Raw genomic sequence first — 576716 nt, 5'->3', positions numbered from 1 at the left:
GTTATTTCTCTCCCTCCCTCGAGAGACCATCCAAGTACTTCTTTGACAGAGTGAACACCCGTTACACTCAAAAGAGGAGCTGGACCAGCCTTCTGCAAAACTAAGTAGGTGACTTTCTTTTTTTTTTTTAATTTAATTTAATTTTTTAAAATTTTTTAAAATTTTTTTAATTTTAAAATCTTTAATTCTTACATGTGTTCCCAAACATGAACCCCCCTCCCACCTCCCTCCCCATAACATCTCTGTGGGTCATCCCCATGCACCAGCCCCAAGGATGCTATATCCTGCGTCAGACATAGACTGGCGATTCAATTCTTACATGGTAGTATACATGATAGAATGCCATTCTCCCAAATCATCCCACCCTCTCCCTCTCCCTCTGAGTCCAAAAGTCCGTTATACACAGCTGTGTCTTTTTTCCTGTCTTGCATACAGGGTCGTCATTGCCATCTTCCTAAATTCCATATATATGTGTTAGTATACTGTATTGGTGTTTTTCTTTCTGGCTTACTTCACTCTGTATAATCGGCTCCAGTTTCATCCATCTCATCAGAACTGATTCAAATGAATTCTTTTTAACTGCTGAGTAATACTCCATTGTGTATATGTACCGCTGCTTTCTTATCCATTCATCTGCTGATGGACATCTAGGTTGTTTCCATGTCCTGGCTATTATAAACAGTGCTGCGATGAACATTGGGATACATGTGTCTCTTTCAATTCTGGTTTCCTCGGTGTGTATGCCCAGCACTGGGATTGCTGGGTCATAAGGTAGTTCTATTTGCAATTTTTTAAGGAATCTCCACACTGTTCTCCATAGTGGCTGTACTAGTTTGCATTCCCACCAACAGTGTAGGAGGGTTCCCTTTTCTCCACACCCTCTCCAGCATTTATTGCTTGCAGATTTTTGGATCGCAGCCATTCTGACTGGTGTGAAGTGGTACCTCATTGTGGTTTTCATTTGCATTTCTCTGATAATGAGTGATGTTGAGCATCTTTTCATGTGTTTGTTAGCCATCCGTATGTCTTCTTTGGAGAAATGTCTATTTAGTTCTTTGGCCCATTTTTTGATTGGGTCGTTTATTTTTCTGGAATTGAGCTGCATAAGTTGCTCGTATATTTTTGAGATTAGTTGTTTGTCAGTTGCTTCATTTGCTATTATTTTCTCCCATTCAGAAGGCTGTCTTTTCACCTTGCTTATAGTTTCCTCTGTTTTGCAGAAGCTTTTAATTTTAATTAGATCCCATTTGTTTATTTTTGCTTTTATTTCCAGAATTCTGGGAGGTGGATCATAGAGGATCCTGCTGTGATTTATGTCTGAGAGTGTTTTGCCTATGTTCTCCTCTAGGAGTTTTATAGTTTCTGGTCTTACATTTAGATCTTTAATCCATTTTGAGTTTATTTTTGTGTGCGGTGTTAGAAAGTGATCTAGTTTCATTCTTTTACAAGTGGTTGACCAGTTTTCCCAGCACCACTTGTTAAAGAGATTGTCTTTTCTCCATTGTATATTCTTGCCTCCTTTGTCAAAGATAAGGTGTCCATATGTGTGTGGATTTATCTCTGGGCTTTCTATTTTGTTCCATTGATCTATATGTCTGTCTTTGTGCCAGAAACTAAAGACCTATATATAGAAAACTATAAAACACTGATGAAAGAAATCAAAGAGGACACTAATAGATGGAGAAATATACCATGTTCATGGATCAGAAGAATCAATATAGTGAAAATGAGCATACTACCCAAAGCAATTTACAAATTCAATGCAATCCCTATCAAGCTACCAGCCATATTTTTCACAGAACTAGAACAAATAATTTCAAGATTTGTATGGAAATACAAAAAACCTCGAATTGCCAAAGCAATCTTGAGAAATAAGAATGGAACTGGAGGAATCAACTTGCCTGACTTCAGGCTCTACTACAAAGCCACAGTCATCAAAAAAGTAGGTGACTTTCTATCTGACAGCTCCTTTCCACCTCTTTTGGCTGTGAGCCCTGTTCCCCGCCCCCAGCTGTCCCACTGCTAAACTCAGGTATCTGCCCTGGACTCAGGTTCCCAGGATTTTGTTATTATCTAATTGCCAACTAACTCCCTTTCTCTCTTTGTCCTATCCTTTCAAGTAGGCTACAATTGATAAGTGTTCCCAGGAATATTAAATTTTAATTGGTACTTAGGAATGCAAAAAAGTCTTTAGAGTATAAAGAAATAAAATCAAACTGGTGGAATCTGAAGTTCCATAATGGGCCTAACATTGCTGTTTACAGGCTCACACAAATAAATCAATCAGCCCATTAAAGTGACCATTTACTAGGCCTACGTTCAAGGCTGGCCTAGGAAGAGACAGTCATTTCCCTAGAAACACCTAAAACCAGAAGATTATATTAATAGTATAAACAGATATAAAACCTATCTATATTATATGTATATTATATATTTATACTATATATAATAAGTACTTTATATATGTAAATATAGAGTGTACTTAATGTATCTAGTATATTTATATATATAGTACATAAACACATATATAGCATAAATACCAGATATACAGTATAGATTGTTGTTGTTGTTCAGTTGCTAAGTCATGTCTAATTCTTTGCGACGCCATGGACTACAGCATGCCAGGCTTCCCTGTCCTTCACTATCTCCTGGAATTTGCTCAAACACAAGTCCATTGAGTTAGTGATGCCATTCAACCATCTCATCCTCTGCCATCCCTTCTCCTTTTCCCTTCAATCTTTCCCAGCATCAGTGTCTTTCCAATTAGTTGGCTCTTTACAACAGATGGCCTAAGTTTGGGAGCTTCAGCTTGAATATTGAATATTCAGGGTTGATTTTATTTAGGATTGACTGGTTTGATCTTCTTGCTGTCCAAGGAACTCTCAAGAGTCTAGCACCACAATTCAACAATATCGATTCCTAGGTGCTCAGCCTTCTTTATGGTCCAGCTCTCACATCCATACATGACTACTGGAAAAACTTGTGTTACCTCTCATATATGTATACCTAGTTATATGCTAGGTAAAATATCAATAAAACATATACATAAAGCATATATACATGTATATAGTATATATTATATGCACATATATGATAGACAATATGTGTATATATGATAGATAATTTCTTGCACACTTAAGCAAAGGAATTCATCTTATAGGCCACATGTATTTTTCCAAATGTTTCCATAATTATATCTTGGCTGGCTGCAGACTCATTCTGAATCATTAATTAAGGATGTTTCTGCACCAACAGCTCATTTCCAAGTGTTTTCCAGAATAGTGTAGTTAAACAGTGAAGTGAACTCCAGAGAGCAGGTTCTCAAATTCCCATGAATATATTTTATAAGGTTGAGATGCCAGAAACAGTAAGTCACAAACTCCATGCCTCCCACACTTTTCTTTATCCTGAAGAACGTAGGATACCCCACAAAGCACAGACACAGGCCAACTACCCAGGGATGATTTCAACAATGACAAAAAGTTTGAATCATTTAAATCCAGCAAAGTAGATGCCTTGGTATAGAAAGATGTGGGATGATATGGAAAGCTGGGAGGATTGGAAGCAAAGACAGAATATGAACAGGAAAGTGTTTTAAGCACTGAGAAAACCAGGGAGGGTGGGGGATGGAATTCAGATTCATCATGTATAATTATCACAAGAAGGTTACAGTATATTTTTTTAAGCCTTACAGTGGAGACTCTTAGGCTAAAACATCTGTGGAATCAAAAGGGGGAAAAAGGCTTTATGACTGCCAGCATCTTTATTCTGCCCCCCTCCCTCCTCAACACCAAGAATGAGCAATACATTAAAAAGGTGTTTGGACTGTCAGAAAATGTGATTGATTTTTCTACTCTGCCATAAAAGCCTGCTACATGCTGGAACAAAAAGCAAATGCTTTCCTCATATGCAGGTCTGGGTGGAACTTATATATTATTTTAACACCCATCAAGGGACAGCCTTATTTCTCCATGGAGACAGAGAAAGCAATCTATATCCACAAAAAGGGTTTTGGCCATTCTTTCCCTCCAGAACCCATTGGAATCTTACTCAAGACTAGAAAAACTCACAATGGAAAATTAATACAAATGGTCTACATATTTGCAGGACCAAAATGGGATGAAGAAACATGAAAGTCTGGATTATCTGGGAACCGAGCTCTGTCGGATAGAAACAAAGCTGGGTGGAGATAATTGGTTCAGAATAAATGAGGCTACATTTAGTGTTTTGCTTTTCCATCCATCAAACTGACAGTTACAGTCAGCAAAATAGAATTGATCATTGCTGAACTAGGAAAAGAAAGACAGAGCTTGGAGCTACATGCCAGAATTCAGGATCAGGTGTCTTTTAAATTAGTGTGGACTACAGATGGTAAAGTGATTACTATTAAGTAGTTATATAATTGCTTACCTAAGGTGAAAGGTCACACCTCAGTCTGTAACTTTGCCAGAAATACACTGCCAGAAAATGTTAACCTTAGAGAAGACAAAAGGGCCAGATGTAATTATAAATAGCCATATAATATAAATGTTAAATTCAGATTTTATATTATGCAATTCTATATTATTCTCCAAATCCAATTAACAACTAGTGGTTTTGAAGGACATAAGTTTACTATAAAGGATCAATAATTAAAACTAAGCAACATCTCCCAAGGGCTTAGGCAAACATTAGAGTCATTATTTCCAGTTCATATGGTACAGTTTACAGTTAATTCAATGGTAACTTTTTCATTGTTCTTCTGGGTCCCTGTAAGGTTAAGTTGAATGGGATAAAGAGTGAGAGAGGAGTTGTATTGGCTTGCTGTAATTTGGTTTATTACTTTACTTTTAGAATGGAAATTGGATGTAAGGAGGCTCTTACCTGGAGACTTTCTGGGGCAGGCAAAATTTATGGTAGTGGTGCCTCGTCAATGACTGTTCTGAATTTTTAGAGATTGAGGAACATCTGGAAGAAATGTAGGTTATAGGGGAGAAAACCCTCAAGGGATATGTATGCCCCATGATCTCAGTGATTATTAGGATTTAAGTTTATTTTTAAAAATGCAACAGCTGGAATCTGTTCTATTAGGGGCTGTTACTTCTCTTGCACATCACATACTGGATAGGTGGCACTTGATCGGGACTCCTGCTACCTCAGCTTGTTTGTTTGTTTTGGAGGAAGAAAAAAGAAAATTATTAACCATCAGGTCTGGAGTTGTTTAACAAATGAAGAAAGAAAAAGTACCCCAAAGGTCAATAAAAGGTTTGTCTGCTCTATTTTCCAGTCAATAGGAAAACGGTGTTTTTTTTTTTTTTTTTCAATATTATCTATGTGGGCAAAAAAAGGGAGAAGTTGAGAGTATTACTGCTCATATTCTGGGAATGATTTGCATTTTATTAATTCTAACTAGCCAACATAGTATTATATATATTCCCTATACCTACTAAGACAAGAAAACAAACTTTCCTCAATAAACTTAGGCCAAGGTAACCTCTCTTTTTTCTTAATTTTGTAAGAAGTTAAGTCTGCTGCTGCTGCTGCTAAGTCGCTTAGGTCATATCTGACTCTTCATGACCCCATGGACTGCAGCCTACCAGCTTCCTCCATCCATGGGATTTTCCAGGCAAGAGTACTGGAGTGGGTTGCCATTGCCTTCTCCTTTGTAATATCTATCGCACTACAATAGACATTTGGGACATATATAAGCCACCAGCTCTATCCCACTCACCTGTCAAAGATAACACAAGACACTTCTGTGAGACCACTATCTCCAAAGTTTTCAAAAAGGAAGGTGGAGCCCAAGTCCCTCTATTCTTGGAAACCTAAAAATCTCAAGGCAAATGTTAACTGTGTCCTCTGCCCAGCCTCATCCTCACTGGGATGAGGCTGAGCACAGGACTATTTATGCTACATCTAATTCTCCTCTTCCTCTCCAACTGCTTTTTCTCTTTCCTAATTCAATGGGTCTTTTACCCAGTCTGGAAATAGGATGAGAAGCCTATTTACTATGTCAGCATTGCCTCAAATTGTCCCTATCTCACTCCAGATGAGATCTTTCAGTTAAAAGCTACAAATTTGACATGTGCTATTTACAACACTCAAGTAATAGGTGGCTAATGTGTACCTGCCAAATAGGGTATCATTATCAGGAAAATCCCATGGACTGAGGCCCCTGGTGGGGCTACAGTCCCATGGGGTCGCAAAGAGTTGGACATGACTGAGTGACTTCACAAGCACCAGTAAAGCTAGGAAGATAAAAAAGAGCCCATTAATTAAACTTCCCATTTCATCACACTACAGATACTTGTATATTCACTGTCAGCTGTAGTGCCTTGAACATGATAAATGCCCAAGAAATGTCTGTGATTCGTGGGATTAATGAGTGTACTTCAGACACATTTCATATTAAAGCTTATGCCAGAGAGTTTCAATTATCAATCCTTCCCAGCAAAATAACAGCAGAGGAACATGAATAGTTTCCACAGCCAGGGAAATAGTCCTTTAAAGACTTGTGTTTTATTTTAACAATGCATACACGGCACAGTCTGACTTTTATGATAACTGGAAATATCAGTGGTAGTCATTCTACTAAGTTAATTAGTTTGAGATTTAACTGTATCATATTTCCAAATTGAATCTCAGCATTCCATCTCTGTGAAAAGTGAAAGTGAAAGTGATTCAGATGTGTCTGACTCTGTGACCCCATGGAATTCTTCAGGCCAGTATATTGGAGTGGGTAGCCTTTTCCTTCTCCAGGGGATCTTCCCAACCCAGGGACTGAACCCATTTCTCCCACATTGCGGGAGGATTCTTTACCAGCTGAGCCACAAGGGAAGCCAAGAATACTGGAGTGGGTAGCCTATCTCTTCTCCAGGGGATCTTCCTGACCTAGGAATCGAACCTGGGTCTCCTGCATTGCAGGCCGATTCTTTACCAACTGAGCTATCAGGGAAGCCCTTCCATCCCTATATGCAAAACAAAACAAAAAAGAAACAGGCCTCCCAGGGACTAAAAAGGAAATACTCTTCCTCTATCAGTACTACTCAAGACAAGCAGTCTTTGGCACCTTGAGTGTATCAATTTCTCATGCACTAACCCATCCTTCCTAGTCCCTGCAATCTAAGAGAGACAGTGAACCACATGTATATTATTTGATCAGTTCTTCATATGGGCAGAAAAATATTCAACAGCTCCCAAAAGCTAAGAATCAGCTTGTCCCTCATAAATATAAAAATGATATTTAAAAAAGTGCCTTTATCTGTCCAAAGGAAAATATCTATCAAAAAGCAATCTATTTAGATAGACTTGAGTCAGCTTTCTAAGTCTAAATGTAGTTCATCAATATAAAAATTCCTTTCTGTATCCATAGTAACTGACATTCATTACCAACCTAAAGCCAATAGATAAATGGATGAGAGAAACCAATGATTTCTTGTCAGCCACATGGTAGACATTTATAAACACATTTTTGTTAATGGATTGTTTTATTGTTAAGTATTCCCTCATGGAGTGACATATGTTAAAGAGGACAGGAATTTTTTCTTCTAAGTTAAAAGAAGATAAATGAACCAGGAAATTTTAGTGCTCCATAAAGAAATTTGTATGGAGAAAATTTTTTGAGAGTACAAACCCTTTGCTTTTATTTATAAACATTTTCAGATTTAATCACAGGCAGCATAGTCTGAGGCTCAACACAGTCTGGAGCATTCACATTTATTATGCTTTATTGTCTTAGTGATAGCTGTGTTTTAACAAGACCCTTCTTGTGAGCTACTGGCAAGGAGAGTGAAAAAAAAAATGAAATGTTCGTCACTCTTTGTCATTTTTTATCTTTAATTAGACCCCAAAATACGCATAATGAATAAAGCATTTTTAGGGTTAAAACACCACCAATACTCTCACTGAATGACTCATAATGATAAACAGGACACATTTCATTTCCTAGCCAGGAAAACTTCTCTCACATGTGTGTTGTTACTTTTCAAAAGTGTGAAGGAGCAGTTTTGTTTAAGAAAAGACATGCTCACTAAAAAGCTTTACTATACTTCTAGTAGCTCGTAATCCATAATCCACTATGGATTTTCTTAAATTAACAGATAAAAGGCAAAACTAGTATTGTGTATTGTATATGCATGTTTGCAGGAGGGAGGTGGGGACCGCATAACCTTCTGACATGGTCGCCATCCTGAGAAAGACTCCAAGCTGTTGCTACGTGATTTGTGGCACAGCTTCTTTGGGTGCAGCTCCTATCGTGTATAACCGACTGTCAGCTATCTGCACCATGATTAACAACTAGCACGTGAATACGGTAGCCAACAGAACAGGAACAGCCTCAACCTGAGCAAATATCAAAATAAACATTTACACTTATAAGAACACTGTTCAGTTTTCTTCTGAAGTATTGTATGAACTGTAAGATGCTACAACAGACTGGTAAAGGAGATTCTGACACACTCTCTTCCAATGGAGACTTTGAGAGATTTTAACAAGAGAACAAAAGAAAGGGCTAGATTAGGTGGAGAGCTGGGCAGTCATGCCTGGTGATTTTGAATGTGCTAGACGGTGTTTTAAGGTTACTTACAGCCAAAGGCTAATAAAAACACAAGTCAATCATTCCTTATTCTTAATGGACTATTAGCTATGAAACTTAACTCAAAAACTTTATTAAACTCTATGTGAATTTCAAGTAAAGATTTTAATGAGAAACTTTTGATTTCTGAAAAAAAAAAATTGTAATGTTCACTCAACTAGATCCAGACTGGAGAAAATATTGGCAAAGACATCATAAGGGCTTCTTTCTACTGAATATTCAAAGCAAGAAAAGCCATCAGAGACCTTACACAGAGAATGCTCAATTTTAATACAGCAAAAATTATTTCAAGGACACAGCAGCTTCCTGGGAAAGAGTTTATAGTAGTTAAAAAGCACTAACAAAATAAAATTAAAAATGGATCTCCTTCTTCATATTTTGTGTATCTGTTGGAGTGTGGGATGGTATTAGAGCCAAAAGACAATGCCCCAGGCTTTCCATTTAGAACCCATGTGCTTCACCCAATCAATCCTTTCTCATTTACAAAGACCCCAACAAAGTCCATCATATAGCAAGCTCTAAGGTTAATGTTACCATCCAAACTCACCTACCCTCATTATGATTAGGTATAAGCCCAGTCTTCTTTGATTAGACACAGAAGCCACCATGTAAAAAAAAAAGAGAGAGAGAGAGAGATTAGTGCCCACTGATCATATTTCTCTCCTATAATAACTGAGAACAGTCTTTGGCTATAAACTGGGATTAATGGAAACACATTGCTATAATCAAAAGACTGAAATAGAACACATAAAAGACTTACTTGGATATAAAAACTGAATCGAGTCATTTTATTAGCAGTTACCCAAACCAGACACTGGTACAAAATCAAAGTAACAGTTGTTAACACTAATCTACTAACTTATCTTTTCTTGAGCACTAAAATGTTCAGAGAAGTAGGAAGAGTTAAATAAAAGAGACCCTTGCTAAGACAGTCACACAAGAACAAATATAGTTGGATAATAATAGTTAATATTTATTTAAAGAGCTTACTGTGTTCCAGGCACTCTCCTAAACAATGATGGATTATTTCATTTAATCTTCACACTGATACTCTCATGTAGGAACTACTATTATCCAAATTTTACAGAGAGATAAGCTGAGATTCATAGAAAGCTTGCTTGATTTCCTATAGCAAAGAAATAGTATAGCTATACCTCCAAATCCAGTGCAAATAAGCATACTCAAAACTGCTTCTGTAGGATAGGTGGCTTGTCAATACTTCTTTGTCAGCAGTGTTACATGGACTTAAATAGCATTCTCAGGCCCAATTCAATACTGTGATCAGTTCTGAGGGCACGGAATATAAAATGCATAGTGAAATACAGTGTGTAAAATGAGACTGAGACAAAAATTAAGTATATAATTGACAACTTTTCTTTGATGTCCCTTATCCCTACGTGAAGGTCAAAAATATGAGTTTTGTATTTCTTTGCTATATATCTTTTGTAGACAGACTCTTTCAGCTATAATTCTTGCTATCATTATTCTGACTTCATCACTTAGCAGATTGTCTGGCATGTTGAATAAACTAGTTGGACTGAATCCAAGCCCAGTATTACAGATCCTTTGAGCTATATGAATGATATCCACCATGCATTACCAGATAGTCTTAGTGGAAATCCAGTCACCACCAAATAACTTTTGCAGGATATTGCTTCTTTTTCAGATTTGTTGTAACATGATATGGTTTGCATCTTAAAACAGCAGGAATAACCTCTTTTTCAACTATCTAGTCTCCCTCTTGAGTAAAATTGAGGAAAAACAAAGATTAGTTGCCTCTCTAACTTTTATTTTCACATTTCTTTGATATGAAGCTGAAATGGAATATCCTGGGAGGTGATCATCAAGTTTGCCATTAAACTAAAGAGAGTTCCATGATGTTATTAAACCTACAACAGGGCCCTACTGCAGTTAAACTTCTCCTAATGCGTATTAAGCAACAGTTTAACTTCCTGGTTCCTTGCATAATAACCCAGGTTTATTATTTTTGACCCTAGTCTAAAAGAAGGAAAAAGAAAAACCTTAGAACATAAATCTGGGAAGGTTCATGTTATTTGAAGATTGGAGGCCAGGATACAGGAGTGACTTGATTATAAAAAATAAATTTAAACAAACAAATTTATCCACAGGTGAACACCAAAAAATGGGGAAACTGCATAGTAACCACACATTTACTACAAACTGCTTGTGCATGTTGTGGTGAGCAGGAGGGCAGTGGGTGGTGGAAATAATATTAATAAAACTACATGCTTCTACTAATGTAAATAGTGTTTATGACCCTATTCATAAGCCTTTAAAGACAGTTGTTAGCACTGGGCACTGAATCAGTTTGTAGCCAGGGCCTGGCAATAGAATAATTCTAACAGTTAATAAAATACACAGTGAGAACAGGATATGAATTTATGCCTCCTGAGAATTACTGTATTCACTAATGACCATTTCAGCACAGTAGTTTTAGCTGTCTCTTGGGAAAGAAAGCACCATGAGACTAGTTCGAAACAGGAAGAAAGGCAATATGCCAACTTCGAGGTAACCAACAGACATGATGTCCTTTCTTGGGAAGGCAGGAGGACCTTGAAAAGACAGATTTCCTAAGTGCCAGTAGGTAACGTAGAGATGGAAGGAAAAAGAAAATGAAGAGAGGAAAAATACTCTTGTAATTTTAGGTTGCCACATAAAATACATAAACCAAACAGGTCCAAAAGAACAATATAGATGAGAAAAGTTGACTCATTCATAAGAAAAATCATAAACTTTCCTGTCTTCTTTAGAGCCCCTGGAGGTGAAAGGGAGGTCAAGAACAAGCTTCTACTTTTCCTCACAGTGTATTTAATTGTGGACAGATTCTGTCAGGTATTATCCCTAAGAATACATAAGATCCAGGACTATTTACTAAAAATGTAAAAATAGCACTGTTTCTGATATCTATTAGGGCCAAAAAATATAGAACTCCTCCTACCTCGTGTCTTGGAAAGTTAAAAGCTGATCACCTGACAAGCATGGCCTTACCCCTGAAGTGATGAGTGCACACTGAATTCCTCCTTCAACACTGTGCCAGGGGCCATGAGAACTTGAAAAGCAAGTACATGCATTTTATGTGTCCGCTCTCAGAGAACTGGAAATAACACTAATGCATGTAAAAGGATTTGGTAGCAAAGCAAGATACTGAAGTATTAAGTCCCAAAAGAAAAAATGCAGAGTAGTGTGAAATTTCAAAGCAATCCGATTAAGGCCTGGAAACAGGGAAAGTCTTATTGAAATAAAGAGAATAGAAATAGTAACTAAAACTTATGAAGTATTTATTAGATGCCAAGCCCTACTTTGAGCACATTTATTTTAATGCATTTAACCCTCACATTACTACCATGGGGATACAGTTATTCCTATTCTGCATATGAAGAAACCAAGGTTCATAGGAGTTAAATACTGAATTGCAGTTTTACTTTTAAGTACAAAAGTCATTTAAGTGACCTCTGTTTTGGAATCACTTCTGTTCTATTCATCTATTTGTCTCTGCTTGTATCAGTATCACATAGTTGTCTAAACATGTTCACATTTATATACCTAAAAGTTATCAAAGCCAGGGTTCAAAAAGAGATAGCTAAGCTCTAGACACCCCTCTCTGAATCATTTCATTATTTGGAATCTGAGGAAAGGGACAATTTGGGGGAAAAAAAGGAACAAAAAGAAGGCTTATGAACAGAGTGTTCCTGTCTATGGTTAATCTGACCTGCCTCCTTTCACTGTTACAGACATCACTTGTCATTCTTTTATATATATATTTTTAATCACTTGTAATTTTTGACTAGTCTTTCCACTCTGGCCATTGGAAGAATACAAAATTATCTATCAGCTTTACCAATAAGTTTGGTTTTCAGAAGTTTTCTCAATTGCTACTAAGCACAAAGTCAGGTTTAAGAAAACCCTTCCTGTGTCCTCCCTCCTTTCTTTATACTTAAATACTGATGAGAAAGACCACAATATTTTAAGATCCCTCTGAGTCCACAAAAGGAAAATTTATCCACTCACCCAAAAAGAGTTCTCAAAGCCTTCCTAAGAGGATCGAATATAGGATTGAAAGGTAATTGGTAAACAGGCTTACCGCACTGAGGTGCAAGGCTTATATTTTGAGTTTCTCATGTTCCCCTTTACGGTCAGGATCCCCATTGCTCACAGCATTGCTCCAAACTAGCACTGAAGCCAGGAGAAAAGCAAAGGTCTGAGCAGATGAAGGAAGATCCTAGGAAGCAGAACAGTCATGAGAAAGAAAAAGAAGGAAAGACCATTCCATGCCTGTCTCTCTTGCAGCCATCAGATCCTGCCACCTGCACTCCTAACCTGGAAAACATGCTAGATGAGGCAGAACACTATATACCAGTGGTGGGATGGGAAGGGGGGTGTTTAATAGGATACAGGTTCACACAGTGGAGGCCCAGAAAGAATTGGGAACTAGAGGCATCGTGAATCTCTAAACATGGCAAAACACCGGTAAAGCATTTATTTAAAAACAACAACAACAACATTCTACCACCTATAAGCCTGAATATTGATTCTTATAAACATTGAAGATGAAGGACTATACACAGAGACATGGGGCACAGCAGGAGGCAGTAGTTCTATATTGTAAATAACAGGTTAAGCAAAAGTTTATGACTCCCAGGTTTCTAGCTTATAATGTCCCAATCTGGGTTATATCTCTAGGGCAAGAGATTGGAGAATTCTTCTTTGGGACCACAAACCACTCCAAAGGAAAGATCCAACTAAGATTTTCTTGATACTAAGAGTCAACGAAAAGGTACTGAAAAAATGGCCAGGCCCTTATCTGATCATTCTTCAATGATGCGTATTTGGATAAGCCCACTTCACATCTCCAGAACGTTTTTAGAGTATTTTAGTAAAATATGAATGGGCAACCAAATACCATGCAACATAGGTAAAAGTTAAAATCTATAGTTTATAGATATAAAGGATAGGAGGAAAAGTTCCAACATACATCTGGAAGGAGCTCCAAAAATATTAAAACACAGAGAATGAAGGAGAGGTAGCAAGTCGACAGCGCCAAGAGAGTTTGTAACTACAAATTCCAGGCTCCATACCAGATCTACTGCACTAGAATCTCCATTGGTGGAACCAAAGTATCTACATGGCACTACAGTTTTACAGGTGATTCTAATGAACTGTAAGGATTAAAAATCACTGCTTAAATCTGTGTCATGTAATCCACCCAATTAATTCCCTCCTGGACCTTCAGGTAGTGTAAAAGCACTGAACTAGAAGTTAAGAATCTCAGAATGAAGTCCCACTCTCAGTCCTACATTAGCCAGAAGACTTTAAAAGTCCCTGTTGATCCTCTGGGAGCTTTAGCTTCCTCACCTGCAAAGTTCAAGAAACAGAACACCTCCTGTCTCACAAGCTGAGGAGGAACAAATGCTCATCCACCCACTTACCATGCCATCAGTTCAGTTCAGTTACTCAGTCGTGTCCAACACTTTGCAACCCCATGAACCACAGCACGTCAGGCATCCCTGTTTATCACCAACTCCTGGAGTTCACTCAAACTCATGTCCATTGAGTCGGTGATGCCATCTAACCATCTCATCCTCTGTCCATCTAACCATCTTCTCCTCCTGCCTTCAATCTTTCCCAACACCAGGGTCTTTTCAAATGAGTCAGCTCTTCACATCAGGTGGCTAAAAGATTGGACTTTCAGCTTCAACATCAGTCTTCCAATGAACATCCAGGTCTGATCTCCTTTAGGCTGGACTGGTTGGATCTCCTTGCAGTCCAAGGGACTCTCAAGGGTCTTCTCCAACACCACACTTCAAAAGCATCAATTCTTCTGTGCTCAGCTTTCTTTATAGCCTAACTCTCACATCCATACATGATCACTGGAAAAACCATAGCCTTGACTAGATGGACCTTTGTTGGCAAAGTAATGTCTCTGCTTTTTAATATGCTATCTAGGTTGGTCATAACTTTCCTTCCAAGGAGTAAGTTTCTTTTAATTTCATGGCTGCAATCAACATCTGCAGTGATTTTGGAGCCCCCAAAATAAAGTAAGCCACTGTTGCCACTGTTTCCCCATCTATTTGCCATGAAATGATGGGACCAGATGCCATGATCTTCGTTTTCTGAATGTTGAGCTTTAAGCCAACTTTTTCACTCTCCTCTTTCACTTTCATCAAGAGGCTCTTTAGCTCTTCTTCACCTTCTGCCATAAGGGTGGTGTCATCTGAGGTTATTGATATTTCTCCCAGCAATCTTGATTCCAGCTTGTGCTTCCTCCAGCCCAGCGTTTCTCATGTTGTACTCTGCATATAAGTTAAATAAGCAGGGTGACAATATACAGCCTTGATGTACTACTTTTCCTATTTAGAACCAGTCTGTTGTTCCATGTCCAGTTCTAACTGTTGCTTCCTGACCTGCATACAGATTTCTCAAGAGGCAGGTCAGGTGGTCTGCTATTCCCATCTCTTTCAGAATTTTCCACAGTTTGTTGTGATCCACACAGTCAAAGGCTTTGCATAGCCAATAAAGCAGAAATAGATGTTTTTCTGGAACTCTCTTGCTTTTCTGATGATCCAATGGATGTTGGCAATTTGATCTCTGGTTCCTCTGCCTTTTCTAACACCAGCTTGAACATCTGGAAGTTCACGGTTCACATATTGCTGAAGCCTGGCTTGGAGAATTTTGAGCATTACTTTACTAGTGTGTGAGATGAGTGCAATTGTGCAGTAGTTTGAGCATTCTTTGGTACTGCCTTTCTTTGGGACTGGAATGAAAACTGACGTTTTCCAGTCCCATGGCCACTGATGAGTTTTCCAAATTTGTTGGCATATTGAAGAGAGCACTTTCACAGTATCATCTTTCAGGATTTGAAATAGCTCAACTGGAATTCCATCACCTCCACTAGCTTTGTTCATAGTGATGCTTCCTAAGGCCCACTTGACTTCACATTCCAGGATGTCTGGCTCTAGATGAGTGATCACACCATCATGATTATCCAGGTCGTGAAAATCTTTTTTGTATAGTCCTTCCGTGTATTCTTGCCACCTCTTCTTAATATCTTCTGCTTCTGTTAGGTTCATACCATTTCTGTGCTTTATTGAGCCCATCTTCGCATGAAATGTTCCCTTGAGTTAAATGCTTAGCGCACAGCCTCCTTGGAAATTCACAATAGGTCTTTGTGATTTTGCCATTATCAGTCTTATTTTATAAATGAAGAAGTAGGAACCTAGCACTTTGAATTACTTTCATTTGATAGGTACTATTATAATAAAATTACCTGAATTTCTCTCTTTAGCAATTCACTCTTGTGTATAAGAGCCTCTATACCAATTGAGAAATTCAAATATCTTAATACTCTCCCCCATTCTAAAAATTAGGGTAATTCAGTTATAAAAATTAGCACAGTAATCTCAAATTTTCTAAGGAACACTAAGATTAGCTAAAGAAATTCATCTGCAAAAAAAGTAAATCCTTCCCCTCAAAAAACTGAAAACATGCCCCCATTGTCACTTTAACACCAATTAGTTGAGGGAGTCCTGATGAATGTGTGAGCGAGTGGGGATACCTGCCAAGTGTAAAATGCCCTTTGAGGACATTCTAAAGGGAAAAAACCCTGAACGTTTATGGAAATGTTTGCTCAGTTTAATAATAAATGTCTGTAACACTGGAGTGTTTGCCAGCATAAGTATCCTCACACAATGGCTGCGTGAGCAGTTTTCTAACTGACTTACAATCAAACTGGCACTAGGGAAAAGCAATAACCATAAACTGAATTCTCCATAATATGTTTTCAAGCAAAGGGCTACAAGACTATTTCCAGATTTGATTGCTATGATTCATAAATTCCAAAGGCCTCGTGCTTCCCTGTATCAAAACGTAGTTGTGTTTCACTAGTCCCTGTGGAATAGAGAATTAATTGCTTAAAAACCTCAGGAATAAAGCCATCAACTTGGCTTCAATGAGAAATAGACAAGTTGGCTCTAAGCAGAACGGTAAGAAAGCTGGATGCAAACCTGCTATCTATGTGCAGAAATAAACTTTTATAAATTGATTTTTGCAGTAAAACATTGCAAAATAGAACATGCATGCAATATAATTATTCACATTTTAATCTAATACAGGACTTTTAAAGCAAATTGCTTCCAAAAACTCATGGGTAAAACAATTCTTTTGGTCAGTGCTAGGGGTAAAATAAGCCATAAAGTGAAAGTCGCTCAGTCGTGTCTGACTCTTTGCGACCCCATGGACTATACAGTCCATGGAATTCTCCAGGCCAGAATACTGGAGTGGGTAGCCCTTCCCTTCTCCAGGGAATCTTCCCAACCCAGGGACTGAACCCAGGTCTCCCGCATTTCAGGTGGATTCTTTACCAGTTGACCCACAAGGGAAGCCTGAAATAAGCCATAAAAAGCACAAATTTCAATACTGGCAAACGCCACATCTTCTAAAGCTTGTTTTCCCCAAAAAGGGGTTTTAGATGAGATTTCTTTGAGTCTTCTGTGGTGTAAGGGAAAGATCAAGTTAATAGAGTTATCTGAGCCTCACCCTAGATAACAGTCAAAGAAAAACTCAAAGCCTTCAGAAGTGAGGAAAAACTTAAGGGATATTACACATGAGTAGGCCTAAGGCTCCTGCAGGTTTTCAAAGCCCACTAGGTCATCTGAAATGCTGCAGTGTGATGGGTTTTACTACACAGATAGCCTGCAATGACAGCTACAGAAGTCATCAGAAAACCTGACTCTAGAACATTTGAGTGCTAGGAAAATAAATGAGTGGAGGAATATTAGTCATTAATATTTTGCCCTTGACCCTGAAACCTGAAGTAACTCAACAGAAACAGTGAAAAGAAGCTACGGCTAAGAATCTAAAAGCCTTTACTAAGTGCCACGTTAGCCTTGGTCAAAGCCAAAGAAAGGATCAATAACAGAATAACCTCCTATACTCTGTGCCAAGTTCTTTATGTGCATTAGCTAGTTCAATTTAATCCTCTCAGCAACATTATCAATATCATTTCTAGACATCAAGTAACTAAACTGCCAAGGTCACAAAACTTGTTAAAGGAAGAGCTAGGATATGGATACAAGTAAGTCTGACTCTAAAATAAATCATTTAATGATCCCTGAAAGAGATTTTCAAAAGTTCGTTTATCAGAGACATTTTCCAAAGGCCAACTAGCAGTTTAAAAAATTCCAAATAAGATTCAAAAGCCTCCAAACCGTATGAAACAGAAATCCAGTCAACTATACAGGAGTAAAATTCAACTAGGGACAACATGGGCTCATACTGAATAACAAATCATGTTTAATTAGTACCTCCCACAGAGCCAGAAACTGCACCTTACAGTCTGTGCTATTGCTAGAGAATTCTAATTATTATTAACACTAACTTGAAATTCTTCTCCATTTAACTTCCATTCAAAAGTTCCATTCTACCCTCTCTTACATAGAAATAGACTAAATTCTTCTCTGTATTCTCGCAGCTTGGATGTCACCTCTATCTTCCCTTACAGAAGTAAAATAGCATCAGTTTCTTCAACCATTTCTCATATAAGACTTTCTGTGAAATTGACCCTCCTGTTTTTATTTAGACTGACTTCTCTTTAGGAAAACCTCTCTCCAAGTATAATACCAAATCTGAATATATACTTCTGGAATGGTCTAACCACTAGGGAGGATAATGGAATTATTAGGAACCAGTTTTAAAATGGATGTGTCACTCCAACCTGAAATCATCTTAGCTTTTTTTGGCTGTCATGTAACTCGACTGGCTTATTCATATGGAGCCCTCAGTCCTTTCTGCACGTGCCCTCATTCTAGGCAAGTGAATCCAAGGTCCTAAATAAAAGATTCTGTGTTTATCTCAATGGAGTTTTTGTCTTATAAAACTTGATTAAGTCCTAAACTCTCAAGATTGGTCTGTGTTACTTCCAAGCCAAAGACTGTTACTTCCAACCCTACAGAGTTGATCTTTCTCCCTCTGCCACATGGACCATAATTTCCAAATAGTGGCTGCTCCTGTCAACTCCCAGAGCGAGGGCAATTGTGTTGCATAACAAAGGCCTCTGTTGACCCATGGTAGACATGTAGTGGGAGCAACAAGCACTCCTTTGTTGTCTTAAGCCATGTGGGTTCTGGCATAGCTTCTTTCTACAATCTGGTCTGGCGAATAAATGACATCAAGTTTTGCAACTTAGCAGCTGATTCCCTAGGTACCAGATGCTAGTTTCAGCAGCTCCTCTCTCTTACATAATTTAAAAAACTGAAATACAAAGATTTCATCCTTTACTCATCGTTATTAGAAAACAGCTCCTTGGAACTGCTGCCCCATCTGTAAAATCTGCCACTACCACGTCTGTATGTACACACATATACACCTCACTCTCGGGTGCTTTTTTCCCTTCAAAAACAGAATCCTGCCAAGGGGCCTGGTTTTAAAGTCCAAAGATTACTTCACCTTGGACTGGTGACTCCTAAGATGGATGCATGCAATTCTTGTCCAAAGGACCACAATCACAGCATCATGCAGACATGCAAATATTCAGCTTAGTTGCACAAGTCATGCTCTCTTGTTCTCAAAATGCCATTGCCACACAAAAGAATCCTGTGTTGTTTTCTCTAGTAGGTGGTTAGGGCAGGATTACATTATTGAGAAAGGGAGGAAAATGTTCAAATAAAAATTACAGACGGAATTTCTAATATGTGACAGGAGGAATTTGACCTTTAACCAAAGGGTTAGTTTGGGAAGATACTGGAATAGTAATCAGGAATCACAAGATAGGCTAATTCAACTTTATTAATGGATTCCGTACCTAGGTAGTAACCGACGCAGCATGTCATATGATCAAATACCCACTGTTTTCTCATAAATTCATGTGTGTTTTTCTTGTTTTCCTAATTTGATTGTAAATGACTAATGAGCAAAAAAATCTTAGATTTTATTTAAACCAATTATATCTGTTAGTCATCCTGAGTCAACATAGGGATTCCTCAATCAGTATCTCTTTAGTACATTTTAAAAATAATTTTGATATTAATAATGAATTTCTAGCATAACTAAAAATACAACCAAACCTCAAAACAGCAGAAGTTGACATTTAGAGAGCATAACAAATTTTAACAAGAAATCTCTAAAGATGGTTTTAGCTGCTTATTTAGTTGCTATAAATCACCCTGTATATTTTCCTGTTAGCTATTATTTAGTTTAGAATCCCTTCATTAAGTGATCTATGATTGTCATACACAATCTCATACTTAGCTTTCCACTATTAGGAAAAAGCAAACGCATAATGTGGTTTAAAAACTGTGTGCTTAGAAAATTTTAAATAGTAAAAGTAGTGATATATTTGAACTTGCAGACTCTATTAAAAAAATATTAAAAGAGAAGCAACATAGGAGGCCCCAATAAACTATACTAACAAAACTGGAGAAAAGATAGTAACATAGGAATTATAGAAATTAACCTTAACCATGAACACTGTTGCATTTAGAGTCACCTGGTAAGCTTTTAAAAATACTGATTCCTGGATCCCACCCTAGAGTAAATTAGAACCTGGTGGGTAAGGTAGCATCCAGCATCAATAGTTTATAAAGCTCCCAGGGGATTCCAATGTGAGCCACAGTTGAGAACCACTGCTAGAGGGAAGCGAAGTGGAATTTCTAGGTGCCTTTAATGGCTTCAGCAAGCGATGCTATCAGTTCTTTAAATTTTGTCTAGTTTAACTGTAAAATAGCTTGCTTTCATGTTTTTTTCTTTTGACGGAGCTATTATTACACATCACCTCTTACTCAAAATTAAGGTCATTTGGGGGCTTATAAATGGAATGAACACTCTCTCTCCTTTCAGTCGAAATATAAATTCTACAACTGCCAAAGCTAAATGTCCCTCTTAATCAGCCTCTTAACTTAGTTCTGCAGGCTCCAGTCTCTCTCAGGTTTCCTGTCTCTGGCCTGTCTCGTGTTTCTTTCTCCACTGCCTTCATGTTCATCCCTTCTCGTCCCAGGAGCTAGCTTGATGCTCCTTTCAGCCCCCTCCACCATGCTGTCCAGGCTCACGAGGAAGATAAAGTCCATGCAATTAGGAGCAGCCAATGAACAGGATAAAGACAGACTGTGACCCAGAGAACAGGACGCATTGTCAGCCCATATCAGGGAGAACAGAGTGGGGGTCTCCAGATATAAGAGGAGTTTGCCTGCTGAGAAAAACACTTAATTTTAGATGTTTAAAAGTAAGAACAGTCTTTCTATAATAAATATCAGTTAGATTTTGGGACTAAAATTCCTTAAGCCATAACACGTGTATACCTGTGGTGGATTCATGTTGATGTATGGCAAAACTAATACAATATTGTAAAGTAATTAACCTCCAGTTAAAATAAATAAATTTATATTTTAAAAAAAGAAAATTCAAACATCAAAGAAAAAAATAAATAAAAACAAATAGAAATATGCTCTAAGATAAGATGCACAAATTAACTAAACTAGTATATTTCTTTGCTTTCAGCTGGACTGATGTCAATTCAGAATGTTAATTCTAGCTATATTAACTAGACCCTCTGACTGACAGTTACATACGTCTTATTTATTAAATAAGCAAATGACTTCTTTATAATAAACGCACTCTGGGTTTTTTTGTTTGTTTGTTTAGGTTTCGAGTTTTTAGAAAACTGATTTAAAAAGCAAGGGAAGAGGAACTCTATTCAATTAAGAGACTTAACAGATAACAGAAACCAAATGCGGTATGGAGGCTGCATTGTTTGACTCGTTTCAACTATTGATTCAACTGTTTTTTTTTTTTAATGTTTTTGAGGTAATCAGAGAACTGTGAATACTGACTGGGTGTTAAATGATAAAAGGAATATCATTAAGTTTGTTAGATTGATGGCACTGTAATTATAAGGGAAAAAATCCTTATCAATTAAATATACATAACTATTTACTTATGAACTTACGGTGATGTCTGGGAATATACTTTAGAATATTCTCCAAAATAAAAGGAGAGCAGGAGAGATGGGTAAAACAAAGTCAACAAAATACTAATAATTGTTAAAGTTGAGTAATGGATACATGGAGCCCATTGTACCATTTTCACTACTTTTATGTTTTAAATGTTTGAAATTTCCCTAATAAGAAAATTAGCTTCAAAATAAGCTTCCAGTCGTAATGTCCATGGAAAAATGATTTTAAAAAGTGACACTTTATGTGAAAAATGTTAGAAATTTCTCTCTAGATCATTTGATTCAGAGCATGTGTAAATCAGAAAATTAAGGAGACAGGTATCAGTGGTGTGGAATGGTGAAAAATTTCATCAAAGAGGTGAAACTGGAACCAGAACTTAAGAAATCATAAGTGAAAACAATTAAAAATAGGTAGAATTTTGATTAGGAGAGAGATTTTCTTCTCCTCCCTTTTTTTTAACTTAAAAGAGTTTATTCTCTATTTCTATTTCAGCAAAAAAGAAATCTCTTTACATAAATCCAAATTATTGTTTGAGAGACATTATCTTTAATGAAGATATGAATGATACCAACCCACAGATTAGGTATAGGAGACCCAAAATAGTTAATTTTATGGAAATTAATAATAAAGATATCAATAATAAAAACAATAATAAAGCCACTAGCAGCAACTGAGTGCTTACCACTTGCCAGGTACTATTCAAAGTGCTTTATATACAGTTCTCCTTTAAGCCTCACTGCAATCCTATGAAGTGTGAGCTATTGTTAGCACTCAACCCCATCTATCCCTTTCATACATGAAGAAGCTGAGTTCAAAAAGGTAAAAAATAATTGCCCAAAGTCACTTGCTAGCAAAATTCAGAGCTGGTCCTTGAATCCAGGTCTTCAGTTCAGTTCAGTTCAGTAGCTCAGTCGTATCCGACGCTTTGCGACCCCATGAATCGCAGCACGCCAGGCCTCCCTGTCCATCACCAACTCCCAGAGTTCACTCAGACTCACATCCATCAAGTCGGTGATGCCATCCAGCCATCTCATCCTCTCTTGTTCCCTTCTCCTCCTGCCCTCAATCCCTCCCACCATCAGAGTCTTTTCCAATGAGTCAACTCTTCCCATGAGGTGGCCAAAGTACTGGAGTTTCAGCTTTAGCATCATTCCTTCCAAAGAACACCCAGGGCTGATCTCCTTTAGAATGGACTGGTTGGATCTCCTTGCAGTCCAAGGGACTTCCAAGAGTCTTCTCCAACATCACAGTTCAAAAGCATCAATTCTTCAGCACTCAGCCTTTTTCACAGTCAAACTCTCACATCCATACATGACCACTGGAAAAACCATAGCCTTGACCAGACAGACCTCTGTTGGCAAAGTAATGTCTCTGCTTTTCAATATGCTATCTAGGTTGGTCATAACTTTTCTTCCAAGGAGTAAGCATCTTTTAATTTCATGGCTGCAGTCACCATCTGCAGCAATTTTGGAGCCCAAAGATATAAAGTCTGACACTGTTTCCACTGTTTTCCCATCTATTTCCCATTAAGTAATGGGACCAGATGCCATGATCTTCATTTTCTGAATGTTGAGCTTTAAGCCAAATTTTTCACTCTCCTTTTTCATTTTCATCAAGAGGCTTTTGAGTTCCTCTTCACTTTCTGCCATAAGGGTGGTGTCATCTGCATATCTGAGGTTATTGATATTTCTCCCGGCAATCTTGATTCCAGCTTGTGCTTCTTCCAGCCCAGCGTTTCTCAGTCCCAGTCTGTTGCAACCTAAAATCCAGGTCCTTAAAAATCTTTTTATTCTATTTCCTCATGACGTGGTAAAGTGCTCTACATAGAAGGGAAGCATAACGGATATTTGAGGCTGTGATTTCTGGTTTTAGTGATTCCCTATTGTTGCCTAGAGTGTGTGAAGGACAACCTAAAAAGGAACTATAGAAAATTCCTCAGGGAAAGGGTTATAAACCAGAGTACACGGTATAACAGAAGAACTGAACCTCAGCCAAGTGTCCATCTAAGAAGGGTGAAAAAGAAAAGGGAATCATATGTTTCTCACACATCCAGAGGTTACGGAATACCAAACACACCAAATAAATAAAAACTGAGAAGGATACATGCCAGGGCATATCTTGCTATTAGAATCTATTTCTACTCTAAAAGCAGGCCACTCATCCTAATGTTAAGTCTCCAGATTGTTTTGTTCTCTCTTCCATAAAACATTACTTTCAGAAAACAAGCCCCTATCTAGATTTACCTAATAGGATGGAATAGAACAGTTGTCTACTATTCCCCAAGTATTTATGGTTTAAGCCTAACACACCTTGCCACCACTCCAGAAGCAATAAAAAAAAATCTGCAACCTCCTAAAGGAAGGAAGGCTCCTAGGCAAGGAAGGTACATGAACTAAAGAGCCAAGGAACTCTTTCCTAGGCCCTGAATCATAGTGTTAGGGACTTGGTATACTCGAATAAAAAGTACCCTCTCAGAGCTGGAAGATCTGAACTCCTATGTCCCATTTCTGCTACTAACCTGCTACAGTATCTTTGGCAAATCACTTCACCTCTCTGGTCTCCAGATTCCTTATTTTTAAAGAGCTGGGGTATAATGAAGAATTTTATAACTCATTTATAGCTGCAGGATCCTTTCATCAGGTGATATCTTTCAGAAAAACTAACAATGTATAACAGATAAAGAGTAAAACTCCTCTTAAAAATTAAAATATATACTCAGAGACAATGTCGAGGGGGTCACTTCCCATGTCCCATTATAATAGAACCATGTTAAGGTGCTTCTCAGCTAAAACGTTCCATGATTATAAATAAAACCTCTGCAGCTTGAGAAGAAGTCAGGGTCCCCACGGGCAGCTGCACGAGAGGGTCCCCTGGCCCCTAGATGACTGCCCTCCTTTATCAGTGAGCCTCTTCCTAAAGCAAATAAGCAAAGAATGGAATCCCACAGAAACAAGAGTCTGACGTGAGGACTCAGGGAGCCTTAGTTCCATCCATGCAAACTAAAACACACTCCAAGGAAGAGATAAGGCTTATGAAAAGGAAACTAACACAATCACTTAAAAGAATCTCAACATTAAACTGCTCAGGACAAGCTGCCAGGCTACTGGAAGGCTGCAAAACATCCAAGGTCAGGCCTGAAAGAGTGCAGAGACCCAAGCCGTGATTTTCCTCTTTTGTTTCTCCTTGCCCTGGGGTCATGCTTTTTTGGGTCCAGATATATGGGGATGTGGCAAGGCACTGTACACAGCACACGTTTCTCCTGGCACGGAGTCAAGCAGGACTTCAGCCCTTTGAAAAAGGGGTTACGGAGGAGTGATTGCAATTTAGTAAATCTGGAACTTAACATATATCAGAACAAAGTAGCCAGCTCAGAGGACCATCACATGAAAAACACGATATCCTGCCCTTTTGAATTTTAGTTAAATGACAAATACTTTTTTCCTGAAATTCAAATTAAACTGAGCATTCTTCTTTTTCTTTTTCTCAGAAATCTGCCAACTGTATACCTTAAGGTGAAATACTGTAGCCATATTTCTAATATTCCAACCATTTAAAAAAATTCCTCTTTGGAAATGGCCTTTACTGGATGAAGAACATTCCTTCCAATAGCCTCTAAAAGTTAAAACTTCAGCCTCAGAGATGGGATTAAATTTCTGAAAACTGCCAAATATTATTCATAAATGAATGAGAGTGACCAAGCAAGGTAAATCCTTTTGGGGCCAAAATATAAGTTGCCTGTGACAGTCATTATTCTTCTAACTCCCTACTACACACACACACACACACACACACACACACACACACACATAAACATGCACCTTTGATTTACCCAGCTCCTATTCTATGTAGGCATTCTCTAACTCCAAAATGGGTCCTTTCAGATTTCAGGATCTACCCAAGAGGATGGACTTCCAAAAAGCTATTTTATCCAGGTACACAAGATGGAAGCATCTTTTCAAAAATGTATTTGGCATCAAGAATGTATACTTTCCCAAGGTGATTTGGGAATCATTATTTCAGGTTTCCTGACAAAGAAACTAAGCCGATTTATTATTTAGTAGTGGTAGGGTCTACTGGGGGCTTCCCTGGTAGCTTCCCTGGAGCTGGCAAAGAATTCCCCTGCAATGCAGGAGACCCCAGTTCGATTCCTGGGTTGGGAAGTTTCCCTGGAGAAGCGATAGGCTACCCACTCAAGTATTCTTGGGCTTCCCTTGTGGCTCAGACAGTAAAGAATTTGCCTGCAATGTGGGAGACCTGGGTTCAATCCCTAGGTAGGGAGAATCCCCTGGAGGAGGGCATGGCAACCTACTCCAGTATTCTTGCCTGGAGAAACCCCATGGACAGAGGAGCCTGGTGGGCTATGGTCCATGGGGTCACAAAGAGTCAGACACAACTGAGTGACTAAGCACAGCACAGCACAAGGTCTGCTGAAAACTGGATTCTAAGAGAGAGGCTGTAAAAGAAAGCCAAAATAAGGATTAGAATCATAATCAAGAACTGACCACATTTTAAAAAAAAATAAAATTCAAGCCAAACATTTGCAGAATATTTAAAGCACCTCCATGGAGAGAGCTCTGTGGAATATAATTTGAAAATACTTGAGCAGCTATTATATAGGGCTTTCCTAATACTGTATTTCTATAATTCTGCATCCACATGTGTGCTCAGCTATGTCTGGCTTTCTGTGACCCCATGGACTGTAGCCCACCAGGCTCCTCTGTCCATGGAATTTCCAGGCAAGAATACTGGAATCAGTTCCTCCTCCAGGGGGATCCTCCTGACCCAGGGATCGAACTCACATCTCTTGCACCTCTTGCACTGGGAGGAGGCGCCACCTGGGAAGCCCTATATAATTCTAGTAACACATTAATATGGTGTCTTCATAATGAATCCAGACTGTACGTTTTTGGCTGCCTGTTCAGTCCCAGAAATCACAGGCCAATGACCTTCAGTCAGATTGAAGCCAGTTCTAACCTTGAAGAGTTCTTCTCTGCAATGCAAACAACCCCGTGTTGTTATTTTCCCTTCCTGAACCAAAGAAAGTACACACAGATGTATCTTCAAGTGTCAGTTTCCTCATTGAGATCATGCCCCTACTATAATAGAATTGTTTTGCTGAGAACTATTCAGAGTAATTTCCTTCAGTCATGATATACTCTCTATTTCTGGTAAAAACAAGGAAATCTACCAGCCTCTTCCTGGCAACCCTTTGCTACTCACAAAAGAAGTGGCCTACAGAAACAGGATGGTCATGTACAAGGTGAGAGGGTGGGCGAAGGCCCCAAGAAATGGGGAAAAGCTGGTGTGATTTCACTTTATTCTCCTACAACCCCATAATCCATTTTTGTATATGGCAAAGTAGAAAGGTCCCCACCATGGAATATTACTCAGTCATAAAAAGAATGAAATCTTGCCAACAGAGAATGACAAAATACCCTATGATCTCACTTACATGTGGAATCTGAAAAACAGAACAAATGAACAAATGAAATAAAACAAAAACAGACTCACAGACACAGAGATCAAACAGGTAATTGTTGGAAAGAAGGGGGTTGGAGGAGGCAAAGAGGTGATGGGAATTAAGAGGCACAAACCTCAAGTTACAAAGTAAATAACCCACAGGGATCTAATAAACAGCATAAGGAGTATGGTCCATAATATTGTAATAATTTTATATGAGGAACAGCTGGTAACTAGACATATCATGGTGATCATCTCATAATGTGTACAAACGTCAGACTAACATAATGCTGTATATCAACCATAGTTTCAATTTTAAACAGGTTCTGAAAAATGAGATAGTAAGAATACATAAATAAAAGGGCATATTCAAAGATATTACAGCAAATCTAAAGCTAGAAGTAGGCCCCTTAATTCCTGACCCCCTGTGACTTCAACTTTGAGAGTGAACTGTGACAACACAAGACATTAATGTAAGCGGAAAAGGGAGGAGGGAAGAGAGGAATTGCTAGCCTTGTTTGGAGAAAATATAGAGAAGACACAGGTCAACACAGGACAGAAGCATTGGGAAAGGCTATGTTTGTGAAAGAGGATTCATTTGCTTCTGTTGCTAATACTCTGACTCACCTACACTGGTGGTGTCTGTCCTCTTTATCAGTATGTCTCAGACATTTGAGAGCAAGAATCATGTTGTCTGCAGAGGACTCCAGGCATAAAAATTGTTCTCCCAGCCGGTCCTCCAGGCCCTCTAATTCTGCTTTTTCATCCCTCTTCTTAATCCCTTTCCTGGCCCCTAGAAATAAATTCTGAGCCAAGTATCTTTACTTTTCCTAATGGCATAAGCTTTGTGACCAAGAGTAGTAGAACAGAGACCCGGGCACTCTATGAGATAAGGTGAGTGTTTAGCGGTTAAAATAAATGTCCATTGTGCCTTATTCTTCCTTCCAGATCTTATCAACTTGGAAAATAATGCCCTTCACGCAATGGCAAAGAAAAGTACAATGCAGTCTTTAATCTGTCCTTCAGTGTTTATATATGAGCCATTTGGCACCAAGTGAGCAAACAGGGGTTTTGTTAAGAGGGGGGAAAGTTGTCACTTTCACACAATGCATCTGAGCTGAGTGATGTGATGTCACTACTGTCTTAAGGTAGGAGTACCCACTAAGAAGTTCTAAACTTCTCTTGCTTTTATTGGCTTCAATAGCCCGTGGTTGAACTGCACGTAGCTGAGTGACTCAGTAGTTCACTGATGTATACAATCCTCATGGTCTACAATGCATTAGCTTCTAGGACTGGAAGTTTTCTCAGAGATCTAGAGGTGTGGGTGGGAGGTGGACTGCGGAAGTGGCAAGAGTGAGACGTTGTTCATTTATACAGCAGATCTAGAGCCTGTGACCTGAGTCTTTCTTGAGAACATAAATATGCAATTGACATTTGGTTATTCTCTGGCCTACTTAGTCTCTAACTGCTCCTTCCCTGGAGCCTTTGCTTGCTTGCCTAACAACAACAAAAGCTCCCAGGGAAATACTCCATCACAGTGCTAGACCCTAGCGATAATCACTACATACATTTTTCACTGTAACCAACTAATAAGCACCTTGTTGTTGTTGTTGTTTTTCAGTCACTAAGTCATGTCTGACACTCTGCAACCTCGCGCACTATAGTGCACGAGGCTCCTCTGTCCTCCACTGTCTCCCAAAGTTTGCCAAATTCATGTCCATTGAGTCGATACCATGTGCCAGACTTTGGATTCTTGGAATAATCCTACAAAATGGGCATTATAATCCTCACTCTACAAATAAGAACACCAAAGCTACCAAAGTAGATAGTGGCAGAGCTGGTTTGAGCTCCATCTAACTAAAAATCACAGATACTTATCATTAATTGACACTTCTTATGGCATTTCCATGATAAGAAAACTTGTAGTTTTGATTACCTATCTATCTCTCAAACTTTAGGGATTCCCTTCTATTAAAACGTTTCAAGTTACCTTTAGCATTATTTGTCTTAGTAATTCTTTTGGAAAAGCAAGAGAGAGAAATGTCTCTAGAAGTGCTGCAGTTGGTGGGGATCACAAAGAGCTGGACACAACTGAGCAACTGAACAACGAGAAGGAAAGTCCCAATGACTGACTATTTTTTATTTGTCCTGCCTGACATACTTCCTCCATTTTCTACCCAGTATGGTGCCCTGGATTTCAGCCTTTACAGACTACATCATTTCATTCCCTGCCTTCTGGCTTTCTACTGGGTAAATCCAACCGGGTTAATGGCATGGGAGGCACTGGATGCAGGCCAAAGGAGCAATGAGAGTGTTAATGAAAATGGGGTTTTTCTTGGTCTTATCATCTTAGCATCACTGGACACTGGAGAGGTCCTTCAGGTTAGCTGGGTTTGTTTACAACAGCCTATCCTCTGACTTTCTTCTAGAACCACAATTATTCCCTCAAGGGCAGAAGTGCTCCCTTCCCTGAGCAGTCAGTTTTAGGGGTACCAACTTCTCCCCACTGTTGTTAGCCTAAAGATGTTTCACTACTCCTTGTTATTTTCCCTTAAACTTGTGTAAATAGTTTCTAAATTAAACTTTCCTCAGTTGCTGCATTTGAGATTATAGTGTATTTCCTACAGAGATTCGAACTAATACAACCTGAGCTCTAAAATCTCCTTGATTTGGATCACTGAAAAAAAATAAGATGCCTTTTCTTGCATAAATTCATATATTCAATCCACAAGTATTTATTGAGCACCAATAGTATGCAGGGCTTCCCTGGTGGCTCAGCTGGTAAAGAATCCACCTGCAATACAGGAGATCTGGGTTTGATCCCCGGGTTGGGAAGATTCCCTGGAGAAGGAAACAACTACCCACTCCAGTATTCTGGCCTGGAGGATTCCATGGACTGTATAGTCACAGGGTTGCAAAGAGTCAGGTATGACTGAGCAACTTTCACTTTCAATAGCATGCCAGACACTGGGTTTACAGTGGTGACCAATGTGTCCACTGCTCTCCTACAGCATGAAATACAGCATGGCAGATAAATTAAAATGACAGTCACACAAACTGGGAGAAAACTACAATTGCACCATGTGCTTTTGAAGGAGAGATACATGGCTTGATGAGGACAAATGATAGGGGTCAATCCAGTTAGCAAAATCAATGCTTGCATGAAAAAGGAAAATCTGAACAGATATCCTTAAGACAAATAGGTGTTTATCGGACATAGAAGGAAACAAAGTTCATTCCAGGCATAAGCTGATGGCCAATAAAGGTGTGACTGGAACAGAGAAAGCAGGAGGGTGTCTAAGGAAATACCAAGCTAACAAGCCTTGCAGATCATATTGAAAATCTGTCTTATTCCTCCAGTTATAGTATAAAGATTGGATTAGAAGGCCAGAGTGAATTGAACAAAGACCATGTGGGAGTCTGTTATTCCAATCGACAAAGTAAGAAATGATCTAAATGGTGGTGGGGAAAAGGGGTGGAAATTGATAGATCTGCCCCTCTCTGGAAGATTTCAGTGCTTGGTTACTTACATTTATATTAATACAACTGTCTGAGGGTAATGACTTTTCAATGAATGAAAAAATGCTGCCTTCTCATTGTGGGATGGGAGTCAAGAAACATTGTTCTAGGCCTAAGCAAAAGGATGAAACTCAGTGATGCAGCCGATACACAGGCTTAGGATACAAAACTGTCCTCGTATTGACTCCCTGTCTTTCCCTCTAACAATCTTCACTGCTTAGAAATTCCATGAAAGGGAGAGACTAGAGACCTGAGAGATCCAGAGAGACCTAGGTTTCCATCTCGGCTCTTTCACTAACTGTGCAGACTGTAAAGTTATTTTTCTGATCTTTACACTCCCTTTCTGCAAAATGAGAACAATTTAAGCACTTCATAGGGCTGTTATAAGAATTAAATTGGGCAACGTACATGTGTAAGTATGCCATAGAAAATAGAAACAAGGAAAACACATATATATATTATATAAACTTATATACGCATTACATAATATTAGGTATGGCAGATTTCAAGGCTGATTGACTCAGCAGCTTAATTAATTTTTCTGACTTTCTCTTCTGTGCCCTTTGATGTGTTAACTCTATATTGAGCTGTCTCCCCTCATGATCATAAATTAGAAGTATCACATTTAAACAAAGAAATAATTAGAGGTAGAAAAGGATATCTTTTTCACTACTGCCTACTTAAATGAGAGAAACCTTTACCAAACAGCCACACACTTAATCTCATTAAATAAAACTAGAATAAAACACATGAGAGCAGGAATTTGTGTGTTTTGCTTACTGATGTACACCCAACATTCAAAATAGTAGTTAAGACTTAATAACTATTTGTTGTTTGAATGGACCACATGCCCAACTCTAATGGAACCATTAGTAAGGAAAGGGGTATTGGCACTTTTCTATAAAAGACAAGATAATGGCAATTTTAAACTTTATGGGCCATATACAATCCCTGCAGCATATGCTTCTTGTTTCAACCCTATATATTCTGAGTTCATGGGTCTTCCAACAACACGCCAGGGACTGGATGGCTTGCAGACTGTGTCTGCTGAACTCTAGCTAAGACTCGGAGAAAGCAATGGCACCCCACTCCAGTGTTCTTGCCTGGAGAATCCCAGAGACGGGGGAGCCTGGTGGGCTGCCATCTATGGGGTCGCACAGAGTTGGACACAACTGAAGCGACTTAGCAGCAGCGGCAGCAGCAGCTAAGACTAATCATGTGGGTAAAATGGATGCAGTCAAGCACCAGGGTCAGTAGAATACGTACAGCACTCAGCAGGGTCCTCAACATGTGAAAACACTCAATGGATGTTTCCTGCCATTGTTTTTTGATGATACTATCATTTTCCTTATTCTTGCTATTCTAGGAGAGCTGGACTCTTAGAGACCTCGGCTCTGTGATAAACCTGCCGCAAAGAGTTTAGTGCCTTTAACCCTGGACTAAAGCAGCATCTGGGGTAAGAATCATGTGAGTCACTGCACAGAAAGACACATTGTACAAGAATAAGATATAGAAAACAATAAGGGTCAAAAACCTAGATCCACAAAATCAGGAGAGGATGTGATAGATTTTTTATGGTGGAAAAAATGAGTTCAGTTCCCAATATTAGAATATTCAAAGTCAAAAATGTAAAATTTGGGGGCTTTCCTGATGGCTTAGTGGTAAATAATCCACCTGCCAACGCAGGAGACATGGATTCGATCCCCGCTCCTGGAAGATCTCACATGCCCCAGAGCAACTAAGCCCGTGTGCTGCAACTATTGAGCCTGTGCTCTAGAGCCTGGGAGCCACAGCTGCTGAGCCCCACATGCCCTGGAGCCCACGCTCCACAAGAGAAGCCACTACAATGGGGATCCCACAGACTGCGACTGGAGATCAGCCCCCACGTGCCACAACCAGAGAAAAGCAGCAACAAAGACCAGCACAGACAAAAAAAAAGAGATAGATAAAATTTTAAAAAATGCAAACTAAGCTCCTTTACCATCTGATAATCTTCAGTAGACAAATAGGCAGCAATCTTGCCAAGGTACAAATCCTACATGTTATTTTCTGTACCATAGAACTTTTTTCCCCGGAGGTCATTGCTACAACATTAAAAAAATATATCTGCTTTTAAGATTTATAGCTCATCTGTCATCTTCATTGTTTTATATTATCTGACCTTCAATAGCAACCTACTGACATGGGGAAGAATGTTATCATTATTATCCCTAATCAGTGTTGACATTAAAAATTTTTAACAACCAAAAGGGTTTGGGACTAACTACAGCTCCCTGAAATGGAGGGGATCCTTAATGTTCCTGGCTGAGTACCACACTAACTCTCTTGTTACTGAATCATGGGACTATCGGGTGGATCTGAAAGGAGGGGAAGAGATGGAATGGCTAGTCATCAAATAATAGAGAAGGATTTCAATATTTTAGTAAGCAGTATAGCTGTACCAGTGTATTCCAGGTAACTATCAGCCCTGTCTGCTTTTACCAAATAGGAAAGAAAAGAAAAAGACTTTTCTAGGAACCTCGAAACCAGTAAATGGCAGAGCTTGGATTCAAAGTGAATCCTTAAGGGCTTAAATCCTCTACTATTTCCTCTCTGCCACTCACTGTCTTTACTTCTGGGTTCTTGTTCACATCCTGCGGACTACCCAGTCATGAACTCAGACCAGGGAAACAATGCCAGACTTGGAGATAGAAGATTTATGTTTAAGTCCTATTTCTGCTGTTGATCAATTGTGAGACCTTGGGCAAGTCACTGATCCTACAAGACTGTTTCTTCACTGAGAAAATCGCAGTAATCACGTCTTCATAGCAAGGCAGCTGAAGAAAAGCTCTGTAAAATATTGACTGCTACTCAGATGTTAGCCACTCACGCAATGTACAGATAGGCAGTTCTCATTTTAAAAATGAGAATGTTGGAACTGGAATTCTTTTTCCAGATGAGAAAACTCAGACTTCTGAGAGATTAAATTACTTGCCCAAGGTCACATAGCAAGTGATAAAGCCAGGGCTAATTTCAAAGATCTTGAATTCCAATTCAGGGAATTTCAGCTGAGTGGTCTCCAAAGTCACATCATAGACTTCCTACAAAGATGGGAATGTGAATGATCTTAACTTACAGTCTCAGCAGTATTGAAAGGCCTTTGTCATCAACTCCTTCCAAGTCTGCAAAAAGGCCTGCTTCTGGCCCACTGATAAAACTTCTGTAGTTCAGGGCACACCTTGCCAACTTCTAGGTCACTCCAGGAGCTCTGGACCTGGAAGAGAGGAAAATCGTGTTATTGACACTGTTTCTGCTACAGATAAAACAAGCAGGAGACAGCACGGAGAGGGACCATGCCTATCTTACCAGGGTCTGACTCTCAACCTTCATCTACCATAAGCCAAAAGGGTCATGTTTGCAGACGTGACAACCTGAGAAGAAAGAGTTATTCTTAATTTAGGAAGATACGTCATAGGGCATAAGCTGCCTCAAAAATACAACCGTCATTAAAAGTCAAATGGATATTCCCCATTCCCAAACCTCTAGGTAAGCTGAGGAAAGCAATGTGGTTTTGTGATATAAAACTGATTTTTAAGTAGGTGATGCTTGAATTTGTAAACCAAGTCTTCCACTTACTAGCTCTGGGAATTATTTGCCTCACCCTCGTACCTCCCAGGTACGTAACATAGGGTATATTTCCTAGTTTGCCTACTAGTCAAGCCATATGACTAACCTTGACCAATGCATTTTGAGAAAAGGGGCTTTCTGTCACTCAGAGGCCAAGTGTTATTACTGGTATGACACTCTCTAGAGGTGTCTGTTCTACTGGTTTAGCAATATCTGTGATGGTTGCTGCTCTGCATCCTGGATCCCTAAGGATGACAAGCAGGGCCCTTCTGCTCACTCAGTATGAATAAGTGAAACAAGAAAAAACAAATATTTGTGTTTTAAGTCACTGAGATATAAAGGCTGTTTATTATCACAGCATAATCTAGCCGATTCAAGTTGGTATGTCATCTGTATGATTTTTTGTAAATTACTTAGCCTTTCTGAGCATGAATTTCTGGCATTTAAAATAAGGACACACATCTTTTCAGGGCTGGGAGGATTACCAAAGGTTCATGTGAAGTACCTCACTGCTCCCAGCACATATTCAGTCCTCAAGCAATGTTAGCTATTACTATTATCAAAATAGTCAGGGAGAAAAGTCAGATGGAATCAAGGTATCATTAAGCAAACACACAGTTCACAGACTCTACTAAGCCAGTCACCTAGATACCGAGATTTTGGCAGCCAGATCAGCCAGGTAGAGGAAGGCCCTCGAATGCCTCCAGTCACTCATTTATTCCTTCATTTTCTAAATATACAGTGAATACCTGCTATGTGATATTTCACTGTTCTGGAAATAGAAAAAAAGTTTCACCTCTCATGGGCTTTGTCTACACCACCTAATGCATTTGAATGACTGATTATCAATCAGGTTATCTCAGTGTATCCTCTGAAAAAATAAGAAATCTAGAATTTGATTCTTTTCATTTTGGGGCCTTTTTAAATTCCTTGGAGATATTTTCACATGCATTAACATATTTAATCCTCACTGCACTCTTACAAATAAGAAAGGAAGTTATTACTATATATAGCCACTAGTAGGGAAACTAAGGCTGGAAAAAGTTATTATTTTGTTTTTATTAGCATCCTGCTACTCAGTGACATTGTCAGATCTGGAGTCTGCCATCTCAGATTCCTCCTTCAGGGTCTTTTTTTTTTTTTTTAATCCTTAGTTGACAATAAATAAACTTGAATTACTGTTTTGTCCAGCGGTACTCTTAGATAACACCTATAATATATTAAAATGCTGTAGGTGAAGTACAAGAATGGAGTTGTTCTATAATAATAATAAACCACCACAAATAAGATACTAAGCAGAGCTCAGTTCAGTTCAGTTGCTTTGTTGGGTCCAACTCTTTGCGACCCCGTGAATTGCAGCACGCCAGGCCTCCCTGTCCATCACCAACTCCTGGAGTTTACCCAAACTCATGTCCATCGACTTGGTGATGACATCCAGTCATCTCATCCTCTGTCGTCCCCTTCTCCTCCTGCCCCCAGTCTCTCCCAGCATCAAGGTCTTTTCCAATGAGTCAACTCTTCACATCAGGTGGCCAAAGTATTGGAGTTTCAGCTTCAACATCAGTCCTTCCAATGAACATCCAGGACTGCTCTCCTTTAGAATGGACTGGTTGGATCTCCTTGCAGTCCAAGGGACTCTCAAAGAGTCTTCTCCAACACCACACTTCAAAAGCATCAATTCTTCGGTGCTCAGCTTTCTTCACAGTCCAACTCTCACATCCATACATGACCACTGGAAAAACCATAGCCTTGACTAGACAGACCTTTGTTGGCAAAGTAATGTCTCTGCTTTTTAATATGCTCTTTAGGTTGGTCATAACTTTCCAGAACTAGCCAATACCAAATTCTGCCTACTACTGGATTGAATTTCAGGAAGTACCTACTTCATAACTCCATGAGTGGACAGGAACATAAGCACACATCTAATGTAGGAATTATTGCCACACTTGTGCAATATGTAATGATTTTTTAAAATGCAAAAGTTTTCCCATGTCTTTTATTAGAATAAATGTCCTAGAAACCTAGGCCACACTTGGTCTCTCATCAATAGCTCAATATTTAATTTTAAGCCCATGCCTGAAAATCCAATATGTCAAGGATCAGTTCAAATGTCACCTTCTTTATGAATTCTTCCTGACTGCCCTATCAAAAGTAACCTCCTGTCATACTTTTTGTGTATCTTAATCTGGTACCTACTGAATCCTAAAGTCATATTCAGGATGACAGAGAAATAACCAGATTAAGCTGCTATTCCACGTAGAGAAAAGATGGAAAATAAAATAAGAAATATGGATGGAGAAGTCACTGAATGCCAGACGAAAAAGTGAGCTTTTCCTCTATAGGCAAGAGTAGCTGTTGGGAAATGCTTAGTCTTTTCAAAATATAAATAGCATCATATGATCACCCTATACCTTTTCCTAACTGATGCGAAAAATTCTGAGCTGCTTTTACTTCTGTGTATGTAAGACACACACACTGCTCTTACAGGAGCTGAACTATGAGTAGTCAGAAACAGCCCTGCTTTCAGCATCTCCTACGTAAAATCATCAGGACTCCTCTCCACCAGCACTAACTCCAACTTACCAACTGTGCTTGAAGGAAGCAGCTGTATCTCACTGGAAGCCTATCCTGACAGTAGCTGTTGCCCCAAACCAACTCGCTGCAACTATCTGGCTAAATTTTTGTGGAGCCAACTTTTTAAGCAACTGTTGCCATTTGTATTTTCTGTGTTTGTTCCAAGAGTCACTTCTGGATAAGCCCTACAAATGTCTCTCTAGCTCTCAGTCTTCCAAAGCCCCTCTATGGTACATCCACTATAGCATGTATGTTGTTCAGTCAGCTAAGTCCTGTGTGATTTTTTTGAGACCCCCATGGACTATAGACCCTCAGGCTCTTCTGTCCATGGGATTTTCCAAGCAAGAATATATGTGCTACTAATTATCCCTTCTTCATTGCTCTTGATTTTTCCCAACTATTCTGTTACCTACTGTGAGAAAATCAGCACTGTTAGCCAAACTTCATTTTGCGCATTTCCTATAACAGTGATTTTCAAATTTTTGGATTACTTACCCTTCCCAAGATTGAAAACTATATACCCATTCACACATTTTTAAGTAATTCTCCAAAGTTTTTCACCAAAAATTTAAATAGTTGCAAAGGGTGATATTTCCAATGTATTATAAATAGCATTTATTTTTTTTATTTTTTTATTTTTTGTTTTTGTTTTTTTATCTTCAAAAAATTAATTTTATTGAAGTATAGATTTACAATGTTGTGTTAATTTTTGCCTTACAGCAAAGTGACTTAGTTGTATATATATATTATACATTTTTTCATATTCTTTTCCACTATGGTTCATCATGGAACATTGAATATGATTCCCTGTGCTATACAGTAAGACCTTGTTGTTTAAAAACAACTATTGCATCCCTTTATAAATTTGTTCAGTGAAATCTAAATACTACAGTGACTTGATATCCATCCATTTGAAAATAGGTAAATGAACACTTCTTTAACATGTTTACTTTGTTGCTTTTATTTTTGGTCATCAGAATATGCCCCTGTAGAATTTATCTAAATGAACTATATATCATTACGTTTTACTGACTACCCTATCATCATTGTCTTTAACAAAAATATGTACGTTATCTGAAACATGTGTTTATGTTTTTAATTTCTTATATTCATAATTCTCTTACATTTATAATTTCTTCTAGATTGAGTAAGCCATTAAAATTATCAGCAGCACACAACTATTCCAAACAACATAAATATATTACAAAGTTTGAAAGTAATTATTCAATGCAAAAAGTAAAATTTTCCTGGACACATATCTTTCAATAATATATAAACATAATATATATTACATATTTTACAAAGTGCCTCATAAGAAATGAAGGGCTAAAGTTGCAACAGGAAGACCATCAGAGCTATGACAGTCTTTTACAAGATGAGGAAGATAGTAGCAACCTCTTTGCTTTATACAACAGCTCTGCAGCCAGGGATTTGAAAACCTCCTAAACTGGGCCTATGGTTTCTTTTCTAGATTTTTCTTTCACAATTTCCGTTACAAAAATGCTCTCCTCTGCCAACACATATTTTTCTAATTTCTGCTTTTTGTTTTATTTGAGGTACCCTCTCCCCAGGCAACATAGTATAGTATGATTTGGAAATGGTAGGAGGTGTGCTATTCTTTTGTCAAGCAATAGAAAGATGATTTTAAAAGAAAAGATTGAGAAAGAGAAGTGGCACCCACCCCAGGCTGATCATTTTGAAAAAAGTAAATATGGAGCTTTAGGATTTAGTGAGTATTTGTGGCTAGACCTATAGGTGGAGGGCTTCCTAGGTGGTGCTAGTGGAAAAGAACCTGTCTGCCAATGCAGGAGACATAAGAGACATGGGTTCCATCCCTGGGTTGGGAAGATCCCCTGGAGAAGCGAATGGCAACTCACTCCAGTGTTCTTGCCTGGAGAATACCCATAGACAGAGAAGCCTGGGGAAGTCCATAGTGTTGCATAGAGTTGGACACAACTGAAGTGACTTAGCACAAACACACACTGTAAGTGGAACACTGGAGCCTTGGTGGGATCTGTTTGCTCAAAGACAGACTATAAATGAGATGTTTGCGTGTCCAACACAGAGAGGGTATTTTATAACTACTTTTCTTGCCTCCTCCATTGACATCTGTGCTTTTGACTGGCAGGAAAGTCAATGACCCGCTGAGGTCATTTCACTGAAAAACTTACAGCCAACTGGAGTCTTTATCGAGCATCTTTTATGACAGCCCCTTTTGCCATCCTACAGGGAACTTTCTAAGAGATTCTTGTCTGCTGTTCTTCCACCAGAGGGTGTGGAAGAGAGGCAGTCAAAAAATTTTACATACAGATAATGGAGCCAAAAATTAACTGAGATATCCATTTCTTTAAACTCCAAATCCAGACATTCTCTTTCTGATTCCGTCAGTGTTCACACAGTATAGTCAACACCGTGAACCATGACCAGAGTGATCCTTTGATCAACCTCTCCCTCTTCAAACTCCCAATGAAAAGTCATTTACCTTTCCACCCTCCCCCTAGGCTTAGGGTACAGCCCTAAGCAACTAGTCCAGGTTCAATATTGAGTCAACACTTGGCTTTACTGTCTTCTAATTAGCCCCTCACTATGGCCAGAGAGAAACATTCTAATGTCACAGAAGTCAGTCTTTCTAAGATTTAAGACCTTTAATACGCAGTTCTTCAGAGAAAATCTCACCAGTGACCTCTTTTTTATTATTTCAATTCAAAATGTATTTTAAAACAACTGCTGAGGAACTGTAAAGATGGCGGAGGGATAGGACGGGAAGACCACTTTCTCCCTCACAAATTCCTCAAAAGAACATTTCAACGCTGAGCAAACTCCACAAAATAACTTCTGTAGGCTGGCAGAGGACATCAGGCAACCAGAAAAGCAGACCGTTGTCTTCAAAAACAGGTAGGAAAAAATATAAAAGACAAAAAAGGAGACAAAGGAGGTGGGGAGGGAGCTCCGTCCCGGGAAGGGAAGCCCGTCCCGGGAAGGGAATTTTAAGAAGAGAGGTTTCCAAACACCAGGAAACACTCTCCCTGCCGAGTCTGTGGCGAGCCTTGGAAACACAGAGGGCAACATAACAGGAAGGGAAAAATAAAGAAATAATTAAAATAATTAAAAGAAATAATTAAAACCAAGAGATTACAAGCCCAACAGTAACTCCCCCAGCGGAAAAGCAGCACAGACGCCTGCATCCGCCATTGGGAAGTGGGGGCAGGGCAGGGACGCGCGGGAGGCGCGGGCTGCAGAGCTTTGTAAGAATCGGGCAGGAACGCCCCACGCGCAACCAGAACGATCTAACTTGGGCTAGCAAACCAGACTGTGGGATAGCTACCACGCGAAAAGCTCGAACATAAGACACCGCCAGGACCGAGCACAGAACAAAGGACGGAACGGAAAAAGCCGGCTGCAGACCATCCCCCGCTGGGGACAGGCAGCCAGAGCCATAAGGACTGGAAAGGGGCAATTGCAGACCCAGAGAGACTTTACTTACCTAACTGCAAGCAGGCTCCTTTGCTAAGACTTCTGAGGGTGCTGGACAGTCACCATCTGCCTCACGGGGGGGGGGCAGCAGTCCACCCAGAAAGCTGAGCAGCAGCGGCAGAAAAGGTGACAAGTCACGGCGATCGCGCTCGCCAAACTCCTGAGCTACTCGGACCTGGGAAGGGCACAAAGTGCAGTCCCAGCCGAATCTGTGCCTCTGAGGGCTGCCTGAGCGCCGAACCTGAGCGGCTTGGACCGGGGAAGTGCACGCAGCCTAGGGCCGGCCCCAGACGGTTCCCGGCTGAGCATCCTAGAGCCGGAGCGGTTTGTGCGCCACGAGAAGGGACAAGTCAAGCGGGGTTGAGACACTGTGTGCACACGACAGTGCTATTTGTTTGCAGCATCCCCCCTCCCCACAGCGCGACTGAACTAGTGAGCCTAAAAAACCAGCAAACAGAAGAAGTTAAACAGAGGGAACCACCTTGGAAGTGATCCCACACGGCCCACAACATCAGAGAAGGGCCAGTATATTTTTACTATTTTTAAAATCATTCCTTTTTTTTTTCTTTTTTTTTCTAACTTTTTTTTAATTGTTAAGTCTTCTATTTCTCCTCTAATTTTTATTTCTATAACCTACTATTACTATTTTTAAAAAAAAGACTTTTTTTTTTTTAAGGCAAACACCATATATAGTCTTTGGATGGTTGATGGTGGTTTTTTTTTTTTTTTTAAATAATTCTTGTTTTTTTTCTTTTTCTTTTTTTTCTTTCCTTTTTTTTCTTTCTTCCTTTTCCCTTCTGCTTTTCTTTAATATTGTATTTTTGAAAATCCAACCTCTACTCTAGATTTTTAATCTTTGCTCTTAGGTTTTTGTTGTCAATTTTGTACATTTAAAAACCCAAACTTCACTACCCAATTTTACCCGAGAGCGAGATTACTGGCTTGACCACTCTCTCCTCCTTTGGACTCTCCTTTTTCTCCACCAGGTAGCCTCTGTCTCTTTTCTCCCCCATCTCTTCTCTATCCAACTCTGTGAATCTCTGTGTGTTCCAGACGGTGGAGAACACCTAAGGAACTGGTTACTGGCAGGATTTGTCTCTCTCCTTCTCATTCCTCTCTCTTATCCTCCTGGTCACCTCTGTCTACTTCCTCCCTCTCCTCTTCCCCATATAACTCCGTAAATACCTCTGAGTGGTCCAGACTATAGAGCGCACATAAGGAAGTGAATACTGGCTAGCTTGCTCTCTCCTCTTTTGATCTCACCGCATCTCATTCCAGTTACCTCTAACTACCCCCTCCCTCTTCTCTTCTCCTTGTAACTCAGTGAACCTCTCTGAGTGTCCCTCAATGTGGAGAAACTTTTCATCTTTAACCTAGAAGCTTTATCATCAGTGCTGTATTGATGGAGAAGTCTAGAGGCTACTGTAAAAATAAAACTGAAAACCAGAAGCAGGAGGCTTAAATCCAAAGCCTGAAAACATTAGAGAACTCTTGAATTCAGGGAACATTAAGCAATAGGAGCTCATCAAATGCCTTCATACCTACACCAAAACCAAGCTCCACCCAAGGGCCAACAAGTTCCAAAACAAGACATACCACGCAAATTCTCCAGCAACACAGGAACACTCCCCTGAGCTTCAATATACAGGCAGCTCAAAATTATTCCAAAACCTTTGATGTCTCAAAACCCATTACTGGTCACTCCATTGCACTCCAGAGAGAAGAAACCCAGCTCCACCCACCAAAACTCCAACACAAGCCTCCCTAACCAGGAAACCTTGACAAGCCACTGATAGAACCCCACCCACAGTGAGGAAGCTCCATAACAAAGAGAACCCCACAAATTACCAGAATATAAAAAGGCCACCCCAAACGCAGCAATATAACCAAGATGAAGAGACAGAGGAATACTCAGCAGGTAAAGGAACAGGAGAGTTGCCCACCAAACCAAACAAAAGAGGAAGAAGTAGGGAATCTACCTGAGAAGGAATTCCGAATATTGATAGTGAAAATGATCCAAAATCTTGAAATCAAAATGGAATCACAGATAAATAGCCTAGAGACAAGGATTGAGAAGATGCAAGAAAGGTTTAACAAGGACCTAGAAGACATAAAAAAGAGTCAAAATATAATGAGTAACACAATAAATGAGATCAGAAACACTCTGGAGGCAACAAATAGCAGAATAATGGAGGCAGAAGATAGGATTAGTGAAATAGAAGATAGAATGGTAGAAATAAATGAATCAGAGAGGAAACAAGAAAAACGAATTAAAAGAAACGAGGACAATCTCAGAGACCTCCAGGACAATATGAAACGCTCCAACATTCGAATTATAGGAGACCCAGAAGAAGAAGACAGAAAGAAAGACCATGAGAAAATCCTTGAGGAGATAATAGTTGAAAACTTCCCTAAAATGGGGAAGGAAATAATCACCCAAGTCCAAGAAACACAGAGAGTTCCAAATAGGATAAACCCAAGGCGAAACACCCCAAGACACATATTAATCAAATTAACAAAGATCAAACACAAAGAACAAATATTAAAAGCAGCAAGGGAAAAACAACAAATAACACACAAGGGGATTCCCATAAGGATAACAGCTGATCTGTCAATAGAAACTCTTCAGGCCAGGAGGGAATGGCAAGACATACTTAAAGTGATGAAAGACAATAACCTACAGCCCAGATTACTGTACCCAGCAAGGATCTCATTCAAATACGAAGGAGAAATCAAAAGCTTTATAGACAAGCAAAAGCTGAGAGAATTCAGCACCACCAAACCAGCTCTCCAACAAATTCTAAAGGATATTCTCTAGACAGGAAACACAAAAAGGGTGTATAAACCCGAACCCAAAACAATAAAGAAAATGGTAACGGGATCATACTTATCAATAATTACCTTAAACGTAAATGGGTTGAACGCCCCAACCAAAAGGCAAAGACTGGCCGAATGGATACAAAAACAAGACCCCTCTATATGCTGCTTACAAGAGACCCACCTCAAAACAAGGGACACATACAGACTGAAAGTGAAGGGCTGGAAAAAGATATACCACGCAAATAGAGACCAAAAGAAAGCAGGAGTGGCAATACTCATATCTGATAAAATAGACTTTAAAACAAAGGCTGTGAAAAGAGACAAAGAAGGCCACTACATAATGATCAAAGGATCAATCCAAGAAGAAGATATAACAATTATAAATGTATATGCACCCAATATAGGAGCACCGCAATATGTAAGACAAATGCTAACAAGTATGAAAGGGGAAATCAACAATAACACAATAATAGTGGGAGACTTTAATACCCCACTCACACCTATGGACAGATCAACTAAACATAAAATTAACAAAGAAACGCAAACTTTAAATGATACATTAGATCAGTTAGACCTAATGATGTCTATAGGACATTTCACCCCCAAAACAATGAATTTCACCTTTTTTTCAAGTGCTCATGGAACCTTCTCCAGGATAGATCACATCCTGGGCCATAAATCTAAACTTGATAAATTCAAAAAAATCGAAATCATTTCAAGCATCTTTTCTGACCATAATGCATTAAGATTAGATCTCAATTACAGGAGAAAAACTATTAAAAATTCCAACATATGGAGGATGAACAACACACTTCTGAATAACCAACAAATCACAGAAGAAATCAAAAAAGAAATCAAAATATGCATAGAAACTAATGAAAATGAAAACACAACAACCCAAAACCTGTGGGACACTATAAAAGCAGTGCTACGAGGAAAGTTCATAGCAATACAGGCATACCTCAAGAAACAAGAAAAAAGCCAAATAAATAACCTAACTCTACAACTAAAGCAACTAGAAAAGGAAGAATTGGAGAACCCCAGAGTGAGTAGAAGGAAAGAAATCTTAAAAATTAGGGCAGAAATAAATGCAAAAGAAACAAAAGAGACCATAGCAAAAATCAACAAAGCCAAAAGCTGGTTCTTTGAAAGGATAAATAAAATTGACAAACTATTAGCCAGACTCATCAAGAAGCAAAGAGAGAAAAATCAAATCAATAAAATTAGAAATGAAAATGGAGAGATCACAACAGACAACACAGAAATACAAAGGATCATAAGAGACTACTATCAGCAGTTGTATGCCAATAAAATGGACAACGTGGAAGAAATGGACAAATTCTTAGAAAAGCACAATTTTCCAAAACTGAATCAGGAAGACATAGAAAATCTTAACAGACCCATCACAAGCACGGAAATTGAAACTGTAATCAGAAATCTTCCAGCAAACAAAAGCCCAGGTCCAGACGGCTTCACAGCTGAATTCTACCAAAAATTTCGAGAAGAGCTAACACCTATCCTCCTCAAACTCTTCCAGAAAATTGCAGAGGAAGGTAAACTTCCAAACTCATTCTATGAGGCCACCATCACCCTAATACCAAAACCTGACAAAGATGTCACAAAAAAAAAAAAAACTACAGGCCAATATCACTGATGAACATAGATGCAAAAATCCTCAACAAAATTCTAGCAATCAGAATCCAACAACACATTAAAAAGATCATCCACCATGACCAAGTGGGCTTTATCCCAAGGATGCAAGGATTCTTCAATATCCGCAAATCAATCAATGTAATTCACCACATTAACAAATTGAAAAATAAAAACCATATGATTATCTCAATAGATGCAGAGAAAGCCTTTGACAAAATTCAACATCCATTTATGATAAAAACTCTCCAGAAAGCAGGAATAGAAGGAACATACCTCAACATAATAAAAGCTATATATAACAAACCCACAGCAAACATTATCCTCAATGGTGAAAAATTGAAAGCATTTCCCCTAAAGTCAGGAACAAGACAAGGATGCTCGCTTTCAGCGCTACTATTCAACATAGTTCTGGAAGTTTTGGCCACAGCAATCAGAGCAGAAAAAGAAATAAAAGGAATCCAAATTGGAAAAGAAGAAGTAAAACTCTCACTGTTTGCAGATGACATGATCCTCTACCTAGACAGCACATTAAAAAGCAGAGACATTACTTTGCCAACAAAGGTCCTTCTAGTCAAGGCTATGGTTTTTCCAGTAGTCATGTATGGATGTGAGAGTTAGACTATAAAGAAAGCTAAGTGCTGAAGAATTGATGCTTTTGAACTGTGGTGTTAGAAAAGACTCTTGAGAGTCCCTTGGACAGCAAGGAGATCCAACCAGTCAATTCTAAAGGAAATCAGTCCTGAGTATTCATAGGAAGAACTGATGTTGAAGCTGAAACTCCAATACTTCAGCCACCTGATGCAAAGAACTGACTCATTTGAAAAGATCCTGATGCTGGGGAGGATTGAAGGTGGGAGGGAAGGGGATGACAGAGGATGAGATGGTTGGATGGCATCACTGACTCAACAGACATGAGTTTGAGTAAACTCCAGGAATTGGTGATGGACAGGGAGGCCTGGCATGCTGCAGTCCGTAGGATCGCAAAGACTCAGAGATGACTGAGTGACTGAATTGGACTGATCTCACAAATTAATGAGAGATAGAAAAGTGAGAGGAGACATGAGCGCCACCACTGTGGCAGGTTGGTTGCACTAAATGCCGGATTTTTTCACATATTCAAGGCCCTATAATTCTGGTCCTATGACTTGCTTTCCCAACAGGATGTTTGTAGGATGACATGTGAAGACACTTCAAGACCACTTACATGCTTCTGCTTGTTGCTCTTGTCCTCTGCCGTGCCATGAGATGGACATGCCTAGGCTAGCATGCTGTAGGGGGAGCAAGAAATGAAACAAAGAAAAACTCCCAGCCGAGGTCAAGCCCAGTTAGCCAATAACTAGGCAACCCCTTCAAATACTCTTGCCTGGAAAATCCCATGGATGGAGGAGACTGGTAGGCTGCAGTCCGTGGGGTCCCTAGGAATCAGATAGGACTGAGCGACTTCACTTTCACTTTTCACTTTCATGCACTGGAGAAGGAAATGGCAACCCACTCCAGTGTTCTTGCCTGGAGAATCCCAGGGACGGGGGAGCCTGGTAGGCTGCCATCTATGGGGTCGCACAGAGTCGGACACGACTGAAGCAACTTACCAGCAGCAGCAGCAGCCAAACCCCAGACATGTGAGCAAGCCTAACCAAGAGGGCAAGACCACAAGACCACTTTTGTCAACAAAAGTCCATATAGTCAAAGCTATGGTTTTTCCAGTTGTTATTCTTCAGTTGCTCAATCTTCTCCAACTCTTTGCAACCCCATGGAATGCAGCACACCAGGCTTCCCTGTTCCTCAGTATCTCCCAGAGCTTGCTCAAATTCATGTCCATTGAGTCAGTGATGCCATCCAACCATCTTGTCCTCTGTTGACCCCTTCTGCTCCTGCCCTCTATGTTTCCCAGCATCAGGGTCTTTTCCAATGAGACAGCTCTTCACATCAGGCAGCCAAAGTATTAGAGCTTTAGCTTCAGCATCAGTCCATTCAATAAATATTCAGGGTTAATTTCTTTTAGGATTAACTGGTTTGATTCCCTTGTAGTGCAAGAGACTCCTAAGAGTCTTCTCCAATACCAGGGTTTGAAAGCATCAATTCTTCAGCGCTTAGCCTTCTTTTTGGTCCAGCTCTCACATCCATACATGACTACTGGAAAACCCATAGCTTTGACTATACATACCTGGTTCTTCCAGTAGTCAAGTGCAGAGGTGAGAGAAGAAGAGAAGAGAGAAGGAGAGAGACAGGAGACAGAGGAAGGGTGGGGAGAAAAAATAAATTACTGCTACCCCATCAGTCTGACCTCAGAGGGCATTAAGCATAGCCAAGATCAAGTTTAAGCATTCAAATAAAACTTTTGCTCAAGGTTCTCAGGTCACCAAAGGAAAACAGAGTAACACGAAGCAAGATAATCTATCTTCCAGAATATCTCCAGCTGTGTTTTCCAAAATATCTTCTGTGGGAGTGTCTCTTGATGTGGCCCCTTTGACTCCAGATAAAAGTGAAAAACCTTTTCTCACTGCTCAGTAAAGCCTGCAAGCCCATCTCAAAGTCCAGATTTACAAAGACAAAGACTTAAAAGAACCAAGTTGTCTCCCTGTCTAAGAGCTGCCTCCTCAAAATTAGGAGAATCAATGTCCAGTCAGAACAGTGATCTCTTCCGCAGATGGTGAATTCAAAGATCCATCTCCCTTTTAGAGGGGAACCCCAGTACCTAGTTATGGTAGCATGGCCTTAATGAAACAGTTGTGTCAGAACACAATACAATAGTTCATACACCTATACAAGGTGTGCGAACAGGCATGGGTCACTGGGGAGATGAATCCACAGATAAAAGAGAAAAAAAAAAATGCTCATGGAGCCTATGTTATACCTTTTACCTGCAATGCCAGGTCTGTTCTCTCCCTACCATTTCCAGTGTTCAAATTCAAACTGGTGCTCTAAGACCACCTCATAGTGTCTCTTCTCTGAAGTTTTCTCTGACTGCTATTCCAGTTCAAACTTCTGTAGAATAATCACATAGAAGAGGGGAAAACTATAATCCTGTCAATCAGAATCCTCGTTATGCCACTCATCTTTGGTAGAACCTTGGAAAAGTTGCTTATTCCATCTTAGCTTCAGTTTCCTCTTCTAAAAATAAAGATGGCAATAACACCTACCTTGAACAATGAATAAGTTGTATGTAGAAGTGCTTGGTACCATGTGGTATATAGTACATATTATTGGGTTGGCCAAAAAATTTGTCTGGATCTTCCCATAACATCTTATGGAAAAACTCAAATGAACTTTTTGGACAACTGAATATTATTATTATTACTGAAATAATTGTTTTGTAGTATGTGATAGTACTAGCATAATATCTGGCACATAATGGTGAAATGTTATTTTATTATTATTGAAGCATTTTATGTGTATATTTTTTACTTTTCCTCTGCTGCTGCTAAGTTGCTAAGTGTCCGACTCTGTGCGACCCCATAGACAGTAGCCCACCAGGCTCCCCCTTCCCTGGGATTCTCCAGGCAAGAATACTGGAGTGGGTTGCCATTTCCTCTTAATTCACACTGAGTATCTCTTTTTTAATTAGTCACTTACCCATTCTGTCTCCCCACTGGGAGTCTAAAGTCTTGAAGGCACATTGTTCCAAAACATCTTATCTGCGGAGGGCAGAGAAATTTGAGGTATTCATAGCTTCAGTGTTATTTGCTCTCTGGTCAGGGATTGCTAACCTCCTTCCTAATGAAAAAAATACCATCCTTGAATGCAAGTCCAGCTGTGCTGCTCTGCAGGGGGAACTGAACTCTTGGAGGGACACATGGTCTCTTTTTCCCTTAGCAACCAGGAAGAATCTAAATTAATGTATTGAATCTCCAGGATTCCCTAGGCAGGCCAGACACACAGACAGCCTGGAGAGGGACTGTCATTAAATGAGTTGTGATAAAGAAAATAAGATCTTCTTCCCACATTAATAAATACGGCAAATCCCAGACAGCCTGGGTGCTTAGGTCCTGGGCAGAAAATGTTTTAGGATTTTTTTCCCCAGTGAGTCATAATTGTCATGGTCCTAACACCTGTCACTTGAAAAAGAAAAAAATCAGTGTAATCACCAGAGCAGTTGCCTCAGGAATACATTCTTTTAATAATTTGTTTGGAGGAAGTTCAAGAATGCAAGTGATGGGTTAGTTTCAAATGTAGAGTGACCGGAGTTGCCCTAAGTGCTGAGCTCTCTGAATTTAAGGACAACGGGGGAGAAAAGAGAAGTTATAATATTATTAACAGCAGAAAATCAAGTTATTGAAGACTCATTCAGTAATGAATAAAATCAGTTCTGATACCAATCTTTCTGGTCCACATGAAAATATGAAAAAAAAAATTATTAGATTCCACAACCAACCTATTAGTGATGGGGTTGGCCTGATAAAAAGATAAGAACTGATGGCATAAAAAACAATGGTCTGGGATTATACCCACCTTTTAAAATACAGACAGATAAAAGATGACTAAGCAGGGAAAGTATCATTACATAGTAGGGTAGAGGTTACAATTGATAGCACACTGCTGGCAATGTTATTTTCTTGTTGTCCATGTTATTAAATTCCTTAAAGGTCATATAGACCATCTAGGTGAAAGTAAAACCACAAACCACTTATATATATAAATATATATAAAAACAATGTTCCAAGGCAATTCAGTGAGGAAAAGGAAATCTTTCCAACAAATCATACTGAAATAATTGATTATCAAAAGAAGAAAAAAATCTCAACTCTCACATTCTCCACTACACAAAAATTAACTTGAAATGGATTACAGAACTAAACTGAGTTTTCAGTTCAGTTCAGCCACTCAGTCGTGTCCAAATCTTTGCGACCCCATGAATCATGGCACACCAGGCCTCCCTGTCCATCACCACCTCCCGGAGTTCACTCACTCATGTCCATCAAGACAGTGATGCCATCCAGCCATCTCATCCTCTGTTGTCCCCTTCTCCTCCTACCCCCAATCTCTCCCAGCATCAGGGTCTTTTCCAATGAGTCAACTCTTCACATCAGGTGGCCAAAGTACTGGAGTTTCAGCTTTAGCATCATTCCTTCCAAAGAAATCTCAGGGCTGATCTCCTTCAGAATGGACTGGTTGGATCTCCTTGCAGTCCAAGGGACTCTCAAGTCTTCTCCAACACCACATTTCAAAAGCATCAATTCTTCAGCGCTTAGCTTTCTTCACAGTCCAACTCTCGCATCCATACATGACCACTGGAAAAACCATAGCCTTGACTGGACAGACCTTTGTTGGCAAAGTAATGTCTCTGCTTTTCAACATGCTATCTAGGTTGGTCATAACTTTCCTTCCAAGGAGTAAGCGTCTTTTAAGCATCTGACAGAATGTGGTCCACTGGAGAAGGGAATGGCAAACCACTTCATTATTCTTGCCTTGAGAACTCCATGAACAGTATGAAAAAGCAAAATGATAGGATACTGAAAGAGGAACTCCCCAGGTCAGTAGGTGCCCAATATGCTACTGGAGATCAGTGGAGAAATAACTCCAGAAAGAATGAAGGGATGGAGCCAAAGCAAAAGCAATACCCAGTTGTGGACGTGACTGGTGAAAGAAGTAAGGTCTGATGCTGTAAAGAGCGATATTGCATAGGAACCTGGAACGTCAGGTCCATGAATCAAGGCAAATTGGAAGTGGTCAAACAGGAGATGGCAAGAGTGAACGTCGACATTCTAGGAATCAGTGAACTAAAATGGACTGGAATGGGTGAATTTAACTCAGATGACCATTATATCTACTACTGTGGGCAGGAATCCCTCAGAAGAAAGGGAGTAGCCATCATGGTCAACAAAAGAGTTTGAAATGCATTACTTAGATGCAATCTCAAAAATGACAGAATGATCTCTGTTCATTTCCAAGGCAAACCATTCAATATCACAGTAATCCAAGTCTATGCCCCAATCAGTAACGCTGAAGAAGCTGAAGTTGAATGGTTCTATGAAGACCTACAAGACCTTTTAGAACTAACACCCCAAAACGATGTCCTTTTCATTATAGGGGACTGGAATGCAAAAGTAGGAAGTCAAGAAACACCTGGAGTAACAGGCAAATTTGGCCTTGGAATACAGAATGAAGCAGGGCAAAGACTAATAGAGTTTTGCCAAGAAAACGCACTGGTCATAGCAAACACCCTTTTCCGACAACACAAGAGAAGACTCTACACATGGACATCACCAGATGGTCAACACTGAAATCAGACTGATTGTATTCTTTGCAGCCAAAGATGGATAAGCTCTATACAGTCAGCAAAAACAAGATCAGGAGCTGACTGTGGCTCAGATCATGAACTCCTTATTGCCAAATTCAGACTTAAATTGAAGAAAGTAGGGAAAACCGCTAGACCATTCAGGTATGACCTAAATCAAATCCCTTATGATTATACAGTGGAAGTGAGAAATAGATTTAAGGGCCTAGATCTGATAGAGTGCCTGATAAATTACGGACGGAGGTTCATGACATTGTACAGGAGACAGGGAGTAAGACGATCCCCATGGAAAAGAAATGCAAAAAAGCAAAATGGCTGTCTGGGGAGGCCTTACAAATAGCTTTGAAAAGAAGAGAAGCAAAAAGCAAAAGAGAAAAGGAAAGATATAAGCATCTGAATGCAGAGTTCCAAAGAATAGCAAGAAGAGATAAGAAAGCCTTCCTCAGCGATCAATGCAAAGAAATAGAGGCAAACAACAGAATGGGAAAGACTGGAGATCTATTCAAGAAAGTTAGAGATACCAAGGGAACATTTCATGCAAAGATGGGCTCGATAAAGGACAAAAATGGTATGAACCTAATAGAAGCAGAAGATATTAAGAAGTGGCAAGAATACACAGAAGAACTGTACAAAAAAGATCTTCATGACCAAGATAATCATGATGGTGTGATCACTCACCTAGAGCCAGACATCCTGGAATGTGAAGTCAAGTGGGCCTTAGAAAGCATCACTACAAACAAAACTAATGGAGGTGATGGAATTCCAGTGGAGCTATTTCAAATCCTAAAAGATGATGCTGTGAAAGTGCTACACTCAATATGCCAGCAAATTTGGAAAACTCAGCAGTGGCCACAGAACTGGAAAAGGTCAATTTTCATTCCAATCCCAAAGAAAGGCAATGCAAAAGAATGCTCAAACTACCACACAATTGCACTCATCTCACACGCTAGTAAAGTAATGCTCAAAATTCTCCAAGCCAGGCTTCAGCAATACGTTAACTATGAACTTCCAGATGTTCAAGCTGGTTTTAGAAAAGGCAGAGGAACCAGAGATTAAATTACCAACATCCACTGGATCATGGAAAAAGCAGTGATTTTAGTAAGAGTTAAAACTATAAACTTTCCAGAAGAAATCATTAAAGAAAAATATTAATTACTTTGGTTAGGCAAAGTTTTCTTAAACTGGATTTTAAAAAAGCATGAAAGTATTTAAAAATTGAATCTCATCAAAATGTAAAACTTTTGTTCTTCCAAGGACACCATTAAGACAATGAAAAGACAATCAACAGACTAGTTCATGAAAATATTTGTAAAACATGTATCCACTGAAGGTCTTCCGATAAAAATGTATTTTTAAAACCCTTACAATTCATTAAAAAGAAAACAACAACAACAGAAAGAACAAAGGCTTTGAACAGTCACTTGGATGGAAAAGAGTCACCACATCATTACTCATCAGGGAAATGCAAAGTAAAATCATAATCAAATACCACAATTAATACTCTAAACACTAGAATTTCTAAAATCAAAAAGACTGATAATGGTCAAGGATTGACAACTGAAATGCTCATAAAATTTGGATTTCTTAAAGCATTAAGCATTGTTTACCATATGACCCAGAAATTAAAATTCTAAATACTTACTCAAGAAAAATGAAAATGCATGCTTACACAAAGGCTTGTGCTCATATATTCATAACAGCTTTCCTCATAATAGCCAAAAAACTGGGAGAAAAATAAATAATCATCAGATGGGGAATGAAATAAACATATTGTGATACAGTCCTGCAATAAATACTACTCCATAATAAAAAGAAACAGACTACAGATGAACACACAATATGGATGTGAATCTCTAAAGCATCATACTAGGTAACAGAAGTCAGACCAAAAAACAAATAAACTATATACTGTATGATCTCATTTATATGAAATTCTAGAAAAGGCAGAACTATAATGAAAGAAAGCAAGTCAGTGGTTTACAGGAGCCAAGAAATAGGGAGAGGGGATGGGCTGCAAATGGACACAAGGGAACTTCCTGAGGTGATAGAAATGTTCTATATCACAGTTACAATGACTGTTACACAGCTGTGCATATTTGTCAGGCTTCACCAGCTTGTACATTTTGTTCCATGAATTCTGTTCTAAAAATCAGTTCTAAGGAGAAACCTTTGATATGTGGAAAGAATTAGCCACAGTGGTATTTATTGCATTTTTAAAAATAACAGTAAAAACTTGGGAATGATGTCTAACTATTAGGAATTTAATTAAATAAATCATGGTATATTTCCAGATGGATTGTTTTGAAGCTATTAAAAATGATGTTGTTATTGAATATTTAATAGCACAAAGATATATGGTTACTTTAAGGTAGATAGCAAAGCAGTATACCCACAATCCATTTTATTATCCCTTTATGTGATTGTTCCATGGGCATGTGAATACGTATGAGCCTATACATTTATTTAGATCTTTCTATATTATTAGGATGCTTCCCTGGTGGCTCAGGGGTAAAGAATCCCTGGGTCGAGAAGATCCCCTGGCGAAGGAAATAGCAACCTGCTTCAGGATTCTTGCCTGGAGAATTCCATGGACAGAGGAGCTGGCAGGCTACATACAGTCCATGGGGTCGCAAGAGTCAGACATGACTTAGCAACTAAACAACAACAAAATATTAGTAGAAAGTTGTTTTTTTCATTTTGTTTGCTTAAGTATCTGATACTGAACATATATTTCCTTTGAGGAAAGAGAAAAAAAAGGCATTATTTTAAAAAACATGTATCTTGTCTTTAAAAGATTTATGGTCTAGTTAGAGAAAAAGATATGTAAATAGCATAATACATGGTAGAATGAAATGAGCACCCAGGGAAAGTGAGGGACAACTGATTGGGTCTATTGTATACTTTGAAACCAAAGCTGGAACCACGGTTTCCAGCCAGCTTCCAGACCATGACATTCTGTCTGAACCACTGAGCCCACTTTCTTCACTCATGAGGATTTACTCTCAAGGAATCCATGACTTTTGACTGCCACCCCAGCCCAGTGCACCAGACAAGAGTGAGTATCTGAACTTCCGTTGTGGACCAAGTTCAAGTTCCCTTCCAAACAAGCCAAGGATATACTTGGATACTTGTTGCAGTGTCCTTGAATTCAGGTCAAGGACAATTCCTAGAAGTCCTCTGGGAATTCCATGATAAAAGATGGCCTGCCTGGGGGAAAGAGCACTTCTAAAAGGCTTTATATGCTCCAATGCCTGGCACACAGGTGCTCAGTAATACTTGTTAATTGTTTAGTGGATATATTGAGAATAAAAGCATGGACTTAAGATTGTTTCAGCTGGTTTTTGCCCTGACTTAATCAAGGAGGACTTCCTGAAAGAGCTGGGATTCTCTGGTTTAAGCAATGTCTACACGCTGCCTCCACCCTGGTTGTACTCTTAGGTTTGGGATAATTTCAAGACAGAAATATCTCCTGCTGGCCACTATGATGCTTTCCGTCTCACCAGTTAAGATATTTGTAGACTAAACCTATTTCCAGCGTTTTCTGCCAAATTTCCCTGTAGTGTTGAGCAGGGCTGAGCAAGTCAAGAAGCAATGAGCAATTTGGTCCAAATTCTTCAACTCTTTTTCAATATTCTGGATTCACTAAAACCCCAACTACCTGGCAGTTTTATCTTTCATTTTTCAACCTCAGTTGGTTTTCAACAAAACTGAATCCCTGTTGCTGATCGACTTATGTTCTAGTCCATCCAAACTCGGCTTGCCAGAAACATCCAGTGATTCTACCTGGAAACCTCCAATGCCCTTTGCTGAAAGGACAGCAGAATGTCCCAATTTACATTCAGGCAAACTAAAAGTAAGAATATCAAGTGTTTATAGAGATTATGTAGTATAATAAAATCCAGATCATGAATCTTAGGAAAATGAATGCTGTGTTAAGAATCAGATACTAGATCCAAAATATGCTTTTATGGCCTGGTTGATTAAGGCAGGTCACTTAAACTTTCCAGGCCTCAGTTTACCCCTTTCTTGTCTAGGGGAGATGTGTTTTTTTTTAATCTGGTTTCTTTTTCTTTTATCTATCACTAAGTTGCCTTTAACTCTAGTATTCAGTGATTTTATAACGTTCCCTTACAGATGCTTGGGGGAGGCAGTCATTTGGCAAGACATTTTTGCATCCCTGCCTTGTCTCATTGCTTGTCAGAGTGTGCAAAAACAATAAATAACCATCGGCTACAAGAAAAGCATGTGTTGGATCGAGCTGGTATGTCAGTTCCCTGCCTTCTGGAGAGGAAAGAGGAGGCTTTGATGTCAGAATAGGTTCCACATTTTGACCTAGGGACCCCTCAGTTCCAAGTGGACCCAATTGCCAAATATTATTATACAACAATTATTTACAATGAAAGAAGCATTTTGTACCTCTTTAAAAACTGATAGAGTTATTTTATTTTAAAAAGAAAGAAAAGTATAATCCCAAAGATGAAATCCCTGATCTGCAAATGGAAAACAGAAAAACAAAAACAAGAGAGCCGGATACCTGCTCTTCGTACATGGTTCCCGTTTACTAGCAGCCAAGGAACAGGCTCGGTGATGCAGCCAGTCTGTCTGTTAATATAGATTATAATGGAGAGAACAGACATGAAACACTTGTGTAATCCTACATGGTACCCAAAGGACTGAGGCCTTTCTCTGCTCAACCCTGGTCTCCAGATCACTTTCCTCAGCCTTTGTGATGGCCTATGAGCTTGGTTACATACAAAGTGAAAGTGAAAGTGTTAGTCATTCAGTCCTATCTGACTCTTTGTGACGCCATGGACTGTAGCCCACCAGGCTCCTTTTGTCCATGGAATTCTCCAGGCAAGAATATTGGAGTGGATTGCCATTTTCTTCTCCAGGGGATCTTCATGACCCAGGGATTGAACCCGGGTCTCCTGAATTGAAGGCAGACTCTTTACCAGCTGAGCCACCAGGGAAGACACTTCCCTTCTCCTTCACCAAATGTACTATTAAAGGTACAAAGGCCTGCCTTCCTCCGCATTCACTCAGCTCCACTGAAACAGAGAGCATTTTCTGGAATGTGTCTTAAGGAATTGTAATCCTGACAAATGAAGTGATCCCTGTACTAATAAACCTGAGATTTGCAGAATAATCTCTCCTTATCTTGAGATTCACTCACAATATCAAAGGCTCTAAGAAGGTCCACACACAAGAAATGGTAGTTTTGTTACTGGCCAGGAAGAACAAGTAGTATTGGGCCAAAGCAGCACTTCATTTCTCCGTAAAGACTATCCGTATTTCTTGATCCCAAACTTCCCCCCTAACTTATCTCCCCTAACCATTCCCCTCCATTGGAAACAATGTCCCCTTCTCTGAAGTAAGGCTTCATTTGCACTTATCTCATAAACTTTTGAAAAAAAATTTTATTTATTATTCTCTTTGGCTGCACTGGGTCTTCATTGCTGCACGTGGGCTTTCTCTAGTTGCAGAGAACAAGGGCTACTCTCTAGTTGCGATGCATAGGTTTCTCGTTGCAGCGGCTTCTCTTGTTGCAGCACACAGGCTCTAGGGCACCCAGGCTTCAGAAGTTGTGACAGAGGCTTAGTGGCCCATCTCATGTGGAAATCTCCCAGCCCAGAGATCAAATCTGTATTCCCTGTAGTGGGAGGCAGATACTTAACACTGGACCACCAGGAAGGGAAAGTTGTTCAGTTGTGTCCGACTCTTTGTGACTCCATGGACTGTATAGTCCATGGAATTCTCCAGGCCAGAATACTGGAGTGGGATGCTGTTCCTTCTCCAGGGGACCCTCCCAACCCAGGGATCAAACCCAGCTCTCCTGCATTGCAGGTGGATTCTTTACCAGCTGAGCCACCAGGGAAGCCCAAGGATCCTGGCGTGGGTAACCTATCTCTTTTCCAGCAGGTCTTCCCAACAGAGGAATCAAACCAGGAACTCTTGCATTGCTAGTGGAATCTTTGCCAGCTGAGCTACCAGGGAAATCCCCTCATAAACTTTTAAAATTACTTTTTATTTGGGCTTCCCTCCCTGGTGGGCCAGTGGTTAAGAATCCACCTCCCAGTGGAGGGGAAACAGGTTCGATCTCTGATCTGGGAAGATTCCACATGTGATGGAGCAACTAAGCCCATGTTCCATGACTACTGAAACCCAGGGGCCCTAGAACCTGAGCTCTGCAACAAGAGAAGCCACTGCAATGAGAAGCCCATGCGTCACAACCAGAGAGTGGACCCTGCTTTCTACAAGTAGAAAAAGCCTGTGATCAGTTAAGTTCAGTCACTTCATTGTGTCCGACTAGTTGTAACCCCATGGACTGCAGCATGACAGGCTTCACTGTCCATCACCAATTCCTGAAGCTTATTCACACTCATGTCCATCAAGTGGGTGATGCCATCCAACCATTTCATCCTCTGTCGTCCCCTTCTCTTCCCACCTTCAATTTTCCCAGCATCAGGGTCTTTTCAAATGAGTCAGCTCTTGCCATCAGGTGGCCAAAGTATTGGAGTTTCAGCTTCAGCATCAGTCCTTCCAATGAATATTCAGGACTGATTTCCTTTACGATTGACTGGTTGATCTCCTTGCAGTCCAAGGGACTCTAAAGAATCTTCTCCAACATCACAGTTCAAAAGCATCAATTCTTCAGTGCTCAGCTTTCTTTACAGTCCATCTCTTACATCTATAGATGACTACTGGAAAAACCATAGTTTTGACTAGACAAACTTCTGTTGACAAGTAATGTCTCTTTCTTAACACACTGTCTAAGTTGCTCATAGCTTTTCTTCCAAGGAGCAAGCTTCTTTTAATTTCATGGCTGCAGTCACCATCTGCAGTGATTTTGGAGCCCCCCAAAATAAAGTCTCTCACTGTTGCCACTGTTTCTCCATATATTTGCCATGAAGTAATGGAACCGGATGTTTGATCTTAGTTTTCTGCATGTTGAGTTTTAAGCCAGCTTTTTCACTCTCCTCTTTCACTTTCATCAAGAGGTCCTTTTGTTCTTCTTCACTTTCTGCCATAACGGTTGTGTCATCTGCATATCTGAAGTTATTGATATTTCTCCTGGAAATCTTGATTCCAGCTTGTGCTTCATCCACTCCAACATTTCTCATGATGTACACTGCATATAAGTTAAATAAACAGGGTGACAATATATAGCCTTAATGTACTCCTTTCTGATTTGGAACCAGTCTTTTGTTCCATGTCCAGTTCTCACTGCTGCTTCTTCACCTGCATACAGATTTCTCAGGAGGCAAGTCAGGTCATCTGGTATTTCCATTTTTCAAAAATTTTCCACAGTTTGTTGTGATCCACACAATCAAAAGCTTTGGCATAGTCAATAAGGCAGAAGTAGATGTTTTTTTCTGGAACTCTCTTGCTTTTTTGATGATCCAGTGGATGTTGGCAATTTGATTTCTGGTTCCTCTGCCTTTTCTAAATCCAGTTTGAACATCTGGAAGTTCACGGTTCACATACTGTTGAAGCCTGGCTTGGAGAATCTTGAGCATTACTTTGCTAGCATGTGAGATGAGTGCAATTGTGTGGAAGTTTGAACATTCTTTGGCATTGCCTTTCTTTGGGATTGGAATGAAAACTGACCTTTTCCAGTCCTGTGGCCACTGCTGAGTTTTCCAGATTTGCTGGCATACTGAGTGCAGCACTTTCACAGCGTCATCTTTTAGGATTTGAAATAGCTAACTGGAATTCCACCATCTCCACTAGCTTTGTTCGTAGTGATGCTTCCTAAGGCCCACTTGACTTCTCATTCCATGATGTCTGGCTCTAGGTGAGTGATCACATCATCATGATTATCTGGGTCATGAAGATCTTTTTTGTACAGTTCTGTGTATTCTTGCCACCTCTTCTTAATATCTTCTGCTTCTGGTAGGTCCATTCCATTTCTGTTCTTTATCGAGCCCATCTTTGCATGAAAATTTCCCTTGGTACCTCTAATTTTCTTGAATAGATCTCTAGTCTTTCCCATTCTGTTGTTTTCCTCTATTTCTTTGCATTGATCACTGAGGAAGGCTTCCTTATCTCTCCTTGTCTTCAGACCTATTCTAATTGCCAATATATTGCAGAAGAGCAGATTCCTCATTCTTCAGTCTTTACCAGAGAAGAACTTGTGTGTGTTAACTGCTCAGTCATGTCTGAGTCTTTGCCACCCCATGGACTGTAGTCTGCCAGGTTCCTCTGTCCATGGGATTCTTCAGGCCAGAATACTGGTATGGGTTGCCATCCCCTTCTCCAAGAAGACCTTGTACATGAGAGCAATGTATACACATTTGATTAAATAGATCAAGCAGTCTAGTAGCTAGCATCTTCTAAATATCCATACCATCACTGGCAAATAACAATGGAATGTAGGTTAATTCTGAGAATCACTAAAGAAAAAAAAAAACAGTACTATACTCAAATCTAAAGTTGGAGGGACTTCCCTGGCAGTCTAGTGGTTAAGATCATTTGCTTCCACTGTAAAGGCATGGGTTCGATACCTGGCTGAGGAACTAAGAGTCCAATGATTGTGCCATGTGGCCAAAAGAAAACAAAAAATGCAAGAAAAATTTCAGGAATTCCCTGGTGGGTCTAATGGTTAGGACTTGGCACTTTCACTTCTGGGACCCAGATTCAATCCTTGGTCAGTGAACTAAAATCCCATAAGCCAGGCAGTGTGGCAAAAATAAAAATAAAAAAAGAAGAAGTTGGGAAAATGAAAATATTAACTAAAGGCAGAACTGCCAAATGTCTCTCTCTCTTCACTCACTAATTCAATTATGGAAAAGCTGGATATCATCACTCTTTCTTCTTTAGGTCTAGAAACATGCTTCATATTCATGCAATTTACTTACCATAATTAAACTCAATTTATTCAGGCTCAATATTCAGAGAACTACAGTATTAAAGTCTCCGTTACTAAACTTTGTTAGAATGCTGTTTGTTTTAGTTAATTTTATATTCTTGGTATTTAAAAAATGCTAAATAAAAGAACCACATAGATGATCAATTTGGAAACAATTTTAGTTTCATAAAATGTGCCTAATATTAAAACCAGATTGATAGAATTAAGTCAGTGTTTGGAGGATGGGAGAAATAAGTATTGATTGCTAGGGAACAAATATGAATAAGATAAAATCTCCATGGGCTTCTCTGGTGATTCAGTGGTAAAGAATCTGCCTACCAGTGTAGGAGACACGGGTTCAATCCCTGGTTTGGAAAGATCCCACGTGCCGCAGGACAACTAAACTTGTTTGCCACCAACCGAACCTGTGCTCTAGAGTCCAGGAACGGCAACTCCTGAGCCCATGTGCCACAGCCACTGAAGCCCAAACGCTCTAGGGTCTGTGCTCCACAACGAGAGAAGCCACACAATGAGAGCCTGCCCACCACAACCAGTGAAAGCCCGAGTGCAGCAACAAAGAAGCAGCACAGCCAAAACACACACAAATAAAGTTACAAAATGATAAATAAGTAAATAAAATCTCTGCCCTCCTGCGGCTCATTATATAGTTGTAGTTGTTGTTGTTTAGTCCCTAAGTTGTGTCCAGCTCTTTTGCGATCCCACAGACTATAGTCTGCCAGGCTCCTCTGTCCATGGGATTTCCCAGGCAAGAATACTAGAGTGGGTAGCCATTTTCTTCTCCAGAGGATCTTCCTGACCCACTGGACCCACCACGGAATTCCTGAAAATTTTCTTGCATTTTTTTTTTTCTTTTGGCCATGTGGCACAACAAGGATCTTAGTTCCTCAGCCAGGGATCAAACCCATGCCTTTCTGACTCCCATCTCCTGCATCAGCAGGCAAGTTCTTTACCACTGAGCCACCAGGTAAGCCCTACCATGAACAGGGCTTCTCAATCTCAGCACTATTGATATTTTGGACCAAAAACTTATCTGTTGTAAGAAGCTGTCCTTCAGATTGTAAAATGTCTAATGGAATCCCTTGTCCACATCCACTAATGCCAGTAGCACTTCCTTAATTTTGAGAAGCAAAAATGTTTAGTCCTTGTTACATATATTTTCTAGGAAATAAAATTGCCCTAGTGTAGAATTATTGTCATGCAGAAGGACATGTGCATCCTTAAAATTGCACAGATTTCAGCATCGTCTTTTGACCACCAGTTCACATTTAACAGTACTATTGGATGTAAGAAATGTAGATAACCTTGAGTTAATTGTAAACTGAGTCCCAAACACAATAAACAGTGAGTATTTGATATTAATTTCCCTATTCAAAGATGAATAGAATAAAAGGTAGAATATTTTTACTTTCTGGGGGCTTGAATCAGCCTCTAAGTATTCATTAATTGAGTTCTTTGCATACAGCACTTAGCTAAGCATGAAGAAGATAGAAGTTATATAGTTCTATATACAATGAAAATCTCCTTGAGCAGCAGAAGTAATGGAATTAAATTAAAAGTCATCTTAGAAATTATCTACCTAATCCTGTTTTTTTTTTTAATACGAGAAAAATAAGACCCAGAAAAGTGAGAAAGGCATTATGATCTAAGGACATCTACCTAGGTAATAAACTTGGGCTAAAACATAAGTGTCTTGACTACTACTCAGTAATGTGGGGCAATACCAATTATACAGTCCATGGAATACACCAGGCCAGAATACTAGAGTGGGCAGCCATTCCCTTCTCCAGGGGATCTTCCCAACCCAGGGATAGAACCTAGGTCTCCCGCATTACAGGCGGATTCTTTACCAGCTGAGCCACCAGGGAAGCGAGGGACACCTACCTAGTAAATGAACTTGGGCTAAAACATAAGTGTCTTCAGAAATGTGGGGTAATGCCAATTATTTTGCCTGCATGCTCAGCTGTGTTCAATTTTTTGCAACCCTATGAACTGTAGCTGGCCAGATTCCTCTGTCCATGGAATTCTCCATGCAAGCATACTAGAATGGATTGCAATTTCCTCCTTCATGGAATCTTTCTGACCCAAGGATCAAACCCACCTCTCCTGCGTTGGCAAGCAGGTTCTTCACCACTGTGCCACCTGGAAAGCCTGATTAGTTAACTGCTAAATAGAGAAAGATTCCAAGTGCTGGAGGCAATCAGAGTGAAAGGAAACTCAGTAATGGCTGAAATAGTTAGAGAAAGCAGCAAAGAAGAGTAGGGACTCAGGCCAGGCCTTGAAGATTACAGGTGGCTTCAGGGATGGGCCAGTGCTATTTTCCCCATGGCCTTGGTGCCAAGCTGGGAATGACATGAGAGGAGACAGAGAGGCAAGACAGCATCTGACATGAGCCAGGAACTGAGTTCATGCAGGGAAAACCAAAAATCAGATTTGGGATCATTTTCAAAATAATTCTGAGGAATCCCAGACTACCTTCCTTTCTGGGGCTGACCCCACTTTTTGTTCTTCGATCTCCAACTGTGAACACCCTAGTCGCCCATACAGGGCCCTTGGGACCAGCTTTACTAGAGGTAGAAGGCATCCCCAAGTTTTCAAGCACCCTTGAAACTTCCCAGCACCCAAAGTTATCATCTTTATGTGTCAAATTATGAACTAAAAAAAAATACACACCAAAGCACTAGGAACAGAAACAATCCTTGTGCTTCTAAAACTAAAACTTTCATCACCTCTTTCCCTTTAGTATTTTTTTTTTTAGTTTTTTATTTTTTAAATTTTAAAATCTTTAATTCTTACATGCATTCCCAAACATGAACCCCCCTCCCACCTCCCTCCCCATAACATCTTTCTGATCTTGAACATTGGAATGGACTTGATTCCTTTTGCCTTACGCAAGCTAAATTTCCCCTCTGAATCAAGGGATGAGTCTGGATTCAGTGAATGGATTATGTAAATCATAAGAAAAGTGGACCTGATTATATGGTTATATAAAGCTGAATTAATGCAATACCATAAACAAATAAACCTCAAGCATGAAAATTTCCTCAAAACCTGGAAAAGATTCACGACAAGACATTTTCAGGAAAGAACACCATCAGCTCACTAATATTGTCAGCTTCTCAGGAGGATTACTGGGAGAAAAGAAAAAAGGAGAGAAGCCATATCTCACCCTGTAAATTCATTAAGCATGGAGATGATCGTTCTAATGTGTGTGTTCATGGGGGAAATGCACATTTCTCATGCAGAAAATGAGAGAAAGAGACATTTCAAGATAAAGGAGTAGCACTGGGGCTATGGTTTTTCCAGTGATCATATATGGATGTGAGAGTTGGACTGTGAAGAAAGCTGAGCACTGAAGAACTGATGCTTTTGAACTGTGGTGTTGGAGAAGACTCTTGAGAGTCCCTTGGACTGCAAGGAGATCCAACCAGTCCATTCTGAAGGAGATCAGCCCTGCGTGTTCTTTGGAAGGAATGATGCTAAAGCTGAAACTCCAGTACTTTGGCCACCTCATGCGAAGAGTTGACTCATTGGAAAAGACTCTGATGGTGGGAGGGATTGGGGGCAGGAAGAAAAGGGGATGACAGAGGATGAGATGGCTGGATGGCATCAGTGACTCGATGGACGTGAGTTTGAGTGAACTCCGGGAGTTGGTGATGGACAGGGAGGCCTGGCATTCTGCAATTCATGGGGTCGCAAAGAGTCAGACACAACTGAGCAACTGAACTGAACTGAACTTATTGATTTCAGAAGGGAAAAATGAAGAAGGTAGCTGATGATGTTGTTGTTGTTCAGTTGCTCAGTTACATCCAACTCTTTGTGACCCCATGGACTGCAACACACCAGGCTTCCCTGTCCTTCATCTCCTGGAGCTTGGTCAAACTCATGTTCATTATGTTGGTGATGCCATCCAACCATCTCATCTTCTGTTGTCCCCTTCTCCTCCGGCCTTCAATGTTTCCCAGCTTCAGGGTCTTTTCCAAAGAGTTGGCTCTTCACATCAGGTGACCAAAGTACTGGAGCTTCAGCCTCAGCTTCAGTCCTTCCAATGAATATTCAGGGTTTATATCCTTTAGGATTGACTGGTTTGATCTCCTTGCAATCCAAGGGACTCTCAAGAGTCTTCTCCAACATCACAGTTCAAAAGCATCAATTCTTCAGTGCTCAGCCTTCGTTATGGTCCAGCTCTCACATCCATATATGATTACTGAAAAAACCATAGCTTTGACTAGACAGACATTTGTCAACAAAGTAATGTCTCTGCTTTTTAACACACTGTCTAGGTTTGTCACAGTTTTTCTTCCAAGGAGTAAGCGTCTTTTAATTTCATGGCTGCAATCACCATCTGCAGTGATTTTGGAGCCCCCCTCAAATAAAGTCTGACACTGTTTCCACTGTTTCCCCATCTATTTCCCATGAAGTGATGGGACCAGATGCCATGATCTTCGTTTTCTGAATGTTGAGCTTTAAGCCAACTTTTTCACTCTCTTCTTTCACCTTCATCAAGAGACTCTTTAGTTCCTCTTCACTTTCTGCCATAAAGGTAGTGTCATCTGCATATCTGAGGTTACTGATATTTCTCCTGGCAGTCTTGATTCCAGCTTGTGCTTCACTCAGCCCAGCATTTTACATGATGTGTTCTGCATATAAGTTAAACAAGCAGGGTGACAATATACAGCCTTGATGTACTCCCTTCCCAATTTTGAATCAATCCATTGTTCCATGTAGTTCTAACTGTTGCTTCTTGATCTCCATACAGGTTTCTCAGGAGGCAGGTAAGGTAGTCTGGTATTCCCATCTCTAAGAATTTTCCACTGTTTGTTGTGATCTACACAAAGGCTTTAATGTAATCAATGCAGCAGAAACCTGATACAGCTCAGGTTTAAAAAAAGAAAGAAACAATTGTTGAGAGGCAAGTACAGCACCGATGCAGCTCTTAACTACCACTGTCGCCAAGTGATAACCAAGGTGAATAAGGTAGTATAGTCTTTCTCCTACTTTCTCAGGCAAAAGAGGCCACTAAGGCATTGAGGTGATTTTGCCTGCTGTTCAAGCGTTCTAAACATATTGGCTGAGGAGAATCAACTATGTAATTACTTTTCTCTCTTAGAACCAAATTTCAGTTCTGTGGGAAAAGTTTGGAGGCGAAATCAGGACACAAATCCACAGAAGACATCATCGTTTATTTCAGATATTATTCTCAACTTCTGCCTGAGTCCAGTGAAGGGAGAACTACTAGGAAGTGTTTGTAAAGACGCTCCATGAGGTGTGGGGACCTACTCAGCAAGGCACTGATGTCCTGGATGACACAGTGCTGCACGGAGCTAGGAAACGCAGCCTCCTCTACACCTTTGCGTGATGCATCCCTCCAATAAAGTGAGAATTTTGGGAAGCATAAGGAGACTGCACTGCCAGTGGGTCGACAGCTTCCTCGGGAAGGGGAGCAGTAGTAGCAGCTGCTGGAACACTGCTGGGGCATGTCCCTCCAGGAGACCTTGTTCACACCTCAATAAATACTTGTGAGCAGCCTCTGTGCCAGTCTTTCTTCTACATTTGGGAGATACTGAAAGAAGCAAGAGCAGAAGAAAGCAATAAGAGAAATAGAACAGCCCATGAGAAATCATTGGTGCTCATCTGGAATATCCCACAGACTTCCAGAGATAACTGAGGTGAAGTGGAGCCGGAGGGCTACAGTTGAAGGCTGGAATTCTGCAGATGGGGATACAATCTAGTTAAATTTTGGTTCATATTCTTACTGTGACCCCACTGGTATGTGCACACTGGTGTATATGCACTGTGGATCCATGCATATTGGATAAGGGCTGGAAGGAAACAGACCAAAATGGTAACAGCTGTTGTTTATGGCACTAGTATTATGAATATTTTTATATGATTTCATATAATATTCTCTATTTTCCAAATGTTCTGTGGTGATATATATTATTTTTATAATTATAAGCAGAAAAAAGATTTTTGGTGAAAGAGTAGGTGGTACTACCCTATCATTAATTTAATTTGCTTTAGATAGCATGATTCTCTACAGGAAACTCTGACCATGCTGGGAATTTAGAAGAGGTGTATTTCATGACAAACCTACAGAAACAATAGGTTAAATCAAATGTGTTTCTAAACAATATTATAGATACAAGAATTGACAAATTTCTCTGCTACTGATTTGTAATTACATGTCTAATCCTATTGCATTTTTTATTCCTTCCAGCAAAGTAAACTTTACCTGAAATGAAAAACAAGAAGGTAATTACTTCTTTCTGGGAACAATCATAAAAATAAGCTCTGTAATTTCTCAGAAGATCAAGTCTACATCAACAAGTAGATAATTAATTGAATTCTTCAGATAATTCAAGGATTTTAACATCACATCTTTGCCCTAGTGTCTCTATAAAAAGATGAAATGGTTCACATGGGTGTCTTGTTCTGTATTCTGTTACCATAAACATGGCAGTTGTAGTTCATTTGTAAGGAGTTCTCCCTGAAAAATCTGGCCTTCAAAAGTTTAGTGTTATCTTCCAAGCAACCACGCACCTTCATGTTCTATGCTGTTCAGTCACCCAGTCATGTCCGACTCTTTGTGACCCATGGACTGCAGTGCGAGGCCTCCCTGTCCATCACCATGTTTGCCCAAGTTCATGTTCATCGCATCGGTGATGCCATCCAGTGATCTCATCCTCTGACACCCTCTTCTCCTTCTGTCCTCGATCTTTCCCATCATTAGGGACTTTTCCAATGAGTCATCTGTTTGCATCAGATGACCAAAAGACTAGAGCTTCAGCTTCAGCATCAGTCCTTCCAGTGAGTATTTAGGGTTTATCTCCATTAAGATTGACTGGCTTAATCTCCTTGCTGTCCAAGGGACTTTCAGAAATCTTCTCTAACACCATGGTTCGAAGGCATCAATTCTTTGGCATTCTGCCTTTTTTCGGTCCAGCACTCACAAACATATGTGACCAGTGGGAAGACCACCGTCTTGACTATATGGACCTTTGTCAGCAGAGTAATGTCTCTGCTTTTCAACACACTGTTTAGGTTTGTCATTGCTTTCCTGCCAAGAAGTAATCACCTTCTGATTTCATGACAGCAGTCACCATCTGCAGTGATTTTGGAGCCCAAGAAGAGGGAATCTGTCATTACTTCCACCTTTTTACCTTCTATTTGCCCTGGAGTAATGGGGCTGGATGCCATGATCTTAGTTTTTTTAATATTTAGTTTTAAGCCGGCTCTTTCAGTCTCCTCCTTCACCCTCATCAAGAGGCTCTTTTAGTTCCTCTTCATTTTCTGCCATTAGCGTGGTATCTGCATATCTGAGGCTGTTGATGTCTCTCGCATCTATCCTGATTCTGGCTTGTAATTCATCCAGCCTAGCATTTCTCATGATGTGCTCAGCATATAGGTTAAACAAACAGGGTGACAACAAACAGCCCTGTTGTACTCCTTTCTTGATCTGGAACCAATCAGTTGTTCCATACAGGGTTCTAACTGTTGCTTCTTGATCCACAAACAGGTTTCTCAGGAAACAGGTAAGACGGTCTGGTATTCCCATCTCTCTGAGAGCTTCCCACAGTTTGTCATGAAATATAACAAAAAATATGTTTTTTATTTTATATATAAATGTTGTATTCTCCTGGAGAACTTTAATTCAACCTAGTATCTGATACAATTGGTATACTTTATTATTCAAAGAAAATGAGAAACTTTATCCATTGGGCTTCCCTTGTGGCTCAGCTGGTAAAGAATCTGCCTGAAATGTGGGAGACCTGGGTTTGATTCCAGGGTTGGAAGATCCCCTGGAGAAGGGAAAAGGCCACCCACTCCAGTATTCTGACCTGGAGAATTCCATGGACTGTATAATCCATGGGGTCGTAAAGAGTCAGACACAACTGAGCAACCATCAATCACTTCACTTTCCCCCTTTAGACTTAATTGCAATTTTTTTAAAAAATGGAAATTAATTTCCCTAAAAGCAATGCAATGAGACTTTATGTCAACACAAGAAACATGTCTATGTCAGGCTTAGAGAAATGAATAAGAAATAGAGATACATAGCAAGCTTGGAAAAGCCAGGGTTGGGTGGGGCGTAGGAACGGGATTCCTAGAAGTGAAAGACTCTGAAAAGAGAGGTGATGGTGCTGACATACAGCATTGTCCCCAAACTCCCCAAACGGGTCATGAATCATTGCTTTATGATGATTTTCGTGGCAGCTATGCACCTGAATCACTACTCCCAGAAAATAAATTATAAATACTGTGTTGGTCGAATCAAGCTTTAAACAGAGTTCATCCAAGACCTTCAAGGAATTGCTAAGGAGGTTTACTGTCCACAAAACATTTATGACTCCAATACAAATACCAGAGCAAACTCATGAGCTTTGGAAGCCAGAATCATGAAGAAAGGATGCTCCAGGTGTTCTAGCCTTGGAAACATATATACATGGCTACCTATGTATACTTTGTCCTGGAAGCCCAGATCTTGAGATTCGTTTGTGCCCTCCAGACCCAAATAGTTAACAGTAACACCTTTGAAGGGAGAAAGTTTAAAGGTTCACTGGGAATCTTTGATGCATCACAGACCTTCCTCTAGCCCGTGTTTCCTTTCCTGCTAAGACCTGGGAAATCTAAAAGAAGAGTTGTGAAGGGCACCACAGATCACAGTCCATGTATAGAAAGTCTTGATGGTTGGTTCTTTCTACTACATTGAAAATGTGGGAACTCTCCAATCTGTTTTTTTAATCAGTCTCAGCCTGCCTGGGACGCCAGACTGAGCCAGTGGGAAGACATGAGGTGCTGGGGAGTTCTCCCCTCCCTAATGCAGATAAACCAACTTGGATTCTCAATATACTTCTAAATCTTGCCAAATAAGCTGTTCTGCCTGAGTAACAATCCAACAAACTTACTGTAAAAGTGCATAGACTTTTCCACATTGCAAACACCATGCAGCTAAAAACGCAAGCCCTTCATTGATTGTCAAATCACATGAGAGGATGGGGATGGCATTCATGTTGAATTACAATTCATCATCTCTATGGTACTTGCCAAGGCTTTCTCATTGTTTCCACTTCTTTTCTTTTTTCTCTTGGGGAGAGAGGGAACAGAAAAAATATACTTTGGCTTTTTCCCACTTAACATGAGGAACCCAGGTCTAAGTAAACAGTGTATCTTAACACTTCTCTTGCTTTCAAGAGAGAAAAACAAGTGGAAAATTATTAAATACATCTGGAAAGAAGAAGAATTCTTCCCTTGTAAGCTGAACTATGAGTGGAACAAGAATAGTCATATAACTGGAAAAATTATTTTGACCCCTATTATCAAGCTAAATTACCAGATCATCTAGAAAATATGTTCAGTGTCAAAATATGCAATGGCACTCACCAGTTGGAGTTATTGAGATTTGGGTCACGTTTCCTAGTCTAGATTGCTGGGAGTCAGCAATTCTCTTATGGGGGTTCTCTTTGGTAGGCAAGTCAGTCTTGAGGCTGAGGCAGGTGAACTTGATGCCATTAACTAGCTATATGTGTTCTTGTGTGAGTGGATTAACCTCTCTGAGCTTTGGCTTCTTCATCCATAAGTTGATGGTAATATAGTATCTTTCTCATTAGTTGTACTAATGTATGTAAAGCAGTCAACACAGTTGTTGTTGTTTAGTCGGTCATGTCTGACCGTTCACAGCCGCGTGGACTGTACCCTGCCAGTGCCTTTGTCAATGGAATTTTTCAGGCAAGAATCCTGGAGTGCGTTGCCATTTCCTTCTTCAGGGGAGATGCCCCACCCAGGGATCGAACCAGCATCTCCTGCATTGCAGGTGGATTCCCACCTGCGAAGCCCCAGTCAACACAGTGCACAGCACTTAGTAAGTACTCAAGCACACGTTAAACCCAGAGTCAACAAACTAGTGGTTCACAGGGCACTAGTTTCTGTAAAATTTTACTGGAACACATTCATATTCATCATTTACCTGTTGTCTATGATTGCTTTCTATTTACAATAGCTTTGAGCAGTTGTAACAGAGACCATGTAGCCTATAAGCTGAAAATATCTGCTCCTTGGCTCTTTCCAGAGTTTCCCAATCCCAATTTCTGAATACACAATAAAAAATAACTATTATGATACTTATTTCTTTACTTTCTTCTTCTTCTTCTCCTTTTTTTTTTTTTTTTTTTGGTATAGAGAGGAACTGATTTTCGAAGAAGTATAGCAACTTAGTGAAAATCACCCAGCAAGGTGGTGACAGGAATTCTCTTATCCCCATTTCCACCCCATATCCCTTCTTGCACTTAAAGAACTTTGAAAGAGGTCATTTCTTTCAGGAAGCCTGTTTAGTTTGGGGTCCCATAACATAGTTGCTATTTTTTTTTTTAACTGATTGGCTTTCAATTCAAATTGAGCTTACTAAAATCAAACATTGGGACTTTCCTAGCAGTCCAGTGGGTAGGACTCCGTGCTTCACTGCAGGGGATGCAAGTTTGATCCTTGGTCAGGGAACTAAGATCCCACATGCCTACAACATGCCAAAAGAAATGAAAATTATAAAAATAAAATCAATAAAAATTGGGACTTTGAGGATGATTAAAAGTTGTACATTGTTTAGATCATCTCAACAGCCCTACCCCAAAATACTCTTGATAAAAATTTGGCCCAGATAGCCCCCACACTGTGCCTATCTCTCTCTGAGATCAGCTTGCTTTGAAGTCAATGCACACAGAAAACATCCTCAGCAGGAGTGTCCCTGGGCTGGAGCCTTGGCCTCTGAAAGTAAGTTCAACAAAAGCCTCAGGGTCACCCAAGTTATCAGTCAGCTTGCAGGTTAAACACTGAGGACCACAGACAAACCGGCAGCTACAAATTCGTTCTCCAGAGAGACAGTTAAACTAAGAAAAGTATTTTACTTCTACAACACCCTGGCTCACTTACAGATAAGCTCTAAAGAGACTTTTACAAAGGGAATTTGATGTGTAGCTTTGTTCTCGTCACTTCTATCCCCAGAACACTCTTGCTATTAAAATAAAAAGTAAAATTTGAACTAAAACATTAAAAAGGGAAAGCGTATACAAGTAACTCAGAGAAACAGTGAATAAGCAGGATTTCTGACGACTTTATCACTGAGGTTGAAGAAAGGCAGCATCAGAACATGCATAAATGGTTTCTCCCAGAGCATTGTGTTGTCTGCCCTTCCTTTATGTAACCCTCACAAAGCTATTTTGTTACAAACAAGAAACTTTCACAAACAGAATTATTTTTTTCACCCAGATGTTATGTTGGTTTATTTGCAGAGATCCAATATCCTTTGCCAATCTAAAGATGCCTTCCAAACTATACTAAAAGTCACATAGTATGAAAGAACTTAATGAATTTAAAAATTATGCTTTAAGGTTTGGAGTTGACAAAAAATAGCAACTAAATTTGAACCGTTGGAGATTTTTGCTCTTAATTATTTTGACTATTTAACATCTTATTCAATTTAAGCTAAATTTATTTCCTCTTTCTTAAATGGCTCTGGGATTGAGAGCAAGTCTCAAACTTGAGGCAGAATTTTATGGCCAAGTTACAAAAGCCTGACAAAGTTTATAATGTGTATGCCAACATCATGTTAACACAACAACATAACCATTATTAGTATGGTGCAATCACACTATCTCTTATGTGGGAAATAAATTTTTTCCAGTAATATATATGAGTTTATGAATTTCCCGCATTGAAATAAAGCACATTTTCTGGTTATTTACTGTGAATAACCTGTATTTCTGTATCAAGGGGCTAGAGGGAATATAGAAACTCAAATCAGCACATGCCTGAGAGATGCAAACACAGGTGATGGCCAGCTTGTCTGGTTTCCTCATTGAAACCAACTGGAATCTTCCCACAACAAGCAACTTCCATATTGTAAGTATTAATTCATCAAAGGGATTAAAAAAGATGGAGAAAAAGGCTGAAGCCTGACCACATAAAATAGGAAAAATACCATAACACTCCAATTGTCCCACACAAGGAAGATATAAAATAAAACTGAAAATAGCTTCAGGAAGATACTATACAGATCCTGGTGTTCCTTCATGTTGGAGTTGAGCAGGAAAAAAAAAAATGGGGAGAATACAAGATCTGGTCCTTGGATTCACAGAGCCTCATCCCAGCCACTTCGATATTGGTTCAGAGTTTTCCCATTTTCTTATTCTTGGCAGGACCTCTCTGACCATTTCTTATCTTCTGGAAAGTAGATCAGTCCTATTATTTACCACCACAGAGAAGTTAACCCATGGCCCACTCTCCTTTCTGTTCTGTCTTTTAAATTCTAAGCTTGTCCACTTTCTCAGCTCATCTACCTACAAAGAGCTTTTCCTGGGAAGGTGTGTGCATTCACTTTTTCTTCCTGTCATCATTTTAATAGCTCACAGTTATATAGCACTTTCCATTTTCCACACTCTTTCAAACATCCTATAGCACCCCTATGCTGTAGTATTATTATTCTCAATTTATTCAAGAAATGAAGCAAGTTTTAACAGACTCACCTTTTATATACATGATCCATTCCCAGCCCCATCCCAACAAAATGATTTATTGTAACATCACATTTATAAGCATTACATAAATGACTTTCTCATATAAGCACATTTATTCCTTTTGACAGCAAAGCTCCATTTACCCAGTTGGTAAGAAATCCCACTCAAAAAACTTACATGTCATACAGGATAGTCAATACAACTTATTTCTTCTTGAAGGGCCAAATATAAATGTCAATATCTGCTATTTTATAATTATGTAATATAGTTTTCTCTCTTTGAGTCTAGCAATTTTCCTCCTTATTCCTTTCAAGCTATTTGCTGTCACTTCCTATTTTAGTGGGCCTGCCTCTTACAGTCCTATCTGTTTCAAATATCCTGGAGTCATCAAACTAAGAATTAGACAACTATGTTTATGAAAAAATTACATGTTAGGACTTCTCTGGTGGGCCAGTGGTTGGGAAACTGCCTGCCAATGCAGGGGACACAGGTTCAACCCCTAACCTGGGAAGATTCCAGGTGCTACAGAGCGTCTGTGCGCTGCAATTACAGATTCCACGTGGCACAGCAAAGACTCATGAGCTGCAGCTAAGACTCCAGGCAGCCAGATAAATAAGTCTTTAAAAAAAAAACAAAAACGACTGCATGTTAGATGAGATCCAATGGATGACATGGGAATTATTGTTAATAGGTTTGGTGCAGAGATCTCAATTATTTCACTTTTCAAAGAAAGCCCTTTTCAATTTTTCCATCCAGGACCATGTTAAAAAATGAAAACCTGCAGTTGCCCAAGTCTAACCTTCAGCTAATCTAGGTGTTTGTGAACTTTGATTCCCATTTTCCTTCACACCTACCCAGTTTCTTGCATCCTCCTAGGATTTACCTGCAGACAGTTCTCAAAACAGAGTAGGAATCTATGAATAATATTACTTTTTTGCCCAGTACTATTGGTATTACATTAAATCACAGAAATTTTAATATACTCAAGATACCCAGAATTACTTTGAGTAATAGTTCAATGAGAAAATAGGGGGAAAATCAAAGTTGATAACTGATGTAAAAACAAAGCATTACTTACTTTAAGGAGAGGAAAGTTCACTGGAATAGAAGTCAAGAAATCTGATTTTTGTGCTAACTAGCTATGTGATCTTAGCTAAATCACTTGATGTATCTAGTTCAAATAGTCTATTTTTGCTTTTAGGTAACTGACTTGATTGAACAATGTGAATTTTAAGGTTCCATTCAGCTTCCCAAATACCCTGGCATCCAGGGTTTGACAAGCAAAATCTGTGAAGTGTATGACATCTAGTGGCTTCTAAGTTAATGTACATCCTGACCACCTAACAATTTCAATGAAGCTACTGTGGATTGCTACAATTTTACACACACAAATATTTAGAATTTTAAAAGATAGAGCACTCTAAAGAAGCATCTAGTTCAGTGTCCTCATTTTACACTCATGACAACGGAACCAAGAGCGATCATATTCTTGCTTAATTAAGTACCCACAACTAGAGTTTACCCAAAGTCTGTTGATTCTAAATCCAGTGTGTTTGGCTTCTTTATGTTCCCCACAAATGCCAAAGATAGCAAGAAACAATCCTATAAAAGATCAAGAAGGATTTTATTCCTTTATACAAGATTGTCAGTGAAAAATTAATGTTGATCTAAGAAAGAAATGGAAAATTTTATTCAAGCCAAATTGAGGATTATAACTTGGAATAGCCCTTCAGAAAGCTCTGAAAACTATTTTGCATGTTAGAAGTCAAAGCACAGCTATATATGTTTTTGAGACAGCCTGTACCTTAAATGCGGCTTCCCAGGTGGCAGTAGTGGTAAGAAGCTCCCTGCAAATGCAGGAGACATAAGAGACATGGATTCGATCCCTAGGTCAGAAAGATCCCCTGGAAGGGGGTATGGCAACCCACTCCAGTATTCTTGCCTGGAGAATCCCAAGAGCAGAGAAGCCTAGCAGGCTACAGTCCATGGGTTACAAAGAGTCAGACATGACTGAAGCAACTTAGCACACACACACATATGTTAAATGAGTTATGCACGCCTGGTGGCTCAGACTGTAAAGAATCGGCCTACAATGCAGGAGACCCAGGTTAGATCCCTGGGTCGAGAAGATTCCCTGAAGAAGGGAATGGCTACCCACTTCTTGCCTGGAGAATTCCATGGAGAGAAGAGCCTGATGGGCTACAGTCCATGGGATCACAGAGTCGGACACAGCTGAGCAATTAAACACACACGCACGCACCGTAAATGACATAGATAGTTTGCACAGTCCAAATCTGTAAATACAAAATGGCAGAACATCATGACCCTTTACAAGATTGTAAGCTGATAGGTGGCGGCGGGGGACCTCCCCTGAGGAAGGGAACCAGAAATGGCTTTCTTGACAAAAGAGTATCCATTTTGGCCTAAGCCGTTATTGTGACCTAAGCCTGAACACAACGCTTGCCCTTGAATAGGTCAAAGTAATAAACAATTTTAAGGGAGGGAATGCAGAAACTAGGGAAGAGCAGTCAAGAAACAATAGTGTAACCTTGGGTCAGGGTTCTGGTTCCAAAGGGACATACATAACATATCTTTAAGGTCTACAGGAACTTAGGCCCCCACCCAGGCGGAGGATGGAATTATGACTTCAATCAACCTTTGCCCCAGTTCTATGCTGAATTTTCCTCTGCTCAAGCCTCTTCATGACTATGTATGTTTTTCTTATTGTTTAGTTGCTAAGTCCTGTACTACTCTTTACCACCCCTTGGACTATAACCCACCATGCTCCTCTGTCCATGGGATTTCTCAGACAAGAATACTGGAGTGGGTTGCCAATTCCTTCTCCAGGAGGTATTCCCAACCCAAAGACTGAACCTGAGTCTCCTGCTTCGCAAGCGGATTCTTCACCCCTGAGCCATGGAGGAAGCCCATTTGAATATGCATGTACCCTTAGCTTAAAAATCCAAAATTTGGGGATTTCCCTAGTAATTCAGTGGCTATGACTCCATGCTCTCAACGCAGGGGCCCAGGGTTCAATCCCTGGTTAGGGAACTAGATCCCACATGCTGCAACTAAGACCTAGGTCAGCCAAATAAATTTTAAAATAAGAAGGGTGTTTGGAGGAGAATGGAGACAAGTATATGTATGGCTGAGTCCCTTAACTGTTCACCTGTCTGGGGAGACACTGCTTTGGTAGACATCCTCAGAGTTCAAACTCCTTACTTCCTTCAAGCCAATCCTTCCTTCTCTTGATTTTTGGCTTGGTTGTGTCTACTGGCTCTATACCCACCAAGAATACAGTTAGGTAAAAGAAATCAAAAAGATGCTCTTTTTGCATCAAGAAAGTTGCTCTTTTTGGTTGAACCAGTATTTCTGCCAATAAGGAGGTTTCAGTTCAGTTCAGTTGCTCAGTCGTGTCCAACTCTTTGCAACCCCATGGACTGCAGCATGCCAGGCTTTCCTATCCATCACCAACTCCCAGAGCTTGCTCAAACTCATGTCCATTGAGTCTGTGATGCCATAGGGAGCTTTGGTTGATGCATAATGCAACTGATGCACAGTAGAGCAGTAAGAAGAGGCCAAATTACAGGGAAAAACATGCCATGTGTAAATGTTCCTTGCCTTAGAATGAGTTTTTATTTCACCAATCATTATGTGTCATAGTACCTATTAGTGATTATCACATTGTTTATAATGGTCATCTATTTGTTTAAATTTCTCCATCAGTCATGAGATTTATGAGATGAAGAACCCCAGGTTGCACTCATTTTTGTGGCCCTAGTTTTTGTTGATCAGTGGCTAAATCATGTCTAACTCTTTGCAACCCCATGGGCTGCAACATGTCAGTCTCATCTGTTCTTCACTATCCCCCAGAGTTTGCTCAAATTCATGTCCACTGAGTCAGTGATGCTATCTAACCATCTCATTCTCTTCCACCCTCTTTTCCTTTTGCCTTCAATCTTTCCAAGCATTGAGGTCTTTTCCAGTTAGTCGGCTTTTTGCATCAGGTGGCCAAAGTATTGGAGCTTCAGCTTCAGCATCAGTCTGTCCAGTGAATATTCAGGATTGATTTCCTTTAGGATTAACGTTTTGATCTTGCAGTCCAATGGACTCTCAAGAGCCTTCTTCAGCACCATGATTTGAAAGTATCTTCAGTGCTCAGCCTTCTTTATGGTCCAACTCTAACACACATACATGGCAACTGGACAAACCATAGCTTTAACTATATGGACCTTTGTCAGCAAAGCGATGTCTTTGCTTTTTAATATGCTCTCTAGTTTTATCATAGACAAATGAGTGAAATTGAATCGTAGTTTGGTGGTCCTAATATCTAGAGTTATATTGAGCCTATCACTGATGCTTAAATCTATATATTTACTACCTACCATCTAACTACCTATCAACCAAGGATTAACATACTGTCAATGCATCCTTTTTAAAATATAATGGGGAGCAATTTTATAAAATAAAAATTTAATCATGTACTATATGTGTAGCCAAAAGAAGACAACTTTATTGGACAGTTTTTCCCACTTTCTGTCAGAAAACCACTTATCTCCATTCTTCATTACACGGTGGGGGCAGGCAGTGGCAGTTTTCCTCAGCCCCAGAAGAGTTTCAACACCAGAGATTCATGATCCAAGCTTGCATCTAACCAATTGAAGATCTGAATAGAATCAAAAAGCCAAGTAAGAGGAAACTCCTTCTGCCTGATTGTTTGAGGGGGGGTCTCTTCCTGCCTTCAAAGCCGAACTAAAAACCAGCTCTTCTTGGATGTCAACTCTGCTGACTATCAGACTGGAACTTACACCACTGACCTTTCTGGGTCTCCAGCATGCTGACTGCAGATCTTGGGACTTCTTAGCCTCCATAAGTGCAAAAGCCAATTGGTAGCTCAATCATAAAGAATCCGTCTACAACACAGATGACCTGGGTTTGATCCCTAGGTCAGGAAGATCCCCTAGAAATGGCAACACACTCCAGTATTCTTGCCTGGGAAATCCCATGGACAGAGGAGCCTGGTGGGCTATAGTCCATAGAGTCTCAAAAGAGTCAGACATGACTTAGTGACTAAACGACAGCAACAACAATTCCTTGTAATAAATCCCTCTCATGCTGTCTCTCTCTATATGTGTGTGTGTGTGTGTGTGTGTGTGTGTGTGTGTATGCTATTGTTTCTGATCTCTGGAGAACTATAATACAGAGGGTATGCATATACATATATATGCATATATATATTCCTATGTGAAAAAGGAACTGAAAAAAATAGTTTTTTCATAATCATGTCATCATAATTCCATCACTTGGTAGGAAATCTTCAGTTTGGAAAAAAAATTATCTGACTATCCAATTCAATTAGAAGGCCACGTGGTCCCTTAGCAACAAACACTCAAGGTCCAAGGAGGACCTCCCAGTTGCTGCCCTGTTGGTTTGATGATGCCCAAAGGTTGCACAGATATAACTTCATCCTTTTAGACCCTTGTTCTCAACTGTGAGTGATACTGCCCCCACAGGACATTTGGGAAGGTCTGGAGACACTTTTGGTTATCACAACTAGGAGAAGAGTGCTACTGTCATATAGTAGGTTGAGGCCAGGGATTCAGCTTAGCAATCTGCAATGCATAGAACAGCCCCCTACAACAAAGAGTTTTTGGCCCCAAATGTCAATAATGTCAAGGTGGAAAAAATCCTGCTTTAGACAGCTTTCACTACCTGAGTAAGGTAACAAATCAAAGTCAAGCAGTCATTCATTTAGTGAAAATAAATTCAAGCTTCTTCATAGGTGATCAGGATCCTGGCAGGAACAGCTGACAACCATAAACTGGGTTATTTGAGGAAACTTTACAAAAAGGACTATTTCCAAAGGTATGGGCATAATGTAAAGAAATCATAGGAAACAATGCAAGATTTAAGACTAGCAATAATACCACTCTTACTCCTGAAGTGGGTATGGGAGGAAGCATTTCTCTAACCACTGAATTCAGAGAGTTGTTCAGGGGAAACATTCTGACCAGGGTATGACATTTGGTCAAGGGATACATCCTTTCCATGAAGACCCTATAAGGAAGAAACCAGGAGAATACATACTCTTTTCACTCCCCTCATCCCTTCTGATCTCCAGCTGGCACTTCTCATTGGCTGAATCCAAAGAACATTGAGAAGGGAAGACCACTTGATGAAGGTCAGTGTCTTAGTCCATTCGGGTTGCTATAACTGAATACCATAGGTTGGGTGGCTTATAAACAACAGAGGTTTTATTTACTTCTCACAGTTTTGGAAACCAGGAAGTATAAGATCAAGGCACCTGCAGACTGAGAGCTTCATGGATGGCTGTCTTCACACTGCATCTTTACATGGCAGAAAGGGTGAGGGAGCTCTCTGGGGTCTCCTTTATAGGGACACTAATCCCATTCATGAGGCATCCACCCTGAAGACCTAATCACTTTCTGAAGGTATCATCTCCTAATACTATCATATTAGGGGTAAGAATTTTAACATGCAAATTTTAGGGGGACACAAATATTCAGTCTCTAATAGTAAGCCTCCAAGTCAGACCCAGGGGAAGAGTAGGGAGTGTAATAAAAGTCAGAAACGCTATGACACAGTCCATCCATTCTGACTCTCAGTATACACTCTTATCTTTAATTCAAATGAAAATTTTGTGTCTCCAGCACATGTCAGTTGTTTCATTCTTGTTGATATCATTCATTAATGTTCCCACATGAAAACTAAAAGTTAGCTGACATCAGTATTCTTCGTAAATGGAGAAAGGTGGAAAGGAGTGCGAAGAGAAACAGTTAAACTATATTTAGCACAACTGCTACAATTTCTACTTCAGTAGCTGTTTACTAGTCTGAAGTTGGTAATCATAGCTGTCTTCTTCCCTCACTCAAGTTCCCTTTACCTTCTGATCGTATCTCAGCTGGATTATTTGTCTGGTAGGAAGATCCAAATATTTATTTCCATAGGAGATGAGCCTTTGCTGGTCTTATATTTGTTGGATTGCTACAGTTTCACTCTGAATAGGACTATCTGTCATAGGAGTGTCATGAGGTACTCCAGTGACTCTCTAGGTTCTAAAGATAATATTCATTACATCCACTATAGGGTAGAAACTCAATTCTTCACTAACAAACACGATGAGGCATCCTAGCTAGTACAGTAATGTGGGAAGAGAGGCTGGGGAAGTAAAACTAGACCCCATAAGGAGGATCAGATTTCTCTGTCTCCAGCTTCATATCACAACAACCCACTCTCTCGGGTACATTCCTAAAACAAATCTGATAGATCTAGGCAATGAAAAGTCATTGTAAGGTTCTCAGCAAAGAAGAGAGATGACAAAAGTGAAGATTAATTTGGGGGATTTTTTAGGATAGTCCCTAATGAATCTAGATGAAACCTGAGAGGGTAATTACCCAGAACATTTATTTCCCAAACATGACTAACTTTTATAGCCCTTCAGAGTTTGCAAAGTACATCTAATTTCATACATCTAGTTTCATTGTATTCTCCCAACAAGTTCCAGAATCATGTGTTATTCTTATCCTCATTTTACAGCCGAGAAACACAAAGACACCAGACAGGCTCTGGAAGGATCTTCCTGAGAGAGTTGCTGCTTCAGTTTTTCCATGCACTAAACATTAGGCTGGGGCATTCTGTCAAGTGTCGTCAAATGGAATAATATTTGCTCTCTACAGTCGTTTTCAGCCAATGTTCCAGATAGTAGACAGACAGCGAAGACACACACGGACTACAGAGCACTGCTATATGGTAGCACTATACCATATTCTGGTTAGTTTCCGAACTAGGTCTAGGTATCCAGAGCTTCACCTGCTAAGTCACTTCAGTCGTGTCCAACTCTGTGTGACCCCATAGACGGCAGCCCATCAGGCTCCCCCGTCCCTGGGATTCTCAAGGCAAGAACACTGGAGTGGGTTGCCATTTCCTTCTCCAATGCAGGAAAGTGAAAAGGGAAAGTGAAGTCGCTCAGTCGTGTCTGACTCTTAGCGACCCCATGGACTGCAGCCCACCAGGCTCCTCCATCCATGGGATTCTCCAGACAAGAGTACTGGAGTGGGGTGCCATTGCCCTCTCCATCAGCTGTCCCAAATTCCACTCCTCTCTTCAGAGTTTTGAAACTGGATTTAAAAGTGTGGAGGAGTAACTTTTTTGACTTTCGTGGTTTATCCAGAGATTTCACCAGCTATGTGATCTTAAGTAGAATTTTGACCATTAAAAACATTTTAAAAAATTAGTACATGTTATTGGCCAACAAGTCAAGGATATAGGTCTTTATTATAAAGAGACTATGTTCTTTCATAAAACTGCAGTAGAAAAACAATTCAATTATTTCAAACCCAAAGGTGAAGAAAGCAATTATATTTTTAAAACCCCTGTGTCTGAAGTCTCGGTCTCTGGGAAGCAGGTATTCTTAGGAGATCCAAGCAGAAGGAGAGGAGCTTGAAAAATATACTTCAAGTGTTAGTGTTAGAAATCAGCAGTTGTTACACTGAAAATAAAACAAGAGATGACAAGCTGATGAAGCTGCAGAAAATAAGAAGTTTTCTTAAGAAAAAATTATTAGGGTGGAGGCAAGAAAGCAAAAAGTATATCTTTAAGAAAAGGACAGATAGATAGTAAAGGGACTAATCTCAAAAGGTAGAAGAGAACTAAGGTGTTCTTTACAACGGCAGCAGAAAATGAGGAAGTGTGTTAGATGTTGTCAAAATAATTAGATCCACAGAAATAAAATATAACAGGATGGAAAGCAAAGTGACTAAACAAACTGAAATAACTCATAAGAAACTAGGATTTAAACATCACAGAGTGCCTTCTGCAACGTGTAGACAGACTTTCTATTTTGGAGACACCCACTAAAGACTGACACTGTCAAATCAAAACACTCATAGAACATGTAGGCAGTTTTGAAAAGTAAACTAGAAACACTGGTGTAAAACAAAGAGTTAGTTTTGAGTAAGCTTCAAGTTGACAAAAGTATTGTGCTTGTGCCTGAGGAAACACATGGTTACATATATATATATATATATATATATATATATATATATATTCACACACACATATGTACATGTGTATTATATATATAAAATAAATCTGCGTCAGCATTATCTTCTGCACTGTGGTCTCAGTTCAGTTCAGTCACTCAGTCGTGTCCGACTCTTTGCAATTTCATGGGCTATAGCATGCCAAGCTTCTCTGTCCATCATCAACTCCCAGAGCTTACTCAAATTCATGTTCATCCAGTTGGTGATGCCATTCATCTGTTTCACCCTCTGGCATCCCCCTTCTCCTCCCACTTGCAATCTTTCCCGGCATCAGGGTCTTTTCAAATGAGTCAGTTCTTCACATCAGGTGGCCAAAGTATTGGAGTTTCAGCCTCATCATCAGTCCTTCCAATAAATATTCAGGATTGACTTCCTTTAGAATGGATTGGTTAGATCTCCTTGCAGTCCAAGGGACTCTCAAGAGTCTTCTCCAACACCACAGTTCAAAAGCATCAATTCTTTAGTGCTCAGCTTCTTTATAATCCAACTCTCACATCCATAAATGACTACTGGAAAAACCATAGCTTTGACTAGACGGACTTTTGTTGACAAAGTAATGTCTCTGCTTCTTAATACATTGTTTAGGTTGGTCATAGCTTGTCTTCCAAGGAGCAAGCATCTTTTAATTTCATGGCTGCAGTCACCATCTACAGTGATTTTGGAGCCTCCCTGCAAAACAAAACAAAACAAAACAAAACAAAAAACAAAACAAAAAAACAAAACAAAACAAACAAAAAAAACCACTAAAAAACAAAGTCTGTCACTGTTTCCATTATTTCCCCATCTACTTGCCATGGAGTGATGAGACCAGATGCCATCTTTGTTTTCTGCATGTTGAGTTTTAAGCCAACTTTTTCACTATCTTCATTCACTTTCATCAAGAGGCTCTTTAGCTCTTCTTCACTTTTTGCCATCAGGGTGGTGTCATTTGCAGATCTGAGGTTATTGATATTTGTCCCAGCAATCTTGATTCCAGCTTGTGCTTCATTCAGCCTGGTATTTTGCATGTTGTACTCTGCATATAAGTTAAATAAGCAGTGTGACAATATACAGCCTTGATGTACTCCTTTCTGATTTGGAACCAGTCTGTTGTTCCATGTCCCGTGCTAACTGTTCCTTCTTGACTTGTATACAGATTTCTCAGGAGGCAGGTCAGGTAGTCTGGGATTCCCATCTCTTTGAGAATTTTCCAGTTTGTTGTGATCCACACAGTCAAAGGCTTCAGTGTACTCAATAATGCAGATATAGATGTTTTTCTGGAACTCTCTTGCTTTTTCAACAATCCAACAGATGTTGGCAATTTGATCTCTGGTTCCTCTGCCTTTTCTAAATCCAGCTTGAACATCTGGAAGTTCGTGGTTCACGTACTGTTGAAGCCTGGCTTAGAGAATTTTGATCATTACTTTGCTAGCATGTGAGATGAGTGCAATTGTGTGGTAGTTTGAGCATTCTTTGGCATTGCCTTTCTTTGGGATTGGAATGAAAACTGACATTTTCCAGTCCTGTGGTCACTGCTGAGTTTTCAAAGTTTGCTGGCATATTGAGTGCAGCACTTTCACAGCATCATCTTTTAGGATCTGAAATAGCTCAACTGGAATTCCATCACCTCCAATAGCTTTGTTTGTAGTGATGCTTCCTAGGGCCCACTTGACTTCACATTCCAGGATGTCTGGTTCTAGGTGAGTGATCATACCATCATGTTTATATGGGTCATAAAGATCTTTTTTTGTATAGTTTTTCTGTGTATTGTTGCCACTTCTTAATATCATCTGCTTCTGTTAGTTCCATACCATTTCTGTCCTTTATTGAGCCCATCTTTACATGAAACATTCCCTTGGTATCTCTAATTTCTTGAAGAGATCTCTAGTCTTTCCCATTCTATTGTTTTCCTCTATCTCTTTGCATTGATCACTGAGGAAGGCTTTCTTATCTCTCCTTGCTATTCTTTGGAACTCTGCGTTCAGATGGGCAGATCGTTCCTTTTCTCCTTTGCCTCCAGTGTCTCTTCTTTTCTCAGTTATTTGTAAGGCCTCCTCAGACAACCGTTTTGCCTTTTTGCATTTCTTTCTCTTGGCGGTGGTCTTGATTGCTACTTCCTGTACAATGTCACAAATCTCCGTCCATAGTTTTTCAGATACTCTTTCTATCAGATCTAATCCCTTGAATCTATTTGTCACTTCCACTGTATAATTGAAAGGGATTTGATTAAGGTCATACCTGAATGGTCTAGTGGTTTTCCCTACTTTCTTCCATTTCAGTCTGAATTTGGCAATAAGGAACTCATGATCTGAGCCACATTCAGTTCATTTTTGTATCCATGATTTTGCATGATGATTGGTATCATTTTCAACAATATTCATAATTTTAACCATATTTTTCAGATATAAAATGATCTCTAGGATGAACTGCAAAGAAATCATAACGATAAAATTCATATCAGTAGGGACCATTTATCTGATAACTCTAAGGACTTCACACTAAAAATAAATCAAGGTTTATTTGAAAAGCATTATGTCACTCCAAATGTGTTTGGTAAGTAATCTTTTCACAGTAACAACGCCTTATAAATGGTGTCACATTTTCCAAAGTGCATTCCATGTAACAATTAGTTTTGTTAGATGTTGTTAGAAGTTAAGCATCCCTGCATCCCCTCCCTACCAGAAACCTCCACCTAACAACAACAACAACAACAACTTACACACACACACACACACACACACACACACACACACACACACACACACCAAAACCAAAAAAAACCCCTCTTGGTCATTTTTAAGTGAAATAACACCCAAGTTTTTATACAGTAACTGAAAATACTGTCAAATGAATCATCAACAAGTTTTGCCTTAGAGATAACACTTGTTAGCACCTGTTATGCTCATCATCTCCTTCTCAAGATGCTCACAGTCTATAGGGAAAGCAGTTGATCCCTGCAGCAGGATGGCTGTACCACATGACAGCCCCTTAGCTATTACGGAGCAGACCAGGGGAGGCATCTGACCTGGTGCCAACCAAGGAACAACCAATCCATCCATAAGTTGGCCTGTGACAACTACTTTGATACTTCCTCATAATTTGAACCAAGACACATGGAATAAACTGGCTAGCCTGGTACTAGGGGGAGCAAAAGACAAGACTAACTGAATCTTGTTACTAGCGGAGTGCTCATCTCAAGTTCAGTTGCTCAGTCATGTCCAACTCCTTGAGACCTCGTGGGTGCCAGCCTCCTCTGTCCATGGGACTTCCCAGTAAGAATACTGGAGTGGGTAGCCATTCCTCCTCCAGGGGATCTTCCCAACCCAGAGATTGAACCCACATCTCCTGCATTGCAGGCAGATTCTTTACCATCTGAGCTACCAGGGAAGCCTCCTACTAGAGTTCAAAGACACAGCTCTCTGTTACAACAGAGTACCTCAGATTCTGATTACTCACCGAGCTGCAGTCTTTGCAGCCTCCCATGAGGCCCAACTGTCAATTTTCCTACAGTCCCTGTGGCCTGGCCTCACAGCTAATATTCCCATTTCTCTTTCTACTTCATGTAGCTTAAGGATAAATTCCCTATTAGTCAAAATCACCAAATGAGTATCTGCCAACAAAGACCACCCCTCCTCATTCCCACTGTAATCAGATTATTCTTACCTGGTTATGTTCCAGCTGAATGTTTTTTCTAAGATGTATCAACACCAAAGCAGAACTTTCTTCCATTGTTATACATCCTTTGTACTTCCTTTTTATTCCCTCTAATGCTCTTACATGAGTGAATAAGAAATTATCATAGATCATCTTGAATCTTCTCCAATTTATATTTCTAAAAAGTTAATTATGTGCAATATTCCATTATTTGTAACATTTTTTTTTATAGCATAGCTCTTAAATAATTTTGTTCCACTCCTCAAAGTGGAGCTGTTGGGAGTCACTTTCCTATAAGGTATGTAGGGTACTAAGCATAATACTGGTTGTCAGTCAACATTTTTGTGTGGATGGTAAATACAAAAAAGTTGCATAACAGCATGGACTGAGATCGGCTGGAAGCTCCCATCTTTGCTTAGTCCTCAATATGCATGTGATGAAAGTACCCCTTTCCTAACACCAGAGGGCACTGTGCCATCAGGATACTGCCAACAACTGTGTTTTGTTTTGTTTTGTTTTGTTTTGCAGCTGCTTCTACATTCCTGCACCAGAACCCTTCAGAAAAGCCTTCTGCTTTTTCTTTTTACCATTCTTAGGCCAAGACTGGTTCTGAGGTTAAATGAGAACAAGTTTCAGGGCAGTAAGAACACCCTGTAATTTTTAGCCAATCTTATTCTGCCTCTGGGGCTTCCCTGGTGGCTCAGAGGGTAAAGAATCTGCCTAAAAAGCAGGAGACCCAGGTTCAATCCCTGGGTGGGGAAGATCCTGTGGAGATGGAAATGGCAACCCACTCCAGTATTTTTGCCTGGAAAATTCACTGGACAGACGCGCCTGGTGGGCAGCAGTCCATGGGGTCACAGTTAGACACTACTGAGGGACTAACACTGTTCTGCCTCTACTAAATTCAGTATCTTGATCTTCTTGGTCTCATTATTCTCATTTACAATTTAGGTATAAGTCAGGAAAACACTAATGAGCACAATTAAACTGTTTTGCCTTAGATGCAAAGACTAGATCCTGCTGATTCTCATTGTGATTTAAATATGGGAAGTCAGATTGATTTACTTAAGGCTATAAAATTGTGTCTAACTTCTGGAACTTCTTAAAGAGAATGTCCACCAAGTACTACCAATAATCTACTCTAATTATAGACCTTCTTCCAATCTCATTAGTATAGAGGTTTGGGCTTCTTTCTTTCACAATCCAGATTAACAGGTAGTTTCTCAAGGAAGGATTGTCTCAACACTCATTAATTCCTTCAACATGTATTGAACATCAATTGTGTGCCAGGCTTTTATCTGCTAGATGCTGGCAAAAACACACAAGTTGTACTTTTGTGAAGTTTTCAAATTGAGAAAATAATTTTTTAATTGTAAAGCTGAAGTGGCTTTACAATTGCACTATAAAGAGCGCTACAGAAAGCTACCAGAATATGTAACAGGGAGACTTACTCAATCCCAGGAAGAGTGGTCAAGAAATTGTCCCCCAAAGAAAACGATTTAGGTTAAAAGTATGTGGGGCAGGCAGAGATGAGAATGAGTATAGCCCCAATAGGAAGACCCGAGAAATAATAATGTCACTAAGGTTGCAGTTCAGTGTACGGTGGGGAAGTGAAAAAGCTGGGCAGTCAGACGCCTTCAAAACCATGACTTTCTTTACACTGAAAACCACTTAAAGAAGAGTTTTAATCTAGAAGTTGCCATGATCATATTTGTATTTTTTTAAAAAGACTATTCTCCCTTGTCGGAGAAGGCAATGGCACCCCACTCCAGTACTCTTGCTTGGAAAATCCCATGGATGGAGGTAGGCTGCAGTCCATGCGGTCGCTAAGAGTCGGACACGACTGACCGACTTCACTTTCACTTTCCACTTTCATGCATTGGAGAAGGAAATGGCAACCCCCTCCAGTGTTCTTGCCTTGAGAATCCCAGGGACGGGGGAGCCAGGTGGGCTACCATCTATGGGGTTGCACAGAGTCGGACACGACTGACGCGACTTAGCAGCAGCAGCATTCTCCCTTGTGGAAGGATAATAAAAGGAAATTCACTGAGAAATAAACTGCTGGCATGCGAAAAAACTGAACCCAAGAAATCGGGTTAGGAGGCTATTGATTGAACGTCGTGAAAGGATGACCCTGAAGGAAGTAAGCTGTCGAGGACTGATATTTAGAAAGTATAATCCATGAAACTCAGTGGAGTACATAAACTGTAAACAAGCTCATTATTATTCTGATTTCAAAACAGCGACTGTTTTAAATTGACTGATAAAATAAATGAAAATAAAGCCATTCGATTCCAAACACTGAGACCTCTGTGTGGGAGAATCCGCGGAGTCGGCGTGGTTATTTCCTTAAGTAAAGTTTCTTTGCATTTGCCTAGGCTCTGTGGAAATGCTCCCTGATGCAATACAGATGAGGTGGCGTGTAATAATAATGAATGTCCGAGGAAAGGCGCTTGTCCCCGGATCAACAAGGCTTAGGTCTTGGAAACTCTGGATTGCAAGGAGGGCCTCGCTCGGTTCACTGCCATAGACTTGAAGCCGGGAAAAGTCAGCAGAACTCAGCAGTCACGCCAGGTCAGGTAGCGCCGAAGCAGCAGAGAAATCTGGCCTCTACCCTAGTGTCTGATCGCGGGCCAGGAACAGGCAACCCGAAATTTCCCGGAAGCTCAAACTTAGCGCGTCTTGCTCTCTACGGCGGCCGAAAGGGTCCTGGAGTAATAGGCGGAGTCAGCCCGGAAGAAGGCGCACGCGCATTGCGGACTTCTGGGCGCCGGAGATGACCCGCCAGGAGTGAGTGCAGGATCTGTAGTTTCCTACCCGCAGTTTCCTCTCCCGCCCAGCCGCGGCCTGATTTCCTAGAAGGGGGCCCTCCATTCCGCGTTGTCGATTAGCTGCCTGCTCTCCCATCAGGTTAGGAGGCGGAGTTTGGGCGCTTTCCGATTGCATCAGCTGTGGACCACGTGGCGCAAGCGCAGTGCTCCCAGGCGCCACTGACCATTTCTGCTTGGGGACAGCTGTCCTTTCCTCCTGGCTGTCGATCTGGGATTTAGTTTTTTCTTGGTGGTTTGTGGATGTCCGAGGAGCAGGCCAGTAGCCCTTCAGCGAAAATGGGAGACGAGGAGAATCCGGTGAGTGGGCTGAGTGGAGCGCGGAGGCAGTGCTGGCGCTCTTGTATCCGTGTTGCCCAACGTGGGGAGAGGGAGGGGTGGAGGAACCCTGGGGCGGGGGGCGCGATAGAACTCCCGGACAAGTCAGGGTCCCCTTTAGAGAGGAATCGCAGATTCATAAAGCAGGGCAGGGCCTTGCAGATCATCTCTGGGTCCATCCTATTTTTTTAGATGAGGACGCTGAGTGTCTTGCTCAGAGCCACACAACTAATTAGAAGCCGAGACAGAATTAGAATCTAGAGCTTTGGGCTTCTAGACTAGCGTCTTTGGCTCCCTGTAGTCGGGAAGAATGTTGCGGAGCCTCATTTAATTGTGAAACCACGTACGGGTAAAAGACCCAGTTTAAGAAAGGGAAAACCAAGTCACCGATATCTGCCCAAGTGTATAATAAACGGTGGAGACCACCCCACCTGGCAAACTCTAGAGAAGTTACACACCCCCCTGCCCGATGCTGGAGGCTTGCCTTATCACATTGACAAACGTTCATCATTTGAACTTTTCTCATCATCTGAACTTTTCGCTTTAGTGGCATACTCTGCTTGGGAACATCTTCCCAATCCTGTTCAGTGGGCCAACTTTTGGGTTGAAAGTTCAGATCGCTTTTACGTAAATATATAGTATGTACACTTGCCCATCTTTGATCTGTTTTCGTTGGAAATAAAGAACGGCTGCCCCGTCACGTTTCCAGTTGTTACAGGAAAGGTGAAGTGGACCTCAGGGTTCCAGAGAGACCCATTTTAGTATCGTGGCTCTCCTGTTCACTGTGCTGTGCTTAGTCGCTCGCTCAGTCGTGTCCGACTTTTTGCGACCCTATGGACTGTGGCCCATTAGGTTCCTCTGTCCATGGATTTCTCCAGGCAAGAATACTGGAATGGGTTGCCTTGCCCTCTAGGGGATCTTCCCAACCCAGAGATCGAACCCAGGGCTTCCGCATTGCCAACGGTTTCTTTACCCTCTCAGCCACAAGGGAAATCCTGTTTACTAGCTGTATGCAAATAGAAAGTTACTTACTGTTTTTGAGCCACTAGCCTCATTTGTCAAATGGAGAGGTGTTTTAGAATACAGAAAAAACTTGATGTTAGTTCTCTCCTTTATCATTACTGCTTTCATTTAGCAGTATCCATGTGACCAAAAACATTTAATCCGAAAAACAGAATTGTTTCCTTCTCTTTCCATTTTGAATTTTCAGATAGACCTGCAATTAATTTTGTATCCGTCTTTTTACCTGAATACTTGGCTAGTTATTAATAATATTAATGTTCACTATTATATTCTATTATTATATATTACTTATATGTAGTATATATTATATATAATATATATTACATAATATTCACTATCATATTATAATTAATATAATATTAATCATATAGTGAAGGCATGCAGGTAATCTTAGAATCCTGTCAGTACTTTACTTGACTAGAATGGTCTTAAGGTGTATTCATTGTTCAATTGTCGGCTGTAGATGAACCTTAAAAGTTCATTAAGTCCTGAATCCCAGAGTAGGGGAAGTGTTAGCTCAGAAGGAAATTTGGAGTAATATTTTTACAATTTGTTTTGTGTTTTAAGTGATGCAAGTCCTAAGTTTTATGAAATTGAAAAGAACAATCAAAATGTCCACAAGTGATAAATGGAAAAATAATGAAATGTTATTTGATAGTAAAAAGGAGCGCAGTACTGATACATGTAATGTGGATGATCTTGAAATCGTATACTGGCTTAAAGAAGCCAGGCACAAATAACTTTATTGTATGATTCCATTTGTATTCCATGGCTATAGAAACAGAAATATTAGTTGTTGCCAAGTGCTGGGGAGATCGGGGAGGAGGGAATAACTGCTAATGTGTACAGGATTGCCTTTGGGGATAATGAAATTGATTGTGGTGATAGTTGGGCAACTATAAATACACTGAAAAACCATTGAATTATGCATTTTTTTATGTGGGTGCATTTTATGGTATCGGAATATATCTTGAACTGTTTTTAAAAAGTTCAAAGGTCAAAAACATTTACAAAACTAAAGTATTGTGCCCCGCGCCCCCCCCCCCCGCCCCCACCCCCAGTTCTGCCCTAACATGCCTTCACTGCTGGAGATCACTTCCTCCCTTAGAGTTGACCACGGTCAGTTTCTGGGTGGGTGTCTTTCCTTCCTACCACTTACAGGTTTTCCAAACCTAGAAAAATTATCTAACTTTTTCTAATTTAACCATGTATAAAATGGGAATAATGATAGCCATCTCACAGTGTTTCTGTGAGAATCCAAGGTGATTGTGGAGGAACTCTGTAGATGGTAAAACTTTTATGTGGTGAAATTGGCCTGAGGATGTTTCTCTCTGAGGGAGGTAAGTCGTTTATTTCTACGATGATACTCTTTGTACTAGTGTAGTACTGTTAGCTGCTGCTGTTAAGTCGCTTCAGTCGTGTCCGACTCTATGCGACCCCATAGATAGCAGCCCACCAGGCTCCCGCGTCCCTGGGATTCTTTAGGCAAGAACACGGGAGTGGTTTGCCATTTCCTTCTCCAATGCATGAAAGTGAAAAATGAAAGTGAAGTCGCTCAGTTGTGTCCAACTGTTAGTTGCTAGTCATGTCCAACTCTTTACAGTAACATGGACTGTATAGCCCACCAGGCTCCTCTGTCCATGGGACTCTCCAGGCAATAACACTAGAGTGGATAGCCATTCTCTGTAGTATCCCTTAATGTGGTTCGGTATTTCTCAACCTCAGTGCTCTTGACACTACAGACTGGATAATTCTTTGTGGTGGGAAGCTGTCCTGTGCCTTGTTGGATGCTTAGCACTATCCCTGGCCTCTACCCAGTCTATGCCAATTGTACTCCCCAGTTGTGACAAGCAAAAAGGTTTCCAGACATCACCAAATGTTCACTGAACGGGGCACTGCTTCTGGGTGAGAACCATTGCTTAAGACTAGTTCTTGCCGTTGGTGTCTTCTTGCACAAGACTTACTACTTTAAAACTTTCTTGTGACTTCCTGGCATTGAACTGAATTCTAAGAAGTCCACAGAGGACACCACCCTTACGGCAGAAACTGAAGAGGAACTAAAAAGCCTCTTGATAAAAGTGAAAGAAGAAGGTGAAAAAGTTGGCTTAAAGCTCAACTTCAGGAAACTAAGATCATGGCAGCTGGTCCCATCACTTCATGGCAAATAGATGGGGAAACAGTGGAAACAGTGTCAGACTTTATTTTTGGGGCTTCCAAAATCACTGCAGATGGTGACTGCAGCCATGAAATTAAAAGACGTGTACTCCTTGAAAGAAAAGTCATGACCAACCTAGATAGCATATTTAAAAGCAGAGATATTAGTTTGCCAACAAAGGTCCATCTAGTCAAGGCTATGGTTTTTCCAGTGGTCATGTATGGATGTGAGAGTTGGACTGTGAAGAAAGCTAAGCACTGAAGAATTGATGCTTTTGAACTGTGGTGTTGGAGAAAACTCTTGAGGGTCCCTTGGACTGCAAGGAAGTCCAGCCAGTCCATCCTAAAGAAGATCAGTCCTGGGTGCTCATTGGAAGGACTGATGCTAAAGCTGAAACTCCAGTACTTTGGCCACCTCATGCGAAGAGTTGATTCATTGGAAAGGACCCTGTTGCTGGGAGGGATTGGGGGCAGGAGGAGAAGGGGACAACAGAGGATTAGATGGCTGGATGGCATCACCAACTCGATGGACATGAGTTTGAGTGATAGGAGTTGGTGATGGACAGGGAGGCCTGGTGTGCTGCGATTCATGGGGTTGCAGAGAGTCGGACACGACTGAGTGACTGAACTGAACTGAACTGAACTTCTCTTTGACAGTGGTGAAATTTCCTCCTCTTTCAAAATCAGATTTCTGCTTTTTAAAAAAACAGATGCTAAAATAACATCCTCAAAACTTTCCTAGGGGCAGCTTGGATGGCTGTCAAATTAGATTAAAATAAAGAGCCTTCATGTCTTTTTTGCTTCTTTAGGTAGGTGCTGGTGAAGAGAAACAAAAGGAAGGAAGCAAGAAGAAGAATAAAGAAGGATCGGGGGATGGGGGTCGAGCAGAGGTAAATGTTTTCAGGGCACTCTCATCAGAGATTGACGGGGCAGGGAGCTGTCTTAGACTCGTCCTGTGTGAGAGTCTTTTGGTTTTCATGGGATTTTAAGATAGCACAAGATGGAAAAGCAGGGAGAAGAGCCAGGAAAGTCTAAGAGGGAAAGAAAGACTGGCGGTTACTTGTTATTGAAAAAGAAAAACAGCTGAAGTATGATTGTAAGATAATCTGTGGGATTAGATATGAAAAACAGAACAAACATTGCTAAAAAGAGGACTGTGATAATTACTCAGTTGCCAGATTGGGTGCTAGCCCTCTGACCATTTTATTCAATGAGACATTGAGAGACTTTGGTGTTTGAGCTTATACTGAGTACAAGGGAAACCAAAGAAAGCCCCATTCCTTCATCCCATTCACACTGTGTCCACCTGGACCTGCCACTGGGGACTGGTTTTAAGCCAGGGCAAATCTCCTGGAGGCCTCACAAGTGTAGTGAAAACGCTTTCAGTTCACCAGGCAGACACTGGAAGGAACTGGCCTCCCAGGAGTCATCCCAGAATCCACCTAGCTCCTGGGTGCTGCAGGAGGCAGTGAGACTTGTCTTCTTGCTTTGTTTTTGAAGTTGAACTGCTATGAACCAGGCTTCACTTTTTGCTTTTGTCATTACAACTGTTTTATTAGAGACTCTTTAGAAAACGACCAAAAGACAGAAGAACAAAGGAATAGGCTCTTAAGAAGTATCCTATAGCACAGTAAACTGACTTAAGAGCTCTTTTTATAAATGTTGCATTGCTAAACTTAGAGCACTTCCACTTACTGAAAGGTAAGTTTGTAGTGATCAAGCACCACTAAGTGTTGCTTAGAGCCCTGCATAACCATTTCTGTTATGTTTTGTCCATTGTATCCCACTGTAAGTGTGGGGGGAATTGTTGACTGAATTTCAGAATTTGTAAGAAAATGCATATGTTCCCTAATTTCTTTGTTATACTATAAGAGTAGTACATGCTGTTCTGTTAAAGTTTGAGAATTAGCCTGGAAATAGGAAAGAAGGGATATAATTCGAGGACTTTAATGAATCAAGAATTGTGTGTATGATGTGATTGAATATGTATGTTAAGTGATCTGTCTGGAAAAAAAAGTGTACAGTGAGGTATCCAAGACCTTTCCTCCTCCTCCATACTCCCATCATTTATGTATTTGTCTGGTTCCGCTTCTGAGGGCAGCGGTAGGTCTTATTCTCCTCTTCAGGGCTAGGTACAGAGAGTATCTGCTCCAGGAGTGGTGAATAAGCTAAGTTTAACACCAAGTGCTTCTGATCAGGAAGTGCCAAACAGATGTGGAGATAAACAGCCAAAAGATGCAGAGGGTTATGTTGGTGGGTAGGAGCATACTGATGCTTCTGAGTAGGTGGGGCCCAGTCATGTGAGCAGGATTGTATTAATAGAATGATGGGCTCTGAGCTTTCAGTTAATTTATTGGTGCCTCCCTATCAAGGATTATGGACCTCTGTAATGATTTAATGAAAAGCCCCCTAAGAGCACCTGAATGACTAAAGAAAGGGAGAGAGTGTGGTAGGAGGGAGTTCTAAAGAGATCAAGACTCTTCCATTAAAAAAAAAAAAAAAATTAAAAGCCAAGAAAAAAATAAGATTGAAATGAGAAGGAAATTTTGTAAGAGGGAAAAAAATAAAGCACTACTTCACATAAGATAAATCTTTTTATTATTATTTCTTTTGCTTTTCTATATGAAAAGGAATGCAAGTATTTACTGACTGTCTATTTGTTGTCTTTCAGTTGAATCCTTGGCCCGAATATATTAACACACGTCTTGAGCTATACAACAAACTAAAAGCAGAACATGATTCCATTCTGGCAGAAAAGGCAGAAAAAGATAGTAAGCCCATTAAAGTCACCCTGCCTGATGGTAAACAGGTAGACGCAGAATCCTGGAAAACTACACCATATCAAATTGCTTGTGGAATTAGGTATGAGCTATATCTGTCTTGACCATTTGTTGTTTGTAACTAAACTTTTTTTTAATCTTGCCAAATTTCATCCTCATAACAGTATGTTCCTGTTCAGTGCTTGTATTGTTTAATTTATTTTATTTGGGTTTTTTAAAAAATAAAAACAGTTTAGAGCATTGTAGTCAAGATTCAAAGTGAATATCTTGAAGACTTTGGTCTTATTTTACGAAAGATTATGTATTTCTTCTTCATGCATGCATGCTAAGTCGCTTCAGTAGTGTCCGATTCTGTGCGACCATATGGACTGTAGCTCGCCAGGCTCCTCTGTCCATGGGATTCTCCAGGCAAGAATACTGGAGTGGATTGCATATCCTCATATATTTCTTCTACTTTGATCATAAAATGTCACATAAGCAAGTAGAGACTGCTTCATCTATTTTGACCAAAATTCTCAGTTTTACAATTAAAAATGAAAGTAGCTCATCTCAAATGGGAAAGTTAAAAAACTAACATGACACATGAAAAACTATATTATTTTTGTAAATCTAATGTTAAAACTTTTGTTGGGCTGTGTTAAAGTTATTTCAGGTAAGTGAGAATTAGATGCATACATACTTTGTAATAAAGTAAATGCTTTCTTAATCTGATATGATAGGGATGATTAGCTGGTAAGTTTATCAAAAAATGATGAAGTTGGAAAGGCATAAATTGATACATATATTTTCTACCAGGTATTGGCAAACTATGGTCATTAAAAAAATGACTAATACGACTATAATGCCAAGGTTGGGGGTGGGTGGAGTGCTAATTAACTTTTATATTATCTTAACACGCTTGAAAAGCCATCTGAGTGCAAAATCCTTCCAGATTTTTATGTAGTTGTTTCATCCACACCTGACTTGAAAATTTTTTAAGTGACTTGCCTGTATCAAGCCTTCCCAAACATTCAACTTGGTTTTCACAGAAACTGTCATTCCCTTGTTGTATTATTTACCTGTTTCTGTTTACTTATAATGATTACGTATTGAGCTGAAACCACTGAAATCATCATGTGAATTGTCAAAAATGATTATCATCACTATCATATTGTTGAACCTAAGAGATACAATAACAAGTGCACAGATTTGGGAGCCATCACACACAGCTGGTTCTTGACAAGCCTATGGGAGCAGGAGCGGTTAGGCCCATGAGCCATGTGCTCAGTATGCCCGGGCCTTCTTTCAAAGGGAATGTTGCTATTAATTCGACAAACCTAAAGTACTTCTACCTTACTCCAAAGGTGGTAAGAATATTAAGCAAGTTTCCATGTGAGGTCATATATAACTGGATATATGGACAGACTTTTTATTTAAAGTATCAGTTCAGCCTTTCATTTGAGAGAGAATTTTACAGGTTGGTTGGTTAAGAGATTTCTCCATTGTTGTGCAGTGAGATTGTAGCTGTGTCTGTTAAAATCCAGGCTCCTGTCAGTCCAGGAACTCATTCTCTACATATGACAACATTCTTCAGATTATGTTGTACTTTATCAAGTGGCCAATTGGAAAATAATTTTCTGCTTTTTTTAAATTGATGCTTCCATTGCGGCTAACTAGTCGGAAAATATTTTGGGGGAAACATCAAAATTCTAAGTTGAATCATGTAAGACACTGGTGAACTCTAGGCCTAGAATTAAATTAGTGATATGAAAGTGAGAGTGTTTTATGACATTTCTACAAAAGTCCAGAATAACTTCTTGTTCTGTGCTGACAGACTTGATACAGGGTTACCACAAAAATATATATATATGTGTGTGTGTGTATATATCCACAGGGTGTAATAAAAGACGAGATATGCCTGTATATAATGTTTGCTTATTTTGGTTCTCACATCAACTGTTGTGCTGCAGAAGATTCTTTTTTATAGAGTCTTGTGTTTTTACACCTGTGTGTATATATTTTAAGTCAAGGCCTGGCCGACAACACTGTCATTGCTAAGGTGAATAAAGCCGTCTGGGACCTAGACCGTCCTCTGGAGGAAGATTGCACCTTGGAGCTGCTCAAGTTTGAGGATGAGGAAGCTCAAGCAGTAAGTTTTTATTCAGATTCATAGTCTGTTCCAGCTTATTATTTAAGCCAGCAGGTGGCTAACGTTGGTTGATGTCTCATCGTCATATTTGAAGTCTTGATTTTGTCTTTCATGTAGGAAACAGAATGAAAGTGCTTGTTTTATAAAACTAAGAAGTGCAGAAGTGCACTTAATTCAAATTCATTCTTACTCAATATACTTCAGTGAAGGAAAAGTGCTCAGAATTTTATTAGAAATTGATTAAGCTAGTAAAAATTGTTTTCTACACTATTAGTCAACACTTAATCAAGATGTCTCTATTAATTAAATTTGAAAATGATTCATATTTCTGTTCCTTTTGGACAATTGATTTTCATATCTTTCTTACTTTAAAATGCTGAAAGCACTATAAAAATCAGTCTGCATTTGACAGCAGAGTTTTCCCCTTATTTCTCCAGGGTGGAATACTGTATAAGAAAAAATAAAATATTTTGTTTTCGTGACGGTGATTTTGCTTAAATGAATCAATGGTTTCTAAATGTACTCTGGAGTCCTTAAGTTTTTTATGAGAATTTAAATTACTTATTACTTTTTATTTTTATTTCAAGGTCCATATGTTTTTTCTTGGTTTTAAATTGTATTATAGGATCTAGTTGTGTGTTGTTTGGGGCCAATAAGAAAAAAGGGCTTCCATCGTAGCTCAGATGGTAAAAAATCCACCTGCAACGTGGGAGACCTGGGTTGGATCCCTGAGTCAGGAACATTCCCTAGAGAGGAGGGCATGGCAACCCACTCCAATATTCTTGCCTGGATAATCCCCATGGACAGAGGAGCCTGGTGAGCTATAGTCCATGGGTCCTGGGTGGATCAGAAAGTGGCTGCCACCAACAGTGATCGCACGGTAATCCTCTTTGCCAAGGTTTCCCTCCCTGCTGTGTGCTTCTTGCCAGGCGTGGGGGACCCCGGCCCCTGTTTCCAAAGACTGAGCAACTAAACACAATAAGAAAAAAATCAGGTATAACTCGTAAGTGATGTTCCACAGCCAAGTAAAGGCCAGAGCATAGCCTGTGGGATTGACTCAAAAGACCCTGGGCCATTGCAGTTAATAAGACAGTCATGTTGTGGGTACCTGTTGTTTTCAGGGAACAAAATCCATCCCATTTAATTAATGATGCTAATTTGTATTTCAATTCGTTCAAACAGATAATTTCTAAGATACAAATACAATTTAGTAATTAGAATCCTTCTAAATCTTTTTGGCTCTGAATAGAATCACATTGTAATCTGTAGATTTATAAATTTAGGTCTTCTTGTCTTAAATTTACTCTATACTAAACTTTATGTATCTTTCAAAACAAACAATTAATTTACAACTTGTACTCCCAGACTCAGACCACCTTATTTTTCTTTGAATTTTCAGGTGTATTGGCACTCAAGTGCTCACATAATGGGTGAAGCCATGGAAAGAGTCTATGGTGGATGTTTGTGTTATGGACCACCGATAGAAAATGGATTCTATTATGACATGTACCTTGAAGAAGGGTAAGTTGTATAACTGGATAAAGAAAAATAAAATCTGAATTACTGTGGGTTCATACTTTGTTTTTAAAGATTTGTCAATAAGGAAAAATGATATAAAGCTTATTGCTTCACAGTTATAGTTAAAGAAGAAACGATATAAAGTTTATTGCTTCGCTGCTGCTGCTGCTAAGTTGCTCCAGTCGTGTCCGACTCTGCGAAACCCCATAGACCGCAGCCCACCGGGCTTCTCCATCCCTGGGATTCTCCAGGGAAGAACACTGGAGTGGGTTGCCATTTCCTTCTCCAGTGCATAAAAGCGAAAAGTCAAAGTGAAGTCACTCAGTCGTGTCCAACTCCCAGTGACCCCATGGACTGCAGCCTACCAGGCTCCTCCTACCAAAGTCCATGGGACTTTCCAGGCGAGAGTACTGGAGTAGGCAGTTACAGTTAAAGGAGAAATGATATAAAGCTTATTGCTTCACAGTTACAGTTAAAGGATAAATGATATAAAGCTTATTGCTTCACAGTTAACAGTTAAAGGAGAAACGATATAAAGCTTATTGCTTCACAGTTACCCAGTATTCCTGCTAAGAAAACTTGAAGTGTTTTAGTAACTCTTGAAGTAGTAAAGACTTTCTTGAGAGCTCTGTTCTAGATCAATGAAGGTGATTTAGATCATAGACCTAAACTGTATGTCGGGGAAAGGAAATGAAGGTTGAACCTCTCCTTTCCTAGTGGGACATGTGGGAATGGTCTTCATGAAGAGCAAGCTCAAAGTCACTGAAAATATAAAAATAGTTTATAAAAAAATGTCTAGTTTAAAATTCTTAATATATGATGCAAGGGTCTAAAATTCTTAATATATGGTGCCGGGGTCTACTCTTCTATATTAAAACCTTTGAGATATTCTAAAGACATGTTCCCCCAAGCTGTGGTGTGAGTAGAATGGGATAGAAAGAGATTAATTCTATTTTATTCTTCAGGGGTGTGTCCAGCAATGATTTCTCTTCTTTGGAGACTTTATGTAAGAAAATCATTAAAGAAAAGCAAGCTTTTGAAAGATTAGAAGTTAAGAAGGAAACTTTACTGGAAATGTTTAAGGTAAATTGAACTGTAACATGGCCTCCACTTCTGTTTCACTCGTTAACGTTACTTAAAGTACATTGGGCTTAGCGTACTAAGTTGATGCCTATCCTGTTCTTTAGAAAAATTTAACAAATGTTTTTAAAACATGTATAACATTTATAGTCATACAATGCTTAGACATACTTCAAATTGTATTTTAGCTACAGTATTTAGAAGTAAAACTTAAAGAGTGGTTATTTTTTAAAATAATTTTTTCTATTTTCAGTACAACAAGTTCAAATGCAGGATTTTGAATGAAAAAGTGAATACTCCAACTACCACAGTCTATAGGTAAGACTATCAAGTTTCGTTAAATACTGCTATTGTATATATCATTTTAAGTCTTTGTTAAAATTCCTTTTTTTTTTTTTTCAATCTTCAGGTGTGGCCCCTTGATAGATCTCTGCCGGGGTCCTCATGTCAGACACACTGGCAAAATCAAGACTTTGAAAATACACAAAGTAAGCGATATAACTTTGGAGGCTCTATATAGACCTACTTGTCTACTAAAGATGTAATGTTTATTTAAACTTGCATTCATTTCTCGTTTCAGCCATGTTTCTCTTGCATATGTAAGGGTGGATTTTTTTCTTGTGCTCTCTGCTGACTGTGGGCACTGTGTGTCACTAGCTGTTTTTTTTTTTTTTTAATGGAAATTCTCTCAAGCAGCGACTGAGACTCACCACCCATCACCAGAGCACATGGTGGTGGATTTTTGGAGAACTTACAAAATCACACAGTCAGGCTTAGAGACCCACTCTCTATAGGGTGCATGCTTTTGCCTTTTGTTATATCTAAGGTGGTAATTATCCAAGTTGTTCTTTTTTTAACCAAACTAATCATGCCAATAAGATTTTTGTTGTTGTTGGTTGGTTGGTTGATTTTCCATTTTTGCTCAATCTTCTTGTGAAAGAAAGGTGCCTCTAAAGTCAGTTTTGTTTGTGGAGTTGTGATGTCAGTGGGTATTGAGAACTGGGCAATTTTGATAGGATTAAATAACTAGCTTTGTCCTGTGGAATGAGTACAACCACTCTAGACAGACCTCAGCAACTGGGAGATGCTTACATACTACATGTTGGCTTTTTATGCCATTTTTCTTGAAATAAGGGCTAAATATGAATTTGACTCATAATGTAACTGTGAGAAATAACATGTAACTCTTAAATGAGATATTAAGAATTTGAACATTATCTCATGGTAATTCCCTTTTTTCAGAATTCTTCCACCTACTGGGAAGGCAAGTCGGATATGGAGACTCTACAGAGAATTTATGGCATTTCGTTTCCAGATCCTAAGATGCTGAAAGAATGGGAGAAGTTCCAAGAGGAGGCTAAAAACCGAGATCATAGGAAAATTGGAAGGGTATGTTTAAAAGAATAATGTGTGTAGACCAGATTTTCATTTGAAATATAATTGTATCAGGTAACAAGAGTTTAATTCTGAAGAGGTGCGGTAGCTTTCAAGGACTTACTGTACTGTCCTGGAAAAGCTGTGAATTACTTACTCATTGTTCACATTGTCTTTCTAGAGTGTGTTCAGTACTGTGCAGAAATTCATTTTAACTACTTCTTTTATTGAGAACACATGTTGATGGCCTACACTTTTCTGTAAAAGAAGTATAGCAGCATTTTGTAGAGCTGGGAGATGCTTTTGAAATTCTCTGCTCTCACTGACTTACTTACTCGAAAGACATGGAAACTTAAGTCCCAGAAACGTTTATCTGCTTGTTGCCCAAGATGACACAGAGCATCAGTAGTGGATTCTGTGGTGTCCTTTTCTTTATTCCTCTGCTCCTAAATGTTTCTAAACTGGAAGTTAAGTTCAGTAAAAAATACTCATTCACTCATACTCACTCACACTGTTCACTGTGCCGGGCATGATCCATATGTATACGTATAAACTCCCTTTTGCTTTTGTATACCCAGGACCAAGAACTCTACTTCTTCCATGAACTCAGCCCTGGGAGTTGCTTCTTCCTGCCCAAGGGAGCCTACATTTATAACACACTTATTGAATTCATCAGGGTAAGCCATATTCATCCTTTTCTTCTATAGATTTAAGATATAAATTGATTTTATTAGATAAGGTCTGCCAGAGGGAAAGATAACCTTTTGTTTGAGAAGAAAGATTTTAAAGAATAAATGAAAACAGATGTATTAGGTCTCATAAAATGTATAAAAAATTCTTTCCTCCTAATACATGATCTAGTCCATATAGTTGGGTATATGTGCATGAGACAAGCTGGTGAGCTTGAAATGGGGCCTGTAACCCCTTATGTGGGAGATCTGTGGCTTTCTGACTGTTCATTTGTATTTTCTTTGAAAAACAAGTTAATCTTTACATTACTTCTTTCTTTGTAAACTGTGACAACCGTACATTTATAGAGAATAACACAACCAGTATCTCTGTATTCATCTCCTAATTAAAACATATCCAAATGGGGTATATTTGCTTCAGATTTTTTATTGAGGTAGAGTAATACATGGGCTTCCCTGGTGGCTCAGTGGTAAAGAATCCTCCTGTCAATGCAGAAGACATGGGTTTGACCTCTAGGTCAGAAAGATCCTCTGGAGAAGGAAAGGGCAACCTATGCCAGTATTCTTGCTTAGGAAATCCCATGGACAGAGCAGCCTGGCGGGCTGTAGTCCATAGAGTCACACACTACTTAGCAACTAACAGCTGAGTAATACATACATGGTAAGCGGGGAGAAACTCTCTTTTGAGACTCCTTTCTGATCTACTTCCTTCCTTTCCTCAAAGAAACTATATACTATTTTAAAGTTAGCATGGATGGATCCTTTTTGTGCCTGTTGTTTTTACATCTCCCGTATAAATATGTATCTAAATTATGTGTTTGTATGCTTCAAAGTTACACGCATGAAGTCTTGATGTGTATTAGTCTGCCCTGTGATTTTCATTTTGGATAAGTACACATCCAGTCCATTTTCACTTGTTCAGTATTAACCCATCGTATAACTTCCACAGTGTGCCCATGTCCTTGCTGGGCACACTGACGTCGTCTCCCTTTCCCCCGAGTGGCCCGTGGTGCTGGAGTACCCTCCTCTTGTCCATGTGCAGAGGCTTCCTCTTTGTGAATACCTCCCAGCGGAGCGTCGAGATTTTAAGATGTGCACCTTGAACTTCACTAGATAGTGCAAAATGGCTCGTGAAATCGTTCCTTGCACCTGATGTGTAAGCATGTATTCGCTACACGTGTGTTGTGTCTGTTTCCTAACAGAGTGAATACAGGAAACGAGGGTTCCAGGAGGTGGTCACCCCGAACATCTATAATAGCCGGCTCTGGGTGACCTCGGGCCACTGGCAGCACTACAGCGAGAACATGTTCTCCTTTGAAGTGGAGAAGGAGCTGTTTGCTCTGAAACCCATGAACTGCCCGGGACACTGGTATTCAGCAGTTTTTAGTTTCTCTCAGAGATTTTCTAGATTGTTTTTCCCCCTTTGAAAGTATGTTAAAAAAAAAAAAAAGATGTAATCAGAAGAGTATTTAAATACATCATAAATGCAATGGTGTAATGTCGTCTGTGCCCAGCTAGACCCTCAGATCTGTAGACACTGAAGAGTGGCACTGGGGCAGCATCTGAGAACAGACAGGATACAGAACAGGGGAGACTTTTATTTATTTATTTTTTTTAAGATACATGCATCATAACCTCCTGCTGATGAATCGACATCCTTGGAAAATCCTCCTTGCCTTTAGGCAGCTCACTTTGTATCCTTGGAAGCTGGGTGAGGAGCAGCGTAGGGCAAACCAGGTAGAGCTGTGGCTGGCTGCAGGTGGCCAAGACATAGCTCCTAGCACTGGTCCCAGCAACCAGGCCCGGAGGGCAGAGGGTGTGAAACGGACGAGTCTCCACGTTGGCCCTGGCTTGTAAGTCAGGGAACCAAGCTCAAGTTTATTCTTAGTCTTCCCAAGTTCTTCAGAGTTTCGGAAGCACTTTCAGACTAACCGGGAACTAAAGCACTTTGGGGAGCAGTAAGAAAGTACAGGAGGCGCTAGTGGTAAATCTCCCGTCTGCCGATGCAGGTAGACGTTAAGAGACACGGGTTCAATCCCCAGATTGGGAAGATCTCCTGGAGAAGAGAATAGCAACCCACTGCAGTATTCTTGCCTGTCCCACAGACAGAAGAGGCTGGTGGGCTACAGTCCATAGGGTAGCAAAGAGTTGGACATGATTGAAGTGACTTGCATAGGATAACAGCTTAAGTACAGACTTTCATTTCCACTGTTTCTATAGCTAAGATTTTCTTTACAATATGAGCCTTAAAGGCCATCCTCAAAGAGCACAAGGATAGGACTTCAGACTTAATGGAAATACATTGTTTATTCTGGCTTGGTTATGGATGGTTGTATTATAATTTATTTGCTGCTTTATTCATGCAAGTGCTTAGAAAAGCCCAGACTTTTGATGTGTGAACAGCTAGATCCAGTATTTGGCAGCCTTTCCTAGCAGTATCAGAGAAGCAGTTGTGTTCTTATGAAATTAAATGTCAGTGGATTTTACTTTGCTCTCTTCTTTAGCCTCATGTTTGATCATCGGCCAAGATCCTGGCGAGAGTTGCCTCTGAGAGTTGCTGATTTTGGGGTGCTTCATAGGAATGAGCTGTCAGGAGCACTCACGGGACTCACTCGGGTCCGAAGGTTCCAGCAAGATGATGCTCATATATTCTGTGCCATTGAGCAGGTATGAGACTCTGGGGTGAAACACTTTGAGACATGTCAAGAAAATTGAGGAAAATTAAATTACCACTGTCCCCCCACCTCCCCTTTTTTTTTTTTAAGATTGAGGATGAAATAAAAGGTTGTTTGGATTTTCTGCGTACAGTATATAGCATATTTGGATTTTCTTTTAAACTGAACCTGTCTACTCGCCCAGAAAAATTCCTTGGAGATGTTCAAGTATGGGATCAAGCTGAGAAAGTAAGTGGTGGTTTTCAGTGCGCTTCAGTATTAACTTGAGTGAAATTGGCTTGCGCCATAATGTGAGAAAGCCAAGCTTCTTTAAATGGATAAAAGCGAAAGAAAATTGGAAATGGTTTCTAGGCTTGTGTAAGCCAGTTTTTTCCTCTGTGATTTTGTATTTTAGACATGGTTGAGTGTGTTTTTTTTAGTCATCACGCTGTAACCTTTAAAGGGGTTTGTGTATGAGTATGTCTAGGTGGACAAAATTGTAAAGCAAAGAATAGTAACCCATAAAGTAGTTATATTTTTAGTCTCAAATTAGGATGGAAGAAGTTGCATTTGAACAAAAATTTAAATCATTTTGTTTTATCCTTAGCAACTTGAAAACAGTCTGAATGAGTTTGGTGAAAAGTGGGAATTAAATCCTGGAGATGGAGCTTTCTATGGTCCAAAGGTCAGTACCAAAGTCTAATTGAGAGAAATACGTCTTTTCTGTTCGGATGAAGAAGAGATTACTGTAAAGTTTTTAAAAATTCACCCCTAATAGAACCTAATCTTTGCATCTTAGATTGACATCCAGATTAAAGACGCTATTGGGCGGTACCACCAGTGTGCAACAATACAGTTGGATTTCCAGTTGCCCATTAGATTTAATCTTACTTTTGTAAGGTGAGTTTCTAAGTGTCTGCTCTGAATATTCTTCCATAAGGACATAAAGGAACATATATACAAAATGAAACAATTTTTTTTTTCTTTCTAGCCATGATGGTGATGATAAGAAAAAGCCAGTCATTATCCATAGAGCCATCTTGGGGTCAGTGGAAAGAATGATTGCTATCCTCACTGAAAACTATGGGGGAAAATGGTAATGTTTGTCATTATTTTCTTGTGTTTTTGTCCAGACTGTGTAAATTACCTGTGAGAAATGTCTGCTGTCCAGTTTAGTTCTGTGATGGAAAGGGAGAATGATTCTAGGTGTTGACTTCTAATTAATGATGTGTTTACTAAAAAGTAAGGAATCACAGTCTACACCCAAATTTTTTAGCTAGAAGAATGTTTGTAATTATTTTTAGCAGTTGATTGGTTTGAATGTTATAATTAGGAGTTATTAATCAGTAAGAAGCTTATTGTTTTGATTGCTTTCTAAGTAACTTTGGGAACTTATAAAACTTTGTTTTTTGAGTAAACAAAAGTAGACTTTCAGCAGTACCTTGTTCAGTGTTGCTGATCACAATAAATAAGCATTTTGGACCCTTTAGAAGCCAAGTTTTTGGGGTTTTTTTGTTTGGATTGAAAGTATAGAGTCCAAACCAATTAACATTTTTGTGTCTCATTTCCAGAAATGCTTGTTTCTGCTGGCAAGATAATAAGCACGTTAGTTGCATTTTATTTTCTTAGCACCTTTGTCTGGGCCCCATTTTGGGAAGGCAGTTGAAAACAGGAAATGGTTCTGAAACACTCATTTTGTACAGCCTGCATCATTACATTGCAGTTACTTCAGTTTCGTTTGTAATTTGATTAGTTCAGACATTTTAGGTCAGGGATGTCATATGTATAAATGAAATAAGCTAATTTCTTTTCAGTTATATTTCATAAAATCAAAACAAATATGGGCAGTATTCTCTGCACAATCTCGAGAATAGGGAGATCCTCAGCTGATGCTTTGCCAAACCTGTAGTGGGTGGGGAAGAGCCCACAATTGGGGTGGATTTTGGTGCTCACCAAATTCAGCCTAATTTGGTGCTTGAAGGTGAAAATGAAAGTCGCTCAGTTGTGTCTGACTCTTTGCGACCCCATGGACTATACAGTGCAGAAGGCAACGTCACCCCACTCCAGTACTCTTGCCTGGAAAATCCCATGGATGGAGGAGCCTGGTAGGCTGTAGTCCATGGAGTCGTGAAGAGTCAGACACGACTGAGCGACTTCATTTTCACTTTTCACTTTCATGCATTGGAGAAGGAAATGGCAATCCACTCCAGTATTCTTGCCTGGGGAATCCCAGGGACGGGGGAGCCTGGTGGGCTGCTGTCTATGGGGTCGCACAGAGTCGGACACGACTGAAGCAACTTAGCAGCAGCAGCAGCAGCAGCAGGACTATACAGTCCATGGAATTCTCCAGGCCAGAATACTGGAGTGTGTAGCCTTTCCCTTCTCCAGGATCTTCCCAACCCAGGGATTGAATCCTCCCGCATTGCAGGTGGATTCTTTCCCACCTGAGCCAAGAGGGAAGCAATTTGGGGCTTACTCCAGTCTAACTGTAGCAATTACTCCCTTAATTGTAGCAAGATAACTTGAAAATAGAGGTGGGACCAGGAGCAGCACTGGCTTGAGTCTGCAGCAGGTGGGGATTGGGTACCTGAAATCCCTGAAAGGAGAACTGCAGATGGGCTCACCTTTTTATAAGCAGTGAAAACACACTTTTACCAAGTACCATCACCAGTTGCTAACAGTTTCTATTTGTTGAGTCCTACAAAATGGATCTTGAATAAACTGAAGGCACAGTCTCTGTCCCTACATGAAAAATGAGTAATACAATAACACTTGAATAAAATAACCTTTGGGGTAAAATAACTTGAATCATTAAGTGCTTTGCTTTGTCAGTGTGTTAAGCCCTCCAGCAGCAAGTGCATGGTGTTTTCTGTTAGCTGCTATGTTGAATTATGGGGCGTGGTCCCAGCTCTCTATTTGCTTTGCTCTCTCTGCTTAGCAAGACAAGTCTTAGTTACAGATTTTCCCTTTTTTCTGCTTCTGAATTGCCCTTCAGTCCTTACTGGACATTGGAAAAAGAGCCAGGTTTTTGGAAGTGGTCCTTGCATGTTTCAGGAAAAGGTACTGAATAGTAGACTAAGAAATGTGCTATCCTTGTTGAAGAATGTTCCCAAATTCACATTACATATTTTCTTATTTCTTCTAAAGGCCCTTCTGGCTGTCCCCTCATCAGGTAATGGTAGTTCCAGTGGGACCAACATGTGATGAATATGCCCAAAAGGTGATCCTTAAGTATAACTTTCTTTAAATTTAATAGCTATTGTTCAGCTTTTCAGATCTCAAAAATTATATCTATGCTTTCTAAGTCAAGCTGCTGTGATATAGAGAAGTGTTTACATTTTCAGTCCTTGGTAAGCCTAAGTAGATCATATTACCTTTTAATGTTTTTTTATGTGGTTCTGTGGTGAGTAGACTTAATTTGGAAGTCTAAACTAAAACACATTTGATGTTTTAGTTTTTAATATTAGCAAATTGTGTGACACGTAAATTCAAATGCATAATGTAATGTAAACTGCTCTTGACTCAGAGTAATTTTGGTTTGTTTCTCACGCACATTTCTTTAATTTGAAACTTTTTTTTCAAGTTGATGGTATGACAGAGCAATCTTTGCCCTCCCTACCAAAAAGCCACCTTACTAACAGATGTACGAATATCCATTCATACCTCACACCTTAAAGAGTAGAACAGTCTATTCTGTTATACAGCAACAATTCCATGCTAAGGAATCTCAAATTATGAAATGTTGAGTTATTAATAGAAAGCATTGTTTCATAATTGCAAGCTGAAAGTAATAAATTGGCTAGACAAAAATCTATATATCAATGAATAACATTGTAGCATCAAAACCACCACATTGGACTTCCCTGGCAGTCCAATGGTTAAGCCTCCACACTTCCATTGAAGGGAGCACGGGTTCAATCCCTGGTTGGGACACTAAGATCACAGACCTCACTGTGCAACCAAAAAAAAAACCTAGCCTGTGTTCGGATCAGAATAAATTGCACTTGAGTCTCAACTGCCTTTTAATGAAGAAACATTTAAAAAACCCAACTGATAAGCAGACTATTCAAGATATACTGTATTCCTATCACATCACACAGTAGTTTTAATCAGTTATGCTTTCCATGGTTAACGGATTTTACTTTATTATATATGCATTATAAAAGCTCAAGGTAGAAAAAAGGTCAGTTTTAGTTAACTCACTTTTCAACTGTAACACTGACTTTCTCCACGTGGGGATGGAGTGGCATTTCAAATTATGTAGGGGGTAGATTTTTGATGATACTGAGTTGTGGGGGGAGGGCACTGCTATTAATCCTTAATGACTAGAGACTAGAGATGTTAAATAGCCTGCAGTTACCAGACTTCTTACCCAGTGGCAGAATAACTCAACTAACATGTGCCCAGGGCTCGTGTTAAGGAAAAAAGCACTGGTGCTTTATACTTTAAAATAGGTTACAGTTGAGAGTGTAGTCTTATCCTGGCACTGTAATAAACTAAGTAAGAACCTTTCTGAAATTTGCATATTTATAAAATCCCAGGAGATTCATTGGTTAATGATCACTAAAGCGTAACAACCTATTAGTGAAATAAAAATGACCCGTTCAGATCATTCTGTCTTATTGAGTGGTAATTGGTGGATAGAAAATTTAACCTGGTGTATTTAATTCACAGTTTATCTCTCAAACAATATATCGTTTTGTAGTTCCACATCACGATAATATATGCTTCAGTATATTTGTTAACATCCCTTTTTAATGTTTGTATAATTGTCCAAATTGTTTGCTAAATAAAATTATTTAAGATCAAAATATAATTCTCCTTGAGATCTGAAGAATTCTCTGTGTTTAGGTACAGCAACAATTCCATGATGCTAAATTCATGGTGGACATTGATCTGGATCCAGGCTGTACATTAAACAAGAAGATCAGGAATGCACAGTTAGCACAATATAACTTCATCCTAGGTAAGAAAGGAGACTTACCAAAGACAGCCTGCCAAACCTTAGGAAACCTTGAAACTTGGAGATGGAGGCTTAAGGGAGTTGTGATCATCAGTAGTCTTTCCAGTCCTGATCTCAAACTGTATGTTTGTTCTGTTGATACAACAAAGGAACATTTTGGTTTGGAAACTTGAAAGTTTGAAGTAATCTTGAAAGGTTTGTCTAAAAGTCTTCTCCCCTTCACCTCCTACTTTTCGTCTGGTGGATTTTTATTAAGTTGGCTGGATTAAGTGACTTGGTAATAAGCACAGCAGTTCTAGTTATTGCAGAATGGTGGGTTGGGTTTTGTTTTTTCATGAGTAGATTTGGTCACCTGTACATTTTAATGAATCAGAAGCTACAGGGTGGATTTCTGTTTGAATATTCAGTAGGAAAATTTTCACCTAACAAAAGTTTTGTGGGTTTTGGTTTAGTTGTTGGTGAAAAAGAGAAAACCGGCGGCACTGTCAATATCCGTACCAGAGACAATAAGGTGCACGGAGAGCGTACGATCTCTGAAACCATTGAGCGGCTCCAGCAGCTCAAGCGTTCCCGCAGCAAACAGGCAGAAGAAGAATTTTAAGGAGGGACTTCGCCCAGCTTGGCTCAGTAGAAAAGGGTGAACACGCTTGCCTACCATGATCTTTGTATGATGGAAAATATCAGCTTATACTAACCTTAGAATAATTTGGCAGAGCCTTTGGAGATTACTGCAGATCAATGTTTTTTAATTTAGACTTTAGACTATATGTATTTGAAGAAGGTAATTAAAAGTGATGCAGTAACATGATTTTATTCATTAAATTTCTGAACACTGGAATAAAAGCATGAGGAATGTGCTAATGTAATGTGGAAGAATGTTTTTGTAAACGTAATACAGCTAAAATAAGTTTTTTTCAGATTTGGTCAATGGAAAAGATTAGAATTGGATTATGATATAAAAATAAAAACTTCTATTCATGTAAGTTTCAACCACTCTGTCCTTCATGTCTGTACACACCTACCTGGAACAAATCACATGATCCAATATTTATCTTTCATGTTTTGTAACACAGATGATGTAAGTTGGGTGGAGAGCTCAAGTCCATAGTGTATGCTGTTCTCAAACTGCACTATAAACCAGGGGCCTGCCGCTCAGTCGTAGGATGACATCTTGTAGGAATGTCACTTGTAGCTGTCTGGGGGACACAAACCTTTCAAAACCAACCATGAAGCTATTTGAGTGAAAGTGAAGTCGCTCAGTTGTGTCCTACTCTTTGCGACCTAATGGACTATAGCCTATCATGCTCCTCTGTCTATGGAATTTTCCAGGCAAGAGTGCTGGAGTGGATTGCCATTTCCTTCTCCAGGGGATCTTCCCGACCCAGGAATTGAACCCAGGTCTCCCACATTGCAGGCAGACACTTTACCATCTGAGCCACCAGGGAAGCCCCCCCCCCCTTTTTTTTTTTTTTTTGCACAAATTTTTAAGAAGGGTGAGTCATGAATATAGATATCTATTTCAGTTTCCAGTTCAGTCACTCAGTAGTGACCGACTCTTTGTGACCCTGTGAACCACAGCATGCTAGGCCTCTCTGTATATCACCAACTCCCGGAATTTACCCAAACACATGTCCATGGAGTCAGTGATGCCATCCAGCCATCTTGTCCGCTGTCATCCCCTTCTCCTTCTGCCCTCAATCTTTCCCAGCATCAGGGTCTCTTCAAATGAGTCAATTCTTCGCATCAGGTGGCCAAAGTATTGGAGTTTCAGCTTCAACATCAGTCCTTCCAGTGAACACCCAGGACTGATCTCCTTTAGGATGGACTGGTTGGATCTCCTTGCAATACAAGAGACTCCCAAGAGTCTTCTCCAACACCACACTTCAAAAGCATCAATTATTCTGTGCTCAGCTTTCTTTATAGTCCCAACTCTCACTTCCATACATGACTACTGGAAAAACCATAGCCTTAACTAGATGGACCTTTGTTGTCAAAGTAATGTCTCTGCTTTTTAATATTCTGTCTAGAATATTAAAAACTTTCCTTCCAAGGAATAAGCGTCTTTTAATTTCATGGCTGCAGTCATAATCTGCAGTGATTTTGAAGCCCCCAAAAATAAAGTCAGCTGCTGTTTCCACTGTTTCCCCATCTATTTGCCATGAAGTGATGGGACTGGATGCCATGATCTTAATTTTCTGAATCTATAAAGATCTCTATATCTAGATATAAGAAGAATGTTTCATGGATACAGAGAACAAACTGCTGCTGCTACTGCTAAGACGCTTCAGTCGTGTCCGACTCTGTGCGACCCCATAGATGGTAGCCCACCAGGCTCCCCCGTCCCTGGGATTCCCCAGACAAGAACACTGGAGGGGGTTGCCATTTCCTTCTCCAATGCATGAAAGTGAAAAGTGAAAGTGAAGTCACTCAGTCGTGTCCAACTTCCCAACCCCATGGACTGCAGCCTACCAGGCTCCTCCATCCATTTTCCAGGCAAGAGTACTGGAGTGGGGTGCCATTGCTTTCTCCAGGAGAACAAAGTAGTGGTTACTAATGCAGAGAGATGAGAGGGGAGGGGCAGTATAGGGATAGACAGAGGGTTAGGAGACAAACCTTTAGGTATAAAATCAGCTACAAGGATATATTGTATAGTACTAGGGAATTTACCCAGGATTCTGTAATGAATATAAATGGAGGATAATCTTAAAAATTGTGAATCACTATATAACTAATTTGTATTGTACATCAGCTGTACTTCAGTAAAAAAAAAAAAAATGTGTGTTTATGGCAGACTCTTCTGAGCCCTAGAATTCTATATACAAATTCTGTATTCTCTCATAAAGAATAATTTATGAGTTTCTTTTTTGCCAATGAATGGTGTTTGGGAGAACACAGAATAAGGAATTTCTTATTTTTAATTAATAAATGGAGACATTAATTCCTCATTAGTGATTCTAAAAATGTAACATCTTGTCAGTTCTCCAGTAACTACAGTAGCTTGCTTGCTAGGATCACTTCAAAGTAGAGCCAATTTGCATCGACTAATCCTCATTTTAATAAAGGAGATAAGATCTTTAATTATAGGGGTTTTTCTTTTTGAAACTTCATAATTAAGCCTTTTTTATGACTGTCTTAAGACAGGCTTTGACAGATTTGTAATTGACATCTTATCTGATCTTGGGAAATTAATTTGGCATTTGAACCAAAACTTTGTATTCACAAGTCATAACACCAAAATGTCTGATTCATTTCACAGCTATACTTGACTTTTATTTCTTTAAAATCTTAGTATCTGAGTTTGGATTTTTTTCCTCAGTTTTTTAAAAAACTCATATTACAAAGAATTATTCTAAATGGTTTTCATAATGTAGTTCAAAGACCAGCTACGATTTATCTAGATTTTTTCCAGCCCCTCTTTTAAACTTGAAGCAACAAATGGCTTTGCTTGCAATACTTGGAAATACTACAAAATGTAAGATATAAAAGTGTAATAAAGACATAGGTAAGCAGGACTGAGAATCAAAAGATTACTCTTTGTAACTGACACCTTCTTAACTTAGTCCTCAGATTTCAGTGGAAGTATTAGGGGACCACTCCCTTATCTCAGGTGGCACTAGTAGTGAAGAACCTGCCAGCCAATGCAGGGTTAGGACATCCCCTGGAGGAGGGCATGGCAACCCGCTCCAGTATTCTTGCCTGGAGAATCCCATGGACAGCGGAGCCTGATGACAATCCATAGGGTCACAAGGAGTTGGACACGATTGAAGCAACTTGGCATGCATCCCAGCAAAGCTCTTATGCCTGTAGTTTATTTTCCTTCTCTTTCCCAGAGAGCAGACTTCTATTTATTGTACCCCTCTGATCTCTTCTGGCATATAATGAAGAATTGACAGAACCCAGTTTCTGGGATTTCCCTGGCAGTCCAATGGGTAAGACCCCTTGTTTCCACTGCATGGGGCACAGGGTCGATCCCTAGTCAGGGAACTAAGATCCACATGCCACACAGCATGGCCTAAAAAGAAGTGATAGAACCTAATTGTTTAGACTGTATCAAGAGTTACATGATCTTGGTAATAAGATACACAGGAATGTCGTAAGAACAATGACATCTGCAAAAACAGATTTTGTGGTATAAAAAAAAATTAGGTACAAAAATAAAGTAGGTGCCAAAATGTGTAATGTATGTACCAAAACCAAAATGAAGCCAAAATCTATAGAGACGAAGTCTGTACTGCGCAGGCGGGTTAGGATGGTGTAGACAAGTGAAAGGTTGAGGGACCGGGGATGGCCAACTGAGGTCACACCTGAGCCCCTGGTGACCTCCTGTGCCCACTGCACCCACTTGCTTCACTGATCTTTACTACATCCCCACACACCTGCTCTGTGACTGCCAGACGGTGCTTCTTCAGTTGTACTGGCCAGGAGATGTTGTGAAAATGTGCACTTAGATTGTGGGTCTGGGTCCTGGGATCCTGTGTCTAACCAGTTCGTAGTTGATGCTGAGAAGCACACTCTGAAAATCAAACTGTAGTAGAAGGCCTGAAAGGAAACCAGGCTCTTGTACTGTGGACCCTCAGCTGATTCCCACTGTGCCAGGCAACTGCGTAACCATGCCTGTGTAGGCTTCTGTTCTTGTGTCCAAATATGTTACATATGTCAATAATATAGTAAGTTATGCACGATGTGATGATTTGGTACACATAAATACTGCAAAATGGTTTACTGCAGTAAGGTTAATTTACATCTCCATACCCTCTACTACCATTTTTCAAGACAAGTTTCTTCTAGAAGCTTCCAGCATTCTGCTGCAACTTGGGCTCGTAGCAGTCCTCACCTGGATCAGCAGCTCCCATCTGCACTCCATATTTGATCTCTTCCCTGAATTCCATTTCTTCCTTTCACTTGGGTCACAGCTTCATGTTCGTGGGCAGGATTTTCCAGCTGCTTTCAAAGAAGGATGTGTGGAATTAGGTACAGACGCTTGGTTGAAAATAAATTTTTTTTCTGAGGCTTTGGAAGACATTGCTTTCATTTTCTTCTGCCTTCGAGTATTTCTCTGAAGAATCCATTCTTATTCTCTGTCCTTTGTGGGTTACCTGTCACTTTTTTTCTCTGAAAAGTTTAGATCTGTTTTTCTTTAGCCTTATTGTTCTGAAATTACATGATGACGATGTGGGTCTTTTACCTTCCATCCTGGTGAGCAGCCTTTTCATTCTGGAAATTGGTGCCCTGCAGTACTGAGAAAGGCTTTTTGTGTTGTCTTTGATGACTTTCTTCCTTATCTTGGTCCTAATGAGCCTTCTATTATATAGGTGTTCTACTTTAGGGGAGATTTCCTTAACTTTTCTTTCTATAATTTCATGTGTGTGTGTGTGTGTGTGTATGTGTGTGTGTGTGTACAGACTGGAGAACTTTATTGAATTACAGTCTGATGGGCAGTTTATTTTTCCTTCTGTTCTTAGTGCCTAATTTCTATCATTTAGAACTAATTTCTATCATTTAGTTGTTTTACATTCGAGTTCTCCTTAACTTTATCTTCCCATTCATTCTATTGATTAAAAAAGTTTCAACTGCCACTTTTTTTAAGTTTCCAGGATTATTCTCTGTTCTGAGCCTATTCCTTTTATAATAACATTCTGTAGGGGTTGTTAAGTTTCTTCAGAGAAGTTTCTTCCAATCTCCCTGCAACTTAAGCCTGCTGGTGTTGCATGCAGGAAGGGGCTTGGCAGAGGAAGTCTTATTCAGTATGCCAACTGTAACTTACTCTCCCAATAGCCAAGCCCACTTCATCTTTGTCCTCCTCAGACCCTGGTGTCTCAGAAGGCTGCAGTCTCTCTGATTGAAAATAAACCAAACATTCTGGGAGGGGCAGCATGGAGCAACCACTTGACTGCACAAGGTAGGGTTGCAGACAGTGGTTTAACTCCTCTCTATGCAGACTTCGAATAAAGCCCTTATATTTAGCCTCCTTTCTTCCATTGTACCCAATGCCTCTAATTCCTGAAACTTCCTGGGTTCTTCAAGGCAAATAGTCTAGCTCTTCCTAGTCTGTTACAAGCATTTTAATTTGACCTTCCTTTTCTCTGCTGCATCATAAGCCAATGCCCCATTTACCTTCTTTTAGTTGTATACAGCTTAGTGACTAAACAACAACCACCACAAAACGGTTCACCTCTCGGTGGGTGCCAAGCCAATAGACACAGTCAAGCCACCAATCAGGACAAGGAAAGATTAATTACTTGCAGCACGTAAGGAGAATCCCTAGGATCTCCTCCAAAGCAGTATCTCCCCAAAGAGCAAAACTGGGAATATTTTAGGCTAAGGTTATATGCATATTCATGAAGGAGTTTGAGCTGAGGTGAATTCAGCATAGAAATGGGGCAAAGCTTGACAGATTCCAAGCTTTTCTTGAAGTCAAGAAGGTCGATAAAGTCAACATCAACATCCCTTAGGCTCCAGCTGATCTGGTGGTTGAGCGCTAAAGGTGCGGGGAGGGGTTTAAATTCTGCAAAACAGTTCAATAAAGTGCTTCAGGCTAATCTTTACCACTGAAACAGAACTGGGATTTTTTACAACTGATTTGTTCATCTTTAGATAGTTTCCTTAAGGGATATCCCAGAGTGAAAAAGCTGGCTTAAAACTCAACAATCAAAAAAAGATTATGGCATCCGGTCCCATCACTTCATGGCAAGTTAATGGGGAAACAATGGAAACAGTGACAGACTTTATTTTCTTAGGCTCCAAAATCACTGCAGCTGGTGATTGCAGCCACAAAATTAAAAGACGCTTCCTCCTTGGAAGAAAAGCTATGACAAATCTAGACAGCATATTAAAAAGTAGAGACATTATTTTGCCAACAAATGTCCATATAGTCAAATCTATGGTTTTTCCAGTAGTCATGTGTGGATGTGAGAGTTGGACCGTAAAGGAAGTTGAACACCGAAGAATTGATGCTTTAGAACTGTGGTGTTGGAAAAGACTCTTGAGAGTCCCTTGGACTGCAAGGAGGTCAAACCAGTCAATCCTAAAGGAAATCAATCCTGGATATACATTAGAAGGACTGAAGCTGAAGCTCCAATACTTTGGCCACCTGATCCAAAGAGATGATTCATTATAAATGACCCTGATGCTGGGAAAGACTGAAGGCAGGAGAATGGGACGACAGAGGACAAAATGGTTGGATGGCATCACTGACTCAGTAGGCATGAGTTTGAGCAAGCAGCAGTCCATGGGGATGCAAAAAGTTGAACACAACTGAGCAACTGAACAACAGGTGGTGCTAGTGGAAAATAATCTGCCTGCCAATGCAGGAGATGCAAGAGACACAGGTTCGATCTCTGGCTTGGAAAGATCCGCTGGAGGGTAGTATGGCAACCCACTCCAGTATTCTGGCCTGGAAAATGCCATGGACAGAGGAGCCTAGTGGGCTGTAGACCATAGGGTTGCAAAGAGTTGGATATGACTGAAGCAACTTAGCACGTGTGCAGCCTTCTACAACAAATCTTTTATTTTGGAATTTTGAAGCTTTGGGGTGCTTATACCTACCAATTAAAATAGGTACATTAGTTTAAAATGAGGGCTGTAAAATTTTAACAGTTCAGATGTTTCTCCAATTCAAGGGATCCATGGAGTTAGCTCTACAAATATTTTTCCCTGATAATCTAAATTTAGAGAAGATGAAAACACCATGTTGCTTCCCGCAGATCCTGCAGGCACATATCCAGAAGGCTGATGGTTTTAACTGCCAGCTGAAAATTGTTCCGGAGTGTCACAACCCCAACGTGGCCATTTCAGGGCCTGATCTGTATTTTCCAATTAAGTACTTGCAAGCATACTTAAACCCAGCTGATGCTCCCATAGGTGGCTGTTTGCAAGGGAGCTGTTTGGTCTTTGAGGCGCAATTTCCCAGGATTACCTTCATAGCCTGACTTTCCTGGTAGCGCAGTTCGTAAAGAATCCCCATGCAATGCAGGAGACCCCGGTTCTATTCCTGGGTTGGGAAGATCCGCTGAAGAAGGGATAGGCTACCCACTCCATTATTTTTGGGCTTCCTTGGTGGTTCAGCTGGTAAAGAATCCACCTGCAATGCGGGAGACCTGGGTTCAATCTCTGGGTTGGGAAGATCTGGAGAAGGGAAAGGCTACCCACTCTGGTATTCTGTCCTGAAGAATTCCACGAACTTTGTAGTCTCTGGGGTTGCAAAAAGCTGGAAACCACTGAGCAACTTTCACTTTCAGAGCCTAATTCAGGTATGAGATATGATCTCAGCAACTTTCTGAGCCCAGTGTGGAGGATCACACGTGTGCTATCTCTGAGTCTAGCTCCCCACGGAGTTACCCTTGGGTCAGTTCAACTTCTTTTATGTGGCTTGGTTTCTCCCAATGACAGACAGTCTAAAACTGTCACGGGTGCTCAGAGGCTACCACTAGGTGATCAGTCTCCATCATGCCCCTGGAGCAATATTCACTTAATGGTGGTGAGACCTCTTCATGTTACCAGAATTGATCTTCAGACACTTCCGCAAGGTTCTCAGTTGCCTAAGGAAGCCTCGTGGCCAAAAGGAGCAAAATGTCCCTTTATTCATCAGAGCTGAACAATTCAGTCTCATTTCACTAGCAAATGTTTTGTTCAGACTATATATCAACTCAGTTTTTTTCCCCAATTTAAGCCAAATCTAACAAAATCCAGCCATCTATGATTCCCCTGGCTCTCTTGCCCAGACCCCCTGGGCCCTGCCTAGGAAAAGCACCTGTGCACCTTAAGACTCCATGTCTTAAGTGAAAACCAGCTTCAATAAAAATTTTAAGATTATCACCCAAACAATAAGATCTGAGTATCAAGAGAGCTCACTACAACACCCGAGGAATGCCAAGAAGCCTGTCGGGCTCAATGGGCCTGTTCCAGGAGAATCCAGGTGTCTCTGTCAAGTGTCTCTAATATCTTGCCTACTATACCAAGCATATGTCAATGAAAAATTAATCAGTTGATCTAAGAAAGAAATGAACATTTTTTATTCAAGGCAAATGTGAGGATTGCAACCCAGAAAGAGCATTTCAGAAAGCTCTAAGAACTCTTCCACCTGTTAGAAGTCAAGGCATAGTTATTCACATTTTTTGAGACAGAGGCTGTACCTTAAATAATATTATTGACAGTTTACATAATCCAGATCTAAGCACCATGCTACCTCTATCAAGAAAGAATGTTATCTTTAAGGAACTATCTTATTATTGTTGAAAGAATGTTGTTCTTTATGGGTGAGCAGGTATTTCTGCTGATGGGGAGGTTTGGTCAATGCATAATGCATATATACAATGCACAGTGGTGGGGAGAGGAGATCAAAGCATGGAGAAATTTTTTATAGTTAAATTTTTCTTGTCATAAAATAGTTTTATTTCATATTTGACTTGGAAGGGAGATGGGATGGGGGGAGTTTGGGGGAGTAAGAGGCAGGGTTACTGTGGAATTGAGGGTGGAATTATTGAGGGATGGTGCCATCCCAGGGAGGTATAGATAATTGCATTTAATTCACAAAGGCTTGTGGGAAGTGCCATTTACGTGTTGACTTTGAGAATATGAAGTCATGTGCTCCCTGTAGGCTCTTATTTAGTTGGTAAGTCTTGTCTGACTCTTTGCGATTTCCATGGTCTGTAGCCAGTCAGGATCCACTGTCCTTGGGGTTTCCCAGGCAAGAGTGATGGAGTGCGTTGCCATTTCCTTCTCCAGGGGATCTTCCCGACCCAGGGATTGAATCTGAGTCTCCTGCATTTCAGGAAGATTCTTTACAACTGAACCACCTGGGAAGCCCTCTATAGGCTCTTAAAGACACTCAATTAGGAAGCTGCTGCTGCTGCTAAGTCACTTCAGTCATGTCCGACTCTATTCAACCCCATAGATGGCAGCCCACCAGGCTCCCCCGCCCCTGGGATTCTCCAGGCAAGAACACCGGAGTGGGTCACCATTTCCTTCTCCAATGCATGAAAGTAGAAAGTGAAAGAGAAGTCGCTCAGTCGTGTCCGACTCTTAGCGACCCCATGGACTGCAGCCTACCAGCCTCCTCCATCCATGGGATTTTCCAGGCAAGAGTACTGGAGTGGGGTGCTACTGCCTTCAATTAGGAAGAGACCTAGGTAAATTAGTCACTTCAAGATATGACCTCTTGGAGTTTTCACTATCTCAGAGTTCATTATGCATTTCCAGTGAGGCCAGAACTTTTTTTTTAATCAAAGGGGACTCTCCTCTGGCCACTAGAGTAAGGAATTTTATGCTGGGGAAGCCTGATCTATGAATATGCGCAGCTACTTTACCTTTAGGCAGCAGAGGGCAATCTTGCCCTTCTTATGCAGACTGACATTCGTTTGCCGAAGTTGTGTAAAATCAGCTAAAAAAAATGCAGACTGACATACATTTGACAAGGTTGAGATAAAATCAGCTAAAATAACCTTAGCTAGTTGCCCCTTTTCTACAAAGACAGAAGTAAATTATTGCACGAAGTCCAGTCATGGCTTTGAAACCCTCTCCTGATAAACTGTGAGGCAGAGAATAGCTGCTTCCTGGACTAGTTGATTCACAGGAGGAAAGGGACAGGGCTCACGTGACCCAACTCTTACTTTATCAGATAACTATGCTCTTAGCTGGGGAGTGGGGAGTGAAATGAGCTGAAAAGAGGGATAAGGAGACTGAGTCTAAATAGGAGTAGGGAATTAATGGGCTTCCCTGGTGGCTCAGATGGTAAAGAATCCACCTGTAATGCAGGAGACCCAGGTTCAATCCCTGGGTCAGGAAGATCCCCTGGAGAAGGGAATGGCAACACACTCCAGTATTCTTACCTGGAAAATCCCATGGACAGAGGAGCCTAGCGGGCTACAGTACATGGGGTTGCAGAGAGACATGATTTAGCGACTAAACCGCCACCAGGGAATTAACATCACCTTCTAGCAATTGTTTAGATCCTTTTGTTGTTGTTCAGTTGGTGGTGTCTGACTCTACAGCCCCATGGACTGCAGCATGCCAGGCTTCCCTGTCTTTCACTACCTTCCAGAGTTTGCTCAAACTCATGTCCATGCCATCCAACCATCTCATCCTCTGTTACCCTCTTCGTCTCCTGCCCTCAATCTTTACCAGCATTGGATCCTTATTCCTACTCAAAGATACTTTGGCTGGTGAGAATGCCCATGTAGGTGAGTGGGAATGCTTTCATATATATTTTGGCTGCAAATGTCAACGTTTTAGCCCAGGTCTTTTCTCTGAAATATAAGTGGGACTCTGAATTTTTTTCTGTAGCCACTATTTTCAAAAAGCATCTACCATTTGGAACCTCAATTATCCACAATTGACTGCATAAACCGAGGCCAAGGTCTTGGTTTATTTGATCCAAAATGAATACATTCAATATATTCAATATACCAAAAAGTCTCAGCACCTGCTCACCCACTAACAGAAGAAATAGCACTTGTTGATAAAATCCCTGCCTCCTTATCTCCAGTGAAAATCTTTCTCCTTGTGCTCTAGTTCCAAGGAAGGTTGGTGGAGGGTTTTGCCTCAGGGAGAAAACATGCCTAATTGCCCAGAAGTAGGAACAGAACTGAGAAATATTGGGTTACCAAAGAGTATAGCAACCGTCTGTGCCCACTGTTATATCATCGTATAGGCAGAAATCTAGGGAACTGAGATTTAAGGCGTCATTTAATGCATTTGATTTGCTTGTGATGTGACCATCCACTTACACAGTCCATACTCACCACATCCTGAGCTGACAGAGTCAGAGGACTCACAGACTCCACAGCTCTCTAGATTTTTCTGATGCACATTAAGTTTGGGAAAGACTGGCTTCAAAAGCTTAGCTAGTGGGAAATTTGATGAAATATTTTTCCTTGAAGGAGAATGACTTTACATTTCAAAACATAAAAGCCAATTAGAGACTAAAAGCCCTGCTGGAGGAGAGACAAGCCCTATTACCAGTTCTGCTATCAAAGACAATGATTCAGAAGCTTAGCTAAGAAGCTGTGTGATGATTGTGACAATTAGTTTAGAAAAATGTGGACTAATGACTCCTAGGAAATGTTAGACATTTGAAATTCAAATGCATGGATAAAAATGAAAGAGGTTCACTTCAGAATTTGTGGACTACAATGTAACAGACATTACTCTAAATCAACAGACTAGAATGTATAATGCAACATAAATGGTACCCTGATATATTAATTCATAAACTTTAAATATTTAAACTGTATTTCCCATATAAAGCAGCAGTTCTCAAGCTTGGATTATGGGAGAAATCACTTAAGAAGATTGTTAAACCATACAGGTCTTCCTCAGGATGAGCTTCTCTCCCCATATACCCACTGAAAGTTGAAAATATCACAAAGTGGAAAATTCATTTCATACACCTAAACCTATAAAAAGTATAACTTCGCCTAGGCTTATAATTTAAGCAACCTTAAAAGTATTTAGAACACTTACATTAGCCTACAGGTGGGCAAAACCATCTAACACGCAGCCTATTTTATAAATACAGTGTTGAATATCTCATGTAACTTACTGAATACTGAAAGTGAAAAACAGAATGGTTGTCAGTGTATCCACTGTTTGCCCTTGAGATCACATGGCTGACTGGGAGCTGTGGCCGCCACTCACAAGAGAGTGCTGCTGAATTCTGCTGGCCCAGGAAAAGATCAAAATTCAAAATCCAAAGTACTGTTTCTACTGAATGTGTAATTATTTCACACCATTATAACCATCATCGGAGAAGGCAATGGCACCCCACTCCAGTACTCTTGCCTGGAAAATCCCATGGACGGAGGAGCCTGGTGGGCTACAGTCCATGGGGTCTCTGAGAGTTGGGCACAACTCAGTGACTTCACTTTCACTTTTCACTTTCATGCATTGGGGAAGGAAATGGCAACCCACTCCAGTGTTCTTGCCTGGAGAATCCCAGGGACGGTGGAGCCTGGTGGGCTACTGTCTATGGGGTCGCACAGAGTCAGACACGACTGAAGCAACTTAGCAGCAGCAGCAGCAGCATAACCATCATATATTCCAGGTGGTATTCTCCGGTTATATCAATCCGTTAAGTCAGGAATCAGTCTAAGATTTTAACAAGGACCCTAGATGATTTTGAAATGTGTTAGATGGGCTAGTTAACCCTTGTGAAACAAACACAAATGCACAGACCCCTCTGCCCAACTATTTTTCCTTCCCTCAAAAATCCTCTTTAAGATAGTTTATTCAACCAACCTTTCCATTTAACTGTACCAGGCCTCCCTGGTGGTTCAGTGGTAAAGAATCCACCTGCCAATGCAGGAGCCTTAGGAGACAAAGGTTTGATCCTTGGGTCAGGAAGATTCCTTGGAGGAAGAAATGGCAACCCACTCCAGTATCCTTGCCAGGATAATCCCATGGACAGAGGAGCCTGGCAGGTTACAGTCTGAGTCAGACACAACTGAAGTGACTGAGCACACACACGTGACTCATTTAATAGAGTCCTTTTCCAGAGACACGAATACAGTAACTTCTTTCACTTTCCAGAATTGATTTTTTTTTAAAATAACTACTTATCATAAGAAAAAATTGTGATGGCATATTAACAGAGGGTGGATCGCTGGCAACAAAGTGCAACAATTGAGCTGCACAGAGCAAGCCAGAGGAGCCTCTCTTTACCTGGGATGGGGAGGCAGCCTTGAGTTGACACCTGACCCCAACTAACCAGGCATCTCAGGTGTGGGGTCTTGGGAATAACCATCCTCTCCTCCTTTCCTCAAAGGCATGTCATAGGGCCTAAAATCCCTCCAAAAAGCATTTTTTCCCTCTGGTTTTAAATAGATCTTTTCTGGCTTCTCATGTGATCTTCAAGATATCCCATTTTGAGACTTTGCAAGTACCACTTCCTCTGCAGAAATGGGGAGCCAGGATGGGACCCAGCCTGTAAGAGGCAGGCACACACCAGGACTCCCCAGCCTTGAGCTTTTCTGTGGTGGGCTTAACAGTGTGTTGGATGCAGGTGGTGCCTATGACACAGAGCAGGGTTGATAAGTAAGGATAAAGAAAGATGAAGCCAGGACCCTTCTAGAGACCAGGTTCAAGAAGGGAGAGAATTCATTCTAGATATGCTCTGGGCTGAATTAGAAAGACCTCAGAAACCCACACACCAGCATTTAGGTAAAGCTTCTCTCCCTCTCTCCCTTCCTTTCTTCCTTCTTTCCTGAATAATTTAGTCCAAATATCACTAAAACTGTGCAAAATAGGCCTCTATTGTGGGAGGAAGGGCAGGACCAGAGCGTGGCATCAGAGCCTAAAAGGACAGAGGAGGCACCCATGTGTTTGAGGGAATGACAGCGACAGAGGCCTTGCAATCCTGCCAGGCCAAGCAGGGTGAAGAGGGCACCCATGTAGGGGTGGTGGTGGTGGTGGCCCCAAATAGGAAGCTAAGAGCACAGGTTAGGTGAGGGAGGGGACAGTGGGACGTAGGGGAGGTGGTGATGAGCCAACGAGTACATTTATGAAGGATAGTGGGAGTCAAGGAGTTACAAATATGGAAGGGAAACTCAAATCAGTGATGCTAGTTTGGAATTGAAGACATCATTGTGGGACCCATGATCTCCAGTATATATAGGTAGGTAAAAAAATAGAGATATGATCGTTTGTGTTTATATACACACACTCAGACACCACTTCAAACAAGTGATCAAAAAAAGTTTTTTGGGGCAGTGCATATTTTATGGAATCTTAACCTGGATCTTCCCAACCCAGGGATCAAGCCCAAGTCTCCCACACTGGCAGGCAAATTCTTTGCCACTGAGTCAACAGGAAAACCCTCTTAGCCCCTGACCAGGGTTCAAAGCCCCAGAAGCCTCAGCAGTGAAAACTTGGCATCCTAACATTGAACAATCAGGGAATTCCTGAGTGTTCAAAATGAACTTTAGTAAGGGCTTCCCTAGTGGCTCAGTGGTAAAGAATCTGCCTGCCAATGCAGGAGACATGGGTTCGATCCCTGGGCTGAGAAGACCCCACATGCCACGGAGCAACAAGCCTGCATGCCACAACTATTGACCCTGTGTTGTAGAGTCTGTGCTCTGCAACAAAAGGAGGCGCTGCCTTGAGAAGGCCACTCACTGCAACTAGAGCAGCTCCTGTTCTGTGCAGCTAGAGAAACGCCCACGCAGCACAGCCAATAAATAAGTAAATAAAATTACTTTTAAAAAGTTTAACATTTCTAGCAATGGGGCAATTTCAAATCAAGTGTCCCCAATAGGTTTCAATAAGAAGACCATGTCACTTCTGTGATATTCCTGCCAAAAATCATAACCTGAATCTAATTATGAAAAAAGTATCAGATAAATCCTGATTCAGAACATTCTGCAAAACAACTGGCCTGTAATTGTCAAACGTGTCAAGGCCATAATCGTCAAAGAAAGACTGAGGAAGTATTCAAGACAGAAGGGGAATACGATGACCAGATGCAGCGTGTAATTCTAGATTTGATCCTTTCTCTATAAGGACGTTACTGGAATGACTGGTGAAACCTGTTGGACACTGGATGGCTATTAGTCTTGAATTCCTGATTTTGAAGTTGTATTGTGGTTATGTAGGAGGAGATCCTTGTTTATGGGAAATATACTGAAATATTCAGGAGTGATGGGGTAGCTTTTGATGCTTTTGTAGTGTTGAGAGTCTCCTGGACTGCAAGGATATCAAACCAGTCAATCCTAAAGGAAATCAGTCCTGAATATTCAATGGAAGGACTGATGCTGAAGCTGAAGCTCCAATACTTTGGCCACCTGATACAAAGAACTGACTCATTGGAAAAGACACTGATGCTGGGAATGAAGGCAGGAGGAGAAGAGGATGACAGAGCATAAAAAGGTTGGGTGGCATCACTGACTTGATGGACTTGAGAAAGCTCTGGGAGTTGGTGATGGACAGGTAAACCTGGTGTGCTGCAGTCCATGGGGTCACAAACAGTTGGACATGACTGAGAGACTGAACTAAACTGACCTGATGGGGTGGCAGGTCAGCCACTTGCCACCTACTCTCACATGGGCTCAGGAAGAAAAGTTCTTTGCAGTATTACTGCAACTTTTCTGTAAGTTTGAAGCTATTTCCCCCAATAAACTATTAAAATATATATGTATTTCTTTAAAATTCCTTTTGGGATTTAAGAAGTTCCTCTCTTTTTCTCATTGAGGTACAATTTGCATGCTGAAAATCTAGCCTTGGGGTTGTATAATTCAATGAGTTTTGACATACAGTCATGTAACCACTACAAACATTCAGAAACCTTAACCATGGATGCCTCACTTTTAAAACTCTTATGAAATGAGTTTGCCTTCTAGAAATGCTCTCATTTATGTTACAGGTATAAATATTAAACATTTTATTACACTTCCCTTTCAAATATTCAAGCACATAATTACATATAATACTAAAATATGTTTGACTTCTTTAAAAAAGGTTAAAAATCATATGCTAAAACAAGCGAAAGGTCCTGGCATGGGCTCTGCCCTTCACTGAAAAGAATGTTCCCATTTCCCCATTAAGGCTGAATTAGTGCAGCGTGGGCGGAGGGCTGCGCCTGAGCCAGGAAGAAGCCCCACCCACATGCCCCAGCATCTGCCCAGCTGTCACGGGCATCTTCTTGGAGATGACATGCTCCCCACAGCTAAAAAATACACCGACATGCTCCTCTGTGGGCTGCAGGCACTTAACTTCCCTTGTCCTCCGGTCCGCTAATGGGCTGTGAAGTGCCGGCTGACACTTGCTCAGACACTGCAAAGAACAGCGCTGCCTGTGCTGGGGGCTCAGCTCTCAAGGTGGTTTGGACAAAAGGAGTCAGAAGTGGATGACTGAGCACAGGCTTTATGGGTTCCTTCCTTAATTTATTCTCTGGCTTTCCCCTCCTCTTAGCAAGACCAAAAAATTCAACTCGTCACAACTCAGAGGTACATAGGAAGGGAGATTGTTTTCTCTGTAATTGAAACTTTCTCCTGAGCCCTCTCCTATAGAATCGTAGGCAAAAATTAATTACATCTCCGGGTCTGTCTAAAGTGTATTCCCTTTAAGTGCAGTTCAGTTTCTGTTAGTTAGAAATGCTCAGTTCCTCCTATAGCTTCTCTGTCTCTTTTAAAAATTAAGATTGTGTCTGACTTTGAAGAATATAGTTTACGTGACATGTGGCTTTGCAAGGAAGTTGGGGTGCCCAGGGAGCTCTAGAGACCTTGTGCTGCCCAATAAATCTCCTGGTTTCTAAATACTGTTTCTTTTCTACCAGTAGCTAGGCACCTTGCTGACCCCAAATACCAGTCTGCGTTCCAAAGGCAGTGTGCCCGGAGGTGCTGTACTGGGTAGTCAGTCCTATTTCATCTCAGCTCAGGACAGGCCGAGGTACTCATTTTCCTCCAGCTTCTTTTTGTTCTGCAGGATCTTCTGCAAGGCTCCCTTGTCCCTATTAAGACTACTGCTTCTGGCAATTTCCTTAAGGCATACAGGCAGGTATGTCCACATCCTGGGTAGCCTGCCTCTAGTGGACAGAACAGTGATGTGGGGAGCTGGGGAAGTTGCTGAACCTCTCTCTCCCTAGGATTCTTCATCCATAAATTGAAGATAAAAGTAGCTAGCCTTAATTGAACACTTGCTATATTTAACACTTTCTTCTGTTCTTTGCAATATACCAAGTAGTTTCTAAGTCAGAGCTTCTCAAGTTCTCTGTGAAAAATGACTAATGTCTTCTTTAATTTCCAATTTGGCACAGAATGATGTTTTTACAAAATACAATAAATGTGGATTAATAGAAAATTACATAGGAATAAAACTGTAAAACTTGTACACAATGTCCATTGAAAGTTTGGTTAATACAATCACTATTCTACTAATACATTGTTATTACACAATTGCTAACTTCACAGAAAGTTGTGGATAAAATAGTGACTCCCCATATTAAGAGCCTTTATGCACACTTTGAATAAATGCTGTGTGTATCAATATTTAGTTTGTAATGTGTCAAGTGAGCTTTCTTTTTGGTGTATAAACTCATCAGTCTAAGTATCTCTATTTAAATATACTTTCATATTGATCTAGTTGCAGACTGGGAGCAAGCAATTTGTGGATGGCATTGGTCTGTAAAATACACTTTGTTGGTTTTTTTAAATTATTTTTTTTTAATTGAAGTGTAATTGATTTACAATGTTATATTAGTTTCAGGTGTACAGCACAGTGATTCAGTTATATATATATATATATATATGTTCATTTTCAGATTCTTTTCCCTTATGGGTTATTACTGAATATAGTTGAATATATTGAAATATTGAATATAGTTGAATATTGGATTTAGTTTCCTGTGCTATACATTAGGTCCTTGTTGGTTATCTATTTTGTATATGGTAGTGAGTATATGTTAATTCCAAACTTCTAATTTATCCCTTTTCCCTTTGGTAACCATAACTGTGTTTTCTATGTCTGTGGGTGTATTTCTGTTTTGTAAATAAGTTCATTTGTACATTCTTCTAGTTTAGATTACACATATAAGTGATATATGCTATTTGTCTGGTTTACTTCAATTAGTATGATCTCTAGGTCCACCCATATCGCTGCAAATGGCATTATTTCATTTTTACAGCTGAGTAATATTCCACTGTATATATTAATATATACCACACTTTCTTCTTCCAGAATGGATGTTTTGGTTGCTTCCATGTCTTGGCTATTGTAAATAGTGCTTCTGCAAGCATCAGGGTGCATGTATCTTTTCAGATTATAGTCTTGCCTGGGTAAATGCCCAGAACTAGGACTGCAGGGTCATACAGTACCTCTATTTTTAGTTGAATAAAACTGTTAACTGTTCTCCATAGTGGCTGCACCAGTTTAAATTCTGTTCTCCATAGTGGCTGCACCAGTTTAAATTCTGTTCTCCATAGTGGCTACACCAGTTTACTTTCCCACCAACAGTGTAGGAGTGCATGCATGCTCAGTTGCATCTGACTCTTTGCGACCCCATGGACTATAGCCTGGCAGGCTCCATTGTCCGTGGAATTCTCCAGGCAAGCATACTGGAGTGGGTTGCCATTTCCTACTGCAGGAGGTTGTCCCAACCCAAGGATTGAACCCAGGTCTCTTGAATCTCCTGAACTGGCAGGCGGATTCTTTACCACTGCACCACCTGGGAAGCCCACAGTGTAGGAAGGTTCCCATAAAATGCACTCTGAATAGCACTTTTTCACATATTTTTACATGGATTAGCTGATTTAACTATGAAAGTAAGTCTGTGAGGACAATGTTATTATTATACAGCTAGCGAAGGCACATAATAAGTGTCAGAGTTTGGGGACTCAGGTTTTGAGACACTAAGACCCTTGTTCATACCATGTTGTGAAGGGATGAAAGGATGTGTCAGGTAGATTTTTCTTCCCTAGGTTGTGGTGACCCCAGGTGAAGTGAACTAATGATGAGAAGGCTGTGGAAACTAGCACATGAGATGAAGCTGTTAAGGGCATGGGATGGAATTAGAGTGAGCTGGGATGGTCTATGCCAGGACTGATGAAAGGTATAGCCAAATCAGAGAACCTGTGGTGGGGTCTCAGCCTCTGTACCGGGGGTGTAGATAAGCCCAAGACTGGAGAGGCCCCTGTTCATATCCTTCAGTGGGAAGATAAGGAGTGAAGCCTACAAAGGATTGCTATTTTTTCTGTAAACCAAACAGCTGGTATGGATAGTTGATTGTATCAATAGACGGCAGAATAATCAGGCTAATTAATGGTTGAAAGAGATGCTTGACCCAGCTCGCCATCCTGCTGCATTTGTCATTTGGTAGGCTTGGCTTCTAATAAGTCTTTATTTCTAGAAACTTCCCCCTTTCAAAGTAAAGTGTGTTAAGGGAAAGAGAATAAAATGTTTCAAATACTTTATATTATTCTTGCAATTTAAATAAGATTTTAAAGGTTTGGGGAACATCTTCCCCATGATAAAGCAGACAAAGAGATAGAGGGTATATTTCCTGAACTGCCTTACCAAAAGGAGTCTGGGTTAGAGACAGGTGATGTTATTCAAGCTGTTCTTGCTAAATGCAGGGAAGTATAATAAAGAGAAACCAAGAGAGGGTATGGTGTGTATGTGTTTCCCCACGCTGGGTGGCAACTCTCTGACTTCCTTACCAAAAAACTCTGATCCAGCCTGACTCCACAGAGGTAGAGATAACTGCAGTTCTGCAGGAAGTAAAGGGGCTCTCTCCTTTACAGTAGACTCTCAACTTATTAGGTGTAGACGTGTTGGATGAGGTTTGGGAATTAGGATACAAGTATCCATCTGAATTACTGCATCTGATACTGTACCTACAATTTCTCCTTCTGTTCCCTAGGCAGGCCTTTGTCTAAGACCTAGTATCAGGCTCAGGCCTGGAGTTCCATTTGACAGCACCCTGTCCCCATGCCAAACTACAGAGAAAAAGGCTATACCAGTTTAGCCTAGATGATCACTTGCTTAAAACTCTTAAATGACCCTTGTGTGCTCATGCTCAGTTGCTAAGTCATGTCCGACCCTTTGCGACCCCATGGACTGTAGCCCACGAGCCTCCTCTGTCCGTGGCATTTCCCAGGCAAGAATACTAGAGTGAGCTGCCACTTCCTTCTTCAGGAAAAAAAAAGTGAAAGTGAAAGTCACTCAGTTGTGTCCAACTCTTCGCAACCCCATGGACTATACAGTCCATGGAATTCTCCAGGCCAGGATACTGGAATGAGTAGCCATTCCCTTCTCCAGGGCATCTTCCCAACCCAGGGATAGAACTCAGGTCTCCAGCATTACAGGTGGATTCTTTACCAGCTGAGCCACTAGGGAAGCCTTCTTCAGGGGATCTTCCCAACCCAAGGCTCAAACCTGGGCCTCCTGCATTGGCAGGCAGATTCTTACCACTGAGCCACCTTAAGCTAAAGTAAAAGGGTGACAAAGCCCATTTTATCTCATCCTTTATGGGATGAGATAGAATAATGGCCCCACACAGCTGTCCATGCCCTAGTCCCAGAGTGACCTGTGACTGTGTTAGGTTAGATGGCAAAGGGATATTAAGACTTCAGGGAAAATTAAGGTTGCTCATCAGCTGACCCAAAGCTAGGGAGAGCATAATTGGTTATCCAGGTGGGTGTAATATAATCACAGGGTCATTACAAGTTGAAGAAGAAGCCAAAAGAAGAGAGGGATGCAATGTGAGAACTGGGCCACTTGGTGCTGCCTTTGGAGTTGGGAAAAGGAACTGTGAGCCCACGCGTGCAGCCAGCCTCTAGACACCAGGAGAGACAAGGACATCAGTTATTTGCTAGAGCTCCCAGAAAAAACAGTTCAGCCAACACCTTGGTTTTAACCGAGTAAGACCTAAAGAACTGTAAGGTAATATGTTTTTATTGGCTTAAGCCACTGCATTTGTAGCAGTTTGTTAGAGGATTTAAGCTCAGCTTCCAAAGAGGAAAGTTAGCAGTAGCTTTCCTTCTTTTTCTTTCTCTTCTGTTGTCTTTCTACCATCAGTTTCACCTCTCTCAATGAACGGTTAAATGAGAGAAATATCCTAGAGCAGGTTGGCAGGTCTTTCTAGTACCAGGTGGGAGACTTATTATTTTATTATTATGAAAATTGTTATAAACATAAAAGAATTCATTCATTCCAGATTTCCTGTGAGACCCAGCAGATCCTGTAGATCTGTGTATGCATGTATGTGTATGTGTGTGTGCTTAGTTGTGTCCGACTCTTTGCAACCCCATGGACTGTAACCTCCCAGTACATGGGATTTCCCAGGTAAGAATACTGGAGTGGGTTTCCATTTCCTCCTCCAGAGGATCTCTCTTGACCCAGGGATCAGACCTTCATCTCCTACATCTCCTGCATTGGCAGGGCAGATACTCTACCACTAAAGAATCCCAGGTAAAGGGTGTGTATGTATGTTAGTCACTCAGTTGTATCTGACTCTTTGCAAGCCCATGGACTATAGCCCACCAGCCTCCTCTGTCCATAGGGATTCTCCAGACAAGAATACTGGAGTGGGTTGCCATGCCCACCTCCAGAGGATTTTCCCGACTCAGGGATTGAACTTGGGTCTCCCACATTGCAGGCAGATTCTTTACTGTTTGAGACACCAGGAGAACCCTAGGTAAAGGGTAGCTCTATCCCTTTAAATGTTTCAATACTTGCTCTATTGCTCTCTGGCACTATAAATCCTGGATGTGGGTCCTGGTTTGAAATGTCTCATATGGACAGACCATGGTGAGCACTGCTGTGGGGAGCAGCCCAGCTGAAAATGGTGAAACCAAAAGGAACAGGTTTGGGAAGAACCCTTTACTGGCAGAAAGGTTTTCAATGTTGTGGCAGACCAGGAAGTATCAGTGGCAGATGCTTTCAATCACCTACTACTGATGCCCCGGCAGGGATTGTCTTTCCCAAGACAATGGAGGTCAGTGTTCTACCATGAACACTGCCCCCAGTTGGCCTCTTAGGGCCTTGTTCTATTAAAGGGCTATGTGACCTCAACCTTTCTATAGTGGATTCTCCTTTTTTTCCAAAAGAAATCTAGAAACATATAAATCTCCCTCCCAGAGACCTGAGAGAAGAACTGTTTGTAGTACCCAGGAAGCAAATGCTGAAAGCTGGATTGTCTGAATTAAAGAGATGACAGTGATGGTTTTATGTAATTAACTGAGAGTCATGTTCTTACTCATGGTTGTCATGTGCTTCTCTGTTCATATGAGATCTGTTTCAATAACAACCTAGATGGAGTGATCAGCTGTTCATCTGCTTACTTACTCAACAAATATGAGCATCACTACATGCCTGGCAACCTTTTATGTGCTAGGGGCATGGGAGAGAACAAAGACTCTTGCACTCATAGCTTCTACATCCTAGTTGGGAGATGGATAATAAACAAAAATAGGACAAGTGCTGTGAGAAAAATAAGGCAGAGAAGGGGTGGAACACTCCTAGGGGTAAGAATAGTGAGGGAGAATATAAGACTTGAACAAAGAGGACACGTTCAGAGGACACAAGGGAGGAAATTATGTGGGGTGGGGGGAGCCCTCCAGGCAGGGGGGACAGCAATTTCAGCACCATCATTGATTATCAATCAGACAATTACTAATATTCCTCCCTGTCCTGCTCTCTGTCTATCAGGTCAACCACTGTTTGGTTAAATCTTCTGAGCTTGGGCCAGTCTCTGTTCCTTAGTTTCCAAAATTGTACATTAACCTGCTTCCCAATGTCTGAAATATTAGCTTGAACCATATGAAATGCCAGTGAAATGCCATATGAAATGGTTACCAATATGCAACCATTTTTGACCCACAGAAATGGAAGCTTCACATGGTTCCGCCTAATACATCTGGCAAGGTCCCAGCCTATAATGAAAAGTAAGTTTACAATGCAAGCACCTTAGGAGAAGCTGCGAGGAGGCATTTGATGTATGTTCACTCTCTTTTCTTACCCTTTTCTCTCCAAGAGAGAGTCTGGTGACTTAACTTCTTCCACACAAATGTGTAGGGAGCTGAGCCTTTCTATAAGCTTGCATAAATGGTGGCCACCCTAACTTTTTCAAGCAGAGATTTTCCTCCAGTCAAGTTTATGATGGAGGCCCACCTATTCCCTGGGTGGTTGGTCATAGGGAGCTCCTATTCATTCCTACCCAGGGGGACCATGGTCTTACACAGTAGGTCAACCATCATCTCAATACAATTGGCTATGAGAGTTGAACACAACTACAGACAGGCAACCTTACTTGTAGACACACAGCTGCTTTGTCTCATGTATCAGGTTTTCTCACTGTGGCCCCAATCAGCTGGGGCTGCAGCAAAAAGACTGTACAGGAGCTGTTGGAGATCTGCTAGTGGATGCTGTACTTCCTCAAGGCTTTAGGTCTGCTCTGAGGGCCCTTCAGGACCCTTATATTAATATATTCACAGTGTATAGAGGCTGACCTGTTCAGGGAGGGCTTCATGTTTAGGGTTTTTTGTTTACCTCACATGCTGCTGTGTGTGTGTGGGTTTATGTTGTTATTCAGTCACTCAGTCGTGTCCAACTCTTTGTGACCCCATGGACTGCAGAGCGCCAGGCTTCCTTGTCCTTCACCATCTCCTGAAGCTTTCTCAAACTCCTGTCCATTGAGTCAGTGATGCCATTCAACCATCTTGTCCTCCATCATCCCCTTGTCCTCCTGCCTTCAATCTTTCTCAGAATCAGGGTCTTTTCTAATGAATTGTCTCTTTGCATCAGGTGTCCAAAGTGTTGGAGCATCAGCATCAGTCCTAGTGAATATTCAGGATTGATTTCCTTTAGGATTGACTGGTGGGATCCCCTTGCAGTCCAACAGACTCTCAAGAGTCTTCTCCATCACCACAGTCCAAAAGCATCAATTCTTCAGCATTCAGCCTTCTTTATGGTCCAATTGTCAAATCCATACATGACTACTGGAAAAACTATAGCTTTGACTATACAGACCTTTGTCAGGAAAGTAATGCCTCTGCTTTTTAATATGCTGTCAATGTTTGTCATAACTTTTCTTCCAAGGAGCAAGCCTCTTTTAATTTCATGGCTGCAGTCACCATCTTCAGTGTGTGTGCATATATATATATATATATATATGCACACACACCTATTTATATAAACATTCAAAACTTACAGTTTTTATAACTTTGCTTTTACATTCCTTCATTTTTAAAAAAATACATCAGAAACATTAAAAATAGAAGTTGCTTAGCCTTTTTAAAGACCTTTGTGAAATCCTAGGTCAATTTCACCAACAGGGTCAAAGAACTGAGAAAATAAAGGACTTCTCTGTGACCGTGGGGCCATCTAGATCAGCATTACCTGCAAATTCGAGGGCCTTCTCCTTCCTGCTGAGTCAGAATCACTGGGACCTGGGCCAATGAGACTGCATTAGGAAAAATTCCCCCATGTAACATATACAAACTCTAGTTTGAGAGCAAAGGGTTGGAGGTGTTGAATGGGTCCTTAGACATTGGATTTCCCAAAGAAAGGAAGAGGGCTGAGGATAGAAGGAAGCCAAAGATGCCAATGAATCTTGGGGAGAAATGAGAAGTGAAAAAGGGATGTTATGTGGATGGCATGACTCTCAAGGTGGTGGTCTCTCCTGTGTGTGGCTGAATGACAATGGGTATATCATGGGCCCACTAGCTTTTCCAGGCCCTTTCTCAGACATCATTATGTTACTGGGGCTCCACAGTTTCTCTGGGAGGGTCTAAGGAAGATCCAGTAATATCAGGACCACCTTACCAAAGAGGAAAGGAATAATGAATGAGCTCTCTCCTGTCGTCATCCTGAACTCCCTTCTTGGCATCACATTTCTTATAACTTCTGAGTGGACAGAGCAGATAGCAAACTTTCAAATGGTTCTGCTCTTATTTTCATCCCCAGACCTGTATACACTGTGCTTGATGATGACTGGGAGTTGCTGGTTGTTTAGCTTCCTAGAGTGAAATGTGGGGGCTATCTGTGAAATCCCAACAATTATTAATAATTCAGGATGACCTCTAATCAGGATGAGAATTGGCTTCTTCGTCAAATGCAGAGGGAGGATAATTGGTGTATTTGAAATCAACGTTGCCCACATGGCCCCTCTGCCCACTTCTCTTGCTTCTGGACCTTCTGTGAGTCACATCCTTGACAGTGCGCAGAGCCAGTAAGCAGGACAGGAGGCCCTGAGGTGGGAGGGGAGCACATATCAGAGTCTAAACTCAAGATCCCCTGGTTCTAGTCTGCTGATCCCAGTCTGGCCGGTCACAGCCACAACCCAGCCTATCTTTCTGGGTGGCCTTCAGAAATGCATTTTGAGGGGATGAATCAATAATAATCCAAGTTCTGACTTTCAGTGTAGAAACTGAATTCTGATTTAGAGATATTGACTACACTAGCCTAACTCCAGGAAATTGATGTATAAACCAGAGTTTCAATTTACTATATTTCCAGGAGTTCTTTATCAGATGATGGTGATACTTGTATAGAATGGTGAATGAATTTTTTTTTTAAGTGATGGAAAACAGTATGTGCATTTTTATCTTTGCCTGCTTTAGGCACTAAGCAAAACAACCACTGCTTTCCCCATGTTTCTCCCTCAAGAGATGGATTTATCAATTTGGCTTCAGCTGGCTTTCACAGGTTGGCACAGCAAGGCTGAGTTTCCAATGCTTACTGTTTTGTCAGAGTTTCATGAACTCAAACCAAAAGTTAGATTCTAGTGAGCATTTTGCTAGTTAGAAGTGAATAAGCTAAAGTGCGAAAAAAATTTTCTTTCAAAGTTTTTTTCCTTGAAATATTGACAAATGATATTCCAGCTTTCCCACCTTTGCAAGGAAAGAATAGCAGAAGTCAAAGCAAATGAACATGGAGCAAACATATATTAACAGATGATCCTTCTGCTTCACTCAGACATGAGTGTGCATAATTTTTATAGCATGGGTTATAGAGTTTGCATTGAATTAACATTTCTAAGTCTGATAAATAAAAATAAGTAGGTTTTAGGATTGTTTGGCTAGATCACAGTTCAGATGTTAGAATTAAATATGAATAGTAAGTGATATTCTTTTCAGAGACAGTGGCTGCCAGTGTCTTATCTCCCTGGCCACTTCTGTTAGTGCATAGCCCAAGGTGATTTCTTTGGGTGGCTGATCCCATCCACCTGGTGATCTTACTAGTGATGGGAAGAAAGTTTGTTGAGCTTGCTGTTTTCCCTTTTCCCTGCATGTGTTAGTCACTCAGTCATGTCTGACTCTTTGTGACCCCAAGGACTGTAGCCCACCAGGCTCCTCTCTCCATGGGATTCTCCAGGCAAGAATACTGGAGTGGGCAGCCTTTCCCTTATCCAGGGGATCTTCCCAACCCAGAGATTGAACCCAGGTCTCCTGCATTGCAGGCAGATTCTTTACTGTCTGAGCAACCAGGGAAGCCCTCCTTTCCCCCTACTTCACCCCAAACAATAGCCTTCTGGAAAGCACTTGTGTTTTGTTCTTCTCTGCCCAACTTCCCTCCTGTCCTTACCATTGAAGGAGAATCCTGTCGTTGACAAGCTCTTTCTTGGGTGCTGTTATGCTGCCAAGTGAGGGGAGTGGTTAGGGAGACTCAGGCCTGGAAAAGTTGAATGAAAAGGGAAGGGTTGAGCCTTCCTAACTCTTCTTTTTTCTGTGGGAAGAATTTGCTTGAGAAAGTTAATTTCTCTGTGCAACAACTGGAGAGGAGAAGAAAGAACTGTTTTAAACATAGCTGCAGCACCCCAAGACACATACTAATCAAATTAACAAAGATCAAACACAAAGAACAAATATTAAAACCAGCAAGGGAAAACCAACAAATAACACACAAGGGGATTCTCATAAGGATAACAGCTGATCTTTCAATAGAAACTCTTCAGGCCAGAAGGGAATGGCAGGACATACTTAAAAGTGATGAAAGAGAAAAACCTACAACCCAGGTTACTGTACCCAGCAAGGATCTCATTCAAATATTAAGGAGAAATCAAAAGCTTTACAGACCGGCAAAAGCTGAGAGAATTCAGCACCACCAAACCAGCTCTTCAACAAATGTTAAAGGATCTTCTCTATTCAGGAACGGTGTATCAACTCGTACCCAAAATAACAAAGTAAATGGCAGTGGGATCATACTTATCAATATTTACCTTAAATATAAATGGGTTGAATGCCCCAACCAAAAGACAGACTGGATGAATGGATAAAAAAACAAGACCCCTATATTTGCTGTCTACAAGAGACCCACCTCAAAACAAGGGACACATACAGACTAAAAATGAAGGGCTAGAAAAAGATATTTCACACAAACGGAGACCAAAAGAAAGCAGGAGTAGCAATACTCATCAGATAAAACAGACTTTGAAATAAAGGCTGTGAAAAGAGACAAAGAAAGACAGTACATAATGATCAAAGAATCAATCCAAGAAGATATAACAATTATAAATATGTATGCACCCAACATAGGAGCACCGCAATATGGAAGGCAAATGCTAACAAGTATGAAAGGGGAAATTAACAATAACAATAATAGTGGGAGACTTTAATACACCCACTCACACCTATGGATAGATCAACTAAACAGAAAATTAACAAGGAAACACAAACTTTAAATGATACAATGGACCAGTTAGACCTAATTGATATCTATAGGACATTTTACCCCCAAATAATGAATTTCACCTTTTTCTCAAGTGCACATGGAACCTTCTCCAGGATAGATCACATCCTGGGCCATAAATCTAGCCTTGATAAATTAAAAAAAAGAAATCATTCCAAGCATCTTTTCTTTTTTTTTTTTTTTTTTAGTTTTTTATTTTTTAAATTTTAAAATCTTTAATTCTTACATGCATTCCCAAACATGAACCCCCCTCCCACCTCCCTCCCCATAACATCGTTCTGGGTCATCCCCATGCACCAGCCCCAAGCATGCTGCATCCTGCGTCAGACATAGACTGGCGATTCAATTCACATGATATTATACATGTTAGAATGTCATTCTCCCAAATCATCCCACCCTCTCCCTCTCCCTCTGAGTCCAAAAGTCCGTTATACACATCTGTGTCTCTTTCCCTGTCTTGCATACAGGGTCGTCATTGCCATCTTCCTAAATTCCATATATATGTGTTAGTATACTGTATTGGTGTTTTTCTTTCTGGCTTACTTCACTCTGTATAATCGGCTCTAGTTTCATCCATCTCATCAGAACTGATTCAAATGAATTCTTTTTAATGGCTGAGTAATACTCCATTGTGTATATATACCACAGCTTTCTTATCCATTCATCTGCTGATGGACATCTAGGTTGTTTCCATGTCCTGGCTATTATAAACAGTGCTGCGATGAACATTGGGGTACATGTGTCTCTTTCAATTCTGGTTTCCTCGGTGTGTATGCCCAGAAGTGGGATTGCTGGGTCATAAGGTAGTTCTATTTGCAATTTTTTAAGGAATCTCCACACTGTTCTCCATAGTGGCTGTACTAGTTTGCATTCCCACCAACAGTGTAGGAGGGTTCCCTTTTCTCCACACCCTCTCCAGCATTTATTGCTTGCAGATTTTTGGATCGCAGCCATTCTGACTGGTGTGAAGTGGTACCTCATTGTGGTTTTGATTTGCATTTCTCTAATAATGAGTGATGTTGAGCATCTTTTCATGTGTTTGTTAGCCATCCGTATGTCTTCTTTGGAGAAATGTCTATTTAGTTCTTTGGCCCATTTTTTGATTGGGTCGTTTATTTTTCTGGAGTTGAGCTGCATAAGTTGCTTGTATATTTTTGAGATTAGTTGTTTGTCAGTTGCTTCATTTGCTATTATTTTCTCCCATTCAGAAGGCTGTCTTTTCACCTTGCTTATATTTTCCTTTGTTGTGCAGAAGCTTTTAATTTTAATTAGATCCCATTTGTTTATTTTTGCTTTTATTTCCAGCATTCTGGGAGGTGGATCATAGAGGATCCTGCTGTGATTTATGTCTGAGAGTGTTTTGCCTATGTTCTCCTCTAGGAGTTTTATAGTTTCTGATCTTACATTTAGATCTTTAATCCATTTTGAGTTTATTTTTGTGTGCGGTGTTAGAAAGTGATCTAGTTTCATTCTTTTACAAGTGGTTGACCAGTTTTCCCAGCACCACTTGTTAAAGAGATTGTCTTTACTCCATTGTATATTCTTGCCTCCTTTGTCAAAGATAAGGTGTCCATATGTGTGTGGATTTATCTCTGGGCTTTCTATTTTGTTCCATTGATCTATATGTCTGTCTTTGTGCCAGTACCATACTGTCTTGATGACTGTGGCTTTGTAGTAGAGCCTGAAGTCAGGCAAGTTGATTCCTCCCGTTCCATTCTTCTTTCTCAAGATTGCTTTGGCTATTCGAGGTTTTTTGTATTTCCATACAAATCTTGAAATTATTTGTTCTAGTTCTGTGAAAAATGTGCCTGGTAGCTTAATAGGAATTGCATTGAATTTGTAAATTGCTTTGGGTAGTATACTCATTTTCACTATATTGATTCTTCCAATCCATGAACATGGTATATTTCTCCATCTATTAGTGTCCTCTTTGATTTCTTTCATCAGTGTTTTATAGTTTTCTATATATAGGTCTTTAGTTTCTTTAGGTAGATATATTCCTAAGTATTTTATTCTTTTCGTTGCAATGGTGAATGGAATTGTTTCCTTAATTTCTTTTTCTACTTTCTCATTATTCGTGTATAGGAATGCAAGGGATTTCTGTGTGTTGATTTTATATCCTGCAACTTTACTATATTCATTGATTAGCTCTAGTAATTTTCTGGTGGAGTCTTTAGGGTTTTCCATGTAGAGGATCATGTCATCTGCAAACAGTGAGAGTTTTACTTCTTCTTTTCCCATTTGGATTCCTTTTATTTCTTTTTCTGCTCTGATTGCTGTGGCCAAAACTTCCAGAACTATGTTGAATAGTAGCGGTGAAAGTGGACACCCTTGTCTTGTTCCTGACTTTAGGGGAAATGCTTTCAATTTTTCACCATTGAGGATAATGTTTGCTGTGGGTTTGTCATAAATAGCTTTTATTATGTTGAGATATGTTCCTTCTATTCCTGCTTTCTGGAGAGTTTTTATCATAAATGGATGTTGAATTTTGTCAAAGGCCTTCTCTGCATCTATTGAGATAATCATATGGTTTTTATTTTTCAATTTGTTAATGTGGTGAATTACATTGATTGATTTGCGGATATTGAAGAATCCTTGCATCCCTGGGATAAAGCCCACTTGGTCATGGTGTATGATCTTTTTAATGTGTTGTTGGATTCTGATTGCTAAAATTTTGTTGAGGATTTTTGCATCTATGTTCATCAGAGATATTGGCCTGTAGTTTTCTTTTTTTGTGACATCTTTGTCAGGTTTTGGTACTAGGGTGATGGTGGCCTCATAGAATGAGTTTGGAAGTTTACCTTCCTCTGCAATTTTCTGGAAGAGTTTGAGTAGGATAGGTGTTAGCTCTTCTCGAAATTTTTGGTAGAATTCAGCTGTGAAGCCATCTGGACCTGGGCTTTTGTTTGCTGGAAGATTTCTGATTACAGTATCAATTTCTGTGCTTGTGATGGGTCTGTTAAGATTTTCGATTTCTTCCTGGTTCAGTTTTGGAAAATTGTACTTTTCTAAGAATTTGTCCATTTCTTCCACGTTGTCCATTTTATTGGCATACAACTGCTGATAGTAGTCTCTTATGATCCTTTGTATTTCTGTGTTGTCTGTTGTGATCTCTCCATTTTCATTTCTAATTTTATTGATTTGATTTTTCTCTCTTTGCTTCTTGATGAGTCTGGCTAATGGTTTGTCAATTTTATTTATCCTTTCAAAGAACCAGCTTTTGGCTTTGTTGATTTTTGCTATGGTCTCTTTTGTTTCTTTTGCATTTATTTCTGCCCTAATTTTTAAGATTTCTTTCCTTCTACTCACTCTGGGGTTCTCCAACTCTTCCTTTTCTAGTTGCTTTGGTTGTAGAGTTAGGTTATTTATTTGACTTTTTTCTTGTTTCTTGAGGTATGCCTGTATTGCTATGAACTTTCCTCTTAGCACTGCTTTTATAGTGTCCCACAGGTTTTGGGTTGTTGTGTTTTCATTTTCATTAGTTTCTATGCATATTTTGATTTCTTTTTTGATTTCTTCTGTGATCTGTTGGTTATTCAGAAGTGTGTTGTTCAACCTCCATATGTTGGAATTTTTAATAGTTTTTCTCCTGTAATTGAGATCTAATCTTAATGCATTATGGTCAGAAAAGAGCAAGCATCTTTTCTGATTACAATGCAGTAAGATTAAATGTCAGCTACAGGAAAAAAACTATTAAAAATCCCAACATATGGAAGCTAAACAACATGCTTCTGAATAACCAACAAATCATAGAATAAATCAAAATATGCATAGAAACAAATGAAAATGAAAACATAACAACCCCAAACCTATGGGACTTAGTAAAATCAGTGCTAAGGATAAAGGTTCATAGCAATACAAGCTTACCTCAAGAAATAAGAAAAGAGTCAAATAAATAACCCAACTCTACACTTAAAGCAACTAGAAAAGGAAGAAATGAAGAGCCCCAGGGTTAGTAGAAGGAAAGAAATCTTAAAAATTAGGGCAGAAATAAATGCAAAAGAAACAAAAGAGACCATAGCAAAAATCAACAAAGCTAAAAGCTGGTTCTTTGAGAAGATAAATAAAATAGATAAACCATTAGCCAGACTCATCAAGAAACAAATGGAGAAGAATCAAATCAACAAAATTAGAAATGAAAATGGAGAAATCACAACAGACAACACAGAAATACAAAGGATCATAAGAGACTACTATCAGCAACTATATGCCAATAAAATGGACAACTTAGAAGAAATGGACAAATTCTTAGAAAAGTATAACTTTCCAAAACTGAACCAGGAAGAAATAGAAAATCTTAACAGATCCATCACAAGCACGGAAATAGAAACTGTAATCTTCTAGCAAACAAAAGCCCAGGACCAGATGGCTTCACAGCTGAATTCTACCAAAAATTTAGAGACAAGCTAACACCTGTCCTACTCAAACACTTCCAGAAAATTGCAGAGGAAGGTGAACTTCCCAACTCATTCTATGAGGCCACCATCACCCTAATACCAAAACCTGACAAAGATGCCACAAAAAAAGAAAACTACAGGCCAATATCACTGATGAAAATAGATGCAAAAATCCTTAACAAAATCCTAGCAAACAGAATTCAACAACATATTAAAAAGATCATACATCATGACCAAGTGGGCTTTATCCCAGGGATGCAAGACTTGTTTAATATCCACAAATCAATCAATGTAATACACCACATTAACAAATTGAAAGATAAAAGCCATATGATTTTCTCAATAGATGCAGATAAAGCCTTTGACAAAATTCAACATCCATTTATGATTAAAACCCTCCAGAAAGCAGGAATTGAAGGAACATACCTCAACATAATAAAAGCTACATATGACAAACCCAAGCACTCTTTATCCTCAATGGTGAAAAATTGAAAGCATTTCCCCTAAAGTCAGGAATAAGACAAGGGTGCCCACTTTCACCACTACTATTCAACATAGTTTTGGAAGTTTTGGCCACAGCAATCAGAGAAGAAAAAAAAATAAAAGGAATCCAAGTTGGAAAAGAAGAAGTGAAACTCTCACTGTTTGCAGACTACATGATCCTCTACACAGAAAACCCTAAAGACCCCACCAGAAAATTACTAGCACTAATCAATGGATATAGTAAAGTTTCAGGATATAAAATTAACACACAGAAATCCCTTGCATACCTATACACTAACAATGAGAAAACAAAAAGAGAAATTAAGGAAACAATTCCATTCACCATTGCAATGAAAAGAATAAAATACATAGGAATAAATCTACCTAAAGAAACAAAAGACCTATATATAGAAAACTATAAAACACTGATGAAAGAAATCAAAGATGACACAAATAGATGGAGAAATATACCATGTCCATGGAAGAATCAATAAAGTGAAAATGAGTATACGACCCAAAGCAATCTACAGATTCAATGAAATCCCTATCAAGCTACCAATGGTATTTTTCACAGAGCTAGAACAAATAATTTCACAATTTGTATGGAAATACAAAAAACCTCGAACAGCCAAAGCAATCTTGAGAAAGAAGAATGGAACTGGAGGAATCAACCTGCCTGACTTCAGGCTCTACTACAAAGCTACAGTTATCAAGACAGTACAGTACTGCCACAAAGACAGAAATATAGACCAATGGAACAAAATAGAAAGCCCAGAGATAAATCCACACACCTATGGATGCCTTATCTTTGACAAAGGAGGCAAGAATATACAATGGAGAAAGGACAATCTCTTTAATAAGTGGTGCTGGGAAAACTGGTCAACCATTTGTAAAAGAATGAAACTAGAACACTTTCTAGAAGTGTTCTAGAATGAAACTAGAACACCATACACAAAAATAAACTCAAAATGGATTAAAGATCTAAGTGTAAGACCAGAAACTATAAAACTCCTAGAGGAAAACATAGGCAAAACAATATGACATAAATCACAGCAGGATCCTCTATGACCCACCTCCCAGAGTAATGGAAATAAAAGCAAAAATAAACAAATGGGACCTATTTAAACTTAAAAGATTTTGCACAATGGAGGAAACTATAAGCAAGGTGAAAAGACAGCCTTTAGACTGGGAGAAAATAATAGCAAATGAAGCAACTGACAAAGGACTAATCTCAAAAATATATAAGCAGCTCCTGCAGCTCAATTCCAGAAAAATAAATGACCCAATCAAAATGGACCAAAGAACTAAACAGACATTTCTCCAAAGAAGACATACAGATGGCTAATGAACACATGAAAAGATGCTCAACATCACTCATTATCAGAGAAATGCAAATCAAAACCACAATGAGGTACCATTTCATGCCAGTCAGAATGGCTGCTATCCAAAAGTCTACAAACAGTAAAGGCTGGAGAGGCTGTGGAGAGAAGAGAACCCTCTTACACTGTTGGTGGGAATGTAAACTAGTATGGCCACTATGGAGAACAGTGTGGAGATTCCTTAAAAAACTGGAAATAGAACTGCCTTATGACCCAGCAATCCCACTGCTGGGCATACACACCGAGGAAACCAGAATTGAGAGAGACACGTGTACCCCAATGTTCATTGCAGCACTGTTTAAAATAACCAGGACATGGAAGCAACCTAGACGTCCATCAATAAATGAATGGATAAGAAAGCTATGGTACATATACACAATGGAATATTACTCAGCCATTAAAAAGAATACGTTTGAATCAGTTCTAATGAGGTGGATGAAATTGGAGCCTATTATACAGAGTGAAGTAAGTCAGAAAGAAAAACACCAGTACAATATACTAATGCATATATATGGAATTTAGAAAGATGGTAATGATGACGCTATATGTGAAACAGCAAAAGAGACACAGATGTATAGAACAGTTTTTTTGGACTCTTTGGGAGAAGGCAAGGGTGAGATGATTTAAGAGAACAGCATTGAAACCTGTATATTATCATATGTGAATCAGATCGCCAGTCCAGGTTTGATTCATGAGACAGGGTGCCCAGGGCTGGTGCACTGGGATGACCCTGAGGGGTGGGATGAGGAGGGAGGTGGGAAGGGGGCTCAGGATGGAGAACACATGTATACCCATGGCTGATTCATGTCAATGTATGGCAAAAGCCACTACAGTATTGTAAAGTAACTAGCCTCCAATTAAAATTAATTAAAAAATAAATAAACATAGCTGCAGGTCTTAAGTTGTACTCCTTCATGTTTTCTGGGAGAGGCTAGCAGCGTTTGAAATTATTTTTCACTTGCTTTTGTTGGGGGAGGGGGACTCTATTCCTTTGAATGAGACACTGAGCTGAGACTGGTTTTCTCAGATTATTTTTCTCCCTGTGGATGATCTTTCCAAGCTGTGATGGCTTATTATTCTGATTCTGTATGTACCAACTATTCTGCTTGGTAGTCTCTTTGGAATTCTTCCCTTTTGCAGTATTTCAGTTTTGAATTTCTCTTCTTAGACGTTTGGGTGAACTCTCTGCTGGATGGCAAACTCCTTGAAGGTAGGGGCTTGCTTTAATGCTTCCTTAAATAGACCAGAGCTTGAAGTACAATGCTGGTTGCCTAGTGGGAAATCAGTCAAGTTTTTAGTGAACAAGCAGAGGAATTCAGGAACCAGGGGGTAGTGCAAGGCTAGGTTTCCACTTTTTCACCTATAGTCTTACATGACTAGAGGACAGCTCTCATTCACCAAAGACCCTGGGCAATTTCATACCAAACTAGACATGGCCCAGAGGAACGTCTAACATATAACCTGCTAAGAGCCCCAGAATTGGAGAAGGAAATGGCAACCCACTCCACTGTTCCTGCCTGGAGAATCCCATGGACGGGGGAGCCTGTTGGGCTGCCGTCTATGGGATCACACAGTCGGATATGACTGAAATGACTTAGCAGCAGCAAGAGCCCCAGAATATCCTTGTTTACTCGGCCAGAGTGGAAATATTTTCCTCCTACCTGGGAACCTCAGAGGTCATGACAATAACTCAGTAAACACATCTTGAGGGAATTTGGCCTTTTGAACTGTGTTATAAAAATGTATAAAGATGAGCCTAGGGATACTGTGGTACAAATGAATAGTAAGATTTCAGTCTGGTGATTATCTTGTTAAAAAAAAAAATCCCAACAATGGACATAGCTGTATCACCTTCACTTCTGATATCCCTGCTCCAAATAAACTGGCAACTGAAATTGTTCCCAGCATTGCAGCTCTCTAAGTGAGAAGGAGGGAAGAAATTTTTGCCAGCTTGTCTATTCCTTCCTCACCTTCTGAGGTCCAGATGCATTCAGATGCATTCAGATGCCCATGTCCCCAACCACCAGACAAGTGAAGATGAGTTTTCTTAATGTTCTGCTCTTTAGTGAATCATAAAGACAATAAAGGGCAATTGGCTCTCAGCAGTACATAACTAATCCATTTCTCAATCCACAAGGGCCAAGTAGAACTAATTTAATCTCAGCTTCATTAGTTCATCCTTTGTCTGAAATCAAAATCAAATGCAAGATAATCAGTTACCCATGGTGGATTCATGTCAATGTATGGCAAAACCAATACAATATTGTAAAGTAATTAGCTTCCAATTAAAATAAATAAATTTAAAAAAATAAAATTTAAATTTAAAAAAGGGTGATTATATTAAAAAACAAAAACAAAAAACTGCCATTTTGTGGGTTTAAGTCCCCAATGGCTCCACCATCAGATTCCATCTGCAATTATTTCCACGGAGTTGGAGAAACGTGCTCCTGCTTTTTCACTGATCGGCACCACCATCGTCTCCCATTCTTTTTCCTCAAAAGGGGCTTGCTCTCCTATTGAGACTCGGTGTTTCTTTTAAATGAGTACCAGCTCTGTGAGTCATATGGGGGAGTGCAGCTCTTTCTCTTTCTGAAGGCAAACCACCAGGAGCAACCACACATGAGTAGGTCTAAGTTACGGTGACTAAGGTGGTAAAGATGACCCAGGCCCTATGGAACTGAGAGGTTTGGCCCTGGATGTATAGAGTAAGACAAAGCCAGGAGAAGTTTGGAGAACGGAGGCAGTTCAGAGGCCAGGAGAATGGCCTTTGTCCTGGAAGAGTCCCAGAATCAGTCTCCAGAGCTGCATAGTGAAGAGGCTGGGAGGGGAATGGACGTGTGATCTTGTGAGCACCTTGCATTTCCATGTTCATTCCTTTTGCTCTTCATTGAGGTTATCATCACTTTCACAGAAATTTTTGATATTTTTTTCTTATTATGTGTACTGGCTTATTTAAGTGATTTACTTTCCAATTATGATTTTCTCTTTCCTGTAGATTCTTACTGCTTTTCTATTTAGAGAAGACTTTTCAGTATTTCCTTTAGTGTTGCTGTATCCTTTTAGTGTTTGCTTGTCTGAAGAATTCTTTATGTCTCCTTCTATTCTAAATGGTAGAATGGGTAGAATATCCTAGGTTGCAGATTTTTCCCTTTGAGGACTTTAAATATATCTTTCCTGCAGCATTTCTGTAGAGAAGTCAGCTGATAGAATTATGGGGGTTACCTTGTAATTAACTCATTGTTTTGCTGCCTTTATAATCCTTTTTTATCTTTAATTTTCACCATTTTTATTATATTAAGTCTTGGTGTATATCTGTTTGGGTTTTTCTGGTTTGGGACCCTCTGTACTTCCTGTGTCTGGATATTTGTTTCCTTCTTTAGGTTTGGGAAGTTTTTAGCCATAATTTCTTTAAATACATTTTCAATCCCCCTTTCTCTTCTCCTTCTGGCATTCCTATTATGTGCAAATTGGCACACTTCATCTTTTACCACGGTTTTCTTACATTGCTTTCATTTTCTTTTTTTCATTTGGCTTTCTCTCTGCTGTTCTAATTGAGTGATTTCCATTATTCTATAGTCTAGATCACTTATTTATTCTTCTATATTATTGGTTCTGGTATTTATACCCTTTAGTTCAACTTTCATCCCTTCAAATGAATTCTCTAACCTTTCTTGGCTTCTCCTTATAGTTTCTAATAGCTTTTTATAGCAATCTGCCTTTCTGTTGAACCTTTTAAAATTCCTCCAGTATTTGCATTATCTCCTTTTAGAACTCAGTCTCTATTGAACTGAAGAGGTCTGTTTCATTGTTCTTTCGGGGGAATTGGCTCCACCTCTTAATTGGGTGTGATTCCTTGGCTTCTTCACTTATGTTTCTCTTGCTCTATGAGTTTAGGAGAAACGATTATCTACTTTGGTCTTGGTGGTCTATTTTTATGTGAGAGCATCCCCCTGTAACCTGTGTGGGTTTAATATGTTTTGGTAAGAGGGCTGTTTTTAGTATGGCTGCCTGCCACCTCTCCCTCAGTGTACGCTGACTGTTACTGCCTTGATAGGTGGTGTAACAGATGCTGTGGTGACGAGAGCCTGTGCTGGATGTTGAGCAGGGTCTCTTTTTTGCTCGGTGCTTTTCACTGCCCTGTCAGGGGCAAGGTCTGCTCCCTGTTGTTGGAGCAGAAGTCTCCAGATCAGTCTGAGCTGCATTTCTGGTTTTTGCTGCAAGGTAGGCAGGATTGGAAGGATTCCCAGGTGGTGCTAGTGGTGAAGAACCTGCCTGCCAATGCAGGAGACATAAGAGATGCAGGTTTGATCCCTGGTTTGGGAAGATCCCTTGGAGAAGGGCATGACAACCCACTTCAGTATTCTTGCCTAGAGAATCCCATGGATGAGGAGCCTGACTGGCCACAGTCCATAGGGTCGCCCAGAGTTGGACATGACTGAAGTGACTTACAAACACAGGCAGGTGGGATTAGAACACTCTTTCTGGACGAGGAGCCTCTGAGTATTGTTCCCTGGAGCTGCTCACCTGTGAGTGTGCTCTGCTGTGTCACCTTTCACCCATCCTGTGGATTCATAAAGTACACTGCTCTTGTCGCTGCCCTCAGCCCCACCTCAGCCATGGGCATGCCAGTGATCAGTCCTGGTGCCTCTCAGGCTTTGCATTCACAAGGCGGGCAGATCTTTCGAGCTCAAGTCACAGGGCTGCAGTAGTCTCATACCTGGGACCCACTGTGGGAGTTATGGAGACAGCTCAGATGCTGGCCTGGCCCAGCCCCCGCATGCATGCATCCACAAAACACATGGCTGCTAAGGCTAGACCCCTCCCAGCCTCGGGAGCACCTGCTGTCCCTTTGGATATTCTGCATGTGTTGAATTCACAAAGCTGGTGGAGGAGGTGTAACTCAGTGTCTGTGCCGCCTTGGATTGAGATTTCATTTCCGTTTCCAAAGTCGCATGGCCCCTGGGACTCAGCTGTGATTTCAGCCCCACGTCTGTGCGTGGGCAACCCACTGGTGTCTGGTCCCGGGTTGCCCAGGTGGTGTTGGTGGCTAGAACACCCAAGCCTGGCTGGGCCAGAGCCTCTTCTGGAAGCTGCACAGGCAGGGGCCAGAGAGTGGGGTGAGGGGCTGCCATGGTGGCACTTAACATGGGGAGCTTCTCTTCATGCCACTTAACAAGGGAGCTTCTCTTCCATGGTGGCCTGGGCTGCTTCTGAAAACACTCCTGGTTGCAGCATGCCACACCCCAACCCCTCCAGCCTGTCTCCACCCAGCCAACACCATGGACTACTTCTCTTAATGTCTTTCCTGCCTCTCTGTCTTCCCACCTGACCCAGCTGTCTGTGGGGATGTTTCCCAGTTGTTCTCCCAGCCAGAGAGGAAGCCATGCAGTGATGGTGCCAGAGGCTCCACTGTACCTGGCATCTGAGCAGGACCCCAGCTGGTGGCTGCCTGATGTCAAGTTCCAACTGGATTGTGCTCCCTGCCGTGGTATTACCTTGGCCCCAGGAACTGTATCCCATTACTGCTGGATCTGCAGGGACCATCAGTGAGCACCCCTAGTCCTGGCCACATCCCATGAAACAAGTTGGGGTGAGTTGGGCAGTACCACTGAAATGAAGGGGCCCGGCGGCTGTCCAGAGGGGAGTGGGTGGGCAGAGCTTGGTGAGAGAGTAAGCACAGAGGTAGGACCATTCTCTCCTTAACTTCTGTGTCTTGCTTTTACACTGCTTCTTCTGTCTTTTCATTATGATCTTGAAATCACATCATCATTCAGAATTTATGGGAAAGGAACCATTACAAAAATAATTTTGTTTATTTATTTTTGGTTGTGCCAGGTCTTTGTGGCTGCACAGGCTTGTCCCTAGTTGTGATGAGATGGAGCTACTCTTCGTCGGAGTGCTCGGGCTTATTGCGGTGGCTTCTCTTGTTGCGGAGCACAGGGTCTAGGGTGCACAGACTTCAGTAGTGTGGTGCGTGGGCTCAGCAGTTGCAGCTGGCAGGGCTCTAAAGCGTAGACTCTGCAGTTGTGGCACATGGACCCAGTTGCTCCGAGTCACGTGGCATCTTCCCAGATCAGGGATTGAACCTGTGTCTCCTGTCCTGGCAGGCGGGCAATACACCAGGGAAGCTCAGGAACTTTTTTTTTTTTTTGATAATGCTCCCCCTTCCCCATTCATGCTAATCTTAACTTTCTCACATAGAAGCAGGGGTATTCCATATCAAGGGTGGATAGTGGTGGGCTATCTCTTTGGGATCTTTGATACCCCTGTCAGCCTTCTCTCAGTGCAAGAGGAAGGGCTACTATTAGTGAATATTTAATGGCCATGGGTACTTCTATGTACTGAGTTTAACTGCATAAGTAGTTCGTTTCTCATCTTTCCCCTTCCCCTACATCCCTCTTGAGCATGAAACCTGGCACTGCAGAGAAGAATAGGAAAGCCCTTTTCCATCTTCCTCCAAAATACACTCCGCAAGCCAGCTTCACCATCAGTAAAGCTGTTGTCATGATCTGGCTGGGTATATCTGTGCTGTTTGGTTTGAAACCTCAGTTGGAGGAGGGTGATTATTCCAAACCCTCAATATGTCACTTTTCCATTTTACCCAGTTCTGGTTTATTTCCTCTGACTCAAGGATTGAACACTTGAGCCCTCAACAGCTGATTACAGACTCTTGTGGAGCCATGCTCCTTACCTTCTCTCTCCTCTGAAATTATTTTTATCAAGCTAATGACCTTTGAATCCTGATATGTATTTTTTCTTCTTTGGAAGTTTTCTGGCCCACCCTATCAGTTCTTGGTGAGGTCTGAGTGTTAGGGTGAGTTTGATTTTACTCCAGAAACCCTGCTACTCACTCCAAGGTGATAGCTATTCTCCTGCAGTTTTTCAGCTTCAGAACTACTGACATTTTGAGTCACATAATTCTCTGTGGTGGGAGGGGCTCTCCTATAGAAAGTTTAGTAGCATCCTTCACCTGTACTCACTAGATGCCAATAGCACCCTCCATCAAATTTGTGAAAGCCAAACGGGTCTCAGATATTGTCAGATGTCTTCTAGGGACAAAACCATCTCTAATTAAGGACTGCTCTCCTAGGGGTAAATGGATACAGTGAAGCAGCAGCAGAGAAGGGCCTCTGTCTTGGTGGCAGAGTTAGCACTGGCTTCATGGGGAAAAGCATTTGAGCTGAGCCTTGTAGGATAAGGGTTACCTAGTGGCCATAGCAGAGTTTTCAAGGTACAAACAGGTAGGTGTTCATGGTCCTCTGATTTCTTGACCCAAACCAGCTTCCTACCACCCCTATGCATGCCCACAGACATTGTAGGGGTCACCTGTGGATGCCTCGCTCTTCCCTGCTCAATGATCTTACTCATTCATGTGAGTGTATTCCATGTCCATATGTCCAGATTCTTTTGGGTTGGCCCAAAAGTTTGTTTGGGTTTTAGAACAACCCAAATAAACTTTTGGGCCAACTCGATACAACTGCTGGTTATATTTACCATACTGTGCACCACCTTTGAAAAAATATGTTGGATTTCTAAAGCAAATTCCTCTTCATCTTTATTATTACTTTCTCTTAAGCATTAAGAGAAAGCTTGTCTACAATTCATTGTTGTTTTTTTTTTCTAAATTTTATTTAATTTTGCCTGTACTGGGTCTTCATTGCTATGTAGACTTTCTCTAGTTGTGGCAAGTGGGGGCTACTCTCTAGTTACAATGCACAGGCTTCCCACTGTGGTGGGTTCTCTTGTTGCAGAGCATGGGCTCAAAAAGCTTGGGTTTCATTGTATAATTGTGCATGTGGGCTCAGTAGTTGTGGCACCCAGGCTTAGGTGCTCCAAGGCACATGGGGTCTTTCAGAGATTGAGCCTGTGTCCCCTGCATTGGCAGGCAGACTCTTAGCCCCTGGACCACCAGGGAAGTCTCCATTATGTCTGAACTTTGGATAGACTGAGGGACTAGGTTATGCAGTGAGCTGTAATTCCCAATGCGCTGGATCTGGGATTGTGGCAGATTTCAAGTATCACTTCAGATGGTCATACGGTGGGTTGTGTTGGTTACTGCACAATCATTCGTGAGAAGAGACCCAAGTTCTACTTCACCTGGGATATGACTCATCGCGTGACATGCGGATTTAGGGGTGGAGGAGGAGGGAGTCTGCAGGGAGTGATGGAGGGAGGACTTGACAGATCCTCCTCCAGGTTGCTAAATTCCAGAGTTGCTCTGGTGGCTAGTGGGAGTCTCATAGCAGGGGTAAATGAATCACATGGAAACATCAGTGAGTCTGGCCGTTTATTGATGCCACACAATGGCAGGCTATGGTTAACATTCTGGTTTTAAATACTGTGGTACCCACTGAGGTACCCCTTAAGGAGTCTGGGCCTGGGAAAGCAGTACAGAGATGCAGAGAGGACAATGGATGAGGCCTCAGACCACATGCAACCACTTTGGAGGGAGAGACAGGCAGAATTGTGCTTTTCCAACCATATTTTTTTAAATGACATAACTTAAAATAATACTAACAATATTTGAACACGCAATTAAAAAAAATAGCATCAAATATGTTGGTTAAGTTGTAGCACCAGACAGTTCATGTCATGAGGCCTCCCTCTTGAAAGTAAATCACTGTGCACTGATTTCATTGTCCTAGGGCTTCATACTAAAGTCAGAAGTGCTATGACTTGTAATCTCTGGTGAAGCAATGTGTAGCTTTCAGTGTTTCGGGGATTTTAACCAATTGATTGGGAAATTATGCCCTGAAACAATATAAATCCTTCAAATCATGTTCCAGAAACATGATGAAATTATCAGCAACACTCAATATCTGAAAGCTTCACATTGGGATGGCTCCACCACGTAGAGATGGATCAGGAGATTGGACAGAGATACACTCTTGTTTAAGAAGTCCCAACATTAAAATGAGTCACTCCTACAAAGGGGCAACTGATTGTATCACAGATTGATTTCATTTTTACAAAGGTATTCACTCTTTAGTCTCTTGAAATGTTGTTTCCTCTTGGTGGTTTGAATTATGTTTGGATGTTCAAAAACTAAATGAACCCAACTCTACCACTGGTAGAGGTGACATAAACCAGATTGGGCTTGAAAACCTTCATGTATTGAAGCACCAGGCCCTGCGGTGGCCTCTCTGGTTCATGGTAGATGCATATCCAGTGTCTCTTGCTACACTTCTCACTTGCTTGTTCAAGGTGGGAGGAAAGGAGGCCACGGAGGAAATAAAGCAACATCGCTACTTCATGTTGGCCCCCGTGAGCACCGAAAGAATGGTGAGATGTCATCTAGGTTCTTTAAAAGAATGGTGAGATGTCATCTAGGTTCTTGTCTTTCACGTGTTCCTGTTAATCTGAGGTCCCTCTCTTATTGCTAGCATGGGGACCTTTCAAAACCCTGACTGTCAAGGCAACAACCAAGTCAGATGACTCCAGTAGCAAGTACTATCTCATGACCCAGAATGACAGATGCTAAACAACTGTCTTACCTCACAGCCTCAATACAGGAAGTGAATGTTCATGATGCAGGATTGGGGCCAATATTCTGCCTTTGAGAAACTAGGGAAAGGCCTAGAATAGGGCACCTGGTCAGACACTCTCTACATTTCTACCATCTTTTCCTCATGGGTCATAAATAACATTTTGCATATTGGGAAATCTGGCCTAGTTTAGTTTGCTGAGGTCACGGGAATCTGGGTTTGTTCCTGAGTTTTGTAAAACTGGTTATATCCAGGGCTCTGATGACATGCATGATCCCAGGATAGCAGTTGTTGTTGTTCAGTTGCCAAGTCTGTTTGACTGTTTGTGACCCCATGGACTGCAGCACGTCAGGCTTTCCTGTCCATCACCATCTCCCAGAGTTTGCTTAAACTCATGTCCATTGATTTGGTGATGCCATCCAACCATCTCATTCTCTGTCACCTGTCATTCAGTCTTGTCCAACTCTGTCCAACTCTTGTCCGACTCCTTGCAACCCCAGGCAGGCTTCTCTGTCCATGGAATTCTCCAGGCAAGAATAATGGAGTGAGTTGCCATTCCCTTCTCCAGGGGATCTTCCCAACTCAGGGATCGAACCCATGTCTCCTGCATTGCAGATGACTCTTTACCATCTGAGCCACCAGAGAAGCCCTGGGATAGCAGAGTACCAGGTTAAGTTAAATCCATCCAACTTACTAAATTAATCCCCTTGAAAGCCTATACTACACTTCAAGGACAGTTTTTGCAAATTGCCTCATTAGAAAAAAAATCAGGTTCTCTTCTATTCCTGTCACTGATGATTTAAGCATCTTCTCTCTAAAACTGATTTCACCAGAGACTCATCGGCCAGCAATGTTTAGATTTAAGGACAGAATATAAGAACCTAATCATACAGAAATAAATTCCCTGGTTTTGGTAAACATTTTTGCTTTTCTACTGTATCTGGACCTATCTCAAATTTCATCCCAACCCCAGTGTTTTATTTTCCACAGGCATTTATCAGAATAATACACAGTAATGGCTTGAAAAAAAAAAAGCACATAATATAAAAATTTTCAGCTTCTGGTATCCAAGCAATAGAACTGGTGTTGGCCAGCAACACCATTACACATTTAACAGAAGATGCATATGGATTTGCCCACTTGTACATCTATCTACATGTTTATATTCATTCTGCCACCATCTGCATATTAGCACCATGTTTCAATAGCACCATTCTGCTGAACGAAGAGATAACTCAAGGGAAAGATGGGACACTGTGCTCCGTGGTGGATGTTAGTGGTACTTGTGTGTGAGTCTAAAGACATGCGGCCCTTGACGTGAAGATAGCTCTCCTGCCTTCCCCTCTGTCAAGAGCTGGTTCTGAAGGCTTCTTTCCCTGGGGGCTCTACTCCTCTCACCCTCCCCTGACTTTCCAGGTTCAGTTCATATAAACACCTCCCTTTACAAACCAGAAAATTCACCTTCAACTTGAGACCATAACCTACTTTGATTCCTGCTGGGTGATGGGAACATCAAAGATTCAGCCTTCTTAACTTTTTTGGACTCCCTGACTCACCTGTTCCTTTCAAGGAAAGAGATTCTCAAAAGTAACTACTGGGTGTGCTAGAGAGTAGGTCAGCTTTACCTCCTTTTTGAAAAGTTTTTTTCTTGAGACTATTAGTTTATACAAAGTTTTTCTATATTTGATTGATGCAATTTACCTAGGTCTTAGAAATATTTCCATCTAGAGCTCCATTTCCCAACTTGAGGGTAGGTGGGCGGGTTGTAGACACAGACCTGGCTGCAGCACTTGTGATGTGTAAAGCCTCAGTGGTGGAAAGATGTTCACCCTGAATTGAAGACCCAGGCAGGGGATGTGCCAGGGAAGGGAAAGTCACACAGAAAGACTCACATGCTCTTCTGCAAAGGAATGGGTATGTGCCAGGGAAGTGGGAAGAATAGAAGCCCACATTCTCTTCCTTATACAAGAAACTGATTTCTGATCATTTGTTTTTTAAGAGTTTTCATAAAAATTATCCTAAGTCAGAAATGTCTTCTGTATAACCTAAATCCCTTAAGTTTACTAAAGCTATAGTTCCTGCCCATTTCCTCTTCTTCTAGTGCCCCTAAGAAGGCAGGGGAGTCTAAACAGCTCAGATGTAGAGTCTACAGGGATTAGGGACAGACTGAGTCTGTAGCCAAGGCTTTTTCTTCCTGCCTCAGTTAAATATTAGGTAAAGAAAGTGGTCCCCTACCTGGATGAATTACAAGAATGTTCCTGAAAGCTCTCCTGACATTTGAAACAGCAGCTGCCCCAAGTAGGGAGATTTAGGAAAAAAAGAAAAAAGGGAGTGATTTCATCAAAGTAAATTAATAAGAATAATTGTTCCCTGGATAAGTGAGGCTCTATTTCCTGATACTCTCTTGAGGTAGTCTGGGAAAAATATGGTCTCTCTGTTTTTATCTTTAAGGGAGAAACAAAACACATCATTTTGTGGACTTGTCCAACTTGGTACCTTTCCCAGGAGATGATCCCATGAGAAGCCCAGTTCTCCTGGACACCTCACCTGCCTATCAGGGAGCAGTGAGCACAACAGTGCCATGACTCCTGCGAGGGATATTGTGTGGCTAAAGGGACACAGTGTGCTTTGTTTTGTTATGAGTCAAAGTTGAACCTGAAACACAGAATAACACGGCAAGAAAGTGGTCCCTGGGCTAGAACATGTCCTGGTCAGCAGGCTGCTGCAGTCTATGGTGGAGGGTGGCTTCCTTCTGCACTTAGGGTGCTTTGGGGTTCTTGAGTGGCTGTCGCTTTCTTGGCCTTTGGGTGTGGGCCACGTGTGTCTGGGAACACGAGAGGCAGCACTGAGCTCTCACGGTGGGCACGGAACATTTCTTCATGGTTTTAAGCGTCTGGCAGAAACTGGCTGATAAATTGTCCTTGGTGCAAAGGAGATCTGTGGGAGGAGACAAAAGATGAGAAAAAAACAAAAGATGATCTTTTTGTTAAGTGAAAGAGCACAACTTCTATTAATGGAAGATTTTATATGTCTCCTGAGAAAGGCTCCATAGCAATTCATAATAGCTGACATCTACTGACGGTCACGCCTGTGTAGTAATGTGTTGATTACAATGGTTCCTATTTTAACTAATAACAATGTGTTTGAGCCTAGTTATAATAATTTAAAATTCACAGTCCAAAACCACAATTATGTTTGTACTAGCCTAATATCTTGACCATCCTTTCCTCATACATGATTGGACTAGATTTCTCAGGGACCATCCTCGCATATTCTGTGGGTGGTAGACACTCAGATTGCAGTGGCCCTTGTCTGGAAAAAGTTCAATAAGGGCCCAATAACAGATTTTTCTTTTATAAAATGAAATTGTTTCCAACTTTGCTTCAGCGCCTCTCAGAGCTCTGCCTGACTTTCTTTCTCCATTACAGATTTGAATAGTCCTACAGTACAGCTTTTTACCCCAAACAGGCTGCTGTCCTTTGTAAATAGAATTGTTAGCAAAAGCAGAAATTGAGGTAATATTCCTCTTTACCCAAATCTGTGACAAGTGTTTTACCTCTCTCTGCATTTTTCACCTTCAGGTCACAAAAGCAAAAAATGCTTTTCACCTGCTCAGAACTCATTGTTCCCTGACTGTGCCTTTTTTCCTTCTTCTTCTCCATGAAGAGCTATCTTCTATTAACCGTCTAATTCCATTTGGTTTGTAAGTGTTCACTGCACTTGAGAGCAAGTAACATAGAATGCTCCTAGAACCCACGACCTTTTCATTGCTGCTGCTTTTCTTCTTCAGGCCTCATCTTAAAGCTATTATAAATCAGTGTCCCCTAATCCCACAGGAAACTTCTGAATGTAATCTGATATTTCAGAAAGAGTACGTATTTCTGCCAAGTGTTTCTACTGTGGAATAGGATTCTGAGCTCTTCATCTCCCACGTTCCTGCAGGAGTAGCAGGTGTTCTCCATGGGGCCTATCAGAATGCAATGCACATCACAGGCAATCCACTAAAAAGACTGCAATGATGGGAAAAAACCTTACCGCTTATATAGCTGAATGAATACAACACATTAAATTCATGCTCTCAAGATGAGTGCATGCGTGTGTGCTCGCTTCAGCCATGTCTGACTCTTTGCGACCCTATGGACTGTAGGCTCCTATGGCTCCTCTGTCCATGGGATTCTCCAGGCAAGAATACTGGAGTGGGTTGCTCTTTAGAATGAGGCAGGGCTTCCTTCCTAGGTCTCTGGCTTTGGAACAGGGCCCAGCATAGGGTTGCTCCGATTTCTAAGTCTCTCCTAAGGCCTGTTTGGATGGTGGATGGAGAAGGTGCATCTGGGGTAACTCTCTGTCCCACAGTCTCCTTGCTGTGAATCTGTCAGTGCTCTGGTGCTACTACAAGAGAAGACAGTTTGAAGTTTGAAAGCTTAGCTTCCAATGGCCCAAAGCTTCTTTTGGCCATGTTGGACCACATGGATCCCTTCTGTCCCAGTCTCCAAACCTGTATTATTATTGTAACATTTGCTCAAACATGGCACTATGTTCTATCTTAGACTGTTCTGTAAATGGTATGTGAGCCTTTTCTACTAAAGGCCCTCTGACCTCTCTCTAGGATGTCTACCATTCTATTAGGTTGGGGAAAAAATTTGTTTGGGTTTTTCTAAAACATCTGATGGAAAAACCCAAATGAACTTTTTTGCCAACCCAGCAGAAAGGCTTCTTAGAGTACCTCAAAGTCTTTAACTTGTTCCGGGTTGAATTGTGTCCTCCAAAGCTTCAGTGTTCCTTCAAAGTTGAAGTCTTAACCATTGGTACCTGTGGATGTGACCTTATTTGGAAATATTTCTTGGCAGATGTAATTATGATGTAAATAAAAATGCAGGCACCCTGGAGTAGAGTGGGCTCTCAATCAACATGACTGTGTCCTTATCGAGAGAGAAGAGATAGGCACACATGGTAAAGAGAAAGCCATGCAATGACACACACACACAGAGGAAGATGGTCATGTGATGATGGAGGCAGAGACTGGAGTTATGCAGCTACAAGTCAGAGAAAGCTGATGGCCACCAGAAGCTAAGACAAGAGAGCACGATTCTACCAGGAACCTTGATTATTTTTTTTTTAACCTCCTTGCCTCCAAAACTGTGAAAATAAATTTCTGTTGCTTTAAGCTTCTGATAGTTTGCAAGAGCCCTAGGAAAGTAATGCACCTCCTCCCCCATAACAATGACGAAGATAATTTATTAAGCACTTACCACATACTAGGCAACGTGCTTGATGTATACGATTTCATTTGATCCTCATAGAATTTACTTATAGGTATGTCTGTTTTTCTCCTTTGCCAACAAAGGTCCGTCTAGTAGAGGCTATGGTTTTTCCAGTGGTCATGTATGGGTGTGAGAGTTGGACTGTGAAGAAAGCTGAGTGCCAAAGAATTGCTGCTTTTGAACTGTGGAGTTGGAGAAGACTCTTGAGAGTCCCTTGGGCTTCAAGGAGATCCAACCAGTCCATTCTGAAGGAGATCAGTCCCTGAGTATTCATTGGAAGGACTGATGCTGAGGCGGAAACTCCCAATACTTTTGCCACCTCATGTGAAGAGTTGACTCACTGGAAAAGACCCTGACGCTGGGAGGGATTGGAGGCAGGAGGAGAAGGGGACGACAGAGGATGAGATGGCTGGATGGCATCACCAACTCGATGCACATGAGTTTGGGTGAATTCTGGGAGTTGGTGATGGACAGGGAGGCCTAGCGTGCTGTGATTCATGGGGTCGCAAAGAGTCAGACATGACTGAGCAACTGAACTGATGCAATTGAACTGATGTCTGTTTCTCTCCTTTTAAAACTGAGGTTCCAGAAAGGCTAACTGGCCCAACATCACACAGCTGGAAAGCAGATGATGATGCTGGAATCTGAATGTTGCCTTAGTGCCTCTAGAGCTTTGGATCTCTTGTGCTGGTGATGGGGGAGGAGGGGTCCACATGGACAGGTTCTTCCCTGACCAGAATATCTTCATTTGTTTAACCCATGGCTCCCACTTGTCAGGTCCACACCTCCAGCAATAAAAGGGACCCAACCAAGCCTGGTGTCCTTGCCTGATCTTGGGAACCACTGGATCACAAGCTGGGAACATGTAGGTCCTGAGTCTTCCTGTTTGAAAGTGGGGAACTGGAAAGAAGAGTGGAGGAGGGCAGTGACCTATATTGGGAGCCTGTGTTCCAAGCCTATGTTTAGCAGCTCATTTATACAATAACTGTGAGCCCAACAACATGGCAGGGCTTAATTGCACCAGTTCTCCTTATTATTGTGAAACAATGAAGGCTGGCTGTGTTCATCAGCCAACTGGATGCCAGCCAAAGCACACAATGCTTATAATTAGGGGCAACTTAGAGAGGACATCCCAATTTGTCTATGTCTGTTCAATAGAAATCACACTTGGAACTTAAAGGGACAGTTGCAAGCTTGTTCCCTTGCTGTCAGCTATGTCTAAGTGGAAGGAATAACATTTTGCCCACAAAAGGTAAAAAATAATTTCCATGTTGTTGGCAAACACAGATTCTGTAAGACTTTGGGTTCCTTGAGGCCAGGGTCTGTGGCATACTCATGTCTGTATCCTCAGTTTTTATGTTTTGCCTGAAACACATCTTGTGATCAGCAATATTTGCTGAACACATGAATGAATTGAAATTCTGTTCATCTGGAAGAATATCTTTCAGTAGGAAGTCTGCTGAGGAGTGGCCAAGAGGGAGCAGTAAGACCCTGAGCCCACCTCTTCCCACAGGCATACTAAAATTGCAACTATGTACAGAGTAACTACTGATGAGAAAGACTAGCAGAAAAGATCTTCTACAACTACAGATATAAAGAAGAAACCGTAAGGAGACAGGTAGGCAGGATGGAGATGTAGAACAGTTAAGACCCATAACTTTGGGTGGGTGGACCACAAATGAAAATAATAATCACAGAGGTTCTCCGTGAGCAGAGGGCCTGACCCCTATATCAGCCTTCCCAGACTAGTAGTCTTGCATGAATAATATGAGTCCCCAGAACATCTGCCTTAAGGCTGATAGGATTCAAATTTAGGAGAGCCAAAGGGCTGCTCGAAATAAAGACCCCATTCTTAAAGGGATTCCCTGCTAGCTCAGATGGTAAAGAATTTGCTTGTGATGCAAGGGACCCAGGTTCAATCCTTGGGTCATGGAGATCCCCCAGAGAAGGGAATTGTTACTACTCCAGAATTCTTGCCTGGAGAATCCCACGGACAGAGGAGCCTGTGAGCTATAGGGTGACAAAGAGTCAGACATGACTGAGCAACTAACACTTTTATTTAAAAGGCACACACAAAATTTTACATCCTCCAGGACCCAAGGCAGAAGCAGTAATCTGAAGGCAGTCTGTCTGTACCAGGATACCCCAGGTCAGGCAACTACCAGGTGGAGACACAGCCCCAGTCACCAGCAGTCCTGCTGCTTTAAGACCTCCTGAGCTGCTTTGACTTGGCCCTGCACAGTGGAGGGCCTAGGGCCCAGCCCTTCACACCAGTGTGCTAGGACTAGCTCCAGGAACCCCAGGGCCTAGTCCCCACCCACCAACAAGTTGACACATCAACTCCAGGACTCCCAGGGCCCTGAAGCCAGAAGTCCCAGGACCAGGTTTCACTCTGCAGCTTGCCATGTCAGTAAGCCCTGGCCTTTGTCCATTTGGCAGGCCAACATCCGCTCTGAAAAACCTTGGACGGCAAGGTGCCCCAGCATATGGTCCTACCTACCAGTGGGTCAACACCAGCTCTAGGACTTTCAGGGCCCTGTAACAAAAAACCCCTAAACCTGGTTCTACCTATCTGCAGGCTGACATCAGCTCTAAGTCACCCTGGGTCACACATCAGCAGGCCAACAGCAGCTTTGGGACACCATGGACCTCATAGCCAGTCATATCAGGAACCAGCTCTGCCTACAGGTAGGCTTGCAGTCAGCCATCTCATGTCCTGGCCCCACCAAGGCAGAGCCTGGCAGCAACCTTACAGGAAGCCAGCCACACCTACCAGACGCCCACAATGGTTAGCCCATCACAACAGAAAGACCCACACAGCCCATGTTGGGACACCTTTAGACCATAAAGCTTTTGTGATGAGAGCAGACTATGCTGCTGAAACACATAGGATTTCTCCTACAAAAGGCTGCTTCTCCAATGTCAGGAAACAAAACCCATCACATACACAGAAATAAAAATAGCAAATTAGACAAAACGAGGCAATAGAGGAATATATGCCAAATGAAGGAAGAAGATAAAATGCCAGAACTAACTGCACTGAAGATAGGAAATCTATCCAAAAAAGAGTTCAAGGTAATGATTATAAAGATGAACAAAGAACTTGAGAGAAGAATCGGTGAATACATTGAGAGGATTAACAAAGAATCAAACAGCTGAGAAATAGAAAAGCTGAAATAAAAAATATACTAAAAGGAATTAACAGTGGATGAGATGATAGGAACAGATCAGCCAGCTGGAAGACAGTAGTGGAAATACTGAAGTTGAACAGAAAAGCAAAATAATAATAATGATAATGAGGACAGTTTAGAGACCTCTGTGATACAATATTAAGTGCACTAACATTCATAATATAGGGACCCCAGAAGGAAAATTAGGGAAATGGGCAGAGAACATATTTGATGATGTAATAACTAAAAACTGCCCTAACCTGGAAAAGGGAAGAGACATCCAGGTCCAGGAAGCACATAGTCCAAAATAGGATCAACTCAAAGATGATCACATCGAGACACAGTGTAATTAAAATGGCAAAAATTAAAGGCAGAAAATTAAAACCAGCAAGGGAAAAGCAACAAGTACAAGAGCACTCCCATAAGGCTATCAGCTGACTATTCAGCAGAAACTCTGCAGGCCAGAAGGGCATGATATATTTAAAGTGATGAAAGAGGAAATTCTTGGTTGTAACCAAGAATATTCTACCTGATGGAGAGATCAAAAGTTTTACAAAAGCTAAAAAAATTTAGCACCACTAAACTTATCTGGTGACTCAGACAGTATAGAATCCTCCTGCAATGCAGGAGACCTGGGTTTGATCTCTGGGTTGAGAAGATCCCCTAGAGAAGGGCATGGCAAACCACTCCAATATTCTTGCCTGGAGAATCCCATAGACAGAGGAGCCTGATGGGCTACGGTCCATGGGGTTACCCAGAGTAGGACATGACTGAGTGACTAAGCACACAAAATAGCTTTATAGGAAATGGTAAAGGGACTTCTATAAGTGAAAAATAAAATGCCACAATTAGGAACATGAAAATTATAAAAGGAAAAATTAAATGGTATAAATACAAATATGCAATAAAGGCAAATATACAAAAAATCAATCATGTAGAAAAATTAAAAGGTAAAAACAGAAAGTTTATCTATATCCACAGTAAGTAGTTAAGGAATACACAAACAAAAACACATAGAATATGATGTCAAAAACAGTAAACATGGGAGAGAGGAGTAAAAATGCAGGGTTGTTAACACATTATTGACCAGGTGATTTTAGTAGACACTAATGCCTGTGGCCAGTGAATTGGTATGTAAGTGAACACTGAAATGTCTCCAGTCAGTACCATTCAGGTCAAAAACAGATATATTAATATATCTTTGGTTAATAATGTGTTAAATGCATCCTATACATAGTAAATCCTAAAAAGATGCCAACAAAAACTACTAGGGCTCATCACTGAATTCAATAAAGTTGCAGGATACAAAGTTAATATACAGAAATCAGATGCATTGCTATACACTAACAATGAACTATCAGAAAGAGAAATAGAAGAAACAATTCTATTTACAATGACATCAAAAAGAATAAAATATCAAGGAATAAATTAAAGGAGTTAAAAACTGTACTTGGAAAACTATCAGACACTGATGAAAGAAACTGAAGATGACATAAACAACTGGAAAGATATCCTGTGTTCATGAACTGGAAGAATTAATTCTGTTAAAATGCCTGTACTACCCAAGGAAATCTACAGATTCAATGCACTCCCGATCAAATTACCAAATGCATTTTTTACAGAACTAGAAGAGATTAACTCTCAAATTTGTATGGAAACACAAAAGATCCCCCAACAGCCAAAACAATCTTCAGAAAGAAGAACAAAGCTAGAGGTATTACATGTCCTGATTTCCAACTATATGACAAAGCTACAGTAATCAAAACAGTATGGTACTGACACACAAACAGATACTGCTCGATGGAACAGAATAGAGAGCCCAGAAATGGACCCACCCTCACATGGGCAAATAACCTATGACAAAACAGTGAAGACTATACAATGGGGAACTGACAGCCTCTTCAACAAATGGTGCTGGGAAAATGAACAGCTACATGCAAAAGAATCAAACTGGACTATTCTCTCACACCATGCACAAAAATAAATTCACAGTGGATTAAAGGCTTAAGTGTAGGAAAAAACCCACAAAATTTCTTGAAGGAAACAGCAGTACATGCTTTGATGTCAGTCTTGGTAATTTTTTTTTTTGGATCTATTTAGGCAAGGGAAACAAAAGCAAAAATAAATGGGGATATATCAAACTAAAAATCTTTTTCATAGTGAAAGAAAATATCAACAAAATATAAAGGCTGACTACTGAATACCCAAGATCCTGATGCTGGGAAAGACTAAAGGCAGGAGGAGAAGGGGTTGACAGAGGATGAGATGGTTGAATGGCATCACTGACTTGATGAACATGAGTTTGAGCAAGCTCTGGGAGTTGGTGACGGACAGGGAAGCCTGGCATACTGCAGTCTGTGGGATTGCAAGGAGTCAGACACGACTGAGCAACTGAACTGAACTGAATAGGAGAAGATATTTGCCAACAGTGTATTTGATAAGGGGTTACTATCCAAAATATACAAAGATCTCATACATCAACATCAAAAAGCATACAACCTGATTAAAAAATGGGCAGAGGATCTGAACAGAAATTTTTCCAAAGACATACAGCTGGCCAATAGGCATGTGAAAGGATGCTCAGCATTACTAATCATCAGGGAAATGCAACCCAACACCACAATGAGATATCACTTCACACCAGTCAGAATGTCTTGCATCGAGAAGATCACAAATCACAAATGTTGGCCAGGATGTGGAAAAAAGGGAGCCCTTGTGCCCTGTTGGTGAGAATGCAAGTTGGTGCAGCTACTATGGAAAACAATATGGACATTCCTCAAAAAATTAAAAACAGAACTACCATACAATCCAAAAATTCCACTCCTAGGTATTCATCCAAAGAAAATAAGAATACTAATTAGAAAACACATATGTACCCTTATGTTCATTGCAGCAACAATAGCCAACATATGGAAATGACATAAATGCCCATCAATAGAAAAATGGATAAGATGTATATATCATTCAGATATATACAAGGGAATAATACTCAGCCATGAAAAAGAAATGAGATCCTGCCATTTGCCACAATATGGATAGACCTAGAGGGTATTAACACTAAATGAAATCAGACAGAGATCTTACTTATATGTGGAATCTCCAAAATAAAAAACAGACTAATAGATACAGAGAACAAACAGGTGGTTGCCAGGAGAATGTAGGGTAAGGGGAGGAAAAGAAATAGGTAGAGGAGATTAAGAGTGGAGAGAAAGATTAAGAGAGGAGATTAAGAATGGAGGAGAAAAGAGCTTGCTCAAACTTCCAGTCACAAAATTAATGAGTCATGGGTATGGAATGTACAGTGTGGGGAATACAGTCAATAACTCTGTAATGTATTTGTATGGTTACATACCATAACTAGACTTATCATTATGATCAGTTTGAACTGTATAGACATATCAAATCACTATGTTGTATACCACGCATGCACGGTGTTGTTTGTTATGCTTCAAAACCTATCTAACTCATAGAGAAATAGGTCAGATTTGTGGTTACCAGGGGTGCTGTCTTTTCACCAGATCGAAGACAGAGGATGAGATGGTTGGATAGCATCACCATCTCAATACAGATGAGTTTGAGCAAACTCTGGGAGATAGTGAAGGACAAGGCAGCCTGCAGTACTGCAGTTCATGGGGTCACAAACTGACAGATACAACTTAGCAAGTCAACAACAACAACAGAAGTGGGTGGTGTGGTGGAGGGGGAATTGGGTGAAGGCAATTAAAAGGTAGAAACTTCTGGTTATAACATAAGTACTAAGGATGTAATATATAGCACGACAAATAGTGATGCTGTACATTATACATGAAAGTGGTTAAGAGGAATCGTAAGCATTCTCATCACAAAACAATTTTTTCTATTTCTTTCTTTAATTTTGTATATACGAGATGATGTCCATTCGTAAACTTTTCATGATTATCACTCCCTGTTGTAATTAAATAATTACATGTAATTAAATGTAATTAAATAATTATGCTCTACACCTTAAACTTATATAGTGCTATATGTCAATTATATCTCAAATAAAACTGGGACAAAAAATTTTAAAAGTCTACTGACTCAAATGTTTATTTGTATCAACTTTAAGTACTGTCGTTCTTTATTACTTTCATTATTTGTATTTACTTCTGTACCCCTCATTCCCCAAATTAAAAAACAACTCACGAATGGTGTGCATAAAGGGTTAGCTTTTGATTTTTAATCATTATGAACGTAATGTCTAGAATGTAGATTATATTCAGTAAATATTTCTGAATGAATTAAAAAATTTTTTCTAAACCCAGGTACTTGGATTCTATAGTCCCCACTATGAAAGTGGTAATTCTCATTTAGATTTTACGTCACTAGCAATTTAGACGGCACCTAAGGGAAGTAAAAGGCAAACCTTACATGAGTTCATACCTGATTTTACAAGATGGGCATGTGCTCAGTTGCTCAGTCATGTCTGACTCTAAGCAACCCCATGTGCTATAGCCCACCAGGTTCCTCTGTCCATGGGATTTCCCAGGCAAGAGTACTGGAGTGGGTTGCCATTTTTGTCTCCCAGGGAACTTCTCAACCCAGCAATTGAACCCGTGTTTCCTGTGTGTCCTGCATTGGCAGGTGGATTCTTTACTACTCGCCACCTGGGAAGTCCAAGATGGGCTTGGGGGCATGTTTACTGTGGTGGCTGGCTAGCTGAGAAGAATCTGGGCATTGGATGACTTGTTTCAAAGCATTTTAGAGGGCATGGGTGTCAGGGTAGCTTTTCTTAAATCCAAGAATCTCATGCAGCTGCTCTTTCCTGTTGTTTCTATATGAATAAGCATGGCTCTGCCTTCAAGAGAAGCTTGTAATTACCTTTTGTTGTCCTGATAATTGTTGGTGAGTAGAATTCATTGTTATTTACATCCATTGCCAGCCAACTGTTAGTCATCATCTCTTCAGTGTGAGATTTCAATGTAAAAATTACCAGATACACATTTAACCCAATTTTGATTGTATAATGTAAAATAACCAATAGGGACTTCCCTGGCTGTCCAGTGATTAAGACACCATGCTTCCACTGCAGGCGTTCAGTCCCTGGTCAGATTCTGCACGCTGCATGGTGCAGCCACAAACAACAACAAACCCTAGGCATGGTCAACCAAGACTATGTTGCTGCCTCAATAATATAAAAACCAACATAACTTCAAAGGATTCTATGCCCTCAGCATTTTAAAAATGTGGTACCACAGAATGTGATGAAATGAAAAGAGTTCCAAATTGACCCTTTGGTCTAGAACAGGATGCTTCTTATAAAAAGAGGCTCATCACTGCCAATTATTAGAGAAATGCAAAACAAAACTACGATGAGGTACCTATAGATTATCATACTAAGTGAAGTAAGTCAGAATGAGAACAACAAATACTGCACGCTATCACTTATACTGTATGTGGTTTCTAAAATATGACCCCAGTGAACCTGTCTATGAAACAGAAACAGATTCACAGGCATAGAGAACAGGCTTGTGGTTACCAAGCATGGTGGTGGGAGAGGGATAGATTGGGCTTCTGGGATTAGCAGATGCAAACTATTATATACACAGAATGGATAGACAACAAGGTCCTACTGTATAGCACAGGTATACTGTATAGCACAATTGCTATATTCAATATCCTGTGATAAACCATAATGGGAAAGAACATGAACAAAAATATATATAATGGAATCACTTCGTTGTATAGCAGAAATTAACACAATGTTGTAAATCAACCATACTTGAATAAAATTAAATACAACAGGGTGCTTCTCAAATTTTGAGGCACATCCAAATCACCTGGGATTCTTGTTTAAATGCAGATTCTGATTCAGTAGGTCTGGGGTGAGGCCAGAGATCCTGCATTTCTGACAAGCTCCCAGGTGATGCCAATGCAGCCAGTCCAGGGGCCACACTTTGAGTAGCCAAGAATCTGGAAGGCTAAAACTTAATAAAACCTCTGAAAACAAGCCCCAGGTAGCTCTGTTTGGAGTTTTGAGTAAGGCCAATGATAGCCACTGTCAAATGCACGTTGGTCAGGGAGAAGCTGCGTGTGATCCTCAGATCTGAAGCATTTTCTCAGTGTACTTTGTTCAGGATTTCCAACCCATACCTCTCTCCTGACTTCTGCACCTGTGTAAAAAACAATCACAGGCCACTCCTACCTAAAGGATTCATAGACTGCTCTGAAAACATATCCCACACAGAACACAATACCCTTCCTGGTTCCCAAATCCACCCTGGGCCTCCTGTTTCACGGAATGGTAGCCTCATCTACTCAGCTACCCAAGTAGGACATCTGGGCTTTGTTCTCCCTCCTCTTTTCCCACACAAAGTCCTGTCAGGTCTCTCTTTGAAGCAGCCCTTGAATCCACTTACTTCTGTCTGTCTGCACTTCTGCTGCCTTAGTTCACGCCACACACATCTCCTGATTAAGGTACAGTTGCGCCCCTGACCTGGCCCCCTTCTCCACCTCCCACAGTGCAGCATGGATGACTCTCTTACCTTGACGCCTGTTTGGAATACTTCAAGGACTCCCATCTGCCCTAGGCATAAAGCAGCTCACCAGCATGCTTCACGTGGCTCTTTATCCTCTAGCTCCAGCTTACCTCTATAGTCCTACTGCTTCCTAACTCCCCTTGAACTGTGCACTGTATTTAGACTTACATGCCATGACATCATCATCTTCGTGCTTACTGCATACCCTGAAAGCTGCTCTTGGAAACTGCAGCCCGACCTTTCTACTCATCCTTCGCTTCCCTCCACCCCCACCCCTAGTTTATGTTTGATGACCTTCCCAAGTACTCTCTTAACATCGTAACCTGATCAGTATCTCACTGGTTGGTGATCTCCCTCATTTGATATTATGTTTATGGCACACAGCAAGTGTCTAACAAATATCTATTAAATAAATACACAATCTGTAGATAAACAATCTTTAGGGAAACTCTTCTCAATATATTTACTCTGACCACAGTCTCTCTTGAATGCCAGCCCTCAGTGCTCGGAAGGAGGCAAGGAGCAGATCTATACACCACAGGTTTCACTACCTCTCATGCTTAAAAATATTTGAAGAAAGGCTACTACTGGTAGAGAGCTTTAAATACCTTCAAGTCTACTTTTCCTGGGAGCTGTTGGTCAATGATACGAGAGTGTGGGTGTGTGAACTCTCAGCCCATTGGCCTCGAGAGCAGACAGCTCTGAGACTTAACTTTGCACTGGAGCATCCCTGTGGGACCAGGTTGAAGTCAGGACTGTGTCTGAAATGGCCGGCTGGCTGTGCTTTCTCCCTTTTCTGTCCTTTCCCTCTCCCTCAGCATCTTCTGTGGGAGCTCTTCCTTAATGAATCCCTGGCACACAAGTGGGCACCTTGGAGTCTGTTTCTGCAGAAACTAAGACAGCAGAGCTGGATGGTGGAAAGGGCCATTTAGCACTTGACTGGCTTCCTGAGAAAGGCCAGATAGAACATTTCTCAGAAACCTTTGAAAAAACAGAAGCGATTCTCATTTGTGTGGGAAGTCAGTGTGAATGTGCTCTGAGATAGGAAAAAGGATGCGATAGTCCCTCGAGGAACTAGTGTCAAACTTCACCAAATCAGACAAATGGCTCCCAGGGGAGCCAGCTCTGTAAAAGGGACTAACATGACCCACAGACCGAGTCATGCAGGACAGTTTACTTATGAAAAGCTCTACGAAAAGCTCTATGCCTGCCCTGAGCAAAGCCATTCACCTACCAGCATTCTTCCGGCAGGCCTGCGGGTTGCACTTCTGGAATTCTGGGGGTCTGTGTTCGTGATCACACAGGCATTGGTCCTGGCCTTCGGTTTTATTGTTCTCTGAGGCCACACAATGGACAGTCCTCTTCTGAAAGCCACCTCCACAGGACACAGTGCACTGGAAGAGAGGGGCACATGGAGAGAGTCAGAATTCTCCCCCAAGATCACTGGGGGAACTCCAGCAGAGGTACTCTAACTCCACAGTAACCCCAGGTAGGTAAGTGCTAAACATAACCTGACCATTCAGTAAATACTCATTGATTGACTGACAGAAAAAAACTGCTACTTGCCAAATTCTGGAAAAATCTCCAGGCCCTAAATATTCCATCTGCCATTTGAATTACTATTGGTCAACAAGACTGTAGTTGTTCAGTTGCTAAGTCATGCCCAACTCTTTGCGACCCCATGGACTGCACCACACCAGGCCTCCCTGTCCCTCACCATCTCCCGAAGTTTGCCCAAGTTTCATGTCCATTGCACTGGTGATGCCATCCAGCCATCTCATCCTCTGATACCCTCTTCTCCTGTCCTCAATCTTTCCCAGCACCGAAGACTTGTGCAATGAGTCAACTGTTTGCATCTGGCTTAGAGTCAACAAGATTACTAGATTTTAAAATACTACCCACACTGGGGCACCACTGAAACTCAGAATATTGCTACCAAACCCTGTTTCTCACAAAACTCCAAATGGGATAAGAGGAGAAACATCAAATTTTTCTTAACACCCACAGCTTTATTTTAATCTGTTCTTCATAAAGCCTAGAGCAAGGTGATAAGCATGGAACTTCATGTTGTTTTACAAAGTCAGAGATTCCTCTGATTAACCTTAAAGATAATTTTATTCAGTGAATAAAATTGATATGAATCAAATTCTCTGTGGGGAAAAAGGTAAGAAAATAACTATGTAACTGATCCTGAGTAGACAAAGTGTGCAACACAGGACAGAGGGAAGAACAAGGGAAATTAATAAAGGGTGTTGGATGTCCTGGACCAGAATTCAGGAAACTTGGGTTTTCTCCCTCTTATACATCAGGATATTTGGGCTTTTTCACTCTTACACATTGTCCTGGATCTCACTCAACCGCTCTCTTTCTTCCACTATAAAATAAGATTGTTAGATAAAGAACATATGACTTCCTTTACTGCTTTCTACTTCTAAGGATCTGATGGAACTAGGCTGGGCTGGTGGTCCTGGGTGTTGAAGTCACATAGGCCCCCTGGGCAGGACAAATGTAGATCAGTGAAATACAACAGAAAGCCAGAAATAAACCCATGTACCTATGGTCAATTAATCTTCGGCAAAGGAGGCAATAATATATAATGGAGAAAAGACAGTCTCTCCAATAACTGGTGCTGGGAAAATTGGACAATTTAGCAGTTTTCCAATGTAAAAGAATGAAATTAGAATATTCTCTAATACCATATATAAAAAATAAACTCAAAATAGATTAAAGACCTCAGTATAAGATTGGATGCTATCAAACTCTTAGAGGAAAACAGAGGCAGAACACTCTTTGACACAAATCACAGCAATATCTTTTTTGATCTACCTCCTAATGAAAATTAAAACAAAAATAAATATAACCTAATTGAATTTAAAAACTTCTGCAGAGCAAAGGAAACTGTAAACAAAATGAAAAGACAACCTACAGAATTGTAGGAGAAAGTATCTGCAAATGAAAGGGCTGATGAGGGATTAATATTCAAAATCTACAAACAGCTCAGGCAGCTCAATATTAAAAAAAAAAAGACCACAACCCAATCAAAAAAAATGGGCAGAATAGCTAAATAGACATTTCTCTAAAGAAGACATACAGGTAATCAAAAAGCACATGAAAAGATAGTCAACACTGAGACTTCCTTGGTGGCCCAATCCTTAAAACTCCAGGCTTTCAATGTAAGGGGACACATGTTCAACCCCTATTTAGGGAACTAAGACCTCACATGCCACACAGACAAAAAAAAAAAAGGTACTCAACACTGCTAATTATCATTGTAAGGCTAAATCGTGTCCGACTCTTTTGCAACCCCATGGACTATAGCCCATCAGGCTCCTCTGTCCATGGGATTTCTCAGGTAAGAATACTGGAGTGGCTTGCCATTTCCTTCACCAGGGGATCTCCTTGATACAGGGATTGAACCTGCATCTCCTGTATTGGCAGGCAGATTCTTTACCACTGAGCCACCAGGGAAGCCCTCACTAATTTTTAGAGAAACGCAAATCCAAACTACAATAAGGTATCACCTCACATTGGTCAGAATGACCATAATAAAAAATTCTACAAATAATAAATGCTGGAGAGGGTGTGGGTAAAAGGGAACCTTCCTATACCATTGGTGGGAATGTAAATTGGTACAGCCACTATGGTGAACAGTATGCTGCTGCTGCTACTGCTGCTGCTAAGTCACTTCAGTCATATCCGACTCTGTGTGACCCCAAAGACGACAGCCCACCAGGCTCTGCTGTCCCTGGAATTCTCCAGGCAACAACACTGGAGTGGGTTGCCATTTCCTTCTCCAGTGCATGAAAGTGAAAGTGAAAAGTGAAAGTGAAGTAGCTCAGTCATTTCCGACTCTTCGTGACCCCATGGACTGTAGCCTACCAGGCTCCTCTGCCCATGGTGAACAGTAATAGAGGCTCCTTAAAAACTAAAGTTGCCATATGATCCAACAATACCACTCATGGGTATGTGTCTGGAGTAAAGAATAATTAAAAAAGACACATGCACCCCAATATTCACTGCAGTAGTCGTCACAACAGCCAAGACACTGAAGCAACCTAAATGTCCATCAACAGATAAAAGGATGAAGACGGTGTGGTACATATTCAGGAACATTGCATGCATGCTCAGCTGCTCAGTTGTGTCTGACTCTTTGTGACCCAAGGGACTCTAGCCTGCCAGGCTCCTCTGTCCATGGGATTTCCCAGGCAAGAATACTGGAGTGGGTACCATTTCCTTTTCCAGGGGGTCTTCCTGACCCAGGGATCAAACTTTGGTCTCCTTCACTGGCAAGTAGATTCTTTACCACTGGGCCACCTGGAAAGCCCCCAGTGGAATATGACTCAGCCATAAAAACGCTTATTGGTAATTTTTAATCTATGGGATTTTATGCCCCTGAATGGGCCCAAATTTATAGAATTTTTATGACATGTAAATTATGTCAAATTTTCTTTCCTGATAGTCACATTTGATTTGATTAGTGATGCTTATAATTGTTACACAGGACACCAGGATATTTATGAAGAGCTTAATTCTAAAACACATCTTTATTTGTTGAGTATAATATTTTCAGGTTGTGAAATCAAAGGTGGATGGGGAAAAACTGGTTTTATACATAAATGAACCTCTAATAAATAGGAAATAAATTTCCAAGGCAGATATTTTAAGATGCCTAAATGTAAATTAAATTTTCTTATTATGAAAAATAATACAAGTGTATGGCATTGTTTTCTGATGTTCACAAGATCCACGGGAGAGAGAAGGTGGGTACTGCCCCTGGCAGACAGCTTAGCAGCATGCACAACCAGAAGCTTGCCTGGACTCCAGAATCTCCTTTGGCAATTCATCACAACTCAACATTAGATATCAATGAACATAGGGCATTTATAGAAATTACTATGGGTCCTATCTGTCTAAGGGAATGGTTGATGTCACTGTTCATTGTCTACCAGGCATTTTTAAGGCATGAAAATAATAAAATATGTTCTTTTAATTTGTTGTAGGCTAACTGATTAATGTACAATATTCCTTTGGCAGTAATGAGGCATCTTATTATTCCTGGATTGAGTGAGGTGGTATCCAGAGACTGATGCAACCTTAAGTTGGATGCGCCAATAGGAGGTTTTTTGTTGTTGTTGTTGTTGTTTTTTTTTTAAGAGTACATGCCAGCATTCAAATTGAGCATGGTTATGCAGGTATAACTAGACAAGTACAACAATGAAAATTACTAAGAACTTATCAACCTAAGACTATCTGGGGACATGATATTTGGCAAAATATTGCATTAGCCTCTGTTATAATTTTAACCTTCAAAAGATACTTACATAAGAATATGTTACTTTAAAAAATATTAATATTTGAAGGGTTAGTGTATCAGATCCTCTGGCTCTCCTTGTTTCCTGCTGTTGGCCTTTGATGGGCCCCAACTGATGAGGCAACCCACTTCATGGAAGCACAACCCTTGGGCTTGCTGTGTGCCTCTTACCCTGACTCTGAATTTTGTTATTGCCAGTGAGATGTGAGACTCAGTGGGACCTGCCCACACCTGAATGACCCAGGACAATGGGAGATGCTATCCATCAAAGGGGAGAATTTTACATAATGCTGGGAGATAGGAGCCAGTAGATAATCTCTCTTCCTGTCTCCGGACAAACTAAATGACAGCAGTTCAAACAGCTTTATAAAGGCCTTCTTTCAAGAGCAAGCCATCTGTTGCTCTTAGACACCAAGCAGTCTAAGTTAGGAAAAAACAGTCACCCTGGGAATAGACCACCTTGCACCTGATTCCCCTTCTTCCCTGCCTCCTTCCTCTTTTCTATCATTTCTGCTTCCCTTAGTTCAGTTCAGTTCAGTTGCTCAGTCATGTCCGATTCTTTGCGACCCCATGAACCGCAGCATGCCAGGCCTCCCTGTCCATCAGCAACTCCCAGAGTCCACCCAAAGCCATGTCCATTGAGTCGGTGATGCCATCCAACTATCTCATCTTCTGTTGTCCCCTTCTCCTCCTGCCCTCAATCTTTCCCAGCATCAGGGGCTTTTTACTTTGTAAGAATTGTAAAACTTGCCTCCATTTACAATTTAACAATTTTATTTGTCTACCCATCAAATATGCTGGCCTTTCGGCAAACTGATAATCTGTGGGTTGACAAGTGAACAGAAATTCGCTAAATCATGATAAGCCTCAAGCTTCAGGGCACATGCAACTCCTATATGCTCTAGAAAAAGTTAGAGGATCCAAGATGATTAGGACCCCAAATCACTTTTCCTTAGTCTCTGTTCCTCTGAGCTAGTTTTTAGTGTTTTATCTTTTCTCTTTTAAAAGTATTTGATCTTGTTTTCTTCTGAACTCAAAATAGTTAACATTGAGCACCATGTCAGTCATAGGTCAACTTTCAGCATTGTTCTTGTTCTGTTGCTCAGTAGTGTCCGACTCTTTGTGATCCCATGGACTACAGCATGCCAGGCTTCCCTGTCCTTCACTATCTCCCAGAGTTTGCTCAAACTTATGTCCACTGAATCAATGATGCCATCTAACCATCTCATCTTCTGTTGCCACCTTCTCCTCCTGCCCTTAATCTTTCCAAGCATCAGGGTCTTTTCCAGTGAGTCAGCCCTTTTAGCATACTTAGACATATTAGAAAGCAGAAGGGTAAAATATAGAACTGAAAGAAGTTTTGGTATATATACACAATGGAACATTACTTAGCCATGAAAAAGTAATGCATTTGAGTCAGTTCTAATGAGGTGCATGAACCTAGAACCTATTATACAGAGTGAAATGAGTCAGAAAGAGAAAGATAAATACCACATGCTAACACGTATATATGGAATCTAGAAAAATGGTATTGAAGAATTTATTTACAGGGCAGCAATGGAGAAATAGACATAGAGATAGACTTATGGACATGGGGAGAGGGGAAGAGAGGGTGAGATGTATGGGAAGAGTAGCATGGAAATTACATTACCATATATAAAATAGATAGCCAACGGGAATTTGCTGTATGGCTCAGGAAACTCAAACAGGGGCTCTGTATCAACCTAGAGGGGTGGGATGGGGAGGGAGATGGGAGGGAGTTTCAAAAGGTGGGTGACATATGTATACGTGTGGCTGATTCATACTGAGGTTTGACAGAAAACAGCAAAATTCTGTAAAGCAATTATCCTTCAATAAAAAATAAATACATAAAACACATGTTAAATCAATGGACACATTAGACATTTACAGGAATAATATATGACTTTTAACATCAAAAGAAAACAAATGCTATTTTTTAAAAAGACTAAAACAAATGAAAGAGATTATAACTGATTCTTACCGGGTCCCAGTTTCCAGCAGCCCAGTGACAGCAAGGCTGCCTGCTGCAGGGTGCGGTGGCTGTGGGCCTTTTAGTCCAGTCACAGAGGCCTGGACAGGTCACTCCTCTCTTCTGAACTCCGCCTCCACAGGAGCTGGAACACTGGTCCACAAGAGGGACAAGATCAGGGAAAAATCACAAGGTATCATTTTCAGAGATAAAGGGTAGGGATGTGGCCTTTCCCACTGTGTCTGCAGTACGTGACACTGCACCTGGAAGGAGAGGCTGAGTAAATGTTTATTTTAAAAAATACTCGACAGTTCATCTCTAGTTCCATACTCTGTATTTCAACCCATTCTCCCACCCCAATAATTTAGTAAGAGGGTTTTTTTTTTCCTTTTCAGTTCAGAAATAATAAAAAAAAAGAATGTGTCAAATAAGTCTGCAACTTTTTTGCTATAATATATTGTTAAGTTATAAAGATACACAAAGTTATAAAGATATAGATGTATATCATATAAAACATAACTTATCTTTAGAGCAGAAATTCCCATGATTGCCAAATTAATTATTTCAAGTGGGGATAAAAAATCAGTTTGGTGAGCACTGGTTCAGTGTTAAATGAGATGAGGCCTAGCCTATCACAGTACCTCACAAAGTTGATAACAACAAATAGGCCCAGCTGTGCTGTGCTGTTCTGAGTCCCTCAGTCGTGTCCGACTCTTAGTGATCCCATGGACTGAGGCCCTCCAGGCTCCTTTGTCCATGGGGATTCTCCAGGCAAGAATACTGGAGTGGGTTGCCATGCCCTCCTCCAGGGAAACTTCCCGACCCTGGCCCAGCTGTATTAAGTCCAAATCTCGGTGGTTTTACCTGCTCACTGTAGCATGTTCTTAGTGTCTTCACAATCATGTGTATTTGGATGCTTTTCGCCAAAGTATGCAAAAATAAATTACAGACTGCCAAAAGAGCTATCATTCACTTTTAAATAAAGAACCCAAGACAGAGAAAGTCAATAGAATTATATTTCCTTTAAAGTTTACTATTAATTTGTTATGCATGCTGTTATTAAGAATATTAGTATCTCTGTTGGAACCTGGAACATCCACATCAAGTTCCTCACAATGGCCACTCAGTCAATTCAAAGACAGCAGTGAAACAAGCCCTAAGATCCAGCCCTCCCACCAGCAGGTGAGCCCCAGGCCCGACTCTGCCAGGGCCCACAGCCAGCTGCACTGGAACCTGGCCCCACCCACCAGTGGGCCAGCAACAGCTCCAAGATACCCAGGCCATGCCACTAGCCACCATGGGAGGCACAGCCTAGGAATTAACCAGATCAGGAAGAGCCCCACCTACCAGAGCTCCCACAGTAGTCAGTTCAACCACAATAGAAGGGTCCATGTGGCGCACATTGGGGGGGGGTACCCTTAGAGTAGACACCTCTAGTGACCAAAGGGGAGTGTGCTGCTACCCCATTCGACATCTCCTACACAAGGCCACTTCTGCAAGACTGGGAAATGTGACCAACCTACCCAATAGGAATAAACAACACAGAGAATTAGGCGAAATTAGAAGCCAGAGGAATATGTTCCAAATGAAGGAACAAGACAAAAATCTGAGAAAAAGAACAAAACAAAGTGGAGGTAAACCATCTGCTTGATTAAGGAGGAGTAGTTATAGTGTTAGTCGCTTAGTTGTGTCCATCTCTTTGCGACCCCACAGACTATAGCCCACCAGGCTCCTCTGTTCATGGAGTTCTCCAGGCAAGAATACTGGAGTGGGGTGCCATTCCCTTCTCTAGAGGATCTTCCCAGCCCAGGGATCAAACCCAGGTCTCATGCACTGCAGGCAGATTCTTTGCCATCTAAGCTATAGGGAAGGTAAAGATCATAAAAATGCTTAACAAATTCAGGAGAAGAATAAATGAATAATGTGTGAATTTCAATAAAGAATTAGAAAATATAAAGAAAAACCAGCCAGAGGTGAAAAATACAATAACTGAAATAAAAAGTACATTAGAAAGAATCAGTAGTAGATTAGATATTACAGAAGAACATATCAGTGAGTTAGAACAGTGGTGGAAGTCACTCAAGCTGAATAGAAAAACAGAAAGAATTTTTTAGAGGCCTCGGAAGAAACCAATCCTGCCAACACCTTGATCTCAGACGTCCAGCTTCCGTAACTCTGAGAAAAAATATTTTTGTTGTTTAGGCCAAAAAGCAATAACAGAAACAAAAACAGTGGTGAAGTAAGACTTAAAGAAAGGAGACGGATAAAGAAAATTCTGGGGTACACGTGAGACAGCAAAAGAGACACAGATGTATAGAACAGTGTTTTGGACTCTGTGGGAGAGGGAGAGGGTGGGATGATTTGGGAGAATGGCATTGAAACATGTATACTATCATGTAAGAAATGAATCGCCAGTCTAGGTTCGATGCAGGATACAGGATGCTTGGGGCTGGTGCACTGGGATGACCCAGAGAGATGGTATGGGGAGGGAGGTGGGAGGTGGGGTTCAGGATTGGGAACATGTCTACACCCGTGGTGGATTCATGTTGATGTATGGCAAAACCAATACAGCATTGTAAAGTAAAATAAAGTAAAATTAAAATAAATAAATAAAAAATAAAAAGAGAATTATGGGGATAAGAAGAGGGGGAAAAATCAGAAGATGCTGAATAGTTCAATATGTCAAATGGAAAGAATTCTGGTCAAGAAACCAAAATATAAAATGTAGGTGTTTTTATTCTGATTAGCTCTGACAGTCCTAATGGAGAGCACACTTCTACAATAGAATTTTGTTCATCTATTAAAATGGGACTCAGCCTTCCTTCCTCACTACATTAAATTTTAGAATTAAATTTATCCATATTTGAAATGGTGATGTTAATAGGTTTTCTAAGGGTCTGGTGCACTGGCTGCAATGCTCACAAAATAAATTTGAGGTGACAAGTTTGATTCCTGAAAGAATATAATTCTAAAACATGCGAGGTTTTTGCTCACTAGAATAATTTTCTAAGCTATATCGTTAAATTTTCCTGAAGTTTCTAGAAGGAAATTAAGATAATTCACCAAAAAATCTTTGAAAAATACTTTTGAGTACTTTGAATAGCACTTTGAAAAATCTTGGCATTTTGAAAAATCTTAATGATGGCATGGTAACAATAACAAAGCAGTCATGATTGCCAACATCATGCCTATCACATCAGGCACTGTGAAATGATACACAGGGAAATGGTACACAATTAACCTTTCTGTTCAATAAAAGAACTAATCTATTGCTTTCCCAGCATTCCAACTTTGAGAGTTAACACGGCTCTTTTCCCACTTACTCACTGCTTTTAACCCTCTATGAGGAGTGAAGGAGAGGAACCCCACATTTGGGATCCTGTTGTATACCTGTATGCGTGCATACAGACACAGGGCTACCTGGCCAAGTAATCTCCAGGAAGGGGCAAGTGGTCCTCAAAGTGTGGTCCCCAGAGCAACAACTTCAGTATCGTCTGGATACTTCTTAGAAATGCAAAACTTCAGGCCCTACCCCAGACTTCCGAATTGGACACCATGGGGATGGGGTTCAGACATCTATCTGTGTGCTGATGAACCCTCCAAGTGATCCTGCAGCACGCTAAAGGTTGCAAACCGGTGAGGGACATTCTCACGGTTGAAAGGCATTTTCCACGGCAAGCAGTTTAGGCGGGGTGACACTCGCTGGAGGGCCCCAGAACATTCCAATGAAGGCATCCATTAGATACTGTGCATATACAGAGCAGCATCACGAGGGCTTAGGAAAAGCGCTTAAAGGTGCCCAGTCCCTAAACAGTCCCCTGACATTTCTGGGGAAATGTTCAACCAACTTCAGTATTTTCTATCCTTACTGTTCCCTCTGAGGAAAGTCTTCCGGCTGTGTGGTTTTCTCAGAACACAGCCATTTATAAAGAAGGGCGTTGGGAGGTCTTCAGGAAACAGGCTCATGATTGATGCTCCTTGGAAGAGGAAGTATACAGAATACATCTTTTTCACAACCAGAGAGCAGTTACAATTGGTCATCTTGGATAACTCGCAATTGCAATTTCTCTGACAAGGCTATCTAAGCTCCTCTACAAATTCCAGGATCCTGGAAGCTGTCACCAGGAAAACCCAATGGACAGAGGAGCCTGGTGGGCCACAGTCCAAAGGGTCGCAAAGAGTTGGACACAACTGAGCCACTAAGCACATCACCAGGCTCAGCAAACATGGAAAACTGAGAGGTGTAACTCCAGAGCCTGGGAGTTGTAGGCACTTTATGTCCCAGAGAGAGACAGGGAAGGAGGTGAAAGAGAAAGCGGTGGTGGTTGTTGCCCCCAGGAAACACCAGGGTCCTCAGGAACCAGCATGGCCGCTTGACCCAATGGACAGTAAGAAGCTACAGGGGGTTCAGTCTTCCAGGGTTGGACACTAACTCTGTGTCCCACACTGTGGTTTTCTGTCTTACCTTTTCTAGCATGCAAAGTTATTGACTTACTCTCCTTAGTTCTCTCTTTGCTCCATGTCTATTCAGCTAAATTCTACAGTAAAAAGAGTATAGGAATCAGAATCAAACTGAAGCTTGAATTAATACTCCACCATTTATTTTCTAGTTGTGTAAGCTTTTTAACCTCTGAGTCTCAATTAAATTCTTTCTTTATCTATAAAATGGAAGGCCTACCATGGTAAGGCCTACCATCCAGGTTGTTACAAGAATTAAAACAAGTACTGTAGGTAAAATGCCCAGTGCATGGACACACTCAAAACACGCTGGTTTCTTTATTTCCCTCTTATTTCTACCATAGTATAGTTGGGAGTATTTTCTTTTTTATTGAAGCCAATGGGGAAATGAAATCATTATATTTCACCAAAGAACAGTAACCTGGTTTCACATACTGAAGTAGGACAAAGATGAAGCAGAGTCCCAGCCCTTGCAACACAGGATGGAGACACACACACACACCCCTCTTTTTATTTGTGTAAACAAGGATCTGGGCATTTGAGAGGTAGGACTCTGAAATCATACTGTGTGGAAAGATCTGACCATTATCCCCAGCTTAAGAGGGACATATGATGCTCTGTCCCAAATGCTGCTCATCAAGGTGGTTCATGTACGACTCCCCAGAGAGACCCCAATTCTCCAGTATACCCACTGAGACTAGGTCATAATAAAACATTAAACAGTCACAGTTTAAACCACACAACACAGCCTTCAAATTGTTGGGCCTGTCCAGCCTCCCCACCTGTAACTGAGTAGAACCCTAAGGGGCCTTCCCAGCACAGCCTCATCCCCACCTCCACCTCCCACACCATGTCTTCCACCCACCTCTTATCTATAGAAAAACTTTAGCCTCCTTGGCCTTCCCCAGTTTCCAAAGTGTAAATTTAACCATGAAGTGAGAAAATGCAGAAAGGAAAACAAGCAAGACCATCATCATCATCATAATAGTAATAATAATAATATTGGGCTGGCCATTAAACAAAGTCAAAGACCTTTAGTTCCTTCTCAAGTGCTATAGATAATAATCTGAGCCATGTCCTTTGAGCTGTTTTATAGATATTGAAACCCCTATCAGGTGGAAGAAGTTAACTATATGCTACCCACAAGTATGTAGACCCAAGACAGGTTGGACCCAGAAGGCTGATGATGTTGCCTCCTGATTACCTCACTATTAACCAATCCAAAGAATGCCACAAGCTGATCACATCCCCTACCACCATCCCCTCCACCCCATTCTGATTTTAAAAACCTTATCCCGGAAGCCTTCGAGCAATTCAAGCCTTTTAAACACTGACTACCTGGACTCCTTGCTTGGTACACTAGCTACAATAAATGCTACACTTTCCTTCACCACCACCTGGTGTCAATAGATTGGCTTTACTGTGCATGGGCAAGTGACCCACCTGGGGATGAGTAACACACCCAGTGTAAGGTGTGAATGGAAGGAGGCCAGCCACTGGCTTGATGAGGCCAGCCACTGGCTTGATGAGGCCAGCCACTGGTCTGAGGCACGTGTGGTCTTCCCTGGACTCACCAGGTAACACAGAAATTCATGTTTCCCCAGCTGTGTAGATGGTGCACTGGGCGCAGTACCTGGCTCCAGGGCTCCACCTGCCACTCCTCACAGGGCTCCAGGTTACAGCTTGTGGTCAGTGGAGGAGGAAGGCCAGCCAGGAAACGGCAGTGAAATGGCCTCAGGCTCCGGTGGTCCCGGCTGTCCACACACTGAATCTCCCGGATCTGGAAGCCCCCGCTGCAGTTTCTGGAGCACTGTATGGAGAGTGAGAGAAAAGGGGACACCTGAGTCCTTGGCATCAGGCTGTCCATGCCCAGATATCCAGGGGTTTCACAAAGGATCACAAAGTTCTCAGCTTCTAGTTCCCAGCTTCTGGAGAGGTTGGTGGCCTGTCTTTCCTCACACACCGTGGAGAGAAGAGTCACTCTAGCAGCTCCCCAAGATGGGGCTCCCCGCGTTAGAAATGCAGGTGTGGAAGTGTGAGCACCGGGCGGCAAATCCAGCTGTCACAGACTCACTGTGAGCCCTCGGATGAGCTGCAGAAACGCTCTGAGCTGCCGTGTCTGTAAACCAGGGCAATAACTGTTCTACGGGGCTGTCCCGAAGATTACACGGGGGTGGGCTTGGGTGACTCCAGCGCAGCTGTTCCTTAGGATGTCTGTGTTCATTGGAGGTAAATGCAACCACCCACGAGGGGAGCTCTCTGCCAAGATACACCCAATTACCCCTCAGAATCCTGCTGAAAACCTGCTTCCTCCCTGACTCTGGACACAGGATTGGTTACCCCTTTTTAAGGAAAGCAAAGTGAATAACTGCTCAGTGGTTTCATCCAGGGAGTGGGCGAACCCTATCCTTGGCCCCACTGCCAGGCTTCCCTGCACATCACCATCGCCCATCATCTTTCCTCCTAAGGCCATCATCGCATGCCTCCATCACCGAGGGTGTTCTCAATGCATGCCCAGTGCAAGCCCTTAAGAAGTCCTCCCCACTCCCCTGCCCATGCCCACACCTTGTGCAGCAGCCCCTGCACTCTGATGCCAGTAAAGGACACTGTTCACCAGCAGGCTGCTGATTTCCTGAAGCTCCCAACAAACACAGCTGTCCCCAAGTCACCTATGTTTATGTGGCATATTCGGGACGACTTCTTTGGTTTACTTTTTGACCTCTTGGACTTTGGAAGCTCCTCCATCCTTCATCTAGGTAGATCTTTTTCAATCGTAACTTGAGCTTCCAAGACTTGATCTTCAGTCTATATAGAATGCTATCATTATCAGTTTCCCTTCAGCTCATCTTGAACGTGCACCTTAGTCTCTCAAGGCCAGTCCTGGCTTGTCTTATCACTGCCCACTTCCAGGTGGGAACCCAAGGTAGGCGGCATGGAGGCTGAGCCCTGAGCTCCTCAGCCCCTCTCCCCTGGATTCTCTGTGGATTAACAATATGTCCTGTGGTCCTTATGTCCTGAATCTTCCTTCCTCCATCCTTTGCTTTACTCACTACTGCTCTTCCTTTAGACTTGGCTTAAATGTCACCTCCTCTGTGAAGGCATCCTTGAACACCTTCTCCAAAGGATATCCATTTCTTTTATTATTCATCTCAAATCCTTTTCTGTTTCCATTGCAAGAACTTGAAATGTGAAACAACTTCTATTCTTTCTGTTCATCTTTTCTGTTAAACTGTTTCACTGTCCTGAAGCTGGAAACCCATCTGTCTTGGTTACCACTGTGTCTTGAGCATACAGCATGTGGCCAGGCACGGCACAGATGCTCCTCACAGCTTGTGCAATGACTATATGAATTCTGAGAAAAGGGAAACTGGGGATTCCCAGTGGGCCAAAGAGCTCTGTGGTTACCATGGGGATAAAGAACATTGTTCTTCACCCTCTCAATCTTTCCATCAATGATCTCATTACATCTTGGCTGAGAAAATACACCACCACCAAAGCCCACTGCTGTAAGGTATGTTTTCATCTGGCCCCTTCTCTACTTGGTAAAATACCATGTTCCCTTTCTGGCTACGGTGGAATAGTCATAATTGTAGTATTGTGGATGGTAAAAGAAAATTTCTCCGAACCTTTCATTAGAGGTACCTCCCAAAATACTGATCCCCCTTTCTTTGCCATTTGGCAGATAGTGTAAGTCACCTGAATATAAAACTTGTGTTGTAGCATAGCAGATGTGGGCCCATGTGACAAGGGGGCAGATGGATGCTCTAATGCCTCCATAAATCAAGTGTATTTAGCTTCTCAGAAATAAGCAACACTTGCCAGACAGCCCCCCAAAAGCAAATTCAAAACCTCATTTGCCTGCCATGCTGTAAGCACACAGAAAACGAAATAACTGCCAGTTTAAAATCAGCCACAGAACAAACATGCAGAAAATTTTACACAAAGCAGCCCTTTGTTTGACAGATTTCCAGGAAATAACCCATGGTTAAGACAAGAGGGCTCTTTATTAGGGATAGGAATTTTACAAGACATAGTGTACAATGAGGGTTTATTTTCTTATTTTTCATTTGTTGCTACAATCTGTTATTCCTAGAGTTTTCAAATTAGCATTACCCTTTTGTCAAAGAGTGCATTCACATTCAGTGGGAAATGAAGTTGATTAATACATTGAAGTAAATATTGAGGGAAGGCACTCATTAAATCTGTGACTTTTCTATTTCATTTTCAGAAGGGCCTCTGATTCAGTTAGCAGGAGGGAAGTGGCAGGGCATTAAATCACTCCACTTTGAAAACTGCTCTGCCTTGGTGTGTCGAATGCCAATTACTATATTCATTTTCTTATTGCCCTAAAGGAAGGCTATTTATATTCCCGTTTTCCTAACCTGGAGCCTGTGGACCAGACTGAGGACAGGAGCCAGGCTAAGGAGAACAGAAGGACTAGCCCACGTGCAACCAGACAGGTCTAACCATTTTCTGGTTCCCATGCCAGTCTGTTTAACTGATGTGATCGGCAAACCAGACTGAGTTAGAATGAAGAATCCTCTTAGCTTACAGGAGCCACTGGCAGAGGGGAAAATGACACGCTCAAAACCAGTTCTTCCTTGTGTCGTTTCTGATCTATGGAGCCATCCTGACACATTTTCCATGTTGGACTCCTACCTAGTGTGCAAATGAGTATAGTGAAATTAACCAACCTGGAATTGGGAGTCAGAGACTGCATTCAAGTAGCACCCTGACACCAAGTGGCTTTGTGACTGTACCTCTACAAGCCTCCGTTTTCTCCATCAGCATTAAAAAGAAGATAAATTGGATGATTGAACTCTTCCATATTCTAGAGTGATATAAGTGTCTGGGATCACTGGACTTGTATTATGCTTTGGTTTCAGAATATTTTCTTGCTCTCCAGAAGTACTAAGCAAGGACATGAAATCTTTTCTGCTCCTTTCCTAAAACTAAACAGATTCATAAGACTCTTAAGATCATTCAAAAATAATTCATTCCCAAAATTCTATTTTGAACAGCACCAAAAGTCATTCATCTGTCTACTCCCCTGCCCCATCCCCAAGTCACTTCCTCTCTGCTATTAGGAACTTGTCTATGTGCCAGCTTCTGTATGCCAATCTAGCAGAAGGAAAAAGTCATGCAATGAACAGAAGTCATAAGGATGATATGTCATACGTTGTTCATGATCCAGTGAAGGAACAAAGGAGGAGGTGGTTGATTTTGCTTGAAGGAAAGGCTCAAAAAGAGGAGCCAGACCTTGAACTGTATCATGTAACATGGGTAAATGCTCACTCAGCTGGCAAACAGTGTGGGGGACATACGCAAGTGGAGTGGAGCACAAGGCTTGTTCGGGAACATGTCCATCAGAATGCTGGAGTGGAGGGTATGGATGGAGAAAGAGAGATGGGAAGGGGCCAGGATAAAGGATCTCATGGTTTGAACATCACTCCTCAGCTGAAGTGGAATTGGGTTCATGCTTTCTCTGAGTCTAAAGGCTTTCTTTAATTGTTTTTCTTTTCTCACTTAGAGATTCCCTTAATCTAAACACTTGGGGCTTCCAAGAGCAGGTAATAGGTTAGACATACAGTAAATAATACCAAAAGAAAACAAATGCAGTGATTTTTAGTGTATTATTTTCCTTCTAGCTGGTCAATTTTTGCTTTCTTGGCACAGAAGCTCCCCTATAACATGTAATTCTCTGTTAATGAAATTTTACACACTGGGCTTCAATATGTTTCTGGGAACATGTTATATATGAAAGTCTGTACTTAGCAAGACAGGAGCTCTTTTCCTATATGATTCATTTGTAAAAGTTCAGAACAAAAAAAAAATGTAGCACTGAATATTATGAAACTCAAGGTCATAAGAAAAGGTTGCCACTTTTATTTTCCAAATAATGTGACAGATAGTAAAGTCAGCTACTGTTAAAATAAAATTGCAACACTGCCTAGGTGGGGAGGCAGAGCATTCCAAGAAAATGTAAAAGTCTTTGATTCATTTCAGAAATATAAAAATCTGTTAGACTGAACTATGAGAAGTTATTATCATTCTGAGAGAGATAATAAAGAGGTTGTTATATCACCAGTTTACAAAACTGCCGGAGGTACAGTCAAAATGTTCAGTCAGGAAGTGTGTGATGAGGGTGTCAACTTTGGTGTCAAACCCAACGGAAGGCTTTTTAAGCTCATCTTTGTCACTTATTGCGTTTCTTTCAGCACAAGAATCAAAGAATCAGTTCTTTTTCCTTAGACAAATTTTAAAGTTCTGAAATTGGCAAGCGTCTTAAACTGACATTCATATTTATTATGCAGTGTTTCCTCTCTTTCTGAAAAGCTGTCATTACACTGATGAGTGTTCCCCCAGTTGCTGGTTTTTCAGAATTGAGAGTGTCAGTACCAACGGATCGTGTGCTAGTGATTTAAACCCTCTAAGCCTTCACTTCCTCAGTGGGAATTATAAAGAAGGTCCTTTACTGGATGAAAATAAAATTGTTCATTTAAATTCTTGTGCAGTGTCAGGCATGCAGTGGTATTTGGTGAGTGCCAGGACACCAGGGAGGTCAAGTCTGCCAAAGTTCATGGAGGACCCTGACTGCTTAGTACTGGGGAGAGGAGACTTGATGGATTGACAGGACTTACTCCACTGCCCCCTGTCCACAGTCCCCTGCCCCAAGTCCAGGAAGCCAGAAGTTAGTAAACACCTGAGAACTACTCCTAGCCTTTACCCAGAGCTCAAAGTTCACCCAAGGCTTTATCTGAACAGTGCTTTACCATTTACAAAGTGGTTTCATGAACATTCTTTGACTTGTACAACTTTATGAAGCTGGTAGAGGCCATATGATGTACTTCATTTCCCAGAGGTGAGAAAACTAAAGTTCCTAAGAGGCTGGGAGAAAGGATTAGCACCCTATGCTGGTGACAGTGTGTGTGCTAGTGTGCTAAGTCACTCCAGTCGTGTCTGACTCTTCATGACCCTATGAACTGTAGCCTGCTCTGCTCCTCCATCCATGAGATTCTCCAGGCAAGAATACTGGAGTGGGTTGCCATGCCCTCCTCCAGGGTAATCTTTCCAACCAAGGGATTGAACCCGGATCTCCTGCATTGCAGGCAGATTCTTTACCATCTGAACTGCCAGGGAAGCCCTTGGTGACAGAGTGGGGCTGCCAACCCAGACATGTCTGATCCCAGGCCCAGGGCTGCTTCTAGGATTCAGTTCTGTAGAACTCCGCTTTCTCCAATATGCCTCTGGGACAAACCTAAAGACCTTAACTTTGTTTCAGATAGATCAATGCATGAAGAAGCAAGCCATTCCAAAAACAACTTCTGGACTTTGTAAAGGTAGAGATCTTAATACACAGGCTCACTGTACTGTCACAAATAAAAGTATCCACAGCAGTTGTATCAGGACTCCATCAAGGAGACGAATGGTGCTGGAGACAGAAGCCTGTAAAACAGCTGCAATTCAGACTGTACACACAGCAGTGGGGAGTTTCTGGTGAGTAATCTGGGGGACCTCAGGTGAGATCCCTGTGGCTTTAGGTGAGGCTGTGGCATACCCTTCGTCCTGTGAGATTAAAGTGTCTCTGGATCTGGGCTTGTGGCTGGTGGGATAATGCAGAAAGACTCAAGATTAAATTAGAATTCACTCCTCTGAGAAAGTGTTTGTGAAAAGGAGAACCATCGAATTGGCAGAATCTAAACCCTCTGGATGGGCTTCCCTGGTGGTTCAGATGGTAAAGAATCCACCTGCTGACATGGGAGACATGTGTTCGAGCCCTGGGGCAGGAAGATCCCCTGGAGAAGGAAATGGCAACCCATTCCAGTATTCTTGCCTGGGAAATCCTGTGGACAGTGGAGCCTGGCGGGCTACAGTCCATGGGGTCACTAAAGAGCCTGACAAGACTCAGCAACTAAAACAACAAAAACAACAAACTCTGGATATTTAAAGGTAAAAGCAGGGGTATGTTTTCCTACTCTAGGCTTGGAGGTCTGCCTCTGAGTAAGTTTAAGAGTCCCAGCAGAACAGTGCAACTAAGATGCCCTTCAAATCTTTCCTAGTACATGATTTAGACTTCAGACATCCAAATGGGCTGGCTAATAATGTGGCAGTCAAAAATTTAGTCACCGAAATGTAGTGTCATTCAGGAACCAAAGTCTAGGATAAAATTTAAATCAGCATCTCTAGGATAAACGGAAGTCCCGCATTCAATATTCCTATTGATAGAAAAAAAACAGACGTCAGGGCAATTGACTTTCAGGAGTTAAATAGGGTCTTTGACCTAAGGTTTATCTATTATCCTGAGGGAGGACATAGGATAGTACTGACAGGGATGGAGTAACTCCAAGGATTTGAGTTTAGACATGGTGGTCGCCACGTTCTGGCAGAACTTGGTGATGTGTCCGAGATAGCTTCTATAACACACCAGGAGTGGCACAGGGGTTAATAAGTGTATCAGCAAGCCTCCTGGCCGTGACAGAGAAGAGACCCAGAGGCTGACAGGGCAGGGATGAGCTGCCAGAGCAGGGCTTCCTTCAGGAGGTCTGACCCCAAGCTACTGGCTCTCCCATTCCGGTTTTATATCAGCTAGAATTCCTGGAATTTTACACTGGACTGACCTTTTTAAAAGTGTGAGCTATTTCACACATCTGTCCTTTTTATGAGCCATGTAATTTCCAAGGAAAGGATTAGTCCCAGTGACGGGAAAGTGGAACTTTAGGACTTGGTCAACATTTGGCAAGGTCAGGGACAGGAATGTTTCTTGAAATTTTTCTGGATGGGAAGGGAATTTGTAGATAGGCATTTGGTCCCTTTTGAAATTTGTTATGAGTTGGAAGAGAGAAAAAAAAAACAACAACAACAGAAACAGCATTCATTCCTTAAAGAAAAACTGTATGAGAACAGAAGAAAGGCAGGTTGGCAGGAACCAAAGAAATGTGTGGTGATTTTCTCAGGGAGCAGCCATACTTTCTCTCTCTTGCCAAAGCTCAGAGCCTTTCTTTGGGAAAGGGGGCCTATTGCAGATTAATGACAGAGCCTGCTCCTGTCTGTCAGGTAAGCCTGCCAGGAGAACCAGAAATGGCCAGTGAGACACCTCATGGTCCTGCTTGTCTGGAGACCTGAGTTTTCCACCAGATGAGGATGCTAACAGATGCCAGCCTCCCCAAACTTCTGGGCAGCTCTTTCTCCTTCTGAGTTAAGGCCATCAAGGGAAACTGGCTCCTCAGAGAGAAGACAGGTGCCTACAAGGTGTCTTGGTGTGAGGGGGTATGGGGGGGTGTGCCTGGCAACAGAGGATGTATGCACAGCTCACACCTCTGCACCCCTCCTGCCAAGTGGCTCTGAATCCCACCCCGACCAGTGTCTCTATGACCTGGGTGCATCTGTATCCTCCAAGGGCTGGCTCAGCCCCATCACGGTGACAGGCAGTCTGGGCCTGATTGCTGCCCAGAAAAACCAAGGCCAACCAATCCTAAGACCTGACAAAGCCTTTCACCAGGGCCTATACAGTCAGCACAGAGAAATGAGTAACCACTCTAGGTTAGCAAGGACAGGAACATCGCACTTCAAAGAGATCAATATAGGAAAGATGCTTTTAAAGACCAAGCTTTGATGTTTCAGCTTTCTTTTCAATTGGAGTTTGTGAGCAGCTGCTGAACCATGATTTAATTATACATGTGCTCATGTATCATTATTAATTATAATGTTCAGTTTAAGCAATTTAGAAATAGTGTTGCAGGCTGGACAAGCAAATTAAATTACACAAATTTAACTTCTTTCTTTCTCAGTTTATCTGGTAAGGGAGGACAAGCGGATAAAAACACGTGGGCTAATGAAAACTCCGTGCTTGCTCTAAGGCTACTGTGTAGCTGAAAGTAGGCTTATGACACCTGTGGTTCACTCATCTGCCAGTTTATCACAGAAAAGGGAAGAAGGGAGGCGGGAAGGGAAGCAGGAAAGCTCCTATAGCAAATGGTGTAAGTCCCTCCGCCTCCGCCCCCCAAAACACGGCTGAGCTGATCAATTACCTTGCTCCAGTTTCCCACTTTCCAGCCAGCGCAGGGACGGAGGTGGCACCTCTTGGCCGGGTCTGGCCTCTGCAGGGCGGCACAGTCGGAATCCACCCGGGTGCTGCACTGCACGCTCCGCCAGTAGGTCCCCAGCCCGCACGTGGTGGAGCACTGCCCGGGGAGGAGGGAGAGATGACAGAGGCTCAGGGCTGCTTCCTCACGTACACCCCACCCCACCCCACCCTGGAGGCAGGGGGTGCTCCATCTTGGCTACTCACTAAACCTGCCTGCAGAGCTTTAGAAACTTACCAGTGCTGGGGCTCCAGCCCCAAACAATCTGAATGGCTGAGGGTAGGGCTCAGGCAGGAGTAGTTAAAAAAACAAACCCCAGGTGATTCTAATAAGCAGCCAGGGTTGAGAATCCCTGATTTCTATGTGAGAGGAAAACCCAGTGCAAATGGAAATTTGCTTCCCTTTAAAAAGTATCCTGGCCGGAAGGTCTATGGAATGACTACGAGCTACAGGCACACTGCTGCATTTCATCAACGCTGTTCATGGGAAGGGAAGAGTAGAAACTAGCCTAGGTCAACAGTTTTTTCAACTGGCTCATTTATGGAGGTAAATAGGCTTCCCTGGTGGCTCAGTGGTAAAGAATCAGCCTGGCAATGCAGGAGAGGTGGCTTCGATCCCTGGATCAGGAAAGTCCCTTGAAGAAGGAAATGGCAACTCACTCCAGTGTTCCTACTAGAAAATCCCGTGGATGGAGGCGTCTACAGGCGGACTACAGTCCATGAGGTCACAAAGAGTCAGACACAACTGAGCAACTGAGCACTGTATTATGTGTGTATATATACTAGTGAGCCACCAGGGAAGTACATTTATCTCCATAAATGAGCCAGTTGAAAAAACTGTTGACCTAGGCTATTTTCCACTCTTCTCTTTCCATGAACACCATTGATGAAATGCAGCAGCATGCCTGTAGCTTGTAGTCATTCCACAGACCTGTGTGTGTGTGTGTGTGTATATATACACATAATACATATATACACATAATTCATATATATACATAGTATATATATACACATATACATAATACATATATATATATAATATGAAAGTGATAGTCACTCAGTCATGTCTGACACTTTGTGACCCCATGGACTGAATTCTCCAGGCCAGAATACTGGAGTGGGTAGCCTTTCCCTTCTCCAGGGGATCTTCCCAACCCAGGGATTGAATCCAGTTCTTCCACATTGCAGGAGGATTCTTTAAGAGAGCTGAGCCACCAGGGAAACCCAAGAATACTGGAATGAGCAGCCTATCCCTTCTCCAGGGTATCTTCCCGAGCCAGGAATGAAACTGGGGTCTCCTACATGGCAGGCAGATTCTTAACCAGCTGAGCTACCAGGGAAGCCCATATGTATAATATATATTAGAGATAATAACAGCTGAAGTGCATAGACTCATTGCACTAGTGGCCCCACTGTTCACACCCATGCTATTTGCAATGGACTTCACAGCTCCTCTCATCAAATGATAGAATGTATTTCCCCAGTTGTTGAATCAGGACTGTTATTTCACTTTTCTTTTGCCAAGAAATTGCAGTAGATGATGCTGTGCAAGTTCTTAAGAAATCTTGCTTGTTCCAGTTCTCTGTCTTGGACCCTTGTCTCTGCCATGAAAATAAAACTGGCTAACCTACTGAAGGATGAGAGATCATGTGAAATTAAGCTGGGTGACCCAGCTGAGGCCATCCCAGACCAGCCAGGCTTCAGCCAACCCTTTACCAGATGCATGACAAGCCAAGCTGAGATCAGCTAAGCTCAGCCTGGGTCAGAAGACACGTTCAGCAACCCACAGACTCATGGACAAAAATGAACGTTTACTGAGGTTTTATGGTTGGTTGTTGTATAGCACTATTGTAATAGACATTGGATACAACTACACAACAGTTACTTTTCCTATATTTTCTCTAACCTTGGAGACTCAGGATACAATTAGAATTCTGCAGTTGACTAATTGTGTGATCTTTGGTGGTTTCCTAACTTCTCTAGCAAGTAAAACTGGTGATAACACTAGGACCTCATTTATTAAGTTGCTGTGAGAACAGTAGAGTTAATCCACACACAAAGTGAGGGCTTTACAAATGCTGCCTATAAACATAGCAGTGTAGCTGAAGCTCCAATACTTTGGTCACCTGATGTGCAGAGCCGACTCTTTAGAGAAGACTCTGATGCTAGGAAAGATTTAAGGCAGGAGGAGAATGGGACGACAGAGGATGAGATGGTTGGATGACATCACCAACTCAATGGACATGCATTTAAGCAAGCTCCGGGAGATAGTGAAGGACAGGGAAGCCTGGCATGCTGCAGTCCATGAGTAGCAAAGAGTCGGACACAGCTGAGCGACTGAATAACAACAACAACACACACAGCACATAACAACACACATAGCACACCTGCCAAGTCAGTGTTATGAGTCCCGCTTTCCAGATTTCTGGGGCCCAGAGAGCTTAGCAGTCATGCTTGAGGTCACACAGACACTACAATGTTAATTTTACACCATGGCAAGGAGAAAAATAGTGTTTGTTACAAACCCAGGACAGGAGCTAGTGAGACCAAATTTCCAGGTTAGTGATGACCCTGGTACATCTCAAGTGATGTCTGTAGCTCTTTGTGCCATATTTACGTGGTAAATAAACATGTATCTCTGGGGCTCTGAGTCTGGTCCTGTAGGGTTCAGATGTGAGCAGACATTTGTTTAATTCCTTTTTGACAATTTCTATTTAGGCAGCAAACGAGTCCAAAGACAAAGATGACAGGAGGACATTCACAGAATGCAGTAAGCAAAAGGGGATTCCACTGATTGTCTCTTATGTCGGTTTAAAATTGGGAGTGGGCTGCAGAGAACAGAAGATCCCAAGGAGGGAGAGGAATAGCTTCTCTTTGTCCTGGGAACCTTCTCCCTCATTACAGCCAGTGACCCTGTGATAACTGATTTACCAGGTTAAGGAGCAGGTATTGGGGTGTTCAGAACTGGAACTGCCGTGCAGGGCTATATCAGAATCAAGTGAAAACTGCTGTGAAAGGCTGTGGAAAATTATAGTCACTTCCATTTACATGACTGCACAGCATACAATTCACTGACTGGCCCAGGGCATCTGACTGAATGAAGAGGCCGTGAGATGAGAAGTGATATTCTGTTGCAATGAGATCCACACCCATGCATGCTGTGAAGCTCCTGAGTTTTCTGTCTTGTAATATATCTCAAAGCAAATACTTACTGAGCACTTCCTATATGCCTGACACTCTTCTACACAGTTATTCCTCTTATTTCATAATAATCGTATGAATCAGGCATTGTCATCCTCATTTTAAAAATGAGAAAACGGGTGTGGAGAGAACATACAGAGTAAGTGATGGAGCTAATACTCAAACCCAGAATGTCTGCTTTCAAGTTTTATGTCTATACACAATATGAACTTGGTTTTGGTGGCTTAGATGGTAAAGAATCTGCCTGCAGTGCAGGAGCCCTGGGCTTGATCCCTGGGTCAAGAAGATCCCCTGGAGAAGGGATTGGCTACCCATTCCAGTATTCTTGCCTGGAGAATCCCATGGACAGAGGAGCCTGGTGGGTTATAGTCCATGGGTTCACAAAGAATCAGACATACACATTTAATAGTTGAAATCACAAGTAGTTAGAGGAATATGCTGTGAACAGCCCTTCAGCACAGGACAGAAAGTGGGAGGACAAGGTGAGAGAGATTTCTGATCGAATGCTAAGGAACTTTAGAACTTACTTCCAATATTAAACAGCAAGAAAGTCTTTATGGAAGAAGCAGCTCAAAGCTTGATACTGAAGAACAGGTAGGATTTATTAATAAAAGAAGGAGAAGGAAATTTCAGGCAGAGAAAACCATGGAAACAAAGGCACTGAGCTGAGATGAGCAGAAGGTTTAGTGGAAACAGAGCAGTTGAGATTTGCTAGGCTTAGGTGGGTGAAGGCATAGGACATAGTATGTTGAAAGCTGAATCATTCAAGGATGTAAAGGCTGTTGGATATTAGAGTGGACTTTATATGATCTGATATGCAATGAAGAGACATTAGCAATTTATGATTAGGTGTTTGGAATGATTAGGAAATTCCTTTCGGAAGAGTAATATGGCAATACATTGCTTGTGATGATATGTGGAAAGCATTGGGGAGAGGAGAGATAGTAAGTACCCAGACCAGCAAGGGCAAGGGTCCTAACAAGAGTAGTGACCGAGCGTCCACCATTCTCGACCACTGTGGCTCTATCGGCATTTTGGATTTCCCACAACGTCACAGGACCCTTGTGATCTGTGGCTCCTAGACTCTGAATGCTGGCATCAGCCCCTCCGCCAGCACAGTAATAAACAAAGCATCCCTGCTTTTTTTTTTTTATATGCCACCCAGCAGCAGACTGGAAAACATGGGGCCTAAATGAGCAGGAAATACAGAGACGACACACACGATGTTTTTATTTCCTGTTCATTGAGGCCTCCCCAGTGGCTTAGTGGTAAAGAAACTGCCTGCAATGCAGGAGACGTGGGTTCAATCCCTGGGTTGGGAAGATCCCCTGGAGAAGGAAATGGCAACCCACTCCAGTATTCTTTTTTTTTAATTAATTAATTTTAATTGGAGACTAATTACTTTACAATATTGTGGTGGTTTTCACCATACATCGACATGAATCAGCCACGGGTATACAGATGTCCCCCGATCCTGAACCCCCTTCCCACCTCCCTCCCCACCCCATCCCTCTGGGTTGTCCCAGAGTACCAGGTTTGAGTGCCCTGCTTCATGCATCAGACTTGCACTGGTCATTTCTTTAACATATGGTAATATACATATTTCAATGCTATTCTCTCATATCATCCCACCCTCTCCTTCCACGGAGTCGAAGTCTGTTTTTTACATCTGTGTCTCTTTTGCTGTCTTGCATATAGGGTCATCATTACCATCTTTCTAAATTCCATATATATGTGTTAATATATACTGTACTGGTGTTTCTCTTTCTGCATAATAGGCTCCAGTTTCGTCCACCTTATTAGAACTGACTCAAACGCAGTCTTTTTTTCATATATATAGCTGAGTAATATTCCATTGTATATATGTACCACAACTTCCTTATCCATTCTCTGGCGACGGACAGCTAGGTTGCTTCCATGACCTAGCTACTGTAAACAGTGCTGCAATGAACATCCCACTCCAGTATTCTTGCCTGGAGACTCCCATGACAGAGGAGCCTGGTGGGCTACAGTCCATGGGGTGGCAAAAGAGTTGTACATGACTGAGCAACTAAACAAGTAAACAGGAAATAAAGAGAAGATGACAGACATGATGAGAGGACAGACACAGACCCAAAAAACTGTGACGGTTTTTCTAGTAGGACAGGGAAGCCTGATATCACTGGTTATCCTGGGCTTCCCAAGGTGTAGTGGCTGAGTGGCCAATGAGACCGTTCTAGGGAGGGACAATCCTGAAGAAACAACTTCAGAGATGGGTAGAATAAAAAATCAGGGGACAGTGGAAATTCACAACCCAAAGTTTTCATTCTGAATCCTGATCCTCTCAGACAGTTCTGTGTATTAAACGTTTTGTCTCAAAAGACGCTTAAAGGGTGCAGGCACCAAGCCCAGTCATGTAGGGGACTCCTGCCAAATGTCGACTTCTAGTCTCATATTACCCTTGTAGCTTTAAAAATCTCTGCTGCTGCTGCTGCTGCTAAGTCACTTCAGTCGTGTCTGACTCTGTAAGACCCCATAGAAGGCATCCCACAAGGCTCCCCTATCCCTGGGATTCTCCATGCAAGAATACTGGAGTGGGTTGCCATTTCCTTCTCCAATGCGTGAAAGTGAAAAGTGAAAGTGAAGTCACTCAGTCACGTCCAACTCCTAGCTACCCCATGGACTGCAGCCCACCAGGCTCCTCTGTCCATGGGATTTTCCAGGCAAGAGTACTGGAGTGGGGTGCCATTGGCTTCTTCGAAAAACCTCTGCAGTCTGGGCCACTCCCTTTTTCCAGCCAAACTGCCTAGATTAATAGTTCCCAACAGCTCCACCATGGTTGCCAAATACTGGGTGAGCTAGGATGTACTCAATAAGGCAGTTTATTTCTGTCAAAGTCAAAGGATGACGGGAGATAGAATTAATTCTTTGTATCGTGATTGCCTATAGTCAGAATGTTTCAATTAACCTTTGGGCTTAAACAGTCATTGGAGTTGATAGGTACTTCCATTTAGGTTTACTCTGTTTGAATATAATAACTTCTCACTAGATCAATTAACACTTGTCAGTTAATTAACATATATTAAATATCCTCAGGACAAAAGCATTAAAACACATTTACATAAGAGGATGGGAAAGGAAACTAATTTCTAGGTCATTCAAAGCTACTTTTTAATGAAACTTTTGTAATGTATTATTCTGTGGACTGAGAAGAGCTGTCCATCTTTATTAACACTCCTAATGTGAGGACTGTTTCATCTGAAAGGGTCTCTCCTTTAGGCTGTACTTTAGTGTCTCCTTCCATTTCAATATTATAAGTGTTCCCCCAAAAGTCACCAGTGACTTGCTCATTGTAAGATCCACTAGGTCCACTGTCAGTTCTCACGTTGCTTGATGTCTATGGCACTACACCTCTTGATCTGAGTCTTAATTACTAGACTGTTCCTTACCAGTCTTTCACATGTGACCTCTTTGTCAGCCAGCTTCTTAAAATGTTGGTTTTTTTCCCCCGAGTCCCATCCTTAGGCCACTCCTGTTTGCAGCCTACAGGTTGTACTTGGATGACCTCTCTCACTTCCAAGGTTTGACCTTCTCCCTATTGGTCATGGCTACCAAATGCCATCTCCAGTTTTCACCACTCTCGAGAACCTCAGATAAATATACACAAATATCTGCTGGTTATCCTTTGGATAGCCCAGAGGTCCTGCCAACTAAACTCAATCTATAACTGGACTCGTCATCCTTTCTTCGTCTCTGTTGAAACTCACTCTTTCTGTACATTGTATGATATCTCAGTTAATGGGAGCACCACCCATTGGCTACCCAAGATTTCAGTGGAATAGTCATGCAGACTCCTCCACACCTCTCTTCTCCTCACATTCCACATCCAATTATTCAAAGTCCTACTGATTTTAAGTTCCCCACGCCTCCTGAATTTATCTTTCCCCCTTCATCCCAAGAATTCTTGGCATAGTTCTCATTCCTCATCTAGACTACTGCAGTATCCTCCCAACATGTCATATCTTTCATCCTCACTGCTTCTGGAACGGGCTACCTAAAACACACAGTGGGCCATGTCTTTCAGTGGCAGAGACTGCTAGATCCTCACTGCAGTCCTTTTTCCTCATCCTCCTGGGCACTCAACTAGGTTATGTTTTCTATCCATTTTGCACTTTGCTTGGGTCAAATGACTGAGTTCTAGACAGTGGAACATGGGCAAAAGTGAAAAATGCCGCCTTCTAGGTTTGGCCCATAAAATCTCCTGCAGGAGAGCCTCTGTGCCCTTTTCCTTCCTGACTGTGACTAGGATGGTGACCCCAGGGCCAATTTGAAGATGGGAGGATGGGAGAGCCATTGTCAGACTGGAGTCTCAAAGAACTGTTACATGGGTCAGAGCCTCATTCTCTACTGCTACCATTGCAGACACGGAATTACCATGTATTATTATGTGCGTGAGAAATCAACTTCCGTTTTGGTGAACTGTAACTTGTTTGGCTCTATTTGTTAACAACAGCCTACCTCTCACGTGTGCATCTGTGTGTGACTTCTAAGTACACACACCGATTGTGCATATGCCATTATGTACAATATGTCATTCATACTTTATTCTGATATTGATACCATATGCATGCCTTTCATCTAGTCGTTCACCCCTTGTCTGTCCTACTTCATATTTTTCTCAAGACCCACGGTGTCTTTAACAGAAGGTGCTTTCAGACTTCATCTCCATTGACTAACAAAATCCTAAAAATTAACAGGTAGCCTCCGTTTCCATAACTTGTTCTCTTTGTTGTTGAATTTAGACCAGACTGTTTTGTTGGATAGAGGACAATGAGCCTATTTAAATTCTTTAGGGGTGACCCATGTTTTTGAAAGGAAAAATACCTTTTGAGGGTACTATGTGAAATGATATCATTCATAAAACCTACACAGTGCATTTTTATTTCAAATATCTAGGCTGGCTGAATCCACTTCAGTGACGATTTGCTCCTGCGAACTCAAAAATAACCACAGGCCCTCAATGTTATTTGAAAGCACCTTCTTATGAACCATGTGATTTTCTCATCTGTCTACCCAGGGTTACCACATAACTGGCATTATTTTTATGGATCATATGATCAAAGAACAAATATAACAGAAGGTAGAGAGAGTGGTGAGGTTTCTGATTGTAAAGCAATGGATCATAGGCTATGAAGTCTGTCTGCTTAGGTTCAGATCTCTGCCGGGTGTGTGTGTGTGGGTGTGTGTGGGTGTGTGTGTGTGATTCTGGCTAGTTTTCACCTTTCAGCTCTTCCTCATCTCAACAATGGGAGCCATATTACCAATCTCCTTGCGCAGTGCAGAGAATTAGCATAAAGTTATTCTATAAAGCATGGCACACACTTCATACATATTCACTGTCAACATCCCCCTCATCATTAAGAGCCCAGTTAGACTTTGCTAACATTGGAAAAGACCCTGATGCTGGGAAAGATTGGGGGAGGAGGAGAAGGGGATGACAGAGGATGAGATGGCTGGATGGCATCACCAACTCAATGGACATGAGTTTGAGTAAACTCCAGGAGTTGCTGATGGACAGGGAGGCCTGGCGTGCTGTGATTCATGGGGTCGCAAAGAGTCGGACACCACTGAGCGACTGAACTGAACTGAATGGAAAGAAATCTGACCAAAATGTCAGGGATCTGAGACTCATTCCTCTCCTTTTCTGAACAAATTGGATTACTCTAAGCCTGGAAATCTTTTTTGTCCTCCTGAAACTGGATTTTTTACTTGCAAAAGGAGATAATAAGATGATGCTCCATTGACAGAAAATGTAATGAACATGATATCACTTTAGAAATCAAAATAGATCAATGTGAGAGCATAGTTTGAATGCAAATTAAAAAATTTGAAAGGTTGCATATACCTACTCTTTGCCAGTATAGTCAATTTTGGGACCAGTGATGCTGACTAATTCATACAACAGAATTTAAACTTGTCAGCTGCTGCTAAAATTCACTAGAGAGCCTGCAGATTAGAGTGGAAAGATTTAGAAGGCTCATCTTCCAATTGACATGTCTATAGACAAGTCACTTAACTGTTAAAAATCTTAGTTTCTGTAATTGTAAATTGGTATAAATGGATTGCTTACCTGCTCCCCAGGACTATGAAAAGGAGAAAATAGGAGACTACATATCAAAGTGGTTTGGAAATTAACATGCTTTGTAAATTAAATGTATTGTTATTTTTACATTAGCTGCTAATACTTCTTTTTAGCTAGGGAGATGAGTCATGCATCGTCATAAAAATTGCTGAATGATTTGAACATGTGATTATTTTGCCACAAAGTTCTCTTTTGAGTTGTCAATTTATTTTTAGCAAGTTCAAATACTGTACATTCAAAATGCAAATGGGTGAACAATGATTGTGATGCTTCAAAGGATGTAATTAGTTCTAGAAATGGAGAAACAAATATCTAGCCAAATTCCTGAAGCCTGAAAACAAGAACCAGTGTTTTGCCATCATGTTTATTTTCTTCTTACTCTATCTATGAGTCAAAAATAGTTTTTTGCAAAAGAATTTTTTTTAATACAAGCAAACACTGAGTCCAAAAAAAGAAAGAAAGAAAGGAAGAAAGAAAGAAATCGTTAATAAAGTAAGCATAGAATTCTTTTAAAGAAGTTTGCTTTAGATTTCTATTCCAATTGTGACTACTTGATAGTTTTAAACCAGATTCTCAACATTGGCTTTCTGAATGAAATGGGAACTCAGGTCCTCCCATAAGTTTCTTTGAATCCTATGGATTCTCTGGTCCTTCATCATAGGATGTTTACAGTTTGTAGCTGGAAGTGACATTGGAGAAAAGAGGTGATTTGTACTAGCTTCACTGTTCTGTAGATCAAAAGCAGGTTCAGAGAGGCAGACTGAATTCTCTACTGTCACACAACTAGCTGGCTCAGGTCTCCTGATTCAGTTCTAGGTTCTCCTCACTCTATCTCACTACATTTGTTCTCTTTCCCTGGACTTTTTTTTTTTTTTGGAGTTAGATGAAGAGGGAGATGAGGGCATGGATCTGATTGCTTCATTTTTTTCAAGTCCATTTGGAAATCTGCACAGAAATGCAGCACCTCTAGCTAATTCCATATAGAATCAGGCCTGGGTAAGAAACAGAACTCTTACCTCACTCCAGTTTCCAACAATCCAGTAGGCAGGGCTGTGTCCCATCGAGAGCTGCTTATAATCCGAGGCATTCAGCAAAAATCCCTCAGCCATCAGACTTGTTGCATCTTCCTTGGTCAGGACTGGTCCAGAACTCTGTGTTATATTCATGTTGCTTGGAAGTTCTGAGGGGTGAGGGTTTACTGGCTTTTTAGAGTATGATGGCTGGTGGTCCAGAGGGAGTGGAGTATTAGCTGGCTTTTCAGTGACCGTCCCTTCAGCTCTGGATGCTCCAGTTGTTAGAGTAATGGGCATTTGGCTGGGTACCAGTCCTTCTGATACTGTGCTAAAGGGTGGCCATAGAGATGTCCCCCCAAGATAAGGTGTTGGTGGAGGTCCAAGTGGTATTTCAATACTTCTTTCCCCTGTAGCATCATTTCCAGGTACTCTGATCTTAGTCCATGTCACAGAGTTGTTCTCATTTTTTTTCTCAGATGGTTCACTGCCTTCCCCTGAGCCACTGTGAATCTCCATTTCTGGCTCTTTGGTCAAGGGACTGTAAAACGAAGTCACCTGCCAAGTTACAGCATTGCTGGAAGTTGACAAGTCAGAACCACTCGTTGTCGTGATGACAAGGTCTCCCTCTGAGGTAGGACCAGTGTTGGGATTGGAAACATTCTCTTCATTTGGCTGGATGCTCAAAGACCAGGAAGTGAGAATGGGCTGGGAAGTACTTCCAGTGGAAATGACATTATGGGTGTCCAGTTCAGTTTGGATTGAACTATTCTGCCCCTGCTTCCCATCAAGGTCTCCTCCTTTGGAGGCTATGGTAGGATCAGGGATGTTAACTGTCAGAGTGCTTGTGCTCAGAGGCCCTGGCACTGTGGGTGTAGTCAGTACCCCGGGACTGGGTGTAGTCAGCATCCTAGGACTGGGTGTAGTTGGAGGGACAGGCTTCAAGGGGTCAGGTGTCAGTAGATTTTTCCCACTGAAAATCGTGCCTCTGTTGGGCTTCAGGATTCTCCGGCTAGACGGGCACTGCTGGAGGCCACAGAGAGCTCTGCTGTTGGGTTTCCTTGTCATGTCACAGGGCTCATCGTGGTTCTTGGCACACGTGACACTGCGAATCCGTACTCCACCACCACAGGAGACAGAGCACTGGGAAAGAGAGATGGCTGTTAGTCCAGTGGGAAAGACATGTTGGTTCTCATGCTGATTTATAGCAAATCGGGACAGGCCCAGTAGAAACAGAACTGTGCGGCTAAAATCATTTCCTATCTTTGTATTTGGCTTCTGTGCAATTTCAGTTTCCCATAGAAATATGTATATCTTGGGGAGACCAGCTGGGGCTCAGGACTAACAATCTACCCTTCACAAACTGAAAAGGCAAAACATGACATGGGAAAACTCAAGTCTTTCTGGGCCAGAACTATTGGATAGTGGATCCGCAAAGAGCGCAATGATTTAAACAATCACCTGATTTTTCAAAAGAGATAGGAATATTATTTTCCCTAAGGTTTCAGTGCTATTAAAGTGTTTATGTATTTTCTAGAATCTATTAATTTAATGATAATGAGCCTGTCCCTTTATATTCATATAAGTGACACAGCCTCACTCAGGTATCCTAAGCTCCATTTTCTTGCTTGTTGTCAGATGGACTCAGATTAAAAGCTAGACAGTCTGTGTATGCATAACACGTATATGACGCCAGGACCTTTTATGAAATTTAAAGGTGGGAAGTTAATCAAAGGTGGGGAGATACCCTGTCCAAAGAGATAGGGGAGTCCTGGAGCATGGTGTCGATATATGGATGTTGTGGCAGGCGCCTCTCCATAGTGGTCCTTCTAGGGCATGCAAAGCACGTATGGCTAGACTGCCTTTGAGGGAATCCTAACAGGACAGTCACTTCTCAGGATTCGTGGTAAAGATCTCTTTGCAACCCTATGGACCACAGGTCACCAGGTTCTTCTGTCCATGGGGTTCCCCAGGCAGGAATACTGGAGTGGGTTGCCATGCCCTCCTCCAGGGGATCTTCCCGACCCAGGGGTCAAATCTGCATCTCTTGCGTCTCCTGCATTGGCTGGTGGGCTCTTCACCACTAGCACCACCTGGGAAGCCCAAACCATGCAGAGTACATAGTTGTGATCAACACATAACACTAGATTTCTTGATATTTTATTTTTAAATCACATTTTTACCCAACTGCTCCATTTTGAGCTTTCTTTTCCAATGATAGGTTAAAGTATCTACTGAATAGTTGGTTCTTGAACGTGGACTGTCCAGGAGTTTGTGTTGGCTGGTTCGCATTTGTCTGTCTTACCTCTCTGACCCTAACATAGGTTTCTAGAAGATGGGGACTACAAAATGTTTCCTGGATTTCAAAGGGCTTCACAGCCATTGTTTTGTGTGATACCCTGTGAATATCAGCCCTGTGAGATCTATACAGCTGTGAGATTTACAAGACTGGAATTATTATTCCATCTCTTACAAGAGAGGAAGCTGACACTCAGGAACCCGCTTGAAAGGTTTCAAGTCAGTGGAAGAGTAAAAATTGGATTAATTCCATGCCTCTCCCGATCCACAGCGGGGGAAAAAAAAACAAACCTAGCACAGCATGGTGGACAAGCAATTTGTCTTCTGAATTCACTTATTGACTTGATCAAACTTTTGATTTTTGAAAAGTTACCCAAAGGCAGAAACTGTCTTTTATTCATAAGTGAACTCCAGGATATTTCTTGGGATGAAATGATCACTTACTACATATTTATTAAGTGACTATTCTACCTGGAAAATAATCAGGAATGGGAATATTCTTCTCCCTGGGAGCTTATGCATTTTTCAGTTTGAGTTTCTTGCCTTCTCAGATCCTACTTTCAAGTTCCTCTGTATTGGAAAATAAATTTCTCCTTAATTTTGATCCAATCCAGCATAATCACTCACTGATATATGATAATTCTCTTGAAATCAGCATTTTTGAAAAGCAGGAGATGCATGTGAGTGCAGAAGATTGTGTTGCTCAGGGAATGTTTAACTGCAGAGTTGGGTCAACCAATAAAGCTGTAGTGCTTCCCAGGTGGCGCTAGTGGTAAAGGACCCACCTGCCAATCCAGGAGACATAAGAGATGCGGGTTCAATCCCTGGGTTGGGAAGATCCCCTGGAGGAGGGCATGGCAACCCACTCCAGGATCCTTGCTGGGGAAATCCTAGGGACAGAGAGTCTGGGGGGCTACAGTCCATGGAGTTGTACAGAATCAGACACAACTGAAGCTGTGAGATTAAGATGTCAACAAACACTTAAACAACCAGCTCGAAGACTGAACTTCCAAGTTTGTTTTGATATAATAGTATTAATCTTTGGGCTTCCCTGGTAGCTCAGATGGTAAAGAATCTGCCTACAATGCAGGAAACCTGGGTTTGATCCCTGAGTCAGGAAGATCCTCTGGAGAAGGGAATGGCAACCCACTCCAGTATTCTTGCCTGGGAAATTCCATGGACATTGGAGCCTGGTGGGCTACAGTTCATGGAGTCGCAAAAAGTCAGCCATGACTGAGCAACTAACACTTTCATGCTTGGGAGAACAGTGCTTCATAGACCAAGAAATGCACACTTATTTCCAACTAAATGGAGACTACCAATAAAGCTCTTAAAACCCTGCAGTGAGGAAATGGTCTCTTCTAGCATCTTCTATGACTCACTTCATTTTAAAGCCTGGAAAGGGCAGGCTGTGGGTGTTTATTTTTCTGGCTCGCTATAATGTTTCTGCTTTTCTTGTGTATGAAGAGACTTTATGCTGCATTTATTTGAGTCATCTTGAGTCTCTTCACCACTTGCTACATTCTGATCTGAACTCTCAGGGTTTTCAAATCTCCACTTTGTAAAAAACTGTATCAATCTAAGTAAATAATCCTCTGTGTATGCCTGAACATATTTCCATGCTGGCTGCCTCAGACAGGCTCCAATTTGAGAACTGATTCGTAAATTAGGACCCTGATAACCCTAACACCAAGCAGGTGTACCCTGCCTTGCATTTTCTTTCCAAGAAATGTCTGAGTAGACATATCTAAAAGTAGGAAACTCTGATTTTGTTTTTGTTTTGTAACTTTTTTTGGTTTATTTTGATTTGAAACATCTCTAATACCCACAGACTTTACAACTTTACAAGCATTTTTAAAAATCCAAAAGTTTATGCATGTATGCCTGCCACCCCATGATGAACTATGAAATTAAAAAGTTATAAAACCTGTAAGAAATAGCACCTGATATTCCATTATAAACTCCAGGCATGATGTAGGGACTAAGCTCAGCCTCCTTATCTAGAAACTGAAAGTAATGATAACCTTTCAAGACTGAGGATATATTATATAAGACAACGATCTTAACATAGTGTATAATATATAGGACACAAGTGGGAATTGGAAGGTATTATTATCACTGTTACAATAATGATGCTGGTAATAATGATAGTAATAACAACAAAGGGCATGGGGGTCCCCACTTTCTACTATCCTTCTGAAGCACAGCATGACACACAGGCCTATCTTGCAGGATGCTGTAAAGTGAGCAGCTGAATAAGTAAAGTGGTTGCAGGCACCAGTCTAGAAGATACCATGGAGACACATATTCCCATTGGTTTCTTGCTTTTGGATTTTATTTTATTTTTTTTTTGGATTTGGGTTTCCTAGGGCTAATAGATATGTTTTTATTTCTAATTTTACAAATTATAAGTATTAAATAATCTTATTCACTATGAATTTGTTCAGCTTAAAAGAATAAAGCAGGACTAAACAATTGCTATCTAGATGGTTATTTAATTAAAACACATTAGATCTTGGTCTTTCAAAACAGAAGATTATTCTAGAACAGAAACACTAAAGTCTCAGCCCAAGAGGTATCTGTGGCCCACTGGCATGTATTCATTGGTCTGGTCACCCTCACAAGAAACAAGCAAATAACAAAATACAATTATCGAATTAGCAGGCAACATTTAAAAGTGAGAAGATTCCATATTAAAACTCCAGGTTTTTTAGCTTCTCTTGAAAAAGCAGATAATCTGTAACTATGGGCCCCATTCCCAACTGGCAACTCAAAAACTTCATGAACAGATACCGGGTCTGGGGGAGTTTACACGTTTCTTTACCTGCCATTCAAACCCATCCACTCTCCTCACCCAGCAGACATGGCATCTTTCAAATAATTGATGCTCGCCATTCCTTCGCACTGGGGCATAGTGCGTCCAGTGAGACAGTCAGCGTGAACTGTCTACTGCGTATACTGAGCCTCAAAACTCAGGTGCCTTTGCTCACAGTCACAGCAGAACAAATGGCACTGTTTTGCATTCAGCCCACACACTTCCCAGTACATCTTCCAACTGTGTTTATCTCCTTAGGAGCTGTCAAGCCCTTCAGATGAGATAAATGCAGGACACAGCGCCACACTTGGAACTCATCTCAATTGCTACTTTCAGGATCCTCAAAACCAGTTTCTGTGATGATTACCTTACGCCCTTGCCTTATAATTTTGAACTCTGTACCAGGCAAACAGTTTGTTAATCTGTGAATGTCCTCCCTGCGAGTTATCTTGCCCTCACTTGCCATCACTCAGAGATTAAGGCCTCTGGGGGGAGCCCGCTGAGAAAGAAGTCTGCTGCTAAATTAGTCAACTCTACCCACCAGAGGGGCACTGTGGGGGAGGGGCCCCGCAATTGACTCAAGACCTGTCATGCTAAGAGAGAGTTTATTCAAAAACACAGCTGGGGTTTATTAGAGAGGCTGGGTTAAAGGGATGAGTAGGGAAACAGCCAATACATAGTCTCAGGAAGTGATAAATAAATGAATGGTTGTCAATCATGTCCAACTCTGTGACCCCATGCACTGCAGCATGTAAGGCTTCCCTGTCCTTCACTACCTCCTGGAGTTTGTTCAAACTCATGTCCACTGAGTTGGTGATGCCATCCAACCATCTTATCCTCTGTCATCCCCTTCTCCTCCTGCCCTCATTCTTTCCCAGCATCAAAATCTTTTCCAATGAGTCAGCTGTTCCCATCAGGTGGCCAAAGTATTGGAGCTTCAGCTTCACCATTAGTCCTTCCAATCTCATACTAAAATCATTTTGAAAGTAAGTGACCTATCACAGGTTGAACTGTGTCCCCTCCAAAAGACAGAGTCTTAACTCCTGGTCCCCCGCTACCCTTGTGTCTCAGAATGTGGTCTTATCTGGAGATGCTGTCTTTACAGAGGAAATCAAGGTAAATCGAGGTCACTAGGGTGGCCCTAATCCAGTATGACCATTGTCTTCCTGAAAAGGGTAAATCTGGATGCAGAGACGCACATATAGAGACAGCACCACGTGAAGATGAAACCGGAGGTGATGGTGAGGCATCCATAAACCAAGAGACACCAAAGAATGTGAGCAAAGCATCAGAGGTCAGGAGAGAAGCATGGAAAAACTTGTCTCACAGCCCTCCTGTGTGCATGCATGCAAAGTTGCTTCAGTCAGGTCTGACTCTGAGACCCCACGGACTGTAGCCCGCCAGGCTCCTCTGTCCATGGGATTTTCCAGGAAAGAACACTGGAGTGGGTTGCTGTGCCCTCCTGCAGGGGATCTTCCTGACCCAGGGATTGAACACAGTCCCCTGCATTGGCAGGTGGGTTCTTTACCACTAGAGCCGCTTGGGAATCCTCAGGAGGGATCAACTCTGCGGATATCTTACTCCTAGACCTCCAGTTATTGTGAATGAAACATGCTGCCCATCATGGCAGTAAAGAAAGGATGCTGTGGTTGTCAAACCCAGCCAGCCCTGAGGGGACTCAAGCAGGGGAAGAGCAGGGCCCTGACCCAGATAGCTAAGGTGTACATCAGAGGCATGATTTCAGAGAGCCCAGGCTCTTGCATCTTCTCATACATAGAAAAGTGCTAAATTCATTAACTTGAGATATCCGGTTTTCTTTAATTAATGATGATCTTTAGATATGAGGCCCTATAGCTCAGGGGTTAGAGCAACTGGTCTTGTAAACCAGGGGTCGTGAGTTCATATCTCGCTGGGGCCTGCTGAGTTCCAACTACCTGGTCTTTGTCGCAAAAACCTCAGTGTCAATCCCAAGCTTCCAATTCACCCCTGCCCCGCCTCTCCCCCTTAACGACCACAAGTTTGTTTTCTACATCTGTGACTCTTTTCCCTTTTGTGCAACAGTGTAAGTCAACTATGCACGCTAGGTCACTTCAGTCTAGCTCTTTGCGACCCTATGGACAGTGGTTCACCACGAGATTCTCCAGGCAAGAATACTGGAGTGAGTTGCCATGCCCTCCTCCAGGGGATCTTCCTCACCCAGGGACTGAGCCCGCATCTCTTATGTCTCCTGTGTTGGCAGGCGGGTGCTTCACCACAGGCACCACCGGAGAAACCCCTATACTCTGGCCCCTCCCTTACCTCTTTGGTACAGTCCCTCAGAGCTATCTGAGAGGTTGCATCTCAGGCTTAATGCCTCCCTTTTGTCCACCAAATAAAACATAACTCTTGACTTGGAGGCTGTGCATTTTTTCAGTCAACATTACAAAACTGGTGAGACAGTACATTTCTATAGTTTAAGGTGCTCAGTTTGTGGTCCTTTGTTAAGGCAGCCTGAGCAAGCAAATATACAGCACTGTGGAGAATCAGTATGACCCCCAACTGGTTTTCTTCAAGTAGCTGTTTCAGACAAGGGTGCTCACATGTGTTCTCTGGGAATCCTGGCAAAGCATGGGCTGCTGGCCTCTGGGAAGAACTGAGATGCTGGCACTTGCAGAGGTGACATGCCAAAAGAGCAGGTGGTCAAGGCTAAAGCATCAGGTGTCCAGTCTCGCATGACTGTCCGGGACCTTGAATGAAACTGGGGAATACTGAGAGGAATTGACTCAGCTGTGTCTTCTCACCTTCTGTGCTGTCTCCCTGCAGTTTTCAGGAACTCCTGTGGCTCTTCATGTGAGTTTTGCATGCCTGTTTTCATTTAGCAACAGATAAGCCATGGGCACTTGCTGCACTGCCTTCTGTTTGAAGAGCCAGGAGAGCTTGATCATGAAACATTTAGTCTATCTGGTCACACGTAGAAACCAAAACCCGTGTGAACAGCTTTGCACTTAATAGATTCTCAGGGGCTGGCCTAATTAATTGCATTCTTTTGTTTGTTTGTGTGCTTTGGTCAGGCACAAAGAAAGTAGATTAAAGATCTCTACAGACCCAGAGCATGTCTGCTTCTGAGGCTCTACCCTAAGGCCCATCCAATATATTAAAAACCATCTCTAGTCTCAAGTGACATATAATCTTTTTCTGTAAAAACAATTTGAAAAGCTGTTTATTCTTTTGCTTTTGAAAACATTTGGTGAGGACCACTCATTTAATTTATGAGTGGCTCTGATTTCTCTGTGATCATTACACATAGTCTGGAATTCCAGCAAAGTGAGAAAAGCCAGTCTACAAATTGTTTCCTAAACAGACTACATTTTTTTATGAACACTGAGAGCTGTCATGTTGTTACATTTTGCAGATGTTTGAGAGCTGTATGCCAGAGTTCAGAGTAAAAGCTCTGTTGCCAGCAGTCAAATCCTGGCTCCGTTGCTTAAAGGCTGTGTGACTTTGGACACACTTCTAAATATCTCTATGCCTCTCTTTCTTTACCAGTGAAATGGGGCTAATTAGGCCATTGTGTGCTCAGTCGTGTTTGACCCTTTGCGACCCTATGGGCTGTAGCTCATCAGGCTCCTCTGTCCATGGGATTTTCTAGGCAAGAATACTGGAGTGGGTGGCCATTTCGTCCTCTAGGAGATCTTCCTGACCCAGGGCTCAAACCTGCGTCTCCTGGGTCTCCTGTATTGGTAGGTGGATTCTTTACCACTGAGCCACCTGGTAAGCCTGGTAATACCTACAAAGGTATTTAATATACATACTAAATGCTTGATAATCATTTGTTTTTAATATGTAATTAAATATTGATTTCTGATTTTGCAGTGTCCTTTGCTTTATTGGAGCAACACAGTAGTTTTGTTTTTCAGATTTTAAACACTTTTGTGGGTCCATGAAAACCTTGCAGCACTAAGCCATGTGCCCCTGCATAAAAGGGCTCTGAGCTCAGAGAGGGAGTTAGATGAAGATGCAGGGCCCAACACACGTTCCCCCCTACAGTGTGGAAGGATTCCCTTTTCTCCAACCCTCTCCAGCATTTATTATTTGTAGACTTTTTGATGGTGGCTATTCTGGCCTGTGTGAGGTGATACGTTATTATAGTTTTGATCTGCATTTCTCTAATAATTAGTGATGTTGAACATTTTTTCATATCTATATGTCTTCTTTGGAGAAATGTCTATTTAGATATTCTGCCTACTTTTAAAAACTGGATTGTTTGATTGTTTTTGCTATAAGAACTACCATATGACCCAGCAACCCCATTCCTTGGCATATACCCAGAGAAAGCCGTAATTCAAAAAGATATATGCACCCCAGTGTTCACTGTGGCACTATTTACAATAGCCAGGACATGGAAGCCAGGACATATTCATTAACAGAGGAATGGGAAAAGAAGTTAGTGGACATATATGCAGCGGAATATCATAAAAAAGAATGAGGGAATGCCATTTGCAGCAACATGGATGGATGTAGAGATTGTCATACTGAGTGAAGTAAGTCAGAGGAAGACAAATATTACATATTGCTTATATATGCTATCTTAAAAACTGGGTACAAATAAACTTACAAAACAGAAATAGAGTCACAGATGTAGAAGGCAAACATGGTTGCCAGGGGCAAGGGTTGAGAGGGGTAAATTGGGACACTGGGCTTGATATATAAACACTGCTGTGTATGTGCGGGTGTGTGTGCTTAGTCATGTCTGACTCTGCAACCTATGGATTGTAGCCCACCAAGCTCCTCTGTCCATGGGCTTTTCCAGACAAGAATACCGGAGTGCATTGCTATAGCACTGAGAACTCTACTCAGTACTCTGTAATGGCCTATTTGAAAAAAGAATCTTAAAAAGAGTTGCGATATATATTTGTACAACTGATTCACTTTGCCATACAGGAGACACTAGCACAACACTGTAAATCAACTATACTCCAATAATTGTGTTTTTTTTTTTTTTAAAGAAAATGCAAGGGCCATAGATCCATTCTATCAGGGAGCTTGGGTGTCACTGACTGGACAAGGCTTGCAAAGTAAGAGTAACATGGAAAACAGACCCTTGTCTTCTTTCTTGCCTGATAATAAAGTTCTCATTTAGTGAATGCTCCAGTATTCTTGGTCTTCCCTGGTGGCTCAGCTGGTAAAGAATCCTCCTGCAATGCAGGAGACCTGGGTTCGATCCCTGGGTTGGGACGATCCCCGGGTTGGGACGATCCCTGGAGAAGGGAAAGGCTATCCACTCCAGTATTCTGGCCTGGAGAATTCAATGGACTATATAGTCCATGGGGTCGCAAAGAGTCGGACACGACTGAGCGACTTTCACTTTCACTTTACTATTTGCCAGGCACTATGTGAAGGGCTCACATGGATTACCATCAAACTTTCTGATAATCCTGTCTTTCTAAATGAGCAAAGGTTGAGAGAGGCTTAACACTAGCTCAGTTACAGCTTGGCACAGCTGGAAAACCTAGGAAAATTACTATCCCAGGAAATCTATTAGTCTAACTGCTGGGAGAAATATGGGAATTAATGAACTAAAATCAAACTCATAGAGTTCAAGAATTAAATGAGATATTTAAATAGAGTGGATAGAAGCCAACAAAAGATGGATAACATTCTTATTATTTCCATCTATTCACTTTACTAAAAAATGATTATAGGTATAGAGCTTATTATATGCCAGGTATTCTTATGAGAATTTTAGGAATATTAGCTCATTTCATCCTCATAACTTCCCTAGAGTCCTCATTTTTAGAGATGGAGGAAACAAATCACAGGAAAATAAAAGTAACCACAGGGGGATTAAATTCACACATCTGATAAGTGGCAAAGCCAGGATTTAGACCTGGTAGAGGGAGGTGCATGCTCTTCACCACTAGACTGGCCACCTCTCAAAAGGCATGCCACTGAAGTGGGGTGTCTAGTGGGAGCCACAGAAACTTTGATACTTATCTTCATTTACAATAGAGGCCCCCTTCTGGACCCTCCAAGCCCAGAAAGTAGGCTGGGCAAAACCAGATTAAGATTCTTGATTCCTGAGATTGGGGGTGGGATTCGGGTGTCTAGAATATGAACTTAGCGGGGAAGGGGCTGGTCACAGGGAGCAGGAAAGCTGTCTTTGGGGGCAGCCACTGATTCTCCCTGGGAAGGGAGAGACCTCCTCCTTCTGGCATCTCCTGGGTCAGGGAGGAGTGGTCCAGCCTGGCACAGATAAGCCCACCCTCCTCTCAGTGGTCTCTTGACAGGAAGGGCATCTCATGGATTTGCCTCTTCTTCTTCTTACCTTGGTCATCCCAGGGAGGACCATTCTACAGGCTTCTAAAAGCATCACAGTTGACCTCAGGACAAAATCCAGACCATAAATACCATGTGTAGCAGGAGTCACTATATCATCTTTTTTCTTTTCCTATTTTGTGGCCCTTTATTTGAAAAGTAAGTACATATTTTTCTTAATCAGTTGGGTGCAATTGTAGGAAAAATTGCTCCTTTCTTGATTTTATAATTTCTAAGTTTATTGGCTGACTTCTTTTTTAAGGACTTCCCTGGTGGCTCAGATGGTTAAGTGTCTGCCTACAGTGTGGAAGATCCAGGTTCAATCCCTGGGTCAGGAAGATCTCCTGGAGAAGGAAACAGCAACCCACTCCAGTATTCCTGCCTGGAGAATCCCATGGATGGAGGAACCTAATAGGCTACAGTCCATAGGGTCACAAAGAGTTGGACATGACTGAGCGACTTCACTTTCACTTTCTTTTTTAAACCCTGTATCATCTAAAACATTTCCCAGTATAGAATGTCAAAGACATTCATGCTTCAGCAAAGCTCATTAGAGGGCTAATGTATACAGACATTAGCAAGACAGCAGAGGGGGAAAAAAGGAGGATCCATTGAGTGAATATTCTGATGCTGATTTAACTAAAAGCACCTCTCCTGACAACATCTCTAAATGAAGGCAGCAGCTCAGCCTCTCAGTGGAACTGGACACTGGATTCCACATCTGCCATCACTATACTATGCAGTGGCCTCTATTCAGAACAACAGACTCCAGCATTTGTCACTTGGCGCCAACATTTCAGTCCCTTGTTGTCCAGTGAGGCACATCTTTTTGCTCCCCAGAAATAGAAACACAATGAAAAGGACTCCTCAGCCAAATATGTAATTGTGGTCCCTTGAAAAAGCATGAAGATTCTGGCAATTAGTAAATTCTACATGACAAGAATTATTAACTGCTTTGGATGCAGCCAACACACTTTTGGTAAACAGTTTTAATGGACCAGTCACAATACCCCATTCAGCCTTATTTTGACAACACTGTAATTTACAGCAATCGAGGTTGGCAGTGGACTAATAGGTCAGGCCAGACACAGGCTGTGATTATACCTTCCCAGGAACAGCAGGGAAATACCCTGGCCTGTTATTGATGTGTTCACATGAATCAGTGTAATACCAGCAACACGCCTATATTAGGTTGTAGATGTTTTCTTTGCATGTACACCTTTGTCTTTCTTTTTTTGGGAGTCCTAGCTCTCTCATTTGATTAGCAGTTATTACAATAAAGGAACTATATCTTTTTTATTTCCACCCAGCTGCTACTGAGAGTATTATATACAGAATTAGAAGCTAAATAAGGGCCTCCCAGGGGGTGCAAATTGTAAAGTGGTGCAGGAGACATAAAGATGCAGGTTCAATCCCTGGATCAGGAAGATCCCCTGGAGGAGGGCATGGCGACCCACTTCTGTAGTCTTGCTTGGAGAATCCTACCGATAGAGGAGCCTGGCAGGCTACAGTCCATAGTGTTGCAGAGTTGGACATGACTTAAGTGACTTTTCATGCACGCATGCAGAAGCTATATAAACCTAAATTGTGACTTTGAGCTAATGAAATAGTTTTGGAAATACAGTTATAAAAAATGGTTGTATTCAAATGAGAGTTTTCTGCTTTCAAATAGTTATCTTCAGAGATGGTACCTTTGCTTATACAAAATTTTGAATTCTTTTTTTAAAAAATAATCATATATTGTCAAATGAACAGTTTTGATATCTGCAGCTGGTCAGGAAAATTCTGTGTAGAAGCTAAGTGTCACATAGGATCATTCATTCTCAGTGGGGGCAATGAAGACTGGTTCTGGGGTGGAGTGAGTTAAAAAACCTCACCCTCTTTATGTATAAAGCACAGATATATACATAGTACATAAATAAATACATAGTATATCTATCCTATGATTATGTATTATATAATTCTTTCATATGAAATGTTCAGAAAGGCAGTTCTCTGGAAATATGAAGTGGATTAATGTTTGTCTAGGGCTGGGGAATGAAGGTAGGGACCTGGGATGATGATTAATGCATGTAGGGTTTATTTAGGAGGTGATGAAAACATTCTTAAATTACTGTGGTAATGACTGTTTAACTCTGTGAATATACTAGAGGTCATTTGTTTGTTCACTTTCAATGGGTGAATTTTATGGTATGTGAATTATATCTCAACACACACACACACACAAACCACTTCCCTCCTTGAAAATAAAGTCATGATGGAGAAAGACAATTAGGAAAGAGCCTCTAAAAAGACACTTAAGGAGTAATTTCCTTCTCCAGGGGATCTTTCTGACCCAGGGATTGAACCCAGGTCTTCTGCATTGCAGGCATATTCTTTACTGTCTGAGCCACCAGGGAAGCCCATTGGGAAAAAAAAAATAATCAGAAATACTGCCTTGGATCAAAAAAGTGAATTCCATCTTAAATCTCTGTATTCCCAGTTCAAATATCCATGATGAGAATTTATCCTCAATTAGCCTAAACAATTCTTGGGTTAATCCTACCTAAGTCAGGCAATATCCTCTGAGCCTCATCTCTACCAGTAGGTAGAATCTGGAATTAGTTTTGCTGCCCAGAACCAGGTCTCTAAGAGCAGTGAGGCTGAGAAAAGATTTTAGAAGAGGCACATCTTATGGGAATCAGGAATCATGGCTGCCCTAAAGAAGTCATATTAGAAACAGTCTGCTAAAAACTAAGTTGCTTGAGACTGCTAGAAGACCCTTGAGTCTAACTCAGTGTTGCAGGGTAAGTTCTCAAGGAGACAGACTCTGAGGTGTTTAGCTAGCATGGCTTTTATTAGGAAGTACTCTGGAAATCAACTCCTGTCAGAAAGAGGGGAAGGAAACAGGATACAGTCTAGAGGAGATGGTGCCATGATGCAGGCCTGACAATAGGTTTAGCCAGCCTCAAGAGAAGCTCTGGTCCTGGGATAGCCCTTCAGAGTTGTCCCAACAGCTGAATATAAGCCCTTTACTTCTGAAAATGTGTCTGGGTAGTACATCACAGCATCCTCCCAACTCAGGTCCCTGACTTCAGACTATACTACAAAGCTACAGTCATCAAAACAGTGTGGTACTGGCACAAAACCACAAATATAGATCAACAGAATCAAACAGAACATCCAGAGATAAACCCATGCACCTGTGGTCACTTAATCTATGACAAATGAGGCAAAAATATACACTGGAGAAAAGACAGTCTCTTCAATAAGTAGGGCTGGGAAAACTAGACAGCTACCTGTGAAATAATGAAATTAGAACACTCCCTAATACCATACACAAAAATAAACTCAAAATGGATTAAAGACCTAAATGTAAGGCCAGATACTATAATACTCTCAGAGAAAAATATAGGCGGAATACTTTCTGACATAAATCACAGCAAGATCTTTTTTGATCCACCTCCTAGAGCAATGAAAATAAAAATAAACAAATGGGATCTAATTAAACTTAAAAACCTTTGCATAGCAAAAGTAACCATAAATGAAATGAAAGGGCAATCTTCAGAATGGGAGAAAATATTTGCAAATGAAGCAACTGACAAGGGATTAATTTCCAAAATATATAAACAACTCATGTATCTCAATATATATATATATTAAAAACCCCAATCTAAAAACCTAAATAAATGTTTCTCCAAAGAAGACATACAGATGGCCAAAAAACATATGAAAAGATGCTCAACATCATTAATTATTAGAGAAATATGAATCAAAACCTCAATGAGGTATTACCTCACACAGGTTAGAATGGCCACCATCAAAAAATCTATAAAGAATAAATGCTGGAGAAGGTGTAGAGAAAAGGGAACCATTTTACAGTGTTAGTGGGAATGTAAATTGGTGGATAAACAACAATTTTAAACAAATAACAAAAAATAACAAAATAAACAGCTACTATGGAGAACAGTATAGAAATTCCTTAAAAAACTAAAAATAGAACTACCATACAACCCAGCAATTCCATTCTTAGGCATATATCCAGGGAAAACCAGAATTCAAAAGGGTGCATGTACCCCGATGTTCACTGCAGCACTATTTACACTAGCGAGGACATGGAAGCAACCTAGATGTCCATCAACAGAGGAACAGATAAAGAAGAGATGGCACATATATACAATGGAATATTACTCAGCCTTAAAAAGGAATGAAATGATGCCATCTGCAGAGCTGTGGACTGACCTGGAGATTGTCATGCAGAGTGAAGTGAGTCAGAAAGAGAGAAACAGATATCATGTGGTATTGCTTGTATGTGGATCTACAAAAATGATACAGATGAATTTATTTGCAAAGCAGAAACAGTCACAGATGTAGAAAACAAACTTATGATTACCAAGGGGGAAGTGGGGTGGGCTGACATATACACTTCTGTGCATAAAATATATAACTAATGAGGACCTACTGCATAACACAGGGAACTCTACTCAGTGCTCTGTGGGGACCTAAATGAGAAGGAAATCTAAAACAGAGTGAATATATGTAGGCATATACCTAATTCACTTTGCTGCCCAGCTGAATTCTTCTTTAGATAGTACTTTATAAGCTATGAAAAGCAATAGCATTACTTATAATCAAGAATCACTTTAAACACAAAGGTCTTATCCAAATGGATCAGATTACTCCTTTATCCACCAGACTTAATTCTAATCAACTTCCTGTGGCTTTCTCCTGAATCAAATATTTTCCATTTCTCTGATGGTGAGTCTAAGAGGAATTCTAAGATACTCTGGTCAATAGTAGCATTATTATGGAAATGATGTGGCTTCCCAAGGAAGCTCATAAGAAGTCAACAACCATCAATACATTCTGGCCTGTTGGTTTTACAAAGTCACTTATTTTCTAGTCATTCCTTAGGTCACTGACTGAAATACACATAGAGAAGCAGAGCAAGGCCCCTGGAGACTCCAGTACCCTTGCAGAAAGCAGAGGTCTACTTCTACTACAGACTCTGGTAGCAAAAGTCCTGACAGTTCTAGGTCCCCTGGTGACCCAAAGAAAATTAAAGCCTGGAAGGATTTCATGATCTCCTAGCCTATGGATTTCCAGTCATACTTGGAGAATCAGATCAGATTAACTGTGGGGAAATGCAACACTATTTGACTTTATGTGACTAATAGTACACATCTCAAAACTTCATCAGGTCTGAATAGATGGATGATTTGAGAGGCTTCTCCAAGTGGCAAGTACATTGCCTATCATTCCAGTTAGAGTGACTCTCCTTTAGTTTTAGTCTGAAACATAAGTTCCAGTAAATGTCTGGCAAGCCAGCTTGTGGGGTAGGTGGGAGAGCCTTGATTTGTTCCCAACGGTTAACAATGGACCGGCAAAAATCCTGAAGATTTTTCAATTAGCTGCCATGAGCCTGAGTATGTAAGATCCAGGTCATTCCAGGCAGGTAGATATCCGACCAGATGAGAGGAAGATCTTGTAAGAATGGAAAACAAGCAAGATAGGATACTGGGAGGTGGGAAATGCAGAAAACAGGCCACTGGGCACCTCACCCCTGATCACTTTGGATTGGTTAATGAGGAGGATGGGTGAGAGGGCTGATGAAACACGAATAACCCCGGTGTCCCTTTTAACCCCTGGGCTCACCTCACTCCAGTTGCCCACTGTCCAGTCTGATGGACATAGGATGTCTCTGTTGCAGGACACGAGGGTCTTGGGCTTCAGCAGATGCTGGCAGTCTTGAGGAGGGAGAGCCTGCTCATCCGAGCCCATGGTCTGGATGCACAGCACTGTTCGCTTCTTTTCTCCATGGGGCCCACATGTTGCAGAACATGCTTCCCACTCCCCTGCCCACCACCTGCAGACACATAGGGACATGTGAGAAAAGATCAGCCTGAATCGATACACATGCACTTCAATCACTGGCTAGAAATCCAGAGCAGAAACGCTGATTACAGAGTTGGGAGGTCTCTGAAGATGCTTCAGCCCAGTAGAGGGTGCTCTGCAGACAGGGCCACGGCTAGCTTGTTCAATCACAGCTATGGAACTCCGCAAAACACTTGGCATAAGTACATGATAAGTAAGCATGTCTTTAAATGAAAAAACAATCCTCCCACCGAATCTCCTCTCTTCTCAAACAAGAAAACTGAGGTCCTGTTTTCTATTGTGAAACCTCAAGCAAGTTTAAGCCTTACTCTCCACATCTGTTGAATGGATGCAACAATATTGACTTTAGTACTGAAGTACTAAATGTACTGAAATACCAATCTATGTAGAGTGTATAGTACATAGCCTGACATAATACAAGCTCAATCATTTGTAATTATAATTATTGTTTTAACTGCTGCTATTGACTAAAAGAACCCAATTAGAATCTAAGTCTCCTGGCTCCTAACTGAATATTTTTCTATTTCAATATGATGCACTTAATTAATTTTCAATTATGTAGAAGATGCTCAGTTAGGGGCATTGTCATCATTCTCTCCCTCCTCCATCTCCTTCAGTCTACCTTTGAATATTCTCACTGGTCGCTTTAAAAGAAAGAAGTAGGAAAATAAGAAATGTATTAAATAAGATCATCTCTTGGTTTTTTTCAGCTCTTCTTGATAAGTTGAATAGTTGAAACTGTTGCCTAAATTAATATTCTGGATTCTCTATGGAAAAATGAAGATGTGTGATTTTCCTCTACCTGCTATCATGGTTGATTGCCTCAAGGTTCTAGGATGCAGGGCCCCATGGTTACACTAAAGTCACTTTTGAAAGTGCCAAGGAACCCTCTTTGGAGCCGTCTCTTTTCCTCCTTCTTCATCATTGTCCAAATCTTCCTCAATATCAAATACAGAACAGGTATCTTGACCCAGAACACTTTGGGGCACCATTGCTTCGATGTGTAGTCTGCTTATTTATCCCTCCATGCAGGAATAAAATAGAATATTTGTTTTTCATGGGAAAACAGTACAGCATGTGAATTCCTTTATTCTTGACTTTAAGGAAATCTTCTGACCTTGAGATAGTATCAAATTTTAAAGTAGATTAAACTGTGTACTACTACTTATATCTACAAAATATTAGATTTATTTGAGTAGGACTTCTTTGATTCTCATACTTTAAATCTCTGGTTAAAAATACTAGAAGAAAGCTTTTCCTCAATTCTATTATATTCTTCAGTTAATAAGTAATTAAGATTACTTATTTAGTCCCTGGTATTTAATATCTGGCCATCCTATGTAGATAAAGAGCTAATATTGGGACCATATGATGTGACACCAAATAAATGTCCTCTGTGTTAATCTAATTACTCTGTCCTACCTCTGACATTTCTGTGGGAGGCCAGACACACTATCAAATAAATCAAATGCCATTCTGGAAGGGCCTTAATGTGAGCTGACTGAAAGTCCGATTTATCTAGCTACTTACTACAAGGCTTTCAGCTATGTTACTAAAAGGTGATAATAGACTTCCTTGTTTCTCTTTCTGAAGCTGCCTTCACAGACTCCTGGGGACATCTTGCATATGTTTGCTCCTAGTTTAAGGTGAAATCCACCCTTTTTATTTCCCTGCAAAGGTCTTCCAGGCCCAGGACTCAGGAGCTATTGCCAAACTGTTCTCTATTGTCCAGCTCATTCATTTTGGTGTCTGCCATAATCCCACCTCTTCGAGGAGATTTATAAAAGAATCTTGTTTTACATTTATATTTATAGGAGATTTATAACAGGAGACTGTTTACTTGCTCTGAATGATAGCTGAGAAGCACAGTATAACATTCCAAGAACTCAGCAGGACAAAAGGCTCAAACCACACATTTATTCACCACCCCCCACAAGGCAACCTTTCTCATTTAATCAGAATATAATCAACAATCTAATCCAACTTTTTCCATTTTTGCTATTAATTTTTCTCTTGCCAGAATGTCCATATCTGTCACACCTAAAGTACAAGTGGATAACTGATCATGCATTGTCTCATATGTTTTTTTTTTTAATTGTCTCTATAATTAGTCAATCTGAACATTTCAGGTACTAGGTAAAAGTCCTAAGGACCTGGCCTGTATCAGTGATTCTCACTGTATCATCACTTGCGGATCTTTAAGGGTCCTATCAGTTCAGGTCCCCTTGCTATACTGGATGGCCAGAATCTCTTGAGGTTAGGGCAAAGGCATCAGTGTTAAGAATTCTTTGATGACTTTCATATGGAGTCAGGATTAAAACCATTGGTGTTATGATGGGCTTCCCAGGTGGCATTAGTGGTAAAGAACCCGCCTGCCAGTGTGGCAGACATGGGTTTGATCCCTGGATTGGAAAGATCCTCTGGAGGAGGGCATGGCAGCCCACTCCAGTATTCTTGCCTAGAGAATCCCATGGACAGAGGAGCGTGGCAGTCTACAGTCCATAGGGTTGCACAGAGTTGGGCACGACTGAAGTGACTTAGCACACATGCATGGTGTTATGACATTAGATAAATGAATTTGATTGTTTATCTTGAAATTTTTTCTATAAAGAATGGACTCTGTAGATTTAGTATGCTATTAGTACAAAGATAGTAGTTATAAAAATTGATTTTATTTTAAAGGAAATTTCTATTCTAAGCAAGAGTTTTAAATCATGAGGCATTCTTTTTGCATGAAAACCTACATGCAGCTGCCAGGCTGGAAAGACCTGTTATAAGAGTTTATGGAGCATTTAAATATACAGAGCACTATCACAGCTGGAGCCTGGCAGAAGTTTGCTTTCCTGTAAACCAAAGTTCAGAGAGAAGTCATAGAGAAAAGAGACTCAAATGACCTCTTTCTGGAGTCAGATACACTTTTAATTCCAAAGAATTTCTTTCTTGACAGGCTACTTCATCCTGGAGTGTGCCATGCAAACTTTCATTCTGGAAGCCACTGACGATATAACACAGATTTCTTACATTAAGATTAACAGAAGCTTTTTGTTAAATCTTTTTTAAAAATCTGTCTTAAGTATCCATTTGGGAAAGAACACAGAAGGTCCAAATTGGGTATAGAAACAAATTATTACTGAAGGACAATAATCCAAAATAAAAAGATTAAATCTTACATATGAAATCATTTTAGGAGCAGAAATGACAGCCCTGAACAATGGTATGAACTTTTCAGATAGCATGAAAATTAGGTGACAGGGGAAGATGTTACAACTTGAAATTCATATCTATGGAAACTACTGAACTAGTCTTTCAAAGACAAATAATGTAAAGATAGCCATTGACATTTATTATTCTTTAAAAAAGCAAATTAACTTAATTTCCTTTCTTTAATACCCTTGTGAGTTTGCAGGCATGATTTAGCTTTGAAGTTGGTTTCTGCTTGTTAACAACTTTTTCATTGTGTTTTAATGTGTGAGAAATATTTTAAACTTGGATTTCTGATTTCAGCACCAAAATGAGCTCATCCTGAGATCCTGGGCAGCAGCACGGTGTACGAGCACCAGCACAGAACACTCAGTAGCTTCATCCAGGTTCAAATCTAGACTCTACCACTTCGGCTAAGTGATTTGGGAAGAATCTGAGAACTTTAGTGTCCTCATCTGTGCGATGGCATAAAAGTGTCAACCAGTCAGAGTTGCTAACATGAATAAATCACTTGGCAGCATGGAAACGGCTTGAAGTAGAGTGGGTTCTCAATTCAGAAATCATACTCCTTGGCATTTATCTAAAGGAGCTGAAAACTTTTTGTTCACACAAAACCCCACATAGGGATGTTTATGGTAGCTTTATTCATAATTCCCAAAATGTGGATGCAACCAAGATGTCCTTCAGAATGTGAACTGATAAACTATGGTCCATCCTGACAATAGAATAATATTCACACAGAAAAGAAATGAGCTATTACGCCATGAAAAGACATGGAGAAACCTTGCTGCTGCTAAGTCGCTTCAGTCGTGTCCAACTCTGTGTGACCCCATAAACGGCAGCCCACCAGGCTCCCCTGTCCTTGGGATTCTCCAGGCAAGAACACTGGAGTGGGTTGCCATTTCCTTCTCCAATGCAGGAAAGTGAAAAGTGAAAGTGAAGTCACTTAGTTGTGTCCGACCCTCAGCGACCCCATGGACTGCAGCCTCCCAGGCTCCTCCATCCATGGGATTTTCCAGGCAAGAGTACTGGAGTGGGGTGCCATTGCCTTCTCCAGGAGAAACCTTAAATGTGTATTATTAAGTGAAAGAAGGCAATCTGAAACGGTTATATAATGCATGATTCCCACTATCTGAAATTCTGGAAAAGACAAAACTATAAAGGTGGTAAAAAGACCAGTGGTTGCCAAAGGAAAGAAGTAGAGATGAACAGGCAGAGTATGGAGGATTTTTAGATAGTGAAAATACTCTGCATGGTAACATAACAATGGGTAATGTCATTATATATTTGCCAAAACCCATGGAATGTATGTACATCACCAAGAGTCAGAACCCTACGCTAAACTATGGACTTTGGGAAATTATGATACGTCAGTGTAGATTTACCAATAAATAAGTAAATAAAGTATAAGAGAAAAGTAGAACAGTAGGTTCTGAAAATTGTTAGTAACCTCTACCTCATTACCATCTGGGGATAATATCTACCCTCTACCTCCTGACTTTATCATGAATCTTTTGGGAAGCTGAAACACAATAAGTAAGAAAGACTTCTATAAATTATCCATTATGTTGGAATATTTCATGAAATTCTATTTAACTTATCATATGCTACTTTAGTGGAGTAGAAAACGGCAACCCATTCCAGTATTCCTTTTTTAAAAAGTTTATTTACTAAATTAATTTATTTTAATTGGAGGATAATTACTTTACAATATTGTGATGGTTTTTGCTTGCCTGGATAATTTCATGGACAGAGGAGCCTGGCAGGCTAAAGTCCATGGCGTTGCAAAGAGCTGGACATGACTGACCACACAACACAAGCTACTTTAGAACACATTTTCAGAAATTGTACCTGTTATGTGTTGTATCTACTTAACATCTTCAGGAGTCAAAATCTCTGACCTTAGAGAGTCTTACCTATTTCAAGAAAATGAACTGCATAATTGAAGCACAACAGGTGAATTTGCTAGTTGTTACTTTAGAGAAAAACTTAAGTTCTGAGGCATTAAATAAACCAATACAGATACAGCAAAAGGAATATGAATATATATATATATATATAATATGAGGACAAATAAATGTTAAAAAAGAACTTTCAATAAAGTTAGCTGCTGCCGCCGCTGTTAAGTCACTTCAGTCACGTCTGACTCTGCTCAACCCCACAGATGGCAGCCCACTGGGCTCCTCTGTCCCTGGGATTCTCTAGGCAAGAATACTGGAGTGGGTTGCCATTTCCCTTCTCCAACGCATGTATGCATGCTAAGTCGCTTCAGTCGTGTCTGACTCTATGCAACCCTATGGACAGCAGCCCACCAGGCTCCTCTGTCCATGGGATTCTCTAGGCAAGAACACTGGAGTGGCTTGCCATTTCCTTCTCCTATGAAGAGAGCTATCTGGGATCAAGTAACCCATCCCAATACAGGTATCATAAATTTTAAACATAAATGTATGTATGCATGTAGGTATGTGTGTGTGACCTTTGGTATAAAAACAAAACCAAAGGCAGACATTCTACTTTCAAGCTAAAAAAATGCTACTGGGTTCTTTAATATCCCTCTCCAAAGGCTGTGCTTTAGCTTGAGGTCTGAACTGGGTAAATTCAGGCTTGATCTGCTACATTTAGGGTCTTTAAGGACCACAAGCTGGAGCCTAGGTATTAATCATATATAGAAATTCAAGAAACTCAGACCTTGGGAAATGGATATCAGAGGGAAATCAAAACAAAAAAAACGCTACTTAATGATAAAAATTTTTAAAGAGTTGTCAAATTGCATACGCTTTGTTCTTCTTTAAGTATGATCTTCAAATAGTTTGGAGGGAATTGGAGGAAATTATGTTTCCAACACAACAGCAGAAACTGGGCATAGGATGCATTGTTTTCCTCCCTTGAAGTACAATGATGTGCAGTGGCAGAAGCAGCAGCTACAAAAATGATCATCAGCTCCCCAAGAAAACCTGAGCACTGGATGTCACATTTGTACTGAGTGGGACAGCACAGTGACTGCCCGGTAGCCTATTACCTATTTGTGGCCATCAACACTTCCATTCTAGATGGTGATACCAGAGGTTCATTACTGATTTTGTGAGAGGAGGCTGTGGAATCGGTCCATTTTAAAATTGTGTGGTGAATCTTTTTTGCATCAGTGTACTCAGCTTAGGAAGAATTCCAGAGAAAAGCCCCAAATATCATTTACCTTGGAGCTTTCCAGGTGGCGCTAATGGTAAAAGGAATCTGCCTGCCAGTGCAGGAGACTAGATGTAAGAGATTTGGGTTTGATTCCTGGGTCAGGAAGATCCCCTAGAGGAGGGCATGGCAACCAACTCCAGTATTTTTTGCCTGGAGAAGCCCATGGACAGAGGAGCCTGGCAGACTCCAGTCCACAAGGTTGCAAAGAGTCAAACATGACTGAAGCTACTTAGCATGCACATCATTTACCTTGTTCTAACAATGCTGCTCTTAGAAATGCAAGCTATGATTTATGTCGGAGAGTGTTTTGCCTATGTTCTCCTCTAGGAGATTTATAGTTTCCGGTCTTACATTTAGATCTTTAATCCATTTTGAGTTTATTTTTGTGTGCGGTGTTAGAAAGTGATCTAGTTTCATTCTTTTACAAGTTGTTGACCAGTTTTCCCAGCACCACTTGTTAAAGAGATTGTCTTTTCTCCATTGTATATTCTTGCCTCCTTTGTCAAAGATAAGGTGTCCATAGGTTTGTGGATTTATCTCTGGGCTTTCTATTTTGTTCCATTGATTTATATTTCTGTCTTTGTGCCAGTACCATACTGTCTTGATGACTGTGTCTTTGTAGTAGAGCCTGAAGTCAGGCAGGTTGATTCCTCCAGTTCCATTCTTCTTTCTCAAGATTGCTTTGGCTATTCGAGGTTTTTTGTATTTCCATACAAATCTTGAAATTATTTGTTCTAGTTCTGTGAAAAATATCGCTGGTACCTTGATAGGGATTGCATTGAATTTGTAAATTGCTTTGGGTAGTATACTCATTTTCACTATATTGATTTTCTGATCCATGAACATGGTATATTTCTCCATCTATTAGTGTCCTCTTTGATTTCTTTCATCAGTGTTTTATAGTTTTCTATATATAGGTCTTTAGTTTCTTTAGGTAGATATATTCCTAAGTATTTTATTCTTTTCGTTGCAATGGTGAATGGAATTGTTTCCTTAATTTCTTTTTCTACTTTCTCATTATTAGTGTATAGGAATGCAAGGGATTTCTGTGTGTTGATTTTATATCCTGAAACTTTACTATATTCATTGATTAGCTCTAGTAATTTTCAGGTGGAGTCTTTAGGGTTTTCTATGTGGAGGATCACGTCATCTGCAAACAGTGAGAGTTTTACTTCTTCTTTTCCTATTTGGATTCCTTTTATTTCTTTTTCTGCTCTGATAAACAAATGGGATCTAATTAAAATTAAAAGCTTCAGCACAACAAAGGAAAATGTAAGCAAGGTGAAAAGACAGCCTTTTGAATGGGAGAAAATAATAGCAAATGAAACAACTGACAAACAACTAATCTCAAAAACATACAAGCAACTTATGCAGCTCAATTCCAGAAAAATAAACGACCCAATTAAAAAATGGGCCAAAGAACTAAATAGACATTTCTCCAAAGAAGACATACGGATGGCTAACAAACACATGAAAAGATGCTCAACATCACTCATTATTAGAGAAATGCAAATCAAAACCACAGTGAGGTACCACTTCACACCAGTCAGAATGGCTGCAATCCAAAAATCTGCAAGCAATAAATGCTGGAGAGGGTGTGAAGAAAAGGGAACCCTCCTACACTGTTGGTGGGAATGCAAACTAGTACAACCACTATGGAGAACAGTGTGGAGATTCCTCAAAAAATTGCAAATAGAACAGCCTTCTGACCCAGCAATCCCACTTCTGGGCATACACACCGAGGAAACCAGAACTGAAAGAGACACATGTACCCCAATGTTCATTGCAGCACTGTTTATAATAGCTAGGATATGGAAACAACCTAGATGTCCATCAGCAGATGAATGGATAAGAAAGCTGTGGTACATATACACAATTATTACTCAGCTGTTAAAAAGAATACATTTGAATCAATTCTGATGAGATGGATGAAACTGGAGCCGATTATACAGAGTGAAGTAAGCCAGAAAGAAAAACACCAATACAGTATACTAACACATATATATGGAATTTAGAAAGATGGCAATGATGACCCTGTATGCAAGATAGCAAAACAGACACAGATGTGTATAGCAGACTTTTGGACTCAGAGGGAGAGGGAGAGGGTGGGATGATTTGGGAGAATGGTATTGAAACATGTATACTATCATGTAAGAATCGAATTGCCAGTCTATGTCCGATGCAGGACACAGCATGCTTGGGGCTGGTGCACGGGGATGACCCAGAGAGATATTACGGGGAGGCAGGTGGGAGGGGGGTTCATGTTTGGGAACGCATGTACACCCGTGGTGGATTCATGTCAATGTATGGCAAAACCAATACAGTATTGTAAAGTAAAATAAAGTAAAAAAAAAAAAAAGAAAGAAAGAAAGAAAAGAAATGCAAGCTAAAGCGATGTCAATTAACCACAGAGCTCCAAAGGGGACAGGGGCCATGGACAGTGATCAGGTTTCTGGGCAAGGAATCCAGATGCTTGACTGTGGTCCCAGCCCTGACAACAGCTCTGTCTTGCTGGTGTACATGTCTCATATAGCTCTCCTGGTTGTAAGCTTCCTTAGGAAGTGACATATTTGTGCTATTCCAAAAAATCCTGAGAAAGCTCTAGTTACTTCTTTTCCAAGCTTTGGTCTTCTATGACTTGGTGAAGAGATTGCCTCTCCTCTCCCTTGCTTTTACACTGTGTGTACACGTGTGCTCAGTTGTGTCCAACTCTTTGTGACCCATAGACTGCAGCAGGCTAGGCTCCTCTGTCCATGGAACTCTCCAGCCAAGAATACTGGGACGGATTGTCATGCCCTCCTCCAGGGGATCTTCCCGACCGGGGATTGAATCTGCATCTCCTGCATTGGCAGGCTGATTCTTTAGCACTGAGCCACCTGGGAAGCTCCCACTTTACATTATGCTGGCATTAATTAGTACACTGCTTGTGTTACTTTCCTAGGGCTGCTGTAAAACAAGTCACCACAAACTTGGTGGCAAAAAACAAAATAAATCTAGTTTCTTATGTCTCTGGAGGCCAGATAGACAAGTCAGCATTACTGGGATGAAGTGAAGGCTTTGACAGGGCTGCACTATTTGGAGGCTCTAGGGAAGATCCATTCCTTCCATCTTCAAGTCTGTGGTGGCTGCCAGCACTCCCTGGCTGATGGCCTGTCACTCAAGTGTCTTCAAATCTTTCTGTTCCACCTTCATATTGTTTCTCGTGTGTGTGTGTGTGTGTGTGTGTGTGTGTGTGTGTGTGTGGTGTGAAGTTTCCCTCTGCTTCTATAAGGATACTATGATGGAATTTAGGGTCCAAATCAATAATTCAGTGTAAGACCCTTCAACTTAATTACATCTTCAAAGGCCCTTTCTCCAAATAAGGTAACACTTGCAGGCTCCAGGGACCAGGAAGTGGATATCGTGGAGGCTAGTTTTTAGCTACTACATGACTACCTTCAGGGTCAACCTCCAGTCCCCAGAGCTCAGCCTGTATCACTTGGAATTCCTCTGTTGAGGCTCTTCCTGTGTCTACAAGGCTCCAGCCTCAGCTCATCTCCTGTCCATCAGCCTCTGGACTCTGACCCCAGTATCCGTCTCCTTCTAGCACTGGTTGTGTCTTATAGGATGACCTTCAGCTAGAAAATTCTGGTAGTTAGAGTGCAGAGATAGGTAAAGATTACCACCCTTATGGGAACTGAATTCTGAAAGTAGTGAGGCCAAGACTTTAGTTACAGGTGAATAAGAAAATGTCAGATATGGACTGATGACTCTTCTCAAACAGAGAGTGGCTACAAAGTCCACTGTCTTCTCTGACTATGCTGCTTTTCTGGACACAGCTAATATCCCCATCTCTCTCTTGGTCTCAGCAGGTGAGCACCTGCATCACATCTTTTGGTGCCCACCAACCTAGCACAAGGCTTGCCTGTCTTTGAGGGGTCTTCTGTATGTCAACCCACTGCAGCCTTACAGCTAGTTAGCCTTGAGTTTTAGGAGCTCTGCCTGGAGCCAGGTACCAGAGATGTAGCTTTTATTATATCACAAAATCACAGTGCTCAGTACATGTAACTGTAACATGGTTATCATTGCCATCGTACCTCTCGTGGGAAATAATGAATGTTTAACAAAGATTTGCCAGTAATATTAAGGAAGGCCCAGGTAGTCTAAATAAAATAATAAAAATGTCCCTGAATCCTAGGGCCAAAGTTAGACTCAGGAACTAAACAGCTGTGGTTTTAAGAAGATAGCCACTCACCAGAAAGGATGGCATTGAAAAGTGAGGCAAGCGTCCCAGGGTGTGTGTGGTGGTTGGCAGCTGGTGAGGGCAAAGGGAAGTGGCTGGTGAGAGTCATTGACTTTGATGGAGATAAATATGATGGAAGCACGTAAACTCCACAAAGGGATAGGCTATTGACTAGATAAGGCAAGTGATAAGAAAGATTCCTCTTTCAAGGCTCATTCTTCCCTGAGAAGGATCTATAGAAACTGCAATGATTACATACGAAACCTAGTGGGGCCTGATCCTCCCAAGTCCCTAGTTCTTCCCAGTGAAAGAGTTATGGGAGGGAATTCCCTGGTGGTCCAGTGGTTAAGACTTCACCTTCCAGTGTAGAGGGTGTGCGTTCAAACCCTGCTTGCAGAACTAAGATCCCACATGCCTTGTGGCCAAAAATCCAAAACCTAACAAAGGCAACATTGTAACAAACTCAATAAAGACATCAGGGCAGAGCCACAGCGAGGATAGAGGACAGTGGTACCTCTGTCCTCTCTCGATGGAGATGGGGTCCAGCTCTGAACCTCACAGACCACCTTCCATCCAGAAAGAAACCCCAGAACTGGACAGAGAATCAACCTGACTCTGAGATGAGAACACCCTGGCCTCTGGGACCTCCCTGCCTGAGACCAGAAGAAACTGATGCTGTCTGCCTTAGCTGAGCTGTCTAGATGCTTCTTTTTGACCTGGTTACTTGGCATTTATCCCATTCTTTCAGCTCTTCTTTAGAATTCTGCCTGTCACTCGGTAGATTTTTTATGCCAACCAGTCCCCTCCTGTTAAACTAAACTCTTCTTAATGTGTCTTCTTGGGACTGGAATGAATGCCTGACGGGATCTGCAAATGAAATACATCTCTGTTTATGGACACAAGGGAATGAAAACACTCCCCACAATTAATTCTTTCTTTCCTTCCCTCCCTTCTTTTTTCTTTTTCTTCCTCTCCCCTACCCCTCTTTCTCTCTTTAACAAATGTCCCTCATAATAACATCCCAGCTGCCTTCTATAAGCTTGATTCTATATGATTCAGAGCAGGTGAATACCTCTATTAACAGCAATTCTCAACCAAGGGTGATTTTTCCCCCAGAAGAGATTTGGCAAAGTTTGGAGACATTTATGGTTGTTACAACCTGGATGGGGAAGATGAAATGCTACAAACTTCTAAATGGACACAAGGCCAGGGATGCTGCTAAACATGTGACAGCCCCCAACAACAAAGAATTATCCAGCCCCAAATATCAACAGTGCTGAGATTGAACAAGCCTGATATATAAGCCTACTTTTCAAGGCAGTGGTCCAAAAGTGTCAGCATATTCTCCATAAGCTACTATTGCACTGGTTGGTAAAGTGCTCCTGGAAAAGCCAAACCAATTAGCTAAAGAATTTTAGGATGATCTACACACCATTCTGTTCAACAGTGCTTTGGGACTTAAGTCTTACCAAATAATTAAACATAGATCACACGAGCTTTGTAAGAAATACTGTGCTCTGGGGAGAAAACGTTCCCCACTCACACCTTGTCACAGGTTCTAATAGCATAGCCACAGAAACCTGTGACAGCTTGCGTATATTTATTCTAATAATGAAGCCACTCAGCCCTCCTGTATCACTGAGCCCTTGATTACTATGAAATCAGACACCATGGTAGGCAGACACACAGAGCTTGAGCTGTTACCAACAGTTACCTGGGTGGACAATCCTTTTCATGACACTTCTTCTGTCTCCCATTGGGTTGTGTTTCTGGGTCACAGAACGTAGCTTTCACTATCCCACGACCCTTCTTCACGCAATGGGCAGTCTGACGGCGGATACCTGGGGGTTTAACAGAAAGGTTCACATATATTAAACCCGAGCTCACATTCTTAGTGTTGGATGAGGCCCCTGATCATGCCTGTAACTGATGAGAAAGTTGTCCATAAAGTATTTGGTCTTTATTTTCTTAAAGATTTTTTTTTTGATGTGGACCATTTTTTAAAAGTCTTTATTGAATTTGTTACATTACTACTTCTGTTCTATGGTTTGGCCTTTTAGCCATGAAGCATGTGGAATCTTAGTTCTCCAACCAGGGATCAAATCCACATCTCCCACATTAGAAGGTGAAGTCTCAATCAGTGGACCACCAGGGAAGTCCAGAGTATTCGGTTTTTAAAATAGGAATGGGGACCTCTTTAAGTCTGCTCATGCTGCTGAATGCAATGGGTGAAAAATATCTTCCTAAGTAAGGACCACAGATGATATAGGCAAATTAATATGTAATCTAGTATACAGATTCCACTCTAGCTGTGGAGACAAGACTAACATACATATGCCAAATAAAATACAAAGTGAGATTTAAATACTGAAAGCAGATGCTATCACCAGCTGTTGCAACACAATCAGACTTATTTAGTTTAATAAAAGAAGAGAGGAATGGGAGCTTGGGGCTTGTAAACTCCGAAAAACAGGAATAAAATTTAAAATAATGTTGTGAAGTTGAGAGGTTATGTTTTTTAAAGTAGAGGGTTCTGACAGCAGGGATCGAAAATACTGTTGCCTTTGACACCAGGTTAGTAAGTAAGAAAGAGAAGCACATAGAAATAGCTGGGTCTGCAGGTGAACACAGCCTACATCGGGGCTGTTTTTGACTTTGGATATAGAATAATAGTTGGGTTTGATCCCTGGGTCAGGAAGACACCTGGAGAAGGGAATCGCTACCCACTGCAGTATTCTTGCCTGGAAAATTCCTTGGACAGAGGAGCCTGGCAGGCTCCCTGGGAGCGCAAAGAGTTGCATGCTAATGAGTGACTCCTTTCCCAATCTGGAAGCAGTCTGTTGTTCCAAATATGGACTGGTTCCAAATTTGGAAAGGAGTAGGTCAAGGCTGTATATTGTCACCTTGCTTATTTAACTTATATGCAGAGTACATCAAGCGAAATGCTGGGCTGGATGAAGCACAAGCTGGAATCAAGATTGCTGGGAGAAATATCAATAACCTCAGATATGCAGATGATACCACCCTTACGACAGAAAGTGAAGAGGAACTAAAAAGCCTCCTGATGAAAGCGAAAGAGGAGAGTGCAAAAGCTGGCTTAAAACTCAGCACTCAAAAAACAAAAGATCATGGCGTCCTGTTTCATCACTTCATGGTAAATAGATGGGGAAACAATGGCAACAGTGAGAGACTTTATATTTTGGGTTCCAAAAGTTCCAGGAGTTGGTGATGGACAGGGAAGCCTGGCATGCTGCAGTTCATGGGGTCACAAAGAGTTGGACGTGACTAAGAGACTCAACTGAACTGAGTGACTAACACTAACTAACCGAGTAATAATTAACCCATGTAGTGCTTGCCTTGCCCAGGGCACTATTCAGACTTGTATGTGTTTCTGTGTGTGTGTGACTACCTATGTCCCAGACAAATATATACACATATATAAGTGTAAGTGTGTGTATGTATAACATAACACCTATTATCTACTATGATGTATAATAATTAAAACCTCACAACCCAATGAGGTCAACACTATTACTATTGCTACCTGACAGATGAGATAACAGGGCACAGTGAAGTCATACAGGTTAAGAAGGGAAAAGAAAGGACCACTGGCTTTAATAGCTAGGACATCATTGGCAAGAGAATGTAGAGGAGTGGCCAGACGTCATGGGTTAAGAGGTGAGGGTAGGTAGGAAGAGTGTCATCATCTCTCCTGAGAGGGCCAATGATTCCATGCAAAATAGGAAAGGCTGGGTGGGAAGACTGAAGATGGAGGCCCCAGGCAAGAGAGCAATTGGCCAGCACAGAGACGGACACTCTGAGCTCTCAGGGCATCTGGGCCTCGAGTGGGCTCACTGGTGAAGCCTATAGTTTGAAGGGCCACATGTGCACCAATAAGCTAGTCACCTTGCTTTAGTGCCAATGACATGAAGGGATTCCCCATATCCACAATGCTGGCAGGACCCAAACTGGGGAGCTCCCCTACCATGCACTGCCTCACATACCCTTATATGGACTCATGCCAATATCTGGGGCTAGCCTGCATATTCATATGCCAGAGATTGTATCTCAGATGAGACAGTTGGATGGCATCACTGACTCAATGGACATGAGTTTGAGCAAAATTCAGGAGATGGTGAAGGGCAGGAAGCCTGGTGTGCTTCAATCCATGGGGTCCCAAAGAGTCAGACATGATTGAGCAACTGAACAACAACAAATTCAAAAATGTCAGAGGGAAATGCAAAACAGTAAGTGAAGACTTTAAAATGAATCAACAGTATTTTATTCACTCAGTTCAGTTCACTCACTCAGTCATGTCCAACTCTGTGCAACACCATGGTCTGCAGCATGCCAGGCTTCCCTGTCCATCACCAACTCCTGCAGCTTGCTCAAACTCATGTCTATCAAGTCGGTGATGCCATCCAATCATCTCAGCCTCTGTTGTCCCCTGCTCCTGCCTTCAATTTTCCCCAGCATCAGGGTCTTTTCCAATAAGTTAGCTCTTTGCATCAGGTGGCCAAAGGATTGGAGTTTCAGCTTCAGCATCAGTTCTTCCAATGAATATTCAGGACTGATTTCCTTTTGGATTGACTGGTTTATCTCCTTGCAGTCCAAGGGACTCTTAAGAATCTTCTCCAACACCAGTTAAAAAAGCATCAATTTTTCGGCACTCAACTTTTTTTATGGTCTAACTCTCACATCTATACATGACTACCGGAGAAACCACAGCTTTGACTAGATGGACCTTTGTCAGCAAAGTGATATCTCTGCTTTTCAATACACTGTTTAGGTTTGTCATAGCTTTTCTTCCAAGGAGCAAGCTTCTTTTAACTTCATGGCTACAGTCACCATCTGCAGTGATTTTGGAGCCCAAGAAAATAAAGGCTGTCACTGTTTCCACTGTTTCCCCATCTATTTGCCTTGAAGTGATGGGACTGGATCCTAGCTTTCTGAATGTTGAGGGTTTTTTAAATATATAAATTTATTTATTTTAATTGGAAGTTAATTACTTTACAATATTGTGTTGGTTTTGCCATACATCAACATGAATCCGCCACAGGTATACACATGTTCCCCATCCTGAACCCCCCTCCCTCCTCCTTCCCTGTACCATCCCTCATGAATGTTGAGTTTTAAGCTAGCTTTTTTACTCTTCTCTTTCACTTTTATCAAGAGGCTCTTTAGTTCCTCTTTTATTGTTTAGTTCCTGATTTTATTGTTAAATCAACACTGTTTAGTTCTGTTTAAGGAGAAGGAAATGGTATTCTTGCCTAGAGAATCCTGTGTACAGAGAAGCCTGGTGGGCTGCTGTCCATAGGGTCGCATAGAGTCAGACATGACTGAAGCAACTTAGCATGCATGCATGCATTGGAGAAGGAAATGGCAACCCGCTCCAGTATTCTTGCCTGGAGAATCCCAGGGACAGAGGAGCCTGGTGGGCTGCCATCTATGGAGTCGCACAGAGTCGGACAAGACTGAAGCGACTTAGCAGCAGCAGCAGTTCTATTTAAGGAGACAGGTAACCTTTCAACCACTCAGGCTTTCTCAGATGATAGACTATGTGCTCTTTGTTTTTTTGTCATATAAACAAAGTACTACCAACAGCTTGAAGCAACACTATAAAAGAAACTTTTATGGAATAATGACTGAATCATTGTCTGGAAAGACACACCTGTAGAGAAGTCTTATATAATATGAGTGGAGTGGAGATTGCAATGACTGAATCCAGAAAAACTGACATGGAATCTGCCATTATAGAAGAGAAAAAAAGGAAAAAGCTTAGATCTTAGAAGTTTCAGTAAAACATTGGATAGTTTGGCAAATTCTTGATGTCAAAACATAAAAGGCAACTGTTAGATGACTCTCATAGATTGGAAATATCCCCTGACAAAAGGCTTGTTTCTGTGCATTAAGAGCAAAGATAAGTCAGTGCTTCTCACTCCAGAAGTAGTAGGAGGGCACAGACATTACAAACAGTCTCCACCAGAAAGTTAATAACATTTCATGAGTCAATCTGCTAGACCAGCAGCCGGATGAGTGGATGAATGGGCCGAGTGCATGGGGGGAAATAAACAACGTGTCAGAGTCTCTCTGTTGAAATTAATGGTCATTGTTGTTGCTGTTCAGTTGCTCAGTCATGTCTGACTCTTTGTGACCCCATGGACTGCAGTATGCCGGGCTTCCCTGTCCTTCACCATCTCCTGCAGCTTGCTCAAACTCCTGTCTATTAAGTTGGTGATGCCATCCAACCATCTCATCCTCTGTAATCCCCTTCTCCTCCTGCCTTCAATCTTTCCCAGCATCAGGGTCTTTTCTAATAAGCTAGCTCTTTGCATCAGGTGGCCAAAGTATTGGAGCTTCAACTTCAGCATCAGTCCTTCCAAAGAATATTCAGGATTGACTGGTTTGAACTTACAGTCCAAGGGACTCTCAAGAGTCTTCTCCAATACCACAGACCACTAATCTCCTATTCTTCTAGCACTTGAGTTCTCACTTCATAGATACAAAGCTAAGCCCAAACCTTCCAGTGAGGGGCTTTGACTCAGTAGACTGATTTCTCCCAGGTTATAGGAACACAATACCTGGCCAGGTGCTTCTGACTCTACTCAGGTAGTTCTCTGTTCACTTCGTAAAATTTAATCTATAATTCCACCCCTTATCAAATTCTAGTTAAATAAATAAGACAAATAAAATCCAAGAGTCCTAGGTTCTAGTCTCTATTTTTCATTCTACTCATTGCTAGTTTAACTGCAACAAAATGAGAATAATGGCATTCAGACTGTTTAAGAGTGTGATGCTGAGCTAGTTTATTTCTGGGAGTGTCTTCTACTTTTATAATCTATAATCCATGAAGAGAAGATAAAGTTTAATCATGGAAAACAGTGGCTAATAAGTGAATTCTGGTTAATAAAATTTTACCATTAACTTGGAGAAGTTTGTTTCAACTGCCATCAGAATGTCTCCACATTGCTAGTTCTTATTGCCTTGGTGACAAGGTGTATTTTCCAAAGATGGCTGCAACAATAATCTCTCTTTTGGCATATTCTTTTCTAGTTGCCCTGACTTTGGACTGAATGCAGGAAAGAAGTTATGTGAGTTCAGAGGTGAGGTCATAAAAGACCATGTGGCTTCCCTCCAATTCTTTAGAATCTGTCACTCTCAAGACCCTCCACCTGCCATGGAGTAGGAAGTCCGCACCCTTGGAGAGACCAGGTATAGCTACTCCAGTTGACAGTCCCCAGTGAGTTATCCAGCCCAAGTGTCAATCATATGAGTTAAGAAGCCTCCAGATGATTCCAGCTCCTAGGCATTTGAATCATTCTTTGCCATCCAAGTCTTCCTAGCTGAGGTGTCAAACACTGTGGAGCTAAGGCATGCCATCCCCACTGTATCCTGTCTAAATTTCTGACCTACAGAATCCTACTTACGTGCATGCATGTTAAGTTGCTTCAATTGTGTCCGATTCTTTGTGACCACATGTACTGTAGTCCCCTAGGCTCCTCTGTCCATGGGATTCTCTAGGCAAGAATACTGGAGTGCACTGCCATGCCCTTCTCCAGGGGATCTTCCCAACTCAGGGACTGAACCTGAGTCTCTTAGATCTCCTGCATTGGTAGGTAGGTTCTTTACCAGTTCAATTTTATAGGTAAGAAGCCCAATCTTACCTATAGAGCATAGTAAAATGGTTGTTTTAGTACACTAAATTTAGGTTGCTATGTTATACAGCAATAGTAACTGGAATAGTACTCAATATATGCTAGCTACCTTCTTTTCTTGAGTCAAGACCCAGAGCTACCAATGAGCTTGGCTTGCTAGGAAACTCACCACTACTGATTTTATTGACTTTTCATTTCATCCTCTCCTGTGTTTTCTGTTTCATTCCTTTTTTTTTTTTTTTTTTTTTGGTTTTCACTCCAGATCCACTCTGCAGAAGCTGATACTATGGATTGCTGTGGCTTCCAATTAGATTTGGGGAATGGAGACACTGTTTTTTTGGATAACTGCTCCTTCTTTTACTTCTTTAGGCCTAGGATATTAGCTTTGTTCCCTCCATCCTCTACTATTAATGGATGGACAGAGGTAATGAATTACTTTTCTTGGCTTCCCTAAGCCCTATACACACCTTTGAAAGTAGTCAAGGTATTCTGTTTGGGTGTGCAGGGCACCCTGACTGATAACGTCTCCACTGTAATAAAAAACTCAAACCATTAATTATAAGTGGCATAGTCATTAATCAACTCTGTATACCAACTGCTGAAACAACAGAATCTTTCTCTGACATAGGATACCTCTTTGTGGAGGGGGTCAGAATCAGTCATCATTTTAAGAGTAGTGATCATGATGTAACACTGCAAATGCAGAAAGTGTAACAGATTAGGTTGAACCTATGTGACCCTGACCTTTTCCTGTAGTTCAAAAAAGAAAAATGATCTTGGCTTTTAAATCTGGCTTGCCTTTTGACCCTTTAACTTACACACTGAACACAGCCTGCAAAGAAATTCTAAGTAATTAAGGTGCCAATCAACATGTTGGCCCATGATGTATGATCTTTTTAATGTGTTGTTGGATTCTGATTGCTAGAATTTAGTTAAGGATTTTTGCATCTATGTTCATCAGTGATATTGGCTTGTAGTTTTCTTTCTTTGTGGCATCTTTGTCAACACATTAAAAAGATCATACATCATGACCAAATGGGCTTTATCTCAGGGATGCAAGGATTCAATACCCGCAAATCAATGTAATACACCACATTAACAAACTGAAAAATAAAAGCCGTATGATTATCTCAATAGATGCAGAGAAAGTCTTTGACAAAATTCAATATCCATTTATGTTAAAAACTCTCCAGAAAGCAGTAATAGAAGGAACATTCCTCAACATAATAAAAGCTATATATGACAAACCCACACCAAACACTATCCTCAATGGTGAAAAATTGAAAGCATTTCCCCTAAAGTCAGGAACAAAACAAGGGTGCCCACTCTCACCACTACTATTCAACATAGTTTTGGAAGTTTTGGCCACAGCAATCAGAGCAGAAAAAGAAATAAAAGGAATCCAAATTGGAAAAGAAGAAGTAAAACTCTCACTGTTTGCAGATGACATGATCCTCTACATAGAACACCCTAAGGACTCCACCCGAAAATTTCTAGAGCGAATCAATAAATATAGCAAAGTTGCAGGATATAAAATCAACACACAGAAACCTCTTTCATTCCTATACACTAATAATGAGAAAATAGAAAGAGAAATTAAGGAAACAATTCAATTCACCATTGCAACGAAAAGAAGAAAATACTTTAGGAATATATCTACCTAAAGAAACTAAAGACCTATATATAGAAAACTATAAAACACTGGTGAAAGAAATCAAAGAGGACACTAATAGATGGAGAAATATACCATGTTCATGGATTGGAAGAATCAATATAGTGAAAATGAGTATACTACTCAAAGCAATCTATAGATTCAATGCAATCCCTATTAAGCTACCAACAGTATTTTACACAGAGCTAGAACAAATAATTTCACAATTTGTATGGAAATACAAAAAATTGCAAATAGCCAAAGCAATCTTGAGAAAGAAGAATGGAACTGGAGGAATCAACCTGCCTCACTTCAGGCTCTACTACAAAGACACAGTCATCAAGACAGTATGGTACTGGCACAAAGACAGAAATATAGACCAATGGAGCAAAATAGAAAGCCCAGAGATAAATCCACACACATATGGACACCTTATCTTCGACAAAGGAGGCAAGAATATACAGTGGAGAAAAGACAATCTCTTTAACAAGTGGTGCTAGAAAAAACTGGTCAACCACTTGTAAAAGAATGAAACTAGATCACTTTCTAACACCATACACAAAAATAAACTCAAAATGGATTAAAGATCTAAATGTCTAATACCAGAAACTATAAAACTCCTAGAGGAGAACATAGGCAAAGCACTCACCAACATAACTCACAGCAGGATCCTCTATGACCCATCTCTCAGAATATTGGAAATAAAAGCAAAAATAAACAAATGGGACCTAATTAAAATTAAAAGCTTCTGCACAAAAAAGGAAAATATAAGCAAGGTGAAAAGACAGCCTTTAGACTGGGAGAAAATAATAGCAAATGAAGCAACTGACAAACAACTAATCTCAAAAATATACAAGCAACTTATGCAGCTCAATTCCAGAAAAATAAATGAGCCAATCAAAAAACGGGCCAAAGAATTAAAAAGACATTTCTTCAAAGTAGACATACAGATAGATGGCTAACAAACACATGAAAAGATGCTCAACATCACTCATTATCAGAGAAATGCAAATCAAAACCACAATGAGGTACCATTTCACACCAGTCAGAATGGCTGCAATCCAAAAGTCTACAAGCAATAAATGCTGGAAAGGGTGTAGAGAAAAGGGAACCCTCTTACACTGTTGGTGGAAATGCAAACTAGTACAGCCACTATGGAAAACAGTGTGGAGATTCCTTAAAAAACTAGAATAGAATTGCCTTATGACCCAGCAATCCCACTGCTGAGCATACAAACTGAGGAAACCAGAATTGAAAGAGACATGTGTACCCCAATGTTCTTTGCAGCACTATATATAATAGCCAGGACATGGAAGCAACCTAGATGTCCATCAGCAGATGAATGGATAAGAAAGCTGTGGTACATATACACAATGGAGTATTACTCAGCCATTAAAAAGAATACATTTGAATCAGTTCTAATGAGGTAGATGAAATTGGAGCCTATTATACGGAGTGAAGTAAGCCAGAAAGAAAAACACCAACACAGTATACTAATGCATATGTATGGAATTTAGAAAGATGGTAACAATAACCCTGTGAGACAGCAAAAGATGTCTAGAACAGTCTTTGGACTCTGTGGGAGAGGGAGAGGGTAGGCTGATTTGGGAGAATGGCAATGAAACATGTATAATATCATATATGAAATGAATCACCAGTCCAGGTTTGATGCAGGATATAGGATGCTTGGGGCTGGTGCACTGGGATGACCCAGAGGGATGGTACAGGGAGGGAAGTGGGAGGGGTTTCAGGATGGGGAACACGTGTATACCCATGGCGGATTCATGTTGATGTATGGCAAAACCAATACAATATTGTAAAGTAATCAAACTCCAATTAAAATAAATAAGTAAAAAAAGATGTTGACCCACAACTAAGTTAACTGATTATCTATAAGTATTTACTTGAAAGGGGCAGTAAGTGGAAATCAATCACATTCTAAATAGACAAGAATCAAACCCAAAGTTTTAAAGAGGAATATGAGTCACTGTCTCCACATATAGAAATGAGAATGTCACCATGAAGCTGTAAAGATATAGTAAACTTTTTTAGACACTGGTAGGGAGCAGAGAACGTCATGAGAAACACTGGACTGGAAGAAACACAAGCTGGAATCAGGATTGTAGAGAGAAATATCAATAACCTCAGATATGCAGATGACACCACCCTTATGGCAGAAAGTGAAGAGGAACTAAAAAACCTCTTGATGAAAGTGAAAAAGGAGAGTGAAAAAGTTGGCTTAAAGCTCAACATTCAGAAAACAAAGATCATGGCATCCGGTTCCATCACTTCATGGGAAATAGATGGGGAAACAGTGGAAACAGTGTCAGACTTTATTTTTCTGTGCTCCAAAATCACTGCAGATGGTGATTGCAGCCATGAAATTAAAAGACGCTTACTCCTTGGAAGAACAGTGATGACCAACCTAGATAGTATATTCAAAAGCAGAGACATTACTTTGCCGACTAAGGTCCGTCTAGTCAAGGCTATGGTTTTTCCTTTGGTCATGTATGGATGTGAGAGTTGGACTGTGAAGAAGGCTGAGCACTGAAGAATTGATGCTTTTGAACTGTGGTGTTGGAGAAGACTGTTGAGAGTCCATTGGACTGCAAGGAGATCCAACCAGTCCATTCTAAAGCAGATCAGCCTTGGGATTTCTTTGGAAGGAATGATGCTAAAGTTGAAACTCCACTACTTTGGCCACTTCATGTGAAGAGTTGACTCATTGGAAAAGACTCTGATGCTGGGAGGGATTGGGGGCAGAAGGAGAAGGGGATGACAGAGGAAGAGATGGCTGGATGGCATCACTGACTCGATAGACGTGAGTCTGAGTGAACTCCAGGAGTAGGTGATGGACAGGGAGGCCTGGTGTGCTGTGATTCATGGGGTCGCAAAGAGTCAGACATGACTGAGCGGCTGAACTGAACTGAACTGAGTGAGCGGTTGGGGCTTTCTTGAGGCTCAGAAGGTAAACAATTGACCTGCGATGTAAGAGACCTGGTTTGATCCCTGGGTCAGGAATATCCCCTGGAGAAGGGCATGAAACACAGTCCCATTTTCTTGCTGGAGAATTCCATGGACAGAGGAGCCTGGTGTGCTACAGTCCATGGGGTTGCAAAGAGTCGGACACAACTGAGTGAGTAACACACAGTGAGAGATTAATTAAGAACTTTTACTTTTAAAAAATTATCTTCATATACACTTGAACCTGATCATCTTGAGTGAAAATTTTCCCTTGATATAAAGAACAAGTTTCTTATGTCCAAAACCAAAACAAAATTAAACAGAACAATACAGTCCATCATATTCTCAATTCAATATTGAGATTGTAAAATAAAGGGAGACTGTTATATGGTTAACTTAGCACATAGAAGATTTTTCTGACTCAAAAATTTAATTTATGAGGGGATAAACTGAAGACTTAGCTTATTGTAATGATCTGTGGCAGAAAATGTAAGATTTCCTACTATTTTAACTTAAGATCAAAGATACTCAAGCACTGAATATTTAATCACAGAATCTGAAGGAGATTCAAAATACTGTATACCAAGTCTTTAAAATACTGACAAAGAACAAGATCCTTTTAAAAAAACCATTTGAGAGCAAGTTAAGCAGCTACAAGTTAAATTTTACACTAGCACACAATTGATAATTCTTCTAAAACTGGACATAGCCTTGAATTTAATATAAGATGAAAACAAACACTGCCACAATTCTCTTAAATAAACAGAAATAACATTTAACTTCATAGAAGATGGGAAGAATAGGAATTATATAACCATATGTCTTGTTGGCAAGTCCACCTAAATCTATCAACTTTCAATTTCAGTTCCCAATAAACATATATTTTGTATTTTCTGGCTCTTTGACTCCCTTTATCTCTGATTTCCTTGATCAGTGAATTCAGATCTATCCTTCATAATGAAAGTTCAGAACTTGAATCCCATCACTGCAAGAGCTCAAACACATTGATGTGTGTGTGTGTCTTCAACAACAACTACAATGTCAACATTAACATCACCCCCACTGGAATTAGAAATGGTTTTGAATCCTGCTTTTAACATGTATCAAATGATCTTGGGCAGTCTTTCTAACCTCTTCCAACCTCAGTTTCCTCATCCTCATGTTGATGAGAGTATGGTATAAGGTTGCTGTGAGGATATAAATGAGGCATACACTCTGATATATACATGATGTTTCTAAGATGATATCCCCTAAATCCTGGCACAGTGCTTAATGTATGTTAGGTCCCTGAGAAAAGGTTTTAACCTGAACGTGAAGTCTCTTTGTAACCCACTCACTAATCATGGGACATTATTTGCCTGTACAGCTCTGTTTTCTGAATGTTGTGAGGTCACAGTTGACTTCACACTCTGATACCAGGGAATAGAGCAAATCTAACTCATCCTGTCCTCATACTCCAATAATGTAAGCTTCTTTACTACAAACGGCAGGACCCTGATTTATACAATTGTTTCTCTAGCTCAAAAGGACATTGAAACTGACTTCAGTAAGTACAAATATTAATTGGATATCAACTAATGAGGTTTGATTTTATTATTATCCATTGCTGAAACTCACACTTGTCACAACACTGGTTAAGACTTAAGGCCAATAGTTTCCTCCTCCCTGAAATCCCAGTGAACTGATTACATATACTACTCTCATGGTCAGAAAGAAATTTTTAAAGAAATAAGTAAGTACATAAGATATGCTCAAATAGGAGCATTGCTGGTGCTTGAAGAATGCTTAAGGAATGAGGCAGGATCCATTTTCAAAACTTAGGATCAGGAAGTACTCTTTCCTGCTTGTAATTTCTCTTCTACACCTGCTATGTACACATCAGGCAAAGCACATGCTTAAAAAAGAGGCAGAGGCCAGAAATGTCTCACAAAATTCACAGGTTAACAAGAAAGCAGTCAGCCAGCAATTTCAGGGCACACTGAGCAAAGCCAGCCTTCAGAGAAACCAACTGAGAAATCCCCAGAAAGTGCATTATTAGGGAACCAAACTAAGGTCCTGGAAACAGGGGCTGCTGGCTACATGTGCTAAAAAAAAAAAAAAAGGGATGGGATGCAACAAAGATGACCAGTAGAATACAAGAACATTAGATTAGCCTCCTTGGAAAGGATTCTGGTTAAAAGTTCCATATGTAGGGAACTTGGAAGTTGCCACTCTGCTGTAATGACAAGTAAAAAACCTGGACAGACTGAAAAACCAACTATTCTTGAGCATGTGAGAGGAAAGGGTATAGGTCAAACTGCTATCTTCAAGACTTGAGACACAGACAGATGAATAGTCACAGATTCCCAACTTCCCAAAGCAGAGACTCATAAGTGGACCACCATGGGAACCTGAATTTCACCAACTAAACATTAAGAAAAGAGTAACTAAAGACCCTCTTGATGAAGGTGAAAGAGGACAGTGAAAAAGCTGGCTTAAAATTCAACATTCAAAAAACTAAGATCATGGCATCCAGTCCCATCACTTCATGGCAAATAGATGGGGAAACAATGGAAACAGTGATGGACTTTATTTTCTTGGGCTCTAAAATCACCACAAATGGTGGCTGCAGCCACGAAATTAAAAGATGCTTGCTCCTTGGAAGAAAAGCTCTGACAAACCTAGACAGCATATTAAAAAGCAGAGACACTACTTTGCCAACGAAAGCCATCTAGTCAAGGCCATGGTTTTTCCAGTAGTCATGTATGGATGTGAGAGTTGGACCATAAAGAAAGCTGAGTGCCGACGAATTGACGCTTTTCTAACTAACTGTGGCTTGGAGGAGACTCTTGAGAGTCCCTTGGACAGCAAGGAGATTAAACCGGTCAACACTAAAGGAAATCAATCCTGAATATTTGTTGGAAGGACTGATGCTGAAGCTGAAATTCCAATACTTTGGCCACCTGATGTGAAGAGCCAACTTACTGGAAAAGACTCTGATGCTGGGAAGGATTGAAGGCAGGAGGAGAGGGGAATGAGAGAGGACAAGATGGTTGGAGGGCATCACTGACTTAATGGACATGAGTTTGAGCAAGTTCTGGGAGATGGTGAAGGACAGGGAAGCCTGGTGTGCTGCAGTCCACAGGGCTGCAAAGAGTCGGACACGACTGAGGGACTGAACAACAACAGTGCCAGATACCAAACAACAGACCCAGGATACCCCACGATACCATGTCAGAAAAAAAATGCCAAAAAACTACTTCTAGGCATATCATTTTCAGATTATAGGAAAACAAAGACAAAGAAAAAATATTGTGAAACAAGCCAGAGGGAAAAAACACCTTACTCACAGAGGCACAAAGAAAAAACTGCATAAGACTTCTCAGAAATCTCATAAGCAAGAGGAGAGTGGAGTGAAATACTAAGAAGTGTTGAGAGAAAAAAAAATACAGCAACCTAGAATCGGGCACCCTGTGAAATTACCATTCAAAAGAGAAGCAGAAATACTTTTTCAGACAAACATAGGTGGAAGGAATTTGTTGCCAGTAGACCTGTGGGAAAGAAATGTTAAGAAAGAAGGAAAGCATTAAAAATCAGAAACTTGGATCTATATTAATAAAAAGGAAAAGCATTAAAGAAGCAATAAATGAAGGTTAAATAAAAACTTGCATTTTTAAAATCCTGAGCTGATCTAACAGAAAACAGTTTGTTAAAAATATTAATAATAATACCAACAATATATTGGTTATGATGCTTATGTGTATATGATACATATGGGCTTAGGTACATATACAAATGAAATGAATAACAGAAACGATACAACAGACAAGAGGCGGTAACTAGGATTATTTTGTTATTATAAGGTATTCTTACTGCCTATAAAGTGGTATAGTGCTATTAATATTTGAAAGTGGACTGGGATTACCAGTAAACATATATTGCTAATTCTAGGGCAAACACTAAAAAAAAAAAATTAGCTACTCTAGGCTAAGAGTTCTCACTAGGTCATTAGTAAAGGGCATCTAGAAAGTTATCAGATTTCTACTGTGTCCTGCTGCTGCTGCTGCTGCTAAGTTGCTTCAGTCGTGTCCGACTCTGTGCGACCTCATAGATGGCAGCCCACCAGGCTCCCCCGTCCCTGGGATTCTCTAGGCAAGAGTACTGGAGTGGGGTGCCATTGCCTTCTCCAATGCATGAAAGTGAAAAGTAAAAGTGAAATCATGCAGTCGTGTCCGACTCTCAGCGACCTCGTGGACTGCAGCCTACCAGGTTCCTCTGTCCATGGGATTTTCTAGGCAAGAGTACTGGAGTGGGGTGCCATTGCCTTCTCCACTACTGTGTACTACTAGTGGTTTATTTTATATATTTATGCATATGGTAAACTATATAATCCTTACTCCAGAGCATATATTTAAATCTGTCTCAATGAATCCTATTATTTTTATGAAGTCCTACATATTGAAACATGTATATATTGATATTTTGGGGGAGTTAATATCTGGACTTGGTTGATCCAACTTGACAATTACAGAGGACAAGGGGATTCCCTGTTGGCTCAGATGGTAAAAAATCTGCCTGCAATGCAGGAGACGTGTGTTCTATCCCTGGGTCGGGAAGTTAAAAGAAGGGAATGGCAACCCACTCCAGTATTCTTGCCTGGAGAACTCCATGGACAGAGGAGACTGGTGGGCTCAGTCCATGGGGTCACAAAGAGTTGGACAAAGTGAGTGACTAACACTTTCATTTTTTCAAAAATCCTACTTGACAACTAACAGAGGACAAAGTCAGATGGAATAGGACCAAGATAAGTGCGATTTAAAAAAGTAAATGAAGTATCTAACTCTGATTTTCTGTCTTCTAAGCATCACAATGGGCTTCCCAGGTGGCTCAGTGGTAAAGAATCTGCCTGCCAATGCAGGAGATGTGCATTTGATACTGGGTAGAGAAGATCGCCTGGAGGAGGGAATGGCAATCCAGTCCACTATTTTTGTCTGTAATGTCCTATGGACAAGGGAGCCCAGTCCTATAGTCCATGGAGTCCCAAAGAGCTGGACTAAACGACTTGAGCAAGCTCAATCACTATATGGTCACCTATCAGGATTAGAGAGAAATACTTGCCCTAATGTGTTATTTTACCCTTTATCAAGGATATGTGGACATATCCCAAATTAATGATTATTTTGAGCCTTCACAGCAATAAGGTCAAATAGACCCTGTAAGAACTAGTTTTAGTAACTGTAGGTATCTGTTCTACATGCATTTATTTCTAATGAACATGATCTAGTTTCTAAGGCAGTCTAGAACAGTTCTAGCAATCTCTAGGAGCTTCCCATGGTCTTTGGAATTGTCAGTATTCGCCTTTTCCTATCAGAACATGATGTTTCTTAAACAAAGGGACAATGATTATACTCCAGAGAGAATTCAGCCAAGCCAGATGATGTTCAGAGTGGGGCAGTGGGAAATGTTCTCCCTTTGGTGCAGGCCATTGTTGTACTTCTACACCTAAAAACACAGCATCGAGAAGACCACAGAGCACAGAACTGGCAAAGGTCACACTCTGAGATGATGACTCACTGTCTCACAGTAGTGCCATTGCTGTAAGTTTTTTACTAGACATAAGGCAATTTTGGTGAGAATGTATTACAACAAGAAGCTTCCTGCAGTACTGAGGTTAGAATAGGGCAAAACTATGGCTGTTTATCCAAGTCTAAGACCCAACCAGTAACGCTAAAGAAGCTGAAGTTGAACAGTTGGTTCTATGAAGACCTACAAGACCTTTTAGAACTTACACCCAAAAAAGATGTCCTTTTCATTATAGGGGACTGGAATGCAAAAGAAGGAAGTCAAGAAACATCTGGAGTAACAGGTAAGTTTGGCCTTGGAACACGGAATGAGCAGGGCAAAGGCTAATAGAATTCTGCCAAGAGAACACACTGGTCATAGCAAACACCTTCTTACAACACCACAAGAGAAGACTCTACACATGGATATCATCAGATGGTCAACACCAAAATCAGATTGATTATATTCTTTGCAGCCAAAGATGGAGAAGCTCTATTCAGTCAGCAAAAACAAGACTGGGAGCTGACTGTGGCTCAGATCATGAGCTCCTTAGTGCCAAATTCAGACTTAAATTGAAGAAAGTAGGGAAAACTTCCAGACCATTCAAGTACGACCTAAATCAAATTCCTTATGATTTTACAGTGGAAGTGAGAAATAGATTTAAGGCCTAGATCTGATAGATAGAGTGCCTGATGAACTATGGACGGAGGTTCGTGACACTGTACAGGAGACAGGGATCAAGACCATCCCCATGGAAAAGAAATGCAAAAAAGCAAAATGGCTGTCTGGGGAGGCCTTACAAATAGCTGTGAAAAGAAGGGAAGTGAAAAGCAAAGGAGAAAAGGAAAGATATAAGCATCTGAATGCAGAGTTCCAAAGAATAGCAAGGAAAGATAAGAAAGCCTTCCTCAGCCATCAGTGCAAAGAAATAGAGGAAAAGAACAGAATGGGAAAGACTAGAGATCTCTTCAAGAAAATCAGAGATACTAAGGGAATGTTTCATACAAAGATGGGCTCGATAAAGGACAGAAATGGTATGGAACTAACAGAAGCAGAAGATATTAAGAAGAGGTGGCAAAAATACACAGAAGAACTGTACAAAAAAGATCTTCATGACCAAGATAATCACAACGGTGTGATCACTCACCTAGAGCCGGACATCCTGGAATGTGAAGTCAAGTGGGCCTTAGAAAGCATCACTACAAAAAAAACTAATGGAGGTGATGGAATTCCAGTGGAGCTATTTCAAATCCTGAAAGATGATGCAGTGAAAGTGCTGCACTCAGAATGTCAGCAAATTTGGAAAACGCAGCAGTGGCCACAGGACTGGAAAGGTCAGTTTTCATTCCAATCCCAAAGAAAGGCAATGCCAAAGAATGCTCATGCTACCTCACAATTGCACTCATCTCACACTCTAGTAAAGTAATGCTTAAAATTCTCCAAGCCAGGCTTCAGTAATACATGAACCATGAACTTCCAGATGCTCAAGCTGGTTTTAGAAAAGGCAGAGGAACCAGAGATCAAATTGCCAACATCTGCTGGATCATTGAAAAAGCAAGAGAGTTCCAGAAAAACATCTATTCCTGCTTTATCGACTATGCCAAAGCCTTTGACTGTGTGGATCACAATATACAGTGGAAAATTCTGAAAGAGATGGCAATACCAGACCACCTGACCTGCCTCTCGAGAAACCTGTATACAGGTCAGGAAGCAACAGTTAGAACTGGACAGGGAACAGCAGCCTGGTTCCAAATAGGAAAAGGAGTATGTCAAGGCTGCATATTGTCACTCTGCTTATTTAACTTATATGCAGAGTACAGCATGAGAAACACTGGACTGAATGAAGCACAAGCTGAAATTAAGATTGTAGGGAGAAATATCAATAACCTCAGATATGCAGATGACACCACCCTTATGGCAGAAAGTGAAGAGGAACTAAAAAGCCTCTTGATGAAAGTGAAAGAGGAGAGTGAAAAAGTTGGCTTAAAGCTCAACATTCAGAAAACGAAGATCATGGCATCTGGTCCCATCACTTCATGGCAAATAGATGGGGAAACAGTGGAAACTGTCAGACTTTATTTTGGGGGCTCCAAAATTACTGCCTATGGTGACTGCAGCTATGAAATTAAAAGACATTTGATCCTTGGAAGGAAAGTGATGACCAACCTAGAGAGCATATTGAAAAGCAGAGACATTACTTTGCCAACAAAGGTCCGTCTAGTCAAGGCTATGGTTTTTCCAGTGGTCATGTATGGATGCGAGAATTGGACTGTGAAGAAAGCTGAGTGCTGAAGAATTGATGCTTTTGAAGTGTGGTGCTGGAGAAGACTCTTGAGAGTCCCTTGGACTGCAAGGAGATCCAACCAGTCCATTCTAAAGGAGATCAGCCCTGGGAGTTCTTTGGAAGGACTGATGCTAAAGCTGAAACTCCAGTACTTTGGCCACCTCATGCGAAGAGTTGACTCATTGGAAAAGACTCTGATGGTGGGAGGGATTGGGGGCAGGAGGAGAAGGGGACGACAGAGGATGAGATGGCTGGATGGCATCACTGACTCGATGGACATGAGTTTGAGTGAACTCTGGGAGTTGGTGATGGACAGGGAGGCTTGGCATGCTGTGATTCATTGGATTGCAAAGAGTCAGACACGACTGAGCGACTGATCTGATCTCTGATCTGATCTGATGGCTGTCCATGGGGTTGCACAGAGTCGGACATGACTGAAATGACTTAGCAGCAGCAGCATGGGTTTTACATTCTTACAAAAGTGAGCTTGAGGCTTTGCCAAAATATTTCTTTTTAGTAAGGAGTCCTGAAGTTTCCTAAAGCTCAACACAGTATCTGTGTTGAGCCATATCTGCAGCTGTTCCTCCATAGATAATCCATTGGTTATACTTTTATGGTTGATCTTTTGGCTGGTTACTGGGGTAAATTTTCTTTAAGAAGCGTCTTGTAATGAATGGTAGCACTTGTTCTTCCAACCTTTCCCAAGGTATAGCTCATCCTAAATTCTCCCTGAGTCACCCAAAAGTCACGCCCACAGATAGTTCAGTTCAGTTCAGTCACTCAGTCGTGTCTGACTCTTTGTGACCCCATTAATTGCAGCTTGCCAGGCCTCCCTGTCCATCACCAACTCCCGGAGTCCACCCAAACCCATGTCCATTGTATTGGTGATGCCATCCAGCTATCTCATCCTGTCGTCCCCTTCTCCTCCTGCCCTCAATCTTTCCCAGCATCAGGGTCTTTTCAAATGAGTCAGCTCTCTGCATCAAGTGGCCAAAGTATTGGAGTTTCAGCTTCAGCATCAGTCCCTCCAATGAACACCTAGGACCGGTCTCCTTTAGGATGGACTGGTTAGATCTCCTCATAGTCCAAGGGACTCTCAAGAGTCTTCTCCAGCACAACACTTCAAACGCATCAATTCTTCTGTGCTCAGCTTCCTTTATAGTCCAACTCTCACATCCATACATGACCACCGGAAAAACCATAGCCTTGACTAGACAGACCTTTGTTGGCAAAGTATTATCTCTGCTTTTGAATATGCTGTCTAGGTTGGTTACAACTTTCCTTCCAAGGATCAAGCGTCTTTTAATTTCATGGCTACAGTCACCATCTACAGTGATTTTGGAGCCCAAAAGAATAAAGTCAGCCACCGTTTCCACTGTTTCCCCATCTATATGCCATGAAGTGATGGGACCAGATGCCATGATCTTCGTTTTCTGAATGTTGAGCTTTAAGCCAACTTTTTCACTCTCCTCTTTCACTTTCATCAAGAGGCTTTTTAGTTCCTCTTCACTTTCTGCCATAAGGGTGGTGTCATCTGCATATCTGAGGTTATTTATATTTCTCCTGGCAATCTTGATTCCAGCTCGTGCTTCTTCCAGCCCAGCGTTTCTCATGATGTACTCTGCATATAAGTTAAATAAGCAGGGTGTCAATATACAGCCTTGATGTACTCCTTTTCCTATTTGAAACCAGTCTGTTGTTCCATGTCCGGTTCTAATTGTTGCTTCCTGACCTGCATATAGGTTTCTCAAGAGGCAGGTCAGGTGGTCTGGTATTGCCATCTCTTTCAGAATTTTCCACTGTATATTGTGATCCACACAGTCAAAGGCTTTGGCATAGTCAATAAAGCAGGAATAGATGTTTTTCTGGAACTCTCTTGCTTTTTTGATGACCCAGCAGAAGTTGGCAATTTGATCTCTGGTTCCTCTGCCTTTTCTAAAACCAGCTTGAGCATCTGGAAGTTCATGGTTCATGTACTGCTGAAGCCTGGCTTGGAGAATTTTAAGCATTACTTTACTAGAGTGTGAGATGAATGCAATTGTGTGGTAGCATGAGCATTCTTTGGCATTGCCTTTCTTTGGGATTGGAATGAAAATTGACCTTTTCCAGTCCTATGGCCACTGCTGAGTTTTCCAAATTTGCTGACATTCTGAGTGCAGCACTTTCACTGCATCATCTTTCAGGATTTGAAATAGCTCCACTGGAATTCCATTACCTCCGCTAGCTTTGTTTGTAGTGATCCTTCCTAAGGCCCACCTGACTTCACCTTCCAGGATGTCTGGCTCTAGGTGTGTGGGAGTGATTACACCTTCGTGATTATCATGGTCATGAAGACCTTTTTTGTACAGTTCTTCTGAGTATTCTTGCCACCTCTTCTTAATAACTTCTGCTTCTGTTAGTTCCATACCATTTCTGTCCTTTATTGAGCCCATCTTTGCATGAAATGTCCCACAGATAAACCAGAAGTAAAATCAAATATGGCAGAGAGGACAGAAGAATGACCACATACAGAAGGAGACACTTGTTTTTATACTCTGAGTTCTCTTTGAAAAGTGGGCTGTGGGCAGGATCCTCTATGATCCACCTCCCAGAATACTGGAAATAAAAGCAAAAATAAACAAATGGGACCTAATTAAAATTAAAAGCTTCTGCACAACAAAGGAAACTATACATAAGGTGAAAAGACCGCCTTCTGAATGGGAGAAAACAATAGCAAATGAAGCAACTGACAAACAACTAATCTCAAAAATATACAAGCAACTCCTGCAGCTCAATTCCAGAAAAATAAACGACCCAATCAAAAAATGGGCCAAAGAACTAAATGGACATTTCTCCAAAGAAGACATATGGATGGCTAACAAACACATGAAAAGATGCTCAACATCACTCATTATCAGAGAAATGCAAATCAAGACCACAATGAGGTACCATTTCACACCAGTCAGAATGGCTGTGATCCAAAAGTCTACAAGCAATAAATGCTGGAGATGATGTGGAGAAAAGGGAACCCTCTTACACTGTTGGTGGGAATGCAAACTAGTATAGCCACTATGGAAAACAGTGTGGAGATTCCTTAAAAAACTGGAAATAGAACTGCCTTCTGACCCAGCAATCCCACTGCTGGGCATACACACCGAGGAAACCAGAATTGAAAGAGACATGTGTACCCCAATGTTCATCGCAGCACTGTTTATAATAGCCAGAACATGGAAACAACCTAGATGTCCATCAGCAGATGAGTGGATAAGAAAGCTGTGGTACATATACACAATGGAGTATTACTCAGCCATTAAAAAGAATAAATGTGAATCAGTTCTAATGAGATGGATGAAACTGGAGCCAATTACACAGAGTGAAGTAAGCCAGAAAGAAAAACACCAATACAGTATACTAACACATATATACAGAATTTAGAAAGATGGTAATGATGACCCTGTATGCGAGACAGCAAAAGAGACACAGATGTATAGAACGGACTTTTGGACTGTGAAGGAGGGAGAGGGTGGGATGATTTGGGAGAATTGAAACATGTATACTACCATGTAAGAAACGAAGCACCAGTCTATGTTTGATACAAGATACAGGACGCTTGGGGCTGGTGCATGGGGATGATCCAGAGAGATGATATGGGGTGGGAGGTGAGAGGGGGATTCAGGATTTGGAGCTTATATACACCCGTGGTGGGTTCATGTCAATGTATGGCAAAACCAATACAGTATTGTAAAGTAAAATAAAGTAAAAATAAAATTTAAGAAATATATATATATGTATATATATATATATATAAAAGAAAAGTGCGCTGTGGGAAATAAGTGGGCTGGCTTTGATGATAGTCAACTAAATTTATAATATTCTCTTGCCAATTTTTCATACGGATTTCTGCTCTCAAACAAAGATAAAAATTTAAAATAGACTAAGGAAATAACATCTTAGTGGATTTTTTTTAATCCTAAATTTCATTTTAAGTAACTTAGTTACCTCAACTTTTAATAAAATAAAAGCAGAAAAAGCAGGCTGCCTTTTTGCCAGATTTAATCAGAATGCTCTATCTACAATAATCAACATAACTTGCTTCTTGTCCCTCACTGATTTCAACAAAAATTATTGCATTTTCTCCCAAACTATATTTTTTTGATTCCTCATTTTATTCTTGTTCCTGGAGGAATGTTGGTTTAAATTCATCTTTGAAAAAAGGAGAAGGGGTATGTATGGAAGCACAACATTCTCTTGAAGCCAACAGATATCGAGTTGCTAGAAGAAGCTGACTGTACACACAAGTTGCCTGATTGGGAAGCGGGAGCCTCTTGATTTAGAGATGTGTGACAGCCTTTGGTGGACAGGCACAGGCAACGTCCCTCCAGTCCTTTCTCTTTGGCAGGTCAAGACTGAGCCAGCAGAGGCAGAGCTCTATCTTTCCCTTGGAACGTATCATTTTGGTTCTCCTTCAAAAGCCTTCTTCCAGATAAGAAGCCAATGACTGATTACATCTTAGTGAATTTATACTTTAGTAGCTCTCTGCTCCAAATAGACAAGAGTAATTTGTAGGTGTTGGAGAAGACACTTGAGAGTTCCTGGGACTGCAAGGAGATAAATACCAGTCAATCCTAAGGAAATCAGCCCTGAATACTCATTGGAAGGACTGATGCTGAAGCTGAAACTGCAATACTTAGGCCACCTGAGGCAAACAGTCAACTCACTGGGAAACTCTGATGCTAGGGAAGATTGAAGGCAGGAGAACTAGGAGGCAACAGAGGATGAGATGGTTGGATGGTATCACTGAATCAATGGACATGAGTTTGAGCAAACTCCAGGAGATAGTGAAGGACAGGGAAAGCTAGCATGCTTCAGCCCATGGAGTCGTAAATAGCTGGACGTGACTTCCCTGAACAAAAACAAAAAATATGTAAAATTACTGGTAGTTCAGTAATATGCAAAATTATAAAAAGTATTCAATTAGAACTATTTAAAAGGGAAAACCAAAATGCCACAATGCTTAAATGTAAGTAAAAATCCTGACAAAAGGGTGAGCAGGACTTCAGTGAAGGGTCTGTCAGAAGCTATTGTCGGTGGTGGCCATGTACTTGGCTCCAGTGAAGTCTCAGAGCTTTAACTCCTCCACCTGAGGTGGGAAGGAGACTACCCTCACCACAAACTTCTTAGATCCTAACTCATGAACTTCAGGCCTAGGAAGGTGGCAAAGTAAGGACTCAGCTTGTCGCATAAACACTCCACCAAGCTGCCTGCTGTCTCTGTGATAATTCCTAACGTATTTTCAATGTCACAAGGAGAGGCAACTCTGAACCACCTTAACAAGTACTGTCCTAAAACGAAGTCCCACAGGGTGGTCAGGAAAACAGTGCCAAAACTAGGAAAAGTGGGCGCACATAGAGAGTAAAGGGGAGGAAAAAGACAGGAAAGAGAAAAATAAAAAGAATCCAAAAGGGAGAGTTTGTCCATTAAGAAGATTGAGCACCAAAGAGTTGAAGCTTTCAAATTGTGGTGCTGGGGAAGACTCTTTAGAGTACCTTGGACTGCAAGATCAAACTAGTCAATCCTAAAGGAAATCAATCCTATACTTTGGTCACCTGATGGGAACAGCCGACTCATTGGAAAAGACCCTGATGCTGGGAAAAATTGAGAGCAGGAGGAGAAGGAGGTGACAGAGGATGAAATGGTTGGATGGCATCATTGAATCAAAGAACATGAGTTTGAGCAAAATCTGGGAGACAGTGGAGGACAGAGGAGCCTGGTATCCTGCAGTCCATGGGGTTGCAAAGAATTTGACACAACTTAGTGACTTAACAACAAATAGGAAATCATGCTTAAATCAAGCCTATAAATTATTATTCCAAAGTCCATAAAGAAATATATAATTGAAAAACCAAGAGAGTTCCAGAAAAACATCTATTTCTGCTTTATTGACTATGCCAAAGCCTTTGACTGTGTGGATCACAATAAACTGTGGAAAATTCTGAAAGAGATGGCAATACCAGACCACCTGACCTGCTTCTTGAGAAACCTGTATACAGGTCAGGAAGCAACAGTTAGAACTGGACATGGAACAGACTGGTTCCAAATAGGAAAAGGGGTACATCAAGGCTGTATACTGTTACTCTGCTTATTTAACTTATATGCAGAGTACCTCATGAGAAATGCTGGGCTGGATGAAGCGCAAGCTGGAATCAAGACTGCCAGGAGAAATATCAATAACCTCAGATATACAGAGGACACCACCCTTATGGCAGAAAGTGAAGAAGAACTAAAGAGCCTCTTGATGAATGTGAAAGAAGAGTGAGAAAGTTGGCTTAAAGCTCAACATTTAGAAAACTAAAATCACAGCATCTGGTCCCATCACTTAATGGCAAATAGATGGGGAAACAGTGGAAACAGTGGCTGACTTTATATTTTTTAGCTCAAAAATCACTGCAGATGGTGACTGCAGCCATGAAATTAAAAGACACTTACTCCTTGGGAGGAAAGTTATGACCAACCTAGACAGCATATTAAAAAGCAGAGACATTACTTTGTCAACAAAGGTCTGTCTAGTCAAGGCTATGGTTTTTCCAGTGGTCATATATGGATATAAGAGTTGGACTATAAAGAAAGCTGAGTGCAGAAGAGTTGATGCTTTTGAAGTGTGGTGTTGGAGAAGACTCTTGAGAATCCCTTGGACTGCAAGGAGATCCAACCAGTCCATCCTAAAGCAGATCAGTCCTGGGTGTTCATTGGAAGGACTGATGTTGAAGCTGAAACTCCAATACTTTGGCCACCTGATGCGAAGAGCTGACTCATTTGAAAAGACCCTGATGCTGGGAAAGATTGAGCGCAGGAGGAGAAGGGGACGACAGAGGATGAAATGGTTGGATGACATCACTGACTCAATGGACATGAGTTTGGGTAGACTCCAGGAGTTGGTGATGGACAGGGAGGCCTGGCATGCTGCAGTTTATGGGGTCACAAAGAGTTGGACACAACTGAGTGACTGAACTGAACTGAAGGACAGTAAAATAATTACAACAGGAATTTACTCTGGATAAAATAGGTTTGATAGGACAGTGCTATGGAATGAACATTTGTTGAACATATGAAAATTCATATGTTGATGTCCTACCACCTCCCCCACCCAGTGTCATGGTATTTGCAGGTAGGGCATGTGGGAGGTAATTGGGTCATGAGGGTAAGGTCCTTATGACAGAACAGACACCCTTATGTAAAGGAGAAGGGGCACGAGAGGTCTTGCTCTCTCTGCCATGTAAGGATACAGTGAGAGGTAGCCAACAAGTCAGAAGATTCTCACTGTGAACTGAATCTGTGAGCACCTTGACCTTGGAATTTCTAGCCTCCAGAACTGGGAGAAATGAAGCTTCCCAGTCTGCTGTGTTTTGTAATAGCAGTCCAAACTGAAAAAGACGACAATCTGACATATATTTTAAAATAAGCATGCTACTTGCTGCCTTTGGATATTTTCACTTGGATATCTCACATGCATTTTAACTGAATTCACATAATTATAAACTCTTTAGAACTGTTTCTTGTCACATCTCTCTGCTTCAGTGAGTAAAACCACATTTAGCCAGTTATGCAAAGGAGAACACTGAGTGTTACCTTTCAACCATCCCTCAGGCTCAAAAAACTCCCTACCAACAGACAAACTGAATCAACCACTAAGTCCAGGCTACTCCACCTCCTAAATATCTCCACATTTGTATAATTTTTCTACCTGTAACACCTTACTTTTATTTATCTTAATTATTATTATTATTTTTACTTTAAAATATTGTATTGGTTTTGCCACATATCTACATGAATCCTCCATGAGTGTACACATGTTCCCAATCCCAAATCCCCCTCCCACCACCCCCTCACCACACACACACCATCGCTCCGGGTCATCCCAGTGAACCAGCCCCAAGCATCCTGCACCCTGCATCAAACCTAGACTGGTGATTCATTTTTTATATGATATTATACATGTTTCAATGCCATTCTCCCAAATCATCCCACCCTCTCCCTCTCCTTCACAGTCCAAAAGTCCGTTCTATACATCTGTGTCTCTTTTGCTGTCTCGCATACAGGGTCATCATTACCATCTTTCTAAATTCTGTATATATGTGTTAGTATACTGTATTGGTGTTTTTCTTTCTGGCTTACTTCACTCTGTGTAATTGGCTCCAGTTTCATCCATCTCATTAGAACTGATTCACATTTATTCTTTTTAATGGCTGAGTAATACTCCATTGTGTATATGTACCACAGCTTTCTTATCCACTCATCTGCTGATGGACATCTAGGTTGTTTCCATGTCCTGGCTATTATAAACAGTGCTGCGATGAACATTGGGGTACACATGTCTCTTTCAGTTCTGGTTTCCTCAGTGTATATTCCCAGCAGTGGGATTGCTGGGTCATAAGGCAGTTCTATTTCCAGTTTTTTAAGGAATCTCCACACTGTTCTCCATACTAGCTGTACTAGTTTGCATTCCCACCAACAGTGTAAGAAGGTTCCCTTTTCTCCTCACCCTCTCCAGCATTTAATACTTGTAGACTTTTGGATTGCAGCCATTCTGACTGGTGTGAAATGGTACCTCATTGTGGTTTTGATTTGCATTTCTCTGATAATGAGTGATGTTGAGCATCTTTTCATGTGTTTGTTAGCCATCTGTATGTCTTCTTGGAGAAATGTCTATTTAGTTCTTTGGCCCATTTTTTGATTGGGTCATTTATTTCTCTGGAATTGAGCTGCAGGAGTTGCTTGTATATTTTTGAGATTAGTTGTTTGTCAGTTGCTTCATTTGCTATTATTTTCTCCCATTCAGAAGGCAGTCTTTTCACCTTGCTTATAGTTTCCTTTGTTGTGCAGAAGCTTTTAATTTTAATTAGATCCCATTTGTTTATTTTTGCTTTTATTTCCAGAATTCTGGGAGGTGGGTTATAGAGGATCCTGCTGTGATTTATGTCAGAGAGTGTTTTGCCTATGTTCTCTTCTAGGAGTTTTATAGTTTCTGGTCTTACATTTAGATCTTTAATCCATTTTGAGTTTATTTTTGTGTGTGGTGTTAGAAAGTGATCTAGTTTCATTCTTTTACAAGTGGTTGACCAGTTTTCCCAGCACCACTTGTTAAAGAGATTGTCTTTTCTCCACTGTATATTCTTGCCTCCTTTGTCGAAGATAAGGTGTCCATATGTGTGTGGATTTATCTCTGGGCTATTTTGTTCCATTGATCTATATGTCTGTCTTTGTGCCAGTACCATACTGTCTTAATGACTGTGGCTTTGTAGTAGAGCCTGAAGTCAGGTAAGTTGATTCCTCCAGTTCCATTCTTCTTTCTCAAGATTGCTTTGGCTATTCGAGGTTTTTTGTATTTCCATACAAATCTTGAAATTATTTGTTCTAGCTCTGTGAAAAATACCACTGGTAGCTTGATAGGGATTGCATTGAATCTATAGATTGCTTTGAGTAGTATACTCATTTTCACTATATTGATTCTTCTGATCCATGAACATGATATATTTCTCCATCTATTAGTGTCCTCTTTGATTTCTTTCATCAGTGTTTTATAGTTTTCTATATATAGGTCTTTAGTTTCTTTAGGTAGATATATTCCTAAGTATTTTCTTCTTTTCGTTGCAATGGTGAATTGAATTGTTTCCTTAATTTCTTTTTCTATTTTCTCATTATTAGTGTATAGGAATGCAAGGGGTTTCTGTGTGTTGATTTTATATCCTGCAACTTTACTGTATTCATTGATTAGCTCTAGTAATTTTCAGGTGGAGTCTTTAGGGTTTTCTATGTAGAGGAGCATGTCATCTGCAAACAGTGAGAGTTTTACTTCTTTTCCAATTTGGATTCCTTTTATTTACTTACTTTTAAACTTTTTCTTTTTTATTGAGGTATAGCCGATTAACAAAAAATGTTGTGATGGTTTCAAGTAAACCACAAAGGGACCTAGCCATATATATACACTTATCTTTTCTCCCCCAAGCCTCCAATGCCATCCAGGCTGCCACATAACATTGAGCAGAGTTCCATGTGCTACACAGCAGGGCCTTGTTGGTTATCTATTTTAAATATAGCAGTGTGTACCACCTTACTTTTAGTTCAAGCCACTAATATTACTTCCCCAGATGACTGCCAAGATCTTCTTTCTCTTTGCCATTCCTCCAGAGTTTCTCCCACATGGAAACAAAACATTGACCCTAGTTAACTCTGAGAGTAAGGAAAGAGAGTGGAATTAGGGAGTGCTCTTTAAGTATATTTGTGCAATTTTTTATTTTTTAAAAATGAAGATTGAAATAAACATGACATAATAATAAGATCTGATAAACTTGAGTGGTTGATATACAGGAGTTTGTTATGACATTCTCCTTTTTTTTGCTGGGATGTTTGAAATATTTTCCAGTGAAAGAGTGTAAAACTAATATAACACAATAACAAAATGAATAAAGTAAAATAAAATAAAATGATTGCTACTATCCATTTGCAACCCTTTTACTATGGGAATCAATTTGATAATAAATTTCTTAATATTTGGTATATCTTACTTTTTCAACCTAGAAATTACATTTACAAATTAACATTTAATGAGATCATTCTTTACATGGGCCCAAAGATGCTCATTACAAGGTGATGATCAATAAGGAATTGGCTAAGGGGATTTTGCTTTGTCTTGCCAATGAAATATAATGTGTCCCTAAAAATGATTGCTCTGGAGACTGAATAATACATGGAAAGGTATCTATGTTAGGATGTTAAATGAAAACATGTGTGTCTGTGTACATAAATCCATCCACATGCACACAACTATAAACATCTACTGGAGAAGGAAATGGCAACCCACTCCAGTGCTCTTGCCTGGAAAATCCCATGGGTGGAGGAGCCTGGCAGGCTACAGTTCATGAGGCTGCAAAGAGTTGGACACTACTGAGCAACTTCACTTTATTTCACATAAACATCTATGATGAGAAACAAGAATATTGAAGGGCAATAAAGCAAAATACCAAAGTGCATATGTGTTAGGATGCTGATTTAAAAAAATTTTTTTCATTAACGTATTTAAGTTAGTTTTATAATATATAAAGTTTTAATCTGACATAAAAATACACCACCAAATGATTCAGTGTTTCAGGCATGCTTCCATCTTTATATTTAACAGTAAGTGTCCTGTGTAAATATTAGCATTTCATTCTCTGTCTGAGAGTATGAAGGTAGATATGCTGTCACTCTTCTCTGCCAGAACAAAGACAGCACAGTGCTATTTGAATAGATAGCAGAGGCTGAAATTCAAGTGAGCATGTGGACACTATGATGGCTCTGCTAAGGTTTAATAAGCAGAGTGACATTTGCCCAAGTTGGCCGAGGTGCAACTGAAGGATCAGGGTGTATCAAAATCAAAGGCCCAATTCACACTTGGTAAGGCTGTTGCATCTCCTTGCTAACTGCAGATGTACCTTTATGACTCTCACACCAATCAGCCATTTATATTGTATTTCCCCTGTTCTGAAATATCACACAAGTCATGCAAAGGGTCCAACCCATGCAGGAGGGGGTAGATGATGTTCTCTTCTTCTCTGAGGAGGCCCTGCTCATGCAGGACTGGCTGAGTTTCTCTCTGTAGTATCCTGGGACAAATGATTCAAACTTAAAGCTTAAAATCCTAGGATAGAGGAGCCTAGCAGGCTATGGTCCGTGGGGTTGCAAAAGAGTGGGACACAACTTAGCAACTAAACAACAACAATCCTTGCACAGAAAAGAGAAAAAAAGGGATGCAAAATTGAAAAAGTATTTGTTAACCACAATGAAGTCTCAATGACTTCATGTTCCTCACAGCTGGTCCTCAGGGAAATATTTTCTTATTTTCTGCTTAAGTAGCTTTTGCTTCTCAGCGTGTTCAGTCCTCCTAGGCAGCATACTTGGCAGGAACAGCAAGACAGGCTCTCACGGATGCCCCTGAGGCTTCTGTCAGTGCACATTTGACCTGGACAGATTTCCAGAGGTTTGGGGTTTTCAAAACATCACACATTTTTAAATGAACATATGACCTGTTATTTCTAAAGGTTGTGTGCTCACTCATGTCCAACTCTTTGTGACCCCATGGACTGTAGCCCACCAGGCTCCTCTGTCCATGGGATTCTCCAGGCAAGAATACTGAAGTAGGTTGCCATTTCCTTCTCCCTTCCAAAGGTTAGCCCTTGGTTTTCTATACTGAAGGAGGGAAAGAAAGAAATCAGTAATACAAAAATTGTCTCGCTGTTGCTGGATCTCTTTCCATGACTCCTCCCGGGGGGCAGGGGGTAGAAGGAGCAAGTGGACAAGTGGAGCAAAGTATATGAGAGGAAGCCAGGGAGAAGGAGGCTGTATTCTCCTGGCTCCTTCACTCCATCACTTTGATTCTCTTTCCTGGATTGCTGATTCTGGCGTTTCAGCATATAGTTGTCCTTGTTTTATAGGCAGTAGTAACAATGCATGCATGCGTGCTAAGTCGCTTCAGTTGTGTCTGACTCTTTGCAACCCAATAGACTATAGCCCGGCAGTCTGTCCATGGGATTCTCCAGGCAAAAATACTGGAGTGGGTTGCTTTGCCCTCCTCCAGGGGATTTTCCTGATCCAGGGATCGAAGCCGCTTCTCTTATGTTTCCTGCTTTGGCAGGCACTAGCCCTAGTGCTAGTTGCCCTCATTCTATAGGCAGTAGTAACAATAGAGGCAGAAAATTCCAGAACAGACTTGGACAGGATCCAAAAGAAGAAAAGAGAGTTAGAGTTTACTATTAAAGCCCCCAGATGAGTGAAGAGCCCCAAGTACCAGAACAACCCCAACTCCTGCCTTCAGAGACCTTGAGAGCCCATGTTCTACAAATGTCCACATGCTCCTGTCCAGCTTCTAGCATCTGTCTGCAGCAGGACTGTGCCTACAGGGCTGAGGCCAATCAAACCTAAGCAGAAGTGGTCTGCATCACTCCAGGCCATGGCCATTATGAAGGGCCAGTCTGCCTCTTCAATTTCTGCCCTCCCAGTGGTACAATTTCAGATGTCTCAGCTACAGGACAAAGCAGGGTCATCTGATCCATGTCAGATTTAGAATGGGATAAAAATAAACCTTCACTGTGTTCCTAAGATTTTGATTTGTTACCGCAGCAGAACTTGTCCTATCCTGACATACTTAACAGCAAGGAACCTCTCCAATGCTTGATTTTATGAGAGAAAACTATTATTCCTGTAGGTATGAAAAACTGCTCAATTGGAGACAGAAGAAGACCATTGGGCTAGGAATCAGGAGAGCTGGTTATGGTCTGGATGTGGCCATAATGGAAAGGATGCCTCTGGTAGGTGGTTTGACTTCTGTGGTCCTCAACTAGAGCAGTTATAAATCTTTATGTTTTCATTTTTAAAAAGACACACAGGTTGTTGCTAAGCACAAGATTTGAGCTCCATGACGCCCTTGAGGGTTGGGATGGGGTGGGAGGTGGGAGGGAGGTTCAAGAGGGAGGGGACATGGGTATACCCATGGCTGATTCATGTTGATGTATGGCAGAAACCAACAAAATATTGTAAAGCAATTATCCTCCAATTAAAAATAAATAAATAAGTAAATAAAAAGACATGTAGGGACTTCCCTGGCAGTCCAGTGGCTAAGACTCCAAGCTCCCAATGCAGGGAGGCTGGGTTCTACCCTTGGTCAGGGAACTAGATCCCACATGCTGCAACTAAGAGTTAGCATACCACAACGGAAAATCCCTCATGCTGAAATGAAGACCCGGCAAAGCCAAATAAATAAATACAGAAAATAAATAAAAGACTTGTAACTCTTTATGTAAACAAACGTTTCATGAGGATAGTATATAAAGCTGATTAAAAAACAAACAAACAAACAAACAAAAAACCCTGCCTCTTTGTTTATACCATGTCTGACACATTTACTACTCATAAAAGCCCCTGGGCCATCTTTGTAGAACCCTGCAGACCCAGGGGCATGAGTGCAAACTGCCTGCTTGAACTGTTTCTGTGGCTTATTCCGAAGCTGACGTGGTTTATAGAGAGAGCATCTGTTCTCACCTGTTCCACATGTTACACTGCACTCTGTCCAGCGACCATACTGCCAGAAGTACACCAGCTTCTCCACGTCATTGTCAAGGCCATCCTTCCGGATTGTGTACTCATACTTGATACCAGGGTTAGTCACCTGGAATAGAAGCTAAAGGGCAAGAGAGGGGTCATGCAAAACTCTGATGTGACCTTACACTGCAAATCACAGTCACATAAAAATCCTGCCCAATGTCCACCCCTTTAAAGTAGTCATAAAGGCATGCACTGGAAAAAACGCCATTAAATAAATACATCTACTTCCCACCTGTAAGTCTATATACATCTACATCTAATCTGCCCCAATCTATTATTTCTTGACTGAATTCCCATGGGAAATCTAATCATATGGGAATTATTCTGAGGGATTAACCAGAGCACCCTTTCCAACAATAGCTGGTAGGTCACTCTGTGCCCTTGCATACCTACTAATTTTGTGGTTATGGGTAATTTCCTTGATCTCTTGTGCCTTACTTTCCTTATCAACAAGGTAAGGATAATCACCCCATGACTAAGGATTGTTGATGAGGGCTAAATAAATAATAGTTATGTTATTAGATACGGTTGGATCTGTGCCTGGCATACGGTTAGCACTCAGTAAACACTAATTTGGTTGTTGTTGTTATTGCTTTATGATGCCCTCTTCCAGCTCTTAGGCTGATTTCTTTACAGCATATAATTCTGGGGCTAAAATGGTCATGGTTTTTAGCCAAAGCACAAAATTGTAATCAGAATCTGGGACCTTCTCCTCCTTTCCCTTTCCTTTAGGCAATCTACTTATCAGGTGTTTGAAATAGATTCATCTTACATTAGAGGTGGTGGATTGGTTGCTCCATGGAATTGTGGGTCCCCATATATTAAACTTTTCCCTGGTGGGCCTCTAAAATGTAAGGTCTCCTGACATTTATGGATCATGGCTGTCAAGCCTTGACTTCCAGCTTCTGTGAATGCTCTGATCTCTGGTTATGAAATGACTTTCCTCTAAATTCTGAATACAGTTAGATGTCACTATCTCTTGGGCCATTTGTAATCCCCAACCTGCCTTGCCTCTGCTGGTATAATTATCCCACTCCTTTTCTATAGTTCTTTGCCAGTATGGTAGACAAATCACTTCTGCCTTTGAAGAGCATATCCTATATATAAATATATTTCTCCTCCAAGGGTTTTAGAAAGTCAAATCTTTTGTCTGAGGACAACCACATGAGACCACGTGGAAGAACCATGTCAGTTCATCACCACTGCTGGAAAGCTGTTTGAAAACTCATAGCAGGCTGACATAGATTGGTGCTATCATTTTCATATCCAAGGAAAAAACTCATTCTGAAATAAATAGCCTATATTGACCATACTGGAAACTGAACTCCATGGATGATCTTAGGGCCCCTGACATTCCATCATGAGAGTTTCAGCAATTTTAGGCAATAAAAGATTTTCCCCCTTGTTCCTCGCTAAAAGGTTTAAGGATTCTTAATGAAGGTATACTAAGTCACTTCAGTCATGTCTGACTTTTCATGACCCTATGGACTATAGACTGCCATGCCCCTCTCTCTATGGTGGTTCTCCAGGCAAAATCCTGGAGCAGGTTACCATGCCCTCTTCCAGGGGATCTTCCCAATCCAGGGATCAAACCTGCATCTCTTATGTCTCCTGCATTGGCAGGCAGGTTCTTTACCACTAGAGCCATATCCTCTAGCAAATACTTAGGAAAAGAAAATTAGAAAGATCCTAACTAGTGTAAATGTCAGCAGTTTCCTTCATTTCTGCATTACCTGGATCCACACTGACTCATTGGTGGGACCCGTGGCCATCAGTTTCTCCAGGTCTCCTTTTCTGTCGTATTGAAAGATGGTCCCTGCCAGCTTGTAGTTCCCATTCCATTGGATAATAAATCCTCCATTGAGGTAATATTTTTCAGGGTCTTCACTCCTGATGGCCAGAAAGTTTCCAGCTCCTTCAACCTCCATTACTCGTATGTCCCTGGCTCCTTTTGGAATCAGTCCAATGTCAACATAACCTAAGGAGGAAAGAAAGGCATGCAAGCTTAGCCAAACACAATCTGTTTCCAACCATTATCTATGCTCTTTTCAGCATCTCCACCATTTAGTGTCCTTGTCTTCCTGCTGGGTGGGTACTGAGACTAGCAGATGCACTACTCATGGGGAACTTTAAGGAGCTTGGCCATGAGTAGAAATCTCAGGAGCTTTGTGACTTAGTACATAATCAGTTTTATGAGAGGAGAGGTGTAATAAATGAAGATCAGATTCTGAAGTTTTGTGGTTGATCCAGCATTTATTTTTCTGTGATTTCCTGTTGATAGTTCAAAATGTTACAGCCCCTAGCCAGCTTCCCATTTGCATTTTGCTCCCCATTTGTTGCTGCTATCAGATTTATCTTCCTGAACACTTGCAGTGGCTAAATCTTTTGCCTCATCCTCATTGCCTGAAAATTAAAAACAGGTGAGGAAATAATTTAATCATAGCTTAAATTCATTAAGAGAATTCTGTAGGGAATCTTGGATTGATTGCCACCTGGTACACTTGAATACAACTTATGATGAGAAACTCAGCTCTGAGCACAGTTTTTTATATTGCTGGACAATTATATTCATTAAAATTTTTTTTCATATTTTCTTATGTTTTGATGAAATATAAACATGTTTTATTCTCATGTGTTCTAATCCAACATTCTCAAAAAACAGAACATCCACTTAAAGACCATGATCAATTCTAGCTACAGTCTTATCCTCGCTTATTGGTTATTATGGTAGGAGACCTAAAGGCGAGAAATGGAATTAAAACATGAAGGGTTTCCTCTCTTTGCCAGACTCTAAGCTAAGCCCTTTATGCATTCATCTTATTTATGCTTCTTAAGAACATAAGAAGCATATGTTCACCACCTTATAGCTGTTATAGAAAGGAAAGACTCTGGGGAAGGCACTGGGAAAGGTGTACTGGGCGTGAGAGTCAGACATCAGTTCTAGTTTCTGCACCACAATAAGCTCCATGATGTCCATCAACTTATTCAACTGCTTTGAATATCATCTGTAAAAGGAAGGAGCTTGAATGAGATGATGTCTGACATCCTTCCTAGTGCTGATAATCAATTATTTTGCCCATTTCTAGGCTACATTTTCTGTGTTCCTTTACTTTTTCCATGCAAAACTTCATTTATTTATTTATTTTTGTCGTTGCTTTTTAATTTAAATTTTTATTTTTACTTTATTTTGCTTTACAATACTGTATTAGTTTTGCCATACATTGACATGAATCCGCCACGTGTGTACATGAGTTCCCAATCCTGAACCCCCCTCCCACCTCCCACCCCATATCATCTCTCTGGATCATCCCCGTGCACCAGCCCCAAGCATCCTGTATCAAAACTTCATTTTAAGATCTTGATCATCCTGGTCATTTCCCGCTGGATTTATCCTAGGTTTTATACTGACTAACAAGCAAGCCCTCATCTCTGTCACCTAAAAGTGCCCCGACTGCTTTCTTTCCCTCAGACATTAACACAGCACAGAATCCTGGGTGTTAAAACCCACAACAGGCCAGCAGGAATGATTTACTCAGAAGCCGTGCACAGGCCACAACTTCAGCTCTATTTTTCAAACTCACAGCTGCCATCCAAAGGAACCAAAGTGTAGGGCATGGAGTACTTGATTAAACTCCACTAGACCCTTACAAACTCACCCGAGACACTTGATTAAAACTACTAATTTACAACTAGCAGGGCAAAATATTTATCACATATAATTGAGGGTAATGCAATTGTTTTAAAAACTTTGGAACACTGCTTCCTATAGCCATAGCAGAGCTTCTTGTAGCAGAGCTCATGCAGAAAAGCCAACTGGCATTAAATAGGATGCTGCTGTTGTTTAGTCGCTCAGTCATGTCTGACTCTTTTGAGACCCTATACACTGGAGCCTGCCAGGCTCCTCTGTCCATGGGATTTCTCAGGCAAGAATACTGGAGTGGGTTGCCATTTCCTTCTCCAGGGGATCTTCCAGACCCAGGGATTGAACCCATGTCTCCTGCATTAGCAGGTGGATTCTTTACCACTGAGCCATCTGGAAAGTCCATTAAATAGTATGATAACCACCATATCCCTTGTCTTAAAACAAACAAAAAACCAAACAAAATAAAAAAGCTATGAGAAATAGATGAGAAAACAACCCCCAAGAGTTTGCTTTTTATTTCCACTTAAGAATATTAAATTTAGAAATATTTATTGTGTGTAGATTCTGCCATATTAAAAGGGGAAGTATATCAAATTTAAAATAAAAGATTTCATTGAATACAATATCTGCTTCTGAACAGTTTGTAGACAGAAGGTGTAAACAGGCAGATTTAGCCATGAGCAAACGTAATACATATTTATAATATATTTTTGTAAAAAAACACCAAAAATGAAACCCAAAAAATAGAATTCTGATATTTGGAGTTAAAAAGAACCACAACATATCCACAGACTCTTACACATGACAAAATAGCCCACAATAGAGAGGAGTATAAAATGAGAAGTAAAAGTTTCCATTTCCCTCCACCCAGAGTCTTAAATCTCAAAGATAATTACACTTAATAGTTTCTTGGATTCTCTTTTGAAACCTTTCTTTGTACTTATAAACACACATACATGCTTTTTTAAACAAGTGATATATCATACTATATGAACATTTTAACTATTGCTTTTTAAATTTAATGTACCTCTCATATCTTTCCACATTTTTGAGCATTGCAACAACTGCCAAAATGACATAAACCTATTTTTTAACCAACACACTGTTAATGGACATTTAGGTGGAAGGGAATGACCATCTATCTACAAAATGAAGAAATGTTTTCCAAGAGAGGAGGCAATCTATGCTATATCACACATATGTATGTGTGTATATATATATATATATACACACACATATCTATAACCAGGATTTGTTAAATACCTAAAACAGCATTTTTAATGAAAAAATATGATTGGTAGAACAGACATGAAAAAAGTCCCCTTGAATGTCTCATATTCATGGGTCTTCTTTACAGAAATGAGAATCATATAAAAAAAGCTGTAGAGGTGAAGGGTTATTGAGACATTTATTTGATGTCAAGGGAAAATTTACAGGGTTGGTAAGACTATCCCTCAAATAGTAAGAAAGATTAATATATTCATTCAGCAAATCACTTTTCTTTCATTTTCCCCAGTAAACATTATCCTTTTGCACCAGTACTGGGGAAAGCAGAAAGACGTAATCTTGACCTCAAAGAAGGAGTCTCTTCTTTGTCCACGGAGACCACCTGGAAAAACCATCTCTGAGTCTAAAAATCTTAAGCTAAAAGAATATTCATGACCTTTGAGGATGGGGTAGAAGACTGGCCTCACTTCTGAAGACATATCATAGGAGGAACAGTGGATTATTGTGCTAATATGCATCTTATCCAACTATTCTAAAAAAGGGATTTGCTCACTGGCTTATTTTGTTTCCAGTCTGTCACTTCAAATAAAAATGTGTTTATGAAGAGGTCATACTGTTAACCCATGCAATTTATCTACAGCTACCAGATTGCCTTTTCCTTTTTAAAAAAAAATTTGTTCTGTCAGTTTGTGGCAAGCAAGACGATCCTCACTGCAGGCCAAGATGTCATGGTTTCTGTGAGGAAAGATGTTTTTTGTTTTTTTTTTTTGCCTGGGAAAGACAGATCACTCTTCTGAAGCCTGGCTTGACGGCAGTGACACATTGGTGTCTGGTTCAGATTCAAACCTGCATTTGACCTTCTCACAAATCACAGTGAGGAAGAGCTACATAGAACTGTATTCATCAGCCAGGTCTTTGAGAATTAAAGTGTTCCAGATTTGGAACTTTAGCCTCAATTATTTCAAAATAGGGTAGGAAGGGGCCTGGAGTCATGGAACACACCATGAGCAACTATGATCCTCTTGTTATTGGGTTGGTTAAAAAGTTCATTCAGGTTTTTCCATAAGATCTTACAGAAAAATCTGAATTAATTTTTTGGCCAATCCAATAGAAACCGGTGGAAACAGCAGAGGGAACAGACAGAGGCTTCCTGACTCTGAACACTTCCAGGGTAAAGGCCCACAGTCCTGAGCCCAGGAAGTCTTTCAGCTCTTCTGATGGGAGAACTTCTGTGTAAAGTGTCCATTCTCCCTACTCCCTCCAACTCAAGGTTTCCCAGAAAGTGTGACTTAGGACAGTTTCCAAGTAAAGGTGGTATTTTGGTAAATATGGTTTCAAGAAAGCCATATCCTCTCTCACCATTATCTCCTAACTTCTGCCTCCAATTCTGTCTCTGGGATGTTTTCTTATGTGATTCTCATCCCCTTTACATGAACTTCTTTAGTCCAGGCCCTCATCTCCTGGACCTGGGTTGATATTCCAGCACTGGGCTCTCCTATTCCAGGCAATTTTGTATGTCATTGGCAAACTAGTCTTTCTATGACACTGACCTCCTCATGTCATTTCACCTTTCTAAAATCATATAATGGCCCCGTATGTGCTGTGCCAAGTCACTTCAGTCATATCCGACTCTTTGCAACCCTACGGACTGTAGCCTGCCAGGCTCCTCTGTCCATGGGATTCTCCAGGCAAGAATACTAGAGCTGGTTGCCATCCCATCTTCTAGGGGATCTTCCTGACCCAGGGATCAAATCAGTGTTCTTATGTCTCCTGCATTGGCAGGCAGGTTCTTTACCACTAGCATCATCCTGGAAGCCCCAGAATGGTCCCTATTCTCTCTTACATCAATAGGAAATAAATTGAATATTGTGGGACACCCTAGGAGCAACTTTGAGTCATGAAGCCATATCATTTCTTCTTAAAAGCATCTCAAGTCCCACTCCCCAGACTTGTATGGACCCTGCACTCAACACTGAGGCCACAGCCCTGACCTGTGCTGTGAGTGCTCTTAGTGGGCTCTCTTCATATTCATGATCACATTAGTTTGTCACAGAGCCTAGAGGCCCCAAGCCAAAGTCCAGAATGTGCTTCATTATGGAATTAAGATGGGCATTTAAGTTATCATTTTTGTCAATTCTGAATTCTATGTGAATTTAATCTTTTGACCGTGAAGATCAGTAGCAGAACCTAGGGAACTGCAGCCAGAAGTACTAAATACATAAACAGACAAAATCAATACAGGATGGGATCCAGGGGGTCAGTACACAATTTCAGGCAGCTGCTGCTTTTTCTCCATTCTGGAAATCTCTTCTAAAGATACGGATGCTAGTAGCAAGAATTTAAGAACATTCTGTGTGTTTCTTCTGTTCTCTAGACTCTAGACCTTTTTTTCAGCATGTTGAATTGTAAAAATAAAAAAAAAGAAAAAGAAAAACTGTATGTAAGGTATATTAGACAGTGGAAACTGAATTAAGTATTGTGCCAAAAGACTTAAAGTAACATGACTATGTGCATCAAATCTACTCAATAGATATGCAAATGTGTTACTTAAAATATAAAATTAAAGGTGAACTTTATACAGTAACTGTTCTAGTTCCATAAAAAGATTTGAAACAAAAGTTGAACACATTCTGCTTAGGACTAAATAAAGGAGGTAGGAATCAAGGCTGGTGGTTTGGGTCCTGAGTTAAGTGACACAATCAGTTGTAGGAGAGTTCCAGGGTGCTCAGAGAATGTGGTCCCTTATTGCCAACATCAAAACAAAGCAGGTCCATGAGAATAAGCCAAGGATTTGGGTTAGTGGTCAGAGGACCTGGCATTGGAGGGGTCAAGAGAAGCCAATAAAGGCCAAAGGAGTCCAGAGGGGTGGTTTTAGGAGGTCAATGGATTAAGTGCAAGAAGTTTAAAAAATACCAGAAAAGAGCTAGCTAATATTAAAGATCAAGGTAGGTGAGTATTACAGAATCAAGGAGATTAGGCAGCAGGAAATAAATCATGCTGAGGAACTGGGCAACAAGGGGTCAATGTTCTAGACCAAAGAGAATGAGCTGCAAAAGTTTGGGATGAAGGCCAAGGCTCTGGGTGGCACCTTGGTGGTCCCCTTGGAAGAAGAGGGCTTAATAGTCTCCCAACTTCCTTTTGAAACAGGCTCTTAATTTAAATTCTCCCTAAGAGCGAAATGTCACAGTGGATTCTTGGTGGTTCCATCACCCAGATAGTGTGAGGAAACAAGCAGTGGGAAGAGTCACCATCTTATTCATTATTCTGTCCCCCATGCCAAGCACTCAATAAGTGCTCAATTAAAATTTCTCAAGTAAAAGAGCAAGTGAGTGAATGAACAAATGAACCAGGGAGTTCCTGTACATAGTAGTGTACTCTGGGCCTAAGTTCTTCAAACTGAACATACTTTCCATCACAGTAACCATGTACTATACCTAGATGCCTTTTTTTACCCTCTTTCTCCATGAGAGGAAATAGAAGTTATTATGGAGGGTCTGGGGGCAGGAGGAGAAGGGGATGACAGAGGATGAGATGGCTGGATGGCATCACTGACTCAATGGACATGAGTCTGAGTGAACTCCGGGAGATGGTGATGGACAGGGAGGCCTGGCGTGCTGCAATTCATGGGGTCTCAAAGAGTCGGACATGACTGAGCGACTAAACTGAACTGAATGGAGGGTCTACAAGAGGATAGCCCTTTCGTTCCCCAAGCACGGTCCTACTTAAAAGAGTAGATGTCACCATCTAGTATGCAGTGTCAGATCTACTAAGCAGAGTTCCTCTTCCCAGAGAAAGATGGAAATTTAGCTGTTGAGACATTCCAGGGCAGCCATGAATAAAGACACCTTCTCCAAAAAACTCTGCCCAGCTTCAACACTTAGATATCAACAAATGATCAGCCTTGGTGCTGGGAATGGCAGAAGACAAAATACACCATGGAGGGTTGAAGGGGCCTCAGAAATGGCCCAGAGAGGTGGCTTCCCCAAGGTCAATGGCAATCTAGACCAGTAACCCCATCTTTTTGCCTCTGAGCATACTTCAACTCCACATTATCCTCTCTGTTTCTTAGAAGCACACACAAAAAATATAGAAAAAGGCTTGACTAGTATTTCATGCCTCCATCATCAAGAGCAGCAGCAGCCAGAGAGGAGGCGGTACTGGGTATGACTGCCATGGACATCTCTAACGCAGACTTTTTCAACTATAGCTCTTCTGGGAAAAAAGCTGACAGCCAGAGTAAAGCAGGACAAAAAAGAGAACTCAGGCAGAAGCCATGGGTCAGCGTGGTCATGCAAGCTTTGAAGGATTTTTGAATCCTTGTGAGTGACTGAGCACATATTCTCATTATTTCCTAGTCATGGAGATAATTTTGCCACAAGAGCTAGTCTGCACCTGTTGCCCAAGTTCATTGCTTTTCAGTGTTGCCTGACATTACTTTGCCAGCTAAGGTCCGTCTAGTCAAGGCTATGGTTTTTCCAGGAGTCATGTATGGATGTGAGAGTTCGACTGTGAAGAAGGCTGAGTGCCGAAGAATTGATGCTTTTGAACTGTGGTGTTGAAGAAGACTCTTGAGAGTCCCTTGGACTGCAAGGGGATCCAACCAGTCCATTCTGAAGATCAACCCTGGGATTTCTTTGGAAGGAATGGTGCTAAAGCTGAAGCTCCAGTACTTTGGCCACTTTGCAAGAGTTGACTCATTGGAAAAGACTCTGATGCTGGGAGGGATTGGGGGCAGGAGGAGAAGGGGACGACAGAGGATGAGATGGCTGGATGGCATCACGGGCTCAATGGACATGAGTCTGAGTGAACTCCGGGAGATGGTGATGGACAGGGAGGCCTGGCATGCTGAGATTCATGGGGTCGCAAAGAGTTGGACAGGACTGAGCGACTGAACTGAACTGAACTGAACTGAACTGGGTTTTCTTTCAAGGTCATGGTTAAGAACAGTGATAGGCTGTTCTTAAGGCTGAAGGTTCTGGGGATCTCCTGCACAAGTCCTGGAATAAAAAAGCAATCTTCAATCAATCATAGTCTCGTGTCACAGCTACAAACACACACTTGTTCTGGGAATAATTCTCCAGAAGGAACTGCCACAAGCCACAGACTCTTGAGGGCAAATGGGAACCTCATGACCAGCTTGCTGTCAACAGCAGCAGCTCTGGGTGGAGAGACAAAGAGAAAAGAATACTTTAGGACATGCACAAAAAGAGGAAGGATTCGGAGATTTCCATCTTTGGGCTGGCTCATCAATGAGCCAACTCACTGTAAAAGATCTGATGCTGGGAAAGCTTGAAGGCAGGAAGAAAAAGGGATGACAGAGGGTGAGATCATTGGATGGTATCATTGATTCAATGGATGCAAGTTTGAGCAAACTCCAGGAGATGGTGAAGGACAGGGAAGCTTGGTGTGATGCAGTCCATGGGGGTCGTGAACAGTCAGACACAACTGAGCAAATGAATAACAATCTTTGGGCTAGAATCAGAAAGTGACTAAAACCCAATATTTTAATACTGGATATGCAGTGTTGTGGAGAAGGCAATGGCACCCCACTCCAGTACTCTTGCCTAAAAAATCCCATGGATGGAGGAGCCTGGTGCGCTGCAGTCCATAGGGTGGCTAAGAGTTGGACACGACTTCACTTTCACCTTCACTTTTCACACACTGGAGGAAGAAATGGCAACCCACTCCAGTGTTCTTGCCTGGAGAATCCCAGGAACGAGGGAGCCTGGTGGGCTGCCGTGTCTGTGGGGTCGCACAGAGTCAGACACGACTGAAGTGACTTGGTGGCAGCAGCAGCATGCAGTATCGTAACAATATTTGTGCTACAAAGGAGTTATAACACTCCAGCAAAACCACAGGCTGGACATCTAGGAGAAAATACCTACTCAGATATTATGTCAACATAGTTCAGTTCTGTTCAGTCACTCAGACTCTGCAACCCCATGAATCTCACCATGCCAGGCCTCCCTGTCCATCACCAACTCCTACAGTTCACTCAGACTCATGTCCATCGAGTCAGTGATGCCATCCAGCCATCTCATCCTCTGTCGTCCCCTTCTCCTCCTGCCCCCAATCCCTCCCAGCATCAGAGTCTTTTTCAGTGAGTCAACTCTTCGCATGAGGTGACCAAAGTACTGGAGCTTCAGCTTCAGCATCATAACTAGAGAATAAAGATTTGCTTCCTTTATTGTCAAAGGAATATAGAATCCATCCTATGAAAGACTTTTTTCACTGAAATTTACATGAGTAAATTGAATACCTACTGTGTATATATATATATATATATATATATTCATATACATCCTTTGTATTTGCTGATTTGAGGCTGGATGGAGAAAAAGCATGAAAGACAATTCAGCCTTCAGATTGCATTGTGTTAGAAAAAAAGAATACAATATAAGGTGCAAAAAGGGCAACAACACAAGATAGCAGGTAAACAAGTACAGAAAATAATACATTTCGTGTCTTCCAGGAGAGGAGCTTTCTCTTTTGACTTTGGCCTTTGCATAAATCATCTTCTCCAATACAATCTGATTCTCTTTCATAAAATTTTCTATTACTGTTTGGCCTCACTCAATCTGGGAGTGGTGGTGGTGGCAGCCAGCTTCTTTACAATGTTTCTAGCTTTTTGGGGCATGTAGCAAAAGTGGGTTCTGGCCAGTGTCCAGTGGGTATATGGAACACAGACCCCTAACTGGGTGTTGAAGAGTTTAGAATGAGTGCTTACTGGGTTTCTCCATTGTGCTGTGAGTGGCCATGCCAAAGGACTTTGAGAAAGCCGTCAGGGCAAAAACAGCATAAAGCTGACACACTCTCTGGCTGTCAAGAGCCATCAGAAAGCGGAAAGGCAATGGGGATAAAAATGCTCAGTGGAGGGCATACAGCCAGATGGACTGCAGTTTCTGAGGTAGGCGTGGTAGAGGGAGGGAAACTCAAGATGTTTCTGGTCCGTTTTCCTCACCCCTAGGACACCAGGGCAGAGATGAGATCCCAGAATTAAAGCCTGATTTCCTAAGGGCTTAAAAGGTTAAGTGGTAGAGATTTGAGAATGAAAACTCTGCTTTTCAAAGGAGTTACCATAACATTATGGAGAAAGTGAAAGTTAAAGTCACTCAGTCATATCCGACTCTCTGCGACCCCATGGACTATACAGTCCATGGAATTCTCCAGGCCAGAATACTGGAGTGGGTAGCCTTTCCCTTCTCTGGGGCATCTTCCCAACCTGGTGACTGAACCCAGGTCTCCCACATTGCAGGTGGATTCTTTACCAGCTGAGTCACCAGGGAAACCCAAGAACACTGGAGTGGGTAGCTTATTCCCTTCTCCAGCAGATCTTCCTGACCCAGGAATCGAGCTGGGGTCTTCTGCATTGCAGGCGGATTCTTTACCAACTTAGCTATCAGGGAAGCTCTGTTATGGAGAAGGAAATGACAACCCACTCCAGTAATCTTGCCTGGAAAATCCCATGGACAGAAGAGCGTGGTGGGCTACAGTCCAGAGGGTCGTAAAGAGTGGGACACAACTGAGAGACTAAGCACGCACACCATAATGTTAAGAGCAGACCATGTCTGAGGCCAAAGATACAAAGCCCCACAGAAAAGAAATAAAACAGAGGTTAAATAAAGGAATGCAATTTTAAGTCTGACTTTTACTAATCCAAGTAAATAAGGTCACATCTAAATAATGAAAAGTATTTACATAACACCTTTGTAAAGACTGAATAAATATTAGCTATCACAGAGCACTTGACCATACACTTGAGACAAATGGGTTGTCATAGACATCCTTACTAAAATGCAAAAGATGTTTTGTGCATAATAAAGCTTTCAAATAGTAGATATGAAATATAATTCCACAAGGATAATTTGAAAGGGCAGGACAAGCATTTCACTTTATAATTTTACCTTACTGATTCAATAGCCAAAGATCAAAAAATCGGGATGGATGTTAAATTTGGGTTATTCACTATTATGTGTACTAGGGAACAACAGGTCACTTAATGAATAATCTCTTGGGCAAAGTTAGTCAGTTCATCCCAGGTGGTAAGCATGTCTAGAAGGGAGGTGCCCCAGGATCCGACTTCTGCCCTGGGCATCACCCCAGCCCTAGCACAGGGGTACTGTCCCATCTATACCTGAGTGGAGCACACTGGCCTCCCTACTCCCAGCACCTGCTTTCCTTGGAATCCAGAGAATCAACCACTGGACCCCTTACCTCCCCAGAGTAGCCTCAAGCAATGATTGATGGGAGCTGACTTGTACTGTCTCAACTCCTCTCCTGGGCGGGCAAAATTCTGAAGTACAACAACTGCTATGCTGGCTCCCATGTAATGTAACTGGCTTAATGATACTCCCTTTCCTGTCTGGTTATTTCTGGGGAGGAGCGAGGGTGATGAGCTCTCCAACCCCAAAGATCATTAGTAGCCTGAAGCTGTTAAAGGAAGAAATCTCAAAAAAGGTAATCATGGGGAAGGAAGGGTGGGGTGTGGGCAAGGAGGGCATGTTAGCTGGGAGAAGCCACCTGGAGAGACTGAAGGCACCACTGGGAGAGACCCTCTTATGGGGAGGGATTGGGAATAAGAGCAAATTGAAGTAACCCTGCCTTGCTTCTCCTCTGGTCCTAAAGCTACATCCTGATTCTTCTGGATGTAGCTACATCCTGATTCATCCTACTGCTGGCTTCTCTGCCCTCAGTTATGGAACCTGCCCCATGTCTGCATCCTTCTCCACCAGCTTTTCATCCCTTCTCTCCCTCAGGTCTTGGTCCACTGGCCTTCAGCCCTGGATCCTCTCCCAGGGATCACATGATTAAACCTGGTCCTATGGGCAGCCACTCAGCCATCTTAGATCCCTAGTGCAACGTAATGCTTCCTGTAGTCGCTTAGCAATCAATCCCTTTTCTACAACTGCCAAGGAGCCTTTGTAGCCAAGGCTATATCTATTTTGAATTCTGTGAAAGTTATAATCTGCTTAAAAAGTTACAATCTGCTAAAAAAAAAAAACAGCACTCCATCTTGACCTTCATCCTCAGTCCCCCGCCACTACAATTATTTGTTTTATTACCAGATCCTTCTTTCTGCTTAAACATCTTCTTCACAGTCTGGCAGGCTGAGCCATCCCCAAGGCACACACCACAGCGGTCCTCTGTGGCGTTGGAGTCGATCTCATAATCGCAGCCGACCATCTGCGGAGAACAGAGGTTAAGGGTGAGAGACACAGGCAGGAGATGCCACGCCTGCCCTGGACCACTGACTCCTCTTCCCACTTTTCTCTGGATGAGATCAGGGCTGAAGGCAGGCACATGTGTTTTACACTTGTTATGTTACATAAAAAATGTACACATCAGTCATTGTTCCTATATCAGGTATTGACTACAGAGTTGGTGGCCAAGATGCATACTTGGTATCCAAGAAACAACTGGAAAGTGCCCTAAAACACTAACTCCCATAGATTAGGACACAGAAATACTGAACACTGACTTGTACATGGCAGGTGGTGGTGGCGGTTTAGTCTCTAAGTCATGTCCGACTCTTGCAAGCCCAAGGATTGTAATCTACCAGGCTCCTCTGTCCATGGGATTCTCTAGGCAGGAATACTGGAGTGGGTTGCCATTTCCTTCTCTAGTACACAGCAGGAAGAGGAATAAAGAATAGAAATGGAGTCTATAAAAAAAACATTTCCTTTTCCTGGTGGTGGCCAGAGCAATACTCAAAGCATCCACTGATGATAAAGGAAACACTGCTCAGAGGGAAACGAGGTATACACTGAATGGGTTTGCAGTTTCCCCTGAGTGAGAAGCAGAATTGAAAACAGTTTCAAAAACAAAACAGTGAAAAACATCTTGGAATCATGAGTCATTGGAGCAGCAAATTTCTTTCAGATGTGCAAAGCTCATACCCTCTCCTCTCTAATGAGATTCCCAGGGATGAGGCAATGGTATAGTCATTGTCACCTACAGTCAGTCGTTCACTCCCTTTACTTCCCTGGTTTCATGCTGAGACCACCCCAGTCCCACACGGGATGACATCTCGGACGTGCAGACCCACATCAGACTCTTGGGAGCCTCCTATGATCCCAGCCCCTACCACACATCACACTTATCATATCCCAGCCATCCTGAGCTCCTTCCTTCCAACTACACAGGAGAAACTGGTTGTTTCTCTCCTGAGCCAGGACTAATCTTGCTCACGTGCCCTGGACCCGATCCTTTCTCAGTGTTCTGTCCGTTGGTCCTTCCCAATCATCATCCTTCCCTCTCCACTGGTTCCTTCTCCTCTGCCTACCAGTACAGCCAAGTCTTTCCCATCTAATTTCCATACTGGAAAAGGAGAGTATTAAACTTGGGGTGTTTGGTGCCATCAGATACCCAAGAATGGTAACATTTGGATGGAAAGTCATAAAACACAGGAGCTTCGGCTGAAGTCCTTTGTCTCTGGCTCTTTTCTATGGTTTTTATTCCTTAACCACATTTCAATGATAGAAAGAGGGAAAACACACCATATTCTCTTAGCGGGATTTTTCTTTTCTGTTTGTGAAGAAGAATTGTGCCCAGGTAGTTTTTTTTTTTTTTTCTCTCAAAGATAAGTTCCTTTCTTATTTTAAAGCCACCTTGAATTGCCTGAAAGGAATAACCATTTAGGTCTTTAAATATACTCTTCCTCCACTAGCTAAATACAGAATGAATGCCCGTAGATAGAAAATGGCACCATTCCTCATTTAACCATCTCTGACTTTCTTTATGTTTGAAGATTGTGCCACTTGACCCATTGGGAAACACAAAATGCTAAGAGATTTAAAAAACTCAATCACACTAATCACGATGGAAAGGAAAGAAACAGTCTGGACATGTGCCTTCAGTGGCCATAGGTAAAATGCCAGCCCTTCACAAGTGATGTATTTATGTCAAGCTTGATCATCTTCTAATAAGCTAAACTTTACACATCCTATTCCCAGTGACTTCATTTCTTCACTGATTTGGAACGAGCCAGGGAAACATACTTTGCAACATAGTAAAGTGTTTTTAAAAATATCTACCAAGAGGGGATGGATTAAAAAATATAAAAAGGGACTTCCCTGGTGGTCCAGTGATTAAGACTCTGAGTTTCCACTGTAGGGGCCATGGGTGAAATCCTTGGTTGGGGAACTAAGACCCTGCAAGCAGCACGGAGTGCCAAAAAAACAGTGGAAAAATATGAAGAAAAAGAAGTTCAGAAAAACAAACACCTTGAGTGTATCTTTCTCTTCCACCAATATCTGCCTGCATCCCTCGGGGGCAGGGGTGGGGAAGGAAACACACCCCCGTCAGATGCTGACCCAGGGCACAGTGTGTGGTGCTGGTGGAGACTTCACCCTCTGCTCCTCCAGCAGCTGCACACAGCACAGTCAACACTGGACTGAGTACAGAACCGAGGAAGCCCATCCTCCTGACTACACAGAACCTGTAAGGCTCTCAGGGAAAAACGAACAGACGTCCCTTTCTTCTGTGCACTGTGGTCTGGCAACAGGGCTACGATCGATGATAATACTGTCTGCCTTCAGCAGATCAGAGGGGGCTGTGCTGCTGCTACCAATGTAACGATGATTCCAGGAAGGCTCTCCTCCCTATGACTCTTAGGAGGCCAGGCAGCCACCCCACAGGATGCATTTCTTTACAAAAGGAAATCACTCTAATTTCCTATCGTTATTTCTTTTCTTTTTTTTTTTTTAAACAGCTTTTTTGGGGGTGTAGCTGATATATAAAATACTCTACATATTTAATTTTATAATTTGATGAGTTTAGACTCAAACAAACACCTGTGAAACCATTGCCACAGTCAAGGCAATAGACATATCCATCAGATTCAAAAGTTTCCTTGTGTCCCTTTTTTTGTGTGTGGTAAGAACACTTAACATGAGATCTACCCATTTCATAAGTTTTTAAGGGAACAATACAGTGTTGTTAACCACAGGCAATACGTTGTATAGCAAAGCTCGAGCCATATTCATCTTGTGTAAGTGAAACTTTATACTTGTTGAACAGCAACTCTCCACTGTCCTTTAGCAACCACTGTTCTCTTCTCTGCCTCAGTGAGTTTGACTATTTTAGATTCTCCTATATGCGGAATCTTGTAGCATCTGTCCTTCTGCGACTGACCTGTTTCACTTAGCATAATGTTCCTAGGCTCATTCATATTGCCAAAATGACAGAATTTACTTCTTTTTTAAAGTTGAGCAATATTCTGTGATATGCCTATACCACATTTTCTTTATCCATTCATTTGTTGATGAACATCTGGGTTGTTTCCATCCATATCTTGACTACTGTGAATAATGTCACTACGAACTTGGGAGTACAGATATCATTTTAAGATCCTGATTTTATTCCTTTCGATATATACCTAGAACTGGAATTGCTAGGTCTTATGGTAAAAATTAAATTTTAATCAAATATTAAATATTTAAATTTAATTAAAGTTAAACATGTATATAAGTATTTTAATTTAATCAAAATCAAATATTTAAATTTAATCAAAATTAAATATTATGATTTAATTAAAAGCAAATATTTTAATTTAATTAAAACTAAATTATTTTTAATTTTTTGATTTTTTTCCATGGTGGCTGCATCATTGTACAGTCCCACCAATGGTGCACAGGATTCCAATTTCTCCACATCCACACCAATACTCACTATCTTATGTGTGTTGGTAACAGCCATCCTAACAGCTGTGAGGTGATAGCTCATGAGTTTCACTTGTATTTCTCTGTGTTTAATGATGTTGAGCACCTTTTCACATATCTGTTGGTCATTTGCATATCTTCTATGGAGAAATGTCTATTCAAGTCTTTTTAAATCAGGTTATTTTTCTGCTATTGAATTGTAGAAGTTTCTCATATGTTTTAGATATTAACTTCTTATTATATATATAGTATGCAAATTTTTCTCCCACCCTGTAGGTTTCCTCTTTACTCTGATGGCTATTTCCTTTCCTGTGCAGAAGTGTATCACCAATTCTTGACCTTGTCTTCTGAACTGAAGAGTATCCTGTCTTGAGTATTACATAGAGAAATGAGGTCCCAGTCTTTCACTGGGGCTTTTACCCCTATGTAAGTGAATAAATAATTTTTACTACTTAAAATACTTACTTTAAGAAGTATTTCCTTACCTAATTCTCATTTTTTTCATCATAACTTAACACTGTTTTACTTAGGAAATTCTCATATAACAGGACTGAAATACCAACTGGTGCCTTGACCTAATCCACTGAGAAGGTCATTCTTTCTTTCTGCAGTCCCTTGGCAAAGGCAGAGACTGGAAGAATGCCTAGTTCCAAGATGAGATTCATTCCCAGCCAATGGAAATTTAGTGTGAAGATAAGGCCAGTTATGCTTGCCTGAGAACAGGTAAATGACATTGTCCTTAACAAATGGGGCAGCAGCAATAATGCTTTCTCACCATAACACTGAGGGCCAGGAGCCTGGATCTGGTCTTCTGGAGAGATATGTGGCCCAGAGAAATTGCCACCTGGGTATTCAGCCAATCACTGAGTTGGCCAAAACGGCCATGACAAAGAACAAAGAAGAGGCAGAAAGATTGTGAGAGCAATGAGAAGGGAATCTAACAGGACAGCTAGGAAGACTGTCGGGCAAGGCTGAGGACTCAGCTGGGGTTAAAGACATTGATTTATAAGGAAATCCACAAAGTTGAATCATAATTTTAAGAAGTGTACAGTAGACTTATTATAAGAGCAAAAATCATTATAGTGGGTTGATCAGAATCTGGGTCCTAGGGTGAGAGGCTGATGGATGGCTAAGAGAAGACCAGGAGATGGTTGATGTGATAGTTTAAGGCATCAAGGCTGTTTTGGAAGGAAATGAAGCCAAAGCTGCACTGACTGGGAGAAAGGGAAGAGCAAAGGAACTGAAAGTCAGAGAGCTGGTTACCAAAAGAAAGGGGTGAGTGAGCTGGAAGATTGGTGTCCTGTCTTAAGACAGCAGGTAAGACTGCAAAGCTGGGGTAGTAGGAAGAGGGTGGGGATATCTGTTCATATATTTTAAAGCTTATTGCATGTCATACTTGTGATTAAAAATAGAGGACATCCTGAAAAGTCATTGTTTAAATTTGTATCTGTGATAAATAAGCTTAGAAGTTCAGAGAATAGAAAGGCCAGAAATAAACTCATGCATTTATGGTCAGTTAACGTGACAAAGGAGGCAAGAATATGCAATGGGGAAAAGACTCTTCAATAAGTGGTGCTGAGAAAACTGGACAGCTACATGTGAAAGAGTGAAATCAGAACATTATTTAATATCATATACAAAAATAAACTCAATATGGATTAAAGACCTAAATGTAAGACCAGATACTCAAAAACTCCTAGAGGAAAACATAGGCAGAACACTCTTTGACATAAATCACAGCAATATTATTTTGGATCCATCTCCTACAGTAATGGAAACAAGAACAAAAATAAACAAATGGGACCATATTAAAATTAAAAGCTTTTGCTTTTGCTTAAAAGCAAAGGAAACCATAAAGAAAATGAAAAGACAACCTATGGAATGGGAGAAAATATTAGTAAATGAGGCACCTGACACGGGACTAATTTCCAAAATAAGCAAACAGCTTACACAGCTCAACAACAACAACAAAAATTTTTTAATTAAAAAATAGAAGACCTAAATAGACATTTCTCAAAGAAGATAAACAGATAGCCAATAAGTACATGAAAATACACTCAACGTCACTAATTAGCCAAATGCAAATCAAAACTAAATGAGGCATCACTGTACACTGGTCAGAAGGGCCATCACTGAAAAATCTTCAAATAATGAATGCTGGAGAGGGTGTGGAGAAAAGGTAACCATCCTACACCACTGATGGGAATGTAAATTGGTGCAGCCACTTTGGAAAACACCATATAGGTTCCTTAAAAAGCTAAAAATAGAGTTGCCAAATGATCCAATATCCTATTCTTGGGCATATATCCAGAGAAACTTTAACTCAAAAAGACACATGCACCCCAGTATTCACAGCAACACTATTTATAGTAGTGAAGGTGTGGAAGCAACCTAAATGTCCATCAATAAATGAATGGATAAAGACAATGTGGTATATATGCACAATAGAATATTACTCAGACCACGGGGCACTAGTAGTAAAGAACCGGCCTGCAATTCAGGAGAAAGAAGAGACACAGGTTCGATCCCTGGGTCAGGAAGATCCCCTGGAAAAGGGAATGGCAATCACTCCAATATTCTTGCCTAGAGAATCCCATGGACAGAGGATCCTGGCAGGCTACAGTTGATAGTGTTGCAAAGAGTTGGACATGTGAAGTGACATGCATGCAAAGAAGAATGAAATAATGTCATTTGCAACCACATGGATGGACCTAGAGATTGTCATCCTAAGTAAAGTAAGTCAGAGAAAGACAAATACCACATAATATCACTTATATGTGGAATCAACAAAAATGATACAAAGTAACTTATTTATGAAACAGAAATAGACTCACAGACACAGAAAACAAACTTAGCTACCAAAAGGGAAAGAGGGAAGAGGGATAAATTAGGGATTCGAGATTAACAGATACATAAGGGATGGAGCCAAAGCAAAAACAATACTCAGTGGTGGATGTGACTGGTGCAAGAAGCAAGGTCCGATGCTGTAAACAGCAATATTGCATAGGAACCTGGAATGTAAGGTCCATGAATGAAGGCAAATTGGAAGCGGTCAAACAGGAGATGGCAAGAGTGAACATCGACATTCTACGAATCAGCAAACAAAAATGGACTGGAATGGGTGAATTTAACTCAGATGACCACTATACCTACTATTGCAGGCACGAATCCCTTAGAAGAAATGGAGTAGCCATCATGGTCAACAAGAGTCTGAAATGCAGTACTTGGATGCAATCTCAAAAACGACAGAATGATCTCTGTTTGTTTCCAAGGCAAACCATTCAATATCACAGTAATCCAAGTCTATGCCCCAGCCAGTAACACTGAAGAAGCTGAAGTTAAATGGTTCTATGAAGACCTATAAGACCTTTTAGAACTAACACCCCAAAAAGATGTCCGTTTAACTATACGGGATTGGAATGCAAAAGTAGGAAGTCAAGAAACACCTGGAGTAACAGGCAAATTTGGCCTTGGAATGCAGAATTAAGCAGGGCAAAGACTAATAGAGTTTTGCCAAAAGAACGCACTGGTCATAGCAAACACCCTCTTCCAACAACACAAGAGAAGACTCTACACATGGACATCACCAGATGGTCAACACCGAAATCAGATTGATTATATTCTTTGCAGCCAAAGGTGGACAAGCTCTATACAGTCTGCAAAAACAAGACCAGGAGCTGACTGTGGCTCAGATCATGAACTCCTTATTACCAAATTCAGACTTACGTTGAAGAAAGTTGAGAAAACCACTAGACCATTCAGGTATGACCTAAATCAAATCCCTTATGATTATACAGTGGAAGTGAGAAATAGATTTAAGGGCCTAGATCTGATAGAGTGCCTGATGAACTATGGACCGAGATTCATGACACTGTACAGGAGACAGGGATGAAGACCACCCCATGGAAAAGAAATGCAAAAAAGCAAAATGGCTGTCTGGGGAGGCCTTACAAATAGCTGTGAAAAGAAGAGAAGTGAAAAGCAAAGGAGAAAAGGAAAGATATAAGCATCTGAATGCAGAGTTCCAAAGAATAGCAAGGAGAGATAAGAAAGCCTTCCTCAGTGATCAGTGCAAAGAAATAGAGGAAAAGAACAGAATGGGAAAGACTAGAGATCTCTTCACGAAAATTAGAGATATCAAGGGAACATTTCATTAAAAGATGGGCTCGATAAGGGACAGAAATGGTATGGACCTAACAAAGCAGAAGATATTAAGAAGAGGTGGCAAGAATACACAGAAGAACTGTACAAAAAAGATCTTCATGACCAAGATAATCATGATGGTGTGATCACTCACCTAAAGCCAGACATCCTGGAATGTGAAGTCAAGAGGGCCTTAGGAAGCATCACTATGAACAAAGCTAGTGGAGGTGATGGAATTCTAGTTGAGCTCTTTCAAGTCCTGAAAGATGATACTGTGAAAGTGCTGCACTCAATATGCCAGCAAATTTGGAAAATGCAGCAATGGCCACAGGACTGGAAAAGGTCAGTTTTCATTCCAATCCCAAAGAAAGGCAATACCAAAGAATGCTCAAACTACTGCACAATTGCACTCATCTCACACACTAGTAAAGTAATGCTCAAAATTCTCCAAGCCAGGCTTCAGCAATACTTGAACCGTGAACTTCCTGATGTTCAAGCTGGTTTTAGAAAAGGCAGAGGTACCATAGATCAAATTGCCAACATCTGCTGGATCATCGAAAAAGTAAGAGAGTCCCAGAAAAACATCTATTTCTGCTTTATTGACTATGTCAAAGGCTTTGACTGTGTGGATCACAATAAACAGTTTACAATTCTGAAAGAGATGGGAATACCAGACCACCTGACCTGCCTCTTGAGAAACCTATATTCAGGTCAGGAAGCAACAGTTAGAACTGGACATGGAACAACAGACTGGTTCCAAAGAGGAAAAGGAGTACATCAAGGCTGTATATTGTCACCCTGCTTATTTAACTTCTATGCAGAGAACATCATGAGAAACGCTGGGCTGGAAGAAGCACAAGCTGGAATCAAGATTGCTGGGAGAAATATCAATAACCTCAGATATGCAGATGACATCACCCTTATGGCAGAAAGTGAAGAGGAACTAAAAAGCCTCTTGATGAAAGTGAAAGAGGAGAGTGAAAAAGTTGGCTCAAAGCTCAACATTCAGAAAACGAAGATCATGGCATCTGGTCCCATCACTTCATGGGAAACAGATGGGGAAACAGTGGAAACAGTGTCAGACTTTATTTTTTGGGCTCCAAAATCACTGCAGATGGTGATTGCAGCCATGAAATTAAAAGACGCTTGGAAGGAATGCTATGACCAACCTAGATAGCATATTGAAAATCAGAGATATTACGTTTTAAACAAAAGTCCGTCTAGTCAAAGCTATGGTTTTTCCAGCAGTCATGTATGGATATGAGAGTTGGACCATAAAGAAAGCTGAGCACTGAAGAATGGATGCTTTTGAACCATGGTGTTGGAGAAGACTCTTGAGAGTCCCTTGGACTGCAAGGAGATCCAACCAGTCCATTCTGAAGGAGATCAGTCCTGGGTGTTCTTTGGAAGGAATGATGCTAAAGTTGAAACTCCAGTACTTTGGCCACCTCATGCGAAGAGTTGACTCATTGGAAAAGACTCTGATGCTGGGAGGGATTGGGGGCTGGAGAAGGGGATGACAGAGGATGAGACGGCTGGATGGCATCACTGACTCGATGAACGTGAGTTTGAGTGAACTCTGGGAGTTGGTGATGGACAGGGAGGCCTGGCATGCTGCATTTCATGGGGTTGCAAAGAGTCAGACACGACTGAGCAACTGAACTGTGCTGAACTACCCTATATGAAATAGATAAACAATAAGCTACTGTATAGAAGCTACCTATTGATCTCTACCTACTATTTAGCACAAGGAACAATATTCAATACCTTGTAATAACCTACAGTGGATAAGAATCTTAAAAAGCATATATATATATATATATATATATATATATATATATTCCCTGGTAACTGAGCTAAAGAATCAGCTCAGGTAAAGAATCCTCCTACCATACAGGAGACCCCAATTTGATTCCTGGGTCTGGAAGATCCCCTGGAGAAGGCATAGGCTACTGACTCCAGTATTCTTGGTCTTTTCTGGTGGCTCAGACAGTATCTACCTGCAATGCAGGAGACCTGGGTTCAATCCCTGGGTTGGGAAGATCCCCTGGAGGAGGGCATGGCAACCCACTCCAGTATTCTTGCCTGGAGAATCCCCATGGACAGAGGAACCTGACAGGTTACAGCCCATGGGGTGGCAAAGAGTTGGACATGACTGAACAACTATGCATAGCAAGCACAGCATACTGAATTACTTTGCTGAATACCTGAAACACTGTAAATCAACTATACTTCAATAAAAAGTAAATTACATACAAAGAAAGAAGAATACCACGTTACCTAGGGAGAGATATTAGCCCAGCCCTTTACTTCATATAAGATTCAACAGCAGAAGAGAGAAGAGCAATGTTTACAAAATTTAGGGGGAAAGACAGTGTGATGCTCCAAATTTTGTACCTAGTCAAGTGTCCTTCAAGAATAAAAGCAAATTTATACATATTTTTAAATGAGAAAGAACTCTGAGGATGCTATACCCATTAACGCTAAAAAATCTAGCAGAAGATGAGTGTAAATCCTCCCCCAAAAAGGACAGGAAAAAATAAGTTGACTGCAAATACCACTTTACTTAATATCTTAGCCTTGTGTAGATACAGAGGGTAAATGAAATAGTATACAAAAATTCAATAAATAGAAAAAAAACGAAGCTTAGAAATCCAGTACAGTTTAAAAAAAATTGGGAGAGGAACATACTTACTTCCCCTACAAAAATTCAGTTCTGATCAACATTCAATAATTTCCTTGATAACAAAATCTGCAAATCTAACATGCCAAAATGGTGGCAAGTATCATAATTTCAAAATAGCTAAGTATATGAGTATAAGCAACTATAGCAGGTATTCATATGACCATAAACAAACATTTTCATATACACAAAGATGAATCAGACACCATATACATTTTTTTCTGATGGTGTAACTTTTTCTTTCAATACATGTTCAAATTCCCTTTGAAAAAAACTGTAGTAAATGAATAAGAAGACTAACAAAAGCTGAAAATGACTACAATCTGGATCTTTAAAAGATAAATTGCATTTAGGCTATTAAGGTAAATTTGATTTGACATAATTTCTCAGCTTAAAAACTTAGCTCAGTGTGGTACACACAGAAAGTGAGTAATTAATGTTTCTGAAAGACCTTCACTGGTTTCCAGAAAGAAAAAAACAAGCTGAGAGAATCTGACTTATTCTACTAAGCTGATTTAATTGCCTTCAAGAGAGATACCCAACACCCCTTATATTTCCATACAAACTACTTGCTTTTTCCATCAAAAGCTAAATACAGTCTCTATACAGGCAAAGGTATTTAGGTCTAACAGATAATTTTAGCATCACATTCATTTCTTGATGACTAAAGTTCTCAGCCTTTAACAGCATATGGCAATCACCTGAGGAGTCTTAAAAATACCAATGCCTAGTCTCCACATCCAGGTGATTCTGAATTAATAGGGTGGAGATAGAACCAGACATCAGTATGGTTTTTAAAAGCTCTCCAGCTGATTTTAATAGTCAGCCAGGCCTGAGAACCACTGTATTAAATGGCCATGGGCTGTTGGGGCCTAAATTAGCCAAACTTTTTCCTACTCTGGGGAACAGACCTAACCTAAAATATATTAATTATTTTTGGCTCTTTGTAGCTACAATGGTAATTAGTGTGTCAGGAAGAGAATTTTGCCTGAGTTCCTTCTAATTTAGAGTCTGATTATGACCTGCTGTTAGCTCACTCAGTCCTGGGAAACATATACTGCCTCCCTGTGCTTTGGTCAGGACTGAAATAAGTCCATCAGCAATGGCAGGGTGATAAATTCACCTTCCCAGAGTGCTAAACACTGATGGCCAGGATCTTCTCATGATGATAACTCAGTCCAGTGGAAAAACTGTGACAATTACTTGCAAAAATGAGTAAAATATATTAAGAGGTTTTGGTGTGCCATGGGCTCTGTTAAGGGCTTTACATATAAAACTCTATTTAATCTAAAAAGATATGTTAATATCTCAATTCTGTGAAAGATAACTGAGTCTTAAAAAGATGTATAGAGTTACACAGCTTGGAAATAGTGGTACTGGGTTCATATTCTAGAGCCTAAGCACTAAGTCCTTGTGCTTTACTAATAGTTGATTATTTTTATATAGCTTTTCTTTCATTGATTAAAAACACCTTCTCTTTATTTATTTTTGGCCATGGCGCATGGCATGTGGGATCTTAGTTCCCTGACCAGGGATCAAACCCATGCCCCCAGCTGTGGAAGCGCTGAGTCTTAATCACGGGACCATCAGGGAAGTCCCCAAAACACCTCCTCTTTAAACTGAGGTTTATGACCAAGCACTGGATCTCAAACCTTGTTCCTTAGTTCCTTGCAAAATAGACTGTAAGCAGTGGGAGGAATTCCTCAGTGGTTGTACATATAAATGCATTAAAAAATCAGTTTGGTCACGTGGTCATGTCTGACTCCTTGTGACCCTGTGGACTGCAGCACGCCAGGCTGCCCTGTCCATCACCAACTCCCAGAGCTTGCTGTAACCCATATTCATTGAGTCGGTGATGTCAATTCTGATTAAAAATCAGACCCAAGTAATTTATATAAAGGCAAGAGTTTCCTAATGGAGTCAATGTCAAAAGTTAAACTGATATCAGAAGACCTGGTTTATAATTATCAGTCTATAATTATTCCATCTCTCTTCCTAAGGTGATCATATTAGTGATCAAGGTGAATTAAATATCAAAATGCTTTGTGAAAAACACTATATAATAATTTATTAGTTTTTCCTCAAATTTACTGTTGCCAAGTAACCAATGAGAATTCAAAGTCACTGAAATAATTCAAGTTGCCTTTTCCTAATAATTCCTCCAAAGAATTATTCCTCCAAAGAACAATTTGATTCTTCTTCAGTTTGACTCAGCTCCATGCCTGAAACATCACAGAGCACATCAATAGCTCAAGAAATGAAGACAACAGTAGGAGGACATTTGGTTTCTAACTGTGACCTTGATGAAAACTGAAAAGTCTTGTCTCACAGACTATAACAACACCAGTCCACATGCAAATACCACAAAAGCAAAAGATGGAAACATCTAACTTTCCAAATTAGTAAAAAATCATGATTTTATAGAGTTGTAGATTAAGGAAACATACCCAATACCTTACACATGCCATTAATACAGACATTTCTGCTGTTGCCACCTTCAAAGCAAGGGGTACCATCAATGACAGCATCCAGCATTTTTTCGGAAAAGTGGCCATCTATGGGTCGGCAGTAGAGCTCACAAGGACGTGCTGAAGTGAAAAAGAGACAAATCCTCACACGTTAGCTTCCCAGCTCAGCACCCTTCCCCCAGGGTTTGTACACAGGACCCCTCCCGCCCAGGTGTCATCAATCTGGAGATTCCCATCTTCTACCTTTCTATGACACATGCTGTAATGGGAACTTCTTTCTTTTAAAGAGGTTTACAACAAATTAAATTGGGAAGACTGCTTTAAAATGCTGGCTTTTGTTACAAATGAGGAGACCTTTCAACCCAGTGTTGAACTGTGCTTATAAAAATAAGGTATTGAGTATCTGGGGTTAACCTAGAAGATAAGTAATAGAAACCAGAGATGCCAGACTCCAGACAAGCATGACGCTTGCCTATTGTTTGTAGCAAAGTAAGCAGACCGCTGCGGGAGATGCTTCCATGGGGGCCAGCTCTTTACTAATACCACTGCTGCTGCTGCTGCTAAGTCGCTTCAGTCGTATCCGACTCTGTGCGACCCCATAGACGGCAGCCCACTAGGCTCCCCCGTCCCTGGGATTCTCCAGGCAAGAATACTGGAGTGGGTTGCCATTTCCTTCTCTAATACAGGAAAGTGAAAAGTGAAAGTGAAGATGCTCAGTCCTATCCGACTCTTAGCGACCCCATGGACTGCAGCCCACCAGGCTCCTCCATCCATGGGATTTTCCAGGCAACAGTACTGGAGTGGGGTGCCATTGCCTTCTCGGACTAATACCACTGCCACAATCATAAAACAACCCAACAAATATTCTCCCTTGGTCTCTTCAAGAAGTCCTTGGACACAGGTTTACAACCACACAGAAACAAAAGATCTGTGTTTTATCCAAAGCAGAAGCCAACCTGCTTATCACAGTGGTCCCTCCCACCATGCTAGGTCCTGCATTGAATCCATTTTAAGCTTCAATTTTCTATTCCCTTGTGAATGAAGATGGGTGATCTCTCACATATAAATGTTCTAAAGATTTATTTAACAAAATTCATATCTATTTGGAAGTACTTACAATAACCAGAAAAGGAGATAACTTTCAAAACATAAATTGCCTTAAAAATTGTAATAGGTAATACATGTACATGCATGCATGCTAAGTTGCTTCAGTCATGTTTAACTCTTTGCCATGCTATGGATTGTAGACTGCCAGGCTCCTTTGCCTATGGGATTGTCCAGGCAAGAATACTGGAGTTGGTGGCCGTGCCCTCCTCCAGGGGATGTTCCATGACCCAAGAATAGAATCCGTGTCTTTTAGGTCTCCTGCGTTGGCAGACAGGTTATTTACCACTAGGACACCTAGGAAGCCCTATATGTGTATATAATAATAATTTAAATAGTAATTTTCTTTGAATATAATGTCTTTTTTAAGTGAAAAATCTAAGACTATCTCCTTCAGAAATGTCCTTTTGGGATCTCTTCTGGGTCTGTCTACTAGGGAAATGCTGTTAATTTCTTGGTGTTGTGACCAGCTGAGGGCTTGATGAGACCAGCCTTAGGTCCATTTGCCATGAACAAATGGACTCTAGGCATGGGTACTCAGGGATGCCATGATCCACGTGGTCAAGAAGTAAAAATGCACAACTGACACAAATCTAACTATGAGCAAAACTCAAACATGGGCACTCGGGAGAAATTTGAGTCAGAGCTTCTAAAGCATCTGCTCAAAATTTGAAGATGAAAGGTAAAAGTGCATAAAGAATACCAACTGATTTTATATAAAGTGCAGTGGACAATTTGTCTGAGAATATAAATGAAGTTAACATGAGTTGGAGAGATCACTCCACAAAGCGCCAACGGCAAAGGACCAGTAGACTCCAGGAACAAGACATAACCCAGGATTATTGTAAATCTTCATTTCTGGCAGCATGATTAGTTCTGTCTGCCTGAATTGGAATAGAAGTGCTTAGAGTAGCGATCTGGGAACAATTCTGCTCTTTCAGAGATGAGAGCATCCAACCAGGTGTGCTGAGTCCATGTGAGCTGGGAAGCAACTAAGAAAATATCAGGCTGTCAAGCAGAAGGACAGAGGCAGGGGAAGCACTTTTAAATGAGGCTTTGATGTGAGCTTTAGAATTTAGATTTGAGATTTTGTATTGATATCGGGACACATTAAACCCAAAGAGGAAGCACCCCTGAATTATTGTGGAGCTTTTCTAAAGGAATTACCTGTTTCAGCCTGCTGGGGAAGGCTGGGACTAGAGGTGCCTAAACTGAAAAGTGAAAGTCACTCAGTCATGTCTGACGCTTTGTGACCCCATGGGCTATACAGTCCATGGAATTCTCCAGGACAGAATACTGGAGTGGGTAGCCATTCCCTTCTCCAGGGGATCTTCCCAATCCCAGGATCGAACCCAGGTCTTACGCATTGCAGGTGGATTCTTTACCAGTTGAGCCACAAGGGAAGCCCAGAGGTGCCTAAGGATGCAAATTTTAAGAAAACACTCATTCTTAGGGTTGTAAAAATGGGTCCTTGTGGCCAGTAAAACCCCCATCCAAAGGCATTTTGAATTCCAAACTGGTGAAGTTCCAATGTTTTCCTTAGTTATATTTCCTCTGGGCTTGTCCTGATTGACTCACTTCCTGAAGGATAAAACTATTCAGAGATTTGGTGGGTGTTACTTATTTAGTGAGCGAACAGGAATTTTTGCTTGTTAAAATAACAGCCAGTGTATTACCTGAACATTATTTACCAGATCTTGTGCTTTGCAGTCGTTACGTTATGTCATTCTAACAATCACAACCACCCCAGGATGTTCAGCTCACTTCAGTTCAGTTCAGTCACTCAGTCATGTCCGACTCTTTACGACTGCATGAATTGCAGCACGCCAGGCCTCCCTGTCCATCACCAACTCCCGGACTTCACTCAGACCCACGTCCATCGAGTCAGTGATGCCATTCAGCCATCTCATCCTCAGTCGTCCCCTTCTTCTCCTGCCGCCAATCCCTCCCAGCATCAGAGTCTTTTCCAATGAGTCAACTCTTCGCGTAAGGTGACCAAAGTACTGGAGTTTCAGCTTCAGCATCATTCCTTCCAAAAAAATCCCAGGGCTGATCTCCTTCAGAATGGACTGGTTGGATCTCTTTGCAGTCCAAGGGACTCTCAAGAGTCTTCTCCAACACCACACTTCAAAAGCATCAATTCTTCGGCATTCATCCTTCTTCACAGTCCAACTCTCACATCCATATATGATCACTGGAAAAACCATAGCCTTGACTAGACAGACCTTAGTCGGCAAAGTAATGTCTCTGCTTTTGAATATGCTATCTGGGTTGGTCATAACTTTTCTTCCAAGGAGTAAGCGTCTTTTAATTTCATGGCTGCAGTCACCATCTGCAGTGATTTTGGAGCCCAAAAAATAAAGTCTGACACTGTTTCCACTGTTTCCCCATCTATTTCCCATGAAGTGAGGGGACCAGATGCCATGATCTTCGTTTTCTGAATGTTGAGTTTTAAGCCAAGTTTTTCACTCTCCTCTTTTACTTTCATCAAGAGGCTTTTTAGTTCCTCTTCACTTTCTGCCATAAGGGTGGTGTCATATGCATATCTGAGGTTATTGATATTTCTCCCGGCAATTTTGATTCCAGCTTGTGTTTCTTCAAGTCCAGCGTTTCTCATGATGTTCTCTGCATATAAGTTAAATAAGCAGGGTGACAACATACAGCCTTGACGTACTGCTTTTCCTATTTAGAACCAGTCTGTTGTTCCATGTCCAGTTCTAACTGTTGCTTCCTGGCCTACATACAGATTTCTCAAGAGGCAGGTCAGGTGGTCTGGTATTCCCATCTCTTTCAGAATTTTCCACAGTTTATTGTGAGCCACACAGTCAAAGGCTTTGGCATAGTCAATAAAGCAGGAATAGATGTGTTTCTGGAACTCTCTTGCTTTTTCCATGATCCAGCAGATGTTGGCAATTTGATCTCTGGTTCCTCTGCCTTTTCTAAAACCAGCTTGAACATCAGGAAGTTCACGGTTCACGTATTACTGAAGCCTGGCTTGGAGAATTTTGAGCATTACTTTACTAGTGTGTGAGATGAGTGCAATTGTGCGGTAGTTTGAGCATTCTTTGGCATTGCCTTTGTTTGGGATTGGAATGAAAATTGACCTTTTCCAGTCCTGTGGCCACTGCTGAGTTTTCCAAATTTGTTGGCATATTGAGTGAAGCACTTTCACAGCATCATCTTTCAGGATTGGAAAGAGCTCAACTGGAATTCCATCACCTCCACTAGCTTTATTCGTAGTGATGCGTTCTAAGGCCCTCTTGACTTCACATTCCAGGATGTCTGGCTCTAGATTAGAGATCATACCATCATGATTATCTGGGTCATGAAGATCTTTTTTATACAGTTCTTCTGTGTATTCTTGCCATCCCTTCTTAATATCTTCTGCTTCTGTTAGGTCCCTATCATTTCTGTCCTTTATCGAGCCCATCTTTGCATGAAATGTTCCTTTGGTATCTCTAATTTTCTTGAAGAGATCTCTAGTCTTTCCCATTCTGTTCTTTTCCTCTATTTCTTTGCACTGATCGCTGAAGAAGGCTTTCTTATCTCGCCTTGCTATTCTTTGGAACTCTGCATTCAGATGCTTATATCTTTCCTTTTCTCCTTTGCTTTTCACTTCTCTTCTTTTCACAGCTATTTGTAAGGCCTCCCCAGACAGCCATTTTGCTTTTTTGCATTTCTTTTCCATGGGGATGGTCTTGATTCCTGTCTCCTGTACAATGTCACAAACCTCTGTCCATAGTTCATCAGGCACTCTATCTATCAGATCTAGGCCTTAAATCTATTTCTCACTTCCACTGTAAAATCATAAGGGATTTGATTTAAGTCATACCTGAATGGTCTGGAAGTTTTCCCTACTTTCTTCAATTTAAATCAGAATTTGGTAATAAGGAGTTCATGATCTGATCCACAGTCAGCTCCTGGTCTTGTTTTTGCTGACTGTATAGAGCTTCTCCATCTTTTGCTGCAGAGAATATAATCAATCTGATTTCGGTGTTGACCATCTGATGATGTCCATGTGTAGAGTCTTCTCTTGTGTTGTTGGAAGAGGGTGTTTGCTATGACCAGTGCATTTTCTTGGCAAAACTCTATTAGTCTTTGCCCTGCTTCATTCCGCATTCCAAGGCCAAATTTGCCTGTTACTCCAGGTGTTTCTTGACTTCCTACTTTTGCATTCCAGTCCCATATAATGAAAAGGACATCTTTTTGGGGTGTCTTTGTTAGTTCTAAAAGGTCTTGTAGGTCTTCATAGAACCATTTAACTTCAGCTTCTTTAGTGTTACTGGTTGGGGCATAGACTTGGATTACAGTGATATTGAATGGTTTGCCTTGGAAATGAACAGAGATCATTCTGTCGTTTTTGAGACTGCATCCAAGTACTGCACTTCAGACACTTTTGTTGACCATGATGGCTACTCCATTTCTTCTGAGGGATTCGTGCCTGCAGTAGTAGATGTAATGGTCATCTGAGTTAAATTCACCCATTCCAGTCCATTTTAGTTCACTGATTCCTAGAATGTCGATGTTCACTCTTGCCATCTCCTATGTTAGTTCTCTTATTATCTCCATTTAGAAGAGAAAATTTTAGGCCCAGAGAGATAAAGTGTTCCCAGATCTCACAGTATGAGTGACAGAGTAAAAGCTGATGGTTCAGCTTAGCACTCACTCTATTAGCCCCTAATGTACACACAGAGAATTATTTTTAACAAAAAAGAAATGCTTTAATAAGACCTTTCAAGTAACCACTCTTTTTTGCTCTTAGACAATGCATTTATTCACAGATCACATCTGAGAAACAAACTTGGCAGAATACTCACTGAACTCCATTTTAAAAATCTTTCATGGGTCTTAAATATGGCTTACTCCTTGGGAGAAAGGTTATGACCAACCTAAATAGCATATTCAAAAGCAGAGACATTACTTTGCCGACTAAGGTCCGTCTAGTCAAGGCTATGGTTCTTCCAGTGGTCATGTATGGATGTGAGAATTGGACTGTGAAGAAGGCTGAGTGCTGAAGAATTGATGCTTTTGAAGTGTGGTGTTGGAGAAGACTCTTGAGAGTCCTTTAGACTGCAAGGAGGTCCAACCAGTCCATTCTGAAGAAGATCAGCCCTGGGATTTCTTTGGAAGGAATGATGCTAATGCTGAAACTCCAGTACTTTAACAACCTCATGCGAAGAGTTGACTCATTGGAAAAGACTCTGATGCTGGGAGGGATTGGGGTCAGGAGGAGAAGGGGACGAAAGAGGATGAGATACCTGGATGGCATCACTGACTCGATGGACGTAGGTCTGAGTGAACTCCGGGAGTTGGTGATGGACAGGGAGGCCTGGCGTGCTGCAATTCATATGCATGGGGTCGCAAAGAGTCAGACACGACTGAGTGACTGAACTGAACTGAACTGATATATGGTGAGAATCACTAGCCTCTGGAGCCATGACTTCTACAGAGAGCAGAGAAATAAAAATTCATAAAGGTCTAATATTACCTTGAGAAAGTTACTTAATCTTTCTGTGACTCAGTTCCTCATCTGAAAATTGGGGATAATGATATCTGCTTTGCAGGGTAAATGTGAAGATTAAGGCAGAGATTGTATGTCAAGCATTCAGCGTGGTACCTGGTGTACAGTAAGTGTTTGACAAGTGACAGCTGCCATAGTTGTTGATTACACCTCCTTATCATGACGTGGTGAATTCTGAAGGTCCTTGCCCCATAAGCTATGCAGTTGTCTTTCCAATCCTCTTTCAGAACAGTCAAAAGACCTGTGTTTTGTAACACTGGCTCAAATTCTCGTTCCTACACAAACACAAATCTTTCTTGAAATATCCTCTTCTCCTTCAGATTATTCCATGATGCCATTTCTAATCAATTCTGCACTGATTTCATGTTTTGTTTTACTATTTTCTAAACAATTGCTGTCTTGTCAATTTCATATAAAGAATTCTACACCCTGCTAGGTCAATAGATGGCCCATGACTTTTCTTTTCTGTGACTGTGGACCTGGTTTGAAGCTGTTCCACTCCTACAATGCCCATTGAGGTCTCCACAGCTCTGTGCTTCTAAGACTACAGATTTTGCAATCCCCTCAACCAGACTGTGATGTCCTCAAGAGCACTGCAGGCATCTGTGCATTGATCAGCTACTACCACCAAGCACGCTGTGAGAAAGAGGAGCCAGGACACATGCTGGTGAGGATCGAAAGGAGAAAAAGGAGCAGAAATAAGCACAACCTGGGAGTCTCTCCTTCACACGATCTTTGGAGTTGGAGTCATAGGGGTTCAAATTCCAGCTCTGATGCTTCCATCTTTCCCAGGGCCTTCTTGGTCTTTGCATGGAAGGGACTGTCAGGGGATAACACCCTGAAACCTGGAATAAGGTATCTGGTATACAGCAGTTGTTTTAATGTGATTACCATTAACCTTTCCCAGTGAATACTAGTAGATTATCACACTCAGAAAAGGCTCTTAACCCATGAGTACTTAGTAACAGCTGTGGCAGTGATCAACACTGTTAGGGAGAAACTTCTGGACAGAGTGGCAAACAGATCAACTCCATCCTGAGAGATCATCCACTCAGTCATAAAAATGAGCCTTGAGGGGCTTCCCTGGTAGTCCAGTGGGTAAGAATTTGCCTGCCAATGCAAGGGACACGGCTTTGATCTCTGATCCGGGAAGATCCCAACACCCTGGTCAACCGGGCCCAGGCGCCACAACTAATGAGGGCTGCATGTCTTAGAGCCTGTGCTCAGGAACAGGAGAAGTCACTACAGTGAGAAGCCCACCAATATAACAAAGACTAGCACTCCCCTCTCTGCAACTAGAGAAAGCCCACGTAGCAACAAAGACCCAGCACAACCAAAAGTAAATTTTAAAAACTATATGACCCAGCAATCCCACTGCTGCACATACACACCAAGGAAACCAGAATTGAAAGAGACACATGTACCCCAACGTTCATCACAGCACTGTTTATAATAGCCAGGACATGGAAGCAACCTAGATGTCCATCAGCAGAAGAATGGATAAGAAAGCTGTGGTACATATACACAATGGAGTATTTCACAGCCATTAAAAAGAATACATGTGAATCAGTTCTAATGAGGTGGATGAAACTGGAGCCGATTGTACAGAGTGAAGTAAGCCAGAAAGAAAAACACCAATACAGTATACTAACACATATATATGGAATTTAGAAGAATGGAAATGATAACCCTGTATGCAAGACAGCAAAAGAGATACAGATGTAAAGAACAGACTTTTGGACTCTGTGGGAGAGGGAGAGGGTGGGATGATTTGGGAGAATGGCATTGAAACATGTATACTATCATGTAAGAAATGAATCGCTAGTCTAGGTTCAATACAGGATACAGGATGCTTGGGGCTGGTGCACTGGAGTGACCCAGGTGGGAGAAGGGCTCAGGGTTGGGAACTCATGTACACCTGTGGTGGATTCATGTCAATATATGGCAAAACCAATACAGTATTGTAAAGTTAAAAAAAAAAAAAAGAACCTTGAACTTAATGACAGAGGTCAAGGATGTTCATGGCAGCTGTTTATCCAGGAAGAAACAGACATATCAATTAAGCTGTATTTACGTAACAGAAGGCTAATGCAGTCACTAAGAGGAATAAGGTAATAGTGTTCCACTCCATGAGTGGAAAACTAGCAGAACTGGCAAAATATGAGTCCATTTGTGTTTAAATGGAAATCTGCTGTTAACAATGCTTGCCTCTGAGGAACAAGTGTGCTGGGCTAAGAAGAATTCATTTTTATTTCATTTTATTATATATGCTTGCATTTTTAAATAAGAAGCATATATTTCTTTATAAATAATATCTTGGCCCTCAATCAAGACAATGGGGAAGGTCTCAATCCATGAAGAAAGGCCCTCATTTCAAGATTTCCTTTCATCTTCCTTCTGTGATACTGGATTAGCACATCGTTTATGGTTAGACAGGCTAACTGAAGTACACTGCAAGGAAGAAACATAGATTTCTATGGAACATAAGTTCATTGGCCTATGGAATCTTAGGGCTTCCCTGGTGGCTTAGTGGTAAAGAATCTGCCTGCAATGCAGGTGCTGCAGGAGATAAGGGTTTGATCCATGGGTCAGAAAGATCCTCTGGAGGAGGAAATGGCAACCCACTCCAGTATTCTTGCTTGGGAAATCCCATGGACAGAGGAGCCTGGAGGGCTACAGTTCATGGGGACACAAAGAGTTGGACAACTGAGCATGCACTATGGAGTCTAAGAATACCTAGTAAATAATCTGTGCTAAAAGCGAGAGTAAAACACAGACCCGCTGCTGTGACTCCCAGAACCTGCGCACCTATGACCCATCGGCGTGCCCAAGGCCAGAAGGAACCTGTACTTGAAAGCAGCCATTGTGAATTAAAGGCTCAGGGTTCTGAGGCAGTTTTCAGGGCAGCCCTGGAGTCCTGTTTCCCTGCCCTTTCCTCTGGCCTCTGTCTGTCACGGTGTTCTGAGTAATGTCATCAGGTGGGCCTGTGACACAGGGCCCTGCACAAAAGGATAAGAGGAGCAACGGATAATCTTAGTTCTCAAAGGTCACCACAACCATCAGAGAGTCTGTACTAGAAACCTAACTCACTTCTTCCACAATATCCCGAGTAGAGTGTTTTACCACCTTAGGTACACTCATCTTTCCTCACACATCCTTTTCGTCCAGCTCATGTGGTGTTTCCCCTCCAGCTTTTCTGTGCATTTACAGTTCAGCTGAGTGAAAACTCCAAAACTAATAGACTGGTGAGCTCTGCCCTCACCCTGTCTGATAAATCCTCCCAAAGGAAGCTGAGGGAACTGAATGTACTCTCTGAATCGAAGGCTGCATTTTCAATTCTGCTGAAACAGGGCAGCCCAACGTTTTTGGATAATGACCTGCAGAAGTGATTATTAGAAATGAAACTAAAACTTGCTAAGAGGGATACAAATGACTTCTTAGGTCAAGGAAAAGTTTGCAGGCATCTCACGATCCGTCAGTAGGTTGCAACTTGAGCTTCACCATTAAAAAAAAATCCAGTTTCTAAAATCCATTTACGGGCAGGTCTCCTTGGGTGTGACTCCTGCGCAGTTACCCAGGGCCTCACACTTGGTTGAAAGCTCTGTTCTCGTGTCTTAAAACTCTTAATAATTGTACATCTGCACTTATGTCAACCCTGGTTTGATTCCTGGGTCAGGAAGGTCCACTAGAGAAAGGATAGGCTCCCCACTTGAGTGTTCTTGGGCTTCCTTGGTGGCTCAGCTGGTAAAGAATCTGCCTGCAATGTGGGAGAACTAGGTTTGATCCCTGGGTTGGGAAGATCCCCTGGAGAAGGGCAAAGATACCCACCCCAGTATTCTGGCCTGGAGAATCCCATGGGCGGCATAGTCCAAGGGGTCGCAAAGAGTCGGACACGACTGACTTTTGCTTTTCACCTGTGCCTTCTCAGTGAAGTCTGATGGGATGGTGGGGCACGTGCACGTGCAGAAGAGATCTGTGATGTGTGTGTGCAGCTTCTTGCTAGATTCTAAGAAATACTAAACCTTAAGCAAAAGGCAAAATTTAAAATGTTTTATTGTTTTAACAAGAAACATTTAACTTAAAAAAGAAGCCCAGTTTAAGACCAGCCTCAGATCAGTTTGAGGGGAAGAAAAAATGAAACAAAAAGTCCTGACCAAAAATCCAACCCAAAATCAGTCAAATAATTACCAAAACTCTGTAACTTTGGCTGATCTAAAATAGTATGCTTTCACTTTCTGATAAGGTAATGTTGTAATCTCCTAATATATAAAAATACATATTAAACATTAGGAGGTGTTAAAATTAATATATTCTACTATAACCATAGAAAGGCATGAAAATAGGAATAGAATTGTTAAAAACGAATTAAACCCACTTCACTGATGTTTTAGATGAGGCTAAATGTAGTAATGTTTGCTGTATATTTATGTTCTTTTACTTAAAATGGTTAGGAACTGTGACACTAAATTTGGACTGGCAACTTAAATTGTTTACCAAACATAATAATTTTGTCATAATGCTTAAATGTTTAAAAAAATTGATTTTCAAAGGCAAGAGACATAAGTTTAACAAACCTAGCATTTGTCATAATACAAGCAGTCACTGGTCACTGGGGCTCTTTTCCTCCCACCACAGCCCCTTGGCTATAATATCATCTGTCTTAAAAAAAAACACACAAACAAACATGAACATCACCGTAGGTAAAATTTAAAATTCAATGCATTGTTCTTAAGATAATGGACTTATCCCCGTCTCTGTTTTCATGGTTAATGTTTAGGCTGCAGAGTGTAGCCTGGGCTAACTCTTGACTCTATCGTATAGTAGGAATTTAAGAAGTTATTTATTCTCTAAATCTATTAGCATACCCATAAAAATTAGGTCAAAAACTTAAATTCCCACATAGGATTTTCTTACGGAGTTAAAATTAAGAAAATGCATATGAGTAAAGTAGGTGTACAGAACAAATAATGATATAAGTTGAATATAAGCTCTTCTCATTGAAAGAAAGTGTTAGTTGCTCAGTCATGTCTGACTCATTGCGACCCATGGACCTCAGTCTGTCAGGCTCCTCTTTCCATAGAATTCTCCAGGTAAGAATACTGGCGTGGGTAGCTATTCTCTTCTCCAGGGAATCTTCCCTGATGCAGGGACTGAACCTGGGTCTCCTGCCTTCCAGGCAGATTCTTTACCAACTGAGCCACCAGGGAAGATGTCTGTTCTCGTTATCAGGTAGTGATAAGTTTTTCTGTAAAGCAGCAAAAAAAATGTGCTGCCTTGTTTTAAAGGGCAGCAGTTTATTTTCCCCGCATAACAGAAATTTGGGGGCTATCTCCCTTCTATCTCCCTCTTGGCTGTCTGAGCGTCGTTGCAAAGGGACAAGCAGCAAGAGAAGAATGAAAGGCAGAAAGATGGGATTGGGGCTGAGGGCAGCTGCGTCAAAACCATTAAAACCCTTCTCAGAGGGCTGACCCACTGAGGCTGCCCTCTTTATCTCTTTGGCTGGAACTGGGGCTCCTGGGAATACAGATTAGCAAGTCTTCTACTTTTTTCTTTTCAACTGTAGAGGAAAGTAAAGGGGAGGGGGGCTGTGAATGGTTTTGAGGTGTCCACAAACATCACCCTTATTATTTCATCATTTTCCCTCCTTAAGCCACAGATTCCTAGTTTGTGAAACGAGAGCCATCTGGCTAGAAGATCTCCTGGGATGCGCACCACAGTGTCATTCTCATTTAAACACTGGGTCTCCATTGCTACGAATGAGCTTTCTCTCTTACGGCAGCTACTCTCTAGTTGCAGTTCACGAGCTTCTCATTGTGGTGGCTTCTCTTGTTGTGGCACATGGGGCTCAGTGGTTGTGGTGCATGACCAACTGTGGCAACTCTGAAGGTCCTTCCAGCTGTAGAGCTCCCCATGGGGGTGGAGAAGCCCTCAGCTGAGACTGCACTGTAGCCCGGGTTCTGTCCCTGCCTAACCCCTTTTCCTTCCCTCTTCTGCGCCTGTTGAACTTCCTGCATGCTAGTATCCATCTCAGAATCTGTTTCCTAGGGAACGTAACTGCAACAATTCCTTAAGTATGTTCCTGAAAGATCCTATTTCAGGAGATACAGACTGAGGTCTGACCTCATGTCAGATCCTCCACATTGGCTGGAAACCTCACTGGCACAAAGCATTACTAGGGCTGAGATATTTAGAAGCAACAACTAAAAAATTAGCCTTAATGAGGAGTTATTTGGAGGTGCTGAGAAAAACATCCAAAAAAGGAAGAGAGATGCCAAGAAAGTGACAGCGCCAAGATAAGGTCTTGGCCATCCCCTAATAGAAGATGAAGGATATAAACATATTTCTGATTAACATAGGCTAATCAAGTCCCTAAGAATCTACATAAATTAGTGTAAGTATCTAAGCTTCTTAATCAAACAGACTTTATTCTTCAGTTCCACCTCTATTATATAAGACTCTATAACCCTGACTAAGTTACTGTTCTCTCTGTGACGAAGTTTCTTCATCTCTGAAGGATGGGGATGGAGGTTAGTGAAAAAACATATAGCCACATCTCTTCATGCTGGTGCTCCCATGAAGGTGATCAGGGGAGTTTGGCTGCCTTTTCTTTTTTCTCTGGCTAGGAGAGCTGGTAAAGAAAATGCCTATACTAGAACATAAGTTGATCTAAATTAGACCTTTTCAAACCCTTTAGGCAGAAGAATTATTTTTCTTTTTTCAAATAAGATCTTGCAAATAAAGCAGATAAAAAAATCAGAATTTTATGAAGCATAAATTTTGTAAGTTCAAGTATATAATGCTTAAGAATAGTTCAGTGGGATCCAAAGAAACTATTAAGATGAACAGAAAAATCTGAAATCAAGTTTACAGATGGCAGTTACAGACTTATATGGTTGCAGCACCTAATTTTTTTCTATGGGTTTTTTTGTTTGTTTGCACATGCATGAAGTTGCTTCAGTCATGTCTGACTCTGCGAACCTATGGACCATAGCCCGCCAGGCTCCTCTGTCCATGGGTGGGGATTCTCTAGGCAAGAATACTGGAGTGGGTTGCCATGCCCTCCTCCAGGGGACCTTCTCAACCCAGGGAAAGAACTCAAGTCTCTTAAGTCTCCTGCATTGGCAGGTGGGTTCTTTACCATTAGTGTCAACTTTTATTTGTTTGCATAGCATTGAACAATCTTGACTCACACAAACGGCTGTAAATGATATGATAACAGTTTAAAACAACTTGATCTGTAATCTCAGGATATTTCTCAATTGAATTGTGTTGATGAGAGACTTTTATTCTAAGGTCTGTAGAAAACCAAATTAATATGTATAAGTTAATATACTGATGGTTTTCAATATGTTAAAACAACATATACTATTTTTTGAATGTAACCATTATTCCTTACTGCATTTTTTAAAACTAATTTTTCAATTAAATTGATTTTTTAGAAAAATGAAATTAGACTCAAACATTTTTGGAAGCCCTGGAATTGAATTTGAAAACTAAAAGGTTTGATGGAGTCTTTATGCTTATTCCAAATGTTTGAATCTATGATGGTTCTTCTGCCATTGGCTGCTTAGCAAATCTGCCAAAACTCTGCTGTACATTATCCTCTGGTAGCTTTTAAGGGAAGCCTGGGAAGGTATAAAGTACTCACTGCCTGGCACAGATCAAGTGCTCTGCACAGAGCTGTTGTCATGAACACATTGTTATCACCAAGGATACCCATCAACTAAGCAACTAATAGCAACTCTGTAGTACAGAGTTTGATGGGGGGACAGAAGTCAGTGTGTTGGTCAAGGTGGTAGCTACTCAGTTTAGAGCTCAAATAATATCACAGGAGCCTCCTCATTGGAAAAGACCCTGATGCTGGGAAAGATTAAGGGCAGGAGGAGAAGGGGATGACAGAAGATGAGGTGGTTGGATGGCATCACTGACTCAATGGACATGAGTCTGAGCAAACTCAGGGAGATAGTGACGGACAGGGAAGTCTAGGGTGCTGCAGTTCATGGAGTCACAAAGAACTGGACACAACTTAGTGTTGAACAGCAACAAATTGCGTGCCTCCTTTTTGCATAACATAGCAGTAGATACTAAAGAAATGAGAGTTATAAAAGATGGAGAATGGAGGCTTACAGCCCAGGCAGACGAATTCAGCAGATGGCACTCAGTATAATTCCCTCACATGGTATACACAGTCTCAAACCAGTTACAGATGCAAAACAATCACTCCAAAAGTGAATGAAATCTGTGTCTACTTTTATAACTTTCATTTCTTTAATATCTATTGCTATGTTATGCCAAAAGGAGGCACGCAATTTGTTGCTGTTCAACACTAAGTTGTGTCCAGTTCTTTGTGACTCCATGAACTGCAGCACCCTAGACTTCCCTGTCCGTCACTATCTCCCTGAGTTTGCTCAGACTCATGTCCATTGAGTCAGTGATGCCATCCAACCACCTCATCTTCTGTCATCCCCGTCTCCTCCTGCCCTTAATCTTTCCCAGCATCAGGGTCTTTTCCAGTGAGGAGGCTCTTCACATCAGGTGGCCAAAGTAGAGGAGATTCAGCATCAGTCCTTCCAATGAATAATCAGGACTGATTTCCTTCAGGATTGACTGGTTTGATCTCCTTGCTGCCCAAGAGACTCTCAAGAGTCTTCTCCAGCACCACAGTTCAAAAGTATCAATGCTTCAGCGCTCAGCCTTCTTTATGGTTTAACTCTCACATACATACATGACTACTAGAAAAACCATAGTTTTGACTATACAGACCTTTGTCAGCAAAGTGATGTCTGCACACAATCATTGCTTATAAATCAGTGAAAAGTTAAGCAGAACCAAATCTTTTTTTTTTAAATCCGGCTACTTGAGCCATCAGAGTCCAACAGACACAAATCCAACCCTGAATCTGGCAGGTGTGGGGACTACAAACTAAGCACCTGTCACAACACTGAGGCAGCTATGCCATTTTAGCTCTTCTCATTCAGGGTCTCTAGTTCTAACAAAGCAGAATTTCCAAAATACAGGTATAGGTAGCACCAACTGGCTATACGTTTCATCACTTTTTTTTTTTTTTTTGCACCCACATGAGTATATACAAGAGCTTTTCTGTATTCAGGTGCTTAGATCAGGAAGTAAAATTGTACCAAAAACCAAATGACTCACTCCTCTAGAGCATGAATGATACTAAACAATGGGAGACAAGGAGCAGATGTTGCCCATGACAACCAACAGCCATCAGGGTATTTTGGAGACACAAAATAGGAAAAGCACTTTTTTTTCAAAATCAATTCACTGTATCATTTTCCTAACAGTCCAAATATGTAATTTTCATTCATTGGCCGATACCTGAGAGTCCTCTTGTGTTCTATTATACTGGATTTCAGAAACTAACAATCTCACACACACACAAAAATGTGGCTACTTTTCACTATGTTGTTTCAAATTTCCTTAACTCAGGAACATCTTTTCTTTCATTCTCTATTGGAATAACAATGAAGAGCACAGATCCTCTTTGATGCTATAGTTAAAGGTCAATGATTTTTCCTCATTTTCAGAAGAAAATGTGTCACTGGTGCTGATTCAGGAGAAACACTGACAAGGCTGCTGCTCCACTATCCAACTCCACTATGCCCTCATCCTCTGATGTGGATCCTTTAGAGGCTTGACTTTACATTTTACCCTTATGTGGCACTAGTGGTAAAGAACCCATTTGCCAGTGCAGGAGACATAAGAGACACTGGCTCTTCCCCCTGGAGGAGGGCATGGCAACCCACTCCACTGTTCTTGTCTGGAAAATCCCATGGACAGAGAAACCTGGCAGGCTATAGTCCATAGAGTCACAAAGGGTCAGACATGACTGAAGTGACTTAGCATGCATGCATATTGTCCTACAGGTACAAAATGTTGATTTCTGGCTCAGAGCTGGCTCTCACTCATTTGTGATCAAGTTTCTCATTCATTTTCTTTTTTTTTTTTATGCTGGGTGCATTCTTTTTTTTTTTTTTTATTGGAGGCTAATTGCTTTACAATATTGTGGTGGTTTTTGCCATATATTCACATGAATCAGCCATAGGTGTACATGTATTCCCCATCCTGACCCTACCTCCTACCTCCCTCCCCATCCCATCCCTCAGGGTCATCCCAGCGCACCAGTCCTGAGCACCCTGCCTCATGCATCGAACCTGAACTGGTGATCTATTTCACATTTTCTACCATCTTGTCTTGCCTTGTGCTTTTCTCCTCTCACTGGGAACTGCTGACTCTACTTTGAATGCCTTCCCCTTCCTTATTGCAGAAGAAGGATGACACATGCTTAAGAATTGTCAACTGCTTCCTTGGAAGACTTTTTTAAAATTACTCCACACCCATAATGACCTTCTTTTCTGAGTTTCTGTCAAAATTAAATTCAGTTCCACACACTCATCAATAAGCGCTTCCATCAGTGATTAGTTCCTGTGTCCCAACAAGCCCCAAATATTGCTTAGCTGTACCTCAGCTGTTTTGAAGTGAGTCATCATGTTTGATAAAATTCTCTTCTAACTCCCACAGAGCTTGGCAGGGAGTTGGAATATTCACCTTCAACATTTACAGATTCACTTAACCAGGTCAGTGTCTCCACCTCTTAAAATATAAAACTCTTGATGACACAACTCTCCTTTTTTCTCTGTACTGCATCATAGTACCCTGACAGATAAACGCTTTCTGATAATGGCTGTGGCCGTCGATTTGGAATATTCCATTACAGCTCCTTACCTGGATTAAAAACCGGAAACCAGTGGTAGAATTCATTCCTGTAGGGAACAGTGTCAAACTCGCTGCACTGCATCTGCCGAAAGGTGGGTGTGTCCGGGCGACAGGGGTGGACGTTGCACAAGCGATAGCGTTTTCTCTCTCCAGTGCAGTACTTCCCTCCGAACTTTGGTCTACACGTGAAACACACAAATTGTTCTCTAATTTCCTTAAAGGCCAGTATTTTATGTTAAAAATGCTCTGTCCCTCCTTATCTCCATTTCTGTCTTTTCTCTTTTATCTACTGTACACATTCTTCTCTGGCTAACTGTTATGATTACCTTCGTTATTTTAGTTTCCTGTTGAAAAACCTATAATGGCATCCTGTGACCATAAGATACAGTCCAGCCTCTTAAGCATGATGACATTCAAGGCCATCATGATCCTGACTTACCTCACCTGAACACGTTTTCTTCCAAATGAGAACATTTGCACACTGCTCCCACGATACCAGCTGACTTGTTTGCTTTTTTCCCCCCTGTGCTTCTAGATTTCCACTCTTCTCTAAATGTCTACATGCTGCCCATCCTTTAAAGCCAAATAACTGTTATTTCCATCTCCATCATGAATTCTATCTGAATTCCTGCCAGAAGTAATCTCTTTCTCCTCTGGATAACATTTTGTTATCCAGCTGAAGGCACTTTCTACACTTATCACACCCAAAGATAATTATTTAACCAAGGCAGTTCACATTCATCGGTTCCCTGTAGGCAGGACTAAGCATTGTACTTCACAGTTGAGGCTAGGCTGGTGGTTTCCTATTTGTGATGATGAAGTGATACTCTACGACTTGGCAGCTCTCCAATTCATTTCCATCTAAGAGCTGTTTCTGAGCCAAGCCCTGCTGGGTTCTCACTAGACAGCTGACCAATATAAATCAAGGATATAGTGTCAGCATATGGTGGTCAGGCACTGACCTGAATCTGTGACTGTATTTGTATTGACCTTCTCAATGAACTTAGGCAAACCAGCTACTGAGATCAGATATGATCACTCTATGGAGTCATCCAAGGAGACTCTATGACAAACTGTAGCCTCTGAGATGGGAGTTAGGACCATTTTTTTCCCCTCAAGCCAAGTTAGGGGATCATCTTTCATTTCCTCAACAGGAATATCTCTTTTCTGACAACCACGGATTGCTGACTATCATCCCAAGAAGGCTAAGGACTGGCAGTGGCTGATACACAGCACTGACCACAGATCCTGGAGCAAATTGCCTGTATTTCCTGATTACAAGAATGGAAACAGTTTTTCTGATCACATTGAAACAAACTATAAAATAAAGATTTTCTGTAAAAAAATTCTATAAGAAATTCTTGATTTTAAATTTTTGAAGCCACAGGAACCTGGTGTTTTAACAAAAAATAAGATTTCAAAACAATTTTGCCCAAATCCCTCAGATGTACACTTAATTATAGGCATGGGAAATGATAAAGATGTCACAGTAACTACCATTTACTGACAAATTTATGTCGTAGTTAGTGTGTTGAGTTATTCATTGATATTAACTTATTAACCTTTAGGAGAAATTACATATATAATTATATATACAGTTTATATGTGTATATATACATGCATATATCTATATATATACACACACAGTAATATATTTATAATAAAAAGGAGGTAAGATTTAGAACTGAGATACTGATGGAATTGTTTTAATATATATCATTTGCCTTTTAAAATATGTGACTCTTACTGTTCAACACAGACTAATGTCAATTTAGATAAAAGAAGTTTAAAACATTTTCTACTTATAGGAGTCATATGTACATTGCTAAAAAATTATACTTAGGAACTAGTATACCAGTAAAAAAAATGAAATTAAGAATGTAATATATATATTTGGAAATCAAGAAAACAGAATATTTCACATAAAATATCATTATACAAACTTAAAATATAAAAAAATTAAGCAATTTGATTAAAAATTTGAAAGTAACTTGTGAAATAACTTCTATGAAATCCTTAACAGGCTAATACAGAACTCTGAGGTTTACATAATTCTTATTCAAAACATTAAAAATAATCATCCTCAAAAAATGTGCCAAGCTATATATAATTGGTTACCCAAGAGAAGAAAACTATTTTTATAAAATTATACATTCATTATAATGGAAAGAAAGCTGCGTCTTGTCAGTAAAACTGGGTGTGATAATCCTCACTGATGGAATAGGGTTATTTAAAAGGACTTAATTGTATTATCTTCTAGAGACTTTCACATGGATTGTACTTTTAAAAATTTTTTGCTTATTTCTCCAAATGATGGTATCAGTTTAGTTACCTAAGTTTGAATCCAGTACCAAGCCAAAATGAGACAAAGCAAGAAATAAAAAAACCTTTTTCTTCATGCTCTATGAGTCTTCCTTCTGGCTCTCTTTGTCTCTGGGAACCTACTTAGTTTCCTTGGAGAGCCCTGGGGTCACTGACATCACCCCATCCACAACTGGTCTCCCAGTGCTCAAGGAAGGAAGGAAAACATCTTTGACTTGACTCACTCAGGGTTGTTGCAGAGCCTCTCTGCACTCTGGGCTCCAGCCCCACAGGTCCTGGAACAGTGGGACCAGGGTGACCAGCGGCCCCAGCCTCCAGGAATGCTCTCTGGTTTTTTGCCCACTGTGATACACTTGCCAGCCATACACCACTGAAAACAGAAGAGACAGGAGATGCGTATGTCAGAAAGGTTCCGTAACAAGGTGACTCAGGAACCCTCGCAGCCTGAACCCAGTTCTTCCTGATCAAGCAGACTTCCTACAGTCACACATCAGATGCAGAACAAAGAGCATCTCATAAAAGAATTTCCCTTGAGAGTCTTGGGTTTTAGAATCAGAGAATTTCAGGAATTAAAGGGAATGTTATGTGCCTAGTTGCAGTGAAGGGAGTATGACTCGAAGTGTGACTGGCAGACTTGCATGCCAGAATGTTAGCTTCCTTTATTAAGAAAATCTTGCTATGGAAAGCATGTCAGCTGAGTATGCTTAGTAACATAGCTGTTCAGTAATATAATTGATTTACTTTCTGATGCAAGCTTCTTGTTGAGAACCATAACAAACATTTTGTAGACTGGCACCAGGACAGCACTCCTCTACAGCCTCTATGGGTATTTAATGTTTGCAACAGATAACTCATCCCCTCTGTAAAAAATCTGCTCGTTGCTGAAAAACCCAAGTTGTTACAGAAGTGGCAGTTCTTTCTAATATCAAGAAAAATTTCTGCTCTCCTATAACTCTTTGCATTGTTTCCAGTTCCAGTATTTCAAGTGGCTCCGGAAAAACTCCATTCTCTCCCTCTTCAAGGGACTCTCTCAACAACTATCAGTTTAGGAGGGTGAACACACGAAAAGGGAAACAAGAAATGCAAACTGGTTGTTAGAAATGGCCACATTTCACAGAGGATCTGGGTGTGTTTCATCTGCTTGCCTTCTCTTCCTCATTATTTCTAGTGACCGTGGATTTTGATCAAGCTCTATGATCTTAATGATGAGTCGTGACATACTCAAGCTACATGAAGATACCCACTAAACACATAAATCCTAGGCCCACACAAACCCAAACTGTGCTCTTGAACAGCATGTATTACCTTGTCTTCAGGTAGTCTGGACATCTAACATCTCTGAGTTCTTGGGTATGGGTAGGACTTTAAGAAATGCAGTCATGTCAGATGATGAACAGGCTTCCCAGGAGGCTCAGTGGGTAAAGAACTCACTTGCCACTGCAGGAGATACAGGTTCAATCCCTGCATTGGGAAGATCTCCCGGAGGAGGGCATAGCAACTCACTCCAATATGCTTGCCTGGAGAATCCCATAGACAGAGGAGCCTGGAGGGCTACAGTCCATGGGGTCACAAACAGTCAGACACAACTGAAGCAACTGAGCATGCACACATGCAGATGATGAGCAAGAAGATAACATATGGTCTGAAATCAACATCTTTGGAAAGAAGAAGCCACTGACTTGTCCTCAATGTTCAGTACGAAAGTGAAAGTGTTAGTCACTCAGTCATGTCTGAAATTTTGCAACCCCATGGTCTGTAGCCCATCAGGCTCCTCTGTTCACAGTATTTCCCAGGCAAGAATACTGGAGTGAGCTGCCATTCCCTTCTTCAGGGGATCTTCCAGACCCAGGGATCAAACCCAGGTCTCCCACATTGCAGGCAGATTCTTTACCATCTGAGCCACCAGGGAAGCCCCCAGTGTTCAATATGGAGTGGGAGAAAAGGTTAAAGTGAAGGTTGATGATAAGCTCAGCAGATGTTACTGATCACAAACTCCCCAAAAGTTCGTCAGGGAAAGGTGGGCCAGATGTTGTGTAATTGGAGTGTGGCTTGGGTCTCAGCCCGGTCTCCCTAATTACCTGTCCCAAGTGCAGGCTCAAGAGGAACAGTGGAATTGGAGTCCTTTCCTCTGGCAAGTCTGACTATATGATGATCCCCATTCACCCAGAAACAGCTCCTCTCCAGGGCCTCCTCCCCAGCTCTGCCCAAGAACATAAGCCCCCTATCCCCACCTTCCTTCCTCAGCCTGGCACCCCACTGACACCTCACCTTCTTCTCACCACACTGAGTCCCATCTGCAGCAGCGTCCAACTTGGAGCGACAAAAGCCCTTCACCGAGCACCACAGTGTCTGGCAAACATTCTGGAAAAACAAACACGAGACTGAGCTTTTTTGTATTTTTCAAAACATGCACAAAAGCATTTCTACAATGATGGTGTCATCTACATAGGTTCATCCACATACCCACAATAAATGCTACTGTTGTTACTGAGTAAGACTGATGGAAATGATCACTCAAGAAACCTCAGTTTAAACTAAATCTGAACATTGTTATTATACATTAACAGTTGGCTGTAAGCCATTCTAGGCTATATGGAAATGGGAGATAAATACATTTGCCAAGAGTTGAATTTCTATTTGTGTGGCACAATATCCACTGTTCAATGCCCTCAGGAAGGGTTCTAACTGTTGCTTCTTGATCTGTGTACGGGTTTCTCAGGAGACAGGTGAGAGGAGGTAGGAGTCTAGTATACCCATTCTTTTAAATGACGACCCTGTATGCAAGACAGGAAAAAAACACAGATGTGTATAACGGACTTTTGGACTCAGAGGGAGAGGGAGAGGGTGGGATGATTTGGGAGAATGGCATTCTAACATGTATACTATCATGTAAGAATTGAATCGCCAGTCTATGTCTGACGCAGGGTGCAGCATGCTTGGGGCTGGTGCATGGGGATGACCCAGAGAGATGTTGTGGGGAGGGAGGTGGGAGGGGGGTTCATGTTTGGGAATGCATGTAAGAATTAAAGATTTTAAAATTTAAAAAATAAAAAACTAAAAGGAAAAAAAAAAAAGAATTTTCCCCAGTTCATTGTGATCCACACAGTCAAAGGCTTTAGCATAGTTAATGAAGCAGAAATAGGTGCTTTTCTGGAATTCTTTGCTTTTTCTATGATCCAATGACTATTGGCAATTTGATCTCTGGATCAAATAGTTCAAAGGTAATAGTAAGGAGAGGTAATGAGAAATGGAATCAGGAGAGCAGTAATAAGAATGAAGAGACAGGACAGAGCCACAGATTCCATCGCAGGTTAAATACCAGGGCTTGACTTTTCACTTATATGTTGAAAATAGAGAAGAATGAATAAGGGATAAATCTTATTCCTACCTTGGCCTCTGGAGGTGCTCAGCAACCAGACAGGAAATTTAGGAAAGGGAGCAACTTCAGGGATTAAGTTGGTTGCTATGGTGTCTGCAGGTGTGAATCACTGTGATTCTTGAAAAGCACTATAGCATTTTCTTAACCACCAGCCAGTTGTCAAGGACACCAAAGGTGGGTCAAAGAATATGAATGACCTCAACTTCAATCCTTCTACCCCCTTGCCATGAATAGAAAGTTTCCATTTCTGGATCTTTGAAAGTGAAAGTTGCCCATTTGTGTCTGGCCCCTTGCGACCCCACAGATTACACAGTCCATGTAATTCTCCAGGCCAGAATACTGAAGTGGGTAGCCTTCTCCTTCTCCAGGGGATCTTCCTAACCCAGGGATCGAACCTAGGTCTCCTGCATTACAAGCAGATTCTTTACCAGCTAAGCCACAAGGATTTGCCAATATTTCCCTGGCCCTCATTTAGTATGTTGGATCTCAAGCCCTGCACATACCCACCAGAGGCACCTACATACCCGACACTTACTTCTACTTCCTGGCAGAAGGTAGCATTGGGGCCATACTGCAGCTGGCATTGGTGGTGAACATCATAGATCACTCCAGGGGCAATGATGTTGGACTTCAAGCCTTTCTTTTGGGGGATGTCATCCAGACAGAACCCCCAGCCTCGGCTGAAAACAAGTGAATAGAAATGAGAGCAGTAGCTTATAATTTCCTTCTAAATGAAAGGTTTAGTTTTTCATTCAAGAAAAACTTCTATTTCTCTAGTGTTCTATGTCCTTTAAGACAACTTTATTTCTACTAGGCCCAAGTTAAGAGTTGTCTAAAAGGAAATGCAAATCACAATCCCACACCGTATGCTCAGATGTGATCTAAGAAATATTTACAAGCAGTGGTAAAATGAAAAAAAAAATTACATTACCCACAGTGGGGTATGGTGACAACATCTGACTTGTCCTAGTCATTCTTGCCAGTCCCCCAGGGACTAAAACTCACTCTTGGATCATAAAGAGCCCCTTTCAGATGAAAACAAGCTGAAGGAGGGTTGGGGGAGAGAGTGTTCACCTGGCTGAAGCTGGAGACAGAACCCACCTGGATCTCAGGGTCAGAGAGCAGAAGCGAAGTTACCTGTTACTGTTACAACCCTGAGACTGTCACCTATGAGAGGAACTGAGGCTTTTCCAGGTCTTGGGTAGAACTCAAAGTGACTTCGGTGTACAGAGCCCTGAGTGAGGCTATGCTGAGATGCGCAGTCACTTACTCCAGGAAGCGAGTGATATAGTCCTTGCTGCACTTGGACCATGTCAGCGGGGAGGGATTGTACTGCAGCTGGCGGGACATGATGTACAGGTGCCTGCCCACGGGCTCACAGTCGTTTTCCTTTCCGTCATGCTGGATGCCGAAGCTGCAGGGAAGCACGGAGCGCAAGGATATTAACGAGGCAGGCATGAAACAAGAAGAAAACCACAGTTCCTCCAAGGTGAAAATAACCCACAGTGAGCCACCTTTGTATAGAAGGCATCTGATTACAAAGTGGGACTTTGAAGTTGGAGGGGGCTAGCTAATTTTCAACTAGAAAGCACAGGAAACATTTTAGGCATAGTTTTGTTTCAAATATACAACCCTGGGAGCCGTGTGGCTAATCCAAAAACTTCCGTTTGGCAGAAGGCTAAAAGCTTCCAGTTTGGCTTTGGCTCTCCATGAGACTACAGTCAGGAGGGCAAATCTTGCCTCCAGCTGTTTTCTTTCTCCTGCTGTAGCAACTGCAGCACAAAAGAACAAAAACTTCCTTTTGCTTTTTCATCATAATTTACTGAAGAGCATGAATGGCAAAGCCTATGGGAGACTTTTTCAGAAGCTGCAAGCTTGGAATGGATGGATTTCTTTCCAGTATCATACAAGTCCTTCAATATATAGACATTAGGGAGGGGGCATGAGCAGTGAAGAACCCATTTGCCAATGCAGAAAATGTTAACAGACATGGGTTTGATCTCTGGGTTGGGAAGATCCCCTGGAGAAGGGAATGACAACCCACTCCAGTGTTCTTGCCTAGAGAATTCCTTGGACAGAGGAGACTGGTAGGCTACAGTCCATGGGGTCGCAAAGAGTCGGGCACAACTGAGCGACTAACAATTTTACTTTATCATTGTCTAGCTGGCTTATTTTCCTTTTTTAGATGAGAGCTTGAGATTTGTCAAAAGTCACAAGCTAGTTCGAGACAACGCTAAGTGTTCTGCAGATCTCTGTGCTCCTAAATCAGTGCTCTTGTCAGTGTCTCATTGTGACAGCTCCCTGACCTCCCATTGCCAGGGCTAACCAGGTGAAGCAGCCTTGAAAGGCCCTATAATGCTTAACTGACCCCCACGGCAAGGGGCTGCCTGGGAAAGAAGCTGACTGAGAAGTGTCTGTTTATAAGCCGAGACCTCAGGATCACTGCCAAGATGCTTTCTGAGTCCCCACAAGACCTGTCTCTGTTGGAATCTGCAGTTTGGACAATTGCAACCTGGAGATCTTGGCTCGACTTTCCAAATTTGAACAGAGGAAACTATGACCTTTTACTCTGCTGGTGAAATGCAATTCCTCTGACAGGAAAGCTCATATCCAACTTTAATAAAATCTCCTGATAAACATTAGTAGCACTTGCAGAAAAAAGTCTTTGTGGGATTTAGAAATTTTCTTGTATTATTTTTAATGCATTAAAATGTTATCACTTACAGACTCTGATCACATTCTACATGAATACAAAATTCACAAAGGAGTCACAGAATTAATCTACCAAGCTCTTTATTCACTCAACCACAAAGAATTTAATTCAATGAAAGTTTTGTGTTTTTTTTTTTTTTTTCCTGAGCAGGCCTTCCCCAGGCCGTTGAAAATCCAGTCCTACCCTGTTCATTAAGTATTCTATATGTTCACCTGTTTAATAATTAGGAAAAACCTTAAACAATCATGGTTCTAAAAATCTCCATTAATAATGGCTTTTCCAAGATCAGCCTTTCCAATATGACAAGCCAGATGTCTGGATCTTACATACTTTATGCTAGTCACTCAGTCATGTCCAGCTCTTTGTGATTCCATGGAGGGATTTCCTAGGCAAGAATACTGGAGTGGGTTGCCATTTCCTTCTCCAGGGGATCTTCCTGACCCAGGGATCGAACCCAGGTCTTCTGCGTTGCAGGCAGATCCTTTACACTGAGCCACCAGGGAAGCCTGTCCTATATACTGGGTGACGTCAAACCTACCCTCTAAGTACATCAGCTCCCCAGAAGCTCATGTTGCTCCATCTAAAGTTTTCAGTTCACTAAGCACTCCCCTCTCCAGCTCTATTACTCCTCTGTGCTTCCATGCAACACAAGAAAAGCAAAGCTACTAAACAAAGGTTCCTCTGGACATGTCTACTCTCTCTATATGAGGGGAGCGCTCGAGTCATATGGCATCAGCGGGTCAGTGAAAAACGAGAGACAGGAAAAATACACGAGGTCAGAGGGATGAAAGGTGTTTCCAAGAAGCTACCTCCTAGCAAGTGGAATGAACCTCAAAAGCAGCTTGGAGTCAGAGCCTACTGCAGGCTGAAACAACTCACTGGCTGCTGAATTAGCCTGCTTTCCTACATCTTGGTTTTACAATTCCTGCTAGATGGGTTTATGAAAATTACAGACATGAAATAGCAAGCTAAGTCACTGCCTGAATCTTAGGGTATCACTTGGCCAGACATTTCTTGCTTTTTACTATTCATTTTATGGTGGAGTAGAACCAGCAGAGAACAAGAATCATGGAAGTATGAATGTGAGCTTTTCTAACTCAATCAGGAAATACCAATTTGGCGTATGCAACAAGGAAAGCTGTATAAGTGAAATAAATGGAATATCCCAATCCAGAAGAATGGGAAATACTGGATGGAGGTTGCGTTGCAAGTGTTCATCTCTATCATGATATTTTCATTACTTCAAGGGAAAGGATGCTAGGTCTCAGAGAGGTTTTTAAATTTCCTTCTGGAATTCCATCTTCCTTTTGGTAATTCACCTATTGAAGCATGAGAGCTTAGGTATGGACGATGGATATAATCTAGGCTTCTCATAAATGGAACTTAAAATGTTTTTTTTTCTCAAAATAAAATGCAATTATCAGAAAGCGGGACGTTCGGCTTGTGGGCGGGAACTTCTCGGTCGCGCACAGAAAAAGAACGATTTTAAAATGGGTGATGTTGAGAAGGGCAAGAAGATTTTTGTTCAGAAGTGTGCCCAGTGCCATACTGTGGAAAAGGGAGGGAAGCACAAGACTGGGCCAAACCTCCATGGTCTGTTTGGACGAAAGACAGGTCAGGCTGCTGGATTCTCTTACACAGACGCCAACAAAAAACAAAGGTATCACCTGGGGAGAGGAGATGCTCAAGAAGTACATCCCTGGAACCAAGATGATCTTTGCTGGCATTAAGAAGAAGGGAGAGAGGGAGGACTTGATAGCTTATCTCAAAAAAGCTACCAATGAGTAATAGTTGGCCACTGCCTTATTTATTATGAAACAGAAGTGTCTCATGACTTTTTATGTGTACCATATTTAAACTGATCTCATACACTAGAATTCAGATCATGAATGGCTGATGGAATAATTCTGTTGGACAGTCCTGATTTAAATAAGATTGGTCTGTGGCTAAACAAATATGGTCAGCTTTTTTAATTTTGATAGTAATTCTGGTTCAACAAGTACTATCACTTTTCCCATTCTAAAGAGATGATTGAACTTGAATAAGGAATATGAAACTTTTTAGGGAGATGGTGCATTCCTTCTCAAAACCTATAAGAGATTGGTTTTATATTTAGATTTCTATAACTGGTTATATTAATGTATTTAAATACTGAAAAGGTCCCTTCACTGTCTCATAGAACAGAGGAGGATTCACACGTGTTTCAAGTTGTGTTCATTAGCCTGTTAAGGCAAGGACTGAAAATACACTGACAAAGTCTACTTTATCTGTTTGGTTTTATAAACTATGCCAATTTAATTAAAATTCTCTATCTAAAATTTAGCCTTTTACTTAATGAAAGGCATTTTAGTGTGGTTTATGTATAGCATCAAATAAAGAGTATTTAGCACCTCACACACACACACACACACAAATGCAATTATTTAGGCCAAAGCACCAGTTAGTTAACTTCACTTTCTATTTTAAATCCTATGCAATCAGTGATGAAATAAACAAGTTTTCAAGAACAATGGAGTATCTTTTTTATTAAACTATAGTGACCATCTCAGGATAGTGGCTTATTATATTTTTCTTTTTCTGGCACCAGGCTGTTTCATTGATATGCCCAGTGTTTCTCAGTTTGGTCCACAGCTAGTTAGAACTTTATATCTAAAAAAAGAACTGAATATTTCAGAAGCACCTTGTGCTATAAACAAATTTCTCAGGGTACTCCTAATGTCTTCTCTTCTTCAGTTTTGTGTCTTACCGAAGTATTTTCTTCTATCACTCAAATTCAAACTTATATGTCTTTCTTCAACTTTGCCTTCCTTTCCCCTTCTCTTTTGTTTTCAGTCATGCCACTTTGCTGGCAGAATCTTAGTTCTCTGATTAGGGAACGAACCTGAGCCCCCAGCAGTGGAAGAGCAGAGTCCTAACCACTGCACTACCAGGGAATTCCCCAATTTTGTCTTTCCTATCAGTGACCCTAAACTTTTTTTCCATTTAAAAGATAGTACTTTATTTAGGTCAACTGTACATGGCCCAATGCCCTCTTTTAAAATTTAAAGTTTTAATTCATTATATTTACATATTAAATTTATATTATTATATCATTATAGATTCAGATGCACGTTGTAAATAAATAATACAAAGAGGTCCCATGTACCCTTTGCCCACTTTACCCTCATGGTAACATCTTGCAAAACTATAATACAATATCACAGCTAGGATGCTGATGTTGACATAGTCAAGACACGGAATATTTTCACCTGGTGGAATTCCTCATGTTGCACTTTGTAGCCAGACCTACTTTCCAGCCCTCCCCCATCCCCTTCTTAAGCTCTGGCAACCACCAATATGTTCTCTATTTAGATAATTTTATTATTTAAATAATGCTATGTAAATGGAATCTTACAGTATATAACCTTTGGGGACTAGTTTTTTTCACTAAGCATAATTGTTCAAAGATTCAAGGTCACTGCGTGTATCAATAATTGGTCCTTTTTCTTGCTGAGTAGTATTCCATGATATGGATCCATCACAGTCTATTTAACCATTCACCACACTGAGTTGCAACAACCCCTGGGTTGCTTCCAGTTTGGGGCTATTAAGATTAAGCTTCTATAAACTTTAATGTACAGGTTTTTAAAATATGAACATACATCTTCACTTCTTCTTGATAAATGCCCAGAGTACAACTGCTGGATCATAAGTAGTATCAGTTTACTTTTTAAAAACTACCAAAATGAATTGAGGATAAAGGATCCATTCTTTGGACATAAGTGAGCACTTGAGAATGTCTTATCAAGCAAGTCTTCTCCACTTTTCTTCCACTTGGGCATACCATTGCTGAGAATGCCTTGAGCAATCATTTCTCAGTTTGATCCAGTTATATTGCTTGACACTGCTTGACTAGAGATGCTGTTGACACCAGTAACTTTATTCGAGGCCACAAGGGACAGTCCTTCCATGTACCGGGACTGAGGGTACCTATACATTTGCACATAAGAATAATTTTCACTTTGCCAAGTTATTATAAACATGCCAATAACTATGGCCTGGTCTTTTCAGTATTTTGTCCTCAATCTTATTTAATTAGAAGTCACTTAACCTCTCTGTATCTGAATTTTTTATAATTAAGGATACTACACTGTAGCACATTTATCTCCCAGGGCTTTTTGGTAAGAATCAAAGAAATCACAGTACCTAACCATATCTACTCATTTCATATATAAGAAAATAAGCACAAAGAAGTAAAGGGAATTCTCTAGTCATAATATTGGCTGATGGAAAACCCAGAATAACCACTCACATGTCCCAATTCCCAAGCCAATACTCTGGTTTAGTACTTTAGGTAAAAGTATTTTGAAAAGTTCCGATATTGTATGAGAAAAATGGTGAGAAAGCCCAGACAGAGAGGCCAGGCCTTGAATAATCTAGTCAACAAGGCTCTTCCTAATGCCACCTCTTTTTCTGGCTGGACATTCAGAACATGCTCAGTGTTTCGCTTTCTTTCAGGCTGCTGCTGCTGCTGCTGCTAAGTCGCTTCAGTCGTGTCCAACTCTGTGCGACCCCATAGACAGCAGCTCACTAGGCTCCCCCGTCCTTGGGATTCTCCAGGCAAGAACACTGCAGTGGGTTGCCATTTCCTTCTCCAATGCATAAAAGTGAAAAGTGAAAGTGAAAAGTGAAAGCGAAGTCGCTCAGTTGTGTCCAACTGCTAGCAACCCCATGGACTGCAGCCCACCAGGCTCCTCCATCCATGGGATTTTCCAGGTGAGAGTACTGAAGTGAGTTCTTTCAGGCTAGTGGTCACATAACAGGGAGGGGTGCAGTTGAGCCATTTATATGACTCCCCACTCTGAGCTTCCACCTAGGATGATGTTCTCTCATTGCTGGTTAATAAATACATCAATATATTAAGTTACAAATAAGCTAAGATCTTTCCTCCTGAGAACCTCTGATACTCAGAGAATCCAGAATTCTCAACATTCCTTTACCAAAAATTTCTGAAACCTGCCTTCAATCAATTGATGTAATCAAATTTACACATTTTTGTGACAACTTGGACTTTCTGTTAACTGGTGTTTGACAGTCTTTCCAAGTTTAAAGCAGTTTTCCATTCTTTTTTTTTTTTCAGTGTCCTCCTTTAATACACATAAGTACAATGGTGCAAACAATAGTATCTACTTCATAAAGTTGTTGAGAGAAATCAATAACACAATGTGAAATGTCTGGCATAAAGGAAGGGCAAAGAATGTTTAGGTTTGTGACTTTTTAGTGATATTAATAACATCACTATTTTATAAGAACTAAATAGGAATTACTACTCCTGAGTTAATTAAGTTAAAGCTTATCTCCTTATTTCTGCTCACCTCGTTCTAACTCAGAGACTTGTGGTGGTCTCTATGATTCTGTGATGTTGATGGTACAAGTGGTCAGGCAGAGAAGACAGTGGAATATTGAACTTGTGTCTTTCCCCAATACCCACCCCCCACTTTACAGATGAGAAAGCAGAGATTTAGGAGGTGATTCTCAAGCCACAATGCAATCTGATTCTCCTGACACCCTCATACTGATGCATGATCAGGAGAAGGAGATCTCAGTTTCCTTGGCTCTTTACCTGTGTCCGAGTTCATGGGCAACTGTGAAAGCCAAGGGGAGTCCAGAGTCTTCATTGATGTTACAACTCCGGTGAGGCTGGCACATTCCTGACAGGTGGGACAGCCCCAGAGTCTCACAGCGGTGATTGACACCTGCACAGAGGTCTTTTCTGAAAGCAAAGAACAGGGATGTGGAGGCGCCTCAAGAAACATCTAGAAAAAAAACCCATCTGGCTGTGAATTCACTTTCAACATGGTCTGTAAAGTATGATTAAAATTGTTTTTAAAAGTCCATATAAATCTTAGGGAGCGATTTTGAATTCACTAGGATTATTCTGATTTTACCACTTCATTATTGAATCTCATTCACACTCAAAGAAATATATGAAAATACAGCAAATGTTTCAATTTGAGTTGCTTTTATTCTTAATCTCAGGAAGCCAAATTATATTATTTGACACACAAGAGAAGGATTTGATTGAAAATTAGAATTAATTGAACTTTTAAACAGGGAAAGGACAACCATCAGTGGTTGAGGTTTTACAAACATGAAATGCCTTTTGGCCTTTCTGAGGTATGTGTTCAAAAGGTATCCGATAACTTTTGTTCATTCATGAAAAAGGTCATTGGTCCCATCAATCTATCTAGAGATCAAATTCATGGTCTCTCCGGTCCCACCACCCTAACAATACTGCATATGGGAGGGGATGGACATACAAAGAAAGACTCTTAGGATCTCACAGGATACGAGGAAGTTAGGCCCTTTAAAAAACTGTCCATTGAGTGTCTATTAAGTATCCAGCAATAAAGAGGTTTAAAAGGAGTGACAAAAGGATTGTAAAATATGGGTCTTACAGGTAAGGAGCATAAGCTCCCACTAAGGGATCAGCTTCACCTCCACTAAGCACTGGAGACAGTAGAAGAAAAACCATGCCTTGACATGAATCCACCAGCCCCATTTCACAAGGTGCGTTCACACCAAATCCATCTTGCACTGAAAGCTCCTCTATAGGGAACTCTGTTGAAGTGGATCTCAGTCTAGTCCTCCAGAGACCAGTTCAGGCCTCTCCTTCCCTCCCTTCCTGAGCCTACCTGCTCCTTCAGAGCAGAGATTCTCTGCAGGGGTTGGTCTTGTTCCTCGCACCCTCCTCAGGAACTTCTGGCAAAGTCTGGAGACAGTTATGGCTGTCACAACTTAGAGGAGGGTGCCACTGGCATCTCATGGATGGAGGCCAGGGATTCTGTTAAATACATCCCAGTGCACAGGCCAGACCCTCACAGCAAAGAATTAACCAACCCAAAATGTCAACAGTGTTACTACTGAAAAATTTTGCTTCTGAACTTGAAATTCTCTCTATTGTCTAGGAGCTGGTTGAGGTTGATCAAAACTTGAAACCAGAACTCTGTTGTAAAGAAGAAAAATGATCATAATAAGAAGAAAAGGAGAACAGATCCTTTGAATTCTTACTGGGTGATAGTATGGCTACTGGGGTCAAACTAACTGGATTTAAGTCCCTGCTATATCTGTTAAAAGCAGTGAGATTTGGGGCAGGTGACATAATTTATAAGACTCAGTTTCTCAATCTGTAAAATAGGAATGATTGATAGTAATGAACTATCAGGGTTGTTGTGGGGATTAAATGGAATGATAATTGTTCCAAGAGATGTAGAACTGAACCTGGCCCATGTCAAATACTCCTCAAAAGCCAGCTATCATTAACTCACTCATTTATTCATGTGAAAATGAGAGGTAAAATTATTATGCTTTCAGAGAAAGAAAAGAGACACAGCTAAGACACAGCTGCCCGCTGGCCAATGCTGGTTCCATGATCCAGAGTTCTTTCCTAGAGCCAGGTCTTGCCTAGACTGAAGTCTTCTTGGGGCCACTTGCCCGGATCCTCATGTTCTCTGGCTGCCTGCTGGCTCCCCAAAGTCTCTGTGCTTAGATTCTACACCTATACCAACCTATTCCCTAGGGAAGTTCCAATCAACACAGGTGTCACAAGCCCTGATGAACCTAATGTAATAGGTTTATGCCACAGACTTATTTTGGAACATATTTGCAATTAGCCAAAAGAGTGATTCTGGGATTGAAGTTTCCGGTTAGGGTAAGACAGATACTTGGATAGGGTGGGAGCTAATTATCATCCCTTGCAGATATCCAATGTACTCGGATAATCCTGTTAAAGGGACAGAGGACAAGCCAAGATGTTCAGAGCAGTCCATCCTCCCCAAAGACAACAGATACCCAGGGCCTTCCTGGTCATAAGGTTGGAGGGCCAGGCTGAAGGGCCTCTTCCACTCTACATCCCTGGATTCAGGATGTCTCTGAGTCTGCATAGGAGTATTCAGTGAAAACTCACCCTTCCCTCCTCATTAACAGCTTCATTTGTCTAGATTAAAATAGTATCTGTTATACAGTAGGTGCTCAAAAAATATGTATTGGATCAATGAGCACACATAGCCTTCCAAGAGCCTGGGTTGATTAGGTAAATTCACTAGGTTTTCACAGCTATGAGTCCTAGAAGTCCTGATGGTTCTTATTAGCATACAGGGTCTCTGTAGTCAGAACAAACAGTGTCTTCACGAGGGTAAAGGGAGACAAATGCGCGAGCAAATCACTCTGCCTATTCAGGGAAGGCCCTTCTTCCCATATTCTGTCTTTAACATCAGTCAGAGATGGAAGACTGATTTCTGTAGAGAGAGTTTCAAGTTTCAAAATTGGAGGAAATTTTAAAAAAATAAAATTAAAGGATAAGAAATTCCACGGTGAAGAGTTATAGGAGGCTTTAATGAGGATCTGCAAACAAGCTTACTGATTGTTTACAGAGCTGCACCGAGAAGCCAGTTTTAAATATGAAATCATCTCTGGGATAGAACAAGCAGATGCCGCTGATTAACACAGAGAGCTGTTCACATTTAGCAAGTTTGCTAACTCCTCCCTTACGGGGATGGGAGTCAGGAGGTATCTAGTTCACAGAAGCTCCCTTTTAAATGACCAAGAACAAGAGAGAGTAGAAGAATCTCATGAGTGTGAATACCTGGCAACCCTTTCACTTGCCAATCCCCCCACCCGTCTTACTATCCCTGGCTCTGGGGTACCTGGTGAGAAGGACGGCCACATCATGATGGGCAGGGTTGAGGTCACTCTTGGGATTGATGCTCTTCTGCCACTTGCAGAAGCTGGACAGTGTCTTCTCTGCATGGTGAACTATTTTCAATCCTTGCTGGAGAAAGAAGAGGGACAGATTGGCACGGGTGAGATTTCTGCAGTCAGGGCCCATCACATTAGGCCCCAAAAGCAGCCAAGTGAAATGAGCTCTGGGTAGGTGCTCCCCAGACATTTGGCAAGAATATGGGGAGCCCAACATGCTCCTCTGGGCCAGTCTTCTGCTCTAAACACTATTGTTTCCATGACTTCCACTAAAAGAACATAAAGATGAGAACTGTAGGACAGGAATGATATCTGGGACAAGTAGACCTTGAAGGAAAACAAAATATATTAGCAAAGACCAACATCTGTTTGATGTTCTATTGCTAGTAGTTCTTTGTTTCCAAAGCCAATATGATGCCAAAGGGGCATTTTCATTTCTAATGCAAAATGAATAGATTTTCAACAAAAAGCTCCTTCATTTCATGGGGTATCCTGCAAGGATGAATGGAACATTTCCTCGTCCGTGGTCTCCATCTTGGTTTGACATCCATGGATGAAGATCAGAAGGTGACATAATCTCTCCAGGCTTTTAACCATTTAGGATCATTGACTGTCTGACAACAATTAGGATGCTAGAGTAGATGGCCCAGCCCACAACGTCAAAGGCTCCTGAGTCATATCTAGCTGGCCCACAGTTACTATTGAAGATGGGAGGAGAGGGCTGGTTCCAAATTAACTGGATGAACACTTGTCAAATGAAGAAGAAAAAAGATATTCAGCCCTAGAGGGACTCCAGTTTAATCTGAATTTTTAAAGGAGAAGTTCCTTTGCCCCAACTCATTTCTGTGGAGTCTCTATATAGCCATCTCTTGTACAGGGTGGAGTCTACAGGGAGAATGATGACCTACATTGGCCTACTCTAATCTGAGTCTATTACTCTGGGCTCAGCCCAAGAACTTCACGTTGTCTCTACATCAAACTATGAGCTTTTTTCTCTATATTCTGTATTTTGATGAAACCCACATTCAAATTCAACAGGGCCCGAGAGACTCTGGTTGCCTGTTAGAAGCACTCCAAGGTCCCCCCATCCATACTGACTGACTACCAGAAATCACCTTCCCCTCATGAGAACACAGAAAGGTGGCTCATTGCTCAGGCAAACTCACTGAACTCCTAGAGTAAAGAAGTTAAAGAGAAGAAACAGAGTGCATGATTTAATAATCCTCATCATTAGCATCTACTAAAGGAGCTACGGTGAAGGAGGAGAGGTTCTGGAGAGCTAGTTGGGCACAGGGGCATCAGTCTCCCAGTCAAACTGAAGGTAGAGCAAGAACCCTGCTGGAAGAAACCTACCATATCTACCATAAAGAACTGGCCTGGTGGCATGAACTACACATAGAAAGGAGGAAAAGAGGAAGTGAAGGTGGAGGGAAGAAGGAAGGGAAAGGAGGAAAGGGAGGAAGGAAACATTTATTGATCTTTATTTATATGCCAGATAGTTGTAGATAAATTCTCTTTTTAATTTAATTGCACCCTCTTAGTATTATTTATAGGCTTTCCTGGTAAGCTCAGCTGGTAAAGAATCCTCCTACAATGCAGGAGACCCCAGTTTGATTCCTGGGTCAGGAAGATCCACTGGAGAAGGGATAGGCTACACACTCCAGCATTCTTGGGCTTCCCTGGTGGCTGTTCACTAGTGGCAGCATTTTTTATAAAGAAAGTATTGCTATTTTCATTTTATAATAAGAGAAAATTAAACCTCAGAGAAGTAAAGAACTAGCAGAAGTTTGCTCAGGTCAGTTACTGAGTCAAAGACTATGAGGACGAAGGCTCCTAGATGGAGCTGTGGTTCTGTTAATAACTGGTGACCAGCCTCATAAGCATGGTGCCTTACTTCCTCTCCTTCAGAGAGGAAGGCAAGCTATAAAACAAACCATCAACTATCCCCAGATTGCTTTGAGGTTTGTTTTAAACTCTATATTTGCTTGTTTGTTTTGGGGAGAGGAAGGATGTGAAAGACATACTCATTAATTAAAAAATAATGCCATTTTGCATTATTCCAAAGAAAATGAAACTGGCATAAATCTAACAAAATATGTACAGGATCTGTATCCAGAATATTACAACCTTCTGAGGGATGGCATGAGTCTTGATCTAAACGTCACACCTTATACAAAAATTTTCTCAAGGTGGACCACAGACCGATTTATAAAATTTTTTTAAAAATTATAAAACTTAAAAAAAAATCAGGGGAAAATCTTGGGTTCCCAAGACCAGGAAAAAAGTTTAGAGACTGGATACTGATAAAATCATCCAGAAAAGGAAAAATTGAAAAACTGAATCTCATCAAAATGAAAAACTTTTGTTCTGGAAGAAAGCTTGTAAGATAATGAACAGAAGAGCTCCAGAGTGAAGAAAGTATTTGTAAGCCAGGTAGCTGTCAAGGTCTTGTCTCTAGAAAATCTAAAGATCTGTCAAATCTCAACAATGAAAGAACAACTAGAAAACAGGCAAAAGACATGAAGGGACATGTCACTGAAGGGGATATACAGATGGCAAAGACATGAAGGGACACGCCACTGAAGGGGATATACAGATGGCAAAGACATGAAGGGACATGTCACTGAAGGGGGTATACAGATGGCAAATAAGCACGATAAAAAGATGCTCAACCTTATTAATCATCAGAGAATTGCAAATGAAAACCATAATAAGATGCTGTTGTTTAGTCACTCAGTTGTGTCTGACTCTTTGCGATCCCATGAACAATAGCCCACCAGCCTCCTCTGTCCATGAGATTTTCCTGGCAAGAATACTGGGGTCGATTGCCATTTCCTCCTTTAGGGCATCTTCCCGACCTAGGGATCAAATCTGCGTCTCCTGCTCTGATAAGTGGCTTTTTTACCACTGGCCACCAGGGAAGCCCCTTTCACCCCACTAGGTTTCCTCCAACTTCTCTGATCTTCTGCATCAAGGAGCATCATAATTTTCTGAATTAATCAAAGCTTTCTGAAAACTTTTGCTTTCAGTTTGCCTTAGCAGCAAAATACCTCTATTGTAAAAGTATCATTTAAAAAAATGGCTCTTGTTAAACACACACACACAAAGAAAGCTTAAGTTTTGAGTATCTTTTAAAAATGACTGTGGGTGTAATCATAACATGGTAGGTTTTAGTGATCAACCCTCTTCTTTTACATAATGGAAACATGCCTTTGGAATTTTCACCATAGACAAAAGAAACAAAAGAAATTGTGGAGGATTTTGAAAATGAAAAAAAAAAAATCTTAGAACATATCCTTTTACCAGGTTCTGCAGGAAAACTAGTATTTGAAGAAATCCTTTTCTTTTTGCTTTGTATTTAAGGTAAAATTAGGTACCTAAAGGGGTCACTAAGCCCCGTGAACATGACAGAGGAGAAGCTGTAAGGCATAATGAGACATTACTATGTGCCTATCAGAGTGACTAACATTTTAAAAAGTGACAACACCCAAACAATGGTAAGGACGTGATAAAATTGGGTCGCTCACACTGCTGGTAAGAATGTAAATTGTACAGCCACTATGGAAAACAGTTTGAAGTTTCTTAAAAAAACTAAACCTGCAACAATTATATGACCCAGCAACTGCATTCCTGGACATTTGTCCCAGAGAAATGAAGACTTACGCTCACACAAAAGTTTGTAGCAGAATGTTTACAGCAGCTTCACGCCTGGTAGCAGAAAACTGGAAAGAACCCCAATGTCCCTCAATGATTGAATGGTTAAATAAACTGTCATGTACCATGGAATGCTACTTAGGACTAAAAAGGAACAAACTTTCCATACACACTACTTGGATGGATCTCAAGGGAATTATGACCAATGAAAAAAATTCAGTCTCAAGAGGTTACATGAAAAAAAAAATCTCAAGAGTTTACATAGTGTACGATTCCATTTATATAACATTCTTGAAACGATAGAGAGATGTAGAACAGATTAGTGCTTTCCAGGATTTAGGTCAGTAGGCAGAAGGGAGGTATCAAAGGGTAGCATCTGTGTAATGAACCGTTCTGTACTGTGGCAAAGGTTCCAGAAATCTACACATACTAAAACTGCATAGAACTAAATGTAAACAGACACAATCAATGTGCATGCTCAGTCACTTCAGTCATGTCTGACTGCGCAACCCCATGGACTGTAACCTGGGAGGCTCCTCGTCCATGGGATTCTCCAGGCGAGAATACTGGAGTAGACTGCCATTCCCTAGGGGATCTCCCCGACCCATGTATCGAACCCAGACCTCTTATGTCTGCTGCACTGGCAGGCGGGTTCTTTACCACTAGGGTCATCTAAGTGCTTGTAAAACTGGTGAAATCTGAATAAGAGAGGTAGTTTGTATGAATATTGATCTATTGGTTCTGATCTTGTACCAAATGTACAAGATATTATACAAGATGTTACCCTTGGGGGAAACTGGATAAAGGGAATAAAGGATTTCACTGCAATATTTCTTACAACTATATGTGAATCTACAATTATCTCAAGAAATTTTTAACATCTTAAAAGTAACAATTGGCTGGAACCAAGACTAGAGGGTTGCAATAGATCTTATAAAATGCTTTAAAATATCAGTCTACATGGGTAACTTACTAATTAATTATATGTGAGTTCTAACAGTTTTGAATCAAAGGGAACCTATAATCTTTCAGATGTGTTGTTACAGTGGTGGGAATAGCCCCCACACCACACACTCACACATCCACACACTCACTCTGAAGTTAAGTTCTTTATTTAGATAACCATGAACATAAAGGCTTGTTAGAGCTGAAGTGGCCACACAAGCAGAAGCAGATGGAGTGCCTCTTAGAATGTTCTCCTCGGGCTCACAGTCACTGGTGGGATACGGCCAGATAGGAAAAATTCAATTTTTTATTTCAATATTGTCCATTTGCATTTTGGTTGGGAGCTGGACACAACTTGGTGGCTAAACAACAAGTACATTGGTTCAGTTCAGTTCAGTCGCTCAGTCGTGTCTGACTCTTTCTGACCTCATGAGCTGCAGCATGCCAGGCCTCCCTGTCCATCACCAACCCCCGGAGTTCACCCAAACTCATATCCATTGAGTCGGTGATGCCATCCAACCATCTCACATCCTCTGTCGTCCCCTTCTCCTCTTGCCCTCAATCTTTCCCAGCATCAGGGTCACTTCAAATGAGTCAGCTCTTTGCACTGGACTCATCATTTTGCAAGAACTTACACACCAATCTACATGTGTGTCTGTTTAAGGAAAAGCGAATGTCTACAAATATCCACTCTCCCTGGATACTGAGCCAAATTCAAATGTGAGCGAGGACCTGGGGAAACAGTCATCTTCCAGACCCTGCTGCATGGACTCTGCCTCCAGTTTTCCCAGCGTTGCTTTGAGTCCATTTCCTTGAAGGGCCTTAGGAATTATAAATCCAGTCCTCTTGTTTAAACAATGAGGAGATCCAGGTCTTAGAGGGGAGGACTTCAGCCAAGTCAGAGCTGGTTTTGGCAGAGCAAGGCTGGAATGCCAGTTTCGCAGCTACTAGTCCAGAACTGGTGGTTTTCCAACTACTGAAGCTGTTTTTCAGTTTCTCAGTTGTGTCTTTACTCTTTGGGATCCCGTGGACTGCAGCACACCAGGCTTTCCTGTCCTTCACTAACTCCCAGAGTTTGTCCATAGAGTCAGTGATGCTATCCAACCATCTCATCTCTGTCATCCCCTTTTTTCCTCCTGCCCTCAAATCTTTGCCAGCATCACATTGTCTCTTCCAATGAGTTGGAAGACACTTCTCTAAATATTTTGCTTTGAGTAATTGGAAAGATTTAGCAATTCAAATACTGATGGTTACTGTTTATTTATCTCCCCCACCTCACACTCCCACCACCAGGGGAAGACAAACACAGACAGAAACCCTCTACTTCTGAGATCCCCTAGCTCTCCTTCCTCTTCTTACTCTCAGGCCTGTTCTTCTTCTTTTTGGCTCATTGCTATTAATAGTTCACTCTTGATCACAGTTTTATTTTGGGTATTCACCTATACACTATTAACTTTCAAGTCTATATCTCATTCCCAACCTCCGCTAGAGGGAGGTTGGGTCAAACTCATGGACCCAAATCTCTTGATGGACACACTCTTCTGGTTTGCACCACAGATAGCCCTAACTCCACATCCCTGACCCTCTGTCTCCCTGTGTTAACCTTCTATTCTTCCTGCATCTTCTTAGTTACAGGAACCATCATCAAGTCGGTGTACTCCTGTTGGTCTCCTCTCTCTCTTTCAACAGCCCAGTTTGTCATCATGTGCTGTTAACTCAACTTTCTCTCCATCTTTACTCCCAACTATCTGAGTTCAAACTCTCATCATTTTATTCTTGAATTAATTCTTGCAGCATCTTTTCACTGTTCTCCTTCTTTCTTCTTTTTAAATCTATCCTCCTTGCCATCACCAGGTCGATCCAGCCAAAACCAAAGTCTGCTCATATCACCATGCAAGACTTGAGACCTTTCAAAGTCTAGCCTCCAGGAAGCCCTCCCTTCATGCTTCAACCTCACAGTTTGTGTTCCAGCAACATTCAAACTGCCTGTTTTTACCATTTTCCTCACCCCCAGACATATGTTCTTTCTCTCCTTGCTTTCTTCAGGCTGCCTCCTCTGTCTAGAAAGCCTCATTTCTCTCCTTATTTATTCCCTTTAACTTACCCGATATCCATTAATTTTTAAAGACTCAACTGGGACATTTCCAAGAAGTCTTCCCTGCCTCCTCGTCTGGAAGAGTTTTCTACAAATATGTCGTGTGCACCTTGGTTCACAGCATTTGCTGCACTAGGTTGAAATGTTAAAATTGTGTGATGTTACTCTCAGAGATTTCCGAGAATCTGCCTTCCAGATTATAAACCTCAGTTTAGCTTGAGTAAAATTCTTTTTCTCTTAACTTAGTAGTTAATTGAATTTTTGTCAACAGGAGAAAGAAAAAAAAAAAAGGTTAAAGCCCCAAGTCTACCCTCAAATCATGCTTGCTTTCTCCTTATTGCCTTTGCCAGTTCTTCTTATAGCCAAGCAAGAGCAGTTAACTGAGCTGCTGGTCATTTGTAGCTCAGTACTTTGCCCTTGTATAGAACTTTCATTTACAGTATGCAGCATTTAACACAAGTTCCATGTTACCACTTTCCTAGTAGATGTCATGACTCTTGCGGGAAATTTTAATTGAGCACAACTTTTTTCAGCCTCTTCATCTCCAAGTCTCATAAGAGACTAAGTCCAAGAAATACTCAGTTTCTTGAATGCACGTGATCCCAGGAGCCATGGTTAGCTATGCCTCAACACCATGTAGCTCTCAGCATGCACAAGATACAGAAGAGCTTCAGAGGGATAACACTGATGCACGATGAATAAGGGGAGGCTTGTACTGAACATTTCCTATAAAACATCCTTGTCATTATCTGCACTTCTCAAAACAAACCCCCATCCACACAATTTTTTTTTCCTATTTCCTTTGTAAACAAAAATAGATTTCCCTTTTTGTTCCTTCATCATTTTTTCTCACCTCATTTTCTCAGCCACTTCAGTCCAATTCACTTCTCACTTCCCCTTTCCTATTCATTTGAGTATGTGACCTGATTGAACAGGGAGGCGACCTAGAGGAAGTCAGCAATGGCTTGCAGAAATAGTCCCAAATGGGAGAGAGAAAATGATTTTGCAAGAACGTGGCTTTTATTATAAGTTGTCCTCTTTGTAATCTCTCTCATTATAATGAAAAAAAAATCATGTATTGATTTCCTAGAGAATTTGTGATTCACTGCACAGTCTGATCATGCTCTGCTAGCTAGGCTTAGGTTCTTAAAAGAAAGAGAACAGGCAGAGAGAGAAAAGCAGTAAAAAGTTTAACCTGAAAACTTCCAGTGTACCTAAGGAATAACTCATCTGATGGTCAGAGGAAGAGATACTTGATATTTTTTAAAGTGGTGAGTGTACAAATTCATTGCCCATATTTTTTGACATTTATCTTGAAAAAGCAGCAGTTCTATAGATTATTACAGACCCACACATCACCCTGGGGACAGGGGAGGTCACCAGTCTGAGTTGCCAAAGTCAACAGGCTTTTAACTCCAGAGTCTCACAGAAGTGAACCCAACACTAAATCTGGAGAGACATTCTCTGTGCAAACAGACATCTCCTTCCTATTTGTCAGCCCTGCTGCTCCTTCAAGCCAGCCTGACACCCCAAGGCCCTACCCCTCAGTGGCACTGTGATCTGGGGCCATGTGGCTGGCTTCATCCCAACTCACTCCCACCCCAGCTTTGGCTCTATCCTGTTCTTAAAAGAAGTCTCCAGATGCTAAAGACCCTATTCATCTCCTTCAGGTGTTTTGTTTTCCATCAAAGACTTTGGTACAATCTCCTCATCTGTGAAATGAGTATAATAGTAACAGTTGCCAGGGTTGCTGTGAGACCTAAATAATGATGATGATGATGATAAGAATGAGAATGATACTGATAAGTAACACTGACGGAATGGCTTCAACAAGCCTGACTATGCTGACCATTATATGAATTAACATGCTTGATTCTCACAGCAACACCAGAAAGTAAACATTCTTATCCCCATTTTACCAAATGAAGAAATGGGGGCACAGGCAAGAAACCTACCAGAGCTTATATGGCTAGGAAGAGGCGGGACTAACTATAAATCTGTGCTTGCCACGATGTCAACTGCTCACAGAAGTAGGAGGGAAGAGAGCAGTCCCTGGCCAACTGTTGAGCAGGGAGGTCATTGAATGAATTGGTCTTAAGTGGAAAGGGCTAAAAGCCTAAGTTTGTGTCTCAGTCCCTGAGGGAGAACAGGAGTTCAAAAATAGGATAGGGTCATAAAGTGAAGATGAGAGTTTGATTCAAGGCTGGATGGAAGCAAGACAGGAAAGAGAGCAAGTTGGTTCATATGTGAAGCCACTCTGATTTCTTGGCCCATGATGTCTTAATAAGCATGGCAAACATTTCCAGCTCATGGTTTTGTGTATGTGTGTTTCCACTGGTCTGAAATATAACCCTCTATTCCTTGAGATGTCTCTAGGATGCTCCAAAATGAGTATCATGTCAAACTTATCCTCAAAATGTGATGGAATTCCACAGTGGTTTTCACATGGCAGTAACTGAGAAATAGCACCCTACTCCAGTAATCTTAGCTGGAAAGTCCCATGGTCGGAGGAGCCTAGTGGGCTACAATCCAAAAAGTCACAGACAGCCGGACACAACTGAGTACATGTTCAACTGACACAGAGGAAGTGTATTTTCTGTATGGAGGTTGACCACCAAGGCTCTTGAACCCAGCACAGAAAATGAAAGCCTAAATGGTGTGGGCTGCCAGGTAGGATTTTGAATAAGGAAGAAGACAGTCATAGGAACTCACTGATGGTAGAGACCTACCTCCGTGTCCCCCACCTCATGTCACTCTCCACAGAGCCCCAGAGCCATCTCTCTAATGCTTCTCTCTCCACTTCATCTCTCAGTTTGGAATCATCCAGAAGGTTTCAAAGGATTAGATCCACATCCCATTAGGGGTGATAGGCTTGTCATGATTTAGCCACTGTTGACCGTTAGCTTCACCCACTGACTGTTGCTCTCACTCATTTACGCTTTCCTTTATCTGTTCTAAACCAGTGGGGCTGAGTGGTGAGCAACACCAGACCCAGCCTCTGCACTGAAGTCCCACACACTAATGCAGGAGAGTGCATCAGGCCAAGAGATATAAAATTATAACTCAGAAATGTTCTACAAAGGAGAAATGCAGTGTTGTGGAATTATATGATAGAATGTTACTGAGCATGGATCTCAAGGAAGGCTTCCTCAGCCAAGTGACACTTGAACTGAGATCTGAAAGATAAAGGTGTTAACTAACTGAACTCTACAAGGAAGACAGGCTGAACAACAAGATTAGCAGTAGGAGAAAACATGATGAATAGAAAACTATCACTCTATCCTAACAGCAAGTGGGACACAGTAAGAGTTTAGAGAGGGAATCAGGAAAACACTGGATTGCTTTAAATCAGGCATGTGCTTTGGGAATGGATGTCAGGAGAGTAGAGATAATCAGATTACCATTTGGAGATCATCCTGGCTGCAATGAGAAAACAAGATCCAAAGGAATCCAAATAGAACAGAAAGTATATACAACTAGAGCCCACGGAAGAGACAACTGGTCCTGAATTTAAGTGATGTAAATGAAGTTGGTCAAAGAAAACTGACAGTACCTTTTGATGGGCTGGATTTGGGGCGGAGGCGGGAGGAGGAGGGATCATGGACAATTTCTAGGCCCTTGGCTCCTACTACTGGATGCATGCTGATGTCATGCACAGAGACAGGCAACACTGGAACAAGACCCGGTGGGAATGGAGGTGAGCAGGTTTTGATTGGCTATTTTCTCTCCTGCCTCCAGCACAATCACAGTTTCCTTTTTTCACAACAAGCAATCTCAGTTTGAAGTTTCCTACTTTGTGTCTTTGTGCAGGAGATGCTAAGCTCCTTAGAATCAGGAAATAGGACTTAGATTTGTGTTCGTCACTTCTGTGGCTAAGATGGCATTTGACAAAGAGTTGATGCACCACCATTCGCTTCTCATTTGCAGATGAAGAAAAAGGAGGGATGCAGCTGTGATGGGACTTTCTCAGTTACCCAGGGGATAATGACAGAGTTGGGATGATGACGGAGTTGGGACTCAAACTCAAGTCTCCCTGCTCAAGAGCAGTCACCTCTCAACACCTCACACTAAACTTCCTGCCTGTGGCTACTGCTGCTGCTGCTGCTAAGTTGCTTCAGTTATGTCCGTCTCTGTGCGACCCCATAGATGGCAGCCCACCAGGCTCCTCTGTCCCTGGGATTCTCCAGGCAAGAGTACTAGAGTGGGTTGCCATTGCCTTCTCCGCTTGTGGCTGCTACCTCGATGTTAATTAAGGAATCATTACTGCTCTTTCTCAGGGATGCTTATTAGTCCAAGATGTGAAGAACAGATCCAACTGTTCTCCGAGAATCAAGAAAATGGGAAATGTTAACCGCAACGCTCCGATGGGCTGGCATTTCTGTTGTCAAATTGTGAACCCTGTGCCACTTGGAGATTCTATAAAAGTTTGGATGAGGAAGACATTTGGCAATTGGGACAAAGGAAGCTGTGGCTATTTTATACCAATTCATGTGTGTCTCATTGCATTTGCCAAATGAGGATGGAAAGAAAAACAATGTAATCATGATAGGGCCAAAGAGGTAATCACCAATCAAGTTCTTTCAAAGGATTCCACTGGCAGTGAGACTTTGGTGGCCTTGTTTCCGAAAATGAAGAGTCGCATGGTTCAAAGGGCTCCAATTCATGGAAAACACATATTGAGCTCCAACTAAGGCTATTGTTGAAACTGTGAGGGTAAAGGTTTTTCCTTTCTACACTTAGGAGAAACTTCCTTCCCCTCACTGCCAAAACCATGGCTGAGCATGCATATATGCTAGACCATTTTACAAGAGTGAAGATTTGCCCTCCAAGATCAGTCAGTCAGTTCAGTTGTTTAGTCATGTTCAGTCGTGTCCAACTCTTTGCAACCCCATGGACTGCAGCAAGCCAGGCTTCCCTGTCCATCACCAAATCCTAGAGTTTGCTCAAACTCATGTTCATAGAGTTGGTGATATCATCCACCATCTCGTCTTCTGTCGATCCCTTCTCCTCCTGCCTTCAATCTTTCCCAGCATCAAGGTCTTTCCTCATGAGACAGTTCTTCGCATCAGGTGGTCAAAGTATTGGAGCTTCATCATCAGTCCTTCCAGTGAATATTCAAGGTTGATTTCCTTTAGGGTTGATTGGTTAGAACTCCTTGCAGTCCAAGGGACTCTCAAGAGTCTTCTCCAACACCACAGTTCAAAAGCATCAATTCTTCAGCACTCAGCTTTCTTTATGGTCCAACTCTCACATCCATACATGACTACTGGAAAAACCATAACTTTGACCAGATGGACCTTTGTCAACAAAGTAATGTCTCTGCTTTTTAATATGCTGTCTATATCTGTCATAACTTTTCTTCCAAGGAGCAAGCATCTTTTAATTTCATGGCGGCAGTCACCATTTACAGTGATTTTGGAGCCCAAGAAAATTAAGTCTGTCACTGTTTCCATTGTTTCCCCATGTATTTGCCATGAAGTGATAGGACCAGATGCCATGATCTTTATTTTTTTAATGTTGAGTTTTAAGCCAGGTTTTTCATTCTTCTCTTTCATTTTCATCAAGAGGCTCTTTAGTTCTTCTTCACTTTCTGACGTAAAGGTGGTGTCATCTGCATATCTGAGGTTATTGATATTTCTCCTGGTAATCTTGATTCTAGCTTGTGCTTCATACAGTCTGGCATTTCACATGATGTACTCTGCATATGTCATGAACCTCTGTCTATAGTTCTTCAGGTACTCTGTCAGATCTAATCCCTTGAATCTATTTGTTATTGTATAATTGTAAGGGATTTGATCTAGGTCATACCTGAACAGTCTAGTGATTTTCTCTACTTCTTCAATGTAAGTCTGAATTTGGCAATAAGGAGTTCATCATCTGAGCCACAGTCAGTTCCCAGTCTTGTTTATGCTGACTGTATAGAGCTTTTCCAACTTCAGCTGCAAAGAATATAATCAATCTGATTTCAGTATTGACCATCTGGTGATGTCCATGAGTAGAGTTATCTCTTGTATTGTTGGAAGAGGGTGTTTGCTATGACAAGTGTATTCTCTTGGGAAAACTCTGTTAGCCATTGCCCTGCTTTATTTTGTACTCCAAGGCAAAACTTTCCTGTTACTCCAGGTATCTCTTGACTTCCTACTTTTGAATTCTAGTCCCCTACGATGAAAAGCACACCTTTTTTGGTGTTAGTTTTAGAAGGTCTTGTAGGTCTTCATAGAAGTGTTCAACTTCAGCTTCTTTGGCATTAGTGGTTGGGGCATAGACTTGGATTTCTGTGATACTGAATGGTTTGCCTTGGAAATGAACAGAGATTATTCTGTCATTTTTGAGGCTGCACCTAAGAACTGCATTTCAGACTCTTTTGTTGACTATGAGGGCCACTTCTAAGGGATTCTTGCCCACAGTAGTAAATATAATGGTCATCTGAATTAAATTTGCCCATTCCAGGCCGTTTTAGTTCACTGATTTCTAAAATGTCGATGTTCACTTCTGCCTTCTCCTGTTTGACCACTTTCAAATTACCTTGATTCATGTACTTAACATTTCATGTTCCTATGCAATATCGCTCTTTACAGCATCGGCCCTTGCTTCTATCACCAGTCACATCCACAACTGGGCATTGTTTTTGCTTTGGCTCCATCCCTTCAGTCTTTCTGGAGTTATTTCTCCACTCTTCTCCAGTAGTATATTAGGTACCTACTGACCTGAGCAGTTCATCTTTCCGTGTCATATTTTTTTTGCCTTGTCATACTGTTTATGGGTTTTCAAGGCAAGAATACTGAAGTGGTTTGCCACTCTATTCTCCAGTGGACCACATTTTGTCAGAACTTTCCACCATGACCCATCTGTCTCAGGTGGCCCTACATAGAATGGCTCATCGTTTCATTGAGTTAGACAAGGCTGTGATCCAATTGATCAGTTTGGTTAGTTTTCTGTGATTGTGGTTTTTATTCTGTCTGCCCTCTGATGCAAAAGGATAAGAGGCTATGGAAGCTTCCAGATGGGAGGGACTGGCTGTGGGGGAATTTGGGTCTTGCTCTGAAAAGCAGGGCCATGCTCAGTAAATCTTTAACCCAATTTTCTATTAAGCAGTGGGGCTGCGTTCCCTCCCTGTAGTTTGGCCCAACTATGGTAGGGGTAATGGCAGTAATGGCAATTGTCAAGTATAATTTTCTTGTAAGTTAGTCAAGCATAATTTTCAAAAAGTTAAAAACATAATTCTCATACAAATGTATGGTGAGCAGATGTTCAAGATTTACTTAACACACTAATAAGGAGACAAGCAAGATGGCAAAACTGGATCGAAGGCAGATACTAAAAACTGATGCAATCATAGTAAAACAAAACAAAGAAAAACAAAGAAGGGGAATGCTGGACTAAGACTGCTAAATTAGATACATGATTATGTAATGGACCACAGAGCAATAAAACCATAATCTTTGTAGTTATCTTCTCAGCTGGACACAAATTCTTTCCAATTCTACTTGACAAAATCCATTTGTATTCTATCAGTTTCCTGAATGTTATCACCTTACTTTACCATCAGTTCAGTTCAGTTCAGTCGCTCAGACGCGTCCACTCTGTGACTCCATGAATTGCAGCACGCCAGGCCTCCCTGTCCATCACCAACTCTCAGAGTTCACTCAAACTCATGTCCATCGAGTTGGTGATGCCATCCAGCCATCTCATCCTCTGTCATCCCCTTCTCCTCCTGCCCCCAATCCCTTCCAGCATCAGAGTCTTTTCCAATGAGTCAACTCTTGTCATGAGGTGGCCAAAGTATTGGAGTTTCAGCTTTAGCATCAGTCCTTCCAATGAACACCCAGGGCCAATCTCCTTTAGAATGGACTGGTTGGATCTCCTTGCAGTCCAAGGGACTCTCAAGAGTCTTCTCCAACACCACACTTCAAAAGCATCAATTCTTCAACACTCAGCTTTCTTCACAGTCCAACTCTCACATCCATACATGACCACTTGAAAAACCATAGCCTTGACTAGATGGACCTCTGTTGGCAAAGTAATGTCTCTGCTTTTCAATATGCTGTCTAGGTTGGTTATCACTTTCCTTCCAAGGAGTAAGTGTCTTTTAATTTCATGGCTGCAGTCACCATCTGCAGTGATTTTGGAGCCCCCAAAAATAAAATCTGACACGGTTTCCACTGTTTCCCCATCTATTTGCCATGAAGTGATGGGACCGGATGCCATGATCTTTCTTTTCTGAATATTGAGCCAACTTTTTCGCTCTCCTCTTTGACTTTCATCAAGAGGATTTTTAGTTCCTCTTCACTTTCTGCCATAATGGTGGTGTCCTCTGCATATCTGAGGTTATTGATCTTTCTCCTGGCAATCTTGATTCCAGCTTGTGTTTCTTCCAGCCCAGCATTTCTCATGATGTACTCTGCATAGAAGTTAAATAAGTGGGGTGACAATATACAGCCTTGATGTACCCCCTTTTCCTATTTGGAACCAGTCTCTTGTTCCATGTCCAGTTCTAACTGTTGCTTCCTGACCTGCATATAGGTTTCTCAAGAGGTAGGTCAGGTGGTCTGGTATTCCCATCTCTTTCAGAATTTTCCACTGTTTATTGTGATCCACGCAGTAAAAGGCTTTGACATAGTCAATAAAGCAGAAATAGATGTTTCTCTGGAACTCTCTTCCTTTTTCGATGATACAGCAGATGTTTGCAATTTGATCTCTGGTTTCTCTGCCTTTTCTAAAACCAGCTTGAACATCTGGAAGTTCACGGTTTATGTATTGCTGAAGCCTGGCTTGGAGAATTTTGAGCATTACTTTCCTAGCATGCGAGATGAGTGCAATTGTGTGGTAGTTTGAGCATTCTTTGGCATTGCCTTTCTTTGGGATTGGAATGAAAACTGACCTTTTCCAGTCTCATTGCCACTGCTGAGTTTTCCAAATTTGCTGGCATATTGACTGCAACACTTTCACAGCATCATCTTTCAGGATTTGAAATAGCTCAACTAGAATTCCATCACCTCCACTAGCTTTGTTGTACTTATGCTTCCTAAGGCCCACTTGACTTCACATTCCAGGATGTCTGGCTCTAGGTGAGTGATCACACCATCACGATTATCTTGGTCATGAAGATCTTTTTTGTACAGTTCTTCTGTGTATTCTTGCCACCTCTTCTTAATATCTTCTGCTTCTGTTAAGTTCATACAATTTCTGTCCTTTATCAAGCCCATCTTTGCATAAAATGTTCCCTTGGTGTGTCTAATTTTCTTGAAGAGATCTCTAGTCTTTCCCATTCTGTTGTTTTCCTCTATTTCTTTGCACTGATCGCTGAGGAAGGCTTTCTTCTCTCTCCTTGCTATTCTTTGGAACTCTGCATTCAGATGCTTATATCTTTCCTTTTCTCCTTTGCTTTTCGCTTCTCTTCTTTTCACAGCTGTCTAGACCATAACCAAACAAATCCACATCCCCATAGAGTGAGAAGAGTCATGCTAGCCACTGAAAGGATTCATAGTCTTTGTTTTGCCTAGTTTCTAAGTTTGGGTTAAATCTTTTTAAAAAACATTTACAGAAAGGGAAATAATAGGTATTTCATGATACCCAAAGTATGTCTTTAGTGACTAAGGCAAGTGTAAGTGATAGTGGAGAGAGGAAGGAAAAAGGATAAGGTTTCAGAGATCACTGACATTAAGATCTTCTATTGTGGAGGCTTCCACACAGAAAACAGTAAAACTTGCCTTGAGCATTTTGACCTCAGGTCTCCTATTTGCAAAATTCAGACTTTAACTGAAGAAAGTAGTGAAAATCACTAGACCATTCAGGTTTGACCTAAATCAAATTCCTTATACACTGGAAGTGACAAACCAAGGGATTAGATCTGATAGAGTGGCTGAAGAACTATGGACGGAGGTTCATAACATTGTATAGGAGGTGGTGACCAAAATTATCCCCAAGGAAAAAAAGGCAAAAAAGCAAAATGGTTGTCTCTAAGGCCTTACAAATAGCTGAGAAAAGAAGAGACGTGAAAGGCAAAGGAGAAAAGGAAAGATATATGCATCTGAAAGCAGAATTCCAAAGAAGAGCAAGAAAGCCTTCACAGGTGAACAGTGCAAAGAAATAGAGGAAAGCAATAGAATGGGAAAGACCAGAGATCTCTTCAAAAAATTGAGACACCAAGGGAACAATTCATGCAAAGATGGGCTCGATAAAGGACAGAAATGTTATGGACACATCAGAAGCAGAAGATATTAAGAAGAGGTAGCAAGAATACACAGAAGAACTATACGAAAAAAGGTCTTAATGACCCAGACAACCACGATGGTGTGATCACTCACCTAGAGCCAGACATCCTGGAGTGTGAACTCAAGTGGGCCTTAGGAAGCATTAGTACAACAAAGCTAGTGGAGGTGATGGAATTCCAGCTGAGATATTTCAAATCCTAACAGATGATGCTGTTAAAGTGTTGCAGTCAATATGCCAGCAAATTTGGAAAACTTAGCACTGGCCATAAGACTGGAAAAGGTCAGTCTTCATTCCAATCCTAAAGAAGGGCAATGCCAAAGAGTGTTCAAACCACCACATAATTGCACTCACTTCAAATACAAGCAAGGTAATGATCAAAATCCTTCAGGTAGGCTTTAACAGTATGTGAATCAAGAACTTCCAGATGTTCAAGCTGGATTTAGAAAAGCAGAGGAACCAGCGATGAAATTGCCAATATTCATTGGATCACACAAAAAATGAAGGAATTCCAGAAAAACATCTACTTCTGCTTCATTGACTATGCTAAAGCCTTTGACTGTGTAGATCACAACAAACTGGAAAATTCTTAAGAGATGGGAATACCAAACCACCTTACTTGCCTCCTGAGAAACCTGTATGCAGGTCAAGAAGCAACAGTAAGAACCAGACATGGAACAATGGACTGGTTCCAAATTGGGAAAGGAATATGTCAAGGCTTTATATTGTCACCCTGCTTATTTAACTTATAAGCAGTACATCATATGAAATGCCAGGCTTGATGAAGCACAAGCTGGAATCAAGATTGCTGGGAGAAATATCAGTAATCTCAGATATGTAGATGTCACAACCCTAATGGTAGAAACTGAAGAGGAAATGAGGAGACTCTCGATGAAAGTGAAAGAGGAGAGTGAAAAAGCTGGCTTAAAACTCAACATTCAAAAGTAGAAAAAGAAATTAAGGAAACAATTCCATTCACCATTGCAACGAAAAGAACAAAATACTTAGGAATATATCTACCTAAAGAAACTAAAGACCTATATATAGAAAACTATAAAACCCTGATGAAATAAATCAAAGAGGACACTAATAGATGGAGAAATATACCATGTTCATGGATTGGAAGAATCAATATAGTGAAGATGAATATACTACCCAAAGCAATTTACAAATTCAATGCAATCCCTATCAAGCTACCAGCAGTATTTTTCACAGAACTAGAACAAATAATTTCAAGATTTGTATGGAAATACAAAAAACCTCGAATAGCCAAAGCAATGTTGAGAAAGAAGAATGGAACTGGAGGAATCAACTTGCCTGACTTCAGGCTCTACTACAAAGCCACAGTCATCAAGACAGTATGGTACTGGCACAAAGACAGACATATAGATCAATGGAACAAAATAGAAATCCCAGAGATAAATTCACACACATATGGACACCTTATCTTTGACAAAGGAAGCAAGAATATACAATGGAGTAAAGACAATCTCTTTAACAAGTGGTGCTGGGAAAACTGGTCAACCACTTGTAAAAGAAAGAAACTAGATCACTTTCTAACACCACACATAAAAATAAACTCAAAATGGATTAAAGATCTAAACGTAAGACCAGAAGCTATAAAACTCCTAGAAGAGAACATAGGCAAAACACTCTCCAACATAAATCACAGCAGGATCCTCTATGATCCACCTCCCAGAATTCTGGAAATAAAAGCAAAAATAAACAAATGGGATCTAATTAAAATTAAAAGCTTCAGCACAACAAAGGAAAGTATAAGCAAGGTGAAAAGACAGCCTTCTGAATGGGAGAAAATAATAGCAAATGAAGCAACTGACAAACAACTAATCTCAAAAATATACAAGCAACTTATGCAGCTCAATTCCAGAAAAATAAACGACCCAATCAAAAAATGGGCCAAAGAACTAAATAGACATTTCTCCAAAGAAGACATACGGATGGCTAACAAACACATGAAAAGATGCTCAACATCACTCATTATTAGAGAAATGCAAATCAAAACCACAATGAGGTACCACTTCACACCAGTCAGAATGTCTGTGATCCAAAAATCTGCAAGCAATAAATGCTGGAGAGGGTGTGGAGAAAAGGGAACCCTCCTACACTGTTGGTGGGAATGCAAACTAGTACAGCCACTATGGAGAACAGTGTGGAGATTCCTTAAAAAATTGCAAATAGAACTACCTTATGACCCAGCAATCCCACTGCTGGGCATACACACCGAGGAAACCAGAATTGAAAGAGACACATGTACCCCAATGTTCATTGCAGCACTGTTTATAATAGCCAAGACATGGAAACAACCTAGATGTCCATCAGCAGATGAATGGATAAGAAAGCTGTGGTACATATACACAATGGAGTATTACTCAGCCATTAAAAAGAATACATTTGAGTCAGTCTGATGAGATGGATGAAACTGGAGCCAATTATACAGAGTGAAGTAAGCCAGAAAGAAAAACACCAATACAGTATACTAACACATATATATGGAATTTAGGAAGATGGCAATGACGACCCTGTATGCAAGACAGGGAAAGAGACACAGATGTGTATAACGGACTTTTGGACTCAGAGGGAAAGGGAGAGGGTGGGATGATTTGGGAGAATGGCATTGAAACATGTATACTATCATGTAAGAATCGAATCGCCAGTCTATGTCCAATGCAGGATACAGCATGCTTGGGGCTGGTGCACGGGGATGACCCAGAGAGATGTTATGGGGAGGGAGGTGGGAGGGGGGGTTCATGTTTGGGAACACATGTACACCCGTGGTGGATTCATGTCAATGTATGGCAAAACCAATACAGTATTGTAAAGTAAAATAAAGTAAAAATTAAAATTAAAAAAAAATGAAGATCATAGCATCTGGTCCCATCACTTCATGGTAAATAGATGGAAAACAATGGAAACAGTGACAGATTTTATTTTCTTGGGTTTCAAAATCACTTTGATGATTGTGGCCATGAAATTAAAAGACGTTTGGTCCTTGGAAGCAAAGCTATCACAAATCTAGAAAATGTGTTAAAAAGCAGACACATTACTTTGCCAACAAAGGTCCATATAGTCAAAGCTACAGTTTTACCAGTAGTCATGTACAGATATGAGAGCTGGACCACATAGAAGGCTGAGCACCAAAAAATTGATGCTTTTGAATTGCGGTACTGGAGAAGACTCTTAAGATTCCCTTGGACAGCAAGATCAAAGTAGTCAATCCTAAAGGAAATCACCCCTGAATATTCAATGGAATTACAGGTGCTGTAGCTGAAGCTCCAATACTTTGGGCACCTGATGTGAAGAGCTGACTCATTGGAAAAGACCTTCATGTTGGGAAAGATTGAGGGCAGGAGGAGAAAGGGGCTACAGAGGATGAGATTATTGGATGGCATCATCAACTCAATGAACATGAGTTGAGCAAACTCTGGAAGATAGTGAAAGACAGGGAAGCCTGTCATGCTGCAGTCCATGGGGTCCCAAAGAACAGGACACAACTGAGCAACTGAACAACAATTCCTGTTAATGGAGATTTGAATAACACCCTTCTTTATCTCAGCTGCTGGTTAAGAGCTATAGATTTCAAAGTCATTTCACCAGGTTGGATGGTTCATTCATTCATTAAATTTCACTAAATTCATTTATTCATTCATTTATGCCCAGTCACTGTGTTCAGTGCTGGAGATAAAGCCAAGAACAAATAAACATATTTACTGCTCTCCTGGAATTCACATTCTGATGGTGATTGAGATAAGCAAGAAAAAAGTAAACAAATAAACAGAATATTAATGGATTAAGAAAGGAAGCAAACTCCATTCTGTGATGGAGAATGCCAAGTGGGGCCAGCTTTGGGAAGGCTGGTCATTGAGACCTCTCTGAAGAAGTGTCATTTAAACAGAGGCCTTGGAGTTCACAAGGTGCCAGCCCTGAGCAGAGCCAGGGGAGGGATGTTTCAGGCATTGGGAACCTCAAGTGCACAGGCCACGAGGCTCAAGAATGCCTTGGGTGCTCTAGAACCTATATGAAGTCCTGTGCAAAGTGGTGAAGAAAGGCAGAGAGTGACACACAGAAAAATGGGAAAGTGGAAGGAGGCCAGATCATGAAACTCTCCATAGGACAGAGTAAGAAATGCTGAAATTATTCTGTGAAAGTGAAAGTTGTTCAGTTATGTCCAACTCTTTATGACCCCATGGACTATATAGTCCATTGAATTCTCCAGGTCAGAATATTGGAGTGGGTAGCCTTTCCCTTCTCCAGGGGATCTTCCCAACCCAGGGATCAAACCCAGGTCTCCCTCATTGCAAGTGAATAAAATTTATCAGCTGAGCCACAAGGGAAGCCCAAGAATACTGGAATGGGTAGCCTATTGCTTCTCCAGGGGATCTTCCTGACCCAGGAATCAAACTGAGGGCTCCTACATTGCAAGCAGATTCTTTACCAACTGAACTATCAGGGAAGCCCAAAAATCCATTAAATGTTTTGTTCAGTGGAGCACCTCAATTTGTATTTAAAATTTCCATTCTAAACTGCTATGTCAAGATTGGATTACAGTGGTGGTGGGCAGGGAAGCATTACAACAGGAAGAACATGAAGGATTCCACTGTGGTAGAGAGGATAAAGGCAACCAATGATAAAGCCAAAACAAACACAATGACTGTGGAGATGACTAAGAGTGGGTGATTCAGAGATGCGTTTTGAAGGCAGGAGCACTGTGGGCTTTGCTGCAAGATGTGCAAGACAAGAAAGGAAGGTGGATCAAGGATGATTCCCAGACTTCTGAACAGTGCATAATAGTACCGCTTACTGAGATGGGGAAGAGGAGGGCTGAAGAAAGGCAGGAGGCAGAAGTGAAATGCTTTGGGCAGCGAGTAACCGAGAATTCCATTTCAAATTTTAAGTTTCCAAGTTCAAGTAGCTTAGAACACATCCAGGTTGAGATGTTGAATAAGCAACTGGATATGAATCTGGAGCTCAAGTAGCAGGTCTAGGCTGGAGGTATCAACTGAGTCTCAGCATGTCCATGCTCTGTAAGTCTCTGAGGCCAGATGGAATCCCTGAGTAAAAGTGCAGAGACCAGTGGGCCCAGAACAGAGACATGTGTTACTGTGCAAGAGGGAAATAATCAGTAAAAAGGTTCAGTATCTCCACATCTCTTTGAACTGTTTGAAATCACTCAGTCAGAACGTGATTTAATCCACTTTGGAATATTCTTAGGCACTGCTGTCAAGCTGATTTGTGAGTTACTAGATACAAAGACTGTCAGATGATTCCAAGTATGTATATCTTGGAAATCTCCCACTTGACATCCCTGAATTCCCAAGAAAATAACACAGATGGGCTTCCAGACATCTTTCTGGTACCCTCTTTCTTGTCCATCAACAGCTTTTCTGAAGATAGGGGGTAGGGAGTGTGAAGGGCGTCCCAGGTGGCACTAGTGGTAAAGAACCCACCTGCTACTGCAGGAGACGTAAGAGGTGCAGGTTAGATTATTGAGTTAGGAAGATTCCTGGAGTAGGAAAGGCAACCCACTCCAGCACTCTTGCCCAGAGAATCCCGTGAACAGAGGAGTCTGGTGGGCTATAGCTCATAGGGTCACAAAGAGCTGGCCATGGCTGAAGTGACTTAGCATGCCAAGGAGTGTGAGGATCTAGGTTGGAAGAGTGGTGGGGACACTATGCCTTACCTCTTCTTCTTCAAGGAGAATGAGCCGAACCACAACGATGTGAATTGCATTGCCAATGCTTGGGTTATGGAACAACCCGGTGACCTAGAGTCAGAAATGGAAAATCATTAGTCTCAGGTGAATAGAGAACAGATAAATACTGGAGGAGGAGAAAAACAGCACTGTAATGCCTTTGCAATAATTCCTTATCTTATAGGTCCGAAGTTTTTGGTGGAGATCAAAGATGAGTGAGACATGACCAACGGGGAAGGCAGAAAGCATTACAATGCAAAAGGGACGCTTGAAATTAGGGGTCACTAACTTTATTCCAATTCTAGCTCCAACTATCTTGAAGAAATAATGTTCCAGTTCTTTGCCTCAGTTTCATTTGTGGAAATTCTTATATAATTTCCTCTATACATCAGTGAGAAAAAAATCATGCTAAAATGATTCAGTCATTTGATAAATAACTACTAGAAAACGTACATGATAAATTACAGGTTTTCCTAGGATACATGTTTTTAAGAAAAACAGCAATTTACTTTGAATTTCCATCCTTAATTAACCAGGCATGTGTGTGTTTAGTTGCTCAGTCATGTCAACTCTATGCGACCCCATGGACTGTAGCACATCAGGCTCCTCTGTTCATGGGATTTTCACAGGTAAGAATACTGGAGTGGGTTGCTACTTCCTTCTCCAGGGGGTTTTCCCAACCCAGGGATTGAATCCGCGTCTCCAGGATCTCCTGCATTGCAGGTACATCCTTTACCCACTGAGCCATCTAGTTCAACTAGGTATGGAAAATATTTATAAATATAAATACAAATACTATATATAAAAAATATTATATATTATATATGTAGGACCAGGGAATTCTGTGGCAGTCCAGTGGTTAGAACTCTGCCCTTTCACTACCAAGGGCACAGGTTCAGTCCCTGGTTGGGGAACTAAGATCCTGCAAGCTGTGCAGCCAAACAAATTAAAAAATTAAAGAACATAAAAGAACCACAAAAAGGTCTCTTGGTTCTTATTTGGTGGGTGGAGCATTTCTAGAGATATCTATTCACCTGCTGCCCATGCCCCCATGAGGTCTGACATACCATGTTCATGATGGTGAGGATATAGGATTCCACGTTCTCCCTCCCGTGGTACTCAATCATCTTCGTGTCGGCCACCACCAGCGTCTCCACCCACCTCTCCTTGCTGATGGAACGCCGAGAGAGGCTTTTGCCTCGCAAGTGGCTCCTCTCCCACTTCTCTCGCAGTAGCTCTTGTTTCTGGGAGGTGCCAGGACTGTCTAAACATTAACCAGAAGATAATGGGTTCATTCTCTATCTCTCTCACATACTACTTACTTACATTCATAAAGATGCAAGGCTGTAAGTTTAAGTTATGTTTAATAATGGTCAAATACAACATTCTTATCTACATGATTGAAATGGAAGAATACCATTCTTCCACTGAAATGGAAAATAATTAATACGACAAAGATAAGTGAAATTGGAATATGACAGGGAGATTCAAAGTACAGCTCTGAAATAAGTGTTACCTATTTTATCAAATAGGTCCCTTATTATGAAAAAGACATTACAAGCAAGAATGAGAACTTTTTCTTTCCCTTCTCCTCCTCCTACTCCTCTAAATTATTCAGAGCTTACTGAATGCAAGGCAGGGTGCTTCTGGTGCTGCTAAGTCGCTTCAGTCTTGTCCAACTCTGTGAGACCCCATAGATGGCAGCCCACCAGGCTCCCCCGTCCCTGGGATTCTCCAGGCAAGAACACTGGAGTGGGTTGCCATTTCCTTCTCCAATGCATGAAGGCGAAAAGAGAAAGTGAAGTCACTCAGTCGTGTCTGACTCTTAGCGACCCCATGGACTGCAGCCTACCAGGCTCCTCCGTCCATGGGATTTTCCAGGCAAGAGTACTGGAGTGGGGTGCCATTGCCTTCTTTGGCAAGGCAGGGTACTAGGCTTTAAAATGCCAAGCCGTTTATCCTCTTGAACATCTGACATGCATACTGCTATCTCCATCTTGCAAATTTGGAAACTGATGCTCAAAGCAGCTGGTTAAATATCTTCCCCAAAGTTGCACAGCCCATAGTTATCAGTGGTAGCAGAACCAGAATTTTTTCTGCCCTAAAATCATGCATTTCCATATACACCACACTGTCTCCCACAGAGCAAACATGCATAAAACTGCAGAAATGTAAGCTGGAGAAGCTGCATGTGGTTCAGGACATTCTATTCCAAGAAGGTATAAAATGAGCTGGAGAAGATCTAGCAAAGGACAGTAAAACTCTCAAGGTGAGGCATAGGTTTTGGAAAAGATTTAACATATGAGGATCATAGTTTGGAAGGCAAAACCCAGGAGAGGTTATAGAATCAGGAAGAAAACTGAAAACATCTTCAAACTCCCAGAAGATTGAGAAGCACTGCCCTGAAACTTGAAGGAGGTCTGCTTAAAACCAAAACAAGAATGAAGTGCTACTTCACACACTGAGAAACTTAATGCCTGGTGGTGGTCAAGTCTGAAAGGTTTCAATGGGCTCAGAATGGCTTAGTGAGTGAGTGAGTGAGCGAGTGACCCCATGGACTATACAGTCCATGGAATTCCCCAGGCCAGAATACTGGAGTAGATAGCTGTTCCCTTCTCCAGCGGATCTTCCCAACCTAGGGATCAAAGCCAGGTCTCCTGCACTGCAGGAAGATTCTTTACCAGCTGAGCCAGCAGGGAAGCCAAAAGGAGTTAGGGAGTAGACAAAAGATGAATTTACCAAAAGAGTAAATAAGGCAAGAAGCCTGGGCTAATGGACAAGCAGAGTCCCAATCTTTGAAGATTTCTATCTGGAAGACAGTGACACACCTGCTCCCTGCTCTCCTCAGGACCCTGGAGCGCTGGCTGGGAGAACAGGCAAGCAGAACAGAAAACCTCTCAACCCCTTCCTCATCCCTGGTGATGGCCACCCAGCCTCGGCTTGAAGACTTCTGGTGCTAGGGGCACACATCAACTCCCAGTCCTCTCCTGCACTGAGCTAGAACTTCCCCCTTGTAATTTCCGTTTATTAGTCTGGTCCTATTCTTTGAAGGTATCTATAACACCACCCCGTCCCGAGGCCCTGCCTCTGACTCGGAATTGGGACAACCAAAACCACATCCTGCCCTCTGCCCACAGTGCTCTCTGGGTTGTAGAGTTCATTAAACTCATTTGCTCTGTAACCCATCCTGGTTCCTCAATTTTGCTTCCTATGTGAAGTTAGGACACATTGCACTGACTAATATTTACAAAAGAGATGAGACACAATCATCAGTTCAGTCGCTCAGTCATGTCCGACTCTTTGAGACCCCATGGACTGCAGCACACCAGTCTTCCCTGTCCATCACCAACTCCTGGAGCTTACTCCGATTCATGTCCATCGAGTCGGTGATGCCATCCAACCATCTCATCCTATGTTGTCCCCTTCTCCTCCTGCTTTCAATCTTTCCCAGAATCAGGGTCTTTACCAATGAGTCAGATCTTCACATTAGGTGGCCAAAGTATTAGAGTTCCAGCTTCAGCATCAGTCCTTCCAAAGAATATTCAGGGTTGATTTCCTTTAGGATGGACTGGTTGGATCTCTTTGCAGTCCAAGGGACTCTCAAGAATCTTTTCCAACACCACAGTTCATCATAGGTCTAAATAAATTCAAATTTTATTCTTGGGCTTAATAAACTTGGGCTTTCCAGGTGACGCTAGTGGTAAAGAACCTGCCTGTCAATGCATGAAGTGTTTGTTTTAAGGGGAGAAATCTAGCCAAGGGGGCAGTATAAGTAAGGATGAGGTCCATTCCTAACAGAGGACTGACTTTCTGTAATCAGAAGCGAAGGAAGAGCAAGGATCTGGGCAACATCCACTGTGATGTCCAGGATACCCTGTGCACCAGCAGAATAGAGGCCCTGGAGATAGCAAGGAAATGCAAATAACTGTTTTTTCCCTTTTCCCAAATGCTTTTGGCAGCTCTTCACAAAGCTCTCTCACATTTAGCACTCTCTCAGGTAGAAGACAAACCTAGACAGGTATTAAAAGCAAAGACATCCTTTGCCAACAAAGGTGCATATAGTTAAGGCTATGGCCTTTCCAGTAGCCACATAAAGATATGAGAGTTGGACCATAACGAAAGCTGAGCACTGAAGAACTGATGCTTTCGAACTGTGATGCTGGAGAAGACTTGAGAGTCTCTTGGACAGAAAGGAGATCAAACCAGTCTTTCTGAAAGGAAATCAACCTTGAATACTCATTGGAAGAACTGATGCTGAAGCTGAAGCTCCAATACTTTGACCACATGATGCCAAGAGCTGACTCATTGGGAAAGACCCTGAGGCTGGGAAAGATTGAGGACAGAAAGAGAAGTGGGTGGCAGAAGATGAGATGGTCAGGTCATCGATTCAAGCTGATGGTTAAATCAGCATCACCGATTCAATGAACATGAACCTGGGCAAACTCCAGGAGATGGTAAGGGACAGGGAAGCCTGGTGTGCTGTAGTCCATGGGGCCAGGAAGAGTCAGACACGACATGGCATCTGAACAACAACAACAGGTAGCAGGGCCATTCTCTGCCACTTCTGTCTGAGACTCGGGGTTACCTGCAGACAGAAACAGACCAAGCCTTGAGGAAGTTGCCTGGAGGAGGCTCGAGTATCATCAGGAAGCAGGGAAAGTGAACACAGAGCAGAAGACTCTGGAAATTATATTTTTCTGTGCTCTAGAGAGTGCCTATTTAGCATGCCAGTAGTTTCCAGAAGCTACCTCTTCTGCTTAGGGAATTGTTCCAGGATTTGTCTCCTACCATGACTCAACTCTTCCCTCATCTGGATTCTTTTCAGCTGCCTTGTTCTCAGAGTTCCCATGGGGAAGGAGCTTTAGAAGGATGTTTAGCTTAGAAAGGTTTACCGCTGATTGGCTATTGGCCTTTAACTGGAACTACTGCTAGGTATGAGAACCAGTTTCCCCCAAGAAGATCCTCTCAAGTTAGTCACACTCTATAGCTTCCAGATAAGACCTAGTACCCTTGTTCCTACCTTCTTGCCACCAGCATGAGTGAATTCTTGGGACACAATTTGGCAAGAACACAAACACCAACAGCCACCTCTGATGGAGAGCCTGGCCTGTGATGAATTTTTTTTAGATCTGATATTCACTGCAGTCATCCTTTAATACCTATAGGGAATTGGTTCCAGGACCCCCGCAGCTGCCAATATCCATGAATATTCAAGTAATTTATATATAAGGGGGCATCATGTTTGTATATAACCTAGGCACAACCTTCTGTATACTTTAAATTATCTCTAGATTACTTGTGATACTTCATATAAAGTAAATGCTATGTAGATAGCTATAACTACAATATATGTGCTACACAAACAGTTGCAGATGAGCAATAAATTCAAATTTTTCTTTTTGGAATTTTCTAGGCTTTTTTTCAGAGGGGGCAGTATTTTCTAGCCAAGGTTTGCTAATCTGTGGTTGGTTGAACCTGCAGCCATGGAAGGCCAACTGTATTTAATTCTCAACAAATATTTGAGGTCAGTCTTATTCTTATCATTTTTAAGTGAGAAAAAATGAGACTCAGAGAGGTTATATTTATTCAAATTTGTCCAAAGCCTCATAGCCATTAAGCAGCATATGAGCATTTTAGACAAGTCAGTCTGAATCACATTTAAATTGTGGTGTGGAGATGGGAGTGAAATTCCCAGGCAAGACTTGCCTGGAAAAATGAAGAAGAATGCCTTAAGTCTAATAGAATCTAGATAGCTTGTCCAGGCCCACTGTTACTAAGATTTTTTGATGCGGACCACTTTTAAAGTCCTTACTGAATTTGTCACAACATTGCTTTTGTTCTTTTTATGTTTTGGTCCCAAGAATGGGATTTTAGCTCCCTGACCAGAGATCGACTCCATACCCCCTGCATTGGAAGGCAAAGTCTGAACCACTGGACAGCCAGGGAAGTCCCTGAGACCACCACTGACGACCACCCCACTCCCTGGGCCTGGCTTGGGCCACTTCTGCACTGAGCCACTTGCAAGTCCCAGAACCTTGGACAAACGTTCTCTTCATCATCCCTGACTCCACCCTCATGTACAGGAAACTGAACTGAACCCCTACTTTAAATTTTTATTTTAGCTACGGAACACTTTCTTCAAACACAGATTATGCAAAGAGCATAAAAAAGACCGTGACTACAATCAGGTGGCAGATGACCCTGAGGGGGATTCCACATGGCACAGGTTTAGGCCACCAGATGACACCATCTCTCAGTAACCTTTCAGCTCTGGTGCTGAGTTGAACCAGCACACCTTCCCATTACCCATGCACTCTGTCAACTGCTGGCTGCCATCACACACCTGCAACCAGATCCCCTTTTTAGCAGGACACTGTGGCCTTTCCCAACAGACCTGAATGTCAATGCTGGGGCCATGTCCTTTAGCAATGATCGCTGAGCTGCCAGTGGTGTGTGTGTGTGTGTCCTTCAGGCTGGCTTTGGATAGCGTTCTTTGGATAGATTTGGATAGATGTCTCAGCTAGGAAATCCATTTCATTAAAAAAAAAAGTTTACCTCTTTTATTGAGAACTAAAAATATTTTTACACTTATGTAACAGACCCTCCATTTCTCAAAACTGGCCACTACTAAAGTGGAAACAGCTGTCCTTAAAAATAAACAAGTGCAGCCTCATGAATCTAAGTGTTAGTAACTAGTAGATGTCAAAGCAAGAACCCCCCAGGTTTAGGAGTGTGGACATAAATATAAGCACCTGAATAAATAAGATGAAACATACTCTCCAAGGGCTGACTGGTCTTGCCTGATGAAGTCCTAACTTCACTCAGAATGTGCCAAAAAAGAGGAAGGAAATCATGGACAACTTTGGAAATGAGAAACTCCCTGAAATCATAACATAGAAACCAAATCAAGTCTAAGTAAAAGGGAGGCTTTGAGATCTCTCTGGAGAGTCAATCAGAATGAGAATTTATAAACATTTTAATCCATTAGTATTCTATTGTAAATTACCACTTTCACTCATCACTAACATTTGGAATGATAAGGAATTCCCCTGATTCGAAATCTAATCCCACACACTTTCTTTCCCTTCCTTATCTCCTAATAAAAATGTACTGAGGCACTTCTCACCATGAAGACCGGATGCAGAAGAGGCAGCTGGGGGGCAGAAGGAAGACTAAGAAAAACTGAATAATCAACCAAGTGGGTAATGAGTCCCAGCACGTTTCAACATTGGTAGAATTCTGGTGACACATTTTCCTCAGCTTCATGACTAAGGGATAGGTGAATAAGTCAGGGACCTTCACACACACCCAAGTGAAAATGTTAGTTTCTCAGTGGTGTTTGACTCTTTACAATCCCACGGACTATAGCCTGCCAGGGTCCTCTGTCCATGGAATTCTCTAGACAAGAATACTGGAGTGGGTAGCCATGCCCTCCTCCAGGAGATCTTCACCAAGGAATCAAACCCAGGAATCAAACCCAGGTCTTCTACACTATAGGTGGATTCTTCACCATCTGAGCCACCAGGGACCCAAGGCACCATGAAAGGCTTCTGTTAGGCTCTATATCCTTAGTGGTGAGCTCTCCTTTTCTGTAGGTATCAATAAAGAGAATATTCCCACACATTTACATTTTTATGTAAGGGATGCTATTCTACCAGCCTATAAAAACTAACTATATTGGGAATCTCCAGATGGGAAATTTGGCACTGTTTCCCAGGGATTCTTGATCTTAGGACTGTTTACAGAGCTCCTCTTAATACTGAGACTTCCATGGCACATTACTTGCGAAATACAGCTTTAAGGAAGACAAATTCAGGAAGGAAGTTAGATTAAATGGCTCTTTAGATTACAAGAATCTGTTATTCTAAAATTATCTGCATGAAAATAAAGGGGGAGAAAAGTCTTGCCCAGAAGCTACAGAGTGAGAACAGAAATCCAGGTTGCTTTAAGTAGCTTATGCTTTCTTCTGAGGTTTTAATGAAGGTTTACATATTGATGGACCAGAAAGACCTATTACATAAGTAGAGCCACTGAGCCAGTGGAAGAGTCTGGAGATGAGCCTTGGAGAATGGAGCTCTCTTCCATCTGTGGGGATATTGGTGATGGACCAGTATGGGACCAAATTACCATTTACCTAGGGCTGGTGCTGAGCTTCAGTAGGACCTTCCAAGGAAAGGGCCAATCTGAAACTCCACATCTACCTCCATTTCTGGCTGTACTTTTTAAAGATTACTGAGCTCTCTAAACATATTACAAGCTCAATAAATATGGTACAAACTATTTAACAGGCTTTTGCCAATGCTCACACAGACATACAGCCGGGCACTGACACAGAAAGAAAAATGATTTGGTGCTCTCCAAACAGAAGCAGGCCACTCTAAGGTGGTGGGCAACCTAAGGTGACTACCCTCATAGTTTCCCTTCTCCGTTATTTGTATCAGGTCCTTAAAACTACCATGTCAAATACCCTATCATGTCTAAGGCAGTTTCTGCTTGCCATTATGCTGACTGTGTCAGACTACCAGTTGCCCCAATATTTGTTCTTCCTCCTTGAATTTTTGCTGGGAAGCTGGCCTCCTAGAAGAAAAACTAAATGCCCCAGCCCCCCTTGTGGTTAAATTCTGACCAATGGGACATGAGGCTGTGCTACATGAAACGTATAGAATTTAAAGGGAAGGCATGGATACTTCTCTTCTTCCTCCTTCCAGTGTCTGCACTGGGATGGTCTGAACAAGGAAGTAGAAGCCAGATATCCAAGAAGATGGAACAAGATGGAAGACTGAATCCCTGATGATTGTGGAACACTATATCAGCCTCAGACATTTTATCTCCAGATTTCACTCATGTGAATGATAAATAAAGGTCTATTTTTCAACTAGAATAAAAGAGGACTGCTTTGTTTGCTCCTTTATCTCCAGCATCTAAAAACATAGTTCTTTGTACTCAATAACATTTTAAGTAAATAAAACTTACACGGGGCTTTCTGCTACACATAAACATATCCTGCGATACGGTGATCACCCACCCCCCCATGTTTGTCAGCATCTCTCCTCATTTACAGCTCAGGAAGGGAGCTGCTTTCTTCTCCAAATTTGATCTAAACCCTCAGCTCAGCAAGTTGATTAAACATAAATAACTAGTGGGTTCTCTTTTAGTACCTCCACTCTGTCATTAGCAGGAATAAGCCTGACCCACACAATAACTTCTAGAAACACTATATTCATAAACGTTACATGTGTACTCTTGTTCTGGAGAAAACAATTCCATGAGTTCTATGTACGGTTTTCTTTTTTTTTTTTTATTTTAGTTTTTATTTTATTTTATTTTTTTTTAAATTTTAAAATCTTTAATTCTTACATGCATTCCCAAACATGAACCCCCCTCCCACCGCCCTCCCCGTAACATCTTTCTGGGTCATCCCCATGCACCAGCCCCAAGCATGCTGCATCCTGCGTCAGACATAGACTGGCGATTCAATTCACATGATAGTATACATGTTAGAATGTCATTCTCCCAAATCATCCCACCCTCTCCCTCTCCCTCTGAGTCCAAAAGTCCGTTATACACATCTGTGTCTCTTTCCCTGTCTTGCATACAGGGTCGTCATTTGCCATCTTCCTAAATTCCATATATATGTGTTAGTATACTGTATTGGTGTTTTTCTTTCTGGCTTACTTCACTCTGTATAATCGGCTCCAGTTTCATCCATCTCATCAGAACTGATTCAAATGAATTCTTTTTAACGGCTGAGTAATACTCCATTGTGTATATGTACCACAGCTTTCTTATCCATTCATCTGCTGATGGACATCTAGGTTGTTTCCATGTCCTGGCTATTATAAACAGTGCTGCGATGAACATTGGGGTACATGTGTCTCTTTCAATTCTGGTTTCCTCGGTGTGTATGCCCAGCAGTGGGATTGCTGGGTCATAAGGGAGTTCTATTTGCAATTTTTTAAGGAATCTCCACACTGTTCTCCATAGTGGCTGTACTAGTTTGCATTCCCACCAACAGTGTAGGAGGGTTCCCTTTTCTCCACACCCTCTCCAGCATTTATTGCTTGCAGATTTTTGGATCGCAGCCATTCTGACTGGTGTGAAGTGGTACCTCATTGTGGTTTTGATTTGCATTTCTCTAATAATGAGTGATGTTGAGCATCTTTTCATGTGTTTGTTAGCCATCCGTATGTCTTCTTTGGAGAAATGTCTATTTAGTTCTTTGGCCCATTTTTCTTAAGAGATCTGAAAGTACCAAGGTTGACTGTTTGGGAACTTCAATTCACATGCATTTTTAAAGGCAGCAAGAAAATTCTGGGCGATGCCTAGCAGATTGTTCATTTATTAACACTCTACCCAGCGGCATCAGAGGCTCAGTGTGTCTGTTAATAAAAACATAACAGTCAGCTACTTTTGCTGCAGCTACCTCTCAGATCGCATATAACTGCTTGATATTTCACCAACTTGACTCCAGGGCTTAAATAGGTCTAAGTTCTTCCTGCACCCCCAGAGTCCCTGAATAAAAAATGTTAACTTGGCAAGAAAGTAACTGTGAGGCTATAAGTCATGAGTAAAGAAATCTGTGAGTGCACTAATCAGAGAAAGAGATTAGAGACCCTGAGAAACCATCTGCCTCACTTTTGAGAGACAACAACAGAATAATTCCAGCCTGATGAGATCATTTTTATTATATTTATATCTGGTCATATTTACATAAGCATATGTACAATATACATATGTATGGATGTACTTGCAATTTTTCCCCCTTACTAATGCTTAATTTTACATTAATATTTTACTATAACAACTTAGATTTGTACAGGCTTCAAAATGTTGTTATTCTCCTGGCAGAGTACATGGCCTTCCTCCACCCAGCCCTGGGCCAAAATTGGGACATTTCTTTACAATTTTCCTCTGCAGGTATTTTTTTTTATAGCTTGGTTGGTTTGATTCCTAGCACACCCATTCACTGAGAATGACACGCTTTCAAAGTTGGGGCTTTATGCATGAGTCTCTCCATACTTTGCCACCTTCTTTGAACTCAGAAACACGTCCTCAGGACCTGATCTGTGGACACTCAAACTCCAGAGCTCAGAGCTCCAGGAAGCCACTGCATTCCGCATTTGGTGAACCTCTGGTATCTGTATTCTCATTTTCCCCTCTTTTCTTTTATTTCCTTTCCTTCTTTCCTTCCTTTTCCCCTCCCTCCATCTTTTTCTCTTTCTTTCCTTCTGAGAAATTTACTCACGTTCATATCCACTCCACTATCGGTATTTAAAGAAAAGGACTCTTTCTTTCAAAGCTCTTTATCCAGAGCTTTTAGGTTTTCCAGACTGGAAGGAGAGAGAGAGAGAGAGAGAGAGAGAGAGAGAGAGAGAGTGTGTGTGTGTGTGTGTGCGCGCGCGCGCTTACAGGACTTTGTATCAGTTGCAGTCATGGATCAATTTGCTCTTGTGACTAGTGACAAAAAGAGGAACTCTGCAGTTTGCTTTTTTCTATTTAATTTTTGTTCTGTGTGGATGAGCCTGCTATTTTGGAAAGCAATATCCTGAGAAGGAAGCCTTTCTATACAAGGAAGAACTGAACCAGTGTCTCAGTCATCTGTGTAACTCAAGACTCAGCCTAGAGCCTGGCATCCTTTAAGTGATGTCGCTCAGTCGTGTCCGACTCTTTGTGACCCCATGGACTGTAGCCTACCATGCTCCTCCATCCATGGGATTTTCCAGCCAAGAGTACTGGAGTGGGTTGCCATTTCCCTCTCCAGAGGATCTTCCCAACCCAGGAATTGAACCTGGGTCTCCCGCATTGTAGGTAGACACTTTACCATCTGAGCCACCAGGGAAGTCACAGAGGGCATCCTTTAATAGGCAATAAATATTTACTGAATGAGTATATGGATTCATTCACTTAATGATGATTTGTGGGAGTAGGGTTGTGCATAGCGAGGTAAAGAAAATAGGAAGTAATGGTATTCACATTCTAGTAAGTCTAATCTGAATTTTATTATTCATTCATCAAATGTGAGTCCCTTTTGGCCTGATTTTGGTACAGTGACAAAGATGAGTACTATTTTAGAGAAGCTGCAAGTACATACACCACCCAAAGGGTTCGTTTGGGCTCCATAAGATTCACGAATTTGTAAGTGCTGAACTGGTCTTAAATAGCTGTCTGAAGACAAAGGCTGCATCCAGGGTGACAGGATGCACCTTCACAGGTCTGAAGACAGGCTTCAGAGTCACCCTGGCCTGCCTACACAGGATGGGTTCTGTTAAGGGGCAGACACTGGAGGAGGACCATGGCATTACCAGGCAAGCCCTCCCTGCCCATGTCAGTACCAGGCAAGGACCATGTCAGTATCACGAGGCCCCCTTCATGTTGTCTCTCCTCCTCATTTGGGGGAGGAGTTGCCAGTTGAATACAGTTGATCCCTGAACAACACAGGTTTGAACTGCCCCAATCCACTTACACATGGATTTCTTTCAAACATAGTACCTATATTTTCATTTTGTCCTGTGCTTAGTCACTCAGTTGTGTCCAGCTCTTCACAACCTCATGGACTGTAGCCCACCAGGCTCCTCTGTCCATGGGGATTCTCCAGGCAAGAATACTGGAGCGCCTTGCCAACCCACTATTGGGTTGGATCTTCCCAATCCAGGAATCTAGCCCACATTTCCCTCATTGCAGGTAGATTCTTTACCATCTGAGTAAAGGGAAGCCAAGAATGGTTCTTTAAATTAACTAAGTGGGGGAGAGGGGGAGTTTGCTTTCAGTTAGAGACCACAATGTGTGGAATCAACAAAACTAGGTTTTAAGTCCTGATTCTATCCAAATGGTTTCAGCTTCCTACCCATGGGTGAGTCATTGAACAGCTCCTTTTTTTGGGAAGCAGAGATAGCAGTACGTGGATTTTCAGCTGCACAGGGGTCTGTACTTCCAACTCCTATGTTGTTCAAGGTCATGTGTATTTCAAATGCTGAAGGTGTCAATGGCCCAAAGAGGATGAATGATCTGGAATCCTGTGGCAGGAGTGTCCTAGACCAAGAGAAAGTCACTCACAGAAAGAACCAGAATCTATCCATGCAGCGCCGGGGCTACAGCCCAGGATACTCAAGGCCACCAGCTGACTGTCAGGGGCTGGTTCCAATAGAAGACCCATATCCCATAAATACTGAACTCAACCTCATTTTACTTTCCTTGGGACCCTTTCATTCATTCAGGAGACATGTCATTCAACATCAGATGAGCCATCACCTTAACAGTCATTTGCTCCTTCTTCTCAACTTCTCTGCTTCTCTCAGCACATTTCCCCACCTCCAGCTCCCAGCCCCAAAGCAGTACTAACAACGCACATACACACGTGTCCAAACTGCGCAAGTTCTGTTTCCCACAGGAAACACTATTCTGAAGTGAGGTGTCTTCCTCACTCTAAAGGACAAGGGAACCCACAAATTAAGAGCTTCGTTTTCAAATTCTCTCTAGTTTTGAACTTTCTCAGAAGCTCATTAGAGAAAGTGAGATTGTGGGTAATTTTTTGTTTTATTCACTCTATTGTATTTTCTATATTGCTTTTACAGTTAGAAAGATAAACTTCAAAAATATGAAGACTTTCCCTTTTATATTCTGCACCACAGTTTTATAATTTAATAGCAACATTTTTCTGACTTTCCTCTCTAATTCTCTTGTTAATGTCTGTCCTTTTAGCCAAGTAACCAAAGGTTATTCTCCCCAACCATCTAAAATGCTCCCCTAGCAACAGCAATGACATAATAATCACCTATTATTATTGTAATTATTGAGAAGTATAAATCTACCCAATTTGTCTATTCATTCATTTCCTGGTTCTCCAAAGGTAGAAAAATAGACCTGGGGAAAATGCAAAATTAAGGTGAATAAAAGGAAATATTCCCTCTAAGTAATAAGCCAGCCATTCTTCTATGAAAGTAAGTGAAAGTTATGACTAGTATGTCCATTAAGGAACTAGAGATACATGAAGTATAAAGGGAGACGCTGAGCACACACTCACTGGGGCGAGGTGGAAAGAACAGCATGGCCCAGAGGAGCACTGGACAGTACCCAGTCACCAGCCACACATGGCCATAGAGCACTTAAAACACAACAAATCAAACTTGAAATGTGCTGTAAATGTAAACTACACCCTGGAGTGTAGTTGGCAACCAAAAAAAAGAATGTAAATTATCACATTAACAATTTACTTTGATTACATATTGAAATAATAAAATTCTAGATATCTCAGGCTAAGTGATTAAAATGAATTTCACTTGTTTCTTTTCATTATTTCTCTCTCTCTCTTTTTTTTACCTTGGCTGCTAGGAAATTGAGAATTACATATATCATTTGCATCTGTGACTCAGTATATATTTTTTATTGCATAGCACTTGTTTAGAGTTCAAGGTACTTGTATATTAGTCCAAGGCCTTTCATTATTGCTGTTTTGTCTAAGGTCTGACTTACAGAATTGCTCTAGGAAGGAATAAATTAGAATGTGGGATGAACCTCAAGCATAATGCCTGGCATTTCCCAGAGTCACAATAAGTGTTGTTTTGTTTTCTTCATTCCTATTTGCAATGAAAGACATGATGTTCACTACAGGTCAAAACTCTAGTTCCTCTCATTTTCAGTTAAGTCTTATTTAATTCCACTAGCCGGGGAAAGCCATGACTCTAATCCCATCTCTGCCCTCACTTTGTAGAATATGTCAGTTACTCACCCACTAGAGCAAAGTGACAAGGAAGCAGAACTTAGAAGCAAATAATTTTTATTGTTTTTCCAAGCTCTTTTTGGCAGAAGAAAGAGAGAGATGGGTAAATTTCCAACACTGAGATTTATTTTATAAAGTAACTTCCTACATTGTCAGAGAGATAAACAAATAAACAAAACATAGTAAATACAAGGAGAAGGAAATGGCAACCTACTCCAGTATTCTTGCCTGGAGAATTCCATGAACAGAGGAGCCTGGCAGTTTGCAGTCCATGGGGTCGCAGGGAGTCGGACACAACTGAGTGACCAACACAACACAACGGTAAATACATAGAATGGAATAGTATTCAGCCTCTAAAAGGAAGGGTGTTCTGACATGTGCTACAACAGGAACCAAGCTATAGCACACTGCTGATGTTGTTCATTGCTAAGTCGTGTGTGACTCTTCAGGAACCCACGGACTGCAGCATGCCAGGCTTCCCTGTCCTTCACTATCTCCTAGAGTTTGCTCAGACTCACGTCTATTGAGTCAATGACACCATCCAACCATCTCAGCCTCTGTTGCCCCCTTTGCCCTTTGCCTTCAATCTTTCCGAGCATTGGGTCTTTCCCAATGAGTCATCTCTTTGTATCAGGTGGCTAAAGTATTGGAGCTTTAGCCTCAGCATTAGTCCTTCCAATGAATATTCAGGGTTGATTTCCTTTAGGATTGACTGGTTTGATCTCCATGCAGTCCAAGGGACTCTCAAGAGTCTTCTCCAGCACCACAGTTCAAAAGCATGAATTCTTTCACACTCAGCCTTCTTTTATGGTCCAACTCTCACATCCGTAAATGACCATTGGAAAAACTATAGCTTTGACTATATGGATCTTTGTTTCCAAAGTGATGTCTCTGCTTTTGAATATGCTCTCTAGGTTTGTCATAGTTTTTCTTTCAAAGAGCAAGTGTCATTTATTTTCAAGGCTGCAGTCACTGTCTGCAGTGATTTTCGAACCCCAGAAAATAAAATCTGTCACTTTCCCCCTCCATCTATTTGCCATGAAGTGATGGGACTGGATGCCATGATCTTAGTTTTTTGAATGTTGAGATTTAAGCTAGATTTTTCACTCCCATCAAGAGGCTTTTTAATTCCTCTTTGCTTTCTGCCATTAGAGTGGTATCATCTGCATTACAGATGGTGTTTACTTCTTTGAGTTTCCCTTGAAGTGGCATTAACAACACACTCACCCATCCCCACTTTGACCCAGCATAGCCCCTGAGAGCAACTTTGGATCAGTAAGAGGTTATCCAAATCTGGATGTCTAGAATTACTGAGAAGCTCTCCTCAGATTTTATATGCTTAAAAATGAAGAAAAAAATTATAAAAAATTAAGAAATCCAGAGAAGCAAAAGACAACCCATAGCCTTGACCTTCCAAATAACCACAATCAGAACTGACAACTGGGACTAGTGTCTGAGTTCCACTGCCAACTGGAGACCTAACTTGTGGGGATAACATTTGGAGATATAAACCACATAACCATCAGTACAGTACCTTCCCCATAGTCTCAAATGGCCTTAAGCCATTTGAAAGGAAGATGGAAAATCCCCCACAGCCACAAAACCAAAACATTCCTGTCATTTTCCTTTTTCAACTTTCCTGCTACTGTCAATTTAAAGGACAGTGACAACCACCAACCACGATCTTTAAAGGACATTGTAGTATGTGCACTAGATCAGATGGCTTTTCTGGGCACTCACAGATGGCTAGAATCAGATAGATTAAGTCTCCCATAAGCCATCCCATAGAAGTATTATTAACTTGATACAGAACCAGGGCATCATTCTCCCCTTAGAGAGTTTTTTGTTTTACAAGAGAAAGAGAACTGGCCAAATGATAAAGACATTGACATCAATAATTTATATAATACAACTTCCAGCATTAACTCTAGAATCAATCCAGCTTCAATGCAGGATATTCCTTCTTTTGCTACAGTATTCATGGCCTCAATGGTGATCAGGAGTCTATGAGGGTCTGCACATGCCTTCTCAATCATCAAAGAAGTCCTTACGCTCATCTTTCTCTTGTTGAATTCTCTCTTAGTCCTGTATCCCAAAGGTTTTCTCCTATTTTTTTTTCTTAATAATGTTATAGTTTTACATTTTATGATTAAGTCCATACATTCATACATCTTGAAATAATTTTTAAAAGAGAAGTAAAGATTAGGTCAATACTGACAGGGTCTCTGGCCTTGTGGAGTTTAGAATCTGAAGATGAAAAGTCACTATAAATGAGACAATCAAACAGATCAGAGGTTGCCATATGCACAAGCAAAGACATGACAAAAGACTGCTGGAATATATAGAAAATTCTGAAAGAGATGGGAATACCAGACCACCTGACCTGCCTCTTGAGAAATCTATATGCAGGTCAACAAGCAACAGTTAGAACTGGACATGGGACAACAGACTGGTTCCAAATAGGAAAAGGAGTACGTCAAGGCTGTATACTGTCACCCTGCTTATTTAACTTATATGCAGAGTACATCATGAGAAATGCTAGGCTGGGTGAAGCACAAGCTGGAATCAAGATTGCCAGGAGAAATATCAATAACCTCAGATACGCAGATGACACCACCCGTATGGCAGAAAGTGAAAGCAAAAGAGGAGAGTGAAAAAGTTGGCTTAAAACTCAACATTCAGAAAACTAAGATCATGGCATCTGGTCCCATCACTTCATGGCAAATAGATGGGGAAACAGTGGAAACAGTGACAGACTTTATTTTCTTGGGCTCCAAAATCACCGCATATGGTGAATGCAGCCATGAAATTAAAAGACGCTTGCTCCTTGGAAGAAAAGCTATGACCAACCTAGACATCATATTTAAAAAGCAGAGACACTACTTTACCAACAAAGGTCTGTCTGGTCAAGGCTATGATTTTTCCAGTAGTCATATATGGATGTGACAGTTGGGCTATAAAGAAAGCTGAGCACAGAAGAATTGATGCTTTTGAACTGTGGTGTTGGAGAAGACTCTTGAGAGTCCCTTGAACTGCAAGGAGATCAAACCAGTCAATTCTAAAGGGAATCAGTCCTGAATATTCTTTGGAAGGAGTGATGCTGAAGCTGAAACTCAAATACTTTGGCCACCTGATGCGAAGATTCAAGTCATTGGAAAAGACCCTGATGCTGGGAAAGATTGAAGACAGTAGTAGAAGGGGATGACAGAGGATGAGATGGTTGGATGGCATCACCAACACAATGGACCTGAGTCTGAGTAGGCTCTGGGAGTGGGTGATGGACAGGGAAGCCTGGTGTGCTGTAGTCCATGGGGTCGCACAGTCGGACACAATTGAGTGACTGAACTGAACTGAGAGGAAGAGTGTATTTTAGATAGGGATATCAGGAAAAGAACTTCCCAGGTGGCGCTAGTGGTAAAGAAGCTGCCTGCCAATGCTGGCAGAGAGGGAGGGTTTGATCCCTGGATCGGGAAGATCCCCTGGATGAGGGCATAGCAGCCTACTCCAGTATTGTTGCTTGGAGAATCCCATGGACAGAGGAGTCTGGCGGGCTGTGGTTCATAGGGTTGCAAAGAGTTAGACACAACTGAAGCAACTTAGCACTCATGCACCCATGATCAGGAAAAAACACTTCAAGGGTGTGGCATTTAAGACAAAGGAAAGGTCAGGTGTGAATTCTTATAACAGAAATGAGAAACTATCAGAAAGATCAACTGGGACACTGAATGTGGAGCAAGTGATAAGAATACCTTGGACAGAGGGCAGGGCTAGATGATACACACCCTTGAGAGATGACAACCAAGGAAGCACCTTAGAAATGATGTGCCCATTGCTGCCTCTTTTCTCCTACACTGAAGATTTCTAAAAACTTGCACCCTCATCATCTTCAAATGCCATGGTCTGCCTCCTAAGCCAGCTTTATCCCCAGCTTAGGATCCTGCCAGACAAAGCCCTTCACATTCAATTCAGAGTCTGATGAGTAACTGACTCGCCCTATTCAAATTATTCTCCAGACCCTGAATTTTCTTTCCCCTTTCAGCCCCACCCCAGCTTCTACTTCCAAAGAACATAGAACTTTCCAAGGCACTTGGTTACTGATTCCCCCCAGGGGTAAAGACCGTCGGTAACCTGGCGCCGTTGTTAGATAGCACACAATTTTTACAGCTGACCTACTGTCTGTGCTTCTTTTCAATGATTATTTTGAAACACATATGACATACTTTGCATGCACAAGTGGCTGAGAAAATTCTAAATTAAAGCCCTTGCAGAGCTTAGCTGGCACAAACTTAGGGATTGTGCTACACAGATAGATTCTGGTGCCCTTCCAAATACACAACACCTTCCAAACACCACTCCCCACCATCAGTCTCTGAAAGACTAGAATTATGTCCACAGATACGTAGGCAACATCCTCCCGCAGAAACAAAATGTAAAGCAAACGCCAGGAAGTAAACACCATCATTGCCTTCCTCATTGCTCTTCTAGTCTCCTCTTTGAAAATATCTGCAAAGATTAGAGTTGCAATACGCATTACTTTTTCAAATTCAGAGGTGCAAATACTACTTAAACAATAAGAATACAATAGACCTTGGAGAGATGGAATGACCTGGAGGACATGTACAGAGAACAGTATCGTAACCATAGTTTTGAGCATAGAATGAGGTTCATGTGCAGACCTTCAAAACCAAATTAGCACCACTTCTTAGTTAACTCCTGAGTGACTCCGGGTAATTTATTTGGATTCTCTCTGCCTCAGTTTCCTCATCTGTACATTGGGAAGACCTTGGAATTTAACTTCTGGAACTATTACAAACATTAATGACTTGATGCAAAAATACCTATAATAGTAGTTGGCACACTAAAAATTTAATGAATGTTACTGCTATTAATAATCGAACCAATAAACAAAAACTAGCTGGAAAACTAAAAAGACTCAGTTAGTACCAAATTCAGAAAAGGCAATGGCAACCCACTCCAGTACTCTTGCCTGGAAAATCCCATGGATGGAGGAGCCTGGTAGGCTGCAGTCCACGGGGTCGCAAAGAGTCAGACAAAACTGAGTGACTCCACTTTCACTTTTCACTTTCATGCATTGGAGAAGGAAATGGCAACCCACTCCAGTGTTCTTGCCTGGAGAATCCCGGGGCTGGGGGAGCCTGGTGGGCTGCCATCTATGGGGTCGCACAGAGTCAGACACGACTGAAGCAACTTAGCAGCAGCAGCAGCAGCAGTACCAAATAGGGCTTTGGATGATGAGAGATGCATTCAACATATCCTCCAAATCACATACTGCCCCCAGAGAGCTAAAGACTTTTAAAATGCCCTTCGGGGTGGGCTTCAAATATAAATGAGGGAACTAGAGGTGGAAAAGAACTGCCTAGAGGAGAGAAAGCAGGTTGGGAAAAGAAAGTCCTGAAATCCTTGTCTTTGAAGAAGGGCCTCTTGCAGGGGTTGGATGGGTTTATAGCACTAAGCTGTGAGAATTCAGGTGAGTGAGAGTAAAGCGGTTCCATAGATTTTAGGGGTATAGAAAAGAATCCATGAGGTTTGACAATGCAAAGCTAAGGCCAAGATCACTGAAGGTAAATGAGAAGTTGTGATGATTTATGTAATAAACTAGTTCAAAGATGAACTAGTTTGGCCTCTCAACTGAAACCTCACTCCTCTTGGACCTACTGAATCCCACTTAGACCAAGAGATGAATCCAGATGAGATAAGCTAACTCAGTGTCTTTTTGCTGGACCCTGCGACTTTGGCTCATTCAACACAACATCTGGTGCTTAAAATCACAAGGTTGCTTGTGGACCACTGGGTCATGGCCTGGACCCAATAGCAATTCATCGCAGAACAAGGAGACCTGGCTAGATTCATGGAATTTGGTCTCATTTCAAGATAAATTTGGGACTCAGCAGGGATTTCCATCTTGATTTTTTAACAAATACTAGTCAAATACCCAAATTCCACACGAGATTTGTAATTGTGGAAGGCCCACAAACTGGGGCCTTGAGACTCTGAATTGATGCTTCTGAAACTAAGGAGATGCTTTCCACCACTTCTTAGAGCTTGATTCATAGCACAATGCAACAAAGGGAACAATCAGTATTATGAAAAGGGCCAATCAGGGAGCTATACATATACTCTTCACTGCATATTGTTTTATCAAGATTTATTGTATATAAATGCGTCCAGTCAGCAGCAGTAGTGAGTCCTATTAGCTCACTGCTTAGGAAGTCAAGTTCTAGGGAAGCAAAAATAGAAGAAAAAAACGAAAACCACCAACAAACAAAATAATATCGTTATCCATCCTCACAAGAGTTTTTTGAAAGTATAGATTTAAAGCTAGAACAAGTTTTTCTTGTTCATTCCAAAGCACTTTCAATCCTCAAAACTACAGGTGATTTACAGACAGAAATATGGAAATGCATCTAGTATGGGAATTTTATATTTTATATATATATATATATATATATATATATATATATATATATATCCTGATTATTTCACAAGGGAGTAAATGTGCCATGCAGTTATAGACACTAAGGCAAGATAAATTAGAAGACAGCGAGGAAGAAAAGATAAGAGAGGAAGAAGGTAAAACGAGTGAAAAATGATGTGTGTGTGTGCTTGGTAGTGTCCGACTCTTTGTGACCCCATCAGCTAGCCAGGCTCCTCTGTCCATGGAATCTTCCAGGCAAGAAAACTGGAGCAGGTTGCCATTTCCTACTCCAAGGAATCTTCCCGACCCAGGGATCAAACCTGTCTCTTGTATCTCCTGCACTGGCAGGTGGGGTCTTTACCACGGTGCCACCTGGGAAGCCCCAGGGACCAGTAGGGTCTCTCAAGTCACATCATCTTGACACTATCTCTTTTTCCTCCCTTTTCCTTTTATAAGAAGCCAATGAGATGAATTTAAAACATGGTTCTTATCGTCTGTCTTTCCTGGCTTTGTTTGGTCTACAAACTTGGCTTCAGTTCTAGTCATTACTGAGAAAAGGGCAATATGATTAATTACTCGAAAAACCCACTGGTTAATAGAAGAAAAATCATTTCTGAGATCTGCAAAAAAAAATAACAATAATAATGTTAAAGTCTAGTGATTCTGTTCGTCATTCAGAGTGAGTGTCTTAAAGATCTTGTTTGACAACGATCTCCTTTCCAAAGTGAGAACATGGGTGACTTGGCTGGACACCTGTCCACCAGGTAGAGACCAAAAACCTGGGTATGGACTTTGACTGTGTATCTGAATGTCTGATTAAGTAATGGCCTACGGCTATTTATATGCTATGAGAGCTTTAAAAAAAAAATGGAGAGTAACTATCCATCCTCAAGGTCTGCTGACTTTCAGGGCTTCTTTTTTTTTTTTAACTCTAAACAGGAGGTGGTTGGTGGTTTGACTATATCTGTGTCTCTATCTGCATCTCACCAAATTGTAGAACTGAAGCTGTAAGCTCCTGGCACATATACACGTAAAGCCGATGTGTATGCCTCAGATGTGTATGCCTGCGTTGTATGTTCATCAACTTTGCTAGTCTACTAGGATGCTTCTGTATAACAGAGGGTTAGTTCTTAAATATTTTGTCCCAGTTTTCACTATGAAATAAAAATGAGTTACTTTAGTTGAAAGCTATAAATAAGATGAGTGGTTGAGACTACACTGAGAACAATAGTACCTAAGAAATAGGTTTACATGTATACAAGATGAGCTTCCCAGGTGGCGCCAGTGGTAAAGAACCTGCCTGCCAATACAGGAGATGCAAGAAACAGAAAGTTCGATCCCTAGGGGTTGGGAAGATCCCCTGGAGGAGGAAATGGCAACCCACTCCAGTCTTCTTGCCTGGAGAATCCCACTGACAGAGGAGCCTGGTGAGCTACAGTCCACAGCATTGCAAAGAGTTGGACATGACTGAAGCAACTTAACACGCACATACACAAGACAATGGGGTGTGTTTTGTTTTACAAATGAAAAAGGAAAGTATTTCTATCTTATAGTAAAATATCTGTCTGTGCTAGAATATGAAAAAAAGCTGGCAAAAGCCAAGACCTACATGGGAACAAGATACAGAGGGCTCAAAGGAAGGAAATTTTGCCTTTGTTGATAAAATCTGCACATTTAAGGCTGAAAAAAAGAAATCTGTTTAAAGTGTTGACAAAATTGGTTCAATTTTCACTTTAAAAATGGTCATAAATTCTTTATTGTCAGATATTAATGCAAAATTAGAATATGATAAATGACAAATTAGTCTTAGAACATTCTGTCTGCTCTTAACAAGAGGTAATCAAATTTATTCTTTAGCTTTGTGCAATCTGTTTAGATAATAGAGATTTTGCTTCTCCCCAGAATATATTCTGTGCTTTGTGCTGATTCTGTATGGCCCTGATTTTGAAAAAACAAAGAACAAGGTGCTGAAAGAATTAAAGTTCCTTACAATTATGTGATTTTTGACATATTTATTGTTAAATATTGGATTATCATTCTGCTAAGTAGAAGTGAAGGGAAGCAAAGCAGTTGTTGTTTCACATGTAGGCTGCTGTTTGAATAAAGTATCAGCTCTTTTATGATAGCTCTTTTTGATGCAATTTTTTTTTCAAGATAACACCATAAATTCAGGAAAAAAAGTATTACTGGCAAAGTATTTTTAAGAGCCAAATCGTTTTTGACACATACTATATGGAGAAAATGCCAACAACCCACTTCTTTATCTTGGTACCAATGCTATTACTTTCTGGCAAGATATGCTATTTGCCTAGATTATTAAAGATCTGTTTTGTTTTGTTTTGTTTTTTTAACAGATATAATTGAACAAACTGATTAGTAAACTTAGGCCATACATGGAGTATCATACCTGAGTTAAATCTCATCACCTGGTAGGACAAGCAACAAAAATTGAATGTTGCAAGTGGACCTAAGGTCAAGAAAGCCAAGCTGAGAAATTGGTATGTGCTTAGCCTTACAGGCAGTAAGGAGAATCACTTCCTGGCAGCCAAGGAACTTTAGCAGTTTGCAGCGTCTCAAGAAAAGGCAAATTCATATACAGTTGTAGGCACTGTGGATGAAATCCAGATGGAAATGAATACCTTAATTTTGTTTTTTCTTGCTTTGGAATAAATAAGCATATTGTGTTGTTGTTCAGTCGCTAAGTCATGTCTGACTCTTTGCGATCCCATGGAGTACAGCACACCAGGCCCCTCTGTCCCTCACCATCTCCCAGAGTTTGCTCAGACTCAGGTCCATTGAGTCAGTGATGCCATCCACCATCTCATCCTCTGTCACCCTCTTCTCCTGCTGCCCCCAATCTTTCCCAGCAACATGGTCTTTTCCAAGGAGTCAGCTCTTTGCATCAGGTGGCCAAAGTACTGGAGCTTCAGCATCAATCCTTTCAATGATATTCAGGGTTGATTTCCTTTAGGACTGATGGGTTTGATTTCCTTGCTGTCCAAGGGATCAGCATATAAGAATGATTAAAACAGACAGACATTCAGTGAGATGATCCTTGGAATAACAGGGTATTGAGATGCCATTCTAGATTCTTTACAAACTTTCCAGGATGAAGCTGATTCTCTGGCTTCTGTATTGCTTGGCTTCTTACAGTTCTTGATTTGTTGGCTACACACAAGTATGGTGGTATGTGTTACACATGCTGCTCCTTTAAAAGGATGCAGGCAAAAAACACAAAACCTAGTGAGACTAGCCTTTTTGCAATCAAAAATAATCTTAGAAGACTATTTATGACCACACAAAGGACTATTACGAAAAAGTATCCAAAACTTGGAAGAAAAGCGAAAAGATAACTGAGACAGTTGTCTAACAAGCCCACCCAAGGTTTGCTGGGCCCTAGGCTTGGAGATATAATTTTGTTTGGCTTACTATTTACCACTGATAAGAGCCTAGGCATTTTACAACTAGATGAAAACAGATGTTAATTTGTAGAAAACTTATAAACTACAATTGCTTTTTGTTCAACAGACAAGATAAGCCCAAAGGTTATGATTTTATTGCGCTATAGGAAATGAACCACTTGTATATCAAACTTAGCAACTTCATTGCTGTCTCTTCTTCATCGCAGTGTTCTTTTTCTGTTCTTCCTTCTCTGGCTGTATACTGACACATGCTAGTTTCTCATGTCCTCCTGAATCAGCTTTGTCATCCTTCCAGTTTCCTCATTAGTGCAGTAATTAAAACCTTGCACATGCTTACCATAATTTTTATTGGAATGTGTTTTATTCATTGAAAATAATATTTTGATAAGAACAAAGGATCACAGTTCAGCCACTAACAAAATACATTTAAAATAACTCAAGTAATTTACTTGCAATGATGAATTATCATGACAAGGATCGATCTCTTAAGCTCATAGCATCCCTCCAAAATTGCCCAAGCCTAAATTCTTCTCCATTTTTACTTTCCTCCTGATTCCACATTACAAAAGCCCCCAGAGAACTAGTCTAGTAGGACTAAACCCTACTCAGAGGACTGGGGAGAGTCACTGAGCTTGTCAAAACAGAATCTTTAATTTACTGGTTGTGGAGGGAAAAGTCTAAGAACATGCATACAATTTTCATCCCATCACAGAGTTAAAGGAATTCTGTGGATTTAGAGGCTGGAAAGTCAAGTTTAAGTAGAGATTGATAAGAAAAATATCACGTATTTTTTGGCTTTTTTTGTGCACACCACACAAGAGAGGGTGAAACTGACCAGGGAAGCCTGCAAAGGAAGACTGTCCTATGTCTTGGCATCAGGGGGATTTGCAGGGCTTATATTTCCTTGTTGAAGGCTTGCCAGATGAGCCATGAGGAGGAAGACAGAAGATACTTTATGCTAGCCACAGTGTTCAGCAAATAGTTAAACAGAGGCTCATGTAGGCAATATTTTTAAATAGACAAGGCAACATTTGCAACCCTTGTCTGCAATTTTTCTTTCTTTTTCTTTTTTTTTTTTTGAAAATTCAATTTTGTTTTTATTTCTATTGGAAAAAGTACCAGTGCACTCCATTAATGGTCTACACTTATGCCTTAAATGTCAACATTTTCCATCTATAGAAGAAGGTCTTCATCACAGCCATTAAAATGTATTTATTATTGAAGTATAACTGCTTTACAATGTTGTGTTAGTTTCTGCTGTACGGCAAAGTCAATCAGCCACATGTATATATATATCCCCTCTTCCACTTTCTTTTGGCACCATCTTGCCTGTTTTTTCAGGCAGAAAATAGTCATTTCAAGTAAACTGCCTTCCTGTGCATCCAAATTTCAGCTAGTCTTACAGAAGGAACTCAGAGCAGAATTTTCATCTTCTTATCAATGGAATAGTCAAGTGCACTGAAGAAAAGGAAGCAATGGACTAATAAACTAATAATAATGGCCCTGAGCCAGATTATATTAGAAGCACTTTGTATATGTTAAGTCATTTGATCTACACAGTAAGTATAACTATTACCCCATTTACAGATGACACGGGTTGCTTGCCAGATAATCACACAGACAGTAAGGGGCACAGCAAGGATTTAAACACATCCAGTAGTCATGTACACATGTGAGAGCTGAATAATAAAGAAGGCTGAAGGCTGAAGAATAGATGCTTTTGAACTGTGATGCTGGAGAAAACTCTCAAGAATCCCTTAGACAGCAAGGAGATCAAACCAGTCAGTCCTAAAGGAAATCAGTCCTGAATACTCATTGGAAGGACTGATGCTGAAGCTGAAGCTCCAATACTTTGGCCACCTGATGCAAAGAGCTGACTCACTGGAAAAGACCCTGATGCTGGGAAAGATTGGAGGCAGGAGGAGAAAGGGGCTACAGAAGATGAGATGGTTGGATGGCATCACTGACTCAATGGACATGAGTTTGAGCAAACTCTGGGAGATGGTGAAGGACAGCAAAGCCTGGCATGCTGCAGTCCATGGGCTAGCAAACAGTCAGACGTGACTGAACGATTGAACTAAAAAACTAAATGGAATAGAATCAAATAGAGAAAACCCTATGCATTCCAAAACCCACCACAAATAAGTAAGCTGTAAAAATATACAAAATATGAACCATTGAGAAGAAGATAGATGCCAAGGAAATACAAAGTGGTATTGGTGAAAGGAAGGCTCTATAAAGCAGCCAAGAGGAACTTATTCTTGTGACAGGTTTTTAAAGAGGTGATGAGAGAAAGAGATACTCTGGTATACTGCGGACTGAGTGAATAGTGATGCAACCCTTCTAGACCACAATCTGGCAACAGTTCTAAAAATTTTTAAACAGAATTACTCTTTGACCTAGTATTTCATTTCTAGAAATTTAGCTACAAAACAGTTGCATACATGATTAACTTGCTCTTCCGACCGGGGAGGCATAAGATGATCAGGTGACTCCACTGTCCAATAAGCATCTATTAAGTCCAGTGGCCTCATGGCACTGTCAGTTTCTTAAGAAGACTCTTAAGAAGGTTAATTATGCAAAGTGGCATTTGAAATCCTTTACCCATAGGACACTAGTCACTGGCTTCTGTCATCTTTACTTTCTAGAACTTAACTTATGAATAAAAGGCATCATGGAAAACAGAAATTTTAGAAGTTCCCTTAAAAGTAGAGGTTATTATGACATATGAATGTTATATTTTTTAAAAAAATCTTTTACCCCAAATCAAATAAAAACATTTTTAATCATTAGAAGATAGAAGTGAAATACTCAAAGAGGGGAAAGAAGAGTTAAAGCACTTATTTACATCCAATTCAAACATTTAAATATTACTTGTTGGTTGATTTGTATGGTGATCTTAGCCATCTGTATCCACAACTTCAACCTCTTTATTTCAAATGTTTGTCAAACATTCCACAAGAAAATACTCTGCTTGTAAAAACATGCGAACAAACATCCACAGTGGAAGCTATCCAGAGACTTCTAAAATTGTGAACAACTCTCATCCAATTGGACAATGGGATTAGAATGAATATTTTGCAGAGAATGAAAGAGATTTCTGGTATCAACATGGCAAGCTTCTTAAATAGGCTCTTCACAGCTCTCCTCCTCAAAAAAAAAAAAAAAAGTGATTGCCAACTCCAAAAAGTGGCTTCATTTTCCAGCTCCAATGTTTTATAGAACTCAGGAAAAGGCATTCCAAGTCCTTGCACCCTTTCTGTTATAAACAGGTCAAGGAGATTGTCTTTTGATGGTAATCATCAAGAATATACTCTCAAAAGGATTCTCAATGGTCAAAGGAAAACCAGAACCAAAGATTTGATCCATGTTTATATAATTATGGACTTGATATATGTCTCCAAGGATAAATCTCATCAGACAGACAGCAGCTGAGGTGAGTGGCCACAATGTCAGCTTCTACTTTGAAAAGAATATAAAGCTGCCTACTGAAAGCAGGATTGCACGTTCCAGTCTATATGTGCTTACTCCACGTGCAGTCTGTCCGCCTGGCTGAAGACTCTAGGGAGACAGCAGTGGAATGGAAAGAAAATGCAACTCCCATACGACCCATTTATGAAACCGCCAGTACCAGCTAAAGGTGAACACATGCATATTGCATGACCCAGCGATGCCATTCCTAGGTGTGAAGGGAGTGGGTGTGTATGTCTGTGTGTGTCCCCAGTGAACATACATATATTCCCCCCAAATGTGCACCTATGTTCACCAAAAGACATGTACTAGGAACTTCTCTAGCAGTCCAGCGGCTAAGACTCTGCACTCCCACTGCACGGGGCCCAGGGTCCGATCCCTGATCAGGGAACTAGTTCCTATACACATGCCACAGCTAAGACTTCTTATGCTGCAACTAAGAGTTCTTATACCACCACTGAAATATTCCGCATGCTACAACTAAGGGCTTTCCCAGTGGCTCCGTAGTAAAGAATTCGCCTGCCAACGCAGGAGCCGCAGGAGGTGTGGATTCAATCCCCAGAAAGATCCCCTAGAGGAGGAATGGCAACCCACTCCAGTATTCTCACCTGGAGAATTCTCTGGACAGAGGAACCTGGCAGGCCACAGTCCATGGGGTCAGACACAACTGAAGCGACTGAGCATCTGGCACTATGCTCCAAAGATCCCACGTGCCACAAGAAGATGGGAGACCCCACGTGCTGAAACTAAGACCCAGAGCAGCCAAATCAATAGCTTTTAAAAAGGCATGTATGAAAACATCTATAGCAACGTTAATCAAAAAGCCCAAACGGAAACTATTAAATGCCCATCAGTAGTATTCACATGATGGTATTCTCTACTTGGAACGATGATCTTAAACCACACACAACCTTGTGGATGAATCTCACCAAAGCAATGTTGAGGGGAAAAGTCAGGTAGTAGAATATGCATTGAATTATTCCATTTATATAAAGTACCAAAAAGGCAAAAGTAATGTATTCTGTTAGGTTTTTTAAGTTGAATGATTACAAAAGAATAAAAATTTGATGTCCAGTCAGTCCGTTGGAAGGTGCTCAGGTCAGGAGGCAAGATCAGTCAGGACAGGGATCCCTGCCTCTTCCCTTCTTTACAGCTCCAAGGTGGCTGGAGGACAAAGCTCCCTGGCCTCCCTGGGAGGGTTCACTTTCCCTAAATCTAGATTTCCACCCATGTGATGCAAACTGTTGGTATTTTAAAGGCTTCAAGCTTGATAGCAACAGGGAAGTGGCAAGATAGAAGACACTGCTGAGACCATGTCACTGTCAGAGTAAATATTCTAATTACGCATCCTGAGTTGGATTATCTCAGCTTGCCTGGGTCTATTCCACAGCATCCTCCCTTTGCACCTGCATCTTTCTTTACTTTTAAGCAAAGTCTTTGCTGAGAGCAAAAAGCAGAAACTCAGCCTCCCATCTTACTAAATGAGACTGCCCTTCTCTCAAAGGTCCTCTGAGCCTCCAAAGAGCTCATCTCAGATGCCACAGTCTCTGCTCATAGGGACCTGACGCTGAGATATCTTTATATAAACAAGCAGCAGGACGTGTGAGTGAAGACTTTTCATTCTGATGGCAATGTGACAAGATTTCTGCCTTATCCTGGCTTCAATAAAACTTTCCCTTGTAACTTGAGATAAAAGCACTTCTTTGGTTGCAATATTTCCCATGGTAAGAATATAAAACCACAGTGCAACTAAAATAGCAATCTCATTACCATCAAACTCGGAAGATACCTTATTATATGTGAACTTAATGAAATGCCACTATAACCAAGATAACAATATGATCGACCAGTAATTATGTGCTAGGAGAATAAAGCAAAGCAGTGACACAGATTTTCACAATGCGCAAATAATAAAACCATTATCACTCTTGACCCTGTATTGGGTTACTTGTGTGTAACAATAATGGCAGTGATAAAGAGTTACATTATTCTTATCACTGTTCCAAGTTTTAGATATATTTTATCTTAATGTTTTAAAAATATTAACAAGTTTTTAATAATATTATTTCTAATCACCTTTTTTATTTTAATTGGGCTTCCCTGGTGGCTCACAGTAAAGAATCTGTCTGCAATTCAGGAGACCCGGGTTTGATCCTTGGGTCAGGAAGATCCCCTGAAGAAGGACTGGAAACCCACTCCAGTATTCTTGCCTGGAGAATTCTATGGACAGAGGAGACTGGCCAGCTATTGTCCATGGGGTCACAAAGAGGCAGACATGACTTAGAGACTAACACTTTCACTTTATATTAATTAAGGTATTGACTTTCTCTATATATACATATAGATATATGTATCTATACACACACACACATATATAGATACATATATCTATATATACAGATATATATATTTTTAGGCTGTGCCATGAGGCATGAGAAATCAGTCTCCTCACTAGGGGTTGAACCCATGACCCCCGCATTGGGAGCTCAGAGACTTAACCACTGGACTGCCAGAGAAGTCCCTTAACAAGTTTTAATGCTTAGAAACACACTATGAAGTGGAAACTACTATTAACCCCATCTTCCAGATGAAGGATGAGGGAGGCCAAGAGAGAATAAGTAATCAGTGTCAAGTCTCAAAGTTGGTTGGGATGGGCAGGGATATGAGCTCAGGCAGCCTCACTGCCCCACCTAAGAATCCTGGATCGTCCTACTTGTTTCTTAGAACGAATATCAAAGTAAGTTTGATTCTTTTCAGTGGATTGTAGTCATGTAGATAAGAGGACTATCGTGAGTACAGACGGGACAACTACTGTATTAACAGGAGCTCATTGGGGCATTTCCCTGGTGGTCCGTTGGTTAAAACTTTCCCTTCCAATGTAGGAGATGTGGGTTTGATCCCCGAACGAGGACTAAGATGCCACATGTCTTGTGACCAAAAAAAACTAAAACACAAAACAGAAATGATACTGTAACAAATTCAACAAAGACTTTAAAAATGAGGCGCATCAACGAAAGCTATAATAAAAATTCATCAGGAGTAATTCTGGAAGCAGGTGAGCCAAGGCAGGCAACTGAGGGATCACAAAGGCAGGACAATGGTCCAGGCAGTGATCACCAAAGTCTGATGACACAGGAGAAGCCAACTGGCCTCCCTGAAGCGGGGCAGGTTGTGAGCAAGGGGGAAGCGCCCAGTGCGCAACCTCAGGAATCAGAGGGCAGTCAGGGAGAGTGGCAACCAGGAGGGGTGGGGTGACAGGCGCGCACAGAGCACAGGGTCTGCTGCAAATCCGGGCGCCTGAGCACCCTGCTCTTCCCCTATCCCCTCAATGTGAGCAAATGCTTCCCCCGCCCCTTGCCCTGTGATTTGTTACCCTAATCCTGGGTTTTGCCTGTAGGCTCCACTGATCCTCCTACTCACAGTCTATAAACTACTCCCTTATTCTTTCTTTTGTGTAAGAGGAAGAGAAATAAACCCATCACTTGTCTGCTTGCTAACATTTTAATCTGTGCTTTTAATCCTATTTTCTCACTAAGATCTTACCCATCTTCCTTCAGTCTCCTACACTTCAACTTCTTGCCCACCTGTTCCTACCTCTCTAGCTCCAAAATGCATACATGTCTCCTCCCTCACAGCCCTCTACCTTTGGCCTCCTGACATGTCTCTTTCCCTAACAGAACAGGAGACGGGAGCCCTAATCTCTAATAGATCTGGGGTCATGTACTGTTGTGTCTGATTCTTTGCGACCCCATGAACTGCAGCCTACCAGGCTCCACTGTCCATGGGATTTCCAGGCAAGAATACTGGAATGGGTTGCCATTTCCTTCTCCAGGGGGGTCTTCCTGACCCAGGAATCGAAATCATTCTTGTTGGCAGGCAGCTTCTTTACCGCTGAGACCCTGAGAAGCCCCAGGGTCGTGTGCTGGCCACATCAATTCCAGCCTGTGTGGGGTTGTCACGTGGCTCATCCTCTGGAAACCGGGGGATAAAAACAGCAGAAGACGGAGCACATGTGCACCCCCAAATCTGGGTGAGGCAGAGGGAGTCAGTGTCCACCGAGTGTCTCCTGGGCTCCTCTATGCCACTCAGCCTCCCGTGTAGTCAGGCGAGGGCCAATGGCCTGTACATGGATGTGACCTGTGTTTTCAACGGCTCTGGAGTTCAGGGCCAGCGAGTCAACTCCCTCCTGTCTTCTTCCACAGCACTTCGAGACCACGTTTCCACAAGGAAAGACGGAAGACTTGGGAAACTTCCGGACCCGTTCAGATGTGATGTAAGGGGGAGGCACCTTTCCTGGGTGCTACTGAGGCTCCCTTCATGGCTCAGGGTCAAAGAATCCCCTTGCCAATGCAGGAGACGCAAGACATGCAGGTTCAACCCCAGGGTTGGGAAGACCCTCTGGAGTAGGAAATGGCAACCCACCCCTGTATCCTTGCCTGGAAAATTCCATAAACAGAGGAGCCTGGCGGGCTACAGTCCATGGGGTTGCAGAGTCAGACATGTCTGAGTGCACGTGCACACGTGCACACACGCACGCGCGCGCGCACACACACACACACACACACACACAGATTTGGGAGGTGACTTGTGGCTGAGCCCAGCATCACTCTCCTGAATTCCCCAGGGCCATGGTACAAGGCAGAGCCATTCCTCTTACATTCTATGAACCCACGGAGTGACTGTGGGCAAGCAAGCTGTATCACTGCTCTAGGCATCTGTGTTCTCTTTTCTAAATGAGGATTTTTATGGAGATCTGGCTTTTGAACCTCTTTCAAAACATAAAGCCGTTTCTTTCAGTGAACTCTGATGCAGAGAACCAAAATGGAAAACAAAACATATTTGCAGATGGTCTAGCTGATTGAAAAGGCAGGGGAGGGGGCAGGGACTCACACAGCAACTGTCCCCTGGGTCCTGAGAACTGAAGCCCACACAATCCCCCTTATTTTTTATTCTAAACTATACTAGAAACAGACATACATTTATTTTCCTGTCTTAGACAGGTCTGCCTTCAGGAGGAGGAATACACTGTGTATTCTGGACATTCCTCTTTCTGAGGGGCAAGGCTATGAACCATGACTGACAGCTTACTTATCAAGATCCATTTCAGTATGCCAGCCTTGATGAGCCCACCAGTCTCAAGCTCTTAGGTCATAAACTCTTCCAAAGCCTGGCCAACTCCTCCCTTATAAGACCTGCCTTGAAATCACCCACCTCAGGTTCCCAAATCTTCCCAGTGTCCTGCCCTGACTTCCCCTGTGAGATACTGCCCAGGTCTGCGTTACCCCAGCAGCCAGAACACCTAATCGACCTCGCTTTGCCTGCTCAACAGGCTGGTGGTCTTTGGAAAGTGGACAATCAGTAAGCCTGAAACAGCTCCCCACGTGGTTCTGGAGAAACACTGGTTTTTAAAAACCACTGAGCTGGATGCTCTTTAGCATCCTACTAGCCTTACCATTCTGCTCTAAATTCCAATCCTGACTTCCTCGCAGTGAATTCTCCTGGGTCACCTGGCTCGCTAGACACAATTTCTCTTTATCTGATCGCATGAGACCAAAATTAAGGCAAGGCATTTAACACAAGAGTCAGTTCTTCCCTGCCTCATCACCTCATCCAGCCCTACAGGAGACTTTTCATTACTCAGAACTCTTCCCCTTTACAATACAAAATTCTGTTGCCATCTCAGCGCTCAGAACTCTCTGGAATATTTAAAGCTTTGTGTGTAAACTTGCCCAGGCAAGGGAGGGAGGGAAAAGGGGCTGAAATGAAGCATCTGAAAGTAGACTTAACCGATCAAAAGACAGAGTCAAGAGTCAGGCCCCATGTAGAGTTCCCCAAGGAAACAGCACAGGTACCATAGCTGCGAATGGCCTTGTCAGATGGTCAGTGAGGAAACCCTGACTTTGCGGAGGCTGGAGTTAGAGCTATAACTCAGCTTGACAATACCTTGGAAATTGTGTTGTTCAGTCGCTAAGTCATGCCCGACTCTTCGATTCCATGGACTGCAGTGCACCAGGATTCCCTGTCTTTCACCTTAGGAATATTCCATCTCAAAGTAGACTCCCAGGACAAGTAGCATCAGCATCCCCCAAGAACTTGTTGGCTATTCAATTTCTTGGGCTCCACTCCAGATCTATCAAGCCAGAGAAGCTCAGGGCAGAGGGGTACCCAGCAATCTGTGTTTCAACAAGAATCCCTCTCCAGGGAATTCTGATGCATGTTCAAGTTCAAGAACCACTGCTATCTTAGAAAACACATCCCCAACTATTTAATTTATAGATGAAGAAAAAAAAAATGGAGAACTCGAGAGGGTGAGTTACTTGCCCCAGGCCAAACAGCTCATTAGCACCAGGGCCAGGCCAAGACCCCAGGTGTTCTGTGTTCTGTTCTCCGTCACCTTCTGCTACAGAGCCTAAGCCAGGGCCACCAAATGGGCGCACTGTACAGCAGTCACTAGAAATGTCTGCGAACAAGAGGCTTGAGGCAGCAACCTGCTGGAAAGGTTCATGTCCAGGGGACTAACCTTAAAGCCCCCACCACTTGGTGAGCACATGGATTTCTTTCACATTGGAGGCTAATTTGCAGAGGCCTGAGGAGAAGGCAATGGCACCCCACTCCAGTACTCTTGCCTGGAAAATCCCATGGACAGAGGAGCCTGGTAGGCTACAGTCCATGGGGTCGCTGAGAGTCGGACACGACTGAGCGACTTCACTTTCACTTTTCACTTTCATGCATTGGAGAAGGAAATGGCAACCCACTCCAGTGTTCTTGCCTGGAGAATCCCAGGGACGGGGGAGCCTAGTGGGCTGCTGTCTACGGGGTCACACAGAATCGGACATGACTGAAGCGACTTAGCAGCAGCAGCAGCAGCAGCAGAGCGAAGGGTGAAGGGCTAAGATACGGGCTGCTTAAGAAATTCAGGGGCTGAACTCCAATTCTCTGGTCAGGTGACCACCTCAATATCATCAACTTGTCTTCGGCGCCTTCCTAAAAATCATCTTGTATCCATGTGTCTGATGCTGTGCACTTTATGAAGTGCCTTCACTATTTGAAGCCACGTGAAACTACCCTCTTGGCAGGCTAGATCCAGAATCCACCTGTCAAGGCAGCACTTCCTTGACTTGGCTTTTTGCCAGCTGCTGTCTTCTCTTCTGGCTCCAGAGGAAGTGCCAGGTCTAATCAAGGCATCTCATCTCCCCCTGGACAGAGGTTCCACAAAGAGTCCTTTCTCCTCTTCCTCCCCTTGAGGGGTGTTTCCACCTCATGGCTGGGGCACCACAAATCAGGGCTGCCCAGGGCCTGAAGGTCTGGTTCAAGGTCAGGTGCAGCCTGGAGATCTGCCCTGGGGTGAAAGTCTATGCATGTCATCTGAATAAACCCAGCACTTCTGAATAAACTCTCAGTGATCCAAGAGCAGGGTATTCAGGCTTGTGATGCTTTTCTTTCTCCTTAGAGGCATTTTGCAGCTTTGCGGCTGCCTCTCTAGAGAAACAGCAGTTTTCTGTGAGCAGCTCTACCTTGAAGAGAGAATTATTCAGACATTAGGTTTTTTAGAGACAGTGGCCTGAGGTCTCAGCTTCTTGGGGATTTCCACTTTCCAGACTTTCCAAGGTTTGCGATTATTACAGATACATGATGTTAGCTCGGGGCTTATTCAAGCAGGCTCCTGGCTCTCTCTTCAGGTTCATTCCCTTTATCATCTCTCTGGCCACACCAGGCTTCTTTCAATTCCTAAAATAAGCTGTCTGTGTTCAAGGCCTTTGTGTATTTCACTCCTGAGTTTTGAGTGACTGTCCCCTCTCCTGTTCTCAGCCTACGAGTCCTATGGACCAACTAGCATCCCTCTTGCCCTCTGCTGCTCTGTGTTGCTAATTTCACTTCTGGTTTTTATTGGTTTGCATTTTCAAGCTTGTAATATTTATCTCTTTATCAGTTTTCCTATGAGACCGTGGGCTCCCTGAGGGCACACTGCCTATTTAAAATCCACCCTCAGCATCCAGAACTCAGAACTCAATACATATCTGCAGATGAATCAAAAACACAGAGCCTGCGATTTCTCATATTTTCTAAAGAAAAAAACTAAATATAATAACTGTTGAATCAAAGTCCTGGTGTGTTCACGAAATGCTCAGGTGGCAGTTCAGTGAGTCTTGGACATCCTGTCTCCCCACTCCCCAGGCAGCATGAGGCCACCGTCCTCCCCCAGAAGGAGGCCCCCTTCCGTCTACCGCTGAGACTGCTGAGGCTGGAGGAAGTTATCCCACTTGCCATGTTTACTGAAATAATACATTTCAGCTGAAAATCCACAGGCTAAAAGGGAAGCGCAGGAGAGGAGAGGAACCTACCAAAGCACTGCCTCAGAAAGGACCCTATGAGGAAAGCCTGGGAGGAAGCCAGGTTCCTGCCCACTGGGTACCCTCTGATGTGGGTCAGATGCTCCCAGACGGTGAGGTGGACAGAAAGAGTTTTCAGTGCTCCCTCCCTCCCAATCCTGCCCCTTTCCATCCATCCACAGAGTTGTGACCTCTAGAATCATAAGCCATCTGCCTGGTGCCCCCACATCCTCTCAGTATGTGGTCTGATCACCAGCATCTGGTGGGGTCAGCCTGTCCCTGGACCCTCTCTGCTGAAGCCATTTTGTCTTTAAGCCTGGTGTGCTGTAGTCCATGGGTTCACAGAAAGTCAGACACAACTGAGCAATTCAACAACCACAACTCCATAGTGAGGGAAGGACAGTGTGCCTGCTGGCAGGGACTCAGGTCTTGGGCTGTTACAGGCTCTTCCAGAAAACGTACTTTTACCCCTGACTGGGAAAGGCCACCGAGCGCTATGAAGCGTTCAGACAGTGTGAAGCCGAGACTGAGTCAATTAGAAATGGGACAGAAAAAAAGAATTTCTATAATCAGACAACTAACCAGGAACATCAAGCATGGCTGGACAAGTCTTTTAACCTCTCAATTCATTAAGTATCTCATTACAAAGAAACACGTATCACTTGAATATGTGTGTGTGTGTGTGTGTGTGTGTGTGTGTACTTAAACACTTGGGCACGTATATGTGCATCCATACTTGTACACATGCAGGGCTCAGCGGTGAAGAATCCACCTGCGATGCAGAAGATGATGCGGGTTCTATCCCTGGGTCAAGAAGATCCCCTGGAGGTGGGCATGGCAACGCACTCCAGTATTCTTGCCTGGAGAATTCCCATGGACAGAGGAGTCTGAGGGGCTACAGTCCATGGGGTCTCAAAGACTTAGACATAACTGAAGACTGAGCATGCGTGCATGCATAGGGAAACTGATGCAAGTGAAATAGGAAATTTAATATTAGCTCCATGTGATAAGAGTACCAATATCTTACACTCTTTATACTTGCATGAAGTTTCCAAACATTATACTATGCAGATATAACTTACACAATCAGAGAAAGACTTTAATGGGATAGTAGTTTCCAGCTCATGGAGTGCACAGGTAGATATGTTATCCAGAGGGATCAAGCTCTACAGTACTGTGAAGAATCAGAAGCATCGCCCAGATGAACATTTGGGATTTTGGCAACTGGCAGGTCAGGCAAATCCTACTTGCTAGTGTGTGATAGGGTCTCCCAAAGCTTCTTTCCAAATGAAAGGAAGGGACAATACCATGGTGAGACCCAGAACACCCAGTTTCAGGTGGCGGAGCAAGAGGGTTGGGAATGTGTACGTGTGTATTATGAATCACTGGTACAGAGGATATGTAGCTTTTCAACAAGCACTTATTACATACCCAACTTTTCTAAATGTTGTTGTTCAGTCACAAGTTGTGTCTGACTCTTTGGATTCCATGGACTGTAGCACTCCAGGCTTCCCTGTCATTCACCAGCTCCTGGAGTTTGCTCAAACTCATGCCCATTGAGTCCAGTGATGCCATCCAACTGTCTCCTCCCTTCTCTTCCTGTCTTCAATCTTTCCCAGCATCAGGGTCTTTTCCAATAGTTAAAGGTGTGCCCATGGGCAAAAGTTCAATTCTGGAACTGCAAGCAAGGTCACATAATAGAAGTTTCCTTTCTCCCACCCTGATGCTCTCAACAATGTCCTTCACCAGCCACTCAGGGTTCTAGTATAGACTGAATCTAAATCTTTCTGTGTGAAATGGGATTATACACGTTTGCACATGCGTGCATCATGCTCAGGCATGTCTGACTCTGTGTGACCCCATGGACTATAGCCCACCAGGCTCCACTGTCCCTGGAATTCTTCAGGCAAGAATATTTGAATCAGTTCTGATGAGATGGATGAAAGTGGAGCCGATTATACAGAGTGAAGTAAGCCAGAAAGAAAAACACCAATACAGTATACTAACACATATATATGGAATTTAGGAAGATGGCAATGATGACCCTGTATGCAGGACAGGGAAAGAGACACAGATGTGTATAACGGACTTTTGGACTCAGAGGGAGAGGGAGAGGGTGGGATGATTTGGGAGAATGACAGTCTAACATGTATACTATCATGTAAGAATTGAATCGCCAGTCTATGTCTGACGCAGGATGCAGCATGCTTGGGGCTGGTGCATGGGGATGACCCAGAGAGATGTTATGGGGAGGGAGGTGGGAGGGGGGTGCATGTTTGGGAACGCATGTAAGAATTAAAGATTTTAAAATTTAAAAAAAAAAAAAGAATACTGGAGTGGTTTGCCATTTCCTACTCCAGGGAATCTTCCTGACCCAGGGATCAAACCCGGGTCTCCTGCATTGCAGGCAGTTTCTTTACCGTTGGAGCCACTAGGGATTATACACAGTTTATGCCAATAGTTGCAAAAACAGCTTACCTGTGATATTCTTTAAGTATCAAAATTGCACAAGGCCACAAGATGGCGTCATTATGCTATCAAAGTCTAACAGGGTAGGTGGGTGGGTGTCTGCTGAGAGTTAATCCTTTGGAAGGATAGAAAAATGAGCCTTGGGAAGGATCACAGAATCTTTTTCCTCCATCTCCCACCCCATGTCTCCTCCTGATATTGTACTTTTTCCTATACATGTTTAAAATATAGTTTGAATGCTTATTTTTATTTTTCACATAGAATTTTCATTCAATATCTTAATCTCTGTAAGAGTTGATAAAATCTATAATTTTATTATTTTTTAATAAGAGGAAAATATACTAAAAATCAATCAGCAGTCTTCCAAAGACTGGTTCGCACTACTGATCTACAGGAAGCAAGTGTCAAAAGACAGAAAAGTCCTTCTTCTATCTAACTATGGCGAGGATTATTTCATTGGGAAACTGCGCTTCATACAGTGCTTTCCACACTGGTATGATGCCATTACTTCATGGCAAATAGATGGGGAAACAGTGAGAGACTTTATTTTCTTGGGCTCTGAAATCACTGCAGATGGTGACTGCTGCCATGAAATTAAAAGATGCTTACTCCTGGAAGAAAAGCTATGACAACCCAAGACAGCATATTAAAAAGCAGAGACAATACTTTGTGGACAAAGGTCTGTCTAGTCAAAGTTACAGTTTTTCTAATAGTCATGTATGGATGTGGGAGCTGGATCATAAAGAAAGTTGAGCGTCAAAGAATTGATGCTTTTGAACTGTGGTATTGGAGAAGACTCTTGAGAGTCCCTTGGACTACAAGGAGATCAAACCAGTCAATCCTAAAGGATATTAGTCCTAAATATTCGTTGGAAGGACTGACTCTGAAGCTGAAGTTCCAATACTCTGGCCACCTGATGTGAACAGCTGGCTTACTGGAAAAGATCCTGATGCTGGGAAAGATTAAAGACAGAAGGAGAAGGGGATGACAGAGGATGAGACGACTGGATGACATCACCGACTTAATGGACATGAGTTTGAGCAAGCTCCGAGAGTTGGAGATGGACAGGGAAGCCTGGAGTGCTGCCGTCAAAGGGGTCACAGAGTCAGAAATGACTGAGCGACTGAACTGAACTGATGATGTCATTAACCCTACTGATACATTTTAACACATTCCTAATTGTAACCATGAAAGATAAGCAACTCTACATAATCCTTTAACATTGCTTGTTTGGGATAATCTAATTATTTTCCTGATGCCCATCAGCAAAGCTTAGGAATCAGACTGACCTAGATACAAATTCCAACTCCACACTTACTAACTGGAAGATCTCTGACCTGCCTTGGTTTTCTCGTCTATAAACAGGAATATTTAAAATGGCCTCAGAATATTATTGTGTTAATTAAATATATGATAAGTTCTCATGCACGACTATATAAAATAAACGGTCATTTTTTTAAATCATTGTTATTATGAACTAGTAAACTCCAGTTTCCCCTCTACTTATCTTTGTTTTCCTTTACAGTACAGCAATCATTAAAGAGAACAGGCAAATATACAGAAGCTCCTTGCTGCCTCTTCATCCAATCCCAAGCTTCATTCAGATGTGCTCAGATACGGCCTTTATTTATCTAAGGCCTTGAAAAGGTATGATTGATAATGAGGCAAGACAGCCACGGAAGGGCCGGTCATGGTGTGTGTACGTACTCAGTCCTTATGTGATGCCCTACTCTTTGAGACCCCATGGACTGTAGCCCACCAGACTCCTCTGTTCATGGGTTTTCCAGGCAAGAACACTGGAGTAGATTGCCATTCTCTTCTCCAGGGGATCTTCCCAACCCAGGGAACAAACCCACATTTCTTGCATTGGCAGGCGAGCTCTTTACCACTAAGCCAAATTCCCACAGGCCATGGCATCCAGCTCCAAAAGAGGAACCAGTGATGTCTACTAAGATGAGGGGTCAAGTCCTAGAGGTCTTAAGAGGTTATATAAGGCAGAAAGGAGTAAGCGCCTTCTTGAGGACCACACTGACAAATTCAAAATTAAGGCCAGTTAGAATGGCAGCATGAGTGATAGAAATAAGATGCTTTGTCCTAGCAGAGGCTGTTCAGCAGAAACATGCCAGAAATCTAAACATGGCTTGTGACCCAGATTGAGAAATGTTAAGAGTGGATCTTGTTAGAATGTGTGCATTCTCTGAACAACATCGGAGAATTTGTTTCAATAGAGAAGGTGAAAAGGCAGAGGAATCAGAGATAAAATTGCCAACATCTGTTGGATTATCAAAAAAGCAAGAGAGTTCCAGAAAAATATCTATTTCTGCTTTATTGACTATGCCAATGCCTTTGACAGTGTGGATCACAATAAACTGGAAAATTCTTCAATAGCTGGGAATACCAGACCACCCGACCTGCCTCTTGAGAAATCTGTATGCAGGTCAACAAGCAACAGTTAGAACTGGACATGGAACAACAGCCTGGTTCCAAATTGGGAAAGGAGTACATCAAGGCTGTATATTGTCACCCTGCTTATTTAAATTATATGCAGAGTACATCATGAGAAACGCTGGGCTGGAGGAAACATAAGCTGGAATCAAGATTGCCTGGAGAAATACCAATAACCTCAGATATGCAGATGACACCACCCTTATGTCAGAAAGTAAAGAGGAACTAAAAAGCCTCTTGATGAAAGTGAAAGAAGAGAGTGAAAAAGTTGGCTTAAAGTTCAACATTCAGAAAACGAAGATCATGGCATCTGGTCCCATCACTTCATGGCAGATACATGGGGAAACAGTAGAAACAGTGTCAGACTTTATTTTGAGGGGCTCCAAAATCACTGCAGATGGTGACTGCAGCCATGAAATTAAAAGATGTTTACTCCTGGGAAGAAAAGTTATGATCAACCTAGACAGCATATTAAAAAGCAGAGACATTACTTTGCCTACAAAGGTCTGTCTAGTCAAGGCTATTGTTTTTCCAGTAGTCATGTATGGAGGATGTGAGAGTTGGACTATAAAGAAAGCTGAGCACCGAAGAATCAATGCTTTTGAACTGTGGTGTTGGAGAAGACTCTCGAGAGTCCTTTGGACTGCAAGGAGATCCAACTAGTCCATCCTAAAGGAAATCAGTCCTGAATATTCATTGGAAGGAGTGATGTTGTAGTTGAAACTCCAATACTTTGGCCACCTGATTCGAAGAACTGACTCATTTGAGAAGACCCTGATGCTGGGAAAGATTGAAAGCAGGAGGAGAAGGGGATGACAGAGGATGAGATGGTTGGATGGCATCACCAATTCAATCGACATGAGTCTGAGTAAACTCTAGGAGTTGGTGATGGACAGGGAGGCCTGGCGTGCTGCAGTTGGACATGACTGAGTGACGGAACTGACTGAACTGAAGGGATGGTGCAAAGATATAACCTCATGGTCCAACTCTGACCTGCTGGTCTCAGCCAAAGCTGCAATTGAGAAATATCCTAGGGCTGCATCCAGGCTGAGCAGGAAAGGATGCTGCGACAGATTAGATGTCTGGCCAGACACCAGAGGAAGCAAGGCATATGCCATACACCCATCATCTCTCCTCTCATTCAAAATCCAATCACAAGCCATGAAGAAAGTACCAGAAAAAAAGAGACGAATACTTATCTGATACTAGGACGAGGAGGAACTCTGGAAGCAAAAAAGAAATGGGAGAAATTGCAAAGAAAAATATCTAAGCAAAATTCTAACATGTTTAGGTATCAAAAACATTAAAACATATAAAACAGAAAAAGTATTTTTTCACAAATATGACAAATGTATTATACAGTTATATAGGAAGCTTTCTTATGAATTATTAAGACAAATGCTAATGATCCAATGGAAAATGACAAAATGGTGAGATGATTCTTGAGGAAGAATTTTAAATGACTCAAAAACTTAGGTTACACACATGCACACTGACATTCAAAGAAACAATAACTAGAGCGCTCATGAGATAATATATCTTATACATAAAATTAGAGAAGGTTAAAGATACACTACTCAAAGCTGGTGAGAATCTAAGTAGATAATTGTATTTGTTTTAGGAATACAAATTGGCTTTTCGAGAATACTTAAAAATATTTCCAGTAATTCATTTATAGGAATCTAACCTAAGGTACTATTTTTAAATGATGGCAAAATTTATAACACAAGAATAATAATCATACAGAATTTTATAATAACAAAATTTGGGAAAAAAATCTAAAATGTCCAAATTAGAAAATGGTTAAATAAAATTTAACCTATCGAACAGAGGAGTTTTAATCAATCCTTAAAATTGCTTTGGAATAATTTTCCTATAAAACCTGCCTGAAAAGATTCCACACAACCTAATTGTGTGTTTCATTACTACAGCATATTACATTTTATCCAATATTAAATTAGATTATATCATCATGTCATATGCTATGACATATAGAAAATAAAATATTAACAAATAATGGTTTATTTTTGGTTGTGTGCCTATGACTAATTTTTATTTTCCTCATTTTATCATTCTATATTTTCCCAGTGAAAAATATTTTTTTATTTTTTCCTTTTATTAGAAAAAAATTTAATTACATTTGATTAAAACTGTCACATGAAAAATTTTCAAGCAAACTGATCACAGAAAAGAGTCCTGGAGCACAGTAGGTCAGAACAAGTTCTACAGTTACACAGGCTCTTGACACCTTTAACAACATGAGCTTGGGCAAGTCACTTAACCTTTCCAAGCCTCAGTTTTCTTATCTGTGAAATGGGAATAGTAACCACCTACTCATAAGACAGCTGTGAGTCTTAAGTAAGAGGTACTCCCAAGTGGTTAGTATTGCTTTTGGCCTATAGGAGGTACTTCAATACCAATTACTAGCTGGTCTGAAGGGAACTGATCATCAGTTTTATTTATTATTTTACTTTACAATACTGTATTGGTTTTGCCATACATCAAAATAAACTGGATTCAGCCAGTGAAAGCAGCTGTGCACCCTGGGTCCTTACATTCAAAATACAAAGCACAGGGCTGTGCTTTGTGGAAGCCCAGCTGGCTTTGTGGTTGACCACAAGAAGCTATGTGAGCTGGAGTTTCCTGAGAATCACCATCAATGCCATTTCCTAAACCATTCTTCCACACGTAGTCAAGGAGACATGTCAGCAAGACACTGCTTCTCCCAGCCCCCTTACCAGAGACCAGCACTTCTGAGCTCTTCATCCTCTCTGATGCATACAGACACTGAGCCATGTAAGGACCATGTGCATTTTGCAGACGAAGACAACGAGGCTCCAAGAGCTTCAGAAATTTGTCTGAAATCACAGAGTGGCTCAGAGATTTCACATGCACATCATTATGATGTTAAAGACTGGACTCTCTCACCACCATCAACACACAGACACACAGACACATAGACACACACAGACACACAGACACATAGACACACACAGACACACAGAAACACAGACACACGCAGACACAGACACAGACACACACACACATACACACGAGTCAGCTCTTAACATCACGATGCCAAGAATGGCTTGAGCAGTCAGGCAGGGATGCAGCCCCTGAGCAGTGGTCAGCCACTGCTGGACAGTGGACAGCAGAGAGGCCCCATTTCCTCCTTGCTTTCCTCCATTCTGTAACCAAGGGATGTGTTCCTGCCTCTTCTCCTGGTAACCGGAGAGCAACACCCTTCTGTCTCCCAAGTGAAGTAGCCATCACCCTGCCACTCTTGGGGCTCTGGCAAAAGAAGGCAAAGAGGGACCCCACCCCCCAGCAACCTGGGCTCTGCCTGAGCTGCTCAAAATGCTTCCAGGTCAGAGGTGAGGACACAGCCGTGCAAAGCTGGCCCTCAGGAATTACAGCAGAGGATGGAGGCCCAAAGTCCCTGAGTGAGCAGCAACATCAGCCAGAAACCTCAGCTGACCATGAGGGCTTTCTGCTTCTCTTGACTTTAACCAGCTTGAGAGTCTGCCGCCATATGTTTTTGAACAACAGCTACAAATTGTAAAAAATCATAACAAGGCCAGCAGCTAACATGTAGTACACATTCAGTTCACTGTGCTAAAACATAGCTTTTAAAATTCCTTTACAACCACCCAAGAGTGATTTTTATGAGCCCAAATTTCCTGATATTGAGTCATGATGACAGTATGCAAGTTTATGTCCAGGGTGGGTTAGGAGGTGGGACCCTACTCCAAAGAATGAAGAATCCCAGAGGCCTGACAGGAAGGGTGCTGATGCCAAAAGAGGGGAAGAGGGCTGGGAGGGCACTTCCTTGGAATAAAGAACAGCTGGGGTATCTGGTCAGGGCTGGAGACATGCCCAGAGCCTGCCTGGAGGAAGTAGGGTCTGGAGCCCTCGGCAATCAATTTCTAGACCAGTATCCGAATTCCTCCAGGCCTACCTCGCTGCAAGGCGCCTTGATGAGTTCTACTAAAATCTCATATCTCTGGTAAGTTCTTCTTGATTTTTAACTGATCTGAGACCTAAACAATACATTTGAAAGAACCACTAACATGCACTGAGCATTCACTTTAATATGTCGTACTTGCTTATCTCTTTTAATCCTTCCAGCCACCCTCCCTGTTGAAGAAACCCAGGCACACTGAGGTTAAGTAATTTGCCCCAGGTCCCTCCTTTTTTTAAGGAATAAATCAATGAACTCATGAATGATGGCCCTATCAGTCTCTATCAGTGGTTCTGAAAATGTTAGCTTGCATCAGAACTGCCCAGAGGGCCAGTTAAAATACGGATGTGGGGGCCTCACCCTCAGAGTTTCTGATTCAGTAAACCTGGGGTGATGTCTGAGGGTGTGACTTTCCAACAAGCTCCCAGGTGATGCTGATGCTCCTGGTCCAGGGACCACTCTTTATAGTCTTGACAAGGAGTCAGAAAAAATTTTTTTATGAAAGGGCCAGTAAATAAATGCTTTAGGCTTTGAAGATCAAGGAGCAAAATCAAGCTCATTATATGAGTACTCATATGACCATTTTAAATGTAACCATCGAAAAATGTAAAATCTTAGCTTTCAGATCACATTTGAGCTAGCGTGTGTGCATGTGTACTTCAGTTGTATCTGACTGTTTGTGACCCCAGGAACTGTAGCCTGCCAAGCTCCTCTGTCCATGGAATTCTCTGGGCAAGAATTCTGGAGTGGGTTGCCATTTCCTCCTGCAGGGGATTTTCCCCACCCAGGGATTGAACCTGCGTCTCTTTCATCTCCTGCATTGACAGGCAGGTTCTTCACCACTAGCGCCACCTGGGAAGCCCAATGTGACCTAAACTCTAGACTAATTCCTGGTCTTGGTCTCTCTATGCCCCACCGCACACCTGTTTCCTTCTTAAGATCCCTTCTGCCCAATGGCCTCATCAGGAAAGTGCACCTTACCTTCAAGCTGCTAAGAGGCCAGCTGGTTGTCCAGCATAGGTCACACAATGGCAGTGATGGTGGTACCAATGCCACTAAGTTCAGAAAGGAGCTGACCCCACGCCTCTGGCACTCAGGGGCACCCTGGTCACTATGGATTAGAAATGTTCCATGAGGATGTCTGGAAACTGATCATGATTTATTTTTTCCAAGGCTATATATAATATGAAAAGTTCTCTAGTGTTGTCTTGGGGGAAGTAGAAGATTTCTTATCATTTTTTTAAACAGGGATAATGATAATAAAGACACCTCAATTAATGTAATCTGCCTTGAAAGCACACCACTCTTTGCATATTTCAGATAACCTCAAAGTGGAAGGAAGATCTTGTACTAAGGTTTTGAGGTTTTACCATACTTATGAGGATCTATCCATGCTCTGAATTTTTGTGTTCATGGGCTTCTAATTTATTGAGCACCCACTTTTGTCCCTGGAGATTACAAGCAGGGGAAGAAAGCCTAAACCCCATGCAGAGAACCACCTTTCCATTCCACCCCACCCCCCTGGAAGTTCATGAAATTGGTGGTGCAGAGGACATTTCAATAATGACACTTGGCTACTGATGGGTTTTCCAGTGATAACCTTGAGGAGCCCTTCACTCCCACATGACATATAAACAATTTCTGAACTCAATCCAGTCAGAACATGACTCAGAGCAGGTCTCTAAGCTGAGCCCTCCTGGGGAATAACAAAGCAAGCAGCACAGCTTTCCCTGACATGCCTGGAGAGCTCTGCAAAATGGAGAAATCCAGCTTCAAACATCTCCAGTGAGGCCTCAGTGGGCTGTCAGCATCTTCCCCACAAGTTCAGTCTGCATGCTGGTTTGAACGCTTTCTCGCTGTGAAAACATCCTGTATCATGCCCCACAGCATGGGACTAAAATGCTGATGCCAGCACTATGCATGCCCCTCAATGTTCCAGGAAAGAGTGAGATTAAGGGATGACAGAGAGGGAAAAAAGAGAGTGTATTAAGTACTGTATTTCAGTACCCACACTCTCTTAGCTACTAGTCAGAATCCAGTGGCACGTGTTCTCCATGCTTTGCAGTCTTTTACAAATGGGCACCTGATGTGGGAAGCAGAGGGATGAGAAGACTCCTGTAGATGAGAGGAACTGGGCTGTCGAGGATGATAATCTCACTGGTGGTACTTGTGTGCTCAGCCATGTCCGATTTTTTGTGACCCCATGGATTGTAACCCTCCAGGCTTCTCTGTCCATGGGATTCTGTAGGCAAGAATACTGGAGTGGGTTGTCATTTCCTTCTCCAGGGACTCTCTGTCAAATGTTGGCCAATCACCTTCCTTCATTCAGGTCCATAAGCCCTCTTCCCAAAGCTTAGGGAAGCTTCCCAAAGCTTGTGTGTTGAAGTCAAGATTTTTGCAATTATAAATGTAATTTGGAAAGTAGAATGGTGGTTGCCAGGGATAGGGGGCAGGGGTAGAGGAAATAGGGAGCCATTGTTTACTGGGGGCGGAGTTTCAGTTTCACAAGAGGAAAGAGTTCTAGAAATTGATCACACAATCATATGAATACACATTAACAGTATTGAATTGCATGCTTAAAAACTGTATGATGTTAGGCTTAATGTTTTATGTTATGTTGCTACAATTTTATAATAAAGCAATTTGGATCATATGATCTGAGCATCCCTACTAGGGTCTAGGGTAGTACCCTGAAATAAATATGTGGATTCTTCTGCAATGAAATGTATGGCAGGTCTCACTGATTAGGATATATGAAAATCATACAGTCTCACATCAATGCAGGCCATTTTGCCAATTAATTGTCAAACTGCCAAATATTCACTAAAAGACTTTTGGGTTTCAGCAGTCTATGGAATTTGGAATGGTAGCTCAGGAACTGTGAGTCTATAGCTCCCACTGACCCACCCTACCCCACACCTCAGTACAAAATGTTCATTATTCACAGTTCACAGATGAGAAGATAGAAACAGGATACAGCAGGAGTAGGAAAACAGCCACTGGCCAAAGGCCGGCTGGCTTGTGGAAATGCAAACTTGCCTGGTTCCCCTGCCGAGGCTTCACCCTGACCCTAGACTAACGTGGACACAGACGTGGTCAACAAAGCACTGGGATCTGAAAGAAGTACAAGAAGTACATTGAAACTCAAAAGAGATGCCAAAGAATCTATCACAATACGCCGCTAGTGCAAGGTGTGTGAGATGGAGCCACCGGGGTTTGGACGCTGGCCACGACATGCACTCTCACCAGCCCAACTCACGTCCCTCTCAGAGGCAGAAACATGAGCAGGACAGACCTGTGCCCTGTCTCTGGGAACTGTCTTTTGATCTTTTGTTTCTCAGGCCTGAGGTAAGGAACACCTCTGATCAGTGAGCTCTTCTCCCCTTCTCCACAACACTAAGCATTTGCTTTCGACTGGGGCTATTCCCCAGAAACAGAAAGCATGCAATTTAGAAGTGCCTTTGATTCTCTCAACCTGGCGCATCCCCTACATACTCCTAGGAGAAATGAGGCCAAAGGAGATCTGCAGCCTGACAGAGCTAACGAGAAAAAGGCTTCTCGTTCTCATCTCTCACACCTGAGGTCAGCCCTGGGTTTAGGGATGCTCCATAACTGCAGATCCTGTATCAACCAGTCTCCATTGCAGCAGCCCTGCACTGACCACTGTCCGCCTTCTGCACATTCTCACGGGCTCACCAGGAATCACTGCAGATGTCACATCAGAGCGCTGAAGAGCCTGGCGAGGGATGGTCCTCAGTGTCTCAGTGCTCACTGACCCCACTGGCAGAAAGCACCAAAGGGCCAAAGTTTGGGGTTCCAGAGGAGATGGGGAGAAGGGCTCTTGTTCAGTCACTCAGTCGTGTCCGACTCTTTGCAACCCATGGACTGCAGCATGCCAGGCTTCCCTGTCCTTCACTATCTCCTAGAGTTTGCTCAAACTCCTGAACAGTATGAAATGGGGAGAAGGGCTGACTCCTGAATAAATGCTTCCTGAGGGTGGAGGGAAGAGGGGGTGGCCTCATAGGTCACAATCCCCCTGCCCCTTTCTGCACACCTTCAGCAGCTGGGACCCCGGGGAAGCATGGCGGCCCTGCTGAGTGTCTGCTGGCAGCATAGACCCCAGCATTGTTCCTCACACAACTTCTCAGCAAAGGAAGCCTTTCCACTCAGGAGCATGGACTCTCCCTTCTCTGTTAAATTAAACAAAGAGCTCCTCTGTTGACTGAGAGAAAACACTGGGCTTTCAGCATGGAATCTTTAACGAGAATGGAAAGAACGTCCATGAAACCCTGAGTCACCACAGCTGAGCAAGCTGTCCTGGCCTCCTGGAGCCAAAAGTGCATGATGGGTGCGTTTAAACACACCTGCACATGCACACACACACACACATAACTCTGAATGTAGATAAAACATGAGGTCCTCAACTAAGAATAACAGGCCCGCTGTATTTGACATCAGTTCAGTTCAGTTCAGTCACTCAGCTGTGGCCAACTCTTTGCGACCCCATGGACTGCAGCATGCCAGGCCCCCCTGTCCATTACCAACTCCAGGAGTTTACTCAAACTCATGTCCATTTAGTCAGTGATCCCATTCAACCATCTCATCCTCTGTCGTCCCCTTCTCCTCCTGCCTTTAATCCCTCCCAGCATCAGGGTCTTTTCAAATGAGTCAGTTATTTACATATTTGACATCACTTACATATAAATGGGAGCTTCCCACATGGCACTAGTGGTAAAGAACCTGCCTGCCAATGCAGGAGATGCAAGAGATTTGGGTTCTATCGCTGGGTGAGAAAGATTCCTGGAGGAGGAAATTCCTCCAGTATTCTTGCATGGAGAATCCCATGGACAGAGGAGCCTGGCAGGCTACAGTCCATGGGATCGTAAAAGAGTCAAACCTGACATAGCGACTAAACAACAACAAATATACATGGAGTCTTTTTAACTAAGTACCACATCATGCCCTCACTTCTCTCCTTTCCCAGTATTAGATCTTGGGTCCAGGTTCAGTGCTGGGCTGCCACTCCTTCCCTTTGATGCGTTGACTATGATGATGGACCAGAAACACCCACTAACTCATGACCCTGAAGTTCTGCAGCCCCAGCTTAAGGCCCCTGAAATGCTGGTCCTGTGGGCCCTTCCAGGTCAGGGGTAGGGTAAAGAGAGGAAGCAGAATCCTGTGCTCTTTCACACGTGCAGGGTGGGAAGGGGTGAGGGACTACAGGGGCAGAAGGCCCAGGAGGAGAGAGCACTTAGAGCCAGGCTCTAGGGACACCAGAGATGTGGGTCAAGACCTTTGCTATTTAAAAATGCTCAATAGTGCTAATTGTTAGAGAAAGGCAAATTCAAAGCTATAACAAGGTGCTGCTTACAATGAATGGCCATCATTAGAAAGTCTACAAAGAACAAATGCTGGCAAGGGTGTGGGGAACAAGGAACCCCCCTACACTGTTGCTGGGAATGTAAACTGGTGCAGCTACTATAGAGAACAATATGGAGGCTCCTCAAAAAACTAAAAACAGAGCTACCATATAATCCAGGAAACCCACTCCTGAGTATGTAACTGAACACAACTGTAATTCAAAAAGATACATGCATCCTTATATTCACAGCAGAACTATTAATACAATAACCAAAACATAGAAACAACGTAAATGCCCATCAATCAGTTCAGTTCAGTTCAGTCACTCAGTCGTGTCCGACTCTTTGCGACCCCATGAATCGCAGCACACCAGGCCTCCCTGTCCATCGCCAACTCCCGGAGTTCACTCAGACTCTCATCCATCAAGTCAGTGATGCCATCCAGCCATCTCATCCTCTGTCATCCCCTTCTCCTCCTGCCCTCAATCCTGCCCAGGATTAGGGTCCTTTCCAATGAGTTGACTCTTTGCATGAGGTGGCCAAAGTACTGGAGTTTCAGCTTTAGCATCATTCCTTCCAAAGTAATCCCAGGGTTGATCTCCTTCAGAATGGACTGGTTGGATCTCCTTGCAGTCCAAGGGACTCTCAAGAGTTTTCTCCAACACCACACTTCAAAAGCATCAATTCTTCGGCACTCAGCCTTCTTCACAGTCCAACTCTCACATCCATACATGACCACAGGAAAAACCATAGCCTTGACTAGACAGACCTTAGTCGACAAAGTAATGTCTCTGCTTTTGAATATGCTGTCCAGGTTGGTCGTAACTTTTCTTCCAAGGAATAAGCACCTTTTAATTTCATGGTTGCAGTCACCATCTGCAGTGATTTTGGAGCCCCCCAAAATAAAGTCTAACACTGTTTCCACTGTTTCCCCATCTATTTCCCATGAGGTGATGGGACCGGATGCCATGATCTTCATTTTCTGAATGTTGAGCTTTAAGCCAGCTTTTTCACTCTCCACTTTCACTTTCATCAAGAGGCTTTTTAGCTCCTCTTCACTTTCTGTCATCTGCATATCTGAGGTTATTGATATTTCTCCCAGCAATCTTGATTCCAGCTTGTGTTTCTTCATAAGCAGGGTGACAATATACAGCCTTGACGTACTCCTTTTCCTATTTGAAACCAGTCTGTTGTTCCATGTCCAGTTCTAACTGTTGCTTCCTGGCCTGCATACAGATATCTCAAGAGGCAGGTCAGGTGGTCTGGTATTCCCATCTCTTTCAGAATTCTCCACAGTTTATTGTGATCCACACAGTCAAAGGCTTTGGCATAGTCAATAAAGCAGAAATAGATGTTTTTCCGGAACTCTCTTGCTTTTTCCATGATCCAGCGGATGTTGGCAATTTGATCTCTGGTTCCTCTGCCTTTTCTAAAACCAGCTTGAACATCAGGAAGTTCATGGTTCACATATTGCTGCCCATCAACAGATGAATAGATTAAGAAAATGTGGTGCATACACAGAACTGAATATTATTCAGCCATAAAAAGAATGAAATCATGCCATCTGCAGCAACATGGATGAACCTGGAGATAAAGCTAAGTGAAGTAGGTCAGAAAGATGAAGAAAAATACTATATGATATCACTTTTATATAAAATCTAAAATATGATACAAATGAACCTATGAAAGAGAAACAGACTCACAGACATAGAGAACAGACTTGTGGTTACCAAGTGGGGGAGGTGGCGGAAGTTTGGGATTAGCAGGTACAAACTATTGTATACAGAATGGAGAAGCAAGAAGGCTCTACTATACTGAACAGGAAACTATATTCAATATCGTATGGTAAGCCATAATGGAGTAGAAAATAAAAAAGAATGTATGGATTTGGTAAAGAAAGATTGATAACATTTGATTCAAAATGTTAACAGTGCTGCTATATTTTTTCTTAAAAAGATAATAAGAGCATGAAAAACTTATTTCTGCTTCCTAACTCAAATAAAGCTCAACAAATTTTACGGCAGAAAAAATAAATCAATAAAGAAGAACAAAGAATGTATGTGTAACTAAATTACATTACTGTGCAGTAGAAATAAGGGGCTTCCCTGGTGGCTCAGTTAGTAAAGAATCCCCCCACAATGCAGAGGAACCGAGTTCTATCCCGGGGTCAAGAAGATCCCCTGGAGCAGGAAATGGTAACCCATTCCAGTATTTTCTTGCCTGGGAAATTCCATGGATAGAGGAGCCTGGAAGGCTACAGTCCGTGGGGTCGCAAAAGTCTGACACGACTTAGCGACTAAACCACCACAATAGAGATTAACACAACACCAGAAATCAACTATACTGCAATAAAGTATATATATACATATATGTATATGGCGGGGGGGGGGGGAGATCTTCACAGTTAAGCGTGAGACACCAGTGTGTGGAAACCTCATGTCATGTTAACCCATACTGGTTTGAATGAAGAATGTCAACTTTGTTTCTTCATACTACAAGACAGGAGCAGAAACATACTTATGACGTATGAGAGTTAAAGGAATCTGCTAAGATCTTCCAACCCCTTCATTTAACTGATGAGGAAACAGAGGCCTGGGCTCCTGTAACTAATCTAAGTTACAGAAGGACCAGGTATTATAAAACCTGATTCTCCCAACTCCAGTCCATTTCTAAGTTCCACTGTGGAAAGAGAAAAATATAAATCTCCCTTGCCTGTATATATGCTGTGCTAATTCACTTCAGTCATGTCTGACTCTTTGCGACGCTATGAACTGTAGCCCATCAGGCTCCTCTGTTCATGGGGACTCTCCAGGCAAGAATACTGGAGTGGATCACCATGCGCTCCTCCAGGGAGTCTTCTGGACCCAGGGATCAAACCCATGTCTCTTACATCTCCTGTACTGGCAGGTGGGTTCTTTACCAGTAGCTCCACCTGGGAAGCCCTGCCTGTAAATGATGCTTCCTAATGATTGCTTTCTACCTCTGGCTAACTGTGCAGTATCTCAAGCATATCACTAACATGTGTCAGATTCGGTTTAATCTTCTGCAAGCCAAGCAATTTTAAATTCAGGTCTAGCTATACTTTTTGTAGAGTGCAGCACAAAATGAAAACACCGGGCCCGGGCCAGGGGCAGGGAAACCACTCTTTCCTTCCCACAGCCCATCATCACAACTCACAGCAGAAGGGCGACCCCCCAGGAATTGCAAATACCATGCCGAGATGTATTCAGTACGTGAATGGGAGGTGGTGGAGCAGTCCCTCTCCAAGCCACCCACTGGATGGAGAGGAGCACTGTCACCTCACCTCAAGACACTGTGGGATGCACACACCATCCTGAACCTCCTGAGTGTGCGCCCAGGCTCCGGCTGGGGAGCAGAGGGCAGCCAGGGAACACATCCCTCTCCCACCCCAGTGCAGCCTAGTCACTGCCCTGGTAGGGTCGCACTAGAAGAGGTGTCAGAGTGCGAAGCAGGAGGCCAGGAGGACTTACTTCAATTTAATTACCTCTTCAAGGATTCTATCTCCAGCTACAGTCACATTCTGAGATGCTAATGGTTAGAAGTTCTAACCTTCGACATATGAGTTGTTGTTGTTCAGTCATTTAGTGGTGTCCAGCTCTTTCCAATCCCATGGACTGCAGCACGCCAGGCTTCCCTGTCCATCACCAACTCCTGAACCTTGCTCAGACTTATGTCCATTGAGTCAGTGATGCTATCCAACCATCTCATCCTCTATTGTCCTTTTCTTCTCCTGTCTTCAATCTTTCCCAGCATCAGGGTTTTTGCCAAAGGGCCAGTTCTTCACATCAGGTGACCAAAGTATTGGAGCTTCAGCATCAGTCCCGCCAATGAATATTCAAGATTGATTTCCTTTAAGATTGACTGGCTTGATCTCCAAGGGACTCTCAAGAGTCTTCTCCAACACCACAGCTCAAAAGCATCAATTCTTTGGTGTTCAGTCTTCTTTAAACATAAGAGTTGGGGGACACAATTCAATCAGTGATGGATACTGACCCTCAAAAGTTGGATATTCTGTAGAAGTGATCTCAGGGAAAACAGTTCACTAAGAATCTATACCCAGTCTATGGCTTCTCTCAGAGAGGCCTTCTCTAAACCCCTGATCAATCAAGTTCCTCTTCTAGATATTCTTACAGCCTCAATGCTCTACACATTACTTTTATAATTTTTAAGTTCTCCTCCCACTAGATTATATAAGTTTGTGAGGGCAGAGTCCAACTATGAATGTTAAGAACTTTGTCCCTTAGTATCTCGTCCACAGGAAGCAACAAATTAAAATTTTCTAACTGAAGGAAAGCCAATCAATGACATACAAACCAATGGAAATAAACACTGGAACCTTCTAATCTTTGGCTTACTGACCCAAGAAACACCCTGGGGACACACTTCTTGAGCCTTTGGAGGACAAAATTGGGAACATAAAGTGCATTTATCATTTTTTCAAATATTTAATTTCAAATCTAACAAGTAAACTTCCTTCTCCATAATGAATTTGTAGCTATTTAACAAGACTCTCAGCTGCTGCACAGAAATGGGACTGACTGAGTATATGTGTCTGGAGAGGGGGAATCTTTGTTTTCCCAAATGCTGGCATTAATCAAGCTGTGAGACAAACATACAGGTAATATTAATTGCCAAAAGAACACATCTGCCTTGCCTCAGTGACTCAGAGCACTCCTGGAATGCTGAGACCCCTAGCACAGGTAAGATGCATGTCCTGCTCACACCTGCAGGACCCCATTGGAAACACACATCATGCCTTCATTCAATGGACAAACATTTATCATACAAACAACTATGAATCAGACATTGGCCTTGGATACAAGTATCTCTGACTCTTGGGATGCAAAGATGAGTCTCATGGTGAAAACAGAATACAAGTTCACCAGAAAAATCATCAATGAAGCTATGACTCATTCACTTATTTACTTACTCATTCATTCAACATTTACCAGGTGCTTGCTATGACAGGCTCTGTCCAAGGCAGTGGGGATTCAGCAGAGTTCAAAAGCCAGGAATTATTTGCTCTCATGAAACTCACATTCTTGTTTTGGGAGAGATAGATAATAAGCAAATAGGTAAAATAACATCAGATGATGACAAGTGCTATGAAAATAAATAAAGCAGGAGAAACGGTTTACAAAGTGAAAGAGAGAAGGCTACCTTACTTAGCAGTCAAGGAAGGCTTCCTTGATTGGGTGATTTTTGAGCAGAGACCTGACTAGTGTGAAAGAATGAGCCATGAAAAGATCTTCAGTTCAGTTCAGTTCTGTCGCTCAGTCGTGTCCGACTCTGCGACCCCATAAATCGCAGCACACCAAGCCTCCCTGTCCATCACCATCTCCCGGAGTTCACCCAGACTCACATCCATTGAGTCGGTGATGTCATCCAGCCATCTCATCCTCTGTTGTCCCCTTCTCCTCCTGCCCCCAATCCCTCCCAGCATCAGTCAATGAGTCAACTCTTCGCATGACCTGGCCAAAGTATTGGAGTTTCTTCAGCTTTAGCATCATTCCTTCCAAAGAACACCCAGGACTGATCTCCTTTAGGATGGACTGGTTGGATCTCCTTGCAGTCCAAGGGACTTTCAAGAGTCTTTTCCAACACCACAGTTCAAAAGCATCAATTCTTCAGCACTCAGCTTTCTTCACAGTCCAACTCTCACATCCATACATGACCACTGGAAAAATCATAGCCTTGACTAGACAGACATTTGTTGGCAAAGTAATGTCTCCGCTTTTCAATATGCTATCTAGGTTGGTCATAACTTTCCTTCCAAGGAGTAAGCGTCTTCTAATTTCATGGCTGAAATCACCATCTGCAGTGATTTTGGAGCTCCCAAAAATAAAGTCTGACACTGTTTCCCCATCTATTTGCCATGAAGTGATGGGATCAGATGCCATGATCTTCGTTTTCTGAATGTTGAGCTTTAAGCCAACTTTTTCACTCTCTTCTTTCACTTTCATTAAGAGGCTTTTTAGTTCCTCTTCACTTTCTGACATAAGGGTGGTGTCATCTGCATATCTGAGGTTATTGATATTTCTCCCGACAAGCTTGATTCCAGCCCAGTGTTTCTCATGATGTACTCTGCGTATAAGTTAAATAAGCAGGGTGACAATATACAGCCTTGACATACTATTGACTGGTTTCCTATTTGGAACCAGTCTGTTGTTCCATGTCCAGTTCTAACTGTTGCTTCCTGACCTGCATATAAGTTTCTCAAGAGGCAGGTCAGGTGGTCTGGTATTCCCATCTCTTTCAGAATTTCCCACAGTTTATTGTGATGGGAGGCATATTGCAGGTAGAGGGAATATTGAGTGCAAAGGCCCTGGGGTGAGCCTATATCCAGGAACGCCTAGCAGGCAGGGAAGGAGGGGCAGAGCTGTAGGAAGGCACGTAGATGGCAAGCAGAGGCCACAGCAAAATGCAGAGTGAGCTCAGGAAAGGGACCCATCAGTCCTACATGGAGGGGAGAGGCCTCATAAGGAAGGAGCATTTGAAATGAGACTGAAACAACACCAGCAGTTTGCTTAGTGGACCAGCTGAGAATTCATCTTCCCACTCTCAGCAGGAAGCTGGAAGCCACGTGTGCTCTAGGTTCAAAGACCAGCACTCGGCTGCAGATGACTGACCTGGTCCTCTCTGACCCATTCATCTCCCAAGGCATCTACTCTTCTTCTTCACCTCCACTGAGAAGGCGCGCCTGAACACCCCTAGCTGATGGCCCCCTGAGGCCTCCATCCCCACATTCCTGCCAGGATCACCATTACGCTCACCATCACACCCCCAGATCTAGAACCGTACCTGGCACCAGGTAGGAGCTTGCGGAGTAAATAAACATCTCTTGCTTTCTCTTATCTATCTTTCCATCCTCTTTTTTTTTTCGAAACAAGAATTCAAAGTAGCTGCTTTCAGCTACAGCCTCAGGCCACATCTTTGTCTTGCATTTTCCTCTTCAACAGCAAGGTATTGGAGTATCCACTGAACTCCTTCAGGAAGGCATGGGTATTCTCATGGGTTAAACTGGCTCCACAGAGGTGAAAAGACAAGTATCCAGTCAGCTGCCAGATGCAGCACATATCGTCAGTAAATTCAATACTTTTGAAGCTCAACATTTCTGAGTTGCTACCCTGGCCAGGAAGTCTGCCAAATCTTGGGGACACACCTGTGAATGAGCAGACCTGATTTTTATCCTTGTTGAGCTTATTGCCTAGAGAAGGACACAGATAGACGTTCATTATATGATAAAGCCCATGGCAAGGCAAGTAGCTGGAGATAACAGTCACAGGAGAGACATCTAACACAGCAGAACCTATTCTTTTGGCAGTCTAGAAGGTTTTCTAAAGGAAGCCATGTATGAGTCCTAGAGATAAATACCTCTGAGCCAGTAAGGCACTGGGGAGAATGTGTTTCTGAAGAAGGGCTCTAAGTGCAAGGGCTGGAGGCAGTGAAAAGCAAAGCTTCTTGGAGATAAACAGTAGTTCAGGATGGCACAGACTATATTTGGAATGACAAGAGATGAAACTGGAGAAACAGGTAAAAGTCACAGAAAGAAAGAGATCCTAAAACTCACTTAACAGCTGGGCCTCTATCCTGAGGGCATGCTGGCAGGCTTTTAACACGGGAAAGAGATGAGCTGATTTGCTTTAGAAATATTTCTCTGGCTTCTAACAGGTGAGACCAAGGGTGGGGAGACTTCAGTGATCCAAGTGAAAGCTTACGATGCTGAAGGCAGACATATTTAGAAAACTATTAGGTAGCAGAAATGACAAGACTTGATAATGTATGTTGATTGAAGGCATGAATCAAAGAAGAAAACCCGGGAGTTTGTTTGCCACACAGAGCTTTGAGCTAGAGACTCAGTTGTTCATTTTTTAGGGACAGTATCATGGTCCTATAAGGGTCATTGATGGCTTCAGCTGTGAGCATACCGGACTGGGATGCAGCGATGAGACAGCCCTCCCCATCTCTGCAGGTAGGCAGAGGGAGCCAGAAGGGGGTCAGAACAGGATAAATATCCTCCCAGCCTCACTGAAGGTACATGGAAACACAAGGATGACCAAGGGCAAAGCTAGGAGCCACTTCTCATCAAGATACCTTGTGTGTGTGTGTTTCCCTACAGAGTTGTGGGAAGGGAAGAAGAGTTTAACAGCTAACTACTCATCTAACATTTCTGTGATCTGAATGAGAAGGAAGTCCAAAGGGGAGGGGATATGTATATATGCACTGCTGATTCATTTCACTGTACAGTAAAAACTAACATAACATTGTAAAGCAACTATGCTCCAATAAAAATTAATTTTTAAAAGGGAATAGGATTTCTAAGGAACAAAAAAAAAACTTTCTGCTGTATGAGAGAATCACCTTTTAGCTGAAAGTGATCCTTTGCTCTTATTGATCCAAATTCCCTTTCCAGCCTAGAACGGACTCCCCAGCGTCCTTTGCCTTCCAAATTCTACCCCAATTTCAGCACAGTCCCACTCACTCTGACAACATATGCCCAGCACAGAGCACCTGGAGGAGATTAAATGAACAGATGCCACGCTTCCTAGGGAAGCTGTTTCCTGTTTGCGGAATGGGAATGTATGGACCTGAAATGAGTAAAAAATTGTCAAGTGCTGAGAAAGTGCAAAGAAAGAAACTACCATGGTGAGGTCTGGCTAAAGAATAAGGGCTTTTGACTGGATAAATAAGTATCTCATCACTACAGAGAAACATTTCTAAGGCGCTAGTGCTCTGAATTCCTACAGTCTTGGTCTTGGATTTTACTAAGCAAACAAAACTAACCAGGTTACCATTTTATTTTCCCAAAGAAGTATTTCCCCAAGTTCTTTCCAATAATTTTTTCATTCCTCTCACTGGGAAAAGCTAGAAGCACTTTGCCAATCTTCCTACCAGTCCTGAAAGACAGGTCATCAAAAATAAACATCACTTCACTAAAAGAAAAATAAAAACTATTGAATAACAATTAAAAATTTAACTACCTCATAGCAAGGCAAAGCATGGATCACTGCAGAGTAGCTATAATCATATGGCAATCAGGAATTCAAGAAATTCAAAATGAGCCCCGGGCACGTTGTACCAAGAAAGTGCACTGTTAGCCAAGGAAAATTAACAGTGTATTTTAGACTCAACAGAAAGTATGGTGATTGCTTAGATCTTCAACTCACTGAATTTCCATAACAGAACAAAACTATAAACAATACCCCCCAAACACACAATATCAGATTAGTGATTTGATATGCTAACACTAATGAGCAATTGTTAATGCTATTATAATATTTAACATTAGTACAGACTACTTAGAAAGGAACATCTCCAAAAGACTTAGAGAAATCCACCCAGGACTTCAATATGGCAGACTAGATATTCCAAAAAAGAACTCTCCCAGTATTAAGTCTCTAACAAAGCTTACAGCATTTAAAAGCGGGACCAAAAAATCTTCAGAGGCCATAAATCAAAAAGAAGTCAGCAGAAATTCAGGAGAAAGGTCAAAGATGCAGTGTGATGATCTCTTTTGTGTCAACTCACCTTGGCTACAGTCTTATTTATTCAGACACTAATCTGGGTGTTACTGTGAAGGTATTTTCCTGCTGTTGTTTAGTTGCCAAGTCATGTCCAACTCTTTGTGACCCCACAGACTGTGGCCACCAGGCTGCTCTGTTCATGGGATTTCCCAGCAAGAATACTGGAGTGGGTTGCCATTTCCTTCTCCAGGGGATCTTTGTGACCCAGGGATCGAACTTGGGTCTCCTGCATTAGCAGGCAGATTCTTTACAGCTGAACCACCTGGGAAGACTGAAGGCATTTTGTAACTGTAATTGAAGTCCATAATCAGTTGAATTTAACATTATTCTTGATAATCTAGTAAGCTGGATTCAATCAGTCAAAATACCTTAAAGGCAGAGCTGAGACTTCCCAAATGAAGAAATTCTGCCCATGGACAGGTACTTCAGCCTATGGATGAGACAGGCAGCCTGCCCCTACTGCCCATTGATTCTGGATTTGCCTAGCCAGCCCCCCAGTATCATGCAGACAACTTCTTGCAAGAAACCTCTTAGCTTCCCTGGTTGACCCCTGATTGGTATATGGAGCTCACTGCTGCCCCTCTATTTCTGCTCTGGAAAGAAGAGGCAAGTTTAGGACCCACCTAGGTGAAAAGCCAGATCAGGATCCATTAAGTGAAAAAGTGAAGCCAGAAACAAAGACACAAGTAACCAAACCTAAAGTTGGCTCTCTGGGCTTCAACTCTGAGTAGAGGGTGGGAAACTACTCCTGGAGCACCTACAGCCACAAACCACAGGTTTGAGGCCCAACTTCACAGCAGAAAATGTGTACCTTCACCAGTAAGCAGAGAATGATACCACTCCACCTTCCCCAGACTGGCAAAATTTATAAATGAGAATATCAAGTATTAAAATATGTAACAGTGGGAACTGCTATGTTCACTGCTCCTGAACAACTCTGGAAAGCAATTTTACATCTGGTAAAGTCACAGATGTATATATCCTATGAGACATTGCTTTCATTCCATACAAGTTATATGCCCTGGAAAACCTTATGAGCCTGTGTTCTTAAAAAAACACATACAAGATGATCTGTGCAATATAATATATAATAGCCCCAAACTGGAAGCAGTTCAGATCCATTCACAGAAGACCAGTACAAGTGAAAGTCACATAATGGGAGTGTCCACAACAGAAAAAAAGGAATTACAGCTACTTGTCCTGGCACAAACACAATGTGGTGGAACAAAAAGTCCAAAGCATATATTCAGATTTCATTTCTTTTCATGATCTTACCACATATTAAAGATAAAATCTAGCCTAAATCCAGGCTGACACTCTTCAGACCAAGGTCTAATTCTACTCACAACTGTACCCACAGAATCTTGGAGAGCACCAGACATAAAGTGCTGGTACCCAACAGACACCCAACAGATACTTGTTGATTGAATGAATAGTTTCTGACCACAAAAACACATGTCAGGAACCAGACCCTGTGTTTCCAGCCTAGTGTCCTGATGTATGAAATCTCCATACCTGACTTTACTCCTTGGACCCCTTTCTGCCACAGTTGACCCTGCAGGTGTGGTCATATAACCTGACTCCACTTACCCAGCTTCCAAAAACCAGACTCCCCCCAGATACTTCGATCTAAGTTCCACTCAAGTCCCCATATGATATGTTCCCATCAAAAATCCAAAGAAAAGGGAGCTTGTCAAGGTCAATAAAATGAGGCTTTGAAATTTGCTCTACATTTAATTCCAGCAGTCTGTATTTTCCCATCATTTAACATGGAATCCAGAAAGTTGAACAAGAACTTTGACAGGGCTCAGGAAATATAACACTTAGAAGAGCAAACAAAACTGGTTAAGAAATTTTAGTTCAAACTGATCAAATTGATAACAAAATAACATCACATTAAAGGTCTGGGTTGATTTCATTGGGCCATATTAAAAGAGACTGTGAAATTCCCAAGTACCTTTCTATTTGGGAAATAAATGCAAATGAAGGGACATTTTAGGGGAAATGATTCACTTTCTCTCCTGAAGTCCTAGAGTACTTTTAAACTACATCTTTTTATTCAATGCCAGGGGTGTTCCTGCTTTGAACATTACAAAGATGGAATGTTTTCCACAAGGAAAGGTGATCTTTCTCGATACAATCACAGTAATTCGATCTGGCAGCACCAATCTCCCGAAGCCCAAGGTATACCTTAATGTGGGTTAATGACATGGTTAGTGTCAGTGAATTCCAGTGTAACACAGTACAAGAACACTGCAATTACCTGGCTCAGAGAGACCAGCACATTTCAATATGCCAAGATTTTAAAATTCCAAATGTCAAGTATACTTTAGGAATAATTGCCAGCATATTAACTTATTCTGCAGCCTCTAGCTGTCAGGTAAATACTGCATTTCGCTTACTGTCTTAGGAAAGGAGATAGTCACAAAGAACTGACACTTCCTCCACATCTATAAGCCTCACATTTTTATTTTTATCAGTGTTATGTGGACTGGATACACTCTAGATTCTAGATGCATCTATGTGGCTACAAGTCACTCTTCATTGCATTTTAATGATTTACTGAATTTCTACTTTGCATCTATACTATGTTACATACTGTTTGGGGAGGGAGTTCCTACTCTAATGAAGCTGTGCAAATAGTTGATGGAACAAGATTTATATTCAAGGAAGACCTCAGCCAATAGAACCTTAGCTGAATTCATCATCGGATAACATGTTGGTATTTTTTCAGTTTCTCTTCACATATCATTATCAGCATCATCAAATGTTTAGCTGTCTAGTAATATTCCACATTAATGTATTATAACATTGCTGATACTGAAAAAGCACTGTCTCTAAACTTCCTCTAAGGAATTAAAAAGAGACTTTAAAAAAATTTTCAGCATTACGAATACCATATAAATAGCATCAACCAATGTGGCAAGGTAGTAGGAGATTCCTTTCCCCTTTTCTGTTAAGAATACAGACTTGAGTACAGAGAAGTGAAATGTATAATGGTACATATTTTCTGGCCACAGAGTGGGGAAGAGAAAACAGATTTGAATAATAACAGGTCTCATAAAATAAAAAATAGAGCAAAACAAACTCCCGCATCCGGTGAGGAGATTAAGGACAATACCTTTTAATCCACAGGCTGGCTCCTTCATCTCTGGGACGCTTCGCCTCTGCCTCTTGTATACGACGTGTGGGTGGTACTCTCCCTCAGCCAGCGGATGCTTTTTGACAGGTTCAATGAAAAAGTCTCCATGTGGTAGATGGAAAAATCCAGTCTGCAAATGCATGCAAGACAAAGGTTTTATTTGAATCCATTCTTTATCTGGACAAAGAAAATTCATAAAGTGAAAATTATATAGATTAGGATGACCTCTGAAACTCAGAAGACTGTCATACTCTGCCATTTGGTCTCACAGAAGAGCGACATGTAAATAACTCAGTGAAATGTCTTCATAGTCATAGTTAGTAAATGTTTGGGGGTCATGAGCCCTTTGAGACACTAATGAAAAAAAGTGTACATACACAAACATATCCAAAAGTAGCAAACAATTTTTCAGGTTTGCAGATTGCTGGTTATCTATCAATCTCAAATTAGGAACAGGGCTTCCCGGTTGCCCTGTTTTACGGAATTTGTAGTTCATATCTCATGGACATTTGGGGGAAACATTTATCTGTATGTGGGTAGCCCAGCTACAGGCTCACATGTGGTTTCATCTTATTTGCTTATTTCGTTTTGACTGCACTAGGTCTTCATTGCCGGCCTCTGGTCATGATGAGCGGAGGCTACTTTCTAATTGCAGCATGTGAGCTTCTCACTGCTGCGGCTTCTCTTGTTGTAGAGCGTAGGCTCTAGGGTGTGAGGGCTTCCGTAGTTGTGGAGTATGGGCTCTAGGGCTCAGGCTCAAAAGCTGTGGTGCACAAGTTTAGCTGCCATGGGGTGTGAGGGCTTCCGTAGTTGTGGAGTATGGGCTCTAGGGCTCAGGCTCAATAGCTGTGGTGCACAAGTTTAGTTGCCCCATGGCGTGTGAATCTTCCTGGACCAGGGATCGAACCCATGTCCCCAGCACTGACAGGCAGATTCTCAACCACTGGACCACCAGGAAAGTCCCATGGTGGTTTGACTTGAAGTGTTTAATGCCATTCTGCTCTCAAGGAAACAAAGAAATATAATACTTATCTGAGACTTGAGTTTCCAGGAGTCTAAAACAGGCACTCTCATCTCACAGATATGGGAATTAGCAATAAGTTGGGAAATGATGGGCAATGAGTAACTCTTTCTGGAGGTCAGGTCTAGAAAAAGGGTAGTATAGCCAACAACTCTGTCTTCACTTTGTGAAAGTTTCTGACTGCCCATTTAAGATATTTAGAAGCTGCTTGCCAATGACCTCCTATCACAGACTTAACTCTCAGGATCTGAATCCTATGTTGATGAAAAAGATGGCTTGCCACAGACACCCTGTTTGCAGCATCACATTGGACTGACCAAGAGCTCAGACTTTGGAATTAGCCTGTGTTCACATTCCAGCTCCTCCACTTTTTAGCTCTGTGATGTGGGACAATGACTTGCTCAGTTTGAGCTTTCTCAACTGAAAAATGAGGATAACCAAGGGATGCCATGAAGATTAAATGAGTTAATATATGCAAAGTTCCTAGAAAAGGGTGTGGCCTACAATCTGTTTTTAGACTCTTTTCAGATGTCAAATTTCATATCTTTTCATTGTCTTAGGGTCTCCAGAGTCAACATAACAGTTCAATGAATATTGTTTACAAAAATAAACCTGGAAAGTTTGAGGTTAGGACAACTGTGAACAAGCCCCAAAGTTCAAGGTTGCTCATCACATCTCAGCAAGCCAGGGCTGCTCTGCTCCATAGGTGAGTCTGAAGATGAGCTGACTGCATCCCCTGCCCTCACCCCAGGTTAGGAAGCAAAAGGGGCTCCATGAAGGGAAATGCTCTCTGTTGAACAGGCTTTGACTCTGGGGTCTTTCCAGTATGGTGCCTCACTGTTGTTGCTGTCCAGTCACTAAATTGTGTCTGACTCTTTGTGACCCCATGGACTGCAGCACACCAGGCTTCCCTGTCCTTCACGATCTTGCGGAGTTTACTCAAACTCATGTCCACCGAGTCGGACATCCAACCATCTCATCCTCCATCACCCCCTTCTCCTCCTGCCTTCAATCTTTCCCAGCATCAAGGACTTTTCCAATGACTCAACACTTCATACCAGTAATATAACCAGATCTGAATGTACACCTCACACCTTCTTATTTTGATTACTGACTTTTATGTATCTTCGATAATAAGGAGAATAGAAAAAAAAATTTACTGAAAGGCATAAGAATAGCTGTGTGACCTTGAATAGGTCACTCAACCTGTAAAATGTAGATAATGCTTACCACCTCACAGGGCTGTCAGGAGGAGCAAATGAACTGAGGCTTATCAAAGTGCCATGCAAACAGCTTTACAAATGCACAATGATGATATTTTAACTACCAATGCCAATAGCTGACATCTGACTTCAAATTTGCTCACATTTGCTGACAGTTTTTTTTTTTTCCTCAGCATCTTTCTTTGAGAAAAAAACCTCTGGGACAGGAAGAGTTGACAAGGTCCAGACTGTAAAGTAGCTAGAAACAGACTCATGTAGGGCTGAGATTTGGTTTTATTTCTACTCTGAGACAAAGACCAGGGACATAGAGAGACAGTGGACCTCTTGCAAAATGGAGCTTACTTGTTCCATGGAAATGAAATAGAAGGCAAGGACTCCTCAGGCACGGCTGGTGTGAAGTCCCTTTGTGCAACTTCCATCAATCTAAAACTAGTCTTTGAAGAAAAAAAAAGTAGCATCAACAAGAGGATGTACTGGTATTTCTCCAGCCTCAAAGTTTGGACCTAGGTGGTGCAGAAGAAACAGATGGGATTGCAGGTAAGAACACAATAACTGTTTTATGGGCAACATGAATGAGGGTGCCCAAAAGTCAAATGAGCATTTTCTTAACTGCTTCCTTCCATTTGCATTTTTACACAAGACCAGTTTTGCCAGCGGGCACCTGGAAATCAGCTACCTCTCCATCCTAAATACTTCTCAGAAGCTGGAGAGAGCTCAAGGAAAGCTGGGTGACTCACCAGCTGGAGGGGAGGCAAGACATCTGCTCATAGGAAGGGTTGGGGTGCTGGCCTCAGGACCCCATGTGTATTGCAGAGAAGGGAATGGACAGCAGAGGAGATGAAGAGATGCTGCTGGTTCCAGGAGGGTGAGGTGGGAAGGTTTCCCAGCTGAGCTCTGCATCTCCTTCTCCCCCAACATATAAACACAGAGCTTTGTACACCTGGTACCCAAGGGGCCACAGTTCACTGGTCTCTTCTTGTCTAACCAGAGCTGGGTCATGCTGGAAAATCATACACCCTTTGCATTCCAATAGAAGTAAGGACTGGCTCCATGCTCTCCCTGAAGCTAACTGCCCAACAGGACCACCTTCTTCTGTTGTCAGCTCTGGATCTGAGTCAGAGAAGGTGTTCTATATTCCACTGTCCTTTATAAACTACTTACCTCTTGCATCCTTTTTCAAAAACTTTTTATTTTATATTGCAGTAGAGCCAGTTAACAATGTTGTGATAGTTTCAGGTGGTCAGCAAAGGGACCCAGGCATACATGTATCTGTTCTCCTCCAAGGTCTTCCCAGGTTGCTCAGATGGTAAAGAGTCTGCCCACCAATGCAGGAGACATGGGTTTGATCCCTGGGTCAGGAAGATTCCCTGGAGGAGGAAATGGCAACCCACTCCAGTATTTTTGCCTGGAGAATCCCATAGACAGAGGGATTGGGATCCTGATGGACAGATTCCAGGACAGATCTTTATGGGCTATGTTTATGTGGTCACAAAAGAGTTGGACACAACTTAGTGACTAAACAAACAAAAAATTCTCCCCCAAACTCCTCTCCCATCCAGGCTGCCAGATAACATTAAGCAGTTTCCTGTGCTAAATAGTTAGGTTCTTGTTGGTTATCCACATTAAATATAACAGCATGTATGTGTCAACTCTCATATCTTTGAAGGAGACCAAGAATGGACCTGAAGAAAAAGTATCCAATTCTCTGGGGAATTCTCAGATTCCTGAAAGAACCAGGGCAGGATGAGCCCCTGGCAGAAGCCCAAAGAACACGTTTGCCCTTTCACCTCCGTTCACTTCCGTCATCTCTTCCTCCTCTCAACATCCCAGCATGCTGCTCAGTGTCTTTTGGAAATAAACTCACCTCATTGTTCTAAGTTATAAATACCTGTGAATGCTTCCTGAGGCTCTCTTCTAAGAATTATTCTAAATAAACTTTATTTCGAAGCACTATAAACATGCAGAAAAATATACAAGTTATAACTGCAAAGTCCCATAAAACTTTCACAGAAGAAACACCTAAATTCAGGAAGAGAAGCTTTCCAGTAGCAATAAACTTCCTGCTTCCCTTCTCACTCAATATCATCCCCAAGGGTAACTTATTCTGATGTCTAACACTAATACGTTCGTTTTAAATCTTTCCTTAATTCTTTACAGGAAGGGTCACTTGGTACAAAAAGTAATAATGTTTACTCCATGAGTGCCAAGTCACTTGTCAGGTCCAACTCTTTGTGACCCCCTGGACTGTAGCCCATTAGCTCCTCTGTCCATGGGATTCTCCAGGCAAGAATACTGGAGTGGGTTGCCATGCTCTCCTCTAGGGGATCTTCCCCACCCAAGGATCGAACCCATGTCTTTTATGTCTCCTGCATTGGCGGGAGGGTTCTTTACCACTAACGCTACCTGGGAAGCCCCAATAATGTCTACTAGCTCATTTCAAACATTAGAGACTGGCCGGTGAAAGAAATTTGAGGCAAGGAGATATCTTGAGACCCATTAAATCAGACTCTTCCTACTGCTTCCTCCTTGGCCCCAGACGGTGGGGATGAGACAAAGGGCTGAGCTAACCTTGGTGAGAGTCATCTGGCACTGAAACTCTACTGCTCTCTGCTAAGGAGGAACAGGCGTAGGACCTTCAGAATCTTTAGAACCAATTTCTTTCTCCTAGTCTTCTGCTGAGAATAGTTGCCTACAACATCTCCTCCTTCTCCTCAACTCCCATCAAAGCATTAATCATCTGGATGTAGTTGATGTTATACTTCAGTTACTGCAATGATTTTGGATCCAGTGGGAAACTGGCAGTGTCTTAAAATAAATTTGTGAATAGACTGTTCTAGAACTGCAAAGCCATGAGGCCTTGAAGAGTCACCTGGTCTAGGCTGTCATGCCTTCAGCTTTTACTACAGATAAAAAAACAGCAGGCTGAAGAATAAAAACAATGGTATTGTAAAAGACATGGGGGAACTTATCAAACCAGTTCCAACACTCAGCACTCAGGGTCCTGTGTTGCACAAGTCAAGGGGGTGATATTCACATAGATAAAACTGTGAGTGGAGCCCCCTAGAGGTGTGCGATGGAGCATTGTCACTAAAACTCATTAGCCTGTCCTGGAAAGAAATTCCTGTTCATTTGAAAACATCAGAAGTTACCAGATCAGTTTGTTTCTTCCCATGGTGATGAAGACAATAAGATGAACATATTCTGAAATCAAGAATAGAAAAAAATTGATTTGGGATAAAGATGTATCCAAGACACTCAATTATGGAACATAGATCACTGGGAAAGATATCACCTGTGGCCCACTATATACACAGGAAAAAAGATAAAATCAGAGCCCCCAAATCACCCTTCCTGATGATCAGTCTGCATCTGTCACATGGCCAACCCAGGGCCAAGATGTCTAAGGAGGGCAGTGATCCCTGCCCTTGAGGTTTACAACCTAGCCAGGAAGACAAGACTGACACCCATAAAAGAGCAGAAAGGAGAGCAGCAAAGACCTAGAATTTTTATGTTAAAAAAAGGGTACAGTGCTCACATGTCCCAAGAGGTTGGCCCATGACCTCTGGGCCTAGAGGCCAGCCCTGAAGTCCTGTATCACAGTCCCTTCTCGACCAAACACAGCATCCTTGCAGAAGGTGGGGGATGCATCTCCCTAAGTGCTACAGATTCCAGTGCTGTGGCCCAGGGGAGACAAAGGCCACTGAGGGTAAATGCTTTTAGAGGGCACAGAGAGAAGACTGAACTTCTGCAGTCTCCAATAAACCTGGTCCAGCCCTAAAGCCCTGACAACCTGCCAGAATTATCAACTTTTAGCTTTTCTGTTGCTGGGTTGTAACAGGAAGAATAAGTTTCCGTCATTTAATACATAGCCAGGACCTTAAGTCAGAAGTCAGGGGATGACGGAAGCCACAAAACACAGAGCTGAGACCACTGGGAAGATTAGTCCAGGAATAACCTCCCCCACCTGCCGTGATGCCAAGAGCTCCCAGACAGGCCCGCATGGAGCCAAAAGGGAATGTAACTGGTAATGCCATTGATTCACAGATTCTACATATTAGTCTTGGCAGCCTTAGGTAAAGCTCAGGCCAGAAACACGTATCTGATTCATCTACCTGTTAGTCACCCATATGCCAGGCAGGTATTGTTAACAATCAGATCTGGCCCCTACCTCTGAAAACAATGCTGTCAAATAGAACCTCCTGCGATGACAGAGATGGTCTACATCTACATCTACATCTACACCATCCGATTCGATAGTCACTAGCCTCATGTGTCTGCTGAGCACCTGATCTGCAGCTAATGTAACAGCAGAACTGAATTCTTACGTTCATTAAACTCTAATTATTATCTTTACACAGCCCTAGGTGATTAATAGCTACCGTGTGTGTGTATGTGTGTGTGTGTGAGTTGCTCAGTCGTGGCCGACTCCATGACTGTATGGACTATAGCCTGCCAGACTCCTCTGTCCATGGGATTCTGAACAGCATATATCTAGAGCATGGCTGACTAATGAAGAAAGGGATCCATACACTTTTACATCACACAGTGACAGGTGCTAGAATCAAGGACAAATCTGAAGACTTGCTTTAAAAACAAGCTGCAAATATGTGACATTTCACTGATCACAGTTTGTTTTCTGTAATCAAGTCAATCGGGAGCCTGCTTAGAAACACCAGTGTGATGCATACAGACTTCAGAGAATTGAAAAAGGCAACCAGGTATAAAAAATGCAACACGTACCAAGATTAAAATGAATCATCAGGAACAATTTGGCAGGACAAGGGCTGTGAGAAGGAGCTGCCATCATCCTGAGGCCAGATCAGAAGGGATATGAAGGTACCAGGAAAAGCCGGGGACTGCGGTTGTGATCAGACAGCATCAAAATCCCAGCTCTACTTCTAGAAGGAGCTGTTCCCATGAGAGCCCTAGAACATCAACCTGCATGTCCTCATACCTCTCTGATGCTCATAAGAGGAACCTGTCCAAACCCTAATATACACAAGATCATATACCAATCACTGGCTGTCAGTTCAGAGGCTAAATAGTAGAAAAAATATCCCTCCATTGAAAAATTGATGAGATGGCTTCAAAAAATATATATGATCAAAAAGTTATGATGGGGTTTAATTGAAAGCACAAGCTATGGTCAAATTGGGCTTCCCACATGGCACTAGTGGTAAAGAACCTGCCTGCCAATGGAGGAGACATAAGAGCGCAGGAAGATCCCTGGAGGAGGACATGGCAACCCACTCCGGTACTCTTGCCTGGAGAATCCCATGGACAGAGAAGCCTGGGGTCACAGAGTCAGACACGACTGAAGTGACCTAGCATGCACAGCATGCATGGTCAAATTAATCAATACATACAGCCTCAGTTTTCTCATCTGTAAAATGGGGCAAAATCTATCTTAATTAGCACGGTTGTAACTATCACAGACATTTTCTATAAAATGCCTAGCAGAAGGCTTGACATACATATGGCTCAGTTCAGTTCAGTCGCTCAGTCGTGTCTGACTCTTTGTGACCCCATGAATCGCAGCACGCCAGGCCTCCCTGTCCATCACCATCTCCCGGAGTTCACTCAGACTCACACAAGTTCTGTCCAACTCTTTGCGACCCCATGCACTGAAGCACACCAGGCTCCCCTGTCCATCACCAACTCCTGGAGCTTGTTCAAACTCATGTCCATCGAGTCAGTGATGCCATCCAGCCATCTCATCCTCTGTCGTCCCCTTCTCCTCCTGCCCCCAATCCCTCTTAGCATCAAAGTCTTTTCCAATGAGTCAACTCTTCTCATGAGGTGGCCAAAGTACTGGAGTTTCAGCTTTAGCATCATTCCTTCCAAAGAAATCCCAGATCTCCTTCAGAATGCTGGTTGGATCTCCTTGCAGTCCAGTAGCTCATTTTATCATAGCATCGTCCACAGTGAAGGTGAACATAAAGGAGTGACTGAAAGCAATTATTCTCATGTTCAGCTTTTTATTTCATCTCTTAGGTGCAAGTTCGCTTGGCTTCAGTTTTCTCAGGTGAAAAATATAAGTAGTGGAAGTAACTTGCTAATTAGCTTATTAAAAGGTGTCATGTGTATTAAATGAGTTAGTATCAAGTGCTTGGAAGAGTGTCAGCACACAGCATGTACCTAATAAATGTGAGATATTCGCTATTATGATAGTCTAAGGAAAATTCATCCCAGATGCCTGATGTGATGGTTTACGTGTCACTGTAACACACTACAAGGTGCCCAGGTTACACGTTACTTCTTGGGTCTGTCCGTGAGGGTGTTTCCGGATGGCATTAGCATGTAAATCAGTGGACTCAGAAGACTGCTGTCCCTAATGTGAATGGGTATCATTCAGTTTCTTCAGGGTCAGATCGTCTCTGGCCTTCAGACTGGAGTTGACACCTCAGCTGTCCTGGTTGTCAGGCCTTCAGCCATGGACCAAATTACACCATGGCTGACCTGGTTCTCCAGCTTGCAGATGACAGACTGTGCAGTTTCTCAGCCTCCATAATCGTGTGAGCCAGTTCTTCGTAATAATTACATTAATTACGGGAGAATCAGTGGTGCATGGATGTAAATTGAGCTGCCTGGAAAAATTTGAGAGGAGACAGAATTGATAGATTTCTCTTTCTTGCTGTTTGATAGTCTTAGAGCTGGAAGCGATGGTGGGAGACTTCTCAAACTTCACACACCTCTCAGCCTGGGAGGCTGGTTTTCAGAACATGTCTTAGGAATAATCAAGCCCAATTCCCAAACTGGGATTTCTTCAAATGAACTAAGGCTGAAATCTTCAATAAACTTAGTGTGAGTGTCAGCATATTGTATATACCTAATAAAGTCTCTAGGTCAACAATGGGTGCCAGATCCGACCTTTCCCCTTCTCCTCCTGGAGACAGAATAATCTACAGCAGAATTTGTGTTCCGCTAGCAGAACAGTCTGGGGACAGGGCTGAGTTCAACACTCAACTCCAGCACAATTAAGCAAGGTAGCTTTATACAAGTAATTTAGTCTCTCTGAGCCTCACTCTCCTCATCTCTAAAATGGGGATGAGAAAATATTCTTTGCTAAGGAATTTGGATAGGAACAGAGTAAGGTAATTCTTATAAGGCTTTGCTGTCTTCGTGGATTCCTTCAAAGTGATGTGCTTGGACTCTTCCCTGTGATTCAATCAATCGTTTCCATATCTTGTTGTTCAGTTGGTAAGTCATATCCAGCTCTTTGCGATCCCATGGATGGCAGCATGCCAGGTTTCCCTGTCTTTCACTGTCTCCCAGAATTTGCTCAAATTTATGTACATTGAGTCTGCTATCTGGCAGGCACGGTTAACATGCTTGTTTCATGGCTGTCTCAGTTTTGAGTTTCAGAAGAAAACCTTCTGCTTACACAAGGGCAGAAAAGTTGCCTAGTAACTAGTTTTCTTCATTTCTTACTTGATAGTACTTGGAACTGAGTGCATTTGTTCAATTCTAGTTCCCAAGAGCTCTCTCCACAGATTCACTATTTTTCTTATGGAAGATAGATAGGTAGGACAGCCACTCAGACCAATAAAGTGGATTTTTAGAAATTTAAAATGTAACCACCAAAGAGAATAAGGCATCAGATGATCCACTTATTTCTAATTCTAGTGTGCAGAAGAACCACATGGAAAGCTTATTAAAAACACATAACACATTCTAGTTAGTAAGTTTAATGTCATATCTAGGAATCCACATTTTAGCAAGCACCTTGGGGCTGTTGACAGATAATCCGTGTATTATACTTTGGAAAACACTACACTTTCCCTTTAGGTGGTGCTTGATTGCTTTTTAACTTCTCCCAACAACAAATAGGCGTAATACTATGAACATGATGAAATACTCGTAATGACTCTAATCAAACACTTAGTTCATCTCAATCAAAAGAAGTTTCAGTAATAATGATTGTTGATTGTAGTTTATGAAGCATATTCCCTGAATCTGAAGTTGCAGGGAAGGCCCATAACATTTTGGCAGATCAGGACACTTTAAAGATGCAAAAAATAAAAAAGTCTAAGTCATTCTAGGAAATGGGTGAATAAATGTTTTGCATTTGAAATGTGAAATAAAGGTGAAATCATTTCACAGAGGAAAATATGCAGTCTGAATTAAGCTGGCCTGACACAAATCCTGATGAACCCCAGCAAACCTACTATTGTCAAAAATTAAAAAGGGAATTTTTATCACATCTCAAACCATGTGTTCCCAGATAAGCCATCACAATCAGAAAGATCATCTAAGAGCCTGTAGCAATCAAAAACTCATCAGAACTTCTCTGTCACGCTGTATTCAGGGACAGGCTGGGAGCCTCCTACTTGACAGTTTCACAAAATGGTCTTTCTAGCCCCATCAGACACCTAAGGTCTTTTCTGACTTCTTCTCTTTCTGCCAAAAATCTTCTATCAAAACAATTTTTGTTTCTCAAAATTTCTCTATGTCTTTGCTTTTTTTTTTTTTTTTTGGTCTCTCTAAGTAGTAATCCATGTTTGTCAACTCTAGAAAATAAATCCATCCAAAAGGAAGAGGGAAAAAGAAAAAAAAAAAAACAGCTAACACCTTGGGAGCCCAGGAAACATGTTATTAGGGAGAACAAGTGAAAGCATCGTCTCCCACAGGGAGCAGAAAACCATTAGGGTAGACTCAGCTGAGGCACAGCACTATTTTTTTCATGATGCCCCAGCAGGCCGTCATTCTCGTCAGAAACTACCCTAAGGAGGCAAAGCCCTCCCTAGGCTGTGGAGAACGTGGCCCTGGTGTTGCTTCTCTCAGTGTGACAATCTCTGATCGGCAATAATCCCCAATCAGGGAGAACTCCCATCCATGGAAAGAGCACAGCAGCCTGTCAAGACTGTTGCTATGGCCACCAAAGTGATTCTGAACTGAAACAGAGCCTTCCAGGGATGTTTACCAATGGCTCAGGGCCAAGAGGAATGCCTTCTCTGGTGGCTTGGTGATGGGAGCTGGCAAACCATGAGAGAATTTCATAGCATGTTACACTTCACTAAGTGCCACAGCAGAGGAAGGGAAAAAAATCAAGAGCAGGTCTCGTGTAAGATGCTAAAGACGTGAATGTGAGCATTAGGAAATATTTATATCCTCATTGTATTCTAAAATGGAATTAGTTAAAGCAAGATGTGCCTTTCCACAGGCTCTTCATGAAAGAATAAGTCCACACTCATTGTCTCCACTTTATATGCCACAAGAAAGTTATAACTATAGTGGGACACATTTATTTTAGTTATTTGTAATCTCCCACTACCCTGTAAGGAGAATGGGTCTGGGTACCTTTAGTACTTTTCAACCAAGGGCAAAAGAAAAAACTCTTTTTTTAAGAAAAAAAAAGAATAGACTTCTACTATGAAAGTAGAGTAGACTTTCACATCCTTGAAGACAACATTTAAGTGGTGGGAGGAAGGGAAATAGCAACTGAGGAAGTCTTAAACAACTGTGTTTAAGAGAGAAGGGACAAGTTGGGAGTTCCAGAAATAATCCAGATGTAGACAAAGTGGCACCTGGAGAAGCAGAGGCTGAAAAGGAAAAAACAAACAAAAAAATGCCCACAGGAGAAGATGTATCAGCCAGTGGTCAATGAAAAAGACATGCAAAAGGAAAATGGGAATTTTTGCTAGCATCATAAGAAATGTACAAGGTAAACTCCTGTGTCTCTTCTACCTGTGAAACCATCAATAAAACAAACACTGTTCTCTAATACTTTTTGTGACTAGAAATGCTGTATTCTCCATCACAGATGGTACAAGTAGAAAAGAGAGTCACTAAATGATACATACGAGGAACCTCTTTTCCTCTTTAGGTAGAGGGTAAAAACATCTACTTGAGGCAAGCAGGAAAAGAGTCTGTAAAACTGCTCTCAAGAATGGAGAAGCCACCAGCCTTTGATGGAGCCCAGTTGATGTCTCAGCTGAGACTGTGAGTCACTAAAAAGCAAGTCAAAGGAAATGACAAACAGGGCAAATGCAGAAGAGGTCATGATCAAAAAGAGGAGTGTTAATGTTTAAGCATTTAGAGTTTATAATGTAAGTGTGGTGCAGTGGAATGAATCCAGCCCCTCAAAGACATCCACAGCCTAACCCCTGGTACCTGTGAGCAGGTTACCTTACATGGTGTGTGGGACTTCGCAGATGTAATTAAGTTAAGGATCTTGAGAGAGGGAGACTGTTGACCCACGGTAATCAGGAGAGTCCTGTAAGAGGGAGGCAGGAGGATCAGAATGAGTAGAGGAGGAGGTAATGACAGAGGCAAGAAGTTGTAATGAGGTGAGGAAGGGGCTGCCAGCCAAGGAACAGAGGTGGCCTCTAGAAACTGAAGAAGGTAAGAAAACAGATTTCCCCTGAAGCATCCAGAAGGAATGTGACCCCAAGGACACTCATTAGTCATGACCTTCAGAACTGGTTGTTTTAAGCCACTGCGTTTGTAGTGATTTGTTAGAACAGCCTCAGGAAACTCATACATGGGAGACTAGTCAAGGGAATAGGTCACCAAAGTGAACCCCACTGAAGGAGTCTAGGAAAGGGAAGTCAAGAAGGTTAAGGGTCCATAAAGTTAAGATGTTCATCTTGACTTGCAGTGAAAAAAACCCTTCACATTGTGAGCCCAGTATACAACCAACAATTTCAGGAAGCAATGCTTCCCTATTTTCCTGTGTAGGTGGTGTTCTGATACATTCTGTTTTATTTTAATCAATTTAAATCCTGGTTCTAAAACACTAAGCTGATTTCACATTCATGTAATAGATTACAACTTGCAGATCCAAAAACTGATATGGTGGGGAGAACTTGGACTTTATTGTTAAATCTGGATCTGAGTTCTTATTCTGGTTCTATGCTTTCTTCCTGTGTGACCTTGGTCAAGGTGGCTGACCAATGAGTCTCAGGTCATTCTTATGAGAAATGGAGAATGCCCAATTGCTAAAGCTGTTAAGAATAAATGAATTGTTGTGAGGAAGCACCTATTACAGTGGCTGGCATGTAGCATTAATTCAAAAATAGCAGCTTCTTGTAAAATCAGACAAGCCTATCCTAAGATACTTGAAGGCTCAATTTTTCAGTAGATACTGGAATTGCCTCCTCACCTCCACTCATCCACACCATAAATGTCCTTCTAATGAGGAAAGATTATTCTCAAGGCATCCACTATTGCTAAACTGATTATTAAAAATCTCTTTCCTTTATGGTGTGTGTGCCATAACTTCCATTCATCATCTTAGTTCTGCCTTGTGGAGCTATACCAGAATATGTCTAATATTTTTTATACATAAAAGATGCTTGCTCCTTGGAAGAAAAACTATCACAAACCTAGATAGCATATCAAAAGGCAGAGACATCACTATCGGCAATAAAGGTCTGTATTGTCAAAGCTACGGTTTTTCCAGTAGTCATGTACAGATGTGACAGTTGAACCATAAGGAAGGCTGAGCATCAAAGAAGTGATGCTTGTGAACTGTGGTGCGAAACAAGGGACTCTTGAGAGTCCCTTGACTACAAGGAGATCAAACTAGTCAATCCTTAAGGAAGTCAACCCTGTATATTCACTGGAAGGACTGACTCTGAAGCTCCAATGGCCACCTGATGCTAAGAGCTGACTCATTCAAAAAGACCATGATGCTGGGAAAGATTGAAGGCTAGAGGAGAAGGGGGTGACAGAGGTTGAGATGGTTGGATGACATCACTGACTCAATGGACATGAGTTTGAGCAAACTCCAGGAGATAGTGAAGGACAGGGAAGCCTGGCGTGCTGCAGTCCATGAGGTCTCAAAGAGTTGAACACGACTTAGTAACTGAACAACAAAATATAGAATATTTACTTAAGTATACTGGATAATATTTATCATGCACCACTAAGACTTCTCTTTTCAGCCTAAATATTTGCACTTCCTTCAACCATTTTTCATTTCTTATTGTGCTAATCCTTCAGCAACCTGGTTAAGCTCCTTGAAGTAGTACTACAGTTTGTCAATATCTCTCTAAAAATCACACCAGAATTGGACACTGAGATCCCAGCACTTCAACGCCATCAACTTTGGAGAAATGAAATAGTGGGGAAAGTATATATATTTTCTCCCTTCACAATAATCAAATTCTTCAGGGGAGAAATTGATGAGGCAAAAATGTGGTCTAATAAGGACTCACTCTGGAGAAGGCGATGGCACCTCACTCCAGTACTCTTGCCTGGAAAATCCCATGGACGGAGGAGCCTGGTAGGCTGCAGTCCATGGGGTCACGAAGAGTCGGACACGACTGAGAGAATTCCCTTTCACTTTTCACTTTTGTGCATTGGAGAAGTGGCAACCCACTCCGGTGTTCTTGCCTGGAGAATCCCAGGGACGGGGGAGCCTGGTGGGCTGCCGTCTATGGGGTTGCACAGAGTTGGACACGACTGAAGTGACTTAGCAGCAGCAGCAGCAAGGACTTACTCCTTTTACTAGGGCTTAAAGAAATGATCTATTTTCTCCAGGGAGTTAAATGAAGGGCCAGGAAATAGGCTTCAGAATTGGGGGAACACAGTAACAACACCAAGGACAGAATGGCTCAGTACTCCCTGAAGTTCAAAGATTTTTTTTTTCTTAAACATGGCCCTGAGTTGGCTAGATATCTCCTTCATTAAAGTTCAATTTCCCTGACTTTCTGACCCCTATTTCAACATTGAGGTGCAGATGGCCAGCAAACAGTTTATGGCAGTGCTGTTTGGAATATGAACAGACCACACCAAAACTGCCCTCTATAAAAACAGTTCCAATTTCCCTGCAAAATGTGCAGGCTATGCCTCGATGTTATTTGCAGGGAAAAAGTTGGGCTAAGAGTACAGTGAGTTTGCTTTTTTTTTTCCCCCACTGCATTGCAGGCAGATTCTTTACCAACTGAGCTATCAGAGAAGCCCTTCAACATTTTACTTAGAAGAATTTCCAAAGTACAAAAAACTCAAAGAACAGTAAAATAAACATCCATACAGTTGCACTTGGATTTTAAAAAATACTAATATTCTGCCACTTTTGAAATATATCGGCTGTACTATTTGAAAAGTAACTTGCAGACAGGATGGCAATTCAGCCTTAAATACATGAGCAAGCCTGTCCTAGGAAGCAGGTATTCTTCCTACATAACCACAGCTCCATTACCTCACCTAAGAATTAGCAATCATTGTACATAATCCTAATTTCATTCCATGTTCAAATTTCCCATATTGTTCCCTCCAAAATCTTTTAGAGTTATTCATTGTTTCTTTATTTCTTTGTTTGTAATCTAGAACTAGTTGAGTTTAATACAATGCATTTTGGTTGTTTCATAACAAAAAAAATAGTAATGTACCTCAAGCACACAAGTTTAAAAAGTGGAATATTTTTAAAGCCTGTTATGAAAAGCAATAATATTTTGTTCCACCTCTCCCAATCCCCAAAGGTAATGATTCTTGACTTTTTAACCTTATTCTATAAATTATCTCTATGTTTTCTTAATAACATGCTGTTATTTTTAAAAAGCAGTTTTAGGCATTGTCTAAAGTATTGTGCCTGCAATAATAGATGAGGACTGGCTTCCTTACACAAAGCCCATGCCATTTTCTTGATATCATTACTTCTGTCAAACCAGTAGAGATGACTGTTATTTAGTCGCTAAGTGGTGTCTGACTCTTTTGACACCCATGGACTATATGGCCCATCAGGCTCCTCTGTCCATGGGATTTTCCAGGCAAGAATACTGGAATGGGTTGCCATTTCCTTCTCCAGGGGATCTTCCCGATCCAGGAATTAAACCCATGACTCCTGGGTTCTTTACCACTGAGCCACCAGGGAAGCCACACAGATAATTGTAGTTTCATTTCTAAAACAACGTAAAGGCAAACCTGAAACTCAGCCAGTAGACAATGATACAACTTACTAACCAGTATCTACTCTGTTAGGTTGGTCTCCAAGCCACACAAGGTACTAGTATTTCCTTTAGGTACAGCCATTTGTTTTCCTTGGAATTTCTACTTGTTTTACTTTCCTTATTGTGCTGCCTTCCTGTTATAATAATCCATTATTTTTAAATCCCCAATGTATAAGGCACTGCTCTATGGACTCCTGTTTTTTCTTGGACATATCCCCTGGAGCTCTCCATCTCTCTGCTCCTGATTCAGTTCAGTTCAGTCGCTGAGTCGTGTCCGACTCTTTGCCACCCGATGGACTGCAGCACGCCAGGCCTCCCTGTCTATCACCAACTCCCAGAGTTCAGTCAAACTCATGTCCATTGAGTCAGTGATGCCATCCAACCATCTCATCCTCTGTCGTCCCCTTCTCCTCCCACCTTCAATCTTTCGCAGAATCAGAGTCTTTTCAAATGAGTCAGTTCTTCAAATCAGGTGGCCAAAGTATTGGAGTTTCAGCTTCAGCATCAGTCCTTCCAGTGAATATTCAGGACAGACTTCCTTTAGGATGGACTGATTGGACCTCCTTGCTGTCCAGGGGACTCTCAAGAGTCTGCTTCTGCCTAGCGGTTCACAGTTCCACTCTGGGCTGTGTATGCTATGCAGGGACTTCCCTTGATCATACCTCCAAGTTAGAGCCACTGATTTTTTTGGTCCTCACATTTTTATGTTTCTTCTAGCACCCATTTTTAAAAGTCAGAAGTTTTTCTAAACATCAATCCTTTCTGTGTGTCCCCTTCTTCTCTCCCCAAAAGGTTTAGGGTCATCTCTTGATGTATGCTATTGGAAATTTTTCAAATTTATATGCCTTTGAGTGAATCTTCTCTCATTCCTTGTATAGAACACTTAGTGGTCCATCTCACTCTTGTCACTGCATTTTTCAGCTCTTCAGTTATGAAAAATACTCTTGGATATTGGAACTTCTGGATTGCTCCTCCATTTTCCTTATTTTTTCCCCCATCTTTTCTAACTCTTAGTCTTCTTTATCAATTTTGTGGGAGATGATCTTGACTTTATCTTCCAACACTTCCATTGATTTCTTATAAATTGCATCAGTCTTTTTTTCTCATTCTTGGCCTCTAGCTGTTCCTTTCTCACAGTATCATCTTCTTGTTTTATGGGCACAGTCAACTCGAGAATACTTCTAAGGACTCTCTTTATAGGTTTTATGGCTTGCCTGTTGGTTTGTTGCATTCCTTCATGTTTCCTGAATCTGATTTCTCCAAAGTTAATTTTTCCTGTTTACACTGCTCTATTGCTTTCTTATTGAAAGCTTTCCTAAAATGTCTTGACCTCCTTGCTTATCCGTCCACATTTATGAGGGAGTGCTGAAAAGCTGGTGAAGTGCTCTGTGTATGTATGGAGGACTTTTGACTGTTTAAGTGAGGGGTCTGATAGGTGCCTAATCCATGTGGCTGGAAGCTTTCCTAAATGCCAGAATGTAATGGTCATTTTGGGGAGAATCACTTAATTCATGCAGAGCAGAAAAGTCTAGCCTACAGCTTAGGGGACAGACATCTGCCTGCAGTAATTCTGCTTAGAAGCAGACAACCATTCCATTTTCAGCCCCATGCCTTCATCCTCCCTGCCCTCCAGATATCCAGCACTTCTAAGTCCCAAAATTCTTTGTGGTCAAATCAACTTCCTTCTTGTCTATATCCCACCTGTATGTACAGTCTGGGGTCAGGCTCACTTGGCATGATATATCGGTTATTACCTGTCCCACTTTCCATTCTCCGGAATTTTGCCTAAATATCATATCCTAAGATAGCTCCTCTCTTATTCTCCATTATTATTAGGAAGGAAAGGAAACCTATTGTTCCACCTGTCATCTTTGACAACTTTTTGATGGTTCCAGGAACACTCAAAATAAAAATAATTAGATTAATATGACATACTTCTAACAGATTTAAATAAACAATGAATTAAATCTTCACACCAACATCAGAGAGATTATAACACTGAAATTCACCCTTTTTAACTCAGAAAAATAAAGTCTACTTTTCTTTCAATTTGCCATTTGAAACTATTTATATCTCAAATAATTCATAACAGAGAAATGATAAGTGGCATAAAACATTTAAAAAATCCCTACCAAAAGAATAATTGTACACTAAATAGAATAATTTTACACTAAAATAACATGGCATTCTTATCAAACTCTATGCAGCACAAACAATTTACTTAATTCTGGAAAGCATGTGCTGAATTCTATAGAACTTTCTGAAGCACACAAGTGATAGCTAAAGCTTACTCATCATTTGTGACTTTGCAGTAACTTTAACCTTGATGAGGGTGATATACCTGGAGATGAACTAGCCTGAAACAAATGTCAATCTGTCTGACAATTTATGACCTACCAAATTACTAATGATAGTAATTGTAAGCAAAGTACAAAGGTATAATCAAGAATTTCTGATCATAGCAAAAACACGAAGATAAGGGTTATTTTCTCTTCTATACTTTTTCTATAACTCCCAAAGTGGCTACATTTGATATAATATATGTGTGTGTGTGTGTGTGTGTGTGTGTGTGTATATATATATAACACATATATACATTTGATATATATTTCTCTTATAAACAAAACAATTATTTTTAAACTTTACCAGGGGCTATCTCTACATGACACACTTATTTAATAAAATTAAAAGTACAAACTTCTTTCCCTGAAAGAAGAATTACAGGAAATGTAGGTGAATATTCTTCACTCCAGGAAGCGGCACTGAACTCCCCCTATCCTAACCCTACCTTTAGTGTAGCCTGTGTTTGGTGACTTGGTTCCCTAGAAAGGGGTACTGAAAGGGAAGAAAAAACAGGATCTTTACAATGGGGAATCAGTGCTCTGAAGGATAGCATCATCAGTGACTAGTTACATGACAGCATATGCCCTTGATACGAGGTCACAAGAAGGGCACTTTATCTCTGTTGTGGCCTTCCCCAAAACCCAGTCTGCTGCTGCTAAGTCGCTTCAGTCGTGTCCGACTCTGTGCGACCCCTAGATGGCAGCCCACCGGGCTCCTCCATCCCTGGGATTCTCCAGGCAAGAACGCTGGAGTGGGTTGCCATTGCTTTCTCCAAAACCCAGTCTAACCATGAGAAAAGTGTTAGGGAAACTGACAAAATATCCCTCAAATTGCCAAGGTCCTCAAGGCCAGACTAAGCCGAGGAGACTGTCAGAGTCCGCAGAAGACTTAGGAGATATGATGACTAAAATGTAATGTGGGGTCCTGGGTGGGGTCTTAGAACAGAAGACTGATGTTAGGGAACACCAGTGAGCTCCACAGAAAGTGTGTTGTTTAGTTAATAAAAATGTACCAATGTTGGTTCTTTAGTTGTGACAGATACGCCATAGTATCATTAGATGTTAATAAGAAAAACTGGGGCCAGGTATACAAGAACTATAGGTACTAACTTGGCAACTTTTCTGCAAATCTAAAACTGCTCTAAAATAAAGAATATCCTTTCAAAAATCACAAACAGAACTATGTTGAATAGTAGCGGTGAAAGTGGACACCCTTGTCTTGTTCCTGACTTTAGGGGAAATGCTTTTAATTTTTCACCATTGAGGATAATGTTTGCTGTGGGTTTGTCATAGATAGCTTTTATTATGTTGAGGTATGTTCCTTCTATTCCTGCTTTCTGGAGAGTTTTTATCATAAATGGATGTTGAATTTTGTCAAAGGCCTTCTCTGCATCTATTGAGATAATCATATGGTTTTTATTTTTCAATTTGTTAATGTGGTGAATTACATTGATTGATTTGCAGATATTGAAGAATCCTTGCATCCCTGGGATAAAGCCCACTTGGTCATGGTGTATGATCTTTTTAATGTGTTGTTGGATTCTGATTGCTAGAATTTTGTTGAGGATTTTTTCATCTATGTTCATCAGAGATATTGGCCTGTAGTTTTCTTTTTTTTGTGACATCTTTGTCAGGTTTTGGTATTAGGGTGATGGTGGCCTCATAGAATGAGTTTGGAAGTTTACCTTCCTCTGCAATTTTCTGGAAGAGTTTGAGGAGGATAGGTGTTAGCTCTTCTCGAAATTTTTGGTAGAATTCAGCTGTGAAGCCATCTGGACCTGGGCTTTTGTTTGCTGGAAGATTTCTGATTACAGTATCAATTTCCGTGCTTGTGATGGGTCTGTTAAGATTTTCTATTTCTTCCTGGTTCAGTTTTGGAAAATTGTACTTTTCTAAGAATTTGTCCATTTCTTCCACGTTGTCCATTTTATTGGCATACAACTGCTGATAGTAGTCTCTTATGATCCTTTGTATTTCTGTGTTGTCTGTTGTGATCTCTCCATTTTCATTTCTAATTTTATTGATTTGATTTTTCTCTCTTTGCTTCTTGATGAGTCTGTCAACATAGTTCTGGAAGTTTTGGCCACAGCAATCAGAGCAGAAAAAGAAATAAAAGGAATCCAAATTGGAAAAGAAGAAGTAAAACTCTCACTGTTTGCAGATGACATGATCCTCTACATGGAAAACCCTAAAGACTCCACCAGAAAATTACTAGAGCTAATCAATGAATATAGTAAAGTTGCAGGATATAAAATCAACACACAGAAATCCCTTGCATTCCTATACACGAATAATGAGAAAGTAGAAAAAGAAATTAAGGAAACAATTCCATTCACCATTGCAACGAAAAGAATAAAATACTTAGGAATATATCTACCTAAAGAAACTAAAGACCTATATATAGAAAACTATAAAACACTGATGAAAGAAATCAAAGAGGACACTAATAGATGGAGAAATATACCATGTTCATGGATTGGAAGAATCAATATAGTGAAAATGAGTATACTACCCAAAGCAATTTACAAATTCAATGCAATCCCTATCAAGCTACCAGCCACATTTTTCACAGAACTAGAACAAATAATTTCAAGATTTGTATGGAAATACAAAAAACCTCGAATAGCCAAAGCAATCTTGAGAAAGAAGAATGGAACGGGAGGAATCAACTTGCCTGACTTCAGGCTCTACTACAAAGCCACAGTCATCAAGACAGTATGGTACTGGCACAAAGACAGACATATAGATCAATGGAACAAAATAGAAAGCCCAGAGATAAATCCACACACATATGGACACCTTATCTTTGACAAAGGAGGCAAGAATATACAATGGAGTAAAGACAATCTCTTTAACAAGTGGTGCTGGGAAAACTGGTCAACCACTTGTAAAAGAATGAAACTAGATCACTTTCTAACACCGCACACAAAAATAAACTCAAAATGGATTAAAGATCTAAATGTAAGATCAGAAACTATAAAACTCCTAGAGGAGAACATAGGCAAAACACTCTCAGACATAAATCACAGCAGAATCCTCTATGATCCACCTCCCAGAATTCTGGAAATAAAAGCAAAAATAAACAAATGGGATCTAACTAAAATTAAAAGCTTCTGCACAACAAAGGAAAATAAAAGCAAGGTGAAAAGACAGCCTTCTGAATGGGAGAAAATCATAGCAAATGAAGCAACTGACAAACAACTAATCTCAAAAATATACAAGCAACTTATGCAGCTCAATTCCAGAAAAATAAACGACCCAATCAAAAAATGGGCCAAAGAACTAAATAGACATTTCTCCAAAGAAGACATACGGATGGCTAACAAACACATGAAAAGATGCTCAACATCACTCATTATTAGAGAAATGCAAATCAAAACCACAATGAGGTACCACTTCACACCAGTCAGAATGGCTGCGATCCAAAAATCTGCAAGCAATAAATGCTGGAGAGGGTGTGGAGAAAAGGGAACCCTCCTACACTGTTGGTGGGAATGCAAACTAGTACAGCCACTATGGAGAACAGTGTGGAGATTCCTTAAAAAATTGCAAATAGAACTACCTTATGACCCAGCAATCCCACTTCTGGGCATACACACCAAGGAAACCAGAATGGAAAGAGACACATGTACCCCAATGTTCATCGCAGCACTGTTTATAATAGCCAGGACATGGAAACAACCTAGATGTCCATCAGCAGATGAATGGATAAGAAAGCTGTGGTACATATACACAATGGAGTATTACTCAGCCGTTAAAAAGAATTCATTTCAATCAGTTCTGATGAGATGGATGAAACTGGAGCCGATTATACAGAGTGAAGTAAGCCAGAAAGAAAAACACCAATACAGTATACTAACACATATATATGGAATTTAGGAAAATGGCAATGGCGACCCTGTATGCAAGACAGGGAAAGAGACACAGATGTGTATAATGGACTTTTGGACTCAGAGGGAGAGGGAGAGGGTGGGATGATTTGGGAGAATGACATTCTAACATGTATACTATCATGTGAATTGAATCGCCAGTCTATGTCTGACGCAGGATGCAGCATGCTTGGGGCTGGTGCATGGGGATGACCCAGAAAGATGTTATGGGGAGGGAGGTGGGAGGGGGGATCATGTTTGGGAATGCATGTAAGAATTAAAGATTTTAAAATTTAAAAAATAAAAAACTAAAATTAAAAAATAAAATAAAATTAAAAAAATAAAAAATAAAAAAAAATTAAAAAATAAAAAATAAAAATCACAAACAACTGTGTTATAATTGATGGAAGGTGAATCCTAATCAAAATCTGGGGAGAGAAATTAAACTTTTTCCTCCGTAAAGTTGGGCAATTCGTCTGTCAAGATGGTCCCATCCTGTAACAGTCAGGCAGATACTCTCATTTCAGAGGAAGAAAGAAAGGACAGACTCTGCATTTTAGGAAATTATGATTGAGAGGCTCAGAGGTATACACTTTTGATCCCAAATTCCAATCCTCTGGAGAAGAAAATGGCATTCCATTCCAGTATGCATGCCTGGGAAATCCCATGGACAGAGGAGCCTGGGAGGCTACAGTCCATAGCATTGAAAGAGTCAGATATGACTTAGCAACTAAACCACCACCACTGTCACTTATATAAATATTTCCTAAATGACTGGTTCAGGACTTCTCTGGTAGACCAGTGGTTAAGATTCTGTGCTTCCAATGCAAAGGGTATGGGTGCAACTCTTGGCAAGGGAACTAAGATCCTACATGTTGCAACTCTTGGTAAGGGAACTAAGATCCTACATGTCACATGGTGTGGTCAAAAAAAAAAAAAGAAGAAGAAGAGCTTCATTTTCTCAATAACTCATTTAAATAAGGAAAACAGTTTGTGCACGAAGATATCCATTACTCCATTATTTATAATGATTAGTAATAGGATACAACTTAAATGATGAGTAACAGGACTGGGAAGTAAATTGTATAGCATGTATAGAATGGGACACTATGCAGCAAATAATGTGTTAGGTTTTTAATGATACCAAAAATATTCATTATATGAGATTAAATGAAAGAACATAAAATTGTACATTTAGCACACTTTCAATTATGTAGAAATATAGAGAAAATACAGGAAAGAAATACATCTTTTAATGTCAATCACAGTCATTCCTGACTAGTTGGATAATGGTTATTTTCTCTTTTATATTTTTGCTGAAAGCTCTGAATTTTCCACATTGGAGATATTATTTCATGTATGGTAAAATAAAGTGATCCTCAAAACATTTGCTAATGTTTTCCTTCACGCAATTCAATTACACATAATTTTTGTTTTCCTCATTGGGCCTTTCTGAATTTTTCTAATCTCTATATTCGCACATGATACTTCAAAAACCAGATAGAAAGTATAAAATGTTTTATTATACTCTGTAAATACAGTGGGTTGAGTGGTAACATACATTTTAGCTAAGGAAAAAATTTTACAGATCTTGAGTTCTTAAAAGCACCCTCACCCTCACCCTCACCCTAACTTATACACAGAGTATGATGCTTGAGGATATTTAATTAAGAAGCATGATTTTAATCGAAGTGCTTTTAAAATACATTCTGTTCCTGATATCAGTCGGTTTGTCCAATTACATTGCTAACTGCAGGTCCACAGGTGAAGTGGTGGAGAGCAGGGAAGAGCAGGTAGGGCCGGAGAAGGTGAATGTGCACCAAGAAGAAGCCAGAGAAGAGGGAAAGGATAAACACACAGCAAAGAAGAGAAGGGAGAAAGAGGGAAAGGAAAGAGTGGGAAGGGTAGGAAGAAGACGAGAAAGAAAGAGCAAAACGTGTACCACTCTCAAACGTAGGAAGTGGGAAAATACCTGAAATAAATTCACTAAAAGGCAGTAAGAATACAGGCTTAGAAATGTCCTTAAGTCAGTAGATAGAGCAACAAGGTTTCTCAGGTACCAATTATGTTTAAAAACATTTAATGGCTGTGAGAAAACATCCTGGGGAGGTGATCACGCGTGCCTGTACTAGGCAATATACAAGAGCGGGGCGTGACGTGAGACATACAGGCTGTCCCCATGTTGTCGTCCTCGTGGCTTGTCTTGCCCAGGAATGCGGCTCCAGGCCTCTCGCCCACCTCCACTTCCTCTCTGTTTCACTTGTTTACCTCACAACACAATAGGGAGAAGTGTAGTTAATTTTTGAAAAGCCACTCTCTAAAAGCTAGAGGGGAGCTTTTGAAGACAACTGTTAGCCACGAGGAAATAACATCAGTAAGCTGTTGGAGACTTTGGGTGATCAAAAAATCACCATTTTAAAAGTCCTTCTGATCCATGAAGAAAGGGAAATTCTTACTCACTTAAATATTTTCTGGGTGTTTCACTTGCCAAGGTACTAGTTTTCAAGCACATTTAATTGATGCAGGAGAATGGTACATTGCCTGCTTTATAATTTTCAGTACCTTGAAAAAGGAAAATGCAATTACCGGATAGCATACAATCATGCTTCCTTTACAGGGTTTATAGGTTAATGTTATTCTGACTAATTTAAAAGATTTTTTAAATGTCTGTGCTTTTCATTTTATAACATATTGTGGGTTTTAGTTATAATTCATTTGATTTAAATGTTCCTCATGAGAAAATAGAATGCCACTTATTACCATGTTCAGGAACATTTAGTGGTGCAATAAAAAACTATCCAAGTTATATATTATATAAAATGTGTACTGTTTGAAAGAAGACAACAAGAAAATAAAACAATATATGGGTGGTAGGCAAAATAATGCCCCCAAAAGATATCCACATCCTAACTCCCAAAAACTGTGAATATGTAGATTATACAGCAAAGATTAAGACTGCAGATGGAATTAATATTGCTAACCATCTGACCTTGCATTTGGAAAATTAGCCTGGATTATCCAGGTGGAACTGATGTAATCCAAAGGATTATTTTAAGCAGAAGAGAGAGGTTTAACTAGACAGATGGCAGCGTGGAAAAGCCCTGGCCCCATGTTGCTGACTTTGAAGACAGAGAAATGGAGCCATGGGCCACGAATGCAAGTGACCTATAGAAACTGCAAAAAGCCAGGAACTGATTTATCCTCAAGTCTCTGGAAGGAATGCAGTCCGGTTGATGCCTTGACACTGAGAACCATTTCAAACTACTGACCTCCAGAACTATAAGGTAAGAAATGTGTGTTGCTTTAGAACACACAGCCCATGAAAATTCATTAAAGAAGCAACAAGAAACTAATACAATACAGGTACATACCTATGTGCAAAGTCACTTCAGTCATGTCTGACTCTGCTACCCCATGGACTGTAACGCACAAAGCTCCTCTGTTCATGGGATTCTCTAGGCAAGAATACTGGAGTAGGTTGCCATTTCCTTCTCTATGGGATCTTCCTGACTCAGGGATCAAACCCATGTCTCTTATATCTCCTGCATTGGCAAGGGGGTTCTTTACCCCTAGTGCTACCTGGGAAGCCCCACAGTTACATACATCAAGTGCCAAAGGAGAGGCTGCCAGCTAGAATTAGCATGCCAGCTCCAAATAAAAAATTACCTAAACTCTGATGGAAGCAAGTACTTAACCCTGAGATTGATGGAAAGAGCTTACTTTGCCCCCTGGAAAGTTTAGTTGCTTGATCCAGACTGAAGTGTTTTTAAGAAGCTAGAATGAGGCCATTGTATTCACCTTAAATCAATGACAGTGACAGGAATATCTCAGTCCCCAGAATTTTTGCAAATCAGCACAAAGAAAATGTCAAGCTTGTTAAGATTGAAAACACAGTTTCTCTGCTGCTGCTGCTAAGTCGCTTCTGTCGTGTCCGACTCTGTGTGACCCCATAGACAGCAGCCTACCAGGCTCCCCCATCCCTGGGATTCTCCAGGCAAGAATACTGGAGTGGGTTGCCATTTCCTTCTCCAATGCATGAAAGTAAAAAGTGAAAGTGAAGTCGCTCAGTCCTATCTGATTCCTAGGGACCCCACGGACTGCAGCCTACCAGGCTCCTCCGTCCATGGGATTTTCCAGGCAAGAGTACTGGAGTGGGCTGCCATTGCCTTCTCCGACACAGTTTCTCTACTAGGAAAAAAAATTAGAGACAGCATTCAGATACTTTGCTGTCTTCCTGGAAATCTTAAGGTATGATCTAGGATTCTGAGATGGAATGCAAGAGGTGAAAAAGAATGACACAGGAAGCTGGTCTAGCAATTAGGAGATGTGGCGTTACCCTGGTATGCAACCTTAAGCAGTCATGGAATCTCTTGGATCTCAAGTTCTGCAAATGAAAAGTGAAAATGATAATACCTGCCCTGCCTTCTTCCCATGAATATTGTGAAAGGCAAACAAAACTATATATATGAAGCTGCAAGTAATGCACACACACACACACACACACACACACACACCTCTAACATTTAAAGCTTAATAATTTCAATCATTTGTTTTCCTGCAAATCATAATTATGCTTTAATAACATAGTTTTCTTTCAAATAAACTCATGCCTGGAGCTTGTGGCTGATTGCTGTTTTTTGTTTTTTTAATAATGTGACAGTCTATCTGACACAGTCTCATCTATGGAAAGCATGAGCTCATGGTTTTAAACATGGCTTCATTCCAAAGGCTCCAAACACAACAATCTGTTAAACCTCAAGGGCATTAAAGAGGAAATGGCCTTTCTGTACTGGGTCCTGGTTGTTTCCAATTATGAACTGAGCACTGGAAAATGTGAAATCTGTGGGGAGCAAGAGAGCCTGTTCAGATCAAGTTTTAACCTTCCTGGAGCCCACTGGGAAATTGTGGGGACATTGTTGGATCCTGTCTCATCATTTTTTAATTGGTAACTTGCACATTGTTTGGGAGAAAGAGGAGTTTTCAACTGCCTATGATTCAGCTTCTCCCAGGACATATTAGGAAATTTAAGTCTAAGTCAATCCAGCTATCATTGATTCTATGTCCACAGCTTATCTGGGGTTTTGCAGCAATGTAACAATTGTTTCATAAAGTGTTTCTCAAACCAGTCTGAAATGTACATTCAGAAAAATTCAGGGTTCAAGCAGATAGTCAGTTCTGGATTAGACTCAGGCAGGATGATTAAAATAAATTAATTTCAGCATCCCTGCCCTCAAATTGCATTCTTATCCTCTTTCCCCTGACAAATGTGCATTTCTGATGTCATCTAGAAAGCCCTTTCCTGACCATGCAAACAAAAGCAGAGCTCCCATCCCACACTCCCTGTCCAACCCATGTCCTTTATTTTCCTACAAAGCATTTATTACATACCCTTTATAGGCATATATTTCCCAGTTTCTTCTTGTCTAACATCACTCTCCACACTAGAATCCAGTCCCATGATGGAAGGAATTTATATCTATTGTGTTCACTGTATATCTCCATTGCTTGGAATACAACTCAACACATGGTAGGTGTTCCTCATATATATCTGCTGAATATATATATATCTGATGAATATTGACTAACTGATGCCTAAAATCCACAGTTTGATCTTTACTCCTTTGACTTAAGGTAAATAAGGAATCTTTTTCCTGAAAAATACATGACTTTGGAAGCAATATCTTAGTAAAGTTTTTCAATGTGTATGAATGAGTGGGTCTCAGTCCTTTACTGGGAATAGAGGTTAATAAACCAGAGAAAAACTAACAGCCTCAGTATCCAAGTAGAGGGGTATTCACCGAGACATTAATTGTACCATTCTAAAGATATTAGGGAAGGAAATGGCAACCCACTCCAGTATTCTTGCCTGGAGAATCCCAGGGACAGAGGAGCCAGGTGGGCTGCCATCTATGGGGTCGCACAGAGTCGGGCACGACTGAAGCAACGCAGCAGCAGCAAAGATATTATGTGGCTTCCCTGGTGGCTCAGTGGTAAAGAATCTGCCTGTCAATGTAGGAGATGTGGGTTCCATCTCTGGGTGAGGAAGATCCCCTGGGGAAGGAACTGGCAACCCCCGCCAGTATTCTTGCCTAGGAAATCCCATAGACAGAGGAGCCTGGTAGGCTACAGTCCATGGGATCGTAAAGACTCAGACAAGACTTCGCCGCTAAACAATGATATTATTCCTCTTTCTTACTTTTGTGTGTATTCTAAACCTAACATGAGTGATTTGATTATTAAAAATTTCAACTAAAAAGAGAAATATCTCAAATAGGTACAAAAGGGGCTCTCCGTTTCTGGCTCTGCATAAAAGGAGCTTGAAAGTCACCACTCCATCCTAACACATAAAATGCTGAACAGACTGAAAAATCAACAACTCTTCTTGGATCCATAGAAGAAGGAAGGACACAGAGCAAACCAGATTTTAAGACTGAAGGGACAGATGGTGAATACAGGAATAAGCAGCTTAACAGAGCAGAGGCTCACGGGTGGAAACCACTAGGGGACTCAGTGCTGAGGTAGAAAAAGCTAAACTGTGATTGATGAATTGCTGGAGGCTCAGGTGGACAGCTCTGAGAGTTAACTCTGCTGCTACTAAGTTGCCCCAGTCGTGTCCGACTCTGCGTGACCCCAGAGATGGCAGCCCACCAGGCCCCTCCGTCCCTGGGACTCTCCAGGCAAGAACACTGGAGTGGGTTGCCATTTCCTTCTCCAATTCATGAAAGTGAAATGTAAAAGTGAAGTCGCTCAGTCGTGTCCGACCCCTAGCGACCCCATGGACTGCAGCCTACCAGGCTCCTTCTAACAATTTATACTTTTCTGTAATTGGATCCCCCAATGGCACCCCACTCCAGTACTCTTCCCTGGAAAATCCCATGGATGGAGGAGCCTGGTGGGCTACAGTCCATGGGTCACTAGGAGTCAGACACGACTGAGTGACTTCACTTTCACGTTTCACTTTCATGCCTTGGAGAAGGAAATGGCAACCCACTCCAGTGTTCTTGCCTGGAGAATCCCAGGGACGGGGGAGCCTGGTGGGCTGCCGTCTATGGGGTCACACAGAGTCAGACACGACTGAAGCAACTTAGCAGTAGAGATCCCCTAGGGGGATCCAATTACAGAAAAGTGTGAAATTGTTAGTCACTCATTCATCTCGGACTCTTTGCAACGTTATGGACCGTAGCCCACCAGGCTCCTCTGTCCATGGGCTTTTCCAGGTAAGCATACTGAAGTGGGTTGCCATTTCTTTTTCCAGGGGATCTTCCCGACCAAGAGATCAAACCTGAGTCTCCTGCACTGCCAACAGTTTCTTTACTATCTGAGCCACCAGGACTCCTACAATACTGTGAGATTTACATCCAGGAGCTCAACCTAATTCCCACAGTAAGTATCAGAATCCTCACAAAAATCCTCTTGTGCTTCCATTATGTGGAAGGCAAAAAGGAATCATTTTGACACATGTCACTCTGCTATTCCAAATAAGACTTGCCCTCAGTAAGATCCAGTAAACCAGGGCCTAACCTGCCAGGTATTATCAGAGCCTAACTGACCTTGGGGAAGGGAAATATCCAACTCTAAACAGCTCTAGCCTTCCACATGACAAAAAGAAAATATTCAACTCCAGCCTACTCTAGTCATCTTGTCCCAAGTAAAGGGAAAAGGAAAAAACTGAAAAACATTTGCGAAGTTTACAACCCAAAAGCATTTGTTGTTGTTGCTGTTCAGTTGCTAAGTCATGTCTGACTCTTTGTGACCCCATGGACTGCAGCACGCCAGGCTTCTCTGTCCCTCACCATCTCCTGGAGTTTGCCCAAGTTCATGTCCATTGAATCGATAATGTCATTCAGCCATCTCAGAAGCAGAGGCTCACTTAAACACTGAGACATCTAACTGTCAGACTATACAATACTTGCTATTTTCATACCCCTTACCACCATATTACTAAAGGCCTGTTTACTGTAGTTCCTTAGCCTGATAAATAATGTCTACATATAAAAAAAATTACTCCAAAAGTATAACTATTAATATATGAGGAGATAGAGAGTAATCATTTCACTATGTATATCAAAACATCAGGCTTATACCTTAAACATAAACATTTTTTTATTTCTTTTTAAATTACAAGGCATACCAAGAGGCAAAAACATCATTTAAAGAGACAGAACAAGAATCAGAACTAGACATGGCAGAGATGTTGGAATTATCAGACCAAGAATCTTAAATACTCATAATTAATACACTAAAGAGCTCTAATAGATCATGAAAACAGCATGCAGGAAGAGATGGGCAGTGTAAGCAGATAGATGTAAATTCTAAGAACAAAAAATTGCTAGAGATAAAAAACAATCTGCTTATTAGCAGATTGGACATACGGCTGAAGAAAGAATTTTGAGCTTGAGGATACATCAATAGAAACCTCTAAAATTGAAAATCAAAGAGAGGAAAGACTGGGAAGAAAAAAAAAAAACCAGAATATCCAAGGACTGTTGGGACAATTACAAAAGGTGTAACATACATATAGTGGAAATGCCAGGAGAAAAAAGAGAAAGGAACAAAAAAATACTTGAAAAAATAATGACTCAGAATTTCTCCAAAGTAATGGGCTTCCCTGGTTACTCAGACAATAATGTCAGACACAAAATCACAGATTCAGGAAACTCAAGAGAACAGCATGCAGGATAAATACAAACAAAGACAAAAAATGATACCTTGGCATATCAAAAAACACTTGATAAAGACTATCAACAAAAAACCTACAGCTGACATCATACTAAATGGTGAGAAATTTAAAGCTTTTCCACTAAGATTAGGTATAAGGCAAACACATCCTCTCTTACCACCCCTCTTTGACATTCTACCGGTCTAGCTAATGCAAAAAGATCTCCCCAAAATAAAAAGTATACAGATTAATCAGGAAGAAATAAAACTGTCTTTGTTTGCAAATGACATACTCATTTATGTAAAGAATCAAAAAACATCCTAGAACTGATGCATGATTATAGCAAGTTTGTGGGAAGCAAGTTAATATACAAAAGTCAATCACTTTCTTGCTGCTGCTTAGTCGCTTCAGTCGTGTTCTTCTCTGTGTGACCCCATGGACTGCAGCCCACCAGGCTCCTCTGTCCATGGGATTCTCTAGGTAAGAGTACTGGGGAAGGTTGCCATGCCCTCCTCCAGGGGATCTTCCTGACCCCGGGATCAAATCCAGGTCTCTTGCACTACAGGCAGATTCTTTAACACTGAGCCATGAGAGAAGCCCAATCACTTTCTTATATACCAGCAATGAACAAGTGAAATTTAAAATTAAAAACATGATACAATTTACATTAGCACTCCCAAAATGAAATAGCTTAGGTAAAAATCTAATAATATATATATAATACCTATATGAAGAAAACCCTGATGAACAAAATCCAAGAAAAAAAAAAAATGGACAGAAGTCCCATGTTCATGGATTGGAAGACTCAACATGGTCAAGATATCTGTTCTTCCCAACTTGACCCACAGATTCAGTGCAACCTCAATCAAAATTCCAAGAAGTTATATAGAGAGACAAAAAACCCAGAATAGCCAACACAATATTGAAGGAGAAGAAAAGTTGGAGGAGTTGACACTACACAACTACAGTAGTCAAGATAATGTAGTACTACAAAAGAACAGACAGTTAATGGAACAAAACAGAGAATCCAGAAACAGACCCACATAAAGAGAGTCAACCCATCTTTAACAAAGAAGTAAATGTAATCTTTTCAATAAATGGTACTACTGGACACTGGCCTTATGTCCTTCACAAAAACTGACTCAAAATATATAACGGACATAAATTAAAATGCATAACTATAAAATTCTTAGAAAATAACAAAGGAGAAAACTTAGATTACCTTGATTATAATGAGGACTTTTTAGATACAGTGCAAAGGCATGATCCAAGAAATAACTGATAAGCTGGTCTTCATTAAAATTACAAATTTCTACTTTTCAAAAAAACCAATGTCAAGAAAATTAGAAAACAAGCTACAGACTGGGAGAAAATATTGTAAAAAATATATCTGCTAAAAGATTGTCAAACATATACAAAGAGCTCAAAGACTTAACAATTTAAAAAAAAAAACTGATTTAAAAATGGGTCAAAGACCTTAACAAAAATCACCAAAGAAGATGCATAATGTTAAATATGCATATGAAAAGATGTTTCCCATCATATGTCATTACAGAAATGCAAATTAAAACAATAAAATATCACTGCACACCTATTAGAATGGCCAAAATCTGGAACACTGACAACATCAAATGCTGATGAGCATATGAAGCAACAGAAATTAATTATTTCATTATTGGTGTTTTCCCTGATAGCTCAGTTGGTAAAGAATCCGCCATCAACGCGGGAGACCATGGTTCGATTCCTGGGTTGGGAAGATCCCCTGGAGAAGGGAAAAGCTACCTACTCCAGTATTCTGGCCTGGAGAATTCCATGGAGAGTCCATGGGGTTGCGAAGAGTTGGACACGACTGAACAACTTTCACTTTCACTTGATGGTGGAAATGCAGAATGGTCCAGTAACTTTGGAAGACAGTTTGGTGGTACCTTATAATACTTCTCTGGTGGCTCAGAGGTTAAAGCGTCTGCCTGCAATGCTGGAGATGTGGGTTTGATCCCTGGGTCCGGAAGATCCGCTGGAGAAGAAAATGGCAACCCACTCCAGTATTCTTGCCTGGAGAATCCCACGGACGGAGGAGCCTGGCACGCTACAGTCCATGGGGTCGCAAAGTATCGGACACAACTGAGCGATTTCACTTTCACTTTATAATACTTAGACGTAATAATTTTATAATATTTTTATCATATAATCCAGCAATCACAATCCTTGTTATTAGCCCAAAGGAATTGTAAACTATGTTCCACACAAAAACCTGCACTTGGGTGCTTATAGCAGCTGTATTCATAACTGCCCAAACTAGGAAGCAGCCAAGATGTATTTTAGTAGATAAATGGATAAGCAAACTATTGTCCATCCAGACAATGAAATATTATTCAAAATCAAAAAGAAATGAACTATCAAGCCATGAAAAGACATGGAATAAACTTAAGTGGATATTACTAAGAAAAAAAAATCAGAAAAGGCTATAGGCATGATTCCAACCCTATGACATTCTGAAAAAGGCAAAACTATAGAGACAGTAATATAATCAGTGGTTTCCAGAGACTGGGAGCAGGGGGAGAGTTGAATAGGTGGAGCACAGAGGATTTTTAGGACAGTGAAAATTCTCTGTAGGATAACATAAGGGTGTACCTGTACATGTCATTATACATTTGTCCAAATCCATGGAATGTACAAAACAAATAATGAACCCTAAGGTAAAAACAGTGAAGATTTCCCTAGCGGTCCACTAGTTGAGAATTCACCTTCCAGTACAGGGAACATGGATTCAATCCCTGGTGGGGAAACTAAGATCCCACTTGCCACATGGCATGACCAAGAAATAATTTAAAAAAAAAAAAAAAACAACTGTGGACTTTGGGCCAATATGATTGTCAATATAGGGCTTTTTTAATATAAATTTATTTTAATTGGAGGTTAATCACTTTGCAATATTGTATTGGTTTTGCCATACACCAACATGAATCCGCCACAGGTATACACGTGTTCCCCATCCTGAACCCCCCTCCCTCTTCCTTCCCCATACCATCCCTCTGGGTCATCCCAGTGCACCAGCCCCAAGCATCCAGTATCATGCATCGAACCTGGACTGGCGGTTCTTCAATTGTAACAAATATATCAGGCTGGTGGGGGATGTCAACAGTGGGATAGGTTAAGCATGTAGTAGGGGGCATGTGGGTATACAGGAAATCTCTGTAGCTTTCTCTTAAAATTCTACTGTAAACTTAAGACTACTCTTTAAAAAATTAAATTGCAAAAAAAGTTCCAAGTTTGTTTAATAGGTATATAATTTCAGTTGGGCAAGATAAAAAGAGTTTGGTAAATGGATGCACTCACAATATGAACGCACTTAATGCCACAGAACGGCCTATGTAAAAATGGTTAAGACTAAATTTTATATTGTGTGTTTTAGCACAGTATAAAAAACTGCAAAAAAAAAAAAAAGAGAGAGAAAAGAAAAATCCGTTGTCCTTAAAATGAGAACTGTCAAATAAAATTATGTTGTAGACAGTCTTGCTGTCTCTTTCAATAAGTAAATTCTGCATGGTTTTAATTTTAGACTCAGGAGCCATCTCCTTGCACATGAGCTACCATAACCCACCTAGACCAGAGATGGCAAAATTCTGGTCCACACACTGCCACCTGCCTCACCTACGTGGCCCTGTGTTGGGTTCACAGCAGACACTGCTATTCATTCTTGGCACACTGTCCATTCCATCTACTCACCTTACAGACCCTCTCCACAGTGGTTTGGGCATCTTCTCTCAATTCATCAAATTTGAAATGAGAAATGAAACTTATTTACCATTATAATCTGGACATAACTCTTCCTAATAAGGTATTCTATTCTCATTTGGAAAACATATGGAAAGTCAGGAAATTGAGCAAAAATAATGGCAGAATTTTAAATATATATTCTAGGAAAAGAGATGAAAAAGAGTTCCTGTGTGTGCCTTTATGCATACGTAATAAAGTATATGCATGTGAGTGAAACATGAGATCCTCTTTCTCCAGAGTTCTTGAAAAGGAGTCACTAGGCTGTATTTCACCCCTTTGCATAATGAAAATCCTGTCTTAAAGGCAGCTCTGCATGACTCTTAAGAACTGAGCTAGCACTGGCTACGTTTCCACTAGATTTGATTTCTTTTGAGCACCTACTCTTTGAAGTGTATTAAGCCCCACCACATGTGATGCATATATAAATAAGGCTTGCATATTGCCTTCTAGATACAGACATGAATAACTGTTAATACAAAGCAGGCAGTGAGAAGGAACAGATCCCATGCTGTAGAGGTACTAATGAGAAAGCAATTGATTCCATCTGGGAAGGTTTCACAAAGGAGGTGTCTGCAGTCTGGGCCTTGGAGAATGAGGAGTGCTTTACAGTCTGAGAATAGAATCTTTTAGGCAGCTGAAAAGACTTTGCACGAAGTTCTGATATGGAAGGTAGAGGCATAGCCAGGATTCCAACACACAGAAGTTGTTCTTGACTGAATCTTCTGTTCTAATTCTTCTTTGTCCTTTTGAGAACAGCCTTCGCTACTTATCTTTTTGTTCAATGACATTTCAGGTTCTAAGGCTCCTCCCTTTTTGAATTTATGCTCAACACAGTAACTCTTTGGCCAACTTTCCAATAATCGGTCTACTCAACAGTAAGAATAGTCCGTTCTTGAGATTTGGGTTGGAGCTTGGTAGAGCAGTATTCACAGCTTTAAGAATCATACTCCCTTTAATTTTCATTCTTCTCCTTTAGGGAGTTTAAAGTGAGAACTGGCTGCTGATGAGTGAACTATGGTCCTTATAAAATGAAAACCTGCTGCCAAACAATTTACATTCTGGCATGTACTCTAGATCAGGGGTCCTCATTCTCCAGACCTAATGATCCAAGGTGGACCTTGATGATCTGAGGTGGACCTGATGTAATGATAACAGAAAGAAAGTGCATAATAAATGTAATGTGCTTGAGTCATCCCGAAACCATTCCCATCGTACCCGCCCCACAAGACGGCAGAAGAATTATCTCCCAGAAAACTAGTCCCTGGTGCCAAAAAGATTGGGGACCGCTGCTCTAGATGTACATGTGTGTCATCTACAGAACCTCCTTTGTGGCTTGTCAGAACTCCACCACTGTGGCCATCAAGATGATAAACCACGGCCTATTTTTCTATGTGAATTAATAGTCATTAGCTTCAGAATTATCTGCCTCCTAGTAGTAGCATGGACCTAAGTATATGTGTAAAACTGATAAGAAAACAGACAAAAAAAATCTTTTTTTTGGTCTACCTTGCACCTTGTATTCTGTTTAACCCCAAGCAGATGTTGATGTTGAGTGATTTCTTTCCAGAAGCTAGCATAGCACCATATACACTGAGCTACTAAAAAAGAATAGCTTTTCTTAAGATGCTGGTGTAGATGCAGTTAGTTCAGTCACTCAGTCGTGTTCGACTCCTTGCGACCCCATGAATTGCAGCAGGCCAGGCCTCCCTGTCCATCACTCCCGAAGTTCACTCAGACTCACGTCCATCCAGTCAGTGATACCATCCAGCCATCTTATCCTCTGTCGTCCCCTTCTCCTCCTGCCCCCAATACCTTCCAGCATCAGAGTCTTTTCCAATGAGTCAACTCTTCGCATAAGGTGGCCAAAGTGGAGCTTCAGCTTTAGCATCATTCCTTCCAAAGACCACCCAAGACTGATCTCCTTTAGAATGGACTGGTTGGATCTCCTTGCAGTCCAAGGGACTCTCAAGAGTCTTCTCCAACACCACAGTTCAAAAGCATCAATTCTTCGGCACTCAGCTTTCTTCACAGTCCAACTCTTACATCCATACATGACCACTGGAAAAACCATAGCCTTGACTAGACGGATCTTTGTTGGCAAAGTAATATCTCTGCTTTTGAATATGCTATCAAGCTTGGTCATAACTTTTCTTCCAAGGAGTAAGCGTCTTTTAATTTCACAAATAACCTCCAATTCTTTCTGCTGATGGGGAAAAATAGGGTTGAGTTGGCCCTTTATTAAGAGAAACACTGTTAAAAAGCAGCTGACCATCAAGCATTGCCCTAGGAAAGCAGCTGGCTGGGCTTCCTCTGAATCCACTATGTCAGGCTTTTGTTTAATTTCATGCTAACATGATCTGAGATCATCACTTTGATCTACCCAATCAAGAAGCGTTTCTTAGTTGTTTCCTGTGTGCCAGCTTCTCCGTGAGAGCCCTGAGAATGTAATGTTGAACAAACGAGACATTCCTATCCTTGCGAAGCTTACAGTCTGGTGAAGAACACAGATAATTAAATAAGTAATTAACATGCATTGTAATAAAAGTCCCTACTAGGAATATGTGGGATTCTATAAGAGCACATGAGAACCTACAGTTTACAGGAGACTGACACAATAATTTGACACCAAATAACATGTTTGGGGGTTGCTTGTACGTGGGTGAACTATGCTGGTTTTTTTCTAACCATGATGCTACACAACGTTATGAAAAATTACCCAAAACTTGGAAATAATGCAAAAGGATGACAAGTCCTTATGATTTCACACTGGCTCACTGTCAAACAGGCCTACTCAGAGGCTGTCTAATTCTCTAAAGGAATGTACTCTTATTTGAGTTACTTTTTACCTCTGATAAGAGTCTAGATTCTGTGAAGTTAGAATTAACTTGTAGAAGATTGAAAAACCAAAGTGGAAAGGTGTTGGAAAGATGGCAGAGGAATAGGACGGGAAGACCACTTTCTCCCTCACAAATTCCTCAAAAGAACATTTCAACGCCGAGCAAACTCCACAAAACAACTTCTGTAGGCTGGCAGAGGACATCAGGCAACCAGAAAAGCAGACCATTGTCTTCAAAAACAGGTAGGAAAAAATATAAAAGACGAGAAAGGAGACAAAGGAGGTGGGGAGGGAGCTCCGTCCTGGGAAGGGAAGCCCGTCCCAGGAAGGGAATTTGAAGAAGAGAGGTTTCCAAACACCAGGAAACACTCTCCCTGCCGAGTCTGTGGTGAGCCTTGGAAACACAGAGGGCAACATAACAGGAAAGAAAAATAGATAAATAATTAAAACCAAGAGATTACAAGCCCAACAGTAACTCCCCCAGCGGAAAAGCAGCACAGACGCCTGCATCCGCCATTGGGAAGTGGGGGCAGGGCAGGGACGCGCAGGAGGCGCGGGCTGCAGAGCTTTGTAAGAATCGGGCAGGAAAACCCCACGCGCAACCAGAACGATCTAACTTGGGCTAGCAAACCAGACTGTGGGATAGCTACCACGCGAAAAGCTCGAACATAAGACACCGCCAGGACCGAGCACAGAACAAAGGACGGAACGGAAAAAGCCAGCTGCAGACCATCCCCCGCCGGGGACAGGCAGCCAGAGCCATAAGGACTGGAAAGGGGCAATTGCAGACCCAGAGAGACTTTACTTACCTAACTGCAAGCAGGCTCCTTTGCTAAGACTTCTGAGGGTGCTGGACAGTCACCATCTGCCTCACGGGGGGCGCCAGCAGTCCACCCAGAAAGCTGAGCAGCAGTGGCAGAAAAGGTGACAAGTCACGGCGATTGCGCTCGCCAAACTCCTGAGCTACTCGGACCTGGGAAGGGCACAGAGCGCAGTCCCAGCCGAATCTGTGCCTCTGAGGGCTGCCTGAGCGCCGAACCTGAGCGGCTTGGACCGGGGAAGTGCACGCAGTCTAGGGCCGGCCCCAGACGGTTCCCGGCTGAGCATCATAGAGCCGGAGCGGTTTGTGCGCCACGAGAAAGGACAGGTCAAGCGGGGCTGAGATACTGGGTGCACAAGACGGTGCTATTTGTTTGCATCATCCCCCCTCCCCACAGCGCGACTGAACTAGTGAGCCTAAAAAACCAGCAAACAGAAGTTAAACAGAGGGAACCACCTTGGAAGTGATCCCACATGGCCCATAACATCAGAGAAGGGCCAGATATATTTTTGACTATTTTTAAAATCATTCCTTTTTTTTTTTGCTTTTTTTGTTTTTTGTTTTTCTTTTTTCTTTTTTTTTTCAAACTTTTTTTTAATTGTTAAGTCTTCTATTTCTCCTCTAATTTTTATTTCTATAACCTATTATTACTATTAAAAAAAAAGACTTTTTTTTTTTTAGGGCAAACACCATATATAGTCTTGGGATGGTTGTTGGTGGGTTTTTTTTTGTTTGTTTGTTTTGTTTGTTTGTTTGTTTTTTAATAATTCTTTTTTTTTCTTTCTCCCCTTTTCCTTCTGCTTTTCTTTAATATTGTATCTTTGAAAATCCAACCTCTACTCTAGATTTTTAATCTTTGCTCTTAGGTTTTTGTTGTCAATTTTGTACATTTAAAATCCCAAACTTCACTACCCAAGTTTACCTGAGAGCGAGATTACTGGCTTGATCACTCTCTCCTCCTCTGGACTCTCCTTTTTCTCCACCAGGTGGCCTCTGTCTCTTTTCTCCCCCATCTCTTCTCTATCCAATTCTGTGAGTCTCTGTGTGTTCCAGACGGTGGAGAACACCTAAGGAACTGGTTACTGGCAGGATTTGTCTCTCTCCTTCTCATTCCTCTCTCTTATCCTCCTGGTCACCTCTGTCTACTTCCTCCCTCTCCTCTTCCCCGTATAAATCTGTAAATACCTCTGAGCAGTCCAGACTATAGAGAACACATAAGGAAGTGACTACTGGCTAGCTTGCTCTCTCCTCTTTTGATCTCACCGCATCTCATTCCAGTTACCTTTAACTACCCCCTCCATCTTCTCTTCTCCTTGTAACTCAGTGAACCTCTCTGAGTATCCCTCAATGTGGAAAAACTTTTCATCTTTAACCTAGACGTTTTATCATCGGTGCTGTATAGATGGAGAAGTCTAGAGGTTACTGTAAAAATAAAACTGAAAACCAGAAGCAGGAGGCTTAAATCCAAAGCCTGAAAACATTAGAGAACTCTTGAACTCAGGGAACACTAAGCAATAGAAGCTCATCAAATGCCTTCATACCTACACTGAAACCAAGCTCCACCCAAGGGCCAACAAGTTCCAAAACAAGACATACCACGCAAATTCTCCAGCAACACAGGAACACTCCCCTGAGCTTCAATATACAGGCAGCTCAAAATTATCCCAAAACCTTTGATGTCTCATAACCCATTACTGGTCACTCCACTGCACTCCAGAGAGAAGAAACCCAGCTCCATCCACCAAAACTCCAACACAAGCCTCCCTAACCAGGAAACCTTGACAAGCCACTGATAGAACCCCACCCAAAGTGACGAAGCTCCATAATAAACAGAACTCCACAAATTACCAGAATATAAAAAGGCCACCCCAAACGCAGCAGTATAACCAAGATGAAGAGACAGAGGAATACTCAGCAGGTAAAGGAACAGGAGAGTTGCCCACCAAACCAAACAAAAGAGGAAGAAGTAGGGAATCTACCGGAGAAGGAATTCCGAATATTGATAGTGAAAATGATCCAAAATCTTGAAATCAAAATGGAATCACAGATAAACAGCCTAGCGACAAGGATTGAGAAGATGCAAGAAAGGTTTAACAAGGACCTAGAAGAAATAAAAAAGAGTCAAAATATAATGAATAATGCAATAAATGAGATCAGAAACACTCTGGAGGCAACAAATAGTAGAATAACGGAGGCAGAAGATAGGATTAGTGAAATAGAAGATAGAATGGTAGAAATAAATGAATCAGAGAGGAAACAAGAAAAACGAATTAAAAGAAACGAGGACAATCTCAGAGACCTCCAGGACAATATGAAATGCTCCAACATTCGAATTATAGGAGTCCCAGAAGAAGAAGACAGAAAGAAAGATCATGAGAAAATCCTTGAGGAAATAATAGTTGAAAACTTCCCTAAAATGGGGAAGGAAATAATCACCCAAGTCCAAGAAACACAGAGAGTTCCAAATAGGATAAACCCAAGGCGAAACACCCCAAGACACATATTAATCAAATTAACAGAGATCAAACACAAAGAACAAATATTAAAAGCAGCAAGAGAAAAACAACAAATAACACACAAGGGGATTCCCATAAGGATAACAGCTGATCTTTCAATAGAAACTCTTCAGGCCAGGAGGGAATGGCCAGACATACTTAAAGTGATGAAAGACAATAACCTACAGCCCAGATTACTGTACCCAGCAAGGATCTCATTCAAATACGAAGGAGAAATCAAAAGCTTTACAGACAAGCAAAAGCTGAGAGAATTCAGCACCACCAAACCAGCTCTCCAACAAATTCTAAAGGATATTCTCTAGACAGGAAACACGAAAAGGGTGTATAAACCCGAACCCAAAACAATAAAGTAAATGGCAACGGGATCATACTTATCAATAATTACCTTAAACGTAAATGGGTTGAACGCCCCAACCAAAAGACAAAGACTGGCCGAATGGATACAAAAACAAGACCCCTCTATATGCTGCTTACAAGAGACCCACCTCAAAACAAGGGACACATCCAGACTGAAAGTGAAGGGCTGGAAAAAGATATACCACGCGAATAGAGACCAAAAGAAAGCAGGAGTGGCAATACTCATATCCGATAAAATAGACTTTAAAACAAAGGCTGTGAAAAGAGACAAAGAAGGCCACTACATAATGATCAAAGGAACAATCCAAGAAGAAGATATAACAATTATAAATATATATGCACCCAATATAGGAGCACCACAATATGTAAGACAAATGCTAACAAGTATGAAAGGGGAAATCAACAATAACACAATAATAGTGGGAGACTTTAATACCCCACTCACACCTATGGACAGATCAACTAAACAGAAAATTAACAAAGAAACGCAAATTTTAAATGATACATTAGATCAATTAGACCTAATTGATATCTATAGGACATTTCACCCCAAAACAACGAATTTCACCTTTTTTTCAAGTGCTCATGGAACCTTCTCCAGGATAGATCACATCCTGGGCCATAAATCCAAACTTGATAAATTCAAGAAAATCGAAATCATTCCAAGCATCTTTTCTGACCATAATGCATTAAGATTAGATCTCAATTACAGGAGAAAAACTATTAAAAATTCCAACATATGGAGGTTGAACAACACACTTCTGAATAACCAACAAATCACAGAAGAAATCAAAAAAGAAATCAAAATATGCATAGAAACTAATGAAAATGAAAACACAACAACCCAAAACCTGTGGGACACTATAAAAGCAGTGCTAAGAGGAAAGTTCATAGCAATACAGGCATACCTCAAGAAACAAGAAAAAGTCAAATAAATAACCTAACTCTACAACTAAAGCAACTAGAAAAGGAAGAATTGGAGAACCCCAGAGTGAGTAGAAGGAAAGAAATCTTAAAAATTAGGGCAGAAATAAATGCAAAAGAAACAAAAGAGACCATAGCAAAAATCAACAAAGCCAAAAGCTGGTTCTTTGAAAGGATAAATAAAATTGACAAACCATTAGCCAGACTCATCAAGAAGCAAAGAGAGAAAAATCAAATCAATAAAATTAGAAATGAAAATGGAGAGATCACAACAGACAACACAGAAATACAAAGGATCATAAGAGACTACTATCAGCAGTTGTATGCCAATAAAATGGACAACCTGGAAGAAATGGACAAATTCTTAGAAAAGTACAATTTTCCAAAACTGAACCAGGAAGAAATAGAAAATCTTAACAGACCCATCACAAGCACGGAAATTGAAACTGTAATCAGAAATCTTCCAGCAAACAAAAGCCCAGGTCCAGACGGCTTCACAACTGAATTCTACCAAAAATTTCGAGAAGAGCTAACACCTATCCTCCTCAAACTCTTCCAGAAAATTGCAGAGGAAGGTAAACTTCCAAACTCATTCTATGAGGCCACCATTACCCTAATTCCAAAACCTGACAAAGATGTCACAAAAAAAGAAAACTACAGGCCAATATCACTGATGAACATAGATGCAAAAATCCTCAACAAAATTCTAGCAATCAGAATCCAACAACACATTAAAAAGATCATACACCATGACCAAGTGGGCTTTATCCCAGGGATGCAAGGATTCTTCAATATCCGCAAATCAATCAATGTAATTCACCACATTAACAAATTGAAAAATAAAAACCATATGATTATCTCAATAGATGCAGAGAAGGCCTTTGACAAAATTCAACATCCATTTATGATAAAAACTCTCCAGAAAGCAGGAATAGAAGGAACATACCTCAACACAATAAAAGCTATCTATGACAAACCCACAGCAAACATTATCCTCAATGGTGAAAAATTGAAAGCATTTCCCCTAAAGTCAGGAACAAGACAAGGGTGTCCACTTTCACCGCTACTATTCAACATAGTTCTGGAAGTTTTGGCCACAGCAATCAGAGCAGAAAAAGAAATAAAAGGAATCCAAATTGGAAAAGAAGAAGTAAAACTCTCACTGTTTGCAGATGACATGATCCTCTACATGGAAAACCCTAAAGACTCCACCAGAAAATTACTAGAGCTCATCAATGAATATAGTAAAGTTGCAGGATATAAGCTCAACACACAGAAATCCCTTGCATTCCTATACACGAATAATGAGAAAGTAGAAAAAGAAATTAAGGAAACAATTCCATTCACCATTGCAACGAAAAGAATAAAATACTTAGGAATATATCTACCTAAAGAAACTAAAGACCTATATATAGAAAACTATAAAACACTGATGAAAGAAATCAAAGAGGACACTAATAGATGGAGAAATATACCATGTTCATGGATTGGAAGAATCAATATAGTGAAAATGAGTATACTACCCAAAGCAATTTACAAATTCAATGCAATCCCTATCAAGCTACCAGCCACATTTTTCACAGAACTAGAACAAATAATATCAAGATTTGTATGGAAATACAAAAAACCTCGAATAGCCAAAGCAATCTTGAGAAAGAAGAATGGAACTGGAGGAATCAACTTGCCTGACTTCAGGCTCTACTACAAAGCCACAGTCATCAAGACAGTATGGTACTGGCACAAAGACAGACATATAGATCAATGGAACAAAATAGAAAGCCCAGAGATAAATCCACACACATATGGACACCTTATCTTTGACAAAGGAGGCAAGAATATACAATGGAGTAAAGACAATCTCTTTAACAAGTGGTGCTGGGAAAACTGGTCAACCACTTGTAAAAGAATGAAACTAGATCACTTTCTAACACCACACACAAAAATAAACTCAAAATGAATTAAAGATCTAAATGTAAGATCAGAAACTATAAAACTCCTAGAGGAGAACATAGGCAAAACACCCTCAGACATAAATCACAGCAGGATCCTCTATGAACCACCTCCCAGAATTCTGGAAATAAAAGCAAAAATAAACAAATGGGACCTAATTAAAATTAAAAGCTTCTGCACAACAAAGGAAAATATAAGCAAGGTGAAAAGACAGCCTTCTGAATGGGAGAAAATCATAGCAAATGAAGCAACTGACAAACAACTAATCTCAAAAATATACAAGCAACTTCTGCAGCTCAATTCCAGAAAAATAAACGACCCAATCAAAAAATGGGCCAAAGAACTAAATAGACATTTCTCCAAAGAAGACATACGGATGGCTAACAAACACATGAAAAGATGCTCAACATCACTCATTATTAGAGAAATGCACATCAAAACCACAATGAGGTACCACTTCACACCAGTCAGAATGGCTGTGATCCAAAAATCTGCAAGCAATAAATGCTGGAGAGGGTGTGGAGAAAAGGGAACCCTCCTACACTGTTGGTGGGAATGCAAACTAGTACAGCCACTATGGAGAACAGTGTGGAGATTCCTTAAAAAATTGCAAATAGAACTACCTTATGACCCAGCAATCCCACTTCTGGGCATACACACCAAGGAAACCAGAATGGAAAGAGACACATGTACCCCAATGTTCATCGCAGCACTGTTTATAATAGCCAGGACATGGAAACAACCTAGATGTCCATCAGCAGATGAATGGATAAGAAAGCTGTGGTACATATACACAATGGAGTATTAATCAGCCGTTAAAAAGAATTCATTTGAATCAGTTCTGATGAGATGGATGAAACTGGAGCCAATTATACAGAGTGAAGTAAGCCAGAAAGAAAAACACCAATACAGTATACTAACACATATATATGGAATTTAGGAAGATGGCAATGACGACCCTGTATGCAAGACAGGGAAAGAGACACAGATGTGTATAACGGACTTTTGGACTCAGAGGGAGAGGGAGAGGGTGGGATGATTTGGGAGAATGGCATTCTAACATGTACACTATCATGTAAGAATTGAATCGCCAGTCTCTGTCTGACGCAGGATGCAGCATGCTTGGGGCTGGTGCATGGGGATGACCCAGAGAGATGTTATGGGGAGGGAGGTGGGAGGGGGCTTCATGTTTGGGAACGCATGTAAGAATTAAAGATTTTAAAATTTAAAAAATAAAAAACTAAAAAAAAAAAGAAAAAAGAAAAACCAAAGTGACTCTTTTCTAATAGAAATGTGAATAGTTATTTGTCAGTAGAGAAGAGAACCCTGAAGGTTAATTTTCACCTTGTATAATATTAAACTGTTTTGTATCTGACTTGACATTCTAATCCCAGGATTCTCTTTTACCATCAACTCTTACTTGTGCTTTTTTTTTTTAATTTATTTAGTTTAATTGGCAACTAATTACTTTACAATATTGTAGTGTTTTTTGCCATACATTGACATGAATTATGTGGTTTTGTTTTTAACCAGGTTTACTATGCTGCTTGTTCCTGCTTTAATGAACTGAGTTTTTTTAATTAATTAAACATGAAAATTATGTTTTCAACTTTTTGAAAATGACCCTATGACAGTGCATATCACCTAGGGACCATAGGAAAAACTGAACTACTGAAAAAAAATAAACTTTCATCAAAACATATAGAAAAATTAATTGTAATGCTAAAAAAATTTTTTAAGTTATTTGTATATTAGAAACAAACTAAAAATGAAACAGTTCTATTCACAGTATCATCAAAAAGAATTGAAAATTGCAAATCAATTTTTAAACAGAGGTTCAAGATTTATGCAAGATAGCAAAAGAGATACAGATGTATAGAACAGTCTTTTGGACTCTGTGGGAGAGGGCAAGGGTAGGATGATATGGGAGAATGGCATTGAAACATGTAAATTATCACATGTGAAACAAATCACCAGTCCAGGTTCGATGCATGATACAGGGTGCTTGGGGCTGTGCACTGGGATGACCCAGAGGGATGGGACGTGGAGGGAGGTGGGAGCGGGGTTCAGGATGGGGAACACGTGTACACCCATGGTAGATTCATGCCAATGTATGGCAAAACCAATACAATATTGTAAAGTAAAAAATAAATAAATAAATAAAACTGGAAAAAAAAAAGATTTATACCCTCGAGTCTATAAAACATCACTACATCACTGAGATAAATTAAGAATTTCTAAAGAGTTGGAAAACATACAATGTTTAAGGATTGAGGACACAGTTTTGGGAACTTCTCCCCAAAGTGACCTATATTTCAGCATAATCCCTATCAACATTTCAAGTGAATTTTTTTTGGAGAAGTTAAGGAGATTATCCTAAAATTTGTATTGGAATGAAAAATACCTAGAACAGCCAAAATAAGTTTTATAAAAAAGAACAAATTTGGAAAAAGGACTCCCTTATTTCAAAGTTTACTGTTAAACTGCAGTAGCAAAGACAGTGTGTGGTATTGGTGTTAAGGAAAGATATCCAGAGCACCGGAAGAGAATAAAGAATTAAGAAATCAACCCTTACTCTTAAGTCAATTAAGTTTTAATGAAATTGCCAAGGCAACTTAATGCAGAGAGAATAGGAAAACCAGAAAAGGAAATGGGGCTGATATCCATATGGGAAAGAATGAAGGTGGACACCTACCTTACACCATATATCAAACTAAACTCACAGTGGATCACAGACCTAAATGCAGGCGAGAAAACCCTAATGAGCACATCACCGTGACCTCGGAAAAGGCAAAAATCTTTCTTATATGTAATGCCAAAGGCACAAATCATGAGACAAAGTTGACAAATTGAACTTCACCAAAATTTTTATATTCAAAAAATATCTTTTAGAAAACAAAAAAGCTGACACACACAGAAAATACATGCACAATATCTGATAAAAGACTTATACATAATGTGTGCATGTATGTATATACACACATACATACACATATATTACACATAAGATTTTATATATTGTTCCTGTTGTTTAGTTGCTAAGTCATGTCTGATTCTTTTGTGACCCCATGGACCCACCATGGACCCACCCCTTTTGAGCCCACCAGTCTCCTCTGTCCATGGGATTTCTCAGGCAAGAATACTTACACACATGCACACATACTTATAAGTCAATAAGACAAGCCAATTACAAAATTAGTAAATCTGAATAGACACTTGAATAAAGATACGAGTACCTACTAAACTCATAAAAAGATGTTCAACATCATTAATTATTAGGGAAATACAAATGAAAACCATAATTATATACCACATACCCATCTGCACCCATCTTGAACATCTGTTTAAAAACTGATTTGTAATTTTTCAATTGTTTTCGATGATACTGTGAATAGAAATGTTAGTTTCATTTTTGGTTTGTTTCTAGTATAGAAATACTTTTTTAAAAATTTCAGCATTACAATTAATTTTTCTATAATAAAGACCGAGAGCCGGAGGAGAAGGGGGAGACAGAGGATGAGATGGTTGGATAGCTGCAGGGCAGCCTGGCATGCTGCAGTCCATGGGGTCACAAAGAGTTGGACACAACTTAGTGATTGAAAAAGACAAGAATTTAAAGATCTAGGAATGCTAAGTATTGGCTAGGATCTGGAAAAACCAAAACCCACAAATAATGCTGGTGAAAAGGTAAAATGGCACAATTAACTTGGTTAATTGGTTAAAGGTTTGGCAGACGGTTTTCTCAGAAGACTAAACATATATTTTTTCATATAACCAAGCAATTCCACTCCTAAGATCTACCCAAGAGAAAAGAAAACATATTGACACAAGGCCACGTATGCAAATATCTACAGCAGCATTATTCACAATAGCTCAAAACTGAAAACAATCCAACATCCATCAGTTGGTGAACAGAGAAGCAAATTATTACAGATCAATACGATGAAATATTGTTCAGCAATAAAAAGAATAAACCACTTACAAATGCAAAAACAAAGATGAACCTCAAAAATATTATGCTAAGTGAAAAGAGCCAAACACAGAAGACTATATCTTTATGATTCTACACAAAATATCTTTAAAATGCACATCTCTTAGAAGAGAGAATTTGTCTTGAGGTAGGACGGGAATAAGAACTGACATGCAAATAGGCAAGAGTGAACTTTTAGGTGTTACAGAAATATTCCAAAACGTATTCTGGTGATGAGTCAACAACTGCATAAATTTACCAAAAATCTCTGAACTGTACAGTTAGAGTAGGTAAATTATATAGCATATAAATGATACCTCAATAAACCTACTGAAAAACATTTCTAAAATTATAATTTCCTTTTTTGGGCTAGCAGTTCTCCAGTGAGGATAGACAGGGATGGGTGTGGGATAATGAGGAATACAGGAGGCAGCATGTTAGAATTATCTGAGAAGGTTTTTTGTAGCATACATATATTTGTTCTTCCTTGCATATAATACTAGAAATCAAAGAATATCATCATCTATTATGGAAAGGCTATATACAGTTTGCAAACACTCCTTCAAATGACTCTGATATACATGACCCAAAAAAGTACCCCTGAGAATCTCCTCTTGATCAGACTGGGACCCAGGAGTCTATGTTTTCAATAAGCAAAATGAGTGTAAGTTTAAGAGACTGCCCACGTTCTACAATGCTAGCAACTTTCAGCATTGTGGCAGGACACAGTGGGATGAATGATACTCTGGGAAGACCTATATTCTGATCCTCTTTTAATCACATCTACCCATCCACCCAGCATTTGCAGTCACCTCCACTGCCAGACATCAGAGACAGCCAGTACCTAAAGACTTTAATGAATTAAACCAACAATGAAGATTTCCAATTCCTCCATCTTTGGTGGGGATTCTTGTCCCCAGAAAGGAATCTCTCTGAGCTCAATAACAAGAAGGCCAACCATTTTGTTATGATTATGACCTAATCGTACTTATGACACATGTTAGCTATGAGATAATTTGCTCCATTTGGGCCTATTTGTGGTCCTCTAGGTTGAGAAGTGCTTTGCATGATTATGAGACAGTGAGACTATACTTCCCCCTTTAAAAATATCTTTTTCCTTTGAAGCATTTTGTCATTTCTTAGTCTAGAGAAGTTTCCCATTCTTGGAAGAAGTTAGGCAACATGAAAAATACACAGTATTTGCAGTCACAACCTACCACTTTATTTTCTTGATTGTCAGGTTTGCAAAAAAAAAAAAAAATCAGATTGCTAGAGATGAAGGCTAAAGGTTCCTATTATTTTTAGAAAAAGTACAGCTTTGTAAGAGAGAGAGAACATGGGAGCTTAAACACAATTAAAGTGCTATCCATCCAAGGTGCACGGCCAGCTCTGTGCATGTCGAAAGGTTCCAGTCTAGCAAACTGCCTGAGGTCTCTACCCTTGTTCAGCATTGTGGACAAAAGCTTCAGCGTTCCCACAAAGGCTGGTTCATGATGACTGCATGTTTCTTGAGAGAAGAAAGCAACTATAGGCACTTTAATTACTACATACATAAGGGTGATTTGGTGGTGACATGAGTCATCAAAAGCGAGAACTGAATGGCATCAAGTTGAAAGGGCCCCCATGTTGTGGTCCATCCTTGAAGTGTTAGTCATGCAGTTGTGTCCGACTCTTTCAGAACCCATGGACTGTAGCCCATCAGGCTCCTCTGTCCATGGGATTCTCCAGGCAAGAATACTGGAATGAGTTGCCATGCCCTTCTTCAGGGGATTGTCCTAACCCAGGGACCAAATCTAGGTCTCCTGCATTGCAGCAGATTCTTTACCATCTGAGCCACCAGGGAAGCCTGTGAGTCCATTATTATTAGGAAGGCCTGTTTCCTGGTTTCCACATCAGCTGCCCACACTGAACCCTCCCATGTCCTGGCAGGACCCTCAGACAGGACCACTTCTAGGAATCGTTACTATGTCACTTTGGGGTACAGAGAGTCTCCTGTAGAGAAAAGAGAGTGATAATTTTTTCAACATTTTACAAAGACCCTGGGAGCAGGACTGGGAACAGAGCTGTTTTCTTCTGACTCTTTGGCATAAATTAAACACTTACTGTGGACCTACCACGTGTAAGGGAGCACTCCAGTGCAAGACAAGTGAGACAAACATAACACAGCCCCTGTCACCATGGAGCTCCCAGCTTCACTCCATGGGAGGGAACAGGGAACTCTTAGTCACCTCCAATCAAGATGATCTCATAAGGATGCCAATTAATTCCAGAGCAGATGGGCGCCCCTGTCCTTGCCTGGATCACTAGCTAATGGTAGTGGAGCATGTCCAGGTCTTTGCCCTGCAATCTGTGCTGGGACATGAACACCTGCCCATGGATGGTTCCTTCTGAACAGTCATCAGTGGTTGCCATCAATAACAGAAATTGGATTAGTGTACCTCCCCTAACTGAAACAAGCAATTTTGAGAGAGGCCTGGATCATCTCTCTGCCTGTCCAATAAATGAGTACATATTCAAGATAATAAATGTAATTATATTTGAGGCTAACTCACTGGAATGGTATAAAAATGTCCCAAGAAGTGAGATGGGATCCAGGGAGTGAGTCCTGGGATCCAGGACTTTTTACTGCAGAGCATGCACCTGGACAAATGTCTCCTCCAGGAACAGAATACAAAGGAACTAAAAATAACTGTATGCATGAGCATGCTAAGTCGCTTCAGTTGTGTCCAACTCTTTGCAGTCCTATGGACGACAGCCCACCAGGATCCTCTGTCCATGGGATTCTCCATGCCCTCCCCCAGGGGATCTTCCCAACGCAGTGATCAAACCCATGTCTTTTACATCTCCTGCACTGGCAGCTGGGTTCTTTACTAGAGCCACTTGTGCAGTTGAGGCAAATTATGAACAGCAAGAAACAAAAGAACCAAAGCCTAACTGCCAGTTCTGAGGTGTCCAGAGCAGAAGCGGGGTACTATGCATGGTCCCTCACACAGCACAGGAAGTGGGCAGACCACCCACACCACCCTCCATCCAGAGCCCTGAACCTGCCCCTTCCCTCACGCCATTTAAAAGACCAGCTCACCACCCCTCAGGGAGTGAACAAGGGAACCTGTTTCTTTTCACTCCCTTGTGCTGCAGTATGGGTCCCAATAAAGACTTGCCTGACTTCTTATCAATTTCTATTGATTAAAGAATCCACAAACCCTGATTAGTAATAGAAGGAAGGAAGAAGGTGAAAAGAGAGGGAGGGAAAAGAGGGAGGGAGGGAGGGAGGGAGGAAGGAAAGGCAAGAATACTAGAATATACCAGGTGGAGGTACAAGAAAGAAGTAATGTTGTCCTTCTCTGGATAGTTCCATGGGCTTTCATTTGCCAGGGACTCCAGGGTTTCCCAGGTGGTACTAGTGGTAAAGAACACACCTGCCAATGCAGGATACGTAAGAGATGTGGGTTCGATTCCTGGGTCGGAAAGATCCCCTGGAGGAGAGCACGGCAACCCACTCCAGTATTCTTGCCTGGAGAATCCCATGGACAGAGGAGTCTGACAGGTTACAGTCTATAGGGTCGCACAGAGGCGGATACGACTGAAGCAACTGAGCATGCGCGCACCCCAGCGCAGTCAGTGGGGAAAGGAATGGGGCATGATTCGAAAAGCCAGAAGTAGGTGCCCCAGCCAGAGAGTTTGAATTTCAGTTGAGAGCGGATCCTTGGATCACAGCCTGAGAAAAAGAGAGGGGCTACTAGTGAGGAGGAAGTGACTCTCAGCATAAGCAAGTCCAGTCCTCCAAAAGCCCATGTAATGCTAGCAGAGCCCCTCCCCACACATTCTCCTTCATTCCCCCAGTAACCCTGAGAGAGAGGCAGGGCAGGCGTCACCACCCTCTCTGTGCAGACACAGCAATTACACTTCCTCCAGGTCCTCGGTCCCCAGAGCGTTCTGCAGGGGAGTTCTCCACTCACTCCAGGAGCCTGGAAACTCCAGTCTCTCAGAAGAACGAAAAATGAAATTCATGACACAGAAGGCTGACTCATGCAGACACACACACTCAGGATGCATGGATCCTATAAACCAAGGGTGGTTTTGCTCTGAGTAAATCTTAGGATCCACAGGGACACAAAAGCTCTCATAGGCTGTAGACACCATGCGAGCTTCCCACCAGACTGGATAGCCACACAAGTTCAGCCAGGGGATGGCTTGACAGCTGCCGGGTCTCGGACACAGGGGCTCAGATCCTCAGAGAACCAGCTGCTGCCCCACCTGGGTGTCGTGAACTGTGGACAAGGACACACCTGTCATCCAAATGCCAGTTGGCACTGCCCAGGCATTCGGTCCCCAGGCCGCAAGTGGGCCACCCCGAAGGGAGTGCAGAGTGGGGAAGCCTACACTCCCCAGGGCCGTGGAGAAATTGACAGGAGTTTTCCGTGGTCTCCCATGGGGCCCTCAGGCAAGAAAGCAGGAAGTAATCAGCAGTCCACAGAGGAGGGATGCTGCTGGTGGCCAAAGGATGCCCGGCAGCCACATTCCCAGCAGGTTTGAAAAGAAATAATGAACATATTGGCAGCAGCGACGTTTTGAAAGTAACACAGAGACAAGGCTCCTGATACCCTTTCACTGGTATTTTAGGGCTGTGGTTTGAAAGTGAAAGCATTGTTTGCTCAGTCGTATCCCACTCTTTGAGACCCCATGGACTGTAGCCTGCTAGGCTCCTCTGTCTACGGAATTCTCCAAGCAAGAATAGTGGAGACCATTCCCTTCTCCAGGGCATCATCCCAACCCAGAGATCAAACCTGGTCTCCTGCATTGCAAGCAGATTCCTTACTGTGTGAGCCACCAGGGAAGCTCCTTAAAGTTCCTGACAAACTGATCAATTCAGGGGAAAGGATGTTTCCCACAGATGTGCTCAAGTCAGCTCTGGATACCTTGTCCCACCCCTCATACTGAAAATAGAACCCTCCAGCAACCAACATGACATGCAGACATGCACACTCAGACATCATGATTTTAAGTAAATCACGACATCTTGTCATTTCACCCCAATACTACACTTAAATTTATGGACATCTTCAAACATAACCACTATGCTTTTATAACACCTAACAAGGTTGAGAAGTAATTTCTGAGTGTAATAAACAATCCAACTTTTTGCTGTTTTCTCAAAAAAATAAAAAAAAAAATCTCTTTACAGTTCATCTGTTCACATAAGGAACAGACAAGGTCCACCCTTGGCATTTGGTTGTTTTGCCTTTTACATCTGCTTGATCCTACAGCTTACTCCTTGGAAGGAAAGTTATGACCAACCTAGATAGCATATTCAAAAGCAGAGATATTACTTTGCCAACAAAGGTCCATCTAGTCAAGGCTATGGTTTTTCCAGTGGTCATGTATGGACGTGAGAGTTGGACTGTGAAGAAAGCTGAGCGCCGAAGAATTGATGCTTTTAAACTGTGGTGCTGGAGAAGACTCTTGAGAGTCCCTTGGACTGCAAGGAGATCCAACCACTCTATCCTCAAGGAGACCAGTCCTGGGTGTTCATTGGAAGGAATGATGCTGAAGCTGAAACTCCAATACTTTGGCCACCTCATGCAAAGAGTTGACTCATTGGAAAAGACCCTGATGCTGGGAGGGATTGGGGGCAGGGGGAGAAGGGGACGACAGAGGATGAGATGGCTGGATGGCATCACTGACTCAATGCACATGAGTCTGGGTGAACTCCGGGAGTTGGTGATGGACAGGGAGGCCTGAAGTGCTGCAATTCATGGGGTCGCAAAGAGTCAGACACAACTGAGCGACTGAACTGAACTGATCCTACAGCAGGCTGACCTGTCTTTCCTTCCTGCAGAAACCAGGTCAGTTGTCCTATAAAGCAACTCATAATCTGATTTTGTCTGTTCACTTCCTTGTACCCTGTTCCATAAAGTGCTAAAATGAGTTAGAAGCTTGATTAGACTCACGCACATGGTAGATGTATGTGTGTATACATATATGTGCATCACGAATGCATGCATAGATTTATACACATATACATATATATGAATCAAGTCAAGCTTATACGTTGATACATACATATATATATATATGCATACATACAGCTGCTGCTGCTGCTAAGTCACTTCAGTCGTGTCCAACTCTGTGCAACCTCATAGACGGCAGCCCACCAGGCTCCCCAGTCCCTTGAATTCTCCAGGCAAGAACACTGGAGTGGGTTGCGATTTCCTTCTCCAATGCGTGAAAGTGAAAAGTGAAAGTGAAGTTGCTCAGTCTTGTCTGACTCGTAGCAACCCAATGGATTGCAGCCTACAAGGTTCCTCTGTCCATGGGATTTTCTAGGCAAGAGTACTGGAGTGGCTTGCCATTGCCTTCTCCGGCATACAGACAGAGATATGGTTAAATAGTGGATACCAGCTTCTTTCACACATATATGTAAACATATGACTAAGGACCCTTCAAAGGTAATGCTGTGTTCTTCCTGCTGCATCCCGAATGAGGTATCCCTAACAGCTATCTGGTTCACCCACGCTTAGTGACACAAACATTGATCAGAGGGTTCCAGGTTGATCACCAGATTAACAGGTGATCGCTCCACTGTAAGATCAGGCTCCAGTGATGAAGGCAAACCAAGCCCAGACCTCAAAGCCTTGTAGGAGATGGAGGACATCACCTCCGGCCTAAACTCTGCCCCTGATTCCTCACCCACCTGGTCACAGCTTCTCCTGTGCAGGGCAACTTAGCTGATTGACCCTTAATCCCTGGCTGTCAGCAAGAATTAGCTTTCTGGTAGCTACTGGGTTGAAAGGAGTGATCAGGAGTTTTAAAATCTTAAACTACCCAAAGAAGAGGGACTGGGCAGCATAGAGCATTGAAAAGTTTGAGATCCTAAACTTAATCTTGATATTCACATGCTCTGTAATCCCAAACAAGTCACTTAAACTTCTCTGAATCAACAGAGAGGACTCAATGAGAGAAGCATCCAGAGGAACGTTCAAGCCAATCAAAACTTTCATTGAGAATCAAAGACAATCTTCTGAGAATTAGAACTTGGCACGCCTGTGTGAGACTGTACAGTGACAGCTGAGCCACGTTAACAGAAATTCTTTGGAGAAAATGTCCACAAACACTTGTTGCTTTGGTTCCTGAAATTTCTCACTCTTGGTTGTTCCATTCGTGATTCTCTGAGATATTCCAGACATATTTTCAAATCTTCCAATAAATTCCTTTTTCTGTCTGGCTTAGGATAACCATTTCGGTTTCTGTGGTTTGCTACAAAAAGAAGCTTTATTAATATATCAACCATCTTCCAAGGCCAAGTTCAGATTCTGACACTCCCTGGGGATACTTACGTGGCTACATCAGCCATGGTGATGGCTCTCTGTCCATGTATTATGGGGCTAATCACCTGTGCAACTCACTCAAAATATCTGAGGTATTCACAATGAAACTGACTACCCACTTGCTTCCATACTTAATTAGTCCACTAGATGGGGGACAAAGTGACCCTACACAGAGGAAATCCCCTTGACACCAGGAATGTGAATTTCACCTAGCCAGCTCCCATCTTCCACTCAGTCCCCCTTTTCAGAAGATGATGGACAAAAACTATTAATCGTCTGAGAGTACCGGTTTTCACTGACCTTGTAACAACACAACTCCACATTTCACAGGATTGACAATGCACTCCAATTACTGCCTTGGCAAAGTCTGCTCTACTTCTTTTTATCTCTAGGGAGACTTGTGCAGCTGTGGGCACACAGGAGATGCTGGGCAGATATGTGCTGACTCAGCCCCTTGCCGTGGCTATTCTCCCTGATCTTGTGCGGAGCCATCGCTGACTGGGGTGGGAGGAAAGGTGACAAAACCACAGAATTTCTCAGGAGTTTGAGTCCTTTTGATCAGTCCTGCAGCTGCTGCAAACTGAAGGACCAGAGACTTACCCCTGGGCTCACTGGCCTTGGTTACCAGGCTGCTTCCATAGCAATGAAGCAAAGTCAAGAACAATGCCCTTGAAAAGCTAATCATGGCTGCAGGGCAATCCTGATGTAAATTTTAAAAGATGCCCCTTCTTTTCCCTACTGCCGTCCAACCCATCGGGGACATGGTGAGCAGAGTACAAGCTAGATTCCAGCTATTTGTCCTATGACTGGCGTCTTTGTCCAGTGCACAGGCTAATCAACCAAATACAGCCCAACCCTGGCACCTTTGAACTGACATCAGAGTCAGCCTCTCCAGACAGCCTTCCAGGATTGAACCACTGCCTCTGTTCCCCCTCCCCTGAGCACTCTCTAAACACCAGACTCAACTGCAGACTTGGCCAGTCACCTTCCATTTCCTGGAGATGTAGGAATTCAGACATCACTCTGCATGTGTGCAACCGGTGAAAGCAAGGTGCACGTGCCCTTAGGTATCCTGGGCCTCACCTCTCAGTCCCTGTCTCTGGCTCCTCAATCTACCTAAAAGTGCAGTCACTGTGTGAACTTCAGCAATTCCTTCATCTCTCAGAACCTATCTGTAAAACAAAGGACATGTCTCTCTCTCCCCCGCCATCCCCAGCTCCCTCCCTCTCTCCTCCCCTAATTCTAGCCCTCTCTCTTTTTCTGGACTTCTGCAAGATTTAAATGATGTAGCCTACAGCACAACTTAGCAACTGAACAATAACAATCTATGAAGAGGCCCTTCCTTGATATCTGGTGTGTGCTCAACCTTTCTGCCATATCCACGTGCATCTATCAACCCCCTGGCCTCAGACACGAAGACCCTCCAGGTCAGAGGGTCCACTCACTGCATCCTGTGGTGTCTTGATTGGTTTCTCAGCCCTCTGCCTTGTCCCACTTCAGTAGCCGTCCCCTTTCCAGGGAATCTTCCCAACCTAGGGTTCGAACCCAGGCCTCCCACATTGCAGGCAGATTCTTTACCATCTGAGCCACTAGGGAAGCCCCATGCTTATCACAGCAGGTGAAATATAAGTGACGCTGTGTCACTGCACTCCTCAACCTGCCCCGCATGGCTCCTAGCTCCCTCAGAGGCAAGGCAAGGTCCCAACAATGGATCTGAGGCCCTAGGAACGTCTACCCCCACCCCCAGTAACCCACACCCCACTCACTCAACTCCAACTACACTGGCCTTTTTGCTGAATCTTCAACACCAGGCACATTTCTGCCCCAGGGCCTTTGTAAATACTGTTCTTTCAGTAAAGGAGCTCTTTCCCCACATATTTTCATAGCTCCCTCCCTCATCTCCAGGGATCTGGACTTAAAGTTATCTTCTCATTAAAGCCCTCTCTGGCCACCCTATCCACTTAACCATCCCCATAATTCTTTCCCTCCTTTCCTGCTGTATTTTGTTCTCCTTGGTACTGATCACCATCAAACAAAGTAGATATTTCTATCATGTTTATTTCCTGGATATCTTCTTCAATACGGAAGCTCTAGGAGAGTATGAATTCTTATGTGGGTTCACTATTGTCTCTAGAATACTGCCTGCCATTTAGTGGGTGCTCAATAAATCTTTGTAGAAATATACCCCTCTTTTACTTCTTTATGGCTACATATGTATCTCTAATGTGTCTAAAATTAAGAATAATCTTATTTCTATTTCCATTCCCACAAAATGAGAATCTGCTTAAATTTTTAAAGGAAAATGTCAAATGTTTTTGTTTGTTTTAATTAGGAATTAAAGTTGTAGAGAATAAACTCTGTTTTGTTCCATTTCTTAAAAATAATTTTCTGAATAGTGTGAAATACTGAGAAACGTGAGGACCATCCAGCAACAGAAGCTTCAAGGAGGTAGGTTTAACATCTGGACACTAATATACGTGGAAGGTTATCTAATCATATTTTTAAATTGAATTTTATATTTTTCAAAATGAGACTTTAAAACTTACCCAAATTTTACCCCAATTAACCCAATTTTCCTATTTGTTTAATACATTTCCACATGAAGTGCCATATGTTATCCTCATATTCAATTTGATATCCATAACTCAATTTGTATCATATTTTCAGTACAAGAATTCTAAACAATAGTCTGTTTGTCAAAGCAGCCCCCTTTTTAAATGAATCTCAAAGTCTGGTACTATCAACAAGATGGTTTCAGCAATAGTTATTAATGATCCTGCTGGCTCTAAAATAATATAGAAATAATAGATACAGTCTTGACATCTTAGATCAAAAAAGACACATGTAAAATTTGACCAAGATCAGTCATCAAATACTAATTATTATCAGTGTTAATACAGGACAAAATCAGCAATGCTGGCCTCTTAGCAGGGATGGAACCCAGAAGGAGACTTGAAGGAAGGATAGAATTTTAAAAACGCACTGGGAAAGGGGAATAAAAAACCAGAGAAACAACTGGACTCAAGGTCCAAAGAAAGAAATGTCAGAGAAGAATAAATATCTGGGTTCGATTGGAATGGAAGGGGCAGTCGGAAGGAGTGAAAGATAAGCATGGAAGAAAAGGAGGAGGCTAATATCTAATCAGCCTTGGCCATCTTAAATTCCATACTCATAATGAAGAGGAAAGGTTGACCAGATGATCCTTTGGCCAAGTGCAGAGGTTCTCCAGTTCAAAAGTGAAAGTGAAAGCAAAGTCAAGAAGTTTTGTCCGACTATTTGAGACCCCATGGACTGTATGCTCTCCCCATGGACTGTACATTCATGGGATTTTCCAGGCAAGAGTACTGGAGTGGGTTGCCATTTCCTTCTCCAGAGGATCTTCCTGACCCAGGGATCAAACCTAAGTTTCCCACATTGTAGGCAGACGCTTTACTGTCTGAGCCACGTGTGATGCATTTTCTCTACCTCTGAGCACACCTGTCCTTGAGGAATCATGGCGAACGCACAAAACATGAGGGAACAACAGAATACACACGTAAGCAAGTGTCAGAATGTGGCACAGACTTGGAAAGTTTCAAAAAAGGATAGACACACATTTTTAGAAGAGTCAAGGAGAAATTCCTGGGGAAGAGGAGACTCGGCCATCTCTTCAAGTGTTCTCATTATTTCAGAAGAGTGCCGTTGAGGGCGCTCAAGCAAGCAAGGTAACGCTGACCTGGTGGAGGGGTAGTGGACAAAGCCTTCAAAGAACCTCGTTCCTTTGGATCCAGCCTGGTGCCTAAGCTGATTCTCATCATGCTGTACTCTCTTCTCAGTTTATAGCCCAGCTACCCCATGAAGTAAATAAACCAAGAACGTGATATCCCCTTGCCTGGAGACAGTGCTGCAGGTAGGGAGGGGTGTGCCCACTGCCTAGCTGAGACCCTTCCTACGGTCCATTTCCCTTCGGTCCTGCCACTGTGGATGGCACATCAGTAGACGAAGAGGTAGCAGCTGCCCTCACAGCTGTGGAGGCTGTCTCAGCACTCTCTGGCTTGGCAGGTGTCTGAGACGTACACACACCTGAACATTTCCCTCAGAGTCTGCAAGAGGCTGGCTTTCCAGAAGCTGAGGGAAGAGCAAAACAGCAGTGCACTTTCCGACTCTATGAATCACGTCTCAAGCTGTCACCTGTCAGAAACTCAGCTCCCAAAATAACTCCTCTGACAGCTTGAAACAGTCTTCAGGGGACAGCCCAAGGATGTCCTTTTCCTCCCAGAGAAGACACCGACATTTACATCTTGTTTTTAGTAATTACAAAGTTCTAAGTATTTTTAAAAGGCACTTGAAAAGTTTGTTACTTTCAGGCAGTTGGTTTTAAGAAGGGACTTTTGCATACAGCAAAGTCTGGGTGATGCATATCTATTTATAATTGTTATATCTTCTTCTTGGATTGATCCTTTGATCATTATGTAGTGTCCTTCTTTGTCTCTTTTCAGAGCCTTTGTTTTAAAGTCTATTTTATCTGATATGAGTATTGCTACACCTGCTTTCTTTTGGTCTCTATTTGCATGGAATAACTTTTTCCAGCCCTTCACTTTCAGTCTGTATGTGTCCCTTGTTTTGAGATGGGTCTCTTGTAGACAACATATATAGGGGTCTTGTAGAGATGGTATGGGGAGGGAGGTGGGAGGGGGGTTCAGGATTGGGAACACGTGTACACCCGTGGCAGATTAATGTTGATGAATGGCAAAACCAATACAGTACTGTAAAGTAAAATAAAGTAAAATTTAAAAAAAAATAAAAATTTTATTGAAGTATTAAAAAAAGTCTGGGTTTTCTTGGGAAACTCTAAAGGCACAGCAGAAGAAAGCTGGGAAGAATGCTCTCAATATTTCCAGTCCTAAAGCAAGCACTGTAGGAACCATGGGCTGAAAGAGTCAAGTCAACCCAGTCTGCAAGCATCTGCCCTGGCCCTCAGTGTACATGATGGCACTGCCCTAGCAGTAGAGAAAAGAAAATCATGAGGCTGGCCAGCTCAGCAATTTTAAATGTCTCAATATGTTACAACACACCAACCCTAAAATAACATTCCATGGGAATAAGATAAAGACGGTGTCACCCCCACCTAATGCTCTTTGATGGAGGACAGTGAATACATGGGAGGGATCTGGGAAAGAAAGTGCAGAAACAAAATATAGATCTCCAGACCCCCTGCTGTGGTTAAGTCCTGTCAGACTCTTTGCAACCACAGGGACTGAAGCATGTCAGGCAACCCTGTCCTCCACCACCCTGGAGCTTGCTCAAATTCATGTCCACTGGGTTGGTGATGCTATCCAACCATCTCATATCTAACCAGACCCTCTAAATCATGTGAAATAATATGGGAGTGGTGCGGAATCTACCCATAGAACTGAGACTAGGAAACAGTCTGTCTTAATTCCAAAATTTGAGTAAGTGTCATCCAAAAGCACACTTGGGAACAAAATGGAAGAGGATTCTAGGGAGGAAGTTATGCAGAGAAGGAGTGTTAGGCAGACAAACTCCTAGAGCTCCTTGCAGGGGAGTTGAGATGCGGGGTTCAGTGGGGATGAACAATGCTCCTCTCAGAGGCTCTCCTTCTCACAGTCATTAAGAGCCCAGACACAGAAGGCTCTGGAAATCCACCATGTTCACCCCACCATCTAAAGTGAAACCAATACAATATTGTAAAGCAATTAGCCTCCAATTAAAATAAATTTAAAAAATAAATAAAAAGTGAAGGCTGAAGAGAAGGAAGGAACCAAGGACCTTAGGTGAACTGTTTCAGTAGCAATTAAATGCTGGAATAAGCTGAGGAGTAGCCCAGCAACAAACACCTGGAAATTCTACTTGGAGAGCCTCACTATAGAGAGACCGACTGGCACCTCCATTACAATGAACTGAATCTTTCTGGGCACCATGGAGAACTGCCAGGATATATAATTTATTCCCTACTGTTGGCAAGAGAGAAAACCCTTGTGCAAGTGCCCAAAGATAAATGCACAATTATGCTGCCTACATTATTATTTGTATTGTCTAAATGTCCCACAACAAGGACATCCATTCAGTTCAGTTCAGTCACACAGTTCAGTTCAGTTCAGTCGCTCAGTCGTGTCCAACTCTTTGGGACCCCATGAATCGCAGCACGCCAGGCCTCCCTGTCCATCACCATCTCCCGGAGTTCACTCAGACTCACACAAGTCCTGTCCAACTCTTTGCGACCCCATGCACTGAAGCACACCAGGCTCCCCTGTCCATCACCAACTCCTGGAGCTTGTTCAAACTCATGTCCATTGAGTCAGTGATGCCATCCAACCATCTCATCCTCTGTTGTCCCCTTCTCCTCCTGCCTTCAATCTTTCCCAGCATCAGGGTCTTTTCAAATGAGTCCATTTTTTTAATCAGGTGGCCAAAGTATTGGAGCTTCAGCTTCAACATCAGTCCTTCCAATGAATATTCAGGACTGATTTCCTTTAGGATGGACTAGTTGGATCTCCTTGCAGTCCAAGGGACTCTCAAGAGTCTTCTCCAACACCACAGTTCAAAAGCATCAATTCTTTCATGCTCAGATTACTGTATAGTCCCACTCTCGCATCCATACATGACTACTGGAAAAATCATAGCTTTGACTAGACAGGCCTTTGTTGACAAATCAATGTCTCTGCTTTTTAATATGCTTTCTAAGAAGACAGACTGCAGTACAGACCCACAGTGGGAACACTATAGAGGGGCTCCACAGAGTGCGCCATGAGGGCAAGGCTGCCATGTCCATCTTATTCAGTCCAGTACCCAGCAGAGGGCCTGGCATATGGTAAACTCTGGAGAGATAAGTCGGCAAATAGAATGAACATGCTACTATGCAAACTTTAGAATAGGCAAGACATATATTGACGTGGAAAGATGTCAAAGTATACAGCTGTATGAAAGTGAAAATGAAGTCGTTCAGTTGTGTCTGACTCTTTGGGACACTATGGACTATAGTCCACCAGGCTCCTCTGTCCATGACATTTTCCAGGCAAGTGGGTTGCCGTTTCCTTCTCCAGCTATATGAAAGGCATCCAGTTATAAAAGAGTATGACTCCATGTTTACTGTTAGTAATATGTACACATTTTTAATATGTTTTCAAATTACACACATTCATATGGATAGGCAGCATTTACACTGTGTTGTTCACTGATGCCCATACTCCTTTTATTCCGTGGAAAACTGAACATTTCCAGGCCCCTTTAGTTGGGTGGGGCCACATGTCTAGTTATGACCAAGAAGTTGTGAGCATAAGTGACATGTGTCACTTACAGGCCAGAACATTTACATACCAGCAGGGGCCTCAGAGTTCTCACCCCCTCCCAAGTTTATCTTAAAAGTAAGTGTTGAAATCAAGCCTCTAGCAACCCAGATCTTGGAATAACTATGATGAATAGGTTCCCCAGTCAATATGCATGCAATACTGGAATGAGAAACTTTTCTGTGTTCAACCGAGTTTAGGGTTGTCTGTTGCTTCAGTTGTGTCCAGCTCTATGCAACCCCATGGACTGCAGCATACCAGGCTTCCCAGTCCTTCACTATCTCCCAGAGTTTGCTCAGATTCAAGTCCATTGAGTCGGTCGGTGATGCTATCTAACCCTCTGCTGGCCTCTCTTCTTTTTGCTTTCAGTCTTTCCCAGCATGAGGGTCTTTCCCCCAGCATAACCATACCCATTTCTGACAACTATAAGACACACACATATGTCTATACATGTATGCATACATATATGTGTGTATTTACAAATACATATGTGCAAGTATCAACATGCATAAAAATTTCAGAAGAATAATTAGATGAAGTTTTATCTCTGAAGGCAAGCTTAGGGACTTCCACTATTCACTTTATGCAACTCTCTATTTTAAAAATTGTTTTACACTAAACACAGTCATATCTGTAATTAGTAAGTTTGATTGCTCCCTCCTCTTGATTTTGTCCATGCATAAATCCAAATCAGCCAATGGGCAATCTTAAGTGGTAGTTCTCTTTCAATGTCTGATACCTTCATCTCCTGGCATCAGCAGCTTTAGCATCCCTGGAAATCATTTAACTGAGAAAGCTAAAATAGGGGGAAGATTTCTCCTTGGACCAATCTAGCGAAAGTGAGATCTGAGAAGCCTGTCTTTCCCTCATTCAGCTTTCTCACCTATGACTTACTCATTTCTGCTCTTTCCTTATTTTTCTTCCCTATCATCCCTACTCCCCAGCTACCCAAACACTGTGCTTCTCCTCCAGCCCCATCTAAACCTCCACTGGCTCCTTCCTTTAAGCCACCAATTCTAAGCTTGGCTGTACATCAGAGTCACCTGGTGACTTCACACATCCAGTGTCAGCTGCCTCCCAACCAACTGAATCCACATATTTAGTTGTGGGACAGAGGTGCCAAGAATTTCCAAAGTTCCCCAGGTGATTCTAACCAAGGTTAAGAACTTCCTTGGGGAAAGGAGCTGAGGGAGAACCACTGCTCCAAACTGAAAACAGCTCGGACAGTTTCGTTGACCACCTCCAAGGAGAAAGCATACTTCCACAGGGAACAAATTTGAAGCTAAAAAACTGAAGTTCAAAGGGATGACACAGAAGGGAACCTGCCCAGTGTTTCCAGAAACCAGAGGCTGTCCCTCCTACCTCTCCTTGAAGAATAAGTAAAGGGAAAGATGGGATGAAAGGATGAAGAGGCATCCTGAACAGCCAAGCTTTGCCTGCTATCGAAACAAACAGGAATCTTTTTTATTGTAAATCAAGTTATGCCAATTTCAACTTTGTTAATATCAGGGCTGCTACTTGCCATTCCAATTCCATGACAAAGCAGCGGTGCAAACGGCAGTTTCAAAACCCCATTCAAAGCCCAAATCTCAGCCATATCTTCATTTTATTTGAAAAATTAAAACTTGGGTGGGGGAGAGAAATGGTGAAAGAAGTCAAAAGGTATAAACTTACAGTTATAAAATAAGTCATAGGGATGTAATGAACTGCATGATGACTATAGTTAATACCAGATTGAATATTTGACAGCTGCTAAGAGAGTAGACCTTAAAAGTTCTCATCAGAAGAAAAAAAACTTTTAACCATGTATGATGACAGATGCTAACTAGACCTATAATGGTGATTATTCCAAAGTATATACAAATATCAAATCATTATATTGTGCACCAGAAACTAATATAATGTTATATGTAAATTATACTTCAATAAAAATAAATATAAATCAAAACCCTGTGATTTCAAATGAGAGTTGTGTGGATTTAACTGCCTTCGGGAATGAATACTGGAGGATGGATGACCTTTGTGATGACTGATGCCTTGAGAGCCCTTCAAAGCAGCCTGACTTCTTTCCAGACATTATAGGATCAAATCACATCCAAAATGAAAAGCAAAGAATTCACAGAAGGCAGGATTAGAAGGAATCTGAGAAACCTTCTTCTATAAAAGAACCTCTACATCCAGGCATGATAAGGTGATATTCCGATAACAAGAGTGTCAGCAAGCAATCCTTTAGCTTATCTCATATCAACAAGTTTGTGGGGGAGAGATGGGAGGGAGGTTTACAAAGGCGGGGAAATATGAGTGCATAGAGCTGATTCACTTTGTTGTACAGCAGAAACACAACATTGTAAAACAATTATACTCCAACAAAAATTTTTCAAAAATTTAGATGCCTGGCCTCCCACAGTCCCAGTCACTAGACAAAAAGAATTTACCTTCACTTTTATACTCTTAAAAGTGGTCAAGGACCTGTGACCTTCCTGGCCAAAAGAGTTGAGGAAGTCTCTTACCCTGTAGAACTCAAGAAAATGCCATTTATTTTGTAGTCTATTTAAATACTATCACCTGAAACTCACACACCTGTTAGTTCTAGCCTTCTCACAACTAACACCTGTTGGGTTAGCTATCGCCTCAAACCTTTTAGGATGTACGCGTGTGTGCATGCTAAATCGCTTCAGTTGTGTCCAACTCTTTGCAAGCCTATGGGCTATAGCCTACCAGGCTCCACCATGCTCCTCTGTCCAAGAGATTCTCCAGGTAAGAATATTGGAGTGGATTGCCATGCCCTCCTCCAGGGGATCTTCCTGATCCAGGGATCGAATCCCACATCTCTTAACATCTCCTGTACTGGCAGGCAGGTTCTTTACCACTAGCGCCACCTGGGAAGCCCACCTTTTAGGATAGTTACTGTCAAAGAGACAAGCGATAACAAGTGTTGGCAAGGATATGGAGAAAAGGGAACCCTGTGCACTGTTGATGGGAATTAAATTTCTATAACCACTATGGAAAACAGGATGAAGGTTTCTCAAAACCTGAAAAACACAACATACGGTCCCTCAATCCCATTTCCGAGTCCATATCCAAAGGAAACAAATGCATTCTCTCAAAGATGTATTTGTAATCCTATACTGACTGCAGCACTATTCAGAATAAGCAAGACATGGGAATGACCTTAGTGTCCATCAATGGATGAATATAAAAGAAAAAGTGGTATGTATAATATACACAAACAGTGGGATATTATTCAGCCTTAAAAAAGAGGGAAACCCTGACACTTGCGACATCATGAATGAGCCTGGAAGGCATTCTACTGTGGAAAATAATCCAGACCAAAAGAGACAAGTACTAAATGTTATGTATCACTTACATGTAGAATCTAAAAAAATTAAAAGCTGAACTCATAGAAATACAGAAAAGTGGTTGCCAGGGGCTGAGAGGTGGGAGAAATAGGAAGAGGTTGGTAAAAAAGTACAACTTTCTATTATATACAATATGAATAAAGTCTGAGAATCTCATATATAACATAATGACTAGTTGATAAGACTGTGTTGTATAATTGAAGCTGACTTAGAGAGTAAAACTTAAATGTTCTCACTTTAAAAAAGATAAGTGTGTGCTGTAACAGATGTAAAAATTACCTCAATGGCAGAACCATTTCACAATGTATATATCAAATCATTATATTTTAAACATCTTACAGTTTTGTCAATTTTATTTCAGTGATCCTGGACAAAAAAAACACACTATTTCCTAGAGATACAAGAAATAAAGGTTGGTAAACACTGGGATTAAAAGAGTCATTAATAGCATAATAAACTGCTCACACTCTGATAAGCCTTCTCTCTAAAATAAGACCCCTTCCAACTCATGTCAAATGGAGTTTCCCAGGAGAAAAACTCTGGGACCCAGAGGAACACAGGAATATTGACCTGCAGGTGACCGCAGCTGAGCACAGAGGCCAAAGTGAGCTGGCTCATAATGCCAGAAAGAACAGATGATGGTAGGGGCAGGGTTCCCCACAACAGAAATTCAGCGCATTCTGAACCACTCTGAACTATGAATACATTTTTTGTAAAGTAGGAATTGTAGTACCTGGCTTACTGACTGACCATCATTCATCGGGCACCTTCATTCCCCAACTACTTTACGTACCTATGGAACTTGCCCACTTCTTTGGCCATGCCCGAATCTTGTCATCCACAAAATGAGGATAAGGCCCCACTGGCTAGGCTGTCAAACAGATTCAATAGAAAACTATATTGTATCACATATGATAATATACTGGGGCTTCCCTGGTGGCTCAGACGGTAAAGCGTCTGCCTGCAATGCGGGAGACCCGGGTTCGATTCCTGGGTCAGGAAGATCACCTGGAGAAAGAAATGGCAATCCACTCCAGCACTCTTGCCTGGAAAATCCCATGGACAGAGGAGCCTCATAGGCTACAGTCCATGGGGTCGCAAAGAGTCGGACACGACTGAGCGACGTTTCAATGCTATTCTGTCAAATCATCCCACCCTTGCCTTCTCCCACAGAGTCCAAGAGACTGTTCTATACATTTGCATCTCTTTTGCTATCTCACATATAGGGTCATCGTTACCATCTTTCTAAATTCCTTATACCTGCGTTAGTATACTGTATTGGTGTTTTTCGTTCTGACTTCACTCTGTATGATAGGCTCCAGTTTCATCCACCTCATTAGAACTGATTCAAATGTATTCTTTTTAATGGCTGAGTAATATTCCATTATTATCATATGTGAAACAGATCGCCAGTCCAGGTTCGATGCATGAGACAGGGTGCTCAGGGCTGGTGCACTGGGATGACCCAGAGGGATGGGATGGGGAGGAAGGTGGGAGGGCTGTTCAGGATGGGGAACACATGTACACCCATGGCTGATTCATGTCAATGTATGGCAAAACCCACTACAATACTGTAAAGTAACAGCCTCCAATTAAAATAAATTTTTTGAAAGAAAAAAAACTATATTGTAAACCACCTTACCCAATGCCTACATAAAGTATATGTTTAGTTCATGTATTTCCTCTCTCTTTCTTTCTTGGCTATCAGAAGGATTGAGTGACCATCTGAAAGCAAGGTTGCGAAGGATGGTAAAGGGCCTTCGTTGTTTGGTCAGTGCCTTGGTTTTGACAAAAGACCAGGAGAGCAACTCAGAGGGCCCCCCTTCTATATGCTGCATGCACCGTCTCCCCCTCAAGCAGGCAGAGGGGAACTGGGGTGACATCGCTAGATGGAGTGGTAGAGAGCAGAAGGCCAGAGTATGTCCCAGGACTAGAAGGGTGTGGGGCCAACATTCTTGAAGATGCTCTAAACACCAAGACTGTGGCCTCCTGTGAGGGCCCAGGTAACACAACCTGTATCAACCAAGCACAGGAACTGAAGGAGATGCCATTATGATACATAGACTTGATCACTTTAGAAAAATACAAGACCTGTTCTAGTTTACACTCATTCAGTAGTCTTACACACACACACAGGGACACACGCATCAATTTGGCAAGTGGCTCAGTCATTTGATGCAGCTCAAAATCATCATGGAGACATGAAATTCAGGGCACTGTGCTAGCCTTGCAGGACTGGATGCAGGTAGATAGGGAGGGGAAGCTGAACACAGAATCCCTGCTCGAAGGGCATAGTCCTAAGAGGACAAAGGACACAGGAAAAAAAAACCAAAAACATCAGGACAGGAAAATCTGACCTGAGGGGAACATTCAGAAACTGAGTCATTGCAGAGAAGTGGGTTTTCCAAAGTACTCAACACTGTCCATTTTGGCCATGGCCCATTAAACTCTTTTACCAAGTTATGTGTTTTGACCATGTTCAAGAGCCTTCAGCTAGTTGTTCCTACTACAATTCTCACAGTCTGGAGGTTTTTCCTAGAAATAAACAACCAGTGTGGTTTTACATTAACTGGCTTTGGGGATGACACTAAGGTCTCCCTTAACCAATTAAAGGGTACTTTTTAAGCACTAGCTCATGTTGGCTGGCACCAACTAGGGATTCTAGAGGATACAAATTAAGGAGCAGCAGCAATCTCTTCCTGCAAGAAGCTCACATTCACTGGTATCCTGTCTCTTGTACCTGCTTGTGAGTACCATTTGCTAAATAATTAGGCATTTTGTGAGCAAGCTGTTAAAACAGAAGTGTAATTTCTTGAATAATGGCCCTCCAAAAGATATCATGTCCTAATTCCTGGAGCTGGAGAATGTTAATTCATAAGGCGAAAAAAAAAAAAACACACAATAAAACAACTTTGAAGATGTGTTAAGAATCTTGAGATGGGAGTATTACCTGGGTGGACCCTTACTGCAGTCTTTTTTTTTTTCATTTTATTTTTTTTTTTAATTTTAAAATCTTCAATTTTTACATGCATTCCCAAACATGAACCCCCCGCCCACCACCCTCCCCATAACATCTCTATGGGTCATCCCCATGCCCCAGCCCCAAGCATGCTGTATCCTGCGTCAGACATAGACTGGCAATTCGATTCTTACATGAGAGTATACATGTTAGAACGCCATTCTCCCAAATCATCCCACCCTCTCCCTCTCCCTCTGAGTCCAAAAGTCCATTATACACATCTGTGTCTTTTTTGCTGTCTTGCATACAGGGTCATCATTGCCATCTTTCTAAATTCCATATATATGTGTTAGTATACTGTATTGGTGTTTTTCTTTCTGGCTTACTTCACTCTGTATAATCAGCTCCAGTTTCATTCATCTCATCAGAACTGATTCAAATGAATTCTTTTTAACGGCTGAGTAATACTCCATTGTGTATACGTAACACAGCTTTCTTATCCATTCATCTGCTGATGGATATCTAGGTTGTTTCCATGTCCTGGCTATTATAAACAGTGCTGGATGAATATTGGGGTACATGTGTCTCTTTCAATTCTGGTTTCCTTGGTGTGTATGCCCAGCGGTGGGATTGCTGGGTCATAACGTAGTTCTATTTGCAATTTTTTAAGGAATCTCCATACTGTTCTCCATAGTGGCTGTACTAGTTTGCATTCCCACCAACAGTGTAGGAGGGTTCCCTTTTCTCCACACCCTCTCCAGCATTTATTGCTTGCAGATTTTTGGATCACAGACATTCTGACTGGTGTGAAGTGGTACCTGATTGTGGTTTTGATTTGCATTTCTCTAATAATGAGTGATGTTGAGCATCTTTTCATGTGTTTGTTAGCCATTCGTATGTCTTCTTTGGAGAAATGTCTATTTAGTTCTTTGGCCCATTTTTGATTGGGTCGTTTATTTTTCTGGAATTGAGCTGCATAAGTTGCTTGTATATTTTTGAGATTAGTTGTTTGTCAGTTGCTTCATTTGCTATTATTTTCTCCCATTCAGAAGGCTGTCTTTTCACCTTGCTTATATTTTCCTTTGTTGTGCAGAAGCTTTTAATTTTATGATGAAAGAAATCAAAGAGGACACTAATAGATGGAGAAATATACCATGTTCATGGATTGGAAGAATCAATATAGTGAAAATGAATATACTACCCAAAGCAATTTACAAATTCAATGCAATTCCTATCAAGCTACCAGCCATATTTTTCACAGAACTAGAACAAATAATTTCAAGATTTGTATGGAAATACAAAAAACCTCGAATTGCTAAAGCAATCTTGAGAAAGAAGAATGGAACTGGAGGAATCAACCTGCCTGACTTCAGGCTCTACTACAAAGCCACAGTCATCAAAACAATATGGTACTGGCACAAAGACAGACATATAGATCAATGGAACAAAATAGAAAGCCCAGAGATAAATCCACACACATATGGACACCTTATCTTTGACAAAGGAAGCAAGAATATACAATGGAGTAAAGACAATCTCTTTAACAAGTGGTGCTGGGAAAACTGGTTAACCACTTGTAAAAGAATGAAACTAGATCACTTTCTAACATCGCACACAAAAATAAACTCAAAATGGATTAAAGATCTAAATGTAAGACCAGAAACTATAAAACTCCTAGAGGAGAACATAGGCAAAACACTCTCAGACATAAATCACAGCAGGATCCTCTATGATCCACCTCCCAGAATTCTGGAAATAAATGCAGTCTTATAGAAAGACTTATGAAGAGTGCAGAAGGAGATCTGATACAGAAGAGGAGGCGGCCATGTGGCCAGCAAGACAGAAGGTAGAGGGATGTGGTCACAAGCCAAGCACTACCAGCAGCCACCAGAAGGTAGAAGAGGCAAGGATTAGAAGACCACTTAGAGCCTCCAGAGGGAGTGTGGTCCTGCTGACATCCTGATTTCAGCACAGTGAAACTGATTCTCGAATACTGGCCTCCAGGAGTGAGAGAGAATAAATTTTTGTTGACTTATGCTCCTGAACTTGTGGTCATTTGTTTCAGCAGCCACAGGAAACTAACACTTAAAAGCCACTGTTTCTGTTTGTTGTTATTTGTTACTCATTCCTGTCTGACTCTTTCACAACCCCATGGACTATAGTCCACCAGGCTCCTCTGTCCATAGGATTTCCCAGGAGAGAATACTGGAATGGGTTGACATTTCCTTCTCCAGGGGATCTACCTGACCCAGGGATTGAACCTGTGTCTCCTGTATGGCAGGTAGATTCTTTACCACTGAGCTATCTGAGAAGCCTAAAATCAACCATGGTGGAGTATTTATACCACAGAAATAGGCAATGAAAAAATCAGAGCTTTTAAATTTCAGAGAGCTGGTATGTTCTCAAAGCATACCTGGACAGTTTAGCCTGAGACAAACAACTAGAGAACATGCTTCATGGCATGACATGGCATGATGTACTGTGTTATGATATCATATGATGTCATATGACTTCATACACCAGAAAAAGCACTTAACATGACCAGGCTCCTTATTCTGATTCTCCCTCAAACAGATTCTATCTGTCCTTACATAGCTCTCTTTACTTTTCTTTGTGGTTTCCTTCTTGAAAAAATAAAAGCCTCAAAATGAACTCATTCACTCTAGGAACATTTATTAAGCACCTACTGTGTACCAAAAACAGTGCTGAAGGTTGAGCAACGATGAGCAAGACATGATGTCTGGCACTGAGGAGGAGATGCCATTAGCTGCATCAAATAGCCATGCTCAAAAGCTGCCTGCTGCTAAGGTGTTCCCATCTCCATGATTTTCCCTCTTTCTGATCCCAGTGCCAAATCACTGAGATAGTTTGTCACTGGGAAAGTAGAGAATCTCTTTCCCAGACTAATCAAAGAGCTTTCTGAAAGGGGGTGAGTTGAAAAGTTTGTTTCTCTGTCGAACATATGCCCAAGCTACTATCTCCTAAAAAAAACTATGCTGGGCCAAATACAAAACTGAATTCTAACCACAGGCAGGTCACATTTGTCAAACAAGAGGATGCCACCCACAGTATCTCTGCAGGGGTGGTGCATATCACCAAAGACGCCTCTGCTCTGCGATGCTATGGTAACAGCAACTTAGCAACCATGCCTCAGATGGCTACCTGGGTCCCTGTTCCCTGCATCTTCCCCCATTACTCCTCATAAATGTCCTCACCAACTCCTCCGCTTAAAGTTTTATGAAGACCTCAAGCAGTCTCCTCTGGTGGCATCTGAAGTTAACATCCAGGAGGAGCTAATAGAAAACAGCATAACCTACTCTTTCTAAGGCACTGCTCCTCTGAATCCTTACCCTCTCCTCATCTCACCACCCCAATAAATGCCTTGAACATTCTTTCAAACTGTAGATGTTAGCAACTGCCAGCCAAGCAAAGTGAATATCCCGTGATTTGTTTTTTTATGGGAGAGGTACTATAATTGCTATCATTGGGAAATTTGCAGAGTAACAGATTTACTCCTCCAGGTGTGGGATCTCTTTGCAGCAAAAATCTTGTCTATTCATTCATTTAAGAAATGCTTATTGAGGAATTCTCAATGCCAGGGATTGAACAAGATTCTGGAGATTTAAGACATTTAAAAAGCAACCCCTGCCTTCAGAAGAAGATCTACTCAGAATCAGCAAGTGTCACTGGTGGGGCGGTCAGCTGGCATTAAAATGAAGAGCCACACTCCCTGAGGGGCTCCTGCTAATCCTCTTCTCTGAGTCAACATCAACAGTCTATACCGTGCTAATTAGCACAATGTATATAAAAAATTATTAGTGAGACTGGGGCCCTGTTCATTAGCATGATGAGTATTAGAAATGTAATCTCATTGAAGAAATAAACAGATGTTGAAAATGTATAAACTGCCAAGACAGTTGACCATCACTCTCTGTTCTTATATGAGCAAAGTATAAGAATCCAGCATAACCAGAAACATGGACAGGGCACATGGGGCTTAATCTTCAGTCAGCCCCACACCCACTGATGGGATTAGGAGGGTGACTGACTGCACACCATCCTGCCTCGGAATGTGGCCACGTCTGCCTAGAATGAGCAGCTTCAGAGAGGCAGAACCCCGAAGAGGAGACAGAGTTTACTGCACAGATCTGCGCACTGTCTTGTGCCTGCCTTGTTAATTAATGTTTGTCTAATAAATGTCTACATCTGTGACAGAAAAAAAGAAGTCATGATGCCTGTGCTATCAAAGAAAAAACAGAAGCCTTTCTCATCTGGAAAAAAAAATGACTTCGTAAAGAATGTAAATTACAGAACACTTAAAAATAAATTAAATATAATTATATTTAATTAGTCTACTGCAGTCTAAGGAGTAAATACAAATGTATAAAATAAGATTTTTTTGCAATTCAAAATAAGATGATGAAATATTAAAAGAATTCATGCTTTAAAGTCATACAAGTCCTGGTTCCTCCATCAATGAGCTATAGATCTGCTGTGAGCTTCAGCTTGCTCATTTGTAATACACAGGTCATCTATATCTTAAAGGACTTGTTATACTGGCACTTTCCTAGGGGTCCAGTGGCCAGGACTCTGAACTCTCAATGGAGGGGGGCCAGGGTCCACCCCTGGTCAGGGAACTAGATCCCACATTCTGCAGCTAAGAGTTTGAATGCCACAACTAAAGATACTGCATGCTGCAATGAAGACTGAACATCTTGCATGCTGCAACTAAGACTCAACGCAACCAAATAGATAATCAATCTTTTTAAAGCAGTGTTGTATTAAATGGGATAATGCATTATAATAGGGGCATTCCTGGTGGCTCAGACAGTAAAGAATCTGCCTGCAATGCAGGAGACCTGGGTTTGATGCCTGGGTTGGGAAGGTCACCTGGAGAAAGGAATGGCTACCCACTCCAGTACTCTTGCCTGGAGAATTCCAGGGACTGAGGATCCTGGTGGGCTACAGTCCATATGATTGCAAAGAATGGGACATGACTGAGCAACTAACACAATGTGTTATAATAATCACAGAGTCCTGACTAAGAGAGCTTAAAATAGATCCCGAACACAGGGAGAAGCACTGCGCATTTTCAAAAAGTATTAGTTCCCTCTCTCCCCTGCTCCCTCTATCAATATATAGAAGTCACTAAAGGATCTAGAAATGTATAGTAGATGCTCCATATCTTCAGGTTCCACATTGCTGAATTCATGGATGGGGGACCTGTGGATATGGAGGGCCTGCTGTACCACACTATCTTATATAAGGAATTTGAACAATAATGGATTTTGGGATCCCCCATGGATACCAAGGTACAACTATAGTCAGTACATACACAACTGTATTCAGTATATACACAGTCTTTTAAGGATGTAAAGACCATTCATGATGGCTGCCTAGCTAAGTCCTTTCTCAACACTGGTCTATGGAATAAAATGATGCTAGTCAGTTACAGCTGAAAGTGGCTGTAACTTTTTAATATCCCTACATGGAAATGTAAAAACATCAACAAACAACCTCATGCCAACTTTTTACGTTTTAAAAACTATTCACTAATATCCAAGTTAGAATGGCATGGAAACACGTATAATATCATATAGGAAACAAATCGTCAGTCCAGGTTCAATACAGGATCCTTGGGGCTGGTGCACCAGGATGACCCGGAGGGATGGTGTGGCGAGGGAGGTGGGAGGGAGGTTCGGGATGGGGAACACGTCTACGCCCGTGGCGGATTCATGTTGATGTGTGGCAGAACCAATACGGTATCGTAAAGTAATTAGCCTCCAATTAAAATAAATAAATTTAAATTTTAAAAAAAATGAATCTCAGTTCTAGTCAAATGATAGAACTAGTGCCAAACTCCCTTTTCCATGAATCCTTTTTTCAGTCTCTGTTAGAGCTTTTTTAATGAGGGAAAAACACATTATTGAGGCAGGTAGTATTTATCAAATATATAAGATACATTAGAAATACATAACATGGAGAATATTCATTTTTTACCATGTGCATGCTCAGTTGTGTCTGACTCTTTTCAACCACATGGACTGCTGCCCATCAGGCTCCTCTGTCCATGGAATTTTCCAGGTAAGAATACTGGATTGGGACTGGGTAGCCATTCCCTTCTCCAGGGGATCTTCCTGACCCAGGGATCAAACCCTCGTCTCTTGTGCCTTCTGCACTGCAGGCAGATTTTTCACCAGTGAGCCATCTGGGAAACCCAGTTCTATAATTACCAGCACATTACTTTCATTCTAGAGGCTGTGGGATTGTAGTTCTTGCTTCTTTTGTTTGCCCTCCGATGGATGACAGAGGATGAGATGGTTGGATGGCATCACCGACGTAATGGACATGAGTTTGAGCAAACTCTGGGAGTTGGTGATAGACAGGGAAGCCTGGCGTGCTGCAGTCCAGGTGTTAAAAAGAGTCAGATGTGACTTAGTGACTGAACAACAACAACAGCACATAACTAGCACATTTAGAGAATTTAAAATATAGATTCTATCTAGAAAGATGGTACTGATGAAATTATTTGCAGGGTAGACAGAAAATAGACTTATGGACACGGGGGAGAGGGGTAGGAAGGAGAGGGTGAGATGCCTAGAAGAGTAACATGGAAAGTTACATTACCATATGCAAAATAGATAGCCAATGGGAATTTGCTGTATGTCTCGGGAATTCAAACAGGGGCTCTGTAACAAGCTATAGGGGTGGGATGGGGTGGGAGATAGGAGGGAGGTTCAAAAGGGAGGGGACATATGTATGCCTCTGGCCAATTTATGTTGATGTTTGGCAGAAAACAACAAAATTCTCTAAAGCAATTATTCTTCAATTAAAAAATAAATAAATAAAATCTAGAGTCTATACTAAAAACCACTATTTCTTTAAAAATGGTCACAAGGTGTAAGTTCTTCTGGGTTTTTGCCTCAGTAACATGCTTCCCTTCCTACCCTGAGAGCTGACAGTGACTGAGCCATATTTAAGAGGGAATGCAGCCTACAGTCTGGCTCTTCTTCTAGTCCATACAAAAAAATTAAAAAAAATTAAGCCAACTGATGCTGAGGAGAATGATGACAAATCAACAACACAATACCAGATTTTCATATAATGTTTATTATGTGCCAATGTTTGTAAAAAGACATTTACATCTACTTTCTGATTTCACCCTCACAGGAACCTAATGATAAAGGTTCTACCATCATCTCCATTCTACAGATGAGGAAAACAAGGATTACAAAAGAGTTATGTCATTTGACAAAGGTCACACAGTAAGTGATGGAGCTAAAAGTTGAAGCTAAGTGTGTCTGATTCTAGACACACATTCTAAATGTGTCTGATTCCATGCTATTATCTTTCTTTGTTGTACTTTGGGATTTCAGTTCTCTTATAATAAGCAAACAGATGAAATATCCACCAGCAAGTCACTTTCTTCTTCTGAAATTTATTTTTCTTATCTACATAACGACTGTGGCAGTAAGAGGGAGACAAAAAGTAGCAAAGACAAAGACCCAAAGGCAGAAGTGAATGTGGAACTCTGGAGGAGATAAAACTCCAGTATTGTTGATACAGAATGAGAACAGAGAAAAATGACTGGAGACACAAAGGAGCCAGAGGGAAAGAGCTGTGTAAGCAGTGGGAAAGGGTTTAGACTGTATTCTGAGGTCACAGAAAGACATTAATGGGTTTTAAACAAGGAATGACATGAGCAGATGTACATTTTCAAAATATACAGAGGCAGTAAGTGAAAAATGAATTCCAGGGGTTAGCGTGCAGGCAGGAAGATCTTCAGTCTGCAGTCAGGGTGTGGTGGATGGCACTGAAAGACAGTAACAGGATGGGTGACAGTGAGAAAGAAAAGAGAAATGTACAAGGTAGAATCAACAGGATGTGATGATTCATCAGCTCTGGAAGATAACAGAGGAGGAGCCTCGAGGATGTGCAGGACTCTAGCTTGTGCCACTGGGTGATATTGATACCATTTACTGAGACAGCGAAACTGACAGAAAAAGGTTGGAAAGGACAATGAATTCAGCCTTGGACAAATTGAGTTTGTGTGACATCCACACGGAGATTATCAGTAAGGATGCACTTAGAGCTAAACACAAATATCTGGGGCAAAAAACAGGAATTTACAAGTTATTTCATATAGATAGAAATGGAAAAAGATGAGATAGAAAGCATGGCATAAAAATGAAATCAAAGAAATGGAACTAAGCTCTGAGAAAGAGTAAAGCCAGGAAGTTGGGGGGGGGGGGGGCGGGGGCAGACAGGGGTGGTGAGTGAGAGATGAAGTGACCTGAAACTAACAAATTAAGAAAGTATAAAGTTCCTAGAAAACCAAGGTAAGAGTATAAAATGCTATTGAGAGTTCAAGCAAGTTAAGCCCTGAAGTGTGTCCATTGAACCCAACAGTCTAAGAGGCACTGGTGACCTTGACAAAAGAGATTTTGATGAAAGGGGCGGGGTGGAAGGCAGGGGGTAGTTAGTTGATGAGAGGTTAGAGTCTGAAGGGGGCAGAAGACATCTTTGTTCACACGGGAAGTTTTACTACAAAAGAGAGAAGAAAGAGAGAAGATGGGGAGAAATTGTTTTTTCCTCTGGTGATTAGGACATGCTTAAATGTCCAGGGGCAATGGGATGAGGATGGAGCTAGAGCTAGAAACAACAAAGTAGGGTACAGGACAGAGAGGCGGCAACTGATTCTGCAAAGCACCCAAGGAAGCAAAGAGGGCAAGCATGAACTTTAAGCAGGAGAAAGGATTCAGGAACTAGAAAAATGTCAGTCTTTACGCACACTAGTGTGACTTTTTTTTTACAAAAGCTGTCGGGACCCACCAAAAAGCAGATCCTGGGAAAAGCTATTTCCATTTGCAAAGATGCTTCAAATACAGGGCACTCTCTGTCAGCAATGGCTCTCAAGAGTTGGCTTAGTTGTGGACCATGCAAGACACTTTTACAAAGCCTGACCTTGGGTTACATGCCATATCAATTAAATGAGAATCTCTAAGGTGGCACACAAGCATCAGTAATTAGGAAATACCAACCCAAGAGGTTCTAATGTGCAGTCAAGTTTAAGAACCAGTTATCTAGAGATTGTATGTGATTTAATATTTACCATTAAGAATGAATTATATATGGTCAGAACCAAAAAGCGGAGAAGGCAATGGCAACCTACTCCAGTACTCTTGCCTGGAAAATCCCATGGGCAGAGGAGCCTGGTAGGCTGCAGTCCATGGAGTCACTAAGAGTCGGGCATGACTGAGTGACTTCACATTCACTTTTCACTTTCATGCACTAGAGAAGGAAATGGCAACCCACTCTAGTGTTCTTGCCTGGAGAATCCCAGGGACAGGGGAGCCTGGTGGGCTGCCATCCATGGGGTCTCACAGCTTCAGACATGACTGAAGCGACTTAGTGGCAGCAGCAGCAGAACCAAAAAGAGCTTTAGGGAGCCTTCAGTTTTATCATTTTCAAGTCAAAATAGAGCAGCAAATTTATAAAGGAAATAGAATAGAAAACATTCAAGAGCACTGCCCACAGAAAGGGAAAGCACAATTCTGATTAACATTAAATTGTATGGTTTCATATGAATGAACTGGGTCAAGATGTAAAATGCATTTCTTACGGTGGGTCAGGGTCAAGCAAGTTTGAAAAACAGTGACTTAACTCATTTCATAAATGAGAAAATTGAGGTTCAGGTAGATTAAAAGGCAAATTCCAGACCAGAGTCGAGGCTTCCTGACAACTGCTTCCAGGGTACCTAATGGTGCCCTATGTCCTGTGCGTGTTGATTTCCTCTTCTCAGCAGTATTGTAACCTCCCTGAGAATAAGGGCTACATCTTAAATTCTTTAGGTTTACCTACATTTGCCAATTTCTTTGTTTCCCACATCCTTCTTTCCTTCGGGTTGGATGTGCTTCTTATTTGGATAATAATTTAGTTCAAGGATTCACAAACTTTATAAATTGTGAATATTCACAAACTTTTATAAGCTTGTTAAAACAAACTTATAAAACAAAACCCCTGGGGTTCTTGTGAAACTACTATGATTTGGTTGGTCTGGGGTGGACCCTACATTTCTCACTTGTTCCCCGATGACTGTGGTGCTGCTGGTCCTCCATCACACTTTGAGTAACAAAGTTTTGGCAGATTCAGAATTCAATGTTAACAGCCATTTTCCCCCAGGGGCCCTATTGTATTGTCCTCTGACCTCCACTGTTAATAATGAGAAATTCTATACCAGTCTAGTATTTGCTTTTGGTGACATTAAGTGTTTTTGATGAAATGCACCTAGATTTATGTTTATTTGTCCTACTCAAGGCTTGGGATGCTTCTTTCATCTGAGGATTGAGTCTCTTGTCAATTCTGGAAAATTATGAACTCATTGGTTCTTCCCATATGGATTTATGAATCTTATGTTACATTGCAACAGAAGGAACATCCAACATAAATAAGTAAAATGGTAACTTACAAGATAAAAGGTGCTATGGGAAAAAGACAAAGTTGCTATTTGTATGTGAGGGAGTGCAATTTCAAATATGAAGGTCAGGGTCAACCCCATGGGGAACATGACATTTTAATGAAGATAAACAAGAGGTCTAGGGGGAGAGCATTCCAGGCAGAGGGGAAAACCAATACAAATCCTCTAGTGGAGATGGTTTGAGGGTGGGAACCTTATAGGTACTAGCTTGTAGATCAATGTGTGGGAGGATTTTGGCTTCTATTTAGGATGGGATGAGGAGCTATTGCAGAATTTTAAGCAGGAAGTGACATAAGCTGACATTTTCTCAAAGAATCACTAAGACTTCCATGTAGGAGAGCTTCTTTTAGAAGCAAGGAGACAATTTACACGTTTTCCTCCAATAATCTTCAAAAGACATTATATAGGGGTATAAGCATGGGGTGTAACTATGATATTGGCATTGGAATTGGTGAGAAAAATACTGAAGCTGAAATCAGGATGTTCCAACTATCAGCAGTTTTCTTAAAAGGTAGGGCCAACAAATTCCCAATGGTTTGCATGGGAAGTGAGAGAAAGGTAAGAGGGATGACGCCAAGGTTTTTGGCTTGAGTAACCAAAGGATGAAGTAATCATGAACTGAGATGGGGAAAGCTGTAGGGAAAGCAAGTTTAGAGAGTGAGGAGTGGGGAGGTCCAGAGTTCAGTCTTGGATGTGTTTGAGATCTCTAGTAGACTTCCAGGTGGAGACATTGGATAATCAGTTCAACGAACATGAGTCTGAAGTCTGAGGGAGCAGAATATGGACTGCCAATATTAACTTGGGAGTCATTAACATATGTCAGCCTATATTTGTGTTTGGTTAGATCACCAATGAGTAGAGATAGAGAGAAATAAAAGTTGGCTACAGGTTAGTTTTAGAGCTTACTTAGTTTTAGAGGTCAAGAAGAGACTAGCAAAAGAAACCAAGCAGTGATCACTGATACAGAAAGAGTTTGGTGTCCTGGAAATCATACGAACACAGTGTAACAGAAAGGAGAAAGGGATTATTTATGTCAAGGGCTGCTGATAGGTTCACTAAGATCTGACTACAAAATTTATGACAGTAAAGGTCATGTGAGAAATGGGTCATTAACTGCCCCATTCTACAGAAGAAGAAACTGAGGTTCACAATTTGCAAGTGTTGGAGCCACTACCCAAACCAAAGCTTCTTGTCTCTAAATCCCTCACCCAATATAATCTTAGATGAGAATTCAAGTTCAAGTCTTGTCATTGATCTGACTCTATAGTCAAACTCATTTGAGAGATGGCTGAAGCCTTTGTAGTTTTTAAAATGTTGGGGGCCTGGAATTGAGGGAGTACATAAGAGGAAGACATTTCAGTCCTCAAGAAGTTTAAATTTAACTTGCAAATTCAGGTTAAAAGCACTGAAGACAGTGATGCACAGAATGATGCTAAGTCGTGGAGGGCTAAGAACGCAGCAGCAGGAATGGAAACGCAAGTGTGATCCTCACAATGCAGATCTCCCCCCATGAAACCCCCAACCCAAGCATGCCGCATTTCACTCTCTGGAGAATGCTATGGGTGAACAGAACATTCATCTGGTAGCAGAAAAAAATGCTTTAAAATAGGTATGGAAAAATTAAAATCCACTAATGAAGTCAAAGTCCCTTAAATAAGATTTGTATGATGAATTTCTCTTAGATTGCATACTCCTAAAATTTCCAGCTCCCTGTAACCAAATATTAAGCATGTTTTAATCAGACAATAGCTGCTACTTTTTATTTTCTCTCCAGATTTCAGAATGACAAAAACCAGATGTTTCCAACACAGTAAATCCACTAGCAAAATATTTTTGGCTTTTTACAAACCCCCCACCCCCACATACACTGTCTTTTATGTTTATGCTATTCGTCCTCTTAAATTGTAAGCTGTCTAAAATTTATTTGCCAGAAAAGTTGGATGGAGAGAATATAAAAATGTAAGTGAAATAATCTTTAAAAATTTGGACCTGATTCTTACGTAAATCCTATGGAGATCTGAGATCACTAAGAGGTCTGTGTGTGCTAAGTCGCTTCAGTCACGTCCAACCTGCCAGGCTCCTCTGGCCATGGGATTCTCCAGGCAAGAATACTGGAGTGGGTTGCCATGCCCTTCTCCAGGGGACCTTCCCAACCCAGGAACTGAACCCACATCTCTTACGTCTCCTGCATTGGGAGGCAGGTTCTTTACCACTAGTGCCACGGGGAAAGCCCTAAGAGGTCTGCGGGCACCAGCAAACAAGGACTATAGCCAGAACAGGGAGGTAACCTAGATGTCCATGGACAGAGGAATGGTTCATATATATGGTGAAGTACTGCTCAGCCACAGAAAGGAACAAAACTGTGTCATTTGCAGAGACATGGATGGACCTAGAGTCTGTCATACAGAGTGAGGTAAGTCAGAGAGAAACAAACATTGTATATTGATGCATATATGTGGAGTCTAGGAAAATGGTATAGGTGATGTTATTAGCAAAGCAGAGATAGAGTCACAGACGTGAAGAATGGGGGGAGGGGTGGGATGGATTGGGAGACTGCGGTTGACAAATAGGCACTGCTCGGTATAAAAGAGATGACTAGTGAGGGCCTGCTGTGTGGAGCAGAGAGCTCTGTTCCGTGCCCTGTGGTGACCTAACTGGGAAGGGAATCCAGAAAAGGGGATATATATATATATATATATATATATATATATATATATATATACACACGGCTGGTTCATGTTGCTGTGCAGCAGAAGTTGACATGGCGGTGTAAAGCAACCATGATCCCAATAAAAAATAAAAGTAACATGGCAGATGCTGCTTTACAGGGAACTTCCCCACACCTTAAAAGAAAGATGTTTAATAGAAGGACTAGATGATATGTGGACTTCTCACACTGAGAAGTCTAGCAATATTAAAGAGGCCCTCACTGTGGAAAATCTAATCGCCAGTTTCCATTTAGTGAAGAAAAACTTCTCAATATAACTGTTCAATTGCCATGTGGGCTACTGAAATGACTGTACGCTAACAAGAGCCACAGCTTTTGGCTTCATTTTTATCCAAGGCACCCTATTTTCTCCTCCCCTCTTCTTCTCCTCATAGTTTTAACAAATAACACAAAAAACATACTTTGCAAGTTTTCTTAGCTGTGGACATAAATAAAAGCGTGTACAGTTTAGAAGCCAAAATCTATGATGATGAATGTTAAGGAGTTAAACAGTTAGAGATTGGAATTAGGAATATGAAAATATCCTGGTTTTAATAAACTCATATATATTCAACAGTCTTTATTTCAAAAGCACAAACATAAAATTAGCTTTCTGACATGAATACATCCTAGCACTTAAACCCAGACAGGTCATTGAAAAATAAATAATCTTTTTAAATAGCTCTATTGAGGTATGAATTACAGACCATAAAATTTACCAGTTGTAAGTGTACAGCTTAGAAATTTTTATTAAATTATAGAGCTATGTAACCATCTTATAATCCATTTATAAAACACTGAAATATCTATTTATTGAGATTTTTCTCTAATTTCTCTTAGTTGAGCTCTATACCTTTTAGTGTTCAAATATATCGCACTGCTTTTCTTAAATGCATTACTAAGTATCTTATTATTGTGACTGAAACTGATTTCTTAATATCATTTTTGGGTTACTTATTGCTTGTACCCAGAAATGCAACAAATATTGCATAATAAGCTGTTTCTCTTGCAATGTTGTAAAATTCATTAATCCATAATTAAACAAAGTTTTATTTTAAGGAAAAAAAAAGGAATATAATTTCACAATCCAGGAACATTGTTCTGAAGTTGAGGTATTTGGTCACTAAGGAATCTGCCCTCCTTCTGCTCTACTTCCAGCCTCTGGACATGGAATCAAGCCAGGACTGTCCTCACTTGACTCCACAGCAGTCACTGGGGACAACGGGCTAGCTATCTCTAAGCCAGGGTCTGTCATTTTATGTCCACATACTCATCACCACTATCTTGCTACATAACTAAATTAAGTCCCAGTCACTTCCTCTGCCCCCTGGCCCACCTCTTCACCGGGTTCTCTTCAGTATCTCATCTGCCCTCTAGTTAGAGTCATTGGCCATAGGGAACCATACACAAAGATACTGGCCTTGGAATCAGTTCCTTGAACATGAATGTACAAGTCTTGGCCCTTCCACTTCTAGGACCATGACCTTCTTCTCTAAGCCCCAATCTCCTCATCTCCACAATCAATAAATTTGGTGCTAATAGCATGTACTCTGCCAATTGATAGGGTAAAACCAAACCCAATAACAGGATGCAAAAGCACTCTGAAAGCAGGACGGTCAAAACTAGAGCTTCCCAAACTTTGCACGTGTGCTAAGTTGCTTCAGTTGTGTCTAACTCTTTGCAACCCCATGGACTGTAGCCCACCAGGAAACTCTGTACATGGATTCTCCAGGTAAGAATGCTACAGTGGGTTTCCATGCCCTCCTCCAGGGGATCTTCCCTACCCAGTGATCAAACTTGCATCTTCTGTGGCTCCTGCATTACAGGTGAATTCTTTATTGCTGAGCCACCAGGGAAGCTCTTCCCAAACTATAAATTGCTTCAAAATTTCCTGGGAGTCTGTATGAAGGGCAAAGACAATATGCAAAATAAATAAGTAAAATATACAGGTTGTCAGAAGATAAGAAGAAGTACAAAGCTAAAATTCAAAGCATGGCAGGGGAATATAAGGGAAAGGTATTTTAACCAGGATGGTTAGAGTAAGTCTCATGAGAAGGTGATGTCTGAAAAGACTTAAAGAGGTGAAAGCCATGCAGCTTTCTGGGGGGAAATGTGATCAGGAAAAAGAAATGTGAAGGACAATGGTCATATGGGGAAGGTGCACAGGCTGTGTTCAAGGAACAAGAAGAAGACCAGAGTGGTTGACAGTGAAAGGATATAAGAAAAACAGTGAGGAAATGGGGCCAGACCCCATAAACCATAAACCAGACCCCATAAACCGTGCTAAGGACCTTGGCTTTTACTCTCTATGAAATGGGGGCCCCCAGAGGCGTGCCAAGAAGTGACTTAGGCTTTGAGTGGATGTCTGGCTATAGATCTAAGAACAGCATGTAGCAAGGGACAGGGTGGAAGCTGAGAGACCAGTTAGGAGGTGATAAAGGACCAAAGTGTCAGTTCCACTGGAGGAAGACAAAGTAGCTGGAAGCTAGACCTATGCTGAACAACCAACAGGAATTATGGATGAATTTGGCATATGAGAGGAAGACAGAGTGAAGCTGGAGATGACCCAAAGGATAGGGGAGCCATTAGCTCAGATGGGAAGATGTGAGGAGTGCAGGTTTAGGTAGGAGGAAGAGAAGTTCAGTTTTAGACGAGTTACTACCTTTAGCTCAAGCAAACATACAGGAAAATGCTCACATCTTCAAGGGACAGCCCAATGAATTTGTATACAAAGAACATACCAGGGTGCTCACTACCAAGATCAAAAAGTAGAATATTTTTGCCAACACAGAAGCTTTTATTATATACCCCTGCATATCACCACTCACCCCAAAGGTAACTGTTATTCTGACATCCATTACCATAGATTAGTTTTGTTTATTGAACTCCACATTTGTTGTTTGTTTAGTCACTAAGACGCATCTCTTTGTGCTCTCATGGACTGCAGCATGCTAGGTCCCTCTGTCCCCCACTCACTCCTGGAGTTTGCTCAAATTCATGTCCATTGAGTCAGTGATGCTATCTATCCATCTCATGCTCTGCTGCCACCTTTTCCTTTTGCCTTCAGTCTTTCCCAGAATCAGGGTCTTTCCCAATGAGTCAGCTCTTCACATCACATGGCCAAAGTATTGGAGCTTCAGCAATAATCCTTTCAATGAACATCAAAAACAGGGAGGAACATCAACAACCTCAGAGATGCAGATGATATCACCCTAATGGCAGAAAGTGAAGAAGAACTAAGGAGCTTCTAGATGAGGATGAAAGAGGAGAATGAAAAAGCTGACTTCAAATTCAACATTTAAAAAACTAAGATTGTGGCATCTGGTCTCATCATGCATGCATGCATGCTAAGTTGCTTCAGTTGTGTCCAACTCTATGGGACCTTATGGACTGTAACCCACCAGCCTCCTCTGTCCATGGGACTCTCCAGGCAAGAATAGTGGAATGGGTTGCCATGCCCTCCTCCAGGGGATCTTCCTGAACCAGGGATTGAACTCACATCTCTTATGTTTCCTCATTGGCAGGTGGGCTCTTTACCACTGGCACCACCTGGGAAGCCATCACTTCATGGTGGATAAAAGGGGAAAAAGTGGAAGCAGCAAAAGATTTTATTTTCTTGGGCTCCAAAATCACTGCAGATGGTAACTGCAGCCATGAAATTGAAAGATGCTTGCTTCTTGGAAGGTAAGCTATAACAAACCTAGATAGCATATTAAAAACCAGAGATGTCACTTTGCCCACAAAAGTCTGTGTAGTCAAAGCTATGGCTTTTTTCAGTACTCATGTATGGATGTGAGAATTGGATCATAAAGAAGGCTGAGTGATGCAGAAATGATGCTTTTGAATTTTGGTGCAATTCTCAAGAGAAGACTCTTAAGAGTCCCTCGGACTGCAAGGATATCAAACCAGTCAGTCCTAAAGGAAATCAACCCTGAACTCCATATTAAAAAAATCAAAGAATAAGAATTCTTGTGCTTGGCTTTTTTCATTCAACATTAATTTTGTTAGAAGCATTCACATTGTTAAGTATAGCAATAGTTTATCTGTTTTATTATTGTATATTATTCCATTGCTTGAATACACCACAGTTTATATATATCCATTCATTGTTGATGGATATTAGGTTTGTCTCTAGATTGATTCTATTACTAACAACTATCATGAACAGTCTTGCACCATGTATCTTCTGTTGCACAAATATATGCATTTCTTTTGGGTCCACATCCATATGTACGCACATGCTGCTTCCTCTAACTTAGAACCCAGCCACCATGCTATAAGCAAGCCTAAAAAGCTGCATAGAAAGACTCACGTGAAGAAGAATTGTTACCTAATCAATAACCCCAGCTGAACTCTCAAGGGACAGACAGCACCAACTTGCAGGCCATATGAGTGGTCTACAGATCATGCCAAAGAAATTCCTAATGCTATGTATTAATTTAAGCTCCCACCAACAATATTTAAGAGTTCATATTACTCTACATTCTCACCACCGACTGTACTGTCAAGTGTGTGTGTTTGTTTATTCACCTTAGCCCTCCTGATTGATATATAGTGGTATCTTGCAACTTTAACTTGTATTTCTCTGATAAGGAATCAGAGAAATTATTGAGCATGTTTTCACGCCTATTGGTAATGCTAATATCCCTTTTATGCAAAGTACTTGTTCAAGTCTTTTGCCAGTCTTTTAACTGGATCTTTTAATGGATTAAAGATGGCTAAAATTTGTTGTACCCACCCACCCCCACCACACAAACAGACACAATGAGAGATGGAAGATACTCCTCTATCCCCTTGAATCTTCACTGGGTCATCAACTACTCTGATCAGTAGAATATAGTGGAAGCCATGCAGGGGCAGTCCTGGACCTACCGTTGAAAAGGGCTGACGGCTACTGTGTCCTCTCACTTGGAACCTAGCCACCATGCTTAAGGAAGCTCAAGAAGCCATGAAGAAAGGCCCATATGGAGGACAATTAAAGTTGCTGGCAAACAGCCCCTGCTGAATTCCCATGTGGCATCCAGCACTACTTTACAAGCCTAGAAAAGATCTATTTTGCAACTTTTTGTAACTTTTTCTCCACCTTCTTTTCTCATTTAATGTTATATCATGCAAATCATCCCTTAGTACTATACAGAGATTTTTAAGCAAGCTTTTTAACATAATAAAACATGAGCTTTTTTCTTATGAAAAGAAAATTGGGATTTACTTGTCCTAGAGATAGATACTCCACTCAGAAGAATCTAAGAGACCCAAATACTTCTCGCATGAAGCATCAAGGGGCCATCCCACAATGGTGTCATCAGTGACATACTTCCTATTTTTGATCTGGATGAGCAGAGCAGAAGGGCAGAAAAGAAAAAAGGACAGAGTACAGAGAGAGAGAAGTACTCACATAGAGCTAAAAGCTGACCAGCGGGGAAGGGAAAAGAGAGTCACCATTTTCCAGCTGCCATTTTGTATTTGTGATTATCAAGCAGTAATTTCACTTCCTTTCTGTTAATGAATTATATATGCAGACTCTTCAAGATATAGTGTGCCACAGGAGGCTAACATTTACTTAGGCGTATGTGGCATTGACTGTGACCTTGGGAATATCCTTTTATTTCTCTGAGTCTCAACTGTACCATCTATAAATTTTGAGACTTTTCAAATGCTAATATTCTTTGTTTTCTTTCAAAAAATTGAAACAAAAAATTGAAATTGCCAGGACTATTGATAATATTTATAAAATTAAAAATTTAGGGCTTCCCCTGCAGGGGGAATTTCATTCTTTGACACCAAGAGCAGTAGATTTAAATTAAATGTAGAGCAGACTGCTAACAACAATCTAGCTATTATCACATTAAAAGAGACTGAAAGAGCCACATGGATTGTTCACTTCTGATAATGCTTTATGTGTGGACCATCTGGGAACTCTAAGAGAATAGCTTTACACATACAACCTTTAAAAATGTGTTCAGTAGATCATGTTTGGCATTTGCACACAATCTTGAGACAAATGGAAAACAAGTAATGGGTAGAGGAGATAATAAACTGCTCTGTAGTCAACAGAACTAAAACTAGTATCAGCTGAGAGAGGAAATTTCAGCTTGTGGGGTTGGGTTTTTTTAATTACTGAAGTATAATTTTTTATTGCTAAGTAAAAGAAAAAAGTATAAAGAAAGTTTGGAAAATAAAGCTCAGGAAAGTAATATCAGGTAATATAATACCTGATGACATTCCTGTAGCTTTCATAATATCTATAATCTTTATAATTTAAAATTTTGACTCATATCATGTTGTTTCTCACATTTGACATTATTATTAATTCTTTTCTTCATCATCAAATTATCACCCAAGATATTGAGAATGGCTCCTTAATTTTCTATTGCATGAAGAAAGTCTGATTGTTTGAACATTTCCCTATTGTTGGGCATTTGGTTTGTTTTCTATTTATGTCTTTTTCATATTATGATCAGTGCTTTTGCAAATATTCTGGTAGCTGAATTTTAGAGGATATACTGGAAATAAAATCCTAGAAATGGAATCATCAGGTCATAAGTCATACAAATTTTTATTTTGATCTGTATTAAAACACATCCCTCTGAACACTTGTACCATAATCCATTCCAAGCAGCAGGACATGAGCGTGCCCTCTCCCCTAACACTGCCAATACCCATTAACTTTAAAGCAACTGAAATCTGATAGGCAGCAAATACATTTTACTTAAAATTCTATATGAAAAAAAAAAGAAAAAGAAAAACTCCTTCCTGAGGCTTCAGTTCAGTTCAGTCGCTCAGTTGTGTCTGACTCTTTGCAACCCCATGAATCGCAGCACGCCAGGCCTCCCTGTTCATCACCAACTCCCAGAGTTCACCCAAACTCATGTCCATTGAGTCAGCGATGCCATCCAGCCATCTCATCCTCTGTCATCCCCTTCTCGTCCTGTCCCCAATCCCTCCCAGCATCAGGGTCTTTTCCAATGAGTCAACTCTTCACATAAGATGGCCAAAGTATTGGAGTTTCAACCTCAGCATTAGTCCTTTTAATGAATACCCAGGACTGGTCTCCTTTAGGATGGACTGGTTGGATCTCCTTACAGTCCAAGGGACACTCAAGAGTCTTCTCCAACACCACAGTTCAAAAGCATCAATTCTTCAGCACTCAGCTTTCATCACAGTCCAACTCTCACATCCATACATGACCACTGGAAAAATCATAGCCTTGACTAGACAGACCTTTGTTGGCAAAGTAATATCTCTGCTTTTTAATATGCTATCTAGGTTGGTCATAACTTTCCTTCCAAGGAGTAAGTGTCTTTTAATTTCCTGGCTGAAATCACCATCTGCAGTGATTTTGGAGCCCAAAGAAATAAAGTCTGACACTTTTCCCACTGTTTCCCCATCTATTTCCCATGAAGTGAGGCTTAGCTTACTCCAAGCCATATTTTTTTTAATTTATTTAATTGGAGGCTAATTACTTTACAATACTGTAGTGGGTTTTGCCATAAATTGACATGAATCAGCTATGGGTGTACATTTATCCCCCATCCTGAACCTCCCTCCCACCTCCCCCTCAACTCTAAGCTATATTTTAATCCAATTCATCAACACGCTTCCTTCCTTTCTCTGCTCTGAACTTCCTCAGCAGATCCTAATTACCCAAATTCATTTCTTCAAAAGGTTTATTGAAGAGTTTTCAATATAGTAATGGATCTCTGCCAACCAAGTCACTGATACTAAATTCCAGCTCTGCACTTAGAATTGTTGAATTTGTGATTTGCCAAAACTGTCTACTCTGTCTAGACTCAGATAGTAACATTTGTTATTCCAAATGTGTTTGATTAAGATTTAGGAGTCCTCAAGCCATGTTTCATTTTGTTTTTATAATTGCTTCCCTACGATATTACTTCTAAATAACTATTATATTTTTTTCTTCATCCCTAGTCCCCTCTCTGTTCTTGGAATCTACACTTCATGGAATATTCCATCTTCCACAGTTACAGACTTCCTACACTCTGGGGAAATGCCTAAACCTTGATTACCTTCATTTTAATGCCTGGAAAATAAAAAGTCACATGATGCTCTATGAAGTTTCTAACCCTTCTCTCTAAGGGGCAAACCTCATCCTAAAGATATACAACAGCTTTGTTCAACCCTCAGAACACAGAAGCACTGCTCTGGGATGTAGATTTGAGTTGAGTCCTGGCTTTGACTGTGTGATGTTTATTCACTATTTCTCTGGGCCTCAGTTTTTTTATTGGCAAATAAGGGAATTGGGTTAGACCCTGTAAGACCTCTTTCATCTCTATGGTCTTCTCCATAAGTCCCAACTTCCCAATGAAAAGGGAATTTCTAGACTTTAGTAACTATGCAATGTCACTGAACAACAATTAAACTCAATCAAGAAAAACAGAAAGCCCTCCTCCAGACTGCCTATCATATTTATCACCCAATATATTTTGACACTTAATTATATTTAGTTAGTATCTTTTTCTCCCCAGGTAGCCAGCTCAACTGCCTTCAGGGACCAAACTGGTAATATAAATGGGTAAAGCATGCTGGGTTTCCTTCTTTCAAAGTTGGCATGTGCTTTATACTTAGATACAGGAATGGCCTTCACTCTCACAAAGAATTAGGCTTTCTCCCATTTTCTTGATACATTTAACACCACTTATCTATCTTTTGTTTCTCTCTCTTTTTTATACAGTTATGCATGAGAAAAACAATACCACTCAAAAGTTAGAAAATAATTACTCAGCCATTAAAAAGAATAAAATAATGCCATTTGCAACAACATGAATGGACTTAGAGATTGTCTTGAATAAAGTCAGACAGAGAAGGAGAAATATTGTATGACATCCTTTATGTGTAGACTCTAAAAAGAAAGGAGACACATGGACTTATTTACAAAAGAGAAACAGGTTCACAGACTTGGAGAAAGAACTCATGGTTTCCAGGTGGGAGTACACTCTGTTTAATTTTAAATGGATAACCAACATGGTTCTACTGTATAGCACAGGGACCTCTGCTCAGTGTTATCCTGGATAGAAGGGAAGTTTTGGGGGAGAATAGATACAGTGTATATGTATGGCCATGTTTCTTTGCTGTCCACCTGAAACGATCACATCATTGTTAATCGGCTATGCTGCTGCTGCTGCTAAGTCACTTCAGTTGTGTCCGACTCTGTGAGACCCCATAGACGGCAGCCCACCCAGCTCCCCCGTCCCAGGGATTCTGCCAGCAAGAATACTGGAGTGGGTTGCCATTTCCTTCTCCAATGCATGAAAGTGAAAAGTGAAAGTGAAGTCACTCAGTCGTGTCCAACTCCTGGCGACCCAGTGGACTGCAGCCTACCAGGCTCCTCCAACCATGGGACCTTCCCGGCAAGAGTACTGGAGTGGGTTGCCATTGCCTTCTCCAATCGGCTATATTCCAATATAAAATAAAAAGTTTTAAAAATAAGAAAACAAAAATACAAAAACAATGATAAATGGTGAGAGCCCCACCTCAGCCTTAGTGTCAGATGAAATACAGGAAGTGGTGGGGGCTGCAGTGAATTAGACAATCATCACCTAACCATGGGGGCTTCCCTATGGCTTAGATGGTATAGAGTCTGCCTGCAATGCAGCAGACCTGAGTTCAAACCCTGGGTTGGGAAGATCCCCTGGAGAACGAAACGGCAACCCACTCCAGTATTCTTGTCTCAAAAATCCCATGGATGGAGGAGACTGGCAGGCTACAGTCCCATGGTCGCAAACAGTCAGACACAACTGAGTGTCTTCACTTTCACCTAACCACAGTGTGGAAGAACACTCAGCCCCTATGGAATGATTCTGACCTCAATGCCATGTGGGCCTACTGTTATAAGATCTTCTGGTTTTTCTAAAAACAGGAACTTCACGTTTTCCGATAGAAACACCTGATATTCTACCTGCTAGCTCTGGTTGATTTACAGTACTAGGCAAGCCAAATGAAATATGTTATATGTCTTTGTGCAGTAAGTCTAGGACATACCTTGTAGAAAAAAGTTAGAAGGAACCATCAGATGAGATAAAGATGTCATTTTACCATCAAAAAAAAAAAAAAAGAGAGAGTGAATTGAGGTAGAAAGGGATGAAGAAAACCAACCTCTAAAGCTTCAAATTATTAAAGATCCCAAAATAGACTGTGGTCAGGAGCAAACTCACCTACTGAAGAGACAACAATGACAAGAACTAAGATGTACTAGGAACTATATTCCAGATATTGTGCTAAGTTTTAAATGGTTATGTTCACTTATATTCCAAGTTCAAATAGCTTCAAGAGCCTGACCCAGGACTCAAACCCAAGCCTATGGTCTTAACTCCTATGCTCTACCCCATGAAGCCCACTGCCAGGGGAAAGGAACAAAGTGTGATTACATGCGGGTTTATAGCAGCCCCATTGGAGAGCTCTGGGTCTCAAGAGCCCTGGAAGGCAGCCTCCTTTCTCCAGTAAAGACCATCTGCCAGTTCATTTTAATAGAGGAAATGGCCCTGAAGTTTACATTTTTCAAGCTTCAGTTAGGCAATTTAGTCCACATAGAAATAAGAAACAATATGAACAAGAACACAAACACGCCTGAAAAAAATAGATTTCCTCATTCTAAGTCATCGAGTTTTTATTCAGAGCAGGGGTGAAGCAGAAGAGTGCCTTGCTGGTTGCCTGAGGAGCCAGTCAGCTAACTCTTGTTACAGCAATTAAGCAAGGAACTCATTATCCTGAGGGAGCCCCAATGCCATGGTGGTCCATGTAAGCAAACCAAAACTTAAGCCTGTAAAATGCCTCAAGGTTATGACACTGAAACTTCAGGATAACCAATGCCAGTTAGCCAGCTAGGCTTTAAGCTGTGCTGTGCTGTGCTAAATTGCTTCAGTCATGTCAGACTCTTTGCAGCCCTATGGTCTATGGCCTGCCATGCTCGTATGTCCACGGGAGATGCGGATTTGATCCCTGGGTTGGGAATGGCAATCCATTCCAGTATTTTTGCCTGGAGAATCCCATGGACAGGGTATCCCTGGCAGGTTACAGTCCATGGGTGGGTCACAAAAGAGTTGGACATGACTTAGTGACTAAACAACAACATTGCTGATGTAAAATATTATGTTAGTGTCAAGTGTACTACATAATGATTTGACTTTTGCATACACTATGAAATGATCGCCTTGATAAGTCTAATAACCATCTATCCCCTTACAAAGTTATTACAATATTATTGGCTATATTCCTTATGATGTATATTACATCTTGACTTATTTATTATATACAGAGCTCTGTACCTCTTAAACCACTTCAGCTATTTCCCTCAACCGCCCCCCCCCCTCCCCGACCCCTCTCTCTTCTGGCAATCACCCATTTGTTCTCTGATTCTATTAGTCTGTTTTGTTTTATTTTAAACTCTTCTACATTTTAATATGCCTCAGTTTATCTTTTAACATTCCAAAGAATGGCTGTCTAGGAATAGACCATCAGTTCAGGAACACAAATGTGGGAGAAAGATCCTGCGATGGTATTTGTAGCTGAGCCTGCCTGTCTGTTCACCAATCCCAATTTTTTTTTTCTGTCCGCACAAAACAGCCTCAATTCCCAGCATGCCTTGCTCTGTAAAGTTATGTAGTCATGGCTAGGATGACACTTCCCAATCTGGCCCCTAAAATCACCTAGGAGAGCCTCACTTCACACCTTGATAGCTTTTCAGCAGATGGAAAGTAAAGGACTCCAACATGACAAAGCCACCTGATGAATGAGGCTATACTTCTGAGTCATCACTGGAAGGGGCACCATTTCTTGGAGGAGAGCCATCTGGAAGAGATGCTGACCCAATTGGGCAATGATGTGAATGAAAAACAATATTTATTGTGACTGGCCATTAGGATTTGGGAGCTATGTGTTAGAAGCAGCTGGCAAGCATATTGTAACAGAGTTTGCAAGGAAAACTGGAGAGATTTCATCTATGCCTAATCAAAGGTCCATACAGTCAAAGTTATGGTTTTTCCAGTAGTCATGTATGGATATGACAATCGGACCATAAAGAAGGCTGAGCACTGAAGAATCGATCCTTTTGAACTGTGGTGTTGGAGAAGACTCTTGAGAGTCCCTTGGACTGCAAGAAGATCAAATCAGTCAATCCTAAAGGAAATCAACCCTGAATATTCATTGGAAGGACTCATGATGAAACTGAAGCACTAATACTTTGGCCACCAGATGCGAAGAACTGACTCATTGGAAAGGACCCTGATGCTGGGAAAGATTGAAGGCAAGAGGAGAAGGGGACGACTGAGGATGAGATGGTTGGATGGCATCACCGACTCGGTGGACATGAGTTGGAGCAAACCCTGCAAGATAGTGAAGGACAGGGAAGCCTGGTGTGCTGTAGTCATGGGGTTGCAAAGAGTCAGATGACTGAGCAATGGAACAACAATCAAGGATAAAGATTGCACAAGCTTTTCTGTCCTTCAAACAATTAAAGAGTTACACATGAGGAGGTCTTCAGAAGTAACCCAAAAAAACCTGCTTAAAATACCCTTATCTTTGTAAAGAGTCAAATCATCTACTGAAATTCTGTATAGCCCTCTTAGCCAAGAGTAAGAACACAGAGCACCCAAAAGAAATCAGTTAGTGGTCAGGAATCTAGAGATACCTCAGGATGCACTGTGGACCCACATTTTTCAGGGAGGAAAACTAGGGTTGGTATGTCATTTCACTAGCCAGTGGCAAACTCTGATGACTTTCAATGACAGAGCAATGAAGGTGGCAGAACCTTCTGCCAAGAAGGAAGTTTGTACATCTAGGATTTGGGCTTCAAATGCCACATAAAACCATAAGGTTCTTGACTAGTGATGCAAATGTAGTACTTGGAAACTTACATGAGGGCAGAAATGTTTTTTATTTTCGCAAAAAACAGATCATTTCCAGTGGATAGCTCTAAATACATGGGGTTTTACTCAGCAAATTATGATTGAAAAAGAAGTGATAATTTATCATATGAAAATTCTTTGGAAGTGAGATAGTTGGACCAAACTGCAAACAACTCTTCCCCATACAAGCCTCTGCTAGACTCATAGTTCTATAGAGAAATTACTGGAAGCACTTCTGTGATTCGGGTCCTCAATTATGTAAGCTGATGAGTATGCACCTTACTAGAATCAAGCTTGTTCTAGAGAATGAGGCTGAGCCGGATCATGTCTGCAAATTGGATTTAGAAAAATGCCACACTGGAACACATCCCTCCCTAGCCACAGATGAATAAGTTATACATATCATTTGACCCAGCTGTTTGACTGCAGTTAGGGGAGAGGGAGGTGCTACAAAAAGCTCCCTCCTGAAAAGATGGAAGATGAAAATATATGTATTTTCACCTGTGTACTGCTAGATGCTCTGCTGGTGATAAGAAAGACATTTCCAAGGGAAGTAAAAAAATAAATTGGTTTTCTACTTCTCTTCTAAAAGTTTTCATTCAATTTGTGCCTCTTGGTAAGGTCTGCAATAGTGTGCTGAGAAAAGAAGAGCTCTTCCTGATCCATGGAACTTAAACTTTTTTTAATAGAAGTCTACTTAGCGGAGGCAAAGGATTCACTGCTCATCTAACTTTCCCATGTTTTAAATTGTTAATGGAAAATAATGTGGATTTGGGGAAGATGGAAAAACGTCGGTATGAACAATAGCATATGGGGTCGTTCAATTTGCACTTCAACATATACACGCATACACATTTATGTACCTATATATATATATGTACACACATATATGTCTAACTGCTTGAAAACGTGTCAAAAACATTCCTGATGAAATGTGTACCACTACACATTATTTGATTAATTATATAACAGATAACAAACTAAACTTGAGGGCAATTTGTAATTAAAAATCAAGAATAATAGTAAGGGATTTCCCTGGTGGTCCAATGGCTAAGACTCCATGCTCCTAATCCAGGGGGTATGGGTTCAATCCCTGGTCAGGGAATTAGATCCCATATGCCAAAACTAAAGAGTTCACATGCCAAAACTAAAGATTCTGCATGCCACAACTAAGATCCGGTACAGCCAAATAAATATGTGCATAAATAAATAGATATATTTTTTAAAAAAAGAGTAGCAAATATGGGCTTTGCTGGTGGCTCAACAGTAAAGAATCCACATACAATGCAGGAACCACGGGAAACACAGTTTCGATCTCTGAGTCGGGAAGGACCCCTAGAGGAAGCCATGGCAACGCCCTCCCAGTATTCTTGCCTGGAGAATCCCATGGACAGAGGACCCTGGCAGGCTACAGTTCACAGGGTTGCAAAGAGTCAGACATGACTTAAGTGACTCAGCATGCACACGCATGCATGCAGTAGCAAATACAAAAAGCCAAGTACCGCCCTGATGGTAACTGGTTAGAAGCTTCTGTTCCAAAACTGCAGAACTGCAGCCGCCCACATTCGGAGGGCAGTAGGTCCCCTGCTACATTGCCAAGCATTACAGGGCCACCAGGTTTCTTCGTAAAATACTGAATTAGAGTCTAAAATAAGCTCCAACAATGCACTAATTTGAGTTTATGAATACTGAAGCTTAATGACCCTTGGTAACACACAGGAATAGTTGCTATTAAATAGCTCTCAGTCATCCACTTAGCAACTAAACCAGACTAAACCCGTCATCCACAAAAATTAAAACTGATGGAGTTGGAAGCATCACTCCCCTCATAAAGACCTGGCCCAAGAGAAGGCTGTTCAAGGCTAACAAGTAGGCTTGGAACAGTGCTTTTGAGACCAGCCTCAGCATGTGCCTTGTGCTCGGTCATGTCCAACTCTTCGTGACCCCCATGAACTACAGCCCACTAGGCTCCTGTGTTGATGAGATTTTCCAGGCAAGAATACTGGAGTGGGTTGCCATGTCCTTCTCCAGGGGATCTTCCCCACCCAGGGATCGAGCCCACATCTCCTGTGTTTCCTGCATTGCAGGCAAATTCCTTACCCTCTGGGCCACTGGGGAAGCCCCTGTCAAGACCAACCCTGATGAAGGGCCTCCACTTCTAAGCACCTTCAACCAGGATCAGATCACATAGGGGGGCATAAGCAGGGAAAGCTCAGTCTTATTCACATCGAAGAAACTGATGAAAAGTTAGAGCTAAAATTTTGTACTTGTAGCTCAGGAAAACTGTATTTCCGAGTCAATCAACAATAATAAAACATAAGACCCAAATGTTTGTTTACTTATTTCTTTAGTGGTAGTCATGAATAGTTTATAGCTCAAAGATAAGAGCTGAGTTCTGAAGTCACAATGGAAAATCAAATCCTGGCTTTTCTAATTTTTAGTGTGAAATTAGACAAATTAGCTAACTATTCTAGGCTTTAGTTTCCTCATCCATAAAGTAGAAATAATAATAGTCTCTACATACAGGGTTCTTACAAGAATTAAAGGATATAATTCAAGGGTTGGCAAACTCTGGTCCATGAGCCAAACCCAGGCCACTTGTTTTTGTAAATAAAGTTTTATTGGAACACAGTCACATTCATTCATTTAAGAATTGTCTATGGCTACTTCCACACTGCAACAGGAAAGCTGAGGAGCTGTGACAGAGACTGTGTGGCTCCCAAAGACTGAAAAACTTGCTATCTAACCTTTCACCCAAAAAATGTGCTCTCCTCTGACAGAATCCACCTACATCATTTTGCACTACAGCTGGCATGTAAACATTTAGCTATTGTTTCATATTTAGGCTTTTGCATTCTGTTACTTATAAAAATTAACTCATGAATTATCAGGAGATATGAAGCAGAGATATATGCATTAGCAGGCATATTTTTACCACTGTGCCACCTGTGAAACCTATATTATACACACACACACACACACACACACACACACACATACAGGCATTAAAGTGAAAGTGAAGTCACTCAGCCGTGTCCAACTCTTTGCGACCCCATGGACTGTAGTCTACCACTCTCCTCCGTCCATGGGATTTTCCAGGCAAGAGCACTAGAGTGGGTTCCCATTTCCTTCTCCAGAGGATCTTCCCAACCCAGGGATCGAACCCAGGTTTCCTGCATTGTAGGCAGATGCTTTACCGTTAGTTTTACATATGATGAGTATATGTATTTACATATACATATATGTATATACATATACATATATGTATATGTAAAACTAAATCACTTTGCTGTACATCATAAATTAACACAACATTGTAAATCAACTATACTTCAAATTAAAACATTTTTTAATCGAGAAAACCATTACTTTGACTGGAGCAATGGTGGAAGGCTGGAAAAATACCATTATCATACACACACAATTATGTAGGTGTTCCTTAGAACCAATACCAATTAATTGAAAACATGAAGTTCAAAGTCTAAATTCCAGAGGGCTTTTTCTCTAATTCTCATGTGCATTTTTATTCTCATCTATTACTCTAGAAAGGCACAAAGGCAATGACTAGCAACAGCATAAAGTAAGTATATCCCTAATAGCCCTCCTAGAACAAATGGAGACAAATCAATGGATTTCTTAGGTCACTCTGGCTGCATAAAGTCTCTTTCTTACCTCATATTTTCTACTCTATGCATTGCCAAAGGGACCACTTTGAAAAAACACAAGATGGGCTGATGTTCTACTCTCTTGACAACTTTCGAGTATGGACTCAGAAGGAAATCTTGACATCTCAGGCAGAATCTTTCTTCTGCACAGTCAGGAAGCTGAATTTCTGATATCAAGCAAACAAACACTAGATGCAGAAGAAGGCTGTGTACCAAGAAGGCCAAGGAAACAGCCCCAGGCTAAGAGGACCTGGAAAATGTAACTGAAAAACTATTTTTCAAAGCCAGTGGTGACCAACATTCAGCCCCTTCTTTGGGGAATGTACCTGCTGTACTTGGCAAGCTGTTGGGAACGGATGAGGCAGCCTGACGAAGTCAAGTCACTCACAAGAACATGGTGTTTTGTAACATTCAGAACATGGACTTCAGCTTGATAAGCCTCAACTGGCTCCCTGTATAGCTGGACTGCATCCAGCTCATTATATATAAGGTAAGATCAAGTTCCTCATGGCACAGTCTATGATATATTTACTTCCAGATCAAGTCAAGATTTAAGATGAGGATGAGGTCTTTGCTGGCTAAAATTGTCAAATGGACAAACTAAGGAACAACAACCGTGAAACTCTCTCCAGGAGATCAAGGACACTGAAACAAAACTTATCTGATAGTCCCAGGCCACTTCAGAAGTTCAGATCATCTCCTAGTTATTCAATCGAACATTAATCTAGTTGCTGCTGTAAAGGAATTTTGATGACATCATTAAGGTACCAAATCAGTTGACCTTGAAATATGGAGATTATCAGAGTGGCCATGATATAATCATATTAGCCCTTGGACATCAGAGTTTTTTTCTGACTTGTCACAGGGGAAGAAAGAAGAGATGGGAAGCATGAGAGAATCTGATGCGTCATTGCTAGCTTGAAGACAAGAGGGTAGCCATGTGGCCAGGAATGCAGGTGGATTCTAGGACCCAGTAGTCTCTGACTTACAGCCAGAAAGAACCACAGTCCTACAGCCACAATGGACTAAGCTTCCAGCCAAACTTTTCCCCAGAGTCTGTAGACAAAAACTCAGCCAACGAAACACCTTGATTTCAGACATGTGTTACTCTCAATAGAGAACCCTGCCATGTTCTGCCAGATTTCTCACCTACAGAACTCTGAGTTAACAAATAGGTGTTGTTTCAAAGCCACTTAGTTTGTGATCATTTGTTTTAGCAATAGAAAACTAATTCTCAGCAAATTTCCCCTTGAGACCCACTTCCCTTCACTTGTATGCATACTCTGTGATTAACATGTACATTTTAATTTGCATAGGTTCCTTAAGAAATAGATAGATCCTTATTTTGAATATGTAGTTGAATTTGTTGCTGTTGTTTACTTGCTAAGTTGTGTCCAACTCCTTGCAACCCCACGGATTGCAGCCCACCAGGCTCCTCTGTCCGTGAAATTTCCCAGGCTAGAATACTGGAATGGGTTGCCATTTCCTTCTCCAGGGGATCTTCCGGACACAGGGATCGAACCTGTGTCTCCTGCACTGGCAAGTAGATTCTTTACCACTGAGCCACCAGGGAAGCTCTGTAGTTGAATTTATATCAATAGTATTGTGTCATGTATCCCACACTATTTATTGATTTTTTTATATCTATGTTGTTAAGATCTATACATGTTGCTATGGTGATATTTAGCGAGTTTCTCATTACAAAGTATGTATTCTGTAGTATCAACTACATTTTTATTAATGCATTCTTCTAAGTTGACCTTCAATTCTCTGGTACCAAAACCAGCACTATAATAAGCATCCCTTGTATGTCTCCTCATGATCTTATCTTAGAATACCCCCAGAGTACATACCCAGGAATAGGATAAACATGTCACAGACTATATGATAGTTATCAAATCACTGTCTCAAATGTTATACCAGGATACTTGCTAGATAGTGCAAGGATTCCTATTTTCTATCTCTTTTAAGATTTGACATTACCAACTTTGTAATCTTTGTCAGCTTCCCAGGTATAAAGTGTTATAGTTCTTCTAATTTGCATTTCTCTGAATCAATAATTTTGAGTGTTACTTCATATATGTTATATGTATTAACAATAATATGTATTAACAACTTAGATTTCCGTTTTTGTGAATTTCCTGCTTGTATGCTTTTCCAATTATTTTTATGTTTCCCATCTTTTTCTAGATTTGATTAGCTGTATGTTCTAGAAATTGATTTCTAGAAAGTTCTTACATCTTTTGGAGGTCAGAATTTTCCCGTATCTCCCAATGTAACTTGGGAATCCTCAATTTTATATAACCACATTCATCAATGTTTTGCTTTATAGCTTGTGCTTTACTGGAATATTTATTAAGAAACATTTCACAGGATTAAACCACTGAAATAGTATTCAGTACTTCTCTGGACTTCATATTTTTAGCTTTTTCATTTCAGTCCTTAATCCACCTAGAGTCCAGATCTGCATGAGACTCTAGTTTTACTTTTCTCCATATTGTAAGCCAGTTTTCTTAGCACCATCTGCTCAACAATCCACCCTCGGTAGAGGCAAGATGAGAAATATGGATGTGGGTGGGACTGAAGAGCCAAAGTCATTCCACCGTGCTCTGGAGGAGGGCATGACGCAGTGACTCATGTTGGTGGTGGAAGAGGTAAAGGGAAGGGTCCATCCCAGGAGATACTGTCCTGAACATCCTCTCTGGCCCATGTGCTATCATTACTAACCTCTGATTTGTCTGTTTCTATTGAAAACAATAGTTCTTTTCCCCTTGAGGGGTGTAGTGGAGAGGGTCATTCTGACATATGGTTACACACGTGCTTATGTAACCACGTAAGCCTTGGTTACATCAGCAGCTGGCATTACCCACACTGCATTGAATGTGTTCCAATTCATCTTCAAATTTTTTTCATCACAAAACTGATGAAGTCTCAATAAAATTAAAAAATGGCATAGCCCCTTAGGCCAGTGATGGGTGAAGAATCCATTAAAAAGACCACACTACTGAGCTGCACCTCCCCAAGCTGGCCTTCCTTGAACGAAACAAGAGGGAAGACCCTTGGGCCTTCCCTCAAAGAAAGGCTGTAGGCTTCAGAGACCAGGCATCCTGAATTGCCTGGTTAAAAAGGCCTTCGTCTCTCACGGTATACTTTAATCTCACTGCTCTTTTTCAAACTTTTGGGGGAAAGCTTTCCATTTCTCTTCTCACTCAGCCAGGCCTATCCCTCCCCATCTTTTCAAAGAGCACACAACTGACTTTCTGCTCTATCTTTTCCAACCCTCAACTTCTATTTTGGCCTGGAAACTCAGAAGTGATTTCCCAGGAATTGCATGGAAAGAGGATCTGACCCCTGACCTTTGAGCTGCCCCTGCCTTCTTTAACCCCCATGGACTTTAATAATTAGGTCCTCCTGAGGCCTCTCTGTTCCCTGAACTCATTGCCTGGAAACAGTTCCCTTCCACAGCTGTGGGCAGATTCCACTAAGCCAACCAACCACGGTCAGCAAGCACAAAGCCGCCTGTGGAAGCCCTGCTAATATCAACCAGCTCTCCTCAGTTCTCATGGAATTCAGCCTCACTTTACTGAGGCATCCACTTGGTACCCATGATGGAAAGTCCAGGGCCTTCTCAGGAGAGTCAACAGTCTCAAGGCTCCTCTGTGGTACTCAGAGAGTCCTCTCCACTCCCTCTTGGTCAGCCTCTACTTCTGACCCCGTAAAACGTTAGCGTCCTAAACCCTGACATTACGAAGGAAGGCAGGCAAGACATCCCAGGCTAGAAAGAGACCAGGGTCACCGGATATAAATCACAGCCAGGAAGAGGATGTGGCAGCCATTTCTGGTCACCCTATGGGAATAGGGATTCCATGGATTAGAGGAGAGGAAAGCATGTGTCAACAGTGGGGCAAAGGGGAGGGACTATGAGGAAACAGACCTGAGTGAAACTGCCCAAACAGAGAGGTAGAGGGAGGAGTGGTAGGGAGAGATGAGAAGCAAACAGGGGTTAGGACAACTGGAATGCACATTTGATCTACAGAGCAACTGACCTAAGGCCAGTCTAATTACATGAGGATATTTATTTTCGAAAGGGAAGATAATCACAAAATGGTCAGCCCACCACGAAAGCAGCTGATCACTATAGAAGAAAGAAAGGCCTGGGGCAGAACATAGTAACAACTTAAAAGTCACTTATGAAAGAATTCTGCCTTCTCGTCAACTCCTTTTGCAAAAGAAAGGCCACACTGTAACTGTTGACAGTTGCTGGCTTCATGCCTCTGGTTCCTGATTTAATTCCATCTTCAAAATGATTTCCATCATAATATGTTACAGACTCCTGCTTTGTGAAGCATGCACATATGCACACATACATAACTCAAAACAGACCCAGAATACAAATGGAAAAAAATAATGGCAATAATAATAAGAGAAAACAATAGATAATATTTATGACATTCAAGACACTCTTTTAAGCACATGTTATATGTTAACTTACTGAATCCACACCCCATAAAATAGCTACTGTTTACATTCCCATATATCGAGGCAGATGGAGATTGACTATCTCATCTAAGATCATACAGTGAGAAGGGGACAGAACTGGGATTCCATCCATGCCCTCTGGCTCCACAATTCATCACTAAAACCACTCTGTTCCACAGCCTTTTCGATAATGGTGATTCATCTGTCCAGCAAAAATAAACAATGACCTTGAGTCAAGCTTCCTTGTGAAAGATTCCTCACTAGTTAGCCCATACAGTAGTCTAGCTGCTAAAGGCAAATATTTTGCTTGACATTTTGTATCTCAAGTAACTAATAGCAAGAGGCCCATCATTGGTTCCAACTGAAGCGCCCTCTTTCCATTTTGCATCTAGTTGGTCCTCAACCTGGATGACTTCTCACCCCCTAGACCACATAGGAGACAGCATTACCAAGACAAGAGCTTGCCTCCATCTGAATCTCCCGTACAGCTTAATTACTGACAGAATGAGAGGTGCAAATTAATGTGGCCCCCCCCATCCTCTCTTTATTCTGGTTGTTTTCCCAATGACTAGCCCACATGCCTTCACAAGAAACAAAATATGGCAAATGAACAGGCCCCAAGATGAAAACTCCAGGTGACGGAGACAGTGATGAAAACCCTGCCCCAAAGCCAAGGTGACTTTGGGAGCTCGAAGTGGGCAGGTCCTCTCAAATATCTCCAGACACCCAGGGAGAGTCCTGCCAGGAATGATAAGGTAGGGCATGTTCCCTGTCAGGAGAAAGGGGATCATAGGACCCTTGAGGGGAAGCGGTACCAAACATAGTTCCTCCCCTTCTGAAGAATGCAGCAATTTCCATGGGTTTCAGGTGCTCACCAAGACCACCACTGATGACCTCTTGCTAAAATCACCTGGAAAGTTTCATGTGTAAGAAGGAGAAAGAGTATCTGCCATTTACTTTCTAAAGGCAAATCTGGAAGTCTGTGCAAAGACCAATGGTTAGAGTAATTAAATAGGAAATGGGATCTTTCATTCACTTCTAAGTTGTACCACGTACTCTTGTGAGCTTCATCAAAATCTGGAAGCTTCGCATGCCTCCGTCTCCTCACTGGCACCATACAAAGAGAGGGTGTGTTTTGCAGAGAGAGTGATCTAATAAATAAATGATCATTTTGTGAGAAAAAAATAATCTACGGGTATGGGCACTGTATACCTATTTAAAGTTACAGCCTGAAAACCAAAAATAATCGATGTACTTGGAATTTTCACAAACACAAAATGGAATTTCCTTTTCTTGTTTCAATTGAGTTTCATTAAACTGACATGCAGGCAAATGTGTTATACATCAAAAACTTTACAACACGTAATGTGGACAATTTCTCCCACTTGGTCAGCATATGTGCAAGAAGAAAATTTCCACTCAGCACTAGAGAGGTGGTGGTGTCGTCCCTCGATATGTTTGGATTTGGGGACAATGATTCAATGTCTGCTTATTTGGAATAACCGTTTACGAAAGAGCTGAATTTCCCCTTCTTTAAATAGAACCCATACTTTGCCTCACTTAAATCAATATAAATATATGGCTCACTCCGTCTGACTCTCACCCATGCATCAGAGACAACCGTGGGAGGCAGAGACCAGACTGAAAACTGACCTGCACCAAAAAGTGAAGGAGAATAAGGCCACTTGCTTATTTGTCCACCCTTTGGAGCAACTTTTTTTCTTCCTTATTTTTTTGTCTTCAAGTCTATACAGTCCTCTTATTAACATAGATTTCAGGAACATACTTGTTTCTCTATTAAGAGCTATTCCAGGAGTACAACACCAGTGAATAAGTCACTGTGAATGAAAGATGTGAGTCATCGCCCCCTCATTTTATAAAGGCACACAGGACATCAGTGTGAAATGATGATGAATAACAAAGGTAGGAGTGTGATGGGGGAGGAGAGGAAATACAATTTCTGTTTAAAAAAAAAAAAAAAACTCTGCTTTGAAAAGTTCCAAGTCTGCCTCAGGGCACAGAGCAGTACTTGCTTTTTTAGTTCTTAAGTCATTAGACAAATTGGCTGGGATTTTTTTTTTTTTTTTGGACTTAAGCTCAAATGGGGCAGAATGAGAGGGGGATTCACTTCTCTCCTTAGTATTTTTATGAATGTGGCAAGTATTCTATTAAATAAGATGTGCTACTTTTATATTTAGAAAAAACAATGAGGGTTATTTTTAAAACAAGTTCTTCACATTCTTGAGAATGGAATGGTTTTCTTGCAAAGGCGCCTCCTTAACACTGAGCTGCCTGCCAGGTATGTGTCAGGGAGCGACTGAGCCCTCACTGGGAACCCATGCACCAGCTCTGAACCAGGGGCTCGCATTCCAGAGGGCTGGGACCTGCCCTTTCCACACAATTCCACTTTAGGAGTCAGGAGGGCAAGGCCCACCTGCCAAGGTCAGATCAATCCCTCCTAACCACACCCACACTCACACCCACCCACACACATTTCACCCAAGTTCCTTGGGCAGACAGGAATTTAAGACAAATGTCACCAGATCCTTGGAGGACGAGAACACAGCGTTCCAACTGTGAGACACACACGCTGGCCAAGAATGCAGCTTTCAAATGCCTGCCTAAAACACAGATTTAGGTCACAAGTACGAGGAGGAGGCCTTCCTGATATAGAGGAGGACCAGACTGATTCCAGCTCACCTAAAATTTTGGGAATAATCAAGACCAAGGTGGCACTTGGGGGCAAGAAAACAAGAAGCAGAAAAGTCATCAACCCTTGTGGCAACATGAGCCACAGTAATATCAGTGGAACAGAAATAACCACCACCATCTTTCTGGCACTCTGTAACCCAGGAATGGTATGAAACAGTTTTTGAATTCAGGACAAATGCTTTCTGACTCATTGGAAAAGATCTCATGCTCGGAAAGATTGAAGGCAGGAGGAGAAGGGGACGACAGAGGACAAGATGGTTGGTTGGCATCAGTAACTCAATGGCTGTGAGTCTGAGCAAATGCCAGGAGATGGTGAAGGATAGGAAAACCTGGCGTGCTGCAGTCCATGGGGTCTCAAAGGATTGGACACGACTTAGTGACCGAACAACAACAATTTTACAAACAAGGAAAATGAGACTCAGAGAAGTTACTTTCCCAAGACTGCACTGTTAAAAAGCAGCTGAGCCAGGTTTGAAACCCCAGGCTAATTCCAGAGTCCTTGTCATTTGCACTCAGGACCATAAGCTCCACAAAGTCAGGTCCCCAGTGGGGTCCATGATCAGCATCTATTGAAATATGAAAGAACAAATAGCCTGCCCCTTCCCCAAGTTAGCACCATTTACTGAGAGCCTACACTGCCAGGTAAAAAAATCTGTCAAGGATTAGCTCTAGTTCTTACACTAATTTTGCAAAATCAGTCTTATTATCCCCATTTTAGAACTGAGATAATGGAGAATTAGAGAAAATCTGTGCAACATTCTCAGGATTGGAAAATAGAGAACAGTATGAGACTTTCCCCCTGCCTGTAGAGAATTTACAATCAGATTGAAGAAAATACCATTTACCTATCTATCTATCATCTACCTACCATCCATCATCCATCTATTTACAGTCTAGCTAGGCCATTTATGTTAAGCCTCAAATGCAAGGCATGTGCTTCAGAAGCTCAGTACAGATACAAACATTCCTGACGCTGTTTGTATTTTCTTGAAAATTCACTTGTAGCAATGCATTCCTCCAATGGAAAAAGCCCAGCAAATGTGAGCGCCAAATCTGGAAACCACTGGGCCATGATTGCTGTGGCTTGGTGGGTGGAGGGAGAAGGCTGTTCACCAGCCACAAGACCACCCCCTCAGCATGGAGAAGCAGGTGGTACCAGTCTAAAATGGCTTGAAATCAGTCATATCTTCTTGTCTTTTCATACTGCTCATGTGGTTCTCAAGGCAGGAATCCTGAAGTGGCTTGCCATTCCTTTCTCCAGTGGGCAAGAATACACAGAACTATCCAAGAAAGATCATCATGACCCAGATAACCAGGATAGTGTGATCACTCACCTCGAGCCAGACATCCTGGAATGTGAAGTCAAGTGGGCCTTAGGAAGCATCACTACAAGCAAAGCTAGTGGAGGTGAAGGAATTCCCGTTGAACTATTGCAAATCCTATAAGATGATGCTGTGAAAGTGCTGCACTCGAGACGCCAGCAAATTTGGAAAACTCGGCAGTGGCCACAGGACTGGAAAAGGTCAGTTTTCATTCCAATCCCAAAGAAAGGCAATGCCAAAAAATTCTCAAACTACCACACAATTGCACTCATCTCAGTTCAGTGCAGTTCAGTTCAGTCACTCAGTCGTGTCCGACTCTTTGTGACCCCATGAATCGCAGCACGCCAGGCCTCCCTGTCCATCACCAACTCCCAGAATTCACTCAGACTCACGTCCATGGAGTCAGTGATACCATCTAGCCGTCTCATTCTCTATCGTCCCCTTCTCCTCCTGCCCCCAATCCCTCCCAGCATCAGAGTCTTTTCCAATGAGTCAACTCTTCCCATGAGGTGGCCAAAGTACTGTAGCTTCAGCTTTAGCATCATTCCTTCCAAAAAAATCCCAGGGCCGATCTCCTTCAGAATGGACTGGTTGGATCTCCTTGCAGTCCAAGGGACTCTCAAGAGTCTTCTCCAACACCACAGTTCAAACGCATCAATTCTTCAGCACTTAGCCTTCTTCACAGTCCAACTCTCACATCCATATATGACCACAGGAAAAACCATAGCCTTGTAGACGGACCTTAGTCAGCAAAGTAATGTCCCTGCTTTTGAATATGCTATCTAGGTTGGTCATAACTTTTCTTCCAAGGAGGAAGCGTCTTTTAATTTCATGGCTGCAGTCACCATCTGCAGTGATTTTGGAGCCCCCCAAAATAAAGTCTGACACTGTTTCCACTCTTTCCCCATCTATTTCCGATGAAGTGATGGGACCGGATGCCATGATCTTCATTTTCTGAATGTTGAGCTTTAAGCCAATTTTTTCACTCTCCTCTTTCACTTTCATCAAGAGGCTTTTTAGCTCCTCTTCACTTTCTGCCATAAGGGTGGTGTCATCTGCATATCTGAGGTTATTGATATTTCTCCCAGCAATCTTGATTCCAGCTTGCGTTTCTTCCAGTCCAGCATTTCTCATGATGTACTCTGCATAGAAGTTAAATAAGCAGGGTGACAATATACAGCCTTGATGTACTCCTTTTCCTATTTGGAACCAGTCCGTTGTTTCATGCCCAGTTCTAACTGTTGCTTCCTGACCTGCATACAGATTTCTCAAGAGGCAGGTTAGGTGGTCTGGTATTCCCATCTCTTTCAGAATTGTCCACAGTTTATAGTGATCCACACAATCAAAGGCTTTGGCATAGTCAATAAAGCAGAAATAGATGTTTTTCTGGAATTCTCTTGCTTTTTCCATGATCCAGCGGATGTTGGCAATTTGATCTCTGGTTCCTCTGCCTTTTCTAAAACCAGCTTGAACATCAGGGAGTTCACGGTTTACGTATTGCTGAAGCCTGGCTTGAGAATTTTGAGCATTACTTTACTAGCATGTGAGATGAGTGCAACTGTGTGGTAGTTTGAGCATTCTTTTGTACTGCCTTCCTTTGGAATTGGAATGAAAACTGACCTTTTCCAGTCCTGTGGTCACTGCTGAGTTTTCCAAATTTGCTGGCATATTGAGTGCAGCACTTTCACAGCATCATCTTTCAGGATTTGAAAGAGCTCAACTGGAATTCCATCACTCATCTCACATGCTAGTAAAGTAATGCTCAAAATTCTCCAAGCCAGGCTTCAACAGTACGTGAACCATGAACTTCCAGATGTTGAAGCTGGATTTAGAAAAGGCAGAGGAACCAGAGATCAAATTGCCACCATCCCTTGGATCGTCAAAAAAGCAAGAGAGTTCCAGACAAACATCTGCTTCTGCTTCACTGACTACGCCAAAGCCTTTGATGTAGCCTTTGTTGTGTGCATCACAACAAACTGTAGAAAATTCTTCAAGATGGGCCTTCGGAGAAATCTGTATGCAGGTCAAGAAGCAACAGTTTGAACTGGACATGGAACAACAGACTGGTTCCAAATCGGGAAAGGAGTATGTCAAGGTTGTATATTGTCACCCTGCTTATTTAACTTATATGCAGGGTACATCATGCCGGGCTGGATGAAGCACAAGTTGAAATCAAGATTGCTGGGAGGTAGTACCAATAACCTGAGATATGCAGATGACACCACCCTTATGGCAGAAAGTGAAGAATAACTTAAGAGTCTCTTAATGAAAGTGAAATAGGAGAGTAAAAAAGCTGGCTTAAAACTCAAATTTCAGAAAATGAAGATCATGGCACCCTGGTCCCATGTGGAAACAATGGAAACAGTGACAGACTTTATTTTAGGGGGCTCCAAAATCACTGCAGATGGTGACTGCAGCCATGAAATTAAAAGACACTTGCTCCTTGCAAGAAAAGCTATGACCAACCTAGATAGCATATTAAAAAGCAGAGATATTACTTTGCCAACAAAGGTCCATCTAGTCAATGCTATGGTTTTCCAGTGGTCACGTATGGATGTGAGAATTGGACTATAAAGAAAGCTGAGCGCCGAAGAATTGATGCTTTTGAAGTGTGGTGTGTAGAAGACTCTTGAGAGTCCTTGGACTGCAAGGAGATCAAACCAGTCAATCCTAAAGGAACTCAGTCCTGAATATTCATTGGAAGGACTGATGCTGAAGCTGAAACTCCAATACTTCAGCCACCTGATGCAAAGAACTAATTCATTGGAAAAGACCCTGATGCTGGGAAAGATTGAAGACAGGAGGAGAAGGGGATGACACAGGAAGAAATGGTTGGATGGTATCACCAACTTGATGGACATGAGCTTGAGCAAGCTCCAAGTGTTGGTGATGGACAGGGAAGCCTGGCGTGCTGCAGTCCTTGGCATTGCAAAGAGTTGGACACAACTGAGTGACTGAACTGAAAACATTCAGGTAGCTCCTCCAACCCCTAGAAAAATGTCCCCTCCTTAAACCCAGACATTCTCCAATAGGTGATTGACCTCCTGCATTGGTGTCAGCCTTCCTCAAATATCCTCTGTGAAAATGCAAATCCCCATCCGGGTGGCACATTAAATTTCTGGGAAAGGAAGATGAAAGTCAGGACAACCAGCAAAGCTGGAAACAAATCCATTCATTCAGTGAATCTCTTATATTCACTCGATATGAAACATGTAACAATGAATACATGTGAATAAGACAAGATAAGGATTCCTCTGGTTTGGGGGGAACTTCCATTCTAGTTGGGGCAGTGGGGGAGACAGACAATAGTTTTCAGGCAATGAAGAAACAAAAATTAAGTTCTCTGCTGGTAAAGATAGCAAGCAATGCGGCAATGGAGTGGTACAGAGGGCCAGTGCTCAGCTGACTCTCAAAGGAGGTGATAAGCAAGCAAGTGAAGAACTGAAGAGCCAGAAGGAACCGGATGCAGGTAAAGAATGTTCTGGCCAAAGACAGCAGCACACACAAAGAGCTTGAGGTATCCCCAAAACATCAAAGGCAGGCAGGAAGGCTGGAGACCCGAGGAGTGGTACGCAAAATGAGCAGACAAAACCCTGAAGAGAGGTCATGTCAGCTTCTGCAGCAGGTGGGGGATTTTAGCCTATAGTGGAAATCACCGGAGGGGCTGAAGTGCACTGGAGAAAACCCAGTTTATGTATTTAAAAGGTGGTTCCCGCTGTTCTGTGTAGAATAAATCATACACAGGTAATGAGCCCAGGCGGGGCTGGGGCAGGAGGGGATGGGCTAGAGTGAGAGCGGACATAGGGAGGAAGGAAGGACTTGAACTAAACTTTGGAGCCAGAATCAATGAGGCTAATGATGGCCTGGCCGCAGTGGCGGACGGTGAGAAGGGGGAGGGATCCCAGTCCCCATGCCTTAAGCCAAATATGTATTAATAGTATAATGTAATAATAATATTACAAGAAAGTCATCATAAGAGCCCTGATCACCACACACACAAATAAATTCCTTTGACAATGGACCACCTGGGTTCACCAGGAAATTCTTGAAAAAGCATATATTTCTTATAGAAATCTGACCCCATAGAGCAGGGAATGCCTTTGTTTCAGGGAATGCCTTTGTTTCTAGATGAATGGGATTCCTGGGCTCAGGTATGAGTTCCTCTACCTCTTCCACCATCTGCAGATGTTTTTCTGCTTGGTGCTCCTTGGAGGGTATTATTATCTTGTGAAAGTTGTAAAGAATGAGTGGAGTGTGATAGAATACAGCCAAGGAGACGGATCCCGGACAGTGACTCTCTGGATTCAATCACGGAGTTGTCAGCACACACTTCCTACAGCTAGAACACTGCTGAGAAGGAATTCCTGGAAGAAAACACACTTAAAGTTTTTAACCAGAGAGGCAGATTTTCTATTGAGCAAGGCCTGCCTTTCAGAAAACTTATGTTTAAAAAGTTTAAAAGTTGTATACAGTCGTATGATTAAAAAGTGTTAAGTCATTTCAGTCGTATCCGACTTTGTGACCCCATGGACTATAGCCCACCAGGTTCCTTTGTCCATAAGGTTCTCCAGGCAAGAATACTGGGATGTGTAACCATTCCCTTCTCCAGGGCATCTTCTCAACCCAGGGATCGAACCCAGGTCTCCTACATTGAAGGCAGATTCTTTATTGTCCAAGCCACCAGGGAAGCCCATGATTATAAAGAAAAAAAAAAAAAAAAACAGTATCATTTACTAAGAACATTGAAATGTCACAATTAAATTAAATCAGAATTTACAGTTCAGCTTAACATCTCTCTCATTTTCTTAAAGTAAGAATCATCATGATCACATTTTAACTAGTCTCCACAACATCACCATAGAAATGCTTACATAGAAATCCCCCCATTGACTCTGGTGGACTCATATAGCTGTCTAGACTGCCATGATGAGCAAAGACTACACCAATTTAGAAAATATGAAGCAGTGGGGTCATCTTTCAAGAGTCTAAAGAACGAAAGAGGTTCAATCACAAGAACAGTGTCAGTTACATGGTTTATTAGTCTTAGATCAGCCAGATTCAACTGAGTCGAATTTGAAAAAATAAAAAAACCTTAAATAGAAAATTATAGCATCAGAGGAGAAGGGAGGCAGACAAAAGAGAATTGTGGAGAACAAACGTATTAGAGGAGAAGAAACTGGGGAGAGGAGAGAGAAGATAGAAAGAGGCAGAAGCAGGAGAAAGATGGATGGTGAGGGAGAGGACCACTGCAGAGGAGATGAGGGGACAGAAGTGTGTAGCAGGAGAAAGGAAAGAAGAGGGGCTCATCACAGAATATAGCTCATTTCCTAAGAGAAGTTGTGGCCCTCAGCCAGACAACTGACTAAAACAGTTGGGAAGGATAGCATGGTTAAAGTAACTTCTTCTTGTTCTCACTAAGAAACAATGGACTCAGGTTGTACCTACTGGTGTTAACCTGAGATGCTACCCCAGTTCTGAGTCCAGCCTCCCTCAGCCACAGTTTCCTCACCTATAAAGTGAAGCAGTTCTTTTCCAACTTGACTCTTCTCTAATTAAAAACAAAAAAATCAGAACAGTGCTGAGATTAAGACCACAGTAATAGGAGGTCAGCTGTTTCAATCTCCTTGAAGTATGTCCTTTAAAAAGTCACTAAACTCATTTGGGCCTCAGTTTTCTTGCCTAGAAATGGCAGGTGGTAATAATATTTATCTTGTAGGTTTCTAGTAAAGATTAAGTTAGATTGAAGCCTGGTCAGAAGGGTGAGCTATTTGTTAGCAGAGATCTTTCATTTCAAATTTCAAGTACCTACTAACCCATATGTGGGTGGTGCAGGCTAACCATGATTTAGATTAGAATTTTGCTGCCTGCTCTCATTAGATGTTTGACAGTCAAACTAATGGGCATGTGCCCCTCCAAGCCATTCCTGGTGGCTCAGATGATAAAGAATCTGCCTGTAATGCAGGAGACCTGGTTCAGTCCCTGGGCCAGGAAGATCCCCTGGAGAAGGAAATGGCAACCCACTCCATTATTCTTGCCTGGAGAATCCCATAGACAGAAGAGCCTGGTGGGTTACAGTTTGTAGGGTTGCAAAGAGTTGGACATGACTAAGTGCCTTATATTTCTCAAGTCTACACATTACTGAATCACACTGAGACAAAGTGCAGTCCTTTCTTTAGAGAATCCCAGGACAGCCTCCGTGATGTGTTGCTCGCACTCCTGGCTCCAACCCTGGGAGGGATTAAGAGAACAGGGCTCTGCACTCCACACTGAGGGAAGCAGACTGGACAGGGGCATCCTTGCTTGGTTCCCACTGAGGTCAGGCTTCTCACTTCCTAGGTTTGTCTAGCTGGCACTTCAAAAATCCTGTCAATACTGTGCTCCCTTGTCCCTATCTCCACCGTCTTGATCACTGAACAAAAGTTGTATGGAGTTCTTCACTGAAACACAAGCAGTAAAAGCATAATAACTTAGCCCTGCTCCCCTGCTTTTGTCCATCCTTTTATGTTCACTTATAAATACACCACAGGATTTTACTTGGTACTTTCATGAAATGGGAAGAAGAAAATTCTGTGTTTCAATAGGGTCAAATAAAGTGACTAGCTGTGGGGGAGAAAGATGCTACAAAACAAAGATGGCTTTGGCATCAAAGAATTCAAAGCTATTTTTCTTTTTTTTTTTAGTTTTTTTTTTAGTTTTTTATTTTTTAAATTTTAAAATCTTTAATTCTTACATGCATTCCCAAACATGAACCCCCTCCCACCTCCCTCCCCATAACATCTTTCTGGGTCATCCCCATGCACCAGCCCCAAGCATGCTGCATCCCGCGTCAGACATAGACTGGCGATTCAATTCACATGATAGTATACATGTTAGAATGTCACCCCCCCAAATCATCCCACCCTCTCCCTCTCCCTCTGAGTCCAAAAGTCCGTTATACACATCTGTGAAATGTATTTTGATGAAAAGATTATTCTCTAAGCTACCCCCAAGTTCCCCATTCACTGACATTCCTGGATAGATCCTAAGTGTGTACTATTTGCAGAAAGAGGCTAAACTTTGATGAAGGAGTACATGCCCTGGGAAGGTGTTCACTTAATGCATTTTCTCTAAAGCTTTACAAAAGCAGTGTGACCCGGGTCCGGAACTCAAAAGATTAGCACAGCCTGTTTTATTCTTTTTCTTTCTTCACCTCCATCTTTGTAAGAGCTTAGTTTAAGAAATAACAATGCTCAGACTCTAGGACCCCCTGCAGTGTTCAGATTCCTCTCCTCTCACTAGCTGTGAACAGGCAGGTTTCCAACCCACTCCCCTGCCTCCATTTCTTCACCCTACCTGTGAACTGACCATGGTTCACGTGGCATTTTAAGAGCTCAGAATCAGAAACCTAACAACCTGAGTTCACTCAGCTGCTTACTAGATGCAAAAACTCAACTTCCTTAACTTTTCTTTGTCTCAATTTTTTCTTCTGTAGAGTGGAGAATACTATAGTACCACCTCATAGATTTGTGGGTGTGTGCCAACTCTTTGTATCCCCATGGACTGTAGCCTGCCAGGCTCCTCTGTCCATGGGATTCTCCAGGCAATTATAGTTGAAGTTAAATGAAATAAAGCCATAAAGCATCTGGAGTAGGGTTCATCTGGTAATGTTACAGGGAAGAGTCAATTTTGACTCCTTCATACTAGATCTGTTTCTTTAACTTTAAGCCTTCTTTGTTTGCTTTTTTTTTTATTGCCACTTTTGTTATTATAATCATACATAATGGCCTGCCTCAGAGAATCCTGCCCCTCTGCCTGTTAAGCTAAACTGCCTTTGTTCATTACCCGATCCACCTGTAGATTACAAGAAGAAAGAAATTAACACGTACCCCTGTCGGAGGCTTGCCATTCTAGGAGATAGCTGCAAGAATTAAATGGTCTTCTCACTTTGTTTTCCTCACCTCCCCCCAGTTCTAATCCATAAAAGAACCTGGCATCCAGACATCGACAGAATGGTTATTTTGAGAAATTAGTCTGCCATCTTCTCCGTCAGCCGACTTTCCAAAAAAAAGTTGTATTCCTTGCCTCAACGCCTTGTCTCCTGGATTCACTGGCTCCTTCTGCAGCGAGCAGATCGAGCTTGGACTATGTAACAGTAACTGTCCTAGCCATCACAGTATCAGCTCTCTGCTCAAGACCTTAGGAATGCAGCAGCCTTCCTCCAGCCTTAGTCTTCTGCCACACTGAGACTCTGTATCACCAAGGCCAACAACGGGGGTAGGAATGATCTTTAGCCCACAGATGCGGCCTCTGTCCCATTTCTGATCTAGCCTGTGTATCAGCCTCAGCTCCCCAGCTACCAAGCCTGTGGATTTACGCAAAGATTCAGGAGGCTAGAAACTCCCACATCTTCTAAGCTGAGGTGCCTGCATGCCCAGTCCTGGCATGTTTGCCCAATCTCTGCAACCAGCCTTCAGCACAATCTCTTGGCTCATACATCAGTCCTGGATTGTCAAGGGGAACTCTAGGCTACTCAGGCAGGTCCTGAAATCCACAGCCCTGGGATACCAGGGTTCAGAGGCTCAGGATACTGCTGGAGTTCCCTTTACTTCCTGAACCCTAACCTCACACTTCTCTGCACCTCATCCTCCTTGTGTTAGCAGAACAGATCTGACGCTGGTGTCCAGCATCTCCCCATCCACCCAAAGCAAGCCCTTCCTGAATATGCTCTGCCTGCCCGTGGACACGCTTGCACCTTAGCTCCGCCCCGTGAATAAGGAGCAGTACATCACCTTCGAGAAGCAGCATCTGGTCAACCTCGTGGGCTTCACGCCAGCTTCCGGACTAGCCTCCAGGAGTGCACGCAGAGGGAACGCGGAGTAGGGAGCCCAATACCCCCACATACCAGGCCAAGCAGTTCTTTGCCCTGGAGATCGAAATGAAGGTGCAGCAGTAGCGGAAGGACTCGGCTCAGGTTAGGTCAGCCCCCAGATGTCTGTCAGGGGCCCAGGATCTGCGGGAACTGGCGCTGCGGACAGAAGGGCGCAGCCTCCCACCCTGGGCAGCCGCTCTAGCTCACCCTGAAGAGGTCGGCCCTGGAGGAGCCAGTTGAGATGGACATCTGCAGTCCTCAGGAAAGCAGCAGGCGGAGCGCAGAGCACGAAGCCCGGAGACCTACGCAGCCATGGACTCAGGAGCTCTGCAGAAGTTAGGAGGGTTCAGCTTCAAGGGGGGCATCTCCAAGGCTGTGGGGGTGCAGCCTGCACATCAGTCACCTGCTGCTACCTGGGCGCAGGCCACGTGCCCAAGATCCAGGCCAACACCCCCATCCACGCCTGAGGCCCTGGCATTATTTTCTCTCAGCTAGACATGTACAAAAGCACAGACACCCTCAAAAAGTCGTTTAAAAAAAAAAAAAACTTTAAAATGTGGGCGGGGGGGGCGGGGCTGGTACTTACAAATAAAAAATTCCCATCCAAGGCGAAGTTGTCTTCTCACTGCGCTCAGAGTCTTGGACCCCCTTGCTCCTCAAGGTCCCTGTTTCATCAGTGGTCCTCTCTCTGTGTAGTGAGAGGCTCCCAGTGCCTTCTCTCAAACCCCTCCCAACTTCCAAAAAGAGAAAGTCAGCTCACACATAACCCTTGCTTCCTCTCCATCCAGTGACCTGTATTCTTCTTTTTCTTCGAAAAGAATTTGGAGCTTAATTTCCTCCCATTCACGCCTCCGTGTAATACACTGGGATTTCTGCCCTCCCCACATCACTGTTATGCATACCTAAGATTTTTAGGCCCTGATGCCTCTTCATTTTCCTCTTAACCCCACACCCTCCTGACCCCGTGATCTCACACACCTGGATAACCAGGTGAACAGAATTAACAACATCCATGCATCAGATAACCCTGTCACACCCCTTCAACCATCTCTCAGCAGTGCTTCTCAATCACCAGAACAAAAAGATAATGATTTTGCGTTGTTAGGGCATCTAGGGATACAGGTTCATCTGTAACTCACAACAGAGAGAAATTCCTATGTAATGAGCACAGAAGTGAAATGTGTTTTCCTTGTGCCCTTTTAGTCTCAGTCTCCTTTCACTGATTCCCATTCTTCCTTTTTAATGTTTACATAAATTCAGGGTGCTATACTTAGGGGTATATTTCAAGTTATACAGCTGAGTTGAAGGTCAAATAGAATTCACTGAGGAGATGGCTCCCCTATAAGTAACCTAGGTTTGCATCTAGCCTTAAAGGGAGGGTTAACAAAGAAGCTTTTTAGAGCAAAAGCAGTTTAAAACAGGAGTTGTCCACACTGTGATTTTAAACAGCTCTTCCCACTAAATATTTAATAAATATTACAATTTTGGTTAATTTATTAAAATTAATGTTAATAAAATTAAAAGTTACTTTATATCCACAATGCTTCATAAAGAACAACTGAGACAACTCCAGGGGTGGCTGGAAAAACACAGGGAAATAGGAAGCAGGCATGGTTCTGGACACTGGGGGAACTTAGTCATATAACAGTTGTTGGAGACACCCTGCAGATGACTCATATAAAGACAGAAGACCCCAAGATACCAGGACAGTGGGTGTAACAACAATAGCTAGTATAAGATGTGAACAACAGCTAGTGAGATGTGAACACTAAGGATGGAAACAAAGGCCAGGACAGCTACCAAGGGCACAACGACACTTGGCAGGCACACAAGAAATACCAGGGAAGAACTGGGAATCTGCCACCAACCCAGCATGGGGTCGCAGAATATCTGAATTGGAAAGGCATTTGGTGGCCACTGGGACAAACATGGACAAATTACAGACAAAGTGCCCTTCCTCTCCCTAGCCTCTCTCTACTTTTCTCTTCCTAAACAACTCGGTGTGATAGCTCTTAAGTAGGGTAAAGTGAAGTAAGCAGCTGCAGAACTAGGGTCAGGAGATTGAAGGTGAGAGAAGAGCAGAGGTGGGGACGGAGCAGAGTGAAAAAGGTAACAGGGACAGGAGGGATGTGTGATGCAGGGCAACAGAACCTAGAACCCAGACAAAGGGGAACAGGCATCCATGCTGATGGGAAAGTAGTACAGTGCTGGGTGTCAGGGCTGAAACAGAGAAAAGTGACAACCCCAGAGGGAGACAGTCTAGCTAGGGAATCAAAGCCCAGTGGGCTGGCATGAGGGAGCCAAGTCGGGTGAGGAGGGCACTCACATGAGGCATCTGGGCGGGTCACTAGCATGGAATGGAGGAGCCCAATTCAGTCAACAAGGGCATCTACACAAGAAAGGAGGTGGCTGTAGCCATAACAGCAGTGGAATATTGGATATAAATAGGGGGACTGATCAAATGACTAAATATACTCAGAATAATGGGAGCTAGTTTTGTCACTGTCAGAGAAGACCGTTTACCAATGCGGAAAGAGAGAAAACAAGAATAAGTCTTATGTTGTTGGCCTGGAATTGAATTTATTAGTATAAATTCAGAATCTTCTAAATGTACAGATAAATACACTAATAGCTACAGATGTGACTGTGTTTTGATTTACATGTGTATATATATGCAGACACACCTATTCCATTCAGTGGACCTGGATGAGTAACACCCAATAGCAGTGAGCACATCTAATGTCCAGATCTTTGCTTCTATGCACCATTTTCAGGAAAGAGAGAAAAAGTTCCCTGAAGTAATGGCTGATTCTAGAGCTAGGAAAGGACAAGATAAGTCTAGAATATCTTACTGTACCCGAAAACAATAGAGTGCTCAAATAGTGATAAGTCAAAAGGACACAGAAGCCAGGCTGAAGGACTTTCACTGACCAGACTGAGATACATGAGCAACACAATAAATAATGATGTATTAGGATGCAAGTTCATACTAACATCAATAAATGAATGTCTATGAGAAAGAGAATATTTACATATTTTCAAAGTCCTTTCCCCCTCAATATTTATTAACTAGAGAGAGTAGAAAAACTTTCTGCTTTACACTGTTTTCCTGTAGTTCCTCCAAGGCACTTCCTTGGCTATTTCCCACTCCATGACCTGTTCACATGTTCCAAAAACGCTCTCTTCCTTTTATCACATTTGTCCTTCAAACTCAGATCAAAAATTATCTTCTCCAAAAGCCTTCTCCCAGATCCCAGACCTTATTGGGTCCCTATTTTATATGCTCCTGTAGCATTCATAGCACTTACCAACATCCCAATTATATTTGCAATTAGTTATCTAATATCTAATACCAACAGCTAGGCACACCGACATCCTTCTTATATTATGGACATTTATTAGTGGTAGCAGTAAATGCTGATATTCACACTTCTCCATGTAAGCATTCGCTGTGGAATATTCCCAAGGTAGTCAATTTCACGCATTGGAAAAGGAAATGGCAACCCACTCCGGTGTTCTTGCCTGGAGAATCCCAGGGATGGGGGAGCCTGGTGGGCTGCCATCTATGGGGTCGCACAGAGTCGGACATGACTGAAGCGACTTAGCAGCAGCAGCAGACATTGACAAAATGCAGACAGAACTTAGAGAAAACAGTCAACAGATGCTTTATTGCACACTCCCTGAAGCGAGCTATAGTCACAGGCTTAAAATCCTTATCTTCCAGCTCCAAGTTCAGAGCTATGCCACAAGGCTCCAGCTCTGTTCTGGAAATTCCACAGTGCCCAATTTACATACAAATTCTGTTCTCCACAGAGACACTGAGCCTTTAAAAGTCTACAGAAAGAATTCCCTTTCTTCTTAAGGCTGACTGATAGCTTATACTATTTAACCTTTAAAGGAAGACTACGAATAGCCAAAGGGTATATGAGAAGATGTTCAACATCATTAATCATCAGGGAAATGCAAATCAAAACCTCGGTGAGGTATCAACTCACACCTGTCAGAATGGCTATTAGCAAAAAAAAAAAAAAAAAAGCTAGGACTTCCCTTGTGGTCCTGTGGTTGAGAATCCACCTTGCACTGCAGAGCATGTGAGTGCAATCCCTAGCCCAGGAACTAAGATCCTGTGTGCCTCAAGACCCAGCACAGCCAAATAAACATTTTAAAAAGAAAAAGAATGTATTGAACAACATGGGGAGTAAAAAAAGAAAAGCTGACAAGGTTGAGAAGGATGTGGAGAAGCTGAACCCTTATACACTGTGGGTGGGAATGTGAAACAGTGCCACTGCTTTGGAAAATAGTATGGATATTTCACAAAAACTTAAAAGGAGAACTACCATACAATCCACCAATGCCACTTCCGGGTAGATACTCAGAAGAATTGAAATCAGGATCACAGTGGGCTATCTGCACTCCCACATTCATCACAACATTGTTCACGAAAGCAAAAACATGAAAATAACCGAATGTTCATCAACAGATAACAGACAAAGAAAGTATGAAATACACACACACACACACACACACACACACACACACACACGCCACCAAGGAACAGTATTCAGCCTTTAAAAAGAAGGAAATCTTACCATTTGAGACACCATCGATGAACCTTGCATTGGTAAACAATGGTACATTAACGATGGTAAGTACCTTGGTCACAGACTAGTCACAGTGTCAGAGGTGCTGAATTCCACGAGACCTTGGAAATTGTTCAGCCTTCATTCCACAGACAAGGAAGCTTGGACTGTGATGTATTAAGGGACTTGCCTCAGAGCTCCTGAGAACTAGGAGCAGTAAGGCATAAAGTGTAGGTTTCTCAACTCCAAGTGCAAAGCTTTTGATTAATAAAAAAATAATATTCTCCATAAACCTAAATCACAATGGGCTGGGATAGAGGTTGAATTAAAAGGGAGGAACAATCCATTTGTCAAACTTGCATCTCTTTATTAAAACACTTGAATGGAAACAGAATTAACTAGTTTAAAAAACTGAATCCTTTCCAGAAAAGGGATGTAAAGCATTTATCAATAGATCTCAAATCCTTTCCTGTTCATTGGACAAGGCAAATGGCATCACAATCTTCCAGAGAGAAAGGGAAGAGAAACTAGTCAGAAGGGAAACTGGATGAGTGCCTTCCATCCATCCTCCAAGTTCAGACATGCTCCCTGCTCTAGAGCCATTTCAAACAAATGACGATCGAGGATCTTTTACGTCTTCACCTATAGTTGTCACTGTGCTTTCATCCATATTCTGAACCAGAGCTTTAGATACAAACCCATTTCTGTGGACATCTTGTCAGCAAACTGTGGGAAAGTCTTAAAGAGACGGGAATACCAGACCACCTGACCTGCCTCCCGAGAAATCTGTAGGCAGGTCAAGAAACAAGTCAGAACCGGACATGCAACAACTGACTGGTTCAAGATTGGGGAGGGAGTATGACAAGGCTGTATATTGTCACTCTGCTTAGTTAACTTAAATGCAGAGTACATCATGCGAAATGCCAGGCTGGATGAAGCACAAGATGGAATCCAGGCTTCCAGGAGAAATATCAACAACCTCAGATATGCAGATGATATCACTCTAATGGCAGAAAGTGAAGGGGAAGTAAACAGCCTCTTGATGTAGGTAAAAGGGGAGAGTGAAAAAGCTGGCTTGAAACTCAACATTAAAGAAAATTAAGATCACGGCATCTGGTCCCATCACTTCATGTGAAATAGAAGGGGGAATTGTGGAAGCAGTGACAGTTTTTATTTTCTTGGGCTCCAAAATCACTGCAGACAGTGACTGCAATTGTGAAATTAAAAAAATGTTTGCTGCTTGGAAGGAAAGCTATGACAAACCTAGATCAGTTCAGTTCAGTAGCTCAGTCGTGTCTGAATCTTTGCGACCTCATGGACTGCAGCATGCCAGACTTCCCTGTCCATCACCAACTCCCAGAGCTTGCTCAAACTCATGTCTATCGAGTCAGTGATACCATCCAACCATCTCAGCCTCTGTTGTCCCCTTCTCCTCCTGCCTTCAGTCTTTCCCACCATCAGAGTCTTTTTCACTGAGTCAGTTCTTCGCATCAGGTGGCCAAAGTATTGGAGCTTCAGCTTCAGCATCAGTCCTTCCAATGAGTATTCAGGACTGATTTCCTTTAGGATTGACTGGTTTGATCTCCGTGCAGTCCAAGGGACTCTCAAGAGTCTTCTCTAGCACCACACTTCAAAAGCATCAATTCTTCGGTGCTCAGCTTTCTTTATAGTCCAACTCCCACATCCATACATGACTATAAGAAAAATCATAGCTTTGACTAGAAGGATCTTTGTTGGCAAAGTAATGTCTCTACTTTTTAAAATGCTGTTTAAATTGGTCATAGCTTTTCTTCCAAGGAGCAAGCGTCTTTTAATTTTATGGCTGCCGTCACCATCTGTAGTGATTTTGGAGCCCAAAAACACAAAGTCTGTCACTGTGTCCATCATTTCTCCATCTATTTACCATGAAGTGATGGGACCAGATACCATGATCTTAGTTTTTTGAATGTTGAGTTTTAAGTCATCTTTTTCACTCTCCTCTTTCACTTTCATTAAGAAGCTCTTTAGTTCCTCTTCAGTTTCTGCCATAAGAGTGGTGTCATCTGCATATCTGAGGTTATTGATATTTCTCCCAGCAATCTTGATTGCAGCTTGTGATTCTTCCAGCCCAGCGTTTCTCATGATGTACTCTGCATAGAAGTTAAATAAGCAGGGTGACAATATACAGCCTTGATATACTCCTTTTCCTATTTGGAACCAGTCTGTTGTTCCATGTTCAGTTCCAACTGTTGCTTCTTGACTTGCATACAAATTTGTCAGGAGACAGGTAAGGTGGTCTGGTATTCCCATTTCTTTCAGAATTTCCCAGTTTTCTGTGACTGACACAGTCAAAGGCGTTGGTATAATCAATAAAGCAGAAGTAGATGTTTTTCTGGAACTCTCGTGCTTTTTCAATGATCCAAGGGATGTTGGCAATTTGATCTCTGGTTCCTCTGTCTTTTCTAAATCCAGCTTGAATATCTGGAAGTTCATGGTTCACGTACTGATGAAGCCTGGCTTGGAAAATTGGGGGCATTAGTTTACTGGTATGTGAGATGAGTGCAATCGCGCAGCAGTTTGAACATTGTTTGGCATTGCCTTTCTTTGGGATTGGAATGAAAACTGACCTTTTCCAGTCCTGTGGGCACTGTTGCATTTTCCAAATTTGCTCGCATATTGAGTGTAACACTTTCACAGCATCATCTTTTAAAATTTGAAATAATTCAACTGGAATTTCATCATCTCCACTAGCTTTGTTCGTAGTGATGTTTCTTAAGGCCTACTTGACTTTGCATTATAGGATGTCTGGCTCTAGGTGAGTGATCACACCATTGTGGTTATCTAGGTCATGAAGATCTTTCCTGTATAGTTCTTCTATATTCTTGCCACCTCTTCTTAATATCTTCTGCTTCTGTTAGGTCCATACCATTTCTGTCCTTTATTGTGCTCATCTTTGCATGAAATATTCCCTTGGTATCTCTAATTTTCCTGAAGAGATCTCTAGTCTTTCCCATTCTAATGTTTTCCTCTATTTCTTTGCACTGATCACTGAGGAAGGCTTTCTTATCTTTCCTTGCTATTCTTTGGAACTCTGCATTCAAATGGGTGTATCTTTCCTTTTCTCCTTTGCCTTTCACTTCTCTTTTTTTCTCAGCTCTTTGTAAGGCTTCTTCAGACAACCATTTTGCCTTTTTTGCATTTCTTTTTCTTGGGGATGGTCCTCATCACTGTCTCCTGTACACTTCTCCCACTGGAGAAGGGAATGGCAAACCACTCAGTATTCTTGCCTTGAGAACCCCATGAACAGTATGGAAAGGCAAAAAGATATAACACTAAAAGATGAACTCCCCAGGTTGATAGGTGCCCAATATGCTACTGGAGAAGACAAATCTAGATAGTGTATTGAAAAATAGAGACATCATTTTGCTGACAAAGGTCCAGATAGTCAAGGCTATGGTTTTACCAGTAGTCATGTATGGATATGAGAGTTGGACTGTAAAAGAAGGCTGAGTGCCAAACAATTGATACTTTCAAATTGTGGTGCAGGAGAAGGCTCTTGAGAGTCCCTTGGACTGCAAGGAAGTCAAACCAGTCAATCCTAAAGGAGATCAGTCCTGAATATTCATTGGAAGGACTGATGCTAAAGCTGAAACTCCAATACTTTGGCCACCTGATGTGAAGAGCTGACTCATTGGAAAAGACCCTGATGCTGGGAAAGACTGAGGGCAAAAGGAGAAAGGAGCAGCAGAGGATGAGATGGTTAGACAGTATCACTGACTCAATGGACATGAATTTGAGCAAACTCCAGGAGACAGTGGAAGATAGAAGAGATGGGTATGCTGGAATCCATGGGGTCTCAAAGAGTCAGACACATCTTTGAGACTGAACAACAACTCTCTACCCCACTCTTAAGACACACACACACACACAGTCTGCTCCTATATTTGCAATAAACACCAATTTGTCTAGAAACTCTATGAGCAGCTCATGTTCTTTGCATATCAAGCTACATAGAGATTAGAAAAGAGGTAAGAAATTTATATAAATAAGTTAAATAACTTGTTATATAAGTTATATGAGTTATACATATTTAAAATTAGATATAGTATCAACATATATTTGAAATATATAAATTATTTTCAAAGTTCTACATACACGTCTCATAAGTTAAATAAGCCTTATTGAACAAACAGCTCAACTTGTGAGTTTGTTCTGCAGATGTGCTTTTAAAAATTATAAAAATAAAAATTGTAAGAAAAAGGAAAGCCAAAGAGAGAGCCCAGAAAACCCACAACTGGGGGAGAAAATTGGTCCTTAGAGATAAGCCAAGAATGTTGGAAGATTGTAAAGAGAGAAGTTCAGTTGTAAACTTAAAAAAAAAAAAAAAAAAAAAACTTGTTAGAAGAAAGGAAGCCTGCTTGGAAGGAAAGTAGTACTATCTGATGACCTAGTCAGAGGCTGGAAGCTGTGCCTTTTTGAATTGTGTGACTCATTCCTTGGGACCAAAGCAAGTGAGGAAAAAATTTCCAGAGAAAAATCTGTCTATAAGCAGAGTGGCGGGTGGTCAGGGCCTGGTGAAGGGGTGAGTCAATGACACGAAATGGGACTGCTTAGTATGAACTTTTGTAACTGATAAATCGGTTTCTCAGAATAGCTCTCTGTCCTCCCAGCCAGTTTCACTGCAGAGCCTTGAAGGGATTGCAGTGAGGATGTGTGGTCTGGAAGTCAATGAAGCTGGGTCTGGAAGGAGGCACTGGTATAGAAAAGTCACTCTAAATGAGCTCCTGGCTTATCTCAAGCAGGGAAATCAGCAAATCCAACAACACATACTATTGGGAAATCTCAGGTCTTTTTTTCTTTAACGTGTTTGTTTAGAGGAAGATTTTCAGTGCTAAACTATTTGAAAAGCCTTAAAACAGATAACCAGGTATAATCCATGAAGAAGGTAAACAGGACCTCTTGGTACTAACAAACAGATGCTTATGAAAAAGTGGAAACAGAAACATATGTGCACTTTCTCTCAGGCCCCAATGTATTTAGTCAAAGATTAGAATTTAATGAAAGTAAGGTGGCCCAGCCCAGGAGCAGAGGTCATGTCTCCCATCCCTGTGATCTGAGGGGGCAGGGGCACTATTATAAGCAGTCCTGTCAGCATGGACAGCGTCCTCCCAGAGCTGAGACGGGAGCCCCATTCTTGCTTTGCCTTTTGTACCTAGACTTGCATGAACATTCTGGAAAATGCCACACTTACAATCTCGTAAGGGAACATTTATAAACATCAAGATCTTCTCATTCTGAACCCAAATGTAGCATCAAGTCTCCTTCTCTTTGGGAAGGGGATGAAAGTCAGAACAGTGTTGGTTATTATTATTTTCTTCAGGTTTCTAAGGCCCATAAAGCTTTTCTCTTCTCAACAGCCTAGATGAAATATGGAAGCAAGAGATTGCTACTTAGCACATACACCAAAGAGATGAGAACGAAACAGCCTGAGAATCACCGGAAGCTGTCCACAGACTCTAACATAACAAGAGACTGCAGAGGACAGAGAGCAGCCCATGATGACAGTGGGTACACCTGCCCACAATAACCCACCTACCTGGCGTTCAGGGGTCCATGTACCTTTTCCATCTTTTTCTATTATATCACAGTATCTAAGATTCCTCTTATACCCTTTCAGTCATCAACACTGATTAGAAGAGCAGCGTCCCCCAGCCCCAACTACATCTATGCATCACTAGGCATCTGAGCAAACAATTTGCCAAAAGGATGTAATTTGTGAAAGAATGAACTCAAATAGAATTAAGGTCTCTGGGTTTGACAGGCCAGTGCTTGTCAAATTTTAATGCACATGCAAATTCCATGAGACTCCTGTTAAAGTTTATATTCTGTTTCAGCAGATGAGGGGTAGGAGCTAAGAATCTGCCTTTCTAACAAGCTCCCAGGTGGTGCTCACTCTGCTGTCCATAGGCCACAGTCCACTCAAACAAGAAACCCAAAAAGGCAAAGGATCCCATCTAAGGTCACATGGTTAGTAAGCATTGATCTCAGTTCCTCTGACTCCCGAATCAGTGAGATCACTCCATGTGAAAAATATGCCATCACCCCCAACCTGGCTGTGTCTCTCTGACATGAGTTATCTGGTGGTTAAAAATACATTGGTCCTCTCATACTGAAAGACCATCTCAAAAAATCAAGTAAAACATTTTTTTCAATTACAAAGCCTAAAACCCAGGCCTCCTGTTTTCTCATTTCTCAAAATTCTTATTAATATCTGTCAATCAATGGAGATATTTTTGAAGGGAACCAGATCTTTCTGAAAGCTAATATTTAAGTTCCATGGACCTATGAGTCATGCTGGATCAAAAAAAAAAGGAGATAAATATTAATATGTAAACATCTCGTGAGAAACCCTGGACACAAAGTCAAGTCTCCAAAGAAGAGGCGGGTAACATCTCTACACAGCATTTGTGTGGACCATGAGCCAAGTAAATGACCTCATAATAAACAGAACATCCGGGCACTCATCTCCCATCACAGCTGATGGTCATTTCTCTCCTGCACAATGCCTGGACCATAGGGAAGAAGTGATTCATGATCACTGCTTCTTGAACTACTGATTCTTCAAGTCTCTCTCCCACTTTCAGTCTATCAAGTTGAGGAGTCACAAAATGAACCTGATGAACTAAAAAGTAAGCAGAAAGACAAAAAGGGAGAGAAGGGAGGGAAAGAAATGCTCATGTTTATGAGCCTGTAACACAAAGCATTAATAGTGATGAAAGGACTCTCCCACCAGCCAGGGGCCCCACTCCAAAGTCTCATATCTGAGTAAGCATGGGTCTTATCAGGCAACCCCCAAAGGTCAGGGGTCATGGAGAATTCCTCAGCCTGGGAACAGAGTCAGGAGATACACAGAACATTTCTGTCCCTCCCCCTGGCAAGGAACAACAGACTCTGACACACAGGCATACTGCAACTCAAATGCGTGCTTTCTGCAAATGAGCCACCAAGTTCCGCATGGTGAAGCAGGCAAGAAGCCACACTGAGGAAGTTTTCCCACACAGCTCTGCCAACGAGTTTCATTCCTCAGCTCCAGCACCCCAGGCCTCAGCCGCAGTCCAAGAACACGAGGGCAGGAACAGTTACATTCTTTGGTTATAGGGCAAAGAATCACTAGGATTTCTCATCTGGGCCAAGAACTCAATGGCACTTGAGAGAGTCAGTGATGTAGTATAAAGCACATCTTCTCAGTAGACACAGAGATTCTTAAATACCACTAACCTCATTTGTAGCATTCACATAGCAAAATGAAGGGAACACTTAATTCTTGCATTTTTTAACATTCAGTTCAGTTCAGTCACTCAGTTGTGTTCAACTCTTTGCAACCCAATGGACTGCAGCAGGCCAGGCCTCCCTGTCCATCACCAATTCCCAGAGCTTACTCAAACTCATGTCCATTGAGTTGGTGATGCCATTCAACCATCTCATCCTCTGTCGTCACTTCTCTTCTTGCTTTCAATCTTTCCCAGCATCAGGGTCTTTTCCAATGAGTCAGCTCTTCACATCATGTGGCCAAAGTATTGGAGTTTCAGCTTTAGCATCAGTCCTTCCAATGAACAGCCTGGACTGATCTCCTTTAGGAAGGACTCGTTGGATCTCCTTGCAGTCCAAGGGACTCTCAAGAGTCTTCTCCAATACCACAATTCAAAAGCATCAATTCTTTGGCAATCAGCTTTCTTTATAGTCAAACTCTCACATCCATACATGACTACTAGAAAAACCATAGCTTTGACTAGACGGAACTTTGTTGGCAAAGTAATGTCTTTGAACATTAGAACCTAACAAAATTTAAATTGTTAAAATTACTGTAACAGCATTTTCTAGCAAAAAAGCTGATACCTGGCTGGTTAGAAGCTGGAAAACAATTCCCAAGTTTCATACTGTCCTGCATCCAAACGTTCAATTTCCTTTCAGAGTATCTTTTCCATTTGTTCTGGGGACAAAGATTAAAATCCTTTCACTTCAATGTGAAGATGGCTAAACAAAGAATGAAAAGGATGCCTTCAAACGCAGCTTGTGGGTTATTTATCTCAGCAGAAATATTTCACTGTTTTGGGTGTCTTTACAGAGCCATATTTTTTCTCTACATATATTGACAGGAACTGACCCTTCATGGAATTGATTCTTCATGAGAAGACCCCTCCCTTGTGTTCCAGCTCAAGCTGTTGTTCACTGGAGGTTAGAAGTAAAGACTCCAGAGTTTCAGGAAACAAGACAGGCTTGTTCTTCACCTTGAATCAAAGGGGAGACTGGGAAAGGCACTCAGTCAGGACTTAACTGTAGCTCAGTTGAAAAAGATCTGTTTCTAATGCACACAGCCCCCAACTCTCCACACTGTTATTTGAAACTGAACACCTCAGGCTTTGGGAAACATGCTGAGGATGAATGGCTGTGTTCTGTGACTGTCACCTGGGGTCCACAGAGTCAAGTCCTATGGGAGGAGGGCTCTGGGACTACTGCAGAGAACATGCTTGTGCACATTGCAAGAGAGGGCGATTGCAAGAGAAGCAGATGAAATGTTAACAGAAGCCCCCTCCAGACAAATGAATTTAAAAGTCACCTCATCTAAAGCTAAGTACAAAAAGTGCTCCTCTTTGGCCAAAGGGATTATAAAAAGACCCCTCTTCCTCCTAGAGCCAGGACATGGTTTAGCTGGAAGAGCCTGAGCTGGGTTCCAGCCCTGAGTTCCCTAGATGGGGTATCTTTTAGGGTTTGTAACACACAAACTGCCTGATGGGACCCTAAAGCGCCTTTAGGTTGGGAATTTCCCTGAAGATAGTAGATATTCTTTGAAAAAGAATACCTATTCTCTTCTTTTCTATTCTTTGAAAGAAACTTCTGGAAAAAAGAACTAGAAACAAAGATGGGGAAACTCCCCCTTTCTCAGAGGCCTCATGACTGGGGCCTAAGCCTTAGAAGAAAACTATGTTTCAGTGCATCCCTTACCCTGGAGACTGGTGTTGGGTGACTCGTGTGTGTGTGTGTGTGTGTGTGTGTGTGTGTGTTGTGTGTGTGTGTGTGTGTGTGTGTGTGTGTGTGTTCGTCACTCAGTCGTGTTCAACTCTTTGCAACCCCATGGGCCATAGCCTGCCTGGCTCCTCTGTCTATGGGATTCTCCAGGCAAGAATACTGGAGTGGGCAGCCATTCCCTTCTCCAGGACATCTTCCCAACCCAGGGATCGAACCCAATTTTTCCACACTGCAGGCAGATTCTTCAATGTCCAGGCCACCAGAGAAGTCCAGGGCAATTCTTGCTACACAGCAAAAGGCCAAGGGCTTGATTAGAGATTCTCTTGAAGCTCAGCCTAGGCTCAAAGCACAACCAAGGTGAGCAGAAGCTTTAGGTTATTACTTGTTTTGTACTTTCCTTCCTTTTGCATGCAAATCTTTAAAGAAATCTTGCTGAAAGGTCTGGAAAGATTCCACATGCCGAAGAGCAACTAAGCACATGTGCCAAAACTACTGAGCCCACACACTCTAGAGTCCAAGAACTGCAACTACTGAGCCCATGTGTCAAGAGCCCAGGCTTCCCAACAAGAGAAGCCACTGCAATGACAAGTCCGCCCACCACAATGAAGAGTAGCCCCTGCTCAATGCAACTAGAGAAAATCTGCACATGAAGCAATGATAACCCAGCACAGCCAATAAATAAATAAATTAAAATTACAGTATGGACTCTGATATGTTTTGCAGAACTAAGGAAAAGCCTGAATGAGACTAGCAAAGCTGACTGCAGTATCCACTTGCCAAAGTCAACACGATGGTGGCAGTCACCACGCCACCATCACTTGTAGAGTGATGGACCCAGGAGGGCCTTGTAGCAGAGGCAACATCACCTTGCCATGACGGGGAGCCAGGGCCCTGGGAACCCACCAGAAGTGGCACAGGGACCATTTAAGCAGATTCAATTCTGGAATTCAACAGATGGTATTCAAACCATTGCCTGGGTAGTCAAGGATCTATAATCTCATTGTGAAACCACAGGCTGGAAAGGTCTACAGAAGCCTGGAGCAGTATAAAGATGAAATAATGAAATGAACACTTTCATTCATTCAACTTCTATTTACTGAGTGCTTATTATGAAACATAGGTTAACATGTGTGAACAAGATAGGGTGAGGGAAAGGAAAGTTAAGCAAAAAAGAGAAGAAAATATCAGGTACTGTAGATTACCCACATTATCTGGGTTATCTAGGCAATGTGATAGAATATTGGAGGAGTGTAGACTTTAGATTGTGCAGTCAGGGAAGACCACAAGCTGGGATCTGAAAGATAAGAAGGAGAAGCTATGTAGAAAACTGAGAGCAGAGTGTTCTATGGAGAGAGGAAACTGTCCATGCAAAAACAATAAGGCCAGAATGGGCATGATACTTTGAAAAACAGAGAGAAAGTAAGGAAAGTGGGGTGGGGGGAGAAGAAGAGGAAAAAGGAAGAAAGGAAGAAGGGAGGGAGGGAGAGAAGGAAGGAGGGAAGGGAGAAAAGAAAGAAAATGAACCTTTAACTAAGTCTCACACTTTATACAAAAATTAACTCAAAATGGATCATGAATTTAAATATAAAATGTAAACTTAGGCGGGCTTCCCTAGTGGCTCAGACAGTAAAGAATCTACCTGCAGTACAGGAGACCCAGGTTCAATCCTTGGCTCAGGAAAATACCCTGGAAAAGTGAATGGCAACCCACTCCAGTATTCTTACCTGGAGAATTCCATGGACAAAGGAGCCTGGAGGGCTACAGTCCATGGGGTGGCAAAGAGTCAGACACGACAGAGCAATGAACAGTTTCACTTTTACTTTTCAAAACCTAAGGGGTGGATGGAGGCAGGAGGGAAATAAGTGTGTCTGAAAGAGCAATGTGAATGATAGTTGTGATGATAATCTTGGGCATCTTGACTTGCCAATCGTGTCTGTGATACTGGATAGTAACTTTGCAAGATGTTACCATTGGTGGTGGGTGACGGCAGTAGGGGAGTGGGGAGAGGGTACATGGGACTTCTCTGTCAGTTCAGTTCAGTTCAGTTCAGTTGCTCAGTTGTGTCTGACTTTTTGCAACCCCATGGACCACAGCATGCCAGGCCTCCCTGTCCATCACCAACTCCCAGAGTCTACTCAAACTCATGTCCATTGAGTTGGTGATGCTATCCAACCATCTCATTCTCTATCATCCCCTTATCCTCCTACCCTCAATCTTTCCCACCATCAGGGTCTTTTCAAATGAGTCAGCTGTTTGCATCAGGTGGCCCAAGTATTGGAGTTTTGGCTTCAACATCAGTCCTTCCAATGAACACTTAGGACTGATCTCCTTTAAGGGACTCTCGAGCATATTCTTCAACACCACAGTTCAAAAGCATCAATTCTTCAGCATTCAGCTTTGTTTATAGTCCAACTCTCACATCCATACATGACTACTGGAAAAAGCATAGCCTTGACTAGATGGACCTTTGTTAGAAAAGTAATGTCTCTGCTTTTTAATATTCTCTGTAGTGGTTCTTTTAACAACAAATGAATCTACAACTATCTCAAGATAAAAAGCTTAACTTTTAAAAAACTAAAAATGATACCTTTTCATAATTTTAATTCATAGTTGAGTTCAAAACAAGAAAGGAAATCTCAATATGCCCAAAGGGAAAGGGAAAGAGAGTTAACTGAGAGTTGAAGCTGAAGAACCCTATTATTCAGATTAGGAGTCAGCATTTAACTCTCTAGCAGGGGCTGGAGTTGAGGCTAGGGTTTAGGATGGAGCCAAGAACTGTTTTCATATTAATAAAGAACTGAGAAATACTGTACCTGACTGTGAATAAAAATCAAAAGTATTTGTTTACTGACTCCAGTATGCAGTCCAGATAATGGTGGCTAGCTCAAGCCCTTGATGTAAAGAAGGAATTCATAGGGCCTGGACTCCATCTTAGGCCTGTTCATGCTGATCATGCTCGGCCACTTTTCCAATGGACTCTTAACTCTCTGTTTAGCGCCTAAGAAAACAACAACAGAAGGATAAGACCCCCCTCCAGACAGGGGAACCTTGAAGATCATATCTAGGTTACTCATCACCTAAGAGAAAACATACACTAATCACCCCTTCCTCCAGACAGGCCATAAATTTTTCTGTGTCTATCAGAGTGTAACTTCGGGTTTATTGATTATTGGCTAATTGTTTGACTGTTTGAGCACATGAGCAAATAGCACGTGAATGATGGGGTTATTGGGACTGTAATTTTCCTTGGTTTATGTAAGTCTCAAGGAATCTGGAGTGGTGGGTTCAGATACGTACACATGGGGTATAAAAGATTTTCACAAATGCTGGTCTGGGTCCTTGGCTAAGAGGAGATTCTGCCTTGGGCCTGCCGGTGTAATCAACTGCACTCCACTATCTGCATTGTCCTGAGTGAGTTTGTTTCCCGGAACACATGGCTACAACAGATGGAAGTCGGGTACCCCATGGAGAGACAGAATCCCAGTCCTGTATCATGCATAAGTGTGGAGTCTAACACTCTGCACTGTCCTCCCAGTCCAGAAAGCTAAACTGAAAGATGAACAACAAAGCAGCCTGCAACCAATCCTGTAGGGCCCCTGCAAAGTTGCAAAGTGAAGTCACTCTGTGGTGTCCAACTCTTTGTGACCTCATAGACTAGAGCCTGGCAGGCTCCTCCATCCATGGGATTCTCCAGGCAAGAATATTGTAGTGAGTTTCCATTTCCTTCTCCAGAGGATCTTCCCAACCTAAGGATCAAACCCAGGTCACGGGAATTGAAGGCAGACTCTTTACCGTCTGAACCACCCTTGACAACTGCAAATCCAAAACCACCCCAAGGTTCTCACAGGTAACACCTCCCATTGAGGATGAATTCCGAATCTAATTGACTAAAGAATACAGTTTCTCCACCAAAGAACACAGAATTAAACAAATCAACTAAACTGTTCAAATGAAACAAGTTCCATAACTTCAAAGTTATACAAGTGTTGAGGGCAAATAGAGGGCGAAAATGGGGAAGAGGCCAGAGGGAAAGTAGCCAAGTCAGAATGTGGGCTGCCCTGGTCTGCAAGCAGCCTCCAAGAGGATGGGCACCATGGTCATGTGAGAGGATACTAACTGCAGGAAGATGGTCATCTCCATCTTGTCACGGGTGACCTTTCTCGGGTCTTCAGTTTGTAACTAGCTGAGTCTTCCTAAGGGAAACTAAAGGAACCTCAAATTATAGACAACTCCAAGGAAACAAGCCCCTAACATTAGGATTACCACATCTGAAGCAAAGAATAAGCCAGCCCTGAGCCATAAGAATGAGAAGCAGATGTCCTGCTCCACAAAAGAGGGTTTCCTGCATCTGAAAGCCTTCCCAAATGCCACCTCTGTCCTCAGGAGTGCAGGGAGGCTTAGAGCTGGCAGATCCTAAGCCGATCATCCTGCGAATCTGAGTGGTGAAAGGGAAGAGAAATATCCTGGAGATCAGCCTCCAAAAAAATCAGACACAAGTCCAATCCTTTTGACTGGAACCACTGTAGGTGAGTGTTGCTGAACAATGGTGCATGAGCAAGTGAGCCTGAAGCCAGCCAGCTTGTGTGCTCACCAAAGAAACTCATTTGGCTTTTGGTGCCTTTTTTTTTTTAATAACCATCCACTAATTGTCCGATTATGTGTCAAAAGCTCTAAAACAATCCCAGTGGATTGGTTCTCCTGGAAAACTCCTTCAATGATTTGAATCTCAAATTTCCCATCACCTTAGCCACCGCATAAGTCTATGAGTTCACATTTGCTTCTTTGTGTTCGTGTGTTTAACATGAATCTGAATCTGAAAAGACCCACATGGTGGTTCTCATAGCTCCCTGGGGCCATTAGAAATTGCAAAGCTCCTATTCTATTCCCAAGCCTGGAATAATTCTAAACAATATACAATTTCCTTTAGAGAAAACAAGGCGAAATTAGGGAGCAATTGAGGGCAATGGTTCTCAATCCTGGCTGCACACTAGAATCCTGAGGAGAGCAGCTACTTTACAGCAATATTGGCTAATACTGCTAATTAACATCCACTCACACTAATTCTGTGGTTGGTAACACCTAAGGTACCTCAGACTCTCCTAAAGAGCTTTTAAAAACACTGATCCCGGGCCCCACTCTCCTCTGACTCAATCAGAGCATCTGGGAGATGGGGTTGGGCATATGTAATTTTTTAAAGCTTCTTAAGTATTTACTATATAGCACAGGGAACTATATTCAATACCTTGTAAGAATCTAAACAAAATATAATCTGAAAAATATACACATATAAAACAGAATCATTCTGCCAGACACCGGAAACTAACACAGTATTGTAAATCAATTATACTTCAAAAAAAAAGAAGCTCCTTAATTGATCCTAATGATCCGCCTGGGTTAAGAATGACTGCCCTAGCCCAGGGCTTCTCATACTTCATGAGCATCAGAGTCTCCTGAAGAGTTCATTAAATCAAAATTTCAGGCACTTCACTGGTGGTCCAGTGATTAAGAATCCACCTTCCAAGGCAGGAGATGTGGGATCCCTGGTCGGAAAACTGAGGTCTCACAAGCTGCAGGGCAAGTAAGCCTACCCGCGGCAACTAAAGAAGCCCGCGAGCTGCAACGAAGACCCAGCACAGCCAAATAAATCAATTATTCAATAAGGCAGATAACAGAGATCACGTAGGTCCATGGTTCCTGAGGAGAAGCACAGATGGGAGGATTGGAGAATGACTGCTACCAGTTTCTTTGTGGGCCAATGAGAATGTTCTAAGATTGATTGCGGTGATGGCTGCACAACCCTGTGAATATATTTACAGTCATTGGATTGTACACATTAAGTGGTAAATTCTAGGTATGTGAATTATATCTCAATAAAGCTTCAAGAGCTTCCCCAGTGGCTTAAGTGGTAAAAAAAAAAATCCACCTGCCAATGCAGGATCCTCAGGTCGGGAAGCTCCCCTGAAGGAGGAAAAGGCAACTCACTCCAGTATTCTTGCCTGAAAAGTCCCATGGACAGAGGAGATTGGTGGGCTATAGTCCATGGGATCACAAAAGAGTGGGACAAACTGAGCAACTGAGCACACACACACACACACACACACACAAAGTTGTTAAAACACACTCATATAGGTTTCTGCCCTCCCACAGAGATTCTGATGCAGTGGGTGTGAAGTGGAGAAATCTCAGGTGATACTGATTCTGTGAGGTCATAGACCAAACGGCTCTAGGGCACAGAAAGGCAATGGTATTTAAACTTTCTAAAATTTCATGAGCACGATAATGGTTTACGAATGGTAATTCCTATATATGGGTTCCCACACGAGTATTTCCTGGAGCAGTGTGGCCTTTGCATGTTTGTCTCATGGATCACTTCACTCTTATGCGTCCATCCTCCTAGAACAAAGGCTCTTTCATCTGTTACTCCGGGAAGATCAGGTGACCCTGATGCTTCCAGGGTTGTGTCATAGAAATGAGAGCAGAGATTACACAGGGAAAACATCATATGAACCTAGAGGAAACTCAGAGGATGAGGACCATGAAGCCAGGAGATATCCCGCAGTTTACCCAAGCAATGAATGAGGTCTAGGGAGACGAAGAGGGCATAATTTATTGTGCTGTTTATGATCCAATTAAGCGAAAATGATACACGGCTATATATGAAAATCCAGATATACCAAAAAAAAAAAAAGGCAAAGCAAGACTTTCTACTTTCTGTACAAAACAACTCATCCCCAGAGGTCCTTCAGAAAGGTGGACTTTCTCAAGACATTTATACTGATGCAGAGTTTTATGGGGTTTCCCAGGTGGCTCAGTGGTAAAGAATCCACCTGCCAACGCAGGAGATGCACTTTCAATCCCTGGGTGAGGAAGATCCCCTGGTGAAGGAAATGGAAACCCTCTTCAGTATTTTCACCCGGGAAATCCCATGCACAGAGGAGCCTGGTCAACTACAGTCCATGGGGTCCCAAAAGAGTTGGGCATGACTTAATGACTAAACAACAACGTTTTATGTAAATTTTCCCACAGTTTTCTAGCAAAGCCAACTCAAACAGGAACACAATAAACAAACTCAAATTATGAAGAACAAGATTATCAAGAAACAGACAGTAAGGATGGAAAATTTGAAATGAGCGCCTCCTATAAGAATGCGAATGCCACTCAGGGGTTTATCCAAAAACCAGCTCTGGCACAGTGCCAAGGCAGATGCCCTAGGCTCTGCCAACAACTGCCTCCAGGACCCCAGCACCTCTCCACCTGCAGTCAGGCCCGAAGCACGCTTGATTGGTACTGACCCCTGACTCCTACTCCAGTGTGACAAAAACCTCAACATCATTCTTAGGCATTGTTTGCCAGGCAGCTGCCAGAGGGGCAGTCACTGTTGTCACTGCTAGAAGTATAGGGGAGCAAAGTGGCCACTTTTTTTTAAAGTTTAAATTTTGAAAACCAAATGGTCACATTTTGAGATGTAGCACAGAACACCTGATAAAGACGTGGGCTGAAATTAACAACAGCGCAGTAAAGAAATTCAACATCTCCAAACTTCATCATCTGTTAAAACATAACCAAAATGGTGGTGAGGTGGGTAGTGTTGTAGAGAGGACAATGAGCATAAACCACATAATAAACCACGCATTCAGGTGCTCAGTATATTAGAAACATAAATAATAATAGCAGCCAAAAATCATTATGTCCATTATTTACCAGATACTCTTCTAAGATTTATGTATATATACCCCTGGAGAAGGGAACGGCTACCCACTCCAGTATTCTGGCATAGAGAATTCCATGGACCGTATAGTCCATGGGATTGCAATGAGTCAGACACGACTGAGCGACTTTCATATATATATATATATATATACGAATGCATTTAATACTCACAGTCCTGTATTACAGAGATTAGCATACTTTTCTTGCAAAGCACAGACAGCAAATATTTGGGGCCTCATAGTCCCACACAGTCCCTATCCTGACCACTTAGTTCTGCTGTTGTAAGTCAAAAGCATGGGCATATCTGTGTTTCAATAAAACTTTATTTAAAAAAACAAAAGGTGGTCCAGGTTTGGCCCATGGGCCATAGTTTACCAACCCCTGCTTTGTGAGTTGGGGGCTATTATTATCTCCATTCCACAGAGGAGAAAGCAGAGGCACAAAGGGATCAACTGACAGCCCAAGGGTCTGTGTGCAGTCTGATTATAAACAAGCCAGAATTGATGCTTGATGCTTTTGAACTGCGGTGTTGGCAAAGACTCTTGAGAGTCCCTTGGACAGCAAGGAGATCCAACCAATCCACCCTAAAGGAAATCAGCCCTGAATATTCATTGGAAGGACTGATGCTGAAGCTGAAACTCTAGTAATTTGGCCACCTGATGCAAAGAACTGACTAGAAAAGACCCTGATGCTGGGAAAGATTGAAGATGGGAGAAGGGGATGACAGAGGATGAGATGGTTGGATGGCATCACCGACTCGATGGATATAAGTCTGAGTAAACCCCGGGAGTTGGTAATAGACAGGGAGGCCTGGCATGCTGCAGTCCATGGGGTCGCAAAGAGTCAGACATGACTGAGTGACTGAACTGAACTGAACTGAACTGAGAATCAACAATGAACTCATAGCAGCTGCTGGCCAGCATCACCTTTTTTTTTTTCTGGCTGTGCCAAAAGATATACAAGATCTTAGTTCCCGGAGCAGGGATCAAACCCGGGGCCCCCCGCACTGGGAGCTTGAAGTCTTAACCGCTGGACCACCAGGGAAGTCCCTCACCATCCTTACTATGTGGCCCACACCCAGTGCAGGTCCATGTTTTCCTAACTCCAAAGGGGCTAGCCAGCCAACCAGTCACCAGCACCCTCAGAGCTGCCTCAGAGGTTGAAGACTCTACTCTGATCCCCCACCACCACTTCTTGCTCTGATATTCTTGGTTGAACTTCCTGGACCCCCAATTCCCTTATTCTCTCCATTCCATCCAGATGGATTGACTTAAATTTATGCACTTTCTCTCCAGCCTGTTTGGGAACCTGGATCATGCATATCACAAGTGCTCAATTCATATGTGTTGAATGTGTGTGTGAACCCATTTACAGTCCAGGCCATGATAGCCAGGGACTGAGGGCAGAGAAGAAAGAGGACTCACCAGTCCACGGCAGGCGCTGAGGGCTGCAGTCCCGACCCTGGTGCCCTGCTGCAGAACCGTGCCCCTGAGATGGCAGGGGGGCCCCGAGGAAGCCTCCATCTTCACATGGGAGAGGTTCCCGTATCTCCTCTCCACGATGTAGCTTTTGGAAAGTAATCCCTGATTGACCGTCAAGTTAAAGAACAAGTCCTTCTCCTGGTGTGAAATTCTATAGTACACCCGGTCCTCTAGGTCATCCAAACCTCTCTTTCTCCTGCTGCTGGAGACAGAATGGTGCAAGCCGTAAGACAGAAAACGCCCACTCGCGTCGACTCGGACAGGGGCCACCACGTGGTACTCTGGCAGGGCCTTGATAAAATGCTCTGGGGGGCAAAAAGGAAACACAGAATAAGATGAAGAGATCCTTTCGACATGTACACACTGCTATTTTTAAAACGCATAACCAACAAAGTCCTACTGTAAATCACTGGGAACTTACCTCAGTGTTATAAGCAGCCTGGAAGGGAGGAATGTTTGGGGAGAATGGATACACGTATATGTATGGCTGAGTCCCTTTGCTGTCCACCTAAACTATCACATTACTTTGTCAACAAAGGTCCGTCTAGTCAAGGCTATGGTTTTTCCAGTTGTCACGTATGGATGTGAGAGTTGGACTGTGAAGAAAGCTGAGCGCCAAAGAATTGATGCTTTTGAACTGTGGGTGTTGGAGAAGGCTCTTGAAAGTTCCTTGGACTGCAAGGAGATCCAACCAGTCCATCCTAAAGGAGATCAGCCCTGGGTGTTCTTTGGAAGGAATGATGCTAAAGCTGAAACTCCAGTACTTTGGCCACCTTATGCGAAGAGTTGACTCATTGGAAAAGACTCTGATGCTGGGAGGGATTGGGAGCAAGAGGAGAAGGGGATGACAGAGGATGAAATGGCTGGATGGTATCACCGACTCGATGGACGTGAGTATGAGTGAACTCCGGGAGTTGGTGATGGACAGGGAGGCCTGGCGTGCTGCAATTCATGGGGTCGCAAAGAGTTGGACACAACTGAGCGACTGAACTGAACTGAAACTATCACATTGTTAATTGGCTCTCCTCCAATATAAAATAACAAGTTAAAAAAAAAAAAAGAGAGAGAAACTAAGAGATCCCTGCTGAATCTATGGTTAAGACAAATACACTCCTGTTTGAATTTGGATTTTAGCTTGCTGATTTCAAAATCCTACTGTTGACCTGAAGTTTAGAGATTGTTTCCATGGTATGAACTCCATTCACATCAAGTTCCCTAAACAACTCAAATCGACCCAGGGCTCTCTCACAGATGACAGGCAACTGTCTGAGCTGACATCAAGACATAGCTCTGGATGTCAGATGTTTCACCTGAGACAGACTAAGACAAGAATTAATGCATGAGGAATATGGTTAGGAAAGTGGCGAGATCAGTATGGCAAACAGGAACATTTCAGGTCTAGAGTTCATTCATACAAATCACAGAGCTTCACTGTTTATCATCAGGAATGTAAATGCCTCTAAAATTTTCAGTTAAGTCAGGTTGAAGGAAAAAATGCAAAAGCACAGTAAACCCATCAAGTAGACCCTGAAAAACCTTGCATAGTTACAGCATAAGTATTCTGTAATGTAACAATGAGTACATAAAAGAACTTGGATGTTTCTTTTTATATATATAAAATATACAAAATAAAATGGTAGGTGAATATATTAGATTCAGAGGCATGGGGCCAAAATATAAAAATTTCCACTTTTTTATTGGACATAGTTGCTTCCAATGTTGTGTTAGTTTCTGCTGTACAGCAAAGTGAATCAGCTGTATATATATATATATATATGATGTGGAACACATATATACAGTGGAATATTACTCAGCCATAAGAAGGAATGAAACTGTGCCATTTGCAGAGATGTGGATGGATCTAGAGAAGTAAATCAAAAAGAGAAAAGAAAATATTGTTTATTAACACATATATGTGGAATCTAGAAAACTGCCGCTTCAAAAATGCAAGACATGAACACTTCTTCCTTTGTTCCACACATCAGAATGAACATATCTTTTCATTTCCTTAAACTGAAATCCCTACCACTGCCTCTTCACTTTCCTATTTGAGAAAAAGAAATCTATTATATCTAGTGGAGAGTAAGCAGCAGGTTCCACATTACAGACTACCTAAAGCAAGCCATTAACCACTTGAGCTGATAAACTAATCTTTTGCTTCAGGCGGGGGGGGGGGGGGGGGGGGGGGGGGGCGGGGGGGGGGGAGTTGTGGGGGCAGGGAGGAAAGAAGAAAACAGAGGGAGGGAGAGGGACTAGGAGGGAGAAAAAGGGGAAACAATTTTTACTTTTCTACTTCCACCTTCCAGCTGTACCCCTGCACTTTGTAACTTGTATTATTTTGTTCAGCTTACTTTCCCCAGCTACAATGTCTTTTGCACTCTCTATCAAAATCTTATGTTTAACATAATCTTATGCTTTTTTAGCTTTCCTGGTGGCTCAGTGGTGAAGAACCCACTCGCAGTGCACAAGACGCAGATTCAGTCCCTGGGTTGGGAAGATCCCCTGGAGAAGGAAATGGCAACCCGCTCCAGTATTCTTGCCTGGGAAATTCCATGGACAGAGGAACCTGGCGGACTACACTCCACAGGGTCACAAAAGAATCAGACACAACTGAGCAACTAAACAACAACAACATGGTTTAAAAAAAAAAAAAAATGTTGGCCTCACCCCATGACATGTGGGAACTTAGTTCCCTGACGGGGGATTGAACCCATGCCCCCTGCATTGGAAAGCAGAGTCTTAACCACTGGGCCAGCAAGGAAGTCCCATCTTATGCTTATTTTTTAAGGTTTCAACTCAAATCCTCCCTCTTCTTTCTCCTAAAGTCCTTAAAGTTCTCTCTCTGTTCTGAACTACCATGTCCTCACTTTTCTGTAGCTCCCAGGACAGCCTGATTCTACAAAGCCTTTTGTTTATTATATTACTGATTCCCAAACCCTTTAGAGGTCAGAATCTTGCATATCACAAGTGCCCAATTCATTTGTGTGCATGTAACACTGAACATATTTGTAGCTGACTATTCAAAGAACTGGACTTCATGGGGTAGAACTATAAAAGAGCTTTTTTTTGCAGAAAACTCTCTTCAAACATACCTGTAGTTCATCTGTGCCTTGGATAACTAAAATAAGAGAAAGATAAATTCCATATGATCTTACTTATATATGGAACCTAAAAAACAAAGCAAATGAACAAATAAAACAGAACAGACACACAGATACAGAAACCAAACAGGTGGTTGCCAGAGGGGAAGGGGGAAGGGGATGAGTGAAATAGGTCAGGGAGATTAAGAGGTACAAACTTCCAGTTACCAAATGAGTCATGGGGATGAAATACACAGTGTGGGGAGTATAGTACCTAGCTTTCACTCCTAGGTACTAACAAAGCCTCAGTTTTCAAGAGTAAAAACTCCAGACTCCTTGCTTCTGACTGCAGTGACTAAGAGCACCAGAGCACAGAGCAACAAACAAACCTTAAAAACAATTCTCAGTGAAAAGTAAGAATCAAAACAACTTAATACAGAGCCATTTACATTCAGGGAAAATACAAGCAAAAACAGTAATACAAAGTTTCCCAGGCCAGGATATACACAACAAAAAAAAATACATATGGAACCCATTAAAACAGTTTTCTACGCAGAGGACTGAGAGTGGAGAATGGGGACCAAAATGCATAAATACACAAAACAAGAAAGGCATTTTGCACAAATTAATAATGTGAATATACCGTGAACTAGGAGTCAGATTGACTCAGGCCTCTGTACTGCCCATCTCCAAGGAATATCTGGGCCTCATAAGAATCAGAGCTTCACTATCCTTTCACGTTCAGACCTCAGAAAAGGAATGGCCGGGTTGGCTGAGGTTGGATGTAGTCAGCTTCTCTAGTATTTCCCTCCTGTCGCTCTCTTCTTCTATGATTCAGTGATATCTCTGGTTCCCCCAGGGTTGGTGCAGTGGAGAGCAGAATGGGGTAGAAATAGTGTTATTCAACTGAGTACAACCATCACCTTGCAACGGTACCCCTGTATGCTGATTCCTCTCAAGAGAAGCTTATGTACGTTCGAGGACCTGTCTCTAAAGATACATCCAAAGAATTAAACACTACAGGTACTTGCCTGAACCCCAGCACCTATTGCCCGAAGACTAGAAAAGCAAATACATTTACAGTTTTTGACCTAGTTGTTTTTGATCTACCAGGTTTCTTTAAGAGAGTCAGCATAAGCTGGCTGTGTAATAATATAATGATTACAATTATAGTAACCATTTAATGAACACTTGCTATAACTGTGCATGTGAGTGTGTTCCATTGTGTCCGATTCTTTGAGACCCCATGCATTGTAGCCCACCAGGCTCCTCTGTCCATGGGATTTTCCAGGCAAGAGTACTGGAGTGGGTTGCCATTTCCTCCTCCAGGGGATCTTCCTGATCCAAGGATCAAACCCACATCTCCTGCACTGCAAGCAGATGCTTTACACTGAGCCACCGGGGAAGCACTTGCTACAACAGTGCTCATTTAATCCGCACAAGACTCTGTGTCACAGATTCAGTTACTATCCTCATTTCATAGAAAAAGAAACAGAATCTAAGAGAGGTCACAGAGCCAGTATGCAACATACTTAGATTAAAATCTTGAGATTCCTATTTCAAAATCATGTTCTTCGCCTCCACACTTCGTGTACATAAGCAGTTGCACTTGGCAGAGGGTACAGCAGAGTAGAGGCGAGAACATTGCCCCTGAGGATGATGCTGCTGCTGCTACTGCTAAGTCGCATCAGTCTGTGCGACCCCATAGACGGTGATGATCTGCCAAGAAAAGAACTGGCTGACTTCTTTGAGAGGCCTCAAGTCACTCAGCAGTAAATGGAAAAAATAACTGCTCTTTATCTGGTGAAGTAAGGGGAGATAAAACCACCTTCACCCTTGATTTTACTGCAAAGGAGGTGGCTAAGCCACAGCAGCCAATAGGTGTGGATGGAATTAGGAGCCTACTTAATGGAGTGTGTTTTATGTGGGCAGTCCAACTGCACTAGCCTCATCTACACAACGGGCATAAAAATAATAGTATCTTAGGGTGGTTGTGGGGCTTCCCTGGTGGCTCAGATGGTAAAGAATCTACCTGCAATGGGGAAGACCTGGGTTCGATCCCTGGGTTCGATCCCTGGGTTGGGAAGATCCCCTGGAGAAGGAAACGGCAACCCACTCCAGTGTTCTTTCCAGGAGAATCCCCATGGACAGAGGAGCCTGGTGGGCTACAGTCCATGGGGTCACAAAGAGTCAGACACAATTGGGTGACTAAGCACAGCACACAGGGTGGTTGTGCACACAATCGGGGCTGGTGCACTGGGATGACCCAGAGGGATGGTATGGGGAGGGAGATGGGAGGGGGCGTCAGGATGGGGAACATGTGTATACCCGTGACAGATTCATGTTGATGTATGGCAAAACCAATACAATACTGTAAAGAAATTAGCCTCCAATTAAAATAAATAAATTTATAATAATAATTTTAAAAATAAAAGCAAATATATATATATATAAACATAACAGATTTAGAACAATGCTTGACAGATAATGCTCACTATCTAAATACTAGCTACTTACACTAGGTATTAAAGATAGAGACTTGGCTACTAGGAATGCCTGCGGCCTTAAATATATGTAAGCTCCAAGCAGAGATGGAGAGAGGCTCAAGCTCATCTTGGCTTCCTCTCAGTGGGTGTTTAGTTTGGAGGAGTAGTTAGCTATTGTCCTGGCCAATAGAAAGCAGAGCTCAGAAGGGATATGACAAGGATGGAGAAACAAGACGTCAAGGAATAAGAATAACTCCTACTTTATTTTTTTCTTTTTTTTTTACCAATTCTATTATCAAACGTGCCATTTAGAGTATACCAACGTGGTTTCATCTAATCCTCACAATTGTCTGGGATATTACTGACAGTGTTCCTTGTCTGAGCCTTCATTCCCACCTCTATTAAAAGACAATAAAGAGGAGTAAGGATTCAGGCCGGGGCAACCTGAACCCGGAGCACACCCTCCTAACTTCTGCCCTCACTACTTCTCAAGGGTCTACCACTGAGAGCCAGAAGTCAAGAGGGGGGCATCAACAAGGCTGTGGGTGGGACTGACACATGCCATAACCACAGTACAGTTTGCACTAGGATTGGTGGGTGTAAAACACAAGCCACAAATACTTTCATTTGCCTTGTTTAAGATTAGATTTGAAACCCTAGGCCACAAGTTTAGATGATACTTCACGAGAAACTTTGGGGAAAGCCTGTTGTTGTAAGCACTTTTGAAAATACAAACCGCCAACCGACCTTTTACCCTCTCTCAGAAAGAAGGAAGAGAGGTGAGAAATTACTGACCTGCCAGATTTTGTAAAATTTAAGTTAAATCTATACTTATTCTTTATATTTATTTTTTTCCTTTGTTTTTTAAATTTATTTTAATTGGAGGCTAATTACTTTATAATATTGTATTGGTTTTGCCATACATCAACATGAATCCTCCACAGGTGTACACGTGTTCCCCATCCTGAACCCCCTTCCCACCTCCTTCCCCATACCATCCCTCTGGGTCGTCCCAGTGCACAAGCCCCAAGCATCTTGTATCCTGCATCGAACGTGAACTGGTGATTCGTTTCTTATATGATATCATACATGTTTCAATGCCATTCTCCCAAATCATCCCACCTTCTCCCTCTCCCACAGAGTCGAAAAGACTGTTCTATACATCTGTGTCTCTTTTGCTCTCTCGCATACAGGGTTATCATTACCATCTTTCTAAATTCCACATATATGTGTTAGTATACTGTATTGGTGTTTTTCTTTCTGGCTTACTTCACTCTGTATAATAGGCTCCAGTTTCATCCACCTCATTAGAACTGATTCAAATGTATTCTTTTTAATGGCTGTGTAATACTCCATTGTGTATATGTACCACAGCTTTCTTATCCATTCATCTGCCGATGGACATCTAGGTTGCTTCCATGTCCTGGCTGTTATAAACAGTGCTGCGATGATCAAATTTCTAAGACTCCTTCCTACAAAGGGCAATGATATTACTTCCTGTAATAGTAGGAAGTTTATTTTCATAATTCTCTCCCATGTGTTGTTGTAACCTTTCAATTGTATTTTTATGATGGAAAACTACATACATGGAAAGGTTGTGGAGAATTGTATTGATTCAAAACTTTGACTCAAAGTTGTAAAATACACCAGAAGAAACTGAGTTTGCTCACCAGCCCTACGTTAACTAACCCACAGACAGTAAATGCTGATGAGAATGGAGACAAATGCCATATCAAAACTGTGCAGGCTCATCTTATGTTAAGATGTGAAATAATTTCCTCTTTACAGAAGTTATCTTTTGCAAATGGCATAAGCATATGATCATGACATTGGTCTTGAAACACACTGTAGCTCTCCCCCGGTTCTGCACAAGCCCATGCAGGGGATGTGCTTCATGGAGTTGCCAGCAGCAAAAGAGATCATGGAAGGACCCGTGACCTGTAAACACTACAAGGCATACGAACCTGAGGGGAGATTGCCAGCTGCAGAAGAGAGGCAGTGTGTTGTGTGCAAGCTTAATATTTCCTATGGTTCTGATGTTGAAGCTGAAACTCCAATACTTTGGCCACCTGATGCGAAGAGCTGACTCACTGGAAAAGACTCTGATGCTGGGAAAGATTGAGGGCAGGAGGAGAAGGGGACGACAGAGGATGAGATGATTGGATGGCATCACTGACTCAATGGACTTGGGTTTGGGTGGACTCCAGGAGTTGGTGATGGACAGGGAGGCCTGGCGTGCGTCGATTCATGGGGTCACAAAGAGTCGGACACGACTGAGCAACTGAACTGAACTGAACTGAAGGTAGTTTTATTTTTATTTTTTTGAGAAATCTCCATACTGTTTTCCACAGTGGCTGTACCAATTTATGTTACTACTAACAGTATACAAGGATTCCCTATTCTCCATATCCTCACCAACATCTATGACTTGCTGACTTTATGATGATAGCTATTCTGAAAGGTGTGAGGTGACATCTCATCAAAGTTTGGGTGTGCATTTCTCTGATGATCTGTGATGTTGAGCATCTTTCTATGTGCCTGTTGGCCATCTATATACCTTTCTTAGAAAAAACATACATTCAAGTCTTCTGCCCACTTTTTAGCTGTTTGCTTTTTTATATAGAGTAATATTTATATGTATACATATTTGGCTTTTAACCCCTTATCAGTCACAGCATTTGCAAATATTTTCTCTCTTTCAGTTGATTGTCTTCCATTTTGTTGATGCCTTCCTTTGCTGTGCAAAAGTTTTAAGTTTAATCAGGTCTCATTTGTTTTCTTTTGCTTTTTTTTCTTTTGCCTTAGTAGACATATCTGAAAACAAATTTCTATGATTTACGTCAAAGAGTGTTCTGCCTATGTTCTCTTCTAGAAGTTGAATGGTTTCAAATCGGACATTTAGGTCTTCAACTAAAACTGAAAAAAATTTCAGAAATTATTTTTTAAATCTAAATATCTATGCATCACCAATAAGCTCAGAGTACTGTACAGCTCTTTTTTGGTATCAACCCTTCTCAGCATACAACCCTAAAGGTGACTTATCTCTCGCATTCCAGAGAGAAGAAAGCAAGTCCCAGTGGAGTCTGCTCCACACTGAGCTGAATTCGCTTACAAAGAAGATGTGGAGCAAGCAGAGCTGAAAACCAGCCCGGGAGAATGTGTGATTTTGAACCAAACCATCTCCAAATGCCCTGGGAAGTGCTCGCAAGCTTTGTTTGTGCTGCCAGCAAAAGAGACTTTTCATAAAAGGGCTGTTTTTCAAAGAACAACAAACGCTGCTATTTTAAACTTGGGGGTGGGAGATCTATCTGGACCTGCACCGTTTACACAAGCGAGTGCTGGCTGACTGACATCTCACCCCAGTGTCTGCAGCTCCAGCTTCCAAGGAAAGCAAAGGGTCCCGCTTCTGATGGCTCTGAGAGTCAGCATATAAGCTCTCCAGCTGTAGTCGAACTTTGCAACGTAGGCAGAAATCCTCAACAAGGTCAGGCTGGTGATGTTTACCACCCAAGTGGTCTTGGGGATTAAAGGGGGCCAGGAAGCTATGGCAGACTTGAGCACAGTCAGCAGACACAGGACTTAATGGACACTAACCCCCATGCTCTGTGTGTGTGTGTGTTGTCCCAATTATTGCTCTAGGACAATGCTGCTTGACTGTAAGAAGCCAGCCACTGGAGTCAGGCTACCTGGGTTTACAGCCTCACTCCACCATAACTAAGCCCATAAACTCCCCAGGTTTCAGCTTCCTGTGTGTAAAGCAAAGGGGGTAACAAAGGTGCCTGCACCCAGGAGGCTGTTGTCAGCAGTCAAGAGGCTGACACACCAGAGTGCTCCCACATCCAACCACATCGGCCATGGCTGCTCCCACGACTGTTGGCTCTCAGAAGCCCAATGAACTGCCCACCGAATGGGAATGTGTGTCTGGCCCTCGCAAATCCAATGAAAAGGCAGAGATGACACCACCAGCCTGCTCAGGGTGTTAAATTTTAAAATCACGTAATAATAATAATAACAATAACAATGAATATAATCACCAATTTCCATCACAACTCCAGTGCTTTCTCTCGCATTATAGAGATTCATGAAATTCTGGAAGAGAAGCAGCCAGAGGCAATCAGCAAGACAGAACAGGGAAAGGTGAGCCCCTACGGTAGGACATTTTCTCTAAAAGGGCTGTTATTTTTACAACACAGCCCTAAATCTTTCCAGGAAAGGAAAACACAGCCAAGCTCACTCAGCAGGGGGGCGGAATCGCATTTCCCCTTCCCTCACCAGAAGTTTCAAACTAACTAGAAACATGGCAATGACTGCCAGTGGCCGGTTGGAACTTTTATTTAAAAAAAAAAAAAGTCATTTTCCGTGTTCAGAGTCTGAAAAAAAGGGATTGAAACAGTGCAGCGTTCAGAGGAGAAAAAGGCGGTGAGGGGTTACCAGCTAACTCTAGAGTCTTCGCAGCAGCATCCTTCGTGTACGAGAGTCCCGATCCTTGGTTTGCGTAAGAAGTAAGGACTCGACACGTTAAGCACTGAATTCCGGGATGCCCAGGGTTACCCAGCTCCCAGCCCAGATTTCTTTGCAACTCAGCCAAACGGCTTTGCGGAGTTCAGCTGAGTGGGGGAAGGGGAAAAAAAAGAGCAACCAACTTTGCACGCGTCTTACCCTGCGGTTTTCAAAGAAAATAAAGAAAAGACACTAACCTTGCCTCTTGTCTGGGAAGCGCACCGGGCCCGGCTGAGGTTGTCGCCCATAGCAAAGGGTCCCCAGGTTCAGGAGCTGAGCCACCACGGAGAGCTTTGCAAGCCAGCTCCTCTGGGCACATGGCATGATTCAGTCGTTGCGGAGAAGAAAAGTCAACAAGTTGTAGCTCTCAGCTCAAGAAATCAAGTCCTCGCCCGTAGCCGAGCAGGAAGATGCAGGGGTGCATGGTCCAGGAGCGGGGAGAGGGAGGCTGCAAGGCTGCCCACGGGTTCCCTTTCTTTCTTTCTTTTTTTTTAAGCAGAAAGGGGCTAGTTACCTTTCCGTCCCCTCCCTCCTCCTGAAAGGGGAGTGATTCAGCTGACAGTGTCTGCTTTCCGCGGGCTGTGGAATGGGTCGGAGCGGGAGGGCGCAGCCCACCCCCGATCCCCACCCCTCTGCCTTGGGCGCCCGGCCTCCTCCAAGCCAGCCCCGCGCATCTTCCTCCGGGACTCCCACCCCCGCGCTCCGCCGCCCCGCCCAGAGCCCGGCCGAGCCGGCCAAATAGGGGAGCTCAGGGAGAATCACCCTGGGCGTGACGGCGAGTGAGAGGCCCCCAGGCCAGTCCCTCATACACGAGGAAAACATTGAGGGCAGAGATAGGGTAGAGGGGACCCCACTCCCTGACCCTCCTCAGCTCAGTGCTGCCCCCTCTCTGCCCTTTCTCCTCCCCGTTCCTGAACTTTTCCTACCTCTACCAAGCCTCCTCTGCCGGCCCTCTATCTCCAAGATTCTCTTCCAGGGCCGGCTAGGGCTTCCCTTTCAAAAAAATAACAAGCAGTTTTTCCCTTTGCCCGGTTACACAAAGGGAAATGGTGTGTTCACACGCTAGTGCAACCCTGGACGAGACTCCATGCCATGAGGCGATGGGACCAAAGGACCAGGAACACCTCGGAGTCTGCAGGCCTCTTTGGGGCTTTTCTAATCTTCCTAAGCCCACCTCCACTCACCCAAAAGGAAACCGGAAGAGTAGAAGAAGTCAGTCAGCCCCAGAAGGTGTCAAGGTGTTTCTCCAGCTTACCTGCACAGGCCACCCATTGAAGGCAAAACCATCCAGAGGCTCAAGCTTTACATCAATGAGACTGCTGCAAACTAGGGTGCTTGCCAGGCATCCTGAGGATTTCCTGGGATAATCCACTCAAGATTTTGCACTTCAGGGCTGAAACAGTCCTCTTTATTCCATTCAGGAGGAGTTTGGCCCCATACTGGTTCTCTGTGGCTTCCCGCCAACCCATATGTGTTCAGTGAGTGGAGTGGGTACCAACTCATCAGGGCCAAGCAGTGAGCCAAGCAAAACGTGGTGCTCACAGACTCGGGGCAGGTAGTTTGAAGGACTTCAGACTGGATACGTACATACCACATTTCTTGTTATTGCCATTACAAATGCCCACAAGTTTGGCAACATGAAACAACACAAATTTAGTGTATTACAGGTCTGGAGGTCAGAAGTCTGAGATGGGTCTTGCTGGGCTAAATCAAGGTTAAGACAGCCACATTCCTCACTGAAGGCTTTTTCCTTGGCTTTTCCAGGTTCTAGAGAGTACATCATGAGAAACGCTGGGCTGGAAGAATCACAAGCTGGAATCAAGCTTGCCAGGAGAAATATCAATAACCTCAGATATGCAGTTGACACCACCCTTATGGCAGAAAGTGAAGAGGAACTAAAAACCTCTTAATGAAAGTGAAAGAGGAGAGTGAAAAAGTCGGCTTAAAGCTCAACATTCAGAAAACGAAGATCATGGCATCTGGTCCCATCACTTCATGGCAAATAGATGGGGAAACAGTGGAAACAGTGTCAGAGTTTATTTTGGGGGGCTCCAAAATCACTGCAGATGGTGACTGCATCCATGAAATTAAAAGACACTTACTCCTTGGAAGAAAAGTTATGACCAACCTAGACAGCATATTAAACAGCAGAGACATTACTTTGCCGGCTAAGGTCCGTCTAGTCAAGGCTATGGTTTTTTCTGTGGTCATGTATGGATGTGAGAGTTGGACTGTGAAGAAGGCTGAGCACCGAAGAATTGATGTGTTTGAACTGTGGTGTTGGAGAAGACTCTTGAGAGTCCCTTGGACTGCAAGGAGATCCAACCAGTCCATTCCGAAGGAGATCAGCCCTGGGATTTCTTTGGAAGGAATGATGCTAAAGCTGAAACTCCAGTACTTTGGCCACCTCATGCGAAGAGTTGACTCACTGGAAAAGACTCCGATGCTGGGAGGGATTGGGGCAGGAGAAGAAGGGGACGACAGAGGATGAGATGGCTGGATGGCATCACAAACTCAATGGATGTTGAGTTTGAGTGAACTCCGGAAGTTGGTGCTGGACAGGGAGGCCTGGTGTGCTGCAATTCATGGGGACGCAAAGAGTCAGACACGACTGAGCGACTGAACTGAACTGAACTGAACTGAGAGGCTGCCCACATTCCTTGGCTCATGGCTGTCTTCTCCCATTTTCAAAGACAATAAGGGCCAGTTGGATCTCTTAAGTCGGATCATCCTGACACTACCTCTTTTTCCTCCCTTTTCTGTGTATAAGGACCTTTGTGATTGCATTCTAGAGCCACCCAGGTCATCCAGATTCATCTTTTTATGAAAAGTCAGCTGATTGTTGCTAATTTTTCAGTCACTTAGTCATGTCTGACTCTTTGTGACCCTGTGGACTGTACATCAGGCTCTTCTGTCCACCGTCTCCCAAAGTTTGCTCAAATTCATGTCCATTGAGTTGTGATGCTATCTAACTATCTCATCCTCTGCCTCTGCCTTCTTATTTTGCCTGTAATCGTTTCCAGTGAGTCGGCTCTTTGCATCAGGAAGCCAAATGGAAGAACTTTGCATCAGTCCTTCTAATCAACATTCAGGATTAATTTCCTTTAGGATTGACTGGCTTGATCTCCTTATACCCCAAGTGACTCTCAAGAGAGTCAGTTTATTAGCAACTTTAATTCCATCTGTAACTTTTATCCTCCTTGCCATACAACATTACATGTTATGTTGTGCTATCATAGATCAGTCATAGAACTGCTCTGAGCCTCTGTTCCTTTCATATAAATATTAGTTAAGAAGAGCATAACTGTAGTCTAAAGGAGATTCAGATAAGACATGCATGACTAGTGAAATGTCATGAAGACCCAACAGAAAGGCAATTGCAAGGGTGTTGAAGAACAATTTGGGGCTAGAACTCTTTCTTTCCCTTTTGTCTTCTTCCCCTTCCCCTTGTCCTTCTTCTCCTCCTCTTCTTCCTCCTTCTGTTTCTTCTTCTTCTTCTTTTAATAGCAAGCAAAGTCTCACCTAAACGGTGAGGAAGAAGAGTTTCCTACTGGCATTTAAAGGCCAAAGATGCTGCTAAACCTCCTGCAATGCATAGACTTCTCTCCATAACAAAGACTATGCCAATAGTGCCAAGGTTGAGATAACTTTTTCCAGATACATGTACAGCAGTCAGACTTCTTTTATACTCTTTGCCATTAAAAAATATTTTTCCTTGAGTAATCACTTACTGGATTTCACTTCTGGAGTTCACTTACAATGCTGTGTCAGTTTAAGGTGTACAGCAGAGTGTTTCAATTATACATATACCTATATTTATTATTTTTCAGTGTCTTTTCTATTTTTCTTTTTTCCTTCTTTTTCCCCAAGTACTGTTGAAGAGACTCACATAATTGCACCTAGTGGGGCAATGACCAGTTCATCTCTCCAACTTCAGCAAGTTTTCCACATGGCTCATTACGGATATGCATCCTGCTGCTGTTCTAAGACCGAGTTCCTCTTACTTTCTCCAGAATTTACGAAATTCCTCCAAAGCCTGCTGTTACCTTGGAACAAAGGGAAGAATTAATCCTCCTCTTGTCAATGGGAAAAGGAAACAGATCCTTTTGGTGACCAAGGTTGTAGCAGCAAAAGAGCCCACAGTCTTTCCCGATGTGTCCTCGGAAGAAGGCACAGCTGTGAAGCAGTGCATCGTCTCCTAAACATCCCATGACTGATGCACATATGCTCCCACTGAAGAAAAACTACAAACACACACAGAATGCCAGTGCCATATAAGAAGTCTGGACAGCAAACACAATATTCATCACACGCTGACTGTTTACTGGGCATTGTCTTGTATCTGTATTACTTCATTTAATCTTCACAAAACCCCGTTAGTTAGATAAGTACTATTATTAGCCTTGATTAAAACACACACTGAAAGGTTACATAACTTGCCTAGGATCACGTCACTATGAAGTGGAAAATCAGGGTGAAGCAGTGAAGGTAAGAATAAATGAAAAGACTTAGCCAAGATGCTAAGTAGAACCAAATATGGCTCTCTCTTACTTACTCACAGTGTCTTCATCCACAAGGCGTGGAGGAACTAATACTGACATCCAGACATCACCACTGTGTGCCAGGCAGTGGTTCAGTTAGTAAGTAAAGTGTTTTCCATGTAAAAATACAAATTGAGACAAAAGATTAAAATGCCTCACAAAGAGTTCCCTCTGTTACATAGGCAAACAACTAAGTTCATACTTCCCTTAAAAAGGCATAACAAAGTGCATACTTTCCTTTAAAACCTGTAGAAGAACAAGGAATGGCTGAAATTCAAGGAACATTAGCCCAAGGCATTTTTCACAGCTTTTAACACTGGAAAGACAAAAGAAACTGACATAGACCAAGAAGACCAACTTTGACTTGGCCCCAAGAATCACAAATTAATACTACGAAAAGAGAATTAACATCTGTTAACCCTACCTTCGGAGAAGGCAATGGCAACCCACACCAGTACTCTTGCGTGGAAAATCTCATGGACGGAGGAGCCTGATGGGCTGCAGTCCATGGGGTCGCAAAGAGTCAGACACGACTGAGCGACTTCACTTTCACTTTTCACTTTCATGCTTTGGAGAAGGAAATGGCAACCCACTCCAGTGTTCTTGCCTGAAGAATCCCAGGGATGGCAGAGCCTGGTGAGCTGCCTTCTATGGGGTCGCACAGAGTCGGACACGACTGAAGCGACTTAGCAGCAGCAGCAGCAGCAGCAACCCTGCCTTAATACCACCATCACCACCACTGCATAATGACAATCATGGTATCATGCTTTACAGTTTACAAGGTTCCTTTAGTAAGCCAAGTTAGAGGATGAAAGGAAGAAAGCCTTCCTCTGAACTTTTCAAGCATAGTTAGACCTTAACTCTGCTTGGAAGTCAAAAACCAATGTCTTCAAAAATCATACATTTTAAAATTGCTGTCACATGTACTATTTTCTTTTAAATTTGTCTGCAATCTTTGAAAGAAGATGGGGATGGTATTTGAAACCCTGGGGATTGTCAGTTCACTTCTATTTTTCCACCTACTTGTAGTCAATATATAATTGTATCAATAATCAGCACTGCCCATTCTCATCACCAAGAGAGCTTGTCTTCCTCGCTCAGTTTGAAGCTTCTGGAACCTACTTGGCTTTGTATTAAATGAATGCCATTGAACCATTCTTCAGACATTGTAATTAATCCATTTGACTAAAGAAACAATGTCATGTCAATTTCTCTTTTACAGCCATGGCTGAAAAGGCTATGGATCCCTGATCAATGAAACATATTGACTGAAAGAAAACAGCACTTCTCAGAAAAAAATTGTGTAGCACTTGAATCAAAATGCTGCAGCAAATTGAATCTAAAGTTAGTTTGGAATCATCTTGAAAGTGAAGTCACTCAGTCATGTCTGACTCTTCATGACCCCATGGACTGCAGCCTTCCAGGCTCCTCCATCCATGGGATCTTCCAGGCAAAAGTACTGGAGCGGGTTGCCATTGCCTTCTCCAGTGCATGAAACTGAAAAGTGAAGTCACTCAGTTTCGTCCGACTCTGTACGACGCCAGAGACGGCAGCCCACCAGGCTCCCCCATCCCTGGGATTCTCCAGGCAAGAACACTGGAGTAAGTTGCCATTTCCTTCTCCAATGCATGAAAGTGAAAAGTGAAAGTGAAGTTGCTCAGTCATGTCCACTTTTAGTGACTCCATGGACTGCAGCCTACCAGGCTCCTCCATCCACGAGATTTTCCAGGCAAGAGTACTGGGGTGGGGTGCCATTGCCTTCTCCATTGGAATCATCTTATGCCTAATCAAAATGAAACATAACAAGGGTTTACTATGGTTGCTGGAAGGAGAGCCACATGGGTCATCGGCCAGAGGGAGCCCAGGTGAGATGAGGGGGGATATGGAGTAGCTTGGTGAAAGATATCAGAACCTTAGCAGTGTAAAAACAGTATCCATGTAGGATCGCTGCCCAGTGCATGTATCAGAACCATGACAGAGAAGGGCACCCACCTAAGAGCTGATGCCCCAGCAGTGTTGAAATACTGGCAGAGTACTGGGATGATGGTGGCAACTGAGGCAGCTGCTGCTGCTGCTGCTGCTGCTAAGTCACATGATTATTTACATGCAGGGGGACTGATCAAATATATTAATAGAACAAGGATAATAGAAGTCAAGTTTCTCACTGCCAGTGAAGAGAAGTAACTGTAGGAGAAAAGAGAAGAGCAGAATGAACCCAGGGATGCTGTTTTGTAACTGAATCCATAGTTGGAACCCATAGTTGTTGATGTCTGTATAGTGTATGCAGAAATAAAGATATGAGTGTGTGAAAGTGTTATGTATATGTGTGTGTATATATATATATTCCCTAGGCCTGTCCATTTGAATATGTTGGAGCAACAACATCCCAAAAGCAATAAGCGCATCTGACACCCAGGTCTTAAATTCTAAAAATACCATTTTCCTCTAAAAGAACTAAGACTCCTTAAAGAAATGACTGATTTCAAAACTAAGACTTGGAACAAACAGAAGATAAGCCTGAATTATTAAAAAAAAATTATTGTTCAAAAAACAAACAAACAGAAACAGCCAACAACAAGAAGGAAAGACTCAAAGAAAGATGAGGGCACATCAAAAGGAGAGAGAAGCTGGCACAAAACAGTGTCCACCAGGCAAATCTAAGAAAGTTTAAGCAAAAATACACAATAGTAATAAATTATTAGACATACAATAAAATAAGAACCTTGAATCCATTCCAATACAAATAGATAAATGAATAGAAAGAAAGGTCGATGAGGAATGGAAACTTTATATAATATTGTTACCTCCTCCGAAGTACCCAAAGAGTAGACTGCAAAAGCCTAGCAGGTATCACCTTAATTGAGTTAACAAAGCAAGCAGAATCAGCAATGTGGAAAATCAAAGCTGTGCACTAGGCTTTAGTGATTTCTGTGAAATCTCTTCCAGAGATACATAGCCTGAAAATAACAAGAAGAAAACATCAGGCAAACCAAAATTGAGGGACATTCTACAAAACAGCTGGCTTTTTATCTTCAAAAGGCCATGAAAGTCAAAGGAAAACTGAAAAACTCTTCCAGATTGAAGGAGATCAAAGAGATTTGACAACTAAATCCAACACATGAGTCTGAATAGGACCCTTTGCTTACAAAAAAGGCATTGACAAAGGCAAAAGACATTGTTGGATCAATTAGTGAAATTTGAAAGAGGACAGAGGATTGGATGGTAGTATTGTTTCATTTAATTTTCTGAATGTGATGTGGTCTTGTAGAAGAGCGTCCTGGTTTTTTAGAGGTATACCTTAAAGTATATGAAAGTGTTGGGGCATCTAGCTGACAAATTCTTCACCAATAATTTAGAACACAAAATGTTTTTTGCTTTTTTTTAACTTTCAACTTTTCTGTAAGTTTGAGAATGATTCTAAATAAAAAACATGAAATGTAACAGTCTATTCTCATTCTTTATAATAATTTAACACTTGGTGGCGATGCTATAGAATTGGAAATTAGAGAAGCCTAACAATGAGAAGTTAGAAGACACTACTGTCCTGGTAAAAAGTGAAGAGGAACTAAAGAGCCTCTTGATGAAGGTGAAAGAGAAGAGTGAAAAAGCTGGCTTAAAACTCAACATTAAAAAAACTGAGATCATGGCATCCAGTCCTATCACTTCTTGGCAAATATATGGGGAAAAAATGAAAATACTGACAGACTACTTTCTTGGGCTCCAAAATCACTGTGGGTAGTGACTGCAGCCATAAAATTAAAAGATGCCTGCTCCTTGAAAGAAAAGCTATAACAAACCTAGACAGCATATTAAAAAGCAGAGACATCACATTGCCGACAAAGGTCCATCTAGCTAAAGCTATGGTTTTTCTAGTAGTCATATATGGATGTGAGAGTTAGACCATAAAGAAGGCTGAGCACCAAATAATTGAAATAACTGATGCTTTCAAACTGCGGTGCTGCAGAAGACTCTTGAGAGTCCCTTGGATATCAAGGAGATCAAATCAACCAATCCTAAAGGAAATCAACCCTGAATTTTCACTGGAAGAACTGATGCTGAAGCTGAAGCGCCAATATTTTGGCCACCTGATGCAAAAAGTGGACTCCATTGGAAAAGACCCTGATGCTGGGAAACATTGAGGGCATGAGAAGAAGCGGGCAACAGAGGATGAGATGGTTGGGTGGCAATACTGATTCAATGGACATGAGTTTGAGCAAACTCTGGGAGAGAGTAAAGGACAGGGAAGCCTGTCATGCTGCAGTCCATGGAGTTGCCAAGCATCAGACACAACTGAGTACCTGAAAAACAAGCAACAAAGTAGCCAATTAAATGCCCATGTGTGATGCTCTCTGAGCACCCATGCAGACAGCTGTGAATGTTACTATTATCAGACTGGTATGTGTTGGTCCTGAGCCACACAGGCACCAGTGCCGTCTGTCACTCTGCCTTAAAGATTAAGTCTAAATTAAAGAGTGTGTTCATTGTTCCCAAGGAGAGGAAGAAATTAGGGATAGAATGTACTAGGGAACCTTTGAATACTACTACCTTAGCAAGAAGAGAATACTTCATTTATTTATTCAACAAATATTTATTGACTGCCTATCATATCCAGGCATTGAAAATATAGCAATGAAGGAAACAGAGACTCTTTCTTCATGCTGGAGTTAAGTTCTAGTTTGGGAATCTGTGAATCAGGGAGAAAGGAAATAAACAAACAGGTAAATATATGTAAGATTTTAAAAAAGTAAGATAGTGGTAGGAGTAATGGAAAGCAATAAGCAGGCTAAGGAGGACAGGGAGTGGTTGAGAGGGGTGTATATCTATTTTATATAAGGGGAGCAAAAATGGCCTCTCTACTAAGGTGATATTAAAAGAAACTTGAAAAAATTAACTATCTGGCAGAAGAATATTCCAGGCCAAGGAGACAGTAACAGCAAAGATCCTCGATTGGAAGACATAGGCTTGGAGGACATGGAAAATTGAGGAGTGGGTGGTGTGGCTGGAGTGTGTGGGCAAGGGGAAGGTGATGGGATGGGGGAGAAGGAAAGACTTGAATGTCCCTAACAGAGACTTTGAATTTTACCCTGAGCGAATTAGGAAGCCACTGCCAGTTTTGGATAGACAAGTGATTTAGAATTTATAAGGATCTCTTTGGTTGCTGGGTGGAGAATAGCTATACGGAGGGAAAGGCAGGAGCATGGAGAGCAGTTAGGAGATTACTGAATTAACTCTGGTAAAAGATAAAGGTGGATTGCCTCAGGTGGTAGCAAAAAGCATGGTGGGAATTACTCAGATGCTGAATTTATTTTGAAGGTAGAGCTAATAAGACTTTCTAATGAATTGGATGTGTGGGAAAAGAGAAAGAAAGAACTCAAGGATGATTCCAAGGTTCAGAATTGCCAAGAACTTTATTTTGGGGGGCTCCAAAATCACTGCAGATGATGACTACAGCCATGAAATTAAAAGACGCTTACTCCTTGGAAGAAAAGTTATGACCAACCTAGATAGCATATTCAAAAGCAGAGACATTACTTTGCCGACTAAGGTCCGTCTAGTCAAGGCTATGGTTTTTCCAATAGTCATGTATGGATGTGAGAGTTGGACTGTGAAGAAGGCTGAGTGCAGAAGAATTGATGCTTTTGAAGTGTGGTGTTGGAGAAGACTCTTGAGGGTCCCTTGGACTGCAAGAAGATCCAACCAGTCCATTCTGAAGGAGATCAGCCCTGGGATTTCTTTGGAAGGAATGACGCTAAAGCTGAAACTCCAGTACTTTGGCCACCTCATGCGAAGAGTTGACTCACTGGGAAAGACTCTGATGCTGGGAGGGATTGGGGCAGGAGAAGAAGGGGCTGACAGAGGATGAGATGGCTGGATGGCATCACGGACTCGATGGACATGAGTCTGAGTGAACTCCAAGAGTTGGTGATGGACAGGGAGGCCTGGTGTGCTGCAATTCATGGGGTCACAGAGTCAGACATGACTGAGCGACTGAACTGAACTGAACTGAGATGAGGAAGATGGAAGTTAGAGTAGATTTGGTAGAGGGGGTGGGGAAATCAGAAGTTCAGTTGGAGACTTGTTAAGATGTCTCTGAGACATTTCATATGCAATGTCAATAAGGGCATTAGATATACAAGCCTGGAGTTCAGAGACATTCAGATTGGGTGTACATATGGACATCATAGGTATATGCATATTACTGACCATCATGAAGTTGAATGTGTGACTGTAGCAGAGAAGAAAAGAGGCATGAGGACTGTACCTTGGGTGCTCCTGTTGTTGTTTGTTAGTCATTCAGTCATGTCTTTGTGACTCCATGGACTGTAGCCCGCTAGGCTCCTCTGTCCATGGAATTCTCTCGGCAAGAATACTAGAGTAGGTTACCATTCCCTTCTCTAGGGGATCTTCCTGACCCAGGGATCAAACCCTGGGTAAAGGCAGTAAAGGCAGATTCTTTACTGTCTGAGCCACCAGAGAAGCTCTGGGTGCTGTAGACTAAATATTTGTGTCTCCTCTAAATTCATATGGTGAAATTCTAACCCCCAATGTGATGGCATTAGGAAGTAAGGTCTTTGGGAGGTGATTCAGGTCATGAGTGCAGACCCCTCTTGAATGGGATTAGTGTCCTTATAAAAGAGCTCCCAGAGAGCCTCCTCATCCATCCACAATGTGAAAACCCAGCAAGAGGTGACTGTCTGTGAATCATCACGCACGTCTCACCAGACACCAAATGTTCCATTGCCTTGATCTTGGACTTCCCAAGCTCTAGAACTGTGAGAAATAAATATCTCTTATTTATAAGCTACCCAGTCTACGCTATTTTTGCTATAGCATCCCTAATGGACTAAGACATTGACGTGGAAGGGGTGGTACTCCAACATTTAGAGTTCTAGGAAATAAAGAGGAATCAGCAAAGAAGAGTGGGGGATGACCAACAAGATAAGAAGAAAATCAAGAAAGTGTGATATCTTTGAAACCAAGATACCACAACGATCCACTAGCTCAGATGGGATGTAGGGACAGAAGAGGAGTCCTAGATCTGTAAACTTACCTGCATGGAAGAAAAAGTGAAAGAAAGAGACCAAAGATTGTGGTTATTCAGTTAAGAACAATAACTCCATCTAATAATAAATCCAGCCCAACTGATGTCCTTGAAATCTGACCAGATTAGAAATTTTGTCATGAAGAGTGGTGTCAGGAAGGGATGAGAGCACCAAGGAATGTCCACCAAGGAATGTCACCTCACTATTTATATTCTCTTAACATGTTGAGCCCAACCAGATCCTATGAGTGTCCTGGACTGAGGTCCTCATCAGAGGAGACCAGCTAAGTGTCAGTATCACTGTTCTTTGATCTCTCCCTGGAGCCACCAAGAGCAGAACATCAGCTGTGCCCCCAGAAACTTTGAAGTGAGTAAATGAGATTAGTTCAGGTAGCAACAGGATATATCATAATAGTACCTACTCTTTTTTACCCCTTTGTTGAGGTATAAATGACATACAATGAACTGAACATGTTTAAAGTGTACAGTTTTATCTGTTTGCATATATATATGTATATACATACACACCTGTGAAACCATCACCACAATAAATTTTGACATATGTGTGTGTGTGCAGGTGTATGTATGGACATGTATGTGTGTATCTGTCAAACCAGAAGTTTCCTTTTGCTCCTTTGTACTTTCTTCCTCCTATCCCTACTTGCATCACCCCCAGCTACAGGAAGTCACTGTCCTGTTTTCCATCACTGGAGATTAGCATTTTCTAAAATTTGTATCCCCTTTTAAAAATATTTTATTTATTTGGCTGCACCAGGTCTTAGCTGTGGTACACAGGATCTTTAGCTGCGACATGTAAACTTTTAGTTGTGGCATATGGGATCTCATTCCCTGACCAGGGATCGACCCCAAGCTCTCTGCACTGGGAGCTTGGAGTCTTAGCCACTGGACCACCAGGAAAGTGCCTAAACTCACTTTTATCCATCATCATTCACTCAGCATAATTACTTATGTGCTTTGTGTGCCAATACCCTTCCTTTTTACTTCTGCATGGTATTCTATCATATGGATCTACCATAATTGGTCTGTTCATTCATCTTGTTACCGATTTATCTGATAACCACTGGGGAAATGACGGCAAGAAAGCTTAGTCCCAAGCACTTAGTCTAAAATCAGTCAGATGCATGCATAACACTTGTTTATGTCGGAGGTCTTTCCTCACCATTTATGAAGTAAGGGCCCTAATTTCCATGGGCAATGTACATGTCTCCTCAGGATGAAGTGCCTTTAAAAGATGCACATCCAAATAATGAAAGCTCATCTTTGAAGTCGACCCTGGATTAAGATGGAGAAAGAAGGAAATGACAACCTACTCCACTATTCTTGCTTGGAAAATTTCATGGACAGAGGAGCCCAGTGTGCCCCAGTCCATGGGGTCGCAGAGTCAGGCACAAGTGAGTGACTGAGCACACTGGCTTAAGATGATAGATCTCTCAACAGTGTCATAGAGGGTTTCAACATAGCTTGCCCACACTGCCAGATCCAGGGGGAGGTTACCTCCATGGCCACGGGATAACAAGTCTTTGCAACCCTTTGATTTTCCATAGCACAGAGAGTCAGACTCTCTGCTCTTGCAAAGCCCAGGGGATGGCTGGCTGAGGGCAAGATGCCCTGCTAATACCTTTATCCACTTTGGCTCTCCAAATGATGTTGCCAGGGTCTTCTCCTTGGCAACAAGAAGGCTCTTGGTTCAGAGTCCCTCTGAGTGTTACTGATAACAGACTCACGCTGTTAGTTACTTGTTTTGCTGTCCTGCTAAATCTGTACCAAGTCTCCTGAGAAACCCACAAGAGCATAGAGTTGTATTGATTCAGTCATTGTTTCCTGTGTAAAGCAGTGGCCATGATCAGATTCAGGTGCTGTGATTCATCTTTTGAAGGGGAGAGAGGTGATCTGTCTATGGTTAGACAGATGGAGCCTTTGAAACCCAGGGTCAGAAAACTCGGTACACAGGGTATGTTTAACGAATACGTGGCTTAGTGTGTAAGGTGCGCTTCCCAGGTGGTGCTAGTGGTAACGAACCTGCCTCCCAATGCAGGAGACTGGGGTTTGATCCTTCGATCAGGAAGATCCCCTGGAGGAGGGCATGGCAACCCATTCCAGTATCCTGAAGAATTCCCATGGACAGAGTAGCCTGGCAGGCTACAGTCTATGGGGTTGCAAAGAGTTGGACACAACTGAAGCAACTTAGTGCACACACACACGCACACAGAGAGTGTAAGACAAGCAAAAACTGATGAAAGACTTTCAGAGAGAACTGACGTTATCATGTGATGAATTATAAAGTGGCAACCGAGCTGCAAATCACGCAGTGAGATTCAAGTTAATGAATCTTACAATTTGTTATGATTGATTTTCCACTTGATTAAAAGCTGTAGGTTCAGGGATGATGTTTTATTTATTTCTGCATTTCCCTCAAAGATAAAAATGGTAAGTGAATATGTGATCAGAAGATGGATGTGTGGGTGGGTGACTTAGTGGAGAATATTCTGAGGAATGATCTGCCTTGAGGCTCATGGAAACACCCCTCTATTAAGAGCAGGTGATTGGGACTGACATATATACACTATTGATACTATGTATAAAATAGATAGCTAATGAGAACCTACTGTATAGCACAGGGAACTCTACTCAATGTTCGCTGGAGACCTAAACGGGAAGGAAATCTAAAAAAGAGTGGATATATGTATATTATTACATAACTGATTAACTTTGCTGTAAGCAGAAACTAACAACATTGCAAAGCAAGTAAAAGCCAATAAAAATTAATTCAATTTTTAATTCAATTCAATAAAAATTAATTCTATTTTTAAAAAAAAGAATTGGCTTCCTGGGAATTTTCTGGCCATCTACTGGTTAAAATTCTGTGCTTTCAATGTAGGGGGTGCGGGTTCGGTTGTTCCTGGTCTGGGAACTAATCTCCAGCAAGCCACAGGGCATGACCCGAAAAAAGAGTTGACTTCCTCTGCCTAATCCCGCCTTACTTTGGGAAATAGATTCTGGTCTGAGTATTAGACTATCCACTCCTCTCTTTGCCCTCAGGAATAAACACTCTCCGTGTATTTCCTAAAAGCAAAAGTAACTATTGAAATCACCAGTCACTGCAGCAAAGGGAGGTTTATTAATGTTGATCTTTATAAATGTTTATTAATGATGCTTGTTCTGACAGCAAAAGCACTAGGTGTACCTCAGCAGAAGGGGGAGGTGTCAGTCGCTGTTCACAGGACTGTGGCATTTTAAGCACTGGACCCCCAGTGCTGTCCCGCTGTTAGGTAATGTTTAACCAAAAGTTCACAGGACAAGTCAGCATTTAAAAGTATTTTAGCTACCTTCATCTCTGACAAAGGTTGGATTTTTTAAACTAGAATTTTTTTGACAGCTTTTTTTTTTTTAACTAGAAAGATATGTGGCTTGAGAAAGATATTGTAGAAACACTCCCAACCTTATACAAACAGGATGCAATATCAAGCAAAAGTGATTTCCAGTTTCAGCCTTGATGGAGTAACAGAAACGCGATTTCCCTTTCAGTGTAAATAACTAAATATATAATGGGCAAAATACATGAAACAATGGTTTCAGATGCTACAACAAGCAGTACAGGACAACAATCCCTGAAGGAAGGCAAACAAGTGATGTGAACCCTGCAATTGCCCAAATGACAGTTTAGAGGGAATTTCCAGGCTGCAGTTCAGGGAGGGACCCCAAACTGCTTAATGGTCTCTCTGAATTGAGGAAACTGTTAAGGACTCAAGTAAGCCAAAGCAGCTAAGAGTTTATCGGTCATATTATGGAGGAGGAGAGACCTACACAGACAGCCAAGAGCTGCATATAGAGAGTTTCAGAACTGTATAGAAAATTCCCTGCAAGGCTTTAGCTGAATACTCCTCAGCCCATGCATGAGAACAAACTATCTGAAGCAGGAGGAAAATTAAAAACAAAAATACACTGAAAAGATTCAGGTAGAACAACTCAAATGATTACAAAGGGCTAGGAATAGTTTGCTTTCCCATCAGTCAAACTGGAAAGAAAACATTTAAAATACACATGGCATCAGGCAAATGTTGCCTCAATAGTGAGACAAAATTAGACCTGGAATAAACGTTTTCCTGGTCTCACTTAACAAAACTTAAAAGCAAGACTTCATGGGATTAACATATACACACTACTATACATAAAATAGATAACCAACATGGACCTACTATATAACACAGGGAACCATACTCAATATTTTGTAATATCCTATAATGGAAAAGAATCTGAAATAAAATAGAAGCAAATACATACGTATACATATATTCATATACATACATATACGTATATATAATCATTTCAGTACATGGTGCTGGAAGAATTGGGTAATTGTCTGAAAAAATTAACTTTGATCCTGAACTCATACCATACACAAAAATTAACTTGAAAGGGATCATATTTTTCTTTCAAGTGAAATTTATGAGCTAAATAATAGAACTTTAGAAGAAAACATGGGAGAAATCCTTAGTAAACTTGGATTTGGCAAAGATCTGTTAACTAACAACCCCAAAGCACAAACTCTAAAAGAAAATAAATCAATTAATTGGCCTTCATCAAAATTAAAAAATTCTAATCTTCAAAAGGCACTGAGAAAATATTTGTAAAACATATATCTGAAAAACAGCATGTTCTCTGGAATACATAGAGATTTCTTATAACTCAGTAAGAAAAAGACAACCAACCAATAAAAATAGGCAAGATATTTGAATGGGCACTGCACATAAAAAGATAGCTAATAAACACATGGGAATAGTATTAATACCATTTGTATACAATTAGGGAATTGCAAATTAAACCTAAGATATCATTAAACAGTGGAATGGTTACAATTTAAAAGTCTGATTATACTGATATTGGCATGGCTGTATGGAGGAACTTAAACTCTCACATACTGCTGGTGGGACTGTAAAATTGTATATCTACTTTGGAAAACAGCTTGCTAGTTTCTTTAAAAAATTAACTAAACAACCTAAATGTCCATCTACAGATGAACAGATAAAGAAAACGTCATACACATATAAAATGGAATACTCAGTTCAGTTCAGTCACTCAGTCATGTCCGACTCTTTGCGACCCCATGAATCGCAGCACGCCAGGCCTCCTTGTTCATCACCATCTCCTGGAGTTTACTCAGACTCAACGTCCATCAAGTCCGTGATGCCATCCAGCCATCTCATCCTCGGTCGTCCCTTTCTCCTACTGCCCCCAATCCCTCCCAGCATCAGAGTCTTTTCCAATGAGTCAACTCTTCGCATAAGGTGGCCAAAGTACTGGAGTTTCAGCTTCAGCATCATTCCCTCCAAAGAAATCCCAGGACTGATCTCCTTCAGAATGGACTGGTTGGATCTCCCCGCACTCCAAGGGACTCTCAAGAGTCTTCTCCAACATTTTAAAAGCATCAGTTCTTCAGCGCTCAGCCTTCTTCACAGTCCAACTCTCACATCCACACATGACCACTGGAAAAACCATAGCCTTGACTAGATGGACCTTAGTCGGCAAAGTAACGTCTCTGCTTTTGAATATGCTATCTAGGTTGGTCATAACTTTTCTTCCAAGGAGGAAGCGTCTTTTAATTTCATGGCTGCAGTCACCATCTGCAGTGATTTTGGAGCCCCCCAAAATAAAGTCTGACACTGTTTCCACTGTTTCCCCATCTATTTCCCATGAAGTGATGGGACCGGATGCCATGATCTTCGTTTTCTGAATGTTGAGCTTTAAGCCAACTTTTTCACTCTCCTCTTTCACTTTCATCAAGAGGCTTTTTAGTTCCTCTTCACTTTCTGCCATAAGGATGGTATCATCTGCATATCTGAGGTTATTGATATTTCTCCCGGCAATCTTGATTCCAGCTTGTGCTTCTTCCAGTCCAGCGTTTCTCATGACGTACTCTGCATAGAAAGTTAAATAAGCAGGGTGACAATATACAGCCTTGATGCACTTCTTTTCCAATTTGGAACCAGTCTGTTGTTCCATGTCCAGTTCTAACTGTTGCTTCCTGACCTGCATACAGATTTCTCAAGAGGCAGGTCAGGTGGTCTGGTATTCCCATCTCTTTCAGAATTCTCCACAGTTTATTGTGATCCACACAGTCAAAGGCTTTGGCATAGTCAATAAAGCAGAAATAGATGTTTTTCTGGAACTCTCTTGCTTTTTCCATGATCCAGCGGATGTTGGCAATTTGATCTCTGGTTCCTCTGCCTTTTCTAAAACCAGCTTGAACATCAGGGAGTTCACAGTTCATGTATTGCTGAAGCCTGGCTTGGAGAATTTTGAGCATTCCTTTACTAGCATGTGAGATGAGTGCAATTCTGCGGTAGTTTGAGCATTCTTTGGCGTTGCCTTTCTTTGGAATTGGAATGAAAACTGACCTTTTCCAGTCCTGTGGCCACTGCTGAGTTTTCCAAATTTGCTGGCACATTGAGTGCAGCACTTTCACAGCATCATCTTTCAGGATTTGAAATAGCTCAACTGGAATTCCGTCACCTCCACTACCTTTGTTCATAGTGATGCTTTCTAAGGCCCACTTGACTTCACATTCCAGGATGTCTGGCTCTAGATTAGTGATCACATCATCATGATTATCTGGGTCATGAAGATCTTTTTTGTACAGTTCTTCCATGTATTCTTTCCACCTCTTCTTAATATCTTCTGCTTCTGTTAGGTCCATACCATTTCTGTCCTTTATCGAGCCCATCTTTGCATGAAATATTCCCTTGGTATCTCTAATTTTCTTGAAGAGATCTCTAGTCTTTCCCATTCTGTTGTTTTCCTCTTTTTCTTTGCATTGATCGCTGAAGAAGGCTTTCTTATCTCTTCTTGCTATTCTTTGGAACTCTGCATTCAGATGCTTATATCTTTCCTTTTCTCCTTTGCTTTTTGCCTCTCTCCTTTTCACAGCTATTTGTAAGGCCTCCCCAGAAAGCCATTTTGCTTTTTTGCATTTCTTTTCCATGGGGGTGGTCTTGATCCCTGTCTCCTGTACAATGTCACGAACCTCATTCCATAGTTCATCAGGCACTCTACCTATCAGATCTAGGCCCTTAAATCTATTTCTCACTTCCACTGTATAATCATAAGGGATTTGATGTAGGTCATACCTGAGTGGTCTAGTGGTTTTCCCTACTTTCTTCAATTTAAGTCAGAATTTTGTAATAAGGAGTTCATGATCTGAGCCACAGTCAGCTCCTGGTCTTGTTTTTGTTAACTGTATACAGCTTCTCCATCTTTGGCTGCAAAAAATATAATGGAATACTACTCAGCCATAAAAGAATGAAATGATGCCATTTGCAGCAACATAGATGGAATTAGAGATTATCATATGACGTGAA

The 576716-nt window shown here is 41.4% G+C and overlaps 2 protein-coding genes, 2 non-coding genes and 1 pseudogene across 4 annotated transcripts; 4 read left to right on the top strand and 1 right to left on the bottom strand.

Annotated features, from left to right (window-relative positions):
* The first annotated feature begins 85631 nt into the window (after positions 1–85631).
* TRNAF-AAA (transfer RNA phenylalanine (anticodon AAA)) lies at positions 85632–85703 on the top strand. Its single transcript has one exon. It is a non-coding gene; the product is annotated as a tRNA-Phe (tRNA).
* Positions 85704–87116: 1413 nt separating this feature from the next.
* Positions 87117–109441, top strand: TARS1 (threonyl-tRNA synthetase 1). Its single transcript, XM_069555949.1, has 19 exons — positions 87117–88070; positions 92075–92155; positions 93937–94127; positions 96050–96173; positions 97573–97694; positions 98657–98774; positions 99025–99089; positions 99181–99259; positions 100014–100160; positions 100724–100822; positions 102037–102203; positions 103339–103501; positions 103600–103737; positions 104096–104173; positions 104288–104388; positions 104480–104584; positions 106636–106708; positions 108340–108454; positions 108904–109441. The coding sequence occupies exons 1-19, from the start codon at positions 88014–88016 to the stop codon at positions 109050–109052; spliced, it is 2172 nt and encodes a 723-aa protein (XP_069412050.1). The 5' UTR covers positions 87117–88013; the 3' UTR covers positions 109053–109441.
* Positions 109442–151097: 41656 nt separating this feature from the next.
* ADAMTS12 (ADAM metallopeptidase with thrombospondin type 1 motif 12) lies at positions 151098–558461 on the bottom strand. The gene is made up of 24 exons (XM_069555948.1): positions 557955–558461; positions 547635–547996; positions 408733–408883; positions 346524–346720; positions 345445–345528; positions 322789–322913; positions 319707–319856; positions 312662–312805; positions 311927–312071; positions 310281–310373; positions 308237–308382; positions 305700–305869; positions 288315–288448; positions 275438–275558; positions 263239–263483; positions 261443–261581; positions 229013–229139; positions 216450–216660; positions 199415–200551; positions 189024–189176; positions 180629–180805; positions 174550–174690; positions 168471–168630; positions 151098–155245 (listed from the first exon to the last, which is right to left on the bottom strand). The coding sequence occupies exons 1-24, from the start codon at positions 558079–558081 to the stop codon at positions 155067–155069; spliced, it is 4818 nt and encodes a 1605-aa protein (XP_069412049.1). The 5' UTR covers positions 558082–558461; the 3' UTR covers positions 151098–155066.
* TRNAT-UGU (transfer RNA threonine (anticodon UGU)) lies at positions 206366–206439 on the top strand. The gene has a single exon. It is a non-coding gene; the product is annotated as a tRNA-Thr (tRNA).
* On the top strand, positions 315565–316059 carry LOC138421571 (cytochrome c pseudogene; annotated as a pseudogene).
* Positions 558462–576716: the final 18255 nt, after the last annotated feature.

This window comes from Ovis canadensis, chromosome 16 (genome assembly GCF_042477335.2).
Source record: "Ovis canadensis isolate MfBH-ARS-UI-01 breed Bighorn chromosome 16, ARS-UI_OviCan_v2, whole genome shotgun sequence".
NCBI lineage: Eukaryota > Metazoa > Chordata > Mammalia > Artiodactyla > Bovidae > Ovis > Ovis canadensis.
The sequence above is the reverse complement of the archived record's forward strand: the minus strand, read 5'-3'. Positions and strand labels throughout refer to the sequence as shown.

What these genes read in the sequence shown, in the direction of transcription:
- TARS1 (XM_069555949.1), top strand. Translation starts at nt 88,014, where the DNA reads ATGTCCGAGGAGCAGGCCAGTAGCCCTTCAGCGAAAATGGGAGACGAG. An exon ending in CCAACTACCACAGTCTATAG is followed by an intron (nt 99,090 to 99,180) that starts GTAAGACTATCA and finishes TTCAATCTTCAG; the next exon opens with GTGTGGCCCCTTGATAGATC. An exon ending in TATGGGATCAAGCTGAGAAA is followed by an intron (nt 103,738 to 104,095) that starts GTAAGTGGTGGT and finishes TTTTATCCTTAG; the next exon opens with CAACTTGAAAACAGTCTGAA.
- ADAMTS12 (XM_069555948.1), bottom strand. Translation starts at nt 558,081, where the DNA reads ATGCCATGTGCCCAGAGGAGCTGGCTTGCAAAGCTCTCCGTGGTGGCT. An exon ending in CCTTCTGCCAGGAAGTAGAA is followed by an intron (nt 310,374 to 311,926) that starts GTAAGTGTCGGG and finishes TTGTTTTTCCAG; the next exon opens with AATGTTTGCCAGACACTGTG. An exon ending in ATGAGTCAGTGTGGATCCAG is followed by an intron (nt 261,582 to 263,238) that starts GTAATGCAGAAA and finishes CTTGCCCTTTAG; the next exon opens with CTTCTATTCCAGGTGACTAA.